The sequence below is a fragment of the Polypterus senegalus genome, chromosome 6, assembly GCF_016835505.1.
Source record: "Polypterus senegalus isolate Bchr_013 chromosome 6, ASM1683550v1, whole genome shotgun sequence".
Taxonomy (NCBI): Eukaryota; Metazoa; Chordata; class Cladistia; order Polypteriformes; family Polypteridae; genus Polypterus; species Polypterus senegalus.
The window spans coordinates 174136370-174655199 of NC_053159.1; the positions used below are offsets into that span (position 1 = coordinate 174136370).

General features: G+C 38.9%; 7 protein-coding genes across 12 annotated transcripts; 5 read left to right on the forward strand and 2 right to left on the reverse strand.

Annotated features, from left to right (window-relative positions):
- Window positions 1-6401: 6401 nt before the first annotated feature.
- Window positions 6402-33958, reverse strand: ccdc173 (coiled-coil domain containing 173). Its single transcript, XM_039757583.1, has 9 exons — window positions 33787-33958; window positions 28857-29068; window positions 25459-25632; window positions 24097-24302; window positions 20869-21025; window positions 17631-17770; window positions 12068-12260; window positions 8803-8967; window positions 6402-8617 (listed from the first exon to the last, which is right to left on the reverse strand). The coding sequence occupies exons 1-9, from the start codon at window positions 33845-33847 to the stop codon at window positions 8264-8266; spliced, it is 1662 nt and encodes a 553-aa protein (XP_039613517.1). The 5' UTR covers window positions 33848-33958; the 3' UTR covers window positions 6402-8263.
- An 89-nt stretch (window positions 33959-34047) lies between these two features.
- Window positions 34048-36841, forward strand: phospho2 (phosphatase, orphan 2). The gene is made up of 2 exons (XM_039757584.1): window positions 34048-34149; window positions 35203-36841. The coding sequence occupies exon 2, from the start codon at window positions 35250-35252 to the stop codon at window positions 35967-35969; it is 720 nt and encodes a 239-aa protein (XP_039613518.1). The 5' UTR covers window positions 34048-34149; window positions 35203-35249; the 3' UTR covers window positions 35970-36841.
- A 2755-nt stretch (window positions 36842-39596) lies between these two features.
- phgdh (phosphoglycerate dehydrogenase) lies at window positions 39597-88078 on the forward strand. The gene is made up of 12 exons (XM_039757585.1): window positions 39597-39931; window positions 50001-50152; window positions 52562-52627; window positions 59012-59066; window positions 59360-59458; window positions 61541-61673; window positions 65178-65326; window positions 68911-69063; window positions 70618-70750; window positions 75038-75165; window positions 78614-78839; window positions 85931-88078. Exons 1-12 carry the CDS (start codon window positions 39794-39796, stop codon window positions 86083-86085), a joined length of 1587 nt encoding a protein of 528 aa, XP_039613519.1. The 5' UTR covers window positions 39597-39793; the 3' UTR covers window positions 86086-88078.
- A 17939-nt stretch (window positions 88079-106017) lies between these two features.
- On the forward strand, window positions 106018-126770 carry klhl23 (kelch-like family member 23). Its single transcript, XM_039757586.1, has 4 exons — window positions 106018-106230; window positions 112754-113974; window positions 118316-118468; window positions 125412-126770. Exons 1-4 carry the CDS (start codon window positions 106224-106226, stop codon window positions 125720-125722), a joined length of 1692 nt encoding a protein of 563 aa, XP_039613520.1. The 5' UTR covers window positions 106018-106223; the 3' UTR covers window positions 125723-126770.
- Window positions 126771-139749: 12979 nt separating this feature from the next.
- Window positions 139750-175764, forward strand: ssb (small RNA binding exonuclease protection factor La). The gene is made up of 12 exons (XM_039757587.1): window positions 139750-139871; window positions 155781-155854; window positions 155943-156046; window positions 156124-156298; window positions 156681-156788; window positions 159166-159266; window positions 160257-160328; window positions 160450-160492; window positions 164813-164953; window positions 165477-165663; window positions 165759-165914; window positions 175273-175764. Exons 2-12 carry the CDS (start codon window positions 155792-155794, stop codon window positions 175377-175379), a joined length of 1257 nt encoding a protein of 418 aa, XP_039613521.1. The 5' UTR covers window positions 139750-139871; window positions 155781-155791; the 3' UTR covers window positions 175380-175764.
- On the reverse strand, window positions 175377-196333 carry mettl5 (methyltransferase like 5). Its single transcript, XM_039757588.1, has 7 exons — window positions 196091-196333; window positions 192056-192170; window positions 188706-188890; window positions 178428-178510; window positions 176042-176093; window positions 175770-175819; window positions 175377-175466 (listed from the first exon to the last, which is right to left on the reverse strand). Exons 1-7 carry the CDS (start codon window positions 196188-196190, stop codon window positions 175425-175427), a joined length of 627 nt encoding a protein of 208 aa, XP_039613522.1. The 5' UTR covers window positions 196191-196333; the 3' UTR covers window positions 175377-175424.
- A 4527-nt stretch (window positions 196334-200860) lies between these two features.
- ubr3 (ubiquitin protein ligase E3 component n-recognin 3) lies at window positions 200861-469085 on the forward strand. 6 transcript variants are annotated; one of them, XM_039757590.1, is made up of 40 exons: window positions 200861-201511; window positions 217944-218083; window positions 225384-225536; window positions 236548-236679; window positions 246693-246733; window positions 249485-249548; window positions 249667-249797; window positions 253359-253587; window positions 255963-256142; window positions 256251-256384; window positions 256533-256619; window positions 257052-257117; window positions 257230-257319; window positions 263026-263154; window positions 263233-263285; window positions 264382-264515; window positions 266414-266499; window positions 267134-267275; window positions 273860-273956; window positions 286244-286385; window positions 286645-286749; window positions 287892-288062; window positions 289390-289422; window positions 293723-294186; window positions 299327-299415; window positions 333563-333712; window positions 357169-357302; window positions 361424-361534; window positions 365952-366164; window positions 369260-369396; window positions 371975-372060; window positions 415817-415922; window positions 425154-425251; window positions 438116-438240; window positions 442833-442940; window positions 450260-450385; window positions 455150-455329; window positions 457137-457346; window positions 462945-463084; window positions 466481-469085. In XM_039757590.1, exons 1-40 carry the CDS (start codon window positions 201081-201083, stop codon window positions 466596-466598), a joined length of 5565 nt encoding a protein of 1854 aa, XP_039613524.1. In that variant the 5' UTR covers window positions 200861-201080; the 3' UTR covers window positions 466599-469085. The 6 variants fall into 6 exon arrangements, with proteins under 6 accessions (XP_039613524.1, XP_039613523.1, XP_039613525.1 ...); XM_039757589.1 differs by having other exon boundaries at window positions 200862-201511; window positions 425151-425251; XM_039757591.1 differs by having other exon boundaries at window positions 200862-201511; window positions 365952-366152; window positions 425151-425251.
- The last annotated feature ends 49745 nt before the right edge of the window (window positions 469086-518830 follow it).

Here is a 518830-nt window from a genome sequence, read left to right on the forward strand (position 1 = left end):
TGTTGTTCCAGATGTGTGGAAAGTGGAGCATCTGCTGGTTGTGCATCTGTCTCGCCTCACTAGAGCCAGTCCCATCCATTAGACGGCCTCCAAGGTTGCTGTCATCTGAGGGGCACCATTTATTGAAGCTAAGAGGCTCACTCTGGACACCAAGAGTGATCCCCAGCCCCACTCACTGAACACTGACGATACTGTGTGGGTGCTGTTACCCACTGGGCCTCATTGATGAAAGTCAAAAGTGCACATGCTCTGTACAGGCCACAGTATGTACACAAAGGGCTGCTGAAGGTGTGTGCACGCCGAACATTGAGGGGAAACTCCACCCAAGGTTGTTTAAGTCTAGTAATTTGGACAGCGTCCATCCACTACACCTAAGCCTCCAAATGGGCTTTGACTGACACTGCACCTTACTAAAAGTTTTTTTTATATTTAAAGCAATCATTTTTCTTAATGGTTACATTAGATTTTTTGTTAAGTCAATTTTTGTTTTAGGGTCTGTGTGTATTTTAAGAATTTACACAGATTTCACAATAAATTTTACCACGTGGTGGGCCTACATTACATGATTTCTAGTCATCAAGTATGCCAGATTTGCCGTATGCAGTTGTTGGTGTCTTCATCTGAGTATTTCAATTTACACATCTGGAAATCGTAGTGGATGTCAAACTGTGACTTTCCAGCATAGTTAAGCTATCACAAGCTCAACCCTTGTTCTTATCCTTGTCACGTGTGCTTGGTGACCATGTTCCTGTCTCTGGAGAGGTAAGCCCTTCCACCCCAGTATGAGAGGAGGTGCTGGTGCTAACAGTCTTTTTCTTTTCTTGTAGAGCAGGACAGCAAGCCAATGTGGCCCCGCTTCTTCCAGGCCAGATAATACGCAAAGGGCAGCTCCTGGAGGGAGGTGTTTCATTTGGACCTTTGGAGGAGGTTAGTGCTACATCTTGTTCCAGATAAAATACTTTGTTTAACATTTGGCTCTTTGAAAAGCTTCTGTAACACAGTTCAGAATCTGTTAGCTTCTAAATAGTTGAGAATTGCACTACTTCATCTTTCCTGCCTGCCGCTTTCTTCCATTTTGCAAGCAAGAGGCACCATTTGCATTTTTTTTTTTGTGTGCTTGTAGTAAAGTTTCAAAGAAAAGATCACAGTTTTGCCAAAGCAACCACACTAGTTAATTACAACCAATATACTGTAACTTTGGCCTTTTGACTGCAGTTTTTGCATAACTCAAAGTGAAAATTAGTGGGGGGGGGAAAAAAGTCTCTGATATTGGGTTGTATCAGGTATATATAAAAAAATAATACAGAAGTGGATATCCCTTAATGGAAAAATAACCACCCACAAATGTCTCGGAAATAACTTATAAAAGCAATTGGCACCCTCATTGTTTATTGTGTATTTAACAAAACTCGGACTTTGCTTTAAAGCTTCAATTCAAATGAAAACTGTATTACAAGTAATAAAACAAATAAAAATGGCATGGAATAAATGGTGTGTCCCTTAATCTAATATTTGGTTTCACTCTAAACATGCGACTCCTAGAGCTGTCAGTGGGATTTCTGCACTGGTCCACAGGTCGTTTGGCCCGCATGAACTGAATAAACTGCTCCAGTGGTGTCAGGTTTGAAGGGGGTCTTCTCCAGACTGCATGTTTCAGTTCTTTCCATAGATGGGATTAGGATTCAAATCTGGTCTCACAGAAGCCACTTCAGAATACTTTGAGTGTTTTGTTCTTAGTCACTCTTGAGTGCTTTTAGCTGTGTGTTTTGGCTCAAAACATAACTGAGCCTCCTCCGTTTCTCACAGTAGCTATAGTGTTCCTTTCTTAGAAAGCTTCATTTTTTTTTCTGTCCACGGATATGGAGTTGATTTGACTTGCTTCAAATACCAGTTTTGTCTAAACCAGGGTCTCCTCCTCCAGTACTGGAGAGCTACTGCGGCTACAGGTTTTCATTCTAAACCTTTTTCTTAACTAGTGACCAGATTTTGCTGCTAATTTAACTCTGCCTTAATTTTAACTGATGCACAACTTAAGACTCAGGCCCCTTAATTATTTCTTTTTTCCTTAATTATTAACCAAACAATATTAAGACACAAAATGAAGCAACACATAACAATCTGTGTCCATCACACAATAACTGAAAATTTAAGAAAGGTCAAGGCCTCAGTAATGTTGATCTGCTCAGGTCCACAAAACATTTTGACAGCGCTCTTAAAAAAAAAAAAAAAAAAACAGTTTTGGAAATGTCTGCCATGGCAGAATGAGCACCATGGAATTAAAGGGTTTAATTAGCAACAAGAATTGGCTTCAAATTAAACTGAATGAAGTGAAGTTGGTTGGAGTTTGAGGCCCCAACTTAGTTGGTCATCTGTTGGCTCACTTCACATCAAATTTATGTTCAGGTGTTGTTTAAGGGGAAAAAAAAATCAATTCAGCTGTCGTAGTCTCAAGAAAAGTCAATTAAAATAATTAATTAGTAGCAAACACTGGTCACTAATTAAGAAGAGAGAATGAAAACTTGTAGCCATAGTAGCTCTCCAGGACTGGAGGTGGAGACTCCTTGTCTAAACTGTCCACAAAACATTTTCCCAGAGGCACTGTGTCTTGTCAATGTGCAATTTAGCAAATTCTTTTTTATGTGGTGTCCTCCTTCTTCCATTTAGCCCACTGTCACTCAAAAAGCGTCAGATGGTGTGATCAGACACTGATGGACCCTGACCTTGGAGTTCAGCTTGTATCTCTTTGGAAGTCGTCCTTGGCTTTTTGTCTGTCATTCTTACTATCCTTCTGTCCATTCTGGGGGTCGATTTTTTTTTCCCTCTCTCTCCCCTCTTCCGGCCACATCCAGAGTGGTTGGCTACAACCCCATGGACCTTAAACTTTAATATTTGTAACTGTTGTCGCAGGAAAGTCAAGGTGCTTGGAGATGGTGGTCTAGCCATTGCCTTTAATATGCATGATTTTCTTGGACAACTTTCTCCTTTGCTTCCTCTGGTCCGTGTTCAGTGTGGGACACACAATGACAGTAAAGAGCAGAACGGCTTTTCTCCATTTAAAGACACTGACTAACTGATTGCACAATTGGAGACGTGTGATATGAATTCAAGAAAACTGTTAATTTTGAAAAAACACTCCAATCCAATTATTTAGGTTCTTTTCTAGGGGTCCCAAGAAATGTGTCCAAACCATTTTAGATATCTCTGTTAAATAAGCAATACTTAATCTCTTTTCACACTTGCTTTGCTATAGTCTGATCTAGTAAAGACCTGCAGATATACAGGGGACAATGGCTTTTCATGTCGGCACTTTTTCAATGTACTGTAAGGGTACCAATAAATTTGTTCACATTTGTATTCTTACTCCTTTATTTCTGTATCCAGCAGGGGGTGCTCACTCCCTGGAGTTACAGTATATTCTTTATTGATGCAGAACAGACTGGAACCATTCACATCCCTTTAGTCACCATGGTAGAAATAATCAGACGAGCAATACGGTACAAAAAGAGATACAGTATATGTATTTAACTTGCTTTAAAATGTAATTTCCGCTGCAAAGAATACAATGCATAATTCATTTATACATACATATCCAGGCTGGTGAGAAGCCAGTGGAACATACAGGTGACATTCAGTCTTCAGTGTGGGTATACTGACAGCTATGCAAACCTCCAGCAATGCAGGGCGCAGTATTTGTTCAGCCTCTGGCTTTATGATGGATCCTCTTCATTATAAATACTCACATATTTACATATTTGCCAAGTACGGGCAACTTCCAACAGGTCTATGTTATATTTGGATTGTGCCCAAATAACACCTTCCCCTGTTCTCATGGCTTCTACAGATAGTAGCCGTTGGTCACTCTGGCTTTATGTTGATTCAGCAAACGACAGCATTTGAAAATGGCCTGCCTGGTTTGTTTTTCACGTGTTTCTTTGCATCTTCCTGGCCAGTTCCACCCTATTAGCTGGTTTGTGTGGCTTCAATAAAGAAATAATCTTTTATAAAATATGTTTGTAATAAACTTCACAGATCACAGTGGCCCACTTAAAACTTTTGCCTCAAATTTCTTAGTGGTAAAATATCTATAAATAATCACTTCTATTATACTCCTAGACATGTGATGTGCCGTTTAGGTTGAACAAAAGCATAAGCTCAAAAAATAAGTACAGTAAATAGTAATGATGCTGGCATGTAAATTTTTGTCATAATTCAATTTCCTCATGTGTTCACCTAAGTTGTAATGGAAAATTCTATCAAAACATCCGTTTAGGTTCTTCACCCGTGCTTGACCTCTTCAACTGAAAATGTAACATTAACAAGTGCCATTCTGAAATGTGTGTGTGACTTGGGTTCTTGTTCCCTCACCTGCCAGCCCAGCCAGTTTGCAGTAAAAACTAATGTGTTTTATATTGAAGACCTGGGACTACGGGAGTGAGGGGTGTGTGACTTTGACTGCACTCCGTCTGCTTGTCTAGGACTGAAAGACCAATTGAGCACATCACACGTCGGCACTACAGGATCCGAGTTCATTCAAAAACAAAACTGCAGTGTTTGGGTGTGTCTGCATGAACTTTGAAACTGGGAAGTAAAGTCTTAATTGTATGGAGCCCTCCATAATGTATGGGACAGATATACACATTTCTACTTGATTTGCCCGTCTGCTCCACAATTTGAAATTACAAATCAAACAACTCGTATGTGATTAAAATGCACATTGCAGGCTTGCATTTAAGGGGATTTGCATACATTTCAGTGACACCATGTAGAAATGAGCACACTTTCTCTACATGTAGACCCCACTTTTCAGGGCACAATAATATTTGAGACACAACAATGGCAGGTCTATTACAGCCGTCATATTTCGTCCTTTGTCACATATTCCCTGCTTGCAATCACTCCTTGAAGTCTGTGATAAATAGACATAAGCAGGTGCTGAGGATCATCTCTGGTGATGCCCTGCCAAGCCTCTAATATAGCCATCTTCAGTTCTGGTTTGTTTTTGGGGGGCTTGTTCCCCTAAGTTTTCTATTCACCATATGGAAGGCCTGCTCGATTGGATTTAAATTGGGTGACTGGCTTGGTCATTCAAGAATTTGCCATTATTTAGCTTTGAGAAACTCCTCTGTGGCCTCAGCAGCATGTTTGGATCATTAGCTTGTTGTAGGATGAAGTGCCGTCAAATGGGTTTGGAGGCATTTATTGAATTTGAGCAGATCAGATGTTTCTCTACAACTCAGAATTCATTGTGACACTGCCGTCAGCATTTCCCTCATCAGTGAAGAGATGTGTGCCAGAAACTGTGGCAGCCATACATACCCAAGCCATAACACCCCCAGCATCATGTTTAACAGATGACAAGGTCTGCTTTAGATCTTGGGCAGTTCCTTTTGGTCTCTACACTTCGCTCTTGCCATCACTCTGATCAGGTCCATCTTTGTTTGTATCACTTGTCCACAAGACCCTTTTTCCTGAATTCTGTAGGCTCTTTGAAGCCCCTTTTCACAAACTGTAATCTGTCCTTCCTGTTTTGTGGGTCACTAGTGGTCTGAATCTTGCAGTGTGGCTTCTTTATTCCTGTTCATGAAGTCTTCTGGTGATAGTCATCTCTGACACGTCCACATCTGCCCCCTGAAGACTGTGTATGATCTTGGGGGCTTTTTCTTTATCATAGTGAGGATTCTTCAGTCATCAGCAGTGGAGGTCTTCTTTGGCCTATCAGTCCCTTTGTGGTTACTGAGCTCACCAGTGTGTTCTTTCTTTCTTCATGATATTCCAGACAGTTGATTTTGGTCATCCTAATGTTTTACGGATGTCTCAAATTGTTTTATTCTTGGTTTTCAGCCTCATAATGGCTTCTTTGACTTGTCCTCATGTTGAACAATGGCAACTACACACTCTAAAGGGTAGAAGCAAACCAAGGTGTCTTATGAAGCCATGAAACACACCTGAGGAATTGCAGACACATGTGACCACAAACATGGTGACCTGAAATGGGGGACCATGTAGAAAAAGTGTTGTCATTTCTCTGCGGTGTGATGAAAATGTATACAAATACTTTTCAGTGGAAGTCTGCAATCTGCACGTCTGAATTGTTTGACTTGTAATTATGAACTGTGGGACAGAGGGGGAAATCAATGAAAAATGTGTCTTTGTCCCAAACATTATGGGGGGAGGGCACTGTAAATCATCAATTCAGTCAAATTTAAAGCTTTTTAAGTATTAAAAAAAAAAAAAAACCTGTCTCATGGATGTACATCTCCTGTTGACCTTTGCACAGAAAGTTGTGCACTGCTGGGTTTGCACTCTTGGAGTAAACTCCTGTAAACCTCTGCTATAGGAAAGACAAGTAGGAGACACAAACATTTCTAGATACAAAAAACAAAACGCACACAACTTAATACTCTGTGTTGAAACTGCTTTTAATTCATTTATTTATTATTGCTGAGTAACAAAGAGCTCCCATTAGTCTTTTTATATTCAGTGATTACTTCCGGCAAGTTTGACACCGTAAGGGACCACTAGGGAGACGCACCACTTCCTGTACAGTTTCGTTTCATTCTGTCCAATGTGAAGGTCATTTCAATTTAATTTCTTAGCTTCGCAATTTGCCTAACTACTTTCATTATTTATTTTTTTAAATTATATTTACTTTAGCATTAAAGTATTTGTTTTATGTTATGGTGATATTAAGTATTTTTGGGAATGGCCTTTTTATTAAGTGACACTTATCAACCTTAGAAACGATTTTGAGTTACCTGATTAATTTATTCAGTCTAATTCACTTAAACGTATTTATTTATCCAGGATATTATTGCGTAATTACGTTCTGCATTTCTATTTTTTATTGAACTACAGCACTTCATGTTGGAGAGTCAGCAGTGTTTACTGATCAAACTGATAGTAGTTAGATTTTGTTCAGATATGGAAGACCGAAGTCTCATGGTAAGGTAGTTGTACTTTTTAATCGTTGTGACGCATTACGTGTTGATTAGCTCTTGCTAGTATGAATTTCATTATATTTTGTAGCCATGCCACCAGCACTTCAGAAGTGGTCATCCATCTGAAACCAAGCATGTTCAGGCTCAGCCGGCACATAGATGGGAGATCAACCAGGAAGAGCTTGGGTTCTGAGGTTGTGGCTGGAACAGGTATTGGTGAGGCCGGCTTGGGGGGGGGCACTTACACGGTGGTCTGAATGTGGATCCCTGTGCAGATGACATGTAAAACTGAGGTCCTTACTCCCTGTGGCCATAAAAGATCCCTGTCTCCAATTGGCTTTGTCCCTCACCACTTCACCACCTAATAGTTAATGTACGATGAGTGTTCTAGAGCAAAAATGGCTGCAGTCTCATCCTCCAGGTGGATGGTGCACATAGGTGGTGTTTGGAGTGGCTACCCGCTCACTATGTAAAGCGCTTTGAGTACTGAGAAAAGTGCTATATGAATGTAAAAAATGACAATATGTGACAATATTGACCCTATGAATAAGTCATGTTTAAGAACTGGGTGTCTGCTGTAGAACTCCAGGCCGGATTGTAATTTGAAGGTCATGTAAAGCTGAGGCTGCGGCACTGGACTGTTAAAACACAATTTTTTGTCTGTTTGAGCTAAAACTCTGTAAGGCTCTAAGCAGGATACATAATCTACCATTACACAAGTTCAATTAATATCTATCTGTATAGGAATATAAATTGTTAATATCTGGTTTGTGAGTAATCGCATGACAATGGGGCCAAAACCTTGATCTTGGTCTGAATCGAAAGCTTATGACCTGACATGTCTTGGAAGTTGAAAAAAACTGAAGTGACGGAAACCTAGTGGGCCCGTTACTGGAGGGCAGAAAAGCTTATTTATAGTTGAAGCCTTTTCCCGACAAGCCTATTGATAATCAAAATTTTCACTTCAAAATCAAGTGCAAGTTCTTTGCATTTTGTTTTAGGATTGTGTGTTTCACTAGTAGAATGTTATTCTGTATCTGTAAAGCATGCTGTACTGACTTATAGCTTTAACCTGAATGAATCATTTAAGGTACAAATAAGGTATTGGAGACTGAGTCGAGTATAAATGGCATAATATAACATTAAAACGATGCCAGCTTATCTGTACTGTTTCATTCTCTAGGACCCAGAACGAGTCTCATAACTTGCCTGAATGCAGGTATAGAAAAATAGGAATTAAGTTTAACATATACAACTTGTAGCACCTTGAGATACATATAACTGGCAAAATGTGCCATATATAAAATAAAGGCCCCCCGATTTAATTACCAAGTGAAGCCCAGTCTTTTTTTAGATTGCTGTATGTTTCCAGTGTCATGGAGCAGTTTAATGTCTTGTGTACTGGTGCGATTATAATTTGGGAGCTGGACTCCAACATTGTCTTGGGTTAGGTAACTCGGTCTCAGTCCTCCGACCACTGGGCCAAGGCCACCACCAATGCCGCCTCTGGCTGCTTTATGAAGGGCATACACGTTTCTTTCAGCCCTTTTGGAGGCCTCGATCATTTCATTTGCGTACTCTTGGAACTGTTTCTCTTCAGCGATGTTGAGAGCTGCGTTTTGCTTGTCGTACTCCAGCTGTTGTACTCTTTGACGCCGAGATTGTTCCTGCTTTTCTGCCTGAAAGTATTAATTGTAAAATCTATGAACTGGGTATTTAGGACTGAAGTATATATGGCTTATATAACCTAAATATTTAGGTAGAACTAAGTGTGCATTTCATTAAAGCTCTTTGAAATACATAGTTAAAACCCACTTTTTGGGCCAGTATTTTTAAATTAAATGTCATTTCTTGAATGGCTTACCATTTGATGGATTAAAACATCCTGAAGGTTTTTGTTTTCCATTTTAACTTTATGCTCCTTTTCCCACTGCTTGGATAAAAATTCTCTGTCTGATTCTTTCTTTGTGTAGAGAGCCTCCAGAGCCTGCAGCTTTTCCTGCTTTTTCTTTTCTTCTTTTTCTTTAACCTAAAAACAGAGTTTCAGCATTTTCAATCTCAATTTTTTGAGACTACCTTGTACTTTTAGGATCATCAGGAACGGCAGCCTCCCCAAATAGCATTTCACATAAGACAGGAACATAGCCAGAATGGGGAAGCCCACCCAACAAAGGGCACGCTCACCTGGATGAGTCCAATTCTGACTTGCCTTTGTGCACGTTTGTCTTGTATGTGGAAGCAAATCCTTGAGGACGTGGAGAATTTGAAGACTGTTAAGGAAATGCCAGGCCAGAATTTCAAGCCAGTGTGTTAATGCCCAACATTTGTTTACAAGTTAGAAAATGGCTGACCTTTCATTAAATGTTTCCTTCTACTTCAATATAAAGGCCTCCATTGGGGGAGGATTCTTTCCTAATGCATTCAGACTCTTAACCATTTGTAGGATTTGTTGGTTAGTAATATAGTACTTCACTGAAATTGTTTTCTTTTCCGTGAGTTTTTTTTATTTTAAAGTACTGAAATTTAAAATTAAATACAATGTTTATGCATGGTTTCTCTGTATTTAAAGTAGTCAGTCTCTGTGTTAAAGTACTGACCTTCCACAGATGGAAAAACAATAGCCTACCAAAGACAAAATAGCCCTCCATATGGCCTTGACCAGTGGATCCTTCAAACTGCTGGCGCATTTTCTAATACAAAACCCCACAGTTATTAGATCAGTGGTGAGTCTGAGGGAAAGCTGTAAAAATGAAGACTAAACAACGTTCCAAGGAAGTCTGATAAAGTAATACAAAAAATAAATTGGGAAAAGGGTGCAGTGTTTAGATGTCCCAGTGTGTGCCCTACTGATTCAGTTATCAGAAAGAGGACGCTACAACAAACCTCACAGACACACCTTAGAAAAGGTCGCTGCTCAAAACTCTGCACAAACGAGGAGGAGGCTTATGAGGGAGAAGCTACAGGGAAAAGCAAACAAAACCCTTTGGAGGACCTGCAGAGTACAGAGCTGACTCTGGTAAAGGTGCTCCAGTCAGCTATAGCAAGAGCACTGTGTAACATTGGCCTCCATGGGAAGGTGACATGAAAGAAGCCCTTGCTCAAAGGAACCATGTGAAAGCACGTGGAGAGTGTGCCTAAAACTATGAGAAATACCCGGTTGTGATGTGAGTAAGGTTTTAATGGTCAGATGAGACATTTTTGGCCAAGGTTCAATAATGTGTGGCACAAATGCAGCACTGTTCACACCCTTTAAAAGCACCATACGTGCATTGAAGTATGGTGGTGATAGCATTATGCCTAAGGGGCTACTTTTCATCCCTGGTGACTGGACATCGGGTCAAAACAAGAAGTAATGGATAGTGAAAAATACTGCATGAGAAACTGAGTATGCCAGGAAAATGAAGTCTGGATGCAAATTTATTTTTCAGCTGGACAAAGATCCCATACACAAAGCCAAAGTAACCTTGGAGTGGCTCAGGAATAAAAAGGTGAATGGCTGACAATAGCCCAGTTCTCAGTCGGAGTGGGAATCTCTGGTGCTGTTTAAAAAATGCAATGACCAAGTGTCGTTGGATTAACCTGAACAACCTGGAAGAATGACCAGCAAGTCACTCGGAACAGCATGTAACGCTGGAACTTAGCCCAAAAGACACACAGCCAATGGTGGCTCTAGAAAATATTAAAATGTTGGGTTTGTAAACATCATATTTCCTTCTGTTTTCCTTCCTATGAAATTCATGTAGCATAATTTAATGTTTAAACATGAGTTTAAAGGCTTTAAAACAGAAGTATCATAGAGAACAAATTTTCAGTCTAAGGATGTGTTGGTCAGTGGAATTAGTCAAGAGGCTAAAAGATTTTTGATAGCCCTTTTGTGTCCCTTTTTCAAGTATTTTGTGTTTATGTGATTTGCTACTAAAGTTTCTTTTTTTTTTTTTTTTTATTAAAATTAATGGGAGTTTCCCGTTAACTCTGCTGGTTTCCAGTAACGTTAGTTCTTTAAATACTGAATCCTTGTATAGACGCATTCCCTGTTGAAAAAAATTTTTTTTTCTTGTTCCATTTGTATAAAAATCTTACCCGCTGATGTTTTTGTTCATTTTTTTGTGCCAAATTTTTCCAGTTGAGGGTTGCACAGGTGCCAGCACATACCCAAAGCAGGAATCAGTGCAGGCTCAGCATTAAAGAGTATGCTTGGAGCAGCCCAGTTGAGAATTTTGAGTCTGCTTTTTACAAAGCGTTTGGCTTGTGGTAGGAAAGTTAGGCAAGGAAACGAACTGTGGTCCAACAGGTGCTGTTAGGTGGGAATGTCCTCAGGGGTGGCACAGTGTTTAATGCTGTCCTGCGTTCAGACTGTGACCTACTTGTGTGGAGTTCTTTCTAGGTTTTCCTCCCAGAACCTGAAGTATTGAGTTAACTGACAGTTTCTAAATTGTTTCTGTACTAATGAGTAAACTTAGTGAGAGGTTGATGTTCGTTCTTGACTTGTGTCCAGTGCTGCCATTATGGATGAACACTCTGCACTGCATTGTTTTACTTTGTAAGACATAATACATTAAGGAAAAGTATGTAAAAATGTTTCTACCCAATCTGTGTGTGTGTGTGTGTGCTTGAGCATTTCGCTTGCTTCGTTTGTTATTGCCATGCCATGTCTTTTTTTTTTTAATGCCTATTTTTATGATGAAAAATGTTAGAAACAGGCCAGTTGCTTCTTGCATAAACTGGACAACTACAAGAAAAACCCTTTTCACATCTCCAACAATCCTGATATCACTTCTGTCACAGACAGATAACCTGATATCGGTGAGGCTTGAGGGTCTCATAGCCTCCTATAACCAGACCGTCCATGAGTTTTGATCTTCTTCGTCTGTACCATCGCTTCCACATAATATGCAGTATAACTACCATCCAACTTCTGAGTTTGCTTATTCTATTTTTATGAATTGCTGTAGCCTATTTCTGCATTATCAGGACAATGAGTGTACCTGTCTATAAAAAGAACAAATAAGGAAAATACATTGAAAGAAATTTAGGAATGTTGCACTCATGAACATTAGGTACAAATTGTATCCTTCCTACTAGACCTTTTTTTTTATTCTTTAAACGTGACTGATAATTTTTAGAAATACCGTTCTGTATCGGTGCTCAGAAATCAGTTTCAGCTCTTCTGTCCTCTTTGCTTCCTTTTCTTTTACTTCCTTTTCAAATTTCTCTTTTTGTTCTGCCACTGCTTTTGCAATTATCTCATCATCATTGAATTGCTTCTGCTGGATTTGTGCCGCTAGGAGGTCAGTCATTTGATCTTGTTGTTCCTGCTTTTCCCTGCAGACAAACGGAAAACATTTGCAGTTTGTATTCTGAGATTTAACATTTATATACAAAACAAAACATGCACATTTCAGATTCATCATCCTCTAAATGGAGATGAAAATGACATTAGAAAAACAGAATACATAGTTTTACAGGCTCGGACTCGTATTTTGGTTGAATAAAGTGTGCATTTCAAAAATGAGATTTTTTTCTAAAATGAAAAATGTTATATCAAGCATTTTTAAATCTGCTTGATGCTATCCTGCGTCACTGTGGCCTATAGTAGAAGCATTGAGCACAAGATGAGAACCAAACCTGAATGGGGTGCCAGTCTATCACACTGCCCACCATTGGATAAGTTTGGAATCACTTAAACAACCTGCACATCTCTGTTAATGTGGCTTACCTTTGGGAAATTGGGGAACTTGCACAAACACAGGAAGAACGTACAAAATTCATGGAGTGGCAGCATTATCCCACTGTGCCACCATGTTAATTATTTAAGCTCATTTGTATTTATATCTGTATTATGCAATTTAAAATCCCCATTTATCCTATAAACATGAACCTCTTTGAAGATGTTAGAGGAAAGCTTGTGTAGACACACACTTCTCACAGACAAGTTTGAACTTGGAGTAATGGATCATTGAGGCAGCAGGGCACCACAGCCATGGACTTTTTATACAACCATGATCCCAGTTTTTGACAGTTTGATAGTCTAAAATATACAGTAGCTTGGTGAAGGGAGTGTTGGCCAATTTTAATATTTCCTTTGCAAGTGTTTGAAAGCCTTAGCATTTTAAGTTTTATTTTAGTAAAAAAAATTGCATTTGGCCGCTACACACTACACAAATGATGTCTTGCAGAATTGGAAATTTCTGGGGGGAAAATAAAACATTTCACATGCAACTAGGAATGTGATATGGTAGTATTGGTCTCTCGGGACATTGTGAAGCTAAGAAATCTCATTTTAAATTGTCTGGAGTAGTATGTGAGTATGCTTGATTTGAAATGGTGTTTGATACAAGTGAAAGGCAAAAGGAATGCAATAAGGAACAGAAAAAGGCTAAAAGGGCCTGACAAATATAAGACCAGTAACGGCACAATGCACAATAAACGTGTAGTGAATACACTTAAGCATTTATAGTTTTCAACCTCTTTCTCTGTACGTGTAGTATTCATTTGCTCAGAGGTTGATGCGTTTGCTGCTTCCTGAGCAACTCTTCTTTTCTCCACCCTAGCTGCCCACTTCTTCTCTTCTTTCGTCGGCATCTTTTTGAGTTCAAACTAATTTAAGTCGGTGTTTGTGTTGCAATTGCTTAGTTTGTTTTCTTTAATTTTTCACTTAAGCTGACACTTAAGTCTTCAATCTGCCTCAAGAATGATTTAAGATATGAAGAGGTAGGGGAAGTGACGGCGAAAATGGTAGGGAATGAGAACGGCGCCCATACGCATGCACTGTACGGCCGCCCTGCTGACCACTGCCGAGAGTTGATTCTACAATAAAATAAAAAGAGGAATAACCTTGGAGGTCAATCATCACCCTGAAAGTGGACAGTAGAGGTCATGTAATATATGTGTACCAAATTTCAGTTCGATAGGTCAAATGGTTTAGGAGGTACAGGTGATTTTAAAATTCTGGACAGACAAATGAACAGCCACGGTAGCGTATTATATATAAAGATAATACAAACTTAAAAGTGCTGGAAAAAAATTATTTTATAAAAGTTTCAAACGAAATAGGTAAAAAGCTAAGTTATAAACTGGTCAGCCACTCAAATTCTAAGCCACGATTGTTACTGGCCAGAGGAAATACTTAATTAACAAATTGTGTCTTCCCTTTGTTATTTAAAGTAGAATATTTTCATAATTACTGTTTGCTTGTTACTCATGCTGCTGCGTTCAAACCTAAAACTCTACCAGATCGCTGAACCTCACAATTGGGAGAAACAGTGTACATTCCATTCTGGCTATAGAACAGGGGATTATTCATTTATTATTCTTGAAGAGCTGTTAGAGGGGTCATGGGGATCTGCAACCATCAACTTTTATTACACATGCTTTGTTGACATGAAATGTGAATTATAAAAAGCATTACAAGTAGAGTACATGGGCTTATAGAGCTACTGCTGCATACCAGTTAGACTCCATATTTGAGGAGAGTTGTTTGCATGTGTAATGTCATTAAGAGATTGTTTAAAATGGGCAAAAGCACTTCACCAGGGTAGAGGACATCTTGTCTCCTCACTTAAGTAGGATTCTCACAGATGGACTATCAGAGTCCATTTGAGACTCAGACAGTATCCAGTTGGAGGACCTGAGAACTTTGAGTGAAACTGTCCTCATTGCTGTCATCAGGTGGTGATCTCCAACATGCACTGGAACAGTTTGTAACGAGTGTAATGTGGTTAGGATGAGAAGTAAAAAAAAAAAAAAATGCTTTGTTCTTTTCAGGTATGGGTTGAATGGCCATCCCAAGCGTAAAATGTAAGAGATTATGTTAATGAGTCAAGGTGAAGATAGATGGTTATGAGCCTGACAAACGAATCACTGCTGCAAAAGTTTTGCAAATGTTGTACTGGACTGTGATCAGTGTCGGTCAAAGTCCACTTGGAGCTCTGGGCCCCGTGGAGTGCATGACTACCCTTAGTTTCCATAATGGGCAGTCTGTACTATTAGACTAAGGGCTCGTTTATACTTCACGCTCAGAACGCGTATGCGCCCGCATCATGGCTGCCACGTATTCCCAGTGTTCATTTGATGCATCCTCTGAGCAGGTCCTCAGAAATTAAGGTGAAGGGTGTGCAAGTTGCAGTACCAGTAAAAAGTTGGGGGGCACAGTGTGCTAAAAGTTGGAAAGTGACATCAGAGTTACTATCTACATGTGACAGAAAGCCGTTTTGCGGATCTTACAAGATTGGTGTTTTGATGAATGGTTCAATGTGGTGAAGCAAAATGCCGACATATACTGTAGATGCATTCGTGGTGCTTTTATATTCAAGCATTGCATATTCCCGATCGTAATGAGATGATACATTAAATGTATGATATTCCAACTCTCTGCACATTTAGAATCCTTTGATTTATACTTTATCACTTTCATGATGCATTAAAGTATGTATGTTACATTTTACAGATAAATCGGTAATTTTGTTTAAATAATGAACAATGTTAATAATTACACACATGGGGGTGACATGGTGGCAGAGCATAAGCGCTGCTGTCTCGCAGGGAATCACGGCACTGGTGTTCCCTACTTGGAGTTTGCATGTTTTCCTGCTGGGTTTCCTTCCAAAGATATGCAGATTCGATGACACTAAAATGACGCCAGTGTATGTGAGTGCTTGTATTTACCTTGCGATGAGCTGATGCCTCGTCCAGGGATTGTTTCTGCCTCGTGCCCAATGCTAGCTGAAATGGACAAATCCCTGGATTGATGGATTTAATCATTAAACATCCTTATAGAAATATTGCGGTAAGGTGTCATCAGAATTTAATGGGTGTTCCAGACAGTTCACAACACAGCGAATCCAAACCTGTTCTCACCGTGATGATACCTCACACTGCCACCTGGTGGATTCCTCCAGACTTACGTAAAGTACGCACGCAAGTATAAACAGTACAACGCTTGTGTAGCGGGAGCATCCTCTGCAGCATACGTCGCGTGAAGTATAAACCCGGCCTTAAACTATCCAAGGTGGAGCAAACCCCTTCAGTTACATATACAGTGATCTCTGTGTTAATATAGCAGACTTTATGGAAAGCATAAGCCCCATAACTTTACTCATTCTATTTAGGTCAGGGGTTCTCAACGTCGGTCCTGTGACCCCCTGTGGCTGCACGTTTTTGTTCAAACCAGATTCCTAATCAGTGAGAACATCTTATAGCACTGATCTCATTTAATTAGCTGGTATTTTTTTTTTCTTTTATTCAACATTTAAAAAAGCATAGCAGCATGATTTTTACATTTATAAGACATTTATAAATATTTCAGCTTTTGTTATAGATTTAAATGCTTAACTCTCTTTTGTTGATTTCATTATACTTTGCCTTTTCTCTGTGCAGTTTTTCCCCCTTCATTGTATCTTAATAACGACAACTTAAAACGAGCAGAGCAGACACCCAGGCAAACAACACTGAATAATCAAAGGCTGCAGACCCACTAATTAGTAAATAATGGATTAATTAAACAATTAGAACACCTAGAAAAGTAGAATGAAAATCAAGTATAAAATACTGTTAAAAAGAAAAAAATACATTATTCCTATATAACTGCTTGGTACATTTAAATTTTTTTTTTTTTTAAGTTTTCTAATTAATATATTGTTCCTTAAACACAGAACTTGGGAAATATCAGTTCACTTAATTAGCCCAGGAGTTCAATTAAAAACAGAAATTGTAACAAAAACCTGCAGCGACGGGGGTCCCCAGGATCGATGTTTGGTTGTGGTGCCCCATGCCACACTGTGCTGCCCTAGACCGTTGGCCGCATCTCCCTAAAAACCTAAATCCGCCTCTGACTGTGATGCTAAAGTAAGAGCAAAGTTTTCAGATTAAAATTAAATGGTCAATCTGCATCTCAGTCCTTGACTAAGGCTATGTGGTCTGGGTAGTGATATGAAATTGAGGGTATAGAGAGCTGGCACTAGGTTCTTCTGCAAGGTCCTGTGCCTAGTCTTTGTAACTAGTGTAGAACGTTGGAGCATAACACCTACAGCTACTCCAATGGAGTGAAATCAGCTAATTGTGGTGGTTTGGGCATTTAGTTAGAAGTCTCCTCTGGGCCTCTCCTACAGAAGTGTTTTAAGGCACGGCCTCCTGGGTGTAGATGAAGGTGTAGACACCAAACACATCAGAGATATTTTTATCTTCTTGCTGCACTCGGAGGCCCCAGTAATTCTTCAGCAGTTAGAAACTGCTGCTGGAGGTCAGTTGCACCATGAATCTCACCAGAATGAATGGACAGAAACTGAGTGAGTATCCTTATGGCATCTGCTGTTTAATTGCAGACTTATTTAAGATAAGAAGTTTTGTGTAACATGGTGGTGGTTGTAATTAACACATTTGAGCAGCTGTGATGAGAACAAGCCACTCATTCCAACAAGCTTATAGTCTAAAATAATATCCAATTGAGATCTGAAGGTCCTTAAAGTCCTGCTGTTCACCACAACACTTGGTAATTCATTCATTGTGTCTATGGTTCTGTCTGTAAAGAAAAATGTTAAAACATTTGTGCCCAAACTGCCTTCGAGTTTCCAACTGTGTTCCTGTGTTCTTGTTACAGCTGCTTTGTATATCTGGTGTCCTTGGTGTGATTTCTGACTCAATCAGTGTCTACAGTGTATGGAAAAAAACAGAAACATCATAAAAAAAAATACGAACCTGAATAGTTCAGCTTCTTTTTCTTTTCTCAATTTTGTCATCTTTTGTTTTGCTTCTGAAAAAAGTTGAATCATTTTTTGTTCTTCATCTTGTTTCTGTTTCTCAATTGCTTTCATAAGCTCCTTGTTTGATATGTGCTCCTGTTGTATTTAAATGTGAAAGTAAGTTTTTGTTTTATTCAATAATATAATGCAGTCATACAACATCATGTTCACTAACAATGATTTGACAAGTAGTCACCAGCGAGGAATCGCTTAGGGCGATGGTTCTTACTCTCCTTCTAAGCAGTGGTGAGATGCAAACCTGTGTCGCTGCTCAGCTAAAGATGATCTCCTGATCTCTCAGCTAAAGATGATCTCCATCATCCGTTTGCAGGTCTGGTTCTCTTTCCTGTGCCTCGTCTCTCTCTGTCTCTCACTATCTTAACCTGGCAATGCTCACCACTGGTTACATAAGCACGTAGCAGCTGCCCTCTGTATTTTTACTGTATACTAGCTGATTACCCAGTGGCTTCACTCACTGAGTGCAAGGGAAAAAAATAATATACAGTATTTATAAAATAAGTTTGTTAATTACCAATTTTATTTTTCAACAAATAAAGAGCATTTACAAAAACATAGAAATCAATATAAACATTATTAAAATCATTATATGAGAATATGAAGTAATATATATATATATATATATATATATATATATATATATATATATATATATATATATATATATGAAGCACATTGCATATAATATCAATTATTAAACAGCAAAACATTTTGATAAAAGAATTTGAAGCGTATAAATTATTAAACAGTAAAACATGAACATTTAAGAAGTAAAGATACATTAAGTACTACTGCAGAGCTTTCAGGTAAAGTAAATTTTTTGTTTGCCCATTAGGTGCATAAATGTATACATTTTGGTGTACCCACCCGAGAACGCGCTACATATAACTGACAGTGGGAGAAGCATGGATTTTCTAAATTGATTCCTACAACTTTAAGTGGATTGGCCTTGTGCTCTTTTCATATAAAATGTAAGCGCTGATTAGTTCCAGGTACCTACACTGTATTTTCATATGAAATGTAAGTGGTAGTTACGCTGTTTCCAGTCATACGCATGTAGTGTATTATAATATGTTCTGTGGTCATATGTAATTTCCGTTTCAAACGCGAAAAGAATTTTATATATTAAGATTTGCAAATTTGCACTACATGTGAATAACAGAAATGACTTTAGCATTTTCTCTATGTTGTCTTTATACTTTTTGGTTTATAATAACGAACTGCAACCCTCCTAGGTTTCTGCTTAGAACAAAGTCATATTCAGACTGAAAAGGAAAAACATGGTTAGCCATTTTCTACATTCCATAAAACAGTTGAGTGTTTCTGCATTTCACTAGGAACCTCTGACTGCGCTGGAATGACCAACCCTTTCGTAAGTGCAACCCTTAGCTGATGGGGTTTTTCTCTCATAGACACACTACACATCCAAAAATAAATAAATGCACAAGTGAAACTGTTTTTCCTTTTTTCAGTGGGGTTATTATTTTTGTACAGTATATATTGACCAGTCACTCTGACAATGAAGGAACAATTTTAGCTTGAATAAGAAATTATTGCCACTACTGGGCTCTGGTGCTTTTACCCAAGATGACTCCCAACATCTAAAATAGAATTGGTTACATTTTCTTCCAATTGGAGCACAGGAAAGTGAGGTGTTTCACTCGTGTCCACTCAGTGATTACAGCTGGATCTGAACTAACAACCTCAAGGTTTGAAATCCAAAGCCCTAACCTCGATGCCAAAGGAATCTTCAGTATGCATTATGTACATTGTCAAAAGGTTTGGGGTATATTTTTAAATCTGAATATTTGCAGGTATTGTTTTGATGCTATTGCATCATCATTCTGTTATATTTTTGGTCCCAGGTGCAAGCATTTTGTTTAAAGTTGCCATAGCCTCTGCCAGTCATGTGAGCCACACTACAGGAGTCGTGACATCATCTTTGCCAAAGGGTATGAAAGATCGCAGCATGGTGCTGTTTGGACCCTTATTTATGTACCGTATTATTGAAAACGAATCTTTGTGCAAGCTTCTTTTCATTGTTAGAGACTCTTGTTAGCTTGTTACATTGACTTTTGTTCTGGTACTTTATGACTAGCGTTTCAGATTTTCCTTTCTGGTAATTAAACTCTTCCCTTCATGTTTTGGAGACACTCAATTGCCTTAGACACTTGGCTTTGTTTATCTCCTCATCTTTTTGTTTTTTCCTTTTTAAGAACAAGTCTTTGCTCTTCCTAAAGGTTACAACAGGGAAACTGGATTGCTCAATCTATTAATATATTGATTGTAAAGACATATTTACATTATAAGCCAGCTCCAAGTACAGCAGCCTGCCAATTAAATTAATATGTCATCTCCAATCTCTACATCAAGGACTACCACATGTTCATTAATAATAACAATAAAAATTACATTTATATAGTGCTTTTCTTGCTACTCAAAGTGCTTTACACAGACCGAGGAGAACCAGTTCCTCCACCACCAATGTGTAGTATCCACCTGGATAATCTGATGCCACGCATTAGTTATTAGGTGATGAAGGAATGAGAGAAAAAATTGGAGACAGACAAGATGATTAGTGGGCAGAATGGGCAATTTTAGTCAAGACATCAGGAAAAATGACAGATCCTTAATGACCACGGAGAGTGAGGACCTTAGTTTTACGTCTTTTTTGAGGTACAGCACCATATTTTCAGCATGGTGTCACTGCACTGGGGCATTGGGATCCACATTCAGATCACAGGGTAAGCGCCCCCTGCTGGCCTCACTAACACCTTTTCCAGCATCAACCCAAGTTTTTCCTAGATGGCCTCCCATCCGAGTAGTGACTGGGCTGAACCAGGCTTAGCTTTGGGTGGATGACAACCTAACATTCTCAAGCTTATTCTGATTCAGAATCATAAGGGGGCTGCAGCCTATTGTGGCATTACTGTGCTCAAGGCTATGGTACGGCCCACACACACCCCAATGTGACCAATTTAGAGGTGCCAGTTGACCATTTCTGTATGTGCTTAGGAATGGGAGTATTCAACTGGAGTACCTGGAGTCAAAGTCAATGACAACTGCGCTGGTGCTATCAGTAGTAGTGCTTACTTCCCACTGTGCTACTATTTGTCTATATGTGATATGCATGCCTCTAAATATGAAATGTGCTTAATTACATATCAGGTACTCACCTTATGAGATTCCATTAATTGCTTCTTCTCTTCATCCTTCAGCTGTTTTAATTTGCTTTGTTCCCACTCATATAGCCTTGTCTGCAACTTAATGGCTTCTGCTTCCTTTTGATCTTCTAATGTATCTTTTTCTTTTGCTTGCTGTTTAGCTTTTATCCTGTGAAAATCAGGTTTCCATTATTGATTATATATTTGTAAGATAAAAACAAATGCCTTCAGTACAGTGCATCCGGAAAGTATTCACAGCGCATCACTTTTTCCACATTTTGTTATGTTACAGCCTTATTCCAAAATGGATTAAATTCATTTTTTTCCTCAGAATTCTACACACAACACCCCATAATGACAACATGAAAAAAGTTTACTTGAGGTTTTTGCAAATTTATTAAAATTTTAAAAAATGAGAAATCACATGTACATAAGTTCACAGCCTTTGCTCAATACTTTGTCAATGCACCTCTGGCAGCAATTACAGCCTCAAGTCTTTTTGAATATGATGCCACAAGCTTGGCACATCTATCCTTGGCCAGTTTTGCCCATTCCTCTTTGCAGCACCTCTCAAGCTCCATCAGGTTGGATGGGAAGTGTCGGTGCACAGCCATTTTAAGATCTCTCCAGAGATGTTCAATCGGACTCAAGTCTGGGCTCTGGCTGGGCCACTCAAGGACATTCACAGAGTTGTCCTGAAGCCACTCCTTTGATATCTTGGCTGTGTGCTTAGGGTCGTTGTCTTGCTGAAAGATGAACCGTCACCCCAATCCGAGGTCAAGAGCGCTACCGTCACCCCAATCTGAGGTCAAGAGCGCTCTGGAGCAGGTTTTCATCCCTTTATCCTGACTAGTCTCCCAGTTCCTGCCGCTGAAAAACATCCCAACAGCATGATGCTGCCACCACCACACTTCACTGTAGGAATGGTATTGGCCTGGTGATGAGCGGTGCCTGGTTTCCTCAAAATGTGACGCTTGGCATTCACACCAAAGGGTTAAATCTTTGTCTCATCAGACATTTGTTTCTCATGGTCTGAGAGTCCTTCAGGTGCCTTTTGGCAAACTCCAGGTGGGCTGCTATGTGCCTTTTACTAAGGAGTGTCTTCCGACTGGCCACTCTACCATACAGACCTGATTGGTGGATTGCTGCTGAGATGGTTGTCCTTCTGGAAGGTTCTCCTCTCTCCACAGAGGACCTCTGGAGCTCTGACAGAGTGACCATCGGGTTCTTGGTCACCTCCCTGACTAAGGCCCTTCTCCCCCGATCGCTCAGTTTAGATGGCCGGCCAGCTCTAGGAAGAGTCCTGGTGGTTGTGAACTTCTTCCACTTACAGATGATGGAGGCCACTGTGCTCATTGGGACCTTGAAAGCAACAGAAATTTTTCTGTAACCGTCCCCAGATTTGTGCCTCGAGACAATCCTGTCTCGGTCTACAGACAATTCCTTTGACTTCATGCTTGGTTTGTGCTCTTACATGAACTGTCAACTGTGGGACCTTCTATAGACAGGTGTGTGCCTTTCCAAATCATGTCCAATCAACTGAATTTACCACAGGTGGACTCCAATGAAGCTGCAGAAACATCTCAAGGATGATCAGGGGGAACAGGATGCACCTGAGCTCAATTTGGAGCTTCATGGCAAAGGCTGTGAATACTTATGTACATGTGATTTCTCAATTTTTTTATTTTTAATAAATTTGCAAAAACCTCAAGTAACCTTTTTTCACGTTGTCATTATGGGGTGTTGTGTGTAGAATTCTGAGGAAAAAAATGAATTTAATCCATTTTGGAATAAGGCTGTAACATAACAAAATGTGGAAAAAGTGATGCGCTGTGAATATTTGTCGGATGCACTGTATATTCACTAAATGTACTATTTGGACCAAGACAATAAACTCCCCTGTCTATGCATATTGAAATTCTAAAATGAGCAACGTAACCGTTATATTTAAAAAAATGTCCTTAATTACAAAAGAGAAGTGAGCCTTTAGAACCCAGTAAAATACAAAAATATAAAAAATACATTTAATGATGTTAAGCTTACTTACCCTGGTTCTTGAGATACTGTAGCATTATTCAGTTGCTTACAAATATTTTATAGATTATGACAATATTAAATGCTCTAGATGGCCACAACATTAATACTGTGTAGGAATCCCTTATGCCAGATTCTGCTAGGCATGGATTCAGCAGGCTGCACGAAACATTTCTTGGACGTTTCAGTCCATTCCAACTCGCTAGCATCACCTAGCACCTGCCATATAAGTTTTGTGTTTTTTTTTTTTTGGCTGCTCATTTATCCTCTTAAACTCTTGTTACACGTCCTCCTAAAGGCTCTCTGTTGAACTGAGATCTAAGAACCATACAAGTCATCAAAGTAAACTGAAGTCACCATCAACTCTGAGGAACCAGCTTGAGAAATAACGAGTGCTTTGCACATGGTGCATTATGAAGGGAGAAACAGCAGGTTATTAACAAGAAAATTGAAAGAATGGGTTAAAGTGTAAATGGACAAGGCAGGAATGTTGTCAAAAGTAACCAGAAAATCAACTAAAACTGATTTTCAAAGCCAATGCACAAAGCAAGAGTAACATTAGGAGTAGTTTCCTAAATCAGGAAAAGTGATCAAATGCTTTCAACTCCTATTTTTAAGAGTAGGGCCAAATTTGCATCACTCTGAGATTTTTGAGTCGGTCAGGATAGTTTTCTTGATAAATACGGGCTCTGAAAAGGGCCGTTATTGGAGTTTTAGTGGCCTTTTTGCTAACTTAGGTTGTTTTACTGTGCTATTAACAGAACTGTCACTTACTGAATGATTTTCTTTATCTCATCCTCTGTTAACTGTTCTTGCTCGTATTGCAAGAAAATTCCCGGAGTGGAGTTGGAATCCCCATGGCTGACAACAATATCCAGATGATGGTCACCACTACTTAGATCACAGGTATTGCCCATTGTTGTGTTTGGTTGAATAATCACTAAGCCTCTTGGCCATGTCTGCCGACACAGGTAATGTATTAAGATGCAGGCATATGACTGAATGTTTGCAGGAGTGGGCTATTTATGTTAACAAGCAGGAGGACCCCACAGAGTGACCAATGAGTGTATGTGGAACGTTTAATTACGTTTAGTGAAATTACAGAAATATTGTTTAAAAAAAAAAAAAGATGCTAGGCAAAGTTTAAAAGTTAATGCATTTAGCTGTATAGCCAATGATGAAGTACACACATTATCAAGTACATACTGTTCCATCTGTGCTTCAGAAGTAGCCTTTTGATCAAGGAAGCGTTTCAGTGCCTTCTGCTGATCTTCATATATCGCTTCCTCACGTTCTCGCTGCATCCGACCAAGAATATCACTGTCTATATTTTTCATGGCATTTAGTTTCTTCTGTTTCAGCTCAACCTGAGCGTCTCTTTCCTTGATAACTTCAGAAAGCAAAAGGGCACTCTGAAAAAGTTTTGTTCAAAATCATTTTTTAAAATGATACATTTTCAAAATAGAATTTAAAAGACAAATCAGCAATTGTAAAATATTATAATCAGAAAAGGGTTGTAATAGCCAGTCTCCTGGTATCTCCACCATGCTCATGAGACCTTCTTGTGACAGCACATACTGTATGGAGCCATCCTGGAGGAGCTAGGCTATCTGTGCAACCTGAATGGGCTGAAGGTACCACCTCATGCTAGTAGTGAGAAGGACACTAGCAAAATGTAAAAGTACAAAAGAATCAGACAGGAAGGGTAAGGAGAGAGCAATGTCTGTGGCCACCACCTGCAAAACCATTCCCTTTTTGAGGGGTGTCTTTCTGTTGTCTCCCCAGGGCACCCATTGTCACTTTCATTTGCACCAAATCTGGTGAAGTTGATTCAAAATCGCCTATGCTTCCTAACTGGACAAATTGATATGTTGTGGCAGAGATAACGGCACCCTGACCTTTCTCAGGAAGGCAGCAGGATAGGGCTTTTATAGCCTGATGCATACACAGGCTCGAGTCAAGTGAAATGAGCAACCAAGGATGGGCAAACCATACATTTATTACAATTCTTATCTCCTTTGTCTCTGTAATCTGACTCCCTATCATTGCATTCTCCGCTATTCTGCCTCCATCTGGTTCCACCAATATTTCCTAGCTCTCACTGGGTGGAGCATCTTTCCCATACATCACATATGCTTGACAGGGCCTAATCCCACCTAGTATTGCTCCAGGTGTCACCAGCAATATTTACAACCTCAAGTTCCTATCTCTTACCTGGAGGAGTGGAATTTACCCTCCTCATCCTTCAGTGCACACACTTGACCTTCAGTCCATAATATATTGATGGTTTGTAGCATTTTCAGCTACATACAAAATAACAGGCCTATGCCTTTCCACTTTAATTCTTACAGTGCTCATGCTTAATAAAATCTAATACTACTTTTATGTGTTCATGAATCATTTTGAATACATATTAATCAACAGTAAGAAATACATCCCTCTACAATGTTTATACACCTTGCCATACCTCATAATATTGTTTTAAATAAATGCGCTTGGCACAAAAATATCACAATATATGAACTGAGAAGACTGTAAAAGAATGTGGAAAAAAATGAGGAAGCATACGTGGAATCCTTTGACTCTGTCGGTCTGGTAGTACTGGAGTGTTTTTGCTTGTTCAATGGCTTCTTTCCTCTTGGCAGCCTTAAGCTGAGCTTCCTCTAAATCTAGTTTCCTTCTCTCTTCCTCTTCCTGCTCTTCCCATATTCTTTTTTCTTCAAGTTTCTTTTGTCTTTGACCCTGAGTTCATAAAGGTATTACCATTACAGATGGTCTTATTACATTTGAAATACAAAGAATGCTTCATCATATCATTTCTTAATACATGATGCCACACTATGACCAAAACCAGTCCCAGCACCACTGGGCACCAGGATAGTACCCACTCATTCGCAACCACACAGCCTAATTTACACAAATTATACATGTTCTCTGATATGGGAGGAAGACACGTGAGGAGAATGTGCAAAATCAACATGGACAAAATCCAGAACAATGGATGCATGAAGTAGCAGTGCTAACCACTGTGCCACCTTCTTAAGACACATGTTGTTATGTTCCATTAATAGATTCCTTATTAAAATGAGTACTTCAGTTCAACTTTCCTTTTAGCATGTGTGTCTTGTTAATCAATGACTTAGACTAGCAGCACTTATATTTAGTGTTGTAATCTTAATTTATATCCTCCTTTATAATATCTGGAGCCTGCAGTGCAAAAAATCCAGAGTGGGCTCGTCATTTTGAGGTGTTTTTTTTTTTTTTTTTTAAGACGAACTGCAGAGGATATTTACCTATTCCAGAGTGGTGCATGTACTATGCTATGTTGTGGCCTACTATGGGGTTGTGGGGGGGGGGGGGGGGGGCACCTGCTCATGAAGGCCAAATGAAATGCATGACCAACCCTGAACTTGCTGGAGATTGCTGCGGAAAATGAAATGACGGCAAAGTTACCGACAATCGTGACTCTTCTTTCGGCTGTTCCTGTTAGGGGTTGCCACAGCGGATCATCATCTTCCATATCGTCCTTTCTTCTGCATCTTGCTCTGTTATGCCCACTACCTGCATGTCCTCTGTCACCACATCCATAAACCTTCTCTTAGGCCTTCCTCTTTTCCTCTTGCCTGGCAGCTCTATCCTTTACATCCTTCTCCCAAAGCATTTCATCTCTGCTCAAGTCCAAACCAGTGCAATCTCGCCTCTCGGACTTTGTCTCCCAACTGTCCAACTTGAGCTCTACCTCTAATGTCCTCATTTCTAATCCTGTCCATCCTCATCACACCCAATGCAAATCTTAACATCTTTAACTCTGCCACCTCCAGCTCTGTCTCCTGCTTTCTGGTCAGTGCCACCGTCTCCAACCCATTTAACATAGCTGGTCTCACTACCGTCCTGTAGACTTTCCCTTTCCTTCTTGCTGATACCCGTCTATCACAAATCACTCCTGACACTCTTCACCCTGCCTTTACTCTTTCATCTCTCTTCCACAATCCCTGTTACTCTGAATTGTTGATCCTAAGTATTTAAACTTGCCCACCTTCACCAACTCTACTCCCTGCATCCTCACCATTCCACTAACCTCCCTCTCATTCACACACATGTATTCTGTCTTGGTGTTCCTGCTGATCTTCATTCCTCTCCTCACTAGAGCATATCTCCACTTCTACAGGGTCTCCTCAACCTGCTCCCTACAGATCACAATGTCCTCAGTAAAAATCATAGTCCACGGGGACTCCTGTCTAATCTCATCTGTCAACCTGTCCATCACCACTACAAATAAGAAAGGGCTCAGAGCCGATCCCTGATGTAATCCCACCTCCAACTTGAATGCATCTGTCACTCCTACCGCAGACCTCACCACTGTCACACTTCCCTCGTACATATCCTGTACAACTCTTGCATACTTCTCTGCCACTCCCAACTTCCTCATACAATACCACAGCTCCTCTTGAGGCACCCTGTCATTTGCTTTCTCCAGGTCCACAAAGGCACAATGCAACTCCTGGGCTTCCAGCTGACAATTGTGACTAATTCTTACTTATTTTCTCCATAACACTTTTTCCTTTAGCAACTTTAATCATCTGCTGTCTGCACAATTGTGTGCCAAGGAATTCTATTAGGGTTCTTTTTTGACCACAGCTAAGAAGCTGAATAATGTCTCCTAACAAAATGCCCCTCTTTACCTCTTCAGTTATAATGAACACAATGGCACTGGGAAAATGCTTCTTTAGCTACATTTAGTACATTTAATTTAAGCTTTAAATGTACACTGGGTATACTGTGAGTATAACTGCTGGCCATGTAGTTGTGTACCAGTTTATACTAACACTTGATGTACAGTGTTGCTGCCAGAGCAAATGTACTGTTTATCTCCCTAAGGATCCATAATGTTCTCTCTGTCTGAGTTATCCTATCTAATTACCTTTTTTCTCTGGCTATTTCAGAATTAGCTTTTCGTTATTTGGCAGAATTTATGCTGCGAATGGCCCCAAAATAAATTCCGTTTGGCCCAGAACTGAATTAGTTTGACAATATTATGGGATTGGGTGTTCACTGCTTTGTAGAAGTGCTGAATAAAATCCTAGTAGCATTCATTCACTGAATGAAGAGCAGTAAGTAAGAAAGAAAAAAAAAAAAACAGGTTAAACTCTTTCAGTCTGGTGTAGTGATTAAGGCTTGGGATACTGGACGTCAAACTCCCATCCTGGTTTCATTTCTGAATGGACCAGACTTTCTCACAGACCTGAACTGAATTATGAGAAATTTGTAAGTTAATTTATAATCTTTTATTAATGAAGCATTTTAGCCTAGTTGAGGCTGATGATAGGCTAGAACCAAATATAGACTGGTGCCAGTCTAATGCAGAATACATTCACACACACACACTTTGGACCATAAAGCACTGCTTTATTGTTGACAATCATTGTAACACTTCTCTGGGACTGGGAGAAAAAGAAAGGGGCATCTAAGGATATCCCAGATATACATGGACCAGAATTTGTTTTGCTTTACAACAAAGAAAAAAAGCTGAATTATTTTTAACCAAAATGTGGGACACCAACAATAGATAGAAGCATAAAATTCAATCAGTTTTTAAATATTTAATATTTGTCACTGGGTAATACAAGGGTAAATTCAAATAAACTTTTAATAAGCAATATGGTGGTGGAGTAGGGTAATGCTGCCACCCTGTGGATTTTGTCAGTGTGGAGCCTGTATGTTCTCCCTGTGTCTTTGTCATTTTTCTTCCAGGTACACGACATCACCACTGATGTGCAGGTTAGGTTGATGAGTAATTCTAACCTGACCCTTGGGTGGGCCCTGCAAATAACTGATGTCCCGACGTTCAGTGCTGTTTCCTGACTTGTGCCCAAATTCTGTCAGCATAGGCTCTGGTCCACTGTGACCCTGAATCCCATTAAATGGCATATTTTAAATATATGGTAAATAGAAAATGAAACACTTACAGCAATGGTATTTGACCAGTTTTTAACAACTTCCTTAGAACGTTCATGCAGACTTTCCTTTTCACACCTTACTTGTTGTAACCATTCAGCCTCCCTGTTAACTTTGTTGATGTTCTCCTGAATCCTTTGCCATTCAGCTTTTGGTAGAATGGTGACCTGTTGAAGATCGTGAAAGTCAACAGGTACATGTTGCTGGGTCAGCATTTGTGTTGCTGAAAAAGAAAATGTGGAAAGGTGTTTGAAATGCATGTTCAGAATAGGTTTTGTAACATAATAGTTGTTAAAAGATTCAGCATATATCGCACACGCTAGCAAATGTTATACTTGTCATTAATTAGTCTACTAAAGGACACAAGAAGAAATTCAGAAAACTGTACACAGTTCAATGAACAGTATTCATGCGCTGCTCAGATTTTTATATTTAGTCTTTGGATGCTGAAAAAACACTATTACTCATGAGGCATTGCTGCTATTTAGTCCAACTTTTAATTTGTGTCATTTTAAATTACATTTATTATACATAAACCTTTTTTCTTATCCAAAATAACCAGTTTCACACTTGACCGCTCCATGCAATCTTACTGTAGAACAAGTACTTGTAGAACTTTCTGGTAAAATGTGGGACTTGCATTGTTTCACCGCTGTCTCACAAGTGCCACAGGCCAGTTACTGTCTTTACATTTTGGTTCAGATTTGATCTAAACTTTAGCAAGAGCTGTTTATTTCCAGTTGCTATTATAGTTCAGTTTTTACTTGCATATAAATTGAGGCTTTTTAATTCAGTTGTGTGTTCAGGGAGGTATGGGGGCCACAGTTCTAATGCTACAGCATCAGAGAGGAGAGTTTAATAATCACAAGGATTAATGAATGAATTAATTAATGACATTTATGCAGCACTTTTTTTAACCTACTCTGCACTTGGAGAGCCGTGGCTTTCCTGGCAAGGTTGATGGTCTTGAAGCAAAAAATTCCAGTTTTAAAGAAAGTATGATTTTTAAATAAATGTAAACCTAAAATTTCTGTAATTGTTGTACTACACCGTTAGATATTAGAGCTGCAATTCTCAACCTTATGCAGTAGGTGAAGAAACAAACAAATAAATTGGGGCTGTTCAGGGAGTATTGAACCTTAGAAGGACCATCGATCACACAGTGTCCAAACCCGAGTCTTTATGGTCAGCTTTGATTCAGTCTCACCAGTCTGTCAAACGGTGCTTCTGCTGCGAGACTACACTAAGGTCTCACTCAGCTGACCTTGCTCTCCTCATCCATATCCAAACCCCAAGCCATTTTGAACTCTCCCACCATTCTCATGGGGTTCAAGGTAATGGCTCCATAATGCTTCCCACCTCATTGATCCAACTGATGCAAAAATCGAGACTGCTCGAGAAGTTTGTGCCAAGACAAAAAGATTGTCGTGACAAAGAGTGTCTTAACAGGATGGTGAGATGGCACGTCAAGAAAAATGGTTGAGAAACCCTGATCTGGAGCTATGCTGTGACATTTCATCACATATGAACCTGAATGGATTAATAGTCTGTTCTAGTTAACAATTCACTTTAATAGGTCTACTATTATCTGAAATCATGATGGGTGACTACTGTTAGCAGTAACTAAGATCCAAGATCATCTGCCGCTTCACAGCATTGTGTTGATATGTTAGTTGTAATGACCAGATGCTATAACTTTTTAGGGGCTTTGGTTTAAAGAATTTTGGAAACCGTGGCACTGATCCTTTTTCCAGACCACTAAGTAGCAACCAACCATCAGTTCCAATCTGAACACACATTTCTCTTTGCATATTAACTATTTATGCTAAGAACAGATCTGTGGCAGAGATTGTAGGATAAGAACAAGCATCCCGGCCAGGGAGGAGCATGGTTTATTTACCAGGACAGGAGGCCTAAGCTTGTGTCAATAAATATTCTTTATCACACCAACATGTGGTGTATTGCTATGTCTGTGATTTGGAGCTCTTTGGTACCCCATTGTGGTCACAATATAGTCAGGGTAAGCAGGAACACCAAACAGTGCTGTGTGTGCATGGCCACCGGCGAGAGAAAGATGTGCATCCTTACCAAACCGTGCAGAAGGAAATGAGATCCATCCATTATCCAACCTGCTATATCCTAACTACATTATCACACGGGGGGTGGGGGGCCAGCACAAGGCAGGAACACCGCAGGGCGCACACACACACAACACACCCTCTCACCAAGCACACACTAGGGACAATTTGGGATCACCAATGCACCTAACATGCATGTCTTTGGACTGTGGGAGGAAACTGGCACACCCAGAGGAAGCCTACTCAGACACGGGGAGAAGATGCAAACGCCACGCAGGGAAGGACCCGGGAATCGAACCCGGGTCTCCAAACTGAGGCAGCAGCGCTACCCACTGCGCCACCATGCTGTGGAAATGAGATCTTATACTGTAATTCTGTGGCACAACTTGATGGAATGTAATTACCTACGGGTATTCAATTATGAAATTAAAGTGAAAATTTAAATAATATAATTCATCAGGTGCTTCTTGATGGCAAGTGTTTAATCCAAAATGTTTGTGCTTGCACTTGGAAGTGTGCATAATGCAGGACTTGTTCATCACATGATATTTATACAGATGTATAGAACAGTTTCAAGAACATTAAATCTTATGAACACACGCACACACTGCCCTGTTTTTAAATGAAATCACTAGGGTTTTTTTTCTTTTTCTTTTTCATAAATGTCCAGCAGGAAATGTTGTTGCTTTATTTTTTTTAAAAGTGGCATTACACATTATGGAAAGCTACAAGTATTATGATGATATGCTGTCCCATAACACTAGATTTATGTGTAAATGCCTTATTTTTCCTGTTAACTTTTCCTTCAGTATTTTTTGCAGCATTTTAAGTACCATCAATTTATCCACTAAAAAGGATGCAAAAAATGTTTTATCAGTAATTGTAAGGTACAACCAACAATTACCTTTTCCATCACCTACATCAACAAGTATTTCTAAATGTTAAATCAACTCTTTCAATGCAAATCCAATTACTGTGTGGTAAAGTAATGGGCCTACACAAATCCAGCATGGTTACGAAAAAATTAAACACATTTTACCCATGCCACCATAAATAATTAACAACATGCGTAGGAAGTTTAAGTATCCCTACTATTGGCACGCTTTGTCCAACATAGGCAGTGCGACATCTGAATATCAGCATAAGACATTGGCATTGACACATCAACTTGTGAATCATCGTTACTTCAGTAATAACAAGATATGAGCTGACACCAAGTTTACTGCAAATTTATCACTCTGTGTGCACTGATAGCCACATCTAATATGGTAATTATTTCCTGGCTGTAGTCTGTCTGCTTTCTAAAGATACATCACTTTTCACTCAAGCTACACACTTAGAAAATAAATGATTCATTTACAAAAATTTAACATAATTTTCCACTCATGTAACGGGAGCAGCCAGAAGAAGTTGTTGATCCCTACTCTAAAGAATTAAAATATGGCCATATAACCTACGGTGGCACAGTGGTAGTGCTGCTGCCTCATGGTAAAGAGACCTGGGTTCAGTTCCCAGGTCCTCCCTGCGTGGAGTTTGCATGTTCTCCCCGTGTCCGTGTGGGTTCCTCCGAGTGCTCCGGTTTCCTCCCACAGTCCAAAGACATGCAGGTTAGGTGCATTGGCGATCCTAAATTGTCCCTAGTGTGTGATTGGTGTGTGTGTGCCCTGCAGTGGGCTGGCGCCCTATCCGGGGTTTGTTCCTGCCTTGCACCCTGTCTTGACTGGTATTGGCTCCAGCAGACTCCTGTGACCCTGTGTTAGGATATAACGTGTTGGACAATGTCTGACTTACATATAACCTACACCTTCTGCTCACATTACTGAAATCTGTTATTTTTCTAATAGCAAGATATTCTCACCATCATTTTCTTATTCTCTTAATTAGTTCAAGATCCAGAGGAACTGGTGCCTATCCTGAGAGCATTGGGTGCAAGATATCAAGTGGCTCTTGTCTGGCCATGCCATTCCATTACTAGCCAGTAGGTGGAATCATGCACACATCTACATGAACAAGACCCGCTACAAAGAACAGACACGTTTCCTAGTAACCATAAGGATGAACCTTCTAACCAGCACTCCTGAGCCACCCAGTCATTCTCAAATTCACCTGATCCAATTTCTGGTCATGAGGCAAACTGAAGCTTATCCTTACAGCATTGCGTATACGCAACACACTCTGGTTGGAGTAGCCTCATTAGCTTGGAGCCTCGCAAGTATAAAAGCAGCACTGAGCTAACTGATACACTCTTAAAAATAAAGGTGCCAAAATGGTTCTTCAGACCGATACCTTAGGGGAACCATTTTTGGTTGCTAAAAGAACCACCCACATGATGGTTCCAAGAAGAACTTTTATTTATTTAGATCCATAATATGCCCCATAAATTGTCATGAAAAGGTGATAACAGATTTGTGATATAAAAATTCCTTCGTGATCTTAAAATTACTCTGCGCACAGATTCAGTTCAGGTAATCCTGATCTGTTGTATCTTACCAGATAGCCTACTACATATAAATTAGGTTTTGTCCACATACAGTATTAGGAACCTTTTCAAAGGCCATTGAACCAACTCCATTAAAAAAAAAAAAAACCTTCACGGAATGAAATAATTCTTTGTCAAGCAGCGACAGGAACCATACAACCCAGGAAAACACCGGAGTGTAGGTGCACACTAGACACCACTACTCACTCATACAGGACAATTCTAAGTTAAAATGCAATATTTGAGAGAAAACGTAAGCACCAGGGGAAAAGCAGACAAAGAGAAGCCTTGTGAATTCGATCTATCTCTTCGGGCCGCTAGTTAGTTAGTTCTGTCCACATATAATTAATTACGAGTAGAAAACGTCGCCACGCTTAAACTTACGTGTGCTTTCTCTACTTCTCCCCTTTCGTCGTCCGTACTGTACCACTTCGACTGCTGCCATTTATTCAGAGCCTCCTCTTTTTAAATATATACAATAAGAGGTACTTTATTTTTTCATTTTACGAAGAAAGGTGACAAACTTCCCGCAACCTCCTTCAGTCAACTTCGGAGTTGCGTCCTCGGTCGCTTAGTAACCGCGGGAAAACTGTAACTTAGCAACATACAGTCACGCGAGAAGACATACCCGGCAAATCGGCATTTGGTTACGTCACTTCCGCGTATGAGATTGTAATATGTGTAGGATTCAGATTGCCGCCGCCACTTCTCCGGTTTCTTTCAAGCAACAGTGCTGTTTTTCTCGAGGTATGCAGTTGAACGTTTGACGTATCATCAGTAATTATGTGTACGTGAAAGCAGTGGCCAGCGAGATAGAAATGTTTCGAGTGAAGAGCAGGTTTAAATAATGCTGTTTGTTATTTAATATCTGGACTCTTAAGAGGTGTTGTGTTGTAACTAATAGTTATTTCGAAACTGGCACCAGCACTGTAGCATTTTTTTACTCGCGCTTCGTAGTTCTGTTCACGGCTGTAGTAAAGTGCATGTCGTGTTCGATCTGTTTCATTGATCGTGTGAATTTGTTCTCATTAATTAGCAATCGAAATACGCAAATTTTGAACCTGGTATGTTCCTTTGTAGACTTAATATCAGTTGTAAGCTAGTAGAAAAGAAATTATATTTAGAAAAGTGACACGTTTCCAGAGTAGCCAATTAAGTGACAACATTTTAGCAGTCGTCGTTTGGTAATCGTGAACGTGGATTAGGCGGAATCCTAGTTGAAAATCCTAGATTTCCTGCCTGAGTGTTCGACCGTTCAGCCGCACGTAACACATCTACAATGTTTATTGTACTATAGAAGCAAACACTTGATGGGTATTGTGTGTGCCTGTTAATACGTTCACCATAAACAGCAATGACGTGCATATCAGACGCTTTTATGTGAGGTGTTACTGTACACAGTTTTGTTTTAACAAAGCGGTGGGTTCACGCAGTTTAGGCCAACCTCAAAGCTATGTATGCCATACTAGGAAAAAATGAGCAAGCAAAGCTATAATACTGTCAAACGTATAAGCTTGGAGTCAAATTTACATAAAACTATTCATTCTGAAGGGTGTGAGCAATTAATGTATTTTTTTTAATTTGATATACTTTACTAATCCCCAAGGGGGAAATTTTCTTTCCATACATTAAATGAAATGTTTGATGCACCAATAATGTATCTATATGCCTTTCTTCTGTCTCTCAAGCATTATCTTCTGCCTAAAGGTATTGTTTGTTTATAAAACATTCAACACTATTGCGTTCATTTTAATCTAGGCTGATATTTTCTTTTAACATATTTGTGTTGCTTTATGCTAGGAGGAGGAGGAGGTCTCCATAAAGAAATACACTTTGAGTAAACAGCAATGAAGACCCTGGTGGTGCTGGACTTTGACCATACGGTGATAGATGACAACAGCGACACGTGGGTCATTAAGTGTACGCCTGAGCAGGCTTTGCCATACGGGCTACAAAACACATATGAAATGGGAAAATGGACGGAATACATGGGGAGAGTCTTTTCGTATATAGGAGACCTGGGGATCAAAGAAGACGCAATTAGGAGCGTAATGGAAACGGTACCTTATACAGATGGAATGATCGAGCTCCTGCGTTTCATCAGTGAAAACAAAGAAGCACTTGACTGCATCATCATTTCAGATGCCAATACTCTTTTTATTGAATGGATTTTGCATGCTGCCGATATGCATTGTGCTATAGACAAAATATTTACCAATCCTGCATCTTTTGATGATAGAGGTTACCTTACTGTTGGGTGCTTTCATTCACACAGCTGCACACAATGCCCTGTTAACCTCTGCAAAAGGAAAGTCTTACAAAGCTTTATTGAGAGGCAGTTAACAGACGGTGTAAAATACCAGCGGGTTATTTATGTTGGGGATGGTAGAAATGATTTTTGTCCCACTAATTGTCTAAAACAGTGTGATGTTGTTATGCCCAGAAAGGGATTTGCACTGGATAAAATCATTTCAGAGGTAAATTTAAAAAATTGTGAATCCCTCAACCCGCGGGTTGTGCCATGGACGTCAGGTGCAGATATTATCCATGTTATTAACTCGCAGTAGCAAAGTGCACTTTTATCAAATGGAGAATATTTATTCAAGTACATATTACCACTTATTTTATGAAAAAAAAAAAAATCTATTCAAACAAATGTATTTGACCACTGTTTGCCACTCAATCAACTACACTTATTTATCGTAAAGTAAATTCATTTTAATGTCAAGTGACCTAAAGAGAACACATTTTTGTAAATGTCACTGTGTATTTACACCAAGTGAAACTTCACATGAAGGTTGTATGTGACAGACAAACTGTATAAGTGTATGTATTTCTGACAGTTCTCCAGTTTAGTACTCTTACTGGGCCACAACTAATTTTTTAACTAGTCGCATAAATCATGCTTATTTAAATAGTGTATAACTTTATTATTTATAAGAAGTGGCCATTTTGGTGCTGCATGTTTTCAATATGTCGTTGTGTAAGATTTTTTTCTGTCAAATAGCTGTCTGATTTATACTTTATTAGACAGTTATAAATTGGCAGATGACCCCCTAATTATTTACTATTTCTGGAATAAGGTTGGAGAGCCAATATAGCTAGGACAGTTGAAGAGCTGCTGAACTTCGATTATGGCGTTGAAGTCTGACTACTATAGTGATACTAAGACTCATCAGTGAGGTGATTCAGTAACAATTTTGGTGCTAACTACATTTTCTAATGGTCTATAAGTAGTTAATGTTAGGCAAACCACATTTTTGTATTTGGAAGTTAACTGAAATATGTTTGTTAGGAATGGAAGTATATTTATAATGGAAAAATCATGAACTTAAACAACTATTACTTTTTAACCAAATAAGTTGTGTGAATTGAAGTGGTTACAATAATGTAATATTGTGTGTTCCGCAAGTTTCTAAATACATTACCAAAAACCGAAGCATACGCTGCAGTCTTCTCTTCTGTAAGATACACTCATCGAATGGAGTGTATCTTGAAAGGCATGAGAACATTATAAGAGCATGTATCGCGTGTCCTGTCATCAGATAAAGTTCTGAATGGAACTTTCAAATATTTCATCCATTATATCCAACCCGCTATATCCTATCTTTTTAAAATCTTTAGATATATGACTTATCTTTACACAGCATATAAAGCATGCTCTCTCATCACTTGTTAAAAGATTTGTCTATACAAATTGTGCAATACTGTAGAATATATTGATTATATGCCATAGTGGTAAAGTCAACATATTTGTATTTTTAATCATGTGAAGTCTACCCCTAACAGGTCTCCAGCTTTGACCCTGTGTTCATGTTGTAAAATCGATCATGAAGTAAGACCCAGCCTCTATTGTACTAATTTACAACTTGAAACACTTCAGCATTGCCCCCTCTTGTTTGCTTAAACTGAAACGTTTCAGCCCCTTGAGTCTCTCCTTATAGCTCAAACCTCTCAGTCCCAGAATCGGCCATGTTGCTCTTCTCTAGCACTGCTGTCTTTTTTTTTTTTTTGTAAAATGAAGATCAAAACTGCACACATGAGGCCTCACTAGTATATTATATAACTTCAGTGTAAACTCGCTTTTACCTCCAGTTAACCTTCTTGATCGCTTGTGTATACTGGATGTAGACACGTATAAAGACCATCAGACCTCCTATTGTGTGTTCAAATCTAACATATTTCTACTTCCTACATGTAATACTTATATTAAATAATCATCTGCTACCAATCCAGTATGCTGTCTAAGGCCCTTAGTAACAATTTAGCCGATTCTATTATCTGCCCTTTTACCTGGTTTTGTATCATCTGCTAACTTAACCAGCTTATTAATGATATTCTTGTCCTGATTGTTTACGTGTATTAACTCATTCGAGGCGGGTGTCCACTTCTAACGACAGGGTCTTCACGCAGCTGCGCCGCCCACTACGGGGTTGCACTCAGCACTATGATCAGCTGATTTTGCACGGCACCTCACTTTTGTTTACGATCTCCAGATCACTTGCGTCAAAATTGGAGCGCGATTAGTCAGAGTCCGACTCGGCAATGAGACGCAAAACGTTGCCTACGCCATATTTTGCTTTGCGCATTCGCTGTACTCTCTCGCCAGAGCCTTTCGCTCCAGCGGCCGGCCGCTTCTGTCCTGCGCCTTCCTGTCGGCTGACGAAATAATACCCAGCCCTCAAAGAGTTAAAAAGAATGGCAACCAAAAGGCTGACCCTTGCTGGACACCACTGTTGACATCCTCTGATTCAGAAGAGGTTCCCTCTCACCATAACAAATGGCTGCCTTTGTTTGAGCCAGTTATACCCACCTGCACTATGTCCCGAATTCCCACATCTTTTAGTTTGATTACTAATTTTTCATGTGATGCTTCATCAGAATCTTAAAATCAAGATGAATAGCATATGATTGTATATTTCTGTTGATTCCTCAGAGTTTCGGCTGTGAGAGGCACTATATAGCGCCTGACCCGACACAGATTGGACACGGGAGGCACGTGTAAAATAAAAGGACTTTTATTTCTCTTCAGCTGGAGGGGCACGTCTTCCCCGTAATCCCCCCCAGCCAAAACACAGTCCCAAGCACCAGTAACCACCAGTAAAGTACAATCACTTTTCTCTTCCTTGGCACCACCACTCCTCCTTCACCCGACTCTGGCCGATGAGTGGTGGTTGCTGGCTCCCTTTTTATAGGTCACCTGGAAGTGCTCCAAGTGTTTGATCAGCAAGATCCGGTGGCACTTTCAGGTGTGATGAATCTGTTGCCCACACGGGTTCAGGAGTCCCAAACACAGCACCCCCTGGCAGTACCTGTGGGACCCAACAGGGGTGCCCCCAACTCCAATTCCCAGGGAGCTCTGTGGGAAACCGAGGCACTACACCAGCGCCGGGGCTTTCCATCTAGCGTCCAGGGGCAGGTATTGCACTGCACTGAATACAGTGTGCAGGGGCGTCCCGACTGGGCATGGACGCCAGACGCCTGTCACACGGCTTATTAATGAAACATAGCCTTCCTTGCCCGAACCCATGTTGAGTGTTGTCTAGAACAGGAGTTTTAGTAATGCAGCTCGATCTTTTAATATATAATTGCTTTTGTTAATTTACCAGTGATGCACATTAAACTGACCAGCCTACAGCTACTTGGATCAGCTCCATTACCCCTTTAATACAATGGGATATTATTTGCTACCCTCCTGCCTTGAGGATTTGCCTCATTGTGCAGAGATTTTCAAAACATGTGTGCCAAGGGTTTATTAATTGTAAGTAAGTCACCAAGTTCCTTATAGCACTCAAAAAGAACTGATTTGATTCTGGGGTTTGTACTCAAAAAGAACTGATTTGATTCTGGGGTTTGTTTCTTTTTCCTCAGATGATACTTAATTTAACTCAAAAATAGCTTATTTGGTCCTGGGGTTCATTTTATTCCTCAGATGAAAGTTAATTTAAAACTTAAGTTAGTCAAGCACGTTGATTTGTACTACTCGCCTGCCAACCCTGACTGACAGTTGGGAACAACGAACCATTGTCCCGTTAGACTGAGAGATTTCGAGCGCTCAAAAGAAAAGCATCTGGCCCAAAAGCCTCCGACAATCCTCCAGCAATCCTCCTGACCTCATTCGCTTCTTTCTCCGTGCGCAGATTTCATTAACCTCGCCCTATTGGAAGAGAAAGGCGGAGCTATGCCTAATTAAAGGGGCTGTCTTTGTTGTATCAAAAAGCTGGACAAGTGCGGAACTTTTTGTTTTTTGTAGCATTTTGTAAAGTCACACGAGACTAGTGTCGTGTATGTGTATACATCATTAGTGTTTAGTTTTATGCGATTAAACTGCGACTGCTTCGGCTCCGTTGGCAACTCCTTTCGTTATTCGCAGATACATTAAAAAAAAAAAATGGCTTTGTCAGCAGTTCGAAGGATCCTCATCACTGACAACGTGGACCCGGTCTGCAAGAAGACTTTACAAGAAAATGGCATTGAAGTTACCGAAAGGCATCAGATGAGCAAAGAGGAGCTGCTTTCAGAAATAAAGGTTAGATCGCCGTAATCTGTAAAGGTTTTGGAAACTTTCTACATCAGTCGAGTTATACTACGTATTTTTTAAAACGCGTATGCAATTCTAAATGTTACCGCTGTGATGCACAAATGAACAGAACAGCAGCACTCGAAATGAAGTGTGCATGTAGTCCCCGTTATTAATTCGTGGGTATTAACAGTTGATTGGGGTTTAAGTTATTAACGGGTGGCTCTATTGGGTTTTTTTGTTGTACTTTTTCAAAGAATATTGTATTGTACATGTCGAAGACCATTGCTCCTTGTGAAAACGCTTGTTTTTTATTCGTGGTCCTTGTTGCCTGGCAGCTGTGCCGCGTGCTGCTTTCTGATGCAACAGTACCTGCAAGTTTCAGCCTCGCCAGCTGTGCACGCGGGGCGGGGCTTCTTGTGGTACTGCGCGGGACTCTCTGGCGTTCACCCCCATGCCTTAGTGCCCAGAAGGAAAAGGCAGGCAGAAATGCCAGTAGAAACCTCGTGGCAAGGTTCAATTAAATTCATTCCTGTTCTATCCGCTGTGGTAGGCCTGATATCTAACAACGGTGAGCATGCTTACCTGGATGATGACGTGGATAGAGGGAGAGTCTGACACGCTGGCGGTAGGGCAAAAGTCGTGTGAGTCGTCAGCATGACAATGGGGCTGACCTTGAACTTGGGGAGAAAACGACACAGGCCCCTGCCATGCCATGCCACGCCACTCGGGGGGAGCCTCTGTGGCCACATCACAGCCCATCTATACCCTAAATGACGATGCCATGCCCCTATTGGTAACTCTCACATCAAATGATTTTTGTTTTTCTATATGTCTATTAATGATTTTAAGTCATGTAAGTATCGTCCTCTTATATTCTTCTTAGATGCACAGTCATTGGGGTTTAGTATCTAAGCATTTCATCGCATATTGTACTGTATCAATAACTTCAATTTGAATTTGATTTTTAGATAGAACAAGGACAAAATAAAAGTACGCAGAGTAGAAAACAGCACAGATAGATTTAATTCTTAGTTTTCCTAAATGTAACCGGCAACGCAGGCATTGGCATGCAAAGGGATTCCATTGGCATCAATCCCGTTTGATTTTTAGGCCGCTCTCCCAGTTTTGTTTCACCAGGAGCCAAAGAATTCTGCCAAGAATGGCTTCAAGGCGGGAGCCCACCCTGGATATGCAAACATAGGACCACTAGTTTTTTTTGTTTTTTTTTTGAGTAAAAATGCATGCTTGTGCATAGACACTGGGCATATGCCCCCTGGCAAACCCTGGCCAAGTTTCAAATGCCAAAAAGAATTTGTTACCACCATTTGTCTGAACAAATCCAAACTGTATTATGTGATATCATCTACTGTTGGATTCTGCTCTGTTCTTATAATATGTTTATTTTACTATTATATTGTATTGAGGGTTTATTGTATTGTGTTGTATTGACCCCGACTGCATGCCCTCTCTACCTGGAAGGGAGTCTCTCTTTGACCTGCCTTTCCCGAGGTTTCTTTCATATATATAATATATATATTTTTTTTTTTGTTTTAGTTTTTCTTTGTCTTCTTAGCCCAGTGGTCCCCAACCCTTATGATACCAAGGACAGCTTTACTAGAAGCAAATTTTCAGAGGGGACCAGTGGGGGGGTTATGGGGGGATTTTTATGGGCACATTTGTAGGGCAGTTTTATTCACAATTTACATTGCATTTCTATTATTATTAAGTTATAATATCATAATAGAAATTATACAGCTTACCGTAATGCAGAATCAGTAGGAGCCCTGAACTTGTTTTCCTGCAACCAGAAGATCCCATCTGGGGATGATGGAAGACAGTGCCGCGCGAAGTGTGCTGCTTATGTTCAGTCTACTCCGTAATCTCGTTTTGGTTGCTGTCACTGCAGAAAACGCTGCCTCATAAAGATAGATCGATACTTTATTAATCCCAAGGGGAAATTCACATAATCCAGCAGCAGTATACTGATACAAAGAAACAATATTAAATTAAAGAGTAATAAAAATGAAAAATGGGATGTTGGAAATGGAAGCAGCTTCAATAGCTTCTTTCACGTTATTTTAATCTCCTCCTGCCTACAAGTTATGCTGACGAGAATTTCTCTCAGCATTTCCTTGCGATAATCCACTTTCAGAGTGCGAATAATGATGCCCAAACCCAATGGCTGAAGCACTGCTGTGCAACTGGGCGTGAAGAATTCGACGCGAACGTTATCTGAATGTGGAAGTATGTTGTGGGCAGCACAGTTATCAATCAGAAGCCAAATAATCCTCCTCTTCTTCTTCATATTGTGACGTTTCTGAAATCTTTTGGGATCCCCCCCCACCCAACGGGAACGTCACACTGAAGTGCATCCCGAAGCGCGATTGCAGCATCTGTGTAAGTTTGTCCATTGCCGGGTCAGGGAAACAGCAGGCTCACAGCGTGTTGTCCCGTTGACAGAGGTCCCGAGAGAGTTGAAAAACCACACAGTTTCTTGAATGAGTGCCGCATTAGTAGGAATGTTTCTTGAAGGAGCATCACTGAACCACATAAAAAGGTCACTTCGTTGTAATGAAAGTATCTGCTGCTGAATGTACTTCATAGTAACGAGATTTCTATAGACTCGTGTCAAATGGGGATACTGTCAGAAACATACAAATACTTTCTCACCGCGGTCTCTCCTCTGTCTGCGCCGCTGCAAAGCCCCGTCCGCCTAGCGTTCTGAAAAGTGTCCTCCGTGAAGGGGGCAGCCTTTTTGCTGTCAGATAGCCGTGGCCTGGTAGTGGGCCGCGGACCGGGTCTTAGAGAATCGAGGCTGGGGGCTTGTTAAAGCCCACTCTGGCACTCCTTGTGTGATTTTTGGGCTATAAAAAAAATAAATTGTATTGTACAAGAGCTGAGCAGCAGCCCCTCAAAAACAAAGAAGCAGAAGTGCTAGTGGTGCGAAGTTACGCAGGGGTTGGATATTCCAAGAAGACAATGACCCAAAACACAGTTCGAAATCTACAAAGGCATTCATGCAGAGGGAGAAGTACAATGTTCTGGAATGGCCGTCACAGTCCCCTGACTTGAATATCATTGAAAATCTATGGGGTGATTTGAAGCAGGCTGTCCATGCTCGGCAGCCATCAAACTGAACTGAACTGGAGAGATTTTGTATGAAGAATGGTCAGAAATACCTCCATCCAGAATCCAGACACTCATCTGTGGCTGAATAAAAATCTGATTGACTGAACTTGTCCCGTCTTCCTCAGGGGGATTTTTTTTTCCACATGATCACCCCCTGAGCCTCTGCCGTCTCCGTCTGCTCCATGATTAGTCGCTCATGAGATACCCCCTTAAAAAGCTTTGTGGACGTGAAGCTAGACAATAACTTATTATTATTATTCTAGGCCAGGGGTCCTCAATCCCAGTCCTGGAGAGCCGCAGTGGCTGCAGGTTTTTGTTCTGACCTGGTTGCTTAATTAGAAAGCAATTCTTGCCAATAAAGCACTAACAAGCTATGAAATTAAATTAACTCTGCTATGTCAGGTCATTCTCATATCCTAGATTTTCTTTCCCTTTCTATCATGCAAATGATTTGAAGGCTAAAATGGACGAGTAATTCTCAGTCCTTCACTTTTTTCTCTTCATTTTTCTTCCAAGTATTTAATTAAACCCAATAGTGTAGATAAATACACACAGGTGTAAATGTAAATAAGCTAAATGGAGAAATGCTGCTCTCTCTTGTCATTTGCATGTTATTGATAATAAGGAGCAATTAAAATAGCTGTTTAAGACAAAATGAAGCAATAAGGGCTCAAAATCACTAAAGTGAAGCAGAAGTGTTACTTTAGCAATAAGTGCTTTTTATTAAGCAACTGGGTTGGAGCAAAAACCTGCAGCCACTGCGGCTCTCCAGGACCGTGATTGAGGACCCCTGTTCTAGGTTCTGCTCTGCTATGAAATGTCCTCATCGCCTTCTCCTTCTCCTTCACATTAAATGAACATCTCTGCAGTCTAAACAAGTGCTGTTGGCCAGTATCTGATTGCTCGTCCTCACCATTTCATTATCTCTTTAATTTAGAAACCAAATAATTGAAAGCTGTTAATTCCACAGTTAACGCAAACTCAATTTTTATATTTTAATAATGGGTAACTTCAAAAATTTAGGAATATCCCTTTTTTTTTCTTTGGAATACAAATTTAGACTTTGAAAATGTATACAGTGCATTCAGAAAGTATTCAGACCCCTTCACTTTTTCACATTTTGCTAAGTTGTAGACTTCTGCTAAAATTTTTGAAATTCATTTTTTCCTCCATGTAACGCAGCAATCAATCCCCCAGAATGATTTCAGTGCCAAACGGGATTGTACATTTAACTTAACTTGAACATTGCTTCAGGGGTGCTGGACGATGGCTGACCCTGCGAAGGTCATGGAAAAAAATGATTTCCCCTCTGGGATTAATAAAGAATACTATCATCATCATCATTATCATCATCTCTCTATTATAAAAAAAATTAAATCTTGCGACTAGACGTGATCTTTGGAAGAGAGACAGAGAGACACTTTCACATCCCGCGAGACAGTCAAGTCACGTCATACTTACAGCCTTTGGAAGCAAGTCCCGTGATACGCATGCAGAGAAGGTTAGAGATCATGGAAGTAGGAAAATTCAAAAGTCTCAAATAAATGAGAGTAAAGATTGCGGTAGCGCAAACGGAAAATATTACTCAGTAAAATAACAGAACAGCGAAAAGAGATTGCAGTGTTTTAGGATATCTGGGGGAGGAGAGAGACAAGGCAGTGAGACAAAAGGACAGCTGCTGTACAGGCTTTTAAACGTTCGAAGCGCCACACGAGATGCAGATCACATGGCAGCAACAGCAGAAAGCCAGCAACTGATCAAGAAAACCAACTGTTATTTGTTTCCTATTGTATCAGCGTTTAAGAGGGGTTTCAGAGCAGCAACCGCGTCTCCTAGGTGTGCGTTTAGCCCCCCATGTTCACAACTCGCTAACGGGAGGAGTGGAAGGAGTTGGCGAGCGAAGCAAGCAGGGGGCAAAGCCCCCTACTCATCATAAAATAAATACATTGACTTGGTACTACTTTGAAGTACCTCTGGCAGCAATTCCATCCTGAAGTCCTGTTGGGCTTTACACACCTGGAGTTAAGGAGTTCCTGCCATTCCTCTCTGCTGATCTTCTCCAGCTCCGTCAGAGTGGATGGAGACTGTCGGTGGTCAGCTCTGTTTAGTCTGATTGGGTTCAAGTCTGGGCTCTGACTGGGCAACTGAAGGACATTCCCAGAGTTGTCCCTCAGCCTCTCCTGTGTTGTCTTTGCTTTGTGCTTGGGGTCATTGACCTGTTGGAATCTGAAGTTCTCATTGCAGGTTTTTCATGAAGGATATCTCTGTATTTGGCTCAGTTTGGCTTTCCGTCAACCCTGACTTGTCTCCCAGTCGCCTACCCGCCACCACTGGGCATAACCATTGGAGTCGTGCTGCACAGGTGAGGAGCGGTGCCTTCTGACATGACACTAGTCTTGGTTTCATCAAACATCAGAATCTTGCTTCTCACAGTCCGATAGTCCTTCAGGTACCTTTTTGCAAACTCCAAGCGGGTTTCCATGTGTCTTTTACTGAGTTGAAGCTTCTTTCTGTCATAAAGCTCCGATCGGTGGAGTGTTGCAGCAATGGTTATCATTCTAGAAGTCTCTCCCATCTCCAGATGTGAAGTGACCACTGGATTCTTAGTCACCCATTTTACCACAAGGCTCTTCTCCCACAAGTGCTCAATTTGCCTGGGTGGCCAACTCTAGAAAGTGTGGCATTGGTTCCAAACTTCTGCCATTTATCTTTAGGAAGCTTCAGTGCTGCAAGAATTTTCGGTAGCCTTCTCCCAAATCTGTGCCTCGACACAATCCTGTCTGTAAACTCTGCAGGCAATTCTGCGGTTTTCGCTTGACTGTGGGACCCCCTTTTGTCCACTGGGTGCCTTTCCTAATCCTGTCCCTGTCCAGTGCACCAAATTGACCACAGGTGGACTCCAAACCAGGTGTGGAAACATCTCAATGGTGAGCAATAGAACGGGATACAGCTGAGCCAAAGCAACGGGTCTCAATACTTGTGTCAAGATGATATTTTAGGTTTTTTTTTTTAATGTTGAATAAAATTGCACAAAATATTTAAAATTCTGTATTCATTATTCCAGGGAATTGAGTGTTATTTGATGAGAGAACAAAATAATTAAAATGATTTTAGTACATGGCTGTAACTTAGCAAAATATGAGAAGTGGGAAGGGGTCTGAATACTTTCTGAATGCACTGTATACATTTTCAAAGTCTAAATTTGTATTCCAAAAAAAAAAAAAAGGGATATTCCTAAATTTTTGAAGTTACCCCATTATTAAAATATAAAAATTGAGTTTGCGTTAACTGTGGAATTAACAGCTTTCAATTATTTGGTTTCTAAATTAAAGAGATAATGAAATGGTGGGGACGAGCAGTCAGATACTGGCAAACAGCACTTGTCCAGACTGCAGAGACGTTCATTTAATGTGAAGGAGAAGGAGAAGGAGAAGGCGATGACATTCCATAGCAGAGCAGAGCCTAGAATAATAATAATAATAATAAGTTATTGTCTAGCTTCACGTCCACAAAGCTTTTTAAGGGGGTATCTCATGAGCAAATAATCATGGAGCAGACGGAGACGGCAGAGGCTCAGGGGGTGATCATGTGGAAAACAAATCCCCCTGAGGAAGACGGGACAAGTTCAGTCAATCAGATTTTTATTCAGCCACAGATGAGTGTCTGGATTCTGGATGGAGGTATTTCTGACCATTCTTCATACAAAATCTCTCCAGTTCAATTCAATTTGATGGCTGCCGAGCATGGACAGCCTGCTTCAAATCATCCCATAGATTTTCGATGATATTCAAGTCAGGGGACTGTGACGGCCATTCCAGAACATTGTACTTCTCCCTCTGCATGAATACCTTTGTAGATTTCAAACTGTATTTCGGGTCATTGTCTTCTTGGAATATCCAACCTCTGCATAACTTCAACTTTGTGACTGATGTTTGAACATTATCCTGAAGAATTTGTTGATATTGGGTTGAATTCATCCGACCCTCGACTTTAACAAGGGCCTCAGTCCCTGAACTGGCCGCACAGCATGATGGAACCTCAACCAAATTTGACAGGAGGTTGCAGGTGTTTTTCTTGGAATGTGGTGTTCTTCTTCCGCTATGCAAAGCACTTTTTGATATGACCAAATAACTCAATTTTTGTCTCATCGGTCCAAAGCACTTTGTTCCAAAATGAATCTGGCTTGTCTAAATGAACATTTGAATACAACAAGCGACTCTGTTTGTGGTGTGAGTGCAGAAAGGGCTTCTTTCTCATCACCCTGCCATTTAGATGTTCTTTGTGCAAATTGGGCTGAATTGTAGAACGATGTACAGATACACCATCTGCAGCGAGATGTTCTTGCAGGTCTTTGAAGGTGATCTGTGGGTTGTCTGTATCCATTCTCACAATCCTGCCCATATGCCACTCCTGTATTTTTCTTGGCCTGCCAGACCTGAGTTGGTTTAACAGCAACTGTGCCTGTGGCCTTCCATTTCCTGATTCCATTCCTTACACTTGAAACTGACAGTTTAAACCTCTGAGATCGCTTTTTGTGGCCTTCCCCTAAACCATCAGACTCAACAATCTTTGTTTTCAGATCTTTTGAGAGTTGCTTTGAGGATCCCATGCTGTCTGTCACTCTTCAGAGGAGAGTCAAAGGGAAGGAAGCACAACTTGCAATTGACCACCTTAAATACCTTTGACCACTCATGATTGAACACACCGGTCTATGAAGTTCTTAATGAGCTCATCCAACCAATTTGGTGTTGTAAGTAATCAGCATTGAGCAGTGACAGGCATTCAAATCAGCAAAATTACAAGAGGACCCACATTTGTGCACAGCCAGTTTTTCACATTTGATTTCATTTCATACAACTAAATAGGGCTTCACTAAAACTCTTTGTTCAGAAAACACTGCAGTACTCAGGTGTTCCTAGGAAATGAAAGACATACCACCGTTATCTTTATTGTTGAAAGGAGAGTCAATTATTATGCAGGCTGAGAGGGGTTCCCAAACTTTTTCTTATGACTGTCCAGCCACTGCAGAAAACCTCACACTGATCCATCCATCTGAACTAGTGTGGTGCTGAGGTGTCACCCGTTGCATGGCTACACTCGGGTCCCAATCTGGGATCCTGAGTTGGCTTGTCATGTGGTAGGTGTGGTAGGTGCGGCAATGCGCTGTATCAGCGTCTGCTCCTAAACTCTCCTCTCGCTCTCTCTGTGCAGTACTTACTATCAGGTGGCTCTCTGTCTTCGTATGTTGGAGTAGTCTCTGGTCCAGCAAGGCCCTGTTGGTGGAAGCAGTGCCATAAATTCTTCTTGTCCCTTCTACTCCAGCCTTTCTTCCTGGGGTTAATGGCTCATAGACGGTAGTGTCCCTGCATACTTGGCCCACTCTTGTCCACTCTCCCCTTGCCTTCCACTGATGGCTCAAAAAGGTCTGACCTGACCTTGTGGGATCATAAATATGCCAGAGCAACAACTGGTTATACAGCTGACCTCTCTTTAACATTACATATTATTAGATATTAAGTTCCTTGTCTGTTCAAACATTTAAAAATACAACATTGTTGGACCGCATCATATTTTAATTAATAATTAGTTCTCACTGTAATATATGAATGTGTCATTCAGGAACTCTGATGGCTGCACACTACAAGTATAATGTAACTGGACTTTAGCAGGGCTTTGTGCCACTGTGGCAAATGTCTGCACTCCCCATTGTTATAATGTGTAGATGCCACATGGGCTGGACGGGCATTCCAGCCAGAAGAGGGCATGATTTCTTATCCGGACGGGAGTGGGTCGGCTAACAGGAAGATGGGCGTCCCGGCTGGGGAGGAATAAAGCATCAGATCCTGAAGGAAGGGAGCGACGGTCAGCCCACTAAACAGACAAGATATCACTGGGGGCTTTTTACTCCCCCAGCACTCTAGAAGGCAGCAGCTCGGGATATTGGTGCCCAGTGGAAAGCCAGCAGGGCATGTAGGGAGATGTTGTCCGGCAGAGCAGCCCTACTGGGGTCACTGGGTGCCACAAGAGGGCGCTGCAGGGAGACAAGCTTCCTGCTGTGATGGACTTCCATATGCCCTGGCACCAGAAGTACTCCCGGGTCATTGATAAAAGGGGGGTGCACTCCCTTGGCCAGGCAAGTCGGAGCTGAGAGGAAGAAGGGAAACACTCGACTGGAGGAGGAGGAGGAGGAGGGCAGTGGTGAGAGAAATTGTGGAGAGCGAAACCTGTGTTTTTGTGCCTTTTGTTACTTGTTTGAGGAATCTGGTTAATAAACCAGCCTTTATTTGAACCCGGGACTGTACTTGTGTGTCCGTGTCGGGGTGTGGGGCTCACGCAGGCCCGGTTTCCATCACAACGCTTTTCCTTTGAGCACCGTCAATATCCTTCCATCCTCTTATCAGTTTATTGGCATAAACACTCAAATTCACCATTGACAGATGACACGTTGGTTAATATTTGTGTTCATGTGGAGATTCTGGAAATACCAGGCTGCCATGAAGGTGCTGATAAATTATTATTAAGCATGGAAGGCGATATGTTTTGACACAAGTGCTACAGAAACAAAGAGCATTGTGCATTAAATAATTCAATTTGGATGATCTTGTTTGTTCTTTGATCCTGATGCTTTTAATATAAACAGGCATGCAGAATGGCTCCGGTAGTTAAACATGTCTGCTCAAAACGGTAAGGCCTAATAGCTTTGTCTTAACCTGCGTTTGTACATTTTGATACACCGACTTTCAATAAAAGTATAAACACGATGAGACAGGAGAGGAGACACATTCACACGTACAGTTTAGACGGAGTCGTGTTTATGCCTTGTTTGGTATTCTCTGAAACAGAACCAGACCTTAGTGCTGGTTATGCTGAGCAATCATGAGTTGAATTTAGAGGAACTGGTATAATATCTCTTTATTTTATCTATGTTTTTTAATTTTAATTACAGGCTTATGATGGATTTATTGTCCGTTCTGCAACAAAGGTTACTGCCGATATAATCAAAGCAGCTGAAAACCTCAAAATTATTGGACGGGCAGGAACTGGAGTGGATAACGTTGACGTTGATGCGGCCACTAAAAGAGGCATAATTGTCATGAAGTAAGGAGTATTGGATAATATTAGAAATTATTGAGCCAAGCTACATCTTACTGCATGCCCTGCATATTTGATTGTATTGACTGAATATGTGAGACAATTTAAAACGTTGAATTGTCACTCAAGCTTGAATAATTCCTCTGCATCTCATATTAAGTAAATAGACATCTGTTTTTCTTTTTCATTTGTACCCCACATCTTTTAATTTGTGTATTAGTGTTGGATGAAAATTGTGCACCTTCCTCTCTTGTGCCATGCTAAAAAATAGAGCTTGGAAAAATATTTTATGTGCAAAGGACAATAACATTTTGACAGCTTTATATGTTACATCTTTCAATAATTTACATTTTTGGTTTTAAAGTGTGAATGCAAATAAAATAATAGATTCTTTCATACGGTAGATAGATAGATAGAAAAGTGAAAGGCACTATATAATAGATAGACAGAAAGGTGAAAGGCACTATATAATAGATACATAGTGTCAGGGATGCCAGGGGCAACGACCCGGCTGGGACGCCTAGATCATGTGGGGGCCGCCATCCTGGTTGCTTTGGGGGCCACGGGTAGAGGGCTTGGAAGCCCAACCCTGTAGGGACCCGTGGTCACGCCAGGGCGCCCAATGCCTTGGGGACCCTGGACCTCAGCACTTCCGCCACACCAGGAAGTGCTGAGGGGAAGAAGAGAAGGGACACCCGGAGAGCTTCCGGGAGAACAGCCGGCATTTCCGTCACACTGGGGCATGTCCAGAGAGGAATGCCGGGAAACACCTGGAGCTCATCTGGGATGAGATAAAAGGGGCCGTCTCCCTTCATTTGAGGCTGGAGTCGGGTGGAAGCAGGACAAAGCAAGAGAGGAGAGTGGAGGCGGCCCGAAGAAACGACTGTGTGGGGTTGGTTTGTGTGCACTTTGAATTGTATATAATAGTTGTAAATAAACGTGTGGTGGTGGATTACAACATGTCTGCCTGTCTGTGTTCGGGCTGAGTCCACATTAGATAGATAGATGAAAAACACTATATAATAGATAGATAGATAGAAAGGTGAAAGGCACTATATAATAGATACATAGATAGATGAAAGACACTATATAATAGACAGAAAAGTGAAAGGCACTATATAAGAGACAGATGAAAGGCACTACATAATAGATAGATGAAAGGCACTATATAATATAGAAAAATGAAAGGCACTATATAATAGATAGATAGATGAAAGGCACTATATAACAGATAGATGTGTAAGGCTTTCTATAAGAGACAGATGAAGGGCACTATATAATAGGCAGGTAGATAGATAGATAGATAGATAGATAGATGGATGTTTATTTGTTCCCAGGGGATAGTTGGCATTTTTTACGGAAGTTCTTTAAATAAATAAATATACACACACTATGGTCTGAACACACACCAGACTGACTAAAAAGGAAGAAAAATAAAAAAGTTAAACACTTCCAGTGAGGTGCTATGCAGGCGTATTGCTGTTGGTATAAAGAAGCCCCCATTGTGTTTCTTGACTCACTTCTGTTGAATGTTTCATTAGCTGAAAGTCCTCAGTGTTGGTGTCTCAAAGCGATGATGTGCATCATATTTCATAATGGGACTCACTTTTGTTTTAGTTCTCCAGGGGGGTGTAGCGTGTGTCCCATAACTGAGGCTGCCCTTTTAATTAGCTTGTCGATTCGGTGGGCCTGTCCTGAAGAGATGTTAGCAGCCCAGCACATCACAGTGTAGAACATCCTACTGGCCATCCCAGAGTTATAGAAGATGTGAAGGACGTCACTCCCCACATTAAAGTAACACAGTCTCCTAAGGCAGAAGAGTCTTATAGTTCTTCTGTGTTACAAGACCAGTCCATCCTGCCATTAACGTGGACCCCCATGTACTTGTAAGAGTGGACCACCTCTACATGCACTCCTTGAATCGTGACCGGACATTGAGACTCCTTGGTGTGGTGAAAGTCAATAAGCAGCTCTTTGGGTTTGCTGATGTTGAGTTGCAGACGATTCTCTTTGCACCAAGACAGGTGTGTGTGTATGTGTGTGGTGGAAAAAGAACAAAGAAAGACACCATGAGAAGGTTGTTTAACAGCAGCAGTGCTAAAGAACGTGGGAGAAAAGAAAGAGCTCTGAATTTCAAAGGGCTAGTGTAGCTCCAACAGAAGCAGGGCTAGACAATATAAAAAGTATTATTTTTATTTTTATTATGATTAATAATTATATATCCCACATACAGTATATATGAGAGTGAGGGAGAGAGGTATGATCTAGAGCAGGCTAAAATGTTCATTTCGTTGTCTTAGTGGTTGATGCCCAGATTTATGTGCATGTGAATCCTGGTGTGAGTGACATTTGGATCTTCAGTGTATTTTGAAATCCTGTCCTGCTGCCGTGCTTAACGCTCACCTTTCTCTTTAGCACCCCTAGTGGCAACACGATCAGTGCAGCTGAACTCACCTGTGGAATGATAGGGTGTCTTTCCAGGTAATCTTATTTTATTGTATTGCATCAATTTGTGTGTTTTTTATACGCTTGTACTGCACACCAGACATAATGATTAGAGTGTTAAGGTTTCTGATGGTATGTTAAAATGCAGTTATTGTAGAATTGAAGGACACTCATCCTCTATTGTTGGTATTACGCTACTGTCAGCAGCCTGTGGGAGAGAAGCAAGTACAGTAACGAGTCCATTATACTGTACATACACAACAATCAACATGAACGTGAAATGTTTCCTTTATATAAGTTCCACTATTTCAGTCAAAATCTACGCTCACTGAGCATATTAGGAACACCATACTAATGCCGGGCAAGGCCTCATGTTGCTTTTAAAACAGCCTCAGGTCTTCATGGCATGGACTCCACCAGATGTTGAAAAGATTTCCTTGGAGAGTCCAGTCAGTGCTGATGTGATAATATTGCACATTTTGGGACGACTGGTGCTTTGTGACATGCTAGAAGATGGGGAAATTGTAGCCATGAAAGGGATGCCCATGACTGGCTGTGGCATTCAGGTGGTGATTGATTGGCCCAGACGTGTGCTAAGAAGACATTCTGCACACCATTACACCATCCCCACCAGCCTGGACTGTTGACACAAGGCATGTTGGGTGCATTGATTCAGGCTTTTGACGCCCAATTCTGACCCTGCCATCTGTGTGCCTCAGCAGACCAGGCTACGTTTTTCCATTTTTCAGGTGTTTAGTTCTGTGCCCACTGCGGCCTCAGCTTTCTGCTCTTGGCTGACAGGAGTGGAGCCCGGGGAGGTCTTCTGCTGTTGTATTCAATCAATCAACATTTATTTATATAGCACATATTCATACAAAAAAATGTAGCTCAAAGTGCTTTACAAAATGAATAGAAAAATAGAAGACACAATAAAAAATAAACATAAGTCAACATTAATTATTTGCCCTTCTCCTTCAAGGTTTGGCATGTTTTATATTCTGAGATGTTTTGTTCTGTTCACCTCATTTGCACACAGTGCTTTCTATCGGCCCAAACTTGTCCGGCCATTCTCCTCGGACCTCTGTAATCAACAAGGCATGTCCATCCACAGAACTGCCACTTCCTTGTTTTTTAGCCCCATTCTGAAAATCCCAGGAGAACAGCAGCTACAGAAATACTCAAAACAGCCCGCGTGGCACCAACAGTCATCCCATGTGCCCATTCTGGTGTTTGATAGGAGCATTAACTGAAGCTCCTGACCGGTATCCGCAGGAGGTTATGCATCGTGTTGCGGCCACATGATTGGCTGCTTAGATAATCACATGGTGTTCTGAATAATTTGCTCAGTGAGTGTGTAAAGTGTGTCTTCAAAAAGAATTAAAATGAACAGATGCCAGACTCGCACAACATAAAATGGAGTGAATGTCGTTCTCAAACTTGCTGTTCGTTTACACCCTAAAATGACTTCCCATGGATAGCAGCCTCCTCATGCTAGTAACTGTTAATATTCCAAGTCTGGCATATGACGCTGTCCTATTACTTACTGGATTTTTTTTTATAACACTAGTTGAAATACCCGGCGTTGCCCGGGAGGAAAATAAAGTTGTTTTTTTTTTTTTTAATTGTCTGAGAAAAATCGAATAAAAAAAAAAACACAACTTTAAAAATAAAAATAAATTAACAAGCAATGAAGACTCACTAACGTGCTTGTATTGTTTACTGAAGTGACTTGTCATATGCAGTGTTTTTCGTTTTTCTTTCATTATATATCAAGGTTCTTAGGAGTTCGTACCCTAAACACGCCACATACTGCGGTCCACGTGAGGAGCTGGCCGAGTCCAAATGGTTTCTGTACTTTTCAATGACCGTCCAAGCGTTCTGAGCGTTCTGAGCGTCAAGTGGGTGATAACAGACATACAAGAGCAAATCTCCGGCTAGTCTCTTCCAACTGAAATTCTTTTACAATCAATTGAGCGTTAAGTATTTTACCTATACAAATAAATATTCTAAGTTAAATATCATAGCTATATTTGTTTAAGTCTTTACCTTCAATTTTGATACGTTAATTAAATTAGTTTTTTGATTATGAACGTATTAAAAAAATCCTATTTCTTTTTTACGAAATAATTGTAACACCAACACGTTAGCTATGATGCTGCGAAACAAATGACATTTATTTCATTAATGAATAAACAAAAATCGCAAAGAGAGCTGCTGAATCCACAAAATAAATCTAGGATTTTAATGGCAGATAAAGATAAATTGCTTACTTATCTTATATATAATAGCCTATTTTAATCAAAATATAATCACGGAATACGTTCAAAGTAGTGTAAAAAAGATGGGAAAAGTGAAGCCTTTAAGGTTTTTGACAGGTTAATTTTTGTTTTGTGGTGTAGTAAGTTTTTACATGCAGAATTTTTGACGACGTAAAAAAGGCAATTAAATTAATATAATTATTAGGTTGATTTAATTTATTACCACTACAACATTGTTACAAGAAGAGTAATGCAAAATGAAAAATAGTTAATAATAAACAAACATTAAATGAAAAACAAATACTACTAAGGATTTTTCATTAAAAAAATTGTCGGTTGCTTTTACGGAGCACATCAGAAACGGTTCAAGCGTCAACTGGATAAGAACATACATACAAGACCGCAAGATTGTTGCAGTCTGCTTTATATATATACTCAGCAAAAGAAGAAATGTCCTCTGACTTTCAACTGTTTTTACTTTCAGTAAACTTAATGTGTAAATATTTGTATGAACAGTAAAAGAGTCAACACCATAAGACATAAACTAAAAATGTTTCACAATGTGTCCCTGAATGAAGGGAGGCTCAAAATCAGAAGTACCAGTCAGTATCTGGTGTGGCCACCAGCTGCTTGAAGTACTGCAGTGCATCTCCTCCTCATGGACTGGACCAGATTTGTCAGTTCTTGCTGTGAGATGTTACCCCACTCTGCCACCAAGGCACCTGCAAGTTTCTGGACATTTCTGGGGGGAATGACCCTAGCCATCGATCCAAATCGATCCCGCTCCAGGGTACAGGCCTCGGTGTAACGCTCATTCCTTCGACGATAAACACGAATCCGTCCATCACCCCTGGTGAGACAAAACCGTGACTCATCAGTGAAGAGCACTTTTTGTCACTCCTATCTGGTCCAGCGAAGGTGGGTTTGTGCCCATAGGCGGCGTTGTTGCTGGTGATGTCTGGTAAGGACCTGCCTTACAACAGGCCTACAAGCCCTCAGTCCAGCCTCTCTCAGCCTATTGCGGACAGTCTGAGCACTGATGGAGGGATTGTGTGTCCCTGGTGTGACTCGGGCAGTTGTTGTGGCCATCCTGTACCTGTCACGCAGGTGTGATATTCGGATGTACTGATCCTGTGCAGGTGTTGTTACACGTGGTCTTCCACTGCGAGGATGATCAGCTGTCCTTCCTGTCTCTCTGTAGCGCTGTCTTAGGCGTCTCACAGTGCGGACATGGCAATTTATTGCCCTAGCCACATCAGCAGTCCTCATGCCTCCCTGCAGCATGCCTAATGCACGTTCACGCAGATGAGCAGGGACCCTGGGCCTCTTTCTTTGGGTGTTTTTCCACAGTCGGTAGACAAGTCTCTTTAGTGTCCTGCGTTTTTAGAACTGTGACCTTGAATGCCTACTTTCTGTAAGCTGTTAAGGTCTTAACGACCATTCCACAGGTGCATGTTAATTAATTGATTATGGTTAATTGAACATGCATGGAAAACATTGTTTAAACCCTTTACAATGAAGATCTGTAAAGTTATTTGGATTTTTAAAACATTATTGTTGAAATACACAGTCCTGAAAAAGGGACGTTTCTTTTTTTGCTGAGTATATATACAGTATATAAATCTTGTCACGCTTGTGTCACAGAGACACAGGTGGTTGTAAAAAACAGGAATTTTATTCAAACACTGCAAACAAACATTTGTTTCTTTTTCAAAAGCTTAAACGTGCTCCATGACAAGTCAAGAGATGAGAGAGAGAGAGAGAGAGAGAGAGAGAAAAGCAAACATTCAATTCCAAAACTGACAGGCGCTGCGCAAGGCTTTTAAGTTAGCGGAGTATCGCACGAGGCTTGTTACGCGTTATAGCGCAAGTGAGAAGGTAAGGAGCAATGTGAGGGTAGTCTGTGTTTCAGGGGTTTGGGGTTTTCCCAGGGGCGTCTGTATCTTCTTCTTGCGATCAGTCCTCCAGCTCACAACATATATATATATTTATATGGCTGTTCGAGTCCTAAAAATATTTGGAATGCTAACCCGGCCAACTCTATTTAAGCAACAGGCAGGCGCAGTGCCACTGAAACATAAAGAATGCTGGCAGTCACCTCCAGTTCGCCCTCTGGTGGTCGTTCAGAGTGTCAACTGGATGATAACACACATACAATACCACAAGATCACCCCCCACCCTACCCAGAAGGGGCTGGGTTACGGTTGATTTCACCCTACAGTATTTTTAGTCGGCCATTGAGAAACATGTGTACCAAGTTTTATGAAAATCGCTCCAGCTGTTTAGAAGTGATGCTGGAACATACATAGATAGACACACACATACACTGTCTTTTTACGTATATATATAGATTTTTAGTACAAATTCCCAAGCCTAGGGCTAAAAGTGAGATTTTACACTAAAGGCTGTATAAAAGGCCTGCAAATAGCAATGGAAATAAAAAAGAGCATTTGGAGTGTATCTGAGACGGTTTTACAGAATATTCTTCTGTCTTGTTGCATAGAACGGTTATTTAAATATGCTTGTATCGTTTAATTAATAATAATTCTTTACATTTACATAACGCTACTCATTATTCAAAGCGCTTCAGTGAGCGGGGAGCCACTTCAGCCGCTACTAATGTGCAGCACCCACCTGGATGATGAAACGCCAGCCATTTTGTGCCAGTGTGCTCACCACACATCAACTGTTAGGTGGTAAAGGGGTGAGAGAGAGAGAGCCAGTCAGTGATAGGGAATGATTAGGGAGTGCAGAATGACTGAGGCCGTGGTTGCCTGGACATCAGGATTCACCCTGCTGTTTACAAAGCATGCCCAGGGATCTTTAATGACCACAGAGAGTCAGGACCTCAGTTTTATGTCTCATCCAAAGGATGGCACCATTTTTACAGCTCAGTGTCCCCATCACTGCACTGTGGAATTGAGATCCACATGCAGACCACAGGGTAGGCACCCCCTGCTGGCCTCACCAACACCAAGCTTTTCCAGGTTGGTCTGCCATCCAAGTACTGGCCGTGCCTCAAGCTTCAGGTGGATGACCTGTTCTGAGGTGCAGGTGGTATGGCTGCTGGCATTAATAGGTGTAAATGATATTTTTGGAACCGATAATTATTTGAACAGTCATGAGTGTGGTGTTAGTATAAGGCAGAGCAGGAAAATCTGGAACAGAAATAAGCCCTCCTAATTAAGATGCACCTTGTCAGCTACAGTTATAACAAGAACATAAACTAGCAGAAGGATCCAACAGAGAAATCACCCGATATTCTAATATATGAGACTGAAACACCAATTCTCCAGACTGCACGCTGACTTAAAAGTTAAGATCAGCCATTTTAATAAAAGAGATAGATCTTCATGAGCAAAGCTATGGGTATTAGCTAGTAATTAGCTAGTAACACAAAGAACGATAGCTACCAAGTAGTGTGGTAGACTGTAGGACTTTTGAAACTTTCAAAACTCAACTTGATGTTATTTTAGAAGAATTAAGTGGATAGGACTGGCGTGCTGTGTTGGGCTGAATGCCCTGTTCTCGTCTCGATTGTTCGAATGTTCTAATAATGGACAGTTTACTTCCCCATCTGACAACAGTGGACTCCATATTAATATCTTAGGCGGTTATGAATTGCTGGGTGGCTGAAAAACAGAGAAGGGTCTAGCTGCAGCTTGCAGTACCTATGACATCGATCAGGTAATGGCCACAACGTCAGTCACTAAGACTGAGATGACCCTCCTACATCCCTAATCTTAACCACAGTGTCACGGGGCCCTAATGTTAATCATAGGCTAACGCGATGGGTGTAACGTGACTGACGTTGAGGGCATTTTGTGATGTTGGGGCATCACATGACTGACCTCATAGGTACTGCGGTCTGCAATTACACTCTGTTGGAAAAACGTGAGATCTGGCTGGCTACCCCAGAAGTGTTTACTAGTCACCTGATAGTCAAAGTTAGCAGTGAAATAAATGAACCTGGAAAACTGCATTTCCATCTGAGTTCATTACCAAAGGCAGGCCTGCCCTTAAAGTAAATAGCCTAATATCTGAAAGGGATTATTTGTTGTAAATGTATGTGTTAAAAATGATAAAGATTATTTGGACTCATTTGATTCAAGTTGTGATGTGTCATACTGAAACACGTTATTTTTTGCGTCTTTTTTTCCAGACAGATTCCACAGGCTGTTATGTCAATGAAGGCAGGCAAGTGGGACAGAAAGAAGGTGAGGGTCATGGCTTCCTGGTTGTGCTTTGAAGAGCTGCTGTAAAAACAGTCACACCTACAAAATGTGCATCATGACAAAGCTATTCTTTCGCACTCTTTTTATCGTCTCCAAACCTTTGGCCCGTGATGTATATTCTTATTTACTAATTTGTTTTTTTTTAATACAGTTCTTTATTGGGTTTATTGTTTGTGCAGCACTCTGTGAAGAGTCTCTTTAAACAAGTGAAAATGTCAAATGTGTAATGTATCTTAATACAGAAAGTGATCATTTAATTTTATTTAATAATCCAGTTTATGGGCGCAGAGCTGTATGGCAAAACTGTTGGAATTGTGGGCCTTGGGCGAATTGGAAAAGAAGTTGCCATTCGAATGCAGTCATTTGGGATGAAGGTAACTATTCAAAGAGCTGCCAGTGTGGCAGGATTTCACGTACAATACAGTACTGTCTACTTTAAAGTGATTAATTCAAATTTGTGTGAATTGAATTCAAAATTCAAGAATAAACACCACACCCTACAATAAACAATAGAAAATAACAATCTCTAAATAAAGGAAAGCCCCGATTCTAGCACTCGCAGGCAGATGGCCGTAAATGTGCCATACAATACAAGGGTGGGCAAAAGTCGCTTTACAGTTGCCTGTATGGAAAAAGACATGCAGGTTATGATTATTACAGTAGCTTTATTACCTTCTTCTTTAGAAGAAGAAAAATAATACAAATAAATCTTTATATATAATACGCTACCGTGGCTGTCCGTTTGTCTGTCCAGGATTTTAAATCAACTGTAGCTCGCAAACCGTTTCACCTATTGATCTGGAATTTGGTACACATACACTGCGTGACGTCTACTATCCGCTTTCAGGGTGATGATTGACCTCCGAGGTTATTCCTCTTTTTAATTTAATTTTATTGTAGAATCAACCCTCGGCAGAGGGCAGCAGGGTGGCTATGCGGCACATGTGTAAGGGCGCTGTTCTCATCCCTACCACCTTCGCCGTCACTTTCCCTAACTCTTTATATCTTAAATTATTCTTGAGGCAGATAGAAGGCTTAAGTGAAAAAAATTAAAGAAAACATCCAAAGTAATTACAACACAAACACTGACTTCATCAGTTTTAACGTGAAATGATGGTGACGGAAGAAGTGAAGAAGCGGGTCGCTAGAGTGGAGAAAAGAAGAGCAGCAAGTGCATCAACCTCTGAGCAAACGAATGGTAAATGTAGAGAGAAAGAGGAGGAAAACTAGGACTGCTCAAGTCAAGTGTATTCACTGCACGTTATCATGCAGTGCACTGTTACTGTTAATACAATAATTAGTATATAAATAACTAGCCATGTGCGCCCAACTGCGTTAAAGTTGTCTGTGAAGGACTCCCTGTTTAAACGCGGCTGCCAGTCGAGAACTGGGCCCTTCGTCGCACAGCATTATGATTTTTTATAAGGGAAACAAAATTACAAAAGAAAACCCTTGGACATTGATTCGATAGGAACGGCCTACTCGGAATTACTGTCCGAATCGTATTTATGTGGTGGTGTAGGAGCATTTCTGCTTCTGTCCGTTCACAGTCCGTCTCGTTTCACAACGCTATCGTTTCCTCTAACGATGTCTTCTCAACCTTTCTCCAATCTCGCAGGTTGCTTTGTGGCAATCCAAAGAGTAAGGCAATATACACGGAGCAATGGTTATAAAAGGGGGACACACAGGTATCCAGGCTCTTTATAGCACAAATAGGGATCACTTCACTGACATGTGAGCAAGCCACGGTACAACTGTGAGACGCGCAGCACTCGCCGCTTCTAGCGTAACAATAATAATTTCCGGAACGTGCTGTTACGTTGTCATTCATTTTACCCACTGTCTTTCTTTCATTCATATGTTACGTAGGCACGTACCTTTTATCTTCGGCAATCTCATTCTCTAACCAGGCCTCAGGAGCTAACAGCGTAACACTGTCCACCATCCCTTTCGTTATTCCGGCACATTGTTGACATCCGTGAGTAACAACAACGTACTAAACTGGAAGGTGGTCTACGCATGCGTGGAATTCGCGGACAAACAAAGATCAAGATCTAAATGAAGATCTCTTTAGTTAATTTAAAGCACAACAATTTGTTTAGTTTGAATGTCTGTGTTTTGAGGTGTGACTGGCGTACTACAGTCTTCAGTAGTATAAGCCTGGAGGAGATTCTTAATGCAATGCCTATGTTTTAGCTGTCTCTCTACTGCCACCTAGTGCTTCTTCTTCTAATTCATTCGCGGACAAACAAAGATCAAGATTTAAATGAAGATTATATATAATAATACAAGAGTAAACTCTCTGTTTCGCGTACCTTCTTTTGCTCACCCCTGTAATAAACATCAGTTGAAATGAGGTGAAGATAACACTTCTATCTATCTGAAAAATAAATTATTAGTTTGCTATACAGAAGCTGGAAAATGATTTTATAGCTCTGCTGTTTTCTTTTTAACAGACGATTGGGTACGACCCTATAATTCCTCCCGCAGTCACAGCCAGCTTTGGAGTGGAGCAGTTTTCCCTCGAGGATCTCTGGCCGCTTTGCGACTATATTACTGTTCATACTCCCTTAATGCCATCAACTACCGGTGAGTCTGAAAGAAGGAAAACTGCACTCTTTTTTTTTGTCTGCTTTTAATAAAGAAGTTTCAGGTTGAAGGTAAAACCTTATGAAATTTTACATGTCCCAGCTGGAAATGAGATTTTTATTTCTTTAACTACTTTTTGAGATTCCAGCTGGTAGTGCTGCTAACTCACAGGCTTGTTACATGGCTGGTGGGAGTTGAGAAATGCAAATAAAATGAGATGATTTCTGTAGTGTGCACAATTTTACAAAATGAAATACAGTATATCAGTTCTCTCTGGTATTCTTGTTTTCAGGTATTATAAAACTGTAATCTATGGAAGGTTATTTATGACAAAATGAAATGCAATCCAACATGTTAACTAGACTGAAATTTAATGTAAATGCATGTGGTACATTTAAATTTTAAATGGGTTTATTGTGTCATAATTACAAAACGTATCAAACCAAATAACTGATTGCCTTTAACTACACAATGAAATTTTCATGTCAGTTTAACATGTAATACAAAAGCATATTTCGTTTTCATTCATGTCCACTGATCAAGTGTCATAACTAGAAGTAAAGTAAACGCATTGCATTTCACTCCACAGCAGCTCAAGTGAATTACATTTCAATTCAAGACCAAAGTTTTCATTGTGTAAAACCTAAACCAAGGGGCATCAACAATTGGGGTAAGAGGCGTTCCACTTGTAAACCTTTCTATGATCTGGTGGTGCTATAGGACAAGTTTCATCACTGTGGACCGTGGAGTGAATGGCGAAAAGTTCGTGTTAGTTCTCGCTGAAAAGGTTTACACTCAATGTTGAATTGACAGGAGTTGTTTTCTTTTTATATGTGTTAAAACAAATTGTGCAGTTTGTGGAAAAATATTAAGGAAAGAAATTTTGTCCTCAACTAGGACCCCTTTGATTCAGAAATCAGACAGGAGGAAAGTTGCTCATTGTGTCTTTAATTTCTCATTGTGAAGAGGGAGCACCCCGTCACAGCACTCTGCCAAGGAAATGTTCCCCAAGCAGAGCTGCCACAGAATGGTCACAGAACGAGGGAGGGGACGCATATTTGTAGACAACTGAATTTACATAACCGTGCTGAATTATTGCTTATACACCGTCTTGACCTTTACTCTGATTGTTTCATTGGCTTACACCATCTGAATTTATTGCACAGTTGGTGTTGTATCTGTTCAGCATTTGCCTGATGCACCTCTACCAGTACTCTTTAGATCACCTGCAGGGTCGTCAACTGGTGCCACCATTTACTGAAGTTTCATCCCCTTCCCAGTACATCTCCCCTGGGCTTGGCAGTGGGGGAACATCTCCCCACCACTTCCTATAGCTGGCCTTACTGTGGGGTTAATTCCCAAAAACTATCTCTCCTCCGTAGCCATAACCAGTAGCTAGCCTTCTCCTCCTCCTCCTTCTCGGAAAGCTCTTTAATGGCTTTCTGTAATTTGGTACCTGTCACAGCGATAGCCCATAAGAGCCAGATTACTGATTTACCCACGAAGCCCCTGCGTCTGTCTGACCTCTACTGGGTAGATGGAAGTCACCCAGCCTGCCTGTTTGCACTCTGCTGCCAACTTAGAGTACTTGAACATTTGTACTCATGTGTTGCTGGTAGCCTCTCATCGCAGGGGATGGTAAGTTCAATGATGAGCACCCTCCTGGCAGCTGTAGACCACATTACAACATCTGGACTTAGTGATGTTTGAGTGATTTATGAATGTTTACTCTGATTGGTCCATTGGCTTACACCAGTGCTTCCCAAACTTGGTCCTGGAGACAGACCCCCTGTGGCTGCAGGTTTTTGTTCCAACCAGCTTCTGTTTTTAATTGGACTCCTGGGCTAATTAAATGAACTGTTATTTCCCAAGTTTACGTCCCCCCCCCCCAAGTAATTTTTTTTCTTTTTAACAATATTGATTTTCATCCTACGTTTACAGGTGTTCTAATTGTGTAATTAATCCATCATTTACTAATTAAAGGGTCTGACGCTAAAGTAGTTGCTGCCTTTGATTGTTCAGTGTTGTTTGACTGGGTGTCTGCTCTGCTCATTTTTAATTGTCATTAATAAGATACATCAAAGGGAGCAAACTGCACAGAGAAAGGGCAAAATATAATGAGAGCAACAAAAGAGAGTTAAGCATTTAAATCTATAGCAAAAGCGGAAATATATATTTATCTTATAAATGTAGAAATCATGCTACTGTGCTTTTCTGAATATAGAGAAAAAATATACCAGCTAATTAAATGAGGTGTATTGGCGATCCTAAATTGTCCCTAGTGTGTGCTTGGCGTGTGTGTGCCCTGCAGTGTGCTGGCACTCTGCGCGGGATTTGTTCCAGCCTTGCGCCCTGTGCTGGCTGGGATTGGCTCCAGCAGACCCCCATGACCCTGTGTTAGGATATAGCGGTTTGAATAATGACTGACTGACTTACTAAATGAGCTCAGTGCTATCAGGTGGAACAAAAACCTGCAGTCACAGTGGGTCCCCAGGACCAAGTTTGGGAAGCACTGGCTTACACCATCTGAATATTTAGTCTGATTGGCTCACTAGCTTACACACCCAAATAACATACCTAAATAAAAGTCTCATTCTACTACATTCTTCTTGTTCTCCGTATCTCTTAAGTTCAACTCTTACTCTTTTATTGGAATTTCTGTGTATGTGACAACTGTCAAGTCTTACAGGGTCCATGACATCAGCCAGTTTCTTAAACCACCACCTGGAACATTCTTGTCTCTTACTTAACCCTTTCAGCAGTCTCTCTTCATGCTATTTCTAAGACAAATGCTATATATTTCTTTTAATGTGCACTGCATACCAAAATCTTCATGCTCAAGAACCATATGACCCCTTGATACCCTTATCTTCTCTCTCAGGTTACAATTTTGAGGTGTGGGTGGTTAGCAGCTTAAACTTAACACTGAAAATAGTGAAACATTTGTTAGCATCACCAGGCTTGGTTTCTTCATAGCTTTTCATTGCTACCCTCTGTGAAAACAAGATATTATTTTAGATTTTTTCCCTTTGTGCAACATGGGAGGTAATAAAAGCGTCGCTTACATCGCCAGCTACCACCCATTCATTGAGACGGCAATTCCTCTGCCTTACCAACTTCCTATTTGTCTTCTTTGGTGGTGGTTTGTATGCACTGGCGACTGGAACGCCTTTTACTCCCACTGTGTATGCTCAATGGTTATTTAATTGAGCACTTTGGAACCATCTTTTTATTATCAGTTATTATCCCAAGCCTGGATAATGGGGAAAGTCAGTGTCGGGAAAGGCATCTGCCAGTACAAATCACGCAGAAACCTATAAAACATTGACCCCAACAAAGAAGTGGAAAAAGAGGAAGACGAAGATTGTTAGTTAAAAGTTTTGTTTTCTTATGTATACAATGTTCTGTTTGTACTGCTGTACTATGTTTTTATGGTTTTATAAATTGACACCAACATATAAACGGCATACTCCTTGACAATATGTATCTGTTTGTGTTTTGCAGGTTTACTAAATGACACAACCTTTGCTAAGTGCAAAAAGGGAGTGAAAGTGGTCAATTGTGCCCGTGGTGGTATAATTGATGAAGATGCTTTGTTGAGAGCGTTGGAGTCGGGACAGTGTGGAGGTGCAGGGCTGGATGTTTTTGCTGAGGTTAGCTAAGAGCTTAAGCTATCCAATTAACCGCTCTGCTTTCTTTAAATATTTGCAGCAGCCTAAGAGTGACTAGTCAGAATATTAAATTAGAAGGTGTGAATATTAGTTTATGCCCAGTGTTTCTAATGTTAAAGATTAATCCTGTTAATCCTGCTCAGTTATTTGTAATGAATATCATTCTTGAAGTTCTTAATCCAAAAAATGAGGGATACTTTCAGTTAAGGTTGTTTGTTTAGAGCTGACTGTCATTATTGAAAGATTTGCAGCTGTTTATACCATCTGAAACCACCATCTTACACATTGTTAGTTTAAAAATGTTTTATACAGCTGGTACATGTCAGTCATTAACAGATGGACTGATTAGAGCTTTCATCATCAAACAGTGATGAGAGACAGACAGATAGATAGATAGATAGATAGATGTGAAAGGCACTATATAATAGATAGATAAATAGATAGACAGATAGATACTTTATTAATCCCAAGGGAAAATTCACATACGCCAGCAGCAGCATACTGATAAAGAACAATATTAAATTAAAGAGTAATAACAATGAAGGTATAACAGACAATAACTTTGTATAACGTTAACATTTACCCCCCCGGATAGAACTTATGAGTTGCATAGTGTGGGGGAGGAACGATCTCCTCCGTCTGTCAGTGGAGCAGGATGGTGACAGCAGTCTGTCGCTGAAGCTGCTCCTCTGTCTGGTGATGATCCTGTTCAGTGGATGCAGTGGATTCTCCATGATTGACAGGAGTTTGCTCAGCGCCCGTCGCTCTGCCACAGATGTCAAACTGTCCAGCTTTGTGCCTACAATAGACCCTGATATTTAAAGGTCTGCGCCCTCTGCACAGTTACCTCTGATGATCACGGGGTCCATGAGGGGCCTGGGCCTACTAAAATCCACCACCAGCTCCTTGGTCTTGCTGGTGTTGAGGTGTTAGTGGTTTGAGTCACACCATTTAACAAAGTCCTTGATTAGGATCCTATACTCCTCTTCCTACCCACTCCTGATGCAGCCCACGATAGCAGTGTCGTCAGCGAACTTTTGCATGTGGCAGGACTCCGAGTCGTATTGGAAGTCCGATGTATATAGGCTGAACAGGACCGGAGAAAGTACAGTCCCCTGCAGCACTCCAGCGTTGCTGACCACTAGCTAAAATGTAAAATTTTTAAGTACATTTAAACGTTTAGAGTAAATCTCTCTATTATAAAAGAAAATCTTGAAACGAAAAATTGACAAGAAATTTTTTCAAGTCCCGCCCTCCTCTCAACCATTTTCAACATTGCCCATGGTCCTCTCACCTCTCATTCATGTGAATGCTTTTGTCAAACACAGGTCCTGCACTCTCAGCTATTATAAATTTTTACGTTTTCCTCACTTTAGGTTCCCAAAAAAAGACTTATTATGTCCAAATCTTATTGAAAAATTTCATTCTGAAGAGTTATCAACAGAAGAAATGAGTACACGGGCAATCCTAGCACCAAGAAACGATCAAGTCAAACGAATTAATGCAAATACAGTCAACCCTCGTTTATCGCGGTTAATCCGTTCCAGACTCTGCCGCGATAAATGAATTTCCGCGAAGTAGGATTCTTTATTTATAAATCGAATATTTTCGCAGTTAAAGCATAGAAAACCTGTTTACGACCTTCTATATACAGTAATCCCTCCTCGATCCCGGGGGTGCGTTCCAGACCCAACGATAGGTGAAAATCTGCGAAGTAGAAACCATATGTTTGTATGGTTATTTTTATATAAGTTTTAAGCCCTTATAAACTCTCCCACACTGTTAACATTATTAGAGCCCTCTAGACATTTTAATAACACCCTTTAGTTAAACGTTTAAACTGTGCTTCATTACAAGACAGAGATGGCAGTTCTTTCTCACAATTAAAAGAATGCAAACATATCTTCAAAGGAGCACCGTGAAGAGCAGATAATGTCAGAGAGAGCGCTCGCTAAGAAAAAGCAAACAATCAAAAATCAATACGTGCTTTTAAGTATACAGAAGCACCGCGATAAAGCGGCATTTTGTAGAGGAGCGTCCTATCTTCTAGGCAAACAGCCACTGTGTAAACAGCCCCCTCTGCTCACACCCCCTCCGTCAGGCAGAGAGAGTGAGAAAGATAGAGAGAAGCAAACAAAACAAGCGCCACGCGGGAAGCATATCTTATAGCATTGAGGAGTTTTAGTTAATATGTAATACATGCTCTGATTGGGTAGCTTCTAAGCCATCCGCCAATAGCGTCCCTTGTATGAAATCAACTGGGCAATCAAACTGAGGAAGCATGTAACCTAAATTAAAAGACCCATTGTCCGCAGAAAGCGTCGAACCAGCGAAAAATCCGTGATATATATTTAGATGTGCTTACATTTAAAATCCGCGATGGAGTGAAGCCGCGAAAGTCGAAGCGCGATATAGCGAGGGATTACTGTATTGTCAATCGGTTACACGGCAAATTGGTTAAATGCTTATCAATAGACTATAAACAGTTGGTGGAGAACATCTATGACTGTTAACACCATCTGGTCTTCCACCGGCCAAATTACTGTTGCAAGAAAGATGTATCGTAATGTTACTACATAATTTATATCTGAGTGATGGGTTTTCTATAGGACAAGATTAGTTGTATTCAGAATTGGTCGAACAATTCTGACATGTAAAATTTTAACAGGCAACAAGAAAGGTAACGTAGGATAACATTAGACACCAAAGGAGATCTTGATATGCCATTCATATTAAAATGTTTACAGTTTCCTGTTAGAATAGCTTTTACTATGACATTTAACAAATAACGGGGACAACATGTGAAAAAGTCGGTTTATTTATTAGAAAGAAGAAATGATATTCACTCACAGGCAGTTATACATTGCGTTGTCACAATGTAAGACCAAACTTCAATGCGATATTGACAAAAAGTTAATTAAAGAAATTGTTTTTACCCAAGTTTTACAGTAAAAGTGTAAGTTTAAAAAGTATTTGTGTGTTAATTTCAAAGCCAAACAAAATGAAAACGTATAACGCAACAAATACCTCTAACACAACATGAAACTTAATTTTATTTCAATTTTACTTGCTGTAATGTAAAATAGTTAGTTCTATTATGCATATGTAACAATCCCCATGAAAATAACAATCTGTTTAAATTGTACACCCACTTCCCCATATGCGAGCAGTAGATCCATGAAGTGCCTAGCACTTAGCACACCCGCCCAGGGGTTGGCGAGCGAAATGAGCAGGGGGAGGAGCCCCCTAGTATTTTATAAGTTCAAACCAAATTGTTTTATAAAAGAGTTTCATATCCCTCCTTTTCCACAAATGAAGTGTCTGTCTAATCTCAACTGACTTCGTGGAATGTGTTTTCTGTACTCTTTACCTCTTGTTGATGCATCATCGGGGAAGAAATGTGGCTAAATAAACTTGCTAATCTGGACGCCTCAGATAATTATTTTTTTTCCATTATGTATGGTAGTATGATGAGAATACAGACCTTCTTGGGCTACAAGATAATTTTATGGAGGAAACTGTTTACCTTACTTTAGGAGCTTTCACAATGTTAATTTGTCTTATAGGAGCCGCCAGTGAATCGATCACTCATAGACCATCCAAATGTGATCTGCTGTCCTCATCTGGGAGCCAGTACTAAAGAGGCTCAGATTCGTTGTGGACAAGATATTGCAACACAGATTGTTCAAATGGTGCATGGAGAAGCCTTGATTGGAGCTGTAAGTATAGTTTATGATTACACTCACCGACCACTTCATTAGGTACACCTTACTAGTACCGAGTTGGACCCTTTTTGCCTTCAGGGCTGCCGTAATTCTTCATGGCATAGATTCAGCAAGGTGCTAGAAGCATTCCTCAGGGATGTTGGTCCATACTGACATGACAGCATCACACAGTTGCTGCAGATTTGTTGGCTGCACATCCATGATGCAAATCTCCCGTTCCGCCAAATCCTGAAGGTGTTCTATTGGATTGAGATCTGGTGACTGTGGAGGCCATTTCAGTCTAGTGAACTCATTGTCATGTTCAAGAAACCATGTTTGAGATGATCTGAGCTTTGCGAAATGACGCATTATCCTGCTGGAAGGAGCCATGAAAAGGTGACCACACTGTGGTGATAAAGGGATGGACATGGTCAGCAACAATACTCCATTGGCTATGGCATTTAAACAATGTTCAGTTGCTACTAAGGGGTCTGAAGTATGCCAAGAAAATATCTGCCACACCATTACTGCATCACCACCATCCTGAACTGTTGATACAAGGAAGGATGGATCCATGCTTTCATGTTGTTGATGTCAAATTCTGACCTTACCGTCCAAATGTTACTGCAGATTTTGAGACTCATCAGACCAGGCAACATTTTTCCAATCTTCTGTTGTCCAATTTTAGTGAACTGTAACCTCAGATGCCTGTCTGTAGTTGACTGGTGGGGCACCAGGTGTGGTCTCCTCCTTCTGTAGCCCACTTGCTTCATGTTTCAATGTGTTGTGTGTTCAGAGATGCTCTTCTGCATACTTCGGTTGTAACTAGTGGTTGAGTTACTGTTGCCTTTCTATTAGCTCTGTTCAGTCTGGCCATTCTCCTCTGACATCTGGCATCAATAAGGCATTTTCACCCAGAGGACTGCCACTCACTGGATATTCTCCCTTTTTTTGGACCATTCTCTGTAAACCCTAGAGATGGTTGTGTGTGAAAATCCCAGTAGGTCAGTAGTTTCTGAAATACTCGCATTGGCCCGTCTGGCATTAACAACCAAGTCATTTAAATTACCTTTCTTCTTCATTGTGATGCTCGGTTTAAACTTGAGCAGGTCATCTTAACAATGTCTACAGGCTGAAGTGTACTGAGTTGCTGCCATGTGATTGGCTAATTAGATATTTACATTAATAAGCAGTTGAACAGGTGTACCTAATAAAGTGGCCAGTGAATGTATATGTCTGAGGATTTAATATCTCTTTAAAGAAAAGGTTTTAATTTGTGGTTATAAATTAATCAGAAATAATGCTGTCCTAGTCCAATAACATGAAGTGCACATTACTGTCCATCTGATTGAATCCATTGCATTGTTTGTTACAATGGAAAAGTGTACAGAGTAATGTGGTCTTAAACAGTTATTAATGCTAGTAAAGTTAACATTTTCTATGTTTTACAGTGCAAGAATCAAAATAATATTTAAATATTTTCTAAAATAATATTAGTCTAAAAATTCCAGTGTGAACAAAACTGCAAGGTAACAAATACTGAATGTAAGCACCAACTGTTCAATGCAGGTGAATGCACAGATCCTCATGAGTGCCTTGACGCCAGAATCGATGCCCTGGATTAAGCTGGGAGAAGCTCTAGGATGTTTGTCCAGGGCATGCACTGGCCTGACGAGAAATCAGGTGCAAGTTACAACAACAGGTATGATGCTACTCATTTAAGTTTTCCCAAGTTAAGTTTATTGTTGAAAATGAATCTGTGAGAAATTACATTTTGAAATTTAATTTTATGATGTTGCTTCTGTGTAATAAAAATATCTCTCTATTATAATAAAAAAAATCTTGGGACGAGACTCTTTGAGAGACTTTTTGGAATGGAGTCCCGCGAGACAGTAACTTTTGCCATTAGATTCTTTCAAGTCACGCCCTACTTACAACCATTTTCAAACAAGACCACGGTCATCTAAGCTCTCAGTTGTGTGAATGCTTTTGTCAGACACACTTCTTGTGCTCTCAGCTCTTATAAATTTTATCAGGACAATCATTTCATACATTCTAGATGACACGTCAACGACTAAGTGAAGAAGGAAGATCAGGGACAAACATTCGAAAAAGTCGGGTAATTTATTAGAGATAAAGAAACTAAATTCACTCACAGGCAGTTATATGTTGCGTTGTCACGATGTAAGTCCAAACACGGAATCAAAATTCAATGTAAAGTTAATTTCAAATATTGTTTTTACTGAAGTTTTAAAGTAAAAGTGAAAATAATGCATATGTAACAATTCCCATGAAAATGCAATGTCTTTAAATTGTATATCTGGTTAACCAAACCCGGGGGTGGACGAGCGAAGAGAGCAGGGGGCAGAGCCCCCTAGTAACTTTTAAAATAATAATGATTGTACAGTTTCTTCTTCTTTTGGCACCTCCTATTTATGGGGCACCATAGCAGATCATCCATCTCCATCTCTCCCTGTCTTTTACATCACTTTCTGCTACATCGACTGCCTTCATGTCCTCCCTCGCCACATCCATAAACCTCCTCTTTGTCTTCCTCTTTTCCTCTTGCCTGGCAGTTCCATCCTTAACAGTCTTTTCCAGATGTACCCCTCATCTCTTCTCTGCATGTGCCCAAACAATCCCAATCTCGCCTCTCTCACGTTGTCACCAAACTATTGTACCTGTGTGGTCCCTCTAATATACTCATTCCTAATCCTGTCTACCCTCGTTACTCTGAGTGAAAATCGTACAATCTTCAGCTGTGCCCCCTGTTTTTTTCGTCAGTGCCAATGTCCCCGAATCACACAGCATAGCTGGTCTCACTACCGTTTTATAGAGCTTGCCTTTCACAGTTCTATCCTGTCACTCTTCTCCACCCAGTCCACCCTGCCTCCGTTGCTTTGGACTGCTGAATCCAAGTATTTAAATTCATTTTCCTTCACCACCTCTGCTCCAAGCAGTCATCCGCATGTTTGATTTGGTTTTATGCTGGATGCCCTTCCTGACGCATCCCTCTCCAATTTACCCGGACTTGGGCCTGGCACTGGCTTGTGCGACCCTGGTGGCTGGGTTCATTTTTGAACATTGTTATAGGATAAAAAAAAATACCGTGGTTTGTTAATGAATGTTTTCAAGCTGCAACAATAAAGGAAGTGGAACATTTATAAACACTGTGTTAAAGAGACAGTCCACCAGATGACACCTTCAATCTCAGTAAGCGGAAATTAACTTAATTTCACACCAGCATTTCTAAAATAAAGAATTGCATTAAAAAAGGAAAAGCTGGACTGGAGAAAATCATGTGATTTTGTACATGTACTTGCTGTATATTAGCTTAAAAGACATTAACGGTCAGTTAGTCATCCTCCAAGCCGCTATATCCTAACACAGGGTCAAGGGGGTCTGCTGGAGCCAATCCCGGCCAGCACAGGGCACAAGGCAGGAACAAACTCCGGGCAGGGCGCCAGCCCACTGCAGGGCACACACACCAGGGACAATTTAGGATCTCCAATGCACCTAACACACGTCTTTGGACCGTGGGAGGAAACTGGAGCATCTGGAGGAAACTGGAGCATCTGGAGGAAACCCACGCAGACACGGGGAGAACATGCAAACTACACACAGGGAGGACCTGGGAAGCGAACCCGGGTCTGACATTAACAGTCATCGAGATTATTTTTTTTTCCCCACCCTGTGTGTTCTGCTTTGTCCTACATGCTTGTTGTTAGTTTTGGATCAGTTCTGAAGGAGTTAAATGAGTGCTTTTATCCATAACATATCTGGAAAACTGTAGCATTTGTTGTGATGTTTATGTATAAAATATATGTGTGTAGGCTTTACATGATCATATGTAATACAAAGAAAGCTCAGGGAGACAGTGCCTAGGTAAAATTATGTTTATGCAATGAACAAATTACATTTAAGTTTAAGTAACAACATAATGCTCACACCCACTTAATCTAATTTAGTCCAGGTGGGCTTGTGCCTATCCCAGTAGCATCAGCCTCAAAGCATTTTATAATCCAGATCTGGGCAACCATCCATTGCAGGGCCCACTCACACACCCACCTACAATAATTTCCATGATCAGTCATTTTCATAAGGCCTCTGCATTTATTCCAATGACGCCAAGTTCCATTTAGGAGCTCCTAGTGTCCTTGCCCACCAGGTCTCTAAGGGAGTTTCCTACACTGGCATAGCCCAGTCCTGTAGTCCTGTAAGGCCCTATTTGAAACTGTGAGCCTTCCAGCAGCCAGAAGGTATTGCCATGTCTGATGTTCCAATCATTTCCTGATTCTCTTTTTATATAAAGCTAAGGATTCCTAACAAGTGCCGTATAGGTTGCCCTCTTACTTCCTGGGAGAATTCTTCCACCCAGGGTATCTATATGGTATATTAATGTTGTGCCGCCTTTTACTTTTCTGGGCATGTCCTGTCCTACTGGTAGTGTGGATTTCTCTCCATCTAGAAGGTGGTTTTCTAAATAAAACTCCTCCATTGCCCCTCCGCTCAGCAATGCAGGCCAGATGGTGTCTGGTGGATGGTAGGCCATCTTGAGAGCGTGTAACTGCAGAGCTAACACTGTATTATTTATTTAGTTGCACATGCACTCCTACTTCTGTTTCTTTGTGCAGTTCTTTTACACCAAAGGTGTTTTTAGTTTATTGCTATGTATTCTTGTCTGTTGCTGGAGGACTCACAGAGTAAGATTTTAATTGTACTGAGTACTTATGACAATAAATTTGATGTTTCTGTGGGAGTTCATTTTGCCCTGTGCTAAGCAAGTGCTATCCTTGTATCTGGCAAACTCACGTCACTGCCTGCACAATACTGAGTCAGACAGAAAGTCTATAAATGTGGTTTTTCTTCTTGTTCTTCTTCTTGTTCTTGTTCTTCTTGTTCTTTGTGTTTTTCTTCTTGTTCTTGTTTTTCTTGTTCTTGTTCTTCTTGCCTTCCTTGTTGCTGTTGTTCTTCTTCTTCGTGTTCTTCTTCTTGTTCTTCATCTCTTTCTTCTTGTTCCTTGTCTTCTAGATAGATAGATAGATACTTCTTGTTCTTGTTTTACTTGTTCTTGTTTTTCTTGTTCTTGTTCTTCATCTTATTGTTCTTCTTCTTGTTCTGCTTGTTGTTCTTCTTTATCTTCTTGTTCTTCGTCTTCTTGTTCTTCTTTTTCTTGTTCTGCTTGTTGTTCTTTATCTTCTTGCTCTTCATCCTCTTGTTCTTGTTCTTCATCTTCTCATTGTTCTTCTTTTTCGTCTTGTTCTTTGTCTTATTCTTCATCTTATTGTTCTGCTTGTTGTTCTTCTTTATCTTCTTGTTCTTCGTCTTGTTCTTGTTCTTCTTTTTCTTGTTCTGCTGTTCTTCTTTTTCTTCTTGTTCTTTGTCTTGTTCTTCATTTTATTGTTCTTGTTGTTGTTCTTCTTCTTCTTGTTCTGCTTGTTGTTCTTTATCTTCTTGTTCTTCTTCTCCTCTTCCTCCACCCCCTCCTCCTCCCTCTAACACCCTTAAATGTCAACACTCTCCTAGCTAAATGTGACCTCTAATTTTAAGTGAATAATGTTTGAAGGGCAAGGTTATTTCAGTGTCTTTTACAAAGATGCTTTTATTTATTACAGGCCAGCATACTCTCTTGTCATCGTTGGCACAAAATAATGCTCCTGTCACTTCCTTTTTCATTATGTTCACAGATGAAGGGGGCCGCACTTAACCCGCATCCACCACTACAGACGCGGCTTTGATGTCGCAATTGAAAAGCAAGCTTGGCATTTCTAAATTATTCCGGTGTTGATTAATCTGCATGCCCTCTTTCCGAGATGCTTTGCTGTCTCATACAAACTTTATTTCTGCCTTACAACCGTAACTGTTGGTCTTTTTTTCTCTGAGAGTAGGAAAATGTGGACAGATTGATAGTAAAATGTATGGTGGGTATTGTAATGAAATTGTATAAAAACACCCTGGTGACATGCAGAACGTTTATTTTCTGAAATAGGGCATAATCTGAAGAATGCTGCTGGTTACCTCAGTGCTGCAGTGGTGGTTGGATTATTGAGAGAGAAGCCGGTAAACGGAGTGAATATCATCAATGCATTAACACTGGCTGAAGAAGCTGGAATAGCGGTAGGTGCATTTAATGTGTACAAAAGCACAACGGTTAATACATTCTTAGGGGAAAAAAAAATATTTTTTTTTGTAGATAAGAGAAACTTTAAAAACCCCACAGGTTATTTGTATTTGAGAGTGACGAATCTATTTAAAAAGGAATATATACGGTATGTATATACAGGTACCGGTCATAAAATTAGAATATCATGACAAAGTTGATTTATTTCAGTAATTCCATTCAAAAAGTGAAACTTGTATATTAGATTCATTCATTACACACAGACTGATGTATTTCAAATGTTTATTTCTTTTAATTTTGATGATTATAACTGACAACTAATGAAAGTCCCAAATTCAGTATCTCAGAAAATTAGAATATCAATTAAGACCAATGCAAAAAAAGGATTTTTAGAAATGTTGGCCAACTGAAAGGTATGAACATGAAAAGTATGAGCATGTACAGCACTCAATATTTAGTTGGGGCTCCTTTGGCCTGGATTACTGCAGCAATGCGGCGTGGCATGGAGTCGATCAGTCTGTGGCACTGCTCAGGTGTTATGAGAGCCCATGTTGCTCTGATAGTGGCCTTCAGCTCTTCTGAATTGTTGGGTCTGGCATATTGCATCTTCCTCTTCACAATACCCCATAGATTTTCTATGGGGTTAAGGTCAGGCGAGTTTACTGGCCAATCAAGAACAGGGATACCATGGTCCTTAAACCAGGTACTGGTAGCTTTGGCACTGTGTAAAGGTGCCAGGTCCTGTTGGAAAATGAAATCTGCATCTCCATAAAGTTCTTCAGCAGCAGAAAGCATGAAGTGCTCTAACACTTCCTGGTAGACGGCTGCGTTGACCTTGGACCTCAGAAAACACAATGGACCAACACCAGCAGATGACATGGCACCCCAAACCATCACTGACTGTGGAAACTTTACACTGGACCTCAAGCAACGTGGATTCTGTGCCTCTCTCTCTTCCTCAAGACTCTGGGACCTTGATTTCCAAAGGAAATGCAAAATTTACTTTCATCAGAGAACATAACTTTGGACCACTCAGCAGCAGTCCAGTCGAGACCCTTCTGACGATGTCTCTTGTTCAAGAGTGGCTTGACACAAGGAATGCGACAGCTGAAACCCATGTCTTGCATACGTCTGTGCCTGGTGGTTCTTGAAGCACTGACTCCAGCTGCAGTCCACTCTTTGTGAATCTCCCCCACAGTTTTGAATGGGTTTTGTTTCACAATCCTCTCCAGGGTGCGGTTATCCCTATTGCTTGTACACTTTTTCTACCACATCTTGTCCTTCCCTTCGCCTCTCTATTAATGTGCTTGGACACAGAGCTCTGTGAACAGCCAGCCTCTTTAGCAATGACCTTTTGTGTCTTGCCCTCCTTGTGCAAGGTGTCAATGGTCGTCTTTTGGACAACTGTCAAGTCAGCAGTCTTCCCATGATTGTGTAGCCTACAGAACTAGACTGAGAGACCATTTAAAGGCTTTTGCAGGTGTTTTGAGTTAATTAGCTGATTAGAGTGTGGCACCAGGTGTCTTCAATATTGAACCTTTTCACAATATTCTAATTTTCTGAGATACTGAATTTGGGACTTTCATTAGTTGTCAGTTATAATCATCAAAATTAAAAGAAATAAACATTTGAAATACATAAGTCTGTGTGTAATGAAAGAATCTAATATACAAGTTTCACTTTTGAATGGAATTACTGAAATAAATTATAATTTTATGACCGGCACCTGTATGTATATATATATATATATATATATATTGTGAACTTGAACCCGGACACAGGCAGACAGACATCGTTGGTTCCACCACACACTTGTTTATTTACATTATATTTACAATATTTTCACTCAGTGCACTTCCCAGTGCCTCCAGCACCGTTCCCCCAACTGTCCAGGCCTCACAAGTTCAATGCCTTCCTGGCGCCTCCGTCTCTCTCTCTCAGCTCCGTCCTCTTCCGCCCGACTCGCCAATGACTGGAGGAGGCGCCCTTTATAGGAACCGGATGGGCTCCAGCTGCTTCCGGCAATCAGTCCTAGCCACACCCCAGTGTGGCGGAAGTGCCGGCTGCGCACCCGGAAGCCGTCCGGGTGTCCCCTGTCATCTTCCAAGCCCTGTACCCGAGGCCCCCAACATAACCAGGACGGACGCCCCCTCGCGGTCTGGAGGAGGCACAAGCCCTCCTCTGGTGTTCCTGGGCGTCCCGGCCGGGCTCCTATATACATATATTGTGGACACAACCCGGACACAGACAGGCAGACATGTTGTTTTTCACCACCACACGTTTATTATATACACTATGTACAATTATTTTGGTCACTCAAACCCAGAATAAAGTGCACAAACCCCAACAATCACAGTCCTGGCCACAAATGCCTTCTTCGGGACGCCTCCACTCTCCTCTCTCTTGCCTTGTCCTTCTTCCACCCGACTCTAGCGCTGAATGAATGGAGACGGCCCCTTTTATGCAGTCCCCGGATGAGCCCCAGGTGTTCCCGGTGTTCCTCCCTTGGCCACGCCACGCCCCACGTCCTAAATCTTCCCCCCAGCACTTCTTGGTGTGGCGGAAGTGCTGGGGCAACAGGTCCCCAAGGCATTGGGGCGCCTCCTGGCGGTGACCACGGGCCCCTACAGGGTGGAGCTTCCATGCCCTGTACCCGTGGCCCCCAGAGCAACCAGGAAGGCGGCCCCCACGTGATCCAGGGTGGGTTCTGACCCTCTTCCGGTCCCTCACGGCGTCCCGGCCGGGTCGTTGCCCCTGGCATCCCTGACAATATATATATAGATATATATAATATATATATATAATATAATATAATAATATATATATAATATTTTCTTTAAGATAGCTTCTGCACCACACAATGAATATATTAAAATAAAACCTAACATTTTTTTCTAGTAAATTTCAACAGAGAGGTAGAAGTAAGTATGTGCTATAAGAATGGGAAGTGGCATATAGATTTCTGACGTTGTATTCTTATGTAATATTCTGGTTTGGATGTCCTTTGTTAAATTTTGATCCAAAGGGGAACATCCCAGTCCTGAGTGGACACAACACAGTGTATGTTCATATAAATGTCAGCAGAATTTCAAAAAGGTTATTTAGTATTTAAGCACGGTAGGATAGCAGCGGCATCATGGGTGTAGCTTAGCGTTTCTCTTGCCTAAGAAGTACAGGATTTTGTTAGAAATAATAATTAAACCCTTTATGCCCCATAGCCTGTATTTGCATGGATAAAAAAACTCACTGTCTTAGAAAGCTTTCAAATAATATATCTTACAAATTTAGCATACAATGTTAATGTCACCAAATACGTATTCATGGTCTTACAATACCAAACAGTCTACTCCAGTATCTGACAGCATACCTCAAAATGTGGAACTCCACCGTGGGAATTCAATGCTGTTTTCTTTTTCCATCTTTACATTTTCTATCCTTCTTAAGGTTTCCAAGAGCCATGTCGACGCCTGTCCGTTTCCATCTTCTGAAGCCTGCACAGTGGACGTATCTGCAAACGGAGTCTCATGCAAAATTGTGGGCTCAATCCAAGGAAACATTCCGGTGCTGCTGGGGATAAACGGAAGTGTTTTTAAAAAGCCAGTCTCACTTAATGGCAACCTGCTTTTATTTAGAGCCTCGGCCAAGCCCCAGGTTTTGCCTACTATTGCAGGTGAGATTGTTTTTTATTTAATTCTGCAGCAGACATCTCAAACAGTACAGTTAATAATACAGATGTGAATTTTGAACACTTAGCTCCATGCCAAACCCTCTTTTGGCCGTATACAGTATGACTCATTGTACATTTCATGAATATGTCAAGAGTAATTTGCATGTATCGATTTTTAGTTTGTCTCATTATATCTACTTATACTGTACTGTGATATGAGATAATCTGAAGGAGGAAAATATACCAGGTTACAATTTCAAGGAATAACACGAGCAGCTGGTGGTTCAGCAAATAAGATCATTAAGCCTTCTGCATGCATTTGCCTTTGCTGTTTCCCATGACGCCTAAGAGATTTCCCTGTTGTGTCTCAGTCTGTTGTTATTTCACGTCAGACTTAAAAAAATACACTTCATGTCCTAACTAGAGAGAAAAAAATGTTTTCACTCCCATCAAAAATTGTGTTATGTAGATGTGGGGGTATTGAATCCAAATCTGGTAACAGAATTGCTCTGTCAGGTTTAAAGGAAAAAATGTAATACAGCTTTTAAATTAATTATTTATTACATGTATCATTGTTTTAAATAGAATTAGAACAGTCTGGATGAGAACAGGCCATTCAGCCCAACAAAGCTCGCCAGTCCTATCCACTTAATTCTTCTAAAATAACATCAAGTCGAGTTTTGAAAGTCCTAAAGTCTTACTGTCTACCACACTACATGGTTACTTATTCCAAGTGTCTATCGATCTTTGTGTTACTAGCTAATTACTAGCTAATACCCATAGCTTTGCTAGCGAAGATCTCTTTTAATAAATTGGCTGATATAAAAACATGGACATGATTTTATTTCAGTTTTTGAATACGTACCAAGTCTGCACTGTATTACGAAAATCACACAAAAGGAGCAAACGTGTTGAGCAAGGAGCTGCAGTACTTCTTTGTGTACAGCGTTAGATGTGAATCCCCCCCAGAGGCTTCAGAATGAATAGGGAGCGAGGTGAACTCCCACATAAAACCGGCCATGAGAAAAACAATCATCCCTCAAATCCACTCCCGCCTCTTTAATAGACTGACCTGCTGCTTTATTGATAGTCATTGGAAAACACACTTTAATTGGAAATCGCAGGCATTTCAATTGAAAAGGAAAGTCAGATGGTAGATAAGAGGAATACGCGGCATAAAGACAGTTTCTCCTTGATCAGAGTATACTTCGATTACATTTTTTGTGTAAAGCTTTTATTTGCCGCACGGTTTAGGAGGATTTAAGTTTATCAAAAGCTTAACTGGTGCTCCTATCTTCAAAATAAGTTGTGCGGTGGAACACCTCGAGGATTGAGCATATGCAAGAACTCCTCTGGACAGCGTACAGCCTCTTAAACCTGTGCTACTGAGTCAATGGGTCACCTCGTGTGTATTTTAGCTTGGCTAAAAGACGGTCATTGATTTCTGTAGCTTTGTCATTTTTAGGCGTTAATATAGCTCGTTCCCTTAGCCAAGCTGCGGAACGTCACTGACCGGCAATGTCTTATAAAAATATTACTCAGTCTATTTTAAATAGTTCAATTCACACTAACCAGCAATGCCACGTACCGTCACTGTAAAAGAACATCGAAAATGTTTTGACGTGTCAATTGCTGTCCGGTGCCGCGACATCGTAGTGTGAATTGAATTTTCGAAACCAGTATGTCTCAGTTTCTTATGTGATATTGAATTTCAGAAATATTTTGTAAAATTTTGCAAGAACATTCAATATTGGCCTGTGTCCTGTTTTTTCAACCACACTGTATAAAGATAATTTTTTGTAAAAATTGCAAAAAATAGTATCAAACAAAATAAAACTGACATATTTCAGCATTACTGAGAAAAATTGGCCATTTTTGAGATATAAAATATTATAGTTTCACCCCCTTAGGGTAGGAGTTTTACAAAATCCGTGCTGTCTCTCACCTGGACCCTAAAGCAAACCTCAAAGGCAAATTTCAAAATTCTTGGACTTGGGGTTTAGGAGATCTAGTGATGAATCAGTCAGTGGGTTTTCGCTTTTAAATATATATACTAGCTGTGTAAGCCCATGCTGTAAAAAGCCCGGGCTCCTAGAAACCAAGGATTCTGGCCCTTTAATCAATTAATCGCATCGGTTGTGCATTAGCGGCTAAGCGAGGTTCTCTTTCCTTGGCAGTTTCGTTTTGCCGACGTGCTCACCCCGTTGTTTATCAGCGGCTAAGCCAGTTTCTCTTTTCTCTGCAGTTTCACTTTGGTGACAGAGTCGATTTCTTTGAGCGTCATGCTGTAGCCTCACACGTCCTGGCCAAACAGACAGGCACACACACACACACTTCCACATGCAGACGTTTGTATATAAGATCGATTACTTAGAAAAAAGTACTTCCCTCTTATAATCCTGTGAAGGTGTTTCACAGTGAAATGACCAACAGAGGTCTGCAAACAAAGACGCACTCCACTCCCATTTATAATATTCTGTACATTCCTTTCAAAGATTTCTCAAACCAGTGACTTTTGTTGTCTCAGTAGAAGAAGGCTACGTATTCTTTTACTGTTTGCTTACCAGTAACCTGGTCGAGACAATGTACAAATGAACCCAACCTTGCATGTTTGCATAAAAACATTTAACAACAACTTTTTCTGGACAATAAGAAGGTGTCTTGCTAACCTTCAAAATATAAATATGTGGCTATTTTGAAAAAATTAGAGAACTAATAAAAAACCAACTGATCGAGAGCAAAAAATGTGTAGCAAAATACGAGGGATATCCAGAAAAAAAGGTTACAAGTGCCCTGGAGGGTGCAGGGAATTTTTTTTTTCGAAGGTTGGCATACCTGCGTGTAGTGGGGTCCTAACGGTCAAAATAATCCCGGGACCGCGTCAGTCAGTTGTGAAATGTCATCACAGCAAGCGAGTTCGTCAGCCTCTGCTGAGGCCGTTTCCTCCACCTACCGCCGATGCGAGATTCGTTTGGTCATCAAGTTTCTCACTTTGCGTTGCGAATCCGGGGCCGAGATCCATCGTCAGCTTGTGGAAACCAAACTGAAAGAATTCTTGGGTGGGAAACGTTTTTCCAACGATGAGGAGGTGAAGGAGACAGTGGAGAAGTGGCTTTCGGATGTGGAGCGGAGCGTATTCGACAAGGGTATAAAAAAGCTGGTGCCCAGGCTGAAGAAGTGCATCGAAGTTGACGGCGATTATGTTGAGGAATAAACACATATTTTGGAACATACCCTGTAAATTTGGTTGAAATATATTCATTTTTCGATTTTTAACAGCTGTTGTAACCTTTTTTTCTGGATATCCCTCATACTTGACTTTTGCAGTTCTCCACCTCAACTAATATTAATGATGATGTTTTTATGTTAAATGTTTTCACATCAAAAGATAATCCAAATAATATTCTTGTATGAAATATACTTATGCCACAAAACAAATAATGTATTTATAAAAAAATCGAAAATTGTTTTCAAAATGGCATTTTTCACTGATTCTAATCTCTTACAGAAACAGTTTGTGGTAGTGACATTTCAGTTTCTGAAGTGGATTCAGCACACCAAAATCTATCAAGTCCACAGAGTTTTGCCATGGGACGATTTTGGTGCAGAGTAGTTGGTTGGTTTGGCTAAGTGTACTCGGTGACAACCAAAAACAGCATTATTGAAGTTATACTCTTGATTACATTAGGTAGTGCTCTTTTAATCATTAATAACTATAATACTAATATCTCAGTAACGTCATGCTAATAAAAAATGTTAATATTTTCAACATTGTCAGCTGTCATAACACATGCACTTCAAAACAGGTCATCCACCTGAAGCTAAGTCTGTTCAGGCCCAGCCACTATTTGGATGGGAAACCATCTAAGAAAAGTTTGGGCAGCTGCTGGAAGAGGTGTTGGCGAGGCCAGCAGGGGTCACTTACTCTGTGTCCTGTATATGGATCTCAGTGCCCCAGTGCAGTGACGGGGATACTGTGCTGTACAAATGGCACAAACCTTCAGAAGAGACATAAAACTAAGGTGGTGACTCTCTGTGGTCACAAAAGATCCCTGGGCATACTTCATAAAGAGTAGGTAGGGTGTGTCCTGATGTCCAGGCCAAATTGCCCACTACGGCCTAGTCATTCTGGCCCCCTAATCATCCTCTGTCTTTCTGTCACCCCTTCACCACCTAACAGCTAATGTGTGGTGAGCATACTGGCACAATAATGGCTGCCATCACATCATCCAGGTGGGTGCTACACATCAGTGGTGGTTAAAGTGGCTCCCCGCTCCCTGAAGCACTTTGAGTAGTGAGAAAAGTGCTATACAAATGTAAAGAATTATTATTATTATTATTATTATTATTATCTTACTAGCTGTGCAAGCCCGTGCTGTAAAAATCCATCAGAAAAAAAATTGAAATGCAGAGTCGGTGGTTTCATTTTGTGGACATGCTCACCCCCCTTGTCTATCAGCCACTAAGCGAGTTTCTCTCTTGTTTGTCTCTCCTTGACGGTTTCACTTTAACGACGGAGTCACTTTTGTTCAACTTCATGTTGTAGCCTCGTACTTCTTTCTTCCTCTGACTCCTTAACTTGGGGCCGCCTTGCCGGCTCATTGAGCTTCATGCCGTAGCCTCGCACTTCCGGGCTGGACAGACAGACACACACACTTCCACGCGTAGATGTTTATATATATATATGTATAATTACCTGGTAAATTATAATAAGGAGACAGGCAAGACAATAAAGTAATAGATTCTGTAATGGTTTACAATATCTTTGTATATTGCATGATAATAAGATGTCTCAAAATATATATTTTAATTCCTTTGTACAGATTGTCTACTTTCGATTTTGGTACAAAAGAAAAATATATTCTTTTACTATACTTCAATGTAGAAAAGTTAACCTTTTCTGCCATTGTTAGTTTTTGGTTTTTTTCTGGAGTATGTACTTTTCTTTGTGATCTTCTTATATAATACGCTACCATGGCTGTCTGTTAAATCACCTGTAGCTCGCAAACCATTTGACCTGTTGACCTGAAATTTGGTACACATGTACTACGTGATGTCTACTATCTGCTTTCATGATGATTGACCTCCAAGGTTATTTCTCTTTTTATTTTTATTTTATTTTATTTTACAATCAACTGTTGGCCTGTGGGCAGCAGGGTGGCCATGCGGCAAATGCGTATGGGTGCTGTTCTCATCCCTACCGCCTTCGCCGCCACTTCCCCTACGTCTTCATATCTTAAATCATTCTTGAGGCAGATTGAAGACTTAAATCCTTTAATCCTAACCCTGGAGTGCTTTGGCTCTGAAGCACTTCTGGGTGAGGTTAAAGCCCCACGGAGCAGGCACCCACAAACCATGCTGCTCCCCCTGGCGGACACCAAGGAACCCAACAGGGCTGTCCCCCGGGACTACAATACCCAGCATGCCCGTGGGTATCCTTGCAGGGATCCCAGCCTGGGTTGACTGCCACCTACTGTCTTGGAGAAAGCACCAGCTCAAGTAAGCTGCCATGCCCATTCCTTCCAATGGCCTTCAGGAATCCTTACTGCTCGTGCGGGCTGTCCATCACAACCTTTATGTTTCAAATAGTTATTAATTTGTACATTAGTTTGAAATTAATGATATCATTTACAATTCATGGTGACCACCAATTGTTAAAGGGCAGTATCTCCTTATATAATACGCTACCGTGGCTGTCAGTTTGTCTGTCCAGGACTTTTAATCACCTGTACCTCACAAACCATTTGAACTATTGACCTGAAATTTGGTACACGTATACTACGTCACGTCTACTATCCGCTTCCGGGGTGATGATTGATCTCCAAGATTATTCCTCTTTTTATTTTTATTTTATTTTATTGTAGAATCAACTCTCGGCAGCGGCCAGCATGGCGGCCATGCGACACATGCATACAGGTGCCGTTCTCATCCCTAACACCTTTGCTGTCACTTCCTCTACCTCTTCATATCTTAACAACAACATTTATTTATATAGCACATTTTCATACAAAAAGTAGCTCAAAGTGCTTTACATAATGAAGAATAGAAAAATAAAAGACACAGTAAGAAAATAGAATAAGTCAACATTAATTAACATAGAATAAGAGTAAGGTCCGATGGCCAGGGTGGACAGAAAAAACAAAAAAAAATCCAGACGGCTGGAGAAAAAAATAAAATCTGCAGGGATTCCAGACCATTTGACTGCCCAGTCCCCTCTGGGCATTCTACCTCACATAAATGAATCAGTCATCTTTGGATTTAGGGTTCTCACTGAAGGACTTGATGATGATGGTCACGTAGACTTCTGGCTTTTAATCCATCATTGTTGGAGCATCATGATGCTTTGAGTAGGTGGTGGTGGCGCAGGCCGCCATCACAAAGAAACCGGAAAAAGAAACAGAAGAGAGAGTTGGGGTCATTCTTGAGGCAGATTGAAGACTTAAGTGCCAGCTTAAGTGTAAAATTAAGGAGACCGTACTAAGTAATTGGAACACAAACACTGACTTAATCAGTTTTAATGAGTAAAGATGCCAACGAAAGAAGAGAAGAAGCGGGCCGCTAGTGTGGAGAAAAGAAGAGCTGCTCAGGAAGCAACAAGCACATCAACCTCTGAGTAAACGAATGGTAAACGTAGAGAGAAAGAGGAGGAAAACTAGGACTGCTCAAGTCAAGTGTATTCACTGCACGTTATCATGCAGTGCGCCGTTACTAAATAATCCACTGCATCCACTGAACAGGATCATCTCCAGACAGAGGAGTAGCTTCAGTGACAGACTTTTGTCACTGTCCTGCTCCACTGACAGACTGAGGAGATCGTTCCTCCCCCACACTCTGCGACTCTTCAATTCCACCCGGGGGAGTAAATGCGAACATTAATTTTATTTTAATTCTTTTCATTTTTATTACTATTTAATTTAATATTGTTTCTTTGTATCAGTATACTGCTGCTGGATTATGTGAATTTCCCCTTGGGATTAATAAAGTATCTATCTATCTATCTATCTATCTATCTATCTATCTATCTATCTATCTATCTATCTATCTACTAATTAATTAATACTCTAACTTGTCTTTGTGTGTTTTTTTCTTTCCAGGTATTTTGTCAGAATCTGGCCTTGACATTGAGTCATTTAGTGCCTCTTCGGTTACAGAAGGAGAACAGTGGTGCATGATGGGACTGTCTTCTTTGTTAGACAATCTGGCTGCTGTGAAAGCGCATGTGAAGGAAGCCGCCCAGTTTTCCATTTAAAAATGTCTTTGTCACACTCTATAGCTTCTGGGAGTGTTCCTTTTGTGCTTTAGAACTCGCCTTCTCAGACATGCAGCTTCTAGAAAAACAAAATGACAAAAAATAACTCGGAGTATTAAGTGAGTTATATTCAAATGTGAATAACGGTTAACTATATTCTTAAGTATTAATATAAAAGTGGTTTATAAATGTGAAATGTTTAGAATAATTTTATTGAGATCACTGTTAAATGTACCCTTTTTATGTTAAATGTTAAAAACTGTTCATTTATGTGAAAGAAATGGTTAACTGTTAGTATAACTGCCAACTATTATGTTTTTGTCTCCAGTTTTTTTGAATTTGATATGGTAATATATATTTTATTGTGCTGCAGGTGCTTCACTGAAGATACTTGTTGAGTCACTTTTCTGTTGAAAGGGCACAATAAAGTATACCTTAACTGGAAGAAGCTCATTTTAAAGTTATTTAATAAAAAAGAATAGCAACATGAATGGAATGGGAGATAAAGCAGGCAATAAAAGAAAGGGGTCATGGGGATTGCAGCATTACCCAGTTTCACAAACAAGGAAACGGGCACTAAAGTTGGATTTTGGACAACTTTAATAGATTATTTGTTGCTTCTTTGTGTAGGATTTTGTCATCACCATAAAACTCTAAATGTTTTTACAGAGCAAAGGATTCTAGTGTAAGTGATCTGAATAACAGAATCGTATTTTAATGTATACAAACAATGCTTGGTCTGTTAAACAGGCTTTATACATTGTGGTCACCAGGGGGCGCTGCAGCTCCCCAAACTCTCAACACAAACAGAGGTGGACACAACTCCATCAAACACTTTTATTGTGGGAAACTCTTTACAGTAAGCACTTCTCACTTCAAAGTAAGCCCACCACTTCCCAAGCACAATGACTGGCTCTTTTTTTCCAGAAAGCTTAGTCTACCTTCTCCCAACTTTGACTCCCAGATTGAAGCAAGGCTGCTCCTTTAATCCTAACCCAGGACTGCTTCCAGTGGTGTGACACTTTGGCTCTGAAGCACTTCTGGGTGAGGTTGAAGCACCACGGAGCAGGTGCCAACAAACCATGCAGCTCCCCCTGGCGGACTTCACAGAACACAACAGGGCTGTCCCCAGGACTACAATACCCAGTATCCCCTGTGGGTATCCTTGCAGGGATCCCAGCCTGGGTTGACTACCGCCTACTATCTTAGAGAAAGCACCAGCTCGAGTAAGCTGCCACCTCCTGTCCTTCCAATGGCCTCCAGGGATCCTTACTGCTCATACGGGCCGTTCGTCACAATCTTTATGTTTCAAATAGTTATTAATTTGTACATTAGTTTAAAATTAATGATATCATTTACAATTCATGGTGACCACCATTTGTTAAAGGGCAGTATCTTTACATATAATACACTACCGTGGCTGTTTGTTTGACTGTCCGGGATTTAAAATCACCTTTAGCTCGCAAACAGTTTGAACTGTTGACCTGAAATTTGGTACACGTATACTACGTGACATCTACTATCCGCTTTCGTGGTGATGATTGACCTCCAAGGTTATTCCTCTTTTTATTTCTATTTTATTTGATTGTAGAATCAACTCTCGGTTGCGGCTGGCACGGCAGCAACGCAGTGCATGTGTATGGGCGCCGTTCTCATCCCTACCACCTTCTCTGTCACTACATCACTACCTCTTCATTGTGTAATGACCCGGCAGTCAGTGCTGACAGTGTGGTGCATTGTGGGTATATTTCTGTAACATTTACTGTTTGTACTGGGCAAGGTAATTGATTTCCTGTTCTATAAATGTTACATGTGTTTATTTTTCGGTTGCTTGGGTGGGCTTGGGTCATTTGAAGCCCAGGTATAAGTAAGTGTAACAAGTTACCATCAGTGAGAGGGATGTTTCTATGAATGACCTTGACAATGGCCTTGCAGTGTGTTTAGCTTGAGCTTTGTTTCTGACTATCTGCTCTAATAAAGAGATACAAAAGGACAGAGCTGTGTGTTGCTAGATTTCATCTATGCAATTATGTACGGAGACATTCGGAGTCGTGCGGTGTATGGGACACGAGTGCTCGCTTGCTTAATGAGCTAGGTACAGCTGCGTGCAATGGCGCTGGCATTCCGCTGGCCGACCAGCTTGGGGAAGTGCGCGGCAGAGTTCGGCTCCGAAAACTTCAATACTCAACCACGGGTCGTTACAATATCTTAACTCATTTTTGAGGCAGGTTGAAGAGTTAAGTGCCAGATTAAGTGAAAAATTAAGGAAAACATACTAAGTAATTGGAACACAAACACTGACTTAATCAGTTTTAACGTGAAAAGATGTCGACGGAAGAAGAGAAGAAGCGGGCCGCTAGGGTGGAGCAAACGAATGCTAAGCGTACAGAGAAAGAGGATGAAAACTAGGAATGCTCAAGTCAGGCACCGTTACTGGTATAAAACATTTCATAATCCTTGTGTTAAGTGGAATGTCCAGTTAAGTCTGTTTTAACTGATTTTTGGATGGGTTGATGGGTTGGATAGAGTACACTTAATTGACCTTTAAATGTTATGTACTTCTGCGGTGGGCTGGCGCCCTGCCCGGGGTTTGTTTCCTGCCTTGTGCCCTGTGTTGGCTGGGATTGGCTTCAGCAGACCCCTGTGACCCTGTAGTTAGGATATAGAGGGTTGGATGATGGATGGATGTTATACAATTATTATATTTTTTTCTTTCTCTGGTCCATGTCCTTTTTATAATACACATTCTCTTTTCACTATTAGCCTGTTTGTTATGATTTCTAAATATTTGCATCACAGTTACTAAGCAGATCTGCATTTGCATTCTTGGCTGTAGAGGCCTGGGTTCCATTCCCATGCCTGTTTAGAGTTTTCACATTCTTCCACCCATGGTGATTTTTTCTTTTTCGTTCTCTGGGCAGTGTCCTTTTTATAATACACACCCTCTGTTCACTATTAGCAAAAGTTTAGAATGGTTTCTAAATATTTCCATTCCATTTCCCTAGGGGCACTCCAGTTTCCTGACAGATCCCAGAGAAGTGAGTGTTCAGCTGATAAGCGGCTCTACATTGAGCACTGTGAGTTAGTGCGGGTGTGTTTGTGTGAAGGAATGTACCCTTGATACCAGTGGGACTGAGTCTCCGTAATCCAGAACATCTCTATCTTTATATACAGGTGCCGGTTATAAAATTAGAATATCATGACAAAGTTGATTTATTTCAGTAATTCCATTCAAAAAGTGAAACTTGTATATTAGATTTATTCATTACACACAGACTGATGTATTTCAGATGTTTATTTCTTTTAATTCTGATGATTATAACTGACAACTAATGAAAGTCCCAAATTCAGTATCTCGGAAAATTAGAATATCAATTAAGACCAATGCAAAAAAAGGATTTTTAGAAATGTTGGCCAACTGAAAGGTATGAACATGAAAAGTATGAGCATGTACAGCACTCAATATTTAGTTGGGGCTCCTTTGGCCTGGATTACTGCAGCAATGCGGCGTGGCATGGAGTCGATCAGTCTGGGGCACTGCTCAGGTGTTATGAGAGCCCATGTTACTCTGATAGTGGCCTTCAATCTTCAGTCCTTCTTCCTCTTCACAATACCCCATTGATTTTCTGTGGGGTTAAGGTAAGGCGAGTTTGCTGGCCAATCAAGAACAGGGATACCATGGTCCTTAAACCAGGTACTGGTAGCTTTGGCATTGTGTGCAGGTGCCAGGTCCTGTTGGAAAATGAAATCTGCATCTCCATAAAGTTCGTCAGCACCAGGAAGCCTGAAGTGCTCTAAAACTTCCTGGTAGACGGCTGCGTTGACCTTGGACCTCAGAAAACACAATGGACCAACACCAGCAGATGACATGGCACCCCAAACCATCACTGACTGTGGACACTTTACACTGGACCTCAAGCAACGTGGATTTTGTGCCTCTCCTCTCTTCTTCCAGACTCTGGGACCTTGATTTCCAAAAGAAATGCAAAATTTACTTTCATCAGAGAACATAACTTTGGACCACACAGCAGCAGTCCAGTCGAGACCCTTCTGACGCTGTCTCTTGTTCAAGAGTGGCTTGACACAAGGAATGCGACAGCTGAAACTCATGTCCTGCATACGTCTGTGCCTGGTGGTTCTTGAAGCACTGACTCCAGCTGCAGTCCACTCTTTGTGACTCTTCCCCACAGTTTTGAATGGGTTTTGTTTCACAATCCTCTCCAGGGTGCGGTTATCCCTATTGCTTGTACACTTTTTTCTAGCACATCTTGTCCTTCCTTCGCCTCTCTATTAATGTACTTGGACACAGAGCTCTGTGAACAGCCAGCCTCTTTAGCAATGACCTTTTGTGTCTTGCCCTCCTTGTGCAAGGTGTCAATGGTCGTCTTTTGGACAACTGTCAAGTCAGCAGTCTTCCTCATGACTGTGTAGCCTGCAGAACTCGACTGAGAGACCATTTAAAGGCTTTTGCAGGTGTTTTGAGTTAATTAGCTGATTAGAGTGTGGCACCAGGTGTCTTCAATATTGAACCTTTCAAAATATTCTAATTTAATATAATCATCAAAATTAAAAGAAATAAACATTTGAAATACATCAGTCTGTGTGTAATAAAAGAATCTAATATACAAGTTTCACTTTTTGAATGGAATTACTGAAATAAATCAACTTTGTCATGATATTCTAATTTTATGACCGGCACCTGTATAATGCGCTACCGTGGCTGTCCGTTTGTCTGTCCAGGATTTTAAATCACCTGTAGCTCGCAAACTGTTTGACCGATTGACCTGAAATTTGGTACACACATATGTACGTGATGTCTACTATCCGCTTTCGGGGTGATGATTGACCTCCAAGGTTATTCCTCTTTTTATTTTTATTTTATTATAGAATCAAAACTCAGCAGTGGCCAGCAGAGCGACCTTGCAGCACATGAGTATGGGCACCGTTCTCATCCCTAACACCTTTGCCGTCACTTCCCCTTACTTCTTCATATCTTAAATCATTCTTGAGGCAGAGTGAAGACTTAAGTGCCAGATTAAGTGAAAATTAAAAGAAAACATACTAAGTAATTGCAACACAAACACTGACTTAATCAGTTTTAATGTGAAAAGATGTTGACGAAAGAAGAAAAGAAGCGGGCCGCTAGGATGGAGAAAAGAACAGCTGCTCACGAAGCAGCAATGGCATCAACCTCTGAGCAAACGAATGCTAAACGTACAGAGAGAGGATGAAACTAGGAATGCTCAAGTCAAGTATATTTGTGCAGTGCAACATTACTATTATATATATACAATATATTGTGACAGATAGGGGGCGCTGTCGTCCCCTTGAACCCTCAGATCAGATGCCAGATAAAAGTCCAAATTATTAATTTATTTAAACTATACAGTGCACAAAGCACCCTCCACTCCACTATACTCATAAATCACAATCAATAATAACAATACAATAAACAATCCTTCTCTCCGAGACGCGTTGTCACCCTTCCTCCCAACTCAGCTCATCCGTCTGGGATCTCTAATAGTCCTTAATAGTCCATGACCCGGAAGTGCTGCAGAACCCTCAGCCCATGTGACTTCCTAACACTTCCAGGTCAGATCAAAACTCCTTTTCTTCATCCCGGAAGTACATCATATCCCCTGTTGCTGTGACTAAGACGCACTTCCGGATTATAGGGCAAATAAAAGTCCCTGGGCCTCCCTGCAGTGTCCTCTGGTGGCCCCCAGGGTATCCAGGAGGGCTGTGAGGGAAAACTCCAATGTCCACGATTCCCTGCTGGCATTCGGGGCACCTCCATGCCGCAGGGAGGGCTCCATCTAGCGGCCTGGGGGTATTGGCTGGTATGACTGGCCGGCCATAGTCCACTATATATATATATTGTGAACTTTGACCCGGACACACACAGACGGACAACATAGTTCCACCACACACGATTTATTTACAATATTTACAAATTACATGCAACCCAAAACCCCAGTGCCTCTTGCACCGATTCACAGTCTCTGTGCCTTTCTTTCCTGGCCGCCTCCAGTCCTCGCTCCAGCTCTGTCCACTTCCACCCGACATCCACTGCTCACTGAAGGGAGGCGGCCCCTTATATATGATTCCCGGACGAGCACCAGGTGTTCCCGGCATTCTTCCCTTGGCCACGCCCCAGCGTGGCGGAAGTGCCAGCTGTCCTCCCGGCAGCTCTCCGGTGTCCTCAAGTCTTCCCCGGCACTTCCTGGTGTGGCGGAAGTGCCGGGCTCTCGGGATAATCAGGCACTGGGGCGCCGCCTGGCGGTGGCCATGGGTCCCTACAGGGCTGGGCTTCCAAGCCCTCTACCCGACGCCTCCAGCATAACCAGGACGAATGCCCCCTCTCGGTCTGGAGGAGGCACAAGCCCTTCTCTGGTCCTCCTGGGCATCCCTGCCGGGGACCACACGGGATATACCGGCATCGGGGCGCCGCCTGACGGTGGCCACGGGTCCCTACAGGGCTGGGCTTCCAAGCCCTTTACCCGAGGCCCCCAGCATAACCAGGACGGACGCCCCCCCTCGGTCTGGAGGAGGCACAAGCCCTCCTCTGGTCCTCCTGGGCGTCCCGGCCGGGACCACATATATATATATATATATATATATATATATATATATATATATATATATATATATATATATATATATATTTAAAATCCAACATCTGTCTGTCTGTCTGTATGTCTGTCTGCTTTTCACAAACGAACTACTTAACGAATTTAGATCAGGTTTTTTTCTATAATTTTCTTGAACATTCCATTTGATTTTGCGACTTCTCTAATCACGTATTAGAGTTTGGTTGTGGCACCAATTTTTTCGTGTGAATCCAAGAGAGACGGGCTGAGGGTCGAGGGGATGTGTAGGTGGGACCTCAGGAGTGGGGTGATGGGCAGGGCCCTCCAAACTCACACTCCAGCCTCCGTTCGAGTCGCTCTACCTCTCGCCACGTGTTTGTTCAGCAGACATTATCATCTAGAGATTGTTAAGGAGTAACGTTTGACGTTTTTGAGAGACAGAGATCAGAGCTACGTGTGTTTTAGAGGGTACTTGCTCACAGCCACGTGCTTTTCTCCCCATGCGTGGGACGCTCTCACGTCACAGCTGAACACGATCAGATACAGTGCCAACGTTTGACATTGGAGTGTGCCTACCTTCCACTTGGCCAGAGATACCTTGCCAACTTTTTACATTTTTGGAAAAGACATCACAGCTGTATTCTCACCCCTGATAGCAAAACCAAAAATATTGTACATGAAGAGGCCCTCATATATGAAAGCTAATTCTTCTCAATACAATTTACAATTTTTTTTATATTTTTTTTATTGATTTTTAAAGTTTGTTCTGTTTTACTACTACACGGGTGGAGCTGAGGGGGACAACTATTATAAGATAAAAGGTAAATTCAAATGAATACATGAAGTCAACTATTTAAGTGAGTGAATTTCAATTCAACATGATCTCTAAATAAGTCACATATTTTATTATTTCAGAAATGACAGAACTCCAGTTTTATACCAATGTAGCAATAAATAACAGTTTTAAAACAAGGCTGTCAAACTCCATGTGTAGAATTCAAAATGTAAGGCTTTTTGTGTTCCTAAGAATGACTTCTCAATGCTTTGAAATCACATCACTTGTTTTTGTGGTCTGGTGTCTCCTGACTCACCGATAAGAGAAAATCCCCACATACGTCGTATGACATTACGTTCAACTCATCTTGAAGTGAAAAGCATTGAGCTTTTTAGGGTTCCTCCTTTTATTGGTTCACTATTACCTAAAACACTCATTTTTAGGCCATTTTGGGGCATAGTTTGTGCAGGGAATTACACCCACAATCAATAGATGTCTTCATCAAAACTGATCAGAAGGACTTGAAGTTGTGCAAACCAACTGACCACAGAGGTTCACCCCTAATGGGATACAAGGGGTCATATTTACTCCTGTTCACAAAAATTAAAAAAAAATGGTAGTATTGGCACATAGAGTGTTGTATAATGCTACTTTAAGGTTGCTGATTATAAATATAATGATATTTTTGACCTTTGATTCTTTACTGGTGGTCCTAACCCCCTTAGAGACACTTAACCAGGAGGTTAAAATGACAAATCTTTACTAATAAAAGGCAAAGCCCTCACTCACTCACTCACTCACTGACTGACTGACTCATCACTAATTCTCCAACTTCCCGTGTAGGTAGAAGGCTGAAATTTGGCAGGTTCATTCCTTACAGCTTACTTACAAAAGTTGGGCAGGTTTCATTTCGAAATTCTACGCGTAATGGTCATAACTGGAACCTATTTTCCTCCATATATTGTAATGGACGTTAGCTCGATGGCTGTAGGGGGCGGAGCTGCGTGTCACATCATCACGCCTCCCACGTAATCACGTGAACTGACTGTGACCGCAGTACATAGAAAAAAAGAAAGCTCACAAAGAGCGCTGAAGAAAAACGCTGAATACTTTATTCACGAGATACAAGTTTAATGAGAAGACACGAGGTATAAACAAGACTTTGGATCACTTTTTAACGGAGTTAAAATTGCTGTAGCGAGAAACTTTTAAGTGCCAGGTCTTAGCTAACATTAAATAAAGCCGTGGACATCGCAACATCACACAAGAGAGCAGCTCACGTGAACTGACTGAACGCAGTGCAGTGATCACTTCCATGCATCAAACCTGTTCAAAAAACGCATTACACAATTGACAAGGTAGGAAAAGAATATGCTCCGAGCTGAGCTCCACAGCTAACGCGGTCTTGCGGAAGCAACTTTGTCACGCTGCCACCAAATACTCACAGAAAAATCCACAAGTTAATACACACGCTGTCTCTAGAGTTTCTCCCTATTCAATGTATTCCTCGCATCCCCGTTATACCCTCTGATCTCCCATTTCAATTCAGATGCCTCCAATTTCCAGTAAGGCTCTGCTGCGTGATGACAAGTAATAAGTCTCAGGGACAGACCCTACAAAAGGTTGCCATTGATTTCAGACAAGGGTGCTTTTCACCTGGACAACTATACGTTGCATTCTCAAGAGTGAGCTCGCGCAGCTTCGTCATATTACAACCAGAGTGCTGAACTGACAACGTGCTATATAAAGAGAACTATAATAATCGTAATAAACGAACAATAAAACAGCGGAGAACCCGTGGATTAAATAAAAAGGCAGCTTCCTTGGCAAAGCAAGGAAAGAGGATGGCTTTATATGTCGTTCGTTTATAAAACCGCAGAGAAGCTGTTTAAAGGCTGCTTCACAAAAAACCAGCGGAGCGCCTTATATAAGCAGGCAGTCAGCTAAAGAAGGGAATCAATAAATATCTATAATCGTAATAAACGAACAAAAAATAGCGTACAAGCGGCAGAATAAATAAAGGAAATGGGTACTTGAACAGTAAAGCAAGTCTCAAATAGCTACACAATAACTATAAGAATCATAATAAACGAACAATAAAACAGTACAGAATCGCGAAGCAAGGAGAAACGACGGCCTTATATGGCGTTCGTTTATAAAGCAGCGGAGAAGCTGTGTGAAGGCAGCTACACAAAAAAACAGCAGAGCGCCACACTCTGAATGTATTCCTGGCATCACCGTTATACCCTCTGATATCCCATTTTAATTCAAATGCCTCCAATTTCCAGTAAGGCTCTGCTTCGCGATGACAATCAATAAGTCTCAGGGACACACCCTACAAAAGGTTGCCATTGATTTGAGACAACATTGCTTTTCTTCTGGCCAGCTATACGTTGCATTCTCAAAAGTAATCTCAGTGCACAGCTTGGTCATATTACAACCGGACTGCTGAACTGACAACGTGGTATACAAAGAGATCCTTGACAGATAGTTATTGGTATATTTTCCCTCAATTTAAAAAGGTTTTCTTTTCTTCTTAATAAAAATTTAAAAGCAGTTCCTCGTTGCTGCGAAGCACGGGGATTTTGCTATACACAGTGTATATATATGTAGATATATATGTATGTATGTATGTATGTATGTATGTATGTATGTATGTATGTAGATATGTGTCTGTGTATATATATATATATATATGTGTGTGTAATGTATGTATGTATATGTATGTGTATATATATATGTTGATATGTGTATGTGTACATATTTGTATATGTAGATATGTTTATATGTGTGTGTGTGTGTGTATATATATATATATGACAGCAACACTCATATCAATGACAAAACAATTACATTGACAATCATGTTACGTTATTTTTAAAGTGTTTCCTTTTCTTTTTCATAACTTCTTTAACACACTACTTCTCCGCTGCGAAGCGCGGGTATTTTGCTAGTTTCCAATATAAGCATGTGGGGTATCATTTTAGACAATTCCAGGATGAGTGATTATGAATGTGATGTTAGTTTTGATCCTTTACTAGGAATCTAGCCCTCTATGGATATTGTGGTGGACAGCCGGGTCGCTTGCCCAGTCGGGGTGCCCCTATAATGGAAGGACCGGGGGGAAGAGCACATTCAGGGCATTTTTTCATCTGTAACACTAGTAGGCAGCCCCCCTGGATTGCAGCGGGGCCATGGGTTTGGAGCATGGAAGCTCAACACTGTTGGGGCCCATGACCACCACCCTTGGAGTCCAGATGAGCTGAGCCCTTTGGTGCAGCACATCCGCCACACCTGGAAGTGCTGCTGGTCATCGAGCACTTCAGGGTGCCCTATACAAGGGGCAAGCCACCACAACTCATACAGCCAGAGTCGAGAGGAGGAAGAGGAGGAGGAGGAGGAGGACAAAGCTTGCGAGGAAGAGGAAGTGACCTGAGAAAGACAAGAGAAACAAAGGACTGTGTATTGTGCTGTTTGGTGCTTTGTGTTGTGCTGTGCTGTGGATACGAGACAAAAGGATCTCCCCGCTGAAATAAAAGTGTGTTGTGTCTCTGTCTGTCTGTGTCGGGTTAGGGTGGCTGTAAGCGCACCTCGTATTCTACAACATCTATCAGAGGGTGAAAAATAACAAATTTATATTACAATCTCTATATATGTAAAATCCAACTCTGTCTGTCTGTCTGTCCGCTTTTCACGAGAGAACCACTTAACTAATTTAGATCGGTTTGTTTTTCTATACTTTTTTTGAACATTCCAGTTGATTTTGCGTCGTCTCTCATCGCACTAAGAATCACAGTTCCCTTGCAGGAGCGATATATTCACGCTAATCCGAGGCTTGGGAGGGACACGTGACGTCAGGAGTGGAGAGCTGGGCAGGACCCTCCTCACTGTCCTGTTTCACTTCTATGCGGGCGTAGCCACGGGGCACGGCTAGTTAAGAATATTTACATTTGAACGGTAGCACACATTTTAATATGTCAAATATTTTACACAACTGTTCTTGTTTATTACAATATGTTGTGTTCCTCTGCCTCATAAAGTAAATCATTATATTTCTTAAGAACATCCCAAATTGAGCAGCTTACGCTAATTCAGAATTTTATATGCCATAGTTCATATAGATATATCACGCATGCTTCTAATGTACAAACTTAACAAACAACAAAACCAATAAATTCTAAAATCACTGTGTACAGATTTCCTAAGACAATTGGTGTGGTAGAAATTAGCATGATGTGACGCGTGAGTCACTGACCTGCACCCAAGAGAAGATGCCGAGTCCAAAGGCTTAAAAAAAAAATCTTTATTTCAATCTAAACAGGAACAGTCAGGGTATTTATTCAAACAGGAGCTACCACTTCAACACCCACAGACACAGCAAACGAGCAGGGACGGGGCCGGGTTAGAATGTTCCCTGCTTCACCCATACAGCGGCCGATGTGTTACGCGCTGAGGCTGGGAACTTGTAGTTGCCTTGCCAACGGAAAGCAACCCTTGACAGATGCGTCAATCGCGATTTGGCGTTCAGCACAGTTGGAGAGGGTCTCAAAAGAGCTCAAAAATCTCACTACAGTATGTTCATTAATGAAAGAAACGTATCCTCTACTAAGACAAGTTTGATAAAACCTCTTCAAGTCAGAAACCAGGCAGGAGAAAACTTGTCCACCACATCTTTAATTGTCTCTTCAGTAAATGCCTGAAGAGGGAGCAGAGCATTCATCACAGTAGTCTGTTATGAAATGATCAGAATGGTTAAAATAATAAGGGCAGAAGTCCATTTTATTTATGTAACAGTGCCAATTAATGCATACACATCACCTGAAATTTACTCTGATTGGTTCATTGGCTAACACATCCAGATAACTTAGTAAATAAAGGTCTATCTAATCGTTATGTTATTCTTCTTATCGTATCTTCTAGATTTAGCTATTATCCTTGAAATTTCTGTGTATTTGATAACTGTCCAATCTTGTTGTTTACAGGACATCTGCTGATCTCCTAATTGTCTACTGGTACATTTTGTGTATTGCATGGTTGCAGGTTTTTGTTCCAACCAACTTCTGTTGTTAATTGGACTACTGGGCTAATTAAGTTATTTCACAAGTTCTGTTTTTCTTTAACAATATTTAAATTAGAAAACTAAGTTTGGTTAAAAAATATATATTGTGACAGATAGAGGGTACTATCGTCCTCTTGAACCCTCAGACTATACGCCAGACACCAGATAAAAGTCCAAAATATTGACTTTTTATTAATAGAAAGTGCACAAAGCACCCTCCTCTCCACAATACTCATTAAATAAACAATAATCCAGAATAATACACAGTCCTCCTCTCCCAGACCCGTTGCCACCCTTCCACCCAGCTCAGCTCGCCGTCTGGGATTTCCCATAGTCCTTTTATATTCCCTGACCCGGAAGTGTTTCCAATCCCTCAGTCCATGTGATCTGCTATCACTTCCGGGTCAGATAAAAATCCTCTTCTTCATCCCGTAAGTACGTCGTTACTCTTGGTCATGTGACTCGGACGTACTTCCGGGGCGTAGGGCAAATAGTCACTGCTCCTCCCTGCAGTGCCTTCTAGTGGCCCCCGTGGTATCCAGCAGGGCTGTAAAGGAAAACTCCAATGTCCGTAATTCCCTGCTGGCATTTGGGGCACCTCCATGCTCCAGGGAGGGCTCCACCTGGCGGCCTGGGGGTATTGCCCGGGATGAATGGCCAGCCATATTCCACAATATATATATTAAAATGTACCAAACAGTTATATGGGAATAATGCATTTTTTTCTTTTTAACAATATTTTGATCATGATTTTCATTCTACTTTTCTAGGTGTTCGAATTGTTTAAATAATCCATTATTTACTAATTAGTGGGTCTGACGTTAAAGTAGTTGCAGCCTTTGATTATTCAGTGTTGTTTGCCTGGTGTCTGCTCTTCTCATTTTTAATTGTCATTAATAAGATACAACGAAGGGTGAAAACTGCACAGAGAAAGAGCAAAACATAATGAAATCAACAAAAGAGAGTTAAACATTTAAATCTATAACAAAAGCTTAAATATTCCTAAATGTCTTAGAAATGTAACATTCATGCTGCTGTGCTTTTTTGAATGTAGGAAAAGAGAAAAAATACCTGCTAATTAAATGAGATCAGTGCTATGAGGTGTTGTCACTGACTAGGAATCTGGTTGGAACAAAAACCTCCAGCCACAGTGGGTCCCCAGGACTGATTTTGGGAAGCACTGTTCTAGTACTTTTATTTAGCCATTTCAGTAGCTCTCTTCATGACGTATAAAACATGTGCTTGTATATTTCAATGTGCACTGCAAACCAAAATACTTAACAACTGTTACCTCCAAATTATTCTGTCACATTGGTGTTGGTTAAAGTGCCAAGGATTCCAAGGGTTAAGATGGTTAAGTACTATGCAAGTAACTGAGTGTTTTTCTGTATACGACATTCGCTTTTTTATTTCAAAAGAGCTTCTTACTCTTGAACACGCTACATACTCCTGCCATAGATCAACTCTTGCTTTTCCTAGTGACCTGGCTTTTCTTGATTGTCTAAAGAGACTCCACACTGGGAACGTACTCACTGGGGGAAGACTGACACAGCTCTGACTGTGTTCCTTTTCCTTAAGTCAAATTTGGGTGTGTTTTACCACCCATACCAAACAGATTATATGCTCTCCATCCGGTAGCCTAACCAACATTCAATAAATTTTGACTTCACTTGACTTACAGGAGTTGGGCACGGGGGCGTCCATGTCTGGTGACCTGACTGAACTCCTCGCAGGACTGGCTGTCCCATCATATACAACTCAGCTAGGAGGGGCAGTATAATGCACATGGATGGACTGACCCACCTGCTGAGATCCAAGGTCACACCTTGCACAGTCAGAAGGACAAAGGCCAGGGGGATCAGTGAGATGGATGGGTGTGCTGGTTGAGATCAGTGCTGTTTCCTGCCAATAATGGAAGGACAATGGGAGAGAGGTACACGGGGGCAAATAATCTCTCAGTGGACTAGGTGGTGATGCTTCACCGGCATGCCCCCTTAGTTTGGGCTCCTGCAGAGCTGCACAGGAGCTGAAGGTTGGGAGGACAGCCCTGTTTGGTGCCCTTGGGGCTGACAGGGGGAGGTCTTCCCTACTTAATGGCTGCTCTACCTTATCTCGAAGTGCTTTTGGGATGCAATTGTGTGGCACGAGAAGTACTCCTGGGAGTTGTTGGAGGAGGTGAGCAAAGCTTGCTGGGGATGAGTGGAAGACGAGAAAAAGGAAGGATTGTATTCTGTGGTGCTGGTCTGAGGAAAAGAATCTTGTTGAGGTACTGTCACAAATAAAATAATTTTACTTGAAACTGTGCTGCTTCAATTGTGTCTGGGGTTTGGGGGTTCTGATTCTATTGCTACTGCTACTAAAATACGTTATTTTAATATATATAAATGACTTGGATGGGAATATACATAATAAGCTGGTTAAGTCAGCAGATGATACCAGGGTAGATAGATTGTCACAAAATCTTGCATCTGTTGAATCATTGGACTTGGGCAGAACACAGGCTTAGGCAGATTTGTGGTAAATGAAATGTAATGTAAGCAAATGTAAAGAATTACAAAAAGGGGGTGAAATGTTAGGTTTGAATACTCAACGGGAGGTCTGAAAATCGAGAGAACACCTTATGAGAAGAATTTAAGACTCATAGTGGACTCGTCACTATCAACTTCCAGACAGCGTTCAGAAGCCATTAAGAAGGCTAACAGAATGTTCAGTTATATAGCACCTTAATGTGTGGAGTACAAGTCCAAGGAGGTTATGTTCAAGTTTATAACACACTGGTGAGGCCTCATCTGGAGCACCGTGTGCAGTTTTAGTCTCTAGGTAATAAAAAAGACATAGAAGCGCTAAACAAAGTCCAGAGAAGAGTGACTAAATATATATATATATATAGATATATGTAAAACCTCTAGTCTCTAGTACCTCTGTATTTAACTTGCCAGTCTGCCAGCCATCTTACAGTGCTGACTGCACTAATATGACAAAATTCGGTGAAACAGAAGTGTAATGAAAAAATCCCAAATCACACCACAATTCTACCAACAACAAAATCTCTTAGATGTGCTAAACTGTCCGAAGGAGTGGAAAGGGGAGACAGCAAAAAAAAAACAGCTCGGAGATTGCAGTTTGCAAACACAGCACTTAGTGAGCACTTTGGATACATCTCCCAGCTGCTTCGCCCCTTTTCCCACTCATACAGGTGGTCCTCTCTCTGCCTCACTCCAATGACCCACAGTCAGAGGTAACTTGTATGTCCACTGGCCCTCGGCTCTCTGGGAGTTGCTGGCCAACGTGTACCCAGGCAGCTGGACCACCAACACATCTCCTGGCTGCTAAAGTGCGCTCTAAGTGCTGTGTCCCTCATCAGTTCATGTCTGGACTCCAACAGAGACACTTCTGTCATAAACCAAAACCATTGCAGCCAGGAATAATATATAGGTGGCTGCCCCAAACCTTTTTAAGTGTGTCGAATCTGATCGTTTCACAACACATACATATATATATATATATATCCATCCATTTTCCAACCCGCTGAATCCTAACTACAGGATCAAGGGGGTCTGCTGGAGCCAATCCCAGCCAACACAGGGCAGGAACCAATCCTGTGCAGGGTGCCAACCCACCGCAGGACACACACAAACACACCCAGCACACACTGTCTTTGGACTGCGGGAGGTAACCAGAGCGCCCGGAGGAAACCCACGCAGACATGGGGAGAACATGCAAACTCCACGCAGGGAGGACCCGGGAAGTGAACCCGGGTCTCCTAACTGTGAGGCAGCAGCGCTACCACTGCGCCACCGTGCCACCCCATATATATATAAAATAGTGACAGTAGGGGGCGCTGTTGCACCTCCAGACCCGCAGACAAAATGCCAAACCACAAAGTAAAAGTTCAATAATATTATTTATTTCAATAATAATGTGCACAAAACACCTGTCCTCCACAATACTCAATAATAATAACAAACACTAATCAATAACAATATATAATCCTCTAACTCCCAGCAGCTCAGTCACCCTTCCTCCCAACTCGGCCCTCCTGTTGGGATCTCCCACAGTCCTTTTATAGTTTGTGACCCAGAAGTGATTCTATCCCTTAGTCCATGTGATTTTTCATCACTTCTGGGTCAGATGAAAACTCCTTTTCTTCAATCCGGAAGTACTTCATTTCTTATGCCCTCGTGATGATGTACTACTTCCAGTTCATAGTTAAAATATAAATCCTTGTGCCTCCCTGCAGTCTCCCTGGGCGGCCCCCATGGTATCCAGCAGGGCTGTGTAGGAAAACTCCAATATCCAAGATACCCTGCAGGAATTCGGGGCACCTCCAGATTACAGGGAGGACTCCACCTAGCGGTGTGGGGGTATTGGCTGAGAGAAACAGCGGGCCCTATACCACTATATATATATATATATATACACACACACAGGTAAAATTCCGTTACAATGAATATCTTTACAACAAAATTTTTATTACAACGAAGTATTTTTATGGTCCCGACAGTTTCCCCATATGACATGAGTCTATAGAAATCTCGTTCCTACGAAGTACATTCAGCAGATACTTTCATTACAACAAAGTGCACAAAAGACCTTGAAATGCCTGAATGAGTCATCCACAGAGCAGCTAGTTTTGTGGCTGCAGCTCAGTTGTGCACAACGATCCCCAAACAGAAACATTGTAATTTTTTTTTCTTTCTTCAAACTTTCCTTGTACTGTTTTTTTTTTTTTGCCTTTTTGTTTACTGCAGCTTTCAGTGATACCTTTTGCTCATTGTTTGTCAACATTTGAAAAACATCCATTGGAATTTAACTCATTGTCATCCTCCTATAGAGACAGCAGACACGAAAAACGCTAACAGTTCATATTAGAAAAAAAACTTTTCATTTTAGCAGCTCTCGATTGCGGCAAAAAGAAAAAAGACGTTGCCAGTGAATTTGGAATTTCGCCATCGACGCTGTCAACTTTCTTGAAAGACCAAGCAAAAAAAGAAGAAAAATCTCGGGTTGCAAACGTATGTGAACTGCTGCATTTGAAGACATCAAAAAAGCAGTTTTTATGTGGTTCAGTGATGCTCGTTCAAGAAACATTCCTATTAATGCAGCGTTCATTCAAGAAAATGTGAAGTTTGTAAACTTTCTTGGGACCTCCCCCAACTAGACAGACAACATGCCGAAGAGCATCCTGATGTCCGATCTCCTCATCTATGGAAGACTGTTTATCTGTTGCCCGGGCAACAGCAGGCTCAAAGCTATGCTGCGTCTCTCAATATGATTTTTGTTGTTTACAGTTGTTGTTTTTAAATGTTTTGAATGCTTTTCTATTAATTTCGGTTATGTGTTAATGTGAGCATTCAACAGCTTTTCCACGTGGTTTTCTTTTGTTAATAGGAGGAATCACAGAGCTTGAATTGTCACTTTTTATGTTCTCTGTTTAATATTTCAGACCATTAATAAAAAAAAGAGAAAACAGCAAGAACTTAAGGGTGTTTGCATTTCTCTTTTGTAGCGGTTTGTATGGCACATTGCATATATATCGCAATGCAGAAGTTTTGAGGGTTAACCGAATCCAAAGGCCAGGACGCAGCAGTACGGTGCATGTGGTGGAGACCGGTTATACAGTCATGGGGCAGACTGCTGACTTGACAGTTGTCCAGAAGACAGTCATTGACATCCTCCCTCCACAAGGAGGCTAAGCCACAAAAGGTCATTGCTAAAGAAGCTGGCTGTTCAGAGTGTTGCTGTGTCCAAGAATATTAATGGAAAGTTGAGTGGAAGGGAAAAATGTGGCAGAAAAAGGTACACAAGCAGCAGGGATAACCGCAGCCTTGAGAGGATTGTGAAGTATAGCCCATTCAAGAATTTGGGGGAGTTTCACAAAGAGTGGGCTGCAGCTGGAGTCAGTGCTTCAAGAGCCACCACACACAGACGTATCTGGGACATGGGCTACAACAGTTGCATTCCTTGTGTCAAGACACTCCTGAACCAGAGACAATGTCAAAAGCGTCTTACCTGGGCTAAGGAGACAACAGACTGGACTGTTACTCAGTGGTCCAAAGTCCTCTTTTCAGATGACAGTCAATTTTCCATTTCAATTTGAAATGGAGGTCCAAGAGTCTGGAGGAAGAGTGGAGAGGCAGAGAACCAAGTTGCTTGAGGTCCAATGTGAACTTTTCACAGTCAGTCATGATTTGGGGAGCCATGTCATCTGCTGGTGTTGGTCCACTGTGTTTTATCAAGTCCAAAGTCAGCATAGTCATCTACCAGAAAAGTTTAGAGTACTTCATACTTCCCTCTGCTGACAAGCTGCCAAAAGTACCAATACCTGGTTTAATGACCATGGTACCACTGTGTTTGATTGGCCAGCAAACTTCCCTGACCTAAATCCCATAGAGAAACTATGGGGTATTGTCAAGAGGAAGATGAGAAACACCAGACCCAAAAATGCAGATGAGCTGAAGGTCACGATCAAAGCATCCTGGGCTTCCATAACACCTCAGCAGTGCCACAGGCTGATCGCCTCCATGCCACGCCGCATTGATGCAGTAATTCATGCAAAATGAGCCGTGACCAAGTATTGAGTGCATACATGGGCATACTTTTCAGTAGGCCAACATTTCTGTATTAAAAATCTTTTACTTTATTGGTCTTATGTAATATTCTAATTTTCTGAGATACTGAATTTTGAGTTTTCATTACCTGTAAGCCATAATCAGCAAAATGAAAAGAAACAAACGCTTGAAATATATCAGTCTGTGTGTAATGAATCTATATAATATATGAGTTTCACTTTTTTAATTGAATTATTTATTGAGATGGACCTGTATAAATAAATATATATACATATATATATACACACATATATATACTGTATATACACACACATATATATACTGTATATATATACTGTATATATACACACACATACTGTATATGGATTTATACAAATACAATATCATAAATTTGCTATAATGACAAACACCGCTTTGATAATTGTTTTGACTAACTGTGTGGCACGTTTATTAAATGCAACGGCCCATCAGTTCTGACAAAATACAGAGCCATTACGACAAATAAAAATAGATGAGACACCGACCTTTCCTTTTTTAGCAACACGGGGAGACGTAGAGTGAGAAAAAGAAAACAACGAGAGAGGATAAAGAGGTCATCGGAAATGTGACCGGTTCGCTCCTCTCCTCTTGATGTAATCGCCATTCTGACTACACGCACGACTCCCAAGCTAATTGTTGGAACTTGTTGGTTAAGTGACAAATAACTCCCGGTTGTCTTGGAGTTAAATACTTACACTTGGTACAGTTACTTCGTTTCCTTTTATTTTAACGCCAACACAAGGCATATGTCCCTCATCGAGTAGAGTGGTTCGAGCGGTGCGGCTCCGAATAGACAGAAGCGGCTCGCGCCTACAAGGAAGCGCGCGCTCCTGAGAGGGAGAAAGAGAGAGAGAGAGAGAGAGAGAGCGGGAAGAGCAAGTGAGCGAGCGACCTAGCGAGCGGGGTGACAGATGATCCGCGCAGAGCAGATACCAAAATAGGACTGCACTCCTCCAGCCCTCGCATGCTGCCGATTAAATGCTCTCCATCTGGCAGCCTCACCAACATTCAACATACCCGTGACGGCTTTATTATTGGAATAAGAAGCATGTCATATTGTGTGTCGCATCGTTTTTCAATCGAATTTTAAAGCATCCTCTTCAATGGCAGGTAGGAACACCGCTGGCTCTTTGCAACTGACCAAATGACATGCAAACGGTAAAACGGAGGGGCGACAGGCTTTGTTCGGCGTAAAAACCGACGTGGATATGTGAGGTAGAAGGGTTGACAGAAAGAAAACGTTTAAAAACCATGCAGTTCGTATTGCTGAAGGGAAACGATTGTGTGCAGGTGTAAAGAATGAACGCTTTATTGGGTTACTGTGTCAAGAATGCACGTAAACATAGAGGCACTCGCGCATATGGGGGTGGGGGGTTATTTATAAGTGGCATACCTCTATGAAATGGCCTTTCTGCTTGGCATCGAGCACTCCTGCTTTGTAAAGTTTTTATGTTATTTTATGTAACATAACTTTCTCAGAAACACTTAATCTAATTCAGCGTTGCCGGGGTCTGAAGTTTATCCTGGCAGCATTGGATTTAAATGGGAATATTTTAGCTATATTATCGCATGTTCTTACTTCATTTTGTCTCATGTAGAAAATTTTGAATATGTCACACAATAGTATAATTCAGTCACATGACTTTCATTTTTGTTAATTATAGAGATGGATACTTTTAATTTGAATATATTTTATTCTACATCAATTTAAAAAAAAGTCCTTATGTTTTGTCTTATGCAGATAAGCTGAATTTGACAAAGAATAGGCACAGTAGTATAAATCAGTCACATGACTTTCATTTTTGTTAATTATAGTGATGCGGACTTTTATTTGTAATATTTTTATTACACATTAATTAAAAAAAAATGTGTGTCACAACAGCAACTCAAGACAAAGTCAACAGTGGAAAATATCCCTCAAAAGCAAAATGATACATAAGTGGCATATTTACATGGCATATTTTTTGTGTACCATATTCTTTTCCATATTTTTCAGTGTTTTTGTTGGACTAATTGAAACTGTGTTTACTTTTTTGTTTATTTCCACAAATCATTTTAAAAATGGAGGCGCAGAGGTAATAATGAAAACTAGGGTTCACATCCTGGTTGCTCCCTGAGTGAAGTTTGCATGTTTTCCTCATGTTTGTGTGGGTTTGATCTTAGAGTCCACAGATATGCAAGTTAGGTTGATTGGCAGTGCTAAATTGGCACTAGTGTGTGTGTTCACCCTGAGATAAACTACTGCCACATCTGGGGATTGTTCTTGTCTTGCACCTGATGCTTACTGGGATAGGCTCCAGCTTCCCCTCACGACCCTGCTCCATTTTTGTGAACGAGTAATGGTAAAAGGTGAGCGTATTCTAATTGAAACTAAAATATGTTATCCAAACACTTAAGTACTGACTGTATTCATCCACATTACTGCCTAGGGAGTTAAGTTACATCATCCTGGCTAACGTTTACTAACTCAGAAATAGACAGACAGACAGACAGACAGATAGATAGATAGATAGATAGATAGATAGATAGATACTTTATTAATCCCAAAGGGAAATGCACATAATCCAGCATTCACTCTGTTACCAATCAGGGCAGCACAGTGGCGCAGTGGGTAGCGAGCGCTGCTGCCTCGCAGTTAGGAGACCCAGGTTCGCTGGCCGGGTCCTCCCTGCATGGAGTGTGCATGTTGTCTGCGTGGGTTTCCTCTTTTCACAGTCCAAACACATGCAGGTCAGGTGCATTGGTGATTCTAAATTGTCCCTAGCGTGTGCTTGGTGTGTGTGTGTGTGTGTGTGCGCCCTGCGGTGGGCCGGCGCCCTGCCTGGGGTTTGTTTCCTGCCTTATACTCTGTATTGGCTGGGATTGGCTCCAGCAGACCCCCTGACCCTGTACTTATGTATAGCGGGTTGGATAATGGATGGATGGATGGATGTTACCAATCACTCTAATGAATGATTCATTTTGACCCTAGAATGCAGGTGACTTCAATCAGGTAAACATTGGAATGAACCATCTTCTATTAGTATGTTGCATTTGCAGACAAAACAAGCTGGCCCTGACCTATTCAAATGTGAATGCCTTAAATCTGTGACACAAGTGTGCAGGTCTCACCATCTTTCTGCCACCTACAAGCGTCTCATTGGCAGCAGCAGCTCTCTTATTACCCAAGCCAGAAATTCTTATGGCTTTTGGTTTTTACTTTTATTTTTTCAATGATTTATAATTTTCTTCAGCATTTCACTATAATTGGCACTGTGTTTATAATTGTATGTGACAAATAAAATTTGTGTTGATTTGTTGGACCTTTCAAAGCTTCCTTTCACTTCTCACAAGTATGATCTGCTCTGTTTTGTCACTATAGCAGCTAAATTACTTCTTGTGTCTGTACCGAGGTTCTTTTGCTTGATAACTGGTGATATTCATTTTTTACTCTAATTCATTTGGAACTGTCTACCTCTTGGATTAACGAAGCATCCTTAGAATCCATTGAGAATTAGCTTTTTTTACATTTGATTTTGATAAGAGGGTTTGGAAGATGGATGGATGAATTTCAAAAGCTATCTATCTGTCTACAGCAGGAGTGTTGAATCTCAAGGGCCGCAGTGGCTGCTGGTTTTCATTCTAACCCTTTTCTTAATCAGTGACCAGTTTTCACTACTAATTAACTCCTTTTCCCTTTATTTTAATATCTCTGTTTTTAAGGATTCAGTCCTCTGAATTGATTCCTTTCTTCATTAAATGACAGCCAAACTGAGAAGACAGATGACCAGCTAAACTGGGGCTTCAAATTTCAAACAATTTCACTCCAACTAGTTTCTTAACGAGAAGCCAGTTCTTGCAGTTTCTTAAAGCCATTATTTAATTCCGTGGCTTGTTTGTGCTCTCATTCTGCCACAGCAGGTATTTCCAAAGCTGTTGATTTTCTGTTTTTTTTCTAAGAACACCAACAAAATGTTTTGGTGACCTGAGAGATCAGCCTTACTGAGACCTTCACCTATCTTTATTTTCAGATATTGTGTGATGGGCACTGGTGAGCTGGTCATGTGGCTGCTTGTTTTGTGTCTTAGTATTGTTCAGCTGCTAATTAAGGAAAAAAATAAAAACGAAGGCGCCTGAGTCAAGTTAACTAAAACTAAGGCACAAGAAGTTAATTAGCAGCAAAAACTGGTCACTAATTAAGACGATGGTTATAATGAAAACATGCAGCCACTGCGGCCCTCCAGGACCAGATTTTGACACCCATGGTTTACAGCAGGGGTCGCCAACTCTGGTTCTGGAGGACCACCGTGGCTGCAGGTTTTCATTCTAACCCTTTTCTTAATGAGTGACCTGTTTTTGCTGCTAATTAACTTCTTTTGAATTTATTTTAATTGACTTGTTCTTGAAGACTCGGACCTCTTAATTGTTTCTTTTTCCTTAATTAGCAGCCAAACAATAATGAGATACAAAATGAGCCAAAACAACTGGTGTCCATCACACAATATCTGAAAATAAAGGAAGGTGAAGGTCTCAGGAATGTCGATCTGCTCAGGTCCACAAAACATTTTAACAGAGCTCTTAGGAAAGAGAAAATGAACAATTTCAGAAATGTCTGCTATTGCACAATGAGAGCAGCAACAAGCCAAGGAATCAAAGAACGAGTTTAATTAATGACAAGAATCGGCGCCTGATTAAGCAACTGCTTGGAATTTGAGGCCCTGACTTAGCTGGTCTTCTGATGACTGCCATGCTTCACATTTCATTCCTCTTTGGGTGCCATTTAATAAAATAAATAATGCAATTCAGAGAAATGAAGAAATTCAGGAGAACAAATCTTAAAAGAGAAGTCAATTAAAATTAATTCACAAGAAGTTAATCAGCAGCAGAAACCGGGCACTCGTTAAAAAAAGGGTTAGAATGAAAACCTGTAGCCATGGTGGTCCTCCAGAACCAGAGCTGACGACCCCTGGTCTACAGTGTCTATATATACAGAGTATATATACCTGAACAAAAGAAAAACCTTTATTGAAATTGTGATATTAAATTTTTACAGATATTGAGGGATGAATTTAAGTCACTTTTTACTTCTACATTTATAACAGATGCTCAAAATGGTTACCATGAGCGTCCAGATAGTTCTGATTACGATGAACTTCTGCTTGAACAACGTAGGCCACAGTGTCCAGTGATGCTGATGCTCATGCTGTTTCAATTTCTTCTCGAAGCACAGCCAGTGTAGCTGGTTTCATTTGATTCAACTTCGGAAAAGTTCAAAGATAACAACTGTTAAAGTGTGTATACAGTTTTTGGCCCCATCTATCAGCACATGCTCCCATCCTTTCTCTCTCTGTATAGAAAATGCACAGGGTTGTTTGTCTGGCATGCAAAAACATGTGAACCACTTGGTCATGATCCTTGATATTGGTTTTAATCTTGAGATTAATAAAGTATCTATCTATCTATCTATCTATCTATCTATCTATCTATCTATCTATCTATCTATCTATCTATCTATCTGTCTAATCGAGAGCTCTGCTTATGACGTGATATGTGTAACACAACCCAAGAATTAGAGGTGTGTGCTTCCTTGCTGACATAATGAATACACACCCTGACAGACAGGCGAAGAACCGCGGCACAGGCACAGAGCATTACTGACCGAAAAAAGAATCAGTTTGGCGGTGAGTGATTTAGAGGTGCAGGTTTCCTCAGGAAACAGGAAAAGAACCGCAGCAACATCTCATGACAGTGAAGCACATTGCACAGGTCGACTGATCGTACAAGTCATACACTCCACACACAATGGATAGTTGTACACACCATTAGGGCATGACAAAGGTGGTGGTGACCTGGGTTGCTATGTTTCATGAGAAGCATTTGAACCATCTTAATTTGAGGATCAGAGGTCCAAGTGTTTCCTAGTTATACTAAAAGATCTTTCTTCTTTCCATGTCATCCAGTTTAGTATTACCAAACAGAAAAAGTTACTCCCTCGTTATTGTTTTGATATCAGGGTTAATGCTACCTCTTGATCCAGTGTTTATGATTCCAATTCTATCCTCAGTCTTTGCATGGACCCAGGGTGTAAAACGCAGATCCTGGAGGGTCTCAAAGGCTGCAAGTTTTCATTCCAGCCATTTTATTAATTACTATGCAATTATTATAATGAAACATACTTCTTTTCCCTTAATTTTAATTGGCTTGCTTTTTAAGGCTCAAAACCCCATAAATCTTTTGCTCCTTAATCAGCAATCAAATAATAATGATACGCAAAGCGAGTGAACACAACAAACTAACCTGATCTGATTTGTATCTATGTTCCCATCAGGTGAAAGTCTGAGGAATGTCAATCTGGTTTGATCCACAAAACATCTGGATAGTGCCCTCCGAAAAAAGAATATCAACAATTTTGAAAATGTGTGGTGTAGCAGAATATGAGCACCAAAGCCATGGAGTGAAATAATTTGTTTCACTAACAACAAGAATTCGTTATTGGTTTCTAATTAAGATTTTGGTTGGATTTTGAGGTCCCTGCCTTACTGGCTATATGTTGGCTTGCTTTTCATCTTAGGTTGTTCGGCTAATAATTAATAAAAAAAGAAACAAGAAGTCTGAGTCTTAACAAGCAAATTAAATAAATTAACCAAAAGAAGTCTGTTCAAAAAAGACAAAAGGTTCGGTATAAAAGCTGTTTATATAAATTTTTAACTAGAGTGACCCACAATGATCTAGTTACAAAAAGAATCAAGGACAGAGTAACTTACATAAGCAATATCTGACTACGACCATTAACAGTGCGACTAGCACATCCCACCACTGCCTGTCTGCTGCAGTGATTTAACTTCTTACTGTCAGTGTCAATCACTATGATCCTCCAATCTTTGGACGTTTGTCCAAATTAAGTCACATGGATATAGCTGAAATGTCATGAAGTGTCATTAGATTGATGAAGGAGGCCCGAGAGTGGAAGAAGGCAAAATACTAGGAGCTTGTTGAGGGCTGTCGGTGGATGAGGTTGGAGAGCAAAGTGCTTGGCTGTAGATGTGGGCTGCAGGGGGTTCGCAGGCCAATCCTTGTGGAAGGCCTGCAGAACACTTGGCATCATCATCAGAGCAAGCAGGACAACAACCATCAGGAATAACATGGAGGCTGCAGAGAAAGCCTCCCGATGGCTCTGGCTTAAGAGATGACAACCGTGAGGCTGTAGTAAACCACTTGGACACAGGCTAAGGTCTGATCAACCTCAGTTGGGTCTCCTGGAAGAGGGTGTATGATAGTTCGAAAGACGCGAAACACCCGGTGACACCAGGTTGTATCACTGATGATGTGACCAAGCACATATATCAAATGATGTATCATGTAACAAACAAGAGACTTAGCCATGTTCCTTCTACACTAACTACTGGTCTGGTGATGTCCTCTCTTTCTTAAACCATTAACAGCTGCTTATTTTGAAAAGTTAAATCAACATTAAAACATTAAAAGCCAAGATGAGTAAGATATTTTTTTCTAAAATTAGAGTGTGTGTGTCTTTTTGTGAATGTTAGAGTATACATGCCTCCAGCAAAGTACAGAGGCACATGAGTTCAATAGACTTTGCATTATGTAACCAATACAAATAACATAACTAACACTAAATCTTGCTGTCTTGCAGTTATATCAGTTAAGGAACAGGATTTCTACACTTACAACTTTTCTGATGTGGGCCACCCAGCTGAATTTCTGGATTCCTTCAAAGAATTTTATGTCAAAGGTTTATTCACAGACATCAGTCTGCAATGTTCGTCAGGAGAAATATTTCACTGTCACAAAGCTGCTTTGTCTGCATGCAGCACATACTTCAAGGTGATGTTTACTGCTGACATGAAGGAACGATCTAACAATGTGATTAAGCTTTCTAGTATTGACAGTGAAATACTGACTGCTCTTGTAAATTATGTGTATTCATCTCAAGTGGCCATCACTGTGAAAAATGTCCAGAGCCTCCTAGAGGCAGCTGATCTTCTTCAGTTTTTGACTGTGAAGAATGCCTGTGAAGAATTTCTAGTTAGGCACCTTGATGTGGACAACTGTCTCGGGATGCATTCTTTTGCTGAGTTTCACATCTGTCCAATATTAGAAAAAGAAGCCAGAAGAATGATATTGTGCAGATTTGAGGAGGTGTCAAGGCAAGATGAATTTCTCGAAATTGATTCAGAGAAGTTAGTTTTTATTATGTCCAGAGAAAACTATATCATCTGCAAACAGGAGATTCTTCTGGAGTCCATTGTGAAGTGGATCTCCCATGATGTGACAGCACGGTTGAATCACTTGCAGACTCTTCTTCACTGCATTGAACTTGAAATGGATGAAATGTATTTGAGGACCACATTTGAAGTTCAGAAAAGACATCTGAGTGGCAAAAACATCGACTCCTTTATCTGCAGGGGTTTAAAAAACAAGTTGCAGAAGGACACATTAAGTACAAGAAAGATTACTTCTACCATGCACATTATTGGAGGTTACTATTGGCACCCATTATCCGAGGTACATATTTGGGATCCTGTGACTAATATTTGGGTCCAAGGAAGGGATATGCCTGATCATACCCGGGAGAGCTACAGTGTTTCCCTTTTGGGGCCAAATATTTTTGTGACTGGTGGTTACAGGACAGACAACATTGAAGCACTTGACACAGTATGGATCTATAATGTGGACACAGATGAGTGGATAGAAGGATGTCCTATGATAAATGCTCGATACTATCACTGCTCAGTCACTCTGCATGGGTGTGTGTTTGCCATTGGTGGATATAGAGGAGGTGCTCCTGCAAAAGAAGTAGAAGTTTATGACCCATTGTTGAAGAAATGGAGCTCCTTGGCAAATATGGTACAAGGTAATTAATGTTATTATATACTCCTTGCAAAGTAGTGCTGTCATAGATAGATATATAAAGTCAGGTAGTTATGTTGTAACCACCGTCATTCCTTCTGTTATCAGAAACATCTCAAGAACCTGAAGTTTTGAATACAGTCTATTAAATACAAGTTCACGTTTAGTTCATTATCCTGGCTTTCAGCCTAACAGCTAAGCAGAGATCCTATTCATTATGTTAGGTGATGAATTACGAACATTCAGCATAGGAAACAAAGGACCAATGTGAAAGAAGCTCCTAACTTAGAAATGTTCATCTTTATTACAGTAGCAGGTATGGTAACTCCATAGAGTATGCTTTTTCTTGGTGTCACAAATGGCAGTGATCAGACATACACATTGATGTTTCTCTTTATAATACTATTAATCTCCTCTTCACTCTGCTGGTCCTGCCACCAAACCCATTCCACCAGCTATTCATGTAATGATGCACAAGTCCATGCATCTAATCACTACCAGTGTGGCGTAGTGGTTAAGGATTTCGACTTCCAACCCCAAGGCTGTGGGTTCAAATCCTACTACTGACACTGTGTGACCAAGAGCAAGTCACTTAACCTGCATGTGCTCCAATCGGAAAAAACCAAACGAAATTCAACCAATTGTATCATAAATGTGTAAGTCGCCTTGGATAAAGATGTCAGGCAAATGTAAATAAAACATATGTTAAACCGCAGTGCATTTAGATAATACCAGTACTGATACAAATGAGTGAGTAAACTTCAGCATTTGAGGTCAAATACTTTCTTTTTAAAATGCAAAGCTTAACGTAAGCGTTTTTAGCAAATGTATTTCTGAACATTTGTAAAAAACAATTAAAGAAGTGTCTTTTCAAGTTTTGAAAGCATTTACTGTGACATTGTATGTTATCCACCTGCAGAAATCACTAATAATAATCTTGGTGGTGTTTAAATGCAATGGAACATTTATTACATTCAAGAGCAGATTTAGATCTTTTTTTTTTCTCAGGAGTAAACTATATATAATTGTGCATGTATTGTGCTTTGTGTTTTACTGTAAGTATTGCAAAGCATTATAGGGAATAAATACAACTGTTTAGGGATGTAAATCAGATTATCAATATCTCAAATTTTCTAGTGGAACACAACCAGAAACAAGCATCACTACTAGATAGTTGCAAGCAACCTGAGAAAATATGAACACATGATTATCACTACTGTACAGGTAACAAGATTTCAAGATCCATCCATTGTTTTAATAAACGTTTTAGTTCACTTTTACGACAATAGAGTGCTTGAACCTATCCTAGCAGTATGCAACGCCAGAAATAACCTTGAACACCATGCCATTCTATCTCAGCACACACTCACACATACCCATGTTCATTAATATCAGGCCAATTTAGAGCAGCCCGTACATGTAACAGAAATGAGGAAGACCATTGATCCCCAAAAATACTTCTTGTGAAAAGTATACATATTAATAACATGTTAATTTTAGGAGGGGATGGGACAAGAACTCTAAAAAGGTAAGAGAAGGTACAACAACGCTGACATGTGTAAGATTGCACTACTATCTTTCTGCAGAAATTGGATGCTATATTTCATATAATGTATTACTTATATAAGATATTTACTATGTTTTTGTCAAATATTTCAGATTTTTCTAAAACAAAATCTCTATTATAAAAAAAAATCTTGGAAGGTTGGAAGGAGACACATGATTTTCTCAGAGATTTTCTCTCTTTGTGCCAAGAGATTTAACCACGCCCGGGGCTGGAAATAAAACAAAGAGTAGATGACAAAGTAGAAAGTTGTAAAAGAATTCAAAAACAGCAGAGCAGGTTAGAGATAATGGAAGTGCGAAAATTTGAAAGTCCCATAAAAAGGATAGTAAAGATCGTGTTGGCTCAAACAAACAGAAATTATTACTCGGTGAAATAACGGAACAGTGAAAAGAGATCGAATATATTGTTCGGATTTAAACTTTAATTCAGAGACTTAGTAGTGCTTCTTCCCAATGAAGTGGCCTATCCGCGAGAATTAAAAGATTTTTTGTTTGGTAAAAGTGAAATCCTGCAAGAGAAATCATTTCTCATTTGTATGAATGCTATTGTCAGACATTTCCTCACGGGCAGTTATATGTTGCATTGTCACAATGTAATTCCAAACACGGAAACAAAATTCAATGCGATATTAATGAAAAGGTAAAAGCAAAAAGAGATAGAATATATGGACATAGGTGTCATGACAGAAGTGCGCCATGCGAGATGCAGATCACGTGGCACAGCAACAGCAGCAAGCCAGCAGCTGATCGAGCAAAGAGGAGGTTAAAAAAAAAAAAATTGTTTCCCATTGTATCACCGTTTAAGAGGGGGTTTTGGAGGAGCGACCGTGTCTCCTTGGGGTGTGTACAGCCCCCCTCTTCATAAAGCATGAACGCGGTGTGTAGCACAGACCCTTGGCTTTGGGGATGGAGAGTGAAGCGATCTTATAAAACTAAGATGTTATTAAAACTTACCACAAGCTAAGACTACTTCAACAAACAGAAAATATTAGTATTACAAAAAGCTAAATTAGGTTTATCACTTTGCAAGTTGGCAGATATTTGTAACCTGTCTTGAAGTGTGCTGTTTGCATTACCTTTTGTAAATACCCTTAAAGCATATACTGAAGGTGAGGAAGGGCAGCCTCAGGTCCTTCACACCCCTTCATCTTGTCAGATGACAGGCAGTTAGTGACCGCTATGCTGGTGGCTGTGGGCAGGTGTAGTCCAGAAGCAGGAGTCACCGCCTGCCTATGATTGAGTTCAATTTTCACAATACGTTATCTTTTACATATGGCAACATGTATGTATACCTGACATCTTTTGAAGCAGTTAGCACAAAGTCTATGATTTAAATGCAGCAATCCTTGACTATATCCTATATAGCACATCAGGCAAAAGAAAAGAAAAACGACAAATTAATATCTTGCTTGCTACGTCTTATATACTGTAAATTCAACAATGTAAGGATTTAATAAGAAACATCCATCATTAAGGAGTGTAACTGCAAATCATGTTTAGTCAGATAACATGGAGCTAACAAAAAGACGACAGAGAACAGTGAAAATAAGACAGGCAGGGCTTGCGTTTCAGAAGTCCTAGCAATAACTATTAATTGCTATGTCTAAAGATAAATGCTTCAGATGACTTGAGGGAGAAACTTTTCAATAATAAAATAAAAAGGACATTGAATAATAACATACTCATCTATCTACTGATTTTTGTTTTTAATTTGCTTAGTTTGAAAACTCTATCTCTATGTGACCACAGCAACAGCTGGAAGGAAAGGTCAAAGTCTGAAATCACCCTCACACAGTCTAGCAATTTAGAGACACCCATCAACTTAGCAACACTGGAATTATAGATGAAAACCGTAGCATCCGCAGACCACTCGGGTAAAAAAACATCTTTACAAAGGGAGCATTTAAACTCTGAGATAGCACCATGAAGCAGTAGTGCTGCTTGTCATATCATATCCAAAAAACACAAGTGCAATGCACTTAAAAAGTGTTTCCAGAAAACAAGTTATATTTAAATGGATATTTATAACGCATATAATAATTACATATTACTATCAATCTTCTTATATAGTATGCTACCGTGGCTGACCGTTTGTCTGTCCAGGATTTTAAATCACCTGTAGCTTACAAATTGTTTGACCTATTGACCTGAAATTTGGTACACATATACTATGTGACTTCTACTATCCACTTTTGGGATGATAATTGACCTCCAAGGTCAAAGGTCAACCCAGGATGGTCAAGGTCAAAAATCAAATAACCTGTAGCCTCAAATTTGGTACACATATACTACGCTGAAACTCTGCACTACAGTTTTATATTAAAACCGAATAGTTTTTGAATTATTACTCTTTTTATTTTTATTTTAATGTAAAATCAACTCTCGGCAGCGGGCGAAGACGGAAAAAAACGGAATCCGGCGATGACAAAGAGACGCTGATCGTGTAAGAATAGCTAGAATGCTCACAGTCAGGTGTACTGGCTACTATATATTACATGTGTATTATATTATATATTACATATACTTTCAATATAATTTCATGGATATTTATAACACATATAGTAAATGCAAATGATTTGTACCTAATCAAACAAAATTTATTTGTTTGCATAATTAACCACTCTAAATGGTCCTAGTACTGTATATAGCTCATTTGTTCTTTTTTTATTTGTCCAGTTGTGAAATGGAAACTTCTTAACACTGTAAAATATTTTAAATGTACTCTACTTTAGATAATTAACATTAAGTTCAAACTGTATTATTTTCTCTTACTATTTAGGTGTTGGAAATGCCACTGCCTGTGTGTTGCGGGATGTCATTTATGTTACAGGCGGCCACTATGGTTATCGGGGAAGCTGTACCTATGACAAAATTCAAAGCTACAGATTAGATTTTAATGAATGGAGTGTAGTAACTGTGAGTCCACATCCAGGTAGGTGTGATTTTTTTTTTATTGTTTTATTTCAAGATTGTTTATTCCATTCTTAGTATTCTAATATTATTTTGTAATTTTAAATACAGTATTTTACTGTATTTACTGCGTTTAGAGGAAAAGCAGCTGTTTTCAGCCTTTCCAGTATGGCTTCTAAATGTACATTAATTTATAATAATCACAGGTGATCACAGTGGCCAAAGAGCTGATTACAAATAAGAAAAAACTAGCCACATTACTTGTCGAAGACAATATATTTAAAAGACTTTTTCTATGCGTTGCCCTACGTGCACCTTCAGTGCCTTTCCTTGATATTCTCGTGTTTCTGAACGTTTCTTGACCAATGCTCCCACTCTCGAGCATGTAAAGTAAAGCCTACTTCTTAGACTCTGTCATTTCGAGGTGCCTTGCAAACCTCCATTTCCGCTTTTATAATTCTTTGAAGTCGCCTCTCAGTTTGCCTCCTAAGCCTTCACCCCTCCTTGTGTGCCTTACATTCACAATCCCTCTTTCTATCACTTCACCAATGTCAGACTGACTAGTCACACCAAAGCCAAACTGTTGAAATCTAAATAATCAACGTAGACCTCAGCGTTAACATTTGCAGGGCACCTTGAAATGCATATGCCTCAGTTTTATGCCATTTGGTATAGGATTGGTAAAAGCAGCGTAAATGTTTGTGTTATTACATGCATTGGAAGGACAGAGACATAGCAGCTGGATGGACATACAGACAGACACACAGACACATATCATTGTATTAAGGTGGATACCTGACCAGAGAGTTCTTATATCCAGGTACAGTACTGGAAAACTTAGAATGGAAACATTTGACTTCCTCTCTGTTGTGTGAGCCAGATACATCACTAGAGTATGTTTAGTACCCTCATTTAGAGGTCTTGTTGAGTCAAAGTCTTTTTATGAATCCCTCAAGCAGGAGTGCTGTTTTGGCATATGCTAACTGTTATACAGTAACCCAAAAAGCAACAAATTAGCAAGGCTTGCTTCCTTGTTGTATACACTCATTTATCTCAGATGTTTTTTTCTGTGTACACGTTAATTACTGGTTACAGCATTCTTAGATCGTAAGACTCCAGTGTTTCTTAATTATAACCCAGCTATCGTGAAAGTCAGTGTTTGAGTAACTCTCTGGCTTCTGAGCTAGTGATTAGTCTTTATGGTTTTAGCAACGTAGCAGACTAACTTAAAAAAATAAAGAAGTGCCACATTGATAGTTATATGAGAAAATCAAGTTAAAATATACATTTTTCTTGTATATTCTATAGACATAATCTTTGGCTACATTTCAAGCTCATTTTAAATATGCATCAGAAATATGCGTAAGTTGAAAAAGAGCGAGTAGAGTAAATCTGAATACTTACTGTTTCAAGACAAGCTTGTTGACAATCAAATCAAAATGAATGAAAACAAATCTAAAGCTACATTATGGGGATTAAAATGAAATATATAAGTGCAACAACATGAAAACACCATGAAATACGTGCACAAAAACATATATTGCCCCCTGGCAAGGTGTAGAGGCATTAGTAGGTTATCAAAAGGAAAATAAAATTCTAGAAGAAACCTCAAGGAAAGAGGGGGAGAGAGATAGAGAGAAAATCACCTTCAAGATCTTTATAATGCTTGTGAGGAGTAGCAAAGGCTACTAGGGGTAGACAGGACAAAAGGCAGATGATCCAGTACAAGAGTGCACAAGTAAGAGATCATTGCAGCCTCTGTAGAAATGTGTACCATTCCCTTAAGATGCTAAAGAGAGAAAGAAAAAGGCTTAGGAGATGATATGGCATCTGACATCGCACTCTTCTTGTGGTATGAGTGAGGCCATATAGGAAAGGCGTTTTTTGTGACAACTTTTACTGGTTACTGGAGAGCATTCAGTTCTAGATTGGGCCTGGTGGGGTGGGCTGAGGCTGTGCTGTCCCTGCATCAGATCAAGGCCTGTTGTACATTTTTATGATTTGTTTGGATTCCTTGACATTATTGTGAGTACAGAAGGCTTCACAGAAGTGCCAGTCTTTTGCAGCATCCCTTATTCAGACAGACAACCGAATTCTCATTCACATAGTACCAATTTAGAATAATCAGGTCAGGTTGGGGAGCATGCACTGGTACAGCGTGTTGCCGCACCCACAACACAACGGAACAGCTCAGGATCCTGGTTGGCAACCCCCCAGGCACACACGCGGTCCAATCCTACCCTCCAGAAATGACCCTCTATCTGCCTCAGCCAAGTGTTACGTGGGTGTCCCCTTGGCCTGGTCCAGCCTCTCGGGTTCTAAGCAATGAAGATCCTGTGATCACCCTCAGTGAATCAAACCACATGGCTGTAGTGCCATAACTGACGCTCCCTCACAATGCAGGTAATGTGCCTCATTCGGGACTCCATGAGCAACTGCTCATTCGACAGAAACTCAAACCAGCGGTGCCCAAGGATTCTCTGAAGAGACACAGTACTGAAGGAGTCCAGTCTTCATCTCAGGTCACTGGATAACGTCCATGTCTTGCAACCATATAGCAAGACAGCTAGAGACCTTGCATACAACAACTGTTGTTTGGGTGATTCACCAGTTGATGCTTTACTGTGGGAGAGTGGCAAAGAAAATAAATACATGGCATCTCAACTAGGGTTTGCCAGAAGGCACACAGAACATTCTGAAGTCAACTAGAAGAAGCTTCTAAGATCTGAGAAGACCAAAATTGAGCTCTTTGGCCATCAGACTAAACACCATGCTTGGTGTTAGCCAAACATTGCACATTGCAGCCATATCACACACACTTCAGGACAGGTCATCTTCCTGAAGCTAAACTTATTTAGGCTTGGCCAGTACTTGGATGGGAGACCAACCAGGAAAATGCTTGGGTTGTTGCTGGAAGAAGTGTTGGTGAGGCCAGCAGGGGGCCATGTGTTCTGTATGTGGATTCCTATGCCCCAGTGCAGTGACGGGGACACTGTGCTGTACAAATGGCTCCATCTTTAGGATGAGACCTCCTGTAAAACTGAGGTCCTGACTCACTGTGGTCATGAAACATCCCTGGGCATCCTTCATAACGACTATGGTTTATCCCGATGTCCACCATGGCCTAGTCATTCTGTCCCCCTAATCATTCCCTATCTATAACTGGCTATATTTCTCTCACCACTACACCACCTAACAGCTAATGTGTAGTGAGTGTACAGGCTTAAAAAACGATGCATCCAGATTACTAGTGGTTGAAATGTCTCCCCACTCACTAAAGAGCTTTGAGTGGTGAGAAAAGTGCTGTATAAATGTAAAGAACTGCTATTATTATTAGCAGCAACATATCGTCCCTACCTGTGAAGCATGGTGTTGGCAGCATCATGCTGTGTAGACGTTTCTCTTCAGCAGGCTCTGAAAAACTTGTGAGGGTAGGAAGGGGGAGTGAATGCAGAAAAATACAGGGTCATCCTGGAGGAAAATCTGATGCACTCTGTAAGAAACCTGCACCCTGGGAATTTTGTTTTCCAACAAGACAAGACACAGGAAATGCTTCAAAACAATAACAGTAATGTCCTGGAGTGGCTGAGTCCAGATCTCAGTCCAGTTGAGAACTGGATTTGGAAAAAGGCCGTTCACTCACGATCACCATGACATCTGACAGTGCTTGAGCAGTGTTGCAAAGAAGAATAAGGAAAAAGTGCAGTGTGTGCAAAGCTAATTGAGTGAGGCCTGTACACATAACTCAAGGCTGGAACTGCTGCCAAATGTGCATCTACTAAATTCTGATAGGTTGTATACTTAACACGATTGAATATTTTGTGATTTATATTTGTAATTAATGTTGACCACTTTGCAGAGATCTGTTTTCACTTTGATATTAAAGAGTCTTTTTCTGTTCTTTTTTTGTTGATCCATGTCAGCATAGCCAAATTAAATGCACTGTGATTCAACATTGTATAACAATAAAATGCTTTTTATAGACATTGTATTTCCATAGCATGTCACTGTTCCTTATCGAAAGGCTGTAAGGCTGCTTAGTTTGAAAATATACGCCCCCAGTATTAGAAAAAAAATACTTAAATTGCTGTGTAACAGTAAAATGTGAAAATTTCTAATGGAGAAATACTTTTATAGGAGCTGTATTTGTCCATTATTAGGAACACTGAATTTCGCTGCAGTTTTGCTTATGAGAATTTCATGAGAAAGGGGATCTCAAAATGTATTTTCCTATTGAGACTAATTTTAACTATAGCTGTTTATGGAACACTGGATAATTTTGTAACTTCTTGCTCTGGGTGGTTAACATGAACTTGCTGAGAAGCGTTTGACTTTGCTTATTTATAGTCCCCTTAGATTTTTAAAGACATTTGGTTTCATTTCTGAAATTCTTGTCAGATATCACAATTTTAGTAAATATAGTATGAATGTGTATCTAGTTTCAGATAGATAGATAGATAGAGAGATAGATACTTTATTAATCCCAAGGGGAAATTCACATAATCCAGCAGCAGTATACTGATACAAAGAAACAATATTAAATTAAATAGTAATAAAAATGAAAAGAATTAAAATAAAATTAATGTTCGCATTTACTCCCCCGGGTGGAATTGAAGAGTCGCATAGTGTGGGGGAGGAACGATCTCCTCAGTCTGTCAGTGGAGCAGGACGGTGACAAAAGTCTGTCACTGAAGCTACTCCTCTGTCTGGAGATGATCCTGTTAAGTGGATGCAATGGATTCTTCATGATTGACAGGAGTTTGCTTAGTGCCCGTCGCTCTGCAACAGATGTTAAACTGTCCAACTTTAATCCTATAATGGAGCCTGCCTTCTTAACAAGTTTGTCCAGGCGTGAGACGTCTTTCATCTTTATGCTGCCACCCCAGCACACCACCGCGTAGAAGAGGGCACTCGCCACAACCGTCTGGTAGAACATCTGCAGCATCTTACTTTCAGTGTTTAAACACACACCAGCTTTTTTTTGATATTTTCTTTATACTCTGTACTGTATCAAATTTTTAAAAGATTGGGTTTATTCTCATAAAATGTGAAATCACATGTTGTTATCATCATCATCATCATCTTATCTATTTGCTTAACTGTTTGCCTGAACTTGACTGCAAGTGGTCAGTCAGATTTCTTTGAAATTTGGCGCACTTATTCTTCAGTGAAATATTTTTGAGAAAGTTCAATTTTCATTGAGATGCCGCAAAAACATCCTTCCATACAAATTGTTTTTAAATTTGAAAAACATTGGCGAAGTTTCTGAAATTGTCAATCTTGAAACAAATAAACATTCTGTGTGACCTCTTTTACTGGTTAATTTCCTTTTTGAAATCTTACCTTGAAAGAGGTTATTTAAACTTGAATATTTTTGTCTTTTATATACGCCTGATAGCCACTCATGATGGCAAAACAAATGCCCAATACAGTCGTGCATGTATGTGGGGAAAAATCTTTGCATCAGCTGTTTGCATTTACCTTCACAACATCAAGTCACTTCTCCTTCTGCTGAAGTTGGGCCAGGTTAATGATCCTAATAAGTGTAAAAGTAAAAATTGCAAACAAGAAAAGCAAAAATTCACTCACTTAATTTAGAAATGGAGGAAAGGTGTTCCTTAAGCTAAGCCGTATAAGCCAATATGCATACAGTGAATAACACACACTCAGTTTTTATGGTGCACTGAAAATGCTTTTTAAAACATGTATTTTATATCCTTTACTAATACATGTAACTCCATCTATTATCACTGTTGTTTTTTGCCCATTGTAACAAAAAATTGAAATAACCAAAATATGATATTCTCTGTCTTTGATGAAATAAGTAAACAACAATTAAAAATGTTCCAGCTTTCAAACTAACTGTGATGGGTGGTCCTTGGAGCAGGCAGGCTCCAATTGGGAGCAGTTGGGTGTGTGAACACGTTTCACTCCGGGGACGGTTGGGGTGCCTGGCTGATTGTGAGTGTCAGTCAGGTGCCTCATTATTGCCTTGGAGGGAGTAGTGCGTTTGCACCTGCACCCCCATTAGAGAGGCCTGGTATAAGAGGAGCCTGCACAGGTCAAAGGGGTCAGGGGAGAACAAAGAGACAGAAAGAAAAGAGAGTGCAGGTTAATGGACAGAGTAGAAGGGCAGGAGTGAGCGAGAGCCGGTGCAAGATGGGAGGAAGGAGGCGAACGGGAATGTGAGCCCCAGGAGAAGAGCACGTGGCCATGAGGTAAGGGTGGTCCTGTCTCTTGGGGGTCCACGCACAAGATACAAAGAACATAGTGAAAATAATCAGACACAGAGAAAGTAAATAATAAATAATCAGAATGAAATAAACAGAAAATACTATACATAAATAGAGAAATAATGAACAATATTAAAAAAGAAACAAAAAAGGCAGTAAAAAGAACCCAGGTAAAACATAACACTACCTTGTGTCCAATAAGGCTTATGTTCAGCTTTATTAAATGTAGTAACTCTTAACTTCTTTCTCGTGATTTTTTTAAGGGTGATGATTTGATAACATATGTGTCACAAAAACCTTGTCCAAGGCGTACAGAACATTTAGTTTTGACAAATGGGCTACATTTGCAGTTGAAGATGACAGAAACCTTAGTCTACTCCCTACCATTGTATATGTGCTCTAGGGACCTCCACAGTGTTTTTAAGTTCTGCCTTGACAAATCTCCCACAGGAAAAGAACAGCTAAGCTCCCTCAAGACTGCTCAGATTTCTGGTATCACATCTATATAAAAGCAAGTTGGCCTATAATTTTTACAGGTTGTTTCATCTGAATTAAAACAATGTGTTTTGTACTCTATGAAAAGAATTTCCAAGTATTGTATTGTATTCCATGTTGAAAAATATATCATTTGAAGAAGAAAATTAAACTGGGAGTACTGGTGATTTTAAACTTGTACAGTAGTTGTTGTTGTTGTTGCTTAAAATATTCTTCACCTTGTCACTTGCTTTTCAGAGTATGGTCTCTGCTCTGTGGCTTTAAACAACAAACTCTACTTGGTTGGTGGACAGACAACTGTCACAGACTGCTATGACCCAGAGAAGGATGAATGGAGGCAGAAAGCTCCAATGAGGGAGAGAAGAATGGAATGTGGAGCAGTTGTCATAAACGGTTTCATCTATGTCACAGGAGGATACTCCTACTCAAAAGGAACCTATCTCCAAAGCATTGAGAAGTACGACCCACAACAAGATCAGTGGGAAATAGTGGGCAATCTGCCCAGTGCCATGAGGTCACATGGATGTGTTTGTGTTTACAATGTATAGATAGATGCATGCTGCCACCCGCTCCCCTACAGCCCACTACTGACACATCGGTTTTAAGGTACTGTAATTTAAGCAAGAAGAATTCACTGCTCCACGGGGAAATATGTTTACACATTATAACTCAGATATACAGTACATATATATTGTGGTCAAACAGTAGAAAAACTCAGGTTCAAAAGAAATGTTGGAAGGCCAACTGGGTTGTTAATTCTTTTAACAAAAATAAACGCACAATGGTGCTGCTAAACTCAAACACAGGCTGTAGCCTTCTCTTTAACTCAGTACTGCTGGTCTTGTCTCTGTGGAGAGCTCCGTCATTTGATCTGGCTCATCTTAAAGTGAGACTCCTTCTTCCAGGGGCGTCTCTTCGATACTGTGACGGTAGAAACAGGTGACAAAGATAAGCCTGGAAAGAAACCCTCCGATGGACATGTGTGACAATCAATAAATATACAGTATATATATTTATATTGTAACCTGTAGGGAGTGCCAGTGAGCCCCCAAACCCTCCAACACACTATCACAAACCAAAACACGTATGGGTTCAGATAATTAATTTTTCACAAATACCTCTAAAGGTGATATACAAATACCACATAAGCACAATTCAACATATTTTCTCTATATTTTTCCTATCTTCCTCTCCTTTAACTCGTCCAGTCAAGCTTCGTCCACATCCACCTACCTCTGGCTCGGCTGGATGAGGTCAGGTAGCTGTTTTATGCCAGACCTGGGAGCACTTCTGGTGTGACCCTACTACAGGTAGGAGGTACTTCTGTGTCAGATGGAGGTTCCTTGAAGTGGGGATGATTAATCTCTGCAGCTCCACCTGGTGGCACCCATGGAAAACCTCAGGGCTGCACTATTGATTTGCAATACCCAGCCTGCCCCGTGGGTATCCATGCAGGCACTATAGTCCTAGAGGACTGTCACCTATTTTGTCAGGCAAGTCTGTACAACTGGTCTCCAACTGTCCTTCCATTAAACTGGCCTCCTGGCCGAGGAAGTGTCCTTGAACCATCCTGGCCGAAATGCCAGCTCACGCCTGGTGACCATCATATACAGTATATATATATATATATATATATATATATATATATATATATATATATATATATATATATATAAATATTGACAGAGAGAGAGAGATTATACTGTGTGTGTCCCCAAAGGCAAATTAAAATTTAAAAAGATCTCAAAAAAAAATTTGGAAGTGAGCTTCAGTAGACTTTGTCCCCTAGGAACCAAGTTACCCGAACTATTCTATAACATTTCAGTAATTATTTACCGCTCTGATACTGATCTGATCGTAAAATAGGTCATTATGATAGGAATTGACGAGAAGAATTCATAATTAATTGCAGAATGATGGTATTTGAGGTTTCCTCTGGAGTGCCTCTTTCTCTTACATGATTTGGCTCAAAAACTAATCAGCACATTGTCATCTCATAACAGGTTTATGTTTCGAGTTTGGTATTTTTCCATCCAGCCGTTTTCGCTCTAAACTGTCCTCAAGAAACTCCGACACACACACATAGACAGACACACAACCATTATCGAGCTATCTATATTTTCGGTATCAGGGGACCCTAAAATGTCGAGATCTGTCAAAAACCGAAGATAGAAATTTTTGACGATGGTTATGAAGGGGGAGGTCACAAATCAAAAATATTAAATATAATAAAAATAAACAATAACCTTCTCCAACAGCTACATATATTATATATAACTTGTACTGTGCTTCGCTTACTTGAACAAACAAATGTGATTCCAAGTGAAAACAGCATTTACTTTTTAACCAATCCTGTATAGCACTGAATTTTAGTTACAAATGCCATAGAAATTGTTTATTTACTGACCTTGGATGGTCTAACAAGGCAATAAGTATCCAGTATCTGTAGACCTTAGTTAAAGCAAATGCTCATGAGCAATAACTGGATGTATTTTTTTCATGAACTAAATGCTCCTACTGAATGCAACTATCAAAAAAGGCAAGAAAGGGGTGACAGAATCTGTTTTTCGATACGATTTTTAGGTTATTGTTAGTAAATCATATTCTGAAACCTAACTTTTTATGCATTAATTTTATGTTAATAATAGTAACACTAACAGATTTTATTTACATAGCACATTAAAATAACATAATCATCCTTAGGTGCTTTACTAATAATGATTAATAAAGCAAGAAGTATTAACATTAATACTGTTTAAAACTATATATAAAAATATTTTACATGTTAACAGAATTAAACAGAAGCAGATATTATTTATTATTGATTATTGAAAGCACATTGAAACAAACAAATCTTAAAATTTTTTTTCAAAATAGAGCGCAGGACAGATGACTGTATTCATAGGTGAGGTCCAATAGAAGAAAACGCTCAGTCACTATTGTGCACAGCCTCTTCCGTGGAATAATCACGAGATCTGAGGACTCAGAGTGCAAAGAACTAACAGATGTAAATGTGTTAATAAGTCTCAAAGGTAGACGGGGCAATACCAGCAATACCTTTGTAAACTTCTAAGAACAGGATTTTGAAATGGATCCGCTCGTTAATAGGTAACCAGTGCAAGGATAATAAATGTGGGGTTATATGAGTGAATTTATGAGTTATTGTTCATATACATGCAGCAGTGTTTTGGACTTGCTATAACCTCTCAGTGGTCTTTTCAGGGAGACAAACAAACAGGGAATTACGGTAGTCAAGACGAGATGTGTTGAAAGCATGAACTAACTTTTAAAGTAAAAAAAAGAGCTAATTGTTGCACAATATTTATGCGATGAAGTATTTGCAAGCACACACTTAAACTTTAATATGAACATTTGACAACAAGTCCGCTGCTCTTTTAGGGTGAAGTTGTGGCACTGTGCTAGCTAGCACTGTTGTTTCACTGTTCCAGAAACCAGGCTTTGAGACTAAAGCTGGCAGGTCATGTCTGCGTGGAGTTTGCCTGTTCTTCCTGTATTTGTGAGGGAAGTCTTTAAGAGCTCTGGTTTCTGATTAGGTTGTCTGGCAAAGCTAAACTGTCCCAGTGTTAAGTGTTCTAGAATTGTGTCTGATGCTGCTAGGTTTGGCTTCAACTCCATGCAACCCTGCCATGCTGGGTTTCAGAAAAACAGATGGTTGTTCTTTCATAAAATGAAAACATTTTTACTTATACTTAATTTAAAACTCATGAATGTATTTTTTTTTTTAATTACATATTTATAATTCTAAGTTTAAAATAAAAAAGATTGCATCCCACTTTACAAATATTGTGTATTTGTAACAAATCGTTTTAATGACTTTACATTTAATGACTAAAAGCTTCAAAAACAAAAATGACTTACTCAAGATAGAGTGTTTCTAGTGGAAATAAACATTAGTATACAACAGACACTACTGATCAGAAGTTTTAGAACACCTCATTTTTTCAGTTTTTATGGAAATGCACACAGTTTAATGTCTTAATGTTTCATGAAATCAAGGCAAAGAACAAATAAACAATGGCCAATAAAAATATGTCAAGGAATCATTAGGTGTACAAACTTTTATTGCAATATTTGATTCATCAAATATAACCGCCATACTGTGATAACCTTTTTGATTCAGAATGCTAGTCACTACCTTGCAAGTTACCAACTCTGCCCCAGACCATCACACTTCCTCCTCTACATTTGGCAGTTGGTGTCACCATCCTTTCACCAACTCGACGGAGTACAAACATATTGCATCAGATTTCAATTTTTTTTTTTTTATCGGTCCTTAAAACTTTCTTTCAGTTTGCAGTAGTCCACTGCTGGTATTTCAAGGACCTATTTTGTCCTTTAAGGAACGGCTTTCTTACCGCCACTCGTCCTGTCAATTCTGCAGCACAAAGTCTCCTCCTCCTCACAGTAGAAACTGACACTTGCTTCTTTCGACCTGCACTGTTAAACCGTGAGTGATGCTGTTGTGCTGTGAGGCGACTATCACACAAGCTTTTCTTTTGATTGGCTTGTGACTTTGGCTCTGCCAAATCTCGTCCTATCAGAGTTTCCGTTTCCCGTTGTCTTTGGATTGTGTAGGACACCACTGGACTCACTGACACTTTGATTTTTTTTTTTTGCATTTTCTCTAAATGAAGGCCTACACTTCTAATGGTAACAATGCGCATTCTCATTTCATTTGTTAATTTCTGTTTTCTTGCCATTATTACTGAAATATGTGTGTAGTAACACAGTCTGCTCCAACTCTAACTGCTTTAAAACAGACAGAGTAATCAACAGAAGTTGGGCCACCTGTGCAAATTGTTTGCTTCAACTTGCAAGGCTTCATTTACTTTAAATGCTGCAGATTGTAACCTATTAGTTGTTCCCTGAAGAAGGCCCATTTGTAATATTCTGAAATTTCCTTTCTTTTCAGTTTTTGCTAACCTAAACTTTAAATTTAAACCTCTGGTAGCTTATTGCTTACCTTTTCACCATCACAGGTCATTCATTTCATTTCAGCTGATTAAATTTGATGAAAAAATGGAAACAATGAAGGTGTTTCTAAAACTTTTGAGTGGTAGTTTACATTTCTGAAAGTATTATTTTTAGGTCAGTGGTTCCCAAACTCGGTCCTAGGGACCCACTGTGGCTGCTGGTTTTTGTTCCAACCAACATCCGTTTTTCATTGGACTCTTAGCCTAATTAAGTGAGTCGTTAATTCCCAGTTTTTGTGTTTTGGAATCAAAGTAGAAATTACAAAACCAAGCTTGGTAGATTTTTTTTATTAAAATGGACTAAGCAGTTATATGGGGAATATGTAATTTTTTTAAGTTGTTAACAGTATTTTCAACCTAATTTTCATTCCGCTTTTCCAGGTTCTCTGGTTATTTAATTGATTTTTTACTAATTAGTGGGTCATTGCAGCTTTCATCATCCCAGGTGTCTGCTATGCTGGTTGTTAATTGTCACTATTAGGGTTAAAAGAAGGGAACAAACTACACAGGAAAAGGGGAAAAAATAGGAAAACAACAATAGAGAGTTAAGCATTTATAGCTTTAAAAAAAAATAGGAATAGTGTCTTATAAATGTAAAAACCATACTGTTGTGTTTTTCTGAATTCAGAATAAGATAAGAATTAAAAAGACCAGCTAATTAAATGAGATCAGTTGTAATCGATAATTATCACTGATTATGAATCTGGTGGGAACAAAAACCTGCAGCCACAGTGTGTCTCCAGGACCGAGTTTGGGAACCACTGTTTTAGGTATTTAATTTTTTTATATTTTTCCTCCATGCTCGACAATGTAATTGTATGCATTTTCTTTGTTTACCTTAGTTTGTTAAATGCCAAGATCAAACCTGGAAGACGAGTCAGCTCAGGTACTATATGCAAACTCTATGATATGTACTCTTATAGTACTTTTTCGTATAATACAAAATAAATAAATAAATAAATGACATAGTGTTTCTATTTTTACCTTTTTATGTCATAACAAAGTGTGCTAACTCAAATCCCGTGTGTTGTTGTTGTTTGTGTGGAGTTTGCACGTTCTCCATGTGTCTGTGTGGGTGTACCTGCAGGGACTCTGATTTCCCTCCCAAATCCCCATGGGTTTGTGTGTGTGCAAGAGTGGGCTCTGTGATGGCCTGGTACCCTTGTCACTGTTAACGTCAAAGTGCATGAGATTACCATTAGAAAGATGAGGCACATATTAGGTGTGCACTGACTTGAGCAAATTCACTCTTATTTAGTGCACAGGGCTGAGGATTTTATTCTTACTTATTTCTTTCTTTTTGTGGACATTTCTGCTTTAACTGCCACATAATTTAAGAAATATACATGTCTTTAACAAAATATGACTTTCGATATTCTCATTGAACGTAATGTGCTGTTGGCCTAACATACGCCACAGCTTCAATCAAAGTCTCATGATGTTTAAGTCATGCGCTCAACACTTTAGATTTTTCCTTATTCACCCAAGTTTTTCTAATTTATCATTTATTAGGTAGCCTATTGTTTGTTATCATACACCTGAGCAGGTGGTCTTTATCCAAGTTCAATTAACTGTGTTTTCCACTCATTTCAATCTTCTAAAAACATCAAATCAAGCACTGTTAGAATTTATAAACGATCCCTTTCTTTTATATTTGATCATATTACTCACTTATTCCAACACTCCCAGGTGACTGTTCTCCTTCTTTCCCATTTCCTTTGGTGATTTTCGCTTCAGACTCCAATAACTCTGATTTCAGCTCTTTACCTTGCACACACAACTGCTGGGATGGACTCTGGCCACACCATATCAATGTATTGGACTGAATTGGTTTGACAATGTTTTGCTCATTTTTGCTTCACAAATAAGTCAATGGCAATAATGCAGCAACTGAGTTTGATAATGATGTAGAAACTTGAGGAGCTTTTGAAATCATTTCTTCTTTTTGTACAAATTCTAAAAATGCATATTGCTGCTTAGTTTTGGTTTTGTGAAACAGTTAAAGATTATAATACTATTAAAATATGTTATTCCTAATAAGTACAGTAATTAAATGCCTAACAATATAATTGAAAAGTAATTTTGCAGGATAGCTTGAGGCACACTGGGGTAGGTTTTATTTCAGGTTTGGTTTCTTTCTCTGTGTCCATTTGGGTTTCTTCCAAACATGCTGTTAGGTGTCATAGTTGTTCAAGTATAGGCGCTGGTTTGGACTAATCATTCCTCTCTTGCACCTTTTTGTATTATTAGTGACCACTACAGCGGTGAGCAACGTCGGTCCTGGAGGGCCGCAGTACTTGTGGGTTTTTGTTTCAGCCCAGTTTCTTAATGAGAAGTTAATTATTGCTAATGAAGCACTTACTGTGCAAGTGACATTTTTTGGATTCATTTTAGCTGTCGCGCTTGTTAAGATTTTGAACCCTCATTGCAAATGTTAGTCTTAAACAGCTACATTCACTGCTTTTAATTCCTCCTTATAACAATAAGATGCAAATGACAAAGGAACCAGCAGCTCTCCATCTAGTTTGTCTCCATTTACACCTGTGGACATTCACTGTGCACTATCTGGTTCCCTTCATCTCAAATAAATCTTTTTGCCTTTACTATTTGGTTTAATAAAATACTTAGAAGGAAAATGAAGAGAAAAAAAAGTGAAGTACTGAGAAATACTCATTTGTTTTAGACTTCAAAACATCTGAATGATATCCTGAGAAAGCCATGAAACGTAATTATTGGCAAGGATTGTTTTCTAATTAAGCATCCAGTTTGGAAAAAGAAACCTGCAGCCACTGCGGCTCTCCAGGACTGACGTTGCTCAACCCTACTTTAGTATATTGAATGAAAAGTGTGTATTGAATTAACTGTGTACTGAAGAATGGAAAAAGTAATTTTGCACATTGTTTTATTTGTCATTATTAGTCACCTTTTTATTTGGATACTGTGAATACCAATAAATATGCATTGCACATTGAACTTTAGCTTCCTGGCTTCTCTTTATTACAGATGAACAAACCATTTTATTTCCTTTAAGGTTTAAAATCGAATATTTTAAACACAAAGTCCAAAATGTCAACCCAAATTAACATTTGGGGATAGCTCAAAAATTATTTCAAATATCTTTCCTGGCAGTTAATATTTTAAAATATCTTATTTCCAGATATCTCCAAATATGTTCCTTTACATTTTAAGGTATGTGCAGTGCAATGTGAGAGGTCCCAAATGCATTTCAAGATATCTCAAACTGTCCTTCCTTCCATAATTAAAAAGGCAGGCTCAGATATGGGACAAACTCTGGACCCCTGGATGTTGTAGCAAAGGAGAGAATGAAAATACAACTGAGTGCCATTATGAACAATGCAGCACATCCTCTCTCTGACACACCAACACTGGGAAATTTCAGCCAACAAATCATTCAGCACATGTGTTTCAAGAAACGCTCCAGGGGGCTCCTTTTTACCAACAGCAAATGCGTCTGAATAATGCCTCCCCGGGAATGGGACAGCCAAGTGTGAAGTTTTTTTTAATCTTTTAATTTTAAATTGTTCTTCCTTTTTAGTCATGCTGGTGTGTGTTCAGACTATAGTGTGTGTGTGTATACATATTTATGTATCTATCTGTTTATATTTAAAGAGCTTCTGCAAAAAGCCTAATTTCCCCTGGGGACAAATAACATTCTATCTATATCTATCTATCTGTAATGCATTTACATGTAATTGCATAATTCACTTTGAGTTACTGTATCTTGAAATAGCTTCCTATAAAATGTCTTATTCTATGAATGTGACGTTGTCTATTCTGGATATTGTGAAATGCATTTAAGATATCTCAAAATGAACGGGGTGTTATTTGCACATGTCTTAAAAAGGATAGTGTTGGATTATTAATCAGGCAGTTAAACAGGCAGACCAGACAGCAAAGGACCTGGTGGGTGGTTGCAGGAAAGTTCTGGGCTGTTAAGTCAACTCAGGTGTTGTAGGAGAGACTTTATGTAACACCTGTTATTTCCAACTAGACATTAAACCCGTTACAATAACGGGCTCTATAACAGTAGTGCATAAACATTAGTAGGAACAGTCTATATTAAATGGCAAGGGACCTTGTATGTGGCTGTAATATACGTCACTGTATTGTGTGCCTTTAATTTTCTCTCTCAGTAATACTGGTTTGTATTTCCGTAAAATGCCTGTAATTTTGTCTGACAGTAATACAGTGGAACTTCGGTTCACAACCATAATTCGTTCCAAAAATCGGATTGTAACCCGATTTGGTCGTGAACCGAAGTAATTTCCCCCATAGGATTGTATGTAAATACAATTAATCCATTCCAGACCGTATGAACTGTATGTAAATATATATTTTTTTACGTTTTTAAGCACAAATATAGTTAATTATACCACTGAATGCACAGCGTAATAGTAAACTAAATGTAAAAACATTGAATAACACTAAGAAAACCTTGAACAACTGAGAAAACTAAGACTGGAAGAGTTCGCGCTATAGCCTTACGACCCGCCCGCTAAAAACACTTTTTTTTAATGAGTTTTAAGCACAGGGAAAAAAATTAACATTTGAAAATTTAATAAACAACCAAGAAAAATAACAATGCACGCGCACACCTTTTTGCGTGTGCGTCCTGTGCGCGCCTGTGTGTGTGTGCGTCCCGCGCGCGCCTGTGTGTGTGTGTGTGTGTGTCTCTGTCTCTCATGTGCCTGTGTGTGTGTCTGCACAGGGAATGCACAGGAAGAGACTGAACACGTACCATGTGACTCCGCACATGCGCACTTCACCAGAAGACACACACGGACACCTGGACACACACAGGGGTTTTATTAAAGAGGATAAGTCTGAAATAAATTCACAACTGAGAAACTATTCTGACTGGTTACTGGAACATTACAGATAGAAAGATATTTTTGAAATATCTAAAATTGCAAGGTTTATAGTGTTAAAAATGGTATTTCCATGTATCTGAATAAGTTCATGTCTTTTTAAAGATATAATAATAAATTTTATTTATATTCCACTTTATATTTTAGAAATCTCAAAGTGCTACAGAGTAAAAATAAAAATAATAAAACAAGAAAATCTATTTATACTTTAACAAAATATCTTTCTAAAAAGATGAGTTTTTAGATTCCGTTTAAAAACATCAGTCGACTGTGGGGCTGTCAGGGAGGACGTTCCACAGATGAAAAAGCCCTATCACCCATACTGTGAAGCTTGGTTCTAGGGACTTGGACAGTGTTATTGTGTACAGAGCGGAGAGTGCGTGAGAAGGTATGAGTGGTAAGGAGTTCCTGTAAGTAAAGGGGGGCATGTCCATAGATGCACTGATGGGTGAGAATGACCTTGTACTCAATTCTGAGTGGGACAGGGAGCCAGTGAAGGGTTTTCAGGATTGGGGTGATATGGTCATGCTTTTGCACCCTCATCAGGATCCTGGCAGCGCAATTGTGAATATACCGGAGTCTCTGAATACTCTTGCCAGGAATCCCGATGAGGAGCGCATTACAGTAATCCAGCCTGGAGGAGACAAAGGCAAGGACGAGCGATATTCTCGAGGTGGTAGAAAGAAGACTTACAGAGGTGTTTGATGTGGGTGTCAAAGGTGAGTTGAGGGTCCATTTTAACACCCAAATTGGTGACAGAAGTGGAAAAGGGGAATGTTTTGGCCAGCGAAAGTGATACTGGTGATGATAGAAGAGTGGAGATGGTGTGATGTGCCAACTAAGATGGCTTCTATTTTGGATCTGTTTAGCTGAAGAAAATTGAGCCTCATCCATGCCTCTATCTCCTCCAGGCAGGTAGTCAATGTAGATATTGGCAGAGGAGCATTAGAGGAGGTGGGGGCAGTCCTGAGGTAAAGCTGAGTGTCATCAGCATAGCAATGAAAAGATAAACCATGTCTGCTAATGACATTTCCAAGAGGGAGCATGTAGATGGTAAAAAGGATGGGGCCTAGCACAGAGCCCTGTGGGACACCACAGGTGACATTGTGGGTATGAGATTTTGCGCTGCCCAGGGCAACATGCTCAGTTCTGCAGGTCAGGTAAGATGTGAACCAATTGTGAACATTTCCTGAGAGTCCAATGGTGTATTTCAGGCGGTGAAGGAGAATTTTGTGGTCTATTGTGTCAAAAGCAGCTGTCAGGTCAAGGAGGATGAGTAAAGAAGGGGAACCAGTATCTGTTGTTATCAGAAGATATGGCCAGGGCGGAAACCAGACTGAAACTTTTCAAACAGATTATTCAGTTTGAGGTGATCATGAAGTTGTGTTGCAAATATTTTTTCCAGAACTTTAGAGAAAAATGGAAGATTGAAGATGGGTCTATAATTGGAGAGAACTTCAGAATCCAGGCTGGGTTTTTTCAATAGAGGTCTGATGACAGCAGTTTTTAGTGAAGAAGGAATATGGCCAGCCAAGAGGGACTGGTTTATGATCCTGGTGATAAGTGAAGAGATGGCAGAGACATTGGCCCTCAGCAAAGCTGGGTGGAAAGGGTTGAGGGAACTGGTAGTTTCATTTCCCTGATAATGTCCTCCACCTCTTCCTGTGTGGCAACACAGAAGGAGCAATGGGGCTGGACAGTCTCAGACAGTAGATCGACAGTTTTATCCATGGTGGAGAGGTGTAAGTGGATGTTATCAACTTTTTGTTTGAAGAAATTGATGTGCATATTGCACCTCTCATCAGTGGCCTCAGAGTGGGCAGGTGAAGGAGGTTTGAGAAGGTGATTTATAGTTTTATAGTTCTATAGTTTTTTAGGGTTCCTGGAACTGTTGCTGATGATAGTGGAATAGAACCTGGACCGTGCAACCTTCAGAGCTTCTGCATACGCCCTCTTGTGATCCCTGTAAGCCTGTTTGTGGACAGTCAGCCGAAAGGCCTTGAGCGCACGTCCAGCCGTCTTCATTTTTTGCAGTTCGCAGGTGTACCAAGGTGCTGAGCATGAGAATGAGATGGACCTGGATGTTAAGGGGGTGTGGAAGTCCAGGAGACTGCTTAGGGACTGGTTGTAAAAATCCACAAAGTCAGCAACAGAGAGGGAGGTGATAGGGACAGAGGAGAGAAGTTTAAGGTCCAGAGCCAAGGCATCCACATAATGTTCTTCAGATTTCTGAAATGGATCTGTCGTTTTAGTTTGGTATGGGGGGAAAGAAAGGGCAGCTCCATTGACACTACTTTGTGGTCTGAAATACCAAGATCATATTCAGTACCTGTAGGTTACTGATTAAGGCAAATTTTTGAAATGACCAGGTCAAGTGTGTGACCCCTGGAATGTGTGGGGACATCAACATGTTGTTGTAGAGTGAGAGAATCTAGTAGCTCACGGAAATCAGCAGTGAGATAACCTGTCAGATTGTCAACATGAATATTTATATCTCCTAGAATTATGATGTTGGCAGAGGTAGCACAGAGTGTTGTGAGAAGATCAGTCATTTCCGGGATGAACGCAGAGTTGGGCTTTGGAGGTCGGTAGATAAGGAGAACAGTCATGGGAAAAGGAGGCTTACATTGAAATGCAAGGCACTCGCAGGAAGATATCTTAAAATGTATCTGAGATACCTTGAAATACATTTTAAGAGATCTGAAATGGAGCAGAGACCCATTTTAAGATAACATGAAATATCTTAAGATGAATTAAAATGATCTTGAAATGAATTTCAGATATCTTAAAGTGCAGTTCACTTTCCAAATACTGTATTTCAAAATATGTTCCTTTACCTTTTAAGATATGTGATCATTTTGAGATATCTCACATTGTCCTTCCATTTATTTACTCTTAGATATCTTTTTTTTTAAAATTAATTTTATTGTAATCAACCCATACAAATCAATCATTTTTTTACAAAAAGTAGGATTGTTAACAAGTCAACCCCCACCCCTGAGAGAGAGAGCAAGGCCAACAGGGTAAAACTTAAGGCTTGTAAACAACCTAAATTGAGGAGTTTGATAAGCCAATAGAGATGAATGGAGAAGAAAAAGAAATACAGAAATAATTGCTTCCTCTGTGCTTTAAGAGCTTATTCTAAAACATTACTGATTAGATCCTGCCATGTTTTGAAAAAAATCCGTAGAGATTCTCTAACTGAGTGTTTGATTTTTTCCAATTTCAAAATATTGAAACTGAAAATATTTTTAGTTATGTGAAATTCATTTTGAGAACCTGTATCTTGAAATAACTTCCAGTAAAATGTATTCTTTGACCGGGACTTCCTGTCTATTTTAGGATATTGTGAAATGCATGTAGTTGTAATTTTCAGGTATCTAAATATGGACAGGACACTATTTTGAGATAGCTAGTATTGCAATGTTGGTATTGGTATTTCAGGATACCTGAATAATTCCATGTATTTTTAAAGATATTCAGAAATACACTTTTAAGATATCTGAAATCAAACAGAGGCCCATTTTTAAGATAACATGAAATTTCTTAAATTGAATTAAGATCAAAGATATCTCAAAATGAATTTCAGACGTCTTAAAGTGCAGTTCCCTTTCCGCATATCTTTACATTTTAAGATATGTGTGGTACATTTGAAGGTTATCTTAAATGCATTTCAGGATATCTCAAATTGTCCTTCCATTCATTTTAAGATATCTGAAATTCATTTGGTAAATTTCTTATTCTTTGAATGTGACTTCACTTTCCAGAAATCTCTAAATATGTTCCATTACATTTTAAGATGTCCATAATAAATTTTGTGATATCTCAAACGCATTTCAATATACACTATATGGTCAAAAGTATTTGGTATTTGTATTTGCTAACAGGTTTATCAAATTGACACATAGCCAGGCAATCTCAGTTGACCAACATTGTGCTATAGTATGATTCATACTGAACAGCTCAGTGACTTTAAATGTGGCACTGTCATTGGATGTCGCCTTTGCCACAAGTCAGTACATGAAGTATCTGGTTTGCTAGATCTGCCCCGGTCAACTGTGTTATTGTGACGTGGAAGCAACAATAAGCAGTAACAGCTCAGTCAAGAAGTGGGAGACCACATAAACTCACAAAGCGTGCCCGTCGAGTGCTGGCTGAATGGTGTGAAGGACGCTTCTCTTATGTCGAATCATTCACAATAGTTATAAACTGCCTCTGGGAGCAACATCAACACAAAACTGTGCGTCAGTCACTTCATGAAATGGCTGAGCGGCTGCACACAAGCCTAAGATCGTCATTTTATTATCATTATTACAACATTTGGGCGATACAACTGTTAATTTTTTCAGATGGACCACAGGCAGGTGACGTGATTTGCTTGTGATCACAGAACGCCAGTAACCTCTATCTCATGATATGAGGTCCAAAGCCCAGACCTCTACGCAACAATGGCAGCCTAAAAGGCAAACGTTTGCGTGAGGAATTCGAAACGAAGAATCGGAATCCAAGAAGCAACAGCGATAATCTCTACCAAATCGCATCGCCCTAATACCAGATAAAACAGCTGCAAAGGGACAGATAGCCAGCAACAGCTGACACATCCTAACCGAGCAGCAAGCCACAAACCACATAATCTATATTTGACGCCCAATTGTCTGCGACGCTCGCTGAAGTGACGTAAATCTTAAGCGTCCGGAGACCGCGCTGTGACTCTTGGGATAAGCGCACGTTTTATAAACGCGCTGAACTGCACTTACCGGACGCTGGATTTTCTCCTGCCTTATGTTTAAAGGCTGTTGGTGAGCAACTTTCAGGTAAAGGCGCTTATATTTGCGTGAATAATAGCAAATGGAGGCTACTGCTCCCCATCGTTTACCGTACTTTTTGAAACCAATGTAAAGGCTGTAGTTTCATATTTCAAACGTGGGCCTTAATATACATCATGTATCGGCCTGCTCTACTACATATATATATATATATATATATATATATATATACACACACACATACATACACACACACAAAGTATAATATGACACATTCTAAAAATCTGAAGAGTTAGTTTAGTATAGTGGGGGTAAGATGTGATAATAAAGGGTTGCACATTTCGTTTTTTTCCTTGACGGTTTTTGGAATGAAACGACCAATGGAAACGTGGAGCCCTCATGTTTCAGGAGGTAGTGATTCTTCGAATTACACGTTACAGGGATCAATTTTCTAAACCTGGTCTGTATGAATGGTCTTCGGGATGCTGACGTGTACGTTTAATAACCTATTGATTCATAAACGTGCATGTGTCGGGCCAAACGTAGGGCGGACGTATTCCAATTAGAACGTTTTGAGTTTATGTTGTGGATTTTACGTTTTAAGATTACTTGGAGTTGGTGGCGATGAATTAAAGTAATGCGAACACATCATAAAAACGTTTATGTTATACGAGCACGCGTCGTGTCTTAAAGCGGGGCGAGTAACGTCGGTCCTGGGGGTGGCGCAGGGGCTGCACGTTTTTGTTCCAATCAAGTTGCTTAATTAGAGACCAATCTTTTCCAATGACGGTTCTGGTTTAATTTTAGCTTTTTAACCCCGCAATATCGGGCTCTTCATATATCGCAGATGTTTTATTTCCTTTCCAGTGATCCAAACCAAATGATTTGAAGCATTAAACGGATACATCATTCTTAGCCTTTTGCTTTTTCTCTCTTCGGTTTACTTCTAAATAGTTTGTTAAACCAGATACACCAGAATACACACGGGTGTAAATGAAGACGTTAGGTGGAGAAATGCTGGTTCGTTTAACACTTGCGTCTAATTGTTAGTAAGGAGCAGTTAAAGACGGTGAATGTAGATGTTTAATACTAAAATAAGTAATTGAGAATGTCTCTAACAAGCGAGACAACTAAAACGAAGTAGAAAAATGGCATTGAGTTGCAAGTGCTTGATCGGCAACAATTGGTTTGGAATAAAAACAGCCACCGCATTTCTCCAGGGATAACGTTGCTCACCCCATCTTAAAGAACGAGTTTGGTATTTTTTTAGGTCAGTTATTTCTTCTTGGTCGTTGTATATATTTGCCACAGAAAAATGTGGTCTAAAGTGATGCGCTTATTTACTATTAGATAACAAACGAAAGACCTCCGTGTGTGTGCGCGCGGAACAGTCCGCTCTGCTCGCGCTTAACCACAGCCACTAGATGGCGCATGCATGCATTTTTATTTATTTATTTTTTCGGCGCTTGCTACTATAGCCCTGTGTTCCGCAAAAGCCGCCGTGCAGCAACGAGCCAGATAGAGACCCGACGTCGAAATCAAGCAATCAACGCTGCTCCACAACGTGTAAGTGAACCCCCTCAGCAGAAGAGGGCAAGACTAAAAACCTTGTCAATCTGGAGGAATTTTCTTGAGACAAAGATTAATAGGACTCCAGCGATGCGGCTAAGATATGGTATCACCAGTGGGGCACCAAGTACAAGGTGGGTCCACGTCCTCGGCACTGGGTAATTCTTATTTAGCTGATGCCTTACCAAGTTCATGAATATAGTAAAACTGCCAGGGACTCTTGAGTTTTTTCGTCCCGGACACCACACACAGCTCGTATAATAAAATGCAAAGGTTAAGGGTGCGCTCGCTCGCCCAGTCTCTACGAGCAATCAGATTGGTCAGTTTGACTTTAGTGACATGCTCAAATGAAGAGTAAGGCCGGATTTATACTTCACGCGACGCATGCTATAGTGGACGCTCCTGCTACGCAAGCTGCTGCTGGAGTGTGTGAATTTCCCCTTGGGATTAAAAAAAGTATCTCTTTATCATAGTGCTTTTCACATCTCTATGTCTATCTTGCTGTTTATACTCGAGCGCGTACTTTAAATAAAAAAGTGGAGGAATCCAGCAGGTGGCAGTGTGAGATATCATCACGGTGAGAACAGGTTCGGCTTCGCTGTGTTGTGAACTGTCTGGAACACCCATTAAATTCCGATGACACCTTACCGCAGTATCTCTGAAAGTATGTTTAATGATTCAATCCAGGGCTGTGTCCATTCCAGCAAGCATTGGGTACAAAGCAGATACAATCCCCGGATGGGGCCTCCGCTCATCGCAAAGTGAATACAAGCACTCGCATACACTGGCGTGCAAATCTGCATATCTTTGGAAGGAAATCCAGCAGGAAAACCACATGTAAACTCCAAGTAGGGAACACCAGCGACGTGACTTCCTGCGAGACCGCAGTACCCACATGTGTGTAAATATTAACATAATGAAATTAATGGTTTATCTATAAAATGTAACATACATACTTTTAATTCATTTCATCCTGAAAGTGATATCAAGTATAAATCTAAGGATTCTAAATTTGCAGAGAGTTGGAATATCATACATTTAATGTGTTCTGTATGGTGCTCTATTGCTGCTTGCCGCTGCTGTCATGTCCAAGAAGTAATGATAAAGTAAATTACAAGGTTAAAGTTGACATTTTGAGATTAAAGCGACATTTCCACTTTAATCACAAAATACAACTTTTGTAGAATTGTTTATGTAGATGTACAGTAGAATTCTTTGTCATTATGAATGCACAACAGTTTTTTTTGTTGGTAGGACTCATCTTTAAGGCAGAATAAAAAAAAAAATACACTAATAGATAATAAAATATAAAGTATAAGGTATAAAAGACAGCAGCAATAAAACATCAAGTCCAGACTTTTCCTGAGGTAATACGCCTGCAGAGACGAGTGATCTGTGCACGTGAGTCTGCAGGGGAGGATTACAAGGGAAAGTGTGTGTGCATGTCTACGGGGGTTGATGTAGGTGTGTATGTTTATTAGCAGGGGCAGATGGACTTCATGGCTCTGGGGAAAAAGCTGTCTTTCAGACTGCTGATGTGTGTTTTTATGTTTCTGTACCGCTTTCCCGAAGGCAGTGGTACAAACAGTCCATTTCCCGAATGGGTGAGATCCACAGCTATACATTTGGCCCTCTTCTGCCCCCTTCCAGCATATACAGAGTCCATGTCTAGGAGAGGATTTCCTACAATCCCCTGTTGTGTTTTCACCACCCGTGCCAAGTCCTCCCTATCCTGAGCTGTGCAGCTGCCGTACCACACTCATACTGTGACAGAATGCTTTCTATAGCGGATCTGTATAAGTTTGTGAGCAGCCAAGAGGAGAATCCAGCACGTCTCATCTTCCTGAGGAATAGGAGTCTTTGTTGGGCCTTCTTTACCAGGTGAGATGTGTTCAAAGACCAGGTCAGATCTGATGTAATGTGGATACCCAAGAAATTGATATTGTCCACACACATTACAGCCTCCTCATGTATGAATATAGGAGCATGTTCTGTTGTTCTGGACCTCCTATAGTCCACAATTACCTCTTTGGTCTTGCTGGTGTTCAAGATGAGGTTGTTGGCTGAGCACCACAGTGCTAGGTGTTGTATCTCCTCTCTGTAGTGAGTCTCATCATTGTCTGATATGAGACCCACCTGGTCTGGTGCTGTGAACTTTCTGATTTGAATTCATTGTGTTCAGAAAATGGAAGAATGGCTGTTTGTGATATTTTTGCCCCTGGCAGCTGTAAATGAAAGAAACCAGGGGCCTCATGCATAAACGATGCTTACACACAGAAATGATGCGTAAGAACTTTTCCACGTTCAGATCGTGATGTATAAAACCTACACTTGGCGTAAAGCCATGCACTTTTCCACGGTACCTCATACATTGTTGTATGCAAGTTCTCCGCTCGGTTTTGCAGACTGGCGGCACCCAGTGTCAAAGCAGTGTTACTGTTCCTGTGTGGTTTATCTTTATTTCTTAGAGCCACATTCCTGCCGCAGCTTTATAAATACACTGAAACTAACCGCATATTGTTTATTAGTGTAATGCATGTGATTGTAATTAACTTGTAGCAATATAATGGTCCAGAGAATAGCCATAGTATTCCAAATACCATAACTGCTTTAGCGTTGTTACTCTCGCTGCACCTTTTTCTTTCAGCTGCTCCCGTTAAGGGTTGCCACAGTGGATCATCTTTTTCCATTTTACTCTCACTGCACAACTCAGAGTATTTATATCACTGTATCTGAGTGTGAATCACAGCAGCAGCTGATCGTAAAGAGAATTATCGGTGTACAGCATCAAGCCCACCCTGCGTCGCGGTTCAGAAACACTCAATGAGTCCATCAGGTGCTCCTTGTAGAACTGTTTGTACTTATAAGTACAATCACCCAACTTTAAACTTGCACTACAGTTTATAATATTGCACAACCTGTGCCACTTTATAAAGCGCGTATTTACATATGATGACTATCATTTTTAAGATGAAATGCAGCAAAATATGTTGATTATATTATACAGATAAAACTAACTTCATTTAAATAATCTGTATTGTTAATAAACATGTGAGGACACGGTTCTGCAGTGCTAGCTAGTTCACGGATTGATCCTGCCTTGTGCTGTATTCTTTCTGGGGCTGACATGACACTGGAAGGATAGATGGATAGAATAATTAAACTTGTACTACAAGGATATTTCAGTGTTCCTTAAAAGTTTTCAAGAAATGTCGTTGTAAGCTTACAGATGGCTTAACGTCTATTACAGAGCTGATTGTGTGGCGATTGGGTATTTGGAGAAAGAATAGGAAGGACAGGAATTGGAGGTTAGTACGTTTGAAAGAGACAGCACTGCTACAGTAATTTCATCAAAGGTCGCGCACAATCACGCATCACTCCTGACACTCTTCTCCACCCATTCCACCCTGCCTGCACTCTCTTATTCACCTCTTTTTTTCCACAATCCCCATTACTCTGTACTGTTGATCCCAAGTATTTAAACTCATCCACCTTCACCAACTCTACTCCCTGCATCCTCACCATTCCACTGACCTCCCTCTCATTCACACACATGTATTCTGTCTTGTTCCTGCTGACCTTCATTCCTCTCCTCTCTAGAGCATATCTCCACTTCTCCAGGGTTTCCTCAACCTGCTCCCTACTATCGCTACAGATCACAATGTCACCAGCAAACATCATAGTCCACGGGGACTCCTGTCTAATCTTGTCTGTTAGCCTGTCCATCACCATTGCAAATAACAGTTCAGAGCCGATCCCTGATGTAATCCCACCTCCACGAGAATGCGTCCATTGCTCCTACTACAGACCTCACCACTGTCGCACTTCCCTCGTACGTATCCTGTACAACTTGCGTACTTTTCTGCCACTCCCAACTTCCTCATACAATACCACAACTCCTCAAGGCACTCCACAAAGATGCAATACAACTCCTTCTGGCCTTCTCTAAACTTCTCTAACATCCTCAGAGCAAACATTGCATCTGTGGTGCTCTTTCTTGGCATGAAACCATACTGCTGCTCACTAATCATCACCTCCCTTCTTAACCGAGCTTCCACTACTCTTTCCCCTAACTTCATGCTGTGGCTCATCAGTTTTATTCCCCTGTAGTTACTGCAGTCCTGTACATCCCCCTTATTCTTAAATATTGGCACCAGTACACTTCTCCACTCCTCTGGCATCCTCTTACTTTCCAAGATTCCATTAAACAATCTGGTTAAAAACTCCAGTGCCATCTCTCCTAAACACCTCCATGCTTCCATAGGTATGTCATCTGGACCAACGGCCTTTCCATTTTTCATTCTCTTCATAGCTTACTCCTTGCTAATCCGTTGCACTTTCTGATTCACTATCTCCACATCATCCAACCTCTTCTGTCTGTCTGTCTCTCTCTCTCGTTCTCTTCATTCATCAGCCTCTCAAAGTACTCTTTCTATCTGCTCAACACTCTCCTCGCTTGTGAGTACGTTTCCATCTTTATCCTTTATCACCCTAACCTGCTGCACATCTTTCCCAGCTCAGTCCCTTTGTCTAGCCCACCGGTCCTTTTCTCCCTCCTTAGTGTCCAGCCTCTCGTACAACTCATCATACGCCTTTTCTTTAGCCTTCGCCACCTCTCTCTTCACCTTGTGCCTTATCTCCTTGTACTCTTGTCTACTTTCAGCATCTCTCTGACTATCCCACTTCTTCTTTGCCATCCTCTTCCTCTGTATACTCTCCTGTATTTCCTCATTCCACCACCAGGTTTCCTTTTCTTCCTTCCAGATGTCACGCCAAGCATCCTTCTTGCTGTCACCCTTACTACATCTGCTGTAGTTGCGCAGCTGTCTGGTAACTCTTCATTGCCACCCGGTGCCCGTCTCACCTCCTTCCTAAACTCTACAACCATGATACGTGCAGCACTCGCCGGCTACAACGTAGCAGTAATTATTTCCGGAACGTGCTGTTACGTTGTCATTCATTTTACCCACTGTCTTTCATTCATATGTTACGTAGGCACCTACTTTATCTTCGGCAATCTCATTCTCTAACCAGGCCTCAGGAGCGAACCAGCATAACACTGTCCACCACCCCTTTCGTTATTCCAGCACATTGTTGACATTCGTGAGCAACAACATACTAAACTGGAAGGTGGTCTACGCATGCGTGGAATTCGCGGACAAAGATCAAGATCTAAATGAAGATCTCTTTAGTTAATTTAAAGCACAACAATTTGTTTAGTTTGAATGTCTGTGTTTTGAGGTGTGACTGGCGTACTACAGTCTGCAGTAGTAGAAGCCTGGAGGAGATTCTTAATGCAATGTCTGTTTTAGCTGTCTCTCTACTGCCATCTAGTGCTTCTTCTAATTCATTTGCAGACAAACAAAGATCAAGATACAAATGAAGAATGGATGGATGGATGGATGTATGTGCTTCCAATATTTGCTCAGATTTGAATTATATATACAGTAATCCCTCCTCTATTGCGGGGGTTGCGTTCCAAACCCCCCCGCGATAGGTGAAAATCTGCGAAGTAGAAACCATATGTTTGTATGGTTATTTTATATATTTTAAGCCCTTATAAACTCTCCCACACTGTTTATAAATATTCCCCGCAGAGTTATACAGCATAATCCCTTTGTATTCTCTTAGATATTGGGTAAGATTCATTGAAATTATGTATATAAACACACTGTTTATATACAGTAAAACCTACATATTATTTTAAAGATATTGAGTGTCTCCGATATCCCATATGTTACAGCCACTACGATAGACAGGCCACTAGCAATAAATACTTACAATGCATGAAAAATAGTATACAGTAAATGTGCGTACAGTGACACTAAACGTACGTACATGTACTAAGTACTGTAGGTAGAAAATTAATTATGGTTATTCGCCAACAATGACACGATGACTTGTCCGATAACAATGAGTTTAATTTTACTGCACAACAAAGGAGAGCGTTACAGCTCTTCCAAAGTAGCCACTTCAGGCGATTGTGTAGCACCGCCGTTGTTCTTTTTCCGTCAGTCTTCAATCCAAATCCCTAAAGCAGATTCCATCCAGACTACTGCCTTATTACATCCACTTACAACTCGTTTTGCACCCTGGTTAAAAGGACACTGCGGCCGTAGATCTTATATTCCTTTCCTACTTTTAAAATAAAAAGAATCGTAGCCTTCAAGAAATCCAAAACGTTTGCCTTTTCGGCAATCGTTAACATCTTCCGTTTGCGCTTGGGCACGGCCCTTGAAGCAGTAGCAGATCGTTTTGGAGCCATAACGAAGGGCTTGACTATGCACAAAGAGAAACACAAAAGAGCACAACTCTTTACATAGTGAAACACGTTGATGCTGAATGAGCGAGACGAGACTTCCTGGTTAACACTGCATTCAGCAGGCAGGAACTTAACTGCGTGCTCTGATTGGTTAGCTTCTCAGTCATCCGCCAATAGCGTCCCTTGTATGAAATCAACTGGGCAAACCAACTGAGGAAGCATGTACAGGAAGTAAAAAAGACACATTGTCCACAGAACCCGCGAAGCAGCGAAAAATCCGCGTTGTATATTTAGTTAAGCTTTCATATAAAATCCGCAATAGAGTGAAGCTGCGAAAGTCGAAGCGCGATATAGCGAGGGATTACTGTATATAAAAAATAGAGGAGGGGTTCCTACAAAAACATAATCTGAAGCACACCTCAAAATCTACAATGGAATACCTAGAGATCTTCCAGAGAGGAGCAACTGGGCTGATTCTGTGACTGAGAGGTGCGAGGAGTGATTTAAGGAGGTTGAAACCTGTTCAGTTCAATCACGTCCCCTCTTAAAACCATTTTATTTTTTCACACAAACATTTTAAACGTTTGTGTGGAATCTGCCCTGAAGTTTCCAGCTGTGTTACTGTGGAAGGATTCATTTCTTAACAGCTGGGAACCACTGCACAAATTCCTTTTATAATTTTAAACACTTAAAAGAGAATTATACAGGTGCCGGTCATAAAATTAGAATATCATGACAAAGTTGATTTATTTCAGTAATTTCATTCAAAAAGTGAAACTTGTATATTTAGATTCATTCATTACACACAGACCGATGTATTTCAAATGTTTATTTCTTTTAATTTTGATGATTATAACTGACAACTAATGAAAGTCCCAAATTCAGTATCTCAGAAAATTAGAATATCAATTAAGACCAATGCAAAAAAGATTTTTAGAAATGTTGGCCAACTGAAAGGTATGAACATGAAAAGTATGAGCAGGTACAGCACTCAATATTTAGTTGGGGCTCCTTTGGCCTGGATTACTGCAGCAATGTGGCGTGGCATGGAGTCGATCAGTCTGGGGCACTGCTCAGGTGTTATGAGAGCCCATGTTACTCTGATAGTGGCCTTCATCTCTTCTGAATTGTTGGGTCTGGTGTATTGCATCTTCCTCTTCACAATAACCCATTGATTTTCTGTGGGGTTAAGGTCAGGCGAGTTTGCTGGCCAGTCAAGAACAGGGATACCATGGTCCTTAAACCAGGTACTGGTAGCTTTGGCATTGTGTGCAGGTGCCAGGTCCTGTTGGAAAATGAAATCTGCATCTCCATAAAGTTCGTCAGCAGCAGGAAGCATGAAGTGCTCTAAAACTTCCTGGTAGACGGCTGCGTTGACCTTGGACCTCAGAAAACACAATGGACCAACACCAGCAGATGACATGGCACCCCAAACCATCACTGACTGTGGAAACTTTACACTGGACCTCAAGCAACATGGATTCTGTGCCTCTCCTCTTCCTCCAGACTCTGGGACCTTGATTTCCAAAGGAAATGCAAAATTTACTTTCATCAGAGAACATAACTTTGGACCACTCGGCAGCAGTCCAGTCCTTTTTGTCTTTAGCCCAGGCGAGACCCTTCTGATGCTGTCTCTTGTTCAAAAGTGGCTTGACACAAGGAATGCGACAGCTGAAAGCCATGTCTTGCATATGTCTGTGCCTGGTGGTTCTTGAAGCACTGACTCCAGCTGCAGTCCACTCTTTGTGAATCTCCCCCACAGTTTTGAATGGGTTTTGTTTCACAATCCTCTCCAGGGTGCGGTTATCCCTATTACTTGTACACTTTTTCTACCACATCTTGTCCTTCCCTTTGCCTCTCTATTAATGTGCTTGGACACAGAGCTCTGTGAACAGCCAGCCTCTTTAGCAATGACCTTTTGTGTCTTGCCCTCCTTGTGCAAGGTGTCAATGGTCGTCTTTTGGACAACTGTCAAGTCAGCAGTCTTCCCCATGATTGTGTAGCCTACAGAACTAGACTGAGAGACCATTTAAAGGCTTTTGCAGGTGTTTTGAGTTAATTAGCTGATTAGAGTGTGGCACCAGGTGTCTTCAATATTGAACCTTTTCACAATATTCTAATTTTCTGAGATACTGAATTTGGGACTTTCATTAGTTGTCAGTTATAATCATCAAAATTAAAAGAAATAAACATTTGAAATACATCAGTATGTGTGTAATAAAAGAATCTAATATAAAAGTTTCACTTTTTGAATGGAATTACTGAAATAAATCAACTTTGGAATGAGATTCTAATTTTATGACCAGCACCTATACACTTAGGATAAAAATCACAAAGTAGTGTGGTGGAAGGAAGACTAACTCTTTTACGGCTGTTTTTTTTCTCTCGCAGGGCTGAATATTTTTCCAAAAACTAACTTTAAAAAAAAACAAACCAACACAAAGCAATGGTTTAACACTGGGGTGCCCACACTTTTTCGGCTTGTGAGCTACTTTTAAAATGACCAGGTCGAAATGATCTACCTACATTAAAAATGATTTTTTATATTCATGCATGCATACTGAGTATACTTTATACATAAAATATGTTGTTGTACCTTACATAACTGAATAACTTAATTTATGCTCACTACAGTATTTGGATTTAATAATCGTCATGTGGGAAAAGGCTGACTCTCATAAATAAGTAGAGCCGAATAATGCAGTCAAGGAGGTAGCACATTTCCTCATGTTTGGGTACTTTTCCTCTGTAAGTTCCAAAACTGTCCATGAGCCCCAGACTTCAGCTGAATGTCATTCTGTAGCGTCAAAATCTCATCCTCCACTGTAGAGGCGTTTTAGGCGAAACAGTGTTGCAATTTCTGATGAGAGTGAATCAACCTCAACGTCTTCCCTAAGTGGATAGCACTTACGTAAATGTAGCGATTGGCTGAAGTAAAGTGGAGTCTTGAAACCGTCTGTCAATCTGCTTTGTGTGTAGTGTATGCTGTCAAGTTGTGCACACACCTTCCATTGCGTCTCCAGCTCTGATGCGAGGTTTTGGATGTTCCCCAAATCAAGGCGCTGAAAAATGACGGCTGTCCAATTAACTGCGATTTTTTTTTTTTTTAGTTCCCTCTCCTTTCTTTCTCGGATCGCTTTTCGGAAGGAAGTCGGTTTTGTAGTTTTTATGAACAGTTCGAAAGTGCCTTTCCACATTTTCCTTTGGAATAGCAATGATAGATTGACAGATCAGATAAACGCACTTCGATTGTGACATTGTGAGAAAAAAATCCTCTTCCAATTCCACATCCAGCCCATACCCTCCCCAAACCTTTTTTTTTTTTTAAATCCCTTTAGTCGATATAAATTGGAAGGCTAACTAGATCACAGCCAGAGTTTTGCAGTAGCTTGCGTGTTTGATCGTGAATGCAGGATAACCAGTGTGTTAGAAGAGAAGAGATCTCAGACTGGCCGCCCTGTATGTCAATCAAGTGGCAAATGCCATAGGGAGGATCTGCCTGCACTACCTTTGCGATCTACCGGTCGATCGCGATCGATGCATTGGGCACCCCTGGTTTAACACATTAAATCAACAAAAAATATTTATTTTTGACCAGTGTTACTTTCTTGCATATTGTATGAGCCTGCATACTATATGATTTCACATTCTGTACATGTTACATATCACTCAAAGCAGCCAATTGCATGCATTACCACATTGCACTGCTTACAATACGTGTTGCTCTGGTGCCTCCTTTTCAATTGTCTGTTGCTGCACACAACACAGTCAGGGTTGTATTTTTTTGTCCTCGTATGTTGCAGGAAAGTGTCGCTCAGTCAGCCTGTCTGGCACTGCTCTTTGTGATGGCCTTCCTTGCTTTCCCAAAGGCCCTACAACATACTCTGCCAGCAAGCTGTCAACCACCTTCTTGCAGAAACCTTCTGCAGTCATAGTGCTGTCACTGTTTGCCTGCTTGACAATATATAGCCATTTGTAAATGCAATCTCATGCATGCGATGGTACACAGTGTGGTACCACTTGGTGGACTTATGGACGTATGACCCCAGCATCTGATCCAGTCAATCCAACTCCAGCCATTTTACAGTTCTACTCATTTATGACTAATTTAACTTTCTCACGTATATTGTTAGTGTGTACTGTAGAGACACAAGTCACCCATTTGACTTCGTGCCATACCACTGCCACCAAGTTTTCCACCAGCATGAAAACCGTACTGTCACCTCTTTACAGTTGAAGCCAGACAGGCTGAAGATGAAAAGGCACGTGTCTCCTGTTCACCCTCACTGTGCTTCAAGCTCCAATTCCCCTGCTCCGTAGCTCCATGAACAGTTCTGGGCATGTATAAAAATTGTCCATGTACACAACATGACCCTGAAGCAGCCCCAGCACAACTTGATTTGTCAAGGGACAGTTCTGTCTTTGAAAAGAATACTTTACTGTATATGCAGTTACTTTCAGGTAGAAACCAGTGCTTGCTTCTGCCAGTACAAAAATCCTTTATGCCATACTTTGTGGGCTTGTCTGGCATATATTGTTGGTGGGGAGGCGTCCCATGTATTTTATCATAGATTTATCCACAGACCAATCGCGGCCAGGCTGATAAAATTGTTTATATGTTGGGGCTGAACTTTATACATGGGGTTATAGCCTGGCTCACCCCTTGGGATTTGCTTCTGGTTATCACAGAAGTGAATAAAACTTTGCAGGAGCACATACCTATCGCCCAGCATAGCCTGTCCAAAGCCACCAGGGGACAAAGCACATTTGGACCAATGCTCCCTGAGGTTATATCACCAGCCCAGTCCCATCTCTATTTGTAATGCCACAAGGCCCCTCATCTTGTCTTTTGTTGTGGGTTTTCACTTTGAAAAACCAGAATGCGGTGCACGCACAGCCCGCGATTTAAAAAAATTGCTCTGCATACCTGCTTGTCTCATCTGAAAGTAGCTGAAAAGCAGCCTCAGGAAAAAAACAGATTGACGTAGTCCAACAGCTGGTAATCTGAGTTCAACAGCAAGCCATGCTGTCTTGTGAAGTCCGGTAGCCAGTTTGGCACCCACGGAATAATGTCTGGGTATTCGTCCCACGTGAACCTTGCTGTAGGTGCATCTGCTGCGTGAATTTGCTCAGCTGGTGTGGCATCGGCTGGTGTCCAATCAGCTGATGCCAGTTCCTCCCTCTCTTGCTTGATCTCCTGATCACTGTCAACAAAATCTGATTCTGAAAAATCAGAGTCCAACTCGGCAATAATGCGCAAAACCTCGTCTGTTTGCATGGGTGTGTCTTGATCGAGAGCTGTCCTGTCTACTTCTGCTGGGATAGTCTGTGCCCATGCGATGGGTGAAGTGGGCATGCGAATATTTGTTTACAGTTTGACAGGGATAGGTTTTTGAAATGGCAGATTTTATGGGATCTCATGTGCTGGGGAGACTCTGCCTCGTTTCTCCTCCACTGAGTAGGCCTTGTATAGGTGTACTTTTTACTGGGAGGGAAACAAAATTCCCATTGCTTTCATTCCAGTGCAGTGGAAGATTAATTGGGGGGAAAAAAGCAGGATTTCCTAGTAAGGCTACACCCACAATGAATGACTAAAAAGGAAGAAAAAAATGAAAGAAAATAGCTTCTGACTTGACTGTCAGTGAGGTGTTATGCAGGTGCATCGTTGTTGGTATAAAGGAGCCACAGTCGCATTTCTTGACACCCTTCTGCTGGATGGTTTGTTGACTGAAAATCCTAAGTGTTGGTGTGTCAGAGAGAGGATGTACAGCATTGTCCATAATGCCTCTCAGTTTTGTTTTAATTTTCTCCTTTGCTATGACATCTAGGGGGTCCAGAGTGTGTCCCATAACTGAGAATGCCCTTTTAATTAGCTTGCTGACTCAGTGGTCTTCTCTTGAAGTGATGTTACAAACCCAGCACACCACACCATAGACAAACTCGCTGGTCATCACAGGGCTGTAGAAGATGTGAATGATGTCCCTTCCCATATTAAAGGAACACAGTCTCCTAAGGAAAGTGAGGCTGCTCTTGCCCTTTCTTGTATTACTGTATATACTCGCATGCAAGTCAACCCAAAAAATCAATCATAAAATCAGCCCCCGATTTATATGCCCGGCTAAAAATGCATCACTTAATTTTTTTCTTTTTTTTTTCTTACATCTTCTTGCCTCCTCCAATCTTGCACCAGTTTCTCAGACACATTGAATTTTGTTGCAGCAGCGCAGTTACTAATTTCTTTCACTACTTAAACAAAGTTTAATCTAAAACCAGCTTCATATTTTCTTCTGATCGAACGCTTCATCGTAGATCAGGGATGCTCTTATGATAAAGGTGTATGAGGGTGTGAGATACAAAAAACACAACAGTGCAAACGTTGCTTCGGAATAGTTTGGGTATTACCGTGTGGTCACGTAGGCAAAATACATAGGGGAAAAAAAGGCAGTGTGCTCCATGGTCACTCTCTCAGGTGGGTGTTAGCATATTGTAATCCCTCAGAACAATAGCGTGAGTTTTCCGCATTCGACTTCTACGACCGAAATTATAAAATACCAGCAATTATACGATAAAATCGAGCCCCGACTTATCTGTGGGAGAACTTATCTGTGAGTATATACGTTAGTTCCTTTGTGTTCCAAGACCAGTCCAGCCTGTCCTTAATTGTGGGTCCTCCCCAAGTATGTTTTGAAGTGAATGACTTCTACTTCCACTCCACTCCTCTGAGTAGTGACCAGACATAGAGGTCCTTTGGTGTGGCAAAAGTCAATAAGCAGTTCCTTGGTTTTGCTTTTAAGTTCTCTTTGCAATAAAACCTTTTTTTTTTTTTTTTTCCCCCACTTCATATACACTGCCTGGCCAAAAAAAAGTCTCCACCTGGATTTAACTAAGCAAATAGATACGAGCCTTCTATTGGATAATTACTGCATGGGCGATTATCTTTCAGCTGGCAACACGTTATTTAACCCCAACTGGTGCAATGAGTTGCTTCTCATTTCTTAAACCACCATGTCGAAAGACACTTCTCACAGTCGTGGAAAAGATGTTAGTCTGTTTGAGAAGGGTTGAATCATTGGCATGCATTAAGCAGAGAAAACATCTAAGGAGATTACAGAAACTACTAAAATTGGGTTAAGAACTGTCCAACGCATTATTAAAAACTGGAAGGATAGTGGGGACCCATCGTCTTCGAGGATGAAATGTGGCCGGAAAAAAATCCTGAATGATCGTGATTAGCGATCACTTAAACGTTTGGTGAAATCAAATCGAAGAAAAACAGTTGAACTCAGGTCTATGTTTAATAGTGAAAGTAAGAGCATTTCCACATGCATAATGCGAAGGGAACTCAAGGGATTGGGATTGAACAGCTGTGTAGCCCTAAGAAAACCACTAATCAGTGAGGCAATCCGGGGGGGAAAAAAGGCTTCAATTCACTAGGGAGCATATAGATTGGACTCTGGAGCAATGGAAGAAGATCATGTGGTCTGATGAGTCCAGATTTACCTTGTTCCAGAGTGATGGGCGCATCAGGGTAAGAAGAGGTTTAGATGAAATGATGCACCCATCATGCCTAGTGCCTACTGTACAAGCCTGTGGGAGCAGTGCTATGATGTGGGGTTGGTCAGGTCTCGGTTCAGCAACAGTATGTGCTCCAAGAAGGAGGTCAGCTGACTACCTGAATATACTGAATGACCAGGTTATTCCATCAATGGATTTTTTACTTCCCTGATGGCACGGGCATATTCCAAGATGACAATGCCAGGATTCATCAGGCTCAAATTGTGAAAGAGTGTTTCAGGGAGCATGAGACATCATTTTCACACATGTATTGGCCACCACAGAGTCCAGACCTTAACCCCATTGAGAATCTTTGGGATGTGCTGGAGAAGGCTTTGTGCAGCGGTCAGACACTACCATCATCAATGCAAGATCTTGGTGAAAAATGAATGCAACACTGGATGGGACTAAATCTTGTGACATTGCAGAAGCTTATCGAAACAATTCACCGGGAACGCGTGCCGTAATCGAAGCTAAAGGCGGTCCAACGAAATATTAGAGTGACTTTTTTTTTTTTTTGGTCAGGCAGTGTATTTGTACACAATTTGAGAGGTTAATCGTTCTTTTTATAGGTTAAAAGAAAATGGCAGAAAATGGTTCACAGGAGATGACTGCACTTGAGAAGAAGATCACTGAACAGATAGAGGTAACGTGTTAAAACTTAGTAAATGGAAATACAAGATTTTTGAAAAGGGGAATGTGTTAATGTGCATGCTTTAATTTTTTTTTTTTAGTATTATTTTGGTGATCATAATCTTCCTAAAGACAAATTCTTGAAAGAACAAATTCAGCTGGATGATGGCTGGGTGCCCCTGGAAATCATGATTAAGTTTAACAGGTATGGTAGAACTTGCCATTAAGTTATTTCAGCCTGGGATGTTTGAACTGTGCTTATAAATTTTTTTTTTTTTTTAGGCTAAATCGGTTAACTACTGACTTTAACGTAATTGTTGACTCGCTGAAAAAGTCTACAACAGGCCTTGTAGAAGTCAGTGAAGATAAAACAAAGATCAGACGGTCACCAGATAAGCCTTTGCCTGAAATCAACGATCAGTATAAGGATGACCTTAAAAACAGATCAGTCTATGTTGTAAGTAGCCTGTTTAATATCTGCATGCTCTTTTAAAAAAAAATACAATGTTAGAAAATGTACAATTTATCGCAGCCTTTCAAATCGGACATTGAGGTGACATTGCCTTCTTATGGATTCAACATGCTCGATTAAAATCGGTGTGTATAAGGCCTCTCTTCTATATCACCAAAAAAATTTACGGGTTATGCTAAAACACCAAATTGGCCCTGAGTGAATGAGTCGACCCTAAAATGGACAGAACACCTAGACTTCATGACCCTTTGAGAATTACTCTTTCCAAAAAATTTCAAAATTAAGTATAATTGCATTCTTTTCTGATTGTTTAAATGTCAAATGTATGAATATGAGTAACTTAATGTATCTTTTATTCTAATTTCAGAAAGGTTTTCCAACTGATATAACTCTTGATGAACTGAAAGAATGGTTTGCTGGAAAGGGAACAGTTGAGAACATTCAGATGAGAAGGAATCTACAACGTCAGTTCAAGGTAACATCTAAGAATGATTAGCTTATGTTGAATATACTTCCAGCTTTGTGCCCTGTGCTTGCTGGGAAAGGCTTCAGCCAACCACAACCCTGTTTAGGTTAAAGGAGGCTTAGAAAATGATACAGTGATTCCCTCTCTATCGCGCTTCGTCTTTCGCGGCTTCACTCTATCGCGGATTTTAAATGTAAGCATATCTAAATTTATATCACAGATTTTTCGCTGGTTCGCCGACTTCTTGCGGACAATGTGTCTTTTAATGTATGGTACGTGCTTCCTCAGTTTGTTTGCCCAGTTGATTTCATACAAGGGACGCTATTGGCGGATGGCTTAGAAGCTACCCAATCGGAGCGTGTATTACATATTAACTAACTTTTCTATATCTCTCACTCTCTCTGCCTGACGGAGGGGGTGTGAGCAGAGGGGCTGTTTGCCTAGAGGATACGGACGCTCCTCTAAAAAATGCAGCTTTATCGCGGTGCTTCGGCATACTTAAAAACCCAAAAGCACGTATTGATTTTTTGATTGTTTGCTTTTCTTAGCTCTCTCTCTCGAAATTATCTGCTCCTGACGCGCGCACTCCTTTGAAGAGAAGATGTATTTGCATTCTTTTAATTGTGAGAAAGAACTGTCCTCTCTGTCTAGTCAAAAGTTTAAATTGTGCTCCATGACAAAAGGGTGTTATTTCATGTCTAGAGGGCTTTAATAATGTTAACAGTGTGGGAGAGTTTCTAAGGGCTTAAAATATATAAAAATAACCATACACATACACCAATATACATTAATAAATCGTTCTTTAAGCAATTAGATTCAACAATAACCTCATTTATTTGGAATTCTAAACATCCACGCATCAAAAGAGCGACCCTACAAAGACAAAAGGCAGAAGGTGGCATGGCTCTACCTAACTTCCAGTTTTATTACTGGGCGGCAAATATACAGTCGATAAGAACCTGGACACAAATAGAAGAACATACACAGGCATGGACCGCAATAGAAGTAAAATCCTGTAGTACTTCTTTGTATTCCTTGCTTTGTGCTCCAATAAACACACGTTATCGGCAATACACTAATAACCCAATTGTGCTCCACTCACTTAGAATCTGGAACCAATGTAGAAAGCATTTTAAGACGGAGAAGCTTCTTTCTGTGGCACCCCTGCAAAAGAACCACCTCTTTCAACCCTCACAAACATATGCAGTTCTTAATATCTGGAAAAATTTGGAATTAACTTGCTTAGAGATCTTTATATAGACAACGTCTTTGCATCCTATGAACAATTACATTCCAAATTTAACATTCCAGCTACAAATTTCTTTCACTATCTTCAAATCAGGAACTTTGTTAAACAGAACCTTCCAGATTTTCCTCATCTTGCACCCTCATCCACGCTGCAAAAATTATTGCTCAATTTCAAGGAGTTAAGACTCCATCTCTACAATATATAAAATCCTTTTACAATCCCTTCCTTTCAAAGATCCAAGAGGACACTGGGAAAATGATCTCTCAATTAATATATCAGAAAAGGAGTGGAAAGTAGCAATGCAGAGAATTCACTCAAGCTCCATATCATAAAGCATACAATTATACAACTCAAATTATATATCGAGCACATCTGTCTCGACTAAAACTCTCCAAAATGTTTCCAGGGCATGATCCAACCTGCGAACGTTGCAACCAAGCCCCAGCCTCACTAGGTCACATGTTCTGGGCCTGCTCCAAATTAACATTATTCTGGACAAAAATTTTTAATTACCTCTCAGACAGTCTTGGACTCACAATCCCTCCTAACCCATTACCGCTGTGTTTGGGGTTCTTCCAGCGGGGATTAAAGTGGAGAAAGACAAACAAATTGTGATTGCATTCACTACACTGTTGGCACGCAGACTCATTCTGATAAACTGGAAGAACCCAAACTCTCCTCTTTTAAGTCAGTGGGAAACTGATGTGTTATATTATTTAAAATTGGAAAAAATCAAATACTCAGAGGATCTGTGCAGACTTTTTTCAAAACATGGCAGGATCTAATCAGTAATATTTTAAAATAAGTTTATAAAGCACAGAGAATTTGTTGATTTAGGTATTTTTACAAGCCTTAAATTTTACACCGTTTGGCTTGCTCTCTCTCTCAAGGGTGGGGATCGATCTGTTCTTAGCATAATTCTTTTTTTTTTGTAAAAACTTGATCTGCTATGTATTGATTGTAATAAAATTAATAAATAAAAAAAAAAAATAAAAAATAACCATACAAACATATGGTTTCTACTTCACAGATTTTCATCTATCGGTTGTCTGGAACGCAACCCCCGCAATCGAGGAGGGATTACTGTACTGTGTTATCATTGAGTTAACTTTATTTTTTTTCCCCTCCCTGTTTCAGGGATCTGTGTTTGTTGTGTTTGACAGTAATGAATCGGCCAAAATATTTGTGGAGACCCCAGACTTAAAGTACAAGGACACAGATATGGTTATATATTTAAAGTGAGTAAACTACTATCTTGGGGGAATTTGCATGTTTGGTTTTATTGTTGTTAACCTATATGTTAGACCATTATTTTGTACATTACATTCATAATGGTTAAATCTACAGTTATACATAAAACAGAATTGGGTGGCTTTTAGTTCATATGCAATTGGTTTAAAGTGGCTAGTATTTTGCATACTATAATAGACAAATATTGCAAGTCACAAAAAAACCTACACACCCAAACCATTCAGTTGTCTGGACAACATTTTGAGAAACACTTGAGTTTGGGTCAGCCAAACTGAATAACGGATGTCACTTCCCACATTAAAGGAACTGGAGTCTCCTAAAGAAAAAGATCCTGCTCCGCCTTTTCTTGTATAGTTTTTGTGTTTTGGGACCAGTCCTGAATTTTGAGATTAAAGATGTTGTTGCAAATTGCTTTTGTAAAAATTTAAAGAGCAAGCTAAACACTATTGACCACAAAAATCCATTGCTGTCTGAGCAGGTGGTTGGGAGAGTTGTGGTGGAAGTGGGGTATGTGTGTGTGTGTGTGTGTGTGTGTGTGTGGCGAGTTTTTTGGTAGGGTCTTAATTGCCCGACTGGGCTGGGACACCCCATTCTAAAGGCCATTCATGTAGTGGTTAACCATAAATTACATGAATGACCCTTTGAGACTCCATGCTAATGCATAGAGTGCAAATAAATTGCACACAGAGATTATGGCAAGCTAAAGTCCTCTTTGCTGTTACCTACCCTAATCTGTCTGGGCTCACTGATTATCCGAATATACAAATCTGTCATCCTTGTATCATTAAAAATCTGGAAGGGCTTTATACACTCTCAGGAACACGCAAGTCAAATTCACCATTCACGCAACCGTTCCAACTGCACACTCCACATTGATCCAGACTCTACCAGCATAACTGTTTTGTTTCTTCCTCTGCAGTGCAGCTGTAACCCATAAACACAGAATGAACTTGCTGTTTTTCTTCTGTTTGTGATAGAAATGACTACTTTGCTAAAAAAGCAGAAGACAGAAAACATCATAGAGCAGAGGCAAAAGCCAAAGCAAAGCAGTAAGTATTGTCTGATGTGTTCAGTCATTTGGACGTTTGTGCTGGGGTCATCTAGTAAAGTGTAAAAGTCTACCATTTATATAGCTTCTAAATATGTAAACTTTATTTCATTTCCTCCTAGTGAGAAGGAGGAAAAGCAAAAACAAGCAGAAGAGGAAGAGATGGTAAGACTTCATTAAACTGATTCTTTTAACAGTTTGTTTGTGCTTCCCCTTTTTTAATCCTCATTTTTGAAGGTATCAGGGGGGAAAAAAGGCTTTTGTTAGTATGTTTAGGAAAATACTAACGACGGTTTGATCAGCTGTTGATCTAAATGGGCTGATTTCACTACAAAAGATGTCATTGGTAAATTGGCTCCAGTGTCTACTTTTCAAAGCTTTACGATAATCTAGTTGTACTCCTTTATGTGAGAGATTAATGGTAGTTCAGCTTTTTTTTTATGGTATGTAGAGGGGAGCAAGGCAGGCTTTACCAGAGAGAGAATACCAGAATATTAGCCTTTTATATTAAAGAAAATGGAATAATAAACTGGGAAAAAGAAATCAAAGTAGTTGTCCTGTGCATCTAGACACACGGCAAGAAAAGCTACTTTAATGATTTTTTCCTCCTTTAAAACCGACACTGCTTGTGTTTGGTATGTGAGTTTGTGTTTAGTAGAGCAGCTCATTTTCAATTAGACAAAGAAGAGTTTGAAATTGTTGCTCGTCATTGGCAAAATTGAAAGCTGGTACAATGTCCAAAAAAACACTGGTGTAAATTAAAAGCAAAAAAGTTGTAGTTCAGTTAGTATATTTAAACCTATAAGTGCCAGTATCAATTGAATCTGTGTGTGAGAATATGCATCACTTTTTGTTAAACCGTGAAAACTTACTTTTTTTTTCAATTAAGCTTGTTTCAGATAATTGTATCATAGAAGAAATGAAAGTTTGTAATTATGAGATGCATTTTAGATATTTGAAAATGCTAAAATGATATTTTTGTACATTAAAGAGAATTTTAAGATCACTGAACAATAAGACTACAAAATGTAATTTTTGGCAATAAAAATGAACACGTAAGGCTTCTATACATCTGGTTGTGTGAAAAATTATTGCAGGGATTTTAAAGGGATAAAAAAAAGGTGAGTATCGGAATCTGCCAATTGAGTGGCATGAAATCCGTGATTTGATATTGGCTGTTTTTATGTATTGTGGACTAAGCCCCGGACACAGACGGGCAGACATGTTGTGAATCACCACCACACGTTTATTACCACTAATATTTACAGTTATTACAGTGCCCACAACCCACTTCCCCCAAAGTCCAGGCCTTTTTCTCCTTCAGACCGCCTCCACTCTCTTCTCCTGCTTAGTCCTCTCCTCGCCCGACTCCAGCCCTGAATGAAGAGAGGTGGCTCCTTTTGTAATCACCTGGATGTGCTCCAGATGCTTCCCGGCAATCTTCCACCGACACGCTCCAGTGTGGCGGAAGAGCTGGCTGCATCCCCGGAAGCACTCCGGGTGTCCCTGCTCATCCTAACACTAACCCCCGACACCGGCACTTCTGGGTGTGGCAGAAGTGCTGAGGTCCAGGGTCTTCAAGGAATATTGAGGCGCACCCTGGTGGTGACCACGAGCCCCTACAGGGTTGAGCTTCCAAGCACCCAACCCGTGGTCTTCAAAGCAACCAGGGCGGCCGGTCCTCTTGGGCGTCCCAGCTGGGTACCAACCCCAGGCACTCGCCCCAATATAAAGAAGCCCTGAACAAAGCATCCCTAGAAAGTATACGTCTCACTGAAATGAGACCGTCCGCTAGCTTTTAGTTGCCTTTTTACATTTCTTTTGCACATATTCAAAGCCTTAATTTAGATAACTAAAATATTATACATGCTGTTCTAACTCGGCAATAATGGACTTGTGTTAGGAGGTATGGTATGTGTTTGCTTGTGAATCACTTGAAAAATAACCATCATAAATAGGTGTATTTAATCCTATAGAAGTATATACATATGGCATAAATTGCCGATTATACCACATTCATTGTTCAGAGGGGTTGTCTAGGGGACATTTCACCATATGCAGTGCTGTATTTAAGATGTGGTTGTAATGTATTTAAACTGCAGCTTGAGGTCTCTGTGACATGCATACAAAGAATTATTTGGAGAGAGCCTTGAAGTAAATCTCCGGTAAGGATTCTATGGGGCTTTGTATATTTAACAGTACATCATTTTATTGTGGGTGGTGTTTGTTTTAAACTAGTAAAATACCAGCACTTCGCAGCGGTGAAGTACTGCTTTTAAATTTTTATTAAGAAAAAAAGTAAACTATTTTTAAACTGAGGGAAAATATACAAATAATTTAAGGATCTCTTTGTATAGCACGTTGTCAGTTCGGCACTCCAGTTGTAATATGACCAAGCTGTGCGAGCTCACTCTTGAGCATGCAACGTATAGTTGGCCATGTGAAAAAGCAATCTTGCCTCAAATCAATGGCAACCTTTTGTAGGGTCTGTCCCTGAGACTTACTTGTCATCGCGAAGCAGAGCCTTACTGGAAATTGGAGGCATTTGAATTGAAATGGGAGATCAGAGGGGTATAACGGGGATGTGAGGAATAAAAACTCTCTCCCCTGAGCAACTGCCAGTAAAAACCGTTGCCTCCAATTAGGCTCTTTTGCAGACCCGTGACCTGAAGTCTCGTGCCGTTACAAAGTTTCGGTGGCTGCAAGTTTTTTTCAGTAACATTATTGGTGCCCCAAATTTCAAAATTAGATTGTTCTCAGGAGTGCCTGGAGGATTCAGAGTGTGGAGAAACTCTAGCGACAGCATGTCTAACTTGTGGATTTTTCTGTGAGTATTTGGCGGCAGCGCAAGACCGCATTAGCTGCGGAGCTCAGCTCGGAGCGAAATTAAGTGAATGAAATGAGGTGAATTGGAGGGGAGATGATGACGTGATTCCCCCACCCACCTTAACTCTCCATCTCTCCACAAACAGTCTCTCGGATCTCAACTCTCCTTTATATAAATCAGTAAATGAGAGAGGACTAAACACTAAGGAAAGAACAGCAAGACCGCATCGGCTGCGGAGCTCAGCTCGGAGCGAAATTAAGTGAATGAAATGAGGTGAGTGGGAGGGGAGATGATGACGTGCCTTAACTCTCCATCCCTCCACAAACAGTCTCTCGGATCCCAACTCTCCTTTATATAAATCAAAAGTTGAGATAAAGGACTGAGGAACGTGTGGGGATTGTGCGTGTCTGGGAGTCTAATTTTTATGTGTGTATATATTTGTAATATAGGTTAAGTACATGTGAATATATTTGTGCCATTTATAAATATTCTTTCCGTTTCTTTACTTTGCTTTCTTTCTTTCCTGCTTTCTTGTCGGCAGCGTCTCTATGAAGTTGTGGATTTTTCTCTGAGTATTTAGCGACCGCATGACGAACTTGTTTCCCTCTAGCCGCATCAGAAAATGTACCACGATGTTTGGGCAGTCAATTACGTGGGAATGGGGGATGCAATATAGGCAGGCAGCCAACTACGTGGGAGGCGTGATGATGAGGGTTGCAAAGCCGCCTCACGCAGCGACCGAGCTGCAGGCTATGGCTGTATATACGTACATAAGTAGGATTCAGTTATGACTGTTGCACGTAGAATTTCGAAATGAAACCTGCTTAATTTTTGTAAGTAACCTGTAAGGAATGAGCCTGCCAAATTTCTGCCTTTGCGTGAGTGATCCCAGTTGAAGGGACATGAGATGCATGTCTCTTAATGGCTATAATTGAAGTGTATGCTTTGGCTCGACTTTTTGCTGTAGGTTCTGTGCAGGGTTATTCCTTGTGAACAGGGCTGTGGAGTCAGTAGATAAATCCTTCGACTCCGACTCCTTAGTTTCCGGTACTGTTGACTCTGACTCCTCAGTGTTTAATATGCTAATGCATTTTCCATGTTGATTGAAGGAAGGCAACATACATCTCATTTAACCACAGAACTACTGGCAAGGAAGCTGGATTTCTACTGTATTGGCTAGTTTAAACAATGCATCAGGCCATAGCACACACCTCCACCTACATCATTACACTTGTTTACATTCAAATCAACTTGTTAAATACTTTATATTTGAAATAAAATGAAAACACTTTTTGTAATGTACCATAATCCAGATTACAATATGTGAACGTCAGGTTTTATAAGAGCTCAGCTGAACGTCACACCAGTAGTAAGACAACTATGCACTGGGCTTTATTCTTACATCAGAGAAGTACTTCATTATGACTGTTTGTGAAATGGGACATTTGAACTTGTTGGTTTTTTTTTCATTACAATTTAAGTTTTTTAGGGGTCGGAGTCATTTTTGGCTGACTCAGACCCTAACTACAGGTACCCAACATTGACTCCGACTCCACAGCCCTGCTTGTGAAATGGGTGGTGTATTATTTTGATACTTGAGCTTTTATATTTGAGTGTTACACTGGACTATACATTGTATGTATTTGATTTGTTTAAAGAAATCTTTGAATGATCAAAGTGGATGTTTGCTGAAATTCTCTGGAGAACTTGAAGATCAGACTTCTCGGGAAGACTTTCATGCATTATTTGGAAGCCATGCTTCAATTAAATGGATCGACTTCACCAGAGGTGCAAAAGAGGCAAGTGGACTTTATTTTCCATACTAGTTTCAAAATCTTTAAATGAGCTGAAGTATAAAAAAGAGATCCATGCTTATTTTGATTAATGTTGTCATTTTTGTCCCATCTTTGTCAACTCAAAGTTTGGAGTTCTTAACCCGCACAAGGATCGTTTTTTTGTTTTTAACTACCACCAAGTGACTGTTTAGATTGTTTTATTAGAGACCTTGGTTCTTTATCATAGTCAAAAAAATGTTTTTTATTGTTTCTGCCAAGCCACCACAAGAAATGGTGCCAGGCAACAGATTCCAAATAATTCATAGTTAAAGAATTGAAGTTAATAAATTGGAAATGTAGATGCATGCAACCATGTTTACATACGGACATGATCTTTTATTTTATTTAAATGCTTGTCTGTCCATAGAGCTGTATTTCTTTCAACATGTAGATTTATTTTGCTGTCCTGTCTGTTCATTACACTGCCAGAGCATATGGAGTGTTCTTGCTGACCATGATTCTTTGTCTGTTAATTTCTACATGGCAGGGCACTATTCTTTTCAAATCCAATGCAAAAGAAGCACTTGAAAAAGCCAAAGAAGCAAATGGTGGCACCTTAAAAGTAAAGAATAAAGATGTGGTCTGGGAAGTGCTTGAAGGTGAAATTGAAAAGCAGACTTTGAAGAAGATGATCGAAGACCAGCAGGAGACTTTCAATAAGAAAAAAGGAAAAGGTATGAAGCTTTTTTTCTTTCCTCACTGTAAGAGTGAAATGTTGGTGCATACGTTTGGTGTAATGGATTTGTGTTGCTTCTCATCTGAAAAACAGGTGGTAGAAAATCTGGTGGGAAAGGAAGAGGTGGAAAAAGAGACAGGAATGCTTCAAAACAGAGTAAAGTCCAGTTCCAAGGAAAGAAGACTACATTTGACAGTGAGGAGGAGGATGAAGAGGAGGAGGAGGAGGCAGCTGCAGAAAATGAACCAGGTAAGAACTGAAGATGGGCAAAACTCAACATCAAGTCTTTGGAGTATCTGATCATCTTAAAATAGTGTTAAGCTAGTAATGTGACTTTTTTCTTTTTTAATAGAATAGCACAAATCTTTTCATTTTCCCACATCAAGCACCCACCTGTATGTGTTTGATGCTCATAAGAAGAGAGTGGGTTACTATCCCTCAACTCCACCCCTGACTACAATCCTTTCACGAGAAAATGTGGAAAAAAGTCTATAGGTTAGCTGATAAGTTAACTTCTCACTCTTTGCCAATTAGTTTCCTTGAACTTCCACAAATGCTGAAATGAAGCAAAGCATGTCTCCATTCTATGTATGAAATTTAATCTCGGCATATTTTATTGATGTAAAAATCTGTGCTGATCTGGTCCTGGTGTATTCTGATGACAACACTGCGCGTTAGATGGTCCAGGCCAGTGCCTCCCAAGTAGCCGACTCCAGCTCTTTCTGGAGAACTCCAGGCCAGTTAAGAGTGAAAATATTTTTGGGTCTTCTAGTGGGCCTATGCAGTGTAGCCCTGTAAAAGAGTGGCTCCAGTCAAGGTTGGGCTGTAGGAGATACTGCCTTCGGTCCTCTGGGCATGATTACTACCTCCCACAAACCCCGTGCCCCCCAGAAACGTCAATGTCAATTTATTTATATAGCACATTTAAAACCACATAGTAATGCTGTGGCCAAAGTGCTTTACAATAATCGAATAAAAGAAAAACAATTTAACATAAAACAAAAATAGTCATAAAATATATGAACATAAAATAAGATACGTAATAGAAGTAATGTTATAATCGCAAAGAGGAAACCATCAGTATTACTGAAGGTCACGGAATGCAAGTGAATAGAAATGAGTCTTTAATCTTGTTTTGAACAGTTCTATTGTCGACGACTCCTTTATATGATGAGGTAAAGAGTTCCACCGGCGAGGGGCAGCAGCTGCAAAGGCCCTGTCCCCCTTGGTTTTACACTTGGTACGAGGGACAACCAGAGACAACTGACCAGAAGATCTAAGTGCTCTGGACGGCTGGTGTAAAATGCACAATTCACATGAATAGGCAGGAGCACGCCCATGTAAAGATTTAAAAACTAGCAAAAGATTTTAAAATCAATTCGAAAACTGACAGGCAGCCAGTGTAAAGAAGCTAAAATAGGAGAAACCGAGTCATACACTCTTGCCCCAACCAGAAAGCGAGCGGCAGCATTTTGGACCAACTGTAACCTGTGTATCAGAGATTTGTTAATCCCAGAATACAGCAAGTTCAGTAATCGAGGTGAGAAAAAACAAAAGCATGAGTAGCTTTCTCATGATCTTTAGAAGATAAAAAAGGCTTTATCTTACCTAATAGACGAAGTTGGAAAAAGCAACTCTTGACTACAGAATTTACTTGTTTCTCAAAAGAGAGGTTACTATTAAAGGTAACGCCAAGATTGCAGACTTGAGGTTTGGAAAAGACAGAGAGAGAGCGCGCCGAGAAGTCTAAGACCAATTTGGGCTTTGGCTGGTGGACCCACTATAAGCACCTCTGTTTTTATTTTGATTTAGATCAAGAGAATTATTAGCCATGCAGGATCTTAGTTCAGACAGACAGTTGTGGGGTTGATTTTTGTTGCAGACAGGAATATAAACCTGAGTATCAGCATAGCAGTGAAATGTTAAATTTCCTAAAAATCGCTCCAATAGGGTGAAGGTATATAGAGAAATGTAATATTAAGCGCGTTTAAAAGGACTTGTGGTTGATCCGTGCCTTTTCAGAATATTCACCTACCATTTGCATTGTCGATTTAACGAAGCTTAGTGTATGTGAACATTGTAAGGCACAAATTGGTATTGGTAATGTTGAACCGATAATATGAAAGTGGCTCCCATAACCACAAGCTTAAGAAAGGCAAATGAATTGTTTAAAGACTCCACAAAAGCAACGAGCAAGTACGGCTTTCTGTCACATGTGGATAGTAAACCGACTCTGATGTCACATTCTGACTTTTAGCACATCGCAAAGCCCCACCCCTGACTTTTTGCTGGTACTGCAACTCACTCACGTGTTGTGTTAATTTCTGAGGCCCTACTTGGAGGACGCGTCCAATGAACATTGGGAATGCGTGGCAGCCATGATGTCACTCTTGTCATTTATGTACCATATACAGTTGCAGTTTGTGGAGGATTACTAATTAGTCTTCCATCACACAAACTAGACACACATGCCTAACTATACTGTAATTGTAGGTCAGAAACTTCCATCCCTATGGTGTGCAAATGAAGCTAATGCACTACGAGCTTTTTGACTTTTAACTGTACATCTAAAATTCTTGTTCTCTACATATTGACTCTGCGTTTAGCTACAGTTGTATACAAAAATCTGGGAACATCTACTTTTCCACTTTGAATGTTACAATTCTGCAGAGAACAAACAAATTTAACATTATTATAAATTTTAATGTACAATTTATGGTTTATTTGCTGGATTTAGATTTTCAGATGTGGCATATGCAAATGTTTGAACCCCTTCTAGCTTATCTCCCTAGTGTCCGATTTTATTTTATGTTTTAAAAGTTAATTGAGGCCCCAGAATTGGGTCAACTCCGGAGCTGCTTAAATGCCTATACCTAATACATGTAGGCTTCTGTAAGCAGATGCCCAAGGATCTGAAAATTAAGGATAGAATTTTTTTTTTTTGGTCCTAGGAGGGAAATTTTGGCTTTTTACAGACGCTCATTTAATAGATATACACTCACTGGCCACTTTATTAGGTATGCCTTGCTAGTACCAGGTTGGACCCCCTTTTTGCCTTCAGAACTGCTGTAATTCTTCATGACGTTGATCCAGTAAGGTGCTGGAAACATTACTCAGGGATTTGGTCCATACTGACATATCATCATGCAGTGGCTGCAAGTTTTTCGGCTACACAGCTATAATGTGAGGCTCCTGTTGCACCACATCCCAAAGGTTCTCTCCAGCCATAAAAGGATGGATATAGACATGGGCAGCAACAATACTCTGGTAGACTGGCATTTAAATGATGCTCAGTTGATACTAAGTGGCCTAAAGTATGCCAAGAGAATAACCCCTCAAGCGCGCACACACAATATTGCACCGCCGCCAGCCAGAATCGTTGATACAAGGCAGGTTGAATCCAAACTTTTAATGCTGTTGATGCCAAATTCTGACCCTACTATGTGAATATCACTGATGAAATCAAGACTCTTCATACCAGGCAGCGTTTTTCCAATCTTTTATGGTCCTATTTTGTTGAGCCCGTGTGAATTGTAGCCTAAGTTGCCTGTTCTTGGTAGACGGGAGTGGCCCCCAGTGTAGTCTCCTGCTGCTGTTGCCCACCTGCTTTAAGGTTCAACGTGTTGTGTATTCAGAGATGATCTTCTACATACCTCACTTGTGACGAGTGCTTATTAGAGTTACTGTTGCCTTTCTATGCACTCGCACCATTCTGGCCATTCTCCTCTGACCAATAGGTGTCATCAAGGCATTTTCACTCAGTGAATGGCCACTCACTGGATATTTTCACTTTTATGGACCATTCCATGTAAACCCTAAAGATGGTTGTGCATGAAAAGCCCAGTAGATCAGCAGTTTTTAAAGTACTTGGACCAACACGTATGGCACTAACAACAACGTCACATAAATGCCCTTTCTTCCCCATTCTGAGGCTTGGTTTGAACTTCAGCAGGTCATCTTGACAAGGTCTACATGACGAAGTGCATTGAGTTGCTGTCATGTGATTGGCTGATTAGATATTTGTGTGAACAAGCATTTGAACAGTGAGGGGTTGAAATCTAGGTAATCGACTTGGACCTTGGTATTCGCGTATGCAGTGCACCACGCATTTGTCTTTTATGTCGTTTGCTATGGGATTATTAAAGCAAGGATAATGTTTGTGATATTTGGAATAATTGTGACCTAGCAGTTGGACAGACAGACTCCTTTTATTAAATTGTACCCACCCTTGAATGAGGAAAAAAGTACTTCTGACCTGGCAGTCATAATGAGGTGGTGTCATTGTGCAGGTGTGTTGCCTTTGGTATGTGTTTGACACACTTCTGCTGAATAATCGATTGGCTGAAAGTCATCAATGTTGGTGTGTCAAAGAAAGGAAGGAGTAGTATTGTTCATAACGACACTCAGTTTTATCTTCATTATCTCCTTTGCCATGACCTCCAGGGGGTCCAGAGTTTGTTCCTTAATGGAGCCAGCACTTTTAATTAGTTTGATTTGTTGGCCCTCTCTTGAAGTGATGTTACCAGCCCATCATACCACAGTGTAGAGTTGTGAAGGATTTAACTACTTGCATTAATTGAACGTATTCACCTAAGACTGCTTTCTTTGCCCCTTTTTGTTAAATCTCATTCCTCTGTTCTGAGACCCAAGCTAGTATAGAGATCTCAACTTGCAGGGCTCTTTTGTGGTTTGCAGGTGACCATGTTCTCACTTTATTTCATACTAGCTGTCCCCTGTGGCTCCGCCTACATAGAAGTGAAAGAGGACAAATGTTTAAAAAAAAAAATCAGCAAAAAATCTCATTTTGGCCAAGCGGAAGGTAGTTACACTCCAACGTCAAACATTCGCACCGCATCTGAGAGGAGAGCGTCCTCCACTTGACATCTCTGGTGTGTGTTCTCTCTCTCTCTCTCTCTCTCTCTCTCTCTCTCTCTCGCCTGTTGAAGAAGGTGAGAGGTAGAACGAGTTGAATGGAGGCAGGCGCATGAGTGAGGAGGGCCCGCCCCTTTCCCAGCAGCATCTGTGGTTCGTGCAAATCAGTACCACAAGTGAACTATGATACTTGGTGCGATGATAGAAAAGAGCACAAAATCAACTGGAATGTTCAAGAAAATAAGGGGGGGAAGGGAATCTAAATCCGTTTAGTTCTCTCGTGAAAAGTGGATGGACATGCAGACCGATGTTGAATTTTATATATCGATAAGCAGGGGTGTCCAGCTCCAGTCCTGGTGGGCCGCAGTAGCTGCAGGTTTTCATTCTCACGGTTCTCCTAATCAGTGCCCAGTTTTCACTGCTAATTATCTCCTTTTCCCTTCATTTTCGTAGCCCCGTTTTTAAGGATTCAGTCCTCTGATTTGATTTGTTTCTTCATTAAATGACAGCCAAACAGAAATGAGATGTGAAATGGGCCAACAGATGACCAGCTAAATTGGGGATTCAAACTCAACCAGCTTCTAAATGAGAAGCCAATCTTGTTAATTAAAATCTGTTTAACTTTATTTAATTCTATGGCTTGTTCTACCATAGCAGACATTTTCAAAACTGATCTTATTTTCCAAAAACTCAGTCAAAATGTTTTGGTGACCTGAGCAGATCAACTTTACTGCGATGTTCTTCTTTATTTTCAGATATTGTGTGATGAGCGCAGGTTATAACGCTGGTCGTGTGGTGGCTCCTTTGGTGTGTCACTGCTAATTAAGGCGGGTGGGCAATGTCGGTCCTCAAGGACAGGGGTCGCCAACTCCAGTCCTTTAAGGGCCACAGTGGTTGCAGGTGTTCATTCTAACCCTTAATGAGTGTCCTGTTTTTGCTGCTAATTCTTTTGAGTTCATTTTAATCGACTTGTTCTTGAAGACTCAGACCTCTTGTTTCTTCTTCCTTTAATTAGCAGTCAAACAATAATAAGCCAAAACTGGTGTCCATCATACAATATTTGAAAATTAAAGAAAGATGAAGGTCTCAGGAATGTCTGATCTGCTCAGGTCCACAACATTTTAACGGAGCTCTTAGAAAAGAAAGTCAAAAATTTCAGAAATGTCTGCTATAGCACAATGAGAGCAGCAACAAGCCACGGAATTAAAGAACGAGTTTAACAGGAATTGGTGCCTCATTAAGTGAAATTGGTTAGAGTTTGAGGCTCTGAGTTTGCTGGTCTTCTGTTGGCTCACTCACTTCACATGTCGTCATTTCTTTTTGGATGTCATTTAAGGAAACAAAGGAAGAAATGCAGAGGAACAAATCTTAAAAAGGCAATTCAATTAAAATGAATTCACAAGAAGTTAAATTAGCTGCACAAACAGGGCACTCGTTTAACACTAGAATTACCAGAGCCTACGAAAAAACTCGTAATTCCGTCCCACCTTAAACTGCTTCTTAAATCCCTTCACACCTCTCCGCCAGCGCCTTTGTCTCTAAATGTGCTGATAAAAGAAGCTAGAGCAGCCGGCTATTCCATCCCCCACCAATTTAGAACGTGCACGAACTTCTCTCAGCTCATGCCTTGATTGAGTATCTGGGAGTGAAGTGGAGTTTTAGAGTGAAATAATAGATCGTTGTTTGGAACACACGCATTTCATGTCTGTTCCGTTTCTACAGTAATCTGTGTCAACACATTGTTAAAACAGAAACTTTTTTTATATTCTAGTAGTAGATGACAAAATGTAGGCATAAACTATATAATGTATGAAGCCTGAAGTCCAAATAGCAAAGAAACATTTTCACAAGAATAACACAATTGCACTTTTATTCAAACATATAACTGCAGAAAGAAAAAGCCGCCTTAACATGCGACATTGACACCAGTTTACTGTAACTGACTCCGTGGTTCAATAGACTCAGCCCCCGCTTGGGAATCAAGAAGTCACGGGTTCGATCCTGCCCCTCCCTTTTGAGAAGTAAACTGCTCTTAGTCTTACTGTTTTAGAATAAAAACATACATTTGATTTCAGTCTGTAACAGCCGGTGCAATTTATGATCTTTGTAAAGGTTAGCTTTTTTTTTTATTCACTTTTCACTCTCTCAGTGCGTTCAGAATCAATCCATACAACCCCATCTGACACGGCTGTTTTCACTAAAGACGCGCTATAGCTCTGCAGTGTACCACGATGCATACTAACGCCCCCGGTTCTGACACACAAGCGCTGGCGAAGCTGCCTTCTTATATCTCACCGTCACTTGCTTTTCAGTTTTATTGAGTGTTCCTGCCAGTCCCGCATGTTGCTGTATGCTTTTCTTTTGCACCCAGGACATGCAGAAGAAAGAATGGTAAAGACCAACTTCGCGCTATATGCAATCATCAGACACTCCCCATCTGCCCGTGTCGTTCAAACACAGGAACATATATTGGTGTAAAAGTATAACAAAAGTGCACTTTTATTCAAGTGCACTTTTTCCATCGCCTTTTCCTGTAAGAAGCAGTGTACACACTTCTCTCTATGCTGTGGTTTCTATTACACACCTGAAAGAAAGAGACAATACATGTGAACATATCCAGCATACAGCAACATGCGGGACTGGCAGGAACACTCAATAAAACTGAATAAAAAGAAAATCAAGTGACGGTGAGATACGAAGAAGGCAGCTTCGCCAGCGCCTGTGTGTCAGAACCGGTGGGGGCGTTAGTATGCATCGTGGTACACGCAGAGCTATAGCGTCTGTATTCTGTTTCTTTTGTACCCAGGGCACGCAGAGGAGAGAATAGTAAAGAGCAGTAAGTTCGGCGCTATATGCAATCATCAGACACTCTCCATCTGCCCGTTGTTTTGTTATACTTTTCAATACTTTTATACTGCTCAAACGGGCATGCTCAAAAATACACGTGTAATGCCACGAAAAGTGCACGCAGACACTTCATTTCGCAAACAAAACAAGTGCACTTTTATTCAAAACTACCTGTATAACCGAAGAAAAAGAAAGCAAGATACAGTAGGCGATTGATACGACATCTTGCATGGTGCAATGCTAAGAAGTGCAGATTTTCATTCCGTGCTATATAAAATCATCACATTCAAATATTAACAGTTCCCACACACCCAAGGACCGTCCTTCCTACATTTACGACACGTGTACTTGTTGCCGTGTACACACCTCTCTGTGCTATGGTTTCTATTACACTGAATGAGCACCTGACACTGTACTTTCTTCCCTGGGGAAGGTCCGCATCAGAGAATTTCCAGTTCCTGCATAAATTCACACCGATCTGACGCTGTTCGCTTTCAAATAATATTGCATTAGTGCGATTATATTTTCACATATATTGTCTTTCTTTCAGGTGTGTAATAGAAACCACAGCATAGAGAGAAGTGTGTACACTGCTTCTTACAGGAAAAGGCGATGGAAAAAGTGCACTTGAATAAAAGTGCACTTTTGTTATACTTTTACACCAATATATGTTCCTGTGTTTGAACGACACGGGCAGATGGGGAGTGTCTGATGATTGCATATAGCGCCGAAGTTACTGGTCTTTACCATTCTTTCTTCTGCATGTCCTGGGTGCAAAAGAAAAGCATACAGCAACATGCGGGACTGGCAGGAACACTCAATAAAACTGAATAAAAGAAAAGCAAGTGACGGTGAGATACGAAGAAGGCAGCTTCGCCAGCGCTTGTGTGTCAGAACCGGGGCGTTAGTATGCATCGTGGTACACTGCAGAGCGATAGCGGTTCTTTAGTGAAAACAGCCGTGTCAGATGGGGTTGTATGGATTGATTCTGAACGCGACTGAGAGAGTGAAAAGTGAATAAAAAAAAAAGCTAACCTTTACAAAGATCATAAATTGCACCGGCTGTTACAGACTGAAATCAAATGTATGTTTTTCTTCTAAAACAGTAAGACTAAGAACAGTTTACTTCTCAAAAGGGAGGGGCGCAGGATCGAACCCGTGACTTCTTGATTCCCAAGCGGGGGCTGTATCTATTGAACCACGGAGTCAGTTATAGTAAACTGGTGTCAATGTCGCATGTTAAGGCGGCTTTTCTTTCTGCAGTTATATGTTTGAATAAAAGTGCAATTGTGTTATTCTTGTGAAAATGTTTCTTTGCTATTTGGACTTCAGGCTTCATACATTATATAGTTTATGCCTACATTTTGTCATCTACTACTAGAATATAAAAAAAGTTTCTGTTTTAACAATGTGTTGACACAGATTACTGTAGAAACGGAACAGACATGAAATGCGTGTGTTCCAAACAACGATCTATTATTTCCACTCTAAAACTCCACTTCACTCCCAGATACTCAATCAAGGCATGAGCTGAGAGAAGTTCGTGCACGTTCTAAATTGGTGGGGGGATGGAATAGCCGGCTGCTCCTAGCTTCTTTTATCAGCACATTTAGAGAACAAAGGACGCTGGCGGAGAGGTGTGAAGGGATTTAAGAAGCAGTTTAAGGTGGGACGGAATTACGAGTTTTTTCGTAGGCTCTGGTAATTCTAGTGTTAAAAAAAAAAAAAAGGTTGGAATGAAAACCTGCAGCCATGGTGGTCCTCCAGGACTGGACTTGGTGACCCCTTCTCAAGGACACTTCAGGGCACTTTTTTTTTTTTTTTTAATTGGAAAGAAATTGTGAAAAATTGTAGTCCTCTTACCTTGACTCCTTTATTTTTTTTATAGAGCCTACAAGTCCAAAGAAAAGAAGTTTAGAAGGAGTGACCGCAGAGGAAGCTGGTGAACCAAAAACGAAACAAATGAAGACAGAAAATGGTTCTGAAAACGAGTGATGAAACAGTACTTATTTCATTTTTAATTGTATATTAACTGCGTTTTTATTTTAAACAAAAGCGTATGAAGTCCACTTCAATGTCAACCTGAGGAGGAGGAAAAGAAAAAAACAGATCATGTTAGGCATGCGGCAGTAATAGAGGACTGCGGTAGTTTTCATATTTGGTATAAATGCAGCTTTTCGACCCACACGACGTCCTACAAGTGCCTAATTAAAAATCACTTCTACACTTTTATCTCAGTTGACTTAGGAATATTCACGATTTTGGTTTTTTATTTTTTGAGGATTTTTTTTTTTTTTTAGCCTATCTGGATATACTGTACAGATCATTCTAATTTGAGAACTGATGGCTTGTAATTTTATTAAATTAAAAAAAAAAAAAACTTACCGAGGTTTTCTTGTGGAATTTGTAGGAGGCTGGTAAATCATATTTCAGCTCTATTAGGCAAAAGAAGAAAAAAAAATAGAAAATAAAGAGACTTGCCTAGCTACACTCTACTTCAGCTGTAGTGACATGCTTATGCATTTTCTTAGATAATCTGAGGGTAAATTGAATTAAAAATTAAAGAGTAGATCTCTTATCTCAAGGATGTTCCTAGCAATTGCTGCTACATGTCACACCAATCATCATTTATAGAGATTGAAATGTAAGTTTATTACCTGCTATTACTTCCATTTTTACATTCCAGTCATCTGCTTTTTTCTGTATATGCTTTAAAAAAGAAAATAAAAAAAATAAAAATTAACTCTTGCAGAGACGGAAACCTAAAGCATTTTTTGCCGTCTGGTCTTAGTCTTACACAAACTCAAGTGGCATGGTGGAATACACTTAGTTCAGGTGGTATGGTGGCACAGGACTTTTAAAGTGACATTGTTACTGTGTGTGGCTCTCATAGATATCTGAAAATTCTATTCAGATATCAATTTCATGTCTTAAGATATTTGAAAAGAAGCAGAGATCGATTTTAAGAAATGAATTTGAGATCTAGAATATAATTTTTTAGATCTCTCAAACAGTGAATGTGGCGTGTAAAAGACCCTGACGAAGAGGGAGAAATGCTCTGGTGTGATGGAACCAAGACTGAAGCGTTTGGCATCGGAGTGTTGCACCTGAAGGTAACTATACAAGGAAGGAAGCGTGGTGGTGGCAGCATCTTCAGGCTGTGGGTTTGGAGCCTGAGACACGACAACTGCGCCAAAGGAAAAGTTAAATGAAGAAAAGTACATTGATGTCTTCAATAACAACCTACTCCAGAGTGTTCTGGGCTGAAAGTTCACCTTCCAACAAAACCATGACCCTAAGCACAAAGCAAAGGGAACACCAGGAGTGGCTTAGAGACACCTCTATATGAATGCTCTTAAAAGGCCTGCCATAAACCCAGTTGAACAGCTACAGAGACCTGAAAATTGCTGTGCACGGATGGTCTCCACTCAAGCTGATAAGACTTTGAGGTTCAGTGGGGAAGAATGGCAGAAAATCTCCAACCCTTGTTGGTTTAAACCAATGAAGGCTTCAGCTAAGTACAGAGTAAAGGGTCTAAATACTTGTGTCGATGGGGATATTTCAGTTATCCTTTCTTTCACTTGTGTCCATCTGTGCTCAATCTAAACAATGGTTGCCACAATAGTGAGGAATCTGACAGAGTGGCAGAGTGTTGGTGTTAGGCTTATCTTCAATATGACCAATTATTGACTGTGGTATTTGGCTATTTATTCGGTGCATACTTTATTACTGACCAAAACTGGATTATGACACTACCACTTTACCTTTTCGTTCACTTCAATGTAAGCCTCTTGATAAAATGAAAAGGCACATACAGCCTAGCAGCGACCAACAGAAGCAGAAACGTCTACATCACGCCGGACCAACCGGCACCGGCAAGATGGCTTAGAACAACAAAGACAACATGTGCCAAACCACAGAGCAACATCTCCGAAGATCAGGGTCAGCAAGTCTTGCACTGTGACAGTGAACGAGAAATGAATTACACACAAAACCTTTCTGAAGAGCAGCAACAAACTGCCAGACAACAAATTACAACGGAAAAACTACAGCGAGTCCATAACACTAACAACTCAAAACCAGATATTCCCTTTATATTACAGCGTAGACAATTCCCCGTTCGTTTAGCATATTGTATGACTAGCATATCACTGAGTCACAACAACAAACGTTTAACGTCAGTTTATTTACCAGGCCCAAGTCACTACTTATTAAAATTAACCTCCTCATCGTCACTTCATTAACACTTCTATTCTTGCTAAATTTTCGTAAGCACGATTTTACTAGTTTATTTTTAATTTGCAAGAAATTCTAAAACGCTGTTTCCACTTTCTCATTCTGGGTATTTGTGTTGCATGATGAGAGGAAAAAAATAATTTACCGTATATACTTGCGTACAAGTCTGGTCTTGAAACCTGAAAAATCGATCATAAAATCGGACCCCAACTTAATACACCTGTTCAAAAATACGACACTTCTTGCTTCCTCCAATCTCGCACCAGTTTCTCAGAGACATCGAATTTTGTTACAGCATCTTCACCACTTCAATGACTTAAATTAAATATTCTGATCGAACGCTCCATCGTAGATAAGGCATACTCTTATGATGAGGGGGTAAGATACACAAAACAGTGGATTCATTGCTGCAGAAAAGTTTGGATATTACCGTGTGGTCTAACAGGCAAAATACATAGAAATAAGAAGGCCGTGTGCTCCGTGGTTACTTTCTCAGCACATCGTTATCCCTTGGACCAGTAGTGTGAGTATTCGACTTAAGCAACCAACGTTATAACATACTGGAAACTAGAACTGTAAAATCCAGCCCCGACTTACCCACGGTAGAACTTAAATGCAAGTATATATGGTAAATTTAGCACAAGGCTCCAATAAAGTGTGGAAAAAAAAAAAGAGAGGCTCTAAATAATTTCTGAAGCTACCATATTTAGATACAACTCCCATGTTTTGCCACTTTCTTACACATACTTTTAACTTATTAGTTTGTAAAAACATCTGACAACTTAATGAAATTAGAAAGTTCTATACCTCTCGTGTTGATGATTTGTGAAGGGAATACACGGCTGTCTGAGACATACTTAAAGCCATCTTGAGAAACTGCATGTCCATACCTGTAGTGTGAACATAAATTTAAAAACATTCACAAATGGTACACGATATGATGTTAGATGTGAACAAGTTAAAAGAAGAACCCACAAATTGTCTCTGAAATGGACAAAAGTAAATGGCAGCCATCATTCTTTCTTCCATATTTCATGTTCTAGACTTCATGTTTTAGACTTGATTCAATATTTCCAATAACAACACAAGTGAAAATGGCCTGGACAAAAACGATGGGACTGTTAACGTAATATTTTGTTGCCTAACCCTAATTTTGTTTGGCCCACTCTTAATGAGCAAAGTGGTGTCAGGTTTGACGATGGTCTTCTCCAGATTTAGGATTAGGATTCAAATCGGAGCTCGCAGATGGCCACTTCAGAACAGCCCAATGTTTTGTTGTTCTTCATTCTTGGGGGGCTTTTAGCTGTGTCTTTTGGCTCATCATCCTGCGAGGGTCCATGACCTGTGACAAAGACAGAGCACACTGACACTGGGCATGACGTTTCACTCCAGAATGTCTTGATAGTCCCTGAGATTTCATTGTTCCCTGTGCCAGATGGAGCAAAGCAGCCCCAAAACATAACTAAGCCTCCTCCATGTTTCACAGCAGCTGTGCCGTTCTTCTTTATGAAATCTTCATTTTTTTCATCTGTGGAAATGGAGCTGATGTGACTTGCCAAAAAGCTCCAGTTTTATCTCAACTGGCCAAAGGACATTCTCTCAGAAGCACTGTGGCTTGTCAATATGCATTTCAGCAAATTCCAGCCTGGCTTTTTGATGTGGAGTCCTTCTGGGCCGTCTTCCATTGAGCCCACAGTCACCCACAAAGCAACGGATGGTGTGATCTGACACCAATGGACCCTGACCTTGGAGTTCAGCTTGTATCTCTTTAGAAGTCGTCCTTGGCTTTTTGTCTACCATTCTCACCGTCGTCCTGCCTATTCTGTGGTCGATTTTCCTCTTGTAGTTGTGTCCAGGGAGGTTGGCCACAGTCCTATAGACATTAAACTTCTTAATGATATTTGCAGCTGTTGTCACAGGCACATCAAGCTACTTGGAGATGGTGGTCTTCTAGCCTTTGCCTTTTACATGCTTGTCTGTCATTTTCTTTCTGATCTCCTCAGACGACTCTCTCCTTTGCTTTCTCTGGTCCGTGTTCAGTGTGGGGCACACGATGACACCAAAGAGCAGAGCAACGATTTGAATCGGCTGAATGACTGAGTGCACGATTGGAGAGATGTGTGTTTCGAAAAATCGAGAAAACGGCAAATTTGGAAAAAAAAAAAATCAAATCTAATTAATTAGAATCATGTCTAGGGGTCCCAACATAGAATAAGCAACACTTGATTTCTTGATTGCTTTTCTTGATTCGATGACAAATGAAAGTAAATGACAAATGTATACAGGAGACGACTGCTTGGCATTACTTCAATTTCTCAACACGTTGGTCGACATCTGTGCTACTCCATTATAGAATTGACTGCTGGGTATTTTAAAGGATCAGTTCGTTCTCCATCTTACCTGTCCCAATGTATAGTAACAAGATAATTAAAGCAAACAAGGGGCACTGCAAAGGCTTGGAATACTTCTAAGAATGAGAGATTTCAGCTGTTGATTTTTTTAAGAATTTTGCAAACATTTCTGGAAAAAATGTTTTCACTTTGTGATGGGTTATTGTGTGAAGATTGATAGACAAAAATGTCAAATTTATCTATTATATAAAAAAATCTTGGGGCGTGACGTGATCATCTCGGAGAGACACTTTGACATAACGTCAGACGTGATCTTCGCGGAGAGACACTTTTGACGTCACGTGAGACTAGACATTACAACCTTAGGAAGCAAGACCCACGAGACAGTGACTTTTGCATGTCACAACCAACTTACAAATAATTTAAAGCAAGTTCATGGACATCTAACCTAGCAGTTGCTGGAATGCTTTTGGCAGACACACTTGATGTGCCCCCAGCTCCTAAAAATGTTATACGTTCTAGACACATCAACGACTAAGCGAAGAAGAAAGAGCAGCGCATCGAAAAGAGACCTGAAAACAATGGAGAGAAAAGAAGGCAAAAAAGGATGCACAAGAGAACAATAATAATCTGTATGAAAAATTAGAAAATAAGGAAATAATCAGCTTGGACGTCCAGTGAGACAAAAGGACAGCTGCTGTACAGGCTTTTAAAAGATCGACGTGCAGTGCGACCAGCAGATCACGCAGCTTAGCAGCAGCAGCAGCAAGCTAGCAGATGATCCAACCACTTCTCCTTAGCGTGCGTTCAGCCCTAATGAGCAGCATTATACATCCCGCGAAAAAGACATTTAACCACGGCGAAAATAAAGGACAAAGAGTAGTTGACAAAGTAGAACGTTGTAAAGAATTCAAAAATGTTGCCATGGTGCACATACACAGAAGGTCTTCTCAGATTCACTTTAAAATCCAGTGAGACAAGGATACGAGACCAATGGACATCTGCTGTGCAGGGTTTTAAATGATTGACGCGCAGTGCGACAAGCAGAACATGCAGCTCGGTGGCAGTTACAGAAAGCCAGCAGCTGATCCATCCGCATCTCTTTAGTGTGGGGTCAGCAGGGCCCCCCACATCCCCCCTCCTTCACAATGCGACCGGCAGAGATGTGAAGTGGCAGGCTCATAGTGCGCCCCCGAGGGGAGGCTTGTGGGTAAGTGAGCAAAACGAGGACAGCTGCTGTACAGGCTTTGAAATGATCGACCGCACGAGGAGCAGTAAGCCAGCAGATCCGTCCACATCTCCAAAGCGTGCCCCCCCCCTTTAACAGCACAAACGGCAGAAATGCCTCGCAGAGTAAGGGGGGAGGGGGTGAGCAGGGGACAAAGCCCTCTAGTCTTATTTAAAATTAAATCTACAGCACAATAAAATGAAAGGGGCCTGACATCTTTGCGAATCTGCTGTAGCCTTGTGGTTCTCGTTGCACATCAGACTGCCCCGTGTAACACGCCTCATTTTATGTGATTTCCCTTTCTTAATGGAGATGGGTTGAGTGAATTAGGGCTCCTTCAAGCCTCCTTAATTCAATTTTTGTGCGTGGGAGAGCCTGTCCTGGCCTGCCATATTAAAGGCTACATAGCTTAAAAGTGGTAGTTAAACCTCAGCTATTATCTGATTATACAGAACATGACGGCAAGCAGCCCTGCAGAAAAAAGGAAAGCTATTAGTGACGCTTATGGAGACATCAAGAAACTGATAAAAGAAAAAGCTTTTGGGATTTGTAACCTGTAATCTTATCAAAAGTAAAACAGAACCTGGACGAACTTCTTCACAAAACCATCCAGCTATGCAACAAACAATGTGGCCTTGTAAAAGACTATGGCATGGTGAAATTCACACCAAGTTTTATGAATGAGGCCCCTAGTTGCTTAAGAAAACACCCAACGCATTTCCTCAACTTGAAACTCAAGAAAAACAGGACCCTGGCACACGGAACTGATAGAATCGCCCATACTGTTCACTGTTTCACCAACAGCCACACCACCTGCTCTTCTGAACTGGTCGCCAAGCACGTTCAGGCCCGACCAGGACTTGGATGGGAGACCATCAAGGTAAAGCTTGGGTGGCTACTAGAAGAGGTGTTGGCGAGGCCAGCAGGGGACGCTTACTCTGGGGTCTAAATGTGGATCCCAGCACCCCTGAGATGGGGACATTTGTGCCATAAATATGGCATCATCCTACAGATGAGATGAGATGGTGGCTTTGAGGCTAGGAATCTGCGCTTGCAAATCCTGTAAAACGCCAAAAGTGACTCTACTTTCTTGGGCCCTTGAAGAAGGCCCTTATCCTGCAATTGCTCCATCCTGGGTATGACGTTAATCTGCATCCAGCAAACCTGAAGGTTGGTGGCAGAATTGGCACTCCAGCCACCATAAAAAGCCTGACAGTGGATCCACTCCATCTGAACTAGTGTGGTGCTGAGGTGTCACCCGTTGCATGGCTGCACTCAGGTCCTACTCTGGGGTCCTGAGTTGGTTTGTCATGTGGTGGGTGCGGCGATGTGTTGTATCAGCGTCTGCTCTTAACCTCCTCTCTCTACAGGCAAGATGTAAAACCGAGGTCCTGACTCTCTGTGGCCATTAAAGATTCCCTGTTGTAAAGTGACATCCACGGCTGATTGGCACCTTTTTAAATAAATAATCTCGCGTCTTGGTAGGAGGGGGCGTGGGTAGCATGGCGAGAGCGGTTCCAGGGCGCGATGTGGGAGCAGGTGGTTCTACGTGAAGTGCACAGATGTAGGATCGTCCGGGACCCTAATTGGTGCCGGGAGCTGTTTATCATCACCGCTGTGCCACATCCCTATTCTAAAAGGGGAAAATCGAGTGCAAGGAGAAAAAAAACAAAATAAAAAACAGAATTAAAAAGAGAAATTGGGTGGGAAAATGGAGGAAGGAAAGAAAAAGGCCGATCGGAGAAGAAAGGAGGTGCAAAGAATACCATACCCATACCATATTTATTTGTTGAGCGCTTAAAAACACAGCATTACAACTGACCGAAGCGCTGTACAGTTACAACAAGCAGGACTAAAAGCAAAATATTAAAAACAAACATTAAGAGAGAATTAAAACAGAGATACTAAAAACAGGTCAGGGGACCAAATAAAATAGAGAAAATAGCAAAAGGCAAGTGCAAAATGAAACAGGTTAAGAATTAAAAGCCAATGTGAAGAAGTGCGTTTTTAGGCGAGATTTGAATGTGGCGACTGAAGCGGCTTGCCTAACCACTAAGGGCAGGGAGTTCCAGAGCCTGGGTGCACAGACGGAGAAAGCCCTTTCACCACGAGCTTTAAAACGTGCCTTGGGAACGGTTAGGAGCAGCTGATCTGCGGATCTAAGAACACGAGGGGGATTGTGACAATGGAGCAAGACACTCAAATAGGCGGCGGGGGCTAGACCGTTTAATGCCTTATACGTTAGGAGGAGAATCTTAAAATCGATGCTGAATCTAACCGGCAGCCAGTGTAGGGTTTTTAAAATCGGTGAAATGTGTTGGATTCTGCTACTTCCAGTTAGAAGCCTTGCAGCCGCATTTTGAGCCAGTTGGAGTCTAGAAAGAGTGGCTATACTGATACCAAAAAGGCAGGAATTAGAGTAGTCAAGCCGGGACGTAATGAATGCATGGATTACTGATTCCAGGAGGTGGTTAGACAGAATAGGCTTGAGTTTGGCGATTCGCCTTAGATGGAAAAAGCAGGATTTTACTGTGCTGTTGACTTGAACATCCATATTCAGGAACGTATCCATTTTGATTCCAAGATTGGAGACAGACGAAGTTACTGGAATGGGAAGAGAAACGAGGCAAAGGGGAGGAGCCTGTTTGCAGTCGGGACTAAAAACAATGACCTCGGTTTTTGAATCGTTCAGGTGAAGGAAGTTTACAGCCAGCCAGTCCTTAATGTCAGATAGGCAGTCGAGGAGAGGTTTGGTGGAGTCAGTTGGCTTGAGGGAGAAATAAATTTGGCAGTCGTCAGCATATAGGTGATATGAAATTGCATGTTTTCTAAAAATTGCACCTAAAGGCAGGATGTAGATTGAAAAAAGTAGTGGCCCTAAAATGGAACCCTGGGGGACCCCACATGGGAGTGGGACTGATTCAGATGAAAAATCGTCTAGCATGACTCCGAGAGTCCTGTTGCAGAAATATGACCTGAACCAGTCGAGGGCTAAGCCAGATACAACAGCCCAGGATTCGAGTCGGGAGATCATGATGTCGTGGTCGATTGTGTCGAAAGCAGCAGATAAGTCGAGAAGAACCCTAACCACGTGGAGTCCTGAGTCCAATGCCAAAAGGACGTCATTTAGGACACGTAAATCCGCGGTTTCTGTGCTGTGTTAGGGCCTAAAGCCTGACTGAAAAAGATCCATTACCTGATGGTCCTGTAGGTGATGAGTTAATTGCTCATAAACTAATTTTTCTAGTATTTTTGACAAGAAAGGTAGTTTGGAGATTGGACAAAGATTGGAAAGAACGGCAGGGTCAAGATCAGGTTTTTTCACAACTGGATGTACAACTGCGTGTTTGAAAGCACGAGGAACTATAGCCGAGGATTGACTACTAGTTATGATCTTTAGGACATCATATCGAATCACAGGAAACACATCTTTCAGCAGTCTGGACGGCACCACATCGTCCAGAGAGCCCGAAGGCTTCATTGAGGCGACGATTTTTTCCGAAATGGGTTCAAAGCTGGTGAGGGAATGTGGTGTTATGGGTCCACAGCTCGTGGAGAAAAGGCCATTGATTTTAAATAAATAATCACCGCACCCGAGGCGGCTTCGTGAGGGGGGCGTTGTTGTAGCGAGCCGCGGGGCAGTCGTCGATGTGGGCGTTTCTCACCGTGTGCACAGGTGAGGAACTGCCCACATTCGTGATTGCTCCCGTGGCTAATGCTGCAGCTGTGATGGCCCCTCACGTTTTTAAAAGAAGCGCAAGTCGGTTGGGGAGAAAGAGAGAGAATCGATCGGAGAGAAAGGAAAGGAGAGGACGGAGGTTACAGGGAGCGTGGAAGCAAGCGGTGCAGGAGAGAGACGGACACGCTGAGCGGTGGTGAGCGCGCGATCGAGCCGTGGGCAGCTGCGAGGAAGCTGGGTGTTGGGCCGACACCCAGGTGTTTGTGTAGATGTCGCTCCCGCTGAGTGATCTGGTAGCGGGAGTGACAAGGTGAAAGCGACGGGCCGCAGAGAGGCCATGGAAAAGGCAGCGGAAGTCGGGAGACTTGGTGATGGAATCCCCAACGGGCGACCTGGCGTTGAGGGTAATCAAGTCTCGGGGACTGGGATGAGTGCCAGACCGAAGCCAGGGATCGGGAGGTCTCCAGTCTCGAGCGTGTGATGTAGGAGGGCAGCTGCAGAGAGCGTCTTGCCTGCTGCTAAGCCCGTACGGGATAAGCAGGTGAGACGCATACAGAAAATAGGCACCGGATTGTGTTAGTGTTTTAAGATTGATTCCATAAGAAGATTTAACCTCCGATTTTAAGGATTGTTTTTTCTATTGAGTTTTAACCCCCACGTGTTCTTTTAATGGATTATTTATTTTATTGAAGATCTGCACTATTTATTGGAACACTGTTTTTGATTTGATGGACAATTCTAAATAAAAGCACTTTTGCACTTTTTACCTTCCCCTTGCTAAGATGCTCAATTATTGCCTTCACTGACTAGCTCACTCGGTAACATTATCGACGGTGTTGGGTTCGAGTGCTTCCAATAGCAAAGGGAGTGTGGAGCCAGAACCCACATCGTCACAGGGAACCGTGCGCAGGAGCGGCTAAATCAACAGAGCCAGAAGAAGAAATGGAGATCTGGGATCTAATGTTCGTGACCTTATCCAGAAAAAAACGTGAGGATCTGATTACAAAGAGCAGTGGAGGCAGAAGAGAAAACAGTTACGGCTGGAGAGAGGACAGCATTTAGTGTTTTGTATAAGACACATTGATTGCCAGAGTTTTTTGAGATGATGTCAGCGAAAAAACGGTTCCTTGCACCTCTGACTGCTCTCTGGTATTGGGACCACGCGTCTCTCATGCAGTCGAAGGTAACAGTGAGACCATCTTTCCTCCATTTACGTTCTAGCCGCCTACAGTTTTGCCTGATGGAGCGAGTTTGTTCGTTTAGCCATGGGTCATGCTTGACTTTGGATTGTCTCTGTTTGAGTGGGGCTACGACATCCATCACAGCAGGAAGTGTGGAAAGTTTGCAATAAAACATCAGCATCCGTGGATTCACATGATGTGGAGATTGGTGAAAAAGCAGCAGCAAAATCTTCAGCAGCAGAGGGGGGAATGACACGGGAGGGACGAGTGGTGGTGGATTTACCATGCTCAACAGAGACCAAATCCAGATTAAACAGAACAGGCGAGTGGTCAGAAAAGCTGGGAGGCAGAATGTCCAAGTCACTGATCCTGAGACCGCGAGAAAGAACCAGGTCCAGTGTGTGAACCTGTCCATGTGTTGGTCCGTTCACTAGTTGAGAGAGACCAAAGGAGTCAATAATGTCCAGAAAGTCTTTTGCTAGAGGATTAACGGGACAGCAGACATGGATATTAAAATCACCCAAACAAAGGAAGCGATCATATCTGCAGGTAATATCAACCAGGAAAGCTGCAAATTCATCTAAAAAGTTCTTATTGTATTTTGGAGGGCGATAAATGAGTGTGCACAGCAGCGGTGGTGAGCAGACTAGTTCAAACATACTGAGCTCAAAAGTTGAAGGGGAAGGAAGGGCGGTTGCAAATAAAATCAGATTTAAATAAGGTCAATAAGCCACCGCCGTGGTGCTGCGCTCTCGGCGAGTTGATAAAGGAACATCCCGGGGGCAAAACTTCAGTGAGTGGGAGCGTCTCGCCCAGTAAAATCCAGGTTTCAGCAGTACATAAAAAATCCAGGCCATTAGAAAGAAAAAAGTCTTTCAGGATGAAAGTTTTGTTCACGACCGATCTGGCATTTATCAGCACGAAAATGAAGGAGAAAAGGCGCAAGGGTGAGATCAGGTGCAAGTGCGGTCACAGAAGGTGGAGAAGGGAGAGCCCGGAGGAAGTCCCTTCACAGTGCATGAACGGCGCTCTCGGGGGGCTGATGGCCACCCTAGCTTAGTGATCCTGGATAGCTGGAGAGGCCAAGATGCTGCTCAGTTATAGCAACTCACCGCAGAGAGGGCAGTGCGGCTGGAGGGAAAGTAAGAGGCTGTTGTGCTGGTGGTGCCAAGGACCACGGGGACACAAGCCTGGCAGCGGGAGTAGGTGGCTCGATGAGGTGCCCTGGTTGAAACCAGAGAGGGCTAGAAGGGGGCTGGAACCGAGGAGCAACATGGATGGTGGGCTTAACTGCCAGATTGGCACCTCCTTGGCTGCAAGAACTCGCAGTGGGTTAAGCTAAGGAGACGCCAGGTTTTAAAGGACTGCACCGGGGCTCAAAGTTTCAAAGGCAGTTTCCTGCCCTCTGGATTTTAACTTCATTTTAATGGATTATTTATTTGATTATCTGAACCTCCTCACTGACTTTTTTTTTTTTATTGTTGTTGTCTTTACACTGCTCTCTTTGGACACTTGTTTTTGTTTGTTTTTAATAAAAGCACTGGACACTTTTGCATCGTCCCTTTGCTTCATGTGTTGTCCTCATTTGCACAGCTCATCCCAGTCACGACTAGCGACGGTGTCGGGTTTAAAAGGCTCCCAAATGAGAAGAGGGAACATGAAGCCGGACTCGCACCGTCACAATCCCTGGGCACCTTCGTAAACAGTAGGGTGTATACTGGTGTCCTGGCTAAACTGCCCACCATGGCCTAGTCATTCTTGCCGATAATTGGCTAACTCCCCCTCACCCCCTAACACCTAATGTGTGGGGAGCATACTGGTGCAATAATGGCTGCCGCCGCATCATCCAGGTGGGTACTGTGCATCAGTGGTGGCTGAAGTGGCTCCCCACTCAGTGTGTAAAGGTGAGAAAAGTGATATATTAATGTAAAGAATTATTATTATACTAGGGGGCTTCACGCCTGCTCACTTCACTCGCCCACTGTAGCATACGCTATGCGCCAACTACCTCGCGTCTCTGCCACTCGTGTTGTGAACAGGAGGGCTGAATGCACCCCAAGGACACGCGGTCGCTCCTCCGACACCCCCTCTTAAGCGGTGATACAATGAGAAACAAATAGTTGTCTTTTTTTACCTCCTCTTTGCTCGATCAGCTGCTGCCGTGTGATCTGCATTTCGCGCGGCGCACTTCTGTCATATCACCTATGTCCATATATTCAATCTCTTTTCACATTTATTGCATTGAACTCTGATTCCTCTGTTTGGAATTTCATCGTGACAATGCAACGTATAACTGCCCGTGAGTGAATATCATTTCTTTCTCTTTCTACAAGAAATGTGTCTGACATAACCACACAGGACTTTCACAAATCTCTTTGCATAAGCTCTTGTATCGCGGGGCTTCCGGCCCTGGGCGTGGTTACATCGCTTGGCACGAAAACTCGTCTCGCAGGACGTGAAAGTGTCTCTCTGAGAAAATCACGTCTCGTCTCCTTCCTTTTTTTTTATAATAGAGAGACTGGCTACTGTCTGATGTCAGAATAAGCTCTGGCATTCTGCAGCCATACGGTGGAAAAGGTCAGTTTAGAAGAGAGCTGATTTGATAGGTCCCTGTAATATAAAAAGACGTACATTTGTTGTACTAACCTTTATTGTGCTTGGTTCCAAATGGGGGATTCATTATTACAGTGTCAAACTTGTTTGAGAATCTCTCTGGTACGAGTGCACAAACGTCACACTGGACAGTGTCAATATTTTTAAGGTCAAATTCTTCAATGTTCCTGCTACATATCTCTAGGGCATCCTCATCGATATCGAACCCCACACAGAGTCTGATTAAGAGAAGAGAACAACTGGTCGTTATTTAATAAATGCTGGTGAAATTAAAAAAAAACATTTGCCATACAGATATTTTCTAGCATTTTCCTTTTTATATGAACAAAGAACCTTCTTCAAAATATTGAATACAAAATCACAGACTGTAATGGACGGCATGCAGGAACTGGCATCTTTACCCGGTCAGGAGGCCACTATAACAAAATTTATTCTGGATCATCAGTCCTCAATATATTAAGTGGAAGGTCCCTAGTTTAGGATTCCCACACAGACTCAAACAGGGCATAATGGGACTTGTGTGGGGCAGCCCTGTTGGGTTCCGTGGGGGCCGTGAAGGGATTCACAATCTCTACTTTTTGGGAACTTCCAATAGACCCGGAAGTACCTCCATTGGGCTACACGCTGGCACCAGAAGTACTCCTTGGTCAGGGAGCCAGAGTTGAGAGGAAGCAGATGAAGCTTGCCTGGAGGAGCGGTGGAGAGGGGAAACAATAAAAGACTGAAGAATTGTATTATTTGTAGTGTGTGCCTTTTAAAACATTTAGTAGAAGTTATTTAAAAGATTAAAAACTTTCAATTAAAGTTAGGACTTGTGTCTGGAGTTTGAGGTGCTGCAACACCCACTGGTGGCCACAATACACAATGATTTATAGGCCGGTAACTAAACCAGAGTAGCAAGATTCAAAACTAGCATAAGTATAATCTAGTCAGGCAAACTTAATAAACAAATTCTCAAAGTAAAACCAAAATAAAATACTGAATTGGATTTGAGGAAGAAGTATAAATAGACTTTACCATCCTGCTTTTTTATTGTTTGTCACACTATGTGAAAAGCACAGCGAGATGCAGCGCCTACAAAGAGTATTCGCTACCTTGGAGGTTTTCCACACCTTATTGTTATACAGTATTGAATCTCAGTGGGTTTAATTTGGCTTTTTTGACCCTGATCAACAGAAAAAGACTCTTTAATGCCAGTGAAAACAGATCTCTGCAAGGTGGGCTACACTAAATGGGGCGGGTGATACAAGAAAAACTGTAGCTCTTGATAATTACAACATTTTGTATACCACAGCATAGACCTAAAAATGTCTAAAATTAAGTCCTAGTGAGGTAATTTATATCAAAACAATTACTGGAGTATTTTTTTAAACTTGACAGCAAATAAGAATTTTTATTTTATTTGAATAGTCATCTAAACTACAATTAAACAAATCAGAGAACAAATTTACAAAATAATACCATATTTTCAACAGTGCTAAAAAGCTCTTAAATAACAAAGTCCACAAGGTGCCACCTCCCATGTAACATTTTCACTCCACTTGGAATACAAAATGCGTAGCCGCTATCAAAGTGTACCAAGCGTCTCAGAGAAGCAAAGCTTTTAGTTTACAACAGGGGTGGGCAAATTCAGTCCTGGAGAGGCTGCAGGTTTTTGCTCCAACCCAGTTGCTTAATTAGAAAACAGTCCGTGCCAATAATTTAATTTGATACCATACCATACCATACCATATTTATTTGTTGAGCGCTTAAAAACACAGCATTACAACTGACCAAAGCGCTGTACAGTTACAACAAGCAGGACTAAATGCAAAATATTAAAAATAAACATTAAGAGAGAATTAAAACAGAGATACTAAAAACAGGTCAAGGGACCAAATAAAATAGAGAAAATAGCAAAAGACAAGTGGAAAATGAAACAGGTTAAGAATTAAAAGCCAATGTGAAGAAGTGCGTTTTTAGGCTGATGACTTTTTTTGATGACTTGTTAGTGCTTTAACTCTGCCATATCAGGCCATTCTCATATCCTAGATGTTCTTCCCCTTTGTAAGGATATCATTTAAATGATTTGAAGGCTAAAATGGAGTAATACTCAATCTTTCACTTGTTTCTCTTCACTTTCCTTCCAAGTATTTAATTAAAGCCAACAGTGCATGATAAAAACTCAAAGGTGTAAATGGTAACAAGCTAAATGGAGAAAAGCTGCTTTCTTTTGTCATTTGAATCTTATTGCTAATAAAAAGCCATTAAAAACCAAGAGTGCAGCTGTTTAAGACTAAAACAAGCAATAAGCGTTCAGAATCAATCGTAACAAGCGAGACAACCAAAGTGAAGCACAAGTGTCACTAGAGCAATAAGTGCTTCTTATTAAGCAATTGGGTTGGAGCAAAAACCTGCAGCCACTGCGGCCCTCCAGGACTGAATTTGCCCACCCCTGGTTTACAAAGTGCTCAGCCAGTATCGGTTTGATGAAGGGAACGGAGAACATGCGAAGTGGCACATTGTGGACAGAACAAGCTGCATCAGAGGACAGAGCACAGTGCGCGTCAAATCAATGCTGGCTGCGTACTTTGTATTCCAAGGCGTATGAAAACAACACGATGCACAGAGAGCATACCCGACAATGTATGCAAAGGCAACAATAAAGTTTTGGCTTTCTTTGGCTGTGTACGCATCTGCCATAAAAAACGTTTGTGTCATTCAATACATGGGCTAGCATTTCAATATAGCCGTACTCAGTCAGTCATTATCCAACCCGCTATATCCTAACTACAGGCACTGGGGTCTGCTGGAGCCAATCCCAGCCAACACAGGGCGCAAGGCAGGAAACAAACCCCGAGCAGGGCACACACACACACGGGACAATTTAGGATCACCAATGCACTTAACCTGCATGTCTTTGAACTGTGGGAGGAAACCGGTGCTATAGCTGTACTCAAATCATATATATTTTTTTTTTATCTACAAGGCACCTCATTTGCGGTCAAGTACCATGTTGCACGGGTCCTTACATGTTCACAAAGAAAGCCCACTGCTCATTCTTACGTTTGCATACATTGCTGGGTCTGCAGAAGTGTTGTCATTTGTACACACGGCCCGCACACCCACAATGTGCCATCTTGTGTGTTCTCCTTTCCCAACGTCAATTTGAGGCTCACAGTGTAATGCAACTTCATTTGAGTCTTCATACATTTCTTAGCTAACTGAAATAACTAGAGCACTAATAGTTTTCAAATTAGTGTATGATCTTTTTTTTATTACATTTACTGAAAAGGAGCTACTGTATATTTACGAGTTGCCAACTAAACGTGAACTGCTTGTGTTTAAAGATTTGGGAGGAAAACCTAAACATTATGAACTGATTTCAAGATACATTTACTCACCCAGCACCTAATACAGCAGCTCCAACACTAAGAACTCCACAACCGCAACCCAAATCGGCCACCAGTTTATCTTCAATATCATCAAAGGAATTGTGAATTGTGTAAAGCATACAAGCTGCAAAACAGGAATGAGAGAAGGAATTACTGGCTTAAAACACAGTTTACAAAGGCAGAACGCATGTTAAATATTGTTTGGTTGAATTACGTCACAATCATAAAACCTAGTTTGTATAGTGATGCAAAGGTAAGGGGGTTACTGAAGACACACCACCTGAAAGCACCTTCATAGGAGGAGGTTCTGAAAAAATGTAATCTAATCTAATAGAGGCTTTCAAAAGATTTGTGAACCCACCAAGTGATCTCACACTATAGCACCCTGGGACTGAATCTCAGACTTAATTTCCTGTCTGTCTGGGGTCTGCATGCTCCCCTTGTGTCTTTGTGGGTTCTTCTCCCAGCATTCCACTTTTCATTTACAATACAAATGTGCACGTATTACATTTACTTATTTGTCTGATGACTTTATCCAAGGTGACGTACAACATTTAAGAGCAGTGAAAATAAACCTGCGTTTAATTAGGTTGTGAGTAAGTAAAATCAATGACTGCTGGTAAATGACGTAGTGTGCCTCCACCCCCCCATAATCCCAGAGACAAGTTAAGGTTACTTGGGGACTCTAGACTGGCCCACTCTGGTTGTATGTGTGAGTGTGCCCTGTGAAGGACTGGTATTCATCGCAGGGTTGGGACCCCCCTTATGCCCAAAGCTGCTATCCTCCAGAATGAAAAAAGTAATATTTGGAACAGTAGATGAATAGGGGCAGCACGGTGCCTCACAGTTAGGAGACCTGGGTTCGCTTCCCGGGTCCTCCCTGTGTGGAGTTTGCATGTTCTCCCCGTGTCTGCGTGGGTTTCCTCCCACAGTCCAAAGACATGCAGGTTGGGTGCATTGGTGATCCTAAATTGTCCCTAGTGTGTGCCCTGTGGTAGGCTGGCGCCCTGCCCGGGGATTTGTTCCTTCCTTGTACCCGGTGTTGGCTGGGATTAGCTCCAGCAGACCCCCGTGACCCTGTAATTAGGATATAGCGGGTTGGATAATGACTGACTGAGTACGGCTATATTGAAATGCTAGCCCATGTATTGAATGACACAAACGTTTTTTATGGCAGATGCGTACACAGCCAAAGAAAGCCAAAACTTTATTGTTGCCTTTGCATACACTGTCGGGTGTGCTCTCTGTGCATCGTGTTGTTTTCATACGCCTTGGAATACAAAGTACGCAGCCAGCATTGATTTTGGCTCTGCAATTACAGCCCAGGCAGGTGAAGTAACTTGCTGAGGGTCACACGGTGTCAGAAGTGGGATTTGAACCCACAACCTCGGGGTCTGAAGTCCAGAGCCTCAACCACTACACTAAACTGCCTGTCTAAAGCAGATACCATTTAACTGCTTTACTATTAAGTTAACTGGCTATTCTAAATTAGACACGCGTAAATGGGTCCTGCCCCAGACTTCTGCCCACCGTCCGCAAGACACTGTTTGGCTGGGCTCCATACCACTTGTGACCCTGAATTGGATTAGATGGGCTTCATAATAGCATGTCAATTAAAAAGGTATTCACTTCTTGTAAAGGTTTCACATTTTATTGTATCCCAGTGGATTTAATTTGCCCTTTTTGACACTGACCAACAGAAAAAAGTGAACACTGATCTCTGCACAGAATTCCAAAGTAATGACAAATATAAAGCAGTTCTGCCTTTGAATCAGTGTTGACAGCAGCCACTGCAGCCTCAAGTCTCTCTCTCTCTCTGTCAGTTTTGAGCATCAAGACCACGGGTGTCAAACTCCAGGCCTGGAGGGCCACAGTGGCTGCAGGTTTTCATTCTAACAATTGACCAGTTTTCACTGCTAATTAACTCCTTTTCCGTTCATTTTAAGAGCCCTGTTTTTAAGGAGTCAGTCCTCTCAATTGATTCTTTTCTTCATTAAATGGCAGCCAAACAGAAATGAGACATGAAATGAGCCAACAGATGATCAGCTAAACTGGGGCTTCAAACACCAACCAGTTTCTTAATGAGAAGCCGATTCTTGCTGTTAATTAATTAATTACTTAATTCCACGGCTTGCTGCTGCTCTCATTCTGCTACAGCAGACTTTTACTAAACTGTTGATTTTCTATGAACACCAATTGTCAAAATGTTTTGTTGACCTGAGAGATCAACCTCACTGAGACCCTCACCTTTCTTTATGTGCAGATAATGTGGTTAGCTGGTCACATGGCAGTCTCATTATTGTCTGGCTGCTAATTAAGGAAAAAGAAAGAACTAAGGGGTCTGAGTCGAGTTAATTAACTCTTTCAGGGCTGAGGTCGACTTTTGTCAAAAGGAGGAGTTGACGATGGTAATCGACTGTAAACTGTCACAAAACCAACCGTTATGTTTTAGTTGGACTCTCGTTGCTAGAATTAAAGTTAGATTCATTGGTTTGACTGAGATTTCCTGCACTCGCATGAGTATCAAGGCACAAACAGCAGCAAAAATGGCACTTAAATCTGGCGAGAGATCAAAGCGAATGCGTAAAGCAAAACGCTCCGTGGACGACATTTTCCTATTATTATTTCTGAACTGGACTATGACTTGTCAGACTCAGATTATGATACAAGTGACTGTAAACGAACGTGAGGTTCCGGCTTCTGCCGATTGGTCCCCAGTTAATCACTGTACTGACAATGTTCATCAGGGAGGACTGCCACTTAACAATAAGAGGTAGAAACCAGATTGCAATGCACTGCGATCGTGTCCCTGCCATGCAAAGACAGCCTGGCCACACATTCTTGGCAAACTGGTAGCCACAGCATGCAATAACAAACGTTTTATGTTAATTACTTTGTGAAACCATTGCTTGTCAGAAACTATGTTTTTTTGGAATAAATATTCAGCCCTCAAAGAGTTAAAACTAAGGCAAAAGAAGTTAATTAGCAGCAAAGACAGGTCACTAATTAACAAGGTGGTTAGAATGAAAACCTGCAGCCACTGCGGCCTTCCGGGACTGGAGTTGGACACCCCTGATCTAGACACTACACTTTCTCCACATTCTTCTTTGCCAAACTGCTCAACCTCTTACAGGTGTCATGGTGATCGTGAGGGAACATCCTTTGTCAAGTCCAGCCACAAATTCTCAATTGGACTGAGACCTGGACTCACATCAGGACATTCACATTGTTGTTCTGTATAGCTTTGGCTTTAAACTTGAGGTCACTGTCCAAAGCGCAGGTTTCTTGCAGATCACATTCGTTTTCTTTCTCCAGGACATTCCTGTATTTTGCTGCATTCATTTCACTCTAACAAGGACTCCCGGGCCTGCTTGAGCAACTTTATAACAAAATGCTGCTGCTGCCACCACCATTCTGCAGGTTGAGTGCGATGTGTTTTTGATAATGTGCAGTGTAACATGCTGTTTAGCCTGATGGTCTCATTTCACCACAGAATCTTCTCCCAGCTGACTACCATGTGCCTTCTGCTGAGATGTTCTGCCTCTTTTCTTGTCTTTGCCACTCTCCTATCAAGCTGTGACGCAGTTGTTGTCTACACAGTCTCTCCAACCTCAGTCCACTGCAGTTTGTCACTCCCTCGGAGTTTATCAGGGGGTCTCTCATCTTCATTTTGCACCACGGCACCATTTATGTGAACGGCCTGTTCTGTGCATATTTCTTAATGACTGATGTAGGAGGAAGATCAGAATAACCTGAGAAATACCATACGAGAGCACGGAGAGCGCGTTCAGAGTCCACACAGACAATGGCCAGGCGCGGAATTCGAAACCAAGATGTGAGATCCGTAAGCCATCGGCAGTACCCGCTACGTAGCCCCCATCGTTTTCTTTTAAATGCAAGCAATCGTCGCCTGTACGTGTCCGTGTCTATTCACATCACTTACTCCCAAAAGAATTATTGTTCTGTAACGCAGTTTGCAAAACTTCTGTTAAAAACAAAACCCGAAGAGAGTGACAGATAGGAAGAAAACAATCCTTATCATACCTGCGATGTGAGGTCTCGTCGGATACTGTTCTAGGAGAAGTTTAGGCTTTTCAAAAACATCGACTTGCTGAAGGCAGCTCTCCAGCTCTTTCCGCTTCATTATTCGTACTTTAAATATTCTCGCACACAAAACTTGGAGCCTTTTACATGAGACGTCATTAATCGCAAATCGGACAGTCTCTCTATGCTCGCTTACTCCTGCAAATAGACCTGGCAACGGCGTGACTCTCCGTGGAGCACCAAACGTCTTCCGAAGAGAAACAAAAGTCTGTGAATGAGCGTTCCGTGTGGCTGTCGCTCCATTAACTTTACGTTTCTCTTCTGTTTTCACCGTAACGTGAGGTGCGTTAATGCCACCCAGTGACCTGGCGTTAGCAGCAAAAATGACATAAATACCTCAAGATAAAGCACACACCTAAAAGAAAAATTAAAATGTCAAGGTATTGACATGATGAACAGTTTTTCAATTTCGACACAAGGCCAGATTAAGACCCTCAAAGCCCTTTTTGTTGTGTTATTTTTTTCTAAACCATGGGACACGATCGTTTTAAATGTCTACCCAGTTGTTTTATTTTTTTGCGAATAGGTGACACATCAAATGTACGATCTCATAAAAGTGACCTACACGCTATTAAAATTACCATAATGTATCGGTGAAATGACTGAGAGCTGAGCTGCAAATCATTTCACAATTAAAAAACTGTCAGAAGCATAAACCAGTAATATGTTTGCACCAGTAAAATTAATACAATTAGTGCAATAAACAAACAATTCAAATTCTATCATCATTGCCATTAAAGTGAACAGTTTCATTTACCTGTTAATATACATATTACAATTATCCGACCTTGGATAGCTAGAACTTCATTTGTCCCCAGGGAATATTTGGCTTTTTACAAAACCTCTTTAGATACAGTGGTGTGAAAAACTATTTGCCCCCTTCCTGATTTCTTATTTTTTTGCATGTTTGTCACACAAAATGTTTCTGATCATCAAACACATTTAACCATTAGTCAAATATAACACAAGTAAACACAAAATGCAGTTTTTAAATGATGGTTTTTATTATTTAGGGAGAAAAAAAAATCCAAACCTACATGGCCCTGTGTGAAAAAGTAATTGCCCCCTGAACCTAATAACTGGTTGGGCCACCCTTAGCAGCAATAACTGCAATCAAGTGTTTGCGATAACTTGCAATGAGTAGACAACGTCTTTGCATCCTATGAACAATTACATTCCAAATTTAACATTCCAGCTACACATTTCTTTCACTATCTTCAAATCAGGAGCTTTGTTAAACAGAACCTTCCAGATTTTCCTCATCTTGCACCCTCATCCACGCTGGAAAAAATATTGCTCAATCTCAAGGACTTAGACTCCATCTCTACAATATATAAAATCATCTTACAATCCCTTCCTTTCAAAGATCCAAGAGGATACTGGCAAAAAGACCTCTCAATTAATATATCAGAAAAGGAGTGGAAAGTAGCAATGCAGAGAATTCACTCGAGCTCCATATGCGCAAAGCATACAATTATACAACTCCAAATTATATATCGAGCACATCTGTCTCGACTAAAACTCTCCAAAATGTTTCCAGGGCAGGATCCAACCTGCGAACGTTGCAACCAAGCCCCAGCCTCACTAGGTCACTAGGGCCTCACTAGGGCCTGCAACAAATGAACATTATTCTGGACAAACATTTTTAATTACCTCTCAGACAGTCTTGGACTCACAATCCCTCCTAACCCATTAACAGCTGTGTTTGGGGTTCTTCCAGAGGGGATTAAAGTGGAGAAGGACAAACAAATTGTGATTGCATTCACTACACTGTTGGTACGCAGACTTATTCTGATAAACTGGAAGAACCCAAACTCTCCTCTTTTAAGTCAGTGGGAAACCGATGTGTTATATTATTTGAAATTGGAAAAAATCAAATACTCAGTTAGAGGATCCGTACAGACTTTTTCAAAACATGGCAGGATCTAATCAGTAATATTTTAAAATAAGTTTATAAAGCACAGAGAATTTATTAATTTAGGTATGTCTACAAGCCTTAAATTTTACGCCGTTTGGCTTGCTCTCTCTCTCAGGGGTGGGGATCGATCTGTTCTTAACATAATTCTTCTTTTTGTAAAAACTTGATTGCTATGTATGGATTGTAATAAAATTAATATATATAAAAAAAAGAAAGTTCTGGAATTCTCTTGTACAATACTGGACTTTGGGTTCTTCGCACAGGATATATTGGCGTGGCAACAGGACATTGCTGACCAGAAAAGACATGGCATGTCTGTCAGGAAATCTGCGGGCATTGAAGGACATTGAGGCAAACTTGGCAGAGTAACTTGGGGCCCTGTGTTTCATGACTGCCACTTGTTCGATGACCTGAGGTCCAGATGTTATTAGTTCATAAAATAGTCTTGAACATTGAAACAATTAATTGATACTGACAAATAAAGTACTGCTTATATGTACAGTACATGTTTACATTCTTTGCACTTTATTTTTTTTTTATCTATTTCTACTATTGCACTCAATTTAATATGTGCAATATACCTAAGTGCAATATTTAGTTATTCTTTTGTGTTGTCTTGTATTATAACTATCTGAAATACTCAGCGTTGCCCGGGAGGAAAATAACATTTTTTTAATTGTTTGAGAAAAACATAATAAAAAAAACACAACTTTAAAAATAAAAATAAATTAACACAAACAATAAACCTGGGTTCGCTTCCCGGGTCCTAAATGCGTGGAGTTTGCATGTTCTCCCTGTGTCTGCATGGGTTTTCTGCAGTGGGCTGGCGCCCTGCCCGGGGTTTGTTTCCTGCCTTGCGTCCTGTGTTGGCTTCAGCAGACCACCGTGACCCTGTAGTTAGGATATAGCAGGAAGATAATGGATGGACGGATAAAGACTCACTAATGTGCTTGTCTTGCGGTGCTGTATGTATGTTATCATCCAGTTGACGCTCGGAACCGGCCAACTGTATTTAATTTTAAAAGCAACAGCTGGGCGCGGTGGTGCTCAAACATAAAGAATGCTGGCATTCACCTCAAGTTCGCCCTCGTGTTTTTTTTTTTAATTGTTTGAGAAAAACATAATTAAAAAAACACTACGTGAAAAATAAAAATAAATTAGGACACAAAGACTCACTAATGTCCTTGTCTTTCCGTCTTGTATGTATGTTATCATCTAGTTGACGATCAGAACCGGCCAACTGTATTTAATATAAAAAGCAACAGGCGGGCGCGGTGCTGCTCAAAAATAAAGAATGCTGGCAGTCTCCTGCTCTATACTAACTGTGTAAGCCCGTGATTTTAAAAGCACGAGATCCTAGAAAGTATTTAAATTGTCAGAACTACTCTGGGCCTCTCTCTGGTAGAAGTGCTCGCCTCGTGTTTGCATTAGGAGCTAAGCGAATGTGTTTCTTAGGAGGTTCCTTTTGCCGGTGTGCTGGACTCGCTTGCGTATCCCCGGAGCTGGAGCCCTTACCCCGTCTTTACCTCTCACTTCCGGGCCGGACAGACACACACACTTCCACGGGTAGAACTCTATTTAATTTCAGAAGCAACAGGGGCGCAGTGGCACTCAAACATAAAGAATGGTGGCAGTCGCCTCCAGTTCGCCCTCTGGTGGTCGTTCCGAGTGCCAACTGGAAGATAAAACACCTGCAAGACCGCAAGATCACCTCCCACCCTACCCAGAAGGGGGTGGGTTACGGCTGATTTCACCCAACAGTATTTTTAGTTGACCAATGAAGTACATGTGTACCAAGTTTAATTAAAATCGCTCCAGCCGTTCGGACTTGATGCTGGAACATACATACACATTGCTTATATGTATATATGTTTAATGTCCATTATATGTGAATGCACCTTTAGAACTGCTGCAATTTCGTTGTGCTAAGCGCAATTACAATACAAAGGAATCTGAATCATCTCCAATAAAGTCAAGCTGCAGACGAGACTCTCTGAAGCCTCAGCCTCATTCAGCGACGACCTGAGGCACTCTGAGGCCCATACAATGACGCTCCTGTCGTCAGCGTTCTCGTTAGACCCCACCCACTCTCCAGCTATGTCAGACGTTATCAACCTCAGAACTAAACATTTACTTAAACATGACGATATGGTATTATACAGGTCGTACAATTCAAATGCTTCAAACTTGTGTGTTTTAAAAGTTACATTTAAAAGTACGATTTACAGTGTTTATTCTAAAGGTAAATTAACATGTTATTTACTGTTGTATTATTACCTGAAATAAGGAGCTGTTTAACTTTATTAGATTAGATAAAACTATTAATCCCATGGGGAAATTCAAAAATAAATTAAGGTTAAAAAAAATAAGGTAGATGTGTCGAGAATAGTATCGTACAGGACTAGTGATTAAAAGTTTACGCAAGGAAAACTTTGACATAAACGGGGAAACATTTTCCATCCATCCAGAAAGAATGCTGGCCCTTACAATATTATTACAATAAGCATCTCTCCGTTGAGGTTCGCGGATCTTTCCATAGGCTAAAAACTGTCCTTGCTGCAGCTGGATACTTCTTATCCGTTCTGGCACACCGCTTTGTAGATGCTCATCGGTAGCCAGTAATCAAACCCAATATGCCTGCGTAATAACAGTCAAGAATTTGCTTTTCTGATATTCATTCAAAAGTACAATATCATGATATGCACCTGTGCACCGATGCGCAGAGACACTCACATATGACAGACAGAAGGAGAGTGAGAGGCGGGGTGTTAGTTACTGCCTTACTTGCCATAAGCCGTGATGGCTTATCTGGGTTAAAAGCACGCGTAGATGTCAAGCGCATCTGACTTTGCGTTTGTACAGAATTCATAAGCGCTGTGAAACGGCACACAACCAACCCTCGAGTCTCTCGGCTGCTTGGCAACAGTTTCCTCCGCGCGCGATACCGCGAGAAGAGCCGAGAACGCAACAAGACAACAAAAATAAATCCAGCGGACAACAACCCGGGAGTACATGATGGCGTCGCTGCTGCGCCGGGACAAGAAATCTACAGCTGCCCACCTGAAGGCCGAGCTGAATCGGCCGGATAACAGCGCGGGGCTACGCCAGCTTCAGGAGCTGCTCGACTGCTTGCTAAACCTGGAGAGGCCAGCTGGCGACAGCGAGGCCCTAGAATGGTGTCGGTGCCTATTGGCCGGAGGGGACGGCTTCGAGGAATTCTGTAAGACGGTGCGCTCCTATGACAACGCCACCTTGTGCGGCTTGGTGTGGACAGCCAACTTCGTGGCGTACCGCTGCCGGACCTGCGGCATCTCCCCTTGCATGTCACTGTGCGCCGAGTGCTTCAATAATGGGGACCACACAGGCCACGACTTCAATATGTTCCGGAGTCAGGCTGGCGGGGCCTGCGACTGCGGGGACAGCAATGTCATGCGTGAAAGTGGGTAAGTGCTGCCGGGGGGCGAGCAGACTGTGCCCCTGATTGGCACTGTTTTGACAGGCGGCGGCTGCTTAGCAGGAAACAGTCGGAGGTGCCACTCCAATGACTCGGGGCCATCAAGAGAGCCACAGAGTGCGCTTCAAGTTATTTATAACTCTTTCATCTGAGCTATATATAGCGCGTTCGTGACAAAAGCCCTAACGTAACCAACCTTGGGCAATTTAGTTTTCCTCCCTTGTCCCATGTTGGTTTTTCTCTGCAGGGCGGTCGATCAGTTATAAAGGCTTAGGTGTAGTTCTCTGCATGCTTGGCCCAGCCTACTACAATGCATCTGTCATTGCCATGCAGTGTAACTGGGAGGATTTTGAAAACGACTGGATGTAGAGTGGTCTTGAATATGACTGCAAAAATGTGCATATTCTGGCTGGACCCTTACTCATCCTAAATAAAGCAGAAAATACGGATACAGAAGTATAGATAGTTACAAAGTACCCGGAGTAGGTAGGTTGATTCGCCCATAAAGAAGGAAGGAAAATGTCAAAAAGAATATTAGTACATATTATACATTCAGGAAGAGTTATAAGGAACGATTAAAAGAGTTGTAACCCTTTAGGAGGTGACACATTTGAACAGTTTCAAATTATGAAAGTAATTAGTACAGTGGACCCAGGCTGTTACTTTAAAATCATTTTAGCAAGAACACAGAGACACAGGAGGATGAGACAGAGTATAGGATTCTGGTGGAAATCTTTTGTTCTTGGTGCAGAAGGAACTGTCTGCAACTAAACATCAGCAAAACTAAGAAACGGGTTATTGAGTTGCGCCATACCAAAGAGCCTCAATGTCTGGTCACTATCTATTCAGGGAGCGGATGAAAAGGTGGCCCACTCCTAGAACTACTTGGTCCACGTCAGTGAGTGCTTGGGCAGGTCTCGTAACACAGAGGAATTATAAGAAAGCATAGAGCAGGGTCGTCTTTTCTTTTCTTGGCAGGCTGTGTTCATCTAATGTGGGTAGTGACATCCTTTACATGTTCTACAACTCTGTGATGGTCTGTGCGATTAACATTTTTTAATTTTTTTTATTTTACACTGTGGTTTTGTTGGGCTGGTAAGATCACTTCAAGAGAGGCCAACTGAATCAATAAGCTAATTCAAAGGGCAAACTCAGTTACAGGATGCACTCTGGGCTCCCTGAAGGTCGTAACAAATAAGAGAATTAAAACATTCTGGTGTGTGTTCATACTATAGACTTATCTATTGGTCCATCCTTCTATACTTGTTAAGGGTAGATCTTGCACAAACAGTAGGAGATTTTCTTCACAAAGAGAATCCTAGAAACGTGGAATAAGTTACCAAGTAGTGTGCCAGACAGTTGGACTTTTGGGGCCTTCAAAACTCTAGCTGATGTTATTTTGGAGGAATTAAGTGAGTAGGGGGGCGGCACGGTGGTGCAGTGGTAGCACTGCTGCCTCGCAGTTAGGAGACGCGGGTTCGCTTCCCAGGTCCTCCCTGCGTGGAGTTTGCATGTTCTCCCCGTGTCTGCGTGGGTTTCCTCCCACACTCCAAAGACATGCCAGTTAGGTGGATTGGCGATTCTAAATTGGCCCTAGTGTGTGCTTGGTGTGTGGGTGTGTTTGTGTGTGTGTGTGTCCTGCATTGGGTTGGCGCCCTGCCCAGGATTGGTTCCTGCCTTGTGCCCTGTGTTGGCTGGAATCGGCTCCAGCAGACCCCCTTGACCCTGTGTTCGGATTCAGCGGTTGAAAAATGGATGGATGGATGGATGGGAAAATGGATGGATGGATTTGCAAGCTTTGTTGGGCTGAATGGTCTGTTCTCATCAGATCAGTGATCCAACAGGTAGAAATAGAATCAGTGGTAGGGAAAATATGTTTATGTATGTATAATAATTTCATGTAAACTTCCATCCATTTTCTAACCAACTTCTGTGGCAATTTCTGTGTCAGCTGCACTGGGTGCGAGGTGGGATGCATCACTCACTGACACTCATAATTATTTGAAGTGTGACAGCATAATTCTGGGAATGGCCATGTTGTGTTGCCCATGTAGGTAAAAATAATGTTTTTTGTTTACAAGGGGATAGTCCATTACAAATTCATTGATCAGGGACAAACAGTCAACCAGTAATGCTGTTTAGATAAACAGGTAGATGTTTATTTGGATTTCTACAGAAATGTACACAGCTTAATTAAAGGTTAGGTGTCGATGTGTGTGTATATATATATATATATATATATATATATATATATATATTACACTCGCCTAAAGGATTATTAGGAACACCTGTTCAATTTCTCATTAATGCAATTATCTAATCAACCAATCACATGGCAGTTGCTTCAATACATTTAGGGGTGTGGTCCTGGTCAAGACAATCTCCTGAACTCCAAACTGAATGTCAGAATGGGAAAGAAAGGGGATTTAAGCAATTTTGAGCGTGGCATGGTTGTTGGTGCCAGACGGGCCGGTCTGAGTATTTCACAATCTGCTCAGTTACTGGGATTTTCACGCACAACCATTTCTAGGGTTTACAAAGAATGGTGTGAAAAGGGAAAAACATCCAGTATGCGGCAGTTCTGCGGGCTTAAAATGCCTTGTTGATGCTAGAGGTCAGAGGAGAATGGGCCGACTGATTCAAGCTGATAGAAGAGCAACTTTGACTGAAATAACCACTCGTTACAAGCGAGGTATATAGCAAAGCATTTGTGAAGCCACAACACGCACAACCTTGAGGCGGATGGGCTACAACAGCAGAAGACCCCACCGGGTACCACTCATCTCCACTACAAATAGGAAAAAGAGGCTACAATTTGCACAAGCTCACCAAAATTGGACAGTTGAAGAAAATGTTGAAGAAATGTTGCCTGGTCTGATGAGTCTTGACTTCTGTTGAGACATTCAAATGGTAGAGTCAGAATTTGGCGTAAACAGAATGAGAACATGGATCCATCATGCCTTGTTACCACTGTGTAGGCTGGTGGTGGTGGTGTAATGGTGTGGGGGATGTTTTCTTGGCACGCTTTAGGCCCCTTAGTGCCAATTGGCTACCTGAGCATTGTTTCTGACCATGTCCATCCCTTCATGACCACCATGTACCCATCCTCTGATGGCTACTTCCAGCAGGATAATGCACCATGTCACAAAGCTCGAATCATTTCAAATTGGTTTCTTGAACATGACAATGAGTTCACTGTACTAAAATGGCCCCACAGTCACCAGATCTCAACCCAATAGAGCATCTTTGGGATGTGGTGGAATGGGAGCTTCGTGCCCTGGATGTGCATCCCACAAATCTCCATCAACTGCAAGATGCTATCCTATCAATATGGGCCAACATTTCTAAAGAATGCTTTCAGCACCTTGTTGAATCAATGCCACATAGAATTAAGGCAGTTCTGACTATGGTGTTCCTAATAATCCTTTAGGTGAGTGTGTATGTGTGTGTGTATGTATGTATGTATGTATGTATGTATATATATATATATATATATATATATATATATACAGTGGTGTGAAAAACTATTTGCCCCTTCCTGATTTCTTATTCTTTTGCATGTTTGTCACACAAAATGTTTCTGATCATCAAACACATTTAACCATTAGTCAAATATAACACAAGTAAACACAAAATGCAGTTTTTAAATGATGGTTTTATTATTTAGGAGAAAAAATCCAAACCTACATGGCCCTGTGTGAAAAAGTAATTGCCCCTTGTTAAAAATCACCTAACTGTGGTGTATCACACCTGAGTTCAATTTCCGTAGCCACCCCAGGCCTGATTACTGCCACACCTGTTTCAATCAAGAAATCACTTAAATAGGAGCTGCCTGACACAGAGAAGTAGACCAAAAGCACCTCAAAAGCTAGACATCATGCCAAGATCCAAAGAAATTCAGGAACAAATGAGAACAGAAGTAATTGAGATCTATCAGTCTGGTAAAGGTTATAAAGCCATTTCTAAAGCTTTGGGACTCCAGCGAACCACAGTGAGAGCCATTATCCACAAATGGCAAAACACGGAACAGTGGTGAACCTTCCCAGGAGTGGCCGGCCGACCAAAATTACCCCAAGAGCGCAGAGACAACTCATCCGAGAGGTCACAAAGACCCCAGGACAACGTCTAAAGAACTGCAGGCCTCACTTGCCTCAGTTAAGGTCAGTGTTCACGACTCCACCATAAGAAAGAGACTGGGCAAAAAAGCCTGCATGGCAGATTTCCAAGACGCAAACCACTGTTAAGCAAAAAGAACATTAGGGCTCGTCTCAGTTTTGCTAAGAAACATCTCAATGATTGCCAAGACTTTTGGGAAAATACCTTGTGGACTGATGAGACAAAAGTTGAACTTTTGGAAGGCAAATGTCCGTTACATCTGGCGTAAAAGGAACACAGCATTTCAGAAAAAGAACATCATACCAACAGTAAAATATGGTGGTGGTAGTGTGATGGTCTGGGGTTGTTTTGCTGCTTCAGGACCTGGAAGGCTTGCTGTGATAGATGGAACCATGAATTCTACTGTCTACCAAAAAATCCTGAAGGAGAATGTCCGGCCATCTGTTCGTCAACTCAAGCTGAAGCGATCTTGGGTGCTGCAACAGGACAATGACCCAAAACACACCAGCAAATCCACCTCTGAATGGCTGAAGAAAAACAAAATGCAGACTTTGGAGTGGCCTGGTCAAAGTCCTGACCTGAATCCAATTGAGATGCTATGGCATGACCTTAAAAAGGAGGTTCATGCTAGAAAACCCTCAAATAAAGCTGAATTACAACAATTCTGCAAAGATGAGTTGGCCAAAATTCCTCCAGAGCGCTGTAAAAGACTCATTGCAAGTTATCGCAAACGCTTGATTGCAGTTATTGCTGCTAAGGGTGGCCCAACCAGTTATTAGGTTCAGGGGGCAATTACTTTTTCACACAGGGCCATGTAGGTTTGGATTTTTTTCTCCCTAAATAATAAAAACCATCATTTAAAAACTGCATTTTGTGTTTACTTGTGTTATATTTGACTAATGGTTAAATGTGTTTGATGATCAGAAACATTTTGTGTGACAAACATGCAAAAGAATAAGAAATCAGGAAGGGGGCAAATAGTTTTTCACACCACTGTATATATATATATATTTTTGTTTTTCTTCTGGTTGCTGTGTCTTTGTCATTTCTTTTGGGGAAAAAAAAAATCATTGCATTTGTGTTTCCAACAGATGGCACATCACAAACATTAACACTGCTTTTATAAATCCCATGCTAAATGGCATATATCAGAGACATATGTGTTGCATCTGTTTTTTCAATGGATGTCACATCACAAACATATGTCGTAATGCATTTTATTACTACAAACTCGCTACGGTAGCTGTCGAAGACCGGTAATTGTAAATACATTTTAATTATTCTATCTCTTGTACTACGTGTACCTTCAGAGCCTTTCCTTTGTATACTTCACCGGTGCTCCATCTCTCGAGCTTGTTCATGTAAAGCTGGCTTCTCAGACTCTGTTATTATTTTTTGCGGTGCCTTTCTCACGTCCTGTCTGGTTTGGTACTTGCTGTCTTTAAAGCTGACACTGTCAGCTTGCTTCATATGCCTTTACGCCTCCTCGTGTGTCTCACTCGCACTTCCTCTCTTGTGTCATCACCAAAGCCAAACTGACCAATCACGCCAGCACCATACTGACCAATTAGATTGCTCTGAGGGACTGCACACACAGATCTTAGTGTTTTATTATATAGTAGATGTTTGTGATGTGCCATCTGTTGGAATGAACAATGTAATGTTTTTTTATTACAAAATACATTACAATAGAAGGTGCACTACAAACATTAACACTGAGGTGTGCATTGATTACTTAGATTTCTACCCGTCTTAGACTAGTAGCACAGCTCGTTAAATAAAGAAATGGTGTTTGTGTGTGTGTATAAATTTATTTATCTATGCTATGAACATACACCACAATAACTAAAAAGGAGGAACATTAAAAAGAAAGAACGTCTGACTTTGCAGTTACAGTGACTTTGAGACATTATGCTGGCGTATTGGGGCCTATTTATGTTGGTATGTAGAACACCATAGACTAATCCACCTCTATATCGCTGATCTTGCCACTTAACAGGGACGGCTGGGTGGGATTGAAGACAGCAAAAAAATATTAAAAAAAAAAAAAACCACGATCCTCACAATGTTATCAGTTTTGTCCAGGAGAGAATAAGCCTTGAGGAGCAGATACATTATTGCATCATCCACTCTGATCTTTTTCCGATAGTCAAGCTGCAGTATTTACAAGTGTTGAAAAGGTTATGGGATTCTGTTCAAAGGGAAAGACCTGAACTGACAAGTGGATTATCCATCATGACAATGCCCCAAGCCATGATGCACTCAGTGTCCACAACTTCCAGGCTAAGAAAGCAGTTACCGAATTGTATCATTCACCTATTCATCTGACTTAGCGTCTTTGATATATCTGAGTCTACCTAAAAATAAAAAGTACCATAAAAGGACAAAGATTTTCAGACACCCAGCATAACTTCACAGAGGAACTCAACGGTAGTCAAGAAACAGAGTTCCAGTTATGTTTCCAGCCATGACAACATCATCTACCTAAATGCATTGCTGTGGAAGGTGATTACTTCAGAGGTGACACTGATGCACAGATCTGCACACATTGCTTTCTACAGGTTTATTCTGGAAATTAGACTGTCACGCCTCATACATTGAAAGCCAGTGTAGTGTTGCCAGTTAGGCTAACATGCATATTTTTGGTATGTGGAAAGAAACCAGACAACCTACAGAAAAACATAATGTAGACATGTTAGGAATACGGGAATTCAATAAACTGTTTTAAGTGCATACTCAAGCCCAGGATTCTGGAATTGTGTGAACATACATTTTATGCAGTGCCTTTCTACAGCAAACACTCTCCTGGGGTTCTTCATGTTCATAAATGTAAAAAGCCTGATTCTTAATATTATTTATACATCACTGACAAAATAATTAGGAGCATCCGTACACCTGCTTATCTATGTAATTATCTAATCTGTCAATCATGTGGCTGCAGCACAGTGCATAACATCATGCAGATAGATTCAAGTGAAGTGGCTTTATTGTCATGTCATCCATACTGCAGCATAGAGTAGCATGAAATTACGTTCCTCAGGAACATGGTGCAACCTACACAAACCGAGGAAAAGTGCAAGACCGGTAAAGAGCTTTACTATACTATAAATCGATAAAATAATAGATAAGTGAATAGAAGTAATAAGTAAATAATATAATCAATTTATAATACAAATAACAGTAATAACAAGTATAACAAATGTGCTCAAAGTACAGGGTGCGCACAAAGTCCGTATCCCCCTATCTTTTGGAGGATTTTGAAAATACGTTTCGATTGCGTCCTCTTTGTCTTTGCCGTCCCAAAACGCACAACAAAGTCATCCATGACATTTTTGACCGATTTCCCAGTAACAGGCCGCTCATGAACCCACACAGAGGCCACCAAACGCTCCTCGATCGTGAAAACACTTGTCACCCATTGCTTCATCTTGGAACGACCGCCACGTTGTTTCGATTTCTTGAGCGGCAGCACCAGACAGGATGTCGGAAACACACCTCGAAATACCAGGAAGACTTGGGCTGATGTCCACAGGAACCAAATTGTCATGGTTATTCCTGTAAATGCTCCTAAAGATAGGGGTATACGGACTTTGTGCGCACCCTGTAAATAAGCTGGTCGGAACAGGCACAAGGGCAGAATTCAGTGTCCGAACAGCCAAGCGATAAAATCCGTTGCAGGACCTGGCAAAACTGGTTTGAATGCCACAGTACCTTCTGTCAGATGGAAGTGGGACAAAGAGACCGTGAGAGAGATGGGAGTAGTCCTTCACAATGCTATAGGCTTTGCAGATGCAACGCTTTATAAAGATGCCATTATTGGAGAGCAGAAAGGTCAGAGAGATCTTTTCTGTTGTGTGCAGTATCTGTTGTAGGATCTTATTAGTCTGAGCCACTGCTGTTCCTAAACCAGACAGTAGCCATGTTTTCATTGTGGGTATGTGCAAAACACAAGCAATACTGCTGAAAAGTTGACAAAACACAAATGTGAATTGTCTGTGTTTCTAATGAGTGATTTTATGCAAATAAAGTTTATCACCTGAAATACTGAATGATACGATGGGTGTCGGTCCTGTAATTTTAATTGTATCAACAATTGGCATGTTCGCTTTTAATTTAAAGGCAACAAGAGCGAGTGAATGCAATAAAGGGAAAGCGAACTCCCTGCACTTTGTAGAATCCACATATTAGGGATTTCTGTTAAATCGTCCACAATGATTTTACTGAGGAGCTGTGGGTACACAATTTTAGGATGACCAGCTCAACATTCATGGAATTATGCAGCACATAAGGCCCTCTTGTGTCCCCTGCCGTAGTATACACGAGGGTGCCAGTCCCAACTGAGATGTGCCATGGTATCATGCTTTATAAACTGCCTACCTGTGCGGAGTACGGGGGTATTGGTAATACCTTTAGTGTGAGCTAAACCACCATTCACTTGGGTGTGCACGGGTTGTGTCAGGCAATATGCCCCAAAATAATGAGGCAATAAATCACTTTACCTGATGTGGAAGAGGCACGGCATTTTTCAAAGTGCAATTACAAGGTACACAAAATACCTCAGGTGTATGGTGCAATGGACAGCTCACGTATACATACCCGTGCATCAAGTGATGGGTATCGAGATTACGTTAACAGGAAAAGCTTGAACAACTGTTGTTCTGCATTAATCTGTCATTGCCAACAGATTAATGATCAGAGACATTTGTTTTGGGTCACCCGATAGTTCTGGTGATACTGCTGCATTCGTCGCATCACATTTGCATGGAATTTGAAAATATACGTCATATTATGTGACCTAATGTTTCCATTGCAGTTTGTGGTGTAGCGGGCCCACAGCTCCCGTCAAAAAGGCCACTTTTTAAAATAATCGCCGCACTCGCGGCTTAGAGATAGGGCGTGGTATGTGTGGCTGGAGCAGTTCCTGCGTGATTCGTGATGTAGACGTTCCTCACTTAACTGCACAGGTGAGGAGTCGTCCGCATCCGTAATTGGCGCCTGGAGCTGCTAATTGCCCAAAAAAAAAAAGAAAAGAAATAAACGGACAGAGGTTTTGAAGGAGAGGAGTCAGGAAGGTAGGGAGGAGAAAGCTAGTGCGTGAGTGAGCAGGACGAACAAAAGTCAGCTGGACAGTGAGCTCTCATGGGGTGTTTGGCCAGCACCCAGGGACAGTTGGTAGTGGTCGCTCCTCACCAATGCTGGCTGGGAAGGCAGCAGAAGTCGGGACTTGGGATGGGAAAGCCCCAGTGAGAGCGCCCTGGTCACTGGGGAGCCCAAGTCATGGTCAGGTGAAGCCCACCGGAGCCAGGGATCGGCGAGGCGAATAGACCAGTACAGTGTAGAAAGTGAGCTGCTTGTAGGGGAGTCACCAGTAGAAAGGCCTCTGGATTTGTTTTATAAAATGTCTGCTTCCAGCCATTGTTTTAACCTCGTTTTTTAAGGATTTATCAATTGGATTTTAACCTCCACTCTTTCACTTGTTTTTATGGATTATTTATAAATTTTGAAGCACTGCACTTTACTTTGAACATTGTTTTGTTGTTGCTGTTTTAAATAAAAGCACTTTTTGCACCACCACCTTGCTTTGTTGTACCTCACTGCCTGCTCATCGGTGACATTACCGACTGTGTCGGGTTCAAGAGCTCCCAAAAGGCAGATAGGAACATGGAGCGAACCCGCATTGTCACACAGTTCTGTAAATTATTGCTTTGTTGAATTCAGGCAAGCATATTAACTTTTTTTTTGTTAATTTTGAGAGTATTTTTGAAAATCATGTTTTCATTACCATTTTTCTGTTATTCAGTTTCAAAATGTGTGTTAAGGAAGTTGGAAACGTGGCTAGTAATGCAGCTGGTCACATCTCTGTCAATGGTGCCTTGTAGAATGTGGTGAGAATGTGGGGGAGGTAGGCTTGTCTTCTTCAGCTGCTGATGGAAGTGAAGACACTGGTGCACCTTTTTGGCCAAGGAGGTTGTATTAATTGACCAAATTAAGTCTGCTGTCAGGTGTACACCAAGGAATTTGGTTCTGTTAACCAGTTAAACCACAGTGTCCTCAGTGTGCAGTGGGTTGTGAAACTCATGGGCCTTCCTGAAGTCAGCAATTGTCCCTTTTGTCTTATCCACATTAAAAGACAGATTGTTGCATTTGCACCAGTCCAATAATCGTCTCATCTCCATTCTGTGAACTGACTCGGTCCGATTGCTGATGAGACAGATCAGAAGCTTCAGTTAATGTTCACATCAAACGCCTGAATGTGGAAAAAATGTGATCGGAGTGATTTTGATAGTGTTATGATTGTTGGTTTCAGATGGGTTGGTTTGAGTGTTTCTTTAGCTGCTGATGTCATAGGATTTTTCACCCACAATAGTCTCTAGAGTTTACTCAGAATGGTGTGAAAAACAAAAAGCATCCAGTGAGCGTCAGCTCTGCAGAATGTCAAGAGTAGAATGGCCAGACTGTTTTGAGCTGACAGAAAGTCTACAGTAACTTTGATAACCACTCTTTACAACAGTGGTGGGCACAAAAGCATCTCAGAAGGCACAACATGTCGAACCTTGAGGTGGATGGGCTATAACGGCAGAAAACCACATCAGGTTCCACTGGGGTCAACCAGTAACCGAAAGAGAACACTGCAGCATACATAGGATCTCCAAACCTGAACAGTTGAAGACTGGAAAAACAAGTTGTTGTCCAATGAATCTTAATTCCTGCTGACGCACACAGATTGTACAGTCAGAATTTGGTTTCAAAAGCATTAATTAATTAAAACAAACTGACTTGTATCAATATTTCAGGTTGGTGGTGAGGGTGTAATGGTGTAGGGAATGTTTTCTTCGCACACTTTTTGGGCATGTTAATACTAATCATTCATTGATTGAATGCTACAACTTATTGGAGTATTGTTGCTGACTATACCCAAAAGTTACCCATTTTGTAATGGCTACTTCCTGTGTGAGAATGCACCATGTCATGAAGCAAAAGTTGTCTCAAGCTGGTTTCAAGAACATGACAATGTGTTCAATGTTCTTCAGTGTCCTTTCCAGTACAGAATTGAATTGGAATAGAACACCTTTGGGACATCGTAGAACGGGAGATTCGAAGCATGACTGTGCAGCTGACAAATCTGCAGAAACTATGTGATGCAAATATAATGGTAATACATTTTATTTATATAGAGCGCCTTTCCCATGCTCAAGGCGCTTCACATAGTCTTAGAAAAACACATCAGGGTATATGTAACATTCGATACAAATGTTTTCCTGAAGGGCGGCACGGTGGCGCAGTGGTAGCGCTGCTGCCTCGCAGTTAGGAGACCCGGGTTCGCTTCCCGGGTCCTCCCTGCGTGAAGTTTGCATGTTCTCCCGTGTCTGCGTGGGTTTCCTCCGGGCGCTCCGGTTTCCTCCCACAATCCAAAGACATGCAGGTTAGGTGGATTGGCGATTCTAAATTGGCCCGTGTTTGTGTGTGTCCTGCAGTGGGTTGGCACCCTGCCCGGGATTGGTTCCTGCCTTGTGCCCTGTGTTGGCTGGGATTGGCTCCAGCGGACCCCCGTGACCCTATTCGGATTCAGCGGGTTAGAAAATGGATGGATGGATGTTTTCCTGAGTAGAACAATGAAACAGATAACAAAGCATTAAATAGGATAAAGGACAACAAACCAGAGTAAAATACTAAATTCAGTGCTAAAAGAAAAACTTAACAAATAACCTAATTTGTGATATTAAGGACACACAAATTATCCTGAGCACCTGGACAGAGAGGTAAACTGAAAGAAAGGGCAAAATGTTAAGTTAAAAGCCTTCCTAAATAGATGAGTTTTAAGTTGTTTTTTAAAAGAATGAATTAATTAATTTTGGGATGTCATTCCAAAGTCTGGGTGCTATGGAGCTGAAGGCCCTGCTGTCACCCATAGAGTGCAGGTTAGTGTGAGGCACAACAAGATGACCAGAATCAGAGGACTTTAGTAAGCGAACAGGAGCCTAGTGATTTAGAAGGTCACTGATATAGTCCGGTGTGAGGCCATTTAAAGCTTTGTAGGTTATTAATAGAAATTTATATTCAATCCCGTAAGACACAGGGAGCCAGTGACGCGAAACAGTGCTCACTGCTGCTGGTTCGTGTAAGGAGTTTTAAATCAACTGGAGCTGTGATATAAGATTAGAAGGGGCACCTGCCAGCAGCGAGTTACAATAATAAACATGGACCAGAATCTCAAACAAATTTTTAAAAATTTATTCTGGAATCCATGCCATGAAGATCTGAAGTTCCTTTGAGTCAAATAAATGTCCAATCCAGTATTAGTATTGTGTTCATAATAATTTGAGTAATGAGTGTAGTTGGCACTAAGGCAGGCAAGATGACCCACCTGCTCAGGATGGTGGTTTGAGATCCACAGGCTGGCACCCTGCCCGGGGTTTGTTTCCTGCCTTGTGCCCAGTGTTGGCAGGGATTGGCTCCAGCAGACCGCTGTGACCCTGTAGTTAGGATATAGCAGATTGGATAATGAATGGATGGATGGATGGCATTAGACAGTCCACAGTGCAGACATTTCTGTGTTCTTCATAAGTGTGTTTATATGGTATGCAAATATGCATTTATGTCCATTCACCCTTTCATTAGAAAGTCATGAGTCATGGAGAGCTGATGCATATGAAGGGTAGCATTTCTCAGGAGATCCTGAAAATACATGGCAATCATACAAAGTGCCCAAAGATGCATACATGTTGTATATAATAGTATTATGTTGTTGTTTTATATTCTTTTCCATGTTCACATGGGTTTTTGGACCCTAATGTTTCCAGCATTTCCCCAGACTGGTGTAGTTTAAGTCATCATAGGGTTATTGTTATACACCGAGTTATGTGGCAATTTTGAACTGGTCCTATGCGGTTTGTACGTGAGTGACACCTGCAATGGACTGTTTGCCTCTTTGAGCCCTGTCCTGTCCATCTGTGATCTTAAATTGGGTTAATCAAGTTTGAGAATGCTGTCTTGCATGGTAGTTAGCACTGCTGCAGAGTTTGAGGGATTTGGGTTCAGTTTTGGAGCAGCTCACTGAAAACTCTCGACTCCAAAATGCCTGTATGTTTACAAGTTTGAATTAGTTTTCTCCAGTTTGTGTGATTTCATCTTGTTACCAAAGTATTTATTATTATTATTATTATTAGTGGTAGTAGTAGTAGTAGTAGTATTGAATGTTTGAAGCTTTCAAGATCTGCATCTGTTAGAACTGTTGACATACTTGTTTGTTCTGTCTTTCAACAATTAGAGCACAGTGAGTCAGAGGTGGGAATTAAACAAGACACTAGTGTGTTTTTTTAAAGTTTAATGTCATTACACCAAAGTGCAAATTTATTGTAATATTTACAGAATGATATACACAGAAATGGGGGGACAGACCTTTAAAGACCAACTTATTCAGTGCACTTACTGCATCTAACAGCAAACTGGCCTCCAATTAGTAACACTCAGAATATCCTGAACTTATCAAAGCTTTACCCCAACAAGATATAGAAAATGTAGAGCAGCAAAGGGGTGTTGGCCCACTTTGACTCCAGTGCCCAGCTACAATTTTACAATAGCTGGTAGTGAAGGTCTAATTAAGAAAGTCTTGGTTCATTGGTCCACAGTTTGAGTTTTAGTGATTGGAGACACCACTGTAGTAGACTGAAATCACTGCCTTATTCCTTAACCAAGAAATGGGAGCGAAATGATAAACAGGTAGAAATACATTTTGACTATGAATTTAATTAAGTAGAATTTGTTGACTCACATTCAGTCCTCAAGATGATAGTTTGCAGCTCTGTTCTGCATGCAGAGGAGTCTATATTTAGAGAGTACATGTGGCTAAGGAAGTGGTCATGAAAATCAGCCATTGCTAAAATGTCATCCTATCCATGTACACGATTATTAAGAAAAAGTTAAATTGAACATAATTTAATGGCTGACCCGCAGTGAGACAACTTCTTTTTTTGAAGGAGGAGGTGCATGTCGCAAGCATCAAGGATTTTTCAGTGTTTTGTTTTTGTGAGATTGCATACTGTTGCATGTAGAGTTATCAGGTGGAGGTTTAGAGTGTCTTTGGAAGTTAGAGAGGCTGTTATGAAAATTGCAGAAAGGACTGGTGTGGAATTCATCCAATGTGGCAAAACAGGATTCAGTGGAGACGTGTGTTTAATGGAAGTGATGGGAACTGAGCCAAACTGAACTATAGCCTGAACTTGCAAGGGCATGATGACTAATCGTGGACTCCACCTGTTCAGGGTAAATATGCTTAAGTAGAGCATGTAACACAACTGAGTTTATTTTGCAATTCTACTCTAGTCATATAAGCTATGAGTTCTCTGTAGGCCTTATAACCATCACTGACAGCAAGACAAAGAGAAGAATACTAACAGCAAATGAACTCCACACCAATTCTAAATGTGACTGACAGCTGAGTGTAGGAGAAAACTGGACAAGACTCTGAAATATTGGGGTCTGTCCGAGATCCCTGTTTATTAGCAGACAACGAACAGAAGAAAAACAAAAATAGGTTATAGCCAGTTTTGGGTGGTTTTTTTTTTTTTTTGATAAATTTACCAACTGTTCTATGAGGTAGTGTGACTTCAGGGGTTGCAGGTCTGAAACTGAATACTGATTTTTTCCAGAGATTACTTAATTTCCCTTCCTATGACTCCTTAACACTCGAGCTGGAAGAGAGTGTACAGTTAGTACACGGGATAACTCACAACTCGTCCCGGCTGCCCCATCTTGCTCTGAACCCCCAATACTCTCCCTCCAAACACTTGCTTTGACAGAAGCTAGAATTTACCAAAACAGAAGTTGAAAATATTCTTTATTGTGTAGAGTTTGCACAGTTTCCTTAAGGTATTTCAGATTCCTTTCCACATCATGGTTCAGGCCTCATTTGAAATACTGTGTGCAGTTTTGTTGTCCATATTAGAAAAATACATAGTAGCGCTAGAGGATATCTGGAGAAGTGCGAGTAGGCTGGTTCTGGTACTGTGAGTCATGAATTGTAAGGACAGACTGAACCTCTTGAGTTTAAGCAAATCGAGAAAAAGAGGTTATTTTTTGGCAAATCTAAAGTGACCCTCGGTTTGCGTTTCGACTGCAGTTTAGTACCGCTTTAGAGTGGGCGGGATTATTCACGTGTCGTTATAGTTGCGCCGCCTCTACTGCCGTGACATCATCGTAAACACACCACAAGCGACCTCCTGAAAAACTTTTTCATTCCGCGTCGCCCCATCCAGCTCTCGCTGGATCCGCTCCTCGGCTACCAACGAGGAACGTCTGTACTTCCTCAATAGACCACGAAACAGCCATTTTTGGTTAAAACAAAATGGTGCGTCCGAACCTTCGCTGGCTGTGCTAAAAATCTAGAGGGTCTGTTGTGTCTCGTGTCGCAAGTTCAGTGACGCAGTAATGACGATTTTCTCCGGCCAATCAGTGACCAGCAGAGTTTACATGTCACGTTTTGGTAGCGGTTCGGCGCTTGGAACCTCGGCTGAGGTGGTACTAAAAAAAGGACCAGGTACTGTTCCCAGTGGAAAACCCCCCAAAAGTCAGCTGAACTGAACCGTGTCGTGCCGTACTATGCAGTGGAAAAGCGCCAATAGACTAGTGGGTTATTTTTTTTAGTCTTCAACCCAAAGCTACTCAGATAAGCTCCAGCCCTCAGGACTTGGAATTTTATTAGTCAGATTTCAGATTGTTTTGATGTGTTTTGTAATTTTATTACAGTATTTATTACTTATGAAAAAAATTTTCTTTAGAGATTGATACCTGATTGTCTAATTAGAAAGGTGAGGAATTAGGCAGTTCGAATAGCTTGATATATAATATTTCTTTATCTCTTAATTGTTGAACTGTTTGTAATGAAAATTGCTTATAAACACATTTATCCTTTAAGCATGCCATTATGTTTCTGGGACTGGGTGATCTCATGGTCTGGAATCCCTACAGATTTTATTTTTTTTCTCCAGCCTCTGGAGTTTTTTTTTTTTCTGTCCACCCTGGCCATCGGACCTTACTTATTCTATGTTAATTAATGTTGACTTATTTTTATTTTTTATTGTGTCTTCTAATTTTCTATTCTTCATTTTGTAAAGCACTTTGAGCTCCATTTTTTTTTGTATGAAAATGTGCTATATAAATAAATGTTGTTGTTTCTCTTCTCTGTTAAATTTTCACTTTAATTTCTTTCCTTGGTTGTCATTGTAACTTTCTTTGACCAAGTTTTTTGTAATTTTGCAATTAACATAATAAAGTTTTCTTTTTTTCCCTTAATCTTTCCGCTTTAGGTTTTGTAAACGACATCGATCTAAAACTGGAGCAAATGTTCCCTTAGTTCCCAAAGAGCTGCTGACGATGTCTGAGATGATTCTTCCCAGATTCATCATCAGTATCATTCAATATTTGAGAGATGGCTACATGGAACCAGGTAGGAGTTGGCAGAATTGTTACAACTCTATCAAGAAACAGGTTTTGATTAACTGTTTAGTTTTCTTGGTTCACATTGTTTTCTTGGTCTCATTTGTTGAAATTTCAACTCAAGAGCTTTTCTCTCCCCATGACCTACTTGTTGGACTGTGTTTGAAGCACTGTTCTTAATAAAGATTTTTTTGACTGCATAAAAGATACATTAACTATTTTCCATGTTAAAATGGTCATGGTAATTGAAAGGACAGGACCAGAATATCACAAATCTTGTGTCATTGAATTGTTAGTTTTGATTTAAAAGAAAATATTTTTTTATTTCACATTGATGTGCCCACTGTAGGGCAGTTAATATCAATGCTCCCTCATGAACTTTTAGTCCTTGGGTCAAATTCTGGCCCAGCCAAGTTTGTGTGGTACTTGCAAGTTCTCCCTGTTGTCTGTGTGGAGTTTCATGAGTACTGTTATTTTTTTATTTCCCTTCCACATGCCTAAGCATATATATGTTGGGTTAATTCAGAACTGGATTAAGGGGCGGGGTTTACAATAAATGGAATTGTGTACCTGTGTTTCAAGTTCATTTATTACTTTTATTAGTTTCCCTGCATATCCTGTAGGTAGGTATATGGAAGTACCATTTTGGAGTATACATTTTGACTTAAGAATCCCTGAGCATGATTTGACCACTTTGGAGTGACAAATGTCAGGATTTGAGTCCTTGGATGTGATGATATGAAAACAAATCATTGGGTCTAAATGAAACTTGATGCGTTTTAACAATGTTTTAAAATGCTAGAAACATGTTCTTTGTGATCAAATTTCTGCAGAGTGCAAGAAATGCTGAAATAAACGCTCAAAAAAAACCCAAAAAGTATTAAGAATATGTGATCAGTATTGCAAGAGCCTGGGAAGCCTGGGGGGATGAAATTAACCATTTGTGAACTTGATGGCCTGTGGGGAAAAAACCTGTTGTTATATCTATTTGTTTTGGCATATATTAATCTATAGCATTTGGACAATGGAAGAAGTTCAGAAAGATTGTGGCCATTGTGTGAGGGGTCAGTAATGATTTTCCTAGCCCGTTTCATGACTCTGGAATAATAGAGGTTCCTGCAAGGTGGGCAGACTGGCACCAATGTTATTTTCAGCAGACCTGATTATTCGATATAGCCAGCTTTTGTCATGTTTAGCCACTGATCCAAACCACACTGTTATGGGTGAGCTGAGAACAGACTGAATCAGCAGCTCCTGTGGAAGTTTGAATCTTCCTCAGCTGTCACAGGAAGTACATTCACTGTTGTGCCCATTTTATGATGGATCCTGCATTGGTCTCCCGTCCCAGAAATGTGTAGGATTCCACAAGTTTCACAGCAGTATTACATATGGAGATGGGGATAATATTGTGGAACCTGTCCTAAAATCCACTGTTATCTCCACAGTTTTGGAAGTATTTAGCTCCAGATTGTTACGACTACGCCAAAAGGCCAGCTACTCAGCCTCCAAACTGTATGCAGACTCATCACCATTCCTGATGAGCCCAATGATAGTTGTGTTGTCCACATATTTGTTAGAGGTGTAGTCATTAGTGTAGACGGAGAAGAGCAGTAGGGAGAGCACACATCCCTTGGGGGCTCCCATGTTAATCGTATGATAGGTAGATGCGAGTTTCCCCAGTTTCACCTGCTGTTTCCTATTGGTCAGGAAATTGGTGATCCATTGACAAGTGGAGGCAGGGATGGAAAGCTGGGTGAGTTTTGAGTGGAGGAGGTTTTGTTGTGTTGAAAGCAGGGCTGAAGTCCACAAACAGAATTCTTGCATATGTCCCTGGGATGTCAAGCTGTTGCAGGATGTAGTACAGACTTACCTTGACTGCATCATCCACTGACCTGTTCTCTTGGTTAGCAAACTGAAGGGGGTCCAACAAGGGAGCTTTGATGTCCTGCAAGTGAGCTAACACTAGTCTCTTAAAGGTCTTCATGACTATAGATGTCAAAGCGACAGGCCTGTAATCATTCAATTCTGTTATACTGGATTTTTTGCGGACTGGAGCCTGTGTTGCAGGAAGTATCCCGGGAGAGGTTACCAGTCCATGTTGGGTTCTACTGAAATATATATTCATGTCTAGATTGGCATGGAAATACCAGTTAACCTAACGTGTCTCTCAGATTGCTGGAGCAAAATGAGTATCTGGAGGAAAACCAATTCCAACATAGGGAAGACTTGCAAACTCTGCTTAAGTAATGACCAGGGAATGTTTTACTGGTAAAGTCTCACATTTGTACAAGGAACCTTGTACTGAAAATATCAGAGTTGTTTAATTCTGTCCTTGATATTGGAGAATATTTTCACTCATTATTATTACACAGTAGTACTATATGGCTTTTGTGCTGACAGACATAGAATCGTTGAATGAGTATAAGCCCTTTAGAGTTTGTTACAGTGGCATATACTGTGTATGCAGTTCCCATTCAGTGATCTATCCATTTACTGAACCTACTTATACAGTTCCAGGGTAGCTGAAAAATAGTCTTTGCTCACAGCACTGGAAGTAAGGCAAGAAAAAAAATAAAACTCACAGACAAGATATCTGTCTATTGCAAGGTGCATTCACCTACATTTTCACATTCTGTCATACCAGTTAAGTATGAAGTTCCTGGGCAACCATTAACTACATTTCTTTAGGATGTGAAATTCCCAGTGATGAATCCCACACAGAATGGAACACTGATTCTTCAGACATTAGAGATGGAATTTCAATCAAGTCTCTTAATACTGTGATGCAGAATTACTAACAATTGTACCTTAGTGTCCGTGTATATGTGTTTGTTTATTGCAAATGTTTTAATTTAAAATGAGACTAAATGGGTCTGGGGGTCAGCACGGTGGCGCAGTGTTAGCGCTGCTGCCTCGCAGTTAGGAGACCCGGGTTCGCTTCCCGGGTCCTCCCTGCGTGGAGTTTGCATGTTCTCCCGTGTCTGCGTGGGTTTCCTCCGGGCGCTCGGTTTCCTCCCACAATCCAAAGACATGCGGGTTAGGTGGATTGGCGATTCTAAATTGGCCCTAGTGTGTGCTTGGTGTGTGGGTGTGTTTGTGTGTGTCCTTCGGTGGGTTGGCACCCTGCCCAGGATTGGTTCCTGCCTTGTGCCCTGTGTTGGCTGGGATTGGCTCCAGCAGACCCCCGTGACCCTGTCTTCGGATTCAGCGGGTTAGAAGATGGATGGATAAATGGGTCTGTTGTGTTTGAGCGTAGTGTGCAATGGAGTGATTCTCTGTCCACGATCGGTTTCTGCGTTGTGTACATTACTGCTGGAAATGGGACTGCTATGTTATGACCCTGAACTAGATAAATGAGTTATAAAATGTATGGGTGGATGGATGCGAAAGGGAGATATATGCTGCAGCAACTGTACTACTTTGAAACAGAACTTAGCCTGACCTCTTCTCCAATCCAAAACCTTTCTCTTCAAAGAGGTCTTGCAGTCCAGCTTAAAATGGTTATTACAGGGAGAGCCAAAATGAAGTACCACATTTCTCAAGGTCATTGCATGAGGTAGAGGCAGCCAAGTGGGTTGGGGTGGGGGTCCTTTGATAGGTGATCCCTTGTTGTTTTCAGTTGGCAGCATGTCTTGGTCTAGTGCGCACCGTGCTTTTGCTTTCGAAGCTTTCGTCAGTAACAACGAATCCACCATCGCTATGCAACATGCTTTCCGAATGCACTTCATCATTCCTCCTAATGGTGACGTCCCAAATCGGAAAACAATTCTTCAGTGGATGGCTAAATTTAGACAGATGGGTACCACATTGAACAGAAAATCTCCAGGCCATCCTCAGACTGTATGAATGCCTGAAAACATCCAAGTTGTAAGGCCATCAATTTTGCAGTCCCCTAGACCAGGGCTGGTGAACTTCATGCCTAGAGTGCCGCAGTGGCTGCAGGTTTTCATTCTTTCCATCTTCTTAATTAGTGACCAGTTTTTGCTGCTGATTACTTCTTTTCATTAACTTGACTCAGGCCCCATTGTTCTTTCTTTTTCTTTAAGTAGCAGCCAAACAATAATGAGACATAAAACAAGCCACCACATGACCAACTCCCCTGTGCCCAATACACAATATCTGAAATTAAAGAGAGGTGATGGTCTTGGTAAGGTTGATCTCTCAGGTCACCAAAACATTTTGACAGTGCACTTAGAAAGAACAGGTAAACAACAGTTTTTGAAATGTGTGCTACGGCAGAATGAGAGCAGCAACAAGCCATGGAATTAAATAGTGGGTTTAATTAACAGAAGGAATTGGCTTCTCATTAAGAAAGTGATTGGCGTGAAATTGGTTGGAGCTTGAAGCCCCAGTTTAGCTGGTCATCAGTTATCTCATTTCTGCTTGGCTATCATTTAATAAAGAAAGGAATCAATTCAGAGGACTGAACTCTTTAAACAGGGCTATTAAAGTGAAATAGTAAATAAGTAAAAAGTTAATTAGCAGTGGAAACTGGTCACTGATTAGGAAAAGGGATAAACTGAAAACCTGTAGCCACTGTGGTACTCCAGGCCTGGAGTTCGCCACCTCTGCCCTAGATGTTCAGCACGCAAACCTGCTTCTGCCTTAGGCATTTCCAACACGTCTTTGAGGAGGATTTTTCATGAGGACCTTCATTTCCATCCATACAAAATGATAGTAGTGCAGGAAGACTGGGAGAGCTGTAGAGAGTTGTGCGTGAACATTCTGCAAACCATTCATCGAGATGCCATTGTCATGTGCAACGATGAGGCACATTTCCATTGCAATGGTTGTGTAAATAACCAAATCTTTCGTTATTAGACTGAAATCAACCCTCGTGAACTTCATCAGAGAACCCTGGACAGTGAGCGTGTTTCAGTTTGGTGCTCTGTTGCAGAATTTGGCATTGTAGGCCTTTATTTTTTTGAGGAGGAGGGAGCAACGATCACTGTCACTTCAGAACATTACATTGAAATGCTAGAGAACGTTTTGTGGCCCCAACTGGAAGAAATATGGTGGATGCCTGGTTTCAACAGGATGGAGCAACAGCTCATACAGAGTCGAGATCCATGCAAGTTTTGCAGATGTTTCCAGGGAAGCTGATCTCCCTGTGTGGCGATGTTGGGTGGCCTTCACGTTCGCCTGATCTTGATCTGTACGATTTCTTCTTCTGGGGCTATTTCAAGTTGAATGTATACACACACCGACCTTAAAACCTTGAAGCCCTCAAGAATGCTATTTACCACGAAATCGCCACTATTCCCCTTGAAATGGGTGAACGAGTCATGCGAGCATTCAGAAATCGTCTCGAAGAGTGTATCACTAATGATGGCCACCACCTCGAAGACCTTTTTTAAAACACAGTGAAAAAAATCTATTTTGCACACCCTTTCTTGTGTTGTAATGAAATTTATTTTATCTTGTAGCGTTTTTGTCGAATAAACGTTTGAAATATGGTACTGTACTTCTTTTTGGCTCACCCTCTATCATGCAGTTTATTTTTCTTTAATATTCACTCATCTCTCACTACCTTTACTTAGGAGATTAATTCACACCTATACAAATGAATATTAAAAGTTTAAGAAGGATCTTTTTTTAAATAACTGATTTGTTAGCAGATATTTAATTGATTCTCATTTTTTAGCACTAAAAAACTTACTGTCATGGTTGTCTGCTAACTATGCATGCTGATAAGAGGGGACCTGCTTCTTTTAGCACATCTGCTTTTTCACATATCAAAGACAGCAGAAACTGACTGTCATTTAAAAATGGTTCTACACCTTTTCTGTGGTTTGAGGGCAAGGACTTTAGCTGGGCCATTCAAGAACATTTTGTCTTGATTCTCGGCACTTGACACCGTTGATTATGCTTAAGATTGCTAGCCTGTGTTGATATTAGGAGGCACTCGAGAGCCATTCCTGAAGAGAAGCAAAAGTAATAATTTTTTTTTTTTTTTTTTTGGCCAAACAAATTTACACACAATTATAAGGGCAGGAAAACATAATAATACACAGAGTAGTAAAGCAATAAAATCTAGAACTTCTAATCCTTCTGAACATCCAGATGATTGTTGGTCTAGTTACCCATAATGGAACCTTCCTTTAATCACAACACAAAACATTTTCTTCGCACCTGTCTAGTCCTTGTCACCAGCTACTTCCAAACTTCAAGTTTGCTAGTGAGCTACTAGAAACAGGCTTTTAAGTCCAGGGCCAGGAACACTTCTGGGTAACCCTTTGTAAGTACTCCCATGTTACTTGGCCTTAATTGAGTGACCTGTTGGTGCACCTGAGGACTTCTCTCTAGAGGTACCAGAATTCCCTGCAAACTCTCCATACCATAAAGTGTAACTTGGGGAGTGCCACACTAGCCTCCAGTGACCTGGGAAACAGGATTGTGCTCCATCTGTTTTTTTTTTTGTTTTTTTTTCTTTTCTCCTCTTCGTTTGTTACAAAGTCACTGGATGATGATAAATCATTCCCACAGCTTGATGTTGACACTACTATACTTTTACGATAAGAAATTTAGATTCACACCGCATGGTGCATTGACTTAGTCTTGACCTCTTTTGACCACAAGATTTGTTTTTCTCAGAAGTTAACTGGGAGACTTTTGTGGCAAATTTCAGCTTCAGAACTTTATTCTAATGGTGACTTTCTTTCCACCATAGTAAATGCCAGTATTTTGCAGAGCTCCTAATCTAATTGCTTAGTGCACCATTACTCTATTTTCTGTACTCTGTATGCCTGTCAAGATGATTGGTGGTCAATCATTAGCTTCCCAAGTTGTAATGGATGTAAGTTTTCATTTTGGACATTTTAAACATTTTGATATGATTTTACAACCCCTTTCTTATTTATACATATTTGCCACTTTGCCTGTAATGTACTATATAAGGTTTTTTTTTTTTTTTTATTTTTATCACCTTTCAACAAGAATTACTGTGTGACTAATTGATTCCCATTCAGATTGGTGGTTTTTACACAGAAAATGTGACTGTAACATCAATAGTCCATAGGCAGACAGTGCAATGGAAAAGTGGTTAGGACAATTGGATTGACCAGAGCATAATGGTCTGAATACTTATGAATATGTCATTATTTCAATTTTAGAGTTTAAAATGCTACCAAAAAAAAACTACATTTGTTTTTAAAATTTATGCTTGAGCATGACTGTTCTCAATTCAAATATATACAGTAGAAAAATAAAATAAAATTTTATAATCTAGCAACAATTGAAATTTCTTTAAAATATCTGATGACTTTTGCAACACATTATATATGTAATCCTTTGCTCATTTATTTTTCTAGATCCATTATCAGACAGGGATCTTCAGAAGGTTCTTCAGCAGCTTGAACCACAAATTTCCTTTTTGGAAGAATTAACTAAGATGGGTGGAGCAATGCGCACAGTGCTGACCAAGGTCTTAACAAACCAACAGACATACTCGGAACTGAGCGTGGGTGAGTATGCTTTTCATGCAAGGGAAATTTTGAAAGCAAAATAAGTGGAAAGTCAGATTTTATACAAGCATAACATCCATCAACTCTGAATAATACAAAACAATTTTCCAATCATTATCAAGGGCTCCATATGGTTATTTACTATATGTTCCACTACCTACATGTAATTGGCCACCTCAGTTTTTGAACCTGTTATATTGTGGTTTTTGTATTTATTTTTGCCAATCCAGAAATACCCAGCCCTAGTTTGTTTCACTTTTAGTACAATTTGCAGATGTTTCTGAATGTCAAGGAAGGGGGAGTGCAGCTGGTTGGCTTAGGTCAAAAAAGCTTTAACTTTCACCCATTTTGCCCCATTCACTTTAGAGTTATTGGTTTCCATGCATTTGGCAATGGGCCATGTCTCACCTGTTATTTTAAAAAGTTTTATACTGGTGTGTAAATGCTCTGCACCTGTAGACAGTGTTTATTTTTAAGAGTATAAATTGAAATTATTTGGATAATTGTTTGTTTTACCAGGAGGGGCAAATTAGGTTTCTTAAATGTACTTGCTATTATTTTGCTTTGCATTCTTTAAAATAGTCTTTCATTAGTGTAGCTGTGAGATGACGAGGACACCTATAGAATTGATCTGAGTTGCTTGTAGTTGCCACTGTCAGAAGATGTTTTTTGCACCAGCCACCAATTTACAATGCATTCGGAAAGTATTCACAACGCATCACTTTTTCCACATTTTATGTTACAGCCTTATTCCAAAATGGATTAAATTCATTTTTTTCCTCAGAATTCTACACACAACACCCCATAATGACAATGTGAAAAAAGTGTACTTGAAGTTTTTGCAAATTTATTAAAAATAAAAAAAAACTAAGAAATCACATGTACATAAGTGTGCTCAATACTTTGTCGATGCACCTTTGGCAGCAATTACAGCCTCAAGTCTTTTTGAATATGATGCCACAAGCTTGGCACACCTAGCCTTGGACAGTTTTGCCCATTCCTCTTTGCAGCACTTCTCAAGCTCCATCAGGTTGGATGGGAAGCGTCAGTGCACAGCCATTTTAAGATCTCTCCAGAGATGTTCAATCGGACTCAAGTCTGGGCTCTGGCTGGGCCACTCAAGGACATTCACAGAGTTGTCCTGAAGCCACTCCTTTGATATCTTGGCTGTGTGCTTAGGGTCGTTGTCCTGCTAAAAGATGAACCGTCGCCCCAGTCTGAGGTCAAGAGCGCTCTGGAGCAGGTTTTCATCCAGGATGTCTCTGTACGTTGCTGCAGTCATCTTTCCCTTTATCCTGACTAGTCTCCCAGTTCCTGCCGCTGAAAAACATCCCACAGCATGATGCTGCCACCACCATGCTTCACTGTAGGGATGGTATTGGCCTGATGATGAGCGGTGCCTGGTTTCCTCCAAACATGACGCCTGGCATTCACACCAAAGAGTTCAATCTTTGTCTCATCAGACCAGAGAATTTTGTTTCTCATGGTCTGAGAGTCCTTCAGGTGACTTTTGGCAAACTCCAGGTGGGCTGCCATGTGCCTTTTAATAAGGAGTGGCTTCTGTCTGGCCACTCTACCATACAGGCCTGATTGGTGGATTGCTGCAGAGATGGTTGTCCTTCTGGAAGGTTCTCCTCTCTCCACAGAGGACCTCTGGAGCTCTGACAGAGTGACCATCGGGTTCTTGGTCACCACCCTGACTAAGGCCCTTCTCCTCCGATCGCTCAGTTTAGATGCCTGGCCAGCTCTAGGAAGAGTCCTGGTGGTTTCGAACTTCTTCCATTTACGGATGATGGAGGCCACTGTGCTCATTGGGACCGTTAAAGCAGCAGACATTTTTCTGTAACCTTCCCCCGATTTGTGCCTCGAGACAATCCTGTCTCGGAGGTCTACAGACAATTCCTTTGACTTCATGCTTGGTTTGTGCTCTGACATGAACTGTCAACTGTGGGACCTTCTATAGACAGGTGTGTGCCTTTCCAAATCATGTCCAATCAACTGAATTTATCACAGGTGGACTCCAATTAAGCTGCAGAAACATCTCAAGAATGATCAGGGAAACAGGATGCACCTGAGCTCAATTTGGAGCTTCATGGCAAAGGCTGTGAATACTTATGTACATGTGCTTTTTCAATTTTTTTATTTTTAATAAATTTGCAAAAATATCAAGTAAACTTTTTTCACATTGTCATTATGGGGTGTTGTGTGTAGAATTTTGAGGAAAAAAATGAATTTAATCCATTTTGGAATAAGGCTGTAACATAACAAAATGTGGAAAAAGAGATGCGCTGTGAATACTTTCCGGATGCATTGTAACTGCTTGCAGTTTACAAGCACTCTTACTGAAGTTTTAAGTTTTAGGATAAATTGGAAGCTTTCAAAGAATTCAGGATAGTCTGGAGAATCCGGATAATTCCGTTTTCATGAAATATACTGTAGAACAATAGCATCCATGAAAATAAGTATTCAGAATGAAATGAAATAATTGTTCAAAATCCAAATAGCTTTAAAAATCTGCAGCTGATATAAAATTATTAATATTGTGTAACTATTTCATAATGTTAAATGTTAAGGGAAAATTAAGTTATCACTGAGGGTTATTTGAAATGCCTTTAATGAGTCTCATAAGTTGCATCAGCAAAACCTGCTCTCCAGCAAAGGCAAATAATGATAATTTTATTAAATAATTGTGATGAAACCAGAGGATAGTTTGTTGTGTGCTTTTATTTTGTGGTTTCTATAAAGGTCTTGATATTGGGCAACACATGTGCCCTAAAGAATATAACTTATGACCTTATGACTTAAGAGTTGCACATATTTTTTGTAATGTCACATAATTTGACCTGCTCAAACTACAGCAGTTGAAGTTTGTGTTGGACTGGAGCCCATTCCAGTAACCCTGGACACAAGGCAGGAAAGAGCTTCCTGTTTTAAGTGTATTAATTGTATATGATTAATTTTAAAATAGTGGTTTACTTCCATTGTTTTAAGTGTCTGATTGTGCAGAGATGTTTGCTTGTGACCTTTTAAGGTTTTATGAAATCTAATTTCTAATCTAATAACATTGGTTATTCTAATCTAATAACTGAGTTCAGTTGTGCCTCAGTAGTTTTGTTTTATTGCAGTAGTTGATATTACTTTTAGAAGTAACCATGCCAGTGTGTTTAGTGTTATATCCATGCTATTTATTTCAAACAGTCTGAACTTTAGGTCTGAGACTATGTCACAACTTGATTCTGTCTGCTCATAGGAAATTGCTGTGTTTTTGGCTGCAGTTTAAGACTTAGGTTCTAAGTGCTAATTGGCATAATTAAATTCAAACATAATTTTTAAGTGATTTTCTGTTTGTTTGCTTTCTTTTAAATTTCAGAATCGGACTACAAATGAGAAGTTTGATTTAGGGCAGGGGAGCCAAGCCCTTGTGGTGTAGGGCTACTGTCCACAGTCACTCATCTATACTAATAAAAGACAAAGCACTCACTCATTGACTCATCACTAATTCTCCAAGTTCCCGTGTAGGTAGAAGGCTGAAATTTGGCAGGCTCATTCCTTACAGCTTCCTTACAAAAGTTGGGCAGGTTTCATTTCGAAATTCTACGCGTAATGGTCATAACTGGAAGCTATTTTTCTCAATTTACTGTAATGGAGTTGAGCTCGAAAGCCGTGGGGGGCGGAGTTTCGTGTGACATCATCACGCCTCCCACGTAATCACATGAACTGACTGTCAACGCAGTACTTAGAAAACCAGGAAGAGCTCCAAAAAGTGCTGAAGAAAACTTGCATTATATAATTGAGAAGGCAGCGAAACAATAAGAAGCGAGCGAGTGACATATACAACCATATTCATGAGTGCTGCTACTTCGGAAACAAAGCACGGTGTAAACCTAAAGTTTAAATTAAGTTCATAGACAGGCTGCCGCTGGCGTTTGTCATGCCCACGGGTAATGCGGGATACAAGTTTAATGAGAGGACACAGGATATAAACGAGAGTTTTGATCACTTTGTAACTAAGTTAAAATTGCAGGTGAAGGGCTGTGCTTATGCAAATTCCGAGAGACTGTCTTTGTGGGGGATTGACAGTTAAGGCGGGTGGGGGAGTCACGTCATCATCTCCCCTCCCATTCACCTCATTTTGCTCTGAGCTGAGCTCCGCAGCTAACGCACACAGTGTTACGGAAGCGACTTTGTGACGCTGTCACCAAATACTCACAGAAAAATCCACAAGTTAATACACACGCTGTCTCTACAGTTTCTCCACACTGAATCCTCCAGGCACTACTTACAAAAGGTTACATTGACAATCGTGTAATTTTTAAAATGTTTCCTTTTCTTAGCACGAGCACAGCTGAGAAGATTGAGGGTGCATGTGCTCCATAACGCGTTAAAAAATCACGCATTTAATCATACTTTGCATTACAAACAAAGGGGAACTTCTGTCAATACATGATTTCCTGGTACACGATTACATTGATCAGCTTCCTGATTCATTTTACCCTCGCACCCCCTTGGTTTGAGAAGAAGTATGACAAAATATGAGGTTAACACAGAAAAACAGATCACCAATTCAAGCTTTATGAATAATCGATTCGCCATCAATAATTGTTTTGGTAAAGCCATACTCAGTGTAATCCTCCTTCCATTTTATAATTTTTCCACCACTAGCCATGATTAAATGAACGGTAAAAAAGTAAGAGCGATGCGAGGGTGACTTATTCAGGCAGGCAGGCGACAGCTCAATAGCTCGAATTTGGATATAAGTGGGTTCTATTTAGTCGCCAGAAATATCTTTGTTAGAAATGGAAGTTGAATTTAGTCTTTAAATTTCTATGGTAAAGAAAAAGTTATGCAATGATGACTAAATTTAACTATATAAAGTCAAAATTTTTATATATAAAGTCACTGTCGGTATATATAAAGTCAAAACTTGAATATATAAAGTCATTCCCAAATATATAAAGTCAAAACCTGAGTATATAAAGACGGCATTGGAATATTTCTGAATATATAAAGTCAGCGTCGGAATATACAAAGTCAGCGCTGGAGTATCCATCCTTTTCCCAACCCGTTGAATCCGACCACAGGGTCACGGGGGGTCTGCTGGAGCCAATCAAAGCCAACACTGGGCGCAAGGCAGGAACCAATCTTGGGCAGGGCACATGCATCATTTTCAAAACATTAACCGAACAGTGTTTTTTTTATTTTTCTGAATACGTTTTTGTTACCTTAGTTCAGTTCAGAGTCGTTTCAATCAATAGATTTTGACTTTCACTTTATATATTCAGGAGTGAGTTTATATACTCCGATGTTGACTTTATATAATCAGGAATGATTTTATAAATTCCGACGCTGACTTTATATATTCAGGTTTTGACTTTATATATTCCGACAGTGACTTTATACAATCAAGTTTTGACTTTATATATTCGGGAATGACTTTATACATAAAAATTTTGACTATATATAGTTAAATTTAGTCATCATTGCATAACTTTTTCTTTACCATAGAAATTTAAAGACTAAATTCAACTTCCATTCCTAACAAAGATATTTCTGGCGAGTAAATAGAACATGTTCCAGCACTGACTTTATATATTCCGACGCTGACTTTATATATTCAGGTTTTGACTTTATATATTCCAGCGATGACTTTATATATTCAGAAAAAAGTTTTGACTTTATGTATACCGACACAGACTTTATATATTCAAGTTTTGACTTTATATATTCGGGAATGACTTATATATATAAAAATTTTGACTTTATATATTCTGACGCCGACTTTATATATTCATAAAATCAATGTATTTTCCTGTTTGGCACCCCATAGTATATATGTGTGTGTGTATATATGTACATATGTATGTATGTATGTAGATGTGTGTGTGTATGTATATGTATATGTATATGTATATGTATATGTGTATATATATATATATATATATATATATATATATATGTGTATATGTGTATATATGTGTATATATGTGTATATATACTGCTCACAAAAATTAAAGGAACACTTTAAAGAAACACATTAGATACATCAGATCTCAATATGAAGTTGTATATCTATACAAATAACGATAGGGCAATGTCTTTGGAACAAAAGGATGCCAAGTCTTTTAATGGAAATAAAAGTTTTCTGCCTACAGAGGGCTCAATTGTGTAGACACCCTAAAATCAGAGTGAAATGAAGATGTGGACAGCAACACTCAGTAACACTCACAAAACAAATACTGTATATTGACAGTCATGTTACGTTATTTTTAAAATGTTCCCTTTTCTTTTTCTAGCTTTTTTAACACACTACTTCTCCGCTGCGATACGCGGGTATATATATATGTATATATATATCCCGATCTACATACTCGAATAATGGATACTTTATTCGTCATCAGTGATTGTTTTGGTAAAGCCATACTCAGTGTATTCATTAGATGAACGGTAAAAAAGTAAGAGCGAGGGGAGGATGACTCATTGAGGCATGCAGGCTGTAGTGCGCGTCAACTCTTATCTGAATTGCGCGATCACATTTGAAAAATATATCTTTTCAAGTTCTATTTAGTCCATATGTGTCAAACTCAAGGGCGCGGGCCACATCCGCCCGGCGTGTAATTATATCCGGCCCGCGAGATCATTTTATATACTGTATTATTGTTATTAAAGCCCGGGTATATGAAGCGCTGGTAACACAATAAACTACAGATCCCATAATGCAGCGCTTCAGCTGCCTTGCCGAACACTTACCGAGTTAATCAAGTTATTGCGAAGCTAGCTCACACGATGCTGAAGAGAAAAGTTGATTCTGAAAATAGAGCCTTTAAAAACCGATGGGAGGCTGAGTATATGTTTACTAAACCCGTGTGTCTCATTTGTGGAGCTAATGTGGCTGTAATTACAGAATTTAATCTAAGACGGCACTATGAGACAAAACATGAGGTTAACCTGAATGCAATGCAGAAGATACAGAAAGCAGCATAATTAAATAAGAATCTGACACTTCAGCGGACGTTTTAACCCGTGCACAATCACAAAGTGATTTCAAGTGAAGCTGCTTTTATGGGAGACACAAATGCACCAGTGCACCTTGCCTCACTTTCCCTGTTGCCAAGTAATGTTGAACCAAGTCGTCACTACGGTGTTCCCAAATACGCACTTTGCTGATAAACTGAGCGCACTGAGTTTGCACGGCGCTTTGGTGACTTCGAAGAACAAAAAAAGTCCGTCTACATGCGGCTCGAACCTTGTGCATGCATTATGTTCATAATATCCACGCAGACTTGCACGTAAGAGCGGGAGTTATCCGTTTTAACAAGCAGCGTATTGCACTGATACGAAATAGCTGTGTGTGTATATATGTAGATTTGTATGTATATATATGTTTATATATGTGTGTGTGTGTATGTATGTATATATATATGTATTTGTGTGTGTATGTATGTATATATGTGTGTATGTATTTATGTGTGTGTGTATATGTATGTGTATATATGTAGATATATATATGTATATATATATGTGTATATGTATAGATATGTATATATATGTGTATATATATATATATATATATATATATATATATATATATATATATATATATATATATATATATATATGTTTATGTATGTGTGTGTAAATATATATATATATATATGACAACAACACTCATCACTCACAACAGTGACAAAACAATTACATTGACAATCATGTTACGTTATTTTCAAAATGTTTCCTTTTCTTTTTCATTGCTTCTTTAACACACTACTTCTCCGCTGCGAAGCGCGGGTATTTTGCTAGTATATATATATATATGCCAGCAACACTCATATCAATGACAAAACAATTACATTAACAATCAAGTTACATTATTTTTAAAATGTTTCCTTTTCTTTTTCATAACTTCTTTAACACACTACTTCTCCGCTGCGAAGCACGGGTATTCTGCTAGTAACAATATGAAATCTGTGGTGAAAAATATGTCTGGCCTATTTAAAAACCTTAGTGAATCATCTACTTATGTTTTTGTTCACCTCTTGTAGACTAACTGTTCTGACATTATGTGCTGTGAATAACTGCCATTTTATGTCGTTTTGTGTGATCTCATTAAAATTTTAAGAACTAAATGTTGAAAAACTTACGAAGAATCAAAATCTTTTTTGTATTTCACACTGAAAGTTTATTTTAAATAACGTTGTCTAAGTAATAAGATTAGCCAATAGGAATTTTTTTTTTTTTTATAGAAATGAAGTGCTTTACATAGCAGATAACAAGGTTTTAGTTCGTTATTATTGGTGTGCAATTAAAGGATAATTTTGCCATTAAATTATTTCTTCACAATCATGGTATATCTTAATTTGCCACATGTTACTGCTTTCTAAAATGAAGCATATTTTATAAATTTAAAAAATAGCCTTTTATAATGGAACGTATGGATACTGAATTTACCCAACTTTATCCTTTAAATTCATGTTTGCTAATCAATGTTGGGTGATGATCACACATCTTTCTATATAATACGCTACAGTGGCTGCTCGTTTGTCTGTCGAGGATTTTAAATCACCTGTAGCTTGCAAACCGTTTGAACTATTGACCTGAAATTTGGTACACATATGCTACGTGACGTCTACTGTTCGCTTTCGTGATGATTGACCTCCAAGGTTATTTCTCTTTTTTATTTTTATTTTAATTTATTGTAGAATCAACTCTCGGCAGCGTGCAACAGGGTGGCCGTAAGGCGCATGCGTATGGGCACCTTTCTTATTCCCTACCACCTTTGCTAATCATTCTTTGAGGCAGATTGAAGAGTTAAGTGCCAGGTTAAGTGAACAATTAAAGAAAACATATGAAGTAATTGCAACACAAAAACTAACTTAATCAGTTTTAACGCGAAAAGATGCCGACGAAAGAAGAAAAGCAGCGGGCCTCTAGGATGGAGAAAAGAAGAGCTGCTCAGGAAGCAGCAAGCACATCAACCTCTGAGCAAACGAATGCTGAACAGAGACAGAGAAAGAGAATGAAAACTATTAACGCTCAAGTCAAGTTTATTCACTGCACGTTATTGTGCAGTATGCCGTTACTGCTATTGAATAATTTTATTTTCACCAAAATACAATACATTTACTACAAACAGAAACAAACTATTATAAAAAAGTAATTTCTCCATAATTTCAAAGCTGGTATGGAGCAAGACTAAAAAACTTTTATTAAATGTGTAGTCCATCGTAAATCTTTGTTCAGAGCCTTTTTACTGTATATAAAATGTAACAGACTTTTGTCTTATTTATGCATTGGCAATATTTGGGTGTGTTCAAAACTTGAATACATAAATGGTTAACTATAGCAATTTAACAGTGAACCAACCTCCTTGACTCGAGGCACGTACAGTATGGTCAAAAAAAAAAAAAAAAGGCTACACCCAGACATCACAGAGTCAAGCTTTTCTGGAATATATTCTTCTTTTTTTGTCTGTGTACATTTTATTTGACTGTTTTTTTTTCAGGTGATGCCCTTTAATATATTATTACAGTTTTTAATGTTTTAAGAGTAAAATAAATCCAAATTTTGATTCTGTTGTAATATGAAATTTTTTAAATACAAAGTATTGATTAAAAAATAAAATTCAGTATATTAGGAAAATATTGCTAAAATATGGGGAAATGTATATTAATTGCCTACCATATTTGAGCAAATCTCTTGAAATGTATACTATTGGCTTTGAATTTAATGTGAAAAATTGAGCGGCAGTCTTCTCTAATTATCTTGTGTAATTCTTAATTTACCTAATTCTGTATGTATGTATGTTTTAATTGAATAGTCTGGACATTCACTATGTGGAACTTGCCAGTTACCAGCTGAGAACCTACAACATTGGGGAAACAAAGATACGCTCTCAGTCAGTGGTTTAACGCTTTGAGCATGAGAAGAGTCTCCTCTGCTACTGCATGCAGGAACAGCTTATAAGCTCCTGCAAGCAGTTTACTTCCTAGTGACGTCATCCAAGCTGTCAGTCAGCTTCTACCCTGTGTGCAGTACCACCTGATGGCTACACTCCATGCATCCACAGCGCTAATGCTGCTTGTGATGCCTTTTGTTCCAGTTTTGACACCATCCAATTATTCACTTTATAGACTCTGTTTTCCCTGTACATACAGCGACCATGGAGCCTATCCTGGCTGCATCAGACCAGTTAACCTCATTTGCACATATTTGGGAATTTGGTGGAATTAAGAGAAAAAAAATTGAGCAGTTTCATAGGGAATGAATAATAGGGCTCTTCAACACAGGTGGTTTCGAGCGCTATTTATGTGATCAATATAAAACCATTGTCGTGCATTGGTTCAAGATCAGAATATATTCAGTTCAACTACAGTATTGAATGGATATACTGTATAGTACGATTGCAGTGTTCATTATGCAGTATAGATATTTCAGTGGGATTGCATGGTTTCAACATTAGTTGTAGTAGTTGGCTTAACTTATTGAAAGATGCTTGTGAAAAATATATAGGTGGTCGCTTCAGTCTTCAAACTTTTCATGTCAGTTTTTGCTGTGTGCTGTTAAATCAGATAAAGTGAAAAAATGCTGGGGAAAGTACATTGTGCATAAAAGGTAAAATAAACATTGATATCTCACATAGTGGGATCAGTGGGATCATTGACATTATTTTTTATAACAGCAGAATTGGCTTTAAAATAATGGAAACAAATGAATGAACAAATGAACTCCAGGGCTTGAGGTGGCTTAAGAGATTGACCTTTAGGTCTTTTTATTTTGATTAGGATTGTAGTGAATCTGGTCTATATTTCTACGCTTTTTTTGCATACATTTTTAAAATACAATAAGTATTTTAATACATATTATTGCTAGTCTCAGTGAAATGAATTTTTTTTTGTCACATGGCATACTCCAGTTACACAATTGATTAATAACCAGATTAATAAAAATGTAAACATAATTTAAAATGTAAGATTAAAAAAGGTATGTTGAAATTAACACCATTTCTTTTCTAAAGGACAAGAAGAAAACCTAAATTCAACAAAAAATTATGAAAAATACCTTTCAGCTCTTAAAAGTTCTGGATTAGCATCTGCTGAGGATAAAACCATACATGAACCATCTGCACCTAGTGCACTATGTAGTCTTGGTAAGTTATTCCATTTATTTGTTTCTAGTAATTTAATATAGTAATTAATGTTTCAGTAGTTTTAAATGTGACTAATTCCTGGAGGGATGTTCTGTTTAATGACCTGAAAAATGTTTCCAGTTTTATTTACTGTGTATAGCATATGTTGTGTCTAGTAAAGTATATGTATTTGAAAATTGAAATCAGCATTATGTATTTGTGATTAAAATATTAACAGGAATAAATTCCAGAAAATCACTTTAATTATTTGTTTTAGCTTTGGTACATGATTTACTTTTATCAGACTATAGTGTTGAATGTCTGGTGTTCGTTTTGGCCTTTTTGTTATTTGAAATTAGTAGGTGTAAATTACCACCTTAAGACGTGTTTGTGTTCAGGAAATATGGGCATATTGATATGCTTAGGAGTCAGTCATGTACACAGCTTTTTTAGTGGCCACTATGTTTTGTGTTTCATTGTGAGCACACCCTTCCTTTTTTGAGCAAGTCCCCATGTCTGCATGTCAGTAGTTAAACAGCTAACAGCATGAGAAAGAAGTTGTCTCCGTGGAATTTGGTTTTGTCTGTAGTAATTCCTTCTGCTAATCTTCATCTATGTAGCATCATATAACTGCACTAGATTTTAGTGCAACCCTGTAGTCAGTTGTGAGTGAGAGCTTATTGGCAGTTTCTTGTGAATTTTATTTTTTGTATATGACGGTTCATAGTGCCAGTTCGTATGTACTCAGTAGGACTCAGTAGAGTTCTTTCCTTGCTATTGCCACTAATATAGTAAGCTGCTACAGTCTGACCTGCTTGTTTTATATGTTGTAATGCAATGTAATTATGCTTTTTTTTTGTATTTCAGCACAGTATTACATAGTTTGCTGATTAATTCTTAATATTTTCACTCAAAATATATTTTGACTATATATTTATTAAGCTTTATTTTAGGTAAAGGTGTCCATCCTGCTTGTGAATTTAAGATGATCAGACATATATCTATGTATTGCCCCCTGGGTACTTTTAAATGAACCATAAATTATTCAAAGTAAATTTGAATCAGATGTTGCAATAAAGAAAGGTAATTAACAGTTTTAATTAAAATACAATTTAATCATATTATGCATTTGATAGTTAACTTTCTTCAGTTATTATTAGGTACTAGGCTGACCCGCCTTTTAAGGCGACCGACTTTTAAGTTGACCACTTCTTAAGGCAATTCAATATGTAGATCAATTTGATATTTTATACAAACTCATTCATTTGGTTATATTGCATTTGAGCGGTATTACTTTAATACTTGTAGTTTCTGTTATTTTTGTGATGAAATTTAAACTTTTTTTCTATATTGAGGTCGCCCTTTTGAACCCCCCTGATATTTACTACGGAGTGAGGCATTTGTACTCCATCAACATTAATTATTTCCAGAGACATACCGGTAATTTTGTCTATTTCTCCAGCACATCGCGCACAAAAGCAAGGGAACGATGGGAGCACCAGAACTCTGCTCACATCATGTCGCCCATACCACAAGCTGCAAGTAGTAAGTCTGTGATAAGCGGAATACCGCTACGCTTTCCACTCACGGGACGGAAGGACAATCCCGACCGCTTTTATATAGAAGGATATTTTATCAGGAACAACAGTTTACTGATATTTTCCTAGTTCTACAACTATAAAACAATGTGTCACATTTACTGGCTAGGGATCTGCACTAGTAATCGGAAGGTTGCCAGTTCGAATCCTGTAAATGCCAAAAGGGACTCTGCTTTGTTGGGCCCTTGAGCAAGACCCTTAACCTGCAATTGCTGAGCACTTTGAGTAGTGAGAAAAGCGTTATATAAATGCAAAGAATTATTACATTAATCTCTTGTAGATTGGTAAGAAGGGGTTTAGCTAAATCTGTGAAGCTTAGTCCAGAAGATTGGATACATAATGCGAACACCACTATACAACTTACAACAGTCATGAATAATTACTCAAGTGCAGGACAGATGAGAATTATAGATGTTCAGGGTAGAGGAGTATTAAAACTTTGCCATTGTTCTTTTTATAAAAAGCAGACAAAATATCCCTAATTTGCTGATTCTGTCAAGCACTGAAAATTCTTTTTAGATGACTGAGCAGATTGAATTGTTTAAATTCAAGTTTCAGTAAGATATAAGTAGGCTAAGATAGCCTTTTCCCTCCATTCTTTAAGCAATTTTGCTTTTGGTGTATTGATGATTGTGAATTGATACTCAGCTCTTAGTCATCCCAGAACTATTTTTGATCACAACTATGGTTAAACAAGCAAGCTGATGCTCTCACCCCAATAAGTTCATATAAAGATTGTGTCATATTCCTCCAGGGACTTGTAGTTTGTATACTCAGAGGTTAGACAAGAGCAAGAGAGTGCACCTGTCTTAGATGCAGCTCTTCATTTGTTTTCATCCTTAACTAACAGCCTCAACTACATCCCATGACAAAACACTAATTGCATTTTGTGATGATGAGGAGATGGAAATAGTTTGGTCATTTTTTTAAATGTGTTTGTGTGCTGCACTTCACAAAGTGTTTCTTCCCCTGATGAGATCTGGGTGGAATCTATACTCATTCTTCCTAGTTATTCTAAATATTTTATTTTGGCTTTACAAAGATTGTGTGTAAAGTTTTACACTCAGTTTTAAATGATGATTCTTAAAGTATATATCATTTAAATGAATAACCAATTTAAAACGGGCACTCAGGTTAATTATCCCTCCAATTTTTGGACTGGTACATTAAAGGAGCAAGATGTTTTCCTTTTGTCTTTTTTTATTTTGTTGTATCAAATATTTTTTTGAAGGGTAAACCACACACAATGCTGACTGGAGAATGTAAGAAAAATGGCAGACTTATTTAAAGCCCCTGTCATTGTCATTGATTTCCTGACAGAATTTGTGAAATATTGGCCATTTTTTGGAAAATTAAGAGTAATCATGCAGAAGGCTTTCCTTTTAATTAGGGAGTGTGTTCAGACAAAGTAATTTATTATCACATTATTGTGTGTGCTGTTTTTAAATTTAAGTGGGCCTCATCATAAGCTTACATACCCTTGTTTGTTGGGGATGATAATATACACTCAGTTTGACACACACACAGGTTCAGATTAAGGGTAATTAATGGAGAATGTCCACACCTGCAACTTCATTCATTGTAATCAGTGTATGTGTATAAATAGTCAATTTAAATTAATGCAGAGCCTCACTGACTTTGCTGGATACCGAGCCATAGGGAAAGCATAAAAACTGTCAAAGGACCTGTGAGAAAAGGTTGTTGAATTATAATTAGGAAAAGGATATAAAAAGATATCCAGAGATCTTAAAATGCCTGTCAGTAGTGTTCAAACTATGATAAATAAAAGTGAAAATTAGGAGTTCTTTTGTTATCAAGCCATGGTCAGGTAGATCAACCAAGATTTCAGCCTACTCTGCCAGGATCATTTGTACAGTAGAGAGGCCAAGATAAACCCACAACCCACTTCAGTTGAAATTCAGGCTTCTCTGCAAATAAGAGGTGTTGCTGTTTCAAGATGCAGAATAAGGAAGTATTTGCAAAAAAATTGGCTGCATGCTCAAATTGCAAGGAAAACTCTTTTACTGTGACAAAACAGCCCACTTACAACATGCCAAACAGCATCTTGGCAAGCCACAAAACCTCTTGAACAAAGTCATTTTAAGTGATGAGAACAAAACTTATCTTTATGGTCACTAACATAAGCGATATGTTTGCAGAGGACGCAACACGTCCCATAAGAAAAAGTACACCGTCCCTACTGTGAATCGTGGAGGTGGATATCTGATGTTCTGGGGGTGTATGAGCTACTGTAGCACCAGGCAACATAGTGAAATTTGATGGCAAGATAAATGCAGCATGTTACTGGAAAATTCATCACTCTGGAAGCTGCGCATGGGACGCACTTGGATCTTCCAACATGACAATGATCCAAAACATAAGGCCAAGTCGACCCTTCAGTAGCTACAACAGGAAAAAAGTGAAGGTGCTAGAGTGGCCATCATAGTCTCCTGAATATCATTGAGCCACTTTGGGGAGATCTGAAACGTACGTTTAATGCAAGACCAACCAAGAATTTATGGGACCTGGAGGCTTTTTGCCAAGAATGGGTAACTCTACTGACTGAGAAAATCGAGGGCCTCATCCACAACTGTTACAAAAGACTGCATACATTCATTGATGCTAAAGGGGGCAATAAACAGTTTTAAGAACTAAGGATATGCAAACCTTTTAACAGGGACCATCTCATTATTTTCCTTATTGCTATGTTTTGTTTAATGGTTGTGTTATTCTGTGGTACCATTATAGTTTAATTTTGATTCCATTAAAAGTAAATGAAGTGTATATTTCCTGATTAGTCATCTTTTCTTTAAAGTATGGTACACATCTTCTACATTCTGCCAGGGTATGTAAAGTTATGGGTGCAACTGTATCTGAAAATATACAAAAATAGAAAATACAAATCATTTTCCAGAGCCGTCAGAGCTTAATACAACATCATACTCCTATTAGGAATGTCAGGATACCACAATTTTTCTTTTTGATACCAATAGAAGTGAAATTTCACAATACTTTTTCAAGACCATGGCAAAATCCAGAAATCCATTTAAATGTTTTTTATTAATAGTACCTCCATTACTCAGGCAAACAATATTGTGCTTTTTTCTGTGATTGAATATAGGAGATAAGGCACAAGGTGAAGAGAGAGGTGGTGAAGGCTAAAGAAAAGGCGTATGACGAGTTGTATGAGAAGTTAGACTCTAAGGAGGGAGAAAAGGACCTGTATCGATTGGCTAGACTGAGGGACTGAGCTGGGAAAGATTTGCAGCAGGTTATGGGGATAAAGGATAAAGATGGAAACGTACTCACAAGCGAGGAGAGTGTGTCGAGCAGATGAAAAGAGTACTTCGTTTGACACATCGTTAATTTTTAAAAGGGAACCCGTTAACAACCAGTGCTGTTCACTAACAACATTTTTCTACGGGAAAGACTGTTAATACCGGTTAAATATAATTTAATCGGTTAAATGATTCACAATAAACACATCATGTACAATTAGAACTGCCTACATAAAAGAATTACCATACAGCGAAATGTTTACTCGCCTATCATTATGTTGAGAACTATGTGGTCTCGACTATCTGTGGTTTCATCAACTACAACATATATTTTCTTGCCACGAATCTTGTGAATAACGGTGTCCATATGTTGTTCAAAGACATCTGGCAAATGAGTTTGACAAACACTGCTTTCATTTTCTGGCAGCACACCTCCTTGTTTACAATGCTTAATAAAGAAAGGACGTGTCTTTGTCATTTTTTCTAGCAGTATGCCTGACCACATGGCCACAAACTGGTGTCTTGCATCTGACGATTTTGTTGTTTCCTCTATTGTTACCTGAAGGGGAACACTTTTTGATCTTATGTTTTAGATTGGACATGGTCTTTGCAAGTATCTTTTCATGTTCAGTCTATGGTGTGCTGGCAAAACTTGCAGAAAAGTTGTCCAGATTTCTAAACGTCACCAGGATATTGGTGTGCCCTCAATTTTGCTTTTAACTTCATGTTTCTTAGTTTTTTTGATGTAGTTGGGGTATCTGGTACTGCTTGCTTCGACATTACTTGTTCGATTTTTATTAATAAAATGAAATTCTGTAGGCTAATTGTTCAGTGACCTAAAATACTAAAATAAATTCTTTTAAAATGCATACTTTTTTAAATAATAAAATATGTGCAGAAAATATTCATAATACAATGCTTTTTTATAATTACCAGCTGTATGCAATGTTTAATTTCTACTGTAATGTACTTATCTAAAACCAATCCTAATTTTAAAAAAGTACTTTTTCATTATTTGTCTAACAACAAAAATATATATTCACACACATTGATTTAATTAATTCATATTAGCAGTTAAACATTTCTTAAATGAAATATACACACACTTAGTAGGTTTTAATTTTTAATCAATAATATAAATAAAAAAATAATAAAAAAGAAACTGCAAAAACATAAATGAAATACACAAAAAAAATACATAATAATACACATTGGTGGCACTGTGGCACAGTAGTAGTGCTGCTGCCTCGCAGTAAAGAGACCAGGGTTTGTGTCCCGGGTCCTCCCTATGTGGAGTTTGCTTGTTCTCTTCCAACAGTCCAAAGTCATCCACCTGAAGCTAAGCATGTTCAGGCAATTGGTTGCAAGAACATCTAGGAAAAGCTTGGGTTGTTGCTGGAAGAGGTGTTGGTGAGGCCAGCAGGGGGCGCTTACCTTGTGGTATGAATGTGTATCCCAATGCCCCAGTGCAGTTACAGGAACACTGTGCTATAAAAATGGTGCCATCCTTCAGATGAGATGTAAAATCGAGGTCCTGACTCTCTGTGGTCAGAAAAGATCCCTAGGCATCCTTCGTAACGAGTAGGGTGTATCCTAATGTCCAAGCTAAAATGCCCCCCTAATCATCCCCATCACTATTCTTCACCACCTAACAGCTATTGTGTGGTGAACGTACTGGTGCAAAAATAGTTGCCGTTGCATCATCCAGGTGGGTGGTACATATTAGCGATAGTTAAAGTGTCTCCCCACACACTGTGTGATATATATATATATATATATATATATATATATATATATATATATATATATATATATATATATATATATATATATATATATATATATATATATTTACTACATTTATATAGTATTTTTATTCCCAGTGTACCAACTAGGCATTCATAATTCTTAATATATAATTATAAATATGGCAGACTACCATTTTAATTACGCAGTACTCATTTTTTGACAAAACGTGTACTGTATTACACATATAAACAAATAATTAACAAAGTACAAACCTTTAAAAGAGCTGCGACTCTTTTATCAAGAAGATACAAGGCTAACATGCTTAACAAGTTTACTAGTGAAATATATTCTGTTGTTAATCTAACAAGCCTATTGTTTACTATGCAGCAATTTTAAATCCCTTAACTTTTTCTAATTGAAAATGTAAGCTGCTGTACATAATACAAGCTATCTTACCAAACAAACTTATACAAGCAGGGTTCATTTTAATTGAAAGTCGAAAAAAGGTCTGAATTCATTAAAGTAGCTTTTTTCGCATTTGTAAAGTCTAATATTCTAATAGTCTACCTTGCTGCATTCTGTTTACAGGAAGTTAAAAAAAAAAAAGAGACGAGTGCTAGCTCAATTATCATAATATCTTGTGCAGTGGAGCACTACAACTAAATTACCATAAAGTTTAGGAAAGCAGATGCTGAAAAAATTGTTTTTGTGATTGCCCAATTTACCAATCACCGATCGTATATTTTCTAGTGAGTATCAGCCAATTTAGATTGTTGGCCGATTGATTGGAACATCACTAAAACACCAAGGTTAATGCTTGAGATGAAGGAGCAGAATGCATGGAAGATATGGATGCATGGCTGTGCAGCTTGTGTGTGAAAGGTGTCGTGTCAGGAAGGCAAAAAGAAAATCTAAAGGATCTCTGGCAGCTGTTATTTCAATATAAGAGCTATCAAAATCCAGCTGAACCCTATAAAATGGAAGCATCAGTACCAAAGTCTTGTTTACAGTCTAGTACTGACGATTAGATTCACAAGTCTTAAACTAGTCTTAAACTACTCAGACTATTGGGCACAAAAACGCTGTCCCTCAACACTGTCATTCAGCTGTCCTGTATTCCTTTAAAAAGTGCTTTCCCAGGGCTCCTCCCCAACCCTGCTTCCCATTCCTCATAGTTATCCTTGCAGCAATACGTTTGTAGCGCAGGAGACCTATAAATCCATGCAACAACATTATCATGAGTGCTTTATGCTTTGCAGAGGCATCATGAGTGTTTTAAAAAAGCAAAATAATAATAATGTGGCAAAGCCTTGTGTCAGTGTGTATGTGGTTGTTAAGGATTTAGGCTCCTTTTTGTGGGTGCTTTTATGTCTTGCTGTCCTGACAAGGATCAGGAGGAATATGCCCCCGTTAGTAAGGTTGCAACAGGGTGAGAATAGTGAGCAAAGCAAAATAGCAAGAAAGAGGGAGGCAGGTCAAATGCACACTTGTATTATTTTTGAGGTGTCAAAAGGGCAGTGGCAGGATATCGTACGGATACAGCAACATTTTAATAAAAGTGGCCATAATATTGTTAATTACACCTTATTGTTTTAGGCATGATATGGAGGAGACTTATTGTGGGACTTGTTGCGTTAACACTGACAAGAATCTTAAACAGGTGGTAAACCAGCTGAGGGTAAGGAAGGCTCTGGGGATCTGAGGTATCCAGGGTGAACTTCTGGTGGTAAGACTGTCCTCCTGGCATTGCAAACAGTCTTTGCTTCCATTTGGGAGACTGGCATCATCCCAGCTGACTGGAAAATGGAATTTCTCATCCTTATCTGGAAAGGGAAGGGTGATCAAATAGATTGCGGCAACTACAGGGGGATAACACTGCTCTTGATGCCAGGTAAGGTCCTTGCTAGGATCATCCTGAATAAGATCCATGATCACTTGCTTACCTACCAGCAACTGGAGCAGTCTGGTTTTATGCCTAATAAGTCTACTATCGACCGCATCCTGGCACTGAGGGTTCTCATTGAGTGAAAATGAGAAAGAATATCAGCAGAGTTTCTTTTCTGCCTTTGTTGGTTTTCATAAAGTGTTCGACTCAATTAATTGAGCTGTCCTGTGGGACATCCTGAGACTTGCGGGATCCCCTCTCTAGGTTGTTGGTTATCATGGCTGGCCTGTACACTGGTACTGTTAGTGCTATGTAGAGTGGAGGCAAAACCTTTGCGTTTTACCCAGTTGATTCTGGAATTTGTCAGGGGTGTGTTTTTGCTCCTACTCTGTTGAATGTTCGCATGGACTGGATGTTGGGCAAGGGCGTGGGGTCCAGCGGCTATGGAGCATCTGTTGGTGAAGAAAGATTCATTGATCTTGACTTTGCTGATGATGCTGTGATCTTTACGGCGTCAATGGAGCCTCTGATCGGGCTCTCGAGAGACTGAGTGGGGAGTCTGAGTGTCTGGGCTTGAACGTGTCCTGGACAAAAACCAAGATCCAGGCCTTTAATAACCTTTTAGGCACACCCGATGGCAGTGTGTCTGTCTGTGGAGAGAATGTCAACCTTCTCGTGAGGTTTACTTACAGCGGCATTCATGTCTCTGGTGACTCCACCTTTGAAGTCAATAGATGGAGTAGGAGAGCATGGGGGGGTCATTAGGTCGCTGGAAAGGGGTGTGTGGCGCTACTGATATTTATGCAAAAGGACGAAGGTCCAAGTCTTTACAGTCCCGGTGCTTCCTTTCTAGCTATATGGTTTGGAGAATGGACGCTATCCAGTGACCTGTGACGAAAACTGGACTCCTTTGGTACAGTGTCTCTTCATAGAATCATTACGTACCGCTGCTTTGACTTTGTGTTCAATGAACGGTTGCTCACGGAGTCCCGAATGAGGCAAATTACCTGCATTGTTAAGGAGCATCAGTTATGGCACTTACACCATGTGGTGTTATTTCCTGAGGGTGATCCAGCTCGCAGGATCCTCAATGTTCAGGACCCGAGTGGCTAGACCAGGCCAAGGGGATGCCTACGTAACACCTGGCTGCAGCAGATAGATGGTAATTTTCAGACGGTGGGACTGGACTGCATGTCTGCCTAGGGTTTGCCAACCAGGATCCCAAAATGTTTCGTCATGTGGTGGATACGGCAACACGCTGTACCAGTGCATGCTCCCCAACCTAACCTGACCTGACAAGCTAAATTTCTTGTTTAACTGAAAAGTGCTATACATTATTTAAACACACTGCAACAGAAAAACTACATCAAAAGACTAAGGGCTAGAGACATTTTTTTTTATATTTTCATGTTTGAAATGTTTGCATTTTTAAAATTCCATACTTCATCTTCCATCATTGATTAAAATGTCTTGTTTAATGCTCGTTTAATCCCCTTTTTTGTGATTTTTTTTTTCCCCCCCAAGGTGCAACAGCAAATGAAGATCAGCTTGAGTCATCTAAAGAGGTCAGTAGTTAATCTTTGTATGTGCACACAAACATACTTTTACCTTATTGAACTCTCTGCGTAAGTGCAAAGTTTGCCCAAAAGTCAGCCTGACCAAATGTCTGAAATACCATGGTCTGAAACCAGTATGCTTTTTGCAGTACTGTAATACATGGGGGTAGACTTCATCTACCACTATATAATTGGCTTGCACTTAGGTGTGTGATCTTTACTTTCTACTGAGAGTACAGTTTTTATTAACTAATTAACGTTAATTTCGCTGTGATAGATAGTATTAATCAAAAGTGCGTGTACACTCTGTGATCACAGTGAGTGTAATTTTTTTTTGGATATGGAGACTACAGAATTGAAATATCATTTGTGAAGCCTTGTGCAGGCATTGGTATATCAAATCTTTTTGTTGCTGTAAGACTACATGAATAATTAGTATAATTTACTGAAGTTAACACCAAAAATGTTTTAGAGAGGTCCTTAAATTGGTAATGAAGGAGTAAAGAGAAAAGAACAACAATGGTATTGAGAGAAATAGTTTGGAGAGGTGGCATTATAGTTTCTGGCCCCAGAGGGAAAATTTGCATTTGAGGAGATTGCATGGTCCAATATTGGAAAACAATACCCTTATCAGCCTCAGAATATGAACATTTCCAAAACATACCCAGAATTGAGGCCGTCCTTGGCCATGGAAGTCGTTACTGGTACTGTTTTAATGCAGTTTGTAAGGGAGCCAGAAAATTACACTTCATTTCTTAGTTGTTGAGTTAACTAAGTTTGAACAGCTATATTGCTGAGACAACGTGAACAGTGGTAGTCCAAGTACTAATACAGAAGTGCTCAAGCACCAGAGCATTATTGAGCACTAGTGAGTACGGTAGCTGCATTATATTTCAAGGATACCAGTAAGCAATTTTAATAATGTCCAAAAATATAAAATAAGACCCTGATTTTCTTCTTTTTGTCAAACTTAAATAATATCATTGGTGTCTAATAAGAAATTACTTTTTTGAAATCCTATTCATAGTCAAATAATATCTAACTGGAGTCATATTTGTCTGTAAGATAAAAAAAGTAAGTATTTTTGCCATTTTATGTGAGACCAAGGAAATAATCTACATGCCCCACCAACTCACTTTGCTTTGACATAATCTGAACTGCATGATCATCAGAAGGAAAGCCATGCATAGTGCGGAGTGATAGCATGGTGCACCACAGAGGCGAGCAATTGTGTGGCACACCAGGGAGGATGAGGTAAGATGGTGATGGAGATGGTAGTTATCCATTATTTGTTTCAGAACCATTTTGGCATTGGTACTGGGATCCGAAAGCTGTTATTGATACTGAAGTCAAAATTTTAGTATTGATCCTACACTATTATGTACTTTAATTATCTATATATATATATAAAATTCTTTTCGCGTTTGAAACGGAAATTACGTATGACCACACGCCATTTTTATATCGTCTTTACGAATTATTTGTGTGAGAGTTATTTTACTGATATTGAAAAGAAGTAAATACAAACACGCCGATCTTTCCCATAGAAGTATGCCTCGTGTCGCCCTCTCCTCTGGACTCCAGCGCTGTGCCTTCCGCCGCCAGGCGCCTTCTGACAGAGAAGTTTTATTTATTCGTCCACGTGACTGTCATGGAAACTGCCACATTATAACTTTTTTTTTTAACTGCCAGCACTTGATAGTAAAAGAGATGAGGAAAATGGCTTTCCGTCTTTCTACTTTTTAACTGCGCCGAGCTGTAAACAATGTGAAGATGACACCGCCTTCAGCGGCGAGAGGTTGTGAGAACAAAGTGGACGCTTGGAGGTGCGGAATATCGGGCTGCTCCGCCGAGTCAAGAGCTTCGCATTTTCGGATGGTGTCCTCTCTTCTTGCACTGTTTGTTTGTGGCACTTCAAGTGCCCCGTCGGCTCCTGGGAGAGTAGAAATCTTTGCGAATGAGTGTGATCGGCGCCATCAAAGCAAAACTCTCTTTGTAAATTGCGCTGCATGACTACTTACTCACCCTTAAGGTGAGTTCAGGTCACTAAAACCCTGCATAATTCAAGGTTGCTTTTGTGATGAATTCTTTTAAGAACATGGAGGGTTTGCAGCTAAGAAGATGTACTGACCTCTTCATGTTAAGTTTTGGACTTAGGAATTTTTTGGACCTTCTGCCCGTTAAGCACGGAAGGGCAGCGTCCACATTTTTCAGAATAATTTTTCTCTTAAATCACAGGCACATAGTGCAACAATGTCAGGCAGAAATTTGCAGGATCGCATAGAAAAGCGGTCAGGTAGCGCCTTTCACAAGGAATCTGCTACCTAGAGATGAACCAAATAAATTTAAGCTGCTGTTAGTGCTACTTACCTGTTGTGTTATAGCGCCTTTAAAATGTATTTTACCCGAAAGCACTCCAGTACTGCTCAATGTTTCTTTACTTCTTAAATGTTAATGTTTTACTATTTAATAATTTATATACTACATTTTACTTTTTTCCCTTGCACTCGGTGAGCGAAGCCACTGGGTAATCAGCTAGTATACTATAATTGTCACTTTTTACTTCTATTTTGAGTTCACATTGACTTGAAAGGCTTTACTTGGTAGTTCTCTAATCTCTGTTTTACATTGTATGCAGCTTGTTTTAATATATGTATGTATGCATATGTGTATAGTTGGCTAAAATAAGTGAACAATTAAAGAATGTGGTTTTAGCTTAAATATCAACAGAAATATCAATTTCCTTTTTTGACATTTTAGGAGGACCAGGATGGCAGTCGTGTTGGGAAAAGAAAAAGAGTGAAACTAAGTGGCAGTACCAAAGGTATTTGCTTTTATCACTGTTTTGCTTTTATCATTTAATATAAAGTATAATGCAAGAGTTTAATATAACCCTTATTTAAGTTTGTGGGAAAAAACTTTCTTTTTTTTCTTTTTTTCAGATCTAACCATTATGGGTGTGCTAAAACATAAATGCTTTTTAGAAGAATTATTGTTTTGGACAATAAAATATGAATTTCCACAAAAGATGGTTACTTTTCTACTTAACATGTTGCCGGATCAGGAATATAAGGTTTGAGGATTGTGTTTAGAAATCCAGATCTCCTTATTGATATATTCTGCCTGTTTTCTGTGAGATATATATATATATATATAATATATATGTGTGTGTATATATACGAGGTGTGGCAGAAAAGTAATGAGACTGATTTTTTATTTACCAAAGTTTTTATTTTTTTCAAACATCAATGTTATCCCCTTCAAGGTAGTTCCCTTGGGCAGCTACACACCGATGGGGACGTTGTTCCCACAATTAGTAGCAGCGCTGGATGTCTTCAACCTGTATGGTCTTCAGCATGTCCGTTACACTCTTTTGGATGTTTTCTAAAGTCCCGAAATGACGTCCTTTGAGGACATTTTTCAGTTTAGGAAAAAGGAAAAAGTCACACGGACTGAGGTCAGGTGAATAAGGTTGCTGGGGAACCACAGGAATGCCTTTTGAGGTCAAAAATTCTGTTATGGAGAGGGCAGTTTTTCGGCACCATTTTGGCACAGACCTTTCGCATATGCAAATGTTCAGTCAAAATTTGATGAACGGTAAATCTGTTCGAATTTAATTGTTCACTTAACATTCTTAATGTTAAACGACGGTCTGATCTCACAAGTGTTCACACGTTCGATGTTTTCATTGGTTTTCGAAGTTGAAGTCCTCCCTGAACGGTGTTCATCTTCAACGTCTTCAACACCTTCCAAAAATGATTTGTGCCAGCGAAAAACTTGAGCTCGGGATAAAGAATGTTCCCCATAGGCCTGTTTTAACTTTTCAAGCGTCACACTTGCCGTTTAATGGCACAACGTTGCTCCAAATTCCGCTGTTCCATTTTGCGTGACGCACAACCAAAAACACAACTTCGCTAATAGCAGTCACAAAAACTCACGTAGTTAACGCAAGGAGTTTCAACTCGCACTGAGCTATGGGAGGGTACTGGTACACGTGCTCTATTAAGGACAACAGCACAGCGTTGCCAGATTGCTTGCAGTGTTGCCAGTCTCATTACTTTTCTGCCACACCTCGTGTGTATATATATATATATATGTATGTATGTATATATATATATATATATATATATATATATATATATATATATATATATGTGTATATATATATATATATATATATATATATATATATATATATATATATATATATATATATATATATATATGTATATATGTATATATATATATATGTGTGTATATATATATATATATGTGTGTATATATATATATATATATATATATGTGTGTATATATATATATATATATATATATATATATGTATATATAGTATGTATATATATATATATGTATATATAGTATGTATATATAGTATGTATGTGTATGCATATATATGTGTTATTAACTATTAGAAACTGTTTTTATAGTACTGGTCTGTCTGAAACAGTACACAGAGAGCAAATTTACATCTTCAAACTACTGTATAGGATTTCCTGCTACTTTAAGTAGCCCTTAGTGATTATTTATGTATTAATAAAATTGGCTGGAAGCATAACCAGTATTTAAAATAAGAAAATTGCCCATTACGAGAGGGGGAAAAAATGATCACAAGCCTGCATAATTTAGCATGGATAATGGGAGGGGTGGGGGATCGGGGTTGGGGGTGGGGTTGAGCCTGGAGTCTGGAGCCTATTATAGCTAGCTAGTAGCATAGTGCACAGGGCTGGAACCAATAATTCATTTGCACACACACTCAAGGGGTCAGTTTAGATTTTTTAGTTATCCTAACACTCACTGCTTTGGGATGTGGAGGAATACTAGAGTACCACTGTAGGAAAAACAGTACCACTCTGAAGGGAAATAAATGTTAGGAAGCTCATCATTACATACCCAACCAATGGTGGGAAAAAATGCGATAAAGAGGATAAAATATTTGTAATTCAGTATAACACTTTGCAAAACATGCTGTTATTACGCTGAAATGTTTGATGTCTTTATCCATTTTTTTTCTGTTTATGGCAGAGTGACAGAGTAGCTTCCCACAGCACTAAGGGCCTAGGGTTTATTTCTGTCCTCTGTGGAGTTTTCCCCATCTCCCTGTGTGGAATTGGGTGTTCTGTCTCATCTTGGGCTTCCTGCCTCATTCCAAAGATCTGTATGTTATTGTAATTCATAATTCTAATTGATGAGTATATATGTACTTGCATGGGTGAGTATGATCTTTGATAGGCTGGTATTCCTTGTACTGCAAGTTTGTATTTTGCATGTTGATGCTGAGGTAAATACTGCTACAGGCCTTCTTAAATATAAATTATTTTAAGCACTCATATTTAAGTAAAATAGTCAGTGTTCAGTTTTGCCGCTTTCCTGAGGAGAGAAGCTATCTAGTAAAAATGTAACTGAGTGTAAATATAACCCATAAGACTTGTGTCTGGGGATCAGGTAGTAATATAAACATGACTTGCTCGGTTTAAGAAGTATTTGATTAATTAGAATTTCAGATAATGTAAACATGCCTAGTAAGTGTAAGCATATTACGCGTAAATAGATGTGTTTTTGGCAAGTAGTAAACCGGCCATTGGTGTTTTTCAATAACGTTAACTCAGTGCTTTTACACTGACCATATTGTAGCTGTACTCTAGTCAAACAAGTGTATTCAACTGGAGATGTGAGTTATTGTTCTTTGTACACTGACACACAATTTTAGAAATCACTTTGGCATAATGGCATAAATACAGTGCCTTGTTGAGATTCTCAAGTCAATTTTATTTTTTCTATGTGCTGAATTAATATGGACTTAAGATAAAAAGCTGAACATGAAGCAAAACTATTAAATATCTTCCTGCATAATTATGCACTTTAATATTTTAAAAACAGTTGATATTAGTGGTAGTACTACTGTTATGTTCCAGTAAGTATAAAGAACATGTATATTTATGTTTGTTGAAAAGCATTTGTTCTAATACTTGTTTAAAGCAGTTTGAATTAATTCTCCATGAAATTCTATAAAAATTAAAGGGAATCCTTTAGGAAACATTCACAAAAGCAAGTATATTTAAGGTTTGAAATATTTCCTTGTTTCACAGAGGTGCAGTGTTAGGTGCTTCACGGTTTTAAAAGTCTGAATTATATTCTAACCCTTTCTCTGTCAGTATATAGTTTAGTATCTGCCTGCATGGGCTTTCACTGGGTACTCTGTGGCTTCTTCCCATATTACAAAGACATGCATGTTGCAGTTTATTGGTTTTGCTTGCATTCTGTGCCGCAGCAGTAGGCTGCAGCTCTGCATAACCTTACAGTAGATGGATGGGTGAGAACATGAACTGCTGTTACTGTTGACTACTGTTATACTAGCAATGTATTTTTTTTTTGTTTAAAGACGCATTCAAAAAGTATTACTAAACTTTGCTACTAAATATGAAGTGTTTAAGTAGCAAATCAACAAATATATCTAAAGAAGTAGCCTGAGAAAAAAAATCAGTAAAACCTGTTTGCAAAATGTAATAACTTAGCACAGTACTTTTTAATTCCCTCATGTGGGTTCACTGTTTGGAATCGGCCAGATAAATTAAGGTTAAGTAGGAGGTAATGAATACTTTCTTTGTTTTTTCCACAGATTGCTTTCACCAAGACCTTTGTTCAACATTATGCATTCATTATGAAAACTTTAATGAAAAGCCATGAATCGGACACCATGTCTAATAGAATTGTACATATTAGTGTACAGTTATTTAGTAATGAAGAGCTAGCACGTCATGTAACAGAGGAATGTCGTCTTCTAGAAATAATGGTGACTGTCCTCCTTTACATGATGGAAGGTTGCCTTATTAAAAGTGACATTCAAGGTAAGCCTTATATGTTTTTTTTAAGAAGCATAATATTATATAAGATAGTATTATATTGTAAAAGTCATAACCTGAATATTGTGAGGTAGACATTTTAGTGTTGTTTGAAGAATATATTTTCTACCAAATGCATTATGGAAATATACTTTTTACTAGACAAGCATTAATATACTTAATATATTGCACATCCAGGCTTTCTCTGACCACCAAAGAGCTTACAGAGAAGCACTAACTACTGCCAAGAACACCCATTATGGCAGAATAATAGGAAGTGGCCATGATAACCCAAGGGTTTTGTTTTCTGTAGTTAATAAACTACTCCAACCCGCATCTGGCCCAACTACCTCTTCTACTGAAGTCTGTGATAAATTCCTCCACTTTTTCTATAACAAAATTAAAGATCTAAATAATTCAACTAACATAAATACATCATCTGTTTATATCTTCCCTGTTTTCCCACTCCATCCAGCTCCTTCTCTAAGTTCTCACCAGTCACATCTGCTTTTGTTAATGACCTGCTTTGTAAGATGAGGCCGACTACTTGTGTACTGGACCCCATCCCCACCACACTACTTAAATCCTGCCTTCATGCCATAATCCCGACCATTACAACAATAATAAACTCATCCCTTGACACTGGCTTTGTGCCGCTTATTTTTAAAATCGCTTCTGTAACCCCCAATGTTAAAAAGTCTGGTCTTGATGCTGACAATCTTAACAATTTTTGGCCTATTTCCCACTTACCTTTTCTGTCAAAAGTTCTTGAGCATGTTGTAGCTTCCCAACTCACCAACTGCTTAACTTCTAATAATTTGATGGAACCCTTTCAGTCTGGTTTCAGGGCGCAGCACAGCTGTGAAACTGCTCTTCTTCGGGTAACCAATGATTTGTTTATGGCAGCAGACTCTGGACAAACCAGCATATTAATTCTGTTAGACCTCAGTGCAGCATTTGACACTGTCAGACATGACATTCTACTGTCCAGAATGGAGAACATGCTGGGTATCTCTGGCACTGCCCTCCAGTGGTTCAAGTCCTATCTGACTGATAGGCAAGAGTTTGTTAGTCTTGGCAACAGCAGATCCAGCTCGGTGCAGTCACACAAGGAGTTCCTCAGGGCTCTGTCCTCGGTCCTCTGTTTTTCTGTATTTATATGCTTCCCCTTTGCCATATTATTCGTAGCTTTGGATTGGGTTATCATTTTTATGCAGACAGTACTCAACTCTATTTCAGTGTTACACTCACAACTTGCCTCATTGAGATTAAAACCTGGATGGAGCAGAACTCTTTAAATTTAACTTGCAACAAAACTGAACTCCTGCAAATTGGGACTAAAGTGCAACTTAATAAACTGAGCTCCTTCTCAGTCCATTTTGGCAGTGATCTCATCAGACCTGCCTCTACTGCAAAGAATCTTGGTGTCATTTTTGATTTCTCCCTTTCTTATACCGCCCACATAAATCACATTAAGAAACTTTGTTACTTTCACCTCCGTAACATATCCCGTGTTCGCTCCTTCCTCTCCTTTTCTAACGCTGAGAAACTTGTCCATGCTTTTATCACATCCGGCATTGATTATTTTAATTCCCTACTGGCAGGTGCCCCTTCTAATCTTATATCACAGCTCCAGCTTATTCAAAACTCAGCTGCAAGAGTCCTTACTTGAACCAGCAACAGGGAGGACATCACACCCATCCTGCTTCGCATCACTGGCTCCCTGTGTCTTACAGAATTGAATGTAAAATTTTACTAATAACTTACAAAGCCTTAAACGACCTTGCCCCAAACTACATCAGTGACCTTCTCCATCACTATTAGCCTGTCCGCCCACTAAGGTCCTCTGATTCTGGCAATCTTGTTGTACCCCACACTAATCTACACTCCATGGGTGACAGGGCCTTCAGCTGTATAGCCAGACTCTGGAATGACCTACCGAAATTAGTTAGATCAGCTGACTCCATGAATTCTTTTAAAAAACAACTCAAAACTTATCTGCTCAGGACGGCTTTTAGCTCTACTTGACTTTATTCCCCTTCTCTCAGTTTACCTCTCTGTCAAGATGCTCATGTAACCTGTGTGTGTGTGTGTTAGACCATCAATTATGTTGTCTGTTAGGCTTTTCTCTGAGTTTACTATCTTACTCTTCTTTATTTGTCTGGTTTAGTACAATGCTATATACTGTATACCCTGCCGTTCTTTCTTAAACTCTGTGAAGTGCCTTGAGCATGGGAAAGGAGCTATATAAATAAAATGTATTATTGTGAGAAATGTGTAACAGAAGTAGAGTATCCCATTCACAAATAAGAGAAAATGCTAATGTTGTTACTGGTTTGAAGCATTTGATTGCCAACAAATTATTTTTTGTTTTTTGTTAGATGAAGACAATAACCATCATGTTGTGGTAAACTGTGGAGAAGCACTTCTTAAAAATAACACTTACTGGCCTTTAGTTAGTGATTTTATTAATATATTGTCACACCAAAGTGTAGCAAAGAAATTCTTGGAGAATCATTCATTGTTGATGTCATGGATGGGTTTTGTTTCTTCTTTTCAAGGTAAATGCTTTACCAACACATTTTTAATGATTATTTACTAGTAGTGGTGATAATAATGATTACAGTGTTCCAAAATGGTTAAAAGGAATCTTTAATTCCTTGTATTAGGTATGAATCTGAATAAGCGTGAACTAAATGAGCATGTTGAGTTTGAGTCGCAGACATACTATGCAGCATTTGCAGCTGAATTGGAAGCATGTGCTCAACCAATGTGGGGACTCTTAACACATTGTAAAGTTAAGGTAGGAATATTTACTTGCTGTTTAGCAATAGTTAATGTTTAAGTTCCTTATTAATATAAATGGAAATGGTATAATTTTTACTTTTGCAATAGGTAATATTATGCAGAAATGACTTTTAATGGATTTGTGCTGTTCATATTTGTTCTAGGAAACACAAGAGTACACAAAAACTATGCTTCGATTCTGCTTAGAGGCACTACAGATGTGGTTTGATGCCATCAGCTTTGTAGATGAGGTACCATTTTGAAATTTATAGGCATAATATAGTAGCTAGAGAGCTGATCTGAAAACTGTAAGGATTCATACTAAGTTGGGCTTACTTGGCTGGTTACCCTGTGATTGTAATGCATCCTTGTTTTTGAAATAATTTTTGTTTTATGTTTTCGTGATAATTATTTGCAAAGTGTGGTGTGATTCTTTTCAATACACAGTATCAATAGACAGTGTTTAGTATTAAAAATGAATCATTGTATTAGCAAAAAAACACTGATAAAAGGTTTTAATTAGTATTTTAAAATAATGGATATTTAGAGTAAAGTAAAATCTTTTGCTGCAGATAATCTATGCTTTCATGACTAGGTGATTAAGAGGGAGGTTAAACTTTTTTTATGGTTTTTTTTTTTAACTGGTTTATGGTTAATTTATTAACCTACTTAACTTTTTTCAGCCCACAGCTAACCAGGTTACCTTCCATTTGCCTCTTCATCGGTACTATGCTATGTTTCTGAGCAAGGTAATGCTTTGACATTCAATAATATTCATACAAAAGTGTACTGCATAAAATTATATTCAAGGTTATTTGATTTCTGTTTATGACTAAGAATATGTTTTTTTTCTTTAAAAAGGCAGTAAAGTGCCAGGGCCTTGATTTGGACAGTCTCTTGCCAGATCAAGAGGTGCTAATGAAGATTATGGTTCATCCTCTTCAAATTCAGGTATTTCATTTGGTTAAATGAGTATCTTTGATCCATATTAACTAAACATGTTAAATTTTTGCAGCTTGGTACCCCTGTAGTATAATTTATGGACTTAATAGTATTTGACTTTAAAGAAGACTTCCAAAAATGTATTCCTCTTTATTCAGCCAGCATAAAGCAGTGTATGTGAATTCAGATTAAAAGATTTTGGCATTTCATAGGCAACACATAAGTATTTGTTACAAGTTTTTAATTCATTAGTTTGGAATCAAAGACTACTGCACTTCCTGATTCTTGGTAGGCCAGAATGTTGGTAGGTAGTGCTCCAATTGTTTTAGGTTGTTGTTTGGTATAAAGTAGACCGGTAGGAATCTGTACACATTCTAATTTGTACTGCAAATGTTGTAAATGTATTGGTTTACAGTATATTATTTTCATACTACTTCAGGCCTATTGCTAAGGGGCAGTGTTGCTGAGCTGAAACAGCTCTGCCATTACCTGGATAAAGCTGAGAATGAAAGCTTTTGTTTTTAAAAATTTTGGCACAACTGTCACTGTAGTATCAAATTTAACAAATATTAAGAACTAAAATGAAGGCCAACTTTTTCAGTAATCATGTATGCTGTTTATAGGATATATCAGACTGGCTTATATTACCATTACATAATCAAATATATCTTTTCAATATCTATGTTGTATTATTATAGTTTAGTCTACATTTGCCAGAGTATTTTTTTTTCTTTTCACAGAAAAATGCACCGACCAATAAAGAACACGTAGACTCAACACAGACATTAACTTGGAGAAAGATTCAATTCTGGGATAATGAAACCACTGCACCATCAACCACAGAATACTTTATCCCCACCTTAGGTTTGAACAACATACACAAAAACAAGAACTAGGACAAACTTATGATTATCACTATTGAGTTAAAATTTCAGTGTCGCATAAGACTAACCTGCACACCAAGGAGAAGCAGTCTTGTATGAGATCATGCCTTTAATTTTCTCATCTTATTTGTAAAACAAGTATTGTATTAAAATCATGGTTTTGTCCAAGTTCTTGTTTATGTGTATACTGTTCAAACAAAATAAAATATTCTGCTATTCGTGGTGGTGGTGTTCCAATTGAATCTTGAATATTGCTCCTGGTTTCTGTCTGTGTTGCGTCTGCATGTTCCTCATGTGTTTGTGTGGATTTCCTGTGGCTACTGCTTTTTTCACTGTTACATCACAAATACGTACAAATTGGGCAATAAGGTAATTACAATTTGGTCCAGTAGTATTCACCATAATTCTGATAAAAGAATTCATTCTCTGATTGTAATAAATACGTCTACAGAATGTCCATCCAAGCATTCGTCTAGCTGGCATTTACTGTACAGATTTGCGAAGGAAACTTTCCTTGCATTCACAATTACGTATACAAGACTTTAGGATGCGGGAGGAAAATACAGTCTGAAAGTGCTGGCAAAAGTAAAGCTGATCGAAATGAACGATGCACCAGCAATGAAATTAGCTGCTTGAAATGTTAATACTAAAACAAAATTTCAATGCTTCAAAACACAAGGCACATTTGTGACATGACTGCTTTAACAGAAATGCATGATTGCAGATGCAAGCACAGTGGCGTTGCTAGCTTGCTGAAGGCCCCTGTGCAGCGCCCTCAGGTGGGCCCCTCCTGTCTAGCTTAACTGTTGGGCCGGCTGGGCAGTGGCATCCGGGAACGTGTCACTATCAGATCAAATGCCGGTGACAAACAAACCACCTCTCTAATTGGAATTTATAATAACTTTTTTAATTGCTTTATTACAGCTGCTGTAAGTTAGCAAAAATAAAATGCATTTTGGGAATGAAATGTGAGAGGTGTGGGTAGTAGTAGTAGTGGTAGTAGTAGTACGTAAATATATGTGAGATGTGGACCTGCTTACTTTTCCAAGACAACTTTGTGAAAGAATATGATTAAAATCTGTGCTATAAAATGAAGCAATTTCAATTTGTAACAAAGTAAAACAACACCACCGGCTGATAGGATACTACTACACAATTGACCTGTTTTTACACAAGTTCTGAGAAAATGGACATCATAAAGTGTTCACGCTCACAAATCCTCACAGTAATGACACTAATGCACATAAGTCATACTAAGGTACACAATAAAACAGATTACAAATATGTTAGACTGGTAAAGCTTACAAAAATGGAACTGACTGACAAGTCACAAATCCTCTTACTTAGAATATCACTAGTACCTTAAATACTTGCTTGTGTGCGTGCTGTCTGTTGCGTAAAAGTCTCAACAATGTTTGACACGTCAGATTGTCGGACGTGGTCATTTTTGATTGAGAGTACAACCAAGCCACTAAGTTTGTCTTGCTACGTGGTGCTCCTGAGGTAATTTTTGATGAGTTTAACTTGAAGAATGATTGTTCACATGAAGATGATTGTTCACATGAAGCAGCAGTCACTAGTATGGTCAACAGTAACATGTACGCCGTGCAAACGTCACTGAAACTAGATGACATTGCACAGCGATCTGTCAGCAAAAGTTTAGCTACTTCAAAAACAGTTGATTTGGTTGACAGGATGGATTGAAAACATGCACGAATTGGCAACAATTGAGTGGAAAATGCCACTGAAACTTACGGTATTATAGCGTTCGACGAGAAAATCGTCAGCAGCATACAATTTGTCATCAGCTGATGGTAACGAGACATAGAACATTGAAGCCACTGTATCGATTATTATTATTATTTTTTAAAGTTATATGGCCCCCAAGCTCGTAGGCCCTTGTGCTTTGCACAATCTGCACAATCCATTGCTACGCCATAGTGCAGGCAGTTTGGTGTAGTGGTTAAGTCTTTGGATATCAGACCCTGAGGCTGTGTGTTCAAATCCTGCTACTAGCACTGTGTGACCATGAGCAAGTCACTTGACTGGCCTGTGCTCCAATTGGAATACCAAAAGAAATATAATCAGTTTTTTCATAACTGTTTCAAGTTGCCTTGGATAAACACATCAGGCAAATATATAAATGTAAATAGGAATATGCAGGCACTAAATTCAAATTATTGTTAGTTTTTGAAGGCAAACTAATCTTTGTGATTATTACCCATAAGTAAAAGCACACTTGCCATATGTTTTGAATGGTACATTCACCAGTGTAATGCTGCTACACAGTTACTGTATAACTTGAGTACAGGTAACGACAGCCCAGGTAATTTTTTTAATTCTGGATTAATTCACAGGTTAAGCCATAACAGTGTATGATCACTTATGTAAAAAAAGCTTTAGAACCACAAAGCAAATTCTAAAGTAGTGGATTAATGAAGAACTAAAATGTTTGTTTTCATATATAAAGTTTTGAAGCTGGGACAAATGTAAAGAAGGAGAGTCAGATTTGGAAAATTAAAGCAGTGTTTGACATTGGATATTTGAATCAATTTGACTCATCCATTAAGTATTACTCTTTACTATGTTTTTTTAACCTGCTAATGATACAAATATTAATCTTACAGTAGCAAGCGTTATAAACAGTGATTATTTGACAAGCTGTATTTTAAAGGTATGTTGTTACAAAAACACCTTTTAAAGAGTTTGTTTAAATGTAACGATCATTTATTATATTAGAATTAATTAATTTGGCAATACTTGTTGAATAGTATTTGAATTATTATTTTTGGTATTGATTTAGGGCGGCACGGTGGCGCAGTGGTAGCGCTGCTGCCTCGCAGTTAGGAGACCCGGGTTCGCTTCCGGGTCCTCCCTGCGTGGAGTTTGCATGTTCTCCCGTGTCTGCGTGGGTTTCCTCCGGGCGCTCGGTTTCCTCCCACAATCCAAAGACATGCAGGTTAGGTGGATTGGCGATTCTAAATTGGCCCTAGTGTGTGCTTGGTGGGTTGGCACCCTGCCCGGGATTGGTTCCTGCCTTGTGCCCTGTGTTGGCTGGGATTGGCTCCAGCAGACCCCCGTGACCCTGTAGTCGGATTCAGTGGGTTAGAAAATGGATGGATGGATGGTATTGATTTAAAGCAGTATTTTTCAGTTACTTGCTAGACAAATTCAGAATAAATTTAAATTATGCACATACTAACATAAATCAGGTAGTTCTTGATGATATAATTCTTTATAAATCCTATGCTGAAATACCCCATGATTATAAAATACCCTTCATTTGTTGTTACACTGGGGGGAATCCCCATCTTTGCCATATATTAAAGTTCAAGTCCTGCATTTTATTTTGATAATTACTAATGTCAGTATAAGTTTAGGGCAGCATGGTGGCACAGTGGTAGCGCTGCTGTCTCACAGTAAGGAGACCTGGGTTTGCTTCCTGGGTCCTCCCTGCATGGAGTTTGCATGTTCTCCCTGTGTCTGCGTGGGTTTCCTCCAGGTACTCCGGTTTCCTCCCACAATCCAAAGACATGCAGGTTAGGTGGATTGGCGATTCTAAATTGGCCCTAGTGTGTGCTTGGTGTGTGGGTGTGTTTGTGTGTGTCCTGTGGTGGGTTGGCACCCTGCCCGGGATTGGTTCCTGCCTTGTGCCCTGTGTTGGCTGGGATTGGCTCCAGCAGACCCCCGTGACCCTGTAGTCGGATTCAGTGGGTTAGAAAATGGATGGATGGATGGTATTGATTTAAAGCAGTATTTTTCAGTTACTTGCTAGACAAATTCAGAATAAATTTAAATTATGCACATACTAACATAAATCAGGTAGTTCTTGATGATATAATTCTTTATAAATCCTATGCTGAAATACCCCATGATTATAAAATACCCTTCATTTGTTGTTACACTGGGGGGAATCCCCATCTTTGCCATATATTAAAGTTCAAGTCCTGCATTTTATTTTGATAATTACTAATGTCAGTATAAGTTTAGGGCAGCATGGTGGCACAGTGGTAGCGCTGCTGTCTCACAGTAAGGAGACCTGGGTTTGCTTCCTGGGTCCTCCCTGCATGGAGTTTGCATGTTCTCCCTGTGTCTGCATGGGTTTCCTCCAGGTACTCCGGTTTACTCCCACAGTCCAAAGACATGCAGGTTAGGTGCATTGTCCCTAGTATGTGCTTAGGGTGTGTGTGCCCTGCAGTGGACTGGTGCCCTGCCCGGGGTTTGTTTCCTGCCTTGCACCCTGTGTTGGCTGGGATTGGCTCCAGCAGACCCCGTGACCCTGTAGTTAGGATATAGCGGGTTGGATAATGTATGGATGGAACATAAGTTTATTTAAATGATAGCTGGTTAACTACTTGATGGATATGCCAGTATTGGAAGCTGCTGTTACTGTATGTATGTATGTATGTATGTATGTATGTATGTATGTATGTATAAGATAAGATAAGATATTATTTATATTAATATATATATATATTTCTTCTACTATTACGGAAAAAAGGCACAATTTTGTTCACTGTGACACAATTGTGTTCACTCAAATAACTGATATACATTGGCAAAAAGCCATGGAGTAGGATTTCTGTTTTGGCCATGGTTTCAAAAAGTTATCAAGTTTTGCAAAATTTCACTAGTATTGGTGTCAAATGCAAGAAATTTGGTATTGTGATATCCCTAATTCACCTACTGAGTTTGAGTCTTATATCTAATTTTGTTGCTTTACATATAAAAGAGTGTTGTGAGAATTAATTCATTATTAGATGATAGTTGAAATGGTGTTTAATGTTTGATTTACTCATCTCTATTTTTTATTTATATTTTTATTTTTAAGGCAAGCCTCTCAGAGATCCATAGCAACATGTGGGTCAGAAATGGCTTGCAGATTAAAGGTCAAGCTATGACTTATGTCCAGTCACATTTTTGCAACTCGATGATTGATCCTGATATTTATTTGCTTCAGGTAACTCTGATTCAATAGCTTTTACAACTGTATTTATTTGGTACTGGTGACTTAATATGTTTTTGTATGGATCCTTAGGTGTGTGCATCAAGGCTTGATCCTGATTACTTCATTTCCTCTGTCTTTGAGAGGTAAAGTAACTTTCAATTTTACATTTATACATTTAAAGCTCTCTATATCTTGTAAAAAAAAGGTCTACTAGTTCACCTGAATATACAAAGACATTTCCTTTATGTATTAAAATAACAATGAAGGGCACACAGTGGGAAAAGATGTGCACAGATTGAAACAATAAACACTTTGGGCCTACCATCCCTGGTGTGTAGCATCCTAACTACTAGTTAAAGGCAAGTTGCTGTTTTACTCCATGAATATTCTGTTTTGTCCCTTTTAATTTATTGAAATATTTAGAACCTTCTCTTCACACGGGGGTGATCTTATTGTTTGAATCTGCTCCAAATTTTAATATTTCCCCCCAAGCATCCCTTTAAAATATTAGGACCATTAAACTGCATTTCGTTTCCAGGCCCCTAGTGTTTTTGTGACCAACATGTGCACTTTATTTAACAGTATAGACACCTTGGTCTATTCCTGTGATGGCTGCAGTTCTGCAGTATCCAACAGGGTCCTTATATACTGCTTTTGTAATCTGTGTAAATGATGTTTTATTGTGGGCCCTTAATTTTTATTTAGTTGGGCAAATCTTACTTTCCTTGGTTGATGCATATCAATCTGGAATGTGCCTGTTGGCAACTGTTGCTTGTGCAGGTTATCTACTTTTGATCTTACTTTTTGGGTCACTGTTTTTTAGTCTCTTGGTCACTAACTTTCTGGTTGGTTTTCTTTTCTCCTCCCCCACCATTCCTAAAGCCCTGTAATCAGTGCTCTGACCATGCCCTTGGAGTTGGTTACCCCATGATAATTTCTAATTTTATTTCATATATTATTTTCATTTTTGATTCTAGATGCTTCTCCCTTGCCATTTCATCCTTTATGTAAATTGGTTATATGCAAGATGAAGTTTCCAGCAAAAACGAGTGCACTTTGCAAAATCAGATTCAGCTGTGAAAGATAAAGGATTCCTTGAATGGCAATGTTTATTAGATTTAGGTGTGTTTTAATGTCAAAATAAGTTTGCAGTTTTGTACCAATCAAGAAAAAGTAACGTGTTGCTGATATGATGAATTCCTATTCTGATGTTTTCTTGACATTTTGTGTTGTTCGCAGATTCAAAGTAGTAGACTTGCTAACAATGGCATCACAGCATCAGAACTCACTACTTGATACAGAACATGAAAGGCCTATGCTGGAAGGAGCACTTACATTTCTTGTAATACTGCTAAGCTTACGTATACATTTAGGTATGTGTTTTTGATTTTTCACGGTGAACCTCCCAATATTGTATTGTGTTCAGAAATGTTTTATTTGACTTCTGTGTTTAATAATTGATAAACAAGTTAGAAATGTGTCTTTTTACTGGTATTTCTCTGCATTTTCATATATTGAAAATCCACAATCCATTGTGATATAGTTGTCCCTGATTGTTTCAAAAGTACTCTTTTGACCATGCCTCCTGTGAAATAGGAATATTCTTGTTTCTTTTAATTAAGCATTACTTTTACATTTGTTTGCCATCCTAATTGTGCCACACTAGAAGTAGATGGTAAATATCCTCACAGTTGTCAAGTGGTGTGCCTTTTTTACCAGCTTTGACACCCACAACATATTGTATGAATATATATGTTGGCACTTTTAATACTATTTAAATGTTCTTTCTTGTTCAGTTGAAGCTTTATGAAACTGAATTATTATAAGTACACTTGGACCAGTTGAGAAAAGTAGTCTAAAAAACTGTGCATTAATAGTAATCTCAGAGTGCCTAGCAAGTGCTTTCTTTAATTTTCTTTATTTTAAGTTGGAACAATGAGGTTCACAGATACTCTTTTTAAATCACTGTTTCAAGTGAAATGTAAAATATGGGGAGCTTAAACTGGTTTGCAGTTTAATGGAAGATCTTTTAAACTTATTGCATGCTATTTAAATTTTTTTTTATATTAGTAAATAAAACAGAAACAGTTTTGAAACTCAAACAGCACTTTATCCATGGATTTTTCTTAGTTTGTTGTTGAATGCAACCAACAAAAAGATCCCAGGAGTCAAAGCACTCCTAATATGGTAGCTATCCTTAACTGTGCTAGTATATTAAAGACAATAACATTCAAATCTTGGAGTAGGTGCTCTTGTGTGTTAAATATTGTGTAAAATAAATTTAAATTTTTAAATCACATTTCTATTTTTGGAAACAAAGCATGAATTTTATAGTTTATGCTTGATTCATTAGTTTTTTTTTTTAATTGTAATCTCTTCATGCTTAGTCTCCAGTATTTCACTGGGTCAGTTCAGTTTTTTGTTAAAATAATATTTCTTTGAATAAATTGAAAACTCTTTAGGTTTTTAGGTTTGATGATCTAAAATTAAAAAAAATTTAATACACCCTTAAGTTTATTTTAATTGGAGAGTTTTTGTTTAATGATTCATAGTCCATAGATTTTATTTTCAATGTTACTTTAACTTTATGATTATTTTAGAAGTTTAATTTTGTTGTTGAAATAATAAATAACTCTAGGCCAAATGTTTCAATGATAAGTGCATAAACGTCTTTAGCACACCAGTTCATAAATTACTTGATTAAACCAAACTCTTTAATTATATTACACTATAAAACATTTTATAGTCTTGGGAGGTTAAACCCTATTATGGCAGTTTTTCATGCCATGTAGGAGTTAGCCTCTGGACATGTTGATCTTAACAATACATTTTCTTATGATGATAATTACATACATCTGCAACTAAAGTACAAATGAACAATTTTCCACCCAGTATATACAACAGATAGCTTAACCCAGCTATTAATCATTCTTCTTAGCAAACTGGTGTTTGAAAATTTATGTATACGATAATTAATACTTAATTTGCATTATGTTGTCATGTTGAATAAAATATAAAAAAGATTACTGGTGTATTAGGGTTATTTAACAACTCCAATAAAAATTGTTTTAAGAAAATGACGAAAGATTTGCAAGATAACAAGCAAATTGATTGAAGTCTTAACTTGTCAGTTCCTATTCTTCAATTGTGTACTGAATAATAAAGAGTATAGATGTAAAGGTCCCCAGGATTCTGCTTTTTCTTTATGATGTAGCATGAATTTCCTGTCTTCATAGAATTTTATTTATTTATTTACTCTTTGGCATTGCAGGAATGACAGATGATGAAATTCTTCGATCCGAAATGGTATCTCAGCTGTGCATGAATGATCGGACCCATAGCTCTTTACTAGATCTCATATCCTTTCAACAAATTTTACTGATTTTTGCTTGTATAATTTTTTTTCTGTGAAAGAACTCATTTGAACAAGGAGTCAACATGGAAACTCATTTTTATATTTGAAGTGCAAAATATTTTAAAACACTTCAGTATTTTTTCACTTGTACATTGTTGCTATATGTTTAATTACAGTTTCAAAATCTCAAGAATACAGAATATTTGTGTGCTGCTGTTTCAGTGTGTATCTCTGTCAAAAACCTTTGCCTGCCTATACTCAAGTGCTTTGGAATATGAATCATGATGATAGGCAGCATACAAAATGGACATTAATTGATTATTGTGTTTTTGTATAGTGTGCCATGAGTGGTGAATGTGGAAAATATGTATACCTAATCTGGCAATATTTATCTAAAATTCCTCAAGGGAGGGCCCCAGCAGAAACTGACTTAACAGCACTAATATGGGGTTTCTGCAATTTGGGTCACATGGCAAAAGTGTGGAGGAAAAGCCAGAGTTAATGGTGAGAATAGAAAAAGGTTAAGAACCACCGGTCTAGCATATTCTTCAATTATACTACTACTACTACATTTGTGAAAGTTCATAATGTGTGAGATTTCCTTATTTTTAGAAACTTCCTTAACTGTGCTTCCACATTCCTGAGAATCCAAATCCAAAAAGTGGAATTGTCCCAGGAAGTTACAGCTTTGAAACAATGTTATCTGCAGTTGCAGACTTTAAGGCTCCTGTTTTTGAACCTGGAGGCTCTATGCAACAAGGAATGTACACACCTAAAGGTATGATATGGATTGTAATTTTTAATATTGTTAATAAATATATAATTAAAGGTTAAAATAGTTTATGTAAGTGGTGTATTAGTAGTATTTTTTTAATTCAGTTGTAAAATGTATTTTTTTTATTGTCGCATTTAACTTTCCAGTAGTTTTTCCTGTTTTTTTTTTTTCTGTCCTCTCAGCTGTCTGACCTTATCTTTGGACTTCTCTTTAGAGACCTAAAAACCAATTCTGTATAAGGACTCTACTGCTCTATTAATTACATATCTGTCTTTTCTGTGTGTTATTTTGTTGTGTATTATTTATTAATTAATATTCTTACCTTATTTTTATTTGCTTTTTTGTAACTATTTGACATCTTGTTAAGCACTTTGAGCCACATCCTGTTCTATAGAAATAAATGTTATTGTTGATGAGAGTAATGGTGATAGTAGTCTTAGCAGATCAGGTGAGACTTTTCTGATTCTAATAATTGTTTTCAGCTTTTTCTCGGGAATTCTTGTATGTTAGATATACAGGGTGATTCAAAAAGATTAATCTGATTTCAAAGTGCCATATTTTTTACAACCATGAGGCACCTAGGAACCAGTCGCATACCGATTGAAAGAGGGGGTCATAGAGTTTCTGTCTGTCACTGGAGGATGGAGCGCTACCTCATTTGTAGCAGGAGGTTTGAACACTTCGCAACAATGAGCTCCCTCATCGCTGGATTTGACCATAAATGAGCCCACAATTTGGCGCTCCACCTGTGGCCCCCAAGATCACACTGCGTGTGACTTTTTTGTGGGGGTATGTTAAGGATTCTGTTTATGTGCCACCACTTCCAACAACACTAAATGATCTCCGAATTTGCATTGAAAGAGCTGTGAGTATAGTCACACCAATATACTCAATCGAGTATGGAATGAATTTGACTATCGTGTTGTTGTTGTCCATACAGCTGGAGGAGGTCATATTGAGCACTTGTAAAATACATACTAATAAACTTTATGCTCACCTAAACCATTTTCAATTTACTGCATTTTTCTGTAACAATTTACAAGTGAAATAAATCATTTTGAAATTGGATGAATCTTTTTGAATCACCTTGTATAATCAGAGGCATCAGGGCTTGTCCCTAAGGTCTACTCCTAGTGAGCTGTGGCCACTAAATAAGGGAAGTTGTCTGAAAAAGCCTAACTCGATGCTGAAGTCACCTTGACTGTGTTCTCTCTGTCCATTGTAGCAGCAGCTCTACTGTCAGTTTATTTTGGGTTGTTAATGTCATAGCATACTGAGAGAAAAGTCTCACATCTTTAGAGAAGCATCTTGAATTGACCACCTGCATAGGCAATGACACTCTTGCCTTCACTTTTTATAGTTCGTGAGTATAGTTGAGCATGTGAAGATACACTGTTAAACCAAGTGCTATGCCTTGAGTGCTACGTCACGATTCCCTGTACTTGTGGACAGGCTTAAAGTATGGAAACTACTTCAATATGGACATTCTCGTCTACAGACTGCAAGCCTACTTGGGTTTTGACTTAGGTTTTGAATGTTCTGATTCTCATCCTGACTGACACACTTGACTATAACTTCATGCAGTGTGTGCCAGAGACCACTGTTGATGATACAATGAGGATGTCATCTGTAAATAAAGAGATACAACCTTTATCGCCTCAAACTGGTTACTGTCCAAACCATGGCTGCATTCTGAAATTTCTAACCTTCAGAATCATGAATAAGATAGTAGACAAGATCCAGCCATCTTAAGGTCCAGTTCCCATCTTATACAGACATAGTGCTTACTATCCAAATACTGGGACTAGCTGACGTGTAATATAAGTTGACACTTACTTATGTTGTTGTAGGCCTTCTTAATATCCACAGAATGTGTAGTAATATTGTCATATTTGGCAAACTCCTCAGGTATTTACCTCGAAATGAAAATTGTTCCCCTATATCGCTCACAGATCAGGATTCACTTTAGTCTTCCTAATTAAGAGATTTGATAGTATGCCAGAGTCTCCATGCCAAGATCTTAGAATACATTTTTGCTGGGTGGTAGAGGATCATGATTCCTTATTAATGTGAGTGTTCTCTGGTCCTGACTTTTTTGAAATGAGAGCTATTACCATAGTGGGGCAATTCAAAGGCACAACCACTGACAAGGCATATTATCCTAGACCAGTAACCATGCACTGCACGATAACGTGCAGTGAATACACTTGACTTGAGCATTCCTAGTTTCATCCTCTCTCTCTGTACGTTTAGCGTTCATTTGCTCAGAGGTTGATGCGCTTACTGCTTCCTCAGCAGCTCTTCTTTTCTCCACCCTAGCGGCCCGCTGCTTCTCTTCTTTCGTCGGCATCTTTTCCTGTTAAAACTAATTAAGTCAGTTTTTGTGTTGCAATTACTTAGTATGTTTTCCTTAATTTTTCACTTAAGCTGGCACTTAAGTCTTCAATCTGCCTTAAGAATGATTTAAGATATGAAGAGGTAGCGGAAGTGATGGTGAAGGTGGTAGGGATGAGAATGGCACCAGTACACATGCGCTGCACGGCCGCCCTGCTGGCCACTACCGAGAGTCGATTCTACAATAAAATGAAATACAAATATTAAGAGGAATAACCTTGGAGGTCAATCGTCACCCCGAAAGTGCATAGTAGACGTCACGTAGCACATGCGTACCAAATTTCACCCAAATTTCAGGTCAACGGTTTGTGAGCTACAGGTTATTTAAAATCCTAGACAAACGGTCAGCCACAGTAGTGTATTTTATAAGAAGAGTAACTATTTTCTGTGTCTTAATCATTTCAGCCCAGATCACATAGATTCTCACAATAGTTTCTGCTGTAGTTTTTTTGCATTGCCAACATATCTTTTAAAGAATTCTAATTTCAAAGTGACCTAAAATACGTTTTCAATTTAATTGATTAACCAACTGTTAAAAATGCATCAAAATGTCTGCAGTACATCTCCAAAAATTGGTTTAAATGTGAACCTTTTTGGTTTTAAAGTTAGTTTCTTTCATAATCTGAAGAAGTGGGATGAAGCAGCTTGTTTTTGCTGTTCTTAGTCTTTGAAGCAGGTTGAGTAAAGCTAGCAGGTTAGCCATATTAATGAAGTGTTAACTACATTGTATTGCAGCACATACGTATTATATTTCACTCAGTGGCTTCTCCAATTGTATTGTATTTTGTTTCAAGGCCACATATTATCATGCCAAAACTGAATGTTATCAAATGACCATTCAGCATCAATTGTTGGGGCATGGAGCATCAACAGTTAAGGAAAAAAAGTACCGCCCATTGTGATTGTGTTCACTCAGTGCTAATGATTTGGAATGAGGAGTTGGTAAGGCAGGCAATCCGCCTTCTCGTAGAACCGGTGGAAGCCGGTGATGTAAATAACAAGAACGATTTCATTCTCTGCTATGTCGTCTGGTTGCTGGAAAGGACCAGTGTAAGAGAAGGGGCAACAGGAAAAGAGTTTCCAAGTGCAATACCTTTAGAACACATTCAAGAGCTAATGCTCTGAAATCTGCAGTATTCAAATCTGTAGATCATCAACTGGGGGCATCTGTACACTAATATTCTCCAAAATATGGTTTGTAAATACCTGTAGATTTGGAAGACTATACCTAGGGCTATCAGAAAAATACTGGAGCAATATGTTACAAGGCAAGCATAACACATTACTGTTGTTGTCTAAATGCATTTTTGGCAAAATCTAAAAATTACTTTGTACCTTTTCAGTTAATAAAATTTGTGCTTGCTACCCAAGACACAGAAATGTTTAGAAGTGAAACACTTCTTACCTCAGTTGTTGATACCCATTGCTTCACCATTGCTGATTGGCCATTTGATTACATTAATTTTTGGCATGATTAATGTGTGTTCTTGACCCGTGGTACAATCCACTTTGAGCAGCTAAGCAAAATGCAATACGTTTGCTTTTATCTATGACACATGGTCTGTGGTCATGAATTAAAACATAATACTCCTTTGTATTATGTGAAATCAACTTTGCTTTTATGTCCTCATCAGTTTTGTAGTTGCCGTGTGTTTTTCATTGTCCAGTTAGATAAGTCGTTCTGCACAGTTTACAATGTGGCAAAACATCTCAGTTTGTTTTTATAACTTTTAAAAGGTATATTTATTTTTTTATTTGTCGTTTAAAAGGCATTGCTATCATAGCAGAAAATCTTTTTCTGTTTGTGGTACACTTTTATGGAATAGCCTAGACACAAAATAAAATATCAGTCAAGATATAAATCAGATATTTTAAACAGTGTTTCTTGCACATTTGAGTCAGTTGTCATTGTGACAGTTCCAAGGCTCCTAAAGTAAATTTTATCTCACTTTGAATACTAAAATGATATTTTGCAAGGTTTATAGATGTAATGAATACAAAAACAATAAAAGTCTGTCTTTTCTGTTTTTGCAGTTTCCATTTAGCTTGCTTTCCCCTTTTTTACTCAATATCCCTATCACAGTGTACAGGAAGTTGTTTATCTGCCTTAATCTACTCCATCCATGTGGGCTTCTTATAAGAAGCCACCCTTTATAGTGAAGCTCTAGGAAGACAAGGTAGTAGATTACTTCTGAAAATATTGGTAACCATCAGGTAAAAATGCCCATTAATAACTCATAAATACATTGTGCCTAATTTAAAGTTTACAGATACAAATTTGTCCAAATAACCACATACAAAGGCATATTGACAAGAGTATGTTAAGTCGAGTATAGCTTGACAAGTCTCAGTCAACTAGTGTGTCTAAATTAATGTTGGCTGGAGTTCTGTGAGCTTCCAAGGTACTGCTTTTCAGTATACTGCTTGGTAATTTGTTCCTTGTACCTAAATTAACTGTGTAAAGTAAAGGTTTCTAACATTTGTTCAAATTTTACTCTAACCCAAATTCTCTCTGTTTCCAAGTCCTCATTGAAACTAATAGATGGCATTTACCATGTTTACTTACTAGATTAAAATGTTTCTCACATATTTTCTCATAGTCTCCATTTATGTAAGCTAAACAAATATGGCAAATATGGCTACATTGCAATCCCTGTAACTCTGGAGCAACTTTAATACTCAATTTTAAACTTGCACGAATCATTTTTGTAATATAGAGGACAAAACTGCAGAAAGCACTTAAAGTGCTTAAAGTGTAAAATCTACAGTATTTAATATTATTCTACTTTTTCCCCTGGTTTGTGATAAGGCTGGAGCAGTCCAGTAAAAGTTCTACTCAGGAAGGCCTTGTGATGGATGTGAGACAGTGGTAATGTTTACAACTGTACCGTGTTTGCTTAATGCAAAAATATTTCTTTGTCATTTGGAAAAGTCTAATTATTTTTAATAGAACAGAAGACTAAAGTAGTGCAAGTCATTCAAGCTCCTCCTCTGTTATAAGGCTGAAAATAATTTAAATTGCTTTTATATATTAAAATAATATGAATTCTTTTGTTTCTTTTATGAATCTTACAATGTTCTTATGTACTTATGCTCCAATCAGAGTTGCTTGCAAAATTTGTATTATTTTTTCATATCGCCTTTCATACTCACTACAAACATCTGATGTTTAGTGGATTCTTTTACAAGGTTGTCAAAAGCACTTGTCGCTCTAGCACTCCATCTTAAACGATAATCTACCCACTTGGCTACCAACCCTGTCAATAAATTACAGGACCTTACTGTACACAGTTGTATAGACGCAGAAGAATATTTTCATGACATACCTCATTTGTAAAGCTTCACTAAGTATTAAAATGAATACTTATTTGACTGACTGTTTTCAATATTTTTTGATAAAAATGCCCTTCATGTTCTGCAAGTGAAACAATGCTATTCACTGCATTTCTGGCATTATAGTGTAGTGGCCAAGGAAATATACATTAAGCCAAAAGGTTGCCATTTCTTGCCTCCAGCTCATCTTGTGACCTTGATCAGGATACTTAATCTGCCAAAAAAATACATTTATGCAAACTGTTGTATCGTATCCTGATCCTGTAAGTCATAAATTTCACAGGTGTCCAAGTGGTGGTTCCCCCTACATTATTTGTTTGAGAAAACATCAAAGAGGAATGAAGGGTATATCATTTCTTGGGGGGGTCAAAACTAAGGTTGCCTCTAAATTACAAATAATGTTTCCTTACACCCATTCATCCACTCATTTATTTAGTCCAGTCAATCCAGTTTAGGAGTATAGTATGGCAAATATATCATGGAAATATGCAATTAGTAGTTGAACCTTGCAATAAATTTTATGAGTTTTTTTCCAATATTATATTTTCTTAAATGTTTAAATAAGAAATGCACCAAAATTGTTAAGCTGTAACTCTTTGAGCCAGAAATAAATAACTACTAGTTGATGAATTCGATTTTTTCGGCCGGTATTGTGGGGGTTCCTGAAGCTGGACTTGGCAACCCCTAATTAAAATTTGCTCAATATTAATTTTTTTAAAACCAGAAGAGGGCAACCTATACTTAACATAAATTTATTTCTGTATTTAAAGAATATGTTAATATCTGGAAATAACATAGGGATGCGTTTCAATTTAGCATTCTATAATCTTAATTTTATCTTCTTTTTTTTTTTTTTCCAGCGGAAGTCTGGGAAAGAGAGTTTGACCCAATCATGGTAATTCTGCGAACAGTTTACCGCAGGGATGTGCAGTCAGCAATGGACAGATACACAGCATTGTAAGTCTTCTTTGGAAATTCTGCTCAGTTTTAGTAGAAAATATGCATATTAAAAACAACCCAGCTCATTCTTTCTGTTGATTGGAAATACCTTCAATCCATTTATTTACATACTTTTTTCCATACCTGTCATCTCATATTCAGTTTATTTTTGTGAACGTTTCACCGTTTCTGTTTTGTTTTGGTAACTTGCTTTAATTAGTTTTTATTTTCAGAGAATCCAGCATTCAGTGAATATTAAGTGAATATTAAATCAGAAGTGTGGCTACATAGCAAAGGGACTGAAGAAACATACAGTTTAAGAAACATGCCCATAAATGACTCAAGAAAGCTGTTTTGCTTTAGCCTTCTTTACTGAGAGTACCTCCAGAACCTTTGATAACGGGTGTCACTTGCGTTGTAGTAGTGTCCATCTGTTCAGTAAGCTGGCTGTTTACTTTGGCTTCCCTAGACATTTTTAAACTTTAGATCAAAGGGTTCAGAGTATCTTTTATAGCAGGTAATCCACCCATCCTCATAGACATTCAGTAAATAGTTCCAGTGCAGTTTCTCGCATTTTGTGTTTGTTTGGTTAATTTGATCAATATATCCTTACATTTTATCTTTTTTTTGTAGATTTATATTTTTTCAGGATGTCGCAACTCTGTATGGTCTTGATGAACACAGATTAAGAGTGTTTTTAAATTCATTGGACTGTCTCCTTTTATTTGAGTTTCATAAACCAGACAGGCGAGTTATCAATCACACAGATGCCAGTGTTGCTGTCAGTGTCACATAACTTTTCTCAGATAATACATTATCATTTACAACCAATTATTTGCTGTGTGTCTATGTTCAAAAACTTGTTCTGTTTAGGCAGCTGACAGCTATCATGCTCATGAGCTTACAAAGCCATTTAGTGCATAGCAATTTGGTCAGCGGCATTGTTCACTCGAAGGACTATGTTGTATGAGCAATTCTTAATCGCATTTCGCAGTGAACACTACTTAGGATTGTACAGCATAATTATGTGAATTTTTTATTGCATTACAACACATTTGAAAATATTTGTTAAAATGTCAAGTTTTATTAAACTATTTCATTAAGCGTTTATTTCGTCCAGCTGAACAGATTAAAAAATAATAAAATTACATTGGCAACTTCAGTGGATACCCTTTTTTTAATTGTGTATCACATACAACTAGATTATTAAAAATTATTGATTTAAAATTGCTATAGATGACAGCTCTGCATTTATAACAGTATCTAAAAAAAACTCACATTCTGGGCTTGTAAATTGTGAATTTAATTTTTATAGTAAATAACATTAGTTCATCTATCCATTCATTCATAATCATATCCACCCAATCCAACTTGATGGCATCAGGCACAAGACAGAGGACAAACCCAAACACAAAAATGCTAGTTTTCATAAAAGACAAGCTAATTGCTTCTTCCAGAAAGCAGAAAGGATCTCAGGGGGCAGTCCATCTGGCACTATTTAATTTGGGAAATCCAATGCTGTGGCATTTTCTTCTGAAAGCCTGGGAAGTGACAAGTTATCAATTAAAAAAGAAAAAAGAATTAATTTCTGAAGGAGAAGAATTAGAGCTTTCATTAATACAAATCAGAGTAAAACTCCAGAAGATGGTTATTTGTACCCAGAATGGTGTGTGTTAGGGTTTTATGTTGATTTTTAATAGATAGCACAGTTGCATAAGCTTCATATTGCTGTTATCTCAATGCCAGTAACTTGCTATGTTGCTCTAGACACATAATGTTGAGTCCTAGTACAGTGAATCTCAAATTCAGCCTTTTGCAGCAGCAAAGAGTTTAATTCAGAACTTGTACTTGAAACCTAAAGCTTATACTCCAGTATTGCCACACGAGGGCAAGCTTCTTTCAAAGATGAGAACTGAGATTCAAGGTGAGTGATTTTTTTTTTGTGTGTCTGAGCCAAAATATTAGCATTTCCAATCATACGATTGGAAATAAGACCTTTTATGGCCATCCACAAATATCGTATGCAAGGTCATCAACAGAGCTGGAGTTAATATTAATGAAATCTTCAACCTTTGAAACAATCATATCACAGAATTCTTTATCAAGCAGCAAAGACTTGTTGAACTTCCAGTGAGTGGCTTTGGATGATGGAGTTGGGAGGTCAATTTCCATCACCACGCATTGACAATCAGAGATGCGTTAGAAAAAATAAAGAAAGCAACTTAGAAATAAAATTGTAACCTAATCCCGAGCAAGAGTGGTGCTTAAATGAAAAAAATGAAAATGTTTTGGCAGAGGGATTTAATAACTGGAAAGAATCAACCAAGTTCAACTTTGCACTGTGGGTAAAATGACTGAAGAATGCGTTGAGAGAGTGGAGCTGTCATTCTGTCTAGCAGAGGATTCATGAAGGCATTTGCATCCATACCAGCAATAATACTGAAGCCTTTCAGATTAAAAAATATTTGCATGTTGCATGCAAAAAGAACGCAGACTTGTACAGTGTTAGTGAATACAACACAGGGCTATTTTTCTGCTACTCGGTTCAATTTGTAGCATATAGCAGAATCTGCTGCCATCATCTGAATCTTAGATAAGTAGTTTTGGGTGCAAGATGCACCAGGGAGAATAACCACTCCATCCTTTTTAGTGCTACCTGATGCAAATGTGTCTTTGAAGTAGTATTTGCTAGAAAGCCTAGGCACATCCTTGGCCAATAGTCTGGATTCCTTAATAGACACAACATGCATTCTCTTCTTCCATAAGTAATAAAGGACAACAACATGCTTAGGACCCTAACAATGTCCTTGAAAGTGCTAAGAGGCAACCAAAAGATTAACCTTGAGAGTGGTGAAGAAGGAAAAGCAAGGGATGCAGCAGAAGCAAATTAACAAGATGATAAGTGCATCTCTGCCTCCGTGTGACCCTTCCCCACCAGAAACACAAGCATCCAAAACCATTCATAGGCCTCCCTCCCCAAACCCCAACCCATTAACTGTCTTATCTCCAAAAATCCAACACTTACCCCTTCCACTGTGTCTACATGCACATAACCACTGCAACATAAAGGAAAAAGTTAACAATAAACCATCTAACAGGCATGGAGCTCACCCACTAACCACCCCTCAACAACACCTGACTTTGGGCAGCAGATCCATTGGCCAAGGTGATGGCAAAACAGGCCACTGGCAATTCCCTCACTCCATAAAAACAGAACGTAATGCAACATACACATCTCCTCTCATTGCAAGTATGATGAGCACAGTCAAAAGCACAAGTCAGTCGTAACAAAGTCTTTGTAAACACATTAAAAAATAATTGTTTCAAATGAGTATCTTCAGAAGCTTAGCAGAAGTGATGTACCTTACGATTCTGGGAGGGAAAAAAAAACAGTATCTATTAAAAGATATAGTGTTTGTAGCTTGGAAGCCATTGATGAACTCCAAAGCATTCTTCAGATGATCAAAGAGTATATGTCTTTAGGCATATGAAATCTTGAGGTAAACCAAATAGAGCAAAAAAAGTTGCAAACCTAGACCTCACTGGGGCCACACTCTTCCTGGCTTGGGTTGTTGTTGAATGTAGGTCATGAAAAACAGAAAATTGGCTTCCTTCGTAGGACATATTATGTGTTTTACTGGACCCCTTCAAAGTAACCTTTTTTTCTTTAAAGATGAGAAACTTTACCAGTAACGGCCTTGAACAGGATGAATTTTGATTAGGCATGTAAATCTTATATGACATTTCTCCACAAAAGGTGAATAATTGCAGAGGGCTAGAAACAGAGTTGGCTAATGCTTGTCTAGAAATGTAAGGGTATTTCCACTTTCAGCATTCTCTTTGTTTCCCAGGATGCAAACATTATTTCTTTGATTTTTATTTTCCAGTTCAATTTGGGTGGAAAGTAAGAGGATGGGTTGGCTATGCTGCAGTCAGGCAAGACTCATCTAGGAGCCCTCGAGTTGCCTCTGGTCAGCGTGACATTCCTGTTTGTCCAACTGTAACAGTATGCAGCAAATGCCTCCCTGCTTACTTTGAAAAATCTGATTTTGGTGCCTCCTTACACTTGGTGATGTAATACCAGTCCTTGATCTTAGTTAGCTGCTCTGTGAATTTGGATATAAAGTCTGTTATCATAAATTAGGGGAAAAAAAAGAAATACTCTTGCTCTTCTTGATTGTTGTTGAGATGCAGTAAAAACACTTTTGATAAGCCAACAAGATTTAATGTCATAACTGGGCACACACCAGGCGTGCACTTGTGATTTAATTACAAAAGTAAAACAAGTGAGTGTGTTTGTGTGTTTTTAATAAATGAAGGTGATATTTTAGGTATTCGCTAGAAAGCCAATTTGACCTAATGCATCAGTATCATTTTTCTCTGACCAAGTATGTTTAACCAAGTTTAACTCAAAACTTTAACTTTTTAAGATTGGCTCTTACAACTACTGATACTTGTTTTTTTAGTATTTGCCAATACTGATACCATTGTATTAAGACTGAAGGCTGTTATAATCAAATTATAAGACTCATAAGTTGGAATAAAATAATTAAAAATTGAACAAATAATTCAAAGTAGGATACATTACATAAAACGGACCGCAACACCATTTTTTAAATGGCTCATATTTCACAGAAAAGAAAAAAATAAATAAAAATCACGTACAATTTGTAAGTCAGGATAAAGGCTTCAGCCAGATATGTAAATGAATGTATGTAAACCAAACCACTAAACTAAACCAACATTGTTTCAAATCTTTTAAAATGGGATGTAATAGTACAACACAGTGTTTACTGGTATTTGGCTGAACACAGCAAGAACATTTCTCTTACTGGTATCCCATGTTCTTTAAGATAGATAGCTTCATGGCTAAAAGCAATACACGTGAAAAGTCATTGGGAGAACACCTGTCACTGAAAAGGTCTAGGACTCTTCTGTCCATGTAAGTGGCAGATTTCTTTTTGTGAATAAAAGTATCTCTACCTATTCTGCTGTAAGCATGTTTCTGGTTTCGGTAATAGTATGTGACAATGCACTAAATAAATAAACCCAGTAAAATAAACAATTTGAATGCAGGCGTCAATATTGATGCAGACACACATACCAATAAAAGCAACATGTAAGTTTTATGTTTATTGCTTGTTTGTGGTGTTACATAAATAGCAAAACTCTATACAAATGATGCTTCACATTTTGAAGCAATGATGAAGCACAACACAGATTATATTCTGTCGTGTTCTGTCAGAAAACACATGTATCGGATAGCATGCTTTGTAATGGAAAAACACTTTTGTCTACAGAAAACACATTTACTTGTAATATGATCAGCCAAAATTAGTATGTATATTAAGTGACTGTTGTGCTTTTCATTTCATTAATTAAGACACAAAGTGACAACCAGGTGTTTATCGTGTCTGAATGTTATATATTCAGGGGTGCTGAAATCCTGCATTATCAATAATTGGCAGTGGTACATCATCAAGAACCATATACTGGGCAAGAGCTTCTGTTATTTTCACTGCCTGTGGATTATAGTTCGACATTATTTTTCTCATTTCTAAAGTCTGTTGCAACATTGGTTGATGTTGTGCGCCACCAGACGCAATTTTGCCACGCTCAGTCTTATGCTTACTTTTGAGATGTATAATTGAGTACTTGTTTGTATTAATTTGTTTTCCTATCTTCTCTTGGTATTTTAGCAGTGCACAGTTTTCAGTCTGCTAGGCTTTAATTTTAAAGAACTTCCACACCGCAGACATTTTGTGTTCCCTTGGTTTTTTTTTTTTGCTCCTTAATGTCCACACAATCTGTCATGCATTTTAATAGTATCAGTTACACTTTTACACAAGTTTTAAGTACATGAGCACTGTATCGGACTAAAATCTGATACCAGTATCAGTACTGTTGCATCACTACAAATTGTTATGCAATCTGGTTAGAGAATTGAACAAAGCTTTTGGTTCACTCACCACCACCGGTGCTGTTATTTGGATGTTTTCTCTAGTCCCTGAAGTGGAGGAAAATAACTGCTTATGCTGTTTTGTATACTAGGACAATGGGGCAGGGGCTGGTTGGGTATTGTACAGGGTGGGCCCTGTTTAAAGTCCCTCTGTCCCTCTTTTCTTGGATCCAAGGACTCCACATCTGTCTCTGCTTATCTCTCCTTGCCTTTTTTGCTTCTGGCAAAGTAATATCTATGCTCACTGCCACAGCAGCAGGCAACTGTACTGAAGTTTTATTGTGCTTGTTAACCATTGAGCTTCATGTCTTCCTTGAGCTTCGCTGAACTTTCTGTTTTCCATTTTACAGCTAACTGTATGTGGCAAACATGATCACGTCTGCTTTTTCCTATTTAAGATACTGTCGGTTCTTCAGCCTTCCGTTCACCCTGTTGCCTAGTGCTGCTGTCAATTGCTTCTGCTGCATACTTTGTTTGCATAAAGCCCCCCATCAGTGCCGAGCATTTATTATTAACCATTTAAAAATAAATATCAACAAGTAAAAAAACAAATGCAAGAGATACCTGTTGTTTTCAGCTTTTCAACTAAAAGTATTTTTTTCTAGTGATTCAGTCTGTTAACTTAGCATTTTTTCTATACAAATAAATTTTATATGTAAAATAATTTATACACACACACTGACACTCAGTCATCTTAGAGAAAAAAAAAGATAATAAATTTAAAGTATTATTCTAATAGAGAAATCGTAAAATATATTTCTGTGTATATTGCTGTATTAAAACATCACAATATCATACATCTTTATATTTTGTTTTTCTGTGGTCCATGTAAAATTTGCTACAACAGCCCCATCTCTGTCTTTTATTTATTTACAACACTATGTTAAAGTGTTCCTAAATGCCTAGTTTTGTGCTTTGCGTAGCTTTAAAGGAGAAGTTTGGCATTTTTCATGTCAAAGTTATTTCTTCACAAATGTGGTACACATGCATTTGCATGTAAAATTGTGTTCTAGAGTTAGTTTTTTCTATAATTTTTTTAAAAATCTTTTCCCTGCACTGGTGCCATATAATGGAGGCAGTGGGGCACGGAGCACCTCTGTAAATTTAAAAGCCTTAAAACATAATAAATACATCCAAGCAGCAAAAGTTTTGATGTAAGAAAACTTGTTTCTGTTGCATGTTAGTGGTAACAAAAGGAAAATGGAATTAATCATTTTATCGCATATTCCTGATACAATTTTTCTTGAGGTAAGGTTGTGTTTTCTATTTGCTTGTGTGAAAGAAGTGAAGTGACTTTGTGGAAGGAAGTTCTTAAATACGAAGGTAAATCAACACAATTTTTTGAACATGAAGGTAAATTAACACAAAGCATGTGAAAGGATAGGTTTACCATTAGTCTTTTGAGAGGAAACCATGCCATTGAAAGGTTATTGTGGAGGAAGACAAAGCACTGAGGGAACCCGCACAGCTGATCTTTGTTTAAAATGGCCAAATCTCATACTATTTGGTGTATTTTTTGTTTGTAAATGACATGTATAAGATATTTTACAGTGTGTGTGTGTAATCTCAAGATGCGGATCAATGATTGATAATTTCCTTCACTTGAAAAATATATACATTCAGTAAGATTTTAAACTCTTATTTTATGCTGGTGTTACATGCCTCACTGTCTCCATTATAAAGCACCAGGTATTTTTTAAAATTTAAATAAAATGCTTAATTTTAGAACAAAATTTAATTGGCAAATGCATATATACCATTTTTGTAAAGAAATAATGTTGACTTGAAAAATAGCAAACTTCTCCTTCAAGTAGGAGAACATGAACTCCAGGGAATATATGATTTATTTTGGTTAAAGACCTAAAGTGATAGGTTAACATATTCTGTCACTAGTTAAAATGCTGAAAATTGAGAAAAAATTGAATGTTGGAAAAACTTTCTTCTTCATTAACTGAAAATGTGCTTTGAAATATAAAAAATATCATATGAAGTCCCTTATGGAAGCATAATCTTAGATAGTTTATAAGAAAAATGTAGGCTTAAGGGGTTCTTGTCAAGAACTATACCAACATTTTTCTTTTACTGACGGCTCACTTAAAGCAAATTATCACAGTGTTACAGTATGATATATGGCCTGCCATTCAGACTAAATATTATATTACCTTTATCCAGGAACAATTTAATTGCAAATGGAGCTGTCTGCTCCCTTGGGCTATAAATGTTAAAGTTGTGCTAAATAAATCTGTGCTTGCTCACAGCTGGTGATATTCTAACTATGTACTGTATTAATGACAAGTAGAAATTAAGGTCAGTTTTTAAAAGGTTACATTTTTTATGACCTTGCTGTTTTTTTTTTTTATCCTTTTAAAATATTTTCTTTTTGTTTGGTGAATTGTTTACAAAGTGGATGTTGTACTTCAGATGCCCTTCCCCACTTTGATAAAAATATTTAAAATATAATTTAATATATTTCTCTTGAGATAATCATGTTTAGTGTTGGATGTATCATACTGTTTATTTAATATTCTGTGTTTTTTCATGTAACCATATTGGATAGTCATTTAAAACCTAACTGAAGGTTGCAAGAAACTGTAAGCACCCCACAAAAGAAGTATCTGAATGTGTAGTAGAATTGTTATTTGAGATCATACTATCCCCGGCTAAAATAGATTGTTAAAGTACTAAAATTACTGCAGGCATCATGTTGTGTGTCACCTAACTCTAATTGACCCTATTCTTGAACTTGCATACTTTAGAACATAATGTACAAACAATAAAAAAAATAAAACAATCATCTTAAAGCAATCTAAATCAGCAGAGTTCAAGAGGTTATTCATTTGTAGATTGTAAAAATATTTAACTTAATGATACATTAATTAAGGCATCGGCAAAAGAGTGATCTAGAGGTTAGCACAGCTTCTTCATAACTGGAGTCGGTTCTCTGCATGGAGACTGCAGCATTTTCTAATGTCTCTATGGGTTTTTGTGACTCTTCAATTCCCTCCCACACTCCAATGATTTAAATCTTAAATTGATACTCTGTTTAGTCCTAATGGAGTTATTGTGAAAGAAATTGGTGTGTAATAGCTTCATTTAATGTTGGTTCCTGCCATGTTACCAGGAGAACTTGTGGACCATGCACAACCCTGTCTTGGAATAAGCAGGTTTAGAATGTGAATCAATTGGCCACCGTTAATTATTTTTGACCCTTTTATTTTGGTTTCAGGTATTTTGAGCAGTGTAACTCCATATGGGCATTATGTTAATGTTATTAAAAGAAGGTTATTCAGTGTTGCAGTCTACAGGCGACCGATATCATAAATAGGAGCTGCGGTGAACACTTAATGGGATATCTGTTCTTTTAATATTGTAGCCCAAATGAATGAAGTAAATCTGCCTTGACCCTCATGGCCACAGCAGAGATAACATAAGGATACAGTATATTAAATTAACTTGTTTTATTTTATTTCTAAATAGCAACTGCTAAAGGGAAGCCCACTGGAACAGTACAGTGCTAATAGTGAGAGGGAATATAATTTGGATGATAATCTGATCTGTAATATTTAATAGGGATTTATTGTACTGATAAAGCGGCATATAGAGTGATATGTCATGTATATAATATTTACTGTATTATTTGCTATTTCTGGTGAAAGCTCACTGAGCTGTGTTTATTTCATATCCTGTTTTCTGGATTTTTGTAGAAGAATTCTGATTTTTAGAAAAGCTTTATTAGTCCCTATATTGTTTAGTTGTTTCAAATGGTGGCACATACACTAGGCTGAGATGGTGTGATCTTTGCAAAACCCTGCAACAATAATTGTACATAACCTAAAGATGGTCAACAGGGCTCATTATTCTGCTAAATGTGAAATGTTCTGGATCACGATGCATGAATTTGTACTTACATTTTTGTTCTGTTACAAAAGAATTTTGTTCATTTCTACCTATTTCAAGTTTACTATAGAAGATTTAAAATTTAGTTAACTAATATGATGGATGGAAAAAGAGGGTTTGGAAAATGATTGAATAAATTCATTAAGATTACTATGAAACTGATTTAGCACTGAAAAAATAGTTTTCCCTTTATATTTATTTTGTATAACACTCTTCACTGATTCTTTAAGGCTGAAAATTTTTACAAACATTATCAGGCAATAATGCATTAATATATTGCTGAATAAATCATCAGTACATGACTGTATTACAATATTTTTCAATCTTGACCATATATTGTTCTTCTCTCTGTTGTTAAATTAACCCTAGCCTGAATGAGTCTATTAATTTTTTACATTTAAGATTTCTCATTTAAAGATTTACCAATGTTGTTTCTTGACCTAGTGTGTATATAAACACAGGGAGCTCCAGTTTCTGTATTATCTTGCCTGAAGAAGGGACCTGAGTTGCCTTGAAAGCTTGCATATTGTAATCTTTTTAGTTAGCCAATTAAAAGTGTCATTTTGCTTGGCTTTTCTCAATATTTTTCAACATAGTGTTGCACCAATACACTAAAGAGAAGCATTGGGATTTTTGTTTTCACTTTTTGCATGCACTTTGGTACTTGGATAAAAAATGCAGTGCTTCTAAAATCATCCAATAGATGGTGCTTTTCTCTTATATTTGAAAGAAAATAGCATGCTCATTTTTATTTGAGGAGTGAGGTGCCATCATTAATGTTAGTGTGTCTGCATAATTACGATGCCTCATTGTTGATAAGAGAGAGAGAAAATTTTGTAAATTTAAATGTTTTGGTTCATTTTAGTTTTCAAAGTGTTTTCTGAGAAAATGAGGAGCTTGATGTGTATTGTTGTATGAAAATTAAGAACTCCAGTATATTCCAGACTAATACAGTTACTTTCAAGTGATTTTTTTTTTTTGTATTTTTGAATGAATATTGCAATTTGAATTTTCAAATTTAAATTTATTTTTCCTAATCTGATTTTTTAATTGCACTTTTTTGATACCTTTGTGCAAATGATTTTGTTGCTTTTTTTCTATATAATCCATAGGGTGGTCCGGATCTAATTATGCAATTTTCATTATGCTATAACTTATTAAGTTTATTACATAGAAAATCCCCCGAAAAATCCCAGACCATCGAGAAGTGTGCGAACTGACGGCATGAAGAATGGTCTTTGCGCCGAACTGGAATCTTCCCCACTTAAATCAAAGTCATCCAGACGATCTGGATCTGCATAATTAGATCTGGACCACCCTGTATAATAGTGTCATTTAGTTGTTATTAATGGTAGATATAGAAGTTAATAAAGCCAATGGTATAATGAGATTGTTCAGATTCCAGTCTTCTTGTTGACATCAGTACCAGAAACAGTCTAACTGTATTTTATATAGCTTCTGTTATCATTCATTAAATTGCCTTCTTTCCAATTAGAAAAACGAAGGCTTTTGTTTTATTTCGTCTGCAAGGAAAAAAGCCTGTTTGGCTAGGATAATTCTATACCTATTTGCTGACAATAGTGCTTTCATGTCTGATATGTTGTTGTTTTGCTTCTCTATACAAATATGTAATCAAAAATAAAGATAACAGATGCAAATTTTACACTGACTGTGTTTTTACCTAGTTTGAATAGTCTGGCCAGTAGAAGTTTGCACAGAAGAAAGTCTGGTAGAAATAACCTGACAAACATACCTGCAGTAGTCACATTTATCCTATAGCTGTGGTGTATTTGCTTGCCTTCAAACAGAACGAATTCCACCATTCCTGTTGTTGGCAATTTTCTCTGCATTCATGAGGGTAATTCTGGCATGTTCTTTGTCTGGCCAGTACATCCATTAGACCAATTTGTCAAATATAACCATATCAGGAGCACATATTTCCAGACAACATGGTTCTAAGGATCATTGAGTCCCACCACCACACCAAGGTTGCAACCCTAGGAATTGTATAATATGTCATAAGTGAATATTTCCACTCTTGCTTTGGTTACAGTTATGATGCTTGAAATCCATTGCCGCTAATAAAAAGTTTTAAATGGGACTTGACTCAAGGGTTCTTTCGTAATAGGTTTCATACAGACACTTTGTCCACAGAGATGCGATTTCCACCTCTAACATCAAATCAAAAAGGGAGCAATAAACTGCAATATATTGCCTATTGTAGTACAAAATATAAAAAATGCTATATTATTGTACTGACTGTAATGTCATAGTAATATACTGTATGGCCTGAGGCAATTCTCAACCCTAATATTTAGTAGGAATTATTTTATAATATCCATTTACTTTTAACATTTTAATTTTTTATCTCATATGGTTGCTCTATTGGGAGTCAAGTGACCGTCTTTAAACAAGTAATAATTTAACCACATTTTCTTATTTCTTATAGTTTAAAACAGTCTGGGAAATTTTCTGGTAGCCCTTGGCCACCATATAAGGAAAGAACACCTCTACACACATGTTACAGGGGACTTACAAGGCTTCTCCACTGCAAAACGCTGCATATTGTGCTGTTTACCCTACTATACAAGGTAACCCTACTTTCAAAACTGCTAAAGGATTACAGGAGTATGTGTATATTCTTCCTTGGTGTATTTGATTTTATTGTTAGGTTTTTGTACAAAATAAATTCCTCAAAAATTGGTTTGTTTGCTGAATATTTATGATTAACTAGTTTGCTAGAACTCTTTAGACAGTGTTCCTAAAAAGACTGTTTTGCTTGTTTATTTTGCTTTTTTTATTTTGTTTATGATGATGCTTAAAATTAACAATATAATTTTTCCTTTTTAGATTTCAATGGATCATGTAAATATGTCAGAACATATACTTTGTATGGTGTTGTATCTCATTGAACTGGGTCTTGATAATGCTCCACAAGATGAACTTGAAGAAGAGGTACAGTGTTTTATGAAATACATTTTAATGTGTGGTCCAAATTGCCTTATTACTGTATCTCTGAAGTCTAAATGTAACAAAATGACGATGCAAGGGGATGCTATACGAGTTAAAGATATGGTATGTGTTTAGCTTGTTAGAGTGGGACCTAAAGTGAGTTATTCTTTCTGAGTGTTGTCCGATGTTGTTTTCATTGTTGATTGTCTAGATAAAAGTAAGGTAAAAATAATGAATAATGAGACTGCAGTAAGTTATTACATGTTTTAAATACATGTGTGCATTAGTAAATGCCATTTTGGATTGTGTGTAGTGTATTGATAATTATTCAGCTTTACACCGTGAATATTATCAGAATAAAGTTTTATTAAAACAGCCCCCAAGCTTGTTTATTTTAATTTTTATCAAAATGTTACAAATAATTGCTTAGGTATTTGTTTTCTTAGCCCCTGAGTGGAGGTGAAGTTGTTTAATGACAACCAGCTTTGGAGATGAAACGGGTGCAGCCCACAAACAATTTTGTGCAGTGCAACATTTCACTCCCAAGTGATTCTCTATAAGCTGGAGTTTAATGTGAATTAGTTTAACTGAGCTTTTACCTAGCTACAAACACTATAAGAATGTCTTGTTTAGAAATGTACCTTTTAAAGAAGAAATGAGAATGAACTGTTGTTAAATAAAATGAGAAATTTTCTTTCTTTAAAAAAATTGTTGAAGTTAAAATCACCTGTTTTGTGATTAAGTTATCGAAAGCAATTCTTATCTATTGCATGCATTTGTAAAAGTTTTGAGCAGCACTGATCATATTTAAAACAAGCGCATTACCTGGGATCTTTTACAACATAGAATTGGATTAAGTGGATGTGAAACTATTGTGTAATGTGACACCTCATGGGACATTTAACTGTAACACTACAGTCAATATTGTAATCCACTAGTAATATCCTGGATTAAGCATATAGGTGTGACGGGGATGGTGATTGAGATTACTGCGGAAATGTTTCTGTTTCTCCCTGTTTTAAATTGTGTCAATTGTTCAAGTAACTTTTCATTTTTTTTTTCAGTAAACAACAGGAAATATATAAAATATTTTGATATTAAACTGCATTTGAGGCTAACTCTTTCTTTACTTCCGACTTGTTTAGGAGCCAAACATTGATGAAAATTGCCATGACAGCTGGTTTCCTGGAACAAACTTGATCTCTAACTTGCATCATGTTATTAACTATGTTAGAGTGAGGGTACCAGAAACTGCCCCCGAGGTAAAGAAAGAAACCCCTGCAAGTACTAGCACGGATGCATCTACTTTTGCACAGGTCAGTTAATAGAACCTCACTTTATACACAGCTTTATAGTACTATTTATCTATCCATCTGTCTATTAAAAATTAATAAATTGAATTCTCCCCTGTTACTACTACTAGTTGTTCTTCCCACTTCAGCATGTTGCTGCCATGAAAGAAATGGTAAAGTGATGACGATCACAGTATTAATGACTCTGATCATGGTGGTGGTTCTCATTCATATAATACAGGTGCACAGAAGGTAGTGTATCTCTAAATGTTTAATGAGATTGAAATGTTTGTTCCTAAGAACAGAGTTTAATCCTATTCTTTTACTATGTACATATCTCAGTATTGTCCTTCTGGGACCGTTACATAATAGGATATTTGATAACCTACCATCTCAGAATCAATGAAGAATATGTACTACAAATTTAAAGCAGTCCTGTTGAACCTGACGCTTATGAATGTCAGATGATGTAACATTTGTGCATGTGCAGGTTTTTATTTGTTCTCTTGATAATTGTGTGATAAATCTGCTACATTTTGAAATCTCAATGTGTGAGAATGCTTAAAGAGATTGTTGCTGTAATTCTTTATTAAGTAAGTGAAATACCTCTACATTATAGATGCAGAACAGTGGCCTAGTGGCTAGTGCTACTGTCTCATGATACTAGCATCCTAAGTTTAAATCCCTTACCTTGTTTGGGCTTCTCTCTGCATGCTTGTGTTTTCCTCCAACATCCCCAAGCAATTGTGTTAAACAGATTGGCATAACTTAAGTGGTCTCTGTAATAGGTGTCCTCTTCATATCTGGTTCCTCACTTCTGCCTGATGCCTTCAGGATATGCTTTGACCCAACCATGACCTTGAAATGAATAAAAGTGGGTTTGAGAGTATATATTGTATACAGTATAATTTTTTTTTTTTACAATACATATTTATCAGGAGCCTTCCCCCCCAGAAATTAGAGACATGTTCTTGGCGAGGTATTACTGTATGTGGGTGTGTTTTCAGGCCTCCTGTTTTCAGGCAAGAAATATGTTTTTTTTTTTTTTTACATTAGGTTGAAGGGGTAGTATAAAAGAGTAGGATAAAAACAGAATAGTTCATATGAACCCCAAATGAAAGATACAATTTCTCAGTCATACTGATCTTATAACTGAAGCCTGTTTTCTTTAAAATTTTATCTGAACAGTAGAATGGGGTTTGAACTTTGGTAGACATTTAGCTTGTGTTTTATGTTCATATTAATTAAAGACTTTATTTTTTAATGGAATCCTTGATTATTGGAATATAAAGAAACTAATCAATAAACTTTAAATCAATTTTCTAAATGTTACTCATTCTCTGCCTGACAGACCTCCAGATGCAGTGCAAGCCTTCGGAGAGAGGTATTTAGATATGTTTGAAGTGCTGAGTATTGTTACTTGAAAAAGTGCTTCAGAATAATAGCATTTTTTTGCATGATTGCAGAAATTCACATAATCCTTAAATGGCAGAATTTAATGCATTTTGAAACAGCACAGAGGGAAGGAGACACAGATTCTTATTACAGATTGAATAGTGGAATTTTATTTATGAAATTACTTTATCATTGTGAGGCAAGTCTATAAGAATGCAATTTTTCCTATCTCTTGGCAATCTGAAAATATTCAGGTGCAATATTTATCTTTCCTAAATATAGGTAACTAGTTAAGTATTATTTATTACTTTTGGAGACAAATGCTTGAGACCTTTAGCCTCTTGTCAAGATGATTAATATCATACTGAAATTAGCTTTCTTATGGTTGATATTTATTTTTCAATGTTATGCTGTTTTGTGTGCTGCATAATAAACATGTCTTTGGTATTTATAATGTGATCATCATTATTTGTTTCTGTTTTCCTCACTTTTAATTAATGCTACTCTTACTTTATTAATTGCTTGAATTTTCTCAGTGGTGTTCTATATCAGACTGATAGTGATATATTATCTAACCTTATCATTTTTTTATAGTAGCATGCTTTTCTGGTATTCGTGTAATTTGAAAGTGAAATTTTACTAGTATGTCAATTTTATTAACCAGAGACACTTGCTGCTTTGTGTTTTTTCCTAAAAACTTTTTTAGCCTCCTATCACTACCATAGTTGTGCATAATTAGCATGTTATGTGGTGGTGTGCACCATTTCAAATAAAACGGCAGAGAGATTTGAGATTTTCTTTAGCTGCGCGTAATGCAGATTTGTTTCTCTCTATCTATCATTTAGAATATCTTTGAAAAGTTCATTTATTTCAGTAATTCAATTCAAAAAGTGGAACTCATATAGATTCATTACATTAGTGATATATTTCAAGTGTTTATTTCTTTTCATTTTGCTGACTATGGGTTATAGCTAATGAAAACCCAAAATTCAATATTTCATAAAATTAGAATATTGTGAAAAAGTTTAATTATGTGACACAATGTGATACATTGTGTAACACTCCACTTTGCTAATTAACCCAAAACACCTGCAAAGGTGTTCTGAGCCTTTATATGGTCTCTCAGTCTGGTTCAGTAGGCCACGCAATCATGGGGAAGAGTATTGACTTGACAGTTATCCAGAAGACAGTCGCTGACGGCCTCCACAAGGAGACTTAGCCACAGAGGGTCATTACTAAAGAAGCTGGCTTTTCACAGAGTGCTACTGTATCCAAGCATATTAATGGAAAATTGAGTGTAAGGGAAAACTGTGGCAGAAAAAGGTGCACAAGCAACAGGGATAACCGCAGTCTTGAGAGGATTGTGAAGTACAGCCCATTCAAGAATTTGGGGGAGATTCACAAAGAGTGGTCTGCGGCTGGAGTAAGTGCTTCAAGAGCCACCACACACAGACGTATCTGGGACATGGGCTACAGCTGTGTCAAGTGTCAAGCCACTCCTGAACCAGAGACAATGTCAGAAGGGTCTTACCTGGGCTAAAGAGAAAACGGACTGGACTGTTACTCAGTGTTCCAAAGTCCTGTTTTCAGATGAAAGTCAATTTTACATTTCATTTGGAAACGAAGGTTTCTCTGGAGGAAGAGTGGAAGAGGCACAGAATCCATGTTGCTTGAGGTCCAGTGTGAAGATTTCACAGACACTGATGATTTGGGCAGCCATGTCATCTACTGGTGTTGGTCCACTGTATTTTATCAAGTCCAAAGTCAGTGCAGCTTTCTACCAGGAAATTTTAGAGCACTTCATACTTCCCTCTGCTGACAAGCTTAATGGAGATGCTGATTTCATTTTCCGGCAGGATTTGGCACCTGCCCACACTGCCAAAAGTACCAGTACCTGGTTTAGTGACCATTGTATCACTGTGCTTGATTGTCTAGCAAACTCGCCTGACCTAAACCCCATAGAGAATCTATCAAGAGGAAGATGACCCAACAATCCAGACGAGCTGAAGGCTGTTATCAAAGCATCCTGGGCTTCCATAACACCTCAGCAGTGCCACAGGCTGATCACCTCCATGCCACGCTACATCTATGCAGTAATTCATGCAAAAGGAGCCTCGACCATGTAATGAGTGTGTACCTGGAACTAATTGCTGAGGAATGGTAACTTGGAGAACTTCTAAGGTATTTAGATGAGATATTGCGACAACATGCCTATTGGCTAACAAAAACAACTTGATGGACTGAGTGATCTAGTCTTACTTTTCAAAACTGTGCCTTTCATGGTGTTTTTTGTCCAATTCTTACTTTTTATTTGGATTTTTCTGGAATGTAGTCTGTTTTCTTTGAGTATTATGTACATAGTGTGGGATAATAATGGTGGAAGTACATATTTTATCATCAGGAGTTGATTTCTTGAGCAAAACAGGATTATATGTTGTTTTGTTAATGTTTAAAGCAGCATTTTAATTCAATTTAATCACATTTTTTTCTTAATCCTTATTAATCTAGTTGAGATTGCAAGGTTAAGGGTCTGAGGTTACCTAATTGGCATCTGTAGCAAGGCTCAATTATGCACTCTTACTGAGTCATTTTAAGAATGACAATCTCCCATCATCCATGCCTTTGGGTTTAGAGGCAAAAGTCCAGGAAAACACAGGGAGAATGTGTAAATTCCGCATAGTCAATGGATTTTAACCCAAGATACTGGGTTATTGAGGAAACAACAACAACATTTATTTATATAGCACATTTTCATACAAACAGTAGCTCAAAGTGCTTTACATAATAAAGAATAGAAAAATAAAAGACACAATAAGAAAACAAAATAAATCAACATTAATTAACATCGAATAAGAGTAAGGTTCAATGGCCAGGGGGCACAGAAAAAACAAAAAAACTCCAGACAGCTGGAGAAAAAATAAAATCTGTAGGGATTCCAGACCATTAGACCGCCCAGTCCCCTCTGGGCATTCTACCTAACATAAACAGAACCAAATACTGTGCTGCTGTGTCCAACTCAATCTTTTTCTTGTATAGTATAGCCCTTAGAAGGTTGACTTGGTGCTTCTGTTAAAATTTTAAGTATGAGACAATAATGATAATAACAGTATTTTATTTGTATCTTAGGGCACAGCATTTTAACCATGATGATTACTTTATTATGGTACAACGTTTCAGGAAATTCTGATAAGAACAACAGTTTACTGACCTATAAGAACAATTCTTTTCTGTCTCGTACCAGAAGGACTTACATTTGAATCTGAAATAAGATATATTTAAAATCTTAATTTAAGTTACAATTCAGCTTCGCTTTACCAGTTGCAATTTTACCAGAAATTTAAATTTTTTTATCATAAAATATAAAACGGTATTTTTTGCTGGCTTAAAAAGACGAACTTCTAAATAATAAAAAAGAGTTTATGACCATCACCTTACAAACACCATCTTACTAATCCACCAACAACCTTCTTACAACATTCCCCTCCATCCCCACCCTTCACAAGATAAATATTGCATTTGAGTCCTGTATGTCTGATCATTTTCCTGTTGAAAGCTTAGGAATAAACTGACTGATTTTCTCCCTTTGTGGATCTCTGGCTACAAATATGCAAACCGTGTCACAGACCTTCACTTCTGTCTATCTTTATATATTTATATATGTATATATATGTGTGTGTATGTGTGTGTGTGTATGTATATACAGCGGGTACGGAAAGTATTCAGACCCCCTTCAATTTTTCACTCTTTGTTATATTGCAGCCATTTGCTAAAATCATTTAAATTAATTTTTTTCCTCATTAATGTACACACAGCACCCCATATTGACAGACAAAAAAGAATTTTTGAAATTGTTGCAGATTTATTAAAAAAGAAAAACTGAAATATCACATGGTCCTAAGTATTCAGACCCTTTGCTCATTATTTAGTAGAAGCACCCTTCTGAGCTAATACAGCCATGAGTCTTCTTGGGAAAGATGCAACAAGTTTTTCAATAAAAATTGCAGAGGATATATAATACACACACACACAGTATATCAGTATATATTTATAGTTATGCCTCCATTTTGTTCCTTAATGTTAAATCTGCATTTCGGCCTTGACAGTTTAGCCATCATTTATTTGGTAGTAACATCTTTACAGGAGATACATGCTGTTTAACAACGTCTTGTTATTAATATACTGAACTGGAGCCCATTTTAAAATATGCAAATTGTGTTTTAAATGAAAGCATAACCTGAATGTAATGTAATAACTATGTAAATGATGAAAAATTCCCTTTCTCCTTGCAGAACTCTGGGACCGCTCAGATTTTTAGCTTGGTTGCTGAAAGAAGAAGAAAGTTCCAGGAGATAATTAATCGAAGCAGTGGAGAAGCCAATCAGGCTGTTCGACCCAAGTCCTCATCTACAAAGTGGAACCCCCTCAGCTCAACGCCTCAGCTAACCACAGTGATTCTAGAAGTCCGAGAAAGCATTCTGTCCTTGCTTATTAAGCTGCATCATAAACTGTCTGCAAAACAAAATTCTTTTTACCCTCCATGGTTAGAAAGCCTAGAGGCTTTTGGCCGCCTTGACTTAGCAAAATATGCTCATGGTGATGGTATTACAGCAATTGAGCGCATCTTGACAAAGGCAGCTTTTCGAAGCCGACAGAATAAGCGCAGCATACAAGAGATTTGTCGAAAAATTTCACCCCCTGTTCCACCAAAGAAAACTAGCCCAGCAGACAAAAAAGTCATGGATAAAGAGGAAAGGTATGTAATGAAAAGAAAGAAAACACTTTTGATTTTTAATGTGGTTTAAAAAGGAAAATTTTTAAATGTCAGGTCTTCTTGGCCTCTGATGTCTGATTTAGCACATGTTGGTAAATGTTTGCAACATCAAGCACAATGTAAGAAGGACATAATTTGTGTGTGTAATGGTGTTTTTTTCCAGGTAATTATAATAATCTTGATAAGGTTCAATAACCTTTTTTGTTCATCAAGGTCAGAAAAGACATGCCAGTCAGTCCGTTGGGAGTACTTTCTTCCTTATCACCTGAAATAATACTTATTTTAATCATTATCTTTAAACTGGCCCTGTTGTCTTTTCACCTTCAGCTTCACCATCCGTGTTGATATGTGAGCTTTATGTCAGTAGTTGAATTTGGCTTGCATATCACAACAGTGAAGAAGTGGAAAAGGTTTAGGCATCACAGACATGTGCTTATTCAGTGTGTGTGTGCTGGAAAATTGCCACTTGATTGGTGTGTACAGTACTCATAGTTTTGCTACCTTTTCACAGCTGCTGAAAGAAAAACTGAAACAAAGGTATTATGTGCTGGCTAAGAATTGCAGTTTAATTGTTTATTTAAATGTACTGTTCAATCTCACATTTAGACTTTAGTAGTGTTTGAAGATTGTTTTAAAGAAATCACTTAAAGCCAATTTTAATAGTGTATGTGTGTATTCTATATAGTGTTTGTGTATGTGAACATATATTTGAATAATAGTAATTCTAAATTCTATTTTCAAATCTGTTGGGTCATTAAACCAGTGATGATAATTATGATTAACTGAATTCAGGATCAGTTTATTTTTTTTAATTTGATGAAGCATAAAAATATACCTTAGTAGTCATCTCTAGTTAAAGTCAATTTAAAAAATACCATCCTAAATCTTTATATAGATTATCATGTTAGAAGAGAATACATTACTACAGTCTCTGTTTCCAAAAAATAAAAACTTACTACTTCAGCAATAAATTCTCTCCAGCAGTCATTAAGCTCAAATTTGTGATTGTGGTTCAAAATGTATGGAGTAAACCATTGTGTTTTCAGCTGTTTTTGCACAGATACTATAAAGTGAGAGGAGTGACAGTTAAGAGAAACTAATCTCTAATATTTCATGTGCTAGTGGCTTCATTCTCAAATGTAAAAATATTTTTAACATTGTATAATGTTTGTTAATGTTTCATGATTATCTGTGCATTGTAAAGAGAAGTATACTAAAAACATATATAACCCCAAGGCCATCAGGTTAAGAAATGAGGCATTTTATTCGCTTGTTCTTATTAAAATTTGAAGTATTATACAGTAAATAAGTAAGTAAGTAAAATTGAGTCTTTTTCAAATTTTCAAAAATGTATTATACTGGTAGCATGGTCTAATTTTCCAAAATCAGAATGATCAGCAAACACTAAATTACTTGCATTCTTATATTGCATTTTATGTATGAAGCATGCAGTTTGATTGTCGTTTTTGTTTAAAAATAAAACTTCAAGCTGCTAGCTATTTATCTACACAAGCTATAGGCTTATTATATATGTGTGTTTTAATACACGGCTAGAAAATTAGACTGCTTGCTTTTTATTATTAGAGGAAATTTTAATAATTGGGATGAGATGGGATGGATTTCTGCATGCACTTATTGTTTATTAAACATCTTGTGTTTTATGTGCATTGAATGTCTTAGTTTCCAAGTGTGATTCCAGTTTACATTTTTAATTTGAAACCGATTTGAAAGTAAACAAAAAAGTGCACTTCCTGCACCTTGCTTCCCAAAAGAAATAAAAATAAAAGCAGACCTTTGTTATTGAAAAATATTGACAGATTATAAATGTATTTAAAGCTGTTTGAGAAATTATTCCTTATAGTCTGTAAACACATTTAACAATCTCATAGCTGCCTTTGACAGAGTGAAATGAAGATGAATCTAATCTGATAAGAGAATCTGTTCACACGAGATAGTCTCAATTCTTATTTTGTTTTCAACTCATGCTCTGTCGTAATGAAGATCGAAAAGGCTATAAGCACTCAATGATGACCTATTTTTGGTTGACTCGACCTGCAGACAAAGACAAAGGTAGCATCTCCTCCTAGATGAGCTGTTGCTATAGTAACTGCTATCCAGCAGTAGAGCAGAATAAGAATCACTCGTGATATTTTTCAGGCTCAGTGTCTCAGCCCCTTAAGCTGTCAGTGAAAATTACAGAGCTGCAGTGGATCTGTCAGACTTTGTTTATGTCTTCTTATTAGGGGTCTCTATTTACAGTCAAGCTTGCTTTATTCGAAGGCAAAGTAGGGGTACAGAAAAAGGCAAGGAAATAAAAGTTAAAAAATTAAAAACAAGCAAACAAAGAAGGATACAGTTGCCAATGCTTGTTAGCCTTTTGCGTCTCCTGCTTTAGTACTGATCGATGAGTTGTAGATATTGCACAGCAGTAGGAAAAGTTTTATCATCGATATACTAGAAGAGTTGAAGAGAGATTTATATATTTAGATTTTTTTAGATGATGAGATATCCGAAATGTGCAAGTGTGAAGTGATTAGAAATACTTGGACACCAATTTCTGACTTGTTTTGCATGGTTGGAGAATAAGGCAATTTAATCCACATATTATTAACAAAAAGGTTAAAATGTGCTTCCTGACATTTTCTTTTAGATAATAATAATGTATTTGTTACATAGTGTTTCACTTTCCAAATTTAGTGTGATCTAAATTCTTCATAAATAGTTGTCCTAATTCACTTTTAATTTGAATTTTAAATCAAAATTATCTCCTTTTACAGGATTTCACCAAGCTCTAACCCAGCTCATTACTGGGAAAAAATTAGGCAATCTATTCTATTTAAGGTGTGATTCAAATGGAAAGCTTTTCTTAGACCCGTTGCTACTGATTTGGTGTATTTTGCTTTTCATCTCAGTGCTTCGAATTTTAAACAATTAATAGGCCATTATTATAGTCTGTTGTGGACAGTGTTGGCAATGACATCGTTTGTGCGCATCAGTGTTTATGTTGGTATAGATAAAAAAGAGGGAACTGCACTTTGTAGAGGAAACTGTGCAAAATTTGCAAAGGTGATTTGCATTTTTAGTTACTGTTACTGTACGGATTAAACAAATGCAGTTTCTTTAAATGTATAATAAAGTATTAGTATCAGGTGGCTGTTTCTATAATTTATTAAACATTCAGTAGCTTAAGTTTAGCTGATGTTATTCTCTTCATAAAACTTACTTCTGTGCAGTTTGCAGTCTGTGTTATATTGAGTTGTTTGCAGTATTGCTTTCTGAAGTCATGTCTTTCAGATGAGACATCACATAATGAAAAATATCCCACAGTGTAAATTTCATATGGTCATGTGTGCTGCAAGTCAAATGAAATGGTAAAAGCATCTCTCATTTATGGACAAAATACATAGAAATATATTCTAATAAATGATTTAGCTAATGGGTTATTAAAAACAAAGCAAATGTCCATTGCAGCTTTTATAGATTTCTTCAATCCGATGACTGCCAGGTCAAAACGAATAGGTCAGGGTCATGCAGGGAATTGGTGGTGGCGGTCGAACCTGTAGTCTTGAGTGTTTCCATTTTACCTGTTGGAGGACTCCATGCTTGCATGATAATGATTAGAAAGAAGGGCAGTTATAATCCCGATTAAAATAATTAAGGAGATTGTTGCTTTTAATTCCTGGTGTTATTTGATCCTGAGGAAAAAGAAATGTGTGTCCATGTATTTCTATAAATGTGTAAATACAGGATATATGTACATGATATATACATTTGCCCAATAGTAGGAAAAATCAGTTATGTACTGTATATGCTGCAAAATGTATCTTCCGTTGTTTACAGTTTAGTAAAATATATCTATCTACATTTCCATTTTTTTTTCTTTGCTCATTCAGGTTATTTCAGGTTGGTGGAGCCAGAGCATATATTGGTCACTTTAGGTGCAATACAGAAACCATCTCTGGATGGGCTGCCAACCCATCAAAAGGCTCTTCCAGTCATATACCCACAGTAACTCATGCAGGTCCAGATGAGATTAGCCGGATTGATTATATGGTATTACACATATTAAGGTTCAATATAGCACATTATATCATATAATAAGTAAGACGTTCTTATTTCTTTTAAAGATGGATAATTTGTTTTATGTTTAATAGTAGCACCATCTCACTACACTCTGTAAATGCACACTGCATATAACTTACAGCTTAACTGTTGTAATATTTCTTGAGCTTGAGTATATGTCCGTCTATTTTATAACTTAGGAGTTAGGAGACCTGGGTTCGCTTCCCGGGTCCTCCCTGCGTGGAGTTTGCATGTTCTCCCTGTGTCTGTGTGGGTTTCCTCCAGGTGCTCTGGTTTCCTCCCACAGTCCAAAGATATGCAGGTTAGGTGCATTGGCAATCCTAAATTGTCCCTAGTGTGTGCTTAGTGTGTTTGTGCGTGCCCTGCCGTGGGCTGGCGCCCTGCCCAGGGTTTGTTTCCTGCCTTGTGCCCTGTGTTGGCTGGGATTGGCTCCAGCAGACCCCCGTGACCCTGTAGTTAGGATATAGCAGGTTGGATAATGGATGGATGGAAGTTCATGCAATAAAAAGACACTATAAATTATTAATTTTTTAATTCATACATTTTTTAGAAAACTTTCCCTGTTCAGCATTTCAGGAAGCTTGTGTCTATTTAGGCAGCATTTGGTGCAAGTTGAAAACCAATTCTGGATAAGACACCGGTACATCATTCGGCCATATTCGATGTTACCTTATTCATATAGGGACAAAGATAAATGATCTTGCAATGTTATGTTTTTCTACAGTACTCCATGATAATTAGGACATACTTAATTAAGTGTTCGCTAAAAGCCTGTGTAAACCAAACATTATGAATAGTATATATTGATATATTATTCATACTTTTAAAACTTAATATATCTCTATACAGTTGCCAGAGATTTTTCCTGGTAACAAAACCATTAAGAGGCCTGTCTGTATAAGTGTATTTCTAATTTTGATTACCTTCATTAACAATCCCTTTTGCAGAAAAAAACTTTGGCATGTAAATTACTTACTTTTCAGTTTTTGCCTTAGTAAATTTATGCTTTTTCCCTGTGTTTTTTTTTTTTTTTGACTAGGCGACAGAAGGCCAGAGAAAGGCAGCAAAAATTGCTTGCTGAGTTTGCTTCGAGGCAAAAGAGTTTTATGGAGACAGCAATGGATGTTGGTAAGTGAAAGTATTTTTATCGTTACACTAAATTATTTAGCATTACCTTTGTATGGGCCTAGGGAATATTTATTTAGTTATTTTTTTGCTTGGTCGACATTTGTTTTTGCTCATGTTATTAAATTTAGTACAGTTAAAGAATATGTAAAACAAAGATATTTCTTTTTGTGTAGCCATTGGACAAGCCACAGTTAACTTTTAATTGTGTGCTGAGCCCTGATTTAAGGGTTTTATGTGCATCATTAAATTTAAGTTCAGTTGCCTTTTTTACTTAGGAAAGCTATTTAAAATACTTGTTAAGCTCATCCTATTGGAAACACATTTTGAGTTTAATGAAGTTAGTTTGGCCTTGCCTGTTTCTTACAAATGAATGCAATTTAACTGTTCGCAAATAATTATTCCAAGAATGCATTCTTGTCTGTATTAGCAACATCTTAATAATTTATAGTATAATGACCTAAAATGCCTGTAGCGACCACCAGATGGTAGTATAACCTAGTTAAAGGAGTTGTATTTAATTCCGTTATTCTGCAAATCTATTCTTGCGAATTGCTGTGGAGTAAATTAAATGGATGTAGTTGCATTGTACTGTTTGATGTGCTTTTTTGTTTTAACTAAGCATCACCATAGTCTTTTTGTTGTAGTGGTGTGCTGTTAGAGAACAATACTGCAAGTCCATAATAGTGAAGAAAGTTTTTGTGCATTGTTAATGCTGTAGATTTTTATTTTTGTACTATAATGTCACATTTTGTATTCATTTGTTTCAATGTCACTTTTTCTTATGAGTTTATCTTCTTGATTATTGTGATGCTAACAAGATGAGCAGAGTAAACCTTATTCCATTGGTCAGCAAAATCTCCATCCCTCTCTGGGGGATCTCCAAGCCATGTTAGATGAGATTATTAGTTCCAACAGGTCTTTGGGGGTCAGGGCTGGCACACTGCCCACAGGGATACCCAGGCAACACAATCTCTTTAATGCTATAGCTTAGCTACATCAACTGGACGCCTAATGATTCAAAGCAGCAGTAGCTCTACTTGCTGCTCATCCTTACACAGACTGTAAAACCTGCAACCCTGCAGAAAAACGTGTTTGTGACTACTTGAACATGTGTTTTTATTTGCAGCATTCTAACCTCTGTCCTTTTTTATTTTTCTTAAGATGGACAGTCACATGTCCACTTCCTACTTTTACATAACAGTTTGCAGTCAGAACCCAATTTCAAGATTGTATCTCGACTTACAAGTCTCCCCACATCTGAATTCTTGAATACATCCAGTCTCTTGCCTTTCTTTATGTCCCATTTGAAAGTCCTTATTCTGCTTTACCTTCTCTGCTGACTCTTCATGAGACAGGTTCCAAACTGTGGAATAAACTTTCTGTGAGCCAATCTACTGAGGCTCGTGTGCCTTTTACACACATGAATCACTCCAGGGTAGTTTTTTTTGTTCTCCCTCATTTTATAGAGATAAACTATGTCATTATTCTAACATTTTGAACCCTGTGCCAGGATGTCTTTTATCTATTTCCCAGTCATCCATTGCATTATTTTCCTTTTACAAGAATATGTAGGTGTTCCTGGTATCTAATGGGCTACCTAGACTATATAGCATAGTGGAGGAATGGCATGATTTCACACATTTCACATGTGAGACCTTCTTTACCTCATGACCATGATTATAGATTTCTTGGGACATCATAGGATTTAGTTTTTTTGTGATGGTACCCTTTCTTGTGACTGGGCATGTTACTAGTAGTAACACACACCTTTCTCTCTCTCTCTCTTTCTCTCTCTTTGTCTGGGGAACCGTCCCAACTCTTTGTTTCTTGGGAGTTACCTGACAACAAGGCAACACATTTTTATGCACTGTATATCCACAGTAACATAGGTGGGTGATCTAGTTATCACAAGATAAGGCCATGGAGTCTTACATAGTGCAAAATTAATACAAGAAAAAAATAAACACTGAGCCTATATTCGCAAGCTACAAACTCCTTTCTCCCTGGTGAGACGGCTCACTGACTTGGCAACCTGAAACTATATCAAAAGTTTCCCCACCTTCCATCTTGATCAGTCTTTTATTTTAGCACTGTTTTGTGCAGGATAGCAACAGCCAGTTTGATTCTTTTTCACTTGTGGATGTCTCCCTGTGTCATCCTGGTGGCACCCCTGTCCCTAGCAAGCTCTTGCACACCTGATACTCAATCACATTTCACACATATAAAAATACAAGGAAACCTTAAACTGTTACGAATGTTAAGTTTTCCCTGAACAGCCATTGTATTTATAAAGACCTTGAATTATGTTAGCCTTAGGCAAACAACACTAAATGTGTGTGTTTTTTTTTTTAATCACAAGGTGACATACATTTTTCTCTCTCTCTTTCTTCACTGAGGTCTGTTAGAAGAAGAAATTAGTTTCAACTGGTCTTCTGGGAATACACATGCTGGTTCAGGGCAAATGATATCAGGACGCTAATAGCTGGTTTGACTCTAGGGGACCACCTTGACACACAGTAGTTAGTAAATGAAAAATGTTGCCTACAATTAGAAAATTGAAGCTAACTTCAGCAGAATTCTGCCATCCTAACAAGATGTTGTAGTTTTATATAGCAGTAAGCATACTACCAAGAGGCTTAATTGTAAGCTAATAAAGCATAACTATTGGATGTGCAGGGAATTCCTTGAAAATCTGAAATGGACCACCACTTCAGCAGAAAACGTCTGCATTTATTTGCTGAATATTTAGAAATCAGTATTGTAGAGTAATGTAATATGTATATTTTAGGATTGACATAGATGTGAAATGCAAAATTAGGTAATGTTTTATCTCATTATGCAATGTTTAAGAATTGTTTGTGTCTGCTGTTTGCTTTATTTTAGTTTAATGCAACCTGGAGGTCAGCAGTTATTTAAAAGATCTGTTTTATGATAGTGGATAAAGGATGTTGTAGAATTTTATTAGATGGAAAAAGACTGTTGCAGTGGTAATAATTTCAGTGCTAATACTTTTTACAGTAGAAATCCAATTATCTATTTTGGTTTATTGCACACATCCAAGTTTCACTGTTCACCTGAGTCTCGCGGTGTTCCCTCTGCTATAGATTAAACCTAAAACATTTACTTGTGCTGGCATACTTTGTTTCTGTCTTTTAGTTTCAATAAATTATTTCAGATTTTATTGCCCCTACATTATTTTCCCTATCACCCTGAATTAGATTTTAGCTGGTTTTGTGATTGATGGATCGATACATTTAATACCTTAAATTACCTTTTGGCCAGTTTCTTTAGCTTGTTTTTTATTCTCAGTTTGTGTCAGCATATATAATAGTGTAGGCTTTTTAAAATATATGTTTATCCTTTATTGCAAGGCAGATCAGCATCTTCCAAACACATTTCATTATGGTTATATGTTTTTCACTATTTACAAGGTGAAATGGTTGTTTAAGTTATTTGCCACAAGGGATGTATTAAAAGATTGCTCCAAAACAACTACATTACATTTAGGAACGAGAATCATCCATGACATAAAAACATTGCTCTTAGGATGTTATTAGCTGAATATTAACATTAATAAGTTTTGAGTAGTCTGCCTCTATATTTATGAGGCACATTTGTCATTTATATCCTAAAAAATCATCACCAAGTATCAGAAAAACTCTTGAAGAAATGCCTGTGATGGTGCATCTTAGAATTTACAAACTCTTTAGGATAAAACAGTAAGGAGTGTTGTGTGGTATAATCTGTCCCTTTGGAATTCACAATGGGGTAATCCACTGCAAAATTAAGTTTACAGTGCGTAGGGGTATACATTTAACATGAGCACACGTTTGCTTGGTGAACATGTTCTGTGCATGAAATTCAAACCTTCTATGATTGCTCTGAAAACCTCACCCCATGTAGCAAGTACGTGTTCATGGTGATTGCACAAGTCTCTTAAAAACTTGCAAAAGTATACCTTACATGGAAGTAGCTATACATTTGGGTTGCTGTAAATTAAATAACTGAGAATAAACAAAATGTGTGTTGGAATATCTGAGTAGGATTCAGAGTTAAAGCAGTTAGCTTGGTTAGTGTGTCTTACATTTGGAATCATTTTTCATTTGCATGTATCTGTCTTACATATTCTTGTCCCAAGTGCCTCCTGTTTGTTTTTTTCCCTTCCAGGGTCTAAAATTGAGCCTGTGTATAAGTCAGATTCCACTGTACGAGCAGAGTTCCAAAAGGTCCTTTGCTTTAACACAAATCGAGATGTCTCCCAATGTTTTTCTTTAGAAATCTTACTCTCTACTTCACCACATAATCACCGTCTATCTCAATGCACTTTTGTAATCTTTCGATCCCTTTTTCAAAACACCCCATGAAAATGATCTTTTTTCAGCTTTGTTGCATTTTCTAAATTTTTGGGGAACAGCCAGAAATCACAAGGGGCCAGGTCAGGTAAGTAGGGTAAAGCATCGTAAGGTTTGATCCCATGGCACCAATGAAAAAGATGGTCTTGGTGGCTTGATGGTATGGGAGCATTGTCATGGTGAAGGAACTACTTGCTCAACTTGCACTTGGGGTGATCACTCTTGACATTTTGAAAACTTCAGGCAAACGTTTGTTTGTGTAGATGTCTGAAACTTGGCAAACAACTTCTGGACATTTCTCTGGTTCAGTGCTTGGATCACATGATGGGCTTTCAGCTTCTCAAAACTTTCTACTTCCAATAACTCATGATGAAAATGTGGTAGAGCATGAGCACTTGTTTGTTGTCATTGGAGAAATTCACTTGCAGGTGTGCACCATGTTGAATTCTACCTTTAGATTCTTGTCTCTGTGATAACCTATGAACCTGAAAATTTCAGTAAGATTTTATTAATAGTGGAATAAGATTCCCTGAAAAAGTAAACAATAGGGAACAAATTTAAAAGTTCATGTGAATGGACTTCTGGAATGCCCATTATATTTGCTAGTTAATACCTTTGGACTAGAAATGACGTTTCTTAGCAGTATTTGGTTTGTGTCTTTTATACCTTTAGTTATCCTGAGATTTTTTTCTTCCAAGAATTTTATTTTCAAAATTGTAATTCTGTCAATCCTTTATGTTACTTAACTCAGATAAACAAATATAGTTTCACAAAATTTGCCATGGAATTGCTGGGTGTGCAGTTGGCATGTATGCTGGTTTGCATATAAGCAGTGTCAGCTGCAAACTTTGTTGCCAGCTGGTTATATTTTATTTTAGTTTAATGTATGTTTTCTTAATAGTTTTATCTATTTTTTCTTTTTAATTGGAGTGATTATCAAAATACTCTATTTATTCCTCAGTTATTGGTATTCAATTCAAACATTTAAGATCTCTATACAGATGTGTGTGTGTGTGTGTGTGTGTGTGTGTGATGTATGTATATAAATAGTATGTATATACCATGTATATAGTATGCATGTATGTAAAACAGCTTGCTGTATTACCCTGCTTTGCACAGAATATTTCCTAAAATAACATATCTTGCTTAGTGTTAAGGGTTAATTGGATGTATCAGAAGTACTATGTAAGTAACTGAGTATTTTTCTGCATATGTGTATTTTGTCCCTGGGTAGTTAATATTATTATTTCACTGAAACATACCATACCATTTTCTAATCCCGTTTAATCCTGAGCATAGTCGTGTGAGAGGTGGAGCCTAACCTAACAAGCATAGGGCACAAGGCAGAAACAATCCCTGGATAGAATGCCTTCCCATTGCAGGCAGGCATGAGAAGAACATGCCGACTCCATGCAGGGAAAATCTGGGACATGAACGCTGGTCTCTTTACTGCGAGGCAGTACCCCTACCATTCTGCCAATGTGCCACACACTCTTGAACATGCTACATACATACACTTAAACATCAATAAAACATTCCTGATGTAGATCAATTCTTGCTTTTCCTAGTGACTTTTGTTGACGGTTATTGCAAAACACAATTTTAAAGGAAACTGTATTCCTTTGCATTTAAACAAGTAATTAGTAGGGATAATGGGAATTTTGAATATTAATGTAATTTCAGCTCGTACCAGATCCTATTGCAATGGTGGCTTCATTCAGATTTGAATGTAACACTTTGATCTATAATCTTTTACCATTAACAAAGTTTAGGATGGTTTTGATAAAAGCAGTTTGCAATAAATTGTGATAGTCTTTAACTTATATCATACAGCTCTGATGTTTACAGGTTGCACATTTATGTGGCCAATGGAATAAACATATCGTTTTAAGCACTCATACTCGGTTTGTGTTGTACATAGGGTCTGAACTGGGCTGGTACAGGCAGGATAGAAGAGGTGTTTAATTATACTGTCCATCTTTCTAAGGTAGTGAGATACAGTATGAAGAATGCTACTGGTCTGCTTGCCATGTTTTGCTTGAAAGTTGATAGCCCACCTCCATGCATTTTCCAGTTTCTGCTTGGTGCATAATGTAGAAGAAATGGGCAGGTGATGTAGCCTTGACTTGAACTTTGTTTTATACTGTTTTATGTTGTAGAGGACTTTCTTGTAATTTTTTTAAATGTGTAGCTTTAAAAATAAAGCTACAGTACTACTTATGTCTTAGTTTGAAATTTTAAAAATCATTTATAGAAACATTTGCCAGTCAGTGTACCACATCTCCGCCTTAAAATCTTTTTTTTTTTTTTAAGTTTACTGGATGTCTCTGAATTGTAGTCCAACAAGACAGTACTTAAACTGACACATGTATATGTTAAGTCCATGAAGCATTCTTTGATGTTAAAAGCATAAGTTGAAGTATGAATTGCTTCTGTTAGTGAAGAAATGTAACTGGACTGTATTTACTAGATCATTATATATATATCCATCCATCCATTATCCAGCCCGCTAAGTCCTAACTACAGGGTCACAGGGGTCTGCTGGAACCAATCCCAGCCCACACGGGGCACAAGGCAGGAAACAAACCCCGGGCAGGGCGCCAGCCCACCACAGGGCGCACATGCACCCACACACCAAGCACACACTAAGGACAATTTAAAAACACCAATGCACCTAACCTGCATGTCATTGGACTGTGAGAGGAAACCAGAGTACCTGGAGGAAACCCACAGAAACACGGGGAGAACATGCAAACTCCACGCAGGGAGGACCCAGAAGTGAACCCCGGGCTCCTAATTGTGAGTCAGCAGCACTACCCATTGCACCACCGTGCCGCCCCCGTTATATATATGGTAGTGTTTAAATTATGTATGTGCTGCACTGCTTAGCATATTTTGTTTCTTATAAAAATTAGTAGCAAAGCTGGATTTTTTTCCCCTTTATCATTGTTCAAAAGAATAGTTAACATATAAAAAAAAATATTAAATCAAAAACAAGATTAATAAGCAATGTTTTGGCTTTAGTGAAAAACAGTTGAAATCACAATTGCTGTATAAAATAAAGTATAGATAAATAGTGCTTTCTCTCCTACTCTTCTACTGACACCCTTCTGTCCACCGTGCATACGGTGAACCATTGGTTCTACAAGAAATGCCAGCTCACTTAGCTCAATAAAAGGTTGCCATCTATAAACAAGTAAGAGTACATACATACTGTAAAATCTCAAGTACAAGTTGCCTTGAATGGGATAACTATTATAAATTCTGTTATTTTCTGAAGAAATGGGCAAAAAATACTTAATGTGAAAACAAATACAGTTACGGTGAGATAAATAGGAAACCTAAAGTAGTGATCCTGATTCTGTAATTCTGTCATCGAAAGGTAGGGGATCTACACCCCTAATCATTTGAAATCTCCATGTTCATTGATCTCTGTTAGACAGTGAATATTTTATATGAGATATACTTCTTTTGAAAATCATCCTCATCACACACAAACACAGATTATGAAAATAATTTACAAAATTACTTAATGGATACTGATCAGTTACTCTGTTTTACTAAAATATGGTTGGATTTGCTAATGATATGTTCACTAAATGTCAATCAATCAACATTTATTTATATAGCACATATTCATACAAAAAAATGTAGCTCAAAGTGCTTTACAAAATGAATAGAAAAATAGAAGACACAATAAAAGATAAACATAAGTCAACATTAATTAACATAGAATAAGAGTAAGGTCAGATGGCCAGGGTGGACAGAAAAAACAAAAAAACTCCAAAGACTGGAGAAAAAAATAAAATCTGTAGGGGTTCCAGACCACGAGACCGCCCAGTCCCCTCTGTCATTGTACCTATAAGCAATAAGGCAGTCTGGAAAGAAAATTTGTGATGGTTTTCCAAAGCACCAGCAAGCTCTCTTTACCTGCCTTCTGATCTTGTGTCTACTTGATGGTATCAACAATGTACTAGGAACATTCCTTAAGGATTTTTTTTCCATGCTGACTCAATAGCACCACACAATTCCAGCTGATTTCTTGGCCACACATTCATCCAACTTATGGTTTAGCGAACGCCGGCGGGACTGGTTGCTGGTGCTCGCCGGTAACTTTTTAAATTTTTTTTATGATTGTATTCCACATCATCTTAAAAGATCTATTGAATTGAGATCTGGGGACTGTGCAGGGTACTGGACTGTATCCTTCATTAAACCAGCATGAGAAGACACATGGTTGCTTCCATTTGGAAATGCAGATAGTCATTAAGAATGCTTAGGTGTGCTCTGGCATTTAAATGATGCCCAGATGGTATTAAGAGGCCCAATGAGTGCATAGCTGCATAAAAAACATTCCCACAACCTTTCACAGGCAGCCTGTACCACTGAGAAAAAGCAGGATAGATCAGGGCTGTTCATACCACGTTTTTTCAAATGTAACAATTTGGTACATCTGGAAACATTTTTTCCATTCTTTAGTCATACAGTGTTTTTGATTATGTAACTTCTTTTCTTTCACTTTCCTGTTTTAATGTGAAGCACCTTGAGACATCCTTGTTTGATATCAAAAATTAATTTAGGGTGGCTCTTCTTGATGTGAAGGAGTAGCTGCTATTGTCCAAATTACTTACAGATTGTCCTTAAGCAGTCATGGTGAGTGATCCCTATAAACCTGAACAGGTGACTAATTTCTGCCACTTGTACCTGTGATGTCATTCTCTTCATCAATATGTGAAGTTTGTTTACATAGGAAAGGATGGACACATAATTTACTTTTTTACTTTTGACGTAAAGAGGCTTTTATTACTTTCTATTACTGTACAGTCCCTGACAAAAGTCTTGTCGCTTGTGTACAAATTGAACTGAAGTGCCGCTAAAATATATTTCTAATCAAGATTTTGTTAAAAGAAATGGGTCATTTTAATCCCATCAGCTTTTGTAATAATGTTTCAGTGCAAAATGAAACTGACAAAAAGTATTCTAATATTCACAGCTTGGTAAAGCCCATTGAGTCAATTTTGGCAAGACATAAGTGTTGTCGCCTTGTCATATGAGCTTCACCTGTGACTAATAATGGATCAATTAGGTCTCAGGTGTGTATAAAAAGAACCCCAGTACACTAGACCTTCACATCAACTGCAACTAGACCTCTGCAAACATGCCTAAGATTCATCCCGAGACTAAAGTGTTGATTATCAAGAGGCTGAACACCAAATCCACTGCTGATGTGGCAAACACCTTCAATGTGTCTCAGCGTCAAGTTCAGAGGATAAAAAAAAGATTTGAAGAGACTGGAGACGTTTTTGACAAGCCCAGGTCAGGAAGACCCTGCAAGACAACTGCTCGAGAGGACCGTTTGTTGGCTCGAAAATCCAAGGCCAGCCCATTTTCCACTGCAGCAGAGCTCCATGAGACCTGGTCACCTGAAGTCCCTGTGTCAACCAGAACAGTTTGTCGGATTATGTGTCGAAATGGCCTCCATGGTCGAATCAGTGCCCAAAAGCCAGCACTAAACAAAAGACAATTGAAAAACCGTGTGTCATTTGCCAAGGCCCACAGCCTGCTAAAAGGATGGACGCTGAAAAAGTGGCCGAAGGTGGATTTTTCAGATGAATCTTCTGTTAAATTACACCACAGTCATCGCAAATATTGCAGGAGACCTACTGGAACCCGCATGGAGCCGAGATTTACCCAGAAAACAGTGAAGTTTGGTGGAGGCAAAATCATGGTCTGGGGTTACATCCAGTATGGGGGTATGCAAGGGATCTGCAGGGTGGAAGGCAACATCAATAGTCTAAAATACCAAGAAATCTTAGCTACCTCTTATATTCCCAACCATAAAAAAGACCAAATTCTGTAGCAGGATGGTGCTCCATCGCATACTTCCATCTCCACATCCTTAAAGCGAAGAAGATCAAGATGCTCCAGGATTGGCCAGCCCAGTCACCAGACATGAACATCATTGAGCATATGTGGGGTAGGATGAAAGAGGAAGCATGGAAGACAAAACCAAAGAATATTGATGAACTCTGGGAGGCATGCAAGACTGTTTTCTTTGCTATTCCTGATGACTTCATCAATAAATTGTATGAATCCTTGCCAAACCGCATGGATGCTGTCCTTCAAGCTCATGGAAGTCATACAAGATATTAAATTTGGATCTCACAGCACCACTACTTAATTTGCTGACATATTTTTGGATTTGCAGTGGAGTTGTTCATTTTCTGTATAGGCGACAAAACTTTTTGTCTTGCCCAAATTTGACCTTTCTGTCTTGATTAAATGATAAATCTTTTTTCAGTGAAACTAATTTATTTCAGTGCATTAAACATCATTTGGGAGGGCTTTAGCTTTTCATATGAGCTATTTCTAACACCAGTTGATTAATTAAAAGTCAGGTTAATAGCAGGAGTTTCTACAAAATAGAGAAACAACAAGACTTTTGTCAGGGACTGAACTTTCTAGGAGATAAACCCAAATCTTGGACTTTCAGGTTCTGATTTTCACCCCAAACCTGCATTAGGTTTACTTAGGTTTATGATCCATGTTATTCATAATGTTTATGAAAATATGGAGCCTATTTTTGAGTGAATTTTGGAATGTGTCCTGTTATTAATTTTAATGCCAATTTTTTCTTTGCATATTAAATGTGTAAATCAGCCTTAGCTAATGTTTTTTGCTTCAAACAGTATTTTTACTCAAGATTTATTAGTGCAATATAATTTTAATAAAATTAATACTTGAAAATCATGCATTTTGATGGTGTTTATCTGAATTTATCTGTTTAATTGGTTTAATGTGTAAAACAAAGGAGCATTTAAAATGCAGTTTTATTATAAATTGAATTTATTCATAGATTCATAATAATCAAGCAGTGAATGTAACAGTAGGATGCTTTCAGTGGAAGATAACAGTTTGTATTGTTTATTTTGTCCCTGCATTAGCATTGAAATGTAGTATATCATCTGGAGGCTGTATGATTTGCATGACTGAATTAAATTATCCCTATAATCGGTATATGGAGAAATGTGCAGCAAACGGCAAACTTTAGAGATGAGTTCATGAAGGCATTATTTATATTGCGGGGTTAAAGCTTCACAGTTAATTTTCTCAGTTTGGCTGTGGGAGGAAGTAAGTTTTTAGATTGTTATACTTAAGGCAGTTAATGGGAGACTAGTTTTAGACCATCAGAGAGTTAAAATGGTAAATATTTCTAAATGTGTTTTTATTATGTCTCTAACATTAGGATGCCAAACACATTGTCTTGTTACTTGCAGCAGTGTATACTGTATATTAAAACAAAGTTCATTCATTTTAATTTTTTTCTCTGTAAATAATTATAATAACTACAACTTTCACACAAAATTGTCGTTAAGTGACTTTAAATGTCCCAAATTGAACCTTGGCTGTGATGAATGGTAAAATAAACTAAACTTATTTATGGTAAATCTTGTTTGACTCTAATCTGGTTTGTCAATTTTAAGGCTAACCAGATCATATTCTAGTTTTGGGAGTTTATACACATCTGTAAATATCATGTATTTGAGATTGTACAGTATGTATTCTTACTTGTTTACAGATGGCAACCCTTTGTTGAGCTAAGTGAGCTGGCTTTTCTTGTAGAAGTAATGGTTCACTGTATTCACGGTGGACAGAAGGGTGTCAGTAGAAGAGAAAAGTCATAGCTGGTGGGGACATATGCTAAAGTTGTTTCGCTCCAAGAGTGGCTGATTAAAATGGGTGAATGTTTAGTTAATTTGTGACTGATTTGCATGTAGGCTAACCAATAATGACACCCTGTTATAGTAGGTGAGTTTTATTCCTGAAACATGCAGCACTTCTGTTATGATGAACTTGTATATGAAACACACACCCCCTGTAATTTTTAAGAAGCGCCACTGTCTTTTTAAATAAAACATCATGTCTCACTTCCCGAAGGATTTTGGAAAGCTGCTGATTTCTACCTTGATGCTTTATACAAAGTATATTGTCCACAGTGGTTGGGTAGGGCATATTGTAAATTACATGTAGTAAACTGAATCCTATAGTATTGTATTTTCTGAAGGCTAAATTTAGATCACCAAAATCTGAATTGGACTACAGAACTAAGTGGCAGATATCATTATTGATAATTGTATTGCTGCTTCACAGATTCAGTGCCCACAGTTTGAATCCTATGCTTGGCCATTGTCTATATAGAATTGGCACACTTGCTCTGTTTCTATATGGGCTTTCCTCTAGGTACATGGGTTTTGAACCCCCACCCCCGAAGAGATGTACAGGGTATGTTAATTTGAGTTGGCGTCAGTGTGGATGTGTTCACATGTGTATCCTAAATTGTCTAAGCTTCCCTGCCTCTTGCCCATTGCTGCTTGAATTGTCTGTGGTTCCCTGTAACTCTGAGTTGGATTATGTGGGCGAGATGTATGTATGCATGTATGTATGAATGATTTGCATACAGTTTTAGGTGCATAGACTTGGCTCAGTGATTCTCAACAGTAAAAAAATATTACTTACTACAAAATACCTAATTACAATAAGCACATAACATCATTGACAGGTAATTTGATGGAAAACACAAGCTTATGTCTTCAGATGTCTTTGATTGGTATTGAGTAAAACTTTTCCCTTTAGCTAATTAACATTTTCAGGTTGTACTAATGCTTACTTTATCACTTTAAAAATCTGTTGAGGAAACAGTGTTCTTTTCTGTTTAATCCACAGTCAAGTTCAGTCTTAATGTTTACAGAATTTAGTGCACGGATTTAATGTGTTTCAGTATACTTTCTTGATATAAAGTTTCCTACTATTTTTGCAATTTATTATGTTGCTATATGTAATGATAATTTATCTGTGACTTTTTTAAATATGATGCTAATTTGGCCCTAGTGTGCTTTTGTTTGTGAGTCTGTTCACCTGTGATGTACTGGCACCCCGTCCAGGAATTTTTCTTGCATTACACCTGCTGCTTCTTGGAATGAGCTCCTGCTTCCTCACAACCCTGCTTTACATAAGTGGGTTTGGAATATGGATGGATGGATGTCGTGGAGAAAAAGTCAGGCTTTGAACTTGGTCACTGCAGAACATTGACATTTTAATTTTTAAGCAAATACAGTGTGATTTTGGTTGTATTTTTTTGAAGGAAGTTCAGTCCTCTTCTGTGTTCCACATATTTTGGGGTGAAGATTGCCATCCTGAATTTTTATGTATCTGTTGCTTCTATTTTGAATGGATTTGTGTTTAAAATGTATTCCATGAAAGGGTTTTTCACCTAAACTTTACATGCAGAAATTCTTTCCTTGGAGAAAATGTATTTTTGTAGTGTCTAGTTATTCCTAGAAGGTCTTTGCACATGGCATAATTCACAGAGTATATTTGCAGCTTTCCTTGTACAAAAAGATATCTTTATGTTATATTGTAGAAGCTAGAGAAAATTGGACAAAAACCTCAATAACAGTTTGCAGGGACAGTCCTCGTATCTTCAGGGGATACCTTTAACTTTGTGAAAAATGGGGTGTGGAAACCTTGAAATTGATCAAAAGTCTAAATAAGGTTATTTTGAAAAATTACCCTTGATAATTACTCTCATACAAAAGTGAGAAAGTTGAAAATGTTTACACTTTTGGATATAACTTGATTTACATTATAAATTGCAATAAAGGGAAAGCCACTTCCTTCAAAGACAAGACACTGTTGATTCATGGTATGAACACTGGCTTCTTCAACATCATATCGCACTGTTTAAAAGTTTTTATAGCACTACTATAATACTACTATATATATTTTTTTAAAATCACACAATATTTCCATACAAATAAACCAATTTTTTACAAAAATAAGATTGAAAACAAATCTAACAAACTATTTATTTTTGTTCAACATCTGCTTTACTTAGCATTGCGATAATAGTTCTCATTTATAAGTATTGTGGTAGTTGAGCCTGCACACATCTTTTTTTGTTGTGAACTTCCTGTGACAGAGAGTAATAAGGCAGACTTTACCAGAGAGGTAGACGTTTGGAATATTCGCCTCTACATTAAAAAAGTGGAGTAATAAACTGACGTAATGGAATCGGAGGAGCCGTTCTGTGCAATTAGACAAAACGGCAAAAAAAGACTGAATTCAGAACTTTTAATTTTGTACCATTATTTAAAATGAACAAGGCTTGTCTGAGATTTGATGATGAACAAGCTTGTGTTTAGTAGAGTAGCTCATATTTTCAGTTAGAATGGACAAAGAAGAATTTGAAATTGCTGCTTAGTAAACAAAGGGCTTGTTAGTTTAAAAGGAAAAATATTTATTATATATGTTAAACATGTTTGCCTTGTATCTTCTAGATAAGCATTTTAAGAGCATTTGATTGCTTTGCAGGTTTTTTTAATGGGTTTGTATTGTGTTAATTGTGTCATACATGTTTTGGTAAGAAACAAGTACTGCATAATTAAAATGGTAATTAAAATTTATAGCTGGTTTTATTAAAAAAAAAAAAAAAATCAAACTTAAATACAGGTACAATTTCATTACAACGAATATCTTTACAATGAAATTTTCATTACAACTAAGTATTTTTATGGTCCCGAAAGGTTTCCCCATATGACGCCAGTCTATAGAAATCTTGTTACTATGAAGTACATTCAGCAGATACTTTCATTTCAATGCCTGAATGAATCATCCACAGAGCAGCTAGTTCTGTGGCCGCAGCTCAGTTGTGCACAATGATCCCCCAAACAAAAACATTGTAATTTTTTTTTTTCTTTTTTCAAACTTTCCTCGTACTGTTTTTTTTTTTTGCCTTTTTTGTTTCTTGCGGTTTATACCTTTTGCTTATTGCTCGTCAACATTTGAAAAACATCCATTGGAATTTAACTCATTGTCACCCTCCTACAGAAACGGCAGACACGAAAAAACGATAACAGTTCATATTAGGGAAAAAAAACTTTAATTTTTGCAGCTCTCGATTGCGGCAAAAAGAAAAAAGACGTTGCCAGTGAATTTGGAATTTCTCCATCAACGCTGTCAACTTTCTTGAAACACAGAGCAAAAAATGAAGAAAACTCTCGGGTTGCAAACATATGTGAACTACTGCATTTGAAGACATCAAAAAAGCAGTTTTTATGTGGTTCAGTGATGCTCGTTCAAGAAACATTCCTATTAATGCGGCACTCATTCAAGAAAATGTGAGGTTTGTAAACTCTCTTGGGACCTCTCCCAACTAGACAGCACGCTGAAGAGCATCCCGAAGTCTGCGTGTATGGAAGACTGTTTATCTGTTGTCAGGGCAACAGCCGGCTCAAAGCTTTGAGCAAACAGAAAAGATGTCGATGGGGGATATGCAAGGAACATTGTAAATGCAGGTAACAGGATTACTTGATCTCTAATCTGGCCACGACCCTGCCTGACTGCTGTGTCTGTGTATAGCAGAGTGACAGATCACACTATAATAAATAACTGTGCCGTTCCTGTTTCAAGCTGAATAAAGCTGGTTTTGCTAAAGTACTGAGACTCAGAGTCATGTTTTGGGGTTCAAGACAGGGACTTACAGTGCGACCCCGATCTTTTATGATTTGCTTCTGTGTTCCTTCACTGCAGCTCTATGAGCCTGTTTTTGCCCTGCCCCGGCAACGGACAAACAATTTTCCACAGACACTGCAATCACGCTTTGGGAGGAACTTCAGCGTGTCGTTCCCGTTGGGTGGGGAGTGGGGGGAGGGTCTCAAAAGAATTCAAAAACCTCACAATAGTAATAATAAGAAGAAAAGGATGATTCGACTCGTGATTGATAACTATGCTGCACACAACATACTTCCACATTTAGATAATGTTTGTGTTGAATTCCTCCGACCCAATTGCACAGCAGTGCTTCAGCCATTGGATTTGGGCATCATTTGCACCGTGAAAGTGTATTATCAAAAAGAAATGCTGAGAAAAATTCTCATCAGCATAACTTGCAAGCTGGAGGAGATTAAAATTAACATGGAAGAAGCTATTGAAATGATTGCAAACGTCAGGGCACAAGTTAAAGAAATCAATATAGTAACAAATACAGAAACTCAATACAGTGAAATGTTCGTTACAACAAAATATTTTTTAGGTTCCTGGAAGTTCGTTGTAATGGAATTTTACCTATATATTAAATGTGTAACAGCAAAAAAGCTGTAATTATTAATGCTCAAACATTAATTCAGAACTATAAATGTGTATATATTTACATTTAAACAGTGTTTAACTGTCAATATTAATTAATGTAGGAGAGTATACAGGTCAAATCCCATTATAATGAATTCCAAAGTGACAAAATTTTCAGAGTAATGAATACTTTTTGTGGGCTTGGACAAATTTTCCTAGAACACCATGTTAAACAAATTTTTTTTAACGAAATGGAAATTTCAGTATAATGAATGTTTCTTCGACCAGAAGTGGCCACTGAAAATAATAATGAGATGGAAAAAATTGTTCATGCCGCATCTACACTTTCGCTGAGTCTTGGGAACCCTGCAACATGCTGTCTCATTCTTGCTTGTTCAAACGTAAGTGACAGTCTGTTGTGAATTTTCTGGTCTTGGGGAGGGAGGTTCAATGAGACATCATACGCATAGCCAAATTCTGAGCCAGTGCCCCACCGAGCATTCACATAGGTGTTTGTGTTGTGTACAGACACTGTACTGTTTGAGTTTCATAGCACCACTTCTCAAAGTATTCTTTGAGATTAACAAAATAAGTGAGAAATTGCGTCAGTTTTTAGAAATTAACAATCCTGGAAAAATTTGACTCCAGAATGAAGAAAAATTATGTGGTGAAATCATTTAGATTCGCGCCTTCATCTTATGGCTTGTTTTCATTCAATATTTTCATACCTGTATTTCTATTAAAAAAAATTGTATCTAATGTCTTGTTTTCATTCTTTTTTTATAGTTATATTTCTATTAAAGAAGTTACATCTATTGCCTTGCTTTCATTCTGTTTTCATACCTGTATTTCTATTAAAAAAAACAAAAAGTTACCATTTTTTTGGGTCACAGGGCTGCATAGGAAGGTTAGTCCAGATTTTCAAGGAAAATACAGGTACTTTATTACTGTATAGAGAGAAGGCAGATACAGTCTCAAGACTTCATTCAAAATAGGAGCTATTAGGAGCTGCGACACTGAGAAAACGTCCTGCTTTTGCTCCCATCTTCAGCTTAGAAGAATACCAGTAGCACAGAATCACCACTGTGATCTGGAGAAGAGAGATCAGGAAGGAGAGTATGAGGAAGAGGAGATCAAAGTCTGGTGTTAAATGTTCTAAACAATGTGTGACAAGCTCTTTACACGGTAAACCTGCTCCTGCAGAGGACAACCAATTATTTTTCCCTTGGTTTACTGTTCACCCGACACACAGCAAAGCAGCTATGGAGCTACTGCCATTAGAGATAGCTAATCACCTGCAACTCAGTCACAGTACTAATTTTCCCCGTATGTGTTCTAATGAAATTTCCGTTATAATGAAATATTTTTTTATGGCCCCATGAGTTTTATTAGAATGGGATTATACCTGTATATATATTTTTTGTTAAACAAATGGTGAAAGCTACTTTTTTTTTTAATTAAGCTTTGTTTTACAGAAGAAATTAAACAGTATGACAGTTTGTAATTAATTATAAGAAGCATTTCATTTTCTTTAGTGCCATATGTATTATTAATAGATATTTTCTGTAAATATTTTATTAGTTAAAAAAGTATGTATTTTAAGGTAATTTTATTTGTTTTAGTATTTTTGTGGTCACTGAACAATATGCCTATAGAATTACATTTTTTAAGAAAAAATAAAGAGGTAGCACTTATAGTCTATAGCTTATAAGAAAAATGCCTACATTAATACTTTAATATAAAACATAAGGCTTCTGTGCATCTAGTTATGTGGGAACCTTGTCAAAAATGTTTTTAAAAACATAAAAGAAATCGAAATCACCCAATTCAGTAAAAGAAATCAGTTATTTATATCAGCCTTAAAGACCTAGTAGGAACATCACTTTATAACACTAAACTGACACTTATTCATATGTTCTTAATACCGGATTACAGGCAGCACATCCTTTTCTGCTTGGATATGTGATTGAGCCCTGCAAAGGAGTGGCTTACTGGTATGTTTTCTTTTTGCCTTACTCCCAGTACTGCTGGGATAAGAATAATGCAGGTATTTTTACTTGAGTAAAATACGAAGGGACCCAAAAATTCCTAGAATCAGTCAATAGCACAGGAATAGGGTGTATTTTTCGACTATGCCGCTCAGTATTGTATGCCTAAAGTATTGTTAATCAGTTGAATGAGTGGTATCATGCTGAGTTGGTTGAGGTGCTTATTTCTGACATTTTATTCTACAATTGGGTGTGTGACATAGGCAATTTTTTTCTTCTCCAAGCTAAAAAAGCACGTAAGATCATATTGAACATCAAGAGAAAGATGATTGTGTTTTTCTGCACAGATGTTTAATAAAGAGTTTCCCCATGAACAGACTGCTTACTAATGACATTACATTGAACTGCTGTGGCATCTCTGGGAAAGCATCAGGAGAAAATGCATCCTGAGTAAAGGCTCACACAAAGCTGTATCTTGTACAGTGACAGCTCACTTAGACACAGTACATTGTCAGTCAAAGTGTTTTTAACCAAAAACAACATGGTTATTACTTCTGAATTTGCTAGATAGCACTTCCTGTGACTTTTTAGCTCCTGAAATTAAAACTGAGACTGGAGGGAGGACAATTTGCTACCATGTTGGGAATACGGGAAAAATCACAGGAGGCAGCAGAGATGGTAACAAAGGAGAAGAGTACAGGAAATGTTTCTAGAAGCACTGGGACAGGTATATTTAATCACAAAGACAGTATTTTGACAGTGACCAAGATTGAATTTGTGCTAGTTGTATAATAAAGTTTTTTTTCTTTTTAAACAATTTCAGTAATTTTTGAACCAAAACCCAATCCCCCCCAACCAGGAAGAGTTCTGTGTTAGGTTACTTGTTACTGTTAAAAGTAATCAGACTACTTAACTCATATTACATTTAACATGTCACTGTACTGCTCCAGAGTTTGTGCTGCTAAGATTAGCACTGTATATTTAGCTCATCAATATAAATTTATCAATTTCTGATATACTGAGGCAGATTATTCCTTCTCTTGGTTGTTATAATGAGATTGCCTGGGCATTTGCTGAATTAAAATTGTCATTGTGGACACTTCCACTGTTTTCTACGTGTGGCTGCTGGAAGTGTTTACAAAGAAAAGGCAAGCACAGGCAAATAGAGTGCAGCAGACATGTACAGGTTATGAAGGTCTTAAGTGTAACAGTGTTGAGGGTTTGCATGGCCAAATAACTTAATTACTCTCTGAGAAATGTATGTGTGTTAAACGAACTTCTTAGAGACCAATATCCCGGTTTCTCTAACTGGAATAAGAGTATACATGCCATTTTTGAAATTGGGTTTCTCTGAATAACTGTTTTATTAAAGCACATGTAAATGCATTGACTGTTGTAATATTGGGGAAGTCACTTTTACTATTGCATGCCCCTGTTATAAGAACGCATTAAACAATTTAACTACACTACCAGTCAAAAGTTTTAGAACACCTCAGTTTTACCTGTTTTTTCGTCATATTTAATCAGTTGAAATTCAATGAAGAACCTAAAATGGTGAAAATGTAAGCAGTAAATTGCCAGAGGTATAAATTTAAAGTTTGTTAGCAAAAACTGAAAAAAAAGGACATTTTCAGAATATTACAAGTGGGCCTTCTTCAGGGAACAACACATAGGTTACAACAGTAAATGAAGACTTGCAAGTTGAAGCAATTTGCACAGGTGTACCAACTTCTGTTGATTACTTAAAAATCTTCTGTCTGTATTAATGCAGAGTACTTCTTGGACAATATTCCAGTAATAAGTGCAGGAAATCAGCAATTAACAAATGAAATGTGACGGAGCATTATTACACTTAGAAGTGTAGGCCTTTCATTTAGAGAAATGGCATAAAAAAAAATCAAAGTGTCAGTGAGCACACAATCCAAAGGCAGTTGGAAACTGGAGGGGAAACTCTGATAGGAAGAGATCTCTCAGACATGAAGTAATAACCAGCTGGCATGATAGGTGCCTCACAGCACAACAGCTTCAAGCAACAGTTAACAGTGGTCAAAAAAAGCAGTTTCTGCTGTGTGGAGGAGACTTTGTAGTGTAGGATCGACAGGGTGAGTGGCATCAAGAAAGCCATTCCTTAAAAGGACAAAATAGCCTTCAAATACCAGCAGTGGACTACTACTGACTGGAAGGAAGTCTTATGGCCTGATGAATCAAAATATGAAAAAAAAAAATATGATCATCTTTGGATGATCATGCAGTATGTTTGTACTCTGTCGAGTTGGTGAAAGGATGGTTCCTCAATGTGTGACACCAGCGTGGAGGAAGTGTAATGGTCTGGGGTTCTGTTGCCGGAGGCAGAGTTGGCGACATACTCCGAGTGATTGGCTTTCTGAATCAAAAGGGTTACCGTAGTTTGGCTGTTATATCAGCAAAAGGTGGCCCCTTTGATAAATCAAAAATTTGAATTAAAGTTTGTACACTTGAAGATGCCTTGTTTATTTGTTGTATGCCTTGATTTCATGAAACATTAAGACATTAAACTATGTGCATTTCTATAAAAACTGAAAAAATGAAGGTGTTTAAAACCTTTGACCGGTAGTATACATCTCAGTAATTTTAAAGAACCTTGGGATGGTGTATTGCATGAAGTAAATTATTTTGTAATGCTATGAGGTGCATGCATCTCTCTCCTTAGTCCCTGTGGAACACTGCTTTTTTTTAAATGGAAATTAGGTGATTTCAAAAGGGTCATGATTGCAGCATCAGTTAGAATAACTGAAAGGCCGTTAAAATCATGACAATTTATTTTTGACATTCATGTTTATTTTCTAAGCCAGGCTAAATGTATAATTTTAAAAGTCTGCATGTGGCTTTCAGTCCACTGTGGTGCATGTCTTGAATGATACTAGCTTGTGTGCATATCTGGTTAATTTTAGTGCACTGTTTTTTTAAAAGAAAACACAAGTTCACATTCCAAATACAGGGAGTATGTAAGCTCTGCATAGTAAGCATGGTCTGCTGAAGCGCCACAGTCTACATACGTATATATTCTCCATTTGTACAAGGGAACACCATAGGATATGTTTTGTTCTGAAATGTATTAGGTGCACCCTACCTTTTACAGTGCTGGTTAGCAGTGTTGAATACTAGCAAAGGGGTATGTGTGTGTATAAATACATGTATTCTTGTTAGTGAGTCAGGCTATAAATATATATGTGTGTATTTATTTGTAGCTAGTAGTCCACAAAGGGAGAAAATGAGTGACATATCTTAAAATAGTTTTTTATTCCTAAACCTTCGATCACATACCAGGTGTCATGATCAGAGGAAAATGACTAGACATACAGGAATCAAAAGCAATATATAGCAGTTAAGGGTGTGGGATGCAAGTGAAGGGTCAGTAATGTTTGGTTCATGTCCAAACGTCTGTTAAGGGTGTTTTAATTTGAGAGCCATGACTCAGCCAGGTCTCTAGCACTTTTAGTATTAGCCATGAATTTTCCTTGCACCGTGTTTCAGTTGAACGTGTTTGTACATCTATCAGAGATTGTGGGTCCTTCCTTCCGACTTGTATGGTTGTTGCGAGTGTTTTAGATGTTGGTCCTACGTATACAGTTGGGCATAAACTGCATGGTATACTGTGTTTTGTGTCTCTGATGCAGGTTTCTTGCTTGTGGCATTAAAAAGAGTTGTCCACAGAGTGTTTGCAGGTTTAGGCACTATTTCACGCCTCATTTGGAGAGGATGCGCACTGTAGTTTCTGATACGCCCTACTTGGTACAGCCTTCCCTTTCACAGGGGTGTGAGTTCAGGTTGGAGTTGATCGTTTGCTGAGGTTTGTGGTGTCTCCTATGTAAGCATTGTTTGATAAACATCTTGCGAGTATCCATTTGATGTGAGCAGATGGAAAAGATAATGTCTTTAATTCTTTTTAGTATTCTTTGTATCACAATGGGTGTAAATCCTTCTGAACAGAGTCTTGACACAACTCTGTTTATGTGATGAAGGGTGATTGCTAGAAAAGTGTAATATTTTGTCTGCATAACATTCCTTGAGATAAACTCTCATAATTAAGGGGATGTGGATCTCTGTCAAGGCCCCATGATCTCTGATATACAGTATGTACTAATTCTACCAAACACACATTTAACTAGGACACGGTACTGGTACTAGCTACAATTATGAAAACTGTATCACAGACCTTCACTTTCATATATATAATAGATCAATCTTTTTGCCGTGATGCCAAGAAAAAAAACAACCATACGAAAGAGTTAGTTACTTCTGTATTTCCCAGCACATTTTCCTTAAAGAATTTATGCTTGTTTTTTGTGCTGGGTGTGTGCATCCATGGAGCTCTTCATGATTTAGTGTGCTGTGGATGGTGCAGGCTAAAACTGTTTATCTAGATCTCTTCAGCCAATACTGGAAGTCCTAAGGAAATTGTACATAATATATTATTAACAATTCTTAACATCTGCAGATGAAATCTGAAATTACTTCCTCCTAAAACCACATCTATGGAGATGGACCCAAGTTTAAATGACTGCAAACTGAACATTATTACTAACTGTAGTAACATCATTGGTAAGGATTTTGAATATTTGTAGGCTTGTAGGAATTTGTAGGCTTAAAACGTATATTTGGTGATTTTATTTTTTAACAGCCATGGATAGTTTTTGTTTGCCTTATAATATTTATAGAAGGAGAAAGATGAGGAGCACTCACAGCTATTAAGGCATGTTATTTAAGAAGATAAAAAGCATGTAAATCAGGGGTGTCCAACTCCGGTCCTGGTGGGCCGCAGTGCCTACAGGTTTTCATTCTAACCCTTTTCCTAATCAGCAAGCAATTTTCACTGCTAATTAACTCTTTTTTTAGTCATTTTAATAGCCCTTGTTTTTAAGGATTGAGTACTCTGAATTGATTTGTTTCTTCATTAAATGGCAGCCAAACAGAAATGAGATGTGAAACGAGCCAACAGATGACCAGCTACAGTAAATTGGAATGTCAGACTCCAGCCAAATTCACTGTAACTAGTTTCTTAATAAGAAGCCACTTTTGCTGTTAATTAAAGCCATTGTTGAATATGATGACTTGTTGCTGCTCTCATTCTGCCACAGCAAATTGCTGATTTTCTGTTTTTTCTGAGACCACCGTCAAATTATTTTGATGACATGAGCAGACCAACACGACCAAAACCTTCAACCTTTCTTTATTTTCAGATTAGCTGGTCATGTGGTGGCTTTTGTTTTGTGTCTCATTATTGTTTGGCTGCTCATTAAGGAAAAAAAAACAACTAAAGGGTCTGAGTCACGTCAATTAAAACTAAGGCAAAGCAAGTTAATCACCAAAAACGGCCCACTAATAAAGAAGATGGTTAGAATGAAAGCCTGAAGCTACTGCAGCTCACCAAGACTGGAGCTGGGTCCCCTGATGTAAATTGTTACTTTGAAGTTACAATACCTACATCTTGGTTTAGATGAGATGATATACACTTTAAGTTGGCAGTTCTTCATGAAAATTAATTGAATCATTTTGTAAGGTTTCAGCAATTTTGCCTAGTTCTTTTGTTAGATTCTACAAAATTCTTATAAAAGCTTAGCTTTGCTTGTATGAGAATTTTTCAAGAGCATTGTTATTCATGTGATTCAACATTTTCTATTGCTTCAGGCCACAGCTCTTACATTGGCCTTGTAATCAAAGATGATTTATTCAGTTTTTTCTTTTTTTAAGCATTATGTCCTTTGTGTTTTTCTGTAACTTTGGGCATTGAGTCAATGTGAATGCAATTTAGTTTAGAGATTTATTTTAAAATTAAATTGAACAAGACTCCTAACATTTAAAAGTAATTTGAAAAATAATTAATATTGGCCTGTTTTGGCAATCAGTAAGGGGTATTTGAGTTATTTTGCCTCTCTGTAATGAAACTGACATTTGAAAAAGCAGGAAAAAAATGTTAAAGGAGTTTCTAATTAGCATATTTTTCTGGTTGATTATGAGCACTAGACTAAAACATTCTGATTTGTTTTCAGCTGCAGGTTATTAGTGATGCAGGCCCAGAGTTCTCAATGTGAATTCTGGAACAGTTTCTGTGGAGTTTGCACTTTCTTTTTCTGTCTCAATTTTTTTTTTTTCTCTTTGGGTACTCTGGAATTAGACAACATCCTAAAAGTGCGCGTTAGGTTAAGTTGAAAATCAAAATTGAATTCGTAGGTGAATGACCTGCCATAATCTTGAACTGAATTTTGTGGTTTAAGGATGGATGGTTGGAATCTTGACTACTAATCATTATCAACAAAAAAACAGATTGGTGTAAAATTTGTACATTTTGGGCTACTAAACCAAGGTAACCTAAACCCATTTTTTAAAATATAGATCATAACTAAACAGATTTTGTAATGAAATTTCTATCAGTGTGTTCATTAATTGTATTCATTCATTAACACTAGAATTACAAGAGCCTACGAAAAAACTTGTACATCAGCGTCTTTTGTCCTGTAAATGTGTCGATAAACAGCCAGCAGCCTGCTATCACATCCCCCCACCGCCACACAGTTTTCTCAGCTCAAGTCTGTTTACCTGCATGTCAGTTGCTTAGAGTTGTATAAAGTGAGAAGTGAAGCAAAATGACACCTTTTATAAATAGTACTATATCGTTATTTGGAACACATGCATTTCATGTATGTTCCGTGTCTACAACAATCTATTTAAACACATTGTTAAAACAGAAAACGTTTTTCATGTTTTAGTAGTAATTGACAAAATGTAGACATGAAGTGTATAATGTGTGAAGCCTGAATTCAAAATATCAAATAAACACTGTCACAAAAGGTACAAATATAACAGAACAAATGCACTTCTATTCAAGAATATAACTGCAGAAAAAGAACCTGCGTTAGTGTGCGACATTGACACGCATTTGCTATGACCGCTTCAGTTGCGCAACTGTATCAACTGTTGACTGGTAATCGAAACTTCACTGGTTCGACCCCGGACAAGTCCGTTTTGAGAAGTGAGCTGCTCTTATTCTTAATATTTTAGAATAAAAACATACATTTGATTCCAGTCTGTAACAGCTGCTGTAAATTTATGATACTTGTAAAGGTTAGCTTTTTTTTTTTTTTTCTTCATTATTTTATTCTCTGTTGCATTCACGATCCCACTTACCCCAACCCCACCCGCGCATTTGACACTGCTGTTTTCACGTAAAGACGCGCTAGGGAGTTTTAGCTTAAGAATACACAGCCGCCCCCAGTCATCGCTGTACTTTGTATATGTACATGGGAAGCTCTGCAGTCTACTTGTGACTTTACGCTGTATGAAGTAAGTAAATAAATAAAGGTAAATAACATTCGATCTGGCTCTTGTATATAAAGTACAGCAACTGACACGCAGGTAAACAGACTTGAGCTGAGAAAACTGTGCGGGGGATGTGATAGCTGCTTATCGACACATTTACATTACAAAAGACGCTGATAGAGAGGTGCGAGGCGATTTTACGTGGGACGGATCTACGAGTTTTTTCGTAGGCTCTGGTAATTCTAGTGTTAATTGTAACCATTCCGTGTCTGTACCTTTATTTTTCTTACAAATATTCCTTCATTTTTCTTCTGCCTCTCTGCAATGAAAGATTAAATGGCTGAAGAAAAATGTTTGAAAAAGGTCATATATACAGCGTTGGGAAAACTGTTCTGCAATATCATTTCACTTGACTTGCAATATACTAAGACATTTTTTTCTATAGCACATTTTAATCCAAAACTTATAGCTCATGGTTCTTAACACAAAATTAAAAAGAAAAATCATAAATGTAAAATAAATGAGTATTTGAATTAATAAACAAATGTCAAAAATGGTAAATAATAAATCAATGCATACTTACCTAATGAAGACAGACAAATAACAGATAACAGATAAACTAGAATTCTTAATTATGAATTTTAAAGCTAAATTAATTTAAGTCTAACGAGTATAACATTATGTCTGATGCTATGGTTAGATGGCTGGGGGGAGAAAAATAAAAACTACTTCAGGTGAGGTGTTGGAGAAAAAAAACATCATGCTGTGCATTCTGCCAAACACATGCACTTAAGGAGTTGCTTATTGGTTTTTATAAACATTTTTTTAAAGTCCATCCATTTTCTTATCCTGTTTCCTTTTTCTTTATTTTTTCCAGTATTTATATAATATTGTTTACTGTGCTATCTTAAGATATAAATACAAATTTAATGATCAATAGATACTTCTGTAATAAAAATAGCAAGATTTGTTCATATTTTTTGAGATTACTCTTTTAGGTGGGGTGTGTGTGTTATTGTTTTAACTTTTAGGTCAGTCAGCTAATGTGAGAATGTATACTACCCAGAATTGATGTCAGTTACCCATTATAAGAATAAACCTTTAAACTAGGCAGCATAGCCTCCTCATGGCTAAAGAATTTGAATGAAATACAGAAGAGTACCTCTTATGCGTTTGTCCCCACACAGTACACATCAGCCAGGGAACCTCCAGTTACAGAAATGTAGGAACAACTATAAAGTTATGATTTGGGTTAATCTGTTTGCATGGTCTCTGTTGAAATAGCTGTTGGAGAATCTGTTTCAGTATTTTAATAAAAAAACCTACTATTTCATTGTCAAACTGTCCTTTTTAAATTTAAGAATTAGTTTTTAAAGACAAACCTTTTAGAGTTTACCATTTCACATTTTTTCAGAATAATATAAATGGTTTTAAAATATTTAAATGAAAGTATTCACATATAATTATAAACATAGAAATTGATCACATGAATAAAGCAAGCTAACAATTTAAAGTTAAGTTTTAGGTTTTTATATTTTTCTTTTATATTTTAGTCATCAGCTGGAAACCTTGCTTAAGGAATAAACCTACAGTTCATTGATGTAATAGCACGAAGAGAGTGACTAATGCAAAAAGAAACATAGAAATGAGTCATATTCTCTGAATTTTCCTATTTCTGTTTTTGGCATCTAAGGACTTTTCAATGTTTTTAATCCCTTAAGTCATTTTTCTTATTGCTTTTGAATACTGACATGATGCACACTAATAGCTACATTTCCAGAAGTCAGTATTTTCTGATTATTTTGTCCTTTCCTTGCACTTGGTGCTGCCACGATAGACTCTGAATAATGAGACACTGCATTTTATTAAGAGACTTTGGAAAATAAACCTTATACTTGAAATATTTTTTTAAGTTGACATATTCAGTTTTTTTCTTTTATTTGATTTAGATTTTAAAATTTTAATAGGATTGATTTTCTTTTCCCACGAATGAAGAAATTACAGATGTATTTAAAAAAATCGATATATTCGATATATCGATATATACAAGAACATAATGTAAGATTAACAATTAACACTTTTCGCTTTTGGTTGGCTTAATACTCATGGAGGCCAAATGTAATGTGCTTATTAAGGAGGCTAATTTTTAGGTGTATTTGCATGTCATGCAGGATGCACCTATTAAAATAGCCATGTCTGGCTGCCTGTTCATTCGTTTGGCTTAGGAAGCACTTCGGCTGCTAATGGACCACTTTTGTTGAAATGTGGCACACTTTGACATTTGTCAAGACAGTCCAAATTTCATTGAGATATCTTAAACAGATCACACTGTACTTAGTTTTAAATTTTCTAAATCTCCCATTAAGAAGCAGTGGCGAATTTATGAACTCATCTGTCTTAAAGCAAGAAACATTGTGTGAGACCTCACCTATAAATTGGTTTACTATTTCAATTTTACCTTGAAAGCAGTTCCACCAATTTGTATATTTTATATATTTTCTTCATTTTCATCTTCGATAGCCACTGCTGACGGCAAACAGATCCCTAGTGCAAGTTAATGAAACACCAGCAGACTACGTGCGTAGGTGAGAAATCATGACTACTGGCTGTTTGAACACATGTGAGACTGTAGTCATCCATCAACAAGTCCAATGAGGCGCACATAAAACCTCTGCATCTGCTATTTGTTTCTGCTTTGTGAAGTCTTCCCAGCAGCTTGAGTGCAAACAAGAGAGATCTAGTGCATCAACACCTCAGTTCTCCCGATGCTTTAAGTTGTAACAGTACCCTAAAGTTCAAAATGCAAGCAAGGAAAACAAAAGGCTATCTAGATATCAATGATTTAGCCTGTGATGTTATACATAGGAGTAAAGAACAATTTACTCAGTATTAACCTTAAAGTAAGCCCTCCGCACATTACCATCATCTGCAGATTATAATGATTCTCTATGTCATTGTCAGTGTAATTTACTAGGGTGACCAGACGTCCTGGTTTACAGGGACAGTTCTGATTTCAGGTTGCGAGACCCAATAAATAACTGAATATCAAAATGTCTCAATTTTAAAAGGCTGTTCATCAAATAGAATGCTGCTCTGCCAAAACATGCAGTACATCCTCACTATATATTTAGAAACGTGCATATGAAACTTCAAGGAGTAAGCCCATACCCCTGCCCATAAACCCTCTTTTTGAAGTAATATACAGTGGTGTGAAAAACTATTTGCCAAATCAGGAAGGGGCAAATAGTTTTTCACACCACTGTATGTATAATAGTGTGGTAAAAACTCCCGCGCAGGAAAAGTTGATTAAATACTTGTGTTAAGGTTGAACAGCATTACTAAAAGGAACAATAGCCAGACAAAAACAGAGCACTGCCAATAACTTGTTTCCACATCGACCACTGTGCGGAAGCATATGTGTTCATTTTTTTCCCGTGTGTTCTGATCCCACTCTGATGTTGATGAAATAAAGCAGCATTAAACAAATAAGGAGTGCCTTGGTGTGTGGGCATACATAATAAACATTTGTCCGAGTTTGGAAATATCTGGTCTAATTTACCATCAGAGTTCCACATTCAACTGATTTCCACCATGGTCACTTGCTGTAATAAAGTTTGCCCTTCACTTCTATTTTTCCCTAACATTTGTCATAACTGAATAGCTTTGCAAATCATAAATATACTACAGCCAGACAATCGCAAAAAAAGAAGATTTTTTTTTTTAATTTTTATTTAAGTTATTCTTGTTAGTTATACTCATTGGCAGTTACAAATTGTATTGTGTGTGTATTAATGTGTGATTATGTGCATGTGTGATGGACTAGGGTCTGTTCTCAGCCTCTTTCCCAATACTGGTGAGATGACATTTGGCCCCTGAAATGGATTGAAAAGATTCTAGAACCTGCCAAGTGAGCTCAGTCCATTGAGGACTGCAGTGCCTGCACAGTCCTCAAATGCACCTGAATGTTACACCATGCATACATTTTCTAACTTGTTTGATCTGGAGGACAATCAAGTTTGGAAAAACTTGTGTCAGTTTGCAGTTCTTGTTATTGTGGCTGATAGCCAAAGACAACGATAACGGCATCTTCTAAAGTCTGTATACTAAATATATGCATCTTTCATGCTCTTCTTTAGACTGACTACAATTGAGTCAGTGTTTTTCATTTAGGAATTTCATGTGTATGATGATCAAATATATGCACAGCTTCTCCCCAAACAATGCTCTCTAACTTCCAGGCTGTTTTCTACCAAAATAAAATAGAACCATTTATTTGATTAATGGTTTTATTTATTTATTTGGTTGGTGACTACAATGATAATGCAATGCTGCTACCTCACAGTTCATATACAGTACTTGTGTGGCAATTGTCTGTGTGGAGTCTGTGCAGTCTCCCATGTATAACATTCTTAAACCTACTTAATCCAATTTATAATCACCAAGTCAGTTGTAATTCATGGAATAATAAGCAAATCACACAGGGAGTGACTAGGTGCAGAACTCAGGACTTTGATTCCATAAGTTCATTGTGCTTACTAGGCTGCCACCCATCTCATGTCCATGTGGATTTTTTTTTCTGGAAACTCTGTTTTTCTTTTCCCAAAGACATATTTGCAGTTCGATTCAGTTCACCAAGTTAACTCAGCATAAGTGGGTGCATGTATTTTTAAGTGTTTAGAGATGGTTTCTGTCTCATCCCTGATATGGCTAGAATTTCTTGAATTTTCCATAATCTAATTGATTATTTTCACCATGTATGAATATATACATTTTAACAACTATTTGTAGGACTTGGCAAAACTAAGCATTGCATACACTGCAGTTGAGTTAAGCACTTATGTTTAGGCTATACAAAATACAGGCTGGTCTTGAGTTATGATGGTGGTCTTGACTTATGGCAATTCTGAAGATATGAATGAATATGTAATACCAAACAATTCCTCTTTTCAGCAGAATAAAATGTTTTGTTTATCTAGCGTGTTCCAGTTTTTACGTGTGAGTGAATTAAATTAGCTTTGATGCTAATGAATAGATAGCATCCATCACTAATTCGAAGTCATACTATAGTACTACTTTGTGGCCATTTTTCATCATTGTATGCTTTTGTTTATATGTGTTACCAGGCGTAACCAGCAGCCTGCACAGTTACCTCTTTCACTGGTAAGGAAATGGATCAGCAGCCTTTAATTTAGCTGAGTATAGAACAGGCTGCTTGTAATAATTATTAATAATTCCATGTAATACTGTATGTTCAAGCACATATATAGTTTATAGTCCATTCAATAAACAATGGTATGCTTATAAAATGTAGATAAGGGAGAACCTTCTATGTGTGATGTTGTGGCTAAAATATTGCATGGCCTGAGCCTCTAATGGTCTCCATGGTAACTTTTTTTACTAAAGAATTGCTAGTCCACACCTCCTGGAGTTCAATACTATGCATCAGAAACTAAGCCGAAATGACAGGTACAAAGCTTTAAAATGGCGAAATCGTGGATAAATTTGGAAGGGAGCTTTGTAGCCATTGTCCGAAATGACTGCTCAGCTTGTTTTTTGTTCAAGTATTAAAAACAAACATCTACAGTTTTTTAAAATAGCAGCTTTGTGCGTAAACTGAAATAAATTGTTCAATAGCAGTCATAGTTTTAGCATTTTGGTGACATTAATGAGGTCAAATTATACTGTTATCTGTGAAGAATCAGTGTGTCCCTCTGCAAGTCAAAAATTATGTATTATTATACATATGTATATATAATATAGTGTATTAATATATGTGTTTATATGTATACATATGTGTGTGTGTATATATATATATAGATATAGAGATAGAGATAGATATAGATATATATAGATATATAGATATGTACTGTATATAACTTTTACTTTTCCTTTCTTTTACCCCTGGCATGAGTGATTTGAATTTAATTATTTGTATTCATATTTAGGCTTATTTCTAATCAAGTAAAATAAACATTTTTAAATTGGTTGCATGTAAGTTTACTTTTGTTTTGATTAACAGTATTTGAAGCAGTGTATTATATACTAGGTGTGTTTATAAGGATAAATGGAAGTAAATAAGAATAAATGTAAATTTTAGAAAACTGAGATACACTAATATTCTAGCTTTCTGAAATAAAAAAAAAGTTTTTTGCAGGCTGTTATTCACTGACCTTTTAAGATTAGATGGAAATTATTGACTATTTTAAGCAGCTCCACTGCATTATAGAGGATCATTTGTGACAAAATTAGATGAAACATGAATCAATGAACATAACTGAAAAAATATGTGCATCAGGATAACACTCAATAAATAGATCAATAACAACATAAACATAAATCTACGATGAAATTAATTACCTAAATTAAAATGATTAGGTACTGATTTGTTTCTTTTAAATTTTATTTTGAATTAATATAATTTTTCTCAGACATTTTTCATTTTATTATAATATATAATGGTTGTAAATGTAATATATTTTACAAATGTGCCATTCAGTCCATCAAGCATAGGTAGTAATTTTAGTGTGCAATGTGTGAAAGCAAGGAGAAACACATAATGTATAATGGATAATTATGTCTGCTGATGGTTTTATGATTCATAGATATCACATCATATAAACTTCTCAGATGTACTAACTAGGACTTTTTTATTCTATTTTGTTATGATGGATGCTTCTCACAATAGCACATAAAAATGTTTTGTGTTTATTGTGTGTACATGTGTATCTATGCATTCATACTGCATATGATAAATTTAATGAATCACAGGATACCAAAACGAGGAGAAAAATGTATCTGTGGAGTTATTAACAAAAACATTTTGTGAGGAGGTTCTGTATTAACCTCATGGGTTAGATGGGGTTCACCTAAAAGTTGAATAATTGTTGGAATGCTAGCAATTGGGAAGGACAAAAACAAAAAAAAATGTAGCTTTGATAATAAAAAATATCAATACTTTGAAAGAGGTATTATAAAAGGATTGAGAAATGGTCTAGTATGCAGTGAAAGTGAAGAGAAAAGAGAGTCACAATATTCTCCAGGTCCAAAAACCTTTGACCATTGCGCTCTATTGAAATTAGAACTAGGGCTGAAAGCCTCTCTGGGCATATGGCAGAACTTAAGATTTAATAAACTCTAAGGATGATAAACGTCTCTCACCAGAAGCAACAGTTTGTAGATGGAGTCTAGATTGCTGAGGGGACTGTATTTTGACTATTTTGTAAAGCACTTTGGCCACAGCATTCCTATGTTGTTTTAAATGTGCTATATAAATAAATTTGACATTGACTTCTCAGATCCCTGTCTCACTGTTACCCACTCACCGTTTGGCTGAAATGGTGCTGCTAATTTTGGCCATGCACTCACTACAGTGGGGACTAGAGAAACTGACCAAGCCAAATCAGAAATGGTAAAATTGTCTAAGTCAACCTAGTCAATCTAGCTTTTTTTTTTTTTTTTTGTAGATATGTAAATCATCTTTACGCTGATTACATTTAATTTTACCAAAAAAGTAACTTTTGTCACAAACACTTTTGCAACGGAGATTGAGCCCCCGTCCTTGTTGTGATTGTGTTGTTGTACTGTGATGATGCTATGCTTTTAGGGGGGATTCCCATAGATTTGTTGTTGCAGTGCATACCTTTGTAGACTGGTGCCCTCAGGGGATGGCCCTCTCCCAGGCCAGGGCCCTAGGCAATTGCCTTCCTTGCCTGTCCTGTTGCGATGCCTCTGCTCCTATGGTATGTATCACTACAAATCACTGAGACTGAGAAATATATTACCAATAAAAAGATAATTTTTTTTAACTTATATCATTTGTTAAAAATGTAAAATAATTTAGTTGGTTAATACAAAGTAGCAGGGAAAGGTTTACTATGTCCCTAATGTTTTCAGCATTTCTTTTATATTACTATAATTTTTTCTTATCCAAGAGATTTGAACATTAATGTTCTCTCTGCTCAAATCTTCAAAACCTTCAGTTTAATGTGTACCATAGCAAATAATCATTCATTCTTTTTCCTGTAAGCCTAATCCATAAAGTGTTTGCTTTTGTTAATAAGAAAACCATGTTTAAATTCATTATCACTTTTTGACACCTCTCTAATGAAATTACATGTGTCACATGCTGAATAACTTAATTTATAATAGCTTGTAGGAGAACAGCAACATCCTAATGTCTTTCAATTTCCATATGCACATAAGGCTGTAAATGCAATTGTATGCTTTTCATTTTATTTGAGTATCTACCATTTTTAATTAAAACTGCATTAGAGTGATACCATTTATGTTTATAGAATCTCATGTTAACTGGTCAGACCCCTTTGGTTAAGTATTTTTGTATATTATTATTATAATTAATTACTTTTAATTTCTTTAAATTCTTAGAGTCACCTGAAGCTGATATTGCAATGGACCTTGGATCTTCAGAGCAGCAAAATGCTGAGATTTTGTATGACTGTGTCATTTGTGGTCAGAGTGGCCCATCTACTGAAGATAGGCCTGCTGGTTTAGTGGTATTGCTACAAGCCTCATCAGGTAAAATAGTGTTTTGAATTTAGTGTTTTGTTTATTTGAGTGTATGTATTTTTAAGTAATAACTAATATAATTGGTGTCTATTTATTTGAATGTATTGAGTTTATTAGAGCAGTTTTGCAGGATTTATCTTCAGAAGTGGAAAAAACGGGTAATATCCGTTACATGCTAAGAACATTAGAACACCAAATTTTTTTTTAGTATATAACATATGCAAATGACCCAGAGGGGCACACAAAAGGTTTGCGTTCCACTCCGTATATTCACAATTCCTGGGAAGAAAAAACACAATGCAATCAATTAATGCTCAAGGGAGCCAAGTAATCTCTTCAGAATAAGTCCAAGATGGGACTGGCGACTGTGGAAAAGTGGCTGCTTTTATAGAGGAGGAAGAGATGTGTCCAAGGTGGGTGGAACAGGAAGTGGGGTCAATGCTAGAGTGTGTTCTGGAAGCAGAAGTGGAGTTAGGCAGGCTTCTGATGGAGGATCTGGAGGAGAGAGAGAGAAAAGGTGTTAGTGCACTCAGTCAACCCCTGCTTTGGCTTACCATGTCCAGCCAGGCCCATTGACTGCCTCCCATGCGCTCGTGTGTGACACATATAATGAACATGGAGTTTGCATAGGACTGCCTCAGTGTGCATCTGCAAAGGAAAAAGGGTTAATGGTTACTTCCACACTGACAAGGAAAGAACTATAGCCTTCATCAGGTGTAAACTGAAAAGAAAAAAGACATCACACACTGTAACATTCCCAAAACCAAGTTAATCCAATTTGAGGTTTGAAGAGTCACAAGCACAGGTGGAAGTCCATTACAGTGTCTACTCACACTTCGGGCCAGGGCCAGTTAGTCACCATTTGATCGAACATACGGATTTCGGGCTGTGGGAGGAAAATTGACATAGTTGGGTGAAAATCCAACACACAGGCAAAACATTTAAACTGCACATAGATAACAGTCGTGCAAGTACAAATATTACTATATAACTGTTGGCATTTGCTTAGTTATTAATTTATTGAAGGTGTTTATGTTTGAGTCTGCTTCTTATGAAAAAATAGGCAAATGTAGAAAGAAATGATAAAATGACCTTTACCATGAACCATGCTATTGATTATTAGCATTTTTTGTTCTACAGTTTATACTCAAGATGAGGTGTCTCGGTTGACTCCCTTGCCCATTATATACTATGTGTTGTTTGCACAGGTGTATGTATGAAGTCTCCAGTAAAAGACAGCTTTATATTCCAGAAAAAAATGACACATTAATACCTGATTGTTCTGTCCATTGATTCATTTTTTTAGGGTTAGGGTCAAATATAGGTCTGAAGGTTGCTGGATTTTTACTGACAACTAACAAAATTTTGTCAGGGCACCACAATACACTAACATACTGTATATTGTTATACTCTATGTGCATGTCTGGAGTATTTAGTTCTGAAATTTGGTGCAGGTATAGGTCATTAGTTCAGTCTAATAGAAATAAAATGCATTTTTGCAAACATTTAATTTGCTGACTGTCTTACATTTAGTTTTTCAAGTTTGATAAATGAGAATGGTTTATAGAGCATACAGATCAAGATTGAAGATTCAAGAGTTTATTCATCGCACACACACACTGTTATTAAGGTACAACGTGCTGTGAAATGAAATGCTGGTCTACTCCAAGATTGTGCAAAACATAACCAAACACAGTGGAATAATAATAAAATTAACAAAATATAATAAAATTAACTAAATTAAATAAGTAACAATTAAATTAAGTTATTGTAGACTAAAATTAAGTTGAAATCTGAAACAGTAAAATGTATAAAGTGACTGTGCAGAGTCTTACCCCATTCATAAGATCCGTTAAAAGTGAAGGTCTGAAGGATTGTCTGAGGTAATGAAGGGTATAGAAGACGAGAGGAGAGTGAAGTATGCAGATCCATTTGATTATAGTCACATAGGTTAGAATGCATGCATGAAATTTGAATGACTAAACAACAAAGCAAATAATTTTTCCTCTGTTTATTCTTTGTTCAGAGTGGATGCTGAGCACCAATTATATGATTAAAGAGAAAGGTGAAAAATAGTAGAAATATATAAATATAATTATTTGGAAACTATATCTCCTTTATCACATTTTTAACTATATATTAATATTTTCATCTTGTGGGTTCATTTTTTGTTCAGGCCTCTTAATTCACTTGATAAAATTTGTGAATAAAGCAAGCAAGCATAGTTTTAACAGCCTAGTAATTTTAATATACCAGCAATGTGCACCTTTTGGCTGTACCTGAAGGAAAAATAATAAGGCAGTAAAAATACCAAGGCTGAAATAACCACAGGTTGAATTACTTAGAAAAAAAAAAATCAATTTATCGTCTTTGAAATCTGGCAATACTGGAAAATGAAAGGTCAAGAAACATGTTTCATACTTCATAGACTGAGTGATCTGACATCTCTCCTTTGCATTTGTATTTCTTATTCTGGAAATTTGGGTTTCCAGTTAATCAGTTCTTTTGTATTGATAAGGTCAAGCAGAATTTATTCCACATCTGTTTGCAACCTAAAACAAAAGTGACTCCTTTAAAATTTGGCTTTTACTAGAAAATTTTGAGAATTTAGCTTTACTAAATCAAATGACATTGAATCTAAAGTTTGTGGTTTTTTTTATCATGACAACTATAATTTTAGCAATTACATACCCGATGAACTAATTGGGCACACAAATAAATGCATAGGAGGAGATCAAAAAAGGCAAGACATGCCCAGTTTTAAAAGACTAATCTCTTATGAACATTAAAGTTTTATGAAGACTGTCTTTAGTCTTGTATAGTTTATTGATCCTTGATCACATTAACATTTCCAAAAAAATGTTGTCCTTTAAGAATCCTGCTAAAATACTTGATGACCATTTACATGTATATGCCTGCAGTCCCCTACATGAAAAAAAATCTTACACTTGCAATATTGGTGTAAAATATTTCCTTAACTTTTTTCCATGTATGTTACCAATTACTACTTCTGCCTTTTTTGTTTTTTTAACTCTGATTATCAAGTAACAGTGCTGATGTACATGTTATATTATGGTAGTTGAGACAGCACAGGTCTTTTTTTTTGCTGCAAACTGCCGCAGTGTAAACAAGGAGCAGCAGTAGAGGCTTGCTTTGTGAGAAAAGATTAAAATGTTAGCCTTTATGTTAAAGAAGGTGGAGTAATAAACTGAGAAAAAGAAATCAGAGCATTTATCCTGTGCAGTTATACAATTAGATAGCAAATCAGACCATTTCATTTCAAGTAGACAGATAGAACTTTATTTATTTTGTCCTTTAAGTTAAACAGCACCATTTTAGTTTGGATATCAAGCTTATTTTAAGTGCAACATGTTACACTTTCAATTGGAAAAAGAAAAATATTAACTTAATAGCAAGATGTCTTTTACTTATAAACCTGTTAAGCATGTTAGTCTTGTGTCTTCTTGATAAAAACATTATGAATATTTGATACATTTGTGGCTTTTTTTAAAGAGTTGTATTCGGTTTATTATTTGTTGCTGTGTTTCATACAGCATAGGTTTGGGTAAGAAACGAGTACTACAGAAGTAGAATGATAATATATATTTATAACAGCACCTCCAGAATTACAATGTCTAGCTGATACACTGAAGGAAAAAAACACATCTGTATAAATATAGTAAATGTATATTTTAACATCAAAAAGCAGTAAGTGGATGTGTATTTACATTTAAGCAGTGTTTAATTGCCAATGTCATTAAATTGATTGTGTGACAATATGTGTGTATGTATAGAAAAAAAATCAGACAATATGACAGCTTGTAATTATGAGAAGCATTTTATTTTCTTTTATGCCCTATGCATTGTGGATTCGTATTTTGTACATATTTAAGTATGTAATTTAAGGGAATTGTATTTATTTTTGCATTTTATGGTCACTGAACAATAAGTCTACATCATTTTGTTTTGTTAATAAAAAATAAAAAGATAAAACCGGTGGTCTATATCTATACTAATAAAAGGCAAAGCCCTCACTCACTCACTCACTCACTCACTCACTGACTCACTGACTCACTCACTGACTCATCACTAATTCTCCAACTTCCCATGTGGGTGGAAGGCTGAAATTTGGCAGGTTCATTCCTTACAGCTTCCTTACAAAAGTTGGGCAGGTTTTATATGAAATTCTACGCGTAATGGTCATAACTGGAAGCTGTTTTTCTCCATTTACTGTAATGGAGATCAGCTTCAACGCCGTGGGGGCGGAGTTTCGTGTGACATCATCACGCCTTCCACGTAATCACGCAGTACATAGAAAACCAGGAAGACCTCAAAAAAGCGCTCAAGAAAACATGCATTATATAATTGAGAAGGCAGCGAAACAATAAGAAGCGAGCGAGTGACATATACAACCATATTCATGAGTTCTGCTACTTCGGAAACAATGCACGATGTAAACCTACACTTTAAATTAAGTTCATAGACAGGCTGCCGCTGGCGTTTGTAATTTAGTGCCTGCCCATATAAGGCCGTCCGTCAGCGGCAATCCAATAGCAAACTCCACTAAATATTCACGGGGTGAAGGACTGTGCTTATGGAGAGGAAGATGAGATGGTCAGGGTGGTGTTTGACACAAACTCAGCGAAACTGCGAGAGAAAGTTTTAAGTGCCAGGACTAAGGTAACATTAAATAAAGCTATGGACATAGCACGAGATGGCACCAGCACAGCTGGGAACCTTCGATGCAAGTACACCGAGTGGCTCACGTGAACTGGCGAGTGCACAGATAAAAGCAACAGTTCCAAAGAGGCTGAACAAAACCGAATTACACAATTGAAAAGGCAGCAAAAATATGAATCGTCTGATAAGCATATTCATAAATGCAGCTACTGTGGAAACAAAGCACACGGTGGAAAAAGTCAATGTCCGCTAAAGGAAGACAGTGTAAAAAACCCGTGCATGCAGTGTGTCAGGTCTCAGATAAAGAAGAAGGCGAGCTGTTTATTGATGCAGTAAGAAAGCGAATCGATGAATGAAACCTGTCATCTTTACAGCGATTGACAAACACGGAATGTAACTTGAACACAACACATCCTACAAATACGAACCTGATTGAAAGAAATAATGATAATCAAATCCTTGATGACAGCAACACTCAGTAACACTCACAAAACAAATACTGTATATTGACAGTCATGTTACGTTATTTTTAAAATGTTCCCTTTTCTTTTTATACCTTTTTTAACACACTACTTCTCCGCTGCGATACGCGAGTATATACAGTATATATGCATATATATATATATATATATCCCGCTCTACATACTCGAATAATGTATACTTTATTCGCCATCAATGATTGTTTTGGTAAAGCCATACTCAGTGTATTCATTAGATGAACGGTAAAAAAGTAAGAGCGAGGGGAGGATGAATCATTGAGGCATGCAGGCTGTAGTGCGCGTCAACTCTATCTGAATTGCGCGATCACATTTGAAAAAATATATCTTTTCAAGTTCTATTTAGTCCATACTGTATGTGTCAAACTCAAGGGCCGCGGGCCACATCCGGCCCGGCGTGTAATTATATCCGCCCGAGATCATTTTATATACTGTATTATTGTTATTAATGGCCCGGGTATATGAAGCGCTGGTAACACAATAAACTACAGATCCCATAATGCAGCGCTTCAGCTGCCTTGCCGAACACTTACCGCATTAATCAAGTCTACCTTATGATGCTGCAAGTTATTGCGAAGTTATAGTTATTGCGCACTGAGTTTGCACGGCGCTTTGGTGACTTTGAAGAACAAAAAAAGTCCGTCTACATGCGGCTCGAACCTTGTGCATGTTTGGTAGCACATATCTGTGTGAGAAGCTCTTCTCAGTGATAAAGACTAACAAAACAGCACACAGGAGTTGCCTCACTGATGAGCACCTGCAATCCATCCTGAGAATCTCCACAACACAGAACCTCACACCAAACAGAAACGAACTTGTGGCCAAAAAAAGATGCCAGGCGTCCAGCTCTAAAATGACATATGAGCAAAGACAACTGCATGATTTGATTTGTTATTGCACGTAAGAGCGGGAGTCAACCGTTTTAACAAACAGCGTATTGCACTGATACAAAATAGCTGTGTGTGTATATATGTAGATATGTATGTATATGTATATATATGTTTATATATGTGTGTGTGTATATATGTATGTATGTATATATATATATGTATTTGTGTGTATATATGTGTGTGTATGTATATATATATATATATATATATATATATATGACAACAACACTCATCACTCACAACAGTGACAAAACAATTACATTGACAATCAGGTTACGTTATTTTCAAAATGTTTCCTTTTCTTTTCATTGCTTCTTTAACACACTACTTCTCCGCTGCGAAGCGCGGGTATTTTGCTAGTTTTAAATATAAAAATACATTTTAAAATAGGACACAAGGCTTTCTATGCATCTGGTTATGCAGGATCTTAGTGTAAAAAGATTTATAAAGGGAAAAAAAATCAGAATCAGTTGATCAAGTAACTAGTGCTGGGCGGTATACTGGTTCATACCGAAAATCGTTTTTTATTTTTGTTATGATATGGATTTTTTTTTATACCGCAACACCAGTTTAAATTGCTTAAACAACGTTCAGAACGTGGCGCAGCGGGAAACTGTTTAAGGGGGACCTTTTTCACTGTTACACTGCTAAACACATACAACAGACTACATGCTTTAGTGGAGGTGTTGCGCTGGGGCTCTTTTTCACTGCTACACCGCTAAACAGGCATGCAACGGAGTATATGTGGTAGTGGAGGTATTGCGCGGTGAAAATGGACAGAGAGCATTCTGAAACTGAAGCTGTAGCAGACGATAAAGTTGAACATGATGACACAGAAGAACTTTTGCTGGAAAAAGGAGTCACGTCTGTTGTCTGGAGATACTTTGGATTTAAAAGGTCGGTTGTGGACCATTATGTTCAACTGTGTGAATACTGTTTCTATACTATTGGATAATACAGCAAGACAAGTTGTACTTGTTTTATTTATTTCAATACTGTGTAATGTACCCAGGTACTGTGTAATATTGTGACAACATGTTGACTTTAATCTCGACATAAATGGCGAGAATAAAGTCAACATGACTACTTTATTCTCGTCATAAGCGTCGAGATTAAAGTGGAAATGTCGAGAATAAAGTCGGCATGTTGACTTAATTCTTGTAATTTGTCATTAAAGTAGAACATCGTAAACTAAACTTCATTTTCAAATGAATATTTAATTTACTAGATTTTCTCAAACCTCATTGCAAGTTATGTAGCACATTAAATGCTTTGTTTTAAGTGTTCCCCGAGCCACGTTAATTGCTACGTGCTTCTTAAACTGACTTACTCTTGCACTAAGACGAGGCACAGGCAGCACACAGAATACATTAATGTCATGATATTCCTGCTCCCTGAACATTCAGAATGCTAAGATAAGTACTCGATATAATTTTCATGATGAAATGCATTAAAGCATGTATTAATCATGTGGGGGCACGGTGGCGTGGAAGTTGCACTGCTTCCTTGCAGCAAGTTGGTCTCGGGTGTACCCTGCCTTGAATTTGCATGTTTTTCTGGTGGGTTTACTTGCCGTGCTTCAGTTTCCTTTCAAAGTCATGTAGGATGTTGGGTTTTGTTATGCTATGTTAACCCTCCTAGTGTATGTATTGCTTGTATTCAGCCTGCGATGTGCTGGTGCCCTATTCAGGATTTGCTCCTGCCTCACACACAATGCTTTCTGGGATGGGCGCAACCCTTAATGGATGGCATAACTAAACATGTATAACAAGATTTTTTTATGTTTTGAACACTCTGTGGTTTAGGTGTATAACTAGTTTTAATTTCACAAAGACGTTTATCATGTGGTGATTGGTTATGTGGAGAAAGAAAAAGGAAGGATAGGAACTGGGGGTTTGGTGTGTAGATAGAGGCAGCATGCATGCAATAAAGAAAGCCTGCTTAGATGAACATCCATTGAATTCTGTGTTCGTGTCTCCGACCACAAGATCACAAACCCAACATTTACACAATATTTAAGTTAAACCTTTGCGATACCCATTCATACATCCAGTTTTTTGGAGCTTCGTCACACCTGCCATAAAGTTCTCCACACTGAACGTACACCTGGGGACCCCATACTGCAAGGGAGCAGCACTATCGCCACACTACCATGCATGTTTAATACCTGCTTTAATGCATTTCATCCTGAAAATGATATCAAGTATTTATCTTAGCATTCTAAATTTTCAGAGAGCAGGAATATCATGAAGGGAATGGATTCTGTGCGGCGACTTTAATCTCGACATAAGCACCGAGATTAAAGTGGAAATGTTGAGAATAAAGTCAATATGTCAACTTTTTTCTCGACGTATAGTTTTTTGTTTTTTTTTTTAAATACAATTCCATAGGGCTATACCACAATAGTATTGTAAATGCAAGTTGCAGTTTTATTATTTATGTATATAGCATAGCTTGAAACAAAGTCCATATTAATGCAATTTCCCTTAATGATGGTTCAGTTGGTAAAGATGTCATAACCAAGTTGCACTTGTTTTATTTTATTTTTATTTGGTGAGTACTGTGTAATGCACCTGGGTTTTAAGTCTTGAAGTAATAGTATTATTACTGGAAGTTGTACTATTATTTATTAGTTTAAATATTATGCAGTTTAACAATGGTAAAGTTGTTTAAAAAGTCACTTTAACATGTCAGTGGAGAGAGATTGTTAACATTAACAGAAAGTGTAGTTTGTTTACAAAAAATATTTACTATTCCTTTTCTAAGACATGTTCAGTGCAATACAACTTTGACAAGCACCTCTGGATATTTTACTAAGTCTAAATGCCTCTTTGGGTGGTTGAAAATATGTTGTCTAAATTTTTGTTTGTTGTTTACAAAATTTGTTCAATAAATAGGCTCTATATTTTAACTGCAACTGTCATGCAATGTGATTCCTTCTCTTCATTAGTGCCACCCCCTTAAAAACTATCATTTTATGGGGCCATGCCAACCTGTATTAATACTTGTGTGCACATTAAAATGTTTTTTTTTTTGTACAATGTACAATTCTCATGACAGAAAAAAAAAGTTGGATACCGTGAGACCGGTAATAATTTTGAAAAATACAGTGATAAAGAATTTTCGTCATACTGCCCAGCACTATAAGTAACATGAAATCGGTGATTGGTATCACCCTTAAAAAACCTGTTTGTAGCATCCCAAATAAACAGCACTAATGGAATATGTCACATTATTTTGCACTATTATCTCCTCCTTTTAATACAGAGACCAAAGTTGCACCAAAACTTACCATAACCTTTCGACCAGCATCCTGTTAGCCTTCTTAATAAATTCTGTTACATTGTCTGATTGAATAGTTATTCCCTGAATATTACAACAGTCTTTTTCATAAAGCATGTGTTCTAGCTTCAGAATTTTGTAATTATTTGTAAACACCCAGTTTGCATACTGCTTTAAAATGTATTAGCCCCCTTCCTAATATCCTCAGTTTCTACATATTTTGTGTATTGTAGTGGCCTCCTAACTTTAGATAAAATGCAATATTGCAGAAATGAGTGAACACACAGCTATAGTTTTTAAATTATTACTTTCCTTATTCAAGGAAGAAATGTATCCATCCCACCTCTACCACCTGTGTGAAAATGTAATTGGCCCCATAATTTCAATACCCCGTTGCAGCATTTTTACCAGCAATAATTGCAACTAAAGCCTTTCTGTAATTTGATACAAGTCTTTCACTTTACTGTTGAGGATTTTTAGCCAGGGCGCAATGGTACCACTGCTGCCTCACAGTTAAGAGACCCGGGTTGACTTCCAGGGTCCTCCCTGCGTGGAGTTTGCATGTTCTCCCTGTGTCTGTGTGGGTTTCCTCCAGGTGCTCCGGTTTCCTCCCACAGTCCAAAGACTTGCAGGTTAGGTGCATTGGTGATTCTAAATTGTCCCTAGTGTGTGCTTGGGGGATGTGTGTGTCCTGCGGTGGGCTGGCACCCTGCCTGGGATTTGTTTCCTGCCTTGCGCCCTGTGTTGGCTGGGATTGGCTCCAGCAGACCCCCGTGACCCTGTATTTAGGATATAGCGGGTTGGATAATGGATGGATGGATAGATTTTTAGCCTTCTCATCTTTTTAGAACTGCAGCCGATTCAGACATATTGGTAGAATGTGAGCTGCTTATTTTAGGCCATGCCGTAATATCATTTTAAGCTGCTTGTTTTAGGCCATGCCACAGCATTCCTATTGGGTTTTTAGGTCAGAACTAGGCCACTCCAAAACTTGAATTTTGTTTCTTCTTAGCCATTCAATTGTAAACTTGATTTTGTGCTTTGGTCATTGTCCTTCTGCATAATCCAATTACATTTCAGCTTCGGGTAACAGAGATGACGTACATTCTTTTTAAGAATATTCTGGTAAAGTGCAGAATTCATGATTCCTTCAATAATGGCAAATCTTCCAGGTCCTAAGGCAGCAAAGCATAACTACACTTTCACATTGCCACCCCTGTATTTTATTGTAAGTACAGTATAATGTTCAGTAGTGATGTGAAAGACATCAAAATATAGGAAGGGGTTGGTGGTGATTATTGCTGGTAAAAAAGCTGTGGGGGCAATTAATTTTTTACGTGGGTGGTAGGATGGCTGGATAACTTTGTTTCTCGAATAAAGAAAGTAATGACTGTGTTGCATGTTCATATAATTTCCATGTATTTTGTCTAATGTTCTGAAGCCATTTATTGTGTAGATATGTAAAAATAGAGCTTGTTAGGAAGTGAGGTAGCACTGTATCTACACAGACCTCAATTTTTCTCCATCTGTAGGAATTTTGATGACTTTACATTATTTGATAATCCACTTAATTTTTCATTAGATCATAGTTTTCCATTAGTACTGTTGATCCTAAGCAGTTTCACTCAAAATTGGCAAACATACAGCTAAACATGAACTGAATTGCATTATTTGATATGATGCGTTTGTTCTGACACAGACATAACTGGCTGGCTACAAGGACAAAGAAAATAAAGGATCAGGAAATAATATCTTTAATAAACAAAAGACTAGCAGAGGTCAAAGTCTAGAATTGAATGATTGTGTGACACAATCCAATACGCAAAACAAAATCAAAGCCTTAGAGAACATAGGCATACATTCTTTATAACCAGAAAGTTCTAAAGAGAAGCACTCGTGAAAGATTTTGGTTTGGTTCCACAAACCTGAACACTGATTAACATCTGCCACTGGTTTAAGTATCATCATGTCTATGATGCAAACAATGCTACTTCTTAGAAGTGTAGCATTACAACAGAAATCATATCTTGAAAACCAAAGAATAAAAAGGTGGCACCCATTAGGAAAACAGGATAGTATCACAATAAAGCAAAAAAAAAATAATTCTGTAAATCACCACACAAAATGACCAAACTGGAAACTGCATGATTCAAAACCTTAGCAAAGATAAAAAGTTGTGAACAAAAATGCATTAAGCTTTCAAAACATTCAGAGTTAGAAGCATCATAACAGCATTGTAAATGATTATAATGCCAAACTACATGATTAATTGAGCGATTTTAATGCTTCAAGTTTCTAAAACAGCTGATAAATAGTGTAATTTTAAAATTTCAATTGCATTAATTTCTCTCTGTTAATTTTAATTTTTTTTCTTGCTTTTTTAGCCGTTTACATTTTTCCCTTTTTCACTGTACAGTGTCTAATAGGAATCCCGGCACTCATTCTCATCTGTAAATGTAGTCATCTTGTTTATTTAAGGTTATACCAAAGTGAAATCCCGATCCTTGCCAAACTGTACTTTTGAGAGCAACCATTTCAAAAAACATCCTAATGACATAATATATTCATCTGTATAACCTGTCCTGAATCCCACTGTAAGATACAGCTAATTCTCATGAGTTACTGCATGAAAAACTTTTTGAAAGTCTAGGTAAATAATAAATACAGAATTGCTGGTAGTTGTCTTTGTTTCTTCTTCATGTAACTTGAGCATTTTACTGAAAACTTGTCTGTAATTATCTGGCTCATGTTGATTTTTAAGCAGATATGGTGGAGAGAAGGAAGGTTGATATATTGTGCTTGCAAGAGTGTTTTGGAGGTGAAAAGAGTGTCAGACAGAGTAATGATTATGAAGCTGGAAATTGGAGGTGTGATGATGAATGTTGTTAGTGCATATGCACCGCAAGTTGAGTGTGCAATGGGTGAGAAAGAAGATTTTTGGAATGAGTTGGATGAAGAGATGAACAGTGTACCCAAGGGACAGAAAGTGGTGATTGGAGCGAATTTCAATGGGCATGTTGGTGAAGGGAACAGTGGAGATGAGGAGGTGAAGGGTAGGTATGGTGTCAAGGAGAGGAATGAAGAAGGTCAGAGGATAGTGGATTTTGCCAAAAGGATGGACATGGCTGTGGTGAATACGTATTTTAAGAAGATGGAGGAACATAGGGTTATGTACAAGAGTGGAGGAAGATGCACAGAGGTAGATTACATCCTATACAGAAGAGTTGATCTGAAGGAGATTGAAGACTGCAAAGTGGTGGCAGGGGAAAGTGTAGTTAAGCAGCATAGGATGGTGGTCTTTAAGATGACGTTGGAGATCAAGAAGAGGAAGAGAGTGAGGGCAGAGCCAAGGATGAAATGATGGAAGTTGAAAAGGAAGACTGCAAGGTTGAGTTTAGGGAGGAGGTGAGACAGGCACTGGTTGGCAGTGAAGAGTTACCAGACAGCTGGGAAACTATAGCAGATGTAGTAAGGGTGACAGCAAGAAGGGTGCTTGGCGTGACATCTGGAAAGAGGAAGGAGGAAAAGGAAACCTGGTGGTGGAATGAGGAAATACAGGAGAGTATACAGAGGAAGAGGATAGCAAAGAAGTGGGATAGTCAGAGAGATGCAGAAAGTAGACAAGAGTACAAGGAGATAAGGCGCAAGGTGAAGAGAGAGGTGGCGAAGGCTAAAGAAAAGGCGTACGATGAGTTGTATGAGAGGTTGGACACTAAGGATTCAGAAAAGGACCAGTGGACTAGACAGAGGGACCGAGCTGGGAAAGATGTGCAGCAGGTTAGGGTAATAAAGGATAAAGATGGAAATGTACTCACAAGCAAGGAGAGTGTGTTGAGCAGATGGAAAGAGTACTTTGAGAGGCTGATGAATGAAGAGAACGAGAGAGAGAGAGAAGAGGTTGGATGTTGTGGAGATAGTGAATCAGGAAGTGCAGCGGATTAGCAAGGAGAAAATAAGGACAGCTATGAAGAGGATGAAAAATGGAAAGGCCATTGGTCCAGATGACATACCTATGGAAGCATGGAGGTGTTTAGGAGAGATGGCAGTGGCGTTTTTAACCAGATTGTTTAATGGAATCTTGGAAAGTAAGAGGATGCCTGAGGAGTGGAGAAGAAGTGTACTGGTGCTGATATTTAAGAATAAGGGGGATGTGCAGGACTGCAGAAACTACAGGGGAATTAAACTGATGAGCCACAGCATGAAGTTATGGGAAAGAGTAGTGGAAGCTAGGTTAAGAAGTGAGCAGCAGTATGGTTTCATGCCAAGAAAGAGCACCACAGATGCAATGTTTGCTCTGAGGATGTTGATGGAGGAGCTTAGAGAAAGCCAGAAGGAGTTGCATTCTGTGTTTGTGGACCTGGAGAAAGCATATGAAAGGGTGATTCGAGAGGAGCTGTGGTATTGTATGAGGAAGTCAGGAGTGGCAGAGAAGTACGTAAGAGCTGTACAGGATATGTACGAGAGAAGTGTGACAGTGGTGAGGTCTGCGGTAGGAGTGACGGATGCTTTCAAGTTGGAGGTGGGATTACATCAGGGATCGAATCTGAACCCTTTCTTATTTACAATGGTGATGGACAGGTTGACAGACGAGATTAGAGAGGAGTCCCCATGGACTGTGATGTTTGCTGATGACGTTGTGATCTGTAGGGAGCAGGTTGAGGAGACCATGGAGAGGTGGAGATATGCTCTAGAGAAGAGAGGAATGAAGGTCAGTAGGAACAGGACAGAATACATGTGTGTGAATGAGAAGGTGGTCAATGGAATGGTGAGGATGCAGGGAGTAGAGTTGGCGAGGGTGGATGAATTTAAATACTTGGGATCAACAGTACAGAGTAATGGGGAGTGTGGAAGAGAGGTGAAAAAGAGAGTGCAGGCAGGGTGGAATGGATGGAGAAGAGTGTCAGGAGTAATTTGTGACAGACAGGTATTAGCAAGAGTGAAAGGGAAGGTGTACAGGACGGTAGTGAGACCAGCTATGTTATATGGGTTGGAGATGGTGGCATGGACCAGAAAGAAGGAGACAGAGCTGGATGTGGCAGAGTTAAAGATGCTAAAATTTGCACTGGGTGTGAGGAGGATGAACAGGATTAGAAATGAGTACATTAGAGGGTCAGCTCAAGTTGGACGGTTGGATGAGAAAGTCAGAGAGGCGAGATTGCATTGATTTGGACATGTACAGAGGAGAGATGCTGGGTATATTGGGAGAAGGATGCTAAGGGTAGAGCTGCCAGGGAAGATGAAAAGAGGAAGGCCTAAACAAAGGTTTATGGATATGATGAGAGAAGACATGCTGGTAATTGGGGTAACAGAACAAGATGCAGAGGACAGAAAGATATGTAAGAAGATGATCCTCTATGGCGAACCCTAACGATAGTAGCCGGAAAAAGAAGAAGAAGACTCTGTATAACAGATTCTGGTCTTAAAGAAATTATCAGCAATGTAATCATAAATGTACACAAAGCCCTGGGATTGAAACACAGTCTAGGTGCAATCTATGGAGTTTGTACATTGACCTCATATCTGCATGGGGTTTTATTCTTGTACTCTCACATCTTCAAGATTTGCAGTTTAATAGCCATCTTTAAAATATCCATGTTTTTGTGAATTTGCCCTGCAATGGACTTGCATACCCCATATAGGTTTGTTTCCTGCCTTGTGTCGTGAACCGCATAAGTAGGTAAAACATGAATGGATGGATGGATCTGTATACATAACATGCTTCTTTAAAGACTTTAGTACTATATTAATGTTGCCTGATATGTTAACTAGTGCTGGAAGCAAAAAATACAGATTGTCTGTTTCTCATTGTTTTATCTATGTAACTTATTACTCACATTCTTCTCTTAACACACTATCACTTACCACTTTATAATACTTGAGTCACTCAAATTAACTTCTCTTAATGTCCTTCATTACTTAACCTTGAATCCTGATAGTGAAGCAAGGAACACAACTATGCATTTCTCAGTCTTATCTAATAAGCAATACCAAGCTGCTAGCATTTTTAAAGTACAACTTACTTTTCAAAGGATGGAAGTGCTTCACTTATTCATTTCCATGTGATCTACTTATTTGTATACAACGGCAACTCTCCAAAGACATTTCAGGTTTTTGTCAGTTAATTTATTTTTACATTTCTCATCAAAATGTTATTATTCCTTTGTCATTATGGAGTCAAAAATAATGAAGGTGCATAAGCTGTAATGGCTGGCACAGAAATTGTACAGTACTATAGGTTGCATATTTTTATATTATCCATTCCTGGTTATACTAAGTAACTTTACGTACAGATAGATCAAGTAAGAAAATTCCACTTAGTTTATTGCTTTTGAGGTTGACTTCATATTTTATCTGTTAGATACTTTGATTCGTGATAATCTCTGCTTATACTTTTATGAAGACTCGTGTGTAGTTAAAAAGCACACACAAAATTTAATGGTCGAGAAGTTAATGGCTCTGTTTGTCATCCATGATTCAGACGTGATACCAATGCAGCCACGTTAAATTTGTGGTATGTGCTAATACTGCATTGCTTCATGTGCAACCTACTCCTTTACATGCTTGTCCGGCCAAAATGACCAAAAGACTGCACTCATAATGCATTAATCTTTGCTATTATTGTTTAACAACAACAACAACATTTATTTATATAGCACATTTTCATACAAAAAGTAGCTCAAAGTGCTTTACATAATAAAGAATAGAAAAATAAAAGACGCAATAAGAAAACAAAATAAATCAACATTAATTAACATCGAATAAGAGTAAGGTCCAATGGCCAGGGGGGACAGAAAAAACAAAAACTCCAGACGGCTGGAGAAAAAAATAAAATCTGTAGGGATTCCAGACCATGAGACCGCCCAGTCCCCTCTGGGCATTCTACCTAACATAAATGAAACAGTCCTCTTTGAATTTAGGGTTCTCATGGAAGGGCTTGATGATGATGGTCATGTAGACTTCTGCCTTTTAATCCATCCATCATTGTTGGAGCCTCATGAAGCTTTGAGTAGGTGGAGGTGGCACAGGCCACCACCACAAAGAAACCGGAAAAAGAAACAGAAAAAGAGAGTAGGGGTCAGTACAGATTTTAGAGCCACCATGAATAGTTATTATGATGAATTGAACATATAGAGTATCAGGATTAAGTTAAACTAAGTTAGATTGAAGTTATAAAAAGGCCATGTTAAAGTAATGTGTTTTCAGCAGTTTTTTAAACTGCTCCACTGTATTATCCTGGCGAATTCCTATTGGCAGGCTATTCCAGATTTTAGGTGCATAACAGCAGAAGGCTACCCGCCTCACCACTTCTTTTAAGTTTTGTTTTTGGAATTCTAAGGAGACACTCATTTGAGGATCTAAGGTTACAATTTGGAATATAAGGTGTCAGACATTCCGATATATAAGATGGAGCGAGATTATTTAAGGCTTTATAAACCATAAGCAGAATTTTAAAGTCAATCCTGAATGACACAGGTAACCAGTGTAGTGACATCAAAACTGGAGAAATGTGTTCAGATTTTCTTTTCCTAGTTAGGATTCTAGCAGCTGCATTCTGCAGTAGTTGCAAACGTTTAATTTAATCTAATTACTGTTAAGGTTTAAGTCCACTTTAATTGAAATAAATTTTTGGCACAGTGTTGCCATGTTTGTTCTAACTATATAAGTTTATATACTTTATAAAGAAATTTAAAATGTTTTTCACTTTTCTCTGAGTACTTGTTATCACAGTACATACTGTATATTTTTCAGAAACCAACTAATAGGAAATACATTATTGAAATGACAATCTAAACAAATTTTTAACTGTAAGGAACTAAATGTATATGTTTATGCAGTGCTATTTCTTAAATATTACTACACTTTCTTTGTATGCACCTAGTGATGTAGTGCTAGTGCCTGGGTACTAGAGGCAGAGGTTCAGTTAAAGCACAGAGTGTAAACCTTTGCATAAGGAGGAAGGCTTTTTTTATTATTAAATTAATCAACCATTTAATAAAACACGAAATTATGCATGTTCAGTCCCCCTGAGCATCCTGATTAGTCAGCTTGGCTTTGGTGACACGAGAGAAGAGGAAGTGCGAGAGTGAGATGCACAAGGAGGAGAAATGGCATGGGAGGCATGTGGAGGGTTACCTTCAAAATAAAAGCATGCGAGAAAGCTGCCCTGACAATAATAACAGAGCTCTGCATTTTAGGAAAATATCCTAAGTGCTAGCCATGGTATTACTGAAAATAATACTCAGTGTTGAGGTTTCATTTTTATTTATTTATTTATTTTAAGCCTTCACTCATTCTCTGGAGACTTATCGAAAGTAGCAATCTCTCTCCAGTCCAATCATTTAGATCCGCATGATCAGATAGCAGTTGACTTTGGCTGAGGAACATCATTCATGACTCATTGTTTAAAAAAGCAAAAGGGAAAATGTCTTTTAAATGATTTCTTATATTTCATCAGTGTTTCTTAATAAGAGCTTGTAAATTAACTTTTTTCAATCATCAATTCACAAAATGATGGTACTTATGGGAATTAAATTCATTCAGTCAGTCTGAACAAATTTTCTTCATTATTTTCTTATTAATATGTTTTGAAACTGATCACATGATTAATAATATTAATGAATATTTCTGCTGTATGATGAAAAATTTAAAATAATGTATTCATTTCTTTTCTTAGTTTGCAATAAATATAACAAACTGCTACCACAAAGGCTAAGGCAGTTAACCCCCTGCTGTGTTTGTTAGTTGGCCTGAATGCAGGGATTAGTCTTGGGGAATTTTGATGAGTTTGGGTTTCTAGATGCCATTGAAATGCAAAGGTGAAAAGCATTTTGTATTTTTGTTGAATATAGCTAATTTTAATTTTAGCAATGTACAAATGGCAAATCTTCAATATGTAAAGTAAAACAGAGGGCAAACCCTCTTCCTTTCAAAGAAACCAGACTACATTGGGGTAAGGATCTATCACTCAATATTTTAGAAAAGGAGTGGAAGGCAGCCACGCACAGAATACACTTGAACTCCATATGTTTAAAGCATTCAGTCATTCAACTTAAAATATTTTATCTTGCGCAATTAATCTTGTGTGACACCCCTGTCCAAGACTCCAGACATCAGATAAAAGTCCAATAGTTGACTTTATTTTTATGCCACAGTGCACAAGACACCCTCTCCTCCACAATACTCATAAACACAATAATAATACTCTCCACCACTCCCAGACGCGTTGCCCTTGTACCAACCAGCTCAGCTCGCCGTCTGGGAGCTCCCACAGTTCTTTTATACACCCTGACCCGGAAGTGTTCCCAATCCCCAGTCCATGTTATTCTTTATCACTTCCGGGTCAGGTACAAGTCTTTTTCTTGTACGCCACTTCTGTCGTCGCTCCTCCTATGACGCACTTCCGGGTTATAAGGCACATATGATTCTTCGGTCCTCCCTGTTGCGGCCCCTGTGGTATCCAGCAGGGCCATGTATAAAAACTACATACAGTGGTGTGAAAAACTATTTGCCCCCTTCCTTATTTCTTATTCTTTTGCATGTTTGTCACACAAAATGTTTCTGATCATCAAACACATTTAACCATTAGTCAAATATAACACAACTAAACACAAAATGCAGTTTTTAAATGATGGTTTTTATTATTTAGGGAGAAAAAAAATCCAAACCTACATGGCCCTGTGTGAAAAAGTAATTGCCCCCTGAACCTAATAACTGGTTGGGCCATCCTTAGCAGCAATAACTGCAATCAAGCGTTTGCGATAACTTGCAATGAGTCTTTTACAGCGCTCTGGAGGAATTTTGGCTCACTCATCTTTGCAGAATTGTTGTAATTCAGCTTTATTTGAGGGTTTTCTAGCATGAACCGCCTTTTTAAGGTCATGCCATAGCATCTCAATTGGATTCAGGTCAGGACTTTGACTAGGCCACTCCAAAGTCTTCATTTTGTTTTCCTTCAGCCATTCAGAGGTGGATTTGCTGGTGTGTTTTGGGTCATTGTCCTGTTGCAGCACCCAAGATCGCTTCAGCTTGAGTTGACGAACAGATGGCCAGACATTCTCCTTCAGGATTTTTTGGTAGACAGTAGAATTCATGGTTCCATCTATCACAGCAAGCCTTCCAGGTCCTGAAGTAGCAAAACAACCCCAGACCATCACACTACCACCACCATATTTTACTGTTGCTATGATGTTCTTTTTCTGAAGTGCTGTGTTCCTTTTACGCCAGATGTACGGGACATTTGCCTTCCAAAAGTTCAACTTTTGTCTCATCAGTCCACAAGGTATTTTCCCAAAAGTCTTGGCAATCATTGAGATGTTTCTTAGCAAAATTGAGACGAGCCCTAATGTTCTTTTTGCTTAACAGTGGTTTGCGTCTTGGAAATCTGCCATGCAGGCCGTTTTTGCCCAGTCTCTTTCTTATGGTGGAGTCGTGAACACTGACCTTAATTGAGGCAAGTGAGGCCTGCAGTTCTTTAGACGTTGTCCTGGGGTCTTTTGTGACCTCTCGGATGAGTCGTCTCTGCGCTCTTGGGGTAATTTTGGCCGGCCGGCCACTCCTGGGAAGGTTCACCTCTGTTCCATGTTTTTGCCATTTGTGGATAATGGCTCTCACTGTGGTTCGCTGGAGTCCCAAAGCTTTAGAAATGGCTTTATAACCTTTACCAGACTGATAGATCTCAATTACTTCTGTTCTCATTTGTTCCTGAATTTCTTTGGATCTTGGCATGATGTCTAGCTTTTGAGGTGCTTTTGGTCTACTTCTCTGTGTCAGGCAGCTCCTATTTAAGTGATTTCTTGATTGAAACAGGTGTGGCAGTAATCAGGCCTGGGGGTGGCTACAGAAATTGAACTCAGGTGTGATACACCACAGTTAGGTTATTTTTTAACAAGGGGGCAATTACTTTTTCACATGGATTTTTTTTCTCCCTAAATAATAAAAACCATCATTTAAAAACTGCATTTTGTGTTTACTTGTGTTATATTTGACTAATGCTTAAATGTGTTTGATGATCAGAAACATTTTGTGTGACAAACATGCAAAAGAATAAGAAATCAGGAAGGGGGCAAATAGTCCATGATTCCCTTCTGGTCTTCAGGGCACCTCCATCTGGCGGCCTGGGGGTATTGGCCGGGATGACAAGCCGGCCAAATACCACACTTGTTTAAAATTGTCCAAAATGTTTCCAGGGGAGAATTCAACATGTGAACTTTGCTGTTGAGCTCCATCCTTACTAGGCCACATGTCCAGAGTGTGTACCAAATTAACAACATTTTGGACAAAAATCTTTGCATGCCTATCAGACAGCCTTGGTGTCACAATCACTCCTAACTCATTAACAGTTGTGTTTGGTGGGCTCCCAGATGGCCTTAAAGTGGAGAAGGACAAACACTGTAATTTCCTTTACTACACTAGTAGCACATAGACTTCTCTTGCTCAGTTGGACAAATTCCACCCTACCACTCTTACTGGGTAACGGATGTTCTATACAACTTGAAATTGGAAAAAATCTAATTGTCACTTAGAGGATCTGTTCAAAACTTTTTCAAAATATGACAGGGTCTAATCAATAACATTTTAGAATAAGCATCCATTTCAGCAAAAAGGATACCCTTCTTTTCTTGCCTCTTTTTATAGAGTAGCTTTAGTTGCTGGCTTCTCTGTCTTTCTCTTGGGTAGGGGTTGAATTTTGCTTTGATTTGTTAAACTTGACTTGACTGTATGTAAGGTTATATGTTTCTAATTAAAATCAATAAAAATAAAAAAAAAATGTGATTGTAAGCAACTAGCATGATTTTTCACAACTCAGGTTTTACCCGATATTCAATATTTAAGTGTTAAGCTTAAAATTACCTGATTACTGGGATTTCAGCCCCTCATCTATAAGGCAAATACATTTTCATTAAATGAAAATCAGTCATAATTTTAAAATATGCATAGACAATGTGGATAGATTAGATTTTGCAAGGTAATAAAATTGTCCATGAGTATTGCATTATTTCAAATTTCTTTTCAAACTGTGACTTGGAAGTGAGTTCTGATTCATAAAGTATTTATGAAGAGAATGGAATTCTGTGGTGTACATTTCCATAGAGTAAATAACTACGGTATTATTACCATCTATGGCAGGGCTGTCAAATTCAATGGCTTTGGACGTTTTTTTAAAGTGGTACGTTTCATTAGCATTAAAATATGTTACATATAGAACCCCTCCTTTAGTGTGTGTTTCATCTAGCTTATCCATATGTAATTTTGTCTGAAAAAGTATGTAATTACATCTGAAGTTAAAATCCATTCTTAGTTTTTGTCAGTGTTTCTTCATACAGCACAGCAGTCCCCAGCTACTCATCTGTAGTTAGAATAGTAACTGGTAGTTTGTACTGGCCCAACAAAAAAAAAAACATGAAAAGAAGATGGCATGCCACACTGTCCTAAAGAAATGTAGTGTTTTAGCATAATGCCAAAGATGCAAGCTTGATGAAGGGGATGGTAGCTTAGCTTCACACATGCCACTACTGTCAGTCCTGTCACATTTTAAAGCTGTGCAGATGTCAGCAACTGGCCACTTTACTTGCTGCCATTACCTTACACGATACTTCTGTCTTTTCTACTTTTGATTTTTGTATGTGGATGGAAAACACATTTGCATTTTCCATCTATCCTGTGATGACTGATCGTTTCTTACCAACTCTTGTGTGATCCATTACTGGTGGGTTTATACCTATCTTGTAACAGATGTAGTTTTCTTTACGTACAAAATTCTTGCATGTTTCCAGACTATAATAATTTATTTATTTGTTGCATAATACCTTTATGCACTAATGTAATTTTTTCACTGAATACTGATTTTGGCCCTATAGCTGCTGGTAGCTTTTCTAACGCACTTCAGTGTCCAAGAAAAGTAAAGCTGATAAAGATGAATTACAGTTTCACAACAGAGATACAAGGTAGAATATATGGTTATGATGAGTAGATAGCTACCCATGCGTCTTGTTTGTAAAGAAAATGTTGTGTTTGATGTATTCTTGGTCCACTTTGGATACATAAGGTATTATTTTTTGGCCTTCAATAAAACTAAGTTCAATATCCCGATCTACAGTTACAGTATGCATTTTATAGTTTTATCTTGTAAAATACTATTGAATGTCCTAAAAGGCACAATTAAATACAATATTTTTACTTTTTTATTTTCCACAAGCAAAATATACATTGAATTTCTCTGTGTGGATATAAGCCTGAAAAGCGTGTACCATACTCATGCTACAGTATAATAATGGTCTTTAATCAATACAATTGCAGATTTGCTTAAAATTTATGTTAATTTCAACACTCAGATAAGTCTGACTAAGTCTGCGATGTTGCGTTTGGCCTACAAGAGGAAATTGTACACTTTGACATCTGACAACTCTCTTTCAAAGATGTATAATGTTTTACATAGACACAAGTGAAAATGGTGTTAAAAAACACATTGCTTGTGCAGCCTTGTAACTGGAAGAATCTAAACGAACTCTCTATAAATCAGTGGAAAAGTAATATGTCATTATCTAAAAGCAGAAAAAGAGTGTAAAGCTGTCTTAGAACTTGGTAACAATTTATTAATTTTCTTCTAAAATAGTATGCTGGGCCTTTGCCTCTGTTCTGGATTCCTTTTGAGTATACGAGAACTCATTTAATGGGCCTTTCATTAATATACAATTCTAAACTAAAGTATAGGGGTTTATTGTAGGGTGTTGATTATGATATATTTTAAAATTTTAACATTTAAGAATTTTTGTTTGTACTTATTATAATTTAATCTTTAAACTAAGTAATACTAAAAAAAAAATCTCTTAAAATTGTTATGTCAAAGAAGAGGATTAAATTTCACTATGCACTAGTTGTCTGTAATGCTTTTTTAGCAGTTGCTCCTCGGGGTGCCCTTCATAATTTGATGCATGACAGGCTTTATTTTTTTCCTACATTCTGTTTGTTTGATTCAGTTTTTGTAGAAACAAATCATATTTTAATTTCATATCAATAAACTGTCAGATGCAATGGATAAAAATAGGATTGCACTTCAGTAGCTTATTACCATATCAATGTCATCATCTTAAGCTTCTGTTTTCTTAATATTTTTCAGTCTTGGGGCATCGTTGCAAGAGCAGTGAGCCAAAAAAACTGCCAACCAGTGATGAAGAGCACATTTACCCTGAGGATACTTGCGGGGCAGCCAGTGACGTCAGACTTACGATGTTGCAGCGTTTCTTTAAGGATGTAAGTGTTTTACCTCCTCTGCTTAGTCACAGAGTATATATTCTGAGGCTTTTGTTAAAAAAAAAAAAATAAAATTACAGAATTCTGTCTTATTTTAATTATGACTCATGAGTTACACTATTTCATTTTTCTGTTTTAAAATAAGACAAACTGGTTTGAAAATGGATAGATGAATGTTTGAAATGAAATAAAGCATCTTTGAAAATACTGACCATTTGCTATATACTTTACTATGAACAATTTTTTTCTTCTCTCCTATGTGCTTTTATCTTTAACTTAAAAATGTACTGTATTATTCTTTTTCCCTCCTGTGTTTCTCAAGTTCAGTTTAGTTTTTATTAAATTGTTAGGAATTCTTTTTGTTTTTCCAAGATCTAACATTATATGTACAATATAGTCAGTTGTCACTTTAAGTTTGTATTAGATACAATGCTCTACTGTAATCTACTCTAATGTAAGTAGCCTTTATTTCTGTTTTCCAGGTGAAAGTGCTTAGCTTGAATTTTCAGCAGTAATAAATGCACATTTTAATATTCTAATGTATCATGCCACATGTGTGTGTTTTACTTGTTAAAGACACAGACAAGTATGTTTTAATAGTGTACATTTATCTCTTACATGATGGATAATAATTGTAAATGTCCTAGTTGTATACTATATACATATCTTTAGGTTGATAATAGTTTCAGCATTACAGGTTCCACCTGATGCACATTGCTGTATCAGTGTCATTGGCCTGCCTGATAAGAATCTTGAATTGTTGATAGATTTCTGTGCAAGTCAAGAATTATACATAAAAAGTTATGCTGAGCACAAATGCATCTATTAATATATCCCACTCTAGGTCAGTGGTCAATATTGTACTTTGTACTTGTGGTGTCCAGTCTAACGTCATTTGATAAACGCAACAATTTGGTAATGAGTATTCAGAGTCTGTTGGGAATGTATAGCAGAGCCTGTTCAACATGAGATCAACTGTGACCTCCTAAAGACCCACTTATGTATCTTGTGGGATATCTAGAATGTTGAGTATGAATGGATACTTTTCAAGATGGCATTACTAATGGTCTCTGCACAGAGCAATGACCAAAGCTCTACACGTCTTTTGTGGGTTCCCAATCAGGAAGGAACCTATCTAAGGTAAAGGAGGAGTAATTCTTGGAGTTCTTGCATCTTAGAATTTCATTAAAAAATTCCAACAGGTGCTGCAGCAAAGACGTGCATGCTGGGGTAGTTTTGTCGGTTGAATGGGAATGTTTTCCTGGAGACTATAAGAGTGTTTGAACATGACTCTGAATTAGACAAACTAGGTCAGAGAGTGGAGAGATGAATAGAAAAGTTTCTTTCATATTATTTAATATCTCTGCAGTGGCATTTTTGTAATGTGGCGTGCTGGGGCACCACCCTCCCTCCAAATATTTTAAAAACTCCACTTAAATTAATTAGGTAATGCAAAATAATCACGAAGAAAATTGGTTACTTGTACAGTGTGCCTGGTGTCAGCACATGTCAATGTCCATTACAAATTGGTTCTGATTTGTTTAATTTTTGTGTGAATGTCTAGATTTCCTGAATGAAGGACGCCAGCCAAATGAGAATGTATGCAAGTATTTATTTTTTTTGCCAGGCAGGTGAACTGAAGCTGCCCTTTAATTGGCTGTTTTCAGATTTTTCTGGGGACACAGCTCTCTGTGCCCTGGACATTCCCACGTTTATTGGCAACAAATTAGTATTATTGTAGGTTTTTTTAATCTAATGTAATTGGACAGTTGTCAATGCACTATTTCATGTTCAGGTCAATAGTTCTCAGTTCACACCCATAATTAACGTAACTCTAGATAAGCAAACACAAGTTTAGGGAAATGGCAACTTCAAGTGGGACTTTTAAAAATTAAAGAAAATTTGGTTATTTCTGTAATGAAACACCCCTTAATAAATCGTTCAAATTAGGAAAAAAAGATAAAAACATGCTTGTCTGGACAGACCTGACATGAGTTTAGCAACAGGAAAGTGATTTACACATAGACTTTTTCCAGTTCTATTTATGACAAATGGAGGTTGCTAATTGAAGGTGATGTAAGTAGTGCCCTTTTTTGCTTTCTGTTTGTTGTTTCAAAGTGTTGGTACTAAAACACTGTGGACAAGGGTGTGAAACCTAAAACATCTTTCTGAAAAATGAAAGATGCATTAAAGTAGCCGCAGTCATCTAGACCAGTGTTTTTCAACCAGTGTGCCATGGCACAGTGGTGCACCATGAAAGCTACCCAGGTGTGACGTGGAAATAATAGTGTAGCACACCTGGGTCTGAACCTGAGAGAGACTACCTCCTCGGGTGGTTGAGATCTGTCCGAGGAGGGTAGGACTGCCTGAAGAATATGGCATAAAATCCTCTCCTATGTTGCAAACACAGCACTTAAAGCTGTTCAGCCGCATCTCCAGGCTGGTAGAGTCCATCTGCCCTGGGTGTGTGGTTCCTAGCGAGTCTCTTAGGACCAGTGGGTAGTGGGGATACGAGTTGCCTCTGAGGCAGAGTGGGGCAGACAAGGGACGAAGCAGCAGAGAGATGCCAGCAAAGTGGTCATTAAGTGCTGTGTCTGTGAATGCTGATGTTGAAGCTGTTTTTTTACAGGCCTCTCCGGTAGTCCTGCCCATGTTGAGCACATGTATAAGATAAATAAGTTTGTAATTAGTAAGATAGTGGTGTGCCTTCAGATGTTTTTGATTACAAAAAGTGTCACACTAAAGAAAAAAGGTTCGGAAACATTGATCTAGACAATAGCATGAGGCTAAATGTTTTGGCAGGCTTAGTGAAATGACTCAGTTTAATCAGAAAGGAATGGAGAAATTTTCAGGCCTGAAGGAAAGGTGGTCAAAATTTATGTTAAAGGAAATATAGGTATCCTGATTGTAAAGGCAGAATAAGATTTAGGTTGGACTTGTCCTGTGGATGTAGTACAAGACAGGTTGGGGGGCGAGTTATGTTTTAAGATATGGGGGGTCTGTTGATCTTACAATGTGAATTTGTGTCCAGGTGAGGTAAGCCTAGCAAACATGCATAACACTGGGCAGACTGGCAGCAAGTGTTGAATAAAAGTAGGCTGAGAATGACTCTGTGGGTATGGTAAATGATAAACTAGCATACAAGACTTAAGAAAAGGACTAGTGATTGTATGAAGTGGATTTATGGAATACAGTGGAAGTAGCCAAGGACAGGGTACTCTATTAGCCGAGGCAGAATAAGGTTTGGATTGGACATATGCTATGGATGTGTCATAGGACAGGCGGAAGTGCACATTATTGGAAGATTACGAAGGTGGAGTGTGGACTTTAGTTCCTCATTCTGCCAAAAACCTCACCATAAACAAGTTGGCAGAGGATTGGGCAATTTAGAGACAGGTGTAGTATAAAATTTGAGTGGTAGGTGCACCAGTTATGAGAAGAAAAGGGGACTGTGGATGTCACTGACTGAAGTTTTGGAGCATGGTAGAAACGGGAATGCTGACATCCGATTGGGCTGCATGGTGGAAAGGGTATAATACATTTTAGCCTGGATTTGTACCATGGGTCTGGTATTGGACCATGAGAGCATCTGGAATGACCAGGTAGATAGATATTGAAAAGCACTCTGTAATAGATAGATACAAAAGGCACTATATAATAGGTAAGTGCTGCTTCAGTTTGTCCCCCCCCCAAAAAACTGTGCCCCGTCCAAATTGTTTTCACCATTCACCACTGTATCTTGAGAATGTTTGACAAAGCCATGCTATTTTCAGCATGATTTGGGAAGCACCTCCGCACTGAAGTATATCGTAATACAGGAGACATATGCTTACTTAAACAGGAAGTGCCAGATGCATCTGATGAGAGAAAGACAAGAAAAAAAACTACAATCACTAGAAATTTACCTCCCTGAACATACTACTACTACTACAAAAAAACACCAAAAACAAGCAAATTCTGTTTCAAGTCAACATTGTAACTCGACTTTCAGTTTGCAGTTATTAACATAAGATTAAAAAGGAGAGGTTTTTATTTATTTGTGGTTATTGATCTTAATTTGAATATTGTTCTGCCGTACTACAGTGATGCTGTTCACTTTAAAGTTTTTCTTTCCCATTTAGAGTTCATGTTTACAGTCAATATCAATTGGCTGGGAGGGAGGTGTTTATGTGCAAACATGTGGACATACTTTGCACATAGATTGTCATAAGTCATATATGGAGTCCTTAAGGGTAAGTAAATGTTTGTTATATTGAAAGGTAATTACAAGAATAATGATTTTGCTTATTGATACAATTTTATTAATTTAATAACACAGCAACTTGACAGTGCCAGTTTGGGTGTTACATAACTTGGACTAAGCATAGATAGGTTTCTGTGTTATGTTGCCCTTTTTAGTTCTTTTCTGTCTTGATTTTATTACCATTTCTGCCTTTTGATATGGTCTTTTGTAGTTAATTCAGATTTATTTGTAGTTTAAACTCATACAGTTTGACTGAAAAAAAATATCAGTGAGATAAAATTTACAACATATCTGTACTGCTCCTAATAATAGCTACTCACTGTTGAGCCATATTGATTGTATCTTGCAAATTTAAATGGTGAATATTTATAGTTCTTTAGATCATACACTATAATGTGATAAGTTTGTTTTGCACATTATTAAATCTTCAAAGATTAAATGTTGATTATGTGTCTTTCAGGTTGCAATCTTGAATATCAAGTAAGATTATTGACCCTCTGGAGCGTGAGGCTCAACAATCTTACTTGATTTACCTACTTTAACTGAAAAAAAAGTCTGAATTTTGGTACTTGCTAGGATTTGATTTTGCATGCTGGTGATGAAATACACACACAACAAATAATAAAGAGTGTGTGTGTATGTATGTATACAGTATATATATATATATATATATATATAAAAATCATGGCCAAAATTATCGGCACCCATGGAATTTTCCCAGAAAATGCACCATTTCTCCCAGAAAATTGTTGCAATTACAAATGTTTTGGTATACACATGTTTATTTCCTTTATGTGCATTGGAACAACACAAAAAACAGAGAAAAAAAAGCCAAATCTGACATCCGGCCATGACTGTGTGTGTGTATGTGTGTGTATGTATATATATATATATATATATATATATATATATATATATATATATATATATATATATATATATATATATATATGTATATATGTATGTATGTGTGTGTATATATATATATATATATATATATATATATATATATATATATATATATATATATATATATAATATACACTTGCAAACCCGCCCCATCTATTATAGATTTTTTTTGTGTGTGTGACTAAGTAGGAGGTCATCATAAAATAAAATCAGTCTGACAGCCTGTGACCTAAATGTGGCCTTGTCTTCAAGTGGTATTCGATTTAAGCACATACCGTGAGGCACCTGGAAGCTATAATGTCACATGCAGACAAGATGTACTAGCATTTATCAGTTGACAGCAGCAGTGATTTCCAGAGACAGACAATTAAAACATTGTATGTCAAATAGAGACACATTATTACGATACATCCCTAATGCTTCTATATAAAAAATACTTGTTAGAATTTACAAAGTGTAATTTTTAAATAAGTTGCTGTTATGTGAATATGTACCAAAGAAAAGTAAACATTTTTAGAGTATCTTATTTTATTCTAAAACTATTTTTCAGGACCGGTTTATTGTTTGTACAGTGTAAATGGAGTTTTTGTTTTTCATTGGAGTTTTTTAAATGATATTTGTCAGGTCCCTGGTGCATTTTAGGCAAAGTGATTTCAATAGGATGGTTATGGCTGAAGTCAGGAACCAGAGTATACCTTTCATTTCACTTTATTATTGATTTTTCTGGATAATATCATTTAAATACAGATCACTTTTGGATCAGTAAGGATCCGAAGGTATACTTCTTATACTGTGCCTTGTTATATGTTTAAATCTCAGACTACAAAGGTTACACGCTATGTTTCTTAAACTATTGTGCAGAATAGGGGGCTCTGGTCACTGGAGGGCACGCAGTGCTATATTTGTAAACATGCGACATGCATGGTTACATTTTTCTTCATTATTCCAGGTACATTCTTTGCTTTCCCAAATAACCAGCCAACTGGGGATATTTTGTTTATTTAATCTGTGTTGCTTCAGTGTTTATTGTCCTCCTTGGTACAGTGGAATGGTTTCTTGTCTTTGCTAGGCTATGAACTATGTACAATGTATTGAACTGTCTTTTAAAATCTGTCTTTAATTTTACTTGATTGTTAATAACCCAGTTATTCACTGAAACATTGTTTCTAAAAAGCTGTGTAAACCCTTTTTTCGGTTAGAGAAGCTGGGAAACCTGGTCTCTGAGAAGCCAGAAGCCAGATTAGCCCATTACGCTGCGCATTACCTGGTTATTTGGCCCTGTAAACCCACAACCGGATTACAGTTAAGGATTTTGTAGGTAATGCATGGCTTTGTTTTGCACACACATCCAGAAGCCATGGTTAAAAAAATGGGGGAAGCATTCACAAAGAAACATTTTCTAAGGCAAGTGCACAGGTGATCACTTTATTTCATCTCTCGATTGAAATAATCTGGTTTAAGATTTTAGTATATTGAACAGGACTGAATGTTATCCCATTCCTGCAGAAGGGCCTGACGCCAGCATCCCTCATGGATGTTTTGACCATATTAGCTGTATTTGGCCTGGCATTGTCCTGCTAAAGGGTCAGGTCATGTTGCCTCATGGAGATAAAGATAATTTACTCGGAGAATCCTTGGTGGGAGATAAACCTGCAACGTTGTGTTCCATAGTTCAGCTTAAGTACTTGGCCACACTTCCTGTATAGTGAAGGAAGTGACTAGCAATTGGAAAATGTCATTATAGTAAAACTGTTCCTTTGAGCAAAGCAAATGTGTTATATATATATATATATATATATATATATATATATATATATATATATATATATATATATATACAGTACGGCCAAAAGTTTGGACACACCTCCTCATTCAATGTGTTTTCTTTATTTTCATGACCATTTACATTGGTAGATTCTCACTGAAGGCATCAAAACTATGAATGAACACATGTGGAGTTATGCACTTAACAAAAAAAGGTGAAATAACTGAAAAAAATGTTTTATATTCTAGTTTCTTCAAAATAGCCACCCTTTGGTCTGATTACTGCTTAACCATAACCATTAACCATAAAACCATTTCAGGTGACTACCTGTTGAAGCTCATCGAGAGAATGGCAAGAGTGTGCAAAGCAGTAATCAGAGCAAAGGGTGGCTATTTTGAAGAAACTAGAGTATAAACCACGATTTCAGTTATTTCACCTTTTTTTGTTAAGTACATAACTCCACATGTGTTCATTCATAGTTTTGATGCCTTCAGTGAAAATCTACCAATGTAAATGGTCATGAAAATAAAGAAAACACATTGAATGAGGAGGTGTGTCCAAACTTTTGGCCTGTACTGTGTATATGTGTGTGTGTGTATATATATATATATATATATATATATATATATATATATATATATATATATATATATATATATATATATATATATATATATATATATGTGGTCCCGGCTGGGGCTGGAGCCCGGCCGGGACGCAGGAGGACGTGAGGAGGGCTTGTGCCTCCTCCAGACCGCAGGGCGTCCGTCCTGGTTCTGTTGGGGCCACGGGTTGAGGGCATGGAAGCCCTTCCTGTAGGGGCCCGTGGTCACCGCCAGGCGGCGCCCGATGCCGGTTTATCCCGTGCGGTTGCCGGTCGGGCAGGAGCCCGGCCGGGACGCTTGGAGGACCGGGGAGGCGAGTGCCTCCTCCAGACCGAGTGGGGCGTCCGTCCTGGTTATGCAGGGGCCTCGGGTACAGGGCTTGGAAGCCCAGCCCTGTAGGGACCCGTGGCCACTGCCAGGCGGCGCCCAGTGCCTGTTTATTCCGGGAGCCCGGCACTTCCGCCACACCAGGAAGTGCCGGGGAAGACGACAGGGGCGCCGGACGGCTTCGGGTGCGCAGCGGCATTTCCGCCACACGGGGTGTGTCCGCGGAGATTGCGGGGAGCAGCTGGAGCCCATCCGGTTCCTATAAAGGCGCCTCCCTCCAGTCGTTGACAAGAGTCGGGTGGAAGAGTGGCAACGTCTGGAGGAGGAAGGAGGCGGTGGGAAGAAAAGAAAAGAGAAAGAAAGAGAAAAGGAAAAGAAGAAAAGAGAAGGCATTGGATTGGCCTGGACTAAGGAGTTGGGGTTGGTGAGCGAATTGTAAAAGAATGGAAAATAAACCTGTGTTTGTGGGTGACATCAACGTGTCTGCCTGTCTGTGTCCGGGGCGAGGTTCACAATATATATATATATATGTGTATATATATATATATATGTGTGTATATATATATATATAGATAGATAGATAGATAATGTGTGTTTTGCAATTTGTCATATTTTCAAAAGATAAAATAGGACATAATGTATTGGATATCCATTTTTTACACAAGTTAGTACATGTTGTTTCAGTTACTCGATTGTGTCCATTGTTTTAATCAGGTGACAGGGGTACATCAAGTCACTCTAATTTAGAAGTGAAAGTTATCTTGTGTTAATCCAGTACTTTTTTTTTTCTTTCCCACCAGAATGACCAGGTTCTTCAGGGCTTCTCAGTTGACAAAGGAGAGTTCACATGCCCCCTCTGTAGACAGTTTGCAAACAGTGTCCTGCCATGTCACCCTGGAAAAGGTGTTGCAAGAGTGCCCTGGCAGGGTCAGAATAACAAGAGTTTAGTGACACTTGTAAAAGAAGTTGAAGAGTTTCAAGAACAGCCAGGATCATATCCTGTAAGCATCACTGTAAGGCTGACGGATCTTTTATTTATTTTCCTCTTGTCTTAAAACTTTTTCTGAATGACATTATGCTTCAATGTCAAATGTGTGGTTCTTTCAAAGCCCTCTTATTTTAAAATGCTTACAGATGTGGCCATGTTTAATGGAATTTTTTTTCAAATGTGCTTGCATTGGTTAGATGCTTTTATAATATATATTTGTTTGTTTGTTTGTTTGCTTATTTTGCAAGCCTGCCGTTGGGGCATATTTTATTTTTCTTTCAAGTCCTGGCTCAAGTTAATCAAGTGTTTTTTTTTGTTTATTCTTTTATCATTTGTCCAAATTTACCCTAGTAATAATTATTTGTTTAAACTAATATATGTAAATGTTAAAGTTGTTTTTTCAAGTACAGGATTGCAGAAGGTTAATATCTATGGCAACAGTCGGTAATAAATGATAGAAATCAGTTGTAGACAGATACCAGTCCATTACAGGAGACACTTAGACATACACAAACACAGTCTTGCATACAATAAATGTCTGGTATTGCGTTTAACACTCGGCTAGTCAAAAAGAACTCGTATATAGATACAGCAGTATATCAATCACTAAATATTTGGATTACAGCAAAAAAGCCTCTCTTAATATAAACTTAAGCAGCATAGACTTGATATCCCGGGTAGTACTGTCAAATATTTGAGATATTATGGCTTCAGTTTTAGATGCACTCGTATACAATTTAAAACTATTGTTGAATAAACAAATTATGTTCATGATCTTTCCAATTGCTAATAGTTATTTTTAAATGTATTTTATTTTTTTAGCTATTATAAATGTCTTTTTACTTTAAATATTTTTTCCACAGCAAGTATTTCACTTTTCAAAGGAAATGTGTGCACAGTGCTTTTAATCTTTTTCAATGTTTGGTATATTACAAATCATTCCCCTACATCTTGTTCCAGTCTGTAATTTTGTTGCAGACTCAGATGTTTAATAAGAACATTTGTAAAGGCAAATTTAGGTGTTTGTCAAGAAATATATCAAAGTCCAAAAATTAATATTTTTAGGGTTTTTTATTTTAGTCCACTAAAAATTTAAAGCTTTGGTAGAAGACTAATTTGTTTGCATAACAAGAATCCTGAGTGACCCAGCCAAAGTCCTAAACTCTCCCTTTTCGAGGATCTTTAGTGATTTAATTCTGAATTTGGCCTTTGAGCAGTATGCAAGAATTTAACTGAAATAATAATAATATTGTTCATATCATCTTGAATTTACAAGTATTTAGCCTTTATTTAAAAGCTTCTGCATTAAAGATCACTCTTTGTACCAGTTTTGTTAATTAAGCAACATAATGATGGTCATTTCAATGGCGACTCAATCCAGAACAACAAGGTTCAAGTTCTTCATCCTGTCACAGACAAAGTTGTGTTACAACACTGAAGTAAGCTTGTTTTAGATGTTTTTTTTCCTCTGGTGTCATTATTTTGGTTCAGATTACCTCGTATGTAAGTCACTTTGAATAAAGCATGTGCTACTCAAATAAATGTAAAAGTAAATATAAATTTAACATGATAGCTATAAATGAATGTCCAGCCCACATAACAATTATTGAATATTACTTTGGCAACTTGAAGTATTTATTCACCACAGCAAAACAGTGTCAGCATTTAAGAATTAAATATAGTGATTTACTTCTGGCAGTTTTTACGGTCATATGGTCAATAAAATGTGAGAAAAGTCAAAGTTCTGTTTATTGCCACTGAACAAAACTTGGCGGAACTTTTCTTAGCCCAGTAACTCATACTCGGCAACATAACAACACCTAAGTACAAACAGTACAAAACACGAACATCTTCAAATAGTATTAAAAAAAAAACAAGTTGCAAGATAAAAGCTATAATACAACACTATACTACACAATGGTTAAGCCAAGTAGCAAATATTGCAAGGCGTCACACACACTATTAGCATAGTATAATTGCTACTGTTAAAGCAGTAGTGCATATTACATGCAGGGTGGAGACTGAGGGAAGAACACAGAGCCTTTGATTTTCCTTACAGCTATCTCTCCAGCTTCTTCCTGTTTTGCTCAATAAAGTTCCCATTCCAGGCTGTGGTAGACAATGTTAATATATTACCAATGTAAAAAAACATTTTAAATTCCCTCACCTGACAGGGGAAGAAAAGTCTTTGATTAGATTTTTTGAGGTTTGCATTCAGTTGCCAGGATAACCTCCTGTTAATATGAGTCCCTTTAAAAGATTCCATGAATTCATTTGTTTCACCTTTGAGCAATACAGCAATACAGTTTCATCCTGTGGCTGAGGTTAATTAGCATTTTCTTAGTCTTAGTGGTGTTAGTTTGCATGTCATTATTGTGGCAGCAGGAGGTAATTTGCTTAATGTGAAAAACAAAATCACAGACACATCTTGCTATAGTTATAAGCAGTACAATTTTGTAACTGGAAAGTTTAACTTGAGCCACCATTCAGATTAGTATTAGTATTTGGGAAATCTAATGTAATAAGTTAACAAGTTATAATATTTATTACCTGATCTCTTGCTTCTTTCAACAAGCAAGAGAACTCCTTTTGCCATATAGAAAGCCATTTTCTGGGGAGTCATACGTTTAGTGCCTGCTATTTTATGTCTAGTTTTTGGTGATTGTTGTGAAGTTATCTCACTTGACATGTGTGAATGACAAGTTTCTGAGACCTGCATAAATAAATCAAAAAGTAAGACTAAAAAGTTAAGCTTTGTTAATAACACAAATGATAAAAAATAATAAATGAAAATAATTAAGGAATATGGTAAACAGATTTTTAGATTTGTGTGGCCATGCTGCTAATTCTGTAAGATATATGCCAATGCATGTTCTAATATGATATCTGGGTTCCTTTATATTTGATGTTGTATTTTAGGTAACAAGACACATTAAATATAATGATATTTCAATATTTCAGGTTATGATTTCAAAATCCATTCTTTATCGTTGAATAAATTATAGTTTTGCTTTAATAATTTTTGCTTTACATAGTGTAACAATTACTTCTGGCCTGCTTATGGCATCTTAAGTGTTAATTTTGCCATTTTTGTTTTTTCAAATGTATTTTTTCATTCAGTCGGAAACAAACCTCAGCAAGGAAATGGAATCCGTAATAAAAGATATAAAGAATACAACACAAAAAAAATACATGGATTACAGCAAGAGCTTTGGATCCCCGGATAATGACTTTCTCTTTATGTACTCAGTTGCAAGGCAAGTGGTTTTGCAAATGATTTTTATGACAAATTAGGCATAATTCATATTCTTTTAATGTGTCAGTTATGCAGCTAAAGTGTGTTTTTGATTGAATAAAACTTAGATGTTTGCCATGTGCTTGCCTCTGCCCATAGATGTGTTGTTCTTGTACTTTCATGGTCCATAGCGTTGATGCATGAACTTGAACATGCAGGTTATCTTAAAGCAAGGCTTGAATGTGTTACTGTGCCCCAGAGGTGTATGTACATCCTACAAAGAAGTGTCTATCTCTTTGTGCACCCAGTGCTTCCTGTTTAGCATTATATCTGTGGTGTTGATGCAGCTGCACTTTTGAATTATTCAGGAGCATGCTGATACATCAATTACTCTGTGTGAATACTTAGACAGACTGGATGGCTGTGCAGTTTAGATTTTTTGCTTTGTGTGTGGCCACTTGTGCCCTTTAAAAAGGACACTACAAGCTCCTGTGTGGGGAACACATAAAATTGGAAATAGAAAAGAAGTCTGCATTTTAGTTGTGTGATTTAGCACTTTTGAACTGTGCCCTTTTGAGAAGCTTGTAATAGAACATATTAAAGATGCTCTCTAATCATTTCTGTAGCACCTTTATCTTTTTTTTTCTTTTCTACTGCATTCTGATATTGAATTCAGCTTCATGAGCAAATCATTTAGTTTTGCTTTCCCTGGTAGTCTGTGAGAAAAATTAAGAATCATTGTGGAGGTACTATAAATGTCACCTGGGAGAGGGCGGTGGTGTGTGGTTTACAATGCTTCGGCTTACTTCAGAGCTCATATTTGGGTGTTTTCTAAGTTATTTCTTTTATTCACAGTATTCTTATATTAAGATAACTTTAAGATCTCATGAGGTTTAAGGTGGCAGTTGAGCTATAATTTTTATTGCTAGTTGAAAAAAATTATTTATTTATTTATACAACATCCTAGTCTCATTTGTATTCCCTTGATGAACCAAGGTACTAAGATGTACCCTTACTATTCTGCTAGCTTATGTGAAATCCCAGGTCTCTGCTTCCATGCTGGTAGGTTTCAAAAGTTCAGTGAGCACTGCAAATCGCCTGAAGAGTGGAAAATTCCCCTGTCACACAAGTTGCCCTTATCAGCAGCAAACAGATGGAGCCCTACGCAGGAACATTATCAATGTTAAATTGCTTTTTCTCTGAGGAAAGAGAGGATTAAAGAACCGCTTCAGAGCTTGGTGGCATAAGCTGCTAACTTAGGGATAATAATATTCCTCTCTTTTTTTTCTTATTTTAGAAACACAGCAAACTCACCAAAGTAATGTATCTTATTGGAATCGCATCAGAAATATCTTTAGTGTTGGAGCACAAAAGTCATTTTATCATTAACAAGTAAATTCAAACCAAATCAATGATATCACAATATCTTCTGAAATGATTAGAAAATCAGTGTTAATGCTATTGCTGGGTTGCAGTCTACATAAGGAATGTGAAAATTTCAGTGGTTACTCAAAATATTTGTTTTCTTAATACCTAACTATATTAGAGGTTAGTGTATGAGTACAGTATAAACAAAATGGTGGATATATTAATAACTATATACATTGTTCTGTTAAGAATTAGCTAAACTTTACATTTACAGGAAAGAAACCACATTTTGGCAGTAAAGTTGGTTGGAAAATATTGGTATGGATGTCTGGAATCATTGATCAAGCAGCAGTTTGGTGTGTCTTTAATGAATAAGATTTACAGTTATCATTTAGAAGAGTGCAAGTATGTGAGAGCAGTTGATCAAATATAGCAGGAGAGAATAAGACAGTGTAAGTGTGGATCAGTGAGATGATATATTTCGAGCAGCAGATCAATATTAACTAATAATAACTAAGTTTTACTCAAATTTATCTAAGACCTTGGCTCATCTCTTACCATACTTGAATGTTCATTTAATATATTCACTCCAGACAGAAGAGACATTCATTGATAAATGAGTTTTTTAGTTAGTTAGCTTAAATATTAGTTTGCACGGCAAGGTGAAATTACTGTATTGTGCACATCTTCTGCAGAATTGTGTAAGAGTGATCCTGCATACAAAAGCCATCTTTGATATAATTTTCTAATGAATTTAAACTGCATATATGAAAGCTGTAGTCTAAAGATAGAAGAGATTAGGACATCGGACACACTTTATTTTTGCCCAAAGGTTTGTCCCATCTGTATATGTATGAAATGCTACAATGGATAACAAAAAAATGCAAAAGTGGATTTGATACTGTATGAAACATTATGTATGTACTGTATATAATACACAGAAAGTGATTTAAATTAATATTCAGTAATATTTATTTTATTAAGAATATAAGCATATATCTACTGCTTGTTTCTATTAGTCTCTTTCAATTTCCACAAATACTCCTGTGAGTCTAGTCTGTCGTGTGTGTTTAGGTTTAATGGACTGAATGGTCTTGTTTGTCAAATTTCTTCAGTTCTGATGTTCTTATATGTATGTGCGTGTATGTATATATGTGTGTGTTTTAAATTTCATCAACTTAAAGCAATATTTCATATTTTAAAACAGTTGTACTTTTTGTTTTTTATTCTAGGACAAATCTAGAATTAGAACTGGTACATCGGGGAGGAGATTTATGCTGTGGAGGTGCAAGTGCTGCTGCAAAACGATCTTGTATGAGTGAGTCAACCCACCATGTTCTTGGCTAAAATGTTGAGTACCATACACCTAAGTTCAGTCAATTCAATACAGATATTAGTGTCATTTTTCGCTTGCATCTTTTTAAACCATTTTTTAAAGTTTAATTTACTAGAAAGCTGTTAGAAAGTGTTTGACTAGTATATGTGTGTTTTCTTGGAAAATTCCCTTTTTATTTCTATAACTATTTATTCACTAAAAATATAACCTGCCAATCCACATTCTATACCTGCTTTTCCGTTTCAATGGTTGAAAAGGCAGAGCCTGTCCTGTTACCATTAGGCAGAGGAATTGACTTTAGATACATTGGTAGTCCCTTGTAAGTCAGGAAAGTTGAGGAAAAAAGTGAATACCTGTTGAGAAACCTTGCACAAATAGATTTAATATATTAACTCCATACAGTTAATATACAGTTAATAGACATGCTGAGGATCTGAACCTGGTCTTCTCTTAAAACAAGAGTAATTGTATTAACAGATGTTCTGGTTTATCATTTTAAATGTTCTTTAGTTTAAATAGGCAAAACCTAGTGCAGCAATTGGAGATGCCAGGAGAACTAGCAATAGTACTAGACAAATTGAAACCACAGATACCATCAAAATGAGTTATTTTTTCCCTATTTATATTTGAAGACAGCAATACAGTGAAAAAGTAATTGCTATTTTACACACCATAACCTGTTTATCCATCTTTAGCAACAATAATTATTTCCAAATGTTTTATATACTGTAGTTATTGGGGCACTGAAGGGCTGTGGAGGACATCTGGTAAACTGCTTCTTGTAGAGTTTGCTTGTGTTTGGTGACATTTGTGGAAAAATGTACAGAATCTGATTGTTTCTGGTGTTATCACAACATCTTAAACCCAATTTTGAATGGATCATTTTAGAACTCTGATTTCTTTGGTACAGGTATTATTTGTTTTGCTGCATGACAAGGCTGTGCTTTAACATTAGATTTTGATGGAGTTTTTTAGTTCTTTTTTATTTAATATTCTAATACAGTCCTAATGCAACAAAGTATCCTGGAACCATGACACTACCATCCGCTTTCTCATGTAGTATGGGTATATTTTCCCAAACTGAATTGACCAGTCATATGCTTCTTATTGTACATTGGTTTCCACAGTGTTAATCTGGTCTGGTTCCATTTTTATCCAGTGTCTTTCTGAGGTAGAGTTCTGGACACTAGCTAAGACAAGAGAAGCCCACAGATCCTTAGGTTGTGTTCTAGTTTTCATTTTGATTTCTTACATATCTATGTCTTGCTTTGGAATACAGTTTTGTACAAAGGCTAGTCATGAAAAGATTTTACATTTTCCTAATCTTCCTCTATTTGGCACTCACACCAGTAGATTCAAAAACAGCTCCTACTCACAGTTTGAAATAACTTTTTGTCTGGAAGGTTTACCGGGTCCTTCTCACTAAAGAGTGACTCAGGACAGTTAATTTTACTTATTTATTTTTTTTGAGTTTTTTAGAATATATTTTCAATTGGAAGCAAGATATCTGTTGAAAAAAACATTAATTTGTCTTAGGAATAAATATTTCAGAAAGTTTATATCTATTCAGCTCCATATGGGTATATAGCACCTGGCATAGGTAAAATGTGAAATTTAAAAATGGGCAGGGGTATAAATAATATTTGCACTGAAATGTTTGTTTAAAAAGTGAAATTTGCACAGTTTTCTTAAAGTATAAAGTCAGTTAGTTTAAATTGGATGAAAGTACCTTGTACATATTTCATAAGCAAAATCATACCATACTTAAATAAAATGCATTTTAAATTGCTTAAATGGAAACAAATACAACCAACCAAACCACCTAGTGCCCTGACCATTTTAAAAAAGATCTATTCTAAATAAATGTGCTGCGTTTCCCTTGTGGAATAAAGGTGTGGTATAATCTGCCTCTGTTATTGAGTACAGCCTGATGAGTTCAATTGTTGTACAATCTGGAAATTTGTCATGCTGCACGTCAATCATTTAAAAGCCTGTACAGCAGCAGTCCTTTTGCCACTTCGTGTCTGTGCTACTCGCATTGTGAATGGGGAGCTGAACGCACGCTGAGGAGTTGCAGTCGGATCATCTGCTGGCTTGTTGCTGCTGGTGACCTGCGTTTTCTGCTTGTTGCGGTTTGCGTTGATCATTTCAAAGCCTTTACAGCAGCTGTCCTATTGCCACTTCGCATCTCTGTTGCTCGCGTTGTGAAAGGGTGTGGGGGGGCTAAACGCACACTAAGGAGAAGCGGTGGGTTCATCTGCTGGCTTCCTGCTGCTGCTGGCAAGCTGTGTTTTCTGTTTATCGCTTGTTGTTGTTTTAAGAGCTGGGAGCACATGATGTCTGTCTGCCGAAAGCATTCCCACAACTGCTTGGTTAGATGTCCGTGAACTTAACTTGTTTTACATGTTGTCTCACTGCCTTGTCTTGCGTGACGTTAAAGTGTCTCTCGCGGAATGTCAGATTGTCTTCCGAGAAGATCACGTCTCTTCTCCTTAGTCTCCCTCCCAGGATTTTTTTAATATGTATGTATGTGTGTGTGTGTGTGTGTGTAAGTGTAAAATAACATTATCAAAATCGTATAATGTTTTCATTTCACATTTTCATGCAATGCTTGTTTTGGTTCTTCAATATAGCCAATTTAACATGCATATGTGAAACAAAATACTTCATATACATCTGCACTGTGAAAAGCAGTAGTAGATGAGTTGTGTGTTAGCAGTCTACAAATAAAACCTATGTAATGGCACACGTTTACGAATTGTAAAAACTACAGAAACATTCAATTGCCAAACTACAGAAACATTCAATTGCCAGCAAAATTATGACTGGTGTTAATGCAGGAGAAATTATATTCCTTCCGCATATTAAGTTAGATACTGGCAATACTTCAGCAAGTTGATCATTCATGTTGCATAGACGACAATATCCAATACTTTTAGCTTTTGCCATAAATATAAATAAATCTCAGGGCCAGAGTTTTGACCATGTTGGAATATACCCATGGACCAATAGTGAACGAAGCAAGCTATCAAGTGGGATTGGGCCCCACTCCCCACGTTTCTAAATGTTTCTAGAGCAAAGGGCAAAGCAATTGGTTGTCCTCTGCAGGATCAGGGTTACCCCATTCCATGCTTGTTGCACAACATTTAACACCGGGCTTTGATTGCTGTTCCTCACATTCTCCTGATCTGTATTCTCCAGAATGTTCTGTTGAATGGTGTTCTTCTGATCTGAAGATGGGAGCTAAAGCAGGATGATCGCCCGCGCTGTGGCTCTTAACAGCTCCTATTTTGAAGGAAGTCTTGACACTGTACCTACATTCTCTATAGAGTAATAAAGTACCTGTATTTTACTTGAAACCTTGGGCACATCTTCCTGTCTCTCGTACAACTCTGTGACCCAAACTTGACAATACCTGTATAAAAAAACAGCACTTCTTAAACTGCAAAAAATATTTTATTTGAAAATTAAATGGAAGATGTAACTTTTTTTATACAGAAATACAGGTATGATAATACAGAAAAAGGAGTCGTTAGATGAAGTTGAAGGCGATTCCAAAATGCTTTCGCCACGGCGTCTTCATTTTTTCTTCATTCCAGAATTAACCTTTTCCAGGATTGTTAATTTTTCTTTCAGCATAAATTGATACAATTTCTCACTTTTTTATTTTATTAAACTTTGACAAACACTTTGAAACTCGGTATCCGCACACAATACACTAACTACCTGGGCAGCTGCTTCGTGGAGCACTGCTTCAGAATTCAGCTGTGTGTATGATGTTGCACCTGCAGTACATGCTCGCCAAGCCTACCTGAGACTGGACGTTTTTCAGCAGACAGTGTCTTTCTTTGAGGCAGCCTGTTGCAGGGTTCCTGAAATATGGCGCGAAAGTGTAGGATTTTTAGTATTTTTTGCATTGCATTGTTATCTACGGTGGCCATTTTTGGTCAAAAAACGTTTGTTAGCTGAGATTTGCATTTCATTAAAATGACATTTGTTTAACATGATCTTCTATGAATGTTTGTCTAGGCCCACAAAAGTATTCGTCTCAAAATGTTATTACTCTGGTATTCACTATCACAGGATTTAACCTGTATATTATTACAATACAACACCCACATCACAGAACAGGCCGGGGGGTTGTAAGTTATAAAGAAAGAAAGAGGTTTTTAAATTTGGTCATCTGAGGAGGGGACAGGAGAGAAAGAAAAGTATGTCCTTAGGTGACTCCTTTTCTGAAATCTTTAAAAAAAAATAAAAAAAAAATCTTTTGCCAGTAATGGCAAGTGTTGTCTTCACCCTGACTTTGAGCTGCTGAGAACTAAAAATAAAAATCATAATGACTGTGGTACATGTAAATTTTCTACTGCACATTTGTATGAAACAAAAAGTACTCTTTTAAGACATGTCAAAATTCTTATAATGTCGGAGGCAGCTGACATGCTGGTAAGCCCTTTTAATTATTGAAGTTATGTGACTGAATCATGTTATCTGGTTTGTATTGCAAGTGATAAGATTGAGGTTTCATTTTTTAAATTTAATTTTATTGATTTTATTGTAATCACACAACATTCCATACAGAGAGACCAATTTTAAGATTGAGGTTTCATGACATCATGATGGCAGATCATTCAAATCATCTGTATTGGCTGACTCCTCATATGTGATGATCAATGTATGAAAGTTATGTCATAGAAAATAAGAAGACAGAACCTGAGTTTTGTCCGGCCATTAGTAATGAGCAAACCTGCTGAACTGTCTTCCCCTTTAGTGTGGCAATTCACAGAAATGTTTAGGAACTTCACTGAACTCTGCAAAATGATTTGAAGTCAATGAGGAAGAAAGTGAACTGAAATACTTTAGACTGGATTATAATCATGTAGTGGTCTTTTAATGGTCCTTGACGGTGAGAGAAATGTTTGCTGGACTGATTATTGTGGCCCAAAATGTGACCTGAGCTGCGAGGCTACAGTGCTAACCACTGTGTCACCGATTCTCACTAAGATAAAATTAATAGAATTAGATGTCAGAATAGTAAAATTTCCTGCAGACAGGAAGTATCAATTCACTAATTCTTGAACTCCCAAACCCACCTGTTCACTTTTTCTGCTACCATATCAACAACATGCATGTGGATTCCTCACTCCTTCCTGTTTGCATCCTCTGTGCAGCACTCTGAGTATTACTATTAAAGTAGAAGGCTTAGTATTTACACTAACACACAGGTCACATACAAGTCCATGCAAAAAGACATTACCTTTAAGACTCATACACTGACACATTTCCCGTTTCCTTCTACATGGGCATTTTAAATTTAAATATATTCATAAGGTTTCCACTAATTTTTTGCCTACTACTGTGATCAGTGCTACATACCCGGTGGGATGACTGTCACATCCAGCATTGACTGCTACAGCTCTGTGATGTCACTCTGGCTTCACAAAGCATCATGGAGTGCGGGGGAAAATGTTCGCCTAATCCTGCTGCACAGCAAATTTCCAGGAAAATATTCAAGCATATTTGCTGCAAGAAATGCTTAGAAAAATTTCATTGAACAAAACTACTGGCCATACATTCATGAGTGAACCTGAAATAAAACATTGTGCTTAGCACAAAGTCCTGGGGGAAGGGTGAATATAAGATGGTGAAAAACAAGGTAAATATATTCCTGCTGATTTTTCCTGAGTGGGGTCTTCAGGTCAGAGAATCGAAATTCTGTTTAGCGAGACTGGCTAAGTGTCAGTGGGTTTAGAGGTACTTTGAAGGGAATTATAGCATTGAGCACAGATATTAGTTACAGACAATGAAAACCATTTTAATTATTTATTTTTTTAATTGTCTGAGTGAGACAGAACAGTGTGTAAAACATGGAAAATAATATCTTTTTTTGATTATGTGGCAATGTGTCTATTGGAGTGTGTCCAATGTGTGATGCTATCATCATCCTCACAAAGCACTTCATTTTGATTGATATGATAACCTTAACTTTCTTACTGATATAAGAGAGAAACTGCAAACTACAGTGCAGAAATTTTAAAAATATTTGATCTGTTCTGTTGTTGATGGCATGGACATGGGCAATTTCTACATCTGTGGATATACATCTCTATATATAATCTTCATTTAAATCTTGATCTTTGTTTGTCCGCGAATGAATTAGAAGAAGAAGCACTAGATGGCAGTATAGAGACAGCTAAAATATAGGCATTGCATTAAGAATTTCCTCCAGGCTTATACCACTGAAGACTGTAGTACGCCAGTCACACCTCAAAACACAGACATTCAAACTAAACAAATTGTTGTGCTTTAAATTAACTAAAGAGATCTTCATTCAGATCTTGATCTTTGTTTGTCCGCGAATTCCACACATGCGTAGACCACCTTCCAGTTTAGTACGTTGTTTTTACTCACGGATGTCAACAATGTGCCGGAATAACGAAAGGGGTGGTGGACAGTGTTATGCTGTTTAGCTCCTGAGGCCTGGTTAGAGAATGAGATTGCCGAAGATAAAAGGTACGTGCCTACGTAACATATGAATGAAAGAAAGACAGTGGGTAAAATGAATGACAACGTAACAGCACGTTCCAGAAATTATTATTGTTACGTTGTAGCCGGCGAGTTCTGCGCGTCTCACAGTTGTACCATGGCTTGCTCACATTTCAGTGAAGTGATCCCTATTTGTGCTTTAAAGAGCCTGGATACCTATGTGTCCCCCTTTTATAACCATTGCTCCGTGTATATTGCCTTACTCTTTGGATTGCCACAAAGCAACCTGCAAGATTGGAGAAAGGTTGAGAAGACATCGTGAGAGGAAACGACAGCGTCGTGAAAACGAGACGGACTGTGAACGGACAGAAGCAGAAATGCTCCTACACCACCACATAAATACGATTCGGACAGTGATTCCGAGTAGGCCATTCCTATTGAATCAATATCCAAGGGTTTTTTTTTTGTAATTTTGTTTCCCTTATAAAAAAATCATAATGCTGTGCGACGAAGGGCCCAGTTCATGACTGGCATGCGCGTTTAAACAGGGCACTCTCACAGACAACTTTAACACGCGCAACGTAGTTGGGCGCACATGGCTAGTATTTAAATGTTGACTTCATATTAGGTTTTGTGAAAGAGAGCAAAGAATCTCTATCGACTTGAGAAGTACATGAGTACTTTTTAATGTATAAAAGTTATTTGGTTTGTCCAAAGGAAAAGTTGTTGTCATCATCAGCAGTTACCTCAGAATTACTTCTATAGTTTAAAACATTTGTATGCTCTGGCATGTATGATGTGAAATGAAAATACTGAATTGTGATCCTTGTTTGTTCTGATATTATCTCCTGAAAAATAACCCCATTCTTTAGATTTGCAGTAGATTACAGTTTGTCTTATTTGTATAGGTTCATTTTGCCAGGATTTAAAGAGCCTTGATCCTGGCTCTCTGCATGGAGTGTACATCATAGTTTATTCAAGATTTTTGGTTGGTGTATTCCATTGCCTTAAATAGGTAATACTAAACAATAAACTTGTTTATCTTCATTTAATAATGTATCTGTGACTGTCACTAGTTTTACATTTCAGCAAAGAAAACATATTTTTTGAGCATGTAGGTGTGTTAGCAATTGTTAGTAAAATTGTTCTTTTCATTTAAATGTCTAAATAAGAAGCAGGGCATCGTTTCCTTAATTGTTCTGTCACTTCTTGGATAATGAGGTGTCTTTTGTGTGATTAAGCACAGCAGTCCATTTTACCCTTGTAACAATTGTAAAGTTTGTTGATTAGATATTACAGAAAATGGAAAGTAGTGTCCCAGGTGAGCTGTTACAGCAGCAAGCATCAGGGGAGACGACGGGAACAAATAGGTCAAGTGCTGTTTTAGTAGATTGTGTTCCAAGGGCAGCTGCTCTTGGGAAATGGAAATTAAGAATGATTGATGTACCTGTCTATACAACTGACTGGGCTAGTGTGACAAGAACAGTGAACAGTGGAAGATTACCTAGCGTTAAAAGCATAATAAGAAACTTTTAAATTGTCACGTGGGATCAACTTAACACCTTCTCAATGTATCTGTTCATGACTGGGTGATATGCTTGGTCTGTTGATTCTATTATTGATTTGTGGTTACTGAAAACTATTTAAACAGAGAGATTTTAGGCCTCCTATTATTTGTATTAAATGATGTTTTATTTACTAGTTTTGCTCTGATGGAGGCTTTAAAAATGTTTCTGTAATATTTACAGGACATATTTTCTTATTCTGCTTTTGCTATTATTCAGTTTGTAAGATACCGTAGAATTAAACTGATTAGATAATTTGGTCTTCAGGTGTCTCAGACCTAATAATCATAAAATATGTTGTTCATAATCTTTCAGCCTATCATCTTTACAAAAATGAATACACTTTTCATTAGTTTTTTTTTTTTTTTTAACATATTTACATTGTCCTTTATAGGGTTATATAAAACTGGTTCACAGCACTAGGAATAAAACCAGACCCAGCCCTTAATGGATATCTACTCCATTATAAGACAGGCTCACACACTTTGATACTTTTTCATGGTTTGCTGGTTTGCTGTATATTTGTCAGATTAACCCTACATGCAAGTCTCCAGGGTATAGAATAAAATTGGAGGTCCTGTAGTAAACCCAGTCTGACACAAGGAGAATATCTAGATTTTGCTCAGATTAGGAATACAATCTGAGGCCCCAAAGCTGTTTAACAACAGAATTGTTTTTCTTTCTATTTCTTTGATTAGTGCTGGCTTGGCTTTCAGAAAAGTCTGTCCTCATAATTTAGTATTTAAATATGGAAATCTAATCTATGTTACTTGGCATCTCATATGTCTGTCGTGTAGTATCTCTGGCAAGTTTTCTTCATACTATCAAATGTTAATCCTCCAGGCATGGTTTATCTTTTTAATGCATGTACATTTTTATATGCTGGAGTAGGTTAATGTCTTAGTGCAAATAAGTCATTTCTTAATTTACTAAATGTCAGTGAGGCTGCAGAGAATGTTATGATCTTACAATGTTTGTTTAAAAGTGATGCATAAAGGCTGTATTTCTTTTTAGTGTGCTTTGTGTTAAAATTAGCTGATCTGGGAATGTTGGCTACTGTTTGTACTGATACTTATTTATAGCCAATTTTACCAAATCCCATTCATGAAAATGCTATTGTTAGCACTTAATTATTTTCTCATGTTGTAAGTTTGTTTGGCGAATTTCTGTCTAATGGATATTAGTTGTTAGGTTTTTGTCAACTAAAAATTATAACTAGCTTTTATTTTGTTCTGAGCTCTTTACTTGTGATAATTAATTTTGTAACCTTGTCACATAACACTCATTCCCCAATAGTCCCCCATACTGACATTTATTCGATATTGACCTCCTTTGTAAGTCACTTAATAATAAACGCAACTGCTAAGCAAATAAATGTAAATGAAAATGTACTTTAAAACATTGAACTTCTGTGTTGATGTCTTCATTTTTATAATGTCTGAAAGATATCTGTTCACACTCCAAATGCAAATTAAAGTTTACAAAAACACTTCAAACATTTAAAGGAAGTAACATTTTCAGAGAACTAAAAGACATTGGCAAAAATAAATCCTTCCATATTTAGTTTCATTCAAGTACATTTCTTACAAATATTGCAAGCATTAACTATTTGCTTTTCCTTTAGACACTTTTTGTGCTTGTGTATTTTAACATAAACGTTATATATTAGACATTTCCCATAAATAATACACATCTCAAAAATATAAGAAGAGATTTCACTTGATTTTTTTGCAGTGAAATAAATGAAATTGCTTTCAGCTGAAGTGGCATGCCTGCCATCCTTGATTGGGCTGAAAAAGAGATTTCACACTTGAGAAGTGTCATTTTTTTAAGCCACATTAAGTGGCTGGCAGAGCTGCAGGCCAAATCTACTCCAAATATAGCACAATACATTCATTTTTCAATTCATAGAAGTTCTGAATAATGAAAAATGTGCTTGATGCTTTTGTTTAAAAAAGTTCAAATATTTCAATTGGAATATGATTATAATGTTATGTTACATGTTTTACTGATTAGCCAGTGGTATGGAACACTAAAGTGTGAATGTATGTTATAAAATGTTCTCATCTGAAACTTAACCTGAACAGCAACCTCCATTTTCTCTTTAATGATTCTGCTCTAACCTTGTGGCGGTTTCCTTATCTGAGTTTTGCAGATTGTAAGACATTTACTTCAAGTTTAACCTTTGTATGGTATTTTTTGGCATTCTTAATTTCTCTCCCTCTCACAGTGTTACAACAGGCATTCCTAAAATGAACTGTTTATTCTAAACCACATCTTGAAGCTCTGGTGAAATTGTAGACAAACTGTACAGATTTTTATTTTATTATAGCAGTATGGATTATTCTTGTGAGCAATATGTAATTATTTGTTCTCTTTATAATATGGCTTATTTGCCATATATCAGTAGGACTTTGAATTATTTCATGCAAATACATATATGTTTACCTGTGTAGTGTACCTGTAACCTTATCACCGTGCATTTTACAACAACAGTACTACACAATCGGCTACATACTGCAGTAAATGGAATGTAAACCATTCATATTTGTAACAATACTCAAAAGTGCACTGAAAACTTTACCTAGAGAGTTGTTTATATTGTGAGTATGCATGCCATTTGATGACTTTAAAAAATGTTTTTTTGATTACTTAATTTTTATATTTTTAATAGAAAATGTTCTACTATTGATTACAGTTTTAGATCCAACAAAATTCTAGACATTTTAAGTCAAATCAAAATTCCAGTACCATATTTAGTGAAATGCTTAGTTGTTAAACTATGAGATTAGGCATTATGTAAAATATAAAACAATCAACATTAATATGCTGCTTTATAAATATCAATAAAAATCACCATGTTAAATAACAGAAATGGTATGCATTTTATTAATATTATAAAAATATATAATAAAGTGTATAATATGTAAGAAACTTTAAAAAAATTATCTAGAAGGCATTATGTAGCTCGAAGGCACTATACTTGTTTAAGATGCAGATGGGACTGTGGAAAGGAGTTCCTCGTTTGTCCCTGGAAGTAAAAGAGCTCACACCCAGTGATGCATTCAGCTGACCATACTTCTCTCTGCAGAGCCTGGCGGTCCTGTTGTGTACTGTTTCCAAGCCAGGTGGTCATACTTCCTGTCAGCATACTTTTGATATTGGATGTGTGTAGGTTTTTTAGTAGTTTGGATGGTAGCCAGAAATTCCTGAGGCATTCGAGGTGGTAAAGACATTGACATGCCTTCTTTACCAAGGTGTCAAAGTGCTTAGACAAGGTCAAGTCATCTGTGGTATGGACACCAGGGTATCTAAAACCCTCTGCACTCTCTACCTGATTGCTGTTAATTCTGAGCTTCTGCTGTTTTCTCCCAAAGTCCACAATCAGTCCCATTGTCTTGCTGACATTCAGGAGAAGACTATTGTCCTGACATCAGTGTGATAGACACTCTGCTTAATTAGGGCACAGCTGCTCATTGTTTTTATAGATCTGGCCTACCACAGTTGTGTTATCAGAAAACTAGGCAGTAATGCTGGCCTTACGGTTTGGTGTTTGTGTAAACTTTAAAGCACTAGATAACCTGATGCTTTCGTGACAAAGTAAAATGTTGCATTGTTTTCAGAAACACACTACTATAAAACCACAAATGAAAAGTAATATTCTCATATACCTTCCATCCATCTGTATTCTAACCCACTTACCCAGTTTAGAGAAGCAGAAACATATAATTTGGCAGTAATGGATGAGAGTCACATCCCTTCTTGGGCCTCTTTGCTCATGTACCCACACACGTTCATGTTTGGGCCAATTTTGAGTTCCCGGCTTACCTGACATGTCTGTAGGACTTGGGGTGAAGACTATAGGAGATAGCATAAGTTACCTTTTTTTTTTTTTTATTTATTTATTAAAAAAGGGGGCTTGACACACACACGCGCATATATATATATATATATATATACATATATAATATATATATAATATATATATATATATATATATATATATACAGTATATTTTATATATCTTATATCTTATATATATATATATATATATATATTAGTGTTACATAGAATTAAAATTTCCTGGATAACAGAGTGGAGCAAAGTCATAAGACCTGTTGAAATATTTCAACATTAACTCAGTTACACTACAATACATGTCATAACTTTCAGTTTGTGTAATACAGTATATTGTGTTTAGAAAGAATATAGGCACTGTATATTGTGCTTACATATCTATATAAGAATGAAGTAGTTCTGCATTTATATTCATTGGCTAAATGTTAAATCAAACATGTGGTTTGTTCCAGTATGGAAAGCTTTTATTTTTAGCAGGCATATGGCTGAATTAAACTTGCATTGAAATAGCTCCATGAGTACATGCCAGAGTGACATATTTACTTGTTTCTGTTCACAGCTTGAATGTTACGTGGCTGACATACTGTAGTGCAGTTTGATTCCCATGGTAATGACCCAAAGCATTTTTCTTATATGCATGTGTACTAAAGCTGCAACAAATCTTTTCTGTTTATTTATTTATCTGCCTACATATTTGTCTGTTTATTTATGTACAGTATGAATTTGTGTTTATTTTCTACCACATCACTAGATTATGAAATATTATGACATTTTGGTATGATTCTGAACTTTTTTTTTTTTCTTGTGGATCGCATGGTTTTAGAGCTGTGTTGAGTTACAAATAAAAACACAGCAGAAGTCTGATTAATGTCAGACTCTTATGGTGGTAATCCATTATATCCTGAAGCAAGTTAAATTAGATCACAAGGTTTGGTGCAAATATTAGAATACGAATATGAATTGTTTTCTTGTTTTGCCAGTGCTATTGTGTATGCCTTATTTAGCAAAGTTTCTTTAAAGGGTTATACATTTGTCAATAATAAAGATGGTATAATATGGAATGAGACAAGGCAATGTAAACTAACATACTTGTAATTTACTTGCAACCAAGCATGTATATTATATATTTGCTCTGTCAAAACTACATTTTGTCACAAGTTGCAATATGCCCAAATTTTTTATGTATTTTGTAGGCTTATTACATTGGCTAAATTAACAAATACGTGTTCCTGTTCAAAACTACTTGAAGATTGCAATGGTATAATTGCTTCCATAATTGTTGAATTTGAAAACTGGCAAATTAACAATTTTAGAAGTCACACATTAAATCCCTTGTAAGGGTTGTACCTAGAAATGTACTGTCCCAATGTCTTAGTCACTAGGTATATGCTGCCTCCTCATATAAAAAATCTTTGAAAACATAATTGAACAAGAAACAGTTCATGATTTTCTTTAAAAATGTTAAAAAGCCTGTCTCAAGCCAAGAAAAAAATGCTGCAGCAAACAAAATAACAAATCTGTTTAAAGGGACTGGCTCCCATCCATGCTACATGGTGCATATTACATCTGTTGACTGAACTAGCTGTTTCTTTTCATCTTCCTATGCAAACACTGAGGTTTTAAATTCAATTCTCAATTTATAAAATTTCAGTGTTGCCACAAGATGGCACTCTACTCATGTAAACTGGGACAGAGTTTAAATCTGCAGTGGATTTGGGAATGAATGACAATGTATCTAGTCACTTATGTCTTTTCAAACCCTGAAATCCTTGTGGTTCCCTTTAAGGTTATCTGTGTATTGTTTTACTTGCATCATGCTTTCAAACATCTTGTGATTTGTTCATTGTATCTCTTAACTGGGTTCATTCACCTCTTCGATAAAGCACTAATTGTATTAAATGAACATTCAGCTCCATCACTATGTCCCTTAATCATATGTGCTAATATATCCTGGACTTCCATGACAAATGGACTATAGTTCCCCTGTTCCGCCATTGTTATTAGCACCATTGCTTGATAAAAAGGTAAGTTTGTGTCCAAGGTAGCAAAAGCTAGTTTACTAATTTGACTTTAGATAGATAGATACTTTATTAATCCCAAGGGGAAATTCACACCAAGGCTGGCATGGTGACACAGTGGTAGCGCTGCCACTTTGCAACTGAAAGACTGTGGTTTGTGCCCTGGGTGCTCCTTGTGTGGAATTTGCATGTTCTCCCACTCCCATATGGGTTTCTTTCATGTGCTTTGATTTCCTTCCACAGTCTAAAGACACGTAGATTAGATGAATTAGCAAGAGTTCGCTTTTTGCCACTCATTGTTTGGCATTGATAACGAGTTAGACTTTTTCTGCTTTCCAGAAACGTTTGGCATTACTGCTTCATAATGTGGTATTTCCTAATGTATAAAGCTCAAAATCTACTTGTGTATATATGTGTGTGTGTGTATATAAATAAGTAATGTCTATTATACAAATCCACACCAGGAAAACCATAGACTATATCCTGATCTGTTCCTTACCTTTGGATATTTTATTCTTCATTTTTACCACAGTTTGAATGAATTTGAGCCCTGGTGGCTCACAGCTCTTGAAACACCAGAACAAACAGAAGCCAGATAAACAGACAAATAAACGAGAGTTTAAAATTACCTACCTGTGGAATGCTGGGTACAGCTTCTAATATGATATATACTGTATAGTGAATGTGCTAAGCCGTATTTTGGCACTTTATCCAGGGCCCCTATCTTATAAGGCCAGGATACATCTTAAACAATCCTATACTGAACATAAGATTTACCTCCATTCCCCCAGTTAATAGGTGCAGGTTCAAGATGTAGTTATAAATCCAGACAGCATGAGGAGCAAGGCGGGAGACTACCCTGGATGAGACGTCAGCAGCTTATAGGGCATGCTAAGTCAAGCTGTAGTTGCCATTTGATATAATATACACATCTCTGGGATGAGGAGAGAAATCTATATAGTTACAATGAAAATATACAAAATCCAAAAGATGGCAGGATTCAAAACCAGAACTCTGAAGCTGTCAGGCAGTAGCAGCAGCATCCTATACATGTCTACTGTGTGCATAATATCTATGTACAGTATGTATGTATATGTACACCAAATATATACTGGATGTATATGAGCTATATTGATTGTTCATACAACAAGATAACATAAATTTAAATTACAGCATATATTTTTTCAGTTCCATTTTGTGGCAGATGCTTCCTTGTTGTAAAATGAAGAAATGCCTAATGCATGCATTTGTTTTCTTTTATAAAGGTATCCTGCTCTCCATAAAATGACAATGGAGAGTTCTTTGTTTTGTGTAATGTTTTATTTGTATATTTGTAATTGCCATTAGAGGGCAGTGTTGCTTTAGCTATCAAGGAACGAACATTGATGTTGAGTGTTTCAATAGAATGGGTTTATGTTTAGACATAATTTAGTGGTGTATTGACGTTACCCATCCACCTATTCATTTCCCAACCCACTCTTCCAGTATAGGTTTGCCAAAAGTTGGGGCTTATTCTGTTGCCATTGTCTTGAAATTTGTATAATTTTCAGAAACTTTTTATTCTTGTGAAGTTGATTTTGAAATTATGGTATTGTTCAGTTTTCATTAAACAGTGCTAAATTAGAATATCCACTTTATATGCAAGGATATTTATTGTCCTGGATTTATTTTGCCTGTGCCATCATACAGCTCTTCTGACTTATATTTTACTCCTGTATATGTTATAAATACATAACCCTTATGTTTGGTTCTATGTTAGAGTAATACGCCCTATAAAAATGATCATGGTTAAATATAAATGAAAGTTTTAATAATTAATAATAATTTTTTGCATTTATATAGCTCTTTTCTCACTATTCAAAGCGCTGAGCAATTGCAGGTTAAGGGCCTTGCTCAAGGGCCCAACAGAGCAGAGTCCCTTTTTGGCATTTACGAGATTCGAACCGGCAACCTTCCGATTGCCAGTGCTTATCTCTATCCTCAGAGCCTTTTGATTAAACATTTCCAAAATGAGCTTGATGTTTAATTAATTCTGTAGCTCAAGTCGTGGTTTTATACTGAAAAGTAAGCATTTGAAAGGGTCTCCTTACCTCATTTTGTGACAGAAATGTGATTCATTTTCTTTTGTCAGAGTGTTGCAGTAAGGAGAAATAGATCAGTAGCTCGTTGGTCTTTTCCTGCCATTTGCTTTAACTACCAATGGATTACAAAGTGGTTTGTCTGATTCAGACTGTATCACCGTATAATTTAAGCAACAATATTATAAGATTTAATATGGAAAGTAATGTTACAGCTTTAGACAAAGGCAATAACAGTATTTTATACGTAACATTTATTATGTTAATGTGTTCTTTAGGCAGTGAAAGCCCTCCTTTTTTCCTGGTAATTGTTTGCTACAAGGACTACTTGCAGAGCTGGGACTAAGAGGAGCAGGTGACTGCAATCATTTACATTGAAAGCCGCTTCACCAATTATGCATTCCTGGAGATCATTGTTGAGCAGAGGCTTTTGACAGGCATCGGCCATGTGCCTTTTTAAGTCAAAAATAAGCTACAAATTATGCAATGAATAACATTCGTTTCTGTATAAATTAAGAGACTTCACTAAACCTATTTGTACGATATAATACAGTTTCATTTATTCTATATTAGATACAGTCCCCTTGGTTTTTTTTGTAAATTTTTTGTTAGTATTTTTTTTTTGTGTTTTGAACTAAGAGAACGGTTGAACACTTCATTTCCTTAATGACTTATAGTCACATAGTTGAAAATATTAACGGCACCAGTGGCATCTCTACATTAGGGGCAAGTGGGGCACTGTCCCCCATCTCCCAACATATAGTGCTTTTTTGCAAAAAAAAAAATAACTGGTAAACACTTCAGTAATCGAATGTATTGTTAAAATATTTATAGCAAACTTGGCTTAGTCATTTTTTTTAATTTCCATGTTATTATCAATGCAATTTCTTATCTTTTTTGGAGTATGTGAAACTTTCTTTGTGCCTAATGCCAAAACTGATTTTGTGTTACTTGGGCATTTTTTTACCCTAGAACCAGAACTTTTCAGTTCGTGGAGCTTAAAGGATAAACTCTTTGACTATATAAAATCCTAAGCCTACAGTTTTGTGCAATGATTTTATATGACTTTTTTTTGTCACGTTTGTCACGCTTTAAATCGGGCTTATTTTAAAACCTACATATATATGTTTGGTATCATTCTTTTCAGAATTTATTGAACTTTTAATGCGATGTTGTTAGATTTTCAGATTCTTATTCAATTTTTAAATTAGAAACTAAAAATTATCAAGATCTCATATACCGTGAAATGAGAATTTGTCCCAAGAGATTTAACCACGCCTGGGGCCGGTAGTAAAAGACAAAGAGTAGATGACAAAGACAGCTGCTGTACAGGCATTTAAATTTTTAAAGCGCTGTGTGAGATGATGATCATGTGGCACGGCAGCAGCAGCAATCCAGCAGCTGATCGCGCAAAGAGGAGGTTTAAAAAAAAAAAAAAAAACTATTTGTTTTCCATTGTGTCACCGCTTAAGAGGGTTTCGGAGGAGCAACCGCGGTCTCCTTGGGGTGCGTTCAGCCCCCTTCTTCACAACACGAGCGGCAGAGACGCAAAGTGGTTGGTGCGTAGAGCAGGCCACGGGGGTTGGTGAGCGAAGTGAGCAGGGGGTAACCCCCTAGTATATGTGTGTGTGTTATATATATATATATATATATATATATATATATATATATATATTATATAGAGAGAGATTGTATATATGTGCACGTGCACGTTCTGTAAGTAATGTAGGCCACTGTGCTGAGATCTGTTTTCACTTTCACATTAATGAGTCATTTTCTTTTGATCATTGTCAAAAAAGAAAACAAATTGAATGTGATTCAATATTGTATAACAATAAAATGTGAAAAATTTCAAGGGATGAATACTTTTTATAGGCCCTGTATAATGAAGTTTCTTCTTAAAGGATCATCAGTTTTACTCCCTGAATAGATTTTAAGAACCTGCATTCAATGGCAGCTGATTTCCCAGGTAGCTTCTCAGATATGAAAAAAATGTTTGTAAAAATCAATCAAAGCATCCTTGTACGGCTGGAGGGTAGACAGAAATTCAAACATTATTTTCATGCTCTGTCAGTATTATTTTTTGTCATCCAGCAAGTGCTATATTGAGTGAGCATTGATGGGATGAGTAGTAATATTAGCAAATAGACATTTTATTACAAAAAAATGTCCTAGCCTATATGGCCTGTCAGACGGATGGCAGTTACAGTTTCTGAAAGAATACTGGTTAATTGCAAGAATTAATAACAGATCAAAGTTGTTTAATCCAGTTCAGGGCCTCTAAGCATGAAAGACCGCACTGGTCATAGGCAGGAAACAGGTCCTGACTGTGCTGTACTCCAGCACAGAGACCACTTGCACACATGCGCACACTCAGGCAGGAACAGTATGGAAGACCAAGTCATCTGAGCCAGCATGTCTTTGGGGATATGGAATTTTGTTTCTATGTTCAGTAAGATGCAAGCATGCAGACTACATGTAGGATAAGAAATACTTATTAGTCACACGGATCTTAGGATTTCAAGCAAAGTTGTTTATTTCCTGACACCATAAACCTGTCTTCTCTGTCTGTCTAAATCTGCCATGTAGCATGTTTGCTTGTGTATGCAGGACCAATGCTGTCTAACAGATTGTTGTATATTTCCTCACTACATATTTTTTTGTTATTGTTGTATTCATTTTGTCAAATTAATCGCAGATGCTCAAGAACTATAACTGATCCAGCATGAATTTTGCGATAATAAAGCTATCCATAAAGATTAAGGGAATCTGTGAATATGACTGATAGTTTAGCTTTCTTATGTTTGTCTTTGTGTTAGTGTTTCATTCATGTTTGAATTTGGAGCATGAGGCACCGGGTGATATCTGTATGTCCTTCAATGATGACTACTAACATAGATCAACTGAAAAAAATTCTTGAACAGGCTTATGTACCTAAACTTTAAACCATACAGTTGAAAAATCGGGTTATTGTCCTTGTTGTACAACATCCATCCATCCATTGTCCAACCTGCTGAATCCGAATAGTAATAATAATCATCTCCTATCCCTTCTTCCTTTATCTGCCCCTTCCGTCAGATCTCCCATGAGTTTCTGATATTTTATGCTGGATAAAGTATTTCTAATTATTTGTTTATGAAAAAAAATTGTGCACAGCAGAGCTTTAAAAAAAAAAAAGAACAGTCATGAACACAATATTTATGTTCCTTACTAAAGTGAGTTCCATCTTTAGGCTTTATAGTGTATGTATAATGCCCAAGAGAATCCTAATGTGCTGAAATTGTGGCTAGATAACATCACATCATACCCATGTGGGTTGATTTTTAATGCAACACATTTCTTCTGGGGTAACTGTGTGAAATGGCACAAAATAAAGAGAGAGGGAATTGTAAATAGAGTTAATATCAATAAAAGGTATTCATTTTTGTGGGTGCTTATCCTATTCCCAATGGTGTCACTGTCGCACTCTTTTGAGCACTATTCTTACAAATCTGTATTATAAGCTAACAAAATACACCACCTCTTCTTATTCCACAACTTCTAAATCATTTTATATTCCTCCTGTGGCTTGTGACTTTCAATTACTTTATTCCAGGATTGTTCTTGTAGCTCATTGGCCTTCATGGTTGCCTGAAATTGAACGCTTGACTGAGAAGCTCTGCAGACAGGTATATTTAATGTGAAATCGTGTACTGCCCCTTTTGTAACACCACAGTCCCCTGGTTGATATTTGATTTAGCATATTTCATTTTTAAGTGTATTCCGTTTAAGCTTCTATGTTAGAACAAAGTATTTGGATGATTTTATATACACCAGATTTCAAAAGTCTACACTTGCACTTCATTTTTAAAATCTGTTGCTATAAAAACTGAAATGAAAACAAATCTAATATTACTTTCATCTAAGATCTTGTAACTTACAGTATAAAACTGAGAAACAAGTAAATCATACTTGGAGGGTGGGAATTCAATGATTTTCAGAATCGGCACATGGAACAATAAGAAGTAGGGGAAATGAGGTACTATAAGATATTGTGAAGATCCTAACATCTATCCAAAATGGTTACTCTGGTAAGGAGAGAACTCGTGGAAGGTTGCCAAGACACCACTGGCATCTTTAAAGAAGTTTAAAGAAATTATGACCTGACTGGCTGCTCATTGCAAATATGTAATAGTTATTTAAGTTATTCCCAACAAGTCTGAGGTGTGCTTTAGAGCAAGGTGTGCTTTAGAGCCATTTATTACAATAAAACTATCCAAACCCATAAATGTTCTGCTGGAAGATGCATTCAAACTCCTAAAAACTTGAAGGAGTAAATTGTATGGTCTGTTGAGACCAAAGTCATTTCTTTAGCCTAAATTCTGAAAGACATATTTGACGAAAAGCCAATAGAACTCACCAGCTGTGAAGTTTGGTGTTGGCAGCCTCACTCTATGGTGCTGCTTCTGTTCTGTGTGATGGAAATAGTGGAATACATGACCCACACAGAAAGTTATTTTCATGCAGCACCTCCTATTGTCCACGAGAAAGTTGAAGTTACAAAAGAATTTCACTCTCTTGGGATGGTTCATTCCTAGATTGGACTTGTCTCAAGAGGGGTCTCTGCACAGGACCTCACCTTGCAGTTTGACTGAGCTTGAACTCTTCTTTGCAGAACATTAGGATAAAAATGGCAAAATCCAGGTGTCCTGAATTTGAAAATAACAAAAATCTGTAAAAACAGACTTACTACTGGGAGCTTCTCAAAGTAATAATGTATGCATATGCAGTTAAGGTTTCTCATTATAAATTATTTTTCCTAGAATTGATCTTTTCATTCATTATTAAATTTTATGCTAAAATTATTTACCATTATTTCAGCTATTACTTTAGCAAATGATGAAATGCCAATATGGGTGTTTACAGTAGACTTTGGATATCCATCATACATAAGAAAAGTAGTCCTTTAAAGCATAAATAGATTGATAGATATGACTATTTGTCTGCAGGAGGAAATTTTGAGTTTTTCAAAAGCTCTTTGTAAATTGGGTAGAGCCATGCCGCTTTCTGATTTAGGTCATTGTAGGCTCCTCCTTTTGATGTGTAGATATTTCAAATTCCAAATAAATGAGGTTATGGTTCAATGTAATTTCTTAAAAAATTATTTGTTAATGTATATGGGGATGTTTTGAAATAGAAACAGAATCTTAGAGAGAATAATTATCTTGATAGTGTTAATTCTTCCTTCTAAAGTAAGATGTAAGGTAGACCATTTATGCACATCTTGTTTAATTTTGTCCATGCAAACAAGAAAATTTTGTTGAAAAAGAGCTTTATATTTACTTGTGATGTTTACCCATAGATATTTAAACTGATCTGCAATGATAAAAGGATCCAATTTAATGATGTTTGTTTCTGCTCAGTTAGGGCTGTAAGCACTGAATTTTGTGGTTCTGATATATTCAGTACCATATCATCTGCATTTAGTGATAGTTTCTTCAAGTGACATTCAGTTTGCACCTTGTGCTTGTTTACATGGGTTTTCTGTGGGTACAACACTTTCCTTTTACATTTTATTTTTCCCATAAGAAATAATGGAAATACCCATAATGCGCTCCGAACTTCCCACAGCAACACTTACTAATCCTTTTCATAATAAAAAAGGGTTGTATAATGCGCATAATTTACCAAAACACCAATAATTTTTCTAATCTACTAACCAAAAAGTTATAAAAAAATTGCCTAGCCTACCAGAAACAACAATTTCATACTGTACTCACCATTTAATTTGACATCTTTGGGCTAAAGGAAGGGAGGAGGAGGAGGAGAATGATATGGAAGGTAGTTATTGTTTAGAAGGAACCTCCTTATGCAAATCTTTTCTTTGTAAAATTGTCGAGATGGTGGATTTCGACATGCTGTACATATTAGTGAGATTGGTCACGAACGCCACTCTCATATTTCCTTCTTTGTTTCGATTGTGATCGCTGTTTCTCAAGTTAATAATGACAGTAATCGAGCACTCAGTTCAAAGCTGGCCGTGTTGTGAACTGCTGTAATTATACACTTCAAAGCAAGCCGGTGCTGACTCAGCCTGATGACATCATCATGTGCCGCGCCAGCCCGCTAGTTAACATCCCTTAACAATCGCTTTCTTTACCTTTGTTACCTTCTCTTCCTTCCTTAGCAATTATGCGTCTTGCTTGCCATGGTCTTAGTGAATTATATATATAGATAAATCACTGCATTGACCAAAATTACGTCCACAAACACATGTATCTGGGCTCCGACTGACGCTTACGAATGCTCTCGGCTGTTTGTTTACAATCGCACAAGGGGATACACGTGACTGCATTCAGGTCATAACGCAAGATGTTGGTTGTAAATCAAAACAAAAAGTTTGGTCGTAAATCAAGTTGTTCGCATGTCAGGCCGGTCGTATGTCAAGGGTCGACTGTATGTGATTTTTTTTTTTGTATAATGTCTAATACAAAACCTGAAATCTGTATGGGAAGCTTATTTGAGCAGCAATTAATCATATATATATATATAAACACACACACACTCTTATTAACAATCTGTGAACAGTATTTCAAGACCTTGGGAGGCCTGGGGGATGAAATTAACCATTTGTGATCTTGATTGCCTGTGGGCATATATTAATCTATAACGCCTTGCTGATGGAAGGCGTTTAAAAAGGTTGTGGTTTGGGTTTGGGGGGTCAGTAATTATTTTCCTAGCCTGATTCATGACTCTGGAATAATACAGGTTCTTTTAAGGTTTTTTATATAGTGTTAATGATTAATCCAATGCCGTTTTGTACTGTTCTTGAAGTTTTTTCAGTAAGCTATTTATTGAAGCCAAACTAGCAAAGTACCCGCACTTTGCAGCGGAGAAGTAGTGTGTTAAAGAAGTTATGAAAAAGAAAATGAAACATTTTAAAAATAACATAACATGATTGTCAATGTAATTGTTTTATCACTGTTATGAGTAGTGTTGTCATATATATATATATATATATATATATATATATATATATATATATATATATATATATATATATATATATATATATATAGGAAAATACCCGTGCTGAGAGTGGCATCATACCACCAAAATAAGAACGTACATTGGTTTTGGTTATTGCAGGGACGCCGCCTACCAAATTTCAAGAAGATGGGGCCATAAGTAAGAATGTTCAACATGGTGGACGTTGTTAACCGTTATGACCATTACATGTAGAATTTCGAAATGTAATCTGCTTAACTTAACAAAGCTCGAAAGAGTTTGGTGTTGCCAGTAAAAGAGCCAATTTGTGAATTTCCAGGATGAAATGGATAAAAAGTACTCTCTGAAGTGTAAATAATAAAAACTTTACATGCTAGATATAAATATATAGTATTGTAGTATATACTGTGTGTGATATGTAATACTACCGGTCAAATGTCAGTTTTTCCATATTTTCTTAAAATTTAATCAGTTGAAATGCAATGAATGACCTGTAATGGTGAAAAGGTAAGCAGTAAACTACCAGAGGTTTAAATTTAAAGTTTAGGTTAGCGAAAACTGGGAAAAAAAAGGAAATTTCAGAATATTACAAATGGGCCTTCTTCAGGGAACAACTAATAGGTTACAAACTGCAGATGTTATGCAGCAATTAAAATAACTGAAACCTTGCAAACTGAAGCAAACAATTTGCATAGGTATACCAACTTATGTTGATTACTTAAAAGCCATCTGTCTGTCTTAAAGCAGATTTAGAACAGACTGTGTTACTTCACTCTCTGAAGTACTACTTGGACAATATTACACTGTGGAAAGTTTGTAGTACTAGGGTGTTGTACTGTGTTAGCCATTATGAATGTAGAGAAAAGCCAAGATGTAATCAGTCTTGTCTGAAGAAGGGGCCTGAGTTGCCTCGAAAGCTTGCATACTGTAATCTTTTTAGTTAGCCAATAAAAGGTGTCATTTTACTTGGCTTTTCTCTACTGTGTAAAGTTGTAAATTCCAGTGATAATGGCAAGGAAACGGCAATTAACAAATTAAATGAGACAGAGCATTATTACCCTTAAACGAGACAGAGCATTATTACCCTTAGAAGTGTAGGCCTTTCATTTAGAGAAATTACAAAAAAAAATCAAAGTGTCAGTGAGTACAGTGGTATCCCACACAAATCAAAGGAAACTGGAAGAAACTCTGATAGGAAGAGTTCTGGCAAATCAATCATACCCCAATCAGAAAACAAGTTTGTGAGGGTCACCAGTTTGCGTGATAGGCACCACACAACACAACAGCTTCAAGAGCTTAACAGTGGTTAAAAAAAGCAAGTGTCAGTTTCTGGTGTGAGGAGGAGTCTTCATGCTGCAGGATTGACAGGGCAAGCGGAAGTAACAAAGCCATTCCTTAAAGGACACACTAGGGTCTTGAAGTACTGGCTGTGGACTACTGCTGACTGAAAGAAAGTCTTTTGGACTGATGAATCAAAATTTGAAATCTTCTGTTCATCAAGCGGGGTTTTTGTACACTGTAGAGTTGGAGAAGGGATGGGTCCTCAGTGTGTGACACCAGCTGTCAAAAATGGAGGAGGATGTATAATGGGTTCTTTTGCTGGAAGCAGAGTTGGTGATTTTTTTTTTTTTTTTAATATTAAAGTAGACTTGTAAAGACATGTTATTTAGGATGAATCATCTGTGCCTGGATGAAGAATGCAGTTAATATCATATAATTTTGTTGATAGACATGTTAGGAAATAAGAAACAATATACATGAACTCCTTATTCTTCTAATTGGGAGCAGAGTAAGTTCAGTCCTATACAGTGTTTGATTTATAATTAAAGCAGTCAGTCAAAATAATCCTGGGTCCTACAAATGAAGGAATTTGTATGTACAGTAACACTGATAGAAAAAAAGTTTATCCCTTGCAGAAGTAATCCTAAATTTCACGTTACCATTAGCCAGGCAAAATAACCTTACGTCATCCACTTTGTCCTCCTATTGTAAGCAATTCACTCACAAAGTTAGGTTCCTGTATCATCTTTCCCTTTCCTAATATGCATTGGTTTCTTAGTGCAGTCTATACTCTACTTGTATAAAAATGTCAGAACACAATTCAGAGACCCTAACACACAAAACAGTCATTATTTATTTATAGTGATGGAGCTCAGATATCTTGTTGATTCTTACTCGACTGTCTGCTTACTGGTGTATTTTCACAAAGGTCTCTTGGCACATAAAGCAATCAGTAAAAGAAAACAAAAATATAATTCCTGTATTGCTGTACACAGCACTCATATGATCACCTCTACAAAATAAAAGGATTTAATTTTCAAACTCCTTGTTTTGCTTTTGTATTTGTAGAAATTGGTAGCTTACAATGTTGTAGCATTTCTTTTCTTTTGGGGATCTTTGCTATTTTGCCAAAACTGTTTGTAATCCTTTTGCTCACTTTGGTACTATATTGAGCAGTGCCCTTTATAAATGTTTACACTTGAGAGAGATTAAGGGCAAATTGAAAGTCCTTCTCTTTATTCAGTTGCACTTGGAAGGCATTATGCTATCCCTTGAAATGTTAACACAATCAGTTTTAATTAAACCCTTTTAAACAAATGGTTTACAATACCATAGTGAGACTGAATGTGTTGGGTACTGATTTAAAATAGCACACTTTATTATTCGTTAATGCCATTTTAATTGTATATTACCTCAGCTGCATTTTGGTGATTTTTGGTGTATTTTGCACTCAAAACATGCTTGAATCATGACCAGTTCCCTGTCTGTATGGAATATGCTCTTTTCCCCTGTATTTGAAATGATTTTTCTCTAGGCATTTTGGGTTTTCTTGCCACATCCAAAAGATGTGCAGGTTAGTATAATAATTGGGAAGTCTAAATTGGCCCATCATGAGTGTTCTCTGTGATGAAGTAATGTTTTGTTCAATGCTAAATTTTGTCTTTTACAATATATAATCTAATAACACATAATTAAATGTCAGTAGACTTGCTTTATGACCATCTCAGTTACTGGATATTCCATACCTTTCCACAAACATGAACACGGTACTGTTACATGGTTCAAAAAATCAACTTTCATATTATTTATAAAGCTATCATTGAGGCCTGGGCTGATAAAGAAAGAATCTTTCAGATGGTAAAACAACTGTTAGTTGACCATAACCAGGATAAGGATGGTCATTACAGATTCTATTGTAGTAACGTCTGATGAGAACTTTGTAGATATCAGATGTTGTCTGTATGTACCACCTAGTAGCATTATTTATATCTATAGTTTTAATGGAGTCTTTGATCCAAAGCATTGCACAAACCATTGTTTCTATATTTTTATGGTGTGAATACTGAAGGTTTACACACAGAGTTTGTGGTAGAGATTTAATCAACAACATTGCTGTTTATAATCCAAGTCATATCAACTAGTGGGCTATGCTGTAAATAAACCCAAGCTTTCAAGATGTCAGCTACTGCTGACAGTGTCAACTATATTTCTGTCAGATAGCTTGGTATGTTTTCTAATAACCAATAAGACATCACAGCTTTTGAACTTTGTAATCAGTCTTCTAATACGTGCTGATATTATCTTTATATATCTTGGTGATATGAGGAATTCAATTGGCACTTTCCTTTCTAAGGTCAGAATGTTTTTCACAACATCTTTGAGTGCTTTCTCAGTACTATCCCTCTGGGTATTTATTGACCTGATTGTGACACCCAATTTTAGGTGCCCTGAACATCAGATATTTTATCCCAAACCTATTTTATATTTAACCAGTAGCAGTGATGATCCCAAGTTTTAGAACCAATGATGTTTAGGGAGTTTTTAATAGGATGTCAACAAACAGTAAGTAGCTTATACGAAGAGTAAAATCCACTAAACCCAGGTCCCTATACTTCAGACATAAGCATGATGGCAACAGTCCAGGGTTCAAAAGATCTTTTTTTTTTTTTCTTTTCTTCAATACTTTTATAGGCTCACAATCACAATTCCACTGTTTCTGCTCCACTCCTTTAGAGCAGGTTTTGTACACTACATTCCTGAATTCTGACTCCCAGATTGACATGAGGTGGCTTCTTTTATGCTGGACCTGGAAGTATTTCCAGTGTCACAGCATTGCATGGTGGTAGCACTTCCGGGCCAAGCGGAAGCTCCACAGAACATTAAGGTCTTCTCCAGACAGTGCCCTCTCGTGGCACCTATTGACCCCAACAGGGTTTCCCTCAGAAACTACAAGTCCAGTGCAGCCTTCTGGTTTTCCCGACAAGAACACTACCACCTACCATGCTGGGGGATGAAACTGTTTCTGTTAGAGAGCTTCTCCATTCCATCTGTTATTGTTTTCCCCAACTGGGAAAAGGAACAGGAACCATGAAAGTGCTGTGTGTCCTCCCATACTGACCTTCTATAATATTGCTCAGTTTGTTTTTTATTTTATTTACTGTTCAGTAATTTGGAGAAATGTAGGGAAGTCACAAACTTGAACAGATTAAACGTATGGTGCTTTTACTGGTTTCAAAAACAAACAAAATTTGACCTCAAGATGTTGTAAGGTGTAATTAATGTCACAGATGCAGCTTTTTAAGAAGAGATCAGCAAACATAAGAAAGAGAAGACCTTCCAATTGACTTAGTACAAAGTAAGTACTATTTAATAGTAATTTATTAGACATGTAGTATCTTCCAGCAACAAGATAATTGAGCATTTTGTCCAGACTTCCTTCAGTGAATCCCCTTGTTTTCTGATTTTCCTTGAAGGTAAGTTCAGCTGTTGAGCTGAGATAAACTTAGTCTTTTTCAGTCGTTTATAACCTGGGTTTTGGTCCCCTCAAACTAACGACTCACACCCTCTTACAACAATAAAGAAGTCATTGTTGAATCATTGTTCGGGCTTGACCTAGCTATCTCAAGGGGATCACAATAAAATCAGTATATGTTGTTCAATGAAAAGAATAGCCTAGACTTGAATAGCCACTACATAAGAACAGTAAGTAGTTCTTGTGCAGAGAAACTGAGTAAGCAGTATGTGTATGGATAACCACAAAAACAGCAGTAGTGCCATATGAAACAGTGAGCAATCTAGAGAGAGAAACAGCCGGATAGAGTATGAAATGTCAAAGCTTAAAATTATACTTGGTAACTATCATAGAACAACACAAGAGCTCAAGTGATCATTCAGAAGAGAGAGAGAGTGTGTGTGTGTGCCTTGTTAAATGTTTAAAATGAAGAGAATGTGGTCCTTCAAATTTGTTTTTAGATATTGAGAGATGATGGTTTGGGGGAAGCATGAGGGTGTGAGTAAGAGACATAGACAGAATATGAAAGAGACGGCCTGCTGATTTATTTTCTTTAAATAATGTATCTTCACTGTTTATGAACTCTTTCAAACTGGATGATCTCTTCTATAAAGTCCAACTCTAGGTCTATTGAATATTTTCGCAGGAGATTCCAATTGTGGGTTTCTTGTGTAGCTTTTGTGTGGAGAATGCAGGAATTGTTGAGGTCAATTTGTAATATGGTGTACATTGTTAAGGAATATTATTGAGATAGTGATACATCTATGATACCTACAATCAACTTCTTCAAGTAGTCTATCAATCACAGCCAAAAAATACATCAGCATGATCTATAGATTTAGCATGGATCTACAATGCCTGAAAAGCAATATCACGTGTTATAGTTTAAACCTGTCAAGTAAACATTTTATTGACCAGTACATTTCAACTTCAGCTGTTTCAATGATACATTAATATTTAATAAATGCATAAAAAGCAAAAGCTCATCATAACTTCAAATCTAAATCTGCAGCCTGGAACTGGGTTCCAGCGTGTGGTGCTGGATCAATTGCTGCTCACATCTTTTGATCTTGGTCATAAGTACATCTGACATGTCATTACTTATGAACAGATTTAAATACTATTAAGGACTATCTATATCTAATACATCTGGTTTTTGCCTAGGAGATACAGTGAACAGCAGCTTTGATAGTTGCCCAACACTCTTGTCACACCACACACATTCCGAACTGGCAATATAGTTTACTGTTGGACTGCCATCATCACTACATTTACTTCTTTATCAGAAGAACAAGAATCAATAACGCTGTCAAATTCTGTTTCTGAACGACTATTGACATTACCCGACAATAAATCACTTTTCTCTTCATGCAAATAAACACCCTTTATGTTCCAAATGCATGTACTAAGTTCACTCTGCTGCCGTAAACGCTGTTCAAGCAGCCGCCTCTCATCACTAGCTGCTTCTCCTGGGAGTGAATTTGCCAGTAACTACGTTCTTCACCACAGGCGCTTGCATCTTGTTGACTGTATTGGATAAACGAATAAAATAACACAAATGTCTGCAGTGAATCAGCTAACATATCCCACTACAAGGCAGTAAAACAAAAAGGAGTGTTTTATGGATATTTCAGCCGACAGCAGATATTTCTGCTGCTGTTGACTGACACATCATTCGGTATTCTTGGGGACATTTGTGTTAGATTAGTCATACAGTGAGTGGCTTTCTTTGTTGTTCACTACAAGCTAAATGAAAGTAGATATTTGTCCACTTTATTATTTTCCTGGCATAATCCTGTGTTTGTGTTGTCACTATTTTTACAATATGTTTTTTTAATAAATGAATGTTTTGATTATGAATTTGAAAATTGGATGCTTACGGTGTTTTTAGTGGTAAATAAACACAACTGTCAAAAAATTACTTTGTATGTTTTACTCAAATATTGGGTTCCATAAGGATTTTTCTTCTGAAAAGTAAAATAAGCCTTGTAAATTGTATAAAACTTTCTCGGTCTACTTCTTATCTGTATATTGATGTGTATTGTGATGGAAACAGAGATCATGTGGTTATTTTTTTTTCCCTTAACTGACTCTTGCATATGTGGGATTACTTTCATTGTAGAGTAAGCCTTTCAAAATACTTGTTAATGCCATTAGAAGCGCAATCTAATGTCTCTAAAGTATATAAAATGCACAGTTGATCTCCTTATCATGATGACAGGCTTTTTGAGGAATGAAGGAGTTTGATCTTGTCTGTTTTCCCCTAAACATGGTGCCATATGCATAGACAAACAGATCAGTGCCAAATTCTTGCTAGTAAACATAAATTGGACAGAAGAGGCATTCTATAAAAATGCCCATGATATTCATTGTACTGTTTTATATTGATGATTGGCTGTTTTGCTGAAGTGTCTTTTTATATTTTGCCTGTTATGCTGTTTTCTAAACTGCTGAATTCACATTTGCTGATTTTTTTTTTTTTCCCTTTCTTCTCAATATGGATAGTTTTAAAGTTGGTATTTGATGGGCTGGTTAAAGGCCTTTCTGCTATTGTGCAGTTACTGTGATTTAAAACCGTGTAACCTGGATCCTTTCTTTTAAGATTAAGTAGTATTTTTCACACCTTTTCCTTTTTTGTTTATTTCTGTATTTTGTAATATTCTTATTAAAACTGCCACTTTTTATATTGGCATATAACTGTTTGAAAGTCTTGGCAGCTTACATGTGCAGTATGATAGTCTGATGTTTTCTCAGTAAAGTATTTATTCAGTTTTTTTAATAGACTGAACACTGTTTGGTTCTTCATACCAAACAAGTTCAGTGTTGTTTTACAACTGAAAAATACTCTCCTCTCATATTCTGCAAATTTTCTCACCCCCACAGATGTTGTATTCTACTCTTAGGATGAATTCACACTTCTTTGGGTTTGATTAAATGATACTGTGTCACATTTCTCTACCCATCAAATAATCCTGTGCTTCCTTTTTCTTATTGGAGAGTGCAATGTGCTTTTGTAGATCTGGTTTGTTCCTTTTACTTTGGTTTCAGCAGTATTTTATGATAATTAAATCTGAAGAATTTATGCTGAATATTTAGGGCATTTACATACATTTGTATACTAATTTTACTTCCACGTAATTGGAAGTTTGGTGCTGGACTCAATAATTCAAGTTAATGATTTTATGATGTTCAAAACATTGAGAAAAGTTTGATTTTACTGTGGTGTCTGTGTGTGTGCATCTGTGGAAACCTATGAATAATAATAACCACCAAAAACTTGACCTATCTCTTTCAAATGAGTTAAATCTTATTTGTTTGTTTTGTTACATGCTCCAGGCATATCGTTTTTTTGGTAAAGTTTGGTTCAGAACTTCTCTCCATGTCCTTCAAAAAGAGTCTGTCCCAAGTCCAACAATAACTGCTGTAGAAATTGTTTTTTTTTTTTTTGTCTTCTCCATTTAGACATAGGGCCAGTCTTATTGATTTGAAATTTTGCTGGAGTAGTTTTTGAGATATTTATTTAAATATACAGTAATCCCTCCTCGATCGCGGGGGTTGCGTTCCAGAACCCCCCGCGATAAGTGAAAATCCGCGAAGTAGAAACCATATGTTTGTATGGTTATTTTTATATATTTTAAGCCCTTAGAAACTCTCCCACACAGTTTATAAATATTCTCCGCACAGTTATGCAGTAAACCCTCGTTTATTGCGGTTAATCCGCTCCAGACAGATAAGTGACTTTCCACAAAGTAGTATTCTTTATTTATAAATCTAATATTTTCGCACCTGTTTACGACCTTCTAAATACGTTTTTTAACATTATTAGAGCCCTCAAGACATGAAATAACGCCCTTTAGTCAAAAGTTTAAACTGTGCTCGATGACAAGACAGAGATGACAGTTCTTACTCACAATTAAAAGAATGCAAACATATCTTCTCTTCAAAGGAGTGTGCGCATCAGGAGCAGAGAATGTCAGCAAGAGAGAGAAAATTAAACAAGCAAAAATCAATAGGGCTGTTGGGCTTTTAAGTATGGGAAGCACTGCGATAAAGTGGCCGCAATGAAGGGATCAATGTGTTTTTACTCATTTCAACTTTGTGACATATTAGAATTAATATTTGGTATTCTGGTATTTTCACATCATTTTTTTATACATGTGGCATTGTCATATTACATTTTACTTATGTCTACTACATTAATTTGTGGCAATTACTAAGTATACATCATTTTTGCAACATATTCTCCTTTTATTTTGTAACTAGTCAACACATTTGTTGTTGTAGTTCCAGTATTTTCCATTACTGGTTTTGCTGTATTTTTCTACCCTCTGGTAGAGAAAAGTCAAGCAAAATGACACCTTTTATTGGCTAACTAAAAAGATTACAATATGCAAGCTTTCAAGGCAACTCAGGCCCCTTCTTCAGGCAAGATATAATCAAAAAATTGGTAAAAAATGTGCCACATTTTACTTATGTAGCATTAAGTTTGTTATTTAATTGTTGTCTGTCAGGCTTTGCACCATTTGTGTTATTTCAATTACATTTGGTATTTAAAAATGGTTTACTTAATTTTGTTACTTAATTTGTTTTATTGTAGTTAACCTTCTGGCTGATCATATTTTTACACCTTAGGTTTTAAAAACTTCAAACCATTAACATTTTTTAAACTAAGCACAAGACCTGTCTACCACTTATTGTTTCTGGCAACATTAGAAAATGCAAAAACACAAATGTTCTCAATAATGTGAATTTTAGTCTAGTGTATGCCCTTTGCGATTTAAAGAATTTTTTATCCATTAAGAAACCATAAAAGCCACTGTAGAAAAATGTAATGGGTATATATGAGAGATAACAGAATCTACCAAATCATCTGACTGTGCTGGGCAAAAGCAAAAAAAAAAAAACCCAGTGATTTCGGGTTTGATTCAGAATTTCATTAAGTTGTATACACTGATCAGTTAATCAGAATTGACTTTGGCTGGGTGCAAAACATAGGATACAAGACATTACCAACTGAAGACAACACAATTTCAACCCACCATTAACCTGACACTGTGCAAACCAATAGATAGATACTTTATTAATCTCAAGGAGAAATTCACATATTTCAGCAGCAGCATACTGATAAAAAACAATATTAAATTAAAGAGTAATAAAAAAAGCAGGTATAACAGACAATAACTTTGTATAATGTTAACGTTTAAGGGGTGGAATTGAAGAGTCGCATAGTGTGGAGGAGGAACGATCTCCTCAGTCTGTCAGTGTAGCAGGACGGTGACAGCAGTCTGTCGCTGAAGCTGCTCCTCTGTCTGGAGATGATCCTGTTCAGTGGATGCAGTAGATTCTCCATGATTGACAGGAGCCTGCTCAGTGTCGCTCTGCCACGGATGTCAAACTGTCCAGCTCCATGCCTACGATAGAGCCTGCCTTTCTCACCAGTTTGTCCAGGTATGAGGCATCCCTCTTCTTTATGCTGCCTCCCCAGCACACCACCGCGTAGAAGAGAGCACTCGCCACAACCGTCTGATGGAACATCTGCAGCATCTTATTGCAGATGTTGAAGGACGCCAGCCTTCTAAGGAAGTATAGTCGGCTCTGTCCTCTCAATATTCCAATACAACAGTTTCTTGAACGAAACATTTATGAACTTCAGTACTTAACTCAAATAAATGGAAAAATTATACAAAATAATATAAATATAATAGTACAAGTTGAGTAAGTATGAAGTATTTCTGAATAGACAAGCAGCATAGTTACTAGTTATATGTTGCAAAAACAATTAGGAGTAAAGCTATGCAAGTTTATTTAGGATCTGAATAGTCTGGGGAAAGAAGCTGTGGAGATGGCGTGTAGTTTGCGTCGCAATAGACCTGTCCCTCCTCAGTAATGGCAATTTAATGAACAGATGGCTTCTAGAGTGGGTGGAGTCAGCTGCAATCTTTTCTGCTGTCTTTTTCGCTCTGGCGATGAACAGATCTGGGATACAACAGCTAATGATTAATGATTTTCTCAGTTGAACAAATCTCTCACAGCGACCGAGTCTTAGAAAAAGAGGAGGCAGAAAGAAACCATACAGTGATGGAGGAAGTCACGATACTCTTAGTGATGGCTGAGTAAAAATTTAACAATATACACCTTGATATGCCAAGCTTCTTAAGCTGGTGTAGGAAGAACAAACTCTGCCTAGCTTTTTTGATGATTGAGGTAATGTGCTTGTCCCATTTTTAATGTATTAGTATAAGTAGTCCCCAGGAATTTAAACAACTGAACCACAGACACAGTTCGGCCATTAATTTGCAAAGGTGGATAGTTAGTGACTTGTCAGTGGAAATCAGTCCTCATTTCGACTGTCATAATAGCATTGAGCTTCAAGTTTTTACAAGAGCACCATTCTACAAGACAGCCCACCACTGTTTGATAAGAAGATACGTCATTTTTGGAAATGAGACCCACTTCAGTTGTGTCATCTGCAAACTTTTGGAATTTTACTGTTTTTTCCATGGATCTACAATCATTTGTATAAAGTGAAAAGAAGAGAAGTGAAAGAACACAGGCTAGGGGGAGCCTATGCTAATTGACATTGGATCTGACATATAATAACTCAGTCTCTCATACTGCTTCCTACCTGTCAAGAAACTCCTAATCCACTGGCAGACACCACAGAGGAAATATAACTGGATTAGTTTACTCTGAAGTAACTCCAGAACAATGGTGTTGAAGGCTGAGCAGAAATCCACAAACAAGACTCTCACATAGGTGTTAGGCAAGTCCAAGTACTCAAAACTATAGCCCTGATTTGCCCTGTATGCAACCTGAAGTTTATTGAGGATAGGATCAGTGATGGACTTTAGGTAGGAAAGCGTAAGACATTTTGAATATTTCATAACCACCAAGGTCAAAGCAACTGGCCTAAAGTCATTAAGTTGAGAGATTCGATCCTTCTAGGGAACTGGACTAATATTGGCTAACTTAAAGCAGTCTGGAACTTTACCCAGCTGCAGGGAGGTGTTGTATGTGAGTGAAGACAGGTGCAATCTGGACTGCACCATGTCTAATGGTGCTTTTCCACTGCATAGTACGGCACGACACGGTTCAGTTCAGCTCACTTTTGGGGGGTTTTCCACTGGGAACAGTACCTGGTACCTGGTCCTTTTTTTAGTACCACCTCAGCCGAGGTTCCAAGCGCGCCGAACCGTTACCAAAACGTGGCGTATAAACTCTGCTGGTCACTGATTGGCCGGAGAAAATCGTCATTACTGCGTCACTGGCTATTCTTTTCTTTAAAGGTACACACACGCGGAAGTTTGTGTCCCGTCTCTCCATCGCTGGACGCAGTTTGTTGCATAAGTGGATGAATGTTTCTTCAGACATTCGAAAGTTCTCCAGCCACTGAGTGTTTGTAAAACCTGGAACAATCACATCCCACCACTGTGAAGCACGGTTAAATGTCCAAACAGATGGTCTGTTGCGGTGACTTTTTTGCAAAATGTGGAAGATCTGTAATATACAGAATCAGCATTTTAATGTTACACTGACAGTTAAGTTCATTTTATGCTTTGCAACAGTGATAAAACTTAGCTAGTGATGTGCTTTTTTTTAGATGCTTACCCTTGCGCGTCGACGAGCTAAAGTGTTGTCGTTGTCTGCGTGTTGTTGTAAAAGTTCCACGGTGTCACGGCAGTAGAGGCGGCGCAACTATAACGACACGTGAATAATCCCGCCCACTCTAAAGCGGTACTAAACTGCAGTCGAAACGCAAACCGAGCCGTATTGAGCCGAACCAAGGTGAGCTGTACTGAACCGTGCTGTGCCGTACTATGCAGTGGAAAAGCGCCATAAGATTTTTCCAAAAAATCTGTTTCCTGAAAAGTTTTTGTACCTCCTCTTGCTTCACAGAAGGTAGAGCAGAGAGGAAAGATTGAGGGAAGGGAAGGGAAGTTGAAAAAGGAGAATTTGACTTCAATGATGGGGGATGGTGACATTGAAATAGTTGTGTGAGCTGGGGGGTGACTGTTGATATAGAAGGCAGTGGGTAAAAGTCCAAGCAGTGGCTCATGTCCTTGTCAAACCGGCAATAAATCTCATTTAGCTGATTAGCCAAAATTGGGGAGGATAAGGCTTGGGAGCACTTCTGCCTCTAATTTGTATGTTTTCTCATGATCTACACACTGCCTGGCAGTTACTGCTAAAGCCTTTCTCCAACCGATCTTTGTAAGTGCCTTTTACAGCTCTCCAAGCTTTATTAAACTGCTACCTAGCAGATCAATATTCATCCCAGTTCCCAGACCGTATTCCTGGTCATTAGCAGCTGTGAGAACAAACACTCAACTCCTTGGTGAACCACTGCTTGTCATTATTGTATCTCACAAAGGTCTTTTTAGGAATACACACATCTTTACAGAAGGAGATATAAGATGTTACAATGTCAGGATATTCTTCTGTGCTACACCACCCTTCCATGGATTTCCAATCCGAGGAACCTAAACAGTCACACAGCCTTCCAACATCAAAGTTCATCTGCGGCTAATAGTCCTGGTGGACTTTGACCATTCCAGCTTCCAGTTATAGCTGGGAATAAGTGTAATCATGGTGAGGTCATAGTTGCCAAGAGGTGTACGGGAGAAGTGGCGAAATGCCTCATTAATGTTGGTGTAAAAGTGATCCAGTGTTCTGCCCTCGTGTGGGGCAGTTGATCAGTCGGTGGTATCTGGGCAAATAATCTTTCATGTTACTGTGGTTAAAGTCCCCCATAATGAAAATGACACTACTGGGGTATTTATTTTCCAAATCATGAGTGTTATCAGTTAGCAACAGAATTTTTATTCAAGATTTGAAACCCCTGGTGGAGAAATATGACAGGCAAATCTGATACACATTTGGTTTGTCACTATTACCATATTTTAATCATAATTCCAAAATGCATTTTTTAGTTTTTTTTTTTTTTACCAGTATTTACTTCACACATCACTTTCACAGATGCTTTTCCTATTTTCTCTGCTTTTAATTCTGAATCTCTCCATTACTGTTTGTAAAGACAACGGAATCTAATAGGAAGTGTGATCTGTCTGCCCCATTTTTCTGTCAAAAGATTTTAACAATAATGGCAGGTAGTAAAATGTGATGGAACAGCAAAAAATGTCGGAATACCAGCAACGGTTGTAAGCTATAATTGTTTACATACCATTGGTTGGTTAAAAGATGTTGCTGAACACTACAAACCTCTTAAAAGCACACATTTTCACTAAGTACCTTCTTTCCTCCTATTCTGGATCTACATCCATGCTGAATCTATCAACCATAAACCAGATGGGCTTTTATTAGCTCACATTTTTTCACCCGGGTTTGGGACTATCTTTAGTATAAGCCTTAATTTTAAAATGTATTTCTCTGTCATTTGCAGTTTCCAGCTATTTACTGAAATATTTATGTATTTTGATTTTGGCATTTTGTGTACTCTTTTCTGGCAAAAGCAAATGAGTTTAAGCAATAGAAATAACTAAACAGTTTTGCCTGATTTTATTATCTGAGCAAATTCGTCACTGCACCACTGTATGCAACAAGCAGTATGAAGCACATAGAATAAGTAAGCGCTACTCCATTTTCTCTGTGGTCTTGTCACCTTTTGTGTGCAGAAAATGTGAAATTTGCCTCCATATGAACATTAAATCAGCCTTCAAATGCTCCTGTCAGCAGTAGGTTGGAGTTACACTCATCAGGAGGCTTCACAGACTTGCTTACATTTATAAGTAAATGGCTGCTATTCCTCATTGGACAAGGAGTTGTCTTTTTCCATTGATGATGGTTGAAACATACCAACAGAAAGTAAGACCAACTGAGCCCCCTAACCCCAGACACCACCACAACAAAACACTCCCTGGTGCAATTAAAACATTTTTTATTCACAAAGACGTCTTTTACAGCCCACAATCAATCTTCAACTCGCAATAACGCCTTCTCCTCCTCCAGGTGAGCTTCAGCCTCTGACTTGCCGACGAGATGTGGCAGGTTTCCTTTAAACAGGACCCAGGAGTGCTTCCAGTGTTGGAGCTGTGGTCACCCGGAGCACTTTTGATTCATACAGAAACCAAGGCAGTTTTCCCTCAACAGTGCCCTCTTAGGGCATCCACAGGCCCTTACAGGGATGCTCTTCCAAACTAAATTCCAAAGCAACCCTGTAGGAGCCCTAACTGGGACTAGCCTGAACGGACATTGCCACCTATTGTGTATGGAGATTAAATGCCTTTGACACCGATATTTGCCCAGTTCACCTATTAGCTTTTTACCCCTTTCTGGGATAAGGATCTCCAAACATCCTGGATGGATTGCAGCTCCTTATGTGCTGTCCTTTCATTATGGCTTCCCGGCCGAGTTGGTATGCCAATCCATTTCACTTGGCATCTTCAGTATATTTTTTTAAAACTACTGAACACGGGGGGAAATTCCTAAGGACTGAAATCTAGAAAGCATTGTCCTGTTATACAATATAAAGAGTGATCTGGCTTATCTAAGTAACTCTATATAGGTCAGTAACCATAACATGCATTATGGGAAAATCAGTGGAAGCAATTACTCTGATAAAAACCGAGTTATCACATAGCAAGAACGGGCGTGTTGTTGAATAGTTTGTATAAGTTTAAATTTATCACTGATATGCCTACATTTTTTGTGGATGCAACAAAAACCTGTGATGAGAGAGGTGCATATATTGTTTATCTAAATTTTCAGATACTTTTTGTGTAAAATCCCGTATGAGAGGGAAGTGATCAAGCTAAAGCAAGTGTGAGTTTAACACAGTGTGTAGATGAGTAAAAAAAAATCATCTTTAAAACACTATGAACAAAGTTTTATGGTGAGAGAAACATTTTTTAGAATTAGGTGGTTAAAACTAGTGTACCTTAGGGATCACTCTAGGTGACACTTCAGTTTTTACTATATATACACAAACTGGGGAATATAGAAAAAGGCTGGTTAAGTTTGCAGATGGTGTGGAATAAAATGAATTATTAGAGAGAGGGACCTATACAGAATTCAGGCTTAGGCAGAGTTGTAGATGATGTACGTTAATGTAAGTACTGTAAATAGGAAGTAAACATGTTAGATTTGAAAGTACAACTTATGAGTAGGACCTGGGAGTCATGGTGGACCTGCCAAAATCTACATTCAGGCAGGTTATATAGCATGATGTGTTCAGTACAACTCAGGGGGGATATGCTTAATTTATGTAATACTAGCAAACCCGTACGTCGCATAATCAGGCCGGTTTTTTAATGATTTTTAAGCACAGGGAGAAAATGAACATTTGAAAAATCGGTAATGTAATAAATCAACAAGAAAAGCAACATTGTAACAATGCACGGAACAAACCAACACACAATCGTCCATGACTGAAAACTGGCGGACCGTCATCGCGCCCTCTCCTGCCAGACAGAGGGATAGGGGTGCACGGCGCTCAGTGTGGAACAGGAGTAGAGGAGAGCGACGTCCGTTCAGCTCCCTCCGTCATGTTAGTCTGTCGTCTTTACACAGTCCATATGCTCCTGTGACTCACATAGACGTCTCATTGCTCTGTGCGGTTTTGGCTGCTTTTCTATATATAATCCACCAAGACACTCGACCACGGTAGTAGCGAGGTGGGAGGGGGGTGTGCACAACGGGTAGGGACGCAACCAGTGGGAGCGTATGAGTTGCACTTAGTGGGAATTCCACGGTTTGCAGCCCGAATGGGGTTCAACGGCTTACCCACGCCTCTCTGCGCCGGGTAGACTCACGCTCAATCTCATGCATAATTACTTATTGAATGCTAAACACTTCTGGAAATACAACACAATAGTGAACCCGTGGCATAACAAACGCCGCATAATTATTTATTGATGGTTAAACACTTCTGGAAAGACACAGTTGTCTAAAAAGGGAGGGTTTGAGGATACAACAGAAAGTGAATGAAAAGATGGAACTCTGGAGAGAGCAACATATAATTGTCCGTGAGTGAAGAAGACGCATGTTTGTCGCGGATGCGAATTGCTGTATGTAGCATGTAAAACAGTTTGCTATGGTGCACGCGGTCGTGCCTCGTAACTGAAAACTCGGTTTTTAAAGACTGCTTACTTTATTGTGTTTTAACCTCAGTTGTAAAGGATTGTTTTAAGGATCCCATGGGATACCCCTCGCAAACTGTTTTACACGCTGCATATGGCGACTCACCTCAGCGAGAAATATGCCTCTATTAACAGTCAACGTGGGTCAGAGCTGCATGTGACCTCTACGACAGACGAATATAAATGATGCCGTTCTTTCTGTGTCGTCGCGTCTGAGTTGGTCGGCGTGGCTCTGCGAGTTGTCGTCGTATCCAATGGTCTTGGAGTTGGTGGGCGTGGCTCCTCCCTGCGTGCCCCATAGGTGTCTTACTTGTCGGCGGCTTAGTGAATCCATGCCCCTTCCGCCGTGCTTTCCATGGGTGTCTTGCCTTAGTGAATTATATATCTAGATACTATTGAGGCCTTGTCTGGAGTATTATGTATAGTTTTTGGTCCCCATACAAAAAATAAAAAATATGGCAGTACTAGAGAAAGTCCAAAAGAAAGTGAATAAGCTCTAGCCAGTACTAAGAGGTATGAGTTTTAAGTAGAGATTGATAGAACGTAGCCTTTTTAGTTTAAGCAAATGAAGATTAATAGATGAAATGATTGAAAAAAAAAAATTGGTTAAAATGTATTTGCATAAAAAAATTGTCATTATTTGTATGTTTGTTTTGGCTGTACATATTTTCACAAAAAATGGAGCTTAGCTTGAACTTCATATTGTTGGGTTTCTGTTGACAAATTTTAAATCCCTCCTTAACAAGAGAATCCCTGAAGCCTACGAAAAAACTGGTAATCCCAGCCCACCTTAAATTCCTTCACACCTCCCCATCAGCGTCTTTTGTTTTGTAAATGTGTTGATCAGCACAAGCAGCCTGCTGTCCCATCTCTTTCCCCACCCCCCACCCCCCTTGACAGAGCTCAACTCAGGCAAAAATTTCTCCCAGCTCAAGCCATGGCTCCTTATCTGCGTGTGAGGTGCCTGGAGTTGTAGAGGGTAATTAATATAGTATATTGTTATTTGGAACACATGTATTTCATGTGTGTTCCTTGTCTACAAAGATCTGGGTAAGTGTAGGTTGAAAGGAAATCCGAGGCAAAACATGCTGAACACATAACCTGAAGCAGAAACTTTTTTCATGTGACGCTAATAATGACGTGGAGTGTATAATGTGTGAAGACTTTAGTCCAAATATCAAATAAACATGTGTGCTTTTATTCAAGAATAAAACCAAAGTGTAAAAAAAATCATTCAATTTATGTGTTACTGTCAATGAGTTAAAAACACAAGCTCAAATGTCAATTGTCAGAAAGCTAATACATATTCCTGGATGGTGCAGAGGTATGAACCGTTGCCTTATAACCGAAAGGTTTCCAGTTTCAGCCCCAGCTGTTTGTGCTTTGAGTAGTAAGCTGCTATTATTATTATTAATATAATAAAAACATACATTTGATTTGAGTCTGTAACACCTGGTATAAATTTTGGCTACTTGTAAAAGTTATCGATTTTTTTATTATTATTCAGTTTTATTCTCTCAGTGATGTTCACGTGGTATGGCGAACTTGCCTCTTGCTCTCTGAGTTGATGGCATTTATCTCCATTCTTATCACAAGAGCATTGATGACCACAGTTGGTACTGTGGTTGATGCCTCCTCAGAAATATTTGTTGTACTGGCAATCAAAAATACGGTGTCCCGTGACCACTATAATATTGGACAAAGAAACTGAGATGTATTACTAAAACATTTCCAGTATTCAGTGCTATTACAGGTAATCCTAGGTAGTTAAGTACACTCACTTATATCTATCAATCAAGGAGTTTATTGTTAGAACTTACAAAATCATCGCAGACCCTAGTGCTGTTAGGCAGGAATGTCAGCTCTGCACTACTACTCTGTCTATATTGAAACATGCACCAAACCTAATATGACTAAAATTAAATGTATCCCAATAAGGTTTGTTCAGTTCTTCGCACTTGATTTCACTTTACACATGTACTTAATGTTTTAGCCAGTAGCTGTTGCTAGATGACCAAAACATGTGCACAAGGATAATGGCTGCAGCAGGCAAAATCATTGCATAATAATGCAAAACTTTTGCAAAAACATACAGTGTTTATATTTTTTGAGAGACGGGAATAAACTTCTATAAAAATGAATTTTGTTCTAAATTTTTATAGAAAACAGCCTCTTCATCCAACCGTAGCTTATTAATTTTTTGTCACCCAGTTTTTTCAGTGGTCACCATGGGGTGCTTTCAGCCGTATATTTAGAATACTAAATGAATTTCACAGATTAATTTATTTATTAGGTTATGTGCTAGTTTTTCAATCAATGCATCTGTTTTCTGGAACCTCAAGGGTTTGTTTGTGTCCATTAATATCAATCAGAAACCTAGAGGGTATTTTGTATGTTCTTTCCATAATTATTCACCCATCTTGCATTGTTAAAGAAAATACATTAAATGCAGCTATGAACAGGATGGATATTCATTTATCTGTCTTCGTTATGCTCCTTAACAGTTGGTATCCATCATTATAGTAATTGCCAGGGAGCATCTTTTACATTAAATAATGAAGCACCACATTGTGGGCAGAGCATGTATTTTACAATTTAATACTAAGCATTTGGAGTGTATAGAAGTCTGTATATGGCTTTTTGGTTCCAGGATTGTTTTTTTCTCTTAGAATGAGCAGTGTGTTTTTCATTTTTCCCTCTTTTATGTAATGACTTTAGACTCAATGGCCCAATGCCATTGCTTTGATGCATGAGGTTCCAGAAAGTGCACCTGTTCACTCCATTGTGTTTTTTTTTTTTTTTTTGTGAATTTCAACAGAAGATAGCTAATTGTGCGGTCTAAGGTGTAAGACAAGTATTCTGAAGGAGGCGTTATTATTCACGGCAGGGGCATTTCTCTGGAATACACTGGTGTATTATTCTTGAAATGGTGGGACAGACCACCCATAGTGTTTCCTTGATGGCACTCTTTTTTTTTTTTAAATTAATTGTCAGTTACATGTACAGTTTTGGTTGATGTTGGCAGGAGTTAGCAGCTTTTGAGTAACCTTGGGCATTTTAATATGGATTGTCAACTTTGTCTTTGCCTCATCTGTGTAGAAAAACAGGATGCAAACAAAAAAGCCAGGTGAGTTTAGTTAGTTAGAGCTGCTGAAGTGTAAGCCAGGTGAGTTTAGTTAGTTAGAGCTGCTGAAGTGTCTTACTGGAAAAGTGGGACGTTGACTTCAAACTTAGATGAACAAAGTAGAACTTTGGACATGCATGTGCATATTGTAGTTTTGTCGTGTGAAAATGTTTGATGTGCACCAGATACTAATGGACAACAAATGCAAAGTTTCTATTGCTTACTGTTTTCCCCATACCCATTCTGTGTACTGTGTGCATGTTTTTAGCAAAGCATTACATAAAATGAAATCACAACACTTTTGAATATGAATGCAACTTCATTTCAACTTCCATTCCGGAGTTGTGCAGGTTTTCTTAGTAATGTATACATATTAAAATACCGTTGATGTATGTAAGCTGACATGTAGCCCTTGGCTCTCCGTGTGTTTCTTTTTCAGTCATGGTTTGTCTGTAAATGAATATACAGTATTCTGTTGCAAAATGCTCTTTTGCTTTAAAAAATACTAAAAATGAAACTGTGTATATAAACAGTTTTTCAATATCAAATGTGAGTCAGCATGTGTGTATATGTGTTTGTGTATATGTAGACTTAAATATAGCACTATGTTGGGTGTATGTAAAATTCATGAATTACTTTGATAATTAATTATTGGACATTTTTGATAAATTTTATTATGATTTAGCAAAAATTATTTTCTTGTACAAACACATTTGCTTTTCTTTCACTCTTTAGATCACTTGTTTCATGTACTTGCTATGCACATGCGTCTGTATAGCATTGATTCTGCATACAACCCTTGGACTCGGCTTACCCAACTGAAATGGAATAGAGATTTACAGTGAGTACTTATTAAAGTCCCCTCAGTTATTGGCTTTTTTTTTTTTTAATCCAATAATTTCTCCCATTTAAGTGATTCAATACAATTCTGGGATTTTTTTGTCTGTTATCTGTGCTGTTCATTCCTGCAGCACTGTCTCCATAGTGACTGGCAAAATTTTCTTCAGGCAGTTTAATCTGCAAAGTCTTCTTTGAATTGTGAGTCTGCAGCAATGGATTTCTCCTTGACTATTTATTTAATGCACAATGTGTACAGCTCTTATTGATATTAGCTGTCATGCTACGGTCTTGTTTCATGTAACTATGCAATTTTATATAGTAAATATTTTGCTGGCGAAAATGAACCTATACCTGCTTTATTTAAAACTCACCTTTTTATTAAACTTTTGAATACTTATTAGTTAAATAATAAGTTAAATGGCTTAATGTGTAGAGAGAGCATAAGAAAACCTTTGAAAAGAGGCTGTGTCCAGCTTTTTAGTTTTAATATTGCCTAGCACTATAATACTAAACATTAAACAAATTTGAAGGGACTTGCTGGGCTAGTTTGAGCAAACACGCAGTTGTAACAGTCAACTAAGACATAAATGTTGCGCATCCCTAATGCAAAATAACCGAGGCCAGAAGGATTTCAGGTATTTTTATATTTGCATCTTCTTAAAACACCCGCCCTTCATTCCTCCAGTCCATGCACTTTAAACCACAGGGGTTTCAGTAAGAGAGCAAAACACACTTTGAGAAAATAAAAAGCAAAAATAGGTGTTATCCATTCAGGATTTCAGTACCACAAGGTTACTGAAGCTTAATATTCGATTTGTACATTATGAAGAGTGTGGCAACAGACGAGACAGACAGACAGGCAGGTAGGCAGGCAGGCACACATACACAAACGTATACTCCTGCAGCTACTTGGCTCCATGTGTTTAAGAAGTGCTCCTGTCTGCTACAAAATCTTTGTCATTTTGACTGTTGCATCACTATCTGATGTAACAATAGTAAATTGAGTTAAGATAAGAATTATGGTTTTTGCACTGTAAATACCATGTGATAAAACACTAAATCTATATACTGCCATGGCATGTTTGCATTTTTGATTAATCAGTCATGTTAACTTCCTTTACTTATTTGTTTAGACATGCAATCAAAAGGTATATGCTTTACTCATGTTATTAGGCATATTTACTGATTTGGGTGTTTTGAGCACTCATGTGGTGGCCTTTCACTATCATCTTTCATAACAGCAGTCCTTTTCATCTCCTCTTGATAGAGTATGACACATTGTTTACTTTGAGTGCATATTTTACAATGAATACTTTTATGAACATAGGTGCCAATTGTTTCAGCCTTATATTGAATTCTACACTATTGTCGTAACCGAACAACAGCAGCTTCAGTTTCAGATTTTGGAGCATTTTGGAATTTTGGAATAGGGATACTGATTTTATTGACTTATCATGGACCTGTCATAATAATAATAATAATAATAAACTTATGTTCCCCCACCCCCATATCTTGCTGAAATTCTCTGGACGATGTTCTTAGCCAGTTAGTTTTACAAAAGGTGTATTCACTTTGTTGATTCTTAACCTTAATCGTCAAATGCTGAGTATCAGAGCTGTCATTTGCCATTTTTGCCAAATGGCAAAAAATTGACTATTTGACTGTAATTTTAATGTGTACACCATTTCGCCCCAGTAATTTTGCTGTGGAGGCTCCATTCACTGTGCACAGCATTCAACATGCACCCTAACAACTGATTACATAGCTTGAGCAAGGTTATTCTGCCTTGGCTGAAAAATACAAAATCAGTGTCTTTAAATTTTCAGCGTGTGGACATAATAAGCAAAGCATTATAACTATGGGTTTTATTTAAGATTACATAACTGGCAAGGGATGTCTGGAACAGATGTGGTACCAGTTTTACATAGGACAGGGAATAGGTCTGATGGAAAGAACACAATGCATGTTGAGAACAGCAGGTAGGTCTTCCATTGGCAGGTAATCAACCTGTTTTTCTTTACCAATACATGTAAAGTTTTTGGTTCCAAGCAGATTGCACTGTTTCCTCAGTATCTCACTGCTTCTAGTCACACAGACTGATAAAATTTGTTTTCTCAAAATGTAATGTTATGTAAAGCTTAAAATCTATGAATGATTTTTAAACATTTTTTTCAAAGTAATTACAAGAGAAGTAATTTTGTCAATGATTACTGCATTTTTGTTTACCTGCAGGGCTCAAGTTTTAATACAGAAGTGGATCTTTGTTTTTAATCCTTTTGTTGCCTTGGTTTCAGTTGGGCAGTTTGGTCCTTAGGGACTGCAGAGTCTGCCTGTTTCCATTATTGCAGCTTCATGCCCATAAATGAACTCCTTTCAGACAGAATTAGTACAGTAATTCTAGTAAATATTTATGGATTTGCAGGTTTTAGTTCATGTTACTGCTGATGTACCTCGCCAAATACAATAAAAATTACCCTGTGGTCTACAGAAAGGCATTCTGTCTTATAAAGATGATTTAAAATGTGCAGTCTGAGAAATAATTTAGTTAGACAAAATGTTACTTACAACTTTAGTTTTATGGTTTGGTACTTGCACCAGTGAACTAAAGATGGGAAACAGTGGAATTTGAAATGTGTCTTAACTTATTTGAGGTGTGGATTATTATGGAACTAGCAAAATACCCGAGCTTCGCAGCGGAGTAGTAGTGTGTTAAAGAAGTAATGAAAAAAAAAAGGAAACATTTTGAAAATAACGTAACATGATTGTCAATGTAATTGGTTTGTCACTGTTATGAGTGTTGCTGTCATATATATATATATATATATATATATATATATATATATATATATATATATATATATATATATATATATATATATATATATATATATATATATATATATATATATATATATATATACACACACACACATATATACACACACACACACTTTGGGGTGCGAGCGGCTGTTGCTGGGGGGGCCAGAATCCATCGAGGAAGAAAAATGAAAAACATTATTTGTGCAAAATCTTAATTTATCTATCCATTCCTAAATAATTATATGGGCAGGCTATTCGTATCAGTGCAATACGCTGCTTGTTAAAACGGATGAGTCCTGCTCTTACGTGCACTTAGTGCTGCGTGGGTATTATGAACTATCGTATCTGTTCAAGTTCTATTTAAATTTTAAATATAAGTAATTTTTATTTAGTCGAGAGAAATATGTTTGGTAGGAATGTAAGTTAAATTTAGTCATCATTGCATAAATTTTTCTTGACTATAGAAATGTAAAGACTAAATTCAACTTACATTCCTACCAAAGATATTTCTGTCGACTAAACAGAACCTACTTATATCCAAATAGAACTTAAAAGGATATATTTTTTCGAATCTGATCTCGCATTTTAGATCGACTTGACTTGCACTACATCGAGTCCGCGTGCTATTGTGCTCTCGCCTGCCTGCCTCAATAAGTAACCGTCACTTTGCTCTTACTTTTTTACCGTTCATTTAATCATGGCTAGTCGCGAAAAAATTAGAAAATGGAAGGAGGATTACACTGAGTATGGCTTTACCAAAACAATTATTGATGGCGAATAAAGTATCCATTATTCATAAAGCTTCGAATGGTGATCTGTTTTTCTGCGTTAATCTCATATTTTTTCATACTACAGTACTTCTCAAACCAAGGGGGTGTGAAATCGGAATCGTCCATCACAGGGGGTACGAGTGTAAAATGAATCGGGAAGCGCTGATATATATTTATGTGTGTGTGTATATTGCAAAGAGTACGCGGCAAGTTCCTTTCTACTGCAGCCACAGCCACGACACACATAAAAAACATCAATAATAACTCATAAACTTGCAATATTATTTAGGAAAATCGCAACATTTTGCTCACCAAAAATTCGGTTTATTAGTAAACAAAATCCATCCTCCTCTCTTTCCTCAAAAACAGTTCAATTACTCTGTCGTACGGATTATCCGTGCGCTTCAGTTCCATCAAAAAGTCCCTTTCTATCGCCATCGAAGCTAATGCTGAAAGTCGAACCTGCCTTGTATTTCTGGCATAAGTTTTAATTCACTTTAGGGCTTAAAATGTCCGCTCGACAGAAGCAGTGTACACGGGAATGGTCACCGCCAAATATACCAATGTGAACAGCTTCCCCATGCTCTCATTCAGATTTTTGTGATGAAGGAAGTCAAGGAGATCAGTGGGGGATTTTCCTGCAAAATCATCTATGGCATACATTACAGTCAGTTCTGTTTTTAGCCAAGACAGATCAAAAACCACTCCGTGGCTCTTTCAGTTAAACTGGAGAAGGCTGCTTGCGTGAAATTTTTCTTGTATTCCCGAAACTTCTGGGGCTCGAGAAGTGTGACAAACATCAGTTTTTCGTGGTCTTGAAATCTGGTCTGGCAAATAATATTGTACACAATCCTGCCCTGGAGTTGGCCGTAGTGCACGCGAGGATGCGAGGAGCGCTTGCGGTGCATTCAGTGGCCTCGTAGAGTTCCTCATATCGGCTTCTATCCAATCAATGGGTCTGAATATGGTGACGTTGCCGTACGCCTGCTAGAGGGCCCTACTGAAACCAACTCAAAATCTGATTCGTTGAAGCAACAGGTTAATCGGCATTTATTCCGTGTTAGAGTGCCTGCACAATGGATTGTGAAGGCCTCTCTGCCTGGCAACAAATGATGGCTGAAAAGTGATTGGTTAAATGCTTTAATACAAAATTACATGCCTGGAAGCAGCAAAACCATCGGAAAAGCTATGAAAGGAAGCGGACAGACTATTTGGAATTATTTAATAAGTATTCATGAACAAAATATAATTAACATCAGTTTGTGATTCAGATATTTTTACTTATGAATATGCTAAGCACAGTCCTTGACCCGCGAATATTTACCTTATATGGGCAGGCACTCAACTACGTGGGACGCATGATGATGCGAGACGCAACTCCGCCTCCCACGGCCATCGAGCTGCAGTCTTTTACAGTATATGGACGAAAATATTATGACCATTACACGTAGAATTTCGAAATGAAACCTGCCCAACTTTTGTAAGTAAGCTGTAAGGAATGAGCCTGCCAAATTTCAGCCTTCTACCTACACGGGAAGTTGGAGAATTAGTGATGAGTGAGTGAGTGAGTCAGTCAGTCAGTGAGGGCTTTGCCTTTTATTAGTATAGATTATTTGCACAAAATAGTAAATATATGCGCAATTAAGTAAAAGTTCTGTGAAATGTGAGCATAAATAAATAAATGTGTAACAAAATACATTTTTTGTTGCTTATTTATTTCTTTAACATTGACTATAATATTCCTCCAAATGCATCATAGAAAACGTCTTGAAATGAAATTGTCACTTTCACTCCTCAAAGTTGAGAGGGTGGGCTCTTGTGTTGTGTTTATCACTGATGTAAAGTTGTAATGCTGTAAAGTTAGTTGAAAAAGTAGCTGCAAATATACACCTGACTTAAAACAAGGGTGCAATATTCAGTTCAAATACTTACATAATAAGTACAAAATACTTGTAGGCGCTGATTTGGGCTTTCCATATCAAAGTGTCTAAATTGATACAGGTGCAGCTCACTGTATCTCACACTGGCTCGTTCACCTTGTGATTGTCTTCTCTGTTACACCATATCAATCCTCAATCTTTCGTACTTTTAAACTGCATAAAACAAAGTGTTCAATTGACTTAGGTATAATATCAAAGGATGTGTGTCCAGGGCAGGTAAACTTGTCATCTGAACCAGCATGTAGCCTAGTCTGTTGCACCAGTTCTTCAGTGTTTTTAAAAATAGTTTCATCGATATCATAGTCAAAAAGACCTTCTCCCAATATGCCCAGCATCTCTCTTCAGCACATCTCCAAACCAACATAATCTCGCCTCTCTGACTTTGTCTCCAAACAGTCCAACCTGAGCTGACCCTCTAATGTCCTCATTTCCAATCCTGTCCATCCTCATCACACCCAATGCCAATTTTAATATCTTTAACTCTGCCACCTCCAGCTCTGTCTCCTTCTTTCTGGTCAGTGCCACCGTCTCCAACCCACATAACATAGCTGGTCTCACTACCGTCCTGTAGACCTTCCTTTTCACTTTTGCTGATACCTGTCTTTCACATATTACTCGTGACAGTCTTCTCCACCCATTCCACAAATGACGAACAAAATTAAATAAATAAATGAGCAACAATAAACATTTTATGACACATTTATTTTTGCTCACATTCCAAAATACATTTATTTATTTTTGGTCAAACTATTTCTCCATAGTGGATGTTTAACATACATAAATTTAATACAGCACTTGTATTGAAAAATGTGAAATGTGCATATGCAAGTAAAGAATAGCAGTTTAAAGTCTGACAGGGTTTTTTTTTTTAATAATGCTTTTTATTGTTGTCTTTTGACCTTCAGTGAATCACCTTATCTCCATGTCCTATCTGATATTGTTCTGTTTTGTTTCTCTTTGTCATTCTTGAACAGAGGCATTGGGCCATTTGAATATTTTACTTTTCATGCCTTTTATTAAAGCTTACTCCATTGTCCTTTTTTTCAGATGAAAATAGCCTTAAATGTGTCCAAGAGATCTTGGTGTCTTATACATTTTATCTCATATATCTTGAGTCTTTTTTTTCCAGTCAAAACTTTTATAATAAATTATAATTGTTACACTGCTTTGTTTTTGCTCAGTACAGGAAAATCGGAAAAGAATTCCCCTTAAAATTTCTCAGCACCAGCCACACTAATTATTTACTGTAGATCTTGCAGAACCCTCTTACATTGACTGGAGTGGTTATTCATTGAGAGTGGTCTTTGACTGTCACTATCATTGGCTGTCACTGTAAATAACAAAACAGTCGGACTGATAAAGCAAATGTAACAGTATATAAGTTATACCTTCCTCGGTATGTCATATAGATTGAGGTTTACAGAACTTTGTGTGGAACATCAGCGGTTATTCCTTTCAATGTCTTTTCCTGTTTCCTAGGAATATGACATATCACTTGTTATTTTTTAATTTTAATACCAGTCTTCACCTTAACTAAGTAAAAAAGCACAAGAAGTCCATAATAATGCAGAAAGTAATTATAATGTTCTGTACTTCCATTCTTTCAGTTTGAGGAAGAGTGCCTGCAGATAGTGTATGATGGGTATTTCATGTCACAGTATTTGACTAGTGGATGTAATTTAGTTTGACATTTCTTAAAAAAATAAACATATAGTAAATTGATCTTAAATGTCAAATGGTGCCTGAAAAAAATGTCACTGTTGAATCAAGACATGCATGTTTTGTTTAAAAGTTTTGAAAACATCTTTGGACGTAGCCGTGGGTGCTCTGAGTAATATTTAACATTTCTGTGTATGAGATTAATAATTATGTGCCATTCTTCAATAATTTATTTCACTTCACTATTGCCTGGAATTGTGCATTCCTGCCCCTTTCTTACTCCCTAAGGAGCAGGCCTTTATTTCACTTTTAAATGTCTAACTTGGTTTTGCTTAAGAAGCCAATTACTCTATGTGTGTTTTCAAATAAGCTTTGGCCAATATTCAGCTGCACAATGCTGTACTCTGATAACAAGCATGGCTCGGTCTAGAAGTTGTCAGAGATTTTTGTAACCTTGTCATTTCAATTTGTAAATTAAATGTCTTGAAAACAAGACTCAAATTTGAGCAAAGTAAATGGATCAAAGCTTTTTTTTAATGTTATGTAATGTTAGTATCATAAATGAACGTCAAAATAGTTAACAAAGGCAGAAGAAAAAATATACAGTTTAAAGCATTGCACCCTCAAATAGTGCAAGATATTGTGGATGGAGAAAATGCTTATCATCAGGCAAAGCAGTCATAGCAGATGCATAATCTTGCATTTCCCCTGCATAGGAAAACAAAATGCAGCATTTGTAAATTGCCATTACTTAAACCTTACTTTAATGAAGAATAAATATTAGAAAGGAGTTCATTTGCAAAGGCAAAAAATAGATGAAATGTAATTTACATAAAAAGAAAACAAAAATGACAACTACATTGTTACAGAAATTGATTGTTCATCAATGAAAACATTTTCATTGTAATTTTCTTTTTTCACCTTGGAATTAACTTGCACTTTTTTCTTTGATTGTGAGTAATATTAGTTAGTGTATTGTTACATATGCTTCAGTGTAGAAATATAAAAAATGGTGGTGTATATGTTGAAGTCTGGAGTGCTGCATAAAAATTAGAGTTGTGTGTGTGTTTTTGTGTTTTTTTTAAATGCCTCATTACCAACATTTACTACTAATGCCGAGAAGTAGCATGCAGCTGGGTCACATCTCTTTGTATGGGGTAATATGTGAAAAGCAGTGTTTATTATAGCAGTTTTTCATCATTCTCCCTCTGTGTTTTCATTTTCATTCAGCAGTTTATCCTCTCTCCTATAATTGTTCATTTTTGGCTTCCCCACATAGACTATTATGTCACTTCATTGAAGTATAGGGAGCAACTTAAAAGCTTCAATTCATGGTGGGTGGTGATGCTTTCATCAGTTGATTCTCTATACCTAACTGGTTACACACTGAACATATTTAAAATCGTTGATAAATCTACTCAGTGTGATGAGTCAGTCGCTAATATACATTCAGGCCATAGTGGGAGCTCTTAATTCTCCTTCAAATAAGAGAATGATTTGTTTTCAATTGTGTCAGGAGATTAATGAAATGAGTTTTTAAAATTGGAAATTATTGTATGGTAATTGCTCTTTTATACCACATAATCTCCAGGGAACTATACTTCAAGGTGGTGTACATTGAAATATCTCACTCAGGCAGTTTGTGTCTGTAACTGTAGACTAAAATCAGTTTGAGACAAGATATACATCTGTGAAATCTGAATAATGAATTACTGGTATCACTATTTAGGTCACTCTTTAAGGGCTAAATGCAAAACTCTTTGCTTGTGTGTATTTAGCACTAGCGATTAATTACATATAGAACACAATTAACATATAAATACTTGTGTAGTAGAGTTTCCTGTAGCATTTATGCATCAGTATTTGTTTATGTCAAAAGCTGTTTAAAAGTTAACTTCATAATGAATATGTTACCCTTGAACTTTTTGTTTCATGTTACTGCTTACATTTGTAATTTGTCATCACATCAGTGGTATGGTTTATACTTTATGTATAAAAGTAAAAATATTGATTTTTCCTTTGTGTATTTTCTTCTCCTAGAAGATCTGAAGATGAGAGGCCAGAGGTACCAATACTTTTCCGTGATGTTCCTTCTCTGCTGCTTATCTTTGTTTTAACCATGCCACAGCCATTGCACAAAGGTAGATATTAAATATAGCAATATGTGCCTAAAGAATACAAAAACAATGAAAGTATTATGAAAGCCAAAGGGGAGGTTTAGGAGATGTGTGATGGTGCAAGCATGTGGAAGCTTTCCTATATGGTAGAGAACACTTTGAACGACAGAAATTATCTGTGCGAATCAGAGCTGGGTTTGTCATTTATATCACTTTCCCTTGTCTCTTTTCCTTGTTATCATTTGGATACAACGCCAGTGGCACACACACACATATATATATATATATATATATATATATATATATATATATATATATATATATATATATATATATATATAATATATATATATAATATATATATATGTATGTGTGTCTTTTAAATGACCTTCATCAGTTAACTATGCAGGGGGTGGCTTGATCCTTCGAGCTCAACTGAATGCTGCAGGGGAAAGATAGTAATTTATGTTGAATTTTAGAAGTTAAAATTGCAGCAATCTTGTGTGGTAGGAGGTCACATACAAAGTGGTAATTACTATAATGCTGAGTAGATGCTTGCACGGTGGCACAAGATTGCTACGAGGGGAGTAGGATACAAAAGGAATAGAAAGACCCCGAGGATTGTAGTCTTAGTCATCATTGCAGCTTTATATATCTGTTGAAAAATATGGCTGTAGAAAAAAGAATAAAAAAAATTGTTTTTACGGAAATTGTCTTCTTTTTGCTATCCTGAAGTGTACTGGTTGCATAGACTCTTTGTTTCCACTGTTTGTCTTTTTATTGTGGTACACTTTGTTTAAAAAAAATAAATAAATAAGGCCTTGTTTTGAAAGCAGCTCTCCTAAGGCAATATTAAAACAAAATGACCTTCAAAGCACTTTGTCTTTTTATGTTTGGTACAAGTTTTGTAGTTATATATATATTAATGATTTTGCACATTTTAAAGGAGCTTCCAGATAGCTAAATGATCTACTGTGGTAATTTTATTTAGAATTCATTTGCAGACAATTTAAATCTTGAATTTATTATTAAATAGCTTATGATTGGCTTGATTAAAAACTAATCATATTCTAATGCTTTTATTTTACCTAAGCTTAATTTAAAAAAATGCCAAATGAAATATAATTAATATAAATAGCAGTATATGATAGTCATTACAGCTTTCAAGTATCCTTATACTGTAAGTTGTAAGTACCCTTAAGACACCCAGACATTCATGGTTTTTGTTTTAAATATAATAACATGCTTGAAGCTTAAAGTTTTTACTAAATCAATATATCGACTGAGAAAAAATGAATTGGCAGTGGCTCTGAACTGCCTTTTGTCATTGTACTAATATTCACAGTGCATCCGGAAAGTAGATAGATAGATAGTATTCACAGCACATCACTTGTTCCACATTTTGTTATGTTACAGCCTTATTCCAAAATGGATTAAATTCATTTTTTTCCCCTCAGAATTCTACACACAACACCCCATAATGACAACGTGAAAAAGGTTTACTTGAGATTTTTGCAAATTTATTAAAAATAAAAAAAAACTGAGAAAGCACATGTACATAAGTATTCACAGCCTTTGCCATGAAGCTCCAAATTGAGCTCAGGTGCATCCTGTTTCCCCTGATCATCCTTGAGATGTTTCTGCAGCTTCATTGGAGTCCACCTGTGATAAATTCAGTTGATGTGACATGATGTGCAAACGCACACACCTGTCTATATAAGGTCCCACAGTTGACAGTTCATGTCAGAGCACAAACCAAACATGAAGTCAAAGGAATTGTCTGTAGACCTCCGAGACAGGATTGTCTCGAGGCACAAATCTGGGGAAGGTTACAGAACAATTTCTGCTGCTTTGAAGGTCCCAATGAGCACAGTGGCCTCCATCATCCGTAAGTGGAAGAAGTTCGAAACCACCAGGACTCTTCCTAGAGCTGGCCGGCCATCTAAACTGAGCGATCAGGGGAAAAGGGCCTTAGTCAGGGAGGTGACCAAGAACCCGATGGTCACTCTGTCAGAGCTCCACAGGTCCTCTGTGGAGAGAGGAGAACCTTCCAGAAGGACAACCATCTCTGCAGAAATCCACCAATCAGGCCTGTATGGTAGAGTGGCCAGACGGAAGTCACTCCTTAGTAAAAGGCACATGGCAGCCCACCTGGAGTTTGCCAAAAGGCACCTGAAGGACTCTCAGACCAAGAGAAACAAAATTCTCTGGTCTGATGAGACAAAGATTGAACTTTTTGATGTGAATGCCAGGTGTTACGTTTGAAGGAAACCAGGCACCGCTCATCACCAGGCCAATACCATCCCTACAGTGAAGCATGGTGGTGCCAGCATCATGCTGTGGGAATGTTTTTCAGCAGCGGCAGGAACTGGGAGACTATTCAGGATAAAGGGAAAGATGACTGCAGCAATGTACAGAGACATCCTGGATGAAAACCTGCTCCAGAGCGCTCTTGACCTCAGACTGGGGCGACGGTTCATCTTTCAGCAGGACAACGACCCTAAGCACACAGCCAAGATATCAAAGGAGTGGCTTCAGGACAACTCTGTGAATGTCCTTGAGTGGCCCAGCCAGAGCCCAGACGAATCCAATTGAACATCTCTGGAGAGATCTTAAAATGGCTGTGCACTGGCACTTCCCATCCATCCTGATGGAGCTTAAGAGGTGCTACAAAGTGGAATGGGCGAAACTTGCCAGGGATAGGTGTGCCAAGCTTGTGGCATCATATTCAGAAAGACTTGAGGCTGTAATTGCTGCCAAAGGTGCATCGACAAAGTATTGAGCAAAGGCTGTGAATACTTATGTACATGTGATTTCTCAGTTTTTTTATTTTTAATAAATTTGCAAAACCTCAAGTAAACCTTTTTCATGTTGTCATTATGGGGTGTTGTGTGTAGAATTCTGAGGAAAAAAATTAATTTAATCCATTTTGGAATAAAGCTGTAACATAACAAAATGTTGAAAAAGTGATGCACTGTGAATACTTTTCGGATGCACTGTATTTTGTCAGTGACATAGAAATATTTAATTCACTGGTAGTTGAAGTGACTTGCCCAGTATAACACAATCTATTAGTGGTGGGAACTAATTGGCAACAGTCATCTTGAGGCACCTGTAGTATGGAGCTATAAGACAGTTATCCGGGAGTATTATACTGGTAAATGTTTACAGCATTGTGTAAATTGTAAATGAAGTGTGGTACGTAAGTTCTCAGGGTGATACAGAGTCTCCCATCTATTATTTATTTTTCCTCCTATCATTTAACTATATTTGCTGTACTGTTGATACTTGAATATAACTTATAGTTAATTTAATTCTTTAAAAGTGAATTTTAACCATTTCACCTTTTCTGAAATTGAAAATCCGTCTACAAGGCGCTTGTTACGTCAAGCGGGTTCCTCAATGAGAATTTTTAATGAATGCGGTGCTTTATACACTTGCTAATAATGAAAGTAATAACTTTGTCGGTTGACTCCTGACACTATTTAACAAACTCATTTGTGGGAAATGGAAAGCTGAAGATTTTATATAATTGATTATTATCAAACATTAAATTGTGGTGATGTTGACCAGCAGACCATTTTTCCTAGTATACACCTGTACCTGCTTTTTTATTTTCTCCAACATATCCTTATTAGCCAGCCAAAGTACTAGCGCATATTCTTTTAATGCTTAAGGGTATTAATTCTCAGAACTATTGAATCTGTCACAAAATTGCTTTAGATGATACTCTTGTGGGTAATGTAAAATGCTTTGCAGTAATGATTTGTGAAAGGCACTCTGGTAAAATAGTATGATTGAATTAATCTTGGCTAGAAACTTGTCACAATAAGAATAATGGAAGCTTACAATTAAGACTTTTCCTTAAAAGTAACACGAAACAAAACAAAAAGTCTCACAGAAGTAAGGACTTTCATTCTGTATGTCTAAAGGCATGAAGTAAGGATAATTAATGACTTATAAACTGTGCCAGTATGAGTGAGTTTGGGTTTGTAGAAAATATGTCCTTGGATATCAAGTTGTAACTTCCACTTTTATTTTCTTCTTTGTGCCCACTGCCCCTGGGATAGGCTCTAGCCTCCGATGCTGCATTTGACTAAGTATACTAAAAAAATACATTAATTGAATTGATAATGTACAGTCACCATTCACCAAAATCTGTAAGATTTTCCCATTTTTTTATTTGACAAGATAATAATATGACAAGATACATTTAGAATCTTCTGTTAAATGATGTGCTAATTTAGATAAAACATAAATGTAAAATATGTAGATCTGCCATCTACAGAAATTTTCAGATGACGCGTCCATCATAGGCTGCATTAATAATGGAGATGAGTCAGAGTACAGGAAGGTTGTGGAGGACTTTGTTTTGTGGTGCAGGGACAACAACTCAAAATCAGCAAGACAAAAGAGCTGGCGATGGACTTTAGGAAGGCCAGGGAGCGTCTGAGATGCTTCACCATCCAGAGGAAGGATGTGGAAGTGATGCAGAGGTACAAATACCTAGGTATTCTTATAAACAGCAAACTGGACTAGTCTGACAAAAGCCAGAACAGACTGTACTTGCTGATGATGCTCTAATCTTATGATTTGTGCAGCAAACTACTGGAAATGTTAAATCTATCCATAGTAGCCAGTGTGTTGTTCTACCCTGTGGTCTTCTGGGGAATCAACTTGAGCTCAAAAGAAGCACAACTGCAGAATAAACTTACCAGAAAAACTAACCCTGGACACACTGGAAGCTGTTATAGAAAAGAGGATAGTAGCACAATTGGATGCCATCATGAAAAATGTCCTCCATCCCCTTTACTAAGAAGCACCTCTGGGGGGCTTTTCTGCCCAGTGCTATCAAGCATTTCAGCTCTTCCTCCTGGGACATTTGTTAAGTTTATTTTTGATATGCCATTTTGAAATATCTGAACTATTATCCATTCATTCATTCGTTCATTCATTTATTTATTTAATATTTATTTTTATTTACATATTGATTTGATTGGCTGCATTATTATTCCTTTGAGTCTGAATCCTTGCCTTTATGTTACTGCTGCTGTTTGCATGTGAATTTCCCCTTAGGATTAATAAAGTTTATCTAATCTAATTGAATCTAAATAAATAGATGAGTCGCTACAAGAAGTTGCTTTGAATTGTGATGTTACCCTATAAAAAGTCTGTTGAATGAGTACTAGACTTAATTCTGGCATTGACCTTGCATTGCAGAGAATTTGTCAGAGACGTAAGCTATAAAATTATTTCATTTCAGAATGAAGGGCAATGGTACTAGAAGATTGCCAAATCAGTTATAGAGCCAAAGTACAGTACCAAAGTTGATCAGAAATTCAAGTGACTTTTGCTGAAAAATGTGCAGAATAAATCGCAAAGCAGGTGTCTCGGAGCTGGCAAAACTGGTTAACATCCAAACTGAAGTGACTGTTTCATCTCATACAGATGAATCCTGCACTGAAGTAGAATGCATGGTTGTTGTCAATGGAGGAAGCCACTGCTGAAACCAAAGCACAGGAAGTCCATTTAGCCTTTGCCAAGACTTGTATTAATAAAGGGGAAGACCTTCAAAAATCTATTCTGTGGTTTGATGAATCAATAATCAATATTTTTGTATCTGATGGTGCTTAAAATGTACTCTTTCATCACAAATGGATGGGTACAGTGAGAAGTGCATGGTTTCCACAGTGAAACACTAAGGGGGTAGAGTTCTTATATAGCGATGTATGAGGCGAGGGAGGACTGTACTTCATCAATTTTGTTATTTTGTACCATAAAATACTACAAAATCTTGAAAGAAAAGATTCTTTATACCCTGGGTTGTCAGACAATTTTCCAACAGGATAGTGAAACCCCCACAACATTTCCCCACCACAACATTCTTTGAAGGCCACAGCATTCTCAAGGAGGAACAACATTAAAGTTCTTGAGTGTCAAAAGTACCTTAATGTGAGCACATGTGGAGAATTTTGAAGACACAAACTGCTCAGTCAAGGTGGACATACTAAGTACTGGTGTGCATAAAGTACTAGTACTAGTATGATAAAGTAGATCAGCAGAATTCTTTGATCTTAAAATTGTTAATCACACAAGAGAGGACACCAGTGGAAATTAAAGAGAAGTACATTTAGGACTGAAGTCAGGAAGCACTTTTTTTTTGTAGATTTTGTTTAAAGAAATTGACATACAATCAAGACTTACTTTAACAACAAAGAAGGTAAAAATTACATACAACTAGGTCAAATGTACCAAACCTAAAATGAACCTCAACCCATAATAGAAGAGCCAACAACAAGAACAATTATTTTATTAAAAAAAAAAAAAAAACGAAGAAGGGACAATATTGGTTCCCTGATAAAGAAGCCTAATGTAAAATTTAATGAGGTCTTGCCATATTTTTAAAAAGTTTTATTTTTCAGTCTTGAGGACTCAAACAGCATTTCTGTAATATATAAAAACATTTTAAAATCCCTCCCTTTAGTTGTACACTCACCTAAAGGATTATTAGGAACACCTGTTCAATTTTTCATTAATGCAATTATCTAATCAACCAATCACATGGCAGTTGCTTCAATGCATTTAGGGGTGTGGTCCTGGTCAAGACAATCTCCTGAACTCCAAACTGAATGTCAGAATGGGAAAGAAAGGTGATTTAAGCAATTTTGAGCGTGGCATGGTTGTTGGTGCCAGACGGGCCAGTCTGAGTATTTCACAATCTGCTCAGTTACTGGGATTTTCACGCACAACCATTTCTAGGGTTTACAAAGAATGGTGTAAAAAGGGAAAAACATCCAGTATGCGGCAGTCCTGTGGGCGAAAATGACTGGTTGATGCTAGAGGTCAGAGGAGAATGGGCCGACTAATTCAAGCTGATAGAAGAGCAACTTTAACTGAAATAACCACTCGTTACAACTGAGGTATGCAGCAAAGCATTTGTGAAGCCACAACACGCACAACCTTGAGGCAGATGGGCTACAACAGCAGAAGACCCCACCGGGTACCACTCATCTCCACTACAAATAGGAAAATAGGAAAAAGAGGCTACAATTTGCACAAGCTCACCAAAATTGGACACTTGAATACTGGAAAAATGTTGCCTGGTCTGATGAGTCTCGATTTCTGTTGAGACATTCAAATGGTAGAGTCAGAATTTGGCGTAAACAGAATGAGAACATGGATCCATCATGCCTTGTTACCACTGTGCAGGCTGGTGGTGGTGGTGGTGTAATGGTGTGGGGGATGTTTTCTTGGCACACTTTAGGCCCCTTAGTGCCAATTGGGCATCGTTTAAATGCCACGGGCTACCTGAGCATTGTTTCTGACCATGTCCATCCCTTCATGATCACCATGTACCCATCCTCTGATGGCTACTTCCAGCAGGATAATGCACCATGTCACAAAGCTCAAATCATTTCAAATTGGTTTCTTGAACATGACAATGAGTTCACTGTACTAAAATGGCCCCCACAGTCACCAGATCTCAACCCAATAGAGCATCTTTGGGATGTGGTGGAACAGGAGCTTCGTGCCCTGGATGTGCATCCCACAAATCTCCATCAACTGCAAGATGCTATCCTATCAATATGGGCCAACATTTCTAAAGAATGCTTTCAGCACCTTGTTGAATCAATGCCACATAGAATTAAGGCAGTTCTGAAGGCGAAAGGGGGTCAAACACCGTATTAGTATGGTGTTCCTAATAATCCTTTAGGTGAGTGTATCTTGCTCAACTGGGAGAATCCTAACTCACCTCTTTCAAGTCAGTGGATAACTGATGTTATATACTATTTGAAATTGGAAAAAATCTAATTGTCACTTAGAGGATCTGTGCAAAATTTTTTTAAAACCTCGCAGTATTTAATCAATAACATTTTAGATTAAGCATTTAAATTGGGGGAAAGGATTTTCTTCCCCCTTTTTTTTCCTACACTTAAAGTTTTACTCTGTTGGCGTAGCTCTCTTTCTCATGGGTGGGGGGATTTGAAGTTAGTTTTGTCAAGTTTGAATTCCTTGTATAGAATGTTACTTGCTTTTAATAAATTCAATAAAAAAGGTTTTGTACAAATCCTCTAAGTGAGAATTTAATTTTTTCCAATTTAAAATCATATAAGACATCAGTTACCAATATTTTAATCCTGAACAATTTCTAAAAGGTTAAATACTGTGTAGGCTTGAGAGGGTAGTAAATAGTGATGTATCATATAGAGGTGCAACATATAAAAGCTTCTCTGTCTTAAAGTGCTTCCTGGATTGGTTACATATATATATGGAGTAATTGATGGACATTTGGGTTATTAGTATATTGGCAATGTTTTGTGATTATTGGGGCACTGAGTAATAGGAATCTGGGACAAACTACCGAGACATGTAGTTGAAGCAGAAGCCTTGACAACCTTTAAGAAGAATCTGAACAAAATTCTGAGGCAGCTTTGCTATTAGTTAAACAAATGAGCCTGATGGACTGAATGGTTTTTTCTCATTTATCAAATTTCTTTTGTTCTTATGACTGGTTCTCTGCTAGGCCACATTTTACAGTATATGAGGTGTGTGCTCTCAGGTTCTCACTACGAAGTGCTTCTGGTTCATTAGAAATTTCTCCCTCTTTTGTTGCTGCTGGTTTTCATTAACAAAGCATGAGAAAAAAGCAGACTTTTAAATTTGTGTTGTGCCATTTGCTGAATTTTGCTTACCTGACCATTCTTCATTTTTTTAATATATAATTATTCCTCACAGGCCTTTATGCCTATACATTTGTCTTCTGACATTGAAAACAGAATATTTGTTGGTTTTGGTGAATGAGTGACTTTGTGTCTGCAGTTAGCTAGAACTTTTATGTCTGGTAAATAAAGTTTCATATAAGTGTCATTTGGCTTGCAGATCTGTAGAATTTCTGCACAGGATATCACCCGCATATGCTAAGAAGCCTCATGAGAGTTTAAAATGTCTTTAATAGCATTTTTGCCTACTTAGTTTTTCAGGCAAGTGGTTAACATAATTAGACCATTTCAGGCAATTTCATTAAATAGATTTGAAAATGTCCAGCCTTTAGTGTAGTTGTCTTACTACAGATTTCTCAGTGATTGAGGATTACTAAGCAATCTAATCAGCAATTATGTGTATGAGGAAACCCCATGCAGACCATAACCAGGTGTGGTACGTGAACCCCGGACGTTAGATCTGTGAGGTGGCAGTTTTGCTCCTTTGCTAAAGTTACACTAGTGACTAATGCGAAATAAAAGTGAAATTACTTAAGTGTACAAAGTAAAATCTCTAATCTGCTTTAATTTTTTTTTTTTTTAAATCTACAGCCTTTGAATAAGAAGGCTACATACACAACTACTGTAGACTAAGCCCTGTTTGCATTTTTATTGTTTTCAACTGGTTTATTTCTACCCATATAAGTTTTGTGAAATAATAATAAATTAACAGTTACATGCACTGAATATTGCAGCAGAAAGTATATTGTAGTACCTAATGTCTGTTTACTGTAAGAAAGATAGGCATTTAATATTTTGTTTAGTTTAGAATCTGATTGCAGTTAAAACATTAGATTTTATGTTGCAAAATAGAAAATTAAAGTAGTTCTTTTTGCATGAGTAGAATTATCTCTTTAATAGGTGGATATAAAATGCAAGGCTTCTTTTTGATTTAAACATACTTTTCTTGTGTTACATTGCCTTGCAAAAAGGCTCTATTCCCCCAGGTCTGTCTGATTGCCATCAACTTTTCACTACACGCAGTTAACATGCTGTTGTATACGCACTGCCTCATCATAGTATAGTCTCTTTCCCATCACAGAACATCAATCATCCCCTACGTCAGCTGCCCTCACATTATCCTGTGTCTGTTTTCTGTTGTCATGTAAGCTTGAATGAACAGCACAGTTTTATTATGCCTAAGTCCCTAAGGGGAATAAATATCCTGGAAGAGTGCTCTTCATTTTTATTATGCATATTCCACTTATGTTTCCAGTGCATTATTTTGATTTTATAATTGGGATCAACACAGTGCAAGAAAAAGTGGTTCTTAAACTGTTTCTGTTTTTTCTCTTTCTTTTTTATATATCATTATCATATAGTCTTTATATATCATTAAAGTGTATATGTCTTTAATCATTAGTCTATACAGTTCATATAAAAGCATTTCATATTTTACAGCTGGCTGTATTGTTTATGATCTCTTTTGGCAAAACAGAACAGATTCTAAACTTGAGGCACCCCTTGGACTGTTTAACCCTCACAACGTCTTTAAGTACTGACTCAATGCTGTGCCTTCCGGATGTTTTTGGACCCAATATTGACACCCCTTTTTAGACGCCCTGGATTTTTCACTCCAAACTATCTTATATTGATTGACCATCTTAACATGTAGTAGTAATGATCCTCCACTTTACAACAGATGACATCTAGGATGTTTTTATGGAATGTAAACAAACGGTACCCTAAATGGAGAGTAAAATCCATTCAAGAGTGGAAAGTCAAATCCATTGAAGCTGATAGATTGATAGATAATATACTTTATTTATCCTGTGGGAAATTTAGCTTAGAAAATAAAATCTTAGAAAGACTGTGATGGGAAAAGGCCTTTCAGCCCAGTAGGTGTATCCATCCTGTTCATTTAGACTTCCAAAATAACATCAAGGAAAGATTTGAAGGTCTGTAAAGTCCTGCTCTTCACCACAGTACTTGGTACTTTGTTCCATGTGTCTTTATAACTTTCTAAAATTATAGCAATATATACCTTTAACAACTTTCCAGCCATTTCCCTGTGCTCTTTATGTAGAATTCATTTTAAAGAACAACTGGGGTCCACAGTCATTTTCAGAATTTTAAACAATTTAATCGTGTTCCTTCCTAATCTCAGCTTGCTTAAACTGAAAAGGCTCAACTCCTTCAGTCTCTCCTCATAGCTCATAAATGCCACTTAGTTCCTGAATCCACCTATTTGCTCTCCTCTGGATTTTGCAATAAGGAGAGCAAAACTGAACTGAACTGAGTGCTACAGGTGAGGCCTCACTAATGCATTATAAAGCTTAAGCATACATTAAATTCCCTTGACACATTCTTGAAACATTGTGATAAATAGCATAATATCCTTTTAGCTTTTTTAAACACTTCTGTCCACTGTCTTGATGTAGATAATGATGAGTCCACTATGACTATCAGGTCCTTCTCATAAGGTGTAGTTTTCAAGTTTCAGACCTCCCAATGTGTATTCAAACATTTCTGCATCATACATGCAATACATTATGTACATTAAATTTCATCTGCCACAAATCGGCCCAAGCATGTATGCTATCCAAGTCCCTCTGCAATAATTTAGCTAATTATACATTACCTGCCCATCCATCTAGTTTGGTAGTGTAGGCAAGCATTGTCATGTAGTCAGTGTTATTGATTATATACCTATCCAGCTTGCTTATGTATATTTAAAAGATCAGCAGCCCCAGCAATAAACACTTATGGACACTTCTTTAAACATCACCTAATTCTGAAAAAAAGATCACCTCACCATTACCCTTTGCTTCCTGTGTTTGAGCAGAATGTTTACAGAAGCTCAAAAAATACAGAAATATGGTGAATTAAAGTCAGTGTTCAAAATGTGTAACTGGTGTGTAAAACTATGACATTTGGAAGATTTTTTTTTCATTATTGGTAATGTTAGGGCACTTTTAATAAAGTCAACATCTTAACACGATGGCATGCAGGTGGTTTTTATGAGGTGTGAACAAACCATCAATGATAATCTAAAGGACATAGCTATGTTCAAAATGTTTACGGGGTGTCCGAATATGTGACATATAGAAATGGTTTTGCTTTTTGTCTGGATGCTTTAATTCTGAGCTGAAATGATGGCATTTAGGATATTCTTATGGTTTATGGATAAACAAGTTGCCCTAAATGCTATGGAAATGTCTATTGCCAGGGCTGTATAGAGTATGAGATTGTCTGTCTGTCTGTCTAGTTCAATAATTGTGGGAAATGTAGGAAATGTCACAGAGTTACATAAAAACCAGAATAGAATAATAAAGTAACTAGAAGTTTGAAAGAAACTTTGAATGACCTACTGTACATCATGGGAAGACATGACTAATAGAATCCCATCTCGGTACAGTTTACAAGGCAGGATGCACAATGTCAGAAGTTAAAGAAATGTAGATTATTTTCAGACTTGCTACATTGCCCTTACATGTCTGGCTTGTATCATGCATTTCTGTTCTATTTTGGAAGCATATAATGTACCATGAAAAATATGTTTTATGTGAATTGAGTTCATGGCCAGTGCGGTCTTCGTTTGCAAGAATTTTCCATTCGCACTTTAAAAATTGGCTATTTTTAAAAACACTGAAAAGTTTCATAGCCCAAAATTGCAATGATGCTTGATCAAGTAAGACTAACATTGCAGCCAGCGTATTTCAGTCTGTGTTATCTTTTTAACATGCATTATAATGCCTTAGCAATTTATGCAATTTTCTTGTAAAATGAAACAGATCTTTAAGCCCAATTAAAAAGAAGCTATATATGAAAAACACATTTTTGTGCAGTAAACCACTTTAGTTTTAAAAAAAGTCTTGTGGAAAATGTTATCAGAAAACTGTCTGTGTAATGCTTGAAAGCAGAGTTACAGTATGTGTGTCTGTGAAGAGAGTTACATTATTGTGATGTTTGTTTCTTTAGTCAGACTATTTTTTGTAGTGAAATACAAGAGTGACTATAATATTGTATTTGTTTCAATGCTGTCTGCATTGTTCTGTTTTAGAATTAGCTTTATTTTGTTCAGCTTTTGAACATCTGTCCATTCCATGTGTGTTACAGAGTACTGTTCACAGGTAAAAAGAGTACTTATATTTTGACTGAATTTTTGCTTTTTTTTTCTCTCCAACAGAACATTTCACCTGCATTGTGAAGGTGTTGTACACAGTGCAGTACATCCAAGCCATTGCATCACTTTCTGTAAAATTTAGTGCAGAAGAGAGAATTGCATGGGAGACCTCAGGTGCACTTAAGAAGGTAATTAGACATCTAAGATTTTAACACCTCATTTTACTGTTTTGTTTTAAATTGACTGTAATGCAAACTGAGCACCCAGTGTTGCAGTTGTTAGAACTGCTTCCTCACAGATCCGGCATACTGGATACACATGGAGCTCCATGTGTATGTGAGATTTGCACAATCACCTAATATCTGCATAGTTTTTTCTCTAAGTTCTTACTATATGCTTTCTTCCCACATCACAAACACATGCAAGCTAAGCTGATTAGAGATTCTAAATTGGACCCATGTGTATCAGTAGGCCCTCTAATCAATAGCTGTCCCATCAGGGGCTGATTCCTGCCTTGTGTCAAATGTTTCAGAATAGGCACACTCCCCATCATGATAACAATTTGAGTTAACAGGTTTGAAAATTAAATCTTATATTTGATATGAATAAACAGTTATGATTATTAGCTCTCATTAGCTTTAATTAAAAATGTATCTGTCACATTTTTCTGATTGAATTTTGTTTGTCTATTTTCACAGTTGCTGTCCTCTGGCAGCTTCATACCTTTATTAGCATAATGGTTAATATAAATGAACAAAATACATAGTAATATAAATTCAACTTAGTCTATATGTTACAATGTACCCTTGAGTCAGGATAACAATTTAATTATAGTCAGGCTTCATTTTTGCCATGTCAATATCTGCATAAGGCTTTATTTATGTTATTTATGTTGCATATTTAATCCTGTAATTTAATTAATTTAGTATCTGAGAATCTTTAAAGTTTTTAATTTATTGCAATTTTCTATATGTTACCATTTTTAAGTTCGTTTATTATTATGTGTACACAGTAAGATTAATTTCTTACTTGCATATTTCCTCAGAACAGTGACAATAATATGATACCAACAAAGACATGCAAGAAAAAGAAGTATACATAGCATACAGTATACAGTATACACTAAGGAGCCAAAACATTATGATCACCTCCCTGATATGCTGCTCCCAAAACAGCTCTGATTCACAAAGACATGGACTGTACAAGACCTCTGAAGGTGATCTGTGGTATTAGACACCGAGATGTTAGCATCAGATCCTCTAACACCTGTAAGTTGCAAGGCAGTGCTGCCACAGATCAGATTAGTTGTTCTGACTCATCTACAGATGCTCAGTTGGATTCAGACCTGAGGAACCTGAAGTCCAGAGCAACACCCTGAACTCTTCATCATGTTACTCAAACCATTCCAGAACAATTTCTTCAGAGTAGCAGGGCACATTATCCTGTTGAAAGATGCCATTTCCACTGGGGAATACTATTGCCATGAAGAAGTGTGGCTGGTCTGCAGGAATGTTTAGGTAGGCACTGCACATCCAGTGAATGCCAGAACCTAGGGATTTCTCAGCAGAATGTTGTCTAAAGCACGAAACTCCCTCCACCAGTGTATTGACTTCCCGCAGTGCACACTTGTGCTGTCTCTTCCCCAGCTAAACAACGCAGATGTACATGAAAAAGAAAATGTGATTTGTTGTACCAGGCGACCTTCCTCCATTGATCCAGGGTCCAATGCTAGTGATCACGTGCCAATTGTAGGCACTTTAGAAGTTAGACAGGTGCAGTTACATGACATCCTCCCCCCATATGTGAAGCAGAGTTCAATGTCTATCATGACACATTACTCCTGTAACCATCATTAAAATCATTTGCAATTTGTGCCACAGTAGCCCTTCTGTTGGTTTGTACCAGATGGGTTAGCCTTCTTCACTGCCTAACACCCTGTAAATGGTCATGTTTTTTACTTATTTGGACCACTACAGGGATTTATGCCTCACAGCTGACCCTGAGTACACCACAAGCCTTGCCATTTCAGAAATGCTCCGACACAGTTGTCTGGCCATAATGATTTTGGCCCTTACCCAATTCACTGTGGTCTTGCCAATCTTGTGCATTTAATACATCAACTAAAAGTACCTCATGTCATCTTACTATCTAATATATCTCTGACCTTCATGTGTTCTGTTGTCACAAGATAGTCCATGTCATTCACTTCATAGGGGAGTGGACATAATGTTTTGGGTCATTTCTATCAGTATAGAGTTGGTAATATTTGTCCATATAAGCTTACAGTGCTTTTTATATTACAGTATTTGCTCTCATGATTGGCTGTCATTGACAGTCTGTGAATAAAAACTGTCCCTGAATCTACTGGTCTCAGTGTCAGTACTCCTATACTTGTTGCCAGGAGGACAGAGTGAGAAAAGCGGCAAGGCAGCATGGCAGAGGTCTGCCTTTCTAAGGCAGTGTGTATAATATATGTCCTGAAAAGAAGGCAGCTGGGTGCCAGTCATATTCTGTGTTGTCTTCACCAGCCTCAGCAGGGCTTTACGATCTTGAATCGAGCAATCAATCAATCAATCAACATTTATTTATATAGCACATATTCATACAAAAAAAATGTAGCTCAAAGTGCTTTACAAAATGAATAGAGAAATAGAAGACACAATAAAAAATAAACATAAGTCAACATTAATTAACATAGAATAAGTAAGGTCCGATGGCCAGGGTGGACAGAAAAACAAAAAACTCCAAAGGCTGGAGAAAAAAATAAAATCTGTAGGGGTTCCAGACCACGAGACCACCCAGTCCCCTCTGGGCAATCTACCTAACATAAGTCAAACAGTCCTCTTTGTATTTAGGGTTTTCATGGAAGGACCTGATGATGATGGTCACGTAGACTTCTGGCTTTCAGTCCATCAATGTTGGTGCATCATGATGCTTTGAGTAGGTGGTGGTGGCGCAGGCCGCCACCACAAAGAAAACCGGAAAAAGAAACAGAAGTATGTGATGCAGCCAGTGGGCTCCATTGTGCACCACTGTGCACCTGTAGAAGTTAGCGAGAAGGCAAAACTACTATATACGTATTGCCTTAGCAAGCTAAATGCTATGGTACTGAAAATTCTTTTAAAGATTCAGATAAATGCTTTTTAGGCATAAAGCACCACAAGCTGCTGTTTTTAGACACCTATAATTACATGTAATTATACAGACACTTTTGCTTTTCAGTTTTTTTTTTTTGTTTTTTTTTTTAATTTAGTGTTGGTGTCTGCTGAGCATCACAATCCTAACGGCTTTATAGCTCAGCTAATTAATCTGTTTCTTGTAAAATATAAAATTACACTTCATGTATAGCCTTTGACAGCAGTTGTTATTGCTTGTGAATATTCTGACTATTCTGTTTTGCAGTTAACTCAATTTAATAATAAGAGCGTATTGCCTTGAATTCCACTCTATTGTATTATTGGGTTTTTCAGACATTGTCAGAAATGCTTTGTCATACAAAATGTGAAAGCATGGCAGGGAAAAAAATATGGTTTATAATGAGGATTTCTTGAGAGCAGCACTATGTTAACAAGATTTTATTATAAGTAAGAAATGTATGAAATGTACAGCTTCAGTACTCTAATTATATTGCTGTATACATGGTATGACAGAGAAATTTGTATTATTAAGTTAAAAAAAATAAAACCTGGAAATGTCAGCAGAAAAGAACAGATTCTTATTGCTGTTTTAAAAGAAGAGAAATTCAGCAACAGTAAAAGTGTCAGCTATAAATCTATGACAGAAAAGGCTGAGACAGATAAGGGCCTTGCCAGTATATATTCTTTTACCGTCAGTTTGATAAATGTTGGCTGCTTTACCCCACATAAAATATTAGTAGAACCAGAAGGATTTTATCTGAACACGTATTCAGTAATGCTTCAGGTTTTATCTGCAGTCAAATATTTTACTATAAAAGCGGTATTAACAGCACGTCTGTGGTGACTATATTATCATATAAAGGCATGCAGTATATATATATATATAATATATATATATATATATATATATATATATATATATATATATATATATATATAATATGAAACCCTAAGAAGTATTATTTCCAATATCTTTTTGATATCCTGTAATGCGACGGGAAATGGTTCTTTTGTATAATTGTAATGGAAATAAAATGTAAAATCTTTTCCTGCCTTGTGCCCCATGATGCCAGGATCCTCACGGTCACTGAATTGGATTAAGCAGACTTGAGAAAGAATGAGTGTATCTTTCATATAAGTCATGAATTTCTTGATGCATCTTGTGTATTATTTCACGTTTGTATTCTCTAGAGACAGCACAGACATAAGACTGAGACTCTGCACATTTCCATTCCATGGTCATCTCCTTCTGAGAGTTATGAAGTTCTGAAACCAAATAATACTTGATCCTGAAGTAATGTTTCAGTTTTCATTCCTACAGAGTTGTTAAACAGTGTACATCACTGTTTTCACATCAGTTGCTGGGGAAAATGAAGATTTTGTTTTCTTTGCACAATGTCTTACATGAAAACAATTCTTAGCTGAGAATGGTAGCAAGTCATATTGGTGAAAGTAGTCAAATATTAGTATGACTAAAATGTGAGGGGAAAAAAAATGGAGGATGCCTTTCAAATATTTGACATAATGAAGGAAAGGTCACTTTGTATGCTGCCATGCAACAAAATAAACCGGTATCATAAAAAATAAACTTTTTTTGTAGATGATAGTAAGTTAACATAAAGTATATGTTGTCTTATCCATAGCTTGCTAGCAGTTCTGAAAAATCCTGGGAAGTGCTGCTGAGCCATGTGATCAGCGAGCTGTGGAAATGCAAATGTTTTTATGAAGTGGCAAATAATGAAACATCAGTGGTAAGCAAGAGTTATTTTTGTTTTTTTTTTATTTATGGTTGTAATTAAATAGTCAAACATACGTTCATAAATGTCTCTTGTCAAAGAAAGACTTAATATGCATTAATCACAATAAACATTTGTAACAACACCCCTACCCAGGGCGGGGAGCAATTTCACAGCAAACACTCACTATATTATAGTTTCTTATTTTATTTGAAACAGCAGAGGTAAAACAGAAACACAGGCAGGAGCTGGGCACATGTATCTCAGAATAATATTGGTGTATTATTTCTAAATTCTGAAAATAAAAACTTTGCAACATTCCATGCAATGATTTTATCCCAATTTTTACATAATGTACCACTTTTCTGAGTTATGGAGGGCATATTTAGATTCTTCCAGTTAAGCAAAATCAGTGTGTGTACTGTAGTATAGAAAATGATTCAATTTATTGAATATGAGTTAACCTCATCCAATGTTACCCAATCCTAAAAGAATTAAGAATAATTGTAAATCCAACACTATCTGATAAATAAACAAATATCTTCCCCCAAATTGGTCTTGATTTAGGACAGACCCAAAACAAATGGCCTAGTAAAGTCGATGCTTAATGGCATTGTCCACAATTAGGATCCAATTGCTTATGCATTTTGGATAATTTAAATCTTGAAACTTTTATATTATGTGTAGATTTTAGTATAATTACAGGATGTGTTGTACAGATTGATGAAGAATGTATATTATGAATAATTTAATTCTAATTCTTTCCTGAGATATTAAAATTGAGGCACCTTTCCCAGTGGTACACTATGCAACATTAATTAATAAAGTTCAGTGATATTTTTCCTCGTTACTAGTTGGCATATATTCTAGTATGGATAGTGATTTAACATTATAGAAGTTAGGCAGATTTGTTTTAACAAAGTCCAGAACTTTTAAATAAGAAAAAGGTGTACTGAGGGAATTCCATTTTTAAGATGAAATTGTTCTAAAGGTAATTTGTTGTTTAAAAGTATTTATTAAAGATTCATTAACCTGTAACATTCTTTTCATATTTGTGGACAAGTTAATGGTGGAAATGCCTAAATTATTAGCCTTGATTTACAAGTACACCCAGCAATACTTATTTACTTACATTTCCTCTTCACTAACATCTCAATCACAACACTGGCCAAGAGCCCGTCATTACCCCTGCTATAGTTAGGGTTATAGATCAAATACAAAGCAAGAATATCTCAAGAGAAGCCAAGGGCCCATTGATGCCATTAGGTCATTTTGCCTGAAAGGGCTACACTTCAGAATGCCTTAGCAAAGGTCAAGCGCCACACTCCTACTGGTACTTCCCAGATTTTTCCCTTTGAAAGGGCTGTGCAAATCAGACAGCAATATGGCTGTGGTTAGTTACCTAAGATGGAATAAATTAGTACGGGCAAGAGGCTGGCTATTGTTAACTCTATAAAAGGGCTGCACAATTCTAACAAACAAAGCCATTAGGTTCTCCTACCAGGTTACCCATATCCTATGGCTTCCCAGGTCACTCACACACGCATACTGGGACAAATGATATCAATTATCAAGGTAAGTTTCAATGAGACCATATTGAAAATTTAATTGAATTATGACTAATGTTTATTTGCAGAGAATCCAGGCATTAAATGCAAGAAGTCAAAAGTACAGGGTGGGCCATTTATATGGATACACCTTAATAAAATGGAAATGGTTGGTGATATTAACTTCCTGTTTGTGGCACATTAGTATATGTGAGGGGGGGAAACTTTTCAAGATGGGTGGTGACCATGGTGGCCATTTGGAAGTCGGCCATTTTGGATCCAACTTTTGTTTTTTCAATAGGAAGAGGGTCATGTTACACATCAAACTTATTGGGAATTTCACAAGAAAAACAATGGTGTGCTTGGTTTTAATGTAACTTTATTCTTTCATGAGTTATTTACAAGTTTCTCTTTGTTTACAGCCATTGACATATTGCAGAGGTTAACACGTGAGGAGCGGATAGAAATTGTGTTGATGTCTGGTGAACGCAGTAACCGGGTCATTGCAGCAGATTTCAATGCAAGACACCCTACGAGACCACCCATCTCCCATGCTACAGTTAGCAAACTGCTTGCTAAGTTTCGTGAAACTGGTTCAGTGTTGGATTTGCCAAAATGTGGACGCATGAAAACTGTCACTAATGAAGAAACATCAGTGGCTGTCCTAGCTTCATTCAGCAAGAGCCCACAGCGTAGCACTCGCCGCATGTCACTGGAGAGTGGCATTAGTCGAACATCCCTTCGGCGGATATTAGCTACTCACAAATGGCACCCTTACAAACTCCAGCTACTGCAGCATCTCAACGAGGATGACCCAGATCGGCGCACTGAATTTGCAGAATGGGCAAAACAAAAATTGGAACAGGACCCTCAGTTTACTCAGAAGATTTTGTTCAGTGATGAGGCAAACTTTTATGTGAATGGTGAAGTTAACAAACAAAACCACCGCTATTGGTCTGACACTAACCCACATTGGATAGATCCTCCAAGACTGTTGGAACAAAAAAATTGATGGTATGGTGTGGTATATGGGGTACAAAGATAGTGGAGCCATTCTTCATCAATGGAAACCTCAAGGCCACTGGATATGCGAAATTGCTACATGATGATGTGTTTCCCTCTTTATGCACTGAAGCTGGCACGTTCCCTGAGTTTTTCCAGCAAGATGGTGCACCACCACATTATGGGTGTCAGGTCCGAGCATTCCTAGATGAACAGTTTCCTGGAAAGTGGATTGGTCGTCGTGGGCCAGTTGAATGGCCCCCAAGGTCTCCCGATCTGACGCCCTTAGACTTTTATCTTTGGGGTCATCTGAAGGCAATTGTCTATGCTGTGAAGATACGAGATGTGCAGCACCTGAAACTACGGATACTGGAAGCCTGTGCTAGCATTTCTCCTGCGGTGTTGCTATCAGTGTGTGAAGAGTGGGAGAAGAGGGTTGCATTGACAATCCAACACAATGGGCAGCACATTGAACACATTTTATAAGTGGTCAGAAACTTGTAAATAACTCATGAAAGAATAAAGTTACGTTAAAACCAAGCACACCATTGTTTTTCTTGTGAAATTCCCAATAAGTTTGATGTGTCACATGACCCTCTTCCTATTGAAAAACAAACGTTGGATTCTAAATGGCCGACTTCCAAATGGCCACCATGGTCACCACCCATCTTGAAAAGTTTCCCCCCTCACATATACTAATGTGCCACAAACAGGAAGTTATGAATATCACCAACCATTCCCATTTTATTAAGGTGTATCCATATAAATGGCCCACCCTGTAGAAAAAAATATACAATCTAAACAGTTCAAAGCAAAGTCCATAAAAGCGAGCTTTGCTGAATTATACCCAGGAGAAATAGATGCTGGTGTAATTTCAAGAGCCCAGTCTTCTTAGTCTAACTAAGGAGATCCTGAAAAGTATGCACCTTAGTGCTGCACCTTTGTTGGGGTGAATTTTAGGGTGTAATGCACTTTTGTCCCCGGACAGCATGTTTTTTTGATGTGTCTTAAGAACTACTTATGCTGTATCTGCCTATCATACCAGTGCTGCATTCTCATATTAAAAGCTGCATGTCACCCCTCCTTTTCGTCTGCCTCTCTCAGATGAGCCATTGACTTTCATCACAATAAAGAGGCTCTATGTCCGGTCACTATTCAGGGAGTAGATGTAGAGGTGATGCACTCCTACAAATACTTTGGGGGTCCTCATCAGTGACTGGTTGCACTAGTTGGAAATGCAACACTGGTTTGTGGATCAGTACCATCTATGGACTGATTTATCCACTATGCCCTACAGTATCAGGAGACTGATAAATACGTACATGTCATCTGAGCGAAAGGCTGTGATAAGTAGATGGTTTACTCTGACTTTTCCAACACTGCTCAGCATACCGGTTCATTTCAGTGGCTGTTATCTCCATCAGATTATCACTGACAAATTGATACACTTTTTCATCACTATCACTCAATTAAAACAATGATTCAGTTCCAGTTTGTTCTAAAATTGGACTTACAGCTTTTTAGTTTTGGTTGAAGGCTCTGTCCCAATCCTGGATATTGATGAGTTATCATAGTTACGATAAAGTGACAAAATTTAAAGAAATATTCAAGACTTTTTACAGCATGATGTTATTTCACCCACTAGATGGTAGCAGAATACTGCCTGAGAGTTATTGAGGCTTAACACTTAAAGAAGATCGTTACACATCACCCCGAGTCTGACTCTGGCCTAACCATGTTTACATAAAATTCTGAGCCTGAGTCACGCTAGGGGTTAACGCCAAGGAGGTTACTGGAGCTGTAGTAAATTGATAATTTTAATAATTGGTGAAGAAAAGAAAGAATTACATTTATTTTTGTGACTATAGCTGTGTAGATTTTGCAGAGAATTGTACTTTTAATGCAGTATGTGAGGTTCCAGCTTCAGCTGATTGGTCCCCCAGCTAATCGTTGTACTGACAATGTTCGCCAGGGAGGACTGGCACTTAACAATGATAAGAGGTAGAAATCAGATTGCAATGCACTGCGACCGTGTCCCAGCTATGCAAAGACAGCCTGGCCGCAAGCCTGCTGCACCTTCTTGGCAAACTGGCAGCCACAGCATGCAGCAACACACGTTTTATGTTGATTTCTGTGTGAAGCCATTGCTTGGAAAAAATATTCAGTGACCATAAGTGACTTTGGTTTTATTGCATGGGAAGATGCAGCAGTAAGTTCTAAGAGTTGTGGTAGCAGCAACACTTCATAAGTAGAGGAAAGAGTGAGTGCACAGTTAATGAGTAGATAAAGTTAAATCTATGTACTTTCGTACTCAGAAATAAATAATGAGAGCTGGACAGAAACTGGACTGTGGTGTCTAGCTGGCACCTTGCTTTGGAAAAAAATGTACAGACTGTCTTCCATATTCCTTAGTCATACAGATTCTCTGTTATAACTACTTAACCTTTTAATTGGATTTATTTCTCCATGTCCTGCATATGTCATCCTCATTCTCATGTTTGATGACTGATGCTCACATTAAACAAACAGTTCTTATTTGAAATGGTTTGTCTTAATTAATACGCTACTACATGAAGCTGGGATAAAGCAGTGTCATTACTGAGTGCATTCAAGGTTTGTCTTTATTACTCAGCTTTGCATTTGCAACAGTTAATTTTGAGCATGGTGATTAGTTTGTAGTAGTAAAGATTTTTGGCCAACTGCTAACATCATTAGTGACACTGAGCATTGTAATAATCATTTGTGACTATCCAATCAGCTTTTTTTTTGCTTTTATTCTTCCATGGCAAATTGCACTACTTTGTTTTACACAGCTTATGCTTATAATATTTAAATGTTATATATTTTTAAATGATTGCTCCCAACATAATTAAACAAATAAATGAAAATAGTGAAATTAAAGTTCTTTTCAATATAGTTTTTATCTTTTTAACAATTGATTAAGCAAATGGATTTTAGAAAGCTCAACATTATTGCTGTTTCTGGAAAAAAAGGAAGTTAAATTACATTTGCAGTAAGACAGCAAGATGTGAGCTGGAGCAATAACAGGTTTGTAATGCCCTTAAATGTCCCGGCCTGCATGCACGCTACACTTGGTGGATCAACAAGTATCTGCATGGCGCAAGAGACATGGGTAAGCCGATGACCCCTGAAGCTTGCAGTTGTACTCCATGAGCAAGGAATTCCTAGTAAGAGCCTGTGCTTTGTGCACACCAGCCATCACTTCTGCCAATTGGATGGTTTAGTGATGTTCACAGATCAGCCCGGCCACATTCTCTCATGGTCTCTGGCGGAGCACCAAGAACATAATTAAATTTGACTGTGTAGAGGAAATAAAAGTCGTACCAAATTCTTTTAGGTGAACTTGTGAAAGGATTATTACTGAGTATTTGGTGTGAGTGCTACAGTGGAGGAATGGACCATCCGCTCAACACTTCTTCCCCCTGCAGGCCCTGACCCTGCTCACCTCACCCCTGCCCTTGGGGGATGTACATGAGGCAGGACCTGGGGATGGGTTGTGAAGATCTTAGTTGATTTCTGGTACACAAATTAAGTGTTTATAAAACAGTTAGCAAATGTGTATTGTGAATAGGGTCCTCTAGGACCCAACCACATTTTTCCCATAGAATACCTGCCTCAGTATCCATGGTTTCCATATTGATGGAGTTTTTCATGAACGTAACCCTTGCAGATAATGAGAATTGACTGTTTATATGAGGGATGCTCAGATAGTTTTAAGGCTGAACTATTAAGAAAGAAATCAGTAAGACCAAACAAGTTTTATTTTTCCAACATAATCTTGTGAACTGTGATACACTTAATTATAAAGCTACCCTTGTCTTGCTTGTGATTCTAGCTGACTTGACATCTTCATCATTGGCAATGCATGTCCCACAGATGTAGTTCATCTCATTGGGCAGCAGGTGATCGCCCCATGGGGCCTGGTTGGGAGAACAGAGTGGGTGTAACATATCTTCAGATTTGCCGTTTCACAAAGAAACCTGAATAGCTGAATAGGGATGTTGTCATGCAGCAGACGGGGTGAATGGTTGACAGCTTGTCACAGTGCTTTTTCCAATTGACTGTCAAAAACACTAAAGCAAGTCAGAGTAATATTGATCAGTTTTGTGGGCCTTTTGAGGCAGGTAATCAATATCGACTACACCCTGAACATCGGAAAAATTGTAAGAAATCCAAAAGAAGAAGAAGAGGCAGACAGTGTGGCAAAGTGGATAAGACTCCAGACTTCAAACCCTAAGGCGTTGGTCTCAAATACTGATACTGACATTGTGTGACCATGACCAAGTCATTTCACCTCTCTGTGCTCCCATTGGAAAAACAAACAAAAGAAGCGTTACCAAATGTATCTCAAAAGTTGCAAGTTGCCTTGGATAAAGGAGTCAGCCAAATAAGTAAATGTATATATAAATCCCCCCAAGCATTGTAAATGTCATCTTGCTGGCACTGTGGTGTTCGAGGAAAAAAAACTCAGTGTGTAACAATAATGTAAAGTATGCATGGGATAAATATTAGTGTAACACATTGAACAGGTAACATTTCCCACTGAGTAAAATCCCAATGTCAGGAAGGAAATTGAAAATGTGAGAAAAGGCAGTCTAGTGTTTTGCAAGGAGTTTATGTCCTGCCAACAAACCTTTTTAACAAGCTGTCACTTACACACTCCACAAGAAATCTGGCGTCAGTATCCCAAAAGGTGACCTGTCCTTTTTTTTTCTGCTGGGATGCTATTAGCAAAAATCACTTCTGTTCTTTTCTTTCCATCAGATAAGCTCCTGCATCTGGTCTCCACAGTCCATCGAGTATGCTCTTCAGCAGTACTGCTTACCTTTCCTCAGAATTACCAGCCTGCTTCAGCATCACCTCTTTGGGGACGATTTACCGAGCTGTCTGGTAAAGTGTGATTTAATATAAAATATTACTGTATATGTCAAAATATTTGTCACCTTTTGCCTTTTATTCAGTGTGTTTGTTTTTGCCCAATACGTAGTAAATAGCAGAAACTGCATCTGCAGAGTGCAATGCAGCTTAAGTCATTTTCACGTTTAAAAAAAAAAAGAAAAGAGATGGTTTTCCCTACGTTTATGTAAATTATGAATTTTGAAATTTCAAGTGAATTACTGTACTTCTTGCAGTAGTCTCAATTTAAACAAGCCATATATTACATTATGTTCATGTTCAGATCCATACCAAGTGAATCTATCACACTACAGGTGCTGGTCATAAAATTAGAATTTCATGACAAAGTTGATTTATTTCAGTAATTCCATTCAAAAGTGAAACTTGTATATTAGATTCTTTTATTACACACAGACTGATGTATTTCAAATGTTTATTTCTTTTAATTTTGATGATTATAACTGACAACTAATGAAAGTCCCAAATTCAGTATCTCAGAAAATTAGAATATTTTGAAAGGTTCAATATTGAAGACACCTGGTGCCACACTCTAATCAGCTAATTAACTCATAACACCTGCAAAAGCCTTTAAATGGTCTCTCAGTCTAGTTCTGTAGGCTACACAATCGTGGGGAAGACTGCTGACTTGACAGTTGTCCAAAAGACGACCATTGACACCTTGCACAAGGAGGGCAAGACACAAAAGGTCATTGCTAAAGAGGCTGGCTGTTCACAGAGCTCTGTGTCCAAGCACATTAATAGAGAGGCGAAGGGAAGGACAAGATGTGGTAGAAAAAAGTGTACAAGCAATAGGGATAACCGCTTGTACCCTGGAGAGGATTGTGAAACAAAACCCATTCAAAACTGTGGGGGAGATTCACAAAGAGTGGACTGCAGCTGGAGTCAGTGCTTCAAGAACCACCAGGCACAGACATATGCAAGACATGGCTTTCAGCTGTCGCATTCCTTGTGTCAAGCCACTCTTGAACAAGAGACAGCATCAGAAGCGTCTTGACTGGACTGCTGCTGAGTGGTCCAAAGTTATGTTCTCTGATGAAAGTAAATTTTGCATTTCCTTTGGAAATCAAGGTCCCAGAGTCTGGAGGAAGAGAGGAGAAGCACAGAATCCACGTTGCTTGAGGTCCAGTGTAAAGTTTCCACAGTCAGTGATGGTTTGGGGTGCCATGTCATCTGCTGGTGCTGGTCCATTGTGTTTTCTGAGGTCCAAGGTCAACGCAGCCGTCTACCAGGAAGTGTTAGAGTACTTCATGCTTTCTGCTGCTGAAGAACTTTATGGAGATGCAGATTTCATTTTCCAACAGGACCTGGCACCTGCACACAATGCCAAAGCTACCAGTACCTGGTTTAAGGACCATGGTATCCCTGTTCTTGATTGGCCAGCAAACTCTCCTGACCTTAACCCCATAGAAAATCTATGGGGTATAGTGAAGAGGAAGATGCAATACATCAGACCCAACAATTCAGAAAAGCTGGAGGCCACTATCAGAGCAACATGGGCTCTCATAACACCTGAGCAGTGCCACAGACTGATCGACTCCATGCCACGGCGCATTGCTGCAGTAATCCAGGCCAAAGGAGCCCCAACTAAATATTGAGTGCTGTACATGTTCATACTTTTCATGTTCATACCTTTCAGCTGGCCAACATTTCTAAAAATCCTTTTTTTGCATTGGTCTTAATTGATATTCTAATTTTCCGAGATACTGAATTTGGGACTTTCATTAGTTGTCAGTTATAATCATCAAAATTAAAATAAATAAACATTTGAAATACATCAGTCTGTGTGTAATGAATGAATCTAATATACAAGTTTCACTTTTTGAATGGAATTACTGAAATAAATCAACTTTGTCATGATATTCTAATTTTATGACCAGCACCTGTATATGTTAACGTTTGATACGGCCTTTGTATTTCTATATTGCTTCCTAAAGTCAGAGAAATGTTTTTCTTTTTTTTTTTATATAAACAATTTATACCAATGCATTTTTGGGAGGAGTATTTCTTTAAAACATCACACAAACGGTACAAGACTGGGATTTAAAATCCATGTTTTATATTCATTAATTGAAAGCAAGTAGAATTGATGTAAATTTTGAGTTTTTCAGGAGCTACAAAAGGTTTGGAAAAGGTGGCAAGGCAATATCACAAGTTAAATACATATACTGAAGTTCTATAATTCTTCAGGTGACATTGCCTTATAGTAGACTACCCTAATAGAGACTGAGGTACAGATCACTTGTAATGGTTAATACATTTCAATTACTATGTTGAATTGTGACTTGTTAGATCTGTTCAGATTAATAAAGTACTTCATTCTTTACGGCAAAGGAAACAATAACCAGATTTGGCCTCTGTTGACAATTGGACTTAAACATTTACTTTACATAGTGCTTTTCTGTAGTAATCACCATTTCAGTCTTTCTTTAGGTATGTCTGTGGTAGCACAGGTCACATAGATTTTGTGTGGGTAAGATTTGAACTGTTTACAGCTGTATTTTCATTTTAGAAATATAATCCAAACTTAAGTTGTTTGGAAGCAGTGCAGTGTGAGCAGTGTTCCTAGAAGAAGAGTAGGATGGCTGCCCAAGGTTGTGCCTGGGAGGAAGTGTGCTTGGATAGTTGTGCATGCGCCTGAGGCTAGAGTCGCTCATGTCCCGGCATTGCTCTACCATTGTAAAAAAAACAAAACGTTGGTTGCCAGTAAAAGAATATTGTAAAGATTTAAGGGCCTGTAGTAGCTGCAGGAGGTATTACCTGCAAGGTTCAGGGAAAAGTGCCTGGACAGTAGAGTCGTGTGTGTTTGGTACCTACATGTGTGAGTTTGAATCCTTTCTACTAGGAGTATCTTTGGGGATGTAGTACACAGTGTTGAAAACATGGGGAATGTGAGCTCCTATTGGTGGGTGGATTGAAGAGAGGTCTACGGGAATTGGGTGTAATTGTTCCACTGATTTTAAAAGGTGCAACAGACATAGGAAGAAGGTTTTTGGTTGAAATAATTGTCTGATGGTCTCTCTGAGAGAGAGATGATTAGGCAGTGCAGAGTTTTGTTTCTAGGACCTTCTGCACTATATGGAGGAAGGGTACCCCCATGGGGGTGCTTAAGCATATTATTCTTAGCCTTCTGATTAACATGCAAAGGCATTTAAGTAGTGTTATGGAGGAGACCTCCGAGCAACATGTAAAGTGAAGGCAGAGAGACTAGAGTGTAGAGTCAAGTGGTGAGCTTCAGCATATTCAACTTAAAGATTACTTTTGTTTCTAAAGATTTTGTGTTTTTGATTCGTTTTGCCTAGAGCTGCCTCTGAAACAGGCATGAGGAAAGGAATCAGCATGTTTTTAGTTTTAATTTTTACCTTTATATTTTTGAAATCGTTTCTGGAAAGAGACATCACACTTAAATTGAGTGGAATATTGGACTGTTTCTAATATTTTTGACACAATTAGTCCCAAGTAGAATAAATTTAAAACATTTTTCTATAAAACCTGTGTTCGTGTTTCTGTACCACCCAGGTGTATCCCTTGGTTATGAACTATGAGATGCTCTATAGGGGAACTGGTGCTCGTGGCTTTGGGCATGGTTCGTTACAGTGGCATTTTTTGTCATTGTTTATGTGGAATGACACAGAAATTATTGTTACCGTTGCTTGGATCCTGTTTGATTACCAATTACAGTACCTCGTTTGAGACTTTTACAAGTTATGTTTTTATCTGTGTGGGTTTTACTGCACAGACTCAAGTTGCCTCTCTCGATCCAAAGATGTGCTGCTGGGTTGATTGTTGATTCTTAATTCTCCCAATGCAGTTGTCTACGTGACTGCTCCATAATGTAACTGATTTCTGATGTGACTCTATACTGGATATGAGTGATTATAAAGTGGACAGATCTGCTCATGTTAAATGCCTGAACTAATAAATATTTGCTGTACAGCTCGGAACCTTAGTGATTTGGCCACACTGCCAGCTATTGTATCTATTTTCATGGGACAAGTATGCAAAATTTGCCACATACTGGTCAGTATAAAATCATAACACAAGCTATTGAAAACAGTTTTTTTTTTTGCTGCTGTCAAATAAAATGGCTTGTTATTTAATACTCTTTTTAAAAATAGATGTTTACATTTCTGCTGTCTTTAAATTAAGTATTTCTTTAAGGTGTTCAAGCTTTTAAAATCCACAGTAAATCTACTGCTTATTTTGCTGGTCCTACTTTACAGTTTACAGATGAAGTTTATACACACAGGTAGTGAATTCTTTAAAACTCGCTTTATAAACACTCCACAGATTTAATACAAACAAACTATGAATTTGGCATATTGTTTAAGAAATCTGTTCGTGCTGGGCAAAAGTAATTTTTTTCCAACAATTTTCACAGACAGTGTATTTCACTTAAACGATGTGCCAAAGTTATTGTTTGTTAGAATAAAATCTGTGGAGGGGTTATAGAGTGACTTTTAAAGAATTCTTTGTTAGGTGTATGTAAACTTCTGACTTCAACTGTTAATAGTTCCTTAACTTTTTTCAATGAGCACGTCTTCAGTACCCAGAGTTTGCCAATATATCTTAACAAACGTTGTTGCTGCTATTCCTTATTAAACAGACAAAATTGAGTCAAATTGCACAGTATCAATTGCTTCATATGACTGTATTTTCTGTACTTGAAGAAATACACTTTTTATTCCTTTTTTACTGTATGTACAATTTTAAAATTCTGTATTCTATTTTGTCGTGAAGCCTGAAGATGAGTTTTCAGTACTAGCAAACTGCCTGGGGCTGCTGCCGTCTAACCTTCAGTTATCCAACCAACTAAACAGTGCCTACTGTCTTGAATGGTCCGTCTCTGCCTTTGAGATCATATCGCAGTGGTGTTCTGAAGTGAGGGCGTTTTCAGAGGCGAATGCTGAACATGCAGTGGTAAGTTTATTTAGTTTGTTTGTCATATGCATTCATTATCATAATCATTAGTCTCACCTGCTTGCACTGGTCAAGTAAGAGAAAATACTGAACTTACAGAGTTAAATGTATTATTGTGTTTAAAGGTCAAAACTGTTTTTCCCCCCTTCATACATAAAAATGGCATTAATGTTAGGGTAAAATTCACAAATATAGAGTGAGTGTAATGCATCTTGAATATTTATTGAAAACCTAAAGTTGGGCTGATTTTGGTCTGCTCCTGTTTGTGGATTGATCTCTATATAAAATCATTAAGTTTATAAAAAAAAAAGATCCACCTGGGACCAGAAGGCGCTTGTGGGGATCATGGCACTATTCCCATTTGTAACAGTCAATAGGCAGTAAATCACCGCAGCCTTTGTCACCCAGTTTCAAAATCAATTGATAGAAGGTTTGCAGAAGGAGGCAGTGAATAAAATCAGCACAGATTGAGCCTTGGAGGGAATTAGCATAGCTTTCACACAGATTGATGGGAAATGTGTGAAAGGAACAGTGGAAGTGACACTTGAGTAAATGAAAGATCTTAACAGCTTGAGATGTGACGGATACCCGTGAAAAGTGTAGAAAAAACATTCATTGATATAAAGATGTGCATCTGCCTGGAATTCTCTAACAACACAGTATGCTTAAAACTGTTGCATAAAAGAGAGTGTGAGTTATTGTTACGGAAGGGTGTGGGATGTAAAACTCCCTAATCTATGGCTAAAATATGAAATCTGCCAAGACTTATTTTTATCAAGTTGTTAACCCTCGCATTAAATCTGAAGCTACCTTTATTGATTTTTGCAACAGTGAGGCTAAATTACCCTTTCCCAGACAGAGAGACATTTTATTACATGTCAGGGTACTGGTTTAATAATCACCCAAAGAAGATACTGGCGGCTTGGTATATTTATCAGTCAGCATCCTTCTGCTTTGTTGCAAAAATGTGACAGTGAATGGTCTTAAAACAAGGGTATGATAATCTTTACTTGTCTAAAATGGGGTTGTGTTTATAATACATCTAATTCTTTTCAAACAGTTGATGGCAGACGTGGGCTGCTCTTCACCTAATGTCTATCCATTATCAGCCTGTTTCCTTATATGTAGGGACAGCAGTGTGTTGGCACCTCTTCACTTCCTATAATCATTGGCACATTCTCCTTAGAGTAACATCCACCTTTACTTTATATAGCATCTCTCTGAAGTGAACACCATCTCAAGGTATCTTACAATTCCAGAGATACAATACAGTTGTTTGACGGCTTGTTTTACAGTTAGAGCACAGACAGGTAAAGTGACTTGCTGAGGGCTACACCTAGAAGCTGTGGAGGGAATGTAACTGGCAAACCTTGGGGTTTGGAATTCAATGTCTTAACTAATGGTGTGCAGTGGAGTCTGACATGTCAAGAGTTTATTTCTGTCTCTCTTATATAGTGCCTATCATTATAGCTCGCATTTAACGCAATCTTTTTTTTTTTTTTCTTTCAATCTGTTTTTAAAAGTGACTTCAAAATTGTTTTTCACAAAAACTGTGTTTAAAACGTTCATCCTGCACTTCATGGATGATCATGCAAACTTTACTGAACTTGGACTGCTCCCAATAGATGCACGCATTTTTTAAATATTAAAAAAATCAAGAATAGAATTTAAGGTACATGCTGCTACACCTTGTGTATCATTGATTTTGTTTTAAGATTGTAAATGCTTTTAGATGAATTTGTATTTTATATATTTATATTCAGAACAAAAAAAAAATCAACAAATTTACATATATTTTTGTCTTTAGGGTTTACTTGTGAATAATCCCCACTGGAGTGCACCTCATCTTCTTCTTTTACCAGAGAACTATAACACAATTTTCCAGTATTATCACAGAAAACCTTGCACTGTATGCAATAAAGTTCCCAAGGATCCTGCACTTTGCTTGGTTTGTGGTACCTTTGTATGTCTGAAAGGACTTTGCTGCAAACAACAAAGCTATTGTGAATGTGTCCTGGTGAGTATGAAAACATGGCATAATAAATGCTGTCATTATAAAGAGTTTTAATGTGATATTGATGAGAACATATTTCAATGGTATCATCATACCTTTTTTTAGTGACATCCTATTGAACATTTTCAAATATTGATTAGCAATATCATTATCTTTGTGCCAATGCTGGTTTGATGCATATGGAATTGATTACACTAAACAAATTAATGGAGTGGCTCTTAATGAGGTTGTAAAAATACTATACAGAGGAATGGATTCATAACAACAAGAAATTTCAGTAAAAAATGAGCTTTACTCTTTAATTCCATGATACATATGTATGACCATTTGCTGCTGAACTTTTTTTTAATTACCTTCTCTTATCTGTTCTTAAGAATATTTTTTAGTTATGTTTTCAGTAGAATTGGAAATGTAGGGATTTACTCCTATGTGTTTTACTTTTGCTTTCTCTTGCGGGGATCGAACCTCAGACGTCAGCATCCGAAGCAAAGCCTCAGACATTGCCCCACAGGGGCTGGTTTGCTTACTTGACAGGGTGTAGGTTGGAGTATTACATGCATATGTCTGATTATAATCTGATATGAGGGTGATTACCTACCAGATAACGTTTGTGGTTGGTTGGCCATTTGGCAGATGTCAGCCATGCCATCTCAGTCGTGAGACGCAGATCATAAACATGATCTGCGGCTGACTGAACCACAAGCGTTACCTGGTAGGTAACCACCCAAATATCAGGTTGTGATCAGACCTATGCATGTAATATGCTGTCAACAGGCTTTTAAGTGGTGGTAAGATGGTGAGACCTATCCAGATGTACCACAGACTTAAAGACGTTAACACTTGAATACAGCAGGCCCAGATTGCTGTGTCCTTAGAAGGAACATGCTGTTTAGAAGTCTATTCCATCCGAAGTTGCTGGGGTGAAGACACCAGTGTTCAGAATGGCTCATCTTTAGAATGTTAAGAATGGAATGATTCATTTCTGAGTTTAAAATAAGCATCCACAGTATGGTGCTTCTCCTAGTTGGTAACCTGGACTAATTCAGACTGCATTTGAAAGTCAGGATTGCACATTTTTAGCTTTTTTTTAAGCATCTTATTCACATACCAGTAAACCCCCGATTCTGTAAAGAATCGGAAATCCAAGAATGGCAATCACTTTCTGTCCGATCTTTGGAGGGATGACCAATCATCATGGAGAGTGTGAGTGTCCTGGGAAAGTTTTCATCTAATTAAATAAATATATTTGCACTAAAATTAACCAATTTATTAAAACTAAAATTGAAATTTAATTGTTATATCATTTACGTCCAAAATGTCTTTGAGTTGCTGCACTCATAAGTAAAAAAAAATATCGGAGTGAAGTAAATTGGAAACAAAAAATTCATAAAATGGTAAATTCAACATAGTTAATCAAAAATGTCCTTATAAACAACATTTTTGGTAAAGATGGTTTCCTGTCCTTGAATCAGCTCTGCCTGGTATGGAGTAGTTAAAACCTTCACTTTAACATCACACGAACGCCGGACTCGTGAAAAGGCAACATAAAGTTGTCCATCTCCAAATACAGGCTCAGATAGGTAAATCTGTACAGGTTGTGTTGTGTTGTTTGGGCGCCACCTACTGACTCTGGGAAGCCGCTGGGTTTGACTCTGGGGCGCTGAGGCCCCACCTAGTTCCCTGATGGTGATGGCAGCAGATTTGTGTGCTGAAGTGACCATGGTGGCGGATCCCAGCTTGAAGATCTACTTTTCTAAACGAATGTTGTATATGCGGTGGTGTGCACGTTTGCGTTCAGGCGGCAATTGTATTGTGCACGGCTTGTTCTGGTGTCTGCCATCCGTGCATATATACAACCATTTAGTAATATAGATATTTTCAGACCCCATCCTGCTTTTCCAGTTGATCTAATCATATCAGCATTAAACAGCATTTAAAATGGGGGGGTTTAAGCAGGTTCTAAGGTTATACCCTAAATGCCACAATACCTTAACTTGCCATGAGATGTGATAGTTCTGTCAACTTGAGAAGCGACTGAGGGTGGCCAGTTTTGTATTGTTTCCACCTTATAGTTATCCTCGCTCTGGATCTTTCCCTTGCCATCCTTGGACAAGCTGTTCGGCTGATACAGTGTGAGATGACTCCTTTGGTGTTACACTATGAAGGGAGTAACTGGTTTGTATGGTAGTTGATAATTAGACATTTACATGGTGTATTAACAGGTACAGTTGTGGTTCTCTAGAAGCATAAAAAATATTCTTTCTTAAATTAGGTTATTTAAACACAAAATATATCAAGAAAACCTGCCTTTCTATTCTTCCCAGATGCTTTCATTTTGTTATGCTACAGTGTCTTGCTTTGAATTCAGACCAGGTTGTTTATAAAATTACCAGTTTTTAAATGTAAAGCCGTGTGTGTGTGAGAGAAAGATAGAAAAACTTTTGTAATGTTAGTTGCTTATGATTTTTAGATAAAACACTATTGCTTATCAATGAATGTAAATTCTTCTGATAAAGAGCACTGACAGCCTTCTCTCCATTTTGTTTTGTTAAATATTTTGCCACCATTAAGTTAAAAGTAGCCATTTCTGAGATCGAGCAAGAATTTACCTGTGTGCTGGTGACATGTTTTCTAATGGCACTATAACTAGATTAACCTGCCCCTTGTATAATTTAATTTATTTATCCATCCATCCATCTATTTTCCAACCCTGTTTATCAAGAGCATGGCTGCTGGCAAGTTGGAGCTTATCCCAGCATGCATTGGGCAGAAACAAGCCCTGGTCCAGCACAGAGCGAACACAATTCAATTTATTGTTCTGTGCACCTGTTTAGGCTCAATGCAGTTTTTTCCATTGACAGTTCAAGTGGCACAAGAACATTAAACAGTATAGTGACAATATAGAACATGTTACAACAACATAGTACAACAGATACAGGTTAGTAAATGTAACAGTAGCAACAACTGTAATAAGCACCAATAAATGAAAATAATGGGGTAGCACAGTTGTGCCTAGTTTGGTGTTGATACTTCATGTCTTTGTCATGCTGTGATTGAATTTCATGCCTGGCCATCTTCAGTGTGATGTTTGCTCGTTTTTCAGGGTTTATCATGAGATACTTCAATCACATTACATGTTAAATTAATTGGTTAATTGAAAACGGCCCAGAAACGTGGATGTGTGCATTACTGGGGTTGGTACTTGCCTTATACCTAGTGGTCCTGGGATAAGCTTTCACAGTAGTGAATTTTATTATACAATTTTAGGAGTATTAGATTATGTTAAATGCTGTATACATTATGGTCAGTAAGCACAAACCTTTTTTCCTGTCCACTGAAGTGAAGCAACTCAATAAAATGAATGGTGTAGTAGAAGGAGACATCAGACAGATGTGTATGGCAGAGAAAAACGATCCCAACCTTTCACAACAAAAATTAAAGCAAGGAAAATTTTACATCAAAAATGTGTTTGCCTGCTGGAGTCAGTGTGGCGTGTTCATAATGGTGCTGCTATAACAGGATTAACCTGTCACTGTAAAATACATTTAAAATATGCTTGTGTGGATTACAGACTGATCTGCATTGTGTGAAGGAGGCTTTTGTTTTTTTCACACACCATACAATGCTGATATTCTTTCACTTTTCCTGCTTCATTTTAGATTGCACACCTAAACAAACATCTTTCACGTGTTTCTTTCACTTTTTTCAAAATAAAACGGCTGTCCTTATGTTCTGCTCAGTAAATTGTATTACAGGGGGTCCTTGGGTTACAACGTCGCGACATGCGACATTTCGAGTTTACGACGCTCATTCCCATAAAAACTTAACAAAAAAAAATGAGTGTTTCACATTACGCTGTTAGCATCGTACTTACAAACTTACGGAGGTGAACTAGTTTGGTTGCGGGTGGCAAAAGTATGCGACATATGAGTGAGGGAGTTTGCGAACTATAGTAGTTTTGTTGCATGCTGTGAAAGTGAAAGTACGCGGTGTATAAGTGAGGGAGTCGAACTTACAACGCTCACTCCCATAAAAACTTTAAAAAAAATTGAGACATGAGTGTTTCGGCTTATGCCATTAGCGTCGTACTTACAGACTACGTGGGCAAACTATTTTGGTTGTGCGCAGTGGAAGAATATGCAGTAACACAGCAAGGGAGTTGGCGAACTCATTTGGTTGCACGCGGAGGAAGTGTTCTGTTTGTGTTGCCTTGTTTGGCAACTTTTTGGGCCTTATCATGGCTCCTAAACGAAAGTCAGAGTCTTTAGATGGTAGTGTTTCGAAGAAGAGGAAAGCCATCACAATGGAAGTGAAATTAGACATTATAAAGAGATCAGAAGGAATAAAGGTAAGGAATTTATTTTTACACTAATTTTTCATCATTTTTTCTGTTACTACAGTACAGTGTACAATACAATATATTTATGTCCTTTTCCTTTTCCTGTGGCTTAGTTGTGTTTTTATGTTCTAGATTATAATTTAGAAAATGTGTTAGGATAGGTAAGTGACTTAGGCTAGGATGTGTTTCGACTTACACCAAAATGCAGGTTACATCACTGTTGTAGGAACGGAACTGTGTCGTAACCTGAGGACCCCCTGTATTGTTTCAGCTCAAATGTCAATATACACACTGTGTAGTTTATATTTCTATTTAAGCTTAAAGTATACAACTAAATTGCAAAAACAATTTTGACCTTGGCTTTAGTTTTGCTTGTAAATTCTGTTCAATTTCTGGCCATGTTTTCACTTCTGGAATGAAAAAAGACATTTCTTTTGGCCAAGAGAGAGTTGTGAGGCTTGAACCTTACATTGGTCCAACTAAATTTCTGAAGTGTCTGTTTAAATACAAGAGAACTGAATGTGTTGTTTGACATATGCTCTTCATAATAAGATATTGCAACGATTCATTGAAGGCAATAGATTACCAAGAAATTCAAAATTTAATTTGCAAGTTATTTATGTGAGGATGTAACATGTTAACCCTTAAGAGTCTTCATCATGAATCCAGTAGAAGTGGCTGTGTTTTTGTTAAATTAGCTATTTGGGGCAGTAGGTGGATGATTATGGCTGCCCTTATGTTTTCTGCTTTCAGCTTCACCAATTCAAATTCCAAACAAGTAATGCTGTTATGGCAAGTAAATACAGAATAAACTTTACTATTTGGAAGTTAGTTTGACCATACTATGTAAAGTAACATTCCTAATCCATGGCAGCTCCCCAACTACTACATTTACCTCTGTGCCATTTCTTAGTAAATTAAATAGTGAACCACATATCTTACTCAGTTGTTTTCAGTAACCAACCTTTTTGATTATCAGGATTGTTTTCTCATTCATTTCAGCAATCAAGGTGTTACTGTGCTGCAATTCGACCCATATCCTCCACGTGGAGATGTCTTCCCTTGAATGTTCAATCACTGCAAGTGTAATTCTCCTTGAAAATGTCACAAGAAACATAATTATTAATTTGCCAAAGACTTGTTTCAGGATTGAGGTGTAGGGAGAAAGATAGATGTACATGCAAAACAGACATGACACATAAATTAAGGAAATGTGTGTGCTTGTTTAAAGGTGCCAACAATTTTCTGTTTATATTTTTTAGCACTCTCAACACTGCGGTGCAGCAACTGGAATATTTCTTCTCATCAATGCTTCAGTAATTATTATCATAAGAGGTTATCGTTTCTGTCTTTGGGGTTCAGTATACCTTGATGCTCATGGTGAAGAGGACAGAGACCTCAGGTAAAGCACTTGTTTGAAGAGGATAGAGGAATTATTTTTTTTATATACAGTGCAGTCAATAAGTATTTGGACAGTTATATTTTGATTTGATTGATGTATATTTAGGCTCGGACATAGATGTGGTCCTGGAAATCTTTAGTGCATTATGTCTAGAATTGGGGGGGAGTGTGGCACTGACATATGTTACTGTAATCTTATTTACATTTAATGAAGTGTTGTAACTCATTAATTGTATGTTGTTGTAATCCCATTACATGTTACTCATGTTTCTAAACAGATAGTATATAAATGTTCTGGCATTCAATCTCATATAACATTCAACAAAGCCGTGTCACCTGCCTGATTCACATCATTGTGACGTAGACATCGAGTACTCTGGATTTTATGATGCTGCCCTATTTATACCTGAGATGTGTGTTATTTCATGATATTAACTGATAGTTTCTTTTACTTTGGGATTGTTTTGAGGTTGACTTAATCTTTATTATAAAATAAAGATTTTGAGTTTTACTTGGAAAGATAACTTTTCAGTTTTACAGCACATTTAAAGAATTCCGTTAACAGACAGAATTTATTTCTAATTTAAGGAAGATGGGGTCACAGTATATATATATCCAGGAACTTTGAAATTAAACTGTGATAGCTACATTAATATTTATTTTCCTATGTGATGTACAGCCTCCTGACCAAACAGCCCATTAAGAATTAGAACTACACAGACCAAAAAAGTATTCAATATTCAATCAAATGAAAACCTTGTATCTTAAAATGTAATGTTGTATCCCAACACAAATTTAAAATTTTCTGCCACGTCTGTTTAATATTCCTTCGAAAATGAAGAATTCTGTGTACAAATTAAGGAAACTAATCTTTACTTTAATTGCTAGTGAATACAAGATAGTGAATAACAAAGGAAATGCTATCTTTTTGATTATCATGTGCATTTTTAATAGGGAAGGGAACACTCAGATGGGGGGACACAGATAAGTGAGCTCAATGATTCTTTAAAAGAAATTCTGAAGGCAGATGATCCTGCCAATTCAATAAGTGGCCTCGTCTACTGCTACTACACTGGCAATAATTTTACCATTTACCTACTCTATATTTGCAAGAGTCCAAGTATGAGGGTGAGTTAAGCCTTAGTACAATAGATCATGTCATTTCTTAATATGGTCTCCACCTTTCTCAATGCACTTGAGCCACCTGCCCAGAAGTGCCTGGCTTCCAGCAGAATGAAAGGTTTTGCCTTGTCCTTGTGAGTTATTGTTTAACACTACATGCTGAGTGAGGGTTACTCCAGTCTCTAGTGTAAGTTACTGTGACTTGCTGGAGACCAATGTGAAGCCTGCTATTCGATCCAAGCGGTGAGGACTGCTGTCTGTCTCAAGGAGTCCTCCTTTTGCTGCAAACAACGATACACACACTAAGAACACCAAGGCTTATCTGGAGAAACTGAAATTTGAGGTATTGCCATATCCTCCTTATTGACCAGATTTGACACTGTGTGATTTCCACCTTTTTGGACTGTTAGAAAAACATTGGGGTGGTCATCGATTCAAGACAGATGACGACCTTGAAGACAGCGGTGCGTGAGTGGTGGCGAGGACGAGACAAAACCTTTTATTCTGCTGGAATCCAGGCACTGCCAGGTGGCACAAGTGCATTGAGAAGGGTGGAGATGATATTAAGAAATTACTTGATCAGTTGTGTTAAGGTTCATTCCATTCTCTGATATGTAAATCACATTTTCTAACTTTAGCTTGACTCCACCTCGTAATTATTCAGTTTTATTCTTAATTCTTAAGATTGTTTTTTTTATGAATACATTTTTTGCACTGGCTGTTTTGTGTATTTGAAATGCAATGTAGTTTACTTCTTTAGCTTCTGAATTTACCTTGGTAAATTTCTTCCTTATTAAAATAGTTAAAGGTGTCATCCTTGTACCTTCCAGATGTTACAAATTTTCATGGGTTTAGAGAGTAACATGAAAGTACTTAGTAGTATGAATAAAGTAACCCTGATCCAATTTGAGAGAACGAATTTAGTTATTTGTAATGGATTGCTTTCTTTATGCCACATGGTAGGTCACATTTAGACCCTCACTGGGCAGTATTATACCAACACTGGCCTGGGAAGTTTTTATTTTTCTCACACTCTGACTTCTCTCCGTGTTGTGACCCATTACAACATTTTACAAGAAAAGTGAGTGTGTGTTTGGCAGTTTTTATTCATCTTATTTCACGGGTGTTTGAATGAACAAACCAGTTTTATTTATCCCAACAGGGTCATTTGGCTTTTTAGATAGGTTCAATAAGTAAATACATATCATTAAATTTTGACAAACAACAAATATACAACAGAATGAATAAAGAAAGAAAAACGTCTGATGTGGCTAAAGATAAGAGAGAGCAGGCCCAGTGAGGCATTATGCAGACATATTGCTCTTTTTATAGAGGAGAACCATCAGGCAAACCATTAACTGTTGTCAAAGGAGTAAAGAACACATACCAGAACTACAGATGTTTGCTTATGTTCTCTTTACTTTGAAAGGAACATTAGATTCCTTATGATTTTTACATGAAATACAGTCCTGTCTCTTGAACAGATTACGTATGAAACATCATCAGGTGACACATGCCGTGACAGTAAGCAATGGTGAATACAACATGTCATACAAGAATATAGTACAAAATGGTTAAGGTGGTGGAAAACAAAACAAGGGATACAATGAGTTATATTCATTTTTGAGGAAATTCAACCTGGAAAAAATTCCCAAAATACCACAGTGCCAAATTACATGAAACATGTTGAAGATCCTGACACAGTTTAGAATCTTCTGAAAATAAAATCTCGTGTACTATGAAGCTCAGCAGAAAAGCACACCAGATCTTGACCCAGATTTGTGGAGCTTCAACATTTTGGTCCTTTCCGTATTTTGAAGGAGGTGATGCAGGTGTTGTAGCCTACACTTTTGATAAGCAGGCAGATGCATCCAGAGCTCAGTATTGGGCTCACACTGACACACACATTCAAAGTGCCCTCAAAGATTTTTGTACTGTGCTTTTATTGAGTATTACTTTAGAGAAAAAAATCAATCTGGTATATATTGAGTTAATTACTAGCAAAGTAGAGTAATTAGAAATAGTAAGAGGCCTAATGAGAATGTGTGCAGGGTGTATTTGTTAAAATATAAGAAAACAAATGAATACCCTTTTATTGCTGCAATTAAAATGGAACTGTAAGATTTCTTACTGCTTTAACTTTCCTCTTTTAAATGCAATTTTTGTTTGTGTCTATTAAATTTCTTTCAAGTGAATTTTATTCATATTTGAGTACCAAAAATCTTATCAATCAAATGCTATATGAAAAAATTAACCCCTTTGTTTTGTTTTGTAGGCGTGGAAAACCACTTTATTTATGTAAGGAAAGATATAAGGTCTTGGAGCAGCAGTGGGTATCCCATACTTTCGACCACATCAGCAAGAGATGGGGGCCTCATTATAATGGCTTATAACACTTCTCATCACAGAGGGAATGTTCCTGTAAGAAAATGGAATAAACTTATCTGGATTTTTCTTGTAGTCTTCAAAATCACTTTAAATTGATAAGTGAACGAAAAACAAAGGGGTGCTGTTTCCACACCATGAGCACTGTTGAGTAGTACAGGTTTGGTAGGCATCGCAGTTCATCTGGATATTTCAAGATGGAAACACTGGATGGCTGTAGTCCACTTTACCATAAGGGATTATTCCGTTTTAAATTAATGAAGTTTCTAAAAATGAATTCTAAAAAGCAAAAAAAAAACAACAATTAAGACAAATGCTGTTATTTTGTTTTATGCACCAGATCTGTAATACCTACCCTTTGTTATCTCTATTTATTGCAAACATTTACTTTTTTAATAGAAGTTTTTGAGCTGCACTCTTTAAAATAAATACTTTAGGTGGTTGCAAATCAGGTATCTGGAAAAACAGATTTACCAGTGTAGTTTTATATTTTGATCAGAAATTTGCATCTTAGAAGTTCAGGTCAGCAGCTTGATCGTGTTTCACAGCTAGTAGATTTTAATTTTGAGGACAGTACTTCAAAATGGGTGGACACTTGGCTCCTTTGAGCTCCGCTATCATGCACACAAAGATTAGACTGTAATAAACACCGTAATCCTCTTATTGCTTTCCTGGCCTGAATCGCTGTGTTTCATTGCTCTCTCTCCCTCTCTCCATCTCTCTGTTTTTTGCTGTCCTTTATTCATAAATGATAATTTTCTTATAGAGTATGAGAAAATGTTAGTCATTGGTTTTAAGGAGTCTTACTTTAAGGTTTGTGCTCAGGGGAGGTGGCTGAATTACAGTGAAGCACAGATGTCTCCTTACAGCTTTAGCCATACACTTCGCAGGTTTGGAGGCTCTCTAAGAAAAAAAAAAAATCCTTTCTTTATAGTCACTTGACAGGTAGTCAGTCAAGTAAAAAAAAATGCTGACATATTAATAATACAAGAAATTTTAACTAGGCAAAAAGGTATTTGCCAGAATGATTTGGTAGTTTACTGGAGATAATAGCGTATAGATTTTCCTGTATTTACCACATTTTGAAAAACACCAAACATGGCAGGTCCTAATTACTGCCATGCATGCCTGCTTTCTATTACCCAGCAGAGAGGTGTGTGATTCAGGGGGGATGTGATTGGATTTGTGCAGACTGTCCTGTAAATGAAACTCTTGTTTCAGGTCTTCTCTGTCATCCTGGAGGACTGCCTGTTTTGTATGTGTGTGGCATAATCACTACTCTTTCTGCATGATTTCCTAAACACAAAAAACAATCTTAAGACATGGATCTATACGGAGCAATTAATCTGCGTTTCAGAATACACAGGGAGGAGCAGCAGTAAAGAAATCTATATTTTTTTTTTGTGCAGGTGCACTGAGGCCTTTTTGCAAAATTATTTTTTACTTTGTGTATTAAATGTGAAGCAAAACTACTGTTAGGTCTCCATTGTGGAGTCGAGAATATACTGAAGTCTCTGTGTGTTGTCACCATTTCATCATATAAGTGTTCTTGAAAGTGCAAAAAAAAAAATTTTCAAAAGTGCTTTTTTGAATTTTCATATTGACCTAATCTTCCATATCCAACTCTGGAAATGATACATTGTCAAGCACTGGGGAGCCTTTGGTGGCACTTGGAGATATTTTCTGCATATTGGCAGACAAGCTTGGTCATGGTGTTGGAAAGGCACGACACGTCAATGTGAGCACGAGAACTCCCTGGCGTCGGAGAAGCGGAGCAGGACTGTGTTACACCCTGCATTGGGAACGTGTGATAGCGCAGAAACATATATGCATGAAAGAAAGTGCAAACCAGTCATACGGGCAACAGATGCGAAAGGAAAGGAACATTAAGACAATAGCAATTTATTTCCTTTCTGTAGCAGGGCTTTTCACAGGGTCATCTGAATGTGCTGAACTCTTAAAAATCATGCAGAAACCAATTATGTGCTTTATTTAAAACAGATTAAAAGAGCCAGTTCATTCTTTTGAGCTAAAAGATAAAGAGAGATCTGAGCGTTAAGTTAAAGAGATATGACTTAAAGGCATTGGGGCCTGGGGGAGTGCGGGTGGGGGTAAGAAAACATATTTATTTATTTTTTTTTTGTGTTTTAATTGCGTTGGTCAGAAAGAGTCGCATTGGGCAAGGACATGCTGAGAATGAAAAAAACTTGAATTCATGCACGCTGCTGGTCTGTAAACTTTTTATCTCATTAATTTTGTAAACCCCGTTTTGTACATGAACACTGACACCCAAAAAAAAAAAGAACCGGGAGTGATGTGTGTATAATGTAATTGAAAGCTGAGTGTTTTATTGTAATACTGTATGAATGAACAAAATAAATACAGTACATTACTGTAGGTGCTGAATCAGACTTTCTGATTGTTATCAGAAAGTGCGTTTTGGACATAACAATTGTAAAATATGTTAATAAAATACAAAGAGACATCACAATGAATGTGCGTGTTCCTTTGTTTTTGTCATCTCTCTGTTTGACATTTTCAAAATTAAACAGATCTTAGTGATGTGTTATTGGAATACACTGGTGTAGATTTTGTAAAGTTGGTTATAAAAAAAATATATTCTTTTGCCATATTAAATATGCTTTACAGCCATTTATCCTGTCACTCCCCGGTGGGCAGATTTCATTGAGATGAACACAATATGTCGTGTTGCCCATGGACTGGTCAACAAGGGAGAAAACTGGGTGTTGGACAAGAAAAGTGCAGGACTGCTGCAGGTAAATGTTCCTAATGCATATATGGAATGTGAAAAGCATTCACCTAGTAAAAGAAATTATTCTATGTATTTTAACTCTTTGAGGGCTGAATATTTTTTTCAAAAAACATAGTTTCTGAAAAGCAATGGTTTTACACAGAAATCAACATTAAACATCTGTTGCTGCATGCTGTGGCCGCCAGTCTGCCAAGAATGTGCGGCAGGCTTGCTGCCAGGCTGCCTTCACTGGTCGCTGTGCATTGCAATCTGATTTCTACCTCTTACCATTGTTAAGTGGCAGTCCTCCTGGCGAAAATTGCCATAGGCATGTCAGCTACATGACCCTGTTCAGCACCACAATTAGCTGGGGACCAGTCAGCTGAAGCTGGAACCTCACATTCGTTTTCGATCACTTGTATCAAAATTGGAGTCCGACAAGTCAAAGTCCAGTTCAGAGATAAGAATAGGCAAAACTTCGTCCACAGAATATTTCGCTTTACGCATTCGCTTTGATCTCTCGCCATTATGTCAGTGCCATTTTTGCCATTGATTGAGCCTTACTACTCACACGAGTGCAGGAAATCTCGGTCAAACCAATGAAGCTAACTTTCCTTCTAGCAACGAGAGTCCAACTAAAACATAATGGTTGGTTTTGTCACAGTTTACAGTTGATTACCATTGTCAACTCATCCTTTTGACAAAAGTCGACATCAGCCCTGAAAGAGTTAATATATCTTTATACAGTTTTTTTGTACATAAACAGTGTATTCCATAAAGCTTGGGAGAAAAACATTGTTTCTTGATTTTTCCCCTCTGCACCCCAGTTTAAAATTACAAATCAAACATTTCATACATTGTGATTAAAGTGCACATTGCGGACTTTCATTTAATGAGCTTTTGCACATTTCGGTCACACCCTGTAGAAATGGCAGCCCTTTTTCTACATAATCCCCCTATTTCAGGGCACCATAATGATTAGGACAATTGGTGTCACAGGTGTTTGTGATTCCTCAGGTGGGTTTCACGGCTTCATAAAATACCTTGGCTTGCTTTACCCCTTTGGAGTCTGTAGTTGCCATTGTTCAACATGGGGACAAGAGCTGTGTGAAAGTCAAAGAAGCCATTATGAGGATGACAAGACTAAAACGATTTGAGACCTCAGTAAAGCCTTAGGATGACCGAAGTCAACTGTCTGGAATATCACGAAGAAAGAAAGAACACACTAATGAGCTCAGTAATCAGAAAGGGACTGGTAGGCCAAGGAAGACCTCCACTACTGATGACAGAAGAATCCTCACTAGGGTAAAGAAAAAGTCCCCAGCGCCTGTCTGACAGATCAGAAATATTCTTTAAGGGGTGAGATGTGGATGTGTCAGAGGTGACTATCAGCAGAGGACTTCATGAGCAGAAATACAGAGGACACAATGCCAGGTGCAAACCACTAGCTGGCCACAAACATAGGACAGCCAGATTGCAGTTTTGAGAAATGGGACTTAAAAAAGCCAGCTGAATTCTGGGAAAAGATCTTGTGGACAAATGAGACAAAGGTGAACCTGATCAGAGTGATGGTGAGAGCAAAGTGTGGAGATGACAAGGAACTGCATGAGATCCAAAGCAGACCACCTCATCAGTTAAACATGATGGTGGAGGTGTTAAGACTTGGGCATGTATGGCTGCCATTGGTCCTGGCACACTTTGCTTCATTGCAATTAATTCTGAAGTGTAGAGAAACATTTGATCTGCTCGAGTTCAGTAAATGTCTCCAAACTTATTGGACGGAGGTTCATCCTACAACAAGATAATGAGCCAAACATACAGCTAAGGCAACAATTGGAGTTTGTCAAAGTAAAGATGGAAATTTCTTGAATGGCCAAGCCAGTCATCTGATTTATATCTAACTGAGCACACCTTAAATATGCTGAAGAGAAAACCTAAGGGAACAAGCCCCCCAAACAAGCAGGAGCTGAAGATGCCTGCATTAGAGGATTGGCAGAGCATCACCAGAGAAGACCCACAGCACCTGGTGATATCTATGAATCGCAGACTTCAAGCAGGGACATGTGACAAAGGATTAAATATGACGGCTTTAATTAATAGACCTTCCATTGTTGTGTCCCAACCATTATGGTGCCCTGAAATGGGGGGACCATGTAAAAAAGGCGGCGTGGTGGCTCTGAGGCTAAGGATCTGCGCTGGTATCCTGAGGGTTGCCGGCTCAAATCCCTGCCACTGCCAAAAAGAGATCCTACTCTGCTGGGCCCTTGAGCAAGGCCCTTAACCTTCATTTGCTCCAGGGGGTGCTGTACAATGGCTGACCCTGCGCTCTGACCCCAAGGGGTATGCAAAAACCAAGTGATTTCCTTCTGGATTAATGAAGTTTAAAAAAAAAAAAAAAAAAATTGTCATTTCTATGTGGTGTGATTTGAAATGTTTGCAGATCTGCTTTAATGAAAGTCTACAATTTGCACTTTAATCACGTCTGAAATTGTTTGATTTGTAATATTAAACTGTGGAGTGGAGGGAGAAATCTAAGAATAAAATGTGTCTTTGTCCCAGACATGGAAGGCATTGTATAACTCATACAGCTATTATGGAACAAAAGGACCACTGCCAGCCTCGCCTAAAACATGGCAAAGGTTGACAGTTTAAGTTGTTTACTTTGAGCTTCTTACTTTTTTACAGTCCGTAAGATGACCAGCTACTCTTTAGGTATTGTTTCTTGTATACACTATGCTTGTATAGGTTTAGGAAATGTCATAATTGTTTCTGGTCTATTTTGTGTTTTATTATTTCTAATTATTTTAGACCACCTTGTAGAGATCTGTTTTCACATTGACATTAAAGGGTCTTTTTCTTTTGATTGGTGTCAAAAAAGTCAAATTAAATACAACTGTAATGTTGTATGAAAATAATGCTTTATATAGACACTGTAAATTTCTTTCTCTTTTAGTCTTTGCTGAATGCATCGCTTCTTGTTGTGTTTGCAGGTGATACAGACTTGAGTGCTGGCCCAAATAACTGGGCAAAGTTCAGTGGTCAAACCGAAATGTCAACTGGGAGCCAACAATGGAGTGGTGTGCTTAGCTAAACTTCATGTAGATGAAAATGGGTTTTGTCCAAAACATTTTGTGCAGGATTAGTAAAATGCGTCGTCCATTGGTGGGGTGGTTACCACCGCTGCCTGATGGATTCTGCATCCTGAGGGTTGAATCACGTGACCAACTGGTTGTCTTCTCATGTCTTTGTGGCTTTCCCTGCCACATCCCATAGACCTCTGTGTGTGTGTGTGTTAATTGCAGATTCTAAAGTGCGATGCAGTAAGTGATCATCACCTGGGGATGATTCCTGCCTTGTAGCCAATTCTGCTGGGATTGGTTATAGTCCCCACAACTTTGAATTGAATTAGGTGGATTTTAAAATGTTACAGTATAAGTATAGACACAAAATACTGGGGCACTTAAGCATACTGTACATAATGTAATAAAAAAAATATACAGTACTGTGCAAACGTTTTAGGCAGGTGTGAAAAAATGCTGTAAACAAAGAATGCTTTCAAAAATGGAAGTGTTAATTTATTTTCATCAATCAACCAAATTGCAGTTAATGAACAAAAGAGAAATCTAAATCAAATCAATATTTGGTGTGACCACCCTTTGCCTTCAAAACCGCATCAATTCTTCTAGGTACACTTGCACACAGTTTTTGAAGGAACTCGGCTGGTAGGTTGTTCCAAACATCTTGGAGAACTTGCCACAGATCTTCTGTGAATGTAGGCTTCCTCACATCCTTCTGTCTCTTCATGTAATCCCAGACACACTCAATGATGTTGAGATGAGGGCTCTGTGGGGGCCATACCATCACTTCCAGGACTTCTTGTTCATCTTTACGCTGAAGATAGTTCTTAATGACTTTGGCTGTATGTTTTGGGTCGTTGTCCTGCTGCAGAATAAATTTGGGACCAATCATACGCCTCCCTGATGGATAAGTATCTGCCTGTATTTCTCAGCATTGAGAACACCATTAATCCTGACCAAATCTCCAACTCCATTTGCAGAAATGCAGCCCCAGACATTCAAGGAACCTCCACCGTCCTTCACTGTTGCCTGCAGACACTCATTAGTGTACCGCTCTCCAGCCCTTCGACGAACAAAACTGCCTTCTGCTACAGCCAAATATTTCAAATTTTGACTCATCATTCCGGAGCACCTGCTGCCATTTTTCTGAACCCCAGTTCCTATGTTTTCGTGCATGCTTGAGTCGCTTGGCCTTGTTTCCACGTCAGAGGTATGGCTTTTTGGCTGCAACTCTTCCTTGAAGACCACTTCTGGCCAGACTTCTTCGGACAGTAGATGGGTGTACCTGGGTCCCACTGGTTTCTGCCAGTTCTGAGCTGATGGCAGTGCTGGACATCTTCTGATTTCAAAGGGTAATAAGCTTGATGTGTCTTTCATCTGCTGCACTAAGTTTCCTTGGCCGACCACTGCGTCTACGATCCTCAGCGTTGCCCGTTTCTTTGTGCTTCTTCAAAAGAGCTTGAACAGCACATCTTGAAACCCCAGTCTGCTTTGAAATCTTTGTCCGGGAGAGACCTTGCTGATGCAGTATTACTACCTTGTGTCTTGTTGCTGTGCTCAGTCTTCATGAAACAGCATTTTTTCACACCTGCCTAAAACTTTTGCACAGTACTGTAAATATAATCAATGACATTAGAAACTATCAGATTTTAAATTGTTTTGATTTGTTTCATTTGATCTAGCTGGGGTCTGGGGGCCTCATGAAACCTCTCTGTCCACAGCAAGGCCTTCTTTTGCATCTCCTGGTGACTTCCCAGTATTCTTTGGCCCTTCACAAGATCTAATGGTCTCCATGTATTCCTGGTCCCACTTTCAGTGGGCGATGCCCGAGAGTAGGTGGACCGGTGGCAATGAGGCTAGGGATCTGCACTGGCAATCAGAAGGTTGGTGGTTCAAATCCCGTAAATGCCAAAAGGGACTCTGCTCTGTTGGGCCCTTGAGCAAGTGCTTTGAGTAGTGAGAAAAGCGCTATATAAATTTAAAGAATTATTATTAATTTTTAATTCTAGAGGCACCTATAGAGCATCATCAAAAAAAAAAAAAAAAAACCCACCTAAATCACCTCCGCTGGCTGCTTGCAATCTGCAGGACTGTCCAGCCTCACGTCTTCCCAATGAATTGGCAGCAGGTTGCCATTTCTACCTCAGATCTCCTTGTTTCTGCCAGGGCCCATAGGAGAGGACAGAAGTTCAGACTGAGATGTAAATCGAGGTGGTATTCTAACTTCATCCCCACCATTTGGTACAATGCAAGGAGCAGTCTGCTAGTACCCTCTACCCTTACTCGTGTAGACTATAAACAGGAAAAACGGAGGCGCAGTGAAGCCCGTCAGCCCTGGGAGGTGACTTATGTGTGCACCACCAGCAAGGTGGAGTGGACCAGAACATCAGATGAAATACTCTTTGGGTAGCAGACGTGTTCTAGGCAGATAGAATAAGTCATCTGAAAAGTCAACTTATCTTAGGGGGTAGAAGTGGCGTTAAAGAGACATTGGGGGCCATACTGGGGCCCTGTTCTGCAAGTGCTGGTCTCTTTCTACCTCAATCACTTCTTTTTTTTTTATTATTTATATATATTTATTTTCCATCGTTTTTTAACTGTGCAATAGCTTCACCAAAATGGTGGAAAATCATGTAGGAAATATGACAGAAACCCCTGAACTTGTAATGAGGAGATAATTGTATTTTAATTTGACTTTTCAGTTCACCGAACTCAGCTGGTGTGTTTATAAGTGGCCTGCAGCATCTTTTTGTAGTCATGAGCTGTTTTGTCTTTAAGTGGCAGGCAATGGTGGTTCTTTAAAAATGCAGCTAATGTCACAGTAGACACAAGTGAGCATCATCAGTGACCAAAGTGACACTGTGTGCACTGCCTCTAAACTCTGTGAATGGGCTGCATCTCTCACATCATTTCAGCCAGTTCTGCTCAGGGTGACATACAGTAGTGGTGCAGTGCTTAATGCCGCTCGCTGGCCCACAGTTCCATTACCCGGGGATTGTCTGTCTGGTGTCTCGTGTCTACTGGACGTTCAGCATATGCCTCCAGAAATGGGCAGTCGTGGCCAGAAGTTTTGAGAATGACACAAGTGTTGGTTTTCACAAAGTTTACTGCTTACTGGATGGATTAAAAGCCAGAAGTCTGTATGACCATCAGCATCAAGTGACTCTGTGAGAACCCTAACTACAAAGAGGACTGTTTCATTTATGTTAGGTAGAATGCTCAGAGGGGACTGGGCGGTCCCGTGGCCTGGAACCCCTGCAGATTTTATTTTATTTTTTTCTCCAGCCGTCTGGAGTTTTTTTCTGTCCACCCTGGCCATCAGACCTTACTCCTTTTCTATGTTAACTAATGTTGTCTTATTTTAATTTCTTATTTTGTCTTTTATTTTTCTTTTCTTCAGTATGTAAAGCACTTTGAGCTACTTTTTGTATGAAAATGTGCTATATAAATAAATGCTGTTGTTGTTGCTTCAGTGTTTTTAGATCTTTTGGTCAGATGTTTCTATGGTATACTGAAGTAGAATGACAAGCATTTCAGAAGTTTCAAAGGCCTTTTATTGACAATTCCACTACGTTTATGGCAAGAGTCAATATTTGCAGTGTTGGCCCTTCTTTCTTTTTCAAGACCTCTGCAGTTCACCCTGGCATGCTGTCAATCAACTTCTGGGCCCAATCGACTGATGGCAGCCCATTCTTGCAGAATCAATGCTTGGAGTTTGTCAGAATTGGTGGGGTTTTCTTTGTCCTCCCACCTCTTGAGGATTCATCCCGGGCCATGAATAAAGAATTGGAGCAAAACATCCTCCGAAAGCAACTTCTCCCAACCATCCAAGAAGAGTTTGGTGACCAACAATGCCTTTTCCAGTATGATGGAGCACCAGGCCATAAGGCAAAAGTGAGAACTAAGTGACTCGGGGAATTTAACATCACAATTTAGGGTCCATGGTGAGGAAACTCCTCAGACCTTAATCTCATTGAGAACTTGTGGTCAATCCTCAATTGCAAAAACCTAATGTAATTGTCGATAAAAGCCTTTGGAACTTACGAAATGCTTGTAATTCTACTTCAGTGTACCATAGAAACGTCTGACAAAAAGATCTAAAAACACTGAAGCAACAAACTTTGTGAAAACCAATCTGTCATTCTCAAAACTTTTGGCCATGACTGGGGTCCATGGCTGTGTGGTAGATTTGAAATAAAAACAGTACATTTAGGTCTCTGTGGGTGCAAGAGGCTTCAGGGCTGGTTGTATGATTGGCTCAACTTCCACATCAGCATTTAATGGGCCATAATTGGGGCATCACACCCACATGAGCATAAAAGGGAGGTTCAGGAAGGATCAAGAAAGAAGATCCAAAAATCAGAGAATAGGGTTTGCAGATGAAAATGAGAAACCAAGGAGAATCGGGCAAACAAACTTTGCAGGGGGCTGGAGGCTTGATGGGCAGCAGTTGAAACGAGCGGATGGCAATCACAGGGAAGGGTCAATGCTGCCGAGTACATTGGGAGCAGCAGCGACCAACAAGGCTCTAAAGGTTCTCCTACAGACGCCAAAAGGTGCAAGTGGTAGGACGATAGAGCTGGGCTTGGGATGGCGTAGATGCCGTGAAACCAGGGCGTTCTGAAGTACAGGTACCAAAACACTTTCCAAAGTCGCCCAGTAGAAGGAGGGATTTGCAGCATCACAAAGCCCAACTAGAAACTAAAAAGGGCCTTGTGAAATCTTTATAAAAGGTTTATTTTCCAAAAGGCTCTGAGGAGAATCCATCTATCCGTTTGTTTTCTGCTGCTCAATCGAGTCCGGGCTACAGGGGGCAGCAGTGATTTCCCTGTCACCTCCTCCAACTCCTCTGATACTGAGGTGTCCCCAGGCCAGCCATGGGATACAATCTGTCCAGTGTGTCTCTTCTCTCTCCATCATACAATATCTGAAAACAAAGAAAGATGAAAGTCTCAGTAATGTTAATGTGCTCGAGTCCACAAAATGTTGTGACTGTGCGCTTAAAAAAAAAAAAAAAAAAGAACATCAACAGTTTTGGAAACGTCTGCTGTGACAGAATTAAAGGACAAACGAGCAATTCCGTCCTCGAATGCCGTATTAGTAAAGCTTCTCTCCTAAGACCCAGTCTGTATGGAGTGGAGTGTGAACGAGGACAGATAGCTTTACTCACCAAGAAAGTCAAGGCTGAGAGTCTTAAATAAAACATAATAGCACACGTTAAAGCAAAAATAATACAAATAATTACACAAAAAAAGTATTAATTTGTGCCAAGCTACACTGCAGTATTTGTACACAATTTATCACTAATTTGTTCAAGAAGACTTAACTGACCCTGAAATTCTGACCCTTCTTTCAGTTGACCCTCTCCGTCTGTCCTGGTGCTCAGGATGATTTGTGTTTGTCAGGCAGGCAGTCAGTTTCTACCCTACTGAGTCCTGAACAGGAACCTTTGCCACTTAGTAAAGGGTGCCAGGCAGGAACAAACCCTGGATAGGGTGCCAGTCAAGTGCAGGGCACACACACCAAACACACACTAGGGCCAATTTAGTATCACCAGTTCACCTAACAGCATGTCTTTGGTCTGTGGAAGGAAACTGGAGAACCCTGAAGAAATCAACGCAGACATGGGGAGACCCGGGGATGTGAACCCAAGTCTCCTTACTGCGAGGCGGCAGTATTCTGATTGCCCAACGCATTATGTTTGTTCAGGGTTTTCCTTGTAGTATTTGTATTTTTTCTGGCTTATTGTGTCTTATTCTATTCAAGTGCTTTGTATATCTTGTATTTATCTTTACAGTATTTGGTGTTTCACGTCAATGTTGTACACTCCAGGTCTATTGTTCTAGCTAAATTTCTGTGAAGCACTTTGAGCATAGGAGAGGCACACTGTAAATAAAATGTTTTTTATTATGATATGCATTTAGTAACATTCATGCATTATTTTCCTCCCGCACATATGCAGCTCCTGTGGTGGGCTGGCACCCTGCCCAGGGTTTGTTTCCTGCCTTGTGCCCTGTGTTGGCTGGGATTGGCTCCAGCAGACCCTCGTGACCCTGTGGTTAGGATATAGCGGGTTGGATAATGGATGGATGGACATATGCAGCTCGGAAATAATAAACGAACACAAGGCCAATCTATGAGGGGGGCATACTTACCCCGACGGGTGACCTTCCAGTTGTGAATGAACCCTGAAATTTCCAATACTATTAAGTTTACCTGGACATTATGTTGTATGTTGTTCAGTGTTTTCTACAAAATACTGTTGGTTTTTTTTTCTTAATTCTGTATAATGTTTACCGTGATGGCATCTAAAAATTTCACACGGTCAAATCTCCTTCAAAACCTAACGTTTTGAGGGATAAAAGAAATTCGCCTAATAAAATGTGTGACGCTAGAAAGAAAAGAAACAAGAATACAGCCCTAATGGAAAGAATGAGCGCTTTTCCGTGGCTCATCAGCGAAGTAATGCGCTTGAAGGCGAAGCCGCCCAATTGGCGAGAGAGCGAGCGGCTGAGGAGACTGAGGCACCTGCCAGCGCCGGTGAACAAGTGATGTTAATGGGCCGCGCCGGCTGCTGATTGGCTGCGCCGTTAATTACTCGAGCGGACACGCCGGCAGGTACAGCAGGGTCTGCTCGCCGTGCCAGATGCCATCATTATTCTGACGATGTGCCCGCCCGCTTTCTTTGTCTTTCCCGTTGCTGACCCGACAAATAATGAAAAAAGAATGCTGAGGGCATCTCTCCCATCTTTTTGTTTGGGCTGGGGTATGTTTGTTATTTCCTAGCAAGGCAAAATTAGGTGAAGTCTGCTGGAAACGCACGATGATCTTCGTGGACCGTTGTTAATAGCTTGATAGAGAGATTTCGTATTATTTCTGATTGCTAGGGGATTTACCAGAACGATGTTGCGATAAATTCTATGCGTAATTAGCTCACTGACGCAACATCTCCCCGGGAAGCGACCGTCAAATTCAGATTGTAATGACAATGAGGCTAAGCTAATAGAATCGTGTGCTGGGAGTTATTAAAAAGACGAGCTCCCGGGCGCTCAGCGTGACGCCTGAAGACGTGAAACCCCTCATGCCTCGGCCCGTTTGTAAACGTGGACGGTAACGTTAAACTTCAACCGATATCCTTAAATCCGGTTCAGATGTCTGCGGGCCGGACGATACCCCGACAACAGAGGCGGAGAGCACCCGTGATCGGAGTGCCACTTTATCGCAGGACCAACTGCCACCCGCAGCTTGACATCACCGTAACGTCAAATCCTGAAACCACTTCACTGCTGTTAAGCGCTGCATCTTCATCTTTGGATTTGTGTCTTTAGTTCATAGAATGAGTCAATCTTTCAAAGGGATCATCACCAATCAATCATTATTATCATTTAGTGTGGACACGACTCTCCAGTATCTGTAGCTCTTGATTTGGCTGTAATTCCTTAATTATGACCACTTCATGATGTATTCCATCCTGGTTCCTTTTGGTCTTCCTTTACTTCTTCCCTCTAGAATCATCACTAGCAGGTTTCCTCATGACCTCCTGCATTACGTGTCCTGTGTACTTCATCTTGACCACTGCTGTGTCCTGCAGGAGATACTTCACTACATCCATCCTCCTTTGGACTTCTGCCTTAGTGAGTTTCTGTGGATAGCAGCTTTGCTCCAAAGCATTCAACCTGTGTATTGTTTTCCTGTTTAAAGTCCAATTTTCACTACCATACTGTAAAACTCGGAAAATGTAACATTTCAGAATTGTCTTTTTGAGACTCACATTTAGGTCTCCTCTTGTCAGGTACTTTTGTTTCCAGACTCATTCAATCAGTCAGTTATTATTCTAAACGGCTTATTCCTGAATGGGGTTGAGGGGGGTGCTGGAGCCCATCCCAGCTAGCACAGGGCACAAGGCAGAACCCACCCCTGGACTGGGCACCATTGAGTGTTGCCAGTCTCTCTGACCTGCATGTCTTTGGAGGGAAACGGAGCACCCGGTGGAAATCCACACAGACACGGGGGGCACACGGACCCTGGTCACCTTCCTACCATGCAGCAGTGCTTTGAGTCTGTTTTATTTTAATATTATCCACCATTTACAGACGTGGCTTTCAATCAGTCAGTCAGTTGAGCTGTCCTTTTTTATGTAGCACCAATCTTTATCGTTTGCAGCTCCTGTAAATATTAATCTTAGATATCATGTTTAAACCAATGAGTCATTATTTTTTAAATACTTGAACATAAATCTTTACTCTATAGTGCACCTTTCAGTTTTCTTCCTCTCATATTTCATCTTTCCATTAATCTGTCATACAGCGAACACTTCAGTCACGCTCTCTTGTATCCCACCCCTTAATCCATCTGCATTTCATGCATCAACTTTCAATTAATACTTTTTTTTTTATATTGCATCCTTTAATCTTCATCAATGAAACATTTTTATAGTGCCTTTCAATCAATCACTTGATTTATACCCCAGGTTTCTGCGTCTCCGATCAATGTTTATCATGCCTACAGCACATCAATCGGTCCATTTGTCTTCCTCCTTTGCGGCACCAATCAATACGCCACTTCTCAAAAATCGGCGCAGCAGTTGAACAAGACGTTGTGATGCATACAGCAGAGGAGCAAAATGTTCTTATTTCATTAAATATTCTGGATTTGTGTATCTTCTCGGACGGCACGGTGGCGCAGTGGTCGCTTCCCGGGTCCTCCCTGCGTGGAGTTTGCATGTTCTCCCCGTGTCTGCGTGGGTTTCGTCCCACAGTCCAAAGACATGCAGGTTAGGTACATTGGTGATTCTAAATTGTCCCGCCTTCTGGTGGGCTGGCGCCCTGACCAAGGGTTTGTTTCCTACCTTGTGCCCTGTGTTGGCTGGGATTGGCTCCAGTAGACCCCCGTGACCCTGTAGTTAGGATATAGCGGGTTGGATGATGGATGGATGGATGTATTTTCTCACCTTGTGCCGACAAAGAGTTTAGGGTCCTAATGCATGTCTTATAATTACATAGATAGATACTTTATTAATTCCAAGGGGAAATCCACATACTCCAGCAGCAGCATACTGATAAAAAACAATATTAAATTAAAGAGTGATAAAAATGCAGGTATAACAGATAATAACTTTGTATAATGTTAACGTTTACCACCCCGGGTGAAATTGAAGAGTCGCATAGTGTGGGGTCTCCTCAGTCTGTCAGTGGAGCAGGACGGTGACAGCAGTCTGTCGCTGAAGCTGCTCCTCTGTCTGGAGATGATCCTGTTCAGTGGATGCAGTGGATTCTCCATGATTGACAGGAGCCTGCTCAGTGCCCGTCGCTCTGCCACAGATGTCAATTATGCAGTAGTCATTCTACTCCCTTGTGATTGGTTGTTTTATTGTGTAGCCTGTATTATAACTTGCTTTGTAAGTCACCTTGGATAAAGGGGTCTTCTAAATAAACGTAAACCTTCAGCACAAGTGATCCACCTGAAGATAAGCAAGTTTGGGCCCAACCAGTGCTTGGATGGGAGACCAACCAGGAAAAGCTTGGATTGCTGCTGGGTGGCTTACCCTATCGTCTTAATGTGGATCTCAGTGATGGGAACAGTATGCTGCAAATGGGTGCCATCCTTTTAAATGAGTTGTAAAACCAGACTCTCTGTGAGCATAAAAGATCCTTGTTCATCCTTTGGAAAGACTGGGATGTTTCTTGAAGTCCCACCATAGTCTGGTCATTCCAGCCCCCTAATTCTCCTCTCTCTCCCTCTCTCTCTCTGATTGGCTAGCAGTCACTCTCACCCCCTAATAGCTAATGTGTGGTCAGGCTGTGTAGACAAAAAACTGTTGGGCACGAGTCACAGCGTTATAGGAGAATGGCAAAGAGAAAAAATGTCCAGGGACATCTCAGCAGAAAGCACAAGGGAGAGTCTGAGGTCAGCTGGAAGACGGATCTGTGGCCTGAAGGGAACAAAAGTGAACTCTCAGACCGTCGGACTAAATGCCAGCCTTGAACACTGCACCCTAACCATTTCCAGGCTCTCATTGGCTATCTCTCTCCCGCCCTCTAATCATCTCCTGTTCCTTATTGGTTAAATTGTCCCTGTCACCCTTTTACCACCGAACAGCTACTGTGAGGTGAGCATACTGGCATGAGAGAGGTGAACCAACTTCAAGTCAGGCTGATCACATTTGATGAAGGCATCTCTTGGTGTTTACCCTTTTAACTCTTTTAGGGCGGATGTCGACTTTTGTCGACAGGAGGGGTTGAGGGTGCATGTCGACATCCAGGGATAGAGGGCGATAATCAGCTGTTAATGGCGACAAATCTCACTGTCACGTCACAGGCATTCCCTCTGTGCTTGGAGGAATGCTAGACTCGTTGACTCGGCAACTAATCCTAGCGTGTGCGTGAGTTGCACATTCTTGGTTTGTGGTGTTGTCTTTATTTTGCTGTCCCTACCTAAACTTGAGTTACTTCTTTGGCTGGTCCTAGTTAGACACCAATCAAAAAAAGTGTTACCACACTGGCATTAGAGACCCCACAACCACCATACATAACCTTCCATACCCCAAACTTCTGGACATCAGCACCTCAACTAACTGCTGCTGTCATCTTCTGTTGATTTATCTCGGGGCTCCTGGTTTGGCCTTAAACTCGATTGTTATGCTGAAAGATTCATTAATACAGTCGTGTCCAAACGGTTTGAGAATGTTTGCTGCTTCAGTGTTTTTAGATCTTTTTGGTCAGATGTTTCTATGGTACACTGAAGTAGAATGACAAGCATTTCAGAAGTTTCAAAGGCTTTTATTGACAATTACGCTAAGTTTATGCCAAGAGTCAATATTTGCAGTGTTGGCCCTTCTTTCTTTTTCAAGACCTCTGCAATAATATTTACCCTGGCAGGCTGGCAATCAACTTCTGGGCCAAACCCTGACTGATGGCAGCCCATTCTTGCATCATCAATGCTCGGAGTTTGTCAGAATTGGTGGGTTTTTGTTTGTCCACCCGCCTCTTGAGGATTGACCACAAGTTCTCAATGGCATTAAGGAGTTTCCTGGCCATGGACCCCAAATTTTGATGTTTTGTTCCCCAAGACACTTAATTCTCACTTTTGCCTTATGGCCTGGTGCTCCATCATGCTGGAAAAGGCATTGTTGGTCAGCAAACTGTTCTTGGAAGGTTGGGAGAAATTGCTCTCGGAGGAACTATTCCACATCTACCATCACCCCTTCTTTATATTACAGGGTCTCTAAAGGCTGATTTATACTTGACACGTGTGTCTGCATGGAGTGTAAGGGCTGTGCAGCAAAAATTACATCAGACCTCCTGGGACACTGTCATGGCCGGTGGACATGCAGTGCTCACAGAATTTTTCATAACTACCCTGCGATGCTCAGAAAGTTTCTGGCAGAAACTCGGCCACAGTACTTTCCCAATTGGTTATGTTTCAAGTCTTGTCCCCTTCTCCTCTGGGATCTTGTCATCCTGCCGACTACGCCACTGTCACAAACTCGCACAAGAGCCATAGCAAGGTTTGGGACAGCCACCCGTATATTGTTTCCCTGGCTGTAAAATTGCAAACAAGTTATAGCACTGATGTTCACAAACCAGAGTCCAAAACAGAACTGAGAGGATAGGGGAAAGGTGGAGGCTTCTAAAGGTCAGGATAGGAAGTGACATCAAAGGGGCCGGGACACGAAGGGTCTTCATCCATAGCCTCGGGCCCAGACATGACATCAAGAAGGGCTGGAACTGGAAAGGTCTTCATCTATAGGTTCAGACCCGGAAGTGAAGTGTGTGTGTGTGTGTGTGTGTATATATACTGTATATATATATATATATATATATATATATATATATATATATATATATATACTGCATTCACAGGGTGGTCCAGATCTAATTATGCAGGTCCAGATTGTCTGGATGACTTTGACTTATGTGGGGACAGTTCCAGTTCAGCGCGAAGACGATTCTTCATGTCGTTAGTTCTCACACTTCTCGATGGTCCGGGATTTTTCGGGTGATTTTCTATGTAATAAACTTAATAGGTTAAAGCGTAATGAAAACTGCATAATTACATCTGGACCACCCTATATACACACATACAGTACATACAATAATAGAATTACATATACTGTAAAACAGTAATAATACAGGTTAATGATATACAGTATATTAATCTTGGCAATACAACAAAATTCAAACCTGGTAACTGACAGAAGGTCCACCCAGGCTCACGTTCTCGTTCTTCTCTTGGTTATGCTGGCTGTCCTCTTCAATCGTCCTTTGAGAGTGAATGCAGCACAGCGTTGCCAGTACGGTAATTATTGTACATGTACGATCATTTTATGGCATGTACGATAATACATAGCATACCATTACCATATGCATTTTGTAGGATAATTTGAAAAAAAATTCATCTTGTACAATACTTTATATGGAAATAAACTAAATATTTTTAATGCCATGTGTTTTGAATTTATACACAGAGATCTCCCTTATTACTGTGCAGGTCTCAATCCAGCCCTGTCTTAGATAAATACTTGGCTCACCCGTCTTTTAAGTTGACCACTTCTTAAGGCAATTCAATATGTAGATCAATTTGATATTTTATACAAACTCATTAATTTAATTATATTGCATTTGAGCGGTATTACTTTAATACTCGTAGTTTCTGTTATTTTTGTGATGAAATTTAAACTTTTTTTCTATATTGAGGTTCGTCCTTTTGAACCCCCCTGATATTTACTACGCGGTGAGGCATTTGTACTCCATCAACATTAATTATTTCCAGAGATATAATTTTGTCTATTTTTCCAGCGCATCGCACACAAAAGCAAGGGAACGATGGGAGCACCAGAACTCTGCTCACATCATGTCACTTCGTACCGCAAGCTGCAAGTAGTAAGTCTGTGATAAGCAGAATACCGCTACGCTTTCCACTCACGGGACGGAAGGAAAATCCTGAACGCTTCTATATAGTAAGAAAGAAGAAGATATCGCACAGTCTGGAGTAGAAAATCATCTTTTACCTGAAAAAAACGAAACTACAAATCCCATCGTGCATTGCAAAATGGACGGGGCGTGTGTGAAACTCCGCGCCTGCGTAGCACTCACGGGACAGAAGCACAACCCCGACCGCTTTTATATAGAAGGATTATTTTATCCATCCATCCATCCTTTATCCAACCCGCTATATCCTAACCACACAGCACGGTGGTCTCCTGGAGCCAATCCCAGCCAGCACAGGGCACAAGGCCGGAAACAAACCCCGTGCAGGGCGCCAGCACACACTAAGGACAATTTAGAACCGCCAGTCTACCTGACCTGCATGGCTTTGGACTGTGGGAGGAAACCCACGCAGACACGGGGAGAGCATGCAAACTCCACGCAGGGAGGACCTGGGGTCTCCTAACTGCGAGGCAGCAGTGCTACCCACTGCGCCACCGTATATTATTTCAGTCAGAAGGAATAATACAATCGCTTTGACACTTGCATCTAGAAATGTATTTGTGGACACTTTTACCCGTGGCTGTGGAAAGTAAATACATGCGCAGGCTGATGAAGTGCAACAGATATGTGTGACCTATAAAATCCTGAATGGTAACCCAGTTATTGATTTTTTATGGGCAGATAATCGGATTATTCAAAGATAAAATTACATCTGATTATCAGTTTCTCAGAGGCCAATAGCCGGATTTCTCTAACCACAATAAGGGTTTACATGGCATTTTAAAAACCAGGATCCTGTGAATAATTGGGTTATTGATGCGCATGTAAAACACGTTAACTGTTAGGTATGCGTCATTGACCCAAAAGTGTCACCTCCTGATCTGGAGAATATCAATATGCCGATCACAGGGGTCGACACAAATATGAATGTGTTTTAGTCGCTGACCACTCGCAGTTTGTCTTTCGGTCTACTTGTTGGCTTCCTGAGCAAATTCTATTTAAAAAAAGGCCCCCACTCTGATTGGGTGTGGCTGGCTCAGTGAGGCCCGAGAGCACTTAGTCAGATGGCCTCACCGGTGACACATCATAGGACGCACTTTATTAGATTTTGCTCCTGCTGATTATCTTCCTTGATTGTCTTTCCCATTTTTGCATGTAATCACGGCTAGAGAAATGGAGAGAATATCTGAAAAGAAGCAGAAAGCTCTTAGTTGTGATGTCCTAATTATAGCTTGACAGCTCCATTCAGAGCAGTGGATTCCGCTTCCTGCTTCATTTAAAAAGAGAGAAGGTGAGCCGAGCCGCCACAATGTAAACTGATTAGAAAGACGCCGATAATGGCAGGAGGATGAAAGGCTTCTATTTTAGCAGGAAATGAAGGCCCTCAGAGAGGCAAAATTTGCTGATTGAGCCGAGCTCCACATGGGCACTTCTTCATTTTTATTTCTTCTTCATTATTAATATATTTATGAGCTATTTACATTTTACTTTTACCACCATCACCATTTCCTCAATTCCTGAAATGGGAGTAAGTGGAATAAACTCGCAGCGGCCGTGGCATACCCACTGGTGTGCCTGGCACCTTACAGGTTCACCATCTGTGTGGTCTTTAGAGTGTACCCCAATAGTTTTTCCTTCATGCCATAATGTAGGTCAGGGGTCTCAAACTCCGGTCCTTGAGGTTTTCATTCGAAGCCTTTTCTTAATTAGCTAATTCACTCCTTTTCCTTCCCTTTTAATTGACTTGTTTTTTAAGATTTTGTTCCCCTGAATTACTTCTCATCTTTTCTTTCCTTAAACAGAAATGAAACGTGAAGTGAGGGAGCCAACAGAAGACCACCTAAGTAAGGCCTTGTTCACACGGGCGTTAAAATCGAGCGTTTTTTTGCGTTCGTAGCGTCCGGTAAGCGCGGATCAAGCGCCGAGTGTTTTCTACACGTAGGAGTCAATGAGAGTGTTCACACGGGCTTTGGTGACGTGCGTTTGTCCGGCTGCGTGTTTATACGGCATCAAAAAAACGATGCAGGCAGCTTTTTCTTGGCGTTCAAAACCCAACGAACGCAAGGAAATCGCTTCTAGTTCGTTTTCTGCTCGTTTATTTTACGCTTCGGAGGAGGGGGCATTTCAGTGCATAACACCGGTGTAAGCGCACACTCGACTACTGTTTCCTTACCTCAAAGTGACAAGTAGTCTCTCTTCGGGGCTAACACCAAGTCGCATATTGGTTGATCGGCGTGCAATGTGGCATTGCACCAGCTGCAGCAGACAATCAAAAGTGGAAACCGACATCCGACAGTAATTAAAAAACTTGCGCGGAAATTTTCGCATTTCTTCATAAAGCACAAAAACTTCCTTTAACCCGACGTTGTGCAGTCAGAGGATGAACCCAGTAGCGGCGGCGATTTTTCTCTCCCTACGTCGCCGTATTACGAGTATTTTTAAAACAAGAAGATTAATATCTAACATAGCAAAATGGTCCATATTGATAGGAGGCACCTCAAATAAAACGACAAGGGCTTTCATATCCAGTTCCCGACACTGCCTCCCCAGGTTAACACACAAACTACCATTTGGGCTGCAGGCTGGCGTTAGACAGAGACAAACGAACGCCGGTGTAGAAGTCAATCGATCGCCACCACAAATGCAACATAAACGTCTAGGACGTTCAGAGCAAGTTCGTTTATCCAAAAACTTAACGCCCGTGTGAACAAGGCCTTAGGGCCTCAAACTCCAACCAATTTCTCTCCAAGCAGTTCCTCAATGAGGCGCCGATTCTTGTCGTTAATTAAACTCGTTCTTTAGTTCCATGGCTTGTTGCTGCTCTCATTGTGTAATGGCATCAGTTTCCGAAATTGTTGATTTTCTCTTTTCTAAGCGTTCTGTTAAAATGTCTTGTGGAGTTGAGCAGATCGACGCTCCTGAGGCCTTCACCTTCCTTTATTTTCAGATATTGTATGATGGTCACAGTTTGCTGGTCCTGTTGGGGCTCATTTTGAATCTCAGAATTGTTTGGCTGCTAATGAAGGAAAAAGAAACAATTAAGGGGTCTGAGTCTTCAAGAGCAACTTAAATAAAATGAATTCAAAAGAAGTGGATTAGCAGTAAAAGCAGGTCACCCATTAACTCTCTCAGGGCTGATGTTGAATTTGGTCAAAATTCAGGGGTAGAGGACGGTACTGGGCTGTAATCTGTGACAAAACTCGCCCTTATTTCTTAGCTCGACTCTCTTTGGTTGAAGGAAAGTTAAGTTGCTTTGTTGATTTGACGTCAGTTCCCTGCGCGTGAATGAGTAGTGAAGAACAAAGAGCCTCTAAAATGGCATCGACATCTGGCGAGACTAAAACAAATGTGCACAGCAAAATACTCCATGGACGTTTTACACATTATTGCTGAATCGAACTCTGACTTTTCGGACTCTGAGTTCGATGCAAGTGTTCTGGAGATGGACATCAAAGACGAAAATGAGGCAGCGGCATCGGCCTATCGACCCCCAGCTGATTGTGGCGCTGAACACGTTCGAGTAGCTGATTCGCCTACAGCAGCGTTCACCCAGGAGGACCAGAGCTACAAAACATCTTGTGTCACACTGCCACCGCCACCACCACCCACCCACCTGCTGTGCAAAGACAAAGAGGCAGCCGGCCGGCCCGCCCGCCCGCCGTGCCTTCCTGCTGGCCATCGAGCCATCCCTGCATAGCCACTGCTGCCAGAGATGCCAAACAGCTGCCAACAGCGACCACAGTACATAGCAACAGACGTTTTATGTGGATTTATGTGTGAAACCAGTGCATTGGGTGTCTTTCAGAAAAAATATTCAGCCCTCAAAGAGTTAAGAAAAGGGTTAGAATGAAAACCTGCAGCCACTGCGGCCCTCCAGGACCCTGATGTTGATGGCTGTGGACCCCACATCAACTAATGACGGGTGTTTAAATACCCCACTGTTACACTACCTTAGTGTATTTCATTTACTTTTAGTAGTTGACACCGCCATCTACGGTCCAGTTATTTTTTGTCTGTCCGTTTTGAAATTGCTTCATCCCATTTAGAGTGGCACAAGGGCAGCACTGGGCACAAAGCAGAAACCAACCCTGCCCGGTGCTATTCAAATCACAGGCCAGAGAAAACCCGTACACTCACCCTGGAAGTCATCTTAGAGCTGTCAAGTTCACAGACACACAATGGCGCCGACTTCACAGAGAGAGACAGAGAGAGCTAGCAGGTCAGGATTTGAAGTTGTGTGGCAGAACCCTAACCACTGAGCCACTGTGCCATCTCACCGGCTTCCAAAAACGGGTGGGAAATGTAAAAGTGCATTAAGATGTCAGCCACTGGGTAATGCTGTGTGGTAGATTTACTTTGTGATGAAAGGTGGTCCAAAGTGGACTTGAAATTATTTATTTGTAACTCTGATTAAAAGATTATACAATTGATTATAATTATTTTAATGTGAAAAGCGTCTCTCTTTCTTTCTTTCTTTCTTTCTTTCTTTCTTTTTAGCACTCTGATTATACAAACACCACATTTACTGTCTTTGCTCTTCTGCAGGGTCTTCACCATCTCAGTAGCAGATCTCTCCATGTTTAGGGACGGGGAAGGAAAACCTGCAGAGACAACAGTGAGAAAAATCCAAACTCTGCACCGCATACAACTTGGCTCGGCGTTTTACACGCTGAAGTCAGGACCCCGAATCATGAGGCAGCAGTGCTCACCTGAAAAGGGTAAATTAGGACGTTTTAACAACGCACCGTATGGTGTCTGTGTCGTTATAAAGCAGCTTCAGTAAACACTGCATGTCTTCTTGGGACTAACATTATTAGCTGTCTTTTATCTTTTTCTGCAATCTGTCCTAAAAATCATAAGACACACCATTTAATTCCCCATTGCATGTTTATCCCTTGTTTTGTGCTTTCCCTGTTTCACTTCCCCAAGGCAAAGGGGTCGTGTCATTTCAATGGAACATCAGGACAATCGAGACGAGAGCCGGCCATTCAGCCCAACAAAGCTCGCCAGGCCTGTCCACTTAACTCTTCTAAAATAACATCAGGTTGAGCTTTGAGAGTCCCTCAAGTCCGACTGTCCACCACACGGTCTACTTGGTCTTTTATCCCACGTCTTTAGTTCTCAGTGTTTGTGTGAAATTAACTCTTAACAAGTTTCCAACTGTGTCCCTGTTTTGTTGATGAATTCATTTTAAAGTTGTAACAATTTGCCCCGCGCGCTAACATGAGCCGATTGCTACCGCTAATCTGTCCTAGGTAATGGCAGATGATAAAAGGATAGGCCAATATCACACCCCAATCAATTTCCCGTATACCCTTTATTCTACCCGGTTCAGTCCCTTAATGCCAATACATTATAGCCCACAAAAATACCAATAGTCAAAATCTGTCATCAAATAACGAGTATATTACATACAATGAAAAAAGAATATTATCCCTTACACATGCACTACCCCCCGTCGCCCTAAATAACCCTTATTCTGTAGCGTCACAAATGTATACATATATTTACACAATAACAATATTAATTCCCCCAGTTCCCCCATCAGAGATGATAAATAGATCCACAAATGTCCACTGTTCTGCCCCACCACTGCCAGCAGGCCAAACGAGGAGTCCTGAAAATTGCGAACTCCTAGCGGTAATCACCTCTTCGTTATAAAAGACATGCAGTCAGTCTTGGCCATGACACAATATAATAAGTCCTTTGAAATAGCTCACCCGAGTCCATAGGAATTAGCAGATCGTTTGATTCCCCGATCAAAAGAATCACTTCCACCTTCTGACAGGACTGTAGGAGCTCCTGGACTTCTTGTATGGCCAGTGCAGTAACTGATCTGCTTTTTCTCTCTGATTCTCCTTTTTCCTTTTTCTCCTCTTCCCCCTTCTCTCTTTAACTGCAAATGATTCCCGAAAGAAAACAGTAAAACTGGAAGTTCCACCTCTGGGGCACTGCTGTCAATCTCCGGATGTAAGCATCTTCCCTACAACACCTGATCGACAGCAGAAAACACGTTATATTTATGTGGCAGCGCTACAAAGTCACCGTCTCGATCCACTGGACTAATTCCCTTCATGATTTTAAACACTTCAATCAGGTCTCCTCTTCATTAAACTCTAAAGGCTCAGCTCTTTTAATCTTTCCTCATAACTCATCCCCTGTAGCCCTGAATCAGCCTAGTCGCTCTTCTCTGGACCTTTTCTTGTGCTGTTATGTCCTTTTTGTAGCCTGGAGACCCAAACTGCACACAGGACTCCAGATGAGGCCTCACCAGTGCGTTATAAAGCTTGAGCAGAACCTCCTGTGACTTGTACTCCACACATCAAGGCGCTATATAACCTGACATTCTGTTAGCCTTCTTAATGGCTTCTGAACAGTGGCGGGAAGTCGATAGCTTGGAGTCCACTACAACTCCTAAATCCTTCCCTACCGCTATTTTGTCTTTTTTGTAGCCTGGAGACCCAAACTGCACACAGGACTCCAGATGAGGCCTCACCAGTGTGTTATAAAGCTGAGCAGAACCTCCTGTGACTTGTACTCCACACATCAAGGCGCTATATAACCTGACATTCTGTTAGCCTTCTTAATGGCTTCTGAACACTGTCTGGCAGTTGACAGTCTTGAGTTCACTATGACTCCTAAATCCTTCTCATAAGGTGGACTCTCAATTTTCTGACCTCCCATTGTGTATTCAAACCTCACATTTTTACTTCCTATCTGTAATTCTTTACATTTCATCTGCCCAAGTCTGTCTGCTGTCCAAGTCCCGCTGTGATGATTTAATAGATCTCAGATTATCTGCCAATCCTCCTGTCTTGGTGTCATCTGCGAATGTAGCCTGCTTGTTCCTTCTATTCCCGTCTAAATCATTTACTTGCTCAGGGTCACACAGTGTCAGTAGCCGGATTTCAACCCACAGCCTCAGTGCTTGACACAGTGAAGTTCTGTTAGCAAACTACCATTCGTGTGCTTCAGTGGTGCTTTCACCTCAATGCCTAATAAAAAGGGACGCTTTTTATATTTAAATAATACAATTGGACAGCAAAGAGGGAAACCATAGAGAAAAAAAAAAAACCCTGGCCCATACTACAAAACAAGAAATTACAGTGATACCTTGGTATGCGTTCGCTTTGGAGTAAGTCCAACTTGGTATGGACATTAGAAACTTTGCTTGGTATACGACCTTTGTTTGCAATACCCTTGTTCACCTCTCTCTCGAGACAAAGCCACGACTGCCCACGAGCCTCAGTACGGTAGCTGCTAGCATTCAGTGAACAACCCGCGTGCTACCCGTTGTATATGACTGTTCAATGATGCTTTTGTCCATTGCTTTATGTTCGGGTGTTGATTGCTATGGCCTGCGCCTTTTGAGATGTATGACTGCCGGAGGGAGGCGTGTGGTTTAGAAGGCATGCTGTATGGAGTGTTGGTTAAACAGGGTTCAAAATAAACCGCATTCAAAACGTTATTCTGAGTGTGTCGCTACTTCAGTCTAGAGAACACTACACTACCCCTGTTCACCCCTCTCGAGACAAAGCCACGACTGCCCACGAGCGTCAGTACGCCAGTTGATAGCATTCAGTGAACAACCCGCCCTATAACTCTCTGTGAATTTTCACGTGATTTTGTGTTTTTTTGCGTAAATTTGAATTGATTGTTGAAAAGTATGAAGGTGGCATGCGTATCCGGGACTTGGCTGCTGCATACCGTATGCCGAGAACGACAATCTACGATTGTGAAAACCAAAGACGTTATTAAAAAGTAAAGTGAGATTAAATTTTCATTTATTTCATCTAATTGCTTTTGTATTTCTGTATTTTAGTATTAAGAAGTGTTTAAATTATTTTATACAACCCCATCAATGTATAATATGCCAATAACAATAGGATCATTTTTTCATGGGAACAGATTAATCATATTCCCTTTATTTCTTATGGAAAAAATTCATTTGGTATACGTCCTGTTTGGTATAAGTCCAAGGGTCTTGAACGGAATAAGGACGTATACCGAGGTACCGCTGTATTTTATTTTAAAGATTTAACTTCTTCTTTCGGCTGCTCCCGTCTTCTTCCATACCTTTCTGTCCTCTCCATCTTGTTCTGTCACACCCATCACCGTCATGTCCTCTCTCACCACATTCATAAACCTTCTCCCAGGCCTTCCTCTTTTCCTCTTCCCTGCCAGCTCTATCCTTCACATCCCTCACCCAGTATACCCAGCATCACTCCTCAGCTCATCTCCAAACCAACGCAATCTCTCCTCTCTGACTTTGTCTCCCAACCGTCCTACCTGAGCTGACCCTCTAATGTCTTCATTTCTAATCCTGTCCATCTTAAATTCAAACATAATAAGGCAAAAGAAAAAATGGATTCAGTAAAGGTATGGCTAAAAGACGAGCCAGAGAGCAAAGAAATTAAGACCACAATCCCAAAAACGGACACCTTTAAACAAAGTGAGAATTCATAACCAAACCAGATAACAAAAAGGGGAGCCAACAGACACAAGTGGACGTTATGAACTGCGGACTTTTAGCACAATATTTACACGGGTATTTATACGGCTGCTGTGTGGTTTCCTGAATGTAATGATTAATTATTCACAGTACCGCGATATTATTTTGTTTTATAATCGGGCGCTGCCACGCTATTATTCCTGTTATCAGCACGTGGATCCCAGTTACCATGAAAGTCGCACAGCACCACGTTGTGTCTTTTGTCATCAGCGACACCCTTTAAATCTGACACAAAGGTTATTAAATAATAAACTTGACGCATTAGGATTAAAAGTCAAGACGGAGGTAAAGAATTTAGGGGTAACCATTGACTCTGAGCTGAATTTGAAATCACATATTAATCAGATTACTAGGAAAGCATTTTATCACTTAAGAAATATAACAAAAGTTAGACCTCTTATAAAACTGCAAGATGCTGAGAAATTAGTTCACGCTTTTGTTTTCAGTCGACTAGATTACTGTAATGCTCTCCTCTCAGGACGACCCAAATAAAGACATCAATCAGTTACAATCACAGGAATCATGGGAAAGAGGGGTCCTTTCATCGGAGCAATGTTTCAGCCGTGGCATGGCCAAATGGGGAGGCAGCTAGATGGATGAGGTCTCCAGGACTCTAAAAATATCCAAAACTAATTATGTCATATCATCTACTGTTAAACCGTACTTCTAAAATTTTTATTATTATGCTGTCTTAAGGAATTGTTCTGTTCTGTGTATTGTATTGTATTGACCCCCTACTTTTGACACCCACTGCACACCCAACCTACCTGGAAAGGGGTCTCTCTTTGAACTGCCTTTCCCGAGGTTTCTTCCATTTTTCCCTAAAAAGGTTTTTTGGGAGTTTTCCTTGTCTTCTCAGAGAGTCAAGGCTGGGGGGCTGTCAAAAGGCAGGGCCTGTTAAAGCCCATTGCGGCACTTCCTGTGTGATTTTGGGCTATACAAAAATAAACTGTATTGTATTGTATTGTATTGTATTGTATTGTATTGTACAATGAGTGCAGAATGGAGCTGCCAGGATCTTAACTCAGAAAAGAACATCCGAGCACATCACCCCAGTTCTGATGTCACTACACTGGTTACCAGTGTCATTTAGAATTGACTTTAAAATCCTGCTTATAGTTTACAAAGCCTTCAATCATCTCGCTCCATCTTATATCACCTTACACTCCAAATCGTAACCTTAGATCTTCAAACGAGTGTCTGCTTAGAATTCCAAGAGCTAAACTTAAAAGAAGTGCTGAGGCTGTTATGCACCTACTGTAAAATCTGGAATAGATAACCGATAGAAATTCACCAACAAACTTGATGCATTAGGATTAGAAGTTAAGACGGAAGTAAAAAATTTAGGAGTAATTGTTGACTGTAATCTGAATTTTAAATCGCATATTCATCAGACCACTAGGACAGCATTTTTTCACTTAAGAAACATAGCAAAACTTAGACCTCTTATATCACTGAAAGATGCTGAGAAATTAATTCACGCTTTTGTTTTCAGTCGACTAGATTACTGTAACGCACTCCTCTCAGGACTACCCAAGAAAGACAAATAGTTTGCAACTAGTGCAGAATGCAGCTGCTAGAATCCTAACTAGGAAAAGAAAATCCGAACACATTACTCCAGTTTTAATGTCACTACACTGGTTGCCCGTGTCATTCAGGATTGACTTTAAAATTCTGCTTATGGTTTATAAAGCCTTAAATAATCTCGCCCCATCTTATATATCAGAATGTCTGACACCTTATATTCCAAATCGTAACCTTAGATCTTCAAATGAGTGTCTCCTTAGAATTCCAAGAAGAAAACTTAAATGAAGTGGTGAGGCGGCTTTCTGCTGTTATGCACCTCAAATCTGGAATAGCTGACCGATTGAAATTCGCCAGGCTGATACAGTGGAGCACTTTAAAATACTGCTGAAAACTCATTACTTTAACATGGCCTTCTCATAACTTCATCTTAGTTTAATCCTGATGCTCTGTATATTCAATTAATTATCATTATTATTCCTGGTGGCCCCACAATCCGTACTAACCCTACTCTCTCTTCTGTTCTTTTTTCAGTTTTCTGTGGTGTTGATCTGCACCACCACCACCTGATCAAAGCATCATGCAGACCCCACATTGATGGATTAAAGACCAGAAGTCCACATGACCGTCATCATCAAGTTCTTCCATGTGAACCCTGAATACCAGGAGGCCTGCTTGAGGTCATTGATGTCAGGTAGAATGCCTAGAGGGGGCTGGGTGGTCTCGTGGCCTTCAGAACCCCTGCAGATTTTTTTTTCTCCAGTTGTCTGGAGTTTTTTTTTTTGTTGTTTTTTTCTGTCCTCCCTGGCCATCAGACCTTATTACTTTTATTCTATGTTATTTAGTGTTCCTCAATTTAAATTCTTATTTATTTTGTCTTTTTTCTCTTTCTTCATCTTGTAAAGCACTTTGAGTTTCATCGTTTGTATGGAAATGTGCTATAGAAATAAATGTTGTTGTTGTTTTGGGATCCATGATTTGCATAAAAAAACTTTTACCAAGGGTGGCACGGTGGCGCAGTGGGTAGCTCTGGGTTCACTTCCCGGGTCCTCCCTGCGTGGACTTTGCATGTTCTCCCCGTGTCTGCGTGGATTTCCTCCCACAGTCCAAAGACATGCAGGTTAGGTGGGTTGGCGATCCTAAGTTCTAAATAGTGTGTGCTTGGTGTGTATTTGTGTCCTGTGGTGGGCTTGCGTCCTGCCCGGGGTTTGTTTCCTGCCTTGCGCCCTGTGCAGACCCCCGTGACCCTGTGTTAGGATATAGCGGTTCGGACAATGACTGACTGACTTTTAGCAAGTGAAACGCTTTGTGGTTTTCTGATTCTATAGTTTCTATCTCAGACCTTGATTTCTGGTTTACAATTAGGCTTTGGTGTTTTTGTTTAAATGTTACGGTTTCGATTTGTTTCTGGTCCTCTCCACGCCTTTGGGCAGAATAGATCCTAATGCCACAGCAGCCATCTTCTGGTCTGCGAGGGTCTAACATACTGTAGTACTGGGGATGGCCTTTCCGCTTTAACATTAGGTGGCTCAATGCCTAAAGGGCTGTGATCTGTAGATGGATGCCACCTGCAAGCTACTGCATCTCCTGGCTCTGTGCTTGTGGCTAACGCATGTAAATAGAGGACAGTGGGTGTCTGGAAAAAAAAAAACTAGAATGTCCATCCAACATAATGTCCAGGTAAACTTAATAGTATTGGTAATTTCAGGGTTCATTCACAACTGGAAGGTCACCCGTCGGGGTAAGTATGCCCCCCTCATAGATTGGCCTTGTGTTCGTTTATTATTTCCGAGCTGCATATGTCCATTCATCCATTATCCAACCCGCTATATCCTAACCACAGGGTCACGGGGGGGGTCTGCTGGAGCCAATACCAGCCAACACAGGGCACAAGGCAGGAAACAAACCCTGGGCAGGGTGCCAGCCCACCGCAGAGAACAGAATATGTCACCTTCATTTAGTTTTTTCTTATGAGCTATATTTTGTATAACATTGATTTTTCACAAAAATAATTTACAAATGTAGACTCGTAACCATCTCAAATATCTCTCAACATTAGACCAGGACAAAGTTCTTGTGAAAGATAGACCCAGGCGAGTTATCGTTTAGCTGTCACGTCGAAGGAGATTTCAGATCGAGGGGTGGACATGAGCCCCACTATATGTTGTTGGTGGCTCTCCGCCTCTCCCACCAAGAGATGTAACATCCCACGGCCCAAAAGTCGGTTTGTGTGCCGGGGTTTCAGTCCTCTGAGGCCTCTGCCTTCCTCCTGCAGGTGGTGAGCCCACAGGACGGCATTCCCACATTACATTATTCAGGCTGTGCCCGACTGGACCCCGTGGCAGGCTTTGTCACCAGGCGCTCGTCTGCAGGGATTTCTCCCAGGCCCCGGTAACCCCATACTGGACAGGATAGTCTTTTTATTATTACAGAGCTTCAGTAGTATCTATCTATCTATCTGTCTATCTTATAGTGCCTTTCATATCTATCTATCTATCTATCTATCTATCTATCTATCTATCTATCTATCTATCTATCTATCTATCTATTTATTATATAGTGCCTTTCATCTATCTATCTATCTATCTATCTATCTATCTATCTATCTATCTATCTATCTATCTATCTATCATCTAGTGCCTCTCACATTTATCTATCTATCTATCTATCTATCTATCTATCTATCTATTAGGGGCTGTGAAAACAGCAAATATACAAATAAATAGATTTGGGTGGGACGTTTCATGTAGAAACCCCTGCAGTGTTCCTGTAGGTCAAATGCACAGCAGACGCTACTGAAAGACATGAGGGGTGGGCAGCATTACTGATTAGGCCAAATGCCCTAACATCTAGCGCTCAGTAGAAACGCAGGAGGCTCCTACAGTGGAGTAGGTGGAGTGAAGACCGGACTAATTAGTGTTTGTGTTGTGGAATATCATAGAACAAAGCGAGTAATAAATTCTTTAAGTGAAGTTAATTAGGTTCTGGTTCATTATGCACAGACTAAACGACATTAATTTAATTAACCCTACAGATATAACAGTACGGTCTTTAATAACTGTCATCGATGCTCGGCTGCTAATGGCGCAGCAAGTTGATGAAACTGAAATGTGAGGAACATGTTGCTGCATTTCAGAACTCTGAAGGCCACTTTTGGCTCCGAGCACACAATGTCTCATTACTTTTCAGACCAGACATTGCAAATTGACGAATTCTTCTTCCTGTCATTGGATTCCTTAGCCTTAAGTGCAGACTGACACACCAATGCTAATTCATACCAAAGGATGGTGGGGCGCCGTAGCTATCAGACCTTCCGGTGTTTTATCAAACATTCTACAGGAAGATTGTACCACTTTTAAACAAGAAAGTCATTTCTGTTAATGGGATTGAAAAGTACAGCTCTCAGCGTCAACTGAGCTTTTCCTAAAGGTCCAAACCACTGAGCTTCTATCATAATCCCTGAACACCACCGATCTTCTTCTTTTGGCTGCTCCCACTAGGGGTCGCCACAGCGGATCGTCCGTCTCTCGCTGTCTTTTACGTCCTTTTCTGCCACACCGACTGCCTTCATGTCCTCCCTCACCACATCCATAAACCTCCTCTTTGTCCTCCTCTTTTCCTTTTGCTTAGCAGTTCCATCCTCTTGATATCCCCGCTCATCTCTCCTCTGCACGTGACCAAACCATCTCAATCTCGCCTCTCTCACTTTGTCACCAAACGGTTGTTCCTGTGTTGTCCGTCTAATATACTCATTCGTAATCCTGTCTACCCTTGTTACTCTATAGGGTGGTCCAGATCTAATTATGCAATTTTCATTACGCTATAACTTTTTAAGTTTTCTACATAGAAAATCACCCGAGAAATCCCGGACCATCGAGAAGTGACGACATGAAGAATCGTCTTCGCGCCAAACTGGAATCGTCCCCACATAAATCAAAGTCATCCAGACGATCTGGATCTGCATAATTAGATCTGGAGCACCCTGCAAGTGAGAATCATAGCATCTTCAACTCCACTACTTCCAGTGCTGCTTCCTGTTTCTTCATCAGTGCCACCATCTCCTAACCAGACAACATAGCTGGTCTCACTACCGTTTTATACAACTTTCCTGTCACTCTTGAAGGTACTCTTCTACCACAGATCACCCCTGCCACTCTTCTCCACCCAGTCCACCCTGCCTGCACTCTCTTCTTCACCTCTCTGCTGCACTCTCTGTTTCTTTGGACTGTTAAACCCAAGTATTTAAACTTAGGTACCTTCACCACCTCTGCTTCTTGCAGTCGCACCCTTCCAGCACCATCCCTCTCATTCACACACACGTGACTTTCATTCTGTGACCCGACATTTGCGCGCCGACAAAATAGCGCCGATTAAAACGTGAAAGTTTCATTAAATATGAATTACCAGTTTAAAGCATATATAATAATGTTTATTTTAGAAGTCAATATTATGAGATGCGGCATGACATCAGCACGGCACGCAGATAGTCCTTAAGATCACGCCCTGCATATGTAGGAAGAATTGCAGCAAGGGCGTCCCACTCTCTTGGCCTCTCTCGCGATTTTGTCGGCGTGTGTTTGTTGAAAACCAGTTAGCGGCTTTGTCGGCGCTCATTTGTCTATCGCGCTTTTGTCGGTGAACCCTTTCATTCTGTGACCCGACATCAGGGTCTCCTCAACCTGCTCCCTACTATCACTGCAGATCACAATGTCATCTGCAAACATCACAGTCCACGGGGCCTCCTGTCTGACCTCATCTGTCAACTTGTCCATCACCATTGCAAGCTCAGAGCCAATCCTTGATGTAATCTCTCTGTCGTTCCTACTACACACCTCACTGCAGTCACACTGTCCTTAAACATGTCCTGCACCAACCTCACATACTTTTTAGCTACTCCCAGCTTCCTCATACAGTACCATAACTCCTTTCTTGGCACCTTGGCATATGCGTTCTCTAAGTCCACAGACACACAATGCAAATCCTTCTGACCTTCTCCATCAACACTCTTCAAGTAAACATTGCATCTCTGGTACTTTTTCCTGGCATGAAACTGTACTTTAATCATCGTCTCCCTTTTTGAGAGCAGCATGTTACAAGATCCCCACTGACGTCTGCTAATACACAGTGGAGAGCATGCAGTTGGGTATGGCAACTATAGCATGGCAGACTGCAAGGCCCTACTTTGGGTGGTGTGGTGGATTGCCGGCATTTCACTCCGGCCCTCAACCCCAGGCCGCCAGGAGGAGCTCTCCCGACAGCATGATCATGCCCCGAGTTCCAGCAGGGCATCATGGACTATGTAGTGTTTGTACACAGCCCTGCTGGATACCTTGGGGGCCACCAGGCGTCGCTGTAGGGGGCTCAGAGGCTCTTATGTGCCCTATGACCCGGAGTGCATCACGGTCATGTGACAGGAAGAAACGACGTGCTCCCGGGTTGAAGAAAGGGACTATTTACCCTGACCCGGAAGGAATAAGGACTTGTGGACTGTTGGGCAGGAACACCTCCGGGTCAGGGAGTAGAAAAGGACTGTGGGAACTCCCAGACAAAGAGCTGAGTTGGGAGGCAGGGTGGCTAAGCGCCTGGGAGTGGAGGATTGTGATTTATTGGTTATTGTTTATTGAAGAATAGTGGAGTGGTGGTGCTTTGTGCACAATTATTATTATAATAAATAATTATTGGATTTTTATCTGGTGTCTGACGTGTGGTCTGAGGGTACAAGGGTGTGAGAAAACCTTAATCTGTCACAGTGGTTAAAGGGGTCCAGTATATCAGTGGAGCAAAGCTCCCATTCATGTGCCATGCCTGATGCACGTTTATACAATGGATTCAGAAACGTAATCACTTTCTGCACACTTTGGGTTGTAGGTTTAATTTTAAATGGGTAAATTTGCCATTTTGCCCATCAATGTACACTCTAGAATCTACTCCCATAATGACAACGTGGAAGCGTGTTTTCAGAAAAGTTTGAAAATGTATTAAAAATCAAAAGCTGCAATCTCTTATTCATAGAAGTATTCAATACTTTGTAGAAGCCAGTATGGCAGTAATTACAGCTTGGAGTCTCCTTGGGTAAGTCTCTACAAGCTTGGCACACCTGGACTTAGGCAACTTATGCCATTCTTTCCGGCAGATCCTCTCAAGCTCTGTTAGATTAGATGGAAAGTATCTTTAAACTGCTGTCTTCAGGTCTATCCACAGATGTTGTATGGAGATTATGCCTGGGCATTGTGTGGTCACTCAGCCAGAGACTTGTCCCAAATCCCCTCCAGCATTGTCTTGGCTGTATGCTGAACCATCACCTCAATTTGAGGTGGCGTGCGTTCTAGAGCAGGTTTTCTCCATTTGCCTGCATTAGTCCTTCCCTCAATTCTGATCTATCACTGAGGAGCACCTCCATAGCACGATGCTGCCACCACCATGTGTGGCCATAGGAATGGTATCAAGCAGGTGATGAGCAGTGCCTGGTCTGTGACGGACATTGTGGTTGGACTTCTGCTCAAAGTGTTCAAGTTTTGTCACAGTTCAAGTTTTAGGCCCAGAGCACTGAACAGATTCTCAGGTAAAATGCAAGTAAAGATTATACTAATTACTAAATGCAGAATTAGTACATAGAATGATACAGATTTGTTAAAATATACAGAAAACAAAGTAGAAGCAAATTAACGTAAATGGAAACCAACAATATCTGGCCGTTAGTTAAATGATGAACCAAGGCCAGTTGACAACAAAGGAGATGAAAACTGTAGGAGGGAAAGTCAAAGACAAAGTCAGTCAGACACAGTGACTGTCTTGGTGACCTTGGCCAGCTGGCCGCCAATCCTCTCCTGGGTTTTCTATAGAGGAGCCTGCGCTGGCCGTCCAGTCTGATCAGAGAATCTTTCCATCCAATGATTCCAATGGTCCTTTATCAGCCTGGCAGTCGAAGGGCAGCACCAAGTGCCACATCAAGATACCAAGACGAGAAACAGACTAGAGGAGGGTTTGTAATGGTTTATAAATATTGTCAGTCAGTCATCATCCAACCCGCTATATCTGAACACAGGGTCAAGGGGGGTCTGCTGGAGCCAATCCCAGCCAACACAGGGCACAAGGCAGGAACAAATCCCGGGGAGGGCACCAGCCCACCACAGGACACACACCAAGCACACATTAGGGACAAATTAGAATCGCCAATGCACCTAACCTGTGTGTCTTTGGACTGTGGGAGGAAACCCACGCAGACACGGGGAGAACATGCAAACTCCACGCAGGGAGTACCCGGGAAGCAAACCCAGGTCTCCTTACTGCGAGACAGCAGCGCTACCACTGTGCCACCATTATAAATATTGTGTTACTTTTATTTCAGTACAGATGACTAACAGAGATGCAAAATGCGGAACTAAGCAGCAGCTCTAGTCAGGGTATGCCAGGCTAAAGTCGCGAGTCTTCAACCCGATTTAAAAGCTGAGACTGAAGGGGCCGCTCTTATAACAGCAGGCTGATCATTCTACAGCTTTGGGGTCCTGTAACTGAAAGCTCGACCTCCCGCTGTTATTTTATTAATCCTTGGAATCTTGAGATCTCAAAGTGCACTCAGTTAAGTAAGTAATGAGAAGTTCAGATAATTAAGCAGTGCCTCTGACACACCTCATATTTCAGCCTGCGTCAGCCCTTGATTGAACAAAAATGTGATGCGCTGATCAATACAGTACTGCTCTTCTGCCATTTCAAACAGGACGTGGTTTCAATACGCTAAATATTAAACGTTAGGTACAATTAATTTAATAATTTCGAGAAAACAAGATCTTTTGTTTTATCGAGATCTCAATAAAATGATTCAGTTATCTCGAGGAAACAATTAAAAAAAATAACGATATAGCACATCCTCTCTCGGCTTCCGTAGTGAGATTTATTCCATAATACATTATTTTACTTAAAATGGGCGACTGCAGCCATGAACAAACACAGCTGGGGCAAGGCAAGCCGACAAGGAGCATACAACCTGACAGCAACTTCGGCAGGCCATTACAAGAGCGTTGGTGTACGTGGTGTTCTGATGGTCAGCTTATGGTCACTAGTTACTGTGGGCTATCTCCATTCAGCTTATCTCAACAAAAGCTTTCAGTCCATGTTTGGTAAGTGCATGTCTGAACTTTGGAACCCAAGCCTGCAAGAAAAGTATAAAAAGCTCTGGCAACTGCACTGAACATTAGAACTCACATAAAAACGGATGGAACTCATCGCTCCTGTCCGTACCTAAAAAGACATGTCTCCCGCACTCTCTTAAAGTGGCCAGCATCGACTGCATGGTTTGCCAGGAGCTTTCCTTTGAAATTGTATTATTGTGACTGTCCACCTGATTTTAAAGTAAGCCAAGTGTATCCTTTCTTTAGTGTTCCCCTTTTTCTTCTTAGAATTACTGCTGTACCACTATGGAATGATATAATTATATATATTGTGAAGGGCACTGCCCGAAACTCTTACCCAGCAGGGACTCCCACAGCATGGAAGGATAGGCGGTGGCATCTTGCACAGGGCTTTGTCTCCCCCAGGGTGCTAGATGGCAGCCCCCCCTGGGTTGCAGCATCACCATGGATTCCTACAGGGCATTGTGGGAATTGGTGTTTGTTGGGTTCCATGGGTGCTGCTGGGAGGACTGGTGAACCCTACATTGTTGGGCTCCAACCTTACCTGGAAGAACTGCTGAGCCACCGCTTCAGGACACCGCAAGGACCAAAGTTGGGAGGTGATGGACAACGCTTGCAAGGAGGGGTGGAGGCAGAGAAAGAGAAAGAAGACAAAAGTACTGCTGTGTGTTGCTTTGGAACGACGTTTGGGACGTGGGAAACACTTCTCTGCAAGGGTTTACCAGTAACACGATTCTCTCATTAATTGAGGCTTGTGTCTGAGCGTTTGAGCCAGGATTTTGGGATTCTTGAGTGCCCTCTACAATCCACACATACATAAATACACCCCCACCCCCTTTGGTTTAGTAAAAGCTGCAATCTCTAACAAACATATTTCCATAAACAAAAACATAAGCCTCTGGGTGAATACAATACACAAAAAATACAATTTATTTTTGTAGAGCCCAAAATCACACAAGAAGTGCCGCAATGAGCTTTAACATGCCATGCCTCTTGTCAGCCCCCCAGCCTTGACACTCAAAGAAGGAAAAACTCCCAAAAAAACCGTTGTAGGGAAAAAATGGAAGAAACCTTGGGAAAGGCAATTTAGAGAGAGACCCCTTTCCAGGTAGGTAGGGCGTGCAATAGCTGTCAAAAAGAAATGGGGTCAATACAATACAATACAATATACAAAACAAATCCTCAATACAGTATAAAAATAAAAATATTACAAGTACAAATACAAATGTATGTAATCTGATACTTTTAATAATATGTTACTTTTTAAAAATGTTACTGTTGTGTACTAATTGTTATGTATTGCTGTTTTTTTTTTGTTTATGTCATTGTATTATGTACTGCATTACACCTTCACAAACCCACTTAATCCAATCAGGAAATGCAAGGGCCTCAGTATACCCAACGCAGCACTGGGCATAAGACAGGAAACGGCACTGGACAGGGCATCAGTTCATTGCAGTGCCCATTCTCTCTCTATCTCTCTCTCACACACACACACACACACTTGGGAAGAAAATTTGTAATACGTGGAAGAAAACTCCTTGGGATAACAGCTGGGTATGGCTTTCAAACTTGGTATGCTGTATTCTTGAGGAAGCAGTGTTAATGTACTGTATTGCTAGATAGATAGATAGATAGTTGAAAGGTACTATAAGATAGATAGATAGATAGATAGTTGAAAGGTACTATAAGATAGATAGATAGATAGATAGTTGAAAGGTACTATAAGATAGATAGATAGATAGATAGTTGAAAGGTACTATAAGATAGATAGATAGATAGTGTCACAAGAACGAGACATGGACAGATAAAGAGTTGGGGCAGCCACCCGTATATTGTGGTATCCTGGCTGCAAAGTCGTTTTTCTTGTAAAAATACAGAGCACTGAAGTGCATACAACCGAGTCCAAAACAAGACTGAGGAAACAAAGGAAAGGGGCAGGTTTTAAAGGGGAGACAGGAAGTGAGGTCGTATGGATCTGGCACGTGGTCTTCCACCATTGGCTCAGAGCGGAGGTGACATCAGAGGGACTGGAGCTGGTGTGGCCGACTTCCATTGGCTCAGTCCCGGAAGTGATGTCAGGAGATCCAGGTGAAATCCCCCGGGGATGGTCTACAGGCAAGGAGAAAAGAGTCAGTGCACTCTGCCACACCCCGGCATGCCTCCGAACTGCCTTCACTCAAGCCCTTTAGCTGCCTCCCATGCGCACGTGTGTGACAAGGCCCCCCCCTTAGCCCAGACCCGACGGGTCGGGCGACCCTAACCGAGAGGTCGTGAACCCGAGAAAGGGCATCAGCGTTGGCGTGGAGAGCGCCCGACGATGAACGAGCGAAAACTTGTACGGCTGCAGGTCAAGAAACCACCGGGTGACCCGCGGATTCGACTCCTTGTGGAGGGCCATCCACTGTAGGGGTGCATGGTCCGTGACAAGGGTGAATTCCCGGCCCAACAGGTAGTACCTCAGCTGAGTAATCGCCCATTTAATCGCCAGAGCCTCCCTCTCCACCGCAGCATACCTGGTCTCCCGGTCCAACAGTTTCCGCTCAGGAACATGATGGGGTGCTCCACACCATCGACGCTTTGGCTCAGCACGGCGCCCAGGCCTGTGTCCGAAGCGTCCGTCTGGAGGATGAAAGGCAAAGAAAAGTTAGGTGCCATCAAAACAGGTGTGGACGTAAGGGCCTGCTTTAAGTCACCAAATGCAGCGCCTGTTTTTCAGTCCATACCACAATGTTCGGGCCCTCTTCTTTGTTAAATCAGTCAAGGCGCCGCTCTCTCCAAAACCGGGTACAAACCGGCGGTAGTACCCGCTAACCGAAAGGCTTGGACCTGCCGCTTGGTTCATGGACGGGCCATTTCAGAATGGCATCAATTTTGGAGCACTGTGGCCTTACGGTACCCCGACCCACCAGGTAGCCTAAATATTTGGCCTCGCTTAATCCAAGAAGCATTTCTGGGATTAATCCGAGCCCGCCTCACCAAGTGTCCGTAATACCGCTTGGACATGCTGTAGGTGTTCCTTCCATGTGCTGGAATAGATGACCACGTCATCCAGGTAGGCAGCACTGTATGAGTTATGAGGCCGAAGCACTTTGTCCACCAGACGCTGAAAGGTTGCTGGAGCCCGTGTAACCCAAATGGAAGGACACGATACTGCCAGTGTCCGCTAGGGGTACTAAACGCGGTTTTACCTTCGGAGTCCGTTAAAGGAACCTGCCAGTACCCTTTCGTCATGTCAAGTGTGGTCAGGTATTGAGCCTGTCCAAGCCTCTCGAGGAGGTCGCCCACGCGTGGCATTGGATAAGCATCAAATTGGGAGACTTGATTAAGCCGACGGAAGTCATTGCAGAACCTCCAACTTCCGTCAGGCTTACCGACGAGCACAATGGGGCTGGACCAGGGACTATAACTTTCCTCAATCACACCTAGCTCCAGCATGCGCTTGATCTCAAGCTCCACTTCAGCCTTTTTTGCCTCGGGAAGGCGATACGGGCGTTCTCGGACAACAACCCCGGCTCTGTCACGATGTTGTGCTCAATCAGAGAGGTCCTTCCGGGTTCTCACTGACTACCTCCCAACGGTCCGGATAACTGTTTCCAGCTCCTGCCGCTGTCTGGGACTTAAGTCCGTGCGAAGTTAAGGTCGTGTGTGTGAGCGAAGAGTGAGCGGGCTGGCGGAGGAGGGATCGGGGTCCCTGTCCTTCCACGGTTTCAGCAGGTTCACATGATAAACCGCTCCTTTGCCCGACGATTGGGTTGACTCACCAAATAGTCGACCAGTCCCTTCCTCTCCTTAACTTCAGAGGGGCCCTGCCAGTGGGCAAGCAATTTAGAGTGGGAGGTAGGCACTAGGACCATGACCCGATCTCCGGGCGGAACTCCGAAGAGGCGTGCGCGTTGTAGTACCGGCCTGTGCTGCTTGAGCCTCCTCCATGTGACTTTTAAGGACAGGCCGAATCTTTCCAAATCTATCGCGTAACTGCGCGATATACTCCAGTATGTTTGTGGAGGGAAGAGCCTCTTCTTCCCAGCCTTCTTTCAAAATATCTAATATGCCCCGAGGTTGTCGCCCGTACAGTAGTTCAAAGGGGAGAACCCCGTGGAGGCTTGTGGGACTTCCGATAGGCAAAAGGACGAGGGGAGGAGCTGATCCCAGTTCCTTCCATCCTCGCTGACCACCTTACGCAGCATTTGCTTGAGAGTTTGATTAAACCTCTCTACTAATCCGTCGGTTTGAGGATGATACACCGAGGTCTTTAAATGCTTTATTTTCAGTAATCTGGCAGTCTCCTTGAACGTTTCCGAGGTGAAGGGGGTCCCCTGGTCTGTCAAGACTTCTTTGGGGATCCCCACGCGAATACCCCTAGTAATTCCCGTGCGATGGCTTTAGAGGTAGCTGAGCGCAACGGAACAGCTTCGGGGTATCGTGTAGCGTAATCCACGAGGACTAAAATGTACTTGTGTCCTCGGGCTGAGGGCTCCAGGGTCCCACCAGGTCGACCCGATTCTGTGGAAGGGAACGCCAATCAGTGGAATAGGAACGAGAGGAGCACGGTCCCTCCTAGGAATTTGTCGCAGTTGACACTCCGGGCAGGAAGCGCAAAAGCGACGAACCTCCTCATTAATTCCTGGCCAGTAGAAACGGAGCTTGATCCGCTCCAGAGTTTTTTCGGTGCCCAGGTGGCCACCTAGGAGGTGGGCGTGTGCTAGCTCGCAGACCTGCCGCCGGAAGGTACGCTGCACCAGCAGCAGCCTCGCCTCCTGCCCGCCATGCATTGCTACACGGTAAAGGAGGTCATTATCTAGCACAAAGTAGGGGCCCTGTGGCATCGACTGATTAGTGCGCTGGCCATTGACAAGGACCACTGCATTTTTTACAAACTTCAGGGAGTCATCATTCCATTGCTCCCTTCTAAAAGAAGCCGGCGTTTCTTTAAATTGGAACCGCAACACGGAGAGAGGGTCAGCGTCGACCTCAATGGGCGTGGTTTCTTCCGCTCCGCCGCGTTGGTGGATGACGTGTTAGCCCGCGAGGCCCGGAGTTGCCACGCCAGTCAGGGCGACGCTTCGCTCTCTCTGCCGGCTGATTACACGGCGTGGAGGCAGCTTGAGACGGGTTATCTCCGTCCATAACGAGGCCCAAATTAACCCCGGAGTGGTATGTGTCTCACCGCTTTTGATTTTAGACCAGTCCGCCCTAGTATCACCGGGTGTGGAGGATCAGGTAGGACGCTACGGTGAGTTTACTGAACTGACCCTCCGTAACTGATGACACAGCGGCGGACCTGTACCAGCGGATGTCTCCGTGGACACAGGTTATACCGGTCTTAAATTTTAGCCACTGTTGCGGTTGCACAAAGCGGCGGGCAACAATGGAAATGTTGCTGCCGGAGTCGAACAAACCTGTGGTCTTGTGTCCGTTGACGATCACCACGCCAGTATGTGGGACCGCCAACGGATTAGCGAGCACACCAACCCTCCTCGCCCTCCACCTGCATTCCTCCTTGCCCCAAGCGGTTTTGCGCCAGCGGCACCGCGGACGCCATCGAGCTCCGGATTGTACAGGGAGGGGCTAGGTCTTGGAACGCACCCGGCTGGTTTGACATGAGGACGGTTCTGCTCCCCAGAGTGTGAGGCCGCCTCTGCGTCTCCATAAGCTCTATGAGCTCAGACATGTTCTTAAACTGCCGCCCCAAACCGGCTGGGTGAAGCCACGGGAAGCGCTTCCAGGAGCAGATAGCAAGCTACCTGCTCTATTATTTGGTAGGGCGTGTTTTCAAATGGCCGTAGCCAATGCCCTACCATTGCCCATAAGGACCAGGCTTGTTGTTGGTGGCCGCTCAGGGTCCAACCTCCATTTTTATTTTATTCACCTGCCAGTCTGGGGCACCCCTAGGTGGTAAATGGGGCTTTGGTTTCGCAGGGAGGCAGGCACTCTCCCCCAAGAGAGCATACTGAGTCCCTTTTGCCTCCCCCCTCCAGGGCAGCCCAATTCTGTGAGCCCCACCCGCACACTCCCTGGCCTCTCCAGATGGCCTAGTTATGAGTGCTGGGAGCGGAGCCCGCACCGGGTCACGCCGACCACGGGCACCCTCCCGCCTGAAGACTCGGCCCGCACGCTCCCACCTGGGTATATTGCAGGTCCTGTCCCCTTCTCCTCTGGGACTTCTCCATCCTGCCGACTACGCCACTGTCACAAGAACGAGACATGGACAGATAAAGAGTTGGGGCAGCCACCCGTATATTGTGGTATCCTGGCTGCAAAGTCGTTTTTCTTGTAAAAATACAGAGCACTGAAGTGCATACAACCGAGTCCAAAACAAGACTGAGGAAACAAAGGAAAGGGGGCAGGTTTTAAAGGGGGAGACAGGAAGTGAGGTCGTATGGATCTGGCACGTGGTCTTCCACCATTGGCTCAGAGCGGAGGTGACATCAGAGGGACTGGAGCTGGTGTGGCCGACTTCCATTGGCTCAGTCCCGGAAGTGATGTCAGGAGATCCAGGTGAAATCCCCCGGGGATGGTCTACAGGCAAGGAGAAAAGAGTCAGTGCACTCTGCCACACCCGGCATGCCTCCGAACTGCCTTCACTCAAGCCCTTTAGCTGCCTCCCATGCGCACGTGTGTGACAATAGATAGTTGAAAGGTACTATAAGATAGATAGATAGTTGAAAGGCACTATAACATAGATAGATAGATAGATAGTTGAAAGGCACTATAACATAGATAGATAGATAGATAGTTGAAAGGTACTATAAGATAGATAGATAGATAGATAGTTGAAAGGTACTATAAGATAGATAGATAGATAGATAGATAGATAGTTGAAAGGCACTATAACATAGATAGATAGGTGAAAGGCACTATAAGATAGATAGATAGATAGATAGTTGAAAGGCACTATAACATAGATAGATAGATAGATAGATAGATAGATAGATAGATAGTTGAAAGGCACTATAAGATAGATAGATAGATAGATAGATAGATAGATAGTTGAAAGGCACTATAAGATAGATAGATAGATAGTTGAAAGGCACTATAAGATAGATAGATAGATAGATAGATAGATACTTTATTAATCACCTTATCATTGAGGGTCCTGTACTAGCAACGAATACTTGTCATTGTACTGCAAGGTACAATGAAAAAAATGTAATTGAATGAAAATGCCACAAACTAACAAAAATTATTACTAATATTGTGCAGGCTTGCTAATCATGCCAGTCAGCATTATTAACTTTTTACACATGCAAGCTGGACAAATTAAGGAATTAAGTATGCCATAACAAAGAAAACACACTTTTTAAATATATCACTAAAAATTAACAAATCCACATCCATTTCTGAAAAGCTAAAGACATGCTATGGACACCTCTGAAAATGTATTGTAAGAAAAGAAGCAAAAACAGGAAAAGTTTTGGGCCATATCTGTGACCCCGTGTAACGGAAAGAAACAAAAGCAAAATCTCTTTTCAGACAGAAGTCCAATGCAGAACTGATTTAAAAGTGGCTGAAGATCCGGGCATATGAATTCCGGGCAGGACGGGCCGGTCCAGGAGGAGTGACATCAGTGGTGGGGTGGCTGTCAAACTTGAGTTTCTAGAGGGAAGAAGGCATTAGAACACAGTGCGAGTTCCGGGTTTGGCAGATAATTACCATCAGCAGAGCCCTAAAGCTGCCACCTAAACACACACGTGACTATCTACTCTCCAATTATAGTTGTGTTCTACCTAAAGATCTGCACAATCACACTCACCGGCCACTTTCTTAGGTACACCTGTTCAAGTGCTTGTTGATGCAAATACCTAATGAGCCAGTCCTATGGCAGCAATTCAATGCATTTTGGCTTGCAGACATTATCGAGACCATATGCTGAAGTTCAAACCAAGCATCGAAATGGGGAAAGAAAAGGTGATTTATGTGACTTTGTACGTGGCAAGGTTGTTGGTGGCAGACAGGCTGGTCTGAGTATTTTAGAAACTGCTCATCTACTGGGATTTTCATGCATAACCATCTCTAGGTTTTACACAGACTGGTCCAAAAAAGGGAAATATCCAGTGAGCGGCAGTTCTCTGGGCAAAAAATGCCTTGTTGATGCCAGAGGTCAATGACCAGACGCGTTTGAGCTCGTAGAAGGGTAACTGCTACTTCTTCTTTCGGCTGCTCCTGTTAGGGGTTGCCCCAGCGGATCATCTTCTTCCATATCATCCTTTTCCCAATATACCCCTCATCTCTCCTCTGGACATGTCCAAACCAACACAATCTCACCTCTCTGACTTTGTCTTCCAGCCGTCCAACTTGAGCTGACCCACTAATGTCCTCATTTCTAATCCTGTCCATCCTCGTCACACCCAATGCAAATCTTAACATCTTTAACTCTGCCACCTCCAGCTCTGTCTCCTGCTTTCTGGTCAGTGCCACCAGTCTCCAACCCATATAACATAACTGGTCTCACTACCGTCCTGTAGACCTTCCCTTTCATTCTTGCTGATACCCATCTGTCACAAGTCACTCCTGACACTCTTCTCCACCCTGCCTGCATTCTCTTCTTCACCTCTCTTCCACAATCTCCATTACTCTGTACTGTTGATCCCACCTTCGCCAACTGTACTCACTGTATCCTCACCATTCCATTGACCTTCTCATTCCCACACATGTATTCTGTCTTGGTGGTCCTCCTGACCTTCATTCCTCTCCTCTCTAGAGCATATCTCCACCTCTCCAGGGTCTCCTCAACCTGCTCCCTACTATCGCTACAGATCACAATGTCATCAGCAAACACCACAGTCTAAACCAGTGTTTCCCAGCCTCTGTCCTGTGGCCCCCCGTGACTGCAGGTTTTTGTTCCAACCAGATTCCTAATCAGTGACAACACCTGATAACGCTGATCTCATTTAATTAGCTGGTATTATTTTTTTTATTCTACAGTCAGAAAGGCACAACAGCAGGATTTCTACATTTATAAGACATTTAGGAATATTTCTGCTTTTGCTATAAATTTAAATGCTTAACTCTCATTTGTTGATTTCATTATACTTTGCCCTTTCTCTGTGTGTTTCACCCTTCGTTGTATCTTATTAATGACAATTAAAAATGAGAAGAGCAGACACGCTGGCAAACAACACTGAACCATGAAAGGCCGCAACTACTTTAGCGTCAGACCCTCTAATTAGTAAATAATGGATTAATTAAACAATTAGAGCATTTGGAAAAGTAGAATGAAAATCAAGATGAAAATATTATTAAAAAGAAAAACATACATTATTCCCATATAACTGCTCGGTACATTTTAATATATATTTATATTTTTACCAGACTTAGTTTTCTAATTTCTATATTGTTCCCAAAACACAGAACTTGGGAAATAACACATCACTTAATTAGCCCAGGAGTCGAACTAAAAACAAGCTGGTTGGAACAAAAACCTGCAGCCACAGGGGGTTCCCAGGACCGAGGTTGGGAAACACTAGTCCACTGGGACTAGTCTAATCTTGTCTGTCAACCTGTCCATCACCATTGCAAATAAGAAAGGGCTCAGAGCCGATCCCTGATGTAATCCTAACTCCACGTTGAATGCATCCATCACTTCTACCGCAGACCTCACCACTGTCACATTTCTCTCGTACATATCCTGTACAACTCTTACGTACTTCTCCGCCACTCCCGACTTCCTCATACAATACCACAACTCCTCTCTCCTCACCCTGTCATATGCTTTCTCCAGGTCCACAAAGACGCAATGCAACTCCTTCTGGCCTTCTCTAAACTCCTCCATCAACATCCTCAGAGCAAACATTGAATTAGTGGTGCTTTTTCTTGGCATGAAACCATCCTGCTGCTCACTGATCATCACCTCACTTCTTAACCGAGCTTCCACTACTCTTTCCCATAACTTCATGTTGTGGCTCATCAATGTTATCCCCCTGTAGTTACTACAGTCCTGCACATCCCCCTTATTCTTAAATATCAGCACCAGTACACTTCTTCTCCACTCCTCAGGCATCCTCTCACTTTCCAAGATTCCATTAAACAATCTGGTTAGTAACGCCACTGCCATCTCTCCTAAACACCTCCATGCTTTCATAGGTATGTCATCTGGACCAACGGCCTTTCCATTTTTCATCCTCTTCAAAGCTGTCTTTACTTCCTCCTTGCTAATCCGTTGCACTTCCTGATTCACTATCTCTACATCATCCAACCTTTTCTCTCTTTCGTTCTCTTCATTCATCAGCCTCTCAAAGTACTTTTTTCATCTGCTCAACACACTCTCCTCACTTGTGAGTACATTTCCATCTTCATCCTTTATCACCCTAACCTGCTGCACATCTTTCCCAGTTTGGTCCCTCTGTCTAGCCCACCGGTCCTTTTCTCTCTCCTTAGTGTTCAACCTCTCATACAACTCATCGTACGCCTTTTCTTTAGCCTTCGCCACCTCTCTCTTCACCTTGCCTTATCTCCTTGCACTCTTGTCTACTTTCTGCATCTCTCTGACTATCCCACTTCTTTGCCATCCTCTTCCACTGAATACTCTCCTGTATTTCCTCATTCCACCACCAGGTTTCCTTTTCCTCCTTCCTCTTTCCAGATGTCACGCCAAGCACCCTTCTTGCTGTCACCCTTACTACATCTGCTGTAGTTTCCCAGCTGTCTGGTAACTCTTCATTGCCACTCAGTGCTTGTCTCACCTCCTCCCTAAACTCAACCTTGCAGTCTTCCTTTTTCAACTTCCATCATTTGATCCTTGGCTCTGCCCTCTCGCTCTTCCTCTTCTTGATCTCCAGCGTCATCCTACAGACCACCATCCTATGCTGCTTAACTACACTTTCCCCTGCCACCACTTTGCAGTCTTCAATCTCCTTCAGACCAACTCTTCTGCATGGATGTAATCTACCTGTGTGCATCTTCCTCCACTCTTATACAAAACCTTATGTTCCTCCCTCTTCTTAAAATACGTACAGTATTCACCACAGCCATGTCCATCCTTTTGGCAAAATCAACTATCCTCTGACCTTCTTCATTCCTCTCTTTGACACCATACATACCCATCACCTCCTTGTCTCCTCTGTTCCCTTCACCAACATGCCCATTTAAATCCGCTCCACTCACCTCTTTCTGTCCCTTGGGTACACTGTTCATCACTTCATCCAACTCACTCCAAAAATCTTCTTTCTCATCCATTGCACACTCAACTTGCGGTGCATATGCACTAACAACATTCGTTATCACACCTCCAATTTCCAGCTTCATAATCATTACTCTGTCTGACACTCTCTTCACCTCCAAAACACTCTTGACATACTGTTCCTTCAGAATAACTCCTACCCCAGTTTTCCTCCCTTCCACACCATGATAGAACAATTTGAATCCACCTCCAATCCACCTGGCCTTACTCCCCTCCCATTTAGTCTCTTGAACGCACAATACATCAACCTTCCTTCTCTCCATCATATCTGCTAACTCTCTCCCCTTACCAGTCATACTGCCAACATTCAAAGTTCCTACCCTCAGTTCCTCTCTCTTTACTTTTCTCCTCTCCTCCTGCCTCCAGACACGTCTTCCCCGTTTTCTTCTCCTTGTTCTTCTTCGGCCAACTGCAGCCCAATTTCCGCCAGCACCCTGTTGGCTAACAGTACTGGTGGCGGTCGTTGTTAACCCGGAGCTCGACCGATCCATTATGGAAATTTGCATCATTGTCCTCATATTGATTTGGCAAAATTTTACACTGGATGCCCTTCCTGATGTAACCCTCCCCATTTATCTGGGCTTGGGACCGGCACCAAGAAACACACTGGTTTGTGCATCCCCTGTGGCTGGGTTAGCTCATAGAATGATAACAATAACTCAAAATTACCATTCACTGTAACCAAAATATGCAGAAGAGCATCTTTGAACGCACAACATGTCAAACCTTGAAGCAGATGGGCTACAGCAGAAGGAAACCACACTGGGTGCTCAGCTAAGAGCAGGCAACTGAGGCTACAATTCACACAGGCGCACCAAAATTGGAAAACAGAAGATTGGAAAAATGTTGCCTGGTCTGAGGAGTCTTGTTTTCTGCTACGACATTTCCAATGGTAGGGTCAGAATTTCATGTCAACAACATGAAAGCATGAATCCATCCTGCCTGCAATGGTATGGAAGATATTTTCTTGGCACACTTTGAGCCCCTTAGTACCTATTGATCATTGTTTAAATGCCACAGCCTTCTGGAGTATTGTTCCTGACTGACCATGTCCATCCCTTTATGACCACAAGGTGCCCAACTTCTGATGGCTACTTCCAGCAAGATAACGCGCCACATCATAAAACTCAAATCATCTCAAAATGATGTCTTGAACATGACAGTGAGTTCATGGACCTCAAATAGCCTCCATGGTCACCAGATCTCAATCCAATAAAGCACATTTGGGATGTGGTTGAACGGGAGATTTGCATCATGGATGTGCAGCCAACAAATCTGCAGCAACTCCATGATGCTGTCATCTCAATATGGACCAATATCCCTGAGGAATATTTCCAGCACCTTGTTGAATCTGTGCCATGACGAATTATGGCAACTCTGAAGGCAAAAGGGGGGTCCAAACTGGTACTAGCAAGGTGTACTTAATAAAGTGGCCGCTGAGTGTATATTTGTCCATAACTTTAACTTGTTTTGGTAACATTTTTGTCTTCCAGTCATTTGTAAGTGACACAAAATGCTGAAAAGAAAGATTTACAAGATTTGTTTGTTATTAAGTTCTAAATGGTTCCAAGTCACCTTACCATATGTGGCTGGGCTGATAAGGAAAATGTCAAAGTCAAGTGAGCCACCAGTTACAAACAAATGGTTCATGAGCAGCAACCAAGTTCTGTTGTTTTCTGTCAGCAACATGCCTTGGTCCGGTGTGCACCGTGCTTTCCACTGTCGAAGTGTTCTTCAAAAACAACGAATCCAACATCGCTATGTACCACGCCTTCCAAACGCACTTCAGCATTCCTCTTAACGGTGACGTCACAAATCGGAAAACAATTCTTCAGTGTACAGACAGGTACAACATTGAACAGAAGATCTCCAGGCCGTCCTTGGACCGTATGAACGTCTGACAACATCCAAGCTCTAAGGATACCAATTTTGCAGTCACCTAGACGTTCAGCGTGCTTCTGCCTTAGGCATTTCAAACACGTCTTTGAGGAGGATTTTGCATGAGGACCTTAATGTCCATTCATACAAAATGATGATAGAGCGGGAACTCGCTGAGAGAGACTGGGAGAGCCGTAGAGAGTTGTGCGCAAACATTCTGCAAACCGTTCATCGACCCCGACCCACTCGGCTGCCTCTGCCTCACGCAATGACCTTGAGAAATGTGGTAGCTTTTGGCTCATCCTGTAACATACACAGTAAATTCTTGATTCACTCAGTGAAAATATAACCTGGATGGGGAAAAAAATAAGGAAAATAACTGCCTGCTGATTATGATAGGAGTCCAACAAAGAGAAGAAGTGGGTTGGGACAAAACCTGCAGTCCCAGAAGGTCTTGAGGACTGAGCGATTAGGACCACTACTATCCCAAAACCGCTACCAAATCACATCATTCGTGTTTATTTTAAATAAACGAATGAATATCTGAGATAAGTGTCAGATGTATGTGGGAGAGTGTAAACTATTGCAAAGCTTTTCACATTTTTGTTTTTTGGTGGTGTAAGGGAATCATCATGGATTTTTTTTTTGGGGATATGCTTTATTAATCCCCGAGGGGCAATTGTCTTTTAGCATATCCTTTGGAGGTCTGATAGCAGGATACACCTTAGTACAGCACCCCAGAGTAATTTTCAGGTTAAGGGCCTTGTTCAAGGGCTCAACAGAGTAGGATCCCTTCTGGAAGTAACAGGATTTGAATCGGCAGCCTTCCTGATATCAGTGCAGATCTTTACCCTCGCAGGCAACATGTGATAATTGTATGAAATACAGAGGAGAACTGCTACTACTAACAACATGCTCTTTGAAACCAGAGTGCCTGGGAGAATGAAAGAAGACACCCATCATGAGATAAAGCAGGGCTTTCGGCGACAGCGAGCGCAACATTAGCTTTTAATTGGTGCTGCTGCAGACAATAACAATGGATAATCATATCACCCACCGCAGCAGCAATCATTAGAAACATGGCTGCTTAACGCCACTTCCATTGTTTTATCAAAAGCAGTTATTGGTCACACCTGTACGTCACAGTTATAATACCGTTTCTGTGGTTATAGACGACTAGCGTGGAATATCAAGCAGAAGTTAAATCAGTTTGTGGTTTTAAGTTCTGATTGGCTTCTTAGACTTTTGCAGGAAGCTCAACTTAAAGAACTGCATTCTTGGCCTCATTCAGGTACTAGGGCCTCATAATTAGGACTACTGCTTAGATGTGTTTAGCTTTATTATTCAAAATGGTGATTTTTTTCATAAGAAAAAATAGAAAAAAAAACCCATAAGTATTGTGGAAGTTGGCCCAGACACAGACAGGCGGACACCGATGGTTCAAGCACCAACACACGTTTATTATACATTATTTACTGTGAAACAGCACACAACCCACTTTCACCTCCAAAGTCCAGGGGCCTCATGTATAACGCCGTGCGTAGAACTCGCACTATAACATGGCGTAAGCACAAAAGCCGAAATGTGCTTACGCACAGAAAAATCCAGATGCAGGAATCTGTGCTGCATCTAACTTCCACGCTCTTCCGCTACACAAATCCCAATCAGCGTGAAAACTAACGCGCGTGCGCGCAGATTATGTAACGCCCAAATCCTCCCAGAATTACACCTATTTGAATATGCAAATCAATATAAATCGCCCTTAAGCGCAGCCTTCTGTGAAAAGACAATGGGAAAAGCACGGGGAAAATATAAGAATTTCAGCGAATACCAAGTGGAGGCAAAGGAAAAACATACTATTTGTTCAAATAAACCGTGGTATAATCAACAAAATGAAGTTGATCGAGTGACATAGCGTATTGGAGAAACTTGAAAGCTCACGTTCACAAAATCGCACAGTGCCGGAAATAAAAAAGAAGTCACATATCAAAGTCGCCGTGAAAAGAAGAGTTGTAGCCCACTGTCTGAGTGTCATATGAAAGCTTATTAGGGTACAGAGAAAAAGGCACACGGTGGGGAAAAAGCACAAATGTCAACTTCAATCTCGACATTTCCACTTTAATCACGTAGTTTATTTTGTCATTAAAGTAGAACATTATAAACTTCATCTTAAAATCGTTTAAACAACCAGTTTCTCAAATCACATCGTAATTAAAGTAGCACGTTAAATGCTTTGTTTTGTATTTGATCTTCTACT

Coding starts and splice junctions, on each gene's coding strand:
- ccdc173 (XM_039757583.1), bottom strand. CDS start 33,847: ATGGCAGCAGTCGAAGTGGTACAGTACGGACGACGAAAGGGGAGAAGT. Junction 12,261..17,630: donor AAAGAAGCTGAACTATTCAG/GTTCGTATTTTT, acceptor GTTTGTCTGCAG/GGAAAAGCAGGAACAACAAG. Junction 8,968..12,067: donor CTGAGCACCGATACAGAACG/GTATTTCTAAAA, acceptor CTCTGTTTTTAG/GTTAAAGAAAAAGAAGAAAA.
- phospho2 (XM_039757584.1), top strand. CDS start 35,250: ATGAAGACCCTGGTGGTGCTGGACTTTGACCATACGGTGATAGATGAC.
- phgdh (XM_039757585.1), top strand. CDS start 39,794: ATGGCTTTGTCAGCAGTTCGAAGGATCCTCATCACTGACAACGTGGAC. Junction 50,153..52,561: donor AGAGGCATAATTGTCATGAA/GTAAGGAGTATT, acceptor CTTTCTCTTTAG/CACCCCTAGTGGCAACACGA. Junction 75,166..78,613: donor CTGAAGAAGCTGGAATAGCG/GTAGGTGCATTT, acceptor ATCCTTCTTAAG/GTTTCCAAGAGCCATGTCGA.
- klhl23 (XM_039757586.1), top strand. Junction 113,975..118,315: donor CTTGGCAAATATGGTACAAG/GTAATTAATGTT, acceptor CTTACTATTTAG/GTGTTGGAAATGCCACTGCC. Junction 118,469..125,411: donor AACTGTGAGTCCACATCCAG/GTAGGTGTGATT, acceptor CTTGCTTTTCAG/AGTATGGTCTCTGCTCTGTG.
- ssb (XM_039757587.1), top strand. CDS start 155,792: ATGGCAGAAAATGGTTCACAGGAGATGACTGCACTTGAGAAGAAGATC. Junction 156,299..156,680: donor AAAACAGATCAGTCTATGTT/GTAAGTAGCCTG, acceptor TTCTAATTTCAG/AAAGGTTTTCCAACTGATAT. Junction 156,789..159,165: donor ATCTACAACGTCAGTTCAAG/GTAACATCTAAG, acceptor TCCCTGTTTCAG/GGATCTGTGTTTGTTGTGTT.
- mettl5 (XM_039757588.1), bottom strand. CDS start 196,190: ATGAAGCGGAAAGAGCTGGAGAGCTGCCTTCAGCAAGTCGATGTTTTT. Junction 192,171..196,090: donor GACGAGACCTCACATCGCAG/GTATGATAAGGA, acceptor CCTGTTTTGCAG/CTTGTATGCTTTACACAATT. Junction 178,511..188,705: donor TGGAACCAAGCACAATAAAG/GTTAGTACAACA, acceptor TTCACACTACAG/GTATGGACATGCAGTTTCTC.
- ubr3 (XM_039757589.1), top strand. CDS start 201,081: ATGATGGCGTCGCTGCTGCGCCGGGACAAGAAATCTACAGCTGCCCAC. Junction 246,734..249,484: donor AGCTTGAGTCATCTAAAGAG/GTCAGTAGTTAA, acceptor TTGACATTTTAG/GAGGACCAGGATGGCAGTCG. Junction 455,330..457,136: donor CGAATGCTGAACATGCAGTG/GTAAGTTTATTT, acceptor TTTTGTCTTTAG/GGTTTACTTGTGAATAATCC.